The 485,850-nt window shown below is 48.0% G+C and overlaps 4 protein-coding genes, 1 long non-coding RNA gene and 2 other non-coding genes across 19 annotated transcripts; 4 read left to right on the top strand and 3 right to left on the bottom strand.

Moving 5' to 3' along the window:
- Positions 1–5,873: 5,873 nt before the first annotated feature.
- TIPIN (TIMELESS interacting protein) lies at positions 5,874–19,113 on the top strand. 8 transcript variants are annotated; one of them, XM_045201254.3, is made up of 9 exons: positions 5,874–6,103; positions 8,266–8,333; positions 8,675–8,815; positions 8,939–9,017; positions 9,225–9,300; positions 12,458–12,580; positions 12,819–12,882; positions 16,989–17,195; positions 18,923–19,113. In XM_045201254.3, the coding sequence occupies exons 3-9, from the start codon at positions 8,683–8,685 to the stop codon at positions 19,111–19,113; spliced, it is 873 nt and encodes a 290-aa protein (XP_045057189.2). In that variant the 5' UTR covers positions 5,874–6,103; positions 8,266–8,333; positions 8,675–8,682. The 8 variants fall into 8 exon arrangements, with proteins under 8 accessions (XP_045057189.2, XP_024423205.2, XP_045057187.2 ...); XM_024567437.4 differs by having other exon boundaries at positions 8,266–8,436; XM_045201252.3 differs by having other exon boundaries at positions 5,874–6,377.
- LOC112312118 (small Cajal body-specific RNA 14) lies at positions 13,349–13,484 on the top strand. The gene has a single exon (XR_002975560.2). It is a non-coding gene; the product is annotated as a small Cajal body-specific RNA 14 (non-coding RNA).
- A 2,563-nt stretch (positions 19,114–21,676) lies between the features above and the next one.
- DIS3L (DIS3 like exosome 3'-5' exoribonuclease) lies at positions 21,677–53,365 on the bottom strand. 4 transcript variants are annotated; one of them, XM_053927711.2, is made up of 17 exons: positions 53,164–53,365; positions 51,625–51,778; positions 42,896–43,024; positions 41,005–41,140; positions 36,986–37,162; positions 35,692–35,770; positions 34,525–34,704; positions 32,375–32,544; positions 31,136–31,297; positions 29,235–29,482; positions 28,580–28,672; positions 25,994–26,527; positions 24,486–24,640; positions 24,204–24,382; positions 22,842–22,987; positions 22,297–22,471; positions 21,677–22,209 (listed from the first exon to the last, which is right to left on the bottom strand). In XM_053927711.2, exons 2-17 carry the CDS (start codon positions 51,741–51,743, stop codon positions 21,901–21,903), a joined length of 2,991 nt encoding a protein of 996 aa, XP_053783686.1. In that variant the 5' UTR covers positions 51,744–51,778; positions 53,164–53,365; the 3' UTR covers positions 21,677–21,900. The 4 variants fall into 4 exon arrangements, with proteins under 4 accessions (XP_053783686.1, XP_053783682.1, XP_053783684.1 ...); XM_053927707.2 differs by having other exon boundaries at positions 53,079–53,328; XM_053927709.2 differs by lacking the exon at positions 53,164–53,365 and adding an exon at positions 52,502–52,964.
- A 32,623-nt stretch (positions 53,366–85,988) lies between these two features.
- On the top strand, positions 85,989–440,750 carry MEGF11 (multiple EGF like domains 11). 3 transcript variants are annotated; one of them, XM_053928049.1, is made up of 26 exons: positions 85,989–86,131; positions 212,566–212,671; positions 216,947–217,048; positions 221,125–221,225; positions 267,835–267,927; positions 365,780–366,026; positions 367,307–367,427; positions 375,090–375,226; positions 382,556–382,768; positions 389,936–390,110; positions 408,873–408,993; positions 409,911–410,074; positions 410,980–411,082; positions 416,075–416,221; positions 416,564–416,698; positions 421,443–421,571; positions 422,597–422,725; positions 423,205–423,333; positions 423,809–423,937; positions 425,215–425,451; positions 426,983–427,101; positions 429,257–429,323; positions 429,938–430,039; positions 432,568–432,624; positions 438,875–439,081; positions 439,746–440,750. In XM_053928049.1, exons 2-26 carry the CDS (start codon positions 212,574–212,576, stop codon positions 439,904–439,906), a joined length of 3,423 nt encoding a protein of 1,140 aa, XP_053784024.1. In that variant the 5' UTR covers positions 85,989–86,131; positions 212,566–212,573; the 3' UTR covers positions 439,907–440,750. The 3 variants fall into 3 exon arrangements, with proteins under 3 accessions (XP_053784024.1, XP_071078088.1, XP_053784022.1); XM_071221987.1 differs by lacking the exons at positions 438,875–439,081; positions 439,746–440,750 and having other exon boundaries at positions 432,568–432,962; XM_053928047.2 differs by lacking the exons at positions 426,983–427,101; positions 429,257–429,323; positions 429,938–430,039; positions 438,875–439,081; positions 439,746–440,750 and having other exon boundaries at positions 432,568–432,962.
- On the bottom strand, positions 424,043–439,368 carry LOC128781328 (uncharacterized). The gene is made up of 4 exons (XR_008427294.1): positions 439,164–439,368; positions 438,969–439,057; positions 424,830–424,889; positions 424,043–424,436 (listed from the first exon to the last, which is right to left on the bottom strand). It is a non-coding gene; the product is annotated as an uncharacterized lncRNA (long non-coding RNA).
- Positions 440,751–446,924: 6,174 nt separating the features above from the next.
- On the bottom strand, positions 446,925–466,536 carry RAB11A (RAB11A, member RAS oncogene family). Its single transcript, XM_024567532.3, has 5 exons — positions 466,353–466,536; positions 458,067–458,262; positions 457,615–457,808; positions 456,578–456,658; positions 446,925–448,658 (listed from the first exon to the last, which is right to left on the bottom strand). The coding sequence occupies exons 1-5, from the start codon at positions 466,390–466,392 to the stop codon at positions 448,519–448,521; spliced, it is 651 nt and encodes a 216-aa protein (XP_024423300.1). The 5' UTR covers positions 466,393–466,536; the 3' UTR covers positions 446,925–448,518.
- Positions 466,537–466,840: 304 nt separating this feature from the next.
- On the top strand, positions 466,841–466,912 carry TRNAQ-CUG (transfer RNA glutamine (anticodon CUG)). Its single transcript has one exon. It is a non-coding gene; the product is annotated as a tRNA-Gln (tRNA).
- Positions 466,913–485,850: the final 18,938 nt, after the last annotated feature.

The following is a 485,850-nucleotide window of genomic DNA, read 5'->3' as shown; positions in this document are numbered from 1 at the left end:
CTTGTTGTTGAAACTGAAGAAATGGCCTACACTAAAGTGGTTCAAGACAAAAGTAACATGTGAGATTTAGAAGATCAGAGGCCCAGATGAGCCTGGAAACCTAGGTCTCACTGAATATTTACAAAATCTTGGGAGGGCCCTTAACTTCCCCAGGTAGTGAGAGTGACGGAGATTTGAGTCCATTGTTCTTATCCTGGGCCTTTGCATGATTCCGAAATGGTGCAGCCTCCAGTATCATAAATTTAACAGCCTAGCTTTTGACCACAATGGGCTTACCTGCTCAAGTGCTCTCCTGGAAACAAACCTTAGAACCATGCAGAGCTCAGATTCGTTGACTTCTCCACCTTCACTCAGTCTCCTCCTGTCATTATTCCATCCATTTCAGATTCCAAAGTTCATCACTTCCTGCAAATACTTCAGATTCCTTGTTTCTTTTTTTCCATTGTGCTTACCTGGGCAAACTTCAGCTCTGCAAAGATTCAGTCACCTTCTCTGATCCTTTCCTATCACAAACCTAATAACACACTTACAGCTGAATTCCTCATCCTTCACATTAGAGCGGAGAGAAGTGGGACACTGTCCTATCAAAGGCTATCCTTTCCACCTGTGATCTGGGTCCCATTACCTCCTGTCTTTTTAAGGCCTTTGCTCCTTTGATTGATATATAACAATCAATACAGAGTGGGGAAAAATATAGACTTACAGTTGTGAGTATGCAAAACAGAGTTTATTCTTGTATTATTATTATTGTATTATTTTTCATACAAACAGCTGTAAACCTACTTTTGCCCCACCCTGTACATATAACTTGTATAACAATCATCTATAAAATACATGTGTAAGAACACTTAGCTCAGTGGATTGAGCACAGGCTGCAAACCAAAGAGTCACCGGTTCGATTCCCAGTCAGGGCGCATGCCTGGGTTGCGGGTCAGGTCTTCAGTGGGGACCACATGAGAGGTAACCACACATTGATATTTCTCTATCTATCTCCCTCCTTTCCCCTCTTTCTAAAAATAAATAAATAAAATCTTAAAAATAATGCTTAATAGTGGCACCGTTCACAGTTGCAGAAAACCTCAAACCATTCCAAATGTTTATTGACAAGAGAATGGTTAAATAAACTATGTATATTCAATAATAAATAGTATATAGCAGCCTTAGCTGTTGTGGCTCAGTGGACTGCGGACTGGCCTAGGGACCGAAGGGTTGCCGGTTAGATTCCCAGTCGGCATATGCTTCGGTTGCAGGCCAGGTCCCCAGTTGGGGCATGTAGGAGGCAACTCTTTCTCTCTTGTGCAATGATGTTTCTCTCCCTCTCTGTCTACTTCCCTTCCCCTCTTTCTAAAAATAAATAAATAAAATCTAAAAAAATATTATATAGCAGTGTCCAATTTCTATACCACAGCTGTATGAAACAACATGGAAAAATCATAGAACAAAATATTGAACGAGAAAAGCAAGCCCGAGAAGATTGCATACAGTTTGATAGCATTTTTTAAAGCTCAAAAACAAGTAATATTAAACAACATGTTGCTTATATTGTTTAGGCCTATATATATATGTGTGTGTATATATATATATATATATATATATATATATATATATATACATATATACTTTAGTATATATATATATATATATACTAAAACTATTTTTAAAAGGAATGACAAACAAAATTCATTATAGTGGTGATCTCAGTAGGATGGGAGATGCAGGGGAATGGGAAAAGGGATAAACACATAGCTAGAAGTAAAATACTGTCTAGTTCTCAGGCTGGATAGCATGTTCTCAGGCATGTGTATTTTATTGTTGTGCTTTATAACATACAGAAATATTACATATATTATTTTGTTGGTATCAAATATCATGTAAAAATGTTTAAAACCTTTTGGGAGGGGCTATGGAAAAAGTAAGAATCTATAATGACACCCCTCCTCAGTTCAAAATAACTGTCCTAATCTTACTTTTCATTTTTCCAGGAACAAAATCTGAGGTAATTAGGTTAGTCTCCTTATTGAAGCTTAATCATTTTTTCCTCTTTACTTTTTAAAATTTATTGATTTTGAGAGAGTGAGAAATATTGATTTCTTGTTCCACCCATTTATGCACTCATTGGTTGATTCTTGTATGTGTTCTGACCAGGGATCAAACTTGCAACCTTGGCATATCGGGACGATGCTCTAACCAACTGAGCTACCTGGCCAGGGCAGAAACGTAATCATTTTTTATGCTTCTGTTATTTCTCTTATCTTAGGGCACTTTCCCATACATCTATCCAAACCCTACCTAATTCCAAGTTTCTACTCAAGTTCCAGATCTTTTCAAAAGTCTTCCCTGACTATTCCAGCTGTTGTTCATCTTTCTACCCTCTAACACTTATCAAAAGCAAATCAGCATTAAATTGTATATTATCCTATATCATTTATAACCAGTCAGTGTATGCTACTCAGTGTTCTTCATTGCAAATAACAGAATCCAGCCTCATTACTAGTTTAAACAACAAAAAAAGATGTTTATTTAAGGATACAGATAGCTCCTATAATCTCTCAGTGAGCAGAAAATGAGGGTAGGCAGCTATACAGGACTGAGACTAAAATTGTGCTGTTCTGCTGCTTTCGTGGAGGCCCTACTGGTAACCCCACTGGGGAAAAGTGGACTTCCACTCTCACCACTGACATTGCACACTGAACAAGAACATGACCTCTGGTACCCCTAGCCCCATTGCTCTTGGAAGCTGAGTTTTGGTGGTGGTGGTGGTGGCCTTCCCCCCTCCCCCAGAATAGATTGTGAGAAGTGCGTCCATCTTCACTTCACCCTCTTTTGACCTGAAATCTCATTTACTTGTGGAACTGGGGTACCCAGTATACACCCAGCCATATGGACCTAAGAAGCTGAGTTTCTTAGCTTAGGATGAACTCCTAAAATGGTGGGAGTCCTCCAACATAGAAAGGGTATTCTGTGTTACCTTATCTTACCAGTTTGGTTTACTACCTAAAACACATTCATTCAATAAATGCCTATTGATTTATTACCCTTCAGTATCCTCCATTAAAACAGCACCTTTCGGATCATCTAATCCACACCTATTATATTACAAAGGAGAAAACAGCAATAAAGTGATTTATTTTATTCATTATCAGAATTTTGAGGATATATTCTAGGAAAGATTTCAAAAGGCATGGTACAATGTACAGTGATGTTATAGTCTTCTTGTGCTAAGGATTGCTTGTGTGCATATTTGTGAAAATGCTGGCTATTCACATTCACAATACTTATTTTTGAAAACACTCCAAGATTGAAGATCTACAAAATTAATATTGGGTTAATATATTTTTATTTTGTTATTTGTGGCAGTCTGTTAGTTGTCCCTGAACTTCTTTTCACCCCTTCTTCCACAATAATAGAAACCCTGAAATTTTTACTGGGCCATGACCACCAAGAATAAAGTCTATATTCCCAGCTTCTTTTGCAGCTATGTGGTATTATACTCTGGATGTAACCAGAATTGTTGTGTGTAACTTTTGGCAAATGTCTTTAAAGTGTAGGGCTTTAAGAACATTTCTCTCTTCTCCCTTTTCTTCTTCCTGCTGACTGGAATGCAGTTGGAACTCTAGGAGCTACCTTGGACGATGAGGCAATCTTGAGAATGGAATGCTGACGTAGTAAAGCAAGAAGACAGGAGACTGGATTCCTAACACCATGCAGCACCATACCAACTGTGGACTTACAAAAGACAATCTTTCTGTCTTGTTTGTTATTTTAGTTTATTTTTTCTGTTATTTGTAGCTGAACCAGATCCTAATTCATAATTCCTGGCCTGGCCTCCTTGACTGCTAATGCCGATGCAGGCCTGACTGGGTGGTATGAACCCAACTATCATGCATAAGGCAGGGGCAAACAGACCCCATAACCGTGAGACGGAGCCCTCAGCTACCCAGCAGACCACTACCACCAGCCAGTTCAGCGCTTGCCTAAGTGATAGACCCAGATAGTAGCAGCCAGTCAACAAGACTCATAGACTGCTGTTAAATGTGGGATAGAGATAGGTTGTGGTCTTTTTGTTTTAAAAGATTTACCCCATTTCTCTTCTTTTAAACCTCATTTCAAGGCTGGGTTCCCTACTTGCCAGAATAACTTTTACACACTGTACTCAATTTTTGGTTTTTAATAGTTTATTTTTATGACATTATTCCTTTTTTTAAATATTAAATTGTTTTAAAAGTCTTAATAATATGGTCTATGGGAAAGCTATCTTTTATATATCTGATGAAATTGCTAAGGAAAATATATTTCTTGTATCCCTCATATATGAAAAAAACCCAATTATTAGTCTTTGGCAACTATGTCAATGCTTTACAACTGTGCCTGCAAATGATTACTTAATAAGATATGTACATTTTCTAAAAGGGTCAAACATTCTAAAAAGTATATGGATAATAATAGGTAATATTTACTAAGTACTATCATTTGATCCTCCTTATAACCCTACAAAGTAGATACCGTTATTAATAATGGGGAAACTGAAGCATAGTCAAAAGTCATCAAGTAGTAAATGATGGAACTGAGATTCAAACCCTCAGAACTCCTGCTCTGTGCTACTGTTTTGGAGTGGGGAGGGTGGTATATAACTTTTTAATTTCTCAAAGTGCTTTTATATTTACCTTATTAGACATAGAGAATATAGACTATCTGGATAATTAGAAGAATGCCTCTTGCCTCAGTTATAGAGACTCTTTTTTTAAAAGGATTTTATTCATTTATTTTTAGAGAGAGAGGAAGGGAGGGATTGAGGAAGGGCAAGAAACATCTATGGGCTGCCTCTTGTACACATCCCAACTGGGACCAAACCTGCAACACAGGCACATGCCCTGACTGGGAATCGAACCAGCGACCTTTTGCTTTGCAGGAGGATGTCCAACTAACTGAGCGACATGGGTCAGGGCTATTCAGACTCTTGAGGCTGACATATTTTGTATTCAAATTAATGTTAATTTAGTTCATTGTTTAATGTTATCTTGAACATATAGAAATAAACCATAAAACTAAGGAAAATGTGGTATATATATATATATGTTTGCACACATAATTTTAGAGAGCTTACAGTTTATCTTATTCTTTTCACACTTGATTTATTCTTTTAATATTTCAAGCTACAGAAAAATAGAATAAGGTTGCAAACACTACTCATGTTGGTTTGTCAAATCTTGAAGTTAAATTTGCTGCAGATAATTTTTCAGTTTTTTGAATAGTGTATCTATTATGTTAAAAATGCAGTTAAGTCCTCATTCCATCCTGTTCCATATGCCCAGTTCCCACCCCCATAGGTGTTACATATTTATTTCCCCCCAGTTTTGTGTGCGAGTGCGCATGTGCATATACAAACATGAATATTATTTGGACTCACTTAAAAAAGATTACCGGTAACAAATCTTTGACATTTTTCTTCGTGTCTACACTGCTAATACTCTTTACTGCCTGATTTATCTCAGCTCATTATTCAACAAACTAATAAAACTCCATGTTTAGGAATTCTGTTAACTCTGAAGAATCAGTAGTTTCTTACCAAATTGCCTCTATCCTTTCTACTCCACCCACAATCAGGTTTTCTAGAAAACTGAGAACTATTTCCAAAGCCTAAAATGCTTAGAGCATAACAAAGGTGAACTTTACGCGAATAAGAAGACTTAACTCCTCTGAGGAACTCGGGACGAAGGAACTGTGGGGCGGGGCCCGGCGGCACGGGCGGGACCGGGAAAAGGCTGAGTCGGAAGCGGATAGGCGGGACTTGCGGGAGGTGGCAGGTCCCAGGAAAGGCGGAGTCGGACGTGGGTGGGCGTGACCAGAGAGGGGACGGTCCGGCAGCTCCAACACGGCAGTGCGCAGATGTGGCGCCAAACAGCGAAGGCTCTGTTGCGGCGGTAGCTTTGGAGTCTCGCGAGAAGTGCGGTTTGCTTTCCCCGCCAATCGTGGGGCTGTGGCGCCTGCTTTCCGCGTGAGGCGCGGGTGGGCTGGCGGCTGAGTACAGTCCGTGCCGGGAAAAGAGGCCGAGGAACTCAGGAGGAGGACCAGGGGTGCTGGGGAGTCGCAAGGAGAGAGCGAGGTGGGAGCACAGAACTAGGGTGGACTGAGCGGGGCAGGACAGGCCGGACCGGCCGCGACCTGTGGGGCGAGGGGACCGGTGGAGCAAGGGCGGGCACATTTACTTTTTGTTTACGTTTCGGATCCGCCTCTCACAACCTAGTCTTTTAGCGGGAGGGGAACGTGTACATCTTCACATGGCCAGCTTCTGGCCATGGGCTTTAGACACTGAAGGCATCCCGTGAAGATTGACTGAATGAGTGAAGCTGAAGTGAGAGACCAGGCGGGGAGCGAGGGTGAGAAGGCCGGAGAACGGGTGGGTTGGGAAACTCAGTGTGTTCGGGGCGCTTAGCAAGGAGGGACATCCAGCCGCTCTGGTAGAACTAACCTTGCTGCTGGTGAGGTTATGATCTCTAACTGCCTTCCTTCCGGTTTTGAAAATCCATGGTTCTTGATCCTGACTTGAAGATACAGTGGGCCGTCATCGAGTTGACACTTACTTTCTTTTTATGTATTATGGTCATGGAAATTTAGAATTGGAGAGACTAGATAGAGATCACAGCTCCAGTAGTTCCACAGTTTTGGGGAAGCTTTGGAATTCTTTTCTTCACGCAGCAAATATGTATTGAGCATCTGCTGTGTACCAGCTTTGGGGATGCAATGTTGGAGCACAAAGAGACCTACCTGGTCTTGCCCCCGCCCCCCGGCCGCCTTTTAAATCGTCACCCGAGAATGTGTTCATTGGTTTCAGAGAGAGGAAGGGGAGAGAGAGAGAAACAGACATCCATGTGTGAGAGAAACATGGATTGGGTGCCTCCCCCCACAACGGGGATCGAACCCACCACGTTTTGGTGAGCAGGACGACGCTCCAACCCACTCACCCACCTGGCCAGGGTCCTGGTCGTTGTCCTTTTGGAGCTACAGTCTAGTATGGAAGGCAAACATTAATCAAATAAGTAGAAGTTAATGTTGAAACTTGCACTTGATACTTTGAATGCTTATTGTAGGAGGATTTAGTTTAGGGAGATTGGGGCAGACTTTTCTGTGGAGGTGTAGTAGGCATCTGAAAGACATTGGGAGTCCAGGCAGAGCCTTCAAGGTGGGAAACGTCCTGTGCTGGCTGGTGGGGCTCGGTTGGTCAGGAGGTGTCCTGCAGACTGAAAGGTGGCGGGTTGGAGCCCACGCAGGTCAGGGCACCTGCAAGAGGCAACTGATGGAGGCAGCGGATAGGTCGATGTTTCTCACGTGGGTGATTCCCTCTTTCTCCCTCTCTTCCCCTCTTTCTAGAATCAGTAAGAGAAAAAAAAGATAGGAAATGCCCTTTACAAAAAAGTCTAGTGGCCTGAGGGAGCTCTTATGGCTCTTAAAAAGAACGGAAAGAAAAAGCATGAAGAGAGGTGTGAAGTGAGGTTGGAGAAGTAGGAGGGTGCCAAACCGAGCAGAGCCTTGGAGCTTCATCACTATTCTAAGAGCAGAAGGAAGCCGTTGAAATATTTAAGCCAAGTGGTAAGGCAATCAGCTTTACATTTCTAAAGGCTCAACCTAACTGTAATTCGGAGAGTGGATTGGAAAAGCTAAAAGTGAGTAGGAGTGATGGAGTAATCCAAGTAGCAATGTTAGGGAGTGGTTGTGGAGACAGGGAGAAATGGACAGATGCAAGGGATTTTTAGGAGGTAAAATGGACAGCCTATGTAGGGTAGAGGGAAGGACGTGTCAAGGATGACTTGGAGGTTTCTGACTCGCTTAGCTGGATAGATGTCATTCAGTGAATTGCGGAAATGAGAAGTTTGGTTTTGTACATGATGACTTATAGGTGCCTTTGAGACATTTAAAGTAGGGATCTGGAGCTCAGACTTGATGCCTAAGATGGAAGTAAAAAAAAAAAATAGTCATCTGTAAATGCTTATTCAAACCATCTATGTAAATGAGTGAAGAGGGCCTAGGTTGGAGTCTTGGATACTTACTGACCAGGTAAGAGGAAGATGAATCTTCAAAGAAGATCCAGGAGGAGTGTCCAAAGGGAGGAAAACCAGGTGATACTATGTTTCAGAAGACAGTGGAAACACTTTACCAGAAAAAGCAACTAATCAAAAGTGTCAGATGTTGCTGAGAGGTCAAGTAAGATGGTACTGAAAGGCACTCTTTAAAGTTACTGATTCGAGGATTATTTCTCTTTCTTCAAAGGAAACCTTACCTAGAAGGTCAATACGTAAACAGATTTTTGTTACACACTGCCCTGGTTGAAGTTGCTGGTGAGGTACCTGTCCCTTACATATTTCACACCCATTTGGACCATAGTTTGGAACTCTCTGAAAGTCCAAATCATTTTATGATAGAAGAAATTCAACAGTTGAGGTAACATAATTTGTTCAAAATTATATTGTTATTTAGTGGTGGGGTATGCATTAGAACTTGATTCTTCTGGTTTTAGCCCAGTTCTTTATTCCATAACTACTATCATCTCCACTTCTTTTCATCATTTGAAATATGGTTTAAGAGACTGAAACACATGAATTTTGCTGCAGGTGGATCTTAACTGTGTAGTAGGAAGACTACTTGCATGAATAAATAGGTTTACTTTTTTTCTCCCCAGAGGAAAAGATGCTGGAACCACAGGAGAATGGCTCGATTGGCCTGCCAGCTTATGAGCATATAGAAGATGAAACTTTTCCTCCTTTCCCACCTCCAGCGTCTCCAGAGAGAGAAGATGGTGAAGGAGCTGAACCTGATGACGGTCTGTATAGAGTTCCAAAAAGTATCTGTATTCAATTATCCATTTATCAGCTTAGAAATGATATATTTTATAGGTGAGGCTTAAATTATTTAAGTAATATTAAATCTTGCAATATTTCACCAGAGTCAGGAAGAGGGGCACCTATTCCTGTACCTCCAAAGAGAACAGTTAAAAGGAATATACCCAAGCTGGATGCTCAGAGGTATATTAACTATTTCCTTAAACATTTGTACTTTTTCTTTACATCTCTTTTCCCCTCAAGTCACAAGCTTTTGGTTGGGAGTATTTGGAGATCAGATATTTATAAAGATTTTTGTTCAGTTCAGATAATATCTTTCCTATTTGTGGTCATGGTTTGGCCTTGATGGATCTAGAAAACTTGGAATTAAAAACCTATTTCTATTCACAGATTAACTTCAGAGAGAGGGCTTCCAGCATTAAGGCATGTGTTTGAAAAGGCAAAATTCAAAGGTAAAGGTCATGAGGTAAGAAATGTCTGGATTTTATTTTAGACCTTTGTTTTTTAAAATACAGTCATCCCTCAGTGGGTTATTGGTTCCAGATGCCCAAATCCACAGATGCTCAAGTGCTTTATATAAAATGGCATAGTATTTACATATTAAGCTACTTTACATCATCTCTAGGTTACTTGTAATACCTAATGCAATGTAAATATTAAGTCAATAGCTGTTATATTGTTTAAGGAATAACAACAAAAAAGTCTGTACATGTTCAGTATAGACGCAGCAACCATTGTAGGCCTAGCTACATAGCACATGTCAGCAACAGTGTAACATTTTTTTTCCTGAATATTTTCAATCCACAGTTGGTTGAATCTATGGATGCAGAACCCACTGTATGTAGGGCTGACTATCTATAAAACTGAGCCTGTTACCATGTTGTTAGGAATCTTAGAATGTTTCACAGATACAACCATTCATCTTGGTCTCTTCTGAGAAACTATAATGTGGAGAGGCACTGTTAGAAAAATCGGAAAACATGTCTTGTAGTCTTGGTTTGCCACGGTATGGCTTTAGTAAAATCATATGTGAGTCAGTAAGCTTGAGTTTATACTTCATAATTTTGAGGAATAAAATTTACTTTGTCTACTTTAGCGAGTGGTTTTAAGTGTTAGGAGAGCAAGGACTTTACCTGTATTGATCATTTATGTGTCCCCAAGATGTGGCACCATGCCTCGTTTATAATAGGCGTCAGTTAAGTTTTGTTGAAAAATGGAGACATTTAAGAACTGTCAATCACTGTCCCTGGACAAACATACATTTAAAGTTTTTCTTTATTTTTTTTTAAACTGATTTTAGAGAGAGAGAGAAACATCAATTTGTTGTTCCACTTATGTTTATGCATTCATTGGTTGCTTCTTCTATGTGCCCTGACCAGAGATTGAACCTGCAACCTTGGCATATTGGGATGATGTTCTAACCGAATGAGCTTCCTGGCCAGGGCCATTTAAAATTTTTCTTTGAATCATGTAGATATATTTTTTTGCAGTTCATGAAGTATTTTCAAATATGTTCTTTTTTTAATCTTTATTGATTTTTCAGAGAGAACAAGAAAGAGAGAAAGAAACATTGATTTGTTGTTCCACTTATTTATGCATTCCTTCATTGGTTGCTTCCTGTATGTGCCCTGACAGGGGATGGAACCCTCAACCTTGCCATATCGGGAAGATGCTCTAACCAACGGAGCTACCTGGGACAGGTGTTGGTCCCGTTACCTAATTAAGCAGACTGAATTTTATAGTTTAAGTGTCCAGGGACATCAGTTAGGGCAGAGCCTAGATTTCCCGTTGCATAGCCCAGGTAGAATAGTGTTGCCTGCGTCTTGGTGTGGATGCAGGATAACTGGAAGGAGGGAAGTGACTGGAGGCTGGCAGCAGTTGAGAGGCTGTCGCACTACCAGTGGAACAAGGTGGACATGGCTCAGATAGGGTAGCAGTAGAGATCAACATACAGTACTTGTAGTTGACTGGACTTAGAGGGGTGAAAAAGGAGTCAAAAACAATCCCAAGATTTCACACCTGGAAGGCTGAAAGCGTATGCATTTGCTCAGCCTCAGTGGACAGGAAGAGAATATAAGCCTGTGCGTCCTGTTTTGCCATAAAACTAAATGTAAATCAGGATATATTAAAGCCATACCCGCCTCAGTGAATTCATTGCCCTTGTTGAAATTTTCAGGTAGTAATGATGAATTGGTGCTTTGAATTTCCAAAGTCTTCATCATTTTCATAGGATTTATAAGAAGGATGATTATTTTGCATTTCACTGGGTGAGGGTGAGTTCTGAAAGGGTTTCGCTAGTCTTCTGTACTGTGCCCTTGAAAATTCTTAGTATTTTCTCACAGTGACTTCCCATTGTATTTAGCTATTTCTCTTCTTTTGTTGAGTCTAAAATGACACTGAGAGGTGGCTAGCCAGCTACCCCCAAGAACTGGAAAATGAGATTAGGTGATCGAATTTCTAAAAATACTTTTATCTTACCCCGAACAGTATGGCTTAGTTGGCTGGGCATCGTCCTGCAAAGCGAAAGGTCACTAGTTTGATTCCTGGTCACAGGCCTGGGTTGTGGGTTCAGTCCTTGGTCTGGGTGCATACAAGAGGCAACCAATTTGTATTTCTCTCCCTCTCTTTGTCCCTCCCCTCCCCCTCTCTAAAAATAAATAAATAAAATCTTAAAATTCTTAAAAAAATAACTTTTTATTATCAGAGTGAGGATGATAAGACGTTACATTCAGTGTTACATATTTAACTATTGGTAGAGCTGATTGTCTTAACCACTGACTTCTTAGACGAGTAAATAACAACAGTAACCGTCAACATTTGAGTGCTCACTTTGAGTCAGGTGCTTTAACTTGTATTAATCTTCATAATAACCCAATGAGTTATGAATATTCTCGTTTTATACATGAAGAAAGCAAGAGGAGTCATCTGTTCAAAGTCACAGCTGTAAAGTGGTAGAATTGAGATTTGAATCTATGTAGCCTGATCCAGAACTGGTTTTTAACTGCTCTCCTATTTTAAAATACTGTTAAAAGAAGAATATTATATTTTATAATAAAACCCAGAATTTGGAACTTTTCTCATTTATAAGTCCAGTTTACTATACTTTATTTAAAAAAATTTTAATGTTAAATTGAAATTTCAAATATAGGTATTCTGGTTTGAGAATGTTTTAACTGTTCTTGCTGGTCTTCAGTACTTTTTGCCCTTGGGATTTCTGAATGTATTTCCACAATGCTGAATTCTCAATTCTTTCTTGTCTATATATGATTTAGGGACCTGCCACTTTGTTTAGTTATTTCTAAAAGATATCTTGACATAGTTTATTAAAGCTTATTTTTAGTAGTACTTTACAGTCCTGAAAAGACACATATGATTATCTTTTAACTTTTATTAAGTTTTCATCCATTTCCCTCCCCCGATTTAAAAAAGAAAATTGTATCCAGTGCTTTTTTTAGACTGCAATCCCCTAAGTCCTAAATAGATATTTTTCTTAAAGTTTCTTCACCTTATAAATGTAAAATGACACCAATGACTTTGGCATTATTATTCAATTCTAAAATCTGCTGACAAGGTCAGTTCTGAGAGTGCATCTCCTATTTAGCATTTTTATTTTTATGTGCCAGGCTGAAGACTTGAAGACGCTAATCAGACACATGGAGCACTGGGCACATAGGCTATTCCCTAAACTGCAGTTTGAGGATTTTATTGACAGAGTTGAATACCTGGGAAATAAAAAGGAAGTTCAGGTATGTGTTGAGATTATTATGAATATCATTCACAATGTTGAATAGTACAAGGATAGATTTAGTTAAGGCTAATAAGTAGCTCTTTGGGGTCTTCATTTTGAAATCTGACTTGGTAGAGAGAAAGAAAATTAATAATAGTTACTTGAAGAGTAGCTTTTTTGAAACTCAGAATGGAATAAATGACCTTTTCTCCCCAAATGTTATTAGTGAAAATGTAAAACCATCTCTTTATTTTCAGACCTGTTTAAAACGAATTCGACTTGATCTCCCTATTTTACATGAAGATTTTATTAGCAATAATGGTAAGAATATAGGTTTATCTACTTTAGAACAATTTTTTTTTAGAAATGTGTTTAGTTGGGATGGACGGTATTATAAGACTGGATTCTTAGTCTATGCTGAGTATGTAATTAAAGTACAGTAAATAGGAATGAGTTAAAATACTTTGGTACATTTAGAATGTTGTATATGGTACTTTTGGAATGTTGTGTATGATACTCGTTTCCTTAAAGACGTGGCTGCAATGCCACTGAGAGATGTAAAAATGTATTTGCCATAGGACATTAGCTTTCAAGAGCTCTGATGGAGACCCGTGGATCCTTTGTAGTGCTTGTTAGTAAAAATAGAGGACAAAATATACTGTTCATGTACATGTACGCCATTAAAAAAAAGTGCCTCTGGGCAATTAGGCAGAATAATTTGATGGTGAAATAGTTTACATTTCACTGAGAGTGCAGATCTTGGATATAGCACTTTAGTAAGACGTACGTGACTGTTCCTGGTGTTGATTGCATTGGTTAGCTGTACAGTGCAACCTTAGGCAGTCACACACATCAAAGCACATGGTTCCTGCCGACAGAGTCTGCATAGTTATCAGATTTTCTGTGCGATGGCTCCATACATGTTTGGTTTTTATTTTAACTTTTAGTAGATGTTGTAGAAAACACAGGCTCCATATAGAATTCCCTTAAGTTAATTATAAATTGCTTTTAAAGGTGTGAAAGATTGTGATTTAAATAGTCCAAAATTTAATTTTTTTGTAATACATGGTATGTACTGATGGCATGGGATTTGGTATATGGAAAGGAATTCGTTACAGTACTAAATCCCATAGCATATGCTGCTGGATTAGTTGAGTCAGCTGCCCTTTTTGATCAGCATACTGTATGCTAAACATTCAGGGATGAAGATAAGATGAGACCCCTTGTCTTACGGCTAACAGACTAGTGAACAAGCAGGGCATAACATTGCCAGTAGTTTGTTTGATAGGTGCTGTAACTAGAGATAGGAACAGGGTACAGGGTGGGTTGCAAAGGAGAGTAGTTACTTTTATCTAGGGGACGGAAAAGCTTCACAGAGGAGGCATCACAACAGTGTTAAAAGATGAGCCACAACTGTCAGGCAGGTGATTCATTGACTCCTCTACACAAATAGGACCATTCTTGGGATTACAGGCATGCTGAAATATAGGGTACATAGAGGAGGCCTGTAGCAGAGAGCCTTGTTTGTTGAATTTTTTTTAAAGATTTTTATTTTTAAAGAGAGGGAAAGTAAGTGAGAAAGGGAGGGAAAGAAACGGCAAGAGGCATGGTTGCCTCTCATGCACCCCTACTGGAGACCTGGCTCACAACCCTGGCATGTGAGCTCACTGGGAATCAAACCTGCAACTCTGGTTTTGCAGACTGGCATTCAATCTTGGTATTCATTTTGGTATTCATTTTTTAATCCCATTCACTAGTGCAAAGATTTTTGTTGACGTTTACTAGCAAATTTTCATTTACCCTTTTTCAATTGGTTTTCTTAAAAATTAAGCAGGGGTTATGTTTTATTTTTCACTAATGTGAAGTCATGTCACTCTTCTGCTCACTCAGTGTCCTTATAATGCCCAGCTTCAGTCTGTTCTCTGTCCTTACCTCATCCCCTTGCCTCTCTCACTATATCCCTACTCATACTGCTTCAGCCAAACTTGCCTCCTAGCTGTTCCTTGAATTTTCCAGGCATATTCTGTTTTAAGGCTTTCGTACTCTCACTGTGCCTTGAATACTGTCCTCCGTCCTCCCTCCAGCCTCCAAATCTGCACGGCCGACTCTTTTACTGTTTTCAAACTGTGCTCAAATGTCAACACTGTGAAGTCTTCCTGAGCACTCTGGTAAAATTATGCCCCATCCCCATTCCTCTGTAATTTTTTAATAGCACTTATTTCTCTTTAATTATTACATCATTTGCTTATGTGTTAGTTTATGTGTACCAAAGTAACAGCATTCTGTGACACATTGAATATTTCTGGCTTTAGCTTCTTTGCCACTGTAGCCTACATACAACGAAGTGAATGAATTTCATGTATGTTTTTTTACGGTTTTATTTATTTTTAGAGAGAGGGGAGGGGAGGTAGAAAGAGAGGGAGAGAAACATCAATGTGTGGTTGCCTCTCACACACCCCCTACTGGGGACCTGGCTCGCAACCCAGGCATGTGCCCTGACTGGGAATCAAACCGGCAGCTCTTTGGTTTTGCAGGCTGGCATTCAATCCACTGAGCCACACCAGCCAGGGCTGTTTTTAATCCCATTGTTATACTAGTCAAAGCTCCATCAGTGGTTACATTCACTTTGTTTATCCATAAAACATTGTATTAGAGAGGCCATTTCCTGTTGACAGTATCTTTCCCTTCATGGCTCACAAAAAAGTGGTTCTTTATTATGCATTTCATTATTATTAATTCAGAATCTTTTAAGTCCTATAAGGTAAAGTATATTAAAATTCTATATGTTGGCCCTGGCTCGTGTGGCTCAGTGGATTGAGTGCCAGCCTGTGAACCAAAGGGTCACTGGTTCAATTTCCCAGTCAGAATGCATGCCTGGGTTGTGGGACCTGTGGGCCAGGTCCCCAGTAGGGGGTGTGTGAGAGGCAACCACACATTGATGTTTCTCTCCCTTTCTCCTTCCCTTCTCCTCTCTCTAAAAATGAATAAATAAAATTAAAAAAAAAAACAACCCAAAAAACTATGTTGGACAGTTGGTTTTAATACTTGTTTCTTAACTTCCCCTGCAATGTTTTCTGCTTGTACACCATCATTATTTTCTGACAAAGGAATGCATTTTAGTTTCTTGTCACAAATTTTTTCCATGTCAGAAAGGAAAATATATGGCCTTTTGTCTGTCATTAATAAAGAAGAAGCCTCAAAAGAGGTTTGGATCGCAAAAGACTGGATTAAATATATGATTTTTAAATCTCACTAGAATAATTGTAAAGGTTTATGTTCATGTTTTAAATATTTTGCTAGTTTTGATGGTTTTTACTGTCACTAGTTAATACCTCAAGGCACAGTAAATACATAAGGCAAGGATGGTATCACTATATGTAAATTTATTTTTCATTTTCATTTTTTGTAAATTCATATTTCAAGCAGTGTTCTTGGTGATATGAAATTTTTTTTCTTGCCTACTAGTCGGATCTGTGATGAGTCATTTTTTAACCCCATAATGTGAATGAATGTGAATGAAGTAGAGAAGGTGAAGTGTCAGCTTTGCCTTTTTTTTTTTTTTTTTTTAATTTGCTTGTGCTTGTATTATCTTCTACTGTCAGGTGTTTGTTTTGCAGCAGTCTTTTTGAGCAGTAAAACTACCACTTGTGCATTTTGTTGGGGTTGTGTTGGTTAGAACTAGATATTCTGTTAGTCTACTTAACTGGGCAGTCAGAATCAGCTGCCCGTCACAGGGTGCTGAAAAGGATGAGTGGGAGCCCCACTCCCCCATCCTTCCTCAGTGTGGACCTGCCTTTATTAAGATAGTTTACAGACCACATGATAACTGTCATACAGATCTGTGATAGTTTGTCACTGCCAGTCCTTATTTTAAATACAAGATAGTAAAACTTAATTTTTCTAAATTCTTAAATGAATTATAAATGGAAGGTGAAAGTTTACCTTCCATAACACTGGATCATTGTAGGGGTACCCTACTTGGAGATACCTAGTGTACATGGCTTTAAGAGTTTATTAAGAGTAATAATGTAGAGAGCACTGAATTTTTTGAAAAATTAACTTGGAAATATGTGCACGGATCTCTAAACTTCTTTTCCTTTTTCACTTTGTGTCTGGGTTTTACCCTGTTAAAAAATAGCCTATATAAGATTATTATTGTGTATTATGTCAAGCCATTAAAATGTTTTTGTTTAATTTAAAGCAAGAATATTCTTTGCATTCTTTAAGTTCTTTTATTACCCCAAACATAACATATTTCTAATCATAACCAAGAACTTTTGCTTTCTGTTTGTGTGTATTTTTAAGCTAGTGTTTTCTTTTGACTTAAAATACCTCTTCAAAGTGATTTTCCTTTTACTTGTTTAAATCAAGCATGTGTCTAGTGAGTTTAATCCTAGCACTGTACTCACTTTTTCTTTCTACTGCAGACGAAGTAGGGGAAAATAATGGCCATGATGTAACTGCTACTGAATTAGATCCCTTTTTGACAAACTCATCTGAAAATGTGAATTTTGCTTCTGAGTCAAGTAGAAGCCTAACCGAAGAGCAACAACAAAGAATTGAGAGAAATAAACAACTGGCCTTGGAAAGAAGGCAGGCAAAGCTACTGAGTAATAGTCAGTCCCTCGAAAGTGGTAAATTTTATGGTGTTTTTTATGTGCTACCATTAATATAGCAAGGATATGTTAGAAATTTTAACTTCTCTGCTATGTCCCAAGATAAAATACCTCTAGGAATAGAAAATGATATAGTATATTAAGTTTATGTACATTTGAGAGAGAGAGAGAGACCATGTATGTGTTCGCTCTTTGGGATCCTCAAAGAATAAATGAATCCAAGATGGTTTTCTGACTAGTTGAGTACCTCTTAAAAAGTTATTTTAATAATTTAAAATTGATTCTGAATCTTTGAAAAACATATTCCCTGACTCCTTAAAGCATGTGACAAATAATTTTATCTTTAGGATCATAATTATGAACATTAAATATTATGGTACTTTCCCAAACATACAAAATGCCTTTTGCACACATTGAGGGTTTTAGAGCCATTTGCTATGACATGAATAGGTGGTTCTAAATTTTTTTTTTACCTGCATTATGTCACCTTTGTTGTGAGCTATTAGCTTGATCACCTGTTATATTACCTTCTGTCTAGTTAAAGCTGCCTTAAAATTTGCTGTTTTGAAAACAGACTGTGGATTTGGAAACAAGACAGCCAAATTTTTTAAAGCTATATTTAAAAATAATTGTAGTCCTGGCCAGGTAGGTTAGAACATCATCCCAGGATGCCAGGTTTGCAGGTTTGATCCCTGGTCAGGGCACATACAAGAATTAACCAATGAATGCATGGATAAGAACAAGAAATTGAAGTTTCTCTCTTTCTAAAATCAATAGTAAAAAGTAAAAAATAAATAAAAATAATTGCAAATTGGTTTTGAATGAAGCTGGATGGCATGTCATTCTCAATTTCCAATCCAGTTTTTCCTTTTGAAATAGGAAAATAAGAATTTTAGTAAGTAATGAAGATTACCATGTTACAAAACTAGTTTTACCCAAGATAAAATTCTCAAGTGAACATTACCGTGACTATATTATCATGATTTTTTCCACTTAAAGTGAATTTAATTTTTAAATTTACAAATGAATGTTTTATTCCTTCCATGTGAAAAAAATGCATGGCAGTAATAAATACCAACCGCTGCCGATAGCAGTGTTTTGTCTTTCTGTCATTAGCAAAGTGGACCTGGCAGTAAGCATCTTAAGGCTCATCTTCTATTTATAATATCCGACTTTAAAATTGCCCAAACAGAAGTAAGAGCCTTACACTTTCTTTACTATAGGTCACTTTGACATACAGCTTTTAGGAGCATCTGATTTTGTAAAACTTTTGTCTAGTAATTGTGATTTTGAATGAGAACCATTGTTTATGGCAATGATTCGAGAGTTTGAGTTTACTTCCCTTGAAGCCCTTGAATTTGAAAAAATTTATTGATTGATTTTAGATAGAGAAAGAAAGGGGGAGGGAGAGAAAAGAAAAACACTGATTTGTTATTCCACTTACTGATGCATTCATTGGTTCATCCTTGTATGTGCCCTCAACGGGGATCGCACCTGTAACCTTGGCATATCAGGACATTGCTCTAATCTGCTGAGCTACCCAGCCAGGGTCAAGACCCCTGCATTTTTCATTGGACTTTATATTTGTATAAAAATGGCTTTCTTTGGGAGAAATTGATCATAATTAACAAGAACTAAAATGATTATAGACATTATTTCTATTGATCTAAGCTTGTGAAGAGATTTGTGTTAGGTAAGATTGGATTAAGTGCTTAAGTAATGTGTAATAATGATTTCTCTTTCAGATTTATTAATGAACGCATCCAGGGCACAGACAGTTGAAGATGTTAATATAGGTGAGGATCAAAATGAGGAGGAGTCAGATGGATTTAACAAAGACATTCTAGACAATACACATAATGATGTTGCTGCCAATATAGTAAATGAAGAGGAGGAACTAAAAATAGAGAAAACTCAACTGGACCAGTCCTTTTAAAATTAAAATTGTACAGCAGTAACTTTATGCTTCACCCAGAAATGTTGGACAGGCCTCAAGCAAGAGAAAATTAACTTGGTATCCTCCAAGTCTGAGGTTACTATGTATTTTGTGTATTTTGAGTAAAATCCTTATGTATTAAAACCTGTACAGATTCCTGTTTAAAATCTGGTATCATTTATAATTATACTTGTTTTTTATTAACTTTAGTTAAGCCTATCTATTCTCTCAGTGTTTCTATATAGATCTGACTTCATAATAATGATTAATAGTTAATAAGCAGCTTATGCTGGTGTGCCATTGAAGGCCTTGTTTTCACTAAATTGGGTGTTTTAAGATACAAATATATAACAAATAATTAACATCCATTTAAAAATACAAATAAAAACCTTATATACCGTCTCTAGAGGCTTTATAAAAGTTTCTAATTGTATTTAATTCTGCAATTTACACTTTTGGTGAAATGGCCCTGGCTGGTGTGGGTCTGGATTGAGTGCTGTGCTGGCCTACAAACCAAAGTGTCACTGGTTCGATTCCCGGTCAGGGCACATGCCTGGGTTGTGGGCCAGGCCCCCAGTTGGGGGCACACAAGAGGCTACTGCACATTGATGTTTCCTTTTTCTCCCTCCCTCCTCTCTCTAAAAATAAAGTCTTTTTAAACATTAAAAAATATATATTTAAGGTTTTTATGTGCTTATGTGTATTTTGAGGAGTGACTTTAATTCTTAAAGGGTCACTTAAAAGGTTGATAAATTGCCTGGCTGTGGAGGTGCTAGGGAGGTTCCAATGCTCCTTGGTATCCACTGATCAGGTGGAGAGAAACTTGCAAAGTATTATGAGGAACATAGAGCACCTGGGTGGATTCACAGGAGACCTTTGAGTTCATGAAGATTCCAAGGATTGGGGAGTGCATGTACCATGGTGAAACAAAAATGAAAATCTAGGAAATAAGGAAGATTTGGGTATGGTGAATATGAGGCTAGAAGTATTAGGCCCAGATAGTGAGAAGACCTGATTAGAATTTTTCCTGCCTGAGTTTATCAACTTGGTGGAGGGGTAATTACAGATAAGGAAGTACTGCATTGCCAACTAAGTTTAAAGAAGGTCTGTCTAGTTCTTGGCTGGAGATTCCCATGGAGGAGGGGAAGGTAAAACTAGTTTTTACAAACTAGGAGATGGGAAGGTGGCTATTTATGAGAAAGACTGGCAGTGGTGGTGCTGAAGTGCCTTCTAGTCATGAAGCTGGATATCTTTCTTCAGGCTTCCTGACTTCAGTTGAGGATGGAGAGTGACAAAGATGGTTTGTTGAAATCCCAGGAAGTCGAGTATAAGAACCATGAGGTATGGGAGGCTGGGGACTGGCACAGTAAGGAGCCAAGAGGCATATGCCTTTGAGAACTGTGGCTTGTTGCCAATAAGGGATCAGCTAGGAGATGCAGCCCAGTCTCTTCAGATGCAACTAATGCCTAGAGAAATGAGAGTTATTTTTCCAGCGGTGGGATTTGCTGGCAAGGTGACAAGTCAACAAGGGTGAGACCAATGCAACTCATCACCTGAGGAGTACTCAGAAAAATGAGGGTGGAAAGGGAGGTTTAAGAACAGGCATAACCTGCCTACCCTACCCTACACCTATGCCCTGTCACCGACTGGTGCTGGGGACAACAAGGAAGGTTAGAGGCAAATGATGAAATTGTTTTAAAGGGAGAGGTGGACAGGACTAAGTCTTGGTATCTGAAAGTGACTGGAAAGTTAATCTGACAGATGTCAGAGGGATCTATGACCCAAGGTAACAATTATTGGAAAAACCTGATTTGAGGCAAGCTACTCAAATTTCAATGAATTTATTAAAAAGCTACTGGAAACTTGATTCTCAGAGCTACTATTTGCTACTCATTTCCAAAAAATAAGTTTCCATAGTAACCTAATTGTACTTTGTTTAATGTAACTTTAATGATGAGAAAACATTCTATATGTATAGTAGTCCCCTTTATCTGCAAGGGATGTGTTCCAAGACCCCCAGCAGATGTCTAAAACTGGATAGTACCAACCCTATATATACCATGTTTTCTCCTATGTACACATACTAAAGTTTAAGTTATAAATTAGGAACTAAGAAATTAATAATAAAGAGGAACGATTATAAAATGCTGGAATAAAAGTTACGTGAATGTGCTTTCTTAGCAAACTGGCACAAATTTCTTTTTCCTTCACAATTTCACAGACAGAAGAGTCATTCTTACCATAGATAAATCTTAGTGAGCTCGGCATGTGATTTTTTTCTTTCCTTACTGGGAACTGCCACCTTTTCACCTAAGGAAGCGCTGGATTGCTTCTCGGTGGCACATTTTAATTGGCATCATCGCTGCTCTTGTGCTTTTGGGCCAACAGGAAGTCAATAATCCATCTGATAACCAAGACGGCTAAGTGACTAATAGGCTGGTAGCACACACCCACGGGCATGCTGTGGGTGCACCGAATGGTTCATGTCCTATGCAGGATGGAGTGGGACAGCAAAAGGTTTCACCAGGATACTGAGAATGGCATGCAATTTACAACTTAAGAATTGTGTATTTCTGGAATTTTCTATTTAATATTTTTAGACCGTGGTTGACTGTGGGTGACTGGAACCATGGAAAGCGAAACTGCAGATAACGGGGGACTATGGCCTGTGAAATATCTACCCAATCAATTAGAACATTGGGTGACAAAAAATTAGATTAACGTTAATGTTGAAAAGAAGGTAAAACACATAAGATAAAGCTCTTTTAGTGAAGTAAGGAGAGTATTTCATAATCCATGACTGTTTGAAACATCCAGGAGAGCTAGGTCCCGTATCTCCTCTAGAAGTATGTACAGGCTTCTTCCCTTGGTTTGGCAATATTCTTGGTAATCTTCCTGAATGACGTTTACTTTGACTTCTTGGGCTAGCTGAGCTTCCTCCACAGATCTAGTTACTTCTTTCACTAAATCACTCTTTGGCAAGAGAGCAGTCTGATGAAAAAGTTCTGTATCTGGCACCATGTATGGTTTGTTGCTCATTATTTCAAGCCTGATTGTATCAGAATGGCAACGTGAGGTTTGCACAGATACTCTCACCTATCATAGAGGATAAAATGCATATTATCAAATCACAATCTTTGTTATTTACACTGAAAGCAGTATTTAATGTAAATACAGACTTACCGTTACATGGTCAAACAAATGGAATGTAACAGATTCTCCTCCTGTTGTGGTAGAGGTGATTTTGTTCTGAGATCGTTGAAGGGATCCTGGTTTCCATTCACAACGGTTATCTGGGCCACATGAGATTACTAAACCATCTTTATTTTTCAGATAAGCAGCACCTTTAATCCCAAACCTGAATCATTGCCAGAATAAAAATCCAGAGATAATATATTCTTAGTATGCAGAGCTTGTATACTCATCTAGAATGCTAGCTTTTCTTCTAGATTAAAAACATTTTTTTCCTGTGATTTACCTCCAAATATTTATTTCATTAATCAGAAACAAAATATCTTGCTAAATAAGTAAAATTTATTCTAAGAGTGATACAGATATACTAGATTCTAATCTTTTATACATACATAGTGAATCATGTACATTACAGTATGTATATATAACTATAAATGCTAAAATAAATATTTAATTACATCTGAAATACTGTTTGTGTTCTACACTTTTAGCTTAACTATGATTTGTTAACAATTTTTATATTAGACATACCATACCTTGGTATAAATACGAGCACACCATTTGTTCTAATTGAATAAATAACCCCGTCGCATACACAGCGCTCCTCAGTTTCTTGGCCTTTGTCTTTAAAATACATGCACTGGAAGAGCTCAGTAGACCGCTTCTGAGAATGCTGAGCTGCCTGCAAGAAGCACAGCCCCACGTCACGATGACAGACTTCCCTGACATTCCCAGAAGAAACATGAAATTCATCGTCCCACAAAATCAATGTCTTTAAAAATGCTAGATTTTATAGAACTATTAATACAAGTATTCTCTATTATGAATTAAATCAATTTTTGTGGGAACAAAACCATCAGTATCATTCCCTCAAAAGTGTCTTAGAAAGTTAAATATTTAAGGAAGCAACCCGTTCGTTACTTAGAAACTACGTATAGCTCATTCAGATAGAGGAAAAGTATCCTACCAAGATCCTGTGATGCAAGTGGAAATTAGTACCGCCACTGTGGGGGGCGATTAGTAGTATGTGCCACAGTTCCATCTGTGCTCACCTGTGACTCAGCATTCGTTATTACCAGGAATTCATCCCAGCAATAACCCGAGCTGTCTGTAAAAGTCCGTGCACAAGGATGGTTGTGAACTAGATTGCCTAGGACACCGCGGCCCAGGAGAGCTGCAATGATGAAAAAGTTGTACGTCTGTGTGGCCCCGTAGGTTGCCACTAGCCACGTGTTTATTGAGCATATATGAAAGGTGGCTGGTGTGACTGAGGAATTGAATTTTTAAGTTTTTAAAAATGTTAATTTAAATAGCAAACATGGCTGGTGGCTATAATATTGCAAAACAGAACTATATAGAACATTGGGTATAGATTTTATTAAGCATTTAGGTAGTTTCTAATTCTATGCTTCACCAAATGGTCTAGTTCTATGCTGTGCAATATTGAAGCCACTAGCAACAACTGAAATAGAACACAAAACTGCTTCTAAAGCAATGATGTAACCACACTGACACGGTGTGCTATCCATAACGTGTTAAGTGAAAAAGGCAGACTTCAAAACGGACCTGGTATAATATTTTTATAAATAAAAAGTATTATGTAGAATTGTTAATAATGGTTACCTCTGGGTGGTAAGATGATAAATGATCTTTACACTTATACATTTTGGGAAAAACATCTAGCTTATTGTTAAATCTCCCAAATCCACATTAAACTACTTCAGGACACTTGTAAATGTATTAAGAGCTATTCACACTTCATAATTTTTCATGTTATTTCATTGGTTATAATCTAAAATTTAATTTGCTCAAATACACAGTACTTCATTCTAGTATACTATAAAGCCGATATTCTTTTAGCAAAAGAGAATGGGAAGAAAAATTAAAACCCCTCTTACTCGGTTTCTGTTGTTGATATGTCTGCATAATTCCTCCAGATCTTTGTTGCTGAACAAATTTTCCTTAATTTCCATTTTCTTATCGTTTGAAATGGCTGCCATTAATAATCGGTGTACTATGATATCTGAGTATCTTCTTATTGGAGAAGTAAAGTGAGTGTATTTATCTAATGCAAGACCTTTAAAAAGAAGCCAAAAGATCGAAATAAACAACAACAACAAATACTTTTAAAACAACCCACTCAAGATTATGGGCACATGAAGAAAAATTTTGTCACCCACCATAATGATGGAACTCCTCCTCCGCGCAGGATCCGGTGGAGAAATACAGTGCGTTAGACATGGCCTGCGTAGCCATAGAGCGGAGCAGTCTGTTTACAATGGGGTCATTGGGGTCATTGGCATTATCCAGAGAATCAGCCAGTGTCTTATTAGACCTGACAAAAAAAAAAAAAAAAAGGAAAAACTGTTATTTAGTCCCCGGCAATGATTTATAAGCCAACACTCTGAGGGGCACACTTCACTCACCAGTCTTAATGCTCTCATATGACAGGAGTGTCCATTTATTTTGGACACATTTCAGAAGGAACTCTTTTCTAGGATAGAAATCTAGTTTGATTTTAAGATTTAAACAAAAAACTGTGTGTCAGTATTTAAATGTTTCTTAAACAGTAAAGAGTCATGTGCTAATACCTATGAGGTTAAGTTAATGCTCAGCATGTAGCAGGTGGTCAAATACTTGTTGAATTCTTGACACCCTTAACCTTAAAGATATTGTACAGGTCAAAGAATGGACTTTTTCTTTGTTTTGAATCAAGAATTATGGAGCCAGACAGTTAAAAAACAAAACTAAACTAAGCCTGATGTACGCAAGTAAAAGAAGCCTAAATTATTATTATTTAATGAGACAGAAAGCATTTTATTTACTTACTCTCGAACAATGTTTAAAACCCCAGGAAACAGAGAGTTATACTAAAAACGTACTAAGGGAGCACATGTTCAGTTCTGTACTGTGGCCCCTCAGAGAAAGGGGGAGAGACGGGGAATGGTGAACACAGAAGCAAAGCAGTAGAGCGGGCGCTGCTGAGGGCTCCCAAGTTTGACAGACTGGGACTCAAATCTTGGCTCCGTCCTCACTGGCTGCTAAATTGTAGTCAAGTTATTAGCCCCTCCAGTCGTAATGTCCCTATCTGTAAAACGGGGACAACTCGAAGGGCATCAGAGCCCTCAGCACATGCGCCTGCACCCACACACAGCTCAGCCACCCAACAAGCCAGCAAAAGGTACTATCACCTACAGATGGAAGCCAAAAATCCTATTGACTCATGAATAAAATTAGCACCTGTTACTTCACAACAAGATATTGAAAGAGCCTCTTTATATATTGTTTTTAACGTGGAACCTATTTTATCCTGGAGGTGGAGAGAGAAAAGCCTCAGTCTATGCAAGGTTGGTGTAAATTTACAATCCGCATGGTGTCCTATGATAATGCTGCATTTCTAAAGGAGTGAAATAGATAGAATTATTTCTTGGGATTTTCCTAAGGACTAGATGAAATTAAATCAAAGTTCCTTCTGTTTTACAAATTTTAGTGGGTCAAAATTATGCCTCAATAGACTTGTTTTAATTTTAAGTCTCTATACCTACATTATAGTCAATGAAGAAAGAGAGCCAAGAAGTCTTCTATTTTTGGTCAAAGATCTGGCTGTTACATTTTTAAGAACTACTGCAAGATAAATAAGTGTACAGCATTCCCTTCTATTCCTCTGCCCCCTCAAAAGAGGAATTACCGTGTATCTATGAAGAAGCCTTTTGCTTTAGCACATTCTCTTAGCTCTGAGAAAAACTCCTGGTGTGGAGGAGGGTGTTGGCGCAACAGGGCCTGATGAGGGAAGCTCTCCCAGATCTTCTTGGCCACCCAGTGGTTGGCCAGGATCATGCACTCAGCCACCGTCTCGTGGACTTCCAGGGGCTGCTTTGGGATGAGGTCATGAATGTTCTTTTGCTCATCTAGCTGCACTCGAACTTCTACCCCTTCCAGTTCCAGGGCACCACAGCGGTCTCGTTTAGCTCGGACGTGGCGTGCTATGTCAGTCAACTTTCCAACTGCCCACACTAACTCCTCTAGCTTGGCTCGTCTGCTCGTCTCATCCAAATCTCTGAATTCTGGAATATCATCAATGATGTTAAAGTTTCCATCCAGTAGTTCCTGGGCTGCTTCATAACACAGTTTGTACGCTGATCGAATAATGGTTCTGCCATACCACACTTTCTTAATTTCATAGGAGGTTTTATCCAATTCCCACATGACGCTTACAGCATACCTACAAAACCAGTAACACTGAAATCATTATTTAATTCTTCCATTTTTGAAAATATTTCATTTATTTATTTTTAAAAAGATGGGAAGGAAAAGAGAAAGAGAGGGAGAGAAACATCAATGTGCGAGAGACACATCGTTCAGTTGCCTCTCATGCGCCCCCATCGGGGGCCCTGCCTGCAATCCAGGCAGGTTCCCTGACCAGGAATTGAACTGGTGACCTTTCAGTTCACAGACGGGTGCTCGATTCACTGAGCCACACCACTCAGGGCTAATTCTTCCATTTCTGACGCAAGCAAAACTAGATCCTAAGTGGAACTTGAAACAAACTGCATTGCTACAGGTTTTTGGTCTGATGTCTCAACCCAAACACTCCACCACTAAATCAAAGTTAGACCAGGTTCCGGTGAGCTCCGAGCAAACATGAAGTGAGTTCACATGTAATGTTACAAACCCACCTCCCAGCTCTCCAAAGCACAGAGCTGACGGAGGGCGTCACGTCCGTTGAAGGAGAGCAAAGCCTTTGAAATCCTATGGGACAACACTGAACTGTGGCAGCAATCTTGGTGGAAGGTAAATTAGCAAAAGTTCACTTAGTAAAGAATCACTTAGCCACCAAATCACTCTATTTAAATACTTAAAAACATGCAATATTTGCAATTCATATAAAAAATAAAGGACTAATTTTCCTAAGATGCAAAGAGCTCCTAAAAATCAATGACTAATAAATCAAAAACTCAAAAAAGGGGAAAGGAACATGAAGTAATTCACAGAAAGGCATAAACTCCTGTTAAACATGTAAAAAATGTTTAACTTTACTCATAGTAGTTGAGTTACAATGCAAATTCAAACCACTCTAAGACATCATTTTCATCTACCAAATCGGCAAAGATTAAAAAATTACAACATACTGTGTTGGCAAAGCTGTGGTAAAACAAGCATTCTCACACACTGACGGTGGGAATATAATTGTTGTAACCCCTTGGAGGGCAATTTGATTAAGTCTAACACAAATACACACACCCTCTGATACAGAAATTCCACTTCAGAATTTATCCTCCAGATACACTGACTTAACAAAATATGAAATGACTTACGTTCCAAGTAATTCAGTAGAGTTTTGTTTGTAATAGCAAAAGACTAGAAACAATCCATATTTGCATAGATAAACAACTTTTATTAACAAGGAATGATCCCAAAAATACATCAAGTTAAAAAAAAATAGGCAAGGTGCTGAACAGCTGGGGTCCCCAACCCCGGGGCTGCAGAAGCAGGCCACACAGCAGGAGAAGAGAGCAGGCCAGCCAGCAAAGCTTCACTCGCATTTCTGCCTGAGCTCCACTTGGTGTCTCCTCCTTTCTTCCCCCCACCTCCCCTATACAGGGTGGGGCAAAACTAGGTTTACAGGATTGTACAGAAAATAATACAACAATAACAATACAAGAATAATTCTGTACTTCGCATACTCACAACTGTAAACCTACTTTTGCCCCACCCTGAACATGTCACAATTTGTGTAAAAAAAGAAAGACCACATGTCCATACTTGTGCATATGTATTGTATACCTAGAAAAATATGTAAAGAAATTGGTAACCAAGGAAAAGCAGTAGGAGGGATCCTTTCACTAAATATGTTTTAGAACCTATGAATTTTGGACTATATTAGTTATATTAACTATTCAAAAATAGATATAAACTTTAACTACAAAAATAAAAAGCCTTCCTAAGTTCATGCTCCTCATGCAAAGTAGCCTCAGCCAGGGAATATGTACACACAAAGTTGTACCCATTTGTTCTCAGACTTCAGCTGACTTTAAAAAGCCAAAACACAGAGGAAGAAACAGCCTCACAGGTAGAGAGAGGAAAGAGAACAGGAAGGGAAGGGAAGGGAAGCCTAGAGAAATAAAGCTGTCTGAAAATAAGTGGTACAGAGGGGTATAGGGGACACAGGGGGGAAGTAGGGGTGGGGCGTGGGGGTGATAGAGCGCACTAGAAAGGAGACAGAGGCCAGAAGCAAGAGCACCAGACACCACCCAGGTAAAAATAATGAACTCACCTGTCGACGCCTCCCAGCAGGGAGCACAAATCAGCGCTGAGGATGGAGGGCAGCATATCGTAGCGTCGGTCTGCTAGGTAATAAGTGGTGGCCCTGTGAATGACACACACACCAGTACGTGACCTTCAGCAGCAAGAGGACGACTGCTGACGGCTTGGCAGCTGGGAGGCAAATGCCGGCATCACAGCACAGACTCCCCAAGGCTGTTGTTTTTCATAAAGTGCAGCCGACTGGGTAATAGAGCTATTCCCACGTTCCCACTCCTCTATGCGATGCTGCTGTGGGCTAAATATGCTTCCACTGACACGAAAAAGAACGAAAAAGTGACACAACTCTTGGTCGTATAAAAAATTAGAGTGTAATGATCCAGTATTTATGTAGAATGGTATATTGCTACATGGAAAAATGTAACCCATTTCAGTTCAGAAAGAAACTACGAAAAGGGTCTGTTACACGCCGCAAGGTGCAGTGATCAAGGGACTATTTTTCTAAAGGAAAGGGGGAAGTGGAACCGAATTGTATTTTTTCTGGAAGAGATCTTCAGAATTGTAAAAAATCGTGACATCTCTGTTTTGAAAATCTGAAACTAGTATAGTGACGAAATATGTTACAGCCACACATAAATAATCACAGCGCTGATTTCAAATAGCATTACCTTGTCCTGGCTTCAATGTCAATACAAGAACTTGGTTTCACAAAGTGTGTGACATCTGCGATGTGAACCCCGAGCTCCAGGGCGCCATCGTTTAAAGTTCTGACTGAGAGCGTGTCATCCACGTCTTCACAACCTTTGGGGTCGATGCTGAATACAAGGTGGGTTTTCCTCAGGTCTCTGCGTTCCCGTTCCTCTTCGGGACTCACCGTCCAAGGCTTTTCTGGTGTGTTCACGGGCATCTCACACATCTGTGCAACGAGAGGCCAAACACTCAGCAGTTCCCCCAGGACACGTTTCCCATTCTCTGCCATTCTCAGTGTGACCTCAATGAAGTCCCATTCATCCCCTTTACCCTCTGCAATTAACCTGTGCTTGCTGCTTTTGATCAATAATGATTTATTAGGTGCCTCATACATGTCAGGAACCACGAGAGGCCCTGGAAATTCAGGAGTCAATAGAAAAGTCCCTGCCCTTGAGGATGCTCATGGTCTGACAGGAAGGCCCCACAGCGTTCACCAGCCTCTTTAGTTACGGGGGCTGGAGCAGGGATAAACGGGTGGCAGCCTCCACCCCATTTTCAAGTGATCCACTTATTTCAACATAGTAGAGCTTTTAATTCAAGTCAAGCCCTGAAAAAAGAAATGCAACATCTTCCAAATAATAAAAGTTTATTCTTCAAAGATAATTTAAGCAGGACCAATCTAGGGCATTTTCTCTCCATTATTACCTGTTTAAACTATCAATTTGCTGTTAAGTAGGCTAAAAGGGAAGAGAAATGTAGTCCTGTAAGTCTAATCCATGCTTTATTTTATTCTAACATTTTCACTAAGAGCTGCAACAAGTCAACAAATAATTTCCAGAAACTAATGTTAAACATAAAAATTTAATAATGTAAAACATTCTAAAATATTTTACTATTATAGCTACTGTTCTGTCTAAAACTCTAATGAAATTAAGGACACCCATATGCTCTTGATGGCGATGCAAACGGGCCCAATTTTTCTGGAGAACAATCTGCCAATATGTAACAAAAGCTATTTAAATTTTTTATGCCCTTTGATTTGGTAATCTCACTTTAAGGATTACGTTCCAAGAAAAATGATTAAAAAGAAAAAAAAGCACTGTTTATAAAACTGAAGTAGCATTTTTTATAATACTAAAAAATTAAACAGCCCAAATGCCCAACAACTGAGGACCACTTAAGCAAACTAGAGTCCATCAATATACAATAATTTGCCACAACTATTAAAAATAAGTAGGCTATGTCAATACATAAAAATAATTTTAACTGAAGGAAGCAGAACAGAAAATAGTATGTGCACACGATGAATATAGCCGTGCGAGAATAATAAAAGAGATTTATAAGGATTCTAAAAGATCACAAAGTGATGAAAATAGCTGATGCTTTATGTTCATGAAACTTTTGTCTTCTGTAAAGATTACAAAACTGTTTCATAATGAGCAAGATTTTTTTTGCCCATGGATCAGAGATGTGTGGAACCCAAAAAGCTGCTTCCTGCAGCTTTTTGCAGTTGAATGATTATGACAGAGAGGGAGCCGGTGGGTCTGGAGCTAGGTGCCCTCGTAATTACTGGGGATGGATGCACACTGACTATGAGACACTGACAAACCATTTTTATGCACCGTTGGAAAAAGTAAAATTTTGAGAGCCGTGAGGCTATAAGGAACTACCCTCTGCACTTGAAGCTGACTCAGTCCAGTCCCAACAGAATGAAGAGGAGTGAGATTTTTCCATTATCTGGCCTTAAGACAGTAGGTTGTGACATAGCACAATGATTTTTTTTTCTTTCTTAATGATAAAACAAAAAACAACAAAGGCAAAAAGAAAATGTACAAAAGTGTCTTTTACCAGACCAACAACGTTCTCGGGGAAATCTGACCTGAGCTTCTGAGAAAGGGGCAACTGAAATACTGTTTTCTACGAGGATGGTGGCAATTTCTCCTTCCAGATCTCCGATTCTTCCTAAAACACGTACAAAATGTCCATTTGGATACACAGATGTCGACTCCCAGGAATCAACGCGCACAACCACCCTGAAGTCCTGCAGAAAAGGACAGGAAAAAAACACGAGCCCAGCGCCAGGAGTCAAGTGGGTCAATCAGAAGCACCAAACAAACCAGAGTTAAACTACATCAAGCTCCAAAGCGAGTGGCCAATTTGCAAATAGTGGGTGTTTTAATAGACTTTCCTGTTTTACTAAATTTCCAGATGGTGTATAAATGCTTGGCCCAGTGCTTTCAAAGGAGGCATCGTCTCTCCACATCAAATAAATGGGTTGGATATTTTAGTCCATTAAAGCCAACTGTACCACATTTTAGTTAACCTTTGCGATACAAGGGAAAGACTCAGCTATGCATAGTCTAAATTAAATTTCAAAACAAAAAAATCTCCATTTTTTGTGTGGGGAGTTACTTTCTAATTTCTTAAGACATCTTTTGGTGGGGAAGAAGGTATTAGTGTGACTGAACCCAAATGCCCCCAAATTCCAGCAAACCATGGATAAGGAAAGCAGTAGTTCCAACTGGCCTCAGAAAGCCTGGATAAGGCGTCAAGATGTAAAGGTGCACAACGACCAGGTTACTGGCTGGGGACATCCTGTTTCAGTGTCTCGTTTAGAAACCGCAAAACATCAGGCAAATCAAATTGGGTGATGCTTACACTCTTCACCACAGTAAAGGTTAATTTCTAACTTTCTTGTTTGTGTCTTCTCCCTGGTGCTACATTCCTTTATGGATAATCGATTCTGTGAAGTACCACTATATCATCTCTATAGAGCAGAGGGATCGTATTTCTGTATCGCTTGCTGGAAGAAAGCTTGTTAGTGTTGGCACAGTGTATCTATTCAAAGTTTCTGTGTTGGACAGCTGGATAATGTATATTCTCTCTAGTTGTCTTACACAGCTCTTTCTAGGACAGTTTCTCTCTGGCCTTCATTTATTAACCAAGGACTACTTAATAGATGGTTCTATATATTTAGAATTTTTAAAAAACAGGATCTCGAATGCCAGATGCCATCCATAATTTATCCCTTCTTATGCAAAGGAATTAACAATGTCTCTGGTACTGCTTACAAGCTGGCAAAGACAGGAGGAAACAGCAGGGCCGCAATGTCAGCTACCTGGAGGGCTTCTGCTTGCTGAGTGCTGATTCGGATTTTGGGAATTCTGTAATCCCAGGGTGTGACTAGGATTTTCTGAGCATTTTTGCCCTGAGACTGGACCTCTTCTCTGGATGGAAATGTCACCACGTAATCCCGCCAGTTCTTCTGAAGGATGCCCACCACTCTACCTTTGGGGAAAAAGCAGAAATAAATAAAACCTTAAGTGGTGAGGTGCCACCTACCTGGACTCTGACCCGTTCAGCAGTAAGGAAGAAAGCAGGAAACACTTTTTTCAAGCACATCCACACAAACTGAGAGATGCATAAACATTTGCCTTCCTAGCATTTTGTTATTAAGATGGCTTTAAAAAAATGTTAATGACATTGTCAGTATGCCCTTTCTTCTGAGGGGCCTGATGTGACATTTAGAATCCATTAGTCCCACTTTCTCTTTTGACCTTACCTTATCGACCTCTGGTTTAGGGATGTTGGGAAAAGTTGATGATTTTCACTTGTTTTAACCCATGCCCTCTACTGTGCATTTTTACGACTTTCCTTGCATTTTCCCGTCAGCCAAAATCGTTTGGTCCAACATGATAAACAGAAAAGGATACAAATCACTTAAATTTGATACATACGAGTTTTAATCATCACTGACTGAAAAAACAAACTTTAATAGTTAAAAGTGCTACCTTTTCACAAACATTTATCGAGCCCCTCCTAGGAATCAGGCCCTGTTCTAGGTGGGGGGCTATAGCAGTATCAACACAAAGTCCTTGGTTTCCTGGAGTTTGGTCTGGGTGTCCGTGGGGGTGGGAAACAGCGACACAAATACACGTGAGGCAGTGATGACTGCTGAGGGGGATGTAAGGGCAAGGTGACCAAGAGTAATGAGGGGAAGTAGCAGCTATCTGAAACCAAAGTGACATCTGAGCAGACTTGAAGGGAGGAGAGGAGGTGTGAGGATGTCTGGGGTGGTGGAAAGGACAGGCGCGTCAGTGTGGCAGGAGCGGGATGATGAAGAGGACAGCGATACAAGGCAGCCCAGGCTAGTGGGGCCTTGCAGCCCAGAGTAAGGACTTCGGGTTTTATTCTGAGAGAAACAGGGAGCAGCCATTGGAAAGTTTTGAGCAGAGACGTGGCAAGACTTGGACTTTTAAAAGAATCACGGTGGCTTCTATGTGGAGAAAAGACTACCTGGGAGCAAGAGTGGGAGCAGGAGACCAGTGAGGAGGCTGCTGGGGAAATCTCGCCAAGGGGCTCTACTGGACCGAATTAGGGGAGATGTGGTGGTGTGGAGTGGCTGAATTCAGGTAGGGCTGCCAGGACTTGCTGACGTATGAAAGAAAATCCAAGGATGATTCCAGGGCCTTTGGGTTGACCAACTCCAAGAATGACCTTGCCATTTATGCAGATGGGGAAGACTAGGGGAGAAGCAGGTTTGGAGGTGGAAACTGGGAATTCGTTATTAGGCATGGCAAGTTTGAGATGCCCACTAGACATCCAGGGGGAGGTGCTGAACAGACAAGATTACAGGCCAAAGGGGCCTGGGCTGGAGACAGAAAGCTCGAGGACTGAATGAGCTCTCCTCGGGAGAGTGCCCAGGAAAAAAGGGATCCAGAGAGGAGCTGGGGTCGTGCAAGAAGAACCAGCAAAGGAACTGAGGAGGAGCAACCAGTAGGGAGGGGAAGAACCCAGAAGCCAACAAGGAGGCAGTGGTTCCCGGGCCAAGAGCTGCTGACAGGTTACAGATGACAAGGACTGCTGGCAACGAGGCCGCTGGTGATCTTGACAAGAGGTCAACATTTTGTTTTGGGGGTGCGGGGCACACCTGAATGTAGCGCCTTTGGGAGCAAATGAGTAGAGAGGAAGCAGAGAGAATGCAGAGTCAACTGTTTCACGGAGTCTCACCATAAACTGAAGAGAAAAGGGTGGTAGCTGCAGGGGATGTGGGACCAAGAGGGTTCTGTTTTTGCTTTAAGATGGGAGATATTACAGCATATGTGGGTGCTGATGAGAATAAAATAAACCCGCAGAGGGGGAAGCTGATAGTGTAGAAAAAAGTGATATTATATATGAATAATGGCAATATTTCTGGATTGTTGAGGAGAGGAAAAAAAACATATCACAAGAAAAATGGCTAACTGCGTGACTTTCCGGCTGGCTCACCTGTGGGCATGGGCTCACTTGGGGACTCCCCTGTGGCCTTGTCATCACTGTCGTTCTCACACAGGGCAGTGGTTCTCCCTTTCCATTCAGTCTTGGGAAGCAGTTCCACAGCTACCACGTCTCCATGAATCGAGCGGTTTCGAGCCTTCATCCCGTGGATTAGGATGTCACTGACTAAACCTGTGTTTGGGACAGCCCAGAGAAACCCCATAAAGTCAAGGGGGATGCCACAGCAGTGAGGCACCTCAAACATAATATATCCGAGGTCTCACCACCTTTCTTTCAAAGAAAAACCTTCCTCCTTTCAAAAAAAAGGTCAAGCTTCTTTTATTCCACAGGTTAGGAATGAAGAAATATGGCTACCATGTCATACTTTATAATGTCTCTTCATAAAGGGCCACCCCCAATCATCCTTTAAGGTAGGTGACACTTCCCTGCACAAGACCATGGAAGCCCACACTGGAAATCTGTCACCCTCGTGCAGGGGCCACACGGCCAGGGAGTGGCCAGCGGGCTGATGAACTGCGGACACTGCAGCACCGACAGGGATGACTCTGATGGGCAGAAGCCTCAAGAAAGCCATAGCTTCTCATTCTCCTTCAACCCAGCCCGGCTCCCTCGACTATCATGGTGTGTCTCCACCTTCTCGTTGCAGAACCAGGAAGTACACTGTATCCTACAACGTATTTACACAGTTCTCCCACTGTTTTACTTTTGTGGGGATTGCGGCGAGGCGATGCGGCACACGAGGCGGCGCAGGGCCAGGTCTGCCTCAGTGCAGTTCCAGCCCCGCCCTCGGCAGGTGCGGGTCTTGGGCAGGTTACTGCGCTTCTCTGGACCGTAGTTTCCTCACGTGTAGCCTCGTGCATCCCTCACGGAGAAAAGGTGGAAACAGTAACATCTATGTTAAGTGCTTAGAGAAGCACCTGATATATAGTAACCACCCAATAAAATATTAGCTATTATAATTTCTAAAGCTTATGACCATAAAATCAGAAATTATCAACAAAAAGTTAGGAAAAAAACAACTCATGGGCCCCACACCCAGTGTACGTGGGGACATCTGACATCGCATGCACGATGTGACAATTTCAACTGTGTTTTCTTCATTGTGTGATGTCAGAATGAAAAGGTAGAAGGGAGACTTATGTAAGGTCTATACTGAACCTGAATCTTTACTGCTGGCTCCTTGAAGTCGCACGAAAGCTTCTATTTGTGCTCTGTGTTTGTTGACTTTCAGAATTCCCTGAAATCATACGGAAAATCAATGTGAAAATTTCTTCGCTGCCTGCTTTACCTCCAAAAGCTGCAGTTTCTAAAAACTACATAAAAATATTGCCACAATATTCTTTTTTTAATAAAGATTTTATTTATTTGTTCTTAGATAGAGAGGAAGTGAGGGAGAGAGAGATGGAGAGAAACATCAATGTGTGGTTGCCTCTCGCATGCCCCCCACAGGGGACCTGGCACCCAACCCAGGCATGTGCCCTGACTGGGAATCAAACCAGTGACCCTTTGTTTCACAGGCCAGTGCTTAGTCCACTGAGCCACACCAGTTAGGGCCCCATAATATTCTTATAAAGTCTGCGATCCCTTTGTTTAGGAATTATATTCATCACCAATGTTTTTTTTCTCTAGAGAGCATACCATCATTTCGAACTACTCTTAGCTGTAGCAGGTGTTGGGAGTGCCAGAACCTATCTTACCTGAGTGGTGAGTGGTCTTTAAAATACCTTCTCTGCCAAGAACTTTGTGAACTTTACTTCCCAGTTGGGAGCAGTAGCCCCTCTAGGTATACTGGTCTAAAATGCCCACACTTCAGGGAGGGAGTTCAGTGCAGTGTCCTCAGATGTCTGCCCGCATAAAACCATCTGAGTGGCTTGTTCAAAATGTAAAATCCAAGACACAACAGTTCTGCATCTTGAGAGTGGTGATGGATACACAAATCTATGCATGCGATAAAACAGTGTTCTCGTAGACACACATGCACACATAAACAAGTACATGTAAAACTTAAAATCTGAAAAATTTTATATGATTTCTTCTCAAGACCCTGGTAGTATCTGGGTTCTGGGTCCTGGGGAGTCATGAAGGGGCCCTTGAAAAGGGTGGGAAAATGGCAAAGGAATGAAGAAGTCAAATTTCACCAATTTTACAGTTTTGCCAAACATCCACACCTTCATTCAAAAATACATTCTCTTTCCCAGTGCCAGGACATTTCCAAGGCTACTCATGTGATGCTCAATACGCAAGCCCATAAAGAACATCACAGAGCGGACCCAAACAGCCAGCCACGTCTACAGGAAGACTGACTCCCAAAGCACTTCAAACCTCATCGGAGCTGGCTTACTCCTACCCATCTTGTTTACAGCCTTTGAAGTTAGCCACCTGTGACCGGAGGCGAGCAAAGAAGAGCAGAAAGCACGCTGGGTGGTCCCGATGCCCACGCTCACCACCTCACCTGGATATAGCGTCCAGACTTAATGCCGGCCTCTAACACTTCCTGGGGGAGATGTTCTGGGTACTCCTTCCTGTGGCTCTCCTGACTCTCACTCTCTCTTTCCCGTCGAGACTGAAGGATGGAATCACAAAGCTCGTGGGCGGCTTTTAAATCAGGCCAAAAGTTGTCCAGGTAATTCTGCATTCAACAGAGGTACAAGAGAAACGTGGTCAGGAGAGAAAAAGTCTTCATTATGGTGGTGTTATAAAAGATCCCAAACAGGAACTGCTGACACGCAGTTCTGAGATGTGTCAAACGAGCAGAACCTTCCTAAGTCATGCTACCAGTTCATTTTCTGTCATCTTATCAATCCCAGAAGTCTTGGCAAATGAACCCTCAGGAGGCTGTTCCTACCATGGAACACTTCCACCTTCCTGATGACTCCAAACTTCCAGATCTCTCTCTGTCTCTCCACACACACACACAGAGTCTGCCTATCTTTTTATGTATCTCATTGCTGCAGATAATGGCCTACAATGAATGAAAAGAAAAAGCTCCTACGTGTACGTTCTTGTCTTTTTATTTTTTCCCCCTGAAGTGTTTGAAATTTATAAAAGACCTAAGCACATAAAAATGGCAAGGAGTATAGTGTATTATAAGGAGATGTCTCCCTTCCCCTAATCTGCTGGCAATGTCAAATGAGCAGAGAGCAGGGAAAGTCAAACGAGCGAAGCATTCTGGGGCATTAGGGTTCCCCCACTTCATACACTCCCAGAGGACCGAGTCTTCTGTGACCGCCCACACATGTGGCAACACCCCTCCTGTCAGTCACACTCCGTGTTGCTACTAGTGTGATGGCCTGGGATGAAACATAACTCCGAAACACGCGGTCGGAGTCCCTGCCAATGTCACGGAATGTTATTGCACATGCTGGCATAAATGAGGCCCGGACCAAACCCCAAGGTGACCACCCACCAGAGGACGGTGTGCTGAGGTTGGCAGTGTAACTTCTACCCTGTGTCAGAGAACACTCCCGCAGGTGTTTGACTCTCACTAAATAAAACCAAAGTTGGGTGTGATTTTAACTCAACTTTAAATCTAAGGTGGAGTCTAGCACATTCTCTTTTCTCAACTCATTACCCTCGTTGTTGACTCCAGCACTTGTGCCACTCATCTCAGGGTCCTGTTCAAACTGCTTCCTCTCTCCCCCTAGTCCTCCCAGAAGTTGCCTTTGCCAACATCAGCACCCCGATTCTGCGGCCCCTTACCACTTATCAGCACCGAGAATTAGTCTCTGCTGAATTCACAAAGGCAAAAAGCAACTGCTGCACACAAGTATGAGCCTCAGATGCCAAAGGTTTGGTAAAAGCTGTGTTGGATTGTTTCTGAGGAGAACTGGAAATACTTATGTATGACGATTAGTGGCAGCTGCTCCTGTGGTTCAGCTCGGGAGGTGGAAGCGTAATTGAGAAAATAGTGTGAGGGAGGTCCGGAAGGCCAACAGGAGGTGTGGGAGCCTTGGCACAAGTTGTCTGCATGGGCGGGGTGGGGTGTGTGTGTGTGTGTGTGTGTGTGTGTGTTTAAATTTACGCATTTTTATTCAACAAACAACTTCAGTAAACAGCACTGTAAAGGGAACTGTTAAAATTGAAAGGCACTTAAAACAAGAACGTGACTAGTATGGAGCAAAACAGGCAACTCAGTGAGAAGTAAATATACAGAGGTCTGTTGCAGCACCAATTGAAAGAAAGGCTTGCTTACGCGATAGTGCTGCATAAGCCACAGCACAGCTTCACACATTCACTGAACAGGCAGACTGAGAGCTAAAACACCACAGACACAGTACTGGTAAAAATGTCACCCCTCAACCACGAATTAATACATGAAATGTTTACAAGAAGAGATTTTTTTTAAAAAGCACCAGGCTTTAAACAATATAAAATGAATAAAATGAAATAAATACATCTAAGAGTCTCCAAGTCAGCAAATACTATATAAATTAAGGCCTTTATGTATATAATACTAAATCAAGGACTTTTTTTGGCAGAAAATTCCCCAATAATTTTATCCGAGGCTTGAATTTATAAGAGTTGCCAAGAAGAAGTTTTACTACGACAAAGCACCTCTCCCGGAGCATGCGTTGCTTTGACTCTTCCCCACCTCGACTTCCAGTCTCCACAGAAAATCCTGTGGGGATTTTCTTCCCCCTCCTCTGAATGCCACAGCCTCTCTCTTTTCCTGCTGTCATTCACCTCCATGAAGCCCTCGGTCACACAGTTTGCTTAGGAAATGCTCTACAACATAAAACTGTACTATACCACTGAACTACAAAGAAAAGTAATTTTCACAAAAAGTAGAAAAATGTAATTTTAGTCAACTGTCCTCTGTGGGAACAAGACATGATGCATTGCCACAGAGAAAATCAGTGACACTGCCATTAATATCCAGTGCCCCTGGAATTCTCTGGCACGCCACAACACTTTTTATAGCAGGGCCAAGAAAATGCTATTGGCAGAGCTTCAGCAACACATGCACCTGGGAATGCTTATAGAATCTACAATTCAAAATCCAACTCGACTTTCTGTAAACTGACAGGGGTAACAGAGGGCCTCATTCTAGTTTCTGAATAAAAAAAAGTATCTACCATTAGAACTTGACTGACCAGCTGGGAAGACAGAAGAGACCAGTCATCGATCAAAAGATTAATATTCATCCTACTCTCCCAAAAGGTACCTAAGAAATAGGAGAACTGCCCTGGCTGGCGTGGCTCAGTGGATTGAGCACCAGCCTGTGAACCGAAAGGTCGCTGGTTCGATTCCCTGTCAGGGCACATGTGTGGGTTGTAGGCCAGGTCCCCAGTAGGGGGCACGTGAGAGGCAACCGACTGATGTTGATGTTTCTCTCCCTCGCTTCTTCTAAAAATAAATTTTTAATAAAAGAAATAGGAGAGCTGTCTTGCTAAGACAGCCCAAGTAACTGTCACTGATAATGCTGCTCCTATCTATGATCTCCTCCCAAGCTGATCCAAGAGCCTTCACATAAACACCATCACGTCTCACCCCTTCCCGTTGTTCCTCTCAACTTCCGCACGCATTCACTCACAACTGGGGAATAGTGAAGAACTACGGAGATACAAGACTGGCCTGTAAAACTGTGTTTTGTGTATATTCAGAAGAATAATTTAAGAAGCAATAAAAGCATGATAATTAAGAGCTTGGGAATCAGACTGCCTGGGTTCTGATCCCAGTTCTACCACTTTGTACCTGTGTGCCCTTGCCTACTCTTTCTGTGCTTTGGTTGCCTTCCTCACCAATGAAATGGGGATGATAACACCTACCTGATAAGGCTGTTGCAAGAATTAAATGAAATAATACACTTAGAATAGTGCATGGCAGAGATTTATGTTGGTTATTGCTATTAGGTGGAACCATGTAAAATTGCCATTTTGTAGGTCAAAAACAACAGAATATTGGAAATTTTATTAGATTCAACCTATCACCATCATCATCACTAATACTTTTATTGTTGTAACTACAGACATGAGTTTACTGTCAACAGGGGCTTGTTGGGCTGATATCGCAGATACTGTAGGTCACAGGGGGCACACACAAGGCCCTCGGGCTGAATCCGGCCCTCTACCTTGCTTTAACCAGTCCTGCACCTTGTTTCTACCCAGTGGCAGCGCCGAGCTCTCGCTTAACTGTTAAGGAGCAGTTACATTCATACAGTCCTAAAATTACATTCAGCCCTTAGAAGGCAACCCCGAGGCTGATGTGGCCCCCGGTGAAAATGAGTTTGGCACCCCTGCTGCAGGCCTTACAGTCAAGGGGGTTTGCCCAGATTTGCTAGAGTCAAGCTTAATTAGCTGGGGAGCAGAGAAGACTTGGAACTTCTTGAAGTCCTCCTTAATTCTTTATTTCCTTTTCTGTATTGCCAGAGGGATCTAGAGCCCTCTGGGAACTACTTAGGAAATGAACGCACGCGCATGCACACACGCACACACGCACACACACACACACACACACCCCAGCTGGAAATACCTTGAAGGAAATCACAAACACTCCTCCTGTCTCACTTCCGTACTGCTGAGCCGCCTCTTCATCATCTGTCACCATAACGATGGGCATCCTCTCCTGGCAGTGGTGGTAGTACCAAACGGCTGCGCTGTATATGCTCCTAGAAAAGCAAAGGGCACATGAGCCTCCCAAGGCAGACAAACACAAGGCATTGTTCACAACTTCACACCTGGCTTTTACTCTGCTATCTTTTGGTGTATGCAGAGAACCATTCATTCATTCAACAACTACTTCCCGAACACCTGCTATAAATACACCCCAGGCTGGGTACAAAGATGGCTCAAAAAGTGCTGATACCTCTTTTTCCCTAAGACATCCGACCACCGACACCACCTCTTTCATTTCTTGATATAACCTAGAAACCACAGGGCTCTGCCATCTGTTGACATTTTTTATTTGGAGGGCTGCACGACACAGCGCCACGCAGGTAACAAGTGATGTGAGGCGTACAAGATAAAAAACAAGCTTTTGGCTAAGAGAATAACTAGGCTGAAAGCAGCTGAAGATCATAATCCAAAAAGGTATGATGTGGAACCACAGGAAATGCCTGAAAATATTCCTGGAAAGAGTCTGAACCGAACAACAGAATCTAGGTCTAGAGATGCTTGTTCAAGACTGGATGTTTCCAGTGAAGTGTGTAAATCTGGACAGTTAATTTCTGTGGGCACTTGTTTCCCTTTCTGCAAATTAAGACACTACATAAGGTTCCTTTAGTTCTAGAAGTTTAAAAAAAATCAGCCAACATATACTGATTACCAACACTATACGGATGTGTGAGACTGTGGAATTAGAAGTGTGACCATTCGAAGTCCTCACAAAAACCTAACCTTGAGAAACATTTGCTTTTTTTCCCTTTCTGGTACTGAACCTTGTAGGAACCTGGGCATTATATTGAGGACACTTTATATCTCAATGCTCATTTTGCTTTAGAGATTTTTAATTTTTCATGGCTATACAGATAAAGAATTATAAGGAAAAAGATGATTTGAATGTTTGGTATAGATGAGACATTTTAAAGTTTAAGGTTTCTTTTGCTCTCTACAGAAGAGAACCTGTGCCGTAGGCCCACCTGACTCTAGCTGTAGTTGGGTGGGCAGTTCCACACCCCCCTCAAGAGCCAAATGAATGGATTTACTCTGGGGAAATGATCCCCAGCTAAAGGGAGCACTCACTAGAAGCCCTAGCCTCTGCCCTTCGAGGTGACTTCTTAGGCACACCCTGCACAGCCTCGTCGTCGTGGAAGGTCCCAGCAGGACTGAGCCCCAGTCCCCACAGCAGCAGCTACTCACCCTTTACTGCCTTCCCTCCTCTGTCTCACTCCCCGACTCTCTCGCTCCTGCTCATGGGAACTGCCTCAGAAGTAAACAACCCACAAGTTCTTGCTTCAGGCTCTGCTTTCAGAAGGATCTATGCTACAACACTGCTCTTGCTAAAACAGTGCTACCAGAACTAACCAGCTTAAGTTTAATGAGACTAGTTTGGATATTAGAGCTATACCAGAAAAACTGAAATCTTAGGTTAAAGGTAAGACCGTCCGCCCGCCCCAAACACACCCAAACACACACACACACACACACACACAAACATTAAAGTTATGACTTCTGGATCACTGGAACGATCTTGCTGGCTGGGAGGGTCTGGGGACTATACCTCCCTAATTATAATTTCTAAAATACATCAATTGATGTTATCAAATGATGTACCTAAAATATCAACACATTAAGCATTTCAGCATTAATCATGGTTCCAGAAATAATTGTTGATTTTAGCATACCGCGTAGACCAACTGCCAAATACCAACGACAAAGAAATTACAGAAGACAGCACGGGACGCTCACAGCAACTGAGTACGTACCTGGTCTGCCACTTCTCCACGGGCTCTCCTCTGTCCCGAGGGAGGTAGCAGGACTGCAGGAATTCATTAGCAAAGAGAACGCAATCATGGCGCGCATCCTTCAGGAGGTTTCGCAGTTTATGATACTGTCTGTGACACGGACGGGAAAATTAATCTAACATAAACGGTACTCATCACTACCAGCTGTTGCTAACGATCAAAAAAGATGAGGTATTGGATAGAAAAAAAGATTACTTATCGAAAACCTGAGAAACATTGATTTAATATGGGTCTTAGTGGGCGCAGTATCATTGGGCAGCTGTTTCTCAATTTTGTCTGCTAGAACATACTGGGGCAGGGCCCCATTAATTCACTTGTGGACCAATCCAGCCCCTCTACACCCCTTGCCCCTTCTGAGACTTCTGCCATTCATGAGGCAACCGTACGACACTGCCCCACGGAGTCCCCACTTCAAAGGCTCGCAGAAGACGCAGAGGCAAGCAGGCTTTAGTACTTCCTTTTTGCACCTCACGTTGTTCTATAAACGGCATTACGCATCAGTACATTTTACTTTTCACTGGCAGCCCTAGAAAAGGACATGCAGGGTAACTCAGTTTGGGGACTTATCTATAAATTTTATTTATGCAGCCACCTCATTTACATGAATGAGGTAAGCTTCATCCGTGGGAGAACTAACAGAGTTTTAAGGTTTCCCACCAGGAAATCCCTCCAATGTTAGCCAAAGCCACAGATCAAATGAAGTCTTGCATGGGTCAGTTTCTAAGACAGTGCTTTCAATGGTTGAGGTGTTGTAATATGAACTACAGAATACTCACAGTTATTTCATAGGAAGTCAATGTTTATTTAAAAGTCGATTGATACTAAATCAGATATTAAATTAACATATAAATTATCCAAGGTAGATGACCGGCATTTAATATAGTGAAATCTGTGCCCTTCCATTCCTACCACCAGCCTGCCATTATGGATTTTTAAAAAATTTATCTTTTCATTAAAGCAAAGGCAGAATTCTCCAAATAAATGCTACCACCATTATTTGTGTGGTTTCAACACTTCATTAGAAAACAAGAAACAGTGATCTTATTTTCTTAATAATTCTAAATCTAAGCCATCTTAAAAAGAATCATCAATTAATACAACTTATAACATTTTCCTAATAAACAAAGGGATTCATTATAATTTCGGTGAGTGGCAGCTTTCCGAAATGGCAGAATTCCACTTGTGCAAACGAAAGCTGCCCTACACCAACATGCCCAGAACATGTTAGATCAGTAATTTTCCCATGTCCACGAAGATACCAAACTTATCCTTAAAACCTCTTAGAGTACGCACGGCAGAGCCTGCCGGACCTGTGAGCAGCGATCGTCCCGCGGAATGGTGAGGCAAAGGCTTTCTGCTCCACACATTTCTGTCATGCATGCACTTTTTTAAATGAGCACTTACTTGTTAAGCTATAAGAAATATTTTAGAAGAGGCTTCATAAACATCTGTGATTTATGTCCCTGCTGGTGTGGCTCAGTGGATCGAGTCCCAGCCTGCAAACCCAAAGTTCGCAGATTTGATTCCCAGTGGGGGCACCTGCCTGGGTTGCGGGCCAGGCTCCCAGCTGGGGGCGCGCGAGAGGCAGGCGATCCATGTCTCTCACACATCAATGTTTCCATCCCTCTCTTTCTCCCTCCCTTCCCCTCTCTCTAAAAATAAATAAATAAAACATTTTAAAAATCTGTACTTTATTATTTTAGAGAAAATACCGAAAACGTATTGTCCATTTTCCCTGATCTTATCTTCCACAGTTTTTGCTCTATTTATCTACCATCACATTTTATACACCCCTAAGAAAGCACCTGAGCTCAGTGCAATTATGTGTTTACAAATTGTCCCCCTTACTAAACGTCCTTCATGCCGCAGATCTTTGCTGCATTCCATGTGCCAGGTCTTTTGCTCCACGGAAGGCCTCAGGGGCCCCCGCCCAGACACCCCACGCTGCCCTTCATCTGTGCACAGCAACCCTGCTCATGGCAAACACACCAGAACCACCCGCTCCTCAAAAAATATCAAAACCAGAGCCAGAACTACCATGTGACCCAGCAATCCACTCCCAAGTGTAGACCCCAAAGAACTGAAAGTGGGGTTTCGAAAAGACATTAGTAAACCCTGTTCAGAGCAGTACTATTCACAGAGCCACAAGGTAGACAACCTAAGTGTCCATCAACAGACAAATGGAAAAACAGAACGTGATATATATGTACCACGGGATATCATTCAGCCTTAAAAAGGAAGTTCTGGTACATGCTACGGCATGGATGGAGCTGGAAGACATGATGCTGAGGGAAACGAGCCAGCCACAAAGGGGCTGTGTTTCCTGGAGCACTCAGACACACAGAGACAGAAAGGAGAATGGCGGCTGCCGGGAGACGGGGCGGGGGAATGGGAAGTTAGTGTTCAATGGGGGTAGAGTTTCAGTTTGGGAAGATGAAATAAGTTCTGGAGACTGGTTGTATAACAATGTGAATGCACTCAACGTCACTGAACTGTACACTTTAAAATGGTAAATTTTATATTATATACATATATTTTACCACAATTATAAAAAATAGCTATGCTATTTGGTAAAACAAAACAAAACAAAAACACAGAACCACCCATTTCAGTGGGGTAAGTGCGGTGAGAGGAAGAGCTCAGGGTGAGAGTGATGGGGAAAGTATCTGGGAGGAGGCAGCACTCGAGTCCCACCGGACAAGGAGAGCCAGCCAGCCAAAGGGCCCGAGGGAGGAGAGAGGGGACAAGATGCTCAAGTCAGCAGACAGTATGCTTCACCTTTGTATCTTCAGTGCTTAGCCCATAGTAGGTGCTCAATAAATATTTTCCAAATGAATCAATGAACTCACAACTCTTTGTGACAGCAGACAGCCCAATATCAGGCATTTCTCAGGAGAAGCTGACATTTTCAGTTCATTGGACTTCGTACACAGCACCGCATTCGTCACACCTGCACTTCAGACCTGGGGGTAGCACCACAGGAGAGTAACAGCAATTCTTTCTAGTGTTTGGAAAAATATATTGCTTAAAAAGAATTTTCTCATTTTAAGTTTCATTCCCATATATTTCCTTAGCTTTTTAGTGCGTGCTTCCATTTGTCAGCTATGCATCAGCTGGATAAAATAAATGAACGAATGGCACAAGAATACTGATGGGGAAAGCAGGAAAGAAACAGAATCACTCTGAGTGTGACATTTGGGTTTTCTTACAGGAAAGCGGGCTTATGGCTCTAATTTAATAGTGCACACATACCGTCCAGTCACATTTTTTGTTACTCAGGGACGGCGGTGCACATGATGCTGTTGAGTACCATGCATGGAGCCAGTGAAGGACATCACAGTGCCTGAATGATAGGAGAATACTAGTTTCAGAGAGTCAAGTGCAATAAAATTATCTTAAGTTTTAAAAATTCCAGTCTTACAGGAAGTCCCTAGGTTCCCTGGAGTGGCTTAATTGTTTTCCAAATCTCTATTATGAAAACATTCCAGACAATTTCTTAGAGGGACAGCTGAACTCACCTTTAAAAAAAAATTCTTTGAAAAAATAATTTATTCAGCTAAGGGGGTGAAAGGATTGAGCAAAAAGGAAAAAGGACTCAAGGACATGGACAACAGTGTGGTGATTGTGGGGGTAAGGGAGATAAAAGGGGACTAAATGGTGATGGAAAAAATACAATAAAAATGTTACTGAGCTCTTAAAAATTAATTTATTGATTTGAGAGAGAGGAAGGGAGGGGAAGGGCATAAGAGAGAGAGAAAAACATCTATTTGTTGTTCCACTTATTTATGCATTTCTTGGTTGCTTCTTGTATGTGCCCTGACCGGGGTTGAGCCCACAAACCTAGCATACTGGGATGATGTTTTAATCAGCTCAGCTTATCCGGCCAGGGCTGAACTTACCTTCTTTAGATTGATTTTTTTTTTCCAGTGGCGGTCTCACAGAGGCAACACCCCTTTCGCCTGCTGATTACACTCCCTGGGGATTAGAAGTGGGCCCCACAACCAGTGGGGAAGTGAGCTTTGCACTCAATGTTGCGTTTCTTCAACCAGTCTTCCCAGAACCCTGGCAGGGTCTCGTAGACTTACTTTCAGAGGTCCTTGAGTTTTCTACAAGGACTTTATGTCTCCACTTGTATTAGGTGATATCTTAAAACACCTCTAACAGTATTTTGGAGGAGCTGAATGACTGCCTTTTAACTGCAGTGCCATTCGGGGAGGTGCCTGCCCCGTTGGAAGCCTCAGACACTTTAAACGCAGGAGCTTTAGCTACCCCTCCCCCTTGGACCTCCTCTGCTGCCTCCTCTCTCCCCAGGGTTATCCTTGACACCACCTTCTCCCTCACCTCACTTATCTAAACCCGTACTAAGTTCTAAAGGTTTTTTGTTTTTTTTTTTAAAAAGAAACAGCTTTATTGAGATATAATTCACATACCATAAAATTCACCCTTTTAAATGCACAATTCAGTGGTTTTCAGTACAGTCACAGAGCTGTGCAACCACCCCCACTATTTAATTCCAGAAGGTTTCATCAGCCCCAAAAGATTCATGCTCATTAAGCAGGGCTTCTCCATTTCCCTGACACCCAGCCCCTGGCCACCTAAACCATCTACCTCTCTGTCTCGGATTTACCTACTCTGGGCATTTTATATAAATGGAATCAGACACTATGTGATTTTTCTGTGTGGTTGGCTTCTTTCACTCAGCATAATATTTTCAAGGTTCATCTACGTTGTAACAAGTATCAGTACTTTATCCCTTTTTACGGCTGAATAATATTTCCTTGCATGGATAAACCACGTTTTGGGTAACCGTTCATCAGCTGATGGACATTTGGGTTGTTTCCATTTTTTGGCTATTGTACATAGAGCTGTACAAGTGTTTGTGTGGACATGTTTTTAATTCTCTTGGTCACGTACTTGGGAAGTTCTATAGTTTTTACTACTAAATAGCTTTGGGAAATGTCTATTTCTCTCCATCTCTAAGGTACCAGCATCTCTCATCTGCACTAAAGCAATAGCATCCTGTCTTCTTTACTCCATGCTTTTGCTCCACCAGCCCTGTAATCTTTTCAAAACAGCAATCTGATCACGCCATCCCACCCTGCGTAAGAACCTGCACTGCAGCCACGAAGTCCACCATCCAATCCAGGGCCTGTTCAGTTCCCTGGGCAGCGCTCCCTTCCCTATGACCTTGCACAGCAGTTTCCTCACCTGGAAAGATTTCCTCCTTTCTCCCGGTTTATACCTACTCATCCCTGAGAGCTCAGCAGAGGCATGGCACTCAGGAAGGACTTTCCCGTCTCCCCGAGTGGTTTGGGCTCTCCTGGAGCCTGGTACCTGTCCCTCAGCGCATTTGTCCCAGCTGCAGTTCTCCATCTGTTTGTGTGGTTACCTGATTACCGCCCCTTTCCCCCTCATGACCCTGTCTGCTTTTGTTCACTACTGTCTCCTCAGTGCCAGCACAGTTTCTAGAACATACAGTCTCTCAGCAAATATTTGTTGAATAAAACAATGAACACGTGGGAGGTGGGGGGAGCTAGGAGAGGGGAAAACAGGGATAAATGGTGATGGAAGGAGACTTGATTTGGGGTGGTGAACACACAAGACAACATTCAGATGGTGTTATAGAATTGTACACCTGAAGCCTATATAATTGTATTAACTAATGTCCACCCAGTAAATTCAATAATAAATCAATGAGTAAAATAATACAGTTCTTAATACCAAAAAAAAAAGAGGAGAGAAAAGAAAAGAAAAAGTACAGCAGGTGGAAGGAGGTGGTGTTCACACACACACAAAGGTTGTGCCCCTGAAACCTATATAATTTCATCAACCAATGTCATCGGATGAATTCAATAAACAACAACAACAGGAAGCCACCCGAATAAATGAATGTGGCCAACAAGACAGCCTTACAGAGTTATCAAGAGACCCCTCGTTAAATCAGCATTTGAGGAATGTTAAATGGCAGAATGTGTGAGTACCCTGAATCAAAACCTTAACTTCTTCATACCGTTTTGTACAATATACTTTTTAAAAACTTTTTAAAAGATGTTATTTATTTTTAGAGAGGGGGAAAGGAGGGAGAAAAAGAGGGAGATAAATATCAATGTGTGGCTGGCTCCTGTGAGCTCCGTACTGGGGACCTGGCCCGCCATTCAGGCGTGTGCCCTGACTGGGAATCGAACAGGCAACCCTTTGGTTCGCAGGCTGGTACTCAATCCACTGAGCCACACCAGCCAGGGCTGTTTTGTACAATATACTTATGAGAACAGGCCATTGAAATAGTGGCATTAATGTCATTGAAATAAAAAACCAAAATCATATTAAATACAAAAGCAGATTAGAGCTATGTCTTTCTGTTGTTAAACCCAATTCTGGCAATTTCACTTCAGTGACACAATGTCATCTGTCACATTTGCAGTTTTCAGATTTTACAGTTTTGTTTATTTAACCGGAAGGTCCAATCTGGTCTTAGTGTTGTATTAAATATTTAAGCATGAAGACTTACACATAGATATATGTTCAACATATTTAAATAATAATACAACAAAATAATTTAAATGAATGCTGTGTGTCCATGAGAAACATCTTCTTTTAGAAACAAAGTCAGTGAAATGGCATTACTCATGTTGAGTAACACTGATGTATTGAGTGGGGAGTGAGATCATCTTAAATCCTCTCCGACTATAATATTCTATGATCCCTAGCTCATATTACATGTTGCGGAACTGAAGCATGAACTATTGAGAATCAGAAGCTATATCGAAGGAATTCAGAAAGGGGGTCAAAAGAGGAAAGCAAGGCATCCTTAAACCAGACACTAGACCAGAGCAGGTATTTTTAACTGACAAAGCTTTCCTAAGCAATCATGTTCCTAAAAGCATATCAAACAGAATGAATTATTTAATAGTATCTCTCAAAAATCTCCAAGGAAGAACTCCAAAATCAAAACAAAATGTTTCCCAACATTAAACGAAGCAGAACACCACAAAGCTTCTGCTACACCACATTTGGTTAAATATAAAAAGTCACATGACTTCCACTTAACACTTATGAATGCCAAATTAATAAAGCAAACTCCTAGATGTTATATACTCAACAGCTATCATGAATTCTAAAGTAAGCTTTCAAAAGGGCACTTTCTAGGGCTTAGGTCCTTTTGGTCATGTAGCTGTTTCAACCTCAACATACCAGCTGGTTTGCTTAACACATAAACAAAGCACCAAGTCCCAAACTCGCTGATTCCTTTCCTGGCTCTTTTTCCTCCTCATCAATCATATTCATTATCCTTCCTTTATTTAAGACCAGTCTTAAATCTATTTCCTTCAGAGGATTTTGTGGCCTAATCCCCATCCCCCACCCCCCTATTTACTCTGCACTTTGCACCGCCCACACTTAATTCACTCAAATGTGTCTCAGGTGCGTTGCAATTGCCTTCTTGCGTCCAACCCCAACCGGACAACACAGGCGTGTTGGGAAAGGGACTGAGACTTTGTACTATTCCAGAAGGCCTGAAACTGGAGGCTCAAAAAGTGCTTACTGAATGGAAAAACTAGCATGTTATCATATGAGCCTATTTCATAACTCCTCATCTTTTGTTTTCACATTTAGTATATTCAGAGACATGGTAAAGCGATGGAAAACCAATAGTTTTTCATCAAGTTAACTATTTTTGAAATGTTCAGGGGAAAAGACATTTAAATCCCAATTCTTTGTTTTTGAATGACCCAGCAATTGGTTTTTAAAACAAACCTTAATATTAAAAATATTTTAGAAAACAGAAGTTGAAAAGGATCTGCAGTGTGTTGGCAATCTGAATGATAACAACAAATTGATTTTAGTAGCAGAAACTGAAATACGACACCTGGAGCAGCATTTAAACACGAATGTGTATAAACATCTATATCTTTCTGTCTGAACAAAATCAACACCCAGCTCATGTTAAAATATTCTATCTGGAAAACCTGCACACAATCTAGTTAGTGCATATTTTTTTTGAACTGAGCATATAATAAGGACAACTTGTCATTTTCATATACAAATAAACACACTTCATCTTTTACTACCAATGTCTGAAGAAACTACAACATTTTAAAAAGAATAAATGCAGTTTCTGCTGTTTAAATGACTCGGGGTGTTAAGAGTTTGGATATATAATTGTAACACTGTATGCTGTTTCCAGACAGCATGAGTCTTCAGGTTCAAATCATAAATCTTTTCCCAACGTTAAATGAAACAAAACCAATTCTTAGAGTATTTGTTTAAAAGGTACACGGCAAGCATTTTAGACTGATTTCAATCAAAAATCCTTTGTTTAGCAAATACAATTACTATGGTTGGTAGTTATACTAGTAACCTAAAAATAAAACAAGTTATTTCTGGTTTCATTGAATAAATCACTACAAATACAATTTGTATCCACAATAAAGGAGTCTGAAATGTAAAACTAAGTACTTTTTTCTCAGGGGAACAAAAAGTAGGCTTCTGAAACAATATATCTATAAATAAGATTAGTTAATATGCATTATCAACAAGTAATAACCAATAACTGTTATAAAATGCAAACGAAAAGCCAAGTATCTTAAATGCCCACATACTGGACACTGCGGCTTCGTGATCTACAGTCAGATCTTTTGGACAGATGTTGAAGCGGAAATATAAAATGTTTTAAGTAATGCAAAAACAGATACCTCCGGCCTCTTTGATGCTGCACAGCTTGACAAGCTGTTTGCATGAAAAGAATTCCCTTCAATTCCGGCAACTCCAGGATCTCGAGGTAATCTTGAACGACTTTCCAATCTGGGGTCATGTAATGAGTCACATCACCAGACAAGAGTTTCCCGTCTGAAGCACAGTTCAAAATGTAAGGGATTAGACAACACTTGCAAACCTGGATTATTATTACTGGTGCCCTCATGTCCGAAATAACTTCCAGCCTTACCTACGCCCTGCAGTTTTTAAACGACCAGACAAATGGGCCTGGGTAGGGGCCCAAAGTTCGGGTAAATTCAGCACGTTCATTTTTCTGAAGCTGTGATAAATAAACGCTCAGTGTGGTTTACGGTGTCGCCAGGGGATCAGGAGGGGACGGAGTTTGTAAAAGCACATCTTCAGCACAACCTGAATATTTGTGTTAACTCATGAGCAGCTCACATTCAAATGAGGCACTCGAAAAATATGTCAGCCACTTGTTTCTGTCCAGCAATTCAAGTAGGTTCTATCTCAAGTTTGTGAACACGAGCAGCAGTCGCCAAGAGCCAGAAAAGATGCTGAGTGCAAGCAAGGGCAGTGGCAGGGTTTCCACCCGGACCATGTCAGGGAGCTAACTGAAATGTTCACCTCAACCATCGATCCTTCACCAAGCTAGGGATCCCGAATCCTGTATTCACTGAGAAGGCCCAGCAGGCTCATCTCCCACGGGAGGTAAGAGAGCCCGTAGGCTTCTGCGTTCAGTGGGCCTCCCTTGCAGCCTAGAAACCAAGTGCAGGAAGATCTAGTGCACACCAGGCCAAATCCAACTTCCCCCACGGCATTCCAGGACAAGGAGGGTCCAGACAATTCACCAGCCCAGCAGTGGAGGGCTCTCCACTGGATAAAGGCCAGAGGCATCGGTGCTGGCAGGTCAGAGACCTGGTAGGGAGCAACGAAATGTAAAATGAGCAGCAGCAGATTTCCGCGCTCCTGCCACTGATTCGCGTCCCGCCAGCCACGGAAGGGCCGAGCGCTCACGACTTCCCCCATTGCACCAGAGGCGACCCTGGCGGACAGGAAGGGGCAGGTCCCTGCGACCAGGCCCCACGGAAAGCCCAAGTCAACGGGCTCCTGGGCTGTGGAGGCAACCGTCTCCGGGCCCTTCCATTTCAGGGGGCGCAGCAGTCCGGGTGTCCTGTGCGGAGAGCCCCAGAAGCAGAGCACCCTCTGGGGCCGCCGCCCTCGTTCCAGGGCCGGAGGTGAAGCCAGGGCGCGGCTGCAGGCCGAGCGAACTGCGACTGGCGCGTCCCGGCCTCGCGCTCCGCCTCTGGTCGTGTCCTTCCGCCTCCACGGGCGCACGACTCCCGCTTCCCCGCCCTCGGCCTCGGCCCCGCGGTCGCGCCCCGGCCGCCCTCGCCCCCGCGCGGGCCCTGACCCTGACCCTGAGCCTGACCGTTGCGGCAGGTGGCGGGCTGCGGGCACAGCGGGCTGTTGCAGGGCACGCTGGGCCGCACGTAATGCTCCCGCACGATGCGCACCGTCCGGCCCCGGAAGGTCCTCAGGAGCAGCACCTTCTCCAGCTTCTGCAGCATGGTGGCGGCGCTCCCCGGACGGGGCTCCGGGCGCGCGAGTTTGCCCCGAGCGAGCGGCGGGGAAGCGGTGGGCGCGGCGCGGCACGGGGCGGAGGCGAGCCCGGGGCTTCGGGCCCGCCCTCTGGGCCGGGGCCTGGTCTGCGCCGGGTTCCCGGCTGGCCCGGCCCCCGGGGTCGAGGGCTGTAGGCGGCCTGCGGGCGGGGTGCTTTGGTCCGGCCCGCTTCTCCCACCGGCCTCTGCGTCCCCCTCCCCACCATAGCCTCTGGGCAGGGAGGTTGTGGGTGGGGGCAGGCGAAAGATTTAGGAGAGATAAGGTAGTATAGGGAACCTAGCTTAAAGTCCTGTGAAGAGAGATTTAGTGCAACTAAAAACGATTGTTATACTTTGTTTCTACCCCCAGGCCCCTATGGGAACGGAGCAGCCTTATTAATATGGGTTATTATTAGTATTTTCTGTTTGTTGTTCTTGCTGTCCCTGAAAGAGCTAAACGATTCAGCAAATAAGCCAGCAACCCTGCCAGCCAAACATTTTTTCCCTTCAAAAATTGTATTTATTTTTAATTTCATGTATTTTTAATCCATATAAAAATTCAAACAGTGCACAGGAAATGCAAGCCAATCCCGTCTCTTGAGGTGTAGACATGTCTATTTAACCCCAGCTTTATAGTATTTGCAGCCTTTGGCAAAGGAATTTTTCTTTAAACTTGATGGAAACTCATACAGTCTCTTCTGAGATCACACACCCTTTGTTGGATAGACGCCACTGTTCTTTCAAGCTCTCGACAAAGACTCTTGAGTCACACCGGAAGCTTTACATGCAGATGTCACATTTAATTTCCACAAGTCAGTGGAGTCGGGCATTATTATCCCCATTTTACAGGCGATGAAACAGGATTAGGGAGGTGAAATGGCCAAAGTTACCCAGTTATTAAGTGGTGGAATCAATATTCAAGTCAGAATCTGGCTGAATCCAAAGCAGACTCTTAACTAATTACTGTGTTACTCACAGATGAATAAAACATAGCTCTTGTATCTAAGGAGTTTATATTCTGCTTGTTGAGCTCTAGTTCAGGCAGCTCAACCAGCTAGCTGGGAGCATCGGAGCTTCCTATTCTGCTGAAGTGAGCAGAACTGGGGTGTCCAGTTGGATTGCTTACTTTTACTCTAGGGAGACGTAGTAAAAAGAGTCATAGTCCCTCACTAGATTTTTATGTCAAGTTATCTGTAGTGTGGGCTAATGTGAGTGAGATCCAAGATGGAATTTTACAAGTTAGGAAAACGTTACAGGGCTGGTCCCAGGCCAGAGTGCCAGGAGGTCCCATAAAGCAACCAACACTGCAGGAGGCCCTTCCTAATTTGGGTCAGTTCTAGAGACCCCAGAGGACAGGCAAGGAGCCAAATTTATCCCGTACATAAAATGCTTCTGACGGCTGCCCACAATTCCCTCCAAAGCCCTCCCATTTTCATTTTTCTCTTCTGATTTTATGTTCTTAACATCTCTCTTTGGCATTTTTTAGCTTTAAGCTTTCTCTAAAGTGTAGCTAATGATCTTTTGAGGAAGAAAGTGCATCTGGCGCTGTACTGAAAGTTGATTTTTATCAGTATTTGAAACAATTCAAGGCCCATCAAGCACGGTTTTTTTTTGCTTGCATCGAGGCAATAATGCATAAATTATGCTCTTAAAAGCATGGTCCCTTAGTTCTTGGAACTGATGACCTAAAATGCAATTATATATATATATATATATATATATATATATATTTCAGAGAGACAGAGGGAAACGTTGATTTGTTGTTCCACTTGTTTGTACATTCAGTGGTTGATTCTTTTATGTATCCTGATCGGGGATTGAACCTGCAACCCTGGCGTAGTGTGATGACGCATATCGGGACTGAGCTACCTGGCCATGGCAAGAATGCCTTTCTGTTGGTTTGTGTGTTCACAGACTATCTGAGTCCTCTTGCCTGAAGAAAAGGCTTCTATGTCAGTAAGAATACACTAGGTTATGATGCAGTTCCATACAACTTCAAAATCCCAGTGACTTAAAACAACATGTCGTGTGGGTGACCGGAGGCTCCGCTCTGTGTTGTGCTTCTCCAGAACCTAGACCGGTGGAGCCAGACCTCTCTGGAATTCTGTCTGCTGTTCAAGGAGGAGGGAAAAGAGCCCTCTATACAGACTTAACCCAGCAATTAAAAGCTCAGGCTGGAAGTGATACACATCACTTCTGCCTGCTGGCTGAAACTAGCCACGTGACCACACCCCCAAAGGCAGAGCACCGAAACCCTTTGGTGAGCAGCATTAGTGACTACCTGAGTGTTCCCACCTTACACCTCTTAGTCCGTCTGCTCTGCCATCATCTTACCTCGTGCCTGTGCCTACTCCAGCGGGGCCCACTACCCAGTCTCTGCTTGGGTATTTTACCGGGGCATTTTACATCCTCACCTGCTCTCCCCAATAGCCCAGTGATCCAAGCATAAACCACCATATCATCTTTGATCCTTATCACAATCCTTCAAGGTAAATATGTTTGTTTGTTTGGCAGAGACTAGCTCTCTGTTCAGTGCGCCCATGCCCTCTTCTCTGGGCACGCAGGTGAACCACATTTCCCATCCTCCCTTGCACATAAAATAGATAGGTGTGTCCTCAGAATGTAAAGGCACGATTTCCACGACTGGCCCATAAAAACCTCCCATGAATGCTCCTCTTTCCCGTTTTACTAGCTAGATACCAAAAGCCCAAGGGATCTTGAAAGCCATCATTGAAGACAGCAAACCCCCTTCTGCCCCCGTAAACGTGGGTCCCAGAAGTACTGTGTAGAGCAGAGCCCTGCCTCCTCCACTCAAGAGCATCTGCAGAAGATTATTTTAAGGGAGAAATAAACTTTTGTTATTGCAGCCAGCATCACCCTAGCTAACACACACTCACTTTACAAAGGAGATTAAAGGCTGAAGAGTCGCCTCTTTGTTAAAAAAAACCCCAACAAAACAAACCTCCACTCCCTTGTGGGTGAAAGGGGGGCAAAGGGGAGAAAATCAGGACAACTGTAATAGCATATCAATAAAATATAATAAAAAAAAACCCCTCAGTAGATCGTAAATGTCCTGATGAAGCTGCTGGAGGATTCTATAGCAGTTCTAAATTGTGCATTCCTCTGGGAGGTGGGAGAGCAGCAGGGTCTGCAGAGCTCTGGTTTGGTCTGGGCTGCGGTGCCAGGGCGGCAACCCTGGGAAGGATGCTTGGTGGTTTGCTTCTCTTTTCAGTGTTTCCTTTTCCTGTCAATCCAAGTGCAGATAGACAGCCTGGTGCCCAAATAGCGGACTGCCGTGACAGCTTTCAGCACTCTGATGCTGATGGAAATCTCAATGGTGGCTCGGCTTCCCTGGTGCATGACTGCAGTCCTCTTCCGAGTGAGCACCAGTGTGCTTACACTGCAGGAGTCTGTAGCATATGCGTGCCTTTTGCAGATGCACTCTGGGAGTGCAAACATCAGCAACCACTGGATTATAATCAAAAGGTCTCATCAAAAGGTTAGCCTAGAGAGGGTCGGACATCTTTACAAAAAAGGGCTAAGAGGACAAGAAAGTTAAATGTATTAAAGAAATTCTGGAAGATGGGCTCTAAGGACTAGAGTAGATTACTGAAGCAGGCTTTGAAATAGTCTGTCTTGATTTATCTATTTAAAATTACAATGGTACAGCATGCTTGTTGCAACACATTCCAACAATACTGAAATATGCCAAGTAAAAACATTGAAGTTCTGCTGGCGTCAAAAGTCCTTCTCCTAAGTAACTTATCATTGTTGATAGTTGGTATGCATTCTAGACAGCTTTAAATATAACCCCCATGTTTGCAACTTTTTGAAGAGCTTGTCAATCTATGCAGTATCAGCTATTACACCTAGCATTTGTCAAGCTTTACCAGGTGCCAGCACGGCTCTAAGCACTTTTCTTGTGTTTCTCTCTTTTTAAAAAATATTTTTATTGATTATACTATTACAGTTGTCTCATTTCTCCCCCTTTATTCCCCTCCGCCCTGCACACCCCCTCCCACCCTCATCCCCCTCCCTTTAGCTCGTGTCCATGGGTTGCACATGTAAGTTCTTTAGCATCTACATTTCCTATACTATTCTTACCCTCCCTGTCTATTTTCTACCTACCATTTATGCTTCTTATTCCCTGTACCTTTTCTCCCTCTCTCCCCCTCCCACTCCTCTGCTGATAAGCCTCCATGTGATCTCCATTTCTGTGATTCTGTTCCTGTTCTAGCTGTTTGCTTAGTTTTTTTGTTTTTTGGTTTTTTAGGTTTGGTTGTTAATAGCTGTGTGTTTGTTGTCATTTTACTGTCCATATTTTTGATCTTCTTTTTCTTAGATAAATCCCTTTAACATTTCATACAATAAGGGCTGGGTGATGATGAACTCCTTTAGCTTGAACTTATCTGGGTAGCACTTTACCTGCCCTTTCTGTCTAAATGATAGCTTTGCTAGAGAGAGTAATCTTGGATGTAGGTCCTTGCCTTTCATGACTTTGAATACTTCTCTCCAGCCCCTTCTTGCCTGTAAGGTTTCTTTTGAGAAATCAGCTAGTAGTCTAATGGGAACTCCTTTGTCTGTAACTGTCTGCTTTTCTCTTGCTGCTTTTTAGATTCTCTCCTCTTTAATCTTGGGTAATGTAATTATGATGTGTGTTGGTGTTTGCTTCCTTGGGTCCAACTTCTTTGGGACTCTCTGAGCTTCCTGGACTTCCTGGATGTCTATTTCCTTTGCCAGATTGGGGAAGTTCTCCTACATTATTTGTTCAAATAAGTTTTCAATTTCTTCCTCTTCCTCTTCTCCTTCTGGCCCACCTATGATTTGGATGTTGGGATGTTTAAAGTTGTCCCAGAGGTTCCTAAGTCTCTCTTCATTTTTTTGAATTCTTGTTTCTTCATTCGGTTCTGTTTGAGTGTTTCTTTCTTCCTTCTGCTCCAAACCATTGATTTGAATCCTGGTTTCCTTCCCATCACTGTTGGTTCTCTGCTCATTTTCCTTTATTTCACTTTGCATAGCCTTCACTTTTTCCTCCATTTTTCAACCATACTCAACCAATTCTGTAAGCATCCTGATTACCAGTGTTTTAAACTGTGCATCTGAATAGGCTGGCTATCTCTTCATTGCTTGGTTGTATTTTTTTCTGGAGCTTTGATCTATTCTTTCATTTGGGCTATTTTTTTTTTGTCTTGGTGCACCTGTTATGTAGTAAGGGGTGGAGCCTTAGGTGTTCACCAGGGCGGGGCAACCATTGTGGCACTGTATATGGGGGAGGGGTCCAAGAGGGAACCGTGTCGCTTGCTCCGCTCTGTGCCGGTTTTCAGTCACTTCCCCCTGCTATCCACAATCAAATTGGGCCCTTCTGGTGCCGATTCTTGGTGGGTGGGTTTGTGTATGTTCTAGGACCCTGTGCATCTCTCCAACGAACTCTCCTGTGAGGCTGGGAGTTTCTCTTACCACTGTAATCCCCACAGATGTTTTCAATCAGAGGCTTTGAGGTTTTATTTCCCCACACTGGGACCCTGGGTTGCACCATCTGTCTCACTCCCTAGTTGTTCATCCTAGCTTATCTGCACAAGAATGTGGGACTGCCCAGTCCAAAATCCCCTGCCTCACCGGGTTCTCCAGCCGCCATCTTGCCATGAGTCCTCTCCACTTGGTGCCCATCTCCACACCTCCTAGTGGTCTGGATGAATATTTCTTCTTTAACTCCTTGGTTGTTGGACTTCTATACAGTTCGATTTTCTGGCAGCTCTGGTTGTCTTTTGTTTTTAAATTTGTTGTTGTCCTTCTTTTGGTTGTGCGAGGAGGCACAGTGTATCTACCTATGCCTCCATCTTGGCCGGAAGTCTCCCTGGGTTTTTCATTTAATCCTGAAAACAATTCCTCGACTGTGATACTGTTACCAACTACTTTTTACAGGTGAGAAAACTTAAGTGCAGAGTGATTGAGACATAGGCCACAAACTCAGTATACAGCAGTTAGACTTGGGCCCCAAGCAATTTGGCTACAGGGCCCAGGCAGTAAGGACTCAATCACTCACCTTTCAGCAGCAACAGTGAGTTACAGAGTGGGGTACATTCTGTATAGTGCATCAAGGATAAACCCAGGTATTTCAGGGGTGGGGAACTGGAAACAATACCATTTCCTCACTTTCTTTGAGCCTTAGTGATTTTGACTATAAAGTACAGCTAGCAGGACAGATGTTGCTGACTGTACTAATGATTCCATGATTCTAAAGGGTCATGTAAGTGTCTAAAATTATCCCATTTATCTGAAGAGTCAGCCTAGTTTTAGTTGTCCACCATCTCAGTGGAAAAGTCATGGGAGGACGAATGGCTGTTGAGATTACCCTGCTACTTGTATTAGGGATAATTTAATTTCATATATGTTAAAGGCTGTTAATCCTAGATTTTCACTTTTCCCAGCAGATATAATGGCTCCCTTTTGGCTTTCTAAACACCCTGTGAATTCCCATAATCCACTTTGCAATGATTACTCTAAAATGTTCTGCCTAACTATTTCTAATTGTTTTAAAGAGAAAATTATTTTGTACTTACCATTTTATATCTCAGTAAGATTTTTATTGTGCTGTTAACCTACCGATAATTTTGGTCTACCACTAGGGGGCACTGTTCATTGAGAGATATACTATTTATTTTTTGGTGGAGTGGGAGGGTGCTTCAGTTGAAGTCCTTCTTGTGCTGGTCTGAGTAGTTGAAACTTCGCTTCTCTCTTACTACCATTAAAACATATCCAATTCTTTGAGACAAATGAACAAACAAACAAGCAAAACCTTAGTATTAGGTAATACATTTATCCAGGAGCTCAAAGTTTCAGATGCTCCAAAATTAATTAGAAACTAAGCTTCATTGATTGATACAGAAAAGAAAAAGAAAATCATTTAAGTCTTGAATCAAACTAGAAGAAAATTCAGTTATATAGACAGCCACTTATAAATCAAAAATAGAAACATGTCTATTTATCATTTAATTTTTTCATATTGATATTACCTGATGAAATTACATTTTTATTCATCTTGCAGGATTATTATTACCAGTGGGGTACCAGGCATGGTATACAGTATTGCACTGGATGAATGTGTTACAGGGATTTTTCCTGTTTATTTTGCTATATTCTTACTGCGCAGGTTTGAATTTAGGGAAGTGAATTCCATTTTATGTCTTAGAAAGACAAACTATGAATTCTAAAACCTTATAATTACAATAGAAGAGTTGTTTAAAAATGGAAGAAAGAATAAGGAGTGCTTAGCAATGATCCTAACCTCTAAGAAACCTTCCAAGTTTTGGATAAACATAAACAAAGTATTAAACTTTTCAATTTAATTTTTATTTAGTAAATGAAAGGTATAGTAAACTATCCTTTTGTATTTGGTTCTAAAGGAAAAAGAATGAGATCTAAAAGTTAAAATTACATTTATACTTAACTTTCTTTACATTGTAGGCCAGATTAAGTACATTATATCTGCTTGTAATAGATTGCTGTTGCTGCATAACAAATCACTACAAACTTAGCAGCTTAAAACACACTCATTTATTATCTGTTTCTGCGAGTCAGACGTCTGGGTGTGGCCAAATTAAGTTTTCTACTCAGCGTCTTACAAGACTGAAATGAAGGCCTTGGCTGGGCTGATCCCTTTTGGGACTTGGGTCTTTCAAGCTCACAGGGTTGTTGGTGGAATTCAGTCCCTTGCAATTGAAGGACTGAGGCCCCTGTTATCTTGCTGGCTGTTAGGCAGGGGCAGCTCTACGCTCCTAGAGGCCACTTGTCCTGTGACCCCTTCCATATTCCTCCTCATACTTACACCAGAAGAACACAGTCCCATTAAGGGCTCATCCAATTATGTCAGGACCACTGAGGATAATCTTCTATTTTAAGGTCAATTGATCTGGGAACTTAATTGCACCTGCAAAATCCCTTCACAGCAGAATCTAAGACTAGTGTTCGACTGAATAACCTAGAGGAGGTACGTGTACACCAGAGCACAGGGATCTTGGGAGCCATCTCAGAATTCTGCCTACTTCTTAGTCTGTCCAGGCTGCTGTAATGAAATACCACAGTCTGCGTAGCTTATAAACAACAGAAATTTGCTTCTCGCAGCTCTGGAGGCCGGAAGCCTGAGAGCAGGGTGACAGCATGCTTGGAGGAGGGCCCTCTTCTAGGTTGCAGACTTCTTATTGTATCTTCATGTGGCAGAAGGGGCTCTGGATCTCTTTGGAGCTTTTTTATAAGGCACTAATCCTATTCATGAGGATTCCACCCTCATGACTTAAGCATCTCCCAAAGACCCCACCTACTAATACCATCCCCCAAAACTCGTATGTTAAAATAGGATTTCAACATATGAGTTTTGGGGAAACACAAACATTCAGACCGTAGCACTACCAAAATAATTGATCAAGTATCTGAGAACAGCATAAATGATGTTCTTAAAAAGAAATGAGAGAACTAAGCCAGTAATCCAGATGCTATAACAAAAGCGAATGAATGATAGATAATGCTGCCTTGGTTAGTTCAAGCTATGGGGGAGAAAACTCCACCAATACAAACCCACATTTTGTTCATCTTAAGTAGCAATGACTTGCATTGGGCCCAGAATTCGCTCCGGAATCAATGCAGACTCCAGCCCCTTTTGCTAACACAGGATCGGCTTGGAGAGGGCAGTGTGTCCAGGGGTCTTATGGGTAAGAACCTTCTTCTTTTGTTTTACCCCTCAGTTCCTACCTAAGAGGAGTGATGCTTTATCCCCCAGGTTAGAATTCTCTCAAAAAATCCCACTGTGATAGGTGATAGGAATCCTGGCATTTTTTCAAGATGTGGATTTTAAATGTAAAACGTCATCGTCATAGGCATCCTCGGGTGTGGCTGGCCGCCGTCGTCACACCCAGGAGAGGGGTTCGGCTGCTGGTACTGCTGCCTGTCTTCCCTGTAGAACTGCGATGTGTTCAGGGCTGTGTTTGCGGAACCTTCTCTGATTGCACTGTTTGGGTGGGGAAAAGCAGGAGGGTTTTCTTTACACTTTTTTTCTATTAAATCTGACATTTTAAGTGGTATTTAACATTCTTCTGCCTAGGAGAGAAAAAGCTTGGATCTTTGTTATCTTTCATTGAAACAATAAGACTCTTGTTATGTTTGTCATCTTAGTCTTCAAGGTCTTATCTTTTCTGACTTGGAGAACTGAAGGCATTTTGATCCTTGTCCAATTATACAAACAATGTTCTTTAATCAGCTTCGGGCATCACTGTGGATCAGAGAAAAGGACTTCCTCCCTCCCTAAAGCGAACAGCACCTGCCAATCTCCGTATCCAGAAGCAAGAGAGAAGGGCTGTTCTCTGAGCCCACAGAACACCATTATTTCAAATGCACTAGAAACCACAGAAAAACACCCGACACCCATTGCCTCATTGATGGATACAGAGCACAGAGGCGTTTACAGACTTAATAGCAAGGCCATGGACCCCCACACCCACCAAACATTTATTTATTTACGGCCAGTGTGATATTCATGATATTGAAAACATGGTGTTTCATTTCCACTGGCGTTACATTCATCATCTTAGTGAAAATGTAAAAAGGATAAATGCTGTCCTACCCTTCACGACAGCACGGATGGAACTGGAGAGCATTATGCTAAGTGAAATAAGCCAGGCGGTGAAAGACAAATACCATATGATCTCACCTATAAGTGGAACCTAATCAACAAAACAAACAAGCAAGCAAAATAGAACCAGAGACATTGATATAAAGGACAAAGTGACAGTGAGCAGAGGGGGGGGTGATAATGGGGGAAAGAAGCAGGTCATCAAGGAACATGTACAAAGGACCCATGGACAAAGACACCGGTTGGGGGGGGTGTTGAATGTGGGAGGTGGGGGTGGGTAGGGCAGGGGAGAGTGATGGGGGAAAAATGGGGACATCTGTAATTGAACAAAAATAAAAAAAGGCTAAATGCTTTAACAGGAGGTAAAAGTACATTGGTAATCATATTGTTGATTAGTACTGAGCAGGCTGTAATAAACCACACTTTTCTCTTTCAAGCTGCTTGTGTTAGGCTTTCTTCATTTTAGAAGAGTAGGGGCTATACATATTTATATGTATGTGAGATAGGTACCTTATATATGATATATACATCACATATATGTAAAATTACTTACGATTGGCTGGGTTATGCTGCAGCACCAAACAGCCCTCCAATCTCAGTGATTTAAAAGAATAAAGACTTACTTCCTGCTCATGTCACATGTCCCTCTGCTCTGTGTCATCCTTACCAAGAGACCTAGCCTGATAGACGATCCCTTTCACAGGGAATATGGAGGGATTTGTGTGGCATGCAGGGGACTTTCATCCTTTTCACTGTATATAATCCTGTATTGTTTGAATTAGTTATAACTATTTATTTATGTATTACTTGTATTAGTTTCCCAGGACCGCCTTAACAAATTACCATACATTTGGTGAAACAGACATTTACTCTTCTGAGTTCTGGAGGCCAGAGCTGAAATCTGCCACGACCATGCTCCCTGTGAAGGCTCTAGGGGAGAATCCATTCCTTGCCTCTTCTTGTCACTGGTGGCTGTGGCATCCCTTCCCTTGTAGCCACATTGCTTCAGTCTCTGCCTCCATGGTCACATTGCTTCCTACTTTTCTGTGTGTCCCCTCTGTGTGTCTCTTATAGGGACATTTGTCATTGGATTTAGGGCCCACCTGGGTAATGCATGATGATCTTCTCATCTCAAGATCCTTTTTTAAAAAATATTTATTTGTTTATTTTTAGAGAGAGGGGAAGGGAGGGAGAAAGAGAGCATCCCCTTCCTGGGGACTTGGCCTGCAACCCAGGCATGTGCCCTCACCGAGAATCAAACCGGTGACCCATTGGCTCCCAGGACAGTACTCAATCCACTGAGCCACACCAGCCAGGGCTCAAGATCCTTGAGACTCTTTTTCCAAATAAAGTCCCATTCACAGATTTCAGAGATTAGGACATGGACATAAATTTTTTGATGGTGTTGTTTGGGGGTGGGGGGAGTGGAGGGCATCATTCAAACCACTTCACTGTGTAATGAGAAAAAAATTAGAAAGGAAAAGGTTGAAAAAAAGAATCATCATTAATAATGATAACTTCTAGGAGGGAAAATTTTCCAAATTTTCTAGAGGGAACCTATATAACATTAATGATTGATCATTAATGATCAGAAAAGCAAACAAAATGATCAGAAAAGCAAACCAAATAATAGAGCAATAATAACAACTATACAACAAAAGCAAAGCATGAGCAGGTCCTAATTTCCTCATACTCTATTAACAAGTGACCCTGACACTCAGAAGAGAGTGGAAAGGTCATACCCTCAACTCAGTGACAGGGCCAGGTCAGGCTTAGGGTTAGTGGCCTTGCAGCAGCCTTGGGTTCTTAGACAGAACCCTAGAGGCATTAGCCTTCTCTCATGCAAGACAGAGCCTTCACCTGGGACTGGTGCCCAGGAAGAGTCCCTTACCTTGCCAGAGGAGAGGAACTACTTCCCTGGTGTTGACTTGCAGAAATTAAAACGCTTTTTTCCAAAGAAGCAACATTATTGAGCAGAGGTTGCAAGCATGGGCCAATTTCAGCCCATCGATGAGTCTTGTTTCATCTGCACTGTGTATAAAATTTTTTCAAATTAGTTGCCAACTATTTTCACATAAAATTTTGGGTTTTGGCTTCTCCTGGTCTGCTGCATTGGGTCTGCATTCTCCCATGGCAGCCATCCACTGGAGCTGGGGAGTAGCTGTTCGCTGATGAAATGTCTGTGATGCTGCACAGCACGGTCTCTATCGTTTTGTGTTTTCCTGACTCGACTTACTTCATTTACATTGTCCACCTGGCCAGTATAGGCATCTGAGTTTGCAAACCCCTGATGAGTAGAATAAAGTCACTTTGTGGCATTATAGTGCAGTACATTAGGGGTTAAGTGGGCTTGTGCATACTCTTGCTTCCAGGAAAAAACGCATTCTAAGTTCCAAATAGCCAACAAATGAACCTGAAGCATGCAGCCAGTTCATAAATCGGTGACTCCTCTACAGTGATGTTTTATAGTCTGCCTAAACAAGTAATGGAAAATGCATACCCATATATGCACTCATATCAGAAATTCAATTCCACAGGCTATTTGGGAACGAAGTTTCAAAATTCTGCTGAGGATGATTATGTTGTCTGTCTGAGCCTGTGTGTAGGCGGGCATGTGTGCACCCACAGGAACACGGATGTGTTTTCACTCCACCTGGGCCAGAGTCTGTCCTCTTAACCCCAAAGGGGAGGATTAACATGTCATGAGCCAAAATTAGCCTCATCGTTACTGGGTTGGGACCAGAAACCTCTGTCCCCGCAGGGGTAGCTCAGTTGGTTGGAGCATTATCCTGATAGGCCAAGATTATGGGCACTTGCAAGAATTGATCAATGAATGCATAAATAAATGGAACAACAAATCTCTCTCTCTCAAATTAATAAATAAAAATTAAAAAAAAACAGAAACAAAAAACTGGGGACCTCCACAGAATTTCCTCACAGGGATCTGTGTGGACTCCTGGTGGGTGTTCCCAGTGAAGCTCTTGAATTTTTGAGTTGAGTTGAGCTATGGAGGTGAGAGGAAGTGGGTTGAAAGGAGTGTTGCCTCAGCTGGGGCTGGAGCATTTTGGGAAAGTAGTCCTTTTCTGTGATTTCCAGAACCCGTGGCTGACTTTTAAGACCTCTGTGTAGACGAAAGTTCTTAAGGTTTTTCCCTCCTAAGTTGATAAGTATTTAATGAGTACTTACTCTGTTCAGAGCACTAGGCTAGGGCACAAAAAAAAATTAAGACATGGATGGTAACTTCAGTCTGATCAGAAACACACAAAGAGGCAAAATATTAAATAACAGAACCATGTTGCATAAAACATGAGATGCCACAGGTAATGAGCCATGATTTGCCAAACGGATGTGTGTTTGGAAGTGTTTTGCCAAATACACTAAGTGTATTTGTAGATTCTAATCTAAGTGCACAATTTATACCTTCAGGGAAGAGAAATATCATTTCAGGCCAGGGATGGCCAATCAGCAGAGGTTGTGGGTGAAACAAGCCTGATCAGAACAGGTGAACCACCAAGAAGACACTTGGCAGTGGGAAAATGGAAGATGGCTTTGCCCGTGACAGAAAGGTTAAGGCCACAGAATTGTGGAGGGTCTTGAATGATAGAACACCTAGTCCTGGGCTTTGCTGTGTAGGCAGTGGGGAATGCAGAAAGTTTGTGAGCAGGGGAATGGTATGATCCAAGTAGTGGATTGGAAGATCAACCTGGAGGTGATGTCAGGATGATTTGGAAGAAGAAGGAAATGAGAGCAGAAAGGACCCTGGGAGGCAAGTTCCCATAGAGGGGAAACAGTGTAACCTTGAAAAGGCAGAGGGGCTTGAAGAGAAGGGACAGATTGGGGACTTAAAGGATGAGGGGGCAGACACATCATAATGAAGTGGGGAGGAGGAGCAGCAACAGCATGATGAATGGATGACCCTAGGTTTGGACTGGAAACTAGGATGACAGTGGTACCATGGGCTAAAAGAACCAAGGGTGGCAGGAGACCTGTTGGGAGATAACAAGAAGAGCAGATTGATTTGAGTCCTGCTTTGAGGCCTTGATGGAGCCCCCAGATGGAGTGCTCTAGCTCTGGTCTCATGTTCTTAACTGACCCATGGTGGTTTCCACCTGTCCCAGCAAGCGATTAGGACCTACTGTGGATGCTGACGCTCACTTGGTAGACCTGCAAGCCCCTCCTCCCCCACGTCTCCTCCAGCTGGTGGTCAGTAGTCTCAGATCTAAGCAGACCACCCACCACAAGTCTTTGCCTGATTAAATGTTTTATATCTGAATGACCTGAAAGACATGCAGTGGTTACTCTGTCCCATATCTCCATCTTCAGGAAACCCCACACCTTTGAAATTCTACAGGCTCTTTGACTATGTTTTCAGGGTTTGCCACTCCCCACCACTGAAGTCCTTCCTTATGCTTGTTTTACATTGTTCAGAATGTGCCCCTGTTTTCAACTAGTTCCCCTTGAAGTTTATGAGCTCATGTGTGTATGGAGTAATTCTGTTGAAAGAAATGGCAGCAGTGACATTATTGTGTTTCTGTTGAGTACTCATTAATTACTGCAATGCCTTCACCAGAATGGGGGGAAGCAAAGAAATTGGCACCCACCTCTTTGGGATTGTTGCTGATGCAAAGACAAAAATCACCAAGTGAAGCCTGTACTTAGGACCAATTGAGGATGCATTGTTTAACAGGATTCTGAGTAAACCCTACCTTATTCCTTTTTATCCTTCCCATTCCTTTGTCCTCTTCAATTTTCTGCTACCAACATCAGGTGCCTTTTCTTGGCCCTTTGTGCTCTTTTCACTTCGATCTGCATCTCCCTCCTTTGCCAACCACAACCAGTCCTCATTGATATTCATTCCCCCAAATTACCCAGTCCATTTTGCGGTCGAAAGCTGAGTCTGGTGACTGGTGCCACGGCTGGAATATATAAACATGACTCTTTTTCAGGTAGCATCTTCGGTGCCAGTCTTAGCCTCATTTAAAAAACTATTTATATTCACAAAAGTCTATAATAGCATTTTTATTGTATGTGCCTGTGATTTGGGTGCTTTTTTTCCCCCATGCCTGCTTCTTATTATCATTCAACACAGACTACATCCTTAAATGATAATGAAAACAGAAACACTCTTTTTAAGAGGCCATGACTGCTTTCTGTGTCCTTCAGTATGTTTGTGCTCCCTTGCCTGCAGGGGCTGGGTTAGTGTTTAAACCTTCCGCACCAACTCCCTCAAAACCCAAGTTCATATCCTTGCAGCATTGACTTGGTCTTTTATTCTTCTGCAGAGAATAAATTGAATACCGGGCAATTTAGTGTGTGGGTGTCTTTCAGATGAGACCTTAACACTCAGAGGCTCTCTGTGGTCACTGAGGACATTGGAGTTCTTGTTTGGCTGTCCTTGGTCTGGGTTCCAGAACCTAGCTTGGTCCCGGAGGCCACACACTCGCCTTTGAAGAGAGATGCTTCTTTGGGCCTGCCTTCCTTCAGGTCCTGCTGCTGCCTGGCTTTCATGATGCGACCTGCTGCTTTCACCCCATAGTTTTACGGTACATTAGAAAATTCAGGTAGCAAAGAGTTTGCCTCAGAGTCAAAGTGCTGCAAATATAAGCTTGTTATCTGTATTCCATTATTGTGAATAACTCACAAATCTATTGTCACGTTGATGACTGACTTGCAATTATGAGTTATGTTTTACAGCAGCTCTGAGTGGTATTCTCCCCTGGCTGTTCCTTAAGCCAAGTCTGGAACCCCTGGGTCACATGAGAAAAGGGGGATTTTAGAGACTCCACCTTATAATCCACCCCGAAGCTTTGATATTTGATCTGTAATTAGTGATGTAATAAAGCACCTTCCATTTGCTATATTATACCTTTTCAAAAATGCTTTATATATTCTTGTGATTGATTCTCTAAAAATGCTTTTGGTACAGGCAATACAGATCTTACGGGCTGATTTTATAAGGAAATAGGCAAAGCAAGTTCTTACGGCAAGTCTAAGACGGACCTGGAACAGGGACCAGATATCCTGATTTCAAGGTGTGTGGTTTCCCTCTCGCCACTGCATTTGTGACAAACTCAAGGCAATTACTTTTACACACAGGCTGGGGCAAAAGTACACTCACGGTTGTGAGTATGTGAAACACAGGGTTTATTCTTATATTATTACTTATTAATTATTGTATTATTTTCCATACGAATAATTGTAAACCCACTTTTCCCCACCCTGTACAAGATTTTGACTGATCCTATAATGACCTTATAAGATAGGGCAAACAGGTAGTATTATTTACATCTTCCAAATCAGGAAGTAGAAGCCCAGAGAAAATGAGTTACCCAGATAATATGGTGAAGAACAAAAGAGGCAGGATGTGACTCCCAAACCCTAAACCCACTGCTCTTAGGGATGCTTTGCTAGCTGATTCATGACACCACCACTCATTCGATAGCCTCGGCCCAAAACTTAGACTCACCCTTGGCCCCCTTTTTTCACTTACCCTATATCTAAGCCATCAGCAAATCTTACTGAGTCTACCTTCAAAATATATTCCAGCCCAAGCATTTCTCACTGCCTCCACTGGCGTTATCCCAGTCTAAGCCTTTGTTTTTCTCTCCTGGATTGCTGCAACAATCCTGTCGGGCTAGTCTCCAAAGATGGTCCCTGATGAACCAGGTCTTCCGGAGTCATGTGGTTCTACAGTGGTGAAGCTTGGCTGGTCTGTGACTCATTTTAATGAGTAGAGTGTGGAAGATGTGATTCTTTGCATTTCCACCCTAAGCATCAAGAAGGCTTTTGTACTTCTGAGAGCCCTGAGCCACCTATAAGAAGTCCAGCTCCTCTTCTGCAGAGACTAAAGGAAGAGGCCACGTGAAGAGGGAGAGGCCATGTGAAGAGGGAGAGGCCCTGAGACTGCATGGAGTGAGAGAGGCCCAGCAGTCTGTGTCCCAGCTCAGCCCAGCCTTTTCACTGTCGCATAAAGGTGACAGCTATGTGTGTGAGCATCATGGACATTTCAGCCACTTGTGCATTCGTAGGGCTGCAGCCCAAAGCGGTGCCATGTGGAGCAGGAGAACCATCCAGCTGAGCCCAGTTGACCCATAGAATCATGAGAGATAATGAAATGGTTGCTGTTTTCAGCCACTAAGATTGGGGTTCTTCTATTATGTAGCAAGAGGTAACCGAAACGCCTAGGGGTCTCTCTTGCTTCCAGTCTTCCTTGCTACCAGTCTATTTTCCACACAGAAGATTTTTTAAATATTGTGGTAAAATAAAGATAACATAAAACTCACCGTCTTAACTATTTTGAAGTATTCAGTTCAGTAGTGCTACGTAGTGTTAAATTCACATTGTTGTGCAATCTCCAGAACACTTTTTATCTTGCAAAACTGAAATGACTCCCCATTTCCTCCTCCCATCAACCTCTGGCAGCCATTTTTCTTTCTGTTTCTGTGAAGTTGACTCTTCTAGGTTCCTCATACGAGTGAAATCAGGCAGTACTTATCTTTCTGTGACTGGCTTTATCCCACTTACCATCTTGTTCTCAAGGGTTACCCATGTTGTAGCACGTGTCAGAATTTCCTTCCTCGGGTTGCCTTTAGCTTTGGGCTGTTGTTAACAGTGCTGCTATGAACACAGGTGTACACATATCTTTTGAAACCCTGCTTTCAGTTCTTTTGGATAGACACCTAGCAGAGGAATTACTGAATCACATGGTAATTCTATTTTTTAATTAAGTGTTTTTAATTTTTTAAAAAAAATTACAGATGACCTACAATATTAGATTCATTTCAGGTATACACCATAGTGATTAGACACTTACGTAACTTATAAGTGATCATCCTGAGAAGTCTTGTACTCCTGATTTTTAGTTTTTTGAGGGACCATCAAACAGAAGATTTTCAAATGAATTTTGTCACTGTCTTCACAAAACCCTCCATTGGCTTCTCGTTACCTTTAGAATAATATTCAAGACCCCGTTGGTGGCCTATGATGAATCAGCCCAGGGCCATGTCACCAGTCTTATCTCCTGCCCTTCTTCTTCCTCCTCTGCTTTAGCCATTCTTAGCATTTTGTTGTTCCTTGTCACCCCAAGCGTTGTCTTACTGCAGGGATTTTGTACTTGCCATTCTCTCTGCCTACAGTGCCCTTCCCTGGTAACGAGCATGGCACCCTTACCTCATTCAGGTCTCAGTTCAAATGTCCCCTCCTTCCTCGAGGCCTTCCCCTACCACCTAGTTTAAATGTGTATGTGTAAAATATGTATATAATGTGTATGTGCTTGTTCTTGTCTGTCTCTCCCACTGGGTGTAAACTCCACAAGGACAGGAACATTGTTTTGTTCACTGTTTTCCAGGGCTTAGAACAATGTCTGGCGTTAGCTTTGCAATAAAATGTGTTGAATGAGTGAGTGAATGAATGAATGGGTTATTTGTATATTTTTGAAAAGGCTCTCGGTTGCTCTCCATATTATTTTTTTCTCTCTATCTTTAAATGTATATAGGAGAGTCCTTCTAGCTACCCCTTTTCGACAGATTGTCATCAAAATGCAGGTCAGGAGAGAAAAGAAGACCAGCATCTATTGAAGAGTGGAATCAATGCATTAAAACTCACCACGGTGGCCTCAAAGACTTAACGCAACTTTACAAAATGGCTAATTTGTACACTGGGCTACTCCGGCTTACCTTGGTGGGCTTGGATTACATTATACAAAAAAGTAGATGGAAGACACATATAATAGGCAGTGGCTGGGCTCAGTTATGACCTTATTTTCACTGATAAAGACAAATCTCATAATTCACTGGTAGCAATGTCAGTCTTTTATCTTCCCCTGGACTCATGAGGATACAAGTCACATCCACTGAGCCTGCTCCCTGTGTGACAAGGAAACTCAGGCAGCCAATCGTTACAAAGGTGATTCATTCATTTGCATTCAGAAATCCTGTTGGTTAAAAAGCATAAAAGTGTTTGGGGCTTTTTTTTCACTCTGTAAAAACTGGCTCACTGGTGAAATACACGCCTTCATTCATCTGGCAGACCTGCTGTAAAAAATAACATTTGGCAGTGGGAAGTGGGACTTTTGCTTGAGGGACTGATGTGTATATATAATATTTGTACATTTCTTAGATGGCTATGGACACTTGTCAATGCTTTCGTGTCCCAAAGTCTTGTAAATCTAAAATTTACTATGGTGTGGTCTTGATTTTTAAAGTGTGTACGAGGATTTTAAAGCACCAGATTGCAGAGTGGCCTTTAAGGCACCGGTGGCCTTACACACACAGGACTAGGGGTGGAAAGACAGGCAAAGGGACTGGAGTGGTAGGATGCTGACCCTAGGGGAAGTGTCCCTTTGATTCACATGCCAGTCATGGGAAAGCACTGTGCCTTCTTTCCACTGTGCTCCCTGTCTGTTCTCGCTCCCTCTCCGTCCTAGTTGTCCATGTCTGCTTCTGCCCTCAGCCCATTCTTTGAGCCCCGACTTTGGCCACAGCGGCCAGTAGGTCCAAACAACCCAGACAGGGCCCCAGAGCACCAAGCAGATTCCAGAAGACCTGAAGTTGCTCAGGGAAAATGAACAAACAGCGTCATGGGGTGGAGGGAGGGTGGAGTGTGTCAGCATTGCTGCAGGCTGGTTCCCCCTGCTGGGGCAGAATGCAGTAGGGGAGCCTAGGTGTTTATTTTCAAAGCAGGAGCTTCATCTTCCTTTATGCTCTGTGCTGTGCTGAGGATAATCTTGGTGTTGGATAAATGTTAATAATAGCAGTGGTCATGATGAGGACAATAATAATGTGGTAAACCTACCTCCTGCCTGCCAAGAGTTTAAGGGATTTAATCGCTTCATACATTTGATGTGAGTGTACTAGGGGTAGGGTTTCTTGTCCACAGATCCTGACACCCTTGTATTTTTCCCATTCCCCATCTTGGAAAGATTTGGGAGAGGGAGGAAAGAGGTCCCAGAGATCGGAGCTTCCTGCATAGTCTTTAGAACATTCACCCTGAAAATAAAAGGAATATCTAAGAGTGACAACAATGAAGAACAGTCACTCTGGGACAGTGAAAGACCTCTCGTGTGTGTTGTTCACCAGTCAGACCCCTCTGTCCCCTGAGACTCCATTTTTTATTGATTTGAGAGAGAAAGAGAAATACTGGTTTGTTGTTTCACTCACTTATGCATTCATTGGTTGATTCTTATATGTACCCGGACTGGGGATCAAACCTGCAACCTTGGTACATTGGGACAATGCTCTAACCAACTGAGCTACCTGTTTAGGGCCCACTGAGACCCTTTTAAAAAACAATAATGATGCCTTCACTTGAATTTTTCTCTTTTTTGGTTCCACTTCAGGGTTGTGTCTTTTAAATAAGCTACACCCGAGTTTCTTCTTTCTTATCTTCTCCTAACTAAGGATGGTGTGATGGGGGTATCCTTTGGTCTTATTTTCTTATAATTTTAGTTACACTGATCTTGGCTGAGATGATATGTAGTTTCTAGTTCAGTGAGGTTTTTTCCCCCTCTCCTACACCCCTTAGAAGAGGACACAGCTGTGAGATGGCCCTATTGTGAGTACCAAACCTAACTAAACTTGCCTTACCTTGGGTGAAGGACAGGGAGACCCCATGGGGACTCCAGCTGCTTCAGGAGAAAGCCCTGCATCCTTGGCAGGACTGGCATTTTGCCATAAGGAGCCACCCTCATGGTGGGAAGTCAGAGTTGGGAGGCCAGATCCAGGAAATGTCCCCAGGAACACTGTAGGGCTGTGTCTGAAGGTGAGTGCTCTGCTAGTTGCTTTTCCTGGCCATCCATAGCCCTTGGCCTGGTGATGCTCAGAAGGACAGTTTTCGAGCCATTTTCCTTCCTCTCCACTGCCTTCTAGAGCCTTGTCTAGCATGGTCCTTTTGGAGTACTGCCACTGTCTGCTTGCTGGAGTCCATGTGAGTCAGTGGTAAAGGATTACGAGCACTGGTGCCAAGAGCAAGGTTTGACCCCCAGCCTGGCTAACACTGGTGATGTCATTTTGAGCAAGTGATTTTCCCAGTGAGCTCTGGGGTCTTCTCCCATAAAAGGGGGTCATGATGTCTGCTTGGTAGGGTGGCTGAGAAGGATGAATATGGTAATGAGTGCTAAGTGAAGAATGCCTCCTGGCATGCGGTAGGTGCCCCATAAACGTTTGGTGCCCCTTTCCCTTGTCGGATAGGTGTGGGCGAGCTCCTGGAAAGGTGAACAGATATTGGAGGGGCTGAATAATAAAGATAGTAAATCCTGAGAACACACACACACACACACACACACAGTCTATCTTGTCCTCTCTGCCTGTCCGCATCCCATCCGTTTCTTATGCCCTTTTCCACTGCCTCCTCCTCCATGAGGTTTACTCTAATTATTTCCAGCCTACAAGGATCCTGCCCAGCTCTTTTGTACTTATTGTCTCAATCACACAACTATGTATTTTACTATAGACTGCCATGATTTGTGTGTGAAGATCCTCTCTCTCTAATGAGGTAAGCTCCTAGGGAAGGGACTAAGCGTGCTTCTTTTTCCTGTGTCTTTGCAGCATCCAGCACAGCGCCAGGCATGCCGTGAATGTTTAATAATTGATTATTAAATGCAGTGCCGTTACTAGTCCTACCTGAGGGCAGAGACTGTATTTTACGTTTTTTCCCGTAGCAGTTGGCCTAGTGCTAAGTACCTAGATACTCAGTAGGTACCCACTAAACATTTGTCAGATTAAAATTACCTTCAGCTTTGAGGGATGGGTTTGAGGGATGGTCAGCCATTTATACTGAAAGTATAGCAAGAGGCCTGGGGAGTAAAAGCTGAGTCTACAAAAGGTTCTAAAATGCCTAGGATTTGGGGAGGATCTATCATCCTTCATAGCAGTTTGTGACTCATGTTCTGGCAGGGTGGGAAAGTGCTGCATAGGGAGTTTGGAGACTTGACTTCTGGTCTCAGTTGGGACAATTGATCTGATTGGACAAGTAGGCCGGGTCTGGAACCTAGTGGCCTCTGGCTCTTGGTAAAAAAAGAAAAAAGAAAAAAAGAAAAAACAAGTAGTTTCCTCTGGACTCAGAGGCCCTTTAGAAACTTTTCACCTCTCAGTGACCCTATTGACAGTTCCCAGTTTCTTCTGATAGGTTTGATCTCAGCCCATAAGCCTTAAATAGATAGAACTTCCAAAGAAGCTGATTTGCGTGGGACTGAAAGTCAATTGGGCTGCCGCAAGAATGTGAAATCAGGCCTCAGGGGAAGAAAATGCAGTTATTTTTCAATTATCCACAGGTCAGAGGCTGCCGCGGGGCTGCTTATCTGGAGTTTCCTTGAGAAGGTGACCCTCCGGTTCCCTAAGTGTGACGAGGAATCTCAGCTGGTCCCCTCACTGGGCTGTTCTCTGTGTATCCCTTGGCCTGTCATGAGGCACAAGGGCTGTGTACACAGTCCTGGGTCCACACCCTACTGGGGCTCTGGCTGAGGGACTCCTGCGGCTGGTAGCCACCGTGATCCCTGACCTTGGGAGCTCAGTTCTATGGGCCTTTGCACTTCTCAGTGTCGACTTAACACAATGGATACTATAGGAGCCATGAGATGTAGCCTTGTAGGCTACGAAACCCAGCCGCGGCAAAACCCAGCAAAGGCACAGTCCCAAACTCTGACACTGAGCTAGCCTCATGCTGTTCTGATGGCAACAGGCACAGGTGGCCTTAAACACACAGGACTAGGGGGCGGGGTAAGTCCTGCTTTGTGGTTGGTGTTTCACACAGCCTTGTTTCTGTTTTACGCAACCTGATTTCTTTCAGCCTTCCTTTGCCCTTTCCCAACAGGGAAGGGCAGGAATCCCTGCCAGCCAAGCTTGAATAGAGTTCCAGGGCGGCAAAGGAGCTGTCTGGGAGGGGCTCTTCAAGTGCACAGCTCGCATGCTTCCATTAATTCACAAAGTGGACTCCTTGGGGGAGCCAGACAAGCAGCATTATTATTATCATCAATCACTCTGCAGTAAAGAAACTGAGGCAGCAGAGGGAGTGGAGGGATGCTCCAGCTGACTCATCCAATGGGAGGAGACATCCTCAACCTGCCTCCCTCTGGCAGGGGTGGGGGGGGGTGGGCTCAGAGGTGAAAAGGTGAAAGGATGACCAGCCTGCAGTAGCTGCATTTCAATGAAGTACCCTACTGATCGGCCTTTTTGGGTCCCTAAATCGAATACATTTTGATTCAATTTGGATGTTCTGAATTAGTGGAAGGGAACGAGGTTTAAAAGAGGTCAGCTCCATTACTCAGCATTATTAATGATGTTGTCGGTTGTTAAAATCTCAAAAAACTAGGAAACTAATAAATTTTACATATTGAAAAATCACAGATGGATCAGGCAAATGTATACATTCTTAAAAGTATTTAATATCTGTTAAGAGGACAGAATGATAAATTTAATATTGAAAACCAATATCAAATTCACAATTACAGGCCATTTATCATAACCAACTGCATGGACAGCGTCTTATGGTGGGGAGCACGCTGTGATTCATAAGCAGAGACCCGGAACAAGTCCATATGAAACGAGAAATAAATCTGCTTTACATATTGCAACCTTATTTTCACTTCCTATCTTTATTGCCAACAATAATGTTAGCTTTCAAGAACAAATTGTTACGCATTAAACCCATACATAATGAGCCCAGTTGAGTCAAAAGCTTCCCTAAAAAGAGCTTTAAATTATTCCAAATTGGGTTATTAGCTTTAACTCTAATGCCTCTGGGAGGACCCACCAATCTTATAGGAAGTTTCAGCACTGAACCAGACAATTGGTTTCCAGATAGGGGCCCGAAGTTCCTGATTTGCTCTTTCTTCTCCTTCCCCTTACCTCCTCCCCTCAAGAGTTAACACTGTCAAGCTAATGAGCAAACATGGTAGTGTTTAACAGAAGTGTTAATTAAACAAATTGCACTGTTCTAGCAATTTGTATTTTTATTTTAAGATACATTTTTCTGCTTTCTGTGAATGTTTGGGTGTCTCCAAGTACATGGGACGATTGAAATTCGAACCCTTGCAGGTCGTGGTTAGGACACTGGCTCAGTCAATGTTTTGATCTCCATTCATCCTAGGATCAAGAGGCGGGGAGGTGATTTGGTTGTGACATCTCTCATTTTGTTGCCTGCCCAGGTTGACTTAGATGATGTGACTCTAATCAGACTCAAGATGGATTTTTTTTAAACTACTTTTTTTTTCTGATTTGAAGAATAAGGTGCTCAGATATAGAAAATTTGGAATGCGTAGGGGAAAAATATCCCAAACCCTCCTCACAGAGGCCACTGTGACTTACATCTTGACATGTGTTTTTCATTTTTGAGTTTTTTATTTTTGCTGTGTATTTTTCCTTTCACAGTTAAGATTATGTATATACACTCTCTTATGCAATCATAATCTTAATGGTTATGTGATATTCCATCATTTTATAGTGAACCCTTCCCCTAATGTTAGGCATTTAGGGTGTTTTCAGCTTTTCTCTATTATAAATAACATTGTAATAATTACTTTAGTGCATGCACTTTTGGATGAATTTCTGATTATTTCTCTAAGATTTGTTTCTAGAAGCCTCATTACTGGGTTAAAGAGTATGAACATTTTAAGACTTTTGATACACTAAGGCTAAAAAGAGAATTTTATGCAAACCTCTCATTCATCAGTTGTTAATTATTTGTGCACGATGTAGCTAGAGCCTAGAGGTTAAAATAATGGGCTTTGCAGTCAGCCCCATCGGAGTTCAAGTTCCAGGTCAGAGTAGCTGGGAGACTGAACCACCTGAAACCTCCATTGTCACCCCGTAAAATGGGCATCGGGATACTGACAGCTCAGCCTTGTAGTGAAGATAAAATGCGACAACGCCCATCAGGTACTTAGCACAGTACGACCCCTGACCCCAGCAAACACTCCATGAAAGGCAGACAATACTCATCTTTTGTGTGTGTGTGAAAATTTTGGTATTTATATATATTTTGTGACAGAGAATTACAACATTTGTCCTTATAATGTGTGTAGTATGTATGTAAATGAGTTATATAATTTTTAAAACTTTAAGCTTTCATACTATTCTCCATTATTTCCAGAATAAAGTTCTAACTTGTTATCAGTCAGTATCGGAGCCCAGCTCACCTTTCCAACTTTTTTCCTCCCTTCCCCCTGTGGTTACATTTGCTCCAGCTGCTCGTGTCCCTTCCTTTTCTAGCCTGCCCTTCCCCTCTTTCCGTTGTTTGTCAAACTCTACTTATGGATTTAGGCTTGGCTCAGGTATCACCATTTCTGTCCAGTCTTCCCTGATATCTTCTCAAGCAAAATGAATATGTTTGTTTTCTGTGATCCCATAGCACCTGTGTATACCTGGGTTGCAGCATCTCTCATGTCAAGGTCATGCCTTATTAATGTTCCATAGTTGTTGGGTATGATCAAAGAAATCTATAAATGGCATTCAAAGGGCAAATTGAATTTCAACTGCATTGAAAGCTCATTGGACTTTAATTTTTTATTTATTATGGGAGCTTAAATAAAAATGCATTTTGTGTAATTGTGAAGTGTTTTCTAGGCCCTGAAAAACTTAATGCTACTTGCAAAGCATTTCTAGGCATATTATTGTGATTTAAAAATGTGCAGGAATTTCAGAGGACCCTGTATAAACATATATCAGAGTATGTCCCGGGAGACCGTAGTACATGCCCATTATATAGGTTGTGACACTGAAGTCCGGGAAAGGGAGTCCACTGACTTAGTGGACCCTGAATTTCCTCCCTAACTTAAATAATATTATGATTAAAGCTGAATTTAAAACGGTCTTCATATTGACTCTATACAGTACTTAACTAGCCTGGTAAAAGACCTGGGTCATGTTTAATTGATAAGCACTATCATCATCATCGTTTTTGTCTGTTTGGCTCTCCAGTACCTAGAACAGTGCTTGGCACATCATAGGTGCTCAGTCAATATTTGCCAAATGACCAAACGAATTAGCAATCACATTTGGTAAGACCCAATCTGTATCCACTTGGGGTTGTTTAGTTCAACCTGATAAATCTTTGTAGAGTGCTTTCTATGTTCCAGACATTTTGCCAAGGAGCTGAGGGTATGAAGATGAATAGCGAGCGTAGGGCTCCTGTCTTCAAGATCGCAGAGTCCTGTGTGGGAGGCAGACACATAACAGATAAATGCAGAATGCTGTGCTTAGTGATAAGAGAGGCTTATGCACAGATTGCCAAGAAACCTGGAGGCAGGGTGTTCTGTCCAGCCCAGGGGCTTCAAGGAACACTTCCTAAGGGACGATATGCCTGAGCTGTCTTGCCGGATGAGGAGGAGTTAGGTTGAAGAAAGATGGAAGAGCTTTCCAAATATAGGACTAGCAAAGACAAAGGTATGACATCTCATTCATGAATTCATCCAAGAAATGTTCACTGATGGCCTACTGTGGTCCACAGGTACTGTGTATCTGAGGGCAAACAAAGCAACTGCCTTTCCTCACGGAGCTTGTGTTCTGATGGACACATGGCCCGCAAGCCTTTCAACACTGCTGGAGAACCAACTGCAGAGCAGGGAGTGGTGGCTGAGGAAGCTGGAGAGGAGGGCGGCACTTTGTTCTAAGTGTGAGAGTTGAGTTGATACTCTACCTGTTTCCACAGAGCACTGAGGCACTTAGAAAAAGCTAAGGATTTACCAAATCAAGCTACCACAGGACAGCAGCCCAACCCCCACCGTACCTTACTTTTTCCAGTCTCTTGGCTGCTGCAGGGAGAACGCTAACAGCCAGAGAAAAGAGGCTGCTCCCAGACCTGTATGCTCCTGGGAGTTCCCTTGGGTTGATTCAGTAATTTGGGTTATGACTCAAGGCAATGAGTGGAGAGCGAGCCTGGAACATTGTAAGAACTTCAGAAATGTTTGTTGAATGAAAACACAAGGGTTCCCTGGCTGGTGTGCCTCAGTGGTTTGAGCACCGGCCTGTGAACTGAAAGGTTGCTGGTTCAATTCCCAGTCAGGGCACGTGCCTGGGTTGCAGGCTAGGTCCCCAGTTGGGGATGTGCAAGAGGCAACCCATCGATGTTTCTCTCCCTCTCTTCCTCCCTTCCCCTTTATCTAAAAATAAATTAAAATCTTTAAAAAAACCCATGAGGGTAATGATTTTATCTGCAAAACGAAGGAGTGCTAATCCCTTAGAGCTTTGACTCCAGTCTACGAATGAGTGGCATTAAGATCCTCCTGGAAAGGGAGATGGCTCCCACACCAACATCTCGATCAACTCAAGTCAAAGGATAAAAAGCCAAAAGTAAAACCCATGTGCCTTCATTTCCAAATGTAATCACCCATCCAACATTAGGACGGGCACTGTGCAAGAAGGACGCTGGAGATACTGAAATGACTTTATGGAGCTCACCATCCAATGGGGGCAGACAGATCTGTAAAACATCAAACAGCAGAAAAAAGTGCTAATGGGGTAGGGAAATGGGCTGCGAGGGGGCCAAGGAAGACCTCATCAATGAGCAGTTTTAAAGGACAAAGCTGGAGTTTGCCAAACTGGAAAGAGGATGCTAAGGGCATTCAGGTTCTGAGAAGAGCAGAAATAAAGTCAGGGTGCCCAGAACTCTATGTCAAATTCAAGGCATGAAGTTAAACTCACGAGGCTATCAGGATGTTCAGGTTGACAGATTACTGAAGATGGGATATGCTTTTTCCCAATTCTCTGTCGCAAATAAAATGAAAATAGCATCCCAGAAGTCTGACCGGACTGACTTGATCAGAAGGCTCACTCTCCACCGAATGCTGTCAGCGTCATTCCTATTCTTTCGGCAACATCATTTACATATTTACATTTGCTTTAGACCCCGAATGAAAGCAAATCAGACTCTGACAAAGGAGTGTCGTGAGATGGGTTATTTGGTAGAGAATGCACCTGCTGTCTTTTGTGAGTAAGCAGTTTACGTCCTGCTGGGCTGCAGCCTGCTGTGGCTTACGGACTGTTTCCAATGACTTAACTCTGGCCCCTAACAAACCACAGTTTTAAATTACTTATTACCCAGAGAGTAATAAGTAATTACCTGTTAATATAGCTGTAAGTTATAGGAAATCTGCATATGGGAATAGGCTAAGTTCATTGATTAATTTCTGGAATCCAAATCCTCCAAGGACTTCCACGTATCTCCACGATGCCTCTGAAAGTTGCGTTTGCATCTGATTCTCTGATTTTTGCAAAAAAGAGTCAGAAATTCATGTTGCTTGTCACCAGTCCACAAAGCAGAGTTGTGTCTCTTGGGCACTTGAGACAGGATGCATTTCACAGTGTCGTACTTGGAGCCTTTGCCTGGTAAACCAGGGAAAAGAGAACAAGAGACCCAGGCCCAGTCTGCCTGGATGCAGGGAAGTTCAGTGTCCAAACGCCACATCTCCTGGGACTGTGTAGTAATCTGTTATAACAGTGGAACATCATAACAAATGATAGACTAATGCTGTCATGGTGATAACCTGTCATTTAAATGAATCTGTGAAAATGTAGAACGGAGAGATCTCCAGCACTAGCTCCTGAGCATGAGTCACAACCACAATTCTCAATTCAAAGCAATTGGTATTTCCAATGTTTATATGTAAATAGATCTCATTAAATATTCAATCTATATTCAAAGTTATGAAATATTGAACACAATTTAATAAGTACAACCAAGTTAATCAAGGCTTCGATTGGTGGTTGTGGATTTGAAAAACCGATTCTGAAGAGTCATTTCACTTCGGTTTGATTCCCATCGCCCACTTCCCCCCCACTTCTAAGTGAGTGCGGGAATTGTATTACACGCGTTTGCAGGCATTGGGGTTCTGGTGGCGTGTACGATACGGAGTTGTGTCGGGCTCTTATCTCTTAGTAGTTTGTACGTTGGGCAGGACTGTGGTGTGCGGAGATACTTGAGGCTGCGTTGGGGTGTGCTCGCTCTGTCAGGGTGTGTTATGTGAGCAGATGTTACACTGATGAGTTACCTTAGATCCTGCCTGCTCAGTGGTTTCTTCTCTACACTTTGTCCACGGCTAGGACACCGGGATCCCACAGTCCTCTATAATTCTGGGGGGGAGAGAGTATCCAAAGGTTGTTTTTTCTCAGGGCTGTGCAAGCATAGATAGCACTGGAGAGTGAGTGCCTTCTTAAGTTTTGGACCTGGGTCCTTGGCCTACTTTACCCTAGTCCAGCCCTGCAATGCAAGACGCTGTAGCATTGAGGAAGGAGCTTTGAACAGGCTTGAATTCAAATCTGGGTTCTATCGCTATGTGGCCTTGGGTAATTTATTATCTTAGATAGACCCTCAGTTTCCCCCTCTGTGAAAGGGGGGTACAATGCCTGCTGCGTAGAGTGGTTGGGAGGTTTACGTGAAACCACGTGCATACCTTACTAATAAATCATAAGTGTTTACTCTTGTAGCGAGGCCCTACCCAGGGCTTTGTAATGCACAGGGAGGTGGGTTAGACCCCAAGTCAATACCGTAGAGCCTGGGGGGAAGACAGACATTTTCTCAAGCACTCTCGTATGTCAGGTTGCACTGGAAGAGTTTAAAAGATCCTATAAGTTCTGAAATCTTCCCGATTCCATTCATTCCTGGTGTGTGCTGCGAGTTCGTCCCTGGGGCTTGGAACCAGAGCTCTGCGGGAAGAGGGAGAGGAAAGGTGATCCCCAACAGAGAAAGCAGGGTGGGGGAAGGGAAACAAAGGGAATTTCCTGTACTTGTGAGTGAAGGAAGGTGTGGACCACCGTGGTGTGAGCCCTGGACAGTCTGTCTGGTGTCCTAGCCTTCTGATAATTTATTTCTAAGAAGGAAGAAGTCCTCCCACCTTGGTCACCAGGGTTTTGGTCTCACCTCCCGTCCCTGCCCAGGCTGAAGTGTGCAGAGAGGATAGAAATGGAACTGGGTTTCAGATGCCATCTCATTGGAGAAGAGACACTTGGGATCCCCGTAGGAAGAAGGATCAGAGAGGCTGAGGGGTGAAGGTGGAGAGTAGGAGCAAAGGCTATGAAGTGAACCCTGCTTGGGCTCTGCTCACTTTCTGAGTGGCCTTGAGCCCGGCAATTCTTCTCTCTGAGCCTCAGTTTCCTCCTCTATAAGATAGAGACAGTAGCCGTGTTTATCTCACTATCATTCCCATGTTTCAGATGAGAACCCGGAGGCATAGAGAGACTGCCACACTTGTGGTCACAAAGCTAAGTGATAGAGCCTGGGTTTGAACACCTGTTTCCAGGGCTCCTGCCCTCAATCACCTCACTCAACTCATCTGTTTACTGTCTTCTTGCCCCAGTTAGAGGGTAAATTTTTTGAGAGCAAGTCTTATAGCTCAGAATAGTGGACTTCGGTCTCAGATTATGCATTTAGATGAGTAGTGGGGTCTTAGCCGTTGTCATAACTTCTAAGATAAACTTGTTGCAGCCGGGTTGAACATATAGACGGCAATAGGGTGTGCAAAGCGGTGCCTTTCATAAGCAGGCTCTCGGGGACTGGCAAATGAATGATGGATCACAGGCTCCAATGTGTCCCTGAGCCGACCCTCAGAGACATTTTCTAAAAGTGTTCCTGGCTCTGCTGGGACCTGAGTCCTTGGAGCTCTGCCAGATGGGTAGAGAAGGTGCAGCTTTATAGATCCGTGTGGCTTTTTCGAGTACGGCAGAAAACCAGGCAATCCGCAGCCCAGCGTGGAGGAGGCCAGCAACCCTCAGTGTGCGAGAGAGGGATGAGGGAGTGGGTGGCTTCCCATGTGCTTGCTTCTTGAGATGGGGTGGAGTGGTTTTCCAGGAAGACCTGTCCCAAACCTGTTAGAACTAAGATTTGAGAGTTATAAATGGACAGCTACCATAGAGAGTTGGGGGTGTGTGTGTGGGGGGGGGGGAGCTTAACTCATGATCCAAAAGGGAATGTGAAGATGAAGAAAAGAAATGCAAAACCTACCTTGTGTAATATTAATTGCCAACAGTTATCAAGTGCCACTGTGTGTATTATTTGGTTTATTCCTCTCAGGGCTCGCAGTGCTGTTATCGTTCCCATCTCACTGATAGAGAAACTGAAGTCAAAGAGGTTACATGCCGTAGCAACTGGCAGAGCAGGAACACACACCCAGGAAGTTAGAACCCATTCTCTTAGCCTTCAGCATCTCTGATCCCCACAAACTGCAGCACCTCGGTGCTGGAGAAACCCTTAGAGAACATCTATTGCAGCTTCTTCAGTATCAGGTGGGGAAACAGAAGGCCAGAGAATTGCAGGGATGGACCAGGGCCATACAGCTGGTGAGTGATAGCCCTAAGGTTTGACAGCAGGGCCAGGATTAGGGGAGGCAGGAAGGCCCTAGGATGCAACATTTAAGGAGGCATTCTCTCTCGGATGCCAAGCCTGCACATGCACATCCCTGAGCGCGACTGCTTCCTTAAATTCTGTGTCCTAGATGCCTCACTCGCCTCACCCTAGTCCCAGCTCTGACCAGGTGCTGCTTCTGGTTTTGTGGTGTGACAACTGTGGCCCAGGCACGGGTTTATTTGTTTCACTTGATGTCTGAAGACAGGAAACGGATAGGATGTTTGTGTGGAGTTTTGTCAATATCCCGAGGTGGTTTCTACCCCAGGGGCTGGATGGAGACTCTGCTTCTGGTTGCTACCATGGAAGGGACAGTACTGAAGGGGGACAAAAGCTGGTCCCAGCAATTAGGCACAAAACTAGGAGAGTCACGATCCTGTCTTGACAAAGCAGGGCAGCACAATGGGGTCCACGAAAACTAGAACTCTCCATCTCTACTCTGGAGACCGCTGGGCTGAGGTGGGGAAGGGCCAGGAAAATCTTCAAGGGGTGGGACTTCCCTCATCGGAATGAAGCCCCCTATCAATGGTGGGAGCAGGAGGGCTAGCTAGGTGCTCAGACACACATATAGACTCAGATAATGTGTGCTTTATTCTAAAAATAAGATAAATAAAATAAAATTCCTCCCTGGGATGTGTACAGCACCTTTCTCAAGTCTGGGCCTTTCTGCTCTCGTTGTAGTTCAAGGAGAAAGGAGATGACCACACGAGCAAAGCACCCTGCTACTGCTATTCCACCCCTGACACGCAGGAGCAAGATGGTAAGTCCCACATTTCTTGGAGAAGGGTCCAGGTGGAGAGAAGTGTTCCCTGAGACACATCAGAGCCCGTTTCTCCCCTTCACCCGGGCTAGGCTCCCCAGGAGGGTTGTGCTGGCAGTGAGGTGGCCCAAGGTGCTCCCTGTGGCCCTGGGGTTTTGGGGTTAGGGCCTGGGGGCTGGGGCTTGGGAGCTTGCCCCAGGCAGAGAGGCTGGAAGGATTGGATCTGGCACCCTCGCAGTTCTGGCGTCAGTGGAGGAGCCTGTCCTGGCTGCCGGGAGCAGTGGTGGACTAGGCCCTGCCTCTGGAGTTGACCTAGGCAAGGTAGTCCCCTGCCCTCTCCTCTCTGGGCCTCAATTTCCTCAATTTCTTCTCAGACGCGGCTCAGCCTGGCATGCCTAGGGGCCTGACATTCTGGGTTCTTTGCCTGCTTGCCCTTTTTCCGTCCAGACGTTTTCAAACCCTGGTCTCAGGTCCCAGCTTCCAGCCTTGGCACACCCCTCTCTGTCCTCAGCCTGTGACTAGAAGGACTGGAGGCTCCCCGGGCCTCGCTCGACCCCTAGGGGATCCCCCCATTCCGTACAGCTAGAGGGAGGCAGTTCGAAGGCCATTCTGACCCACCCGGAGGGAGTAGGGGAGTAGAGATGAGAAAGGAGAGTAGAGACTTGAAAAGGTTAAAAGGAGGAGAAAATAGCAAAGAGGAATAGAGAGAGAAAAGTGCCAAAGAACGCAAGTGGGGAGGTGGTGAGAAGAAATGCTGAAAAAGGTTGTATCAGAGAAAAAAAAGAACCCAAGGGAAATTGGAGAAAGAGACTAAAAGATAGGAAAAAGAGAGAACAAGGGAGCAAGGTCTGAAAGGACCGAAGAGGAAGAGAGAGAAAAAAACGGAGAGTGGGGGAGAACGGAGGGAGGGAGCCGCGAGCGGGGAGGAGGGAGACTGCTTGGGAAGGCGAGAGGGAGGGGCCGAGGGACGGACGGGGTGGGGGCGGGCTCGGCAGCAGCGCAGCGGCTCCAGCAGCCCGCCTGCTCGCGCACTCGCTCGCGGTGCCCGCCGCCCGCCGCCCGGCTCTGGGCTGCGAGCAGCTCCGGCTTCTGCCCGGCGCTCTGGCGTGGCTCGGGCTCCGGAGGACAGGACTGAGCGACTGGCGTGCCGAGCCCTGGGCGGGCCGCGGAGGCAGGTAGGTGGTTGGGCGGGGACTGTGAGGACGCGGAGCTTCGAACCGCCGGAGACACAGGGGGACCTGAGTCGGGGAGGGGGCTTTGCAGCCTCACGACTAACTTTCCACCGGCTCCCCGGCTCCCCGTTTCCCTGCCCGGGTCCGGGCTGCCCGAGCTTGGCGCGGGGAGGGAGTGATGCCGGGGTTTGGAGAATGCCTGGGGGTCCGGGCAGGATGTTTGGGGGGTGGCCCTGGAGTAAGCACACGCCTGCCTTTCGGCCGCAGTCCGGATGCGGCGCCCGCGGCGTGGAAGACCGGAGCGCAGCAGCGTGGCGTGGTTGTCTCGGGGAGGGCGCCCGCCCGCCCCTCAGAGTCCGGGGACTCCCACTCCCGAGCCGCCCCCCGGGCGCGTCCGCCGAGCGCCTTGCAGCCTTGCAACCGGCGCCCTCCCCGCGTGGGTCCGGGCTCAGAGCCTGCGGGGCGCAGCCACGTCCCCGCCCCGGCCAGCGGTGCGTCTCGCAGCCGCCCAGCCCTAGCCGGTGCCAAGCGCGCTTCTGCTTTTTGGAGGCGCTAAAGGGAACGTTTGCCCCTTTCATTTTGTTCTCTTCCCGTCGCCCCGACTCTCTTCGGGGAAGTCCGGAACGCCCTTTTGGGTTGACACCCCGGACGGCCCCCGTGCCACGGGCTGCGACCCCAGCTCCTCAAGTTAAGAGAAGCGAGTCACTCCCGGTGCGCGCCTGGAGCGCAGTCGGAAGTTCCCAACTTCTAGCACCGCCGTGTGCGGTAGCGTTGGAGGCGGGGGGAGGCGGGGAATGGGTGTTAGTTGCAGCCCCTTGGAGCCGCAGAGCGCAGCCGCCTTCCTCATAGACTTGGTCTCTTAATTTGTTAGAAAAAATACGACGTAAAATATGCAAAATCGTTCCTTGCGGGCGTCAAGGTCCGTGAGTGGGACGAAGCCTTCACCCGTCCAGAAGCCGGGAGCGCGCAGCCTCGGTGTGGCAGTTCCCGGAGCTCCCGAGCCCTGGCAGTTTCCTTCCAGACCTGGACTCCCGGCCCCTTCGTGTGGCAGCCTCTTCTCGGGATCTGTCCCCGCTAGCCCGCGCTGCTAGGCTAGTCTGACTGCCTCCGCGTGGTCATGTTCTCTAGAAAAATATTTCAAAGTGGCTCGGCTTCAGGATCTCCCACTGTCCCCGAGGGAACTCAGAGAGCACGGCTGGAGGAAGGCTTTGGGTGGTTTGGGCTCCCGGTCATCTCAGCTCTCTCTGGCAACGGGACTCGTGCCTGGGCATCAGCGCTGCTCCCGCGCTCTGCCTGGAAAATAGGGGTTAAATGCCGGGACCAGGTGGCCGAGTGCGCAGGCTGGCCTGGGCTGTCGGAGCCTCACGGGGGCGCGGGTCCTCTTGCTCCCGGGGTCCGGGAGGCCGGATTCGCCGCCCGGTGCGGCTTCCTCGGAGCCAGCGGGGCCCCAGCCTCGCATCCCGCTTTGCAGGAGTGCTATTGAATAGATCCTGTTGAAAGGTTTAGAGCAGGTTTACTGGGGCGAACGCTGAGGGCTTTGTGGAGAGGGTCGCTCAGCTGTCTTTCCCTGCAGGTTGTCCCCTACCCCCCAGGACACTGAACTGACCACCCAGGAGCACTCCATCCTCAGCTCGTTTGGTGGATTTTCCCTGGTGCACACCACGCACTAGGTCTCTCAGTTGCGCACGTATTGTTCAAGCCGCTAGACATTCAAGGTCCACTACTGCAGTCTCCACCCCTTCCTCCCATCTCACAGATCAGCAAACCAAGGCCCAGAGAAGTGGAAGGACTCCTTCAGAGTTGGTTAAGGGTGGGAGGGAACTGTAAACCACGCAGGTCTCCTGACTCCTAGTTCAGGGCTTTTCCTAATACTCTGCACTCCTCTCACCACATTCTTAGCACAGGACTGGTGTTCCCAGTCAGGCCACAGCATGTCCTTGGGGACTGGGCGTGTGTGAGGTTGCAGTCAGAAGACGAGGGGTCTCTGGATTCTCACTAGGTCCTGTGTTGTCATCTCCCAGGATAAAGCACTTAGGTGACAGTTTGTTGTGCACCTATCCTCTGCTGGAACTTAAGTCTGGGGGAAAAGGGAGTCTTTAGACCACTGCCCGGGCCCCGACCCCCATAAAGTGCAGTCCACAGGGAAAGAGCCGCCATTGTTTTGCCACAAAGGAAGCCAGTATAGGCTTCTCAGGTGAAATTGATTTGGGAGGGGGGCAGGATTAAGGATAGTCCCTGGAGAAGGGAGGGCTTGGAAGTAAACCTGGGCAGATTTCCAGTTGGGGGAGGAGCGATATGGAGTATGAGGCTTGTGTGCTACGAGAGAGGCAGGGAAGCTCACAAATTAAGTTGCCGGTCAAAGGACAGCAGGGTCAGGGCCTGTGAGCGAGACACCCTTGGGCAGCTAGAAGACCCAGCTCCTCTGAACTCAAGCTCAAAACCTGTCCCCAGAGGTCTTCTGGTTCTACTTGTAGGGTGAGCAATTGGTTGGGGAGTCAGCTTTCCATGAGCCAAGGGTTGTGGCTGACGGCTGGGAAATATTCAGGCTTTGCTCCTCCTTTTCTCCTTTCTCATCTTTCTAGAGTTTCAAATACAGTTGACCCTTGAACAACTTGGGAAGTGGCAGTAATTAGGAATGCCACTTTCCGATCAAAAATCTGCATATAACTTTGGACTCCCCCAAACGTCAGTTGTTCCAAAATCTGTGGAAGCTCAAGTCCCTTGTATAAAATGGCACAGAGCAGTGTATACCGTCATCCCTCTGCATCCGCAGATTCCCAGCTGCGGATAGAAAATGCTGCTTTCTGTCTGCAGTTGGGGGAATCCATGGATGCCAAACTTGTGGATGTGGCAGGCAGACTGTATACTGACTGAAAAAAATCTGGGTATAAGTGGACCCAGGCAGTTGAAACCTATATTGTTTCAGGGCCAACTGTAGTTTCTTTGCCCCTTCCCAACCATAGCTTTTAGAATTTAAATTCTTGAGTGTTTTGGACCTACTGTTGGATCTGCTATGGCCAGGGAATTTACTACAACAGGAATATTTAGTCAACAAATAATTCTTGAGCTCCTACTTCATGCCAGGCACTGGTCTTGGGATACAGCAGTGAACTGGGCAGGCAGAGTCCTGTGCCTCATGGTGCTGACATTCTAGGCGTCGGTCCTCCACAGGCTTAAAGTCTAGTTGCAGACTGGAAGCAAATTCACAAAAAATATTTGAAGAAGTGCTGAAGTGGAACAATATAACACAGAGAATCCTAAGCCTCCCCTCTAGTAGTTGAAAGCTCTGAGGTAAAAAGATTTGAAGTTGTTGGCTATGAGATTCAGAGATTTGGAGATTCTGTGGGCTTCCATGACCCCAGCTCCTGGTTGCCAAGGGTAACCCGGAGGCAGCTGCATTGATGAACTCAGATATGGCAGTGGAGAGCTAGCTGCTCTGCAGAGCTCCTGCAGTCGCCAGTCAGGGCATGGCAGGAGGGGGCTGGGGAGTGTTGGCAACTGTGGTCTTGCTAGGTATCCTTAGAGATTGGTGCCGGGTAACCGTGTGCCTTTTAAATTCCAGCATCCACAGCTATTGGCGAATTCTGTAGTCCCATTGTACAGATGAGTAAATGGAGCCCTGACTCGGCAGATTGGGACAGCTATGCAAAAAGAGGAGCCCAGCCACTATAGAGTCCAGGTATCCCTGATCTCTTATTCCCTTTAAAATGACGCTCTTTTCCATCTATTCTGTAGACCAGTAGTTCTCAGACTTCAGTGTAGAAGGCTTGTTAAAACGCAGATTGCTGGGACCCACCCTCAAGGTTTCTGATTCAGTGGGTCTAAAGTGGGCCCAGTAATTTGCACGTCTTAGTAAGTCCCCAGGTGATGCTGATACTCTTGGTCTAGGGACTACACTTAGAGAACCAGTGTGGTGGAACAAGGAAAAGTGAGTTATTTTCTTGAGGCTTATGCAGTGGGGGAGCCTGGAACAAAGGCTGTGATTTTGCTCCAGAAACTCCCAGAATTGCCTATGTATAATCCCCTCCCCCTCCCCCCCCCCAGGAGGCCATAGAATTAAGAGAATATTTTATCTTCATCAGCACACACAGAGAGAATATATTGCAATATAATTAGGGAATAAATAGGTGTCGTGTGTTGGATGTAGACTCCATGCCCTGTAGCTCTGTGGGGGTTTATTATGGCAGTGTTATAATTGAAAAGGTGTCATCCGCTCCGAGAGCCCCTCATGAAACTTGCATGGCCCGGGTGGTCACTGTCCAAAAAGGCTTGTCTTCTTCATTTAAAATAAAGAAAGTCGAAGAGATTGCTTCTCCTGCTAAGGGGACTATCTGCGTTTCATTTAACAGTAACTATGCAATGTGTTCTTAGGGGAGAGAGAAGGAAATTGAACAGCCATTGTGAACAGAAAGAGGTTGGAGGAAGTCCATCCACATCACAGGTTTACAGATCTATTTGTTGAACACGTCACCTTGGTTTGAAGCCCTGTCTGTTTCACCTATATTTCTGACTTTAAGCTGTGTCTCAGCAGGAGGGAAGGAGAGTTTGTGTTCCAACTTAGCTGGTTGGGTGAATGTAACAGCACACTTTATTCCCAATGTGTTAATTAGACCCAAAAGAAAAGAACCATAAAAGAGTTGTTCTCCTAAATGCTAGCATTTTTCATCTGGATTCTATTTATTGATTATTTTACAGTTGAGAAGGAGCAAAAAAATCCATGTTTTTATAGCAAATAAAGCTGGCTGCAGTAATTATGCAGGCTCAACATGTCTGTTCTGGAGCAGGAAGTTGGAATTCAGCCCTGACTCTCAAACATTTGGATGAGATCTAATTGAGAAAGACATTTCAAAGAACAAATATTTAGGAATGCGGAGTTTCGATGATGGTCTCTCTGGGCCAAGTGCAAGCACCTTGCTTTTAGCTTGATTTTCAGAAATGGGGGGAGGTGATGGGGAAAGACCTGGCCAGAAATGTTGTGACCACAGTCAGAATATTAGGCTGAAACTCGGTGAGGCTTAGTAAAGGGAAGAGAATGCCTTCAGGGAATATGTACCCTGTAACTAACCGGTGAGCAAGGGTAGAGTCAGTTAATCAAATATAGATTGAATAGTTATTGAGTGTCTAATCTTGGAATAGGCACAGTGAGGACAGGGACCAGGACTTTTCCCTATTATATATCTCCCATAATGCTTGGCTGTGGTATCTATAGTGACAAGAGCCCTTGACTGGAGTCCATATTAGTCAGGGTGCCAGGAACAGAAAGCATGAACTCACCTGGTTGAAACAGCAAGGAACTTAGTATCTCCCATAACAACAAGTCTAGGCTATGTCTGCCCTAAGCTTGGTTCTTTCACTGATTTAACAGCATCATGAATGATTCAGATTTTTTTCATCTTTCCTTGTTCTCAAGGTCACAAGATGTCTGCAGTAGTGCTAGGTGTTACACCCTTACAGTGCTGTGCGGAGGCAGAAGGTCAGGAACAGAACTTTTCCCAGAAGCCTCAGCAGACTTTACCTTTTCTCGTTGGCTGGAATTGTGAACCACATGTCCATGCATTAAACAATCACAGGCAAGGGAAGGAGAGCATCATATCTGGCCTAGAATAATCTTGATGTGTGTGTGTTGGACCTCAGAGAGAACAACATTAGGAATCTTTTGGAAGGGAGAAAGAAGCAACCAACAGTGCTTGCTATAGAGTTTAAGACCTGGGTTTGAATTCTTTCTACTTCTTTTTAGTCCTGTGACTCTGGGCGAAGTATTTCACTTCTTTATGCCTCAGTTTAATGGGACTTTATTGGGAAGGTAAATCTGAATTAATCCAACAATTATACTTGATTGGTATAAGAGAAGTAGAAGATTATTTGAAGATTTGATCTCTGACATCCAAGAATTATAATTTATTGCGGCCTAGACCATGTAGACTGTGAAATAATCAGAGAACAGACCAGAGAGTAAATAATTGTGACTTGCAGACCAACTAGGGTAGGAGGAGTGTGACATCAGTGGGAAGCACAGTAGTTAGGGAAGGCTTCCTGGAGGAAATGGCTCACGGACATACTGGAACACCAATATTTAGGCATGGATGGGTTCTGAGCTCCTTCTGCCCAACTTGCTTCCTCTTGCTTTTCTTTTGTCCGTGGTAAATGGGACCATTAGGCCAAGATGAGACTTCATCTCTACAATCACAGGGGCTTTGGCAGTCAGTCCTAACATGACCAGTTGTGGTGCTGGGAGGCAGGTCACAGTGGTTTCCTTGCCAGTTTTGGATTTATGTTTCCACTTCTGGATGACCCATTAGGTTCCACCTCTCACACTCCATTTTAGTTGCCTATCAGATATTATTATTTTATCATTATTTGGACATCTGGCTGCCATTATAAAATCCATATGTCTAAAATGATATCTAACATCTTCCCATCTCTTAAGCCATCTGCCCTTCTGGATTCTTCATTTTTGTTATGGGCAGCACCATCTTCCCAGATGTTGGGCTTGAAACCTTAGCGCTACTTTTGATGCCCGCCTCCTTCCTCTATTTCCACTCTTCAAGCACCAACTTGTTTGGATCTTCATTATGTTTCTTGAATACAAGTCCTCCTTTCTGACAGGAGACGTCTGCTTTGTCCAGCCTCTTGCTCTGATCTCCCACCCTCGGGGCAGTGCATGGGAGTCATGGGCATGTGCGTCTTCAGGAGCCGTCTAAGGGCTCTGTGAGTAGCACAGTCTGCAATTGCTAGTGCAGGCGTGGCAGTGAGCCTGGCTGGAATCCAGGGCTGCAGGTACATTCTATTGCTCGGGGTGTCATTTTCCAACCTCCCATCTCTCTCTCCTTCAAGTCATCCTAAAACATCATTTTTATCCACTCATTACCTTACAGTCTCTTCCATACCACTCACTGGACGAAACCCAAACCTCTCAAGTAGACATTAAAAGCCTCCATGACCAGCCTGTATCCTGTGTTCCAATCCTCAACTGCTAGGACTCACCACCACTGCCAATTCTGCTTCAAGTTCTGCCTTTTTCTGTGTTTAATCCCAACCCCTCTTTCTTTCAAGGCCAGTGTTAGAGCTGCATCCTCATTAGACCTTCCCTGACCACTGGAGCCCACAGAGATCTCGAAGCATCGATCTTTCCTTCCCCGAACTTCTGTAGCAATTATTGCCTACACCACAAATCCAGCACTTAATAATGTGCTGCTGGTGTCATTGTTCGGTGTTTTCTTGGAATGTTCTCTGTCTTCCCAGTTGGATGGAAGACCATAGCAGTCTGATATGAGATCGGGTGGATCTTCCTCTGAACCCAGCATTGTGGGCAGCAAGCACATGGCCCTTTGATGACTATTTATTGAATCAATGAATCACAGGAATGGGGGAAAGTAAAATTATTTACCTGAAAAGTCAGTTAATCTTCGCCTTTTTTTCTTTAACCTCATATTGTAGAAAGAACTAAATTTGACGAATGCTTGCTCTATGCTGGGCACTATTTTAGGTGATATTTTAGAGACTGTTCTAACTCAGCCGTGGAATAACCCTGTGAGGTCAGGATCATTGTCATCATTTTACAGATAAGGAAGTGGAGGCTGAGAGAGGTTAAGTGGCTTGCCAACTCACTCAGCCAGCAGGAGGCAGAGTGAGGGGCAAAGTCAAGTTCTTTGCTCTGTGTTCTGTTTCATACATCTTGAGGTTCCCCTGACCCCACGGGTGCCCTGTTCTCCAGTCTCTTTATCCCCATGGGCTGTGTCCCCCTGCCTCCTCTTGTTCCTCTCTCCGAGTAGCATCAGATCTCCTTTTGCCCTGACAGTGTGTTTGGGGGCTTTTACAATTCTGACAGTTACTGTAAGTCTTTCCTGAGGACCCCCCTCCTGTGAGGCTGCGGCTGCTATTGATCACTCACCTTTCACCTTGAGTGTCTCCTGTCACCCTCAGGCCTGGGCTAGAGATTCCCCTTACAGCGTAAAACGTTCTGCTGGTGGAACTGAGCTGGGTCAGAGCCAGGTTTCCTGAACTCCCCTGCCCTTCCTTTCCCCCATCTGACCCTCCGTATTCATTCATCCTCAACCTGCCACCACGCCGGTTCTGTGTCTCAGGCGTGTCCTCTCCGGTGGAAGGAAGACGCTGCTGACATATCAACGGGAAGGTGGTCTGTTGGAGGTCTCTACCAGCTCCAGAAGCTATAATGGTATGCTTCCGTCCTCCGCGGCATTCTTTTTTCCTTCCTTCCTTCATTTTTTCATTTTTTCTATAAATACTGAACATCGACCGCATACTCAATATGACAAGTCCTTAACTTCATGGAACTTGCCTTGAAATGATGAGAGACAGATGGTAAAAAACAAAACAAAACAAACAAACAAACAAATGAACGAAAAACCCAAACAGTATAGAATATACTTCGTGAGGTTATAATGAAGAAAAATAGCAAGGTACTAAGGGGTGTGTATGGAGATGGGAGGCTGCTGTTTTCACACCATTTTATACCAGGAAGGCTTCTCTAACGGTGACATCTGAGCAGAAACTGAGAGGAAGGATGCCAAGTAGGTATCTGGGGGCAGAGAGCACTGAGCAGAGGGAGTAGTAAGTGCAAAGGCCCTGAGGTGAGAACTTACCTGCTAAGTCTGAGGATCAGGAAGAAGGCAGCAGTGGAAAGGAGGAAAGCTTGGTTGAAGGTGAGGGCTCCTCATCTTTCAGCCTCTTTACTGTCTCAGGAACAGTCACCCTTCTCACAGCTGTTGCTGCTGGCTGAAATAGCCACTTCCTTTCACTCAGTGGGGTGCCAATGGATCTTTGCAGCTCAGCTCTGGTCCCCCACCCTCTAGGGGGTTCCATCTTTGCCATCCCTCCTTGGTTTACCTCTCCTCTGAATTCCTACAGCTCTCTCTTCTCCACTACACAACTGAGCCCTTGATGACTTGTTGACTAGTTTCCCTTCCTGTAGGCCTGGCCTGGCCTGTGTGAAGTCTCACCTATCTAATGACCCGTTTCTTGGAACTGGTTTATTCCTCCTCCCTAGGACCCCGTACAGAGCTGAACTCTGTGTCTCCCCATCGGTGGTACTGGCGTCAGAGTTGGGAAAGAGGTGGGCTCTGCGGAGATCTGTGGCTGGAGCCTTCTTTACACAATGCCCATGGTTCCTGCAACATGGACAGAAAATTTTTTATTCTGGCCATTTTCAGAGCACGTAGAGCTAGGAGCCTCTGGGGGCCTCTGCCGGAAGCTGGGAGGAGGAATGCGCCGTTCCCCAGGACTTGTATGCAGCTTCAGCTCTGAGTGGGGAAGGAGAGGAGCTGGGATGCGGAGGAAGCCACTTTTTTTCTTAGCTTTTATTTCTCAGTCAAGGAGGGATAAAGTGTTTCAGGAGCAAAGGTGGAAGGAAGTCACCCAAGTTTCCAGAGACCCTTCTGCTATCTAAGGCAGGAATCCTGGGTGGGGAGGTTAACCTGTGAGTGACCTTGGGCAAGTCACTTAACCTTTGCCTATTCTATTGCAATTTCTTCTCAGTTAAACCCTTCCTCTCCCCATCCACTGTAAAAGAAAATAAACAATAAGTCGGATTTTTAGGGATTCTAGCTATTCCCCAGGTTGGCCTTTGCACCCATTTTTAGGTCAATGTTTTTAAAACTTGAGACTGTAGAGATGGTTCCATTTTGAAAGGGGGAAAACCTTCCCATAGATCTCCAATATTATCTTGAGTTATTAATACAATAATGCAGGGTGGGGCAAAAGTAGGTTTATAGTTGTTCGTATGGAAAACGATACAATAATTAATAAATAGTAATACAAGGATAAACTGTTACGTGTACTTACAACCATAAACCTATTTTTGACCCACCCTGTATTTAAATATATATAAACACAAAACTAGGCATAAGCCTTATGCTTACACTTATAACTCTCACACAACCTTGAATCCCACACAATTTATAAATTAAAATGCAAAGCCAATGACATTTACATGGACAATACTGATGTAACGTGATAGATGCTATTGTTCCACTAAGACTAAATCACTCCTTGAGACGTAATTGTGGTTTTGGCTGCGTAAAGCGTTTTGGCTGCTTCCTCCACCGCATGCCCCGTGGTGACTCAACTCTCCCAGCACCTTTCTCAACGGGAACAACTTTTCTCCGCTTTGTTCCTACAACCTGTGGAGGGGTCATTCCGCTGGGACTTGACACAAAAGCATTTGTGCATTAAGTGGTCGCTTTTTCCTCAGCCCACAACAATTAAAGGAGCGCTATTGAATTCTAGTGCAGCAGCAGACCCCTGCAAACAAAGCTGGGCCTTGGGACTGAGTGCCACTGCTCAGTCACTGAAATGAAAACACGAGCTAAATAGATGAATAAACTCATAGACACAGATAGCAGTGTGGTGATTACCATAAGGAATGGGGGGAGTGGGGGGAGGTAGAAGAGGGTAAAGGGGTATCAAATACACTTATTAATGTTGTGTGACTATCACTTCTATCCATCTCCATAACTCTCTCTCTTTTTAAAGATTTTTATTTATTTATTTTTAGAGAGAGGCGAAGGGAGGGAGAAAGGGAGGGAGAGAAACATCAGTGTGTGGTTGCCTCTCCCAGGCCCCCTACTGGAGACCTGTTCCACAACCCAGGCATGTGCCCCAACTGGGAATCGAACCAGTGACCCTTTGGTTTGCAGGCTGGCACTCAGTCCACTGAGCCCCACCAGCCAGGGCTATCTCCATTAACTCCTTAGTGTGTATTTTACAACAACTTTGCAAAGCAAATTATTGTCCTCAGAAACAGGGGCTCAGGTGGCTTCATACCTGGTGTGTGCCTCTCGACAGTGACCTTCAGTGACAGTGGTGGGCTTGGTTTTCCAGAAGCTTGTGTGGGGTGACGTGAGGTGGTGAGGCTTCCTGATGTGGGGGTTCAGTGGGATGACCTCAGAAGGGCTGTCCTGGAATTGATTCTGTGGATCAGGGTAGGGGTGACTTACTCCTGTGTATCTAGGACCCACATTTCCTCACTGCAAAAATTATATAAAACCCACTCCTGCCCTTGGAAGTTGCCCTTCCCCTGCCTGACCTGCCTGGTTTATCATCTAAGCTTAAAATAAATACAATAATAAAAATACCCTAAAACTTTTTTATCCTGCAGCGGATAAGCAATAATCTACACATGCAAATAAATGGCATGCCAGTCTCCATGAATATTAATTTGGAAAGAGAGTCTGAGGCCCTAAAATACACTCACAACCAACAATGTGGCATTTTGCAACTCCTCCAACCTGCTTTGAGATTCACGGCCTTATTATATTTTAAGGTTCCCCTGCTCCCAGCTTACTTCCCCTTGGAACCTCTCAAGGTTACCAAGGGGACATAGTGTCTCAGGTCAGCAGGCCAGAGGCCGGTGAGTGATGGCCGAATCCTGACTCTGGGGCTGTGACCGACCTTGTCCTTCCTGGGTGAGGACCAGGCCTTAGGTCCTCTTCAGATCCCAACATTAGCTGTGAGTCTCCAAGGCCAGGGGACAGTTCTGGGGGACACCACAGGGCAACTGTGAGCCCCCAGGCTCTTGTGCTGTCGGGGAGGTGGAAGGTGGGAGAGGGAAGGGGCCTGAGGAACTAGCTCGTCTTACCACTCACAGGCAAAGGAGGAAACTGGGACCCTGGGACAGCGGGTGACTTGCCCCAAGGTGACATGGTGACTTAATGACAGGAAGCAAGAAATCTTGTTCACTCTTTTTTTAAATTTATTTTTCAATTACATGACATACAGTATTATATTAGTTTCAGGTGTACAATGCAGTGATTAGACATTTATATATTTTATGAAGCGATCCTCCTGGTAAGTCTAGCACCCATCTGACACCATACAGAGTTATTGCCGTGTTGTTGACTGCATTCCCTATGCTGCACTTTACATCCCCATGGCTACCTTACTCATTCTTTGTGCTGGAAGGTACATTTCTGTGTGTGTGTGTGTGTGGAGGGGTGGGCAGGGTGGCATTTAAATATGTATACTTTGGGGGGAAAGAGTCGTCCTTCACTCAGAGACAGGCGGTGACTGAGAATCCAGCCTTGTATCCCATTTGGGTTTAAACAAATGATTTTCTTCCTTCCCCAGTAGATTTCCAAACTACGTTATACATGGGCCAGAATTAACGTGAGCTTGCATTGTAGAGCACATCCCGGCCAATGTGATGAAAAGGCCGGGGAGAGAAGAGGGTGAGTGTCTCCGAGGAAGCCAGATGGGGTTAACGACTGGCTGGGGAGGACCATGAGGTGGAAAAGTAATTGGCAGTAATTTCTGTGGCCCGCTCCATACCGGGAAGGCTCCGCTGGGTGAGGGGGATGTTGCAGCATCAGTTTCATGCAAAGCTGGGTTTCTTTCTTTTCCATTGCTTAGTGGGTAAGTCTGGGCAGTTCCCCTTTGAGCCTCCTTATTTTTGTCAGTAAATATTGGGGTAATCATACCACTTCTTGATGTTGCTTTGTGAAGTTTAAATGAGGATTTAAAGTTCCTGCACCATGCCTGGCACAAAGTAGGTCTTCAATACATCCAGATTTCTTTCTTTTCCAGATAAGGTTTATCTGACTGGCTTCACTGGGCTGGTTTGGATGCGTGTGTAGTGTCTGTGCGTCTCCATGTGGGTCTCTTTTGTTGTCCGTGTTGGCGTGTTTCTGTGTGCATCTGTCTGTATGTGTCTGCTCTCGTCTATGTGTTTGTTTTTGAGGGGTGGTATGGGTAGGTATGTGAGTCTGTCTTTGTGTTGAAATGGTAGTTTTGTGTTTGTGAGTGGCTGTGGGTCTTTGTTTCCACGACAGTCTAAGCGTTAGTGTATGTTTCTGTGAGCGTGTGCTTTAATGTGTGTGTCCATGTGGCTACAACGTTTGTGTGTGTGTACACGCATGTGTATATAGTGCAGGACTGATGAGACCAGAATGCTCCGCAGCTAGGGAGGTGTGCAAAGAGCCCTGGACCTGGGGTCCTCGCTGAGGTGCTCCCACCCAGGACGCTCACCCAGTCCCTGACTCCAGGTTCCTGGAGCCCTAATTGCTATCTGTCCATGTTCCTCTACTTCCCTAGAGGCATGCTGGGCTGAGGCCCCGGCCCATTTGCATTTGCGTTTGCATATCACATGCATAATCATTTTCATTGTCTACATAGACTCCGCTTTCAGTTCTGCAGTTTTCAAGGTAAAACGTAGTTGCTCTCTTGAAGATCATTGTATCAAAAATTGCTGCTTTTTCTTTTGTTCTTTCTGGTCCAGAATTCCCTCCCAGAATTGGGGTCTAGGGGAGGATGGAAGCCCCAGAAGCCTGTTTTCCCCTTTGTTGAGTAGTTCCGTGGGTGGAGGCCTTGGGATCCTGGTGGAGCAGCTGAGGGGAGATTTTCTTATTCCGTTGGTTTTGCCCCTGACCAGAGTCAACTCTGCCATGCCAGAGCCAGGGATAAATATAGTCCAACCTGTGCCCTGTGGCTGGCTTCCCTAGCCCCCACTGACTAACCCGGGGCATGAAAAGGAAGGCCTGCCTTGGGTGTTTCAGCACCTCTGCACCTATCCCGGGCTGGGTAGGGACCTTGAGGCCAGGGCCGTCCTTACAGGAAGCAAAGAAGCACAGGATGTCTTTTCCTTTCAAATACCTAGTCCATAATTAATGATATTTCTAATGCCACAGAAAATACCAACCCAAAAGTCTTCCCTAGCAGGGCTCTGTGCCCAAAATAGCTTCCCTATGGGCCAATCACTGTGCTCAACATTCCCTCTTTAGATGTGGGTTCAGGTCCTGGCTTCTTGGTTTCTGGCAAGTTACCTAACCTATCTGAGCACCCATGTTCTCATCTGTAAAAGGGGGAATAATAATAGTGCTCAACACTAACAATGGTACACAGGGTGTTGTGGAGATTGAATGTACAATGTAAGGGCTTAGCTTAGTGCCTGAAACATAGCAGAGGCTCAGTAAGTGTTAGTGTTGCCAGTCCCGTGGCTCCATTAGAAAACAGAGGTTCCATGGTATGTCTTTATACCCTAGCACAAGTCATTCATCCCACATCCCTCAGACTGGCAATGGGCCGAATCCCTTCAGTGCCTTGCAGGAAGGCAAGTCCCCAGAGAACTTGGGTTGTCTTCCCATGGCTGGAAGCATTTGCAGTGCGGGAAGCAGGAGTATCCTTGTCTGGGTCTCCAAGGGTTCAGGCCCCCACTCTTCCCTCATCAAAGGGTCAGCAGTATCTCATTGCATTTTCTTTTTTAAAATATATTTTATTGATTATGCTATACGCTTGTCCCATTTCCCCCCTTTATTCCCCTCCACCCTGCACACCCCCTCCCACCTGCATTCCCCCCCTATAGTTCATATCCATGGGTCATACATATAAGTTCCTTTGCTTCTATATTTCCTATACTATTTTTAACCTCCCCTGTCTATTTTCTACCTACCATTTATGCTTCTTATTCCCTGTACCTTTTTCCTCTATCTCCCCCTCCCACTCCCTTGCTGATAACCCTCCATGTGATCTCTGTTTCTGTGCTTCTGTTCCTGTTCTAGTTATTTGCTTAGTTTTTTTTTTTTTTAGGTTCAGTTGTTAATAGTTGTGAGTTTATTGTCATTTTACTATTCATATTTTTGATCTTCTTTTTCTTAGATAAGTCCCTTTAACATTTCATATAATAAAGGCTGGGTGATGATGAACTCCTTTAACTTGACCTTATCTGGGTAACACTTTACCTGCCCTTCCATTCTAAATGATAGCTTTGCTGGAGAGAGTAATCTTGGATGTAGGTCCTTGCCTTTCCTGACTTGGAATACTTCTTTCTAGCCCCTTCTTGCCTGTAAGGTTTCTTTTGAGAAATCAGCTGATAGTCTAATGGGAACTCTTTTGTCGGTAACTGTGTCCTTTTCCCTTGCTGCTTTTAAGATTCTTTCCTTATCTTTAATCTTCAGCAATGTAATTATGACATAATGTAATTATGCCTTGGTGTGTGTGTCCTTGGGTCCAACTTCTTTGGGACTCTGAGCTTCCTGGACTTCCTGGAAATCTATTTCCTTTGCCAGATTGGGGAAGTTCTCCTTCATTATGTTTTCAAATAAGTTTTCAATTTCTTGCCCTTCCTCTTCTCTTTCTGGCACCCCTATGATTCGGATGTTGGAATGTTTGAAGTTGTCCTGGAGGTTCCTCAGCCTCTCCTCATTTTTTTTGAATTCTTGTTTCTTCATTTGGTTCTGGTTGAATGTTTCTTTCTTCTTTCTGGTCCAAATCATTGATTTGAGTCCCAGTTACTTTTCTTCACTGCTGGTTTCCTGTGCATTTTCCTTTATTTCACTTTGCATAGCCTTTACTTTTTCCTCTCTTTTGCAATCATACTCAACCAATTCTGTGAGCATCCTGATTACCAGTGTTTTAAATTGTTCATCTGATAAGCTGGCTATCTCTTCGTTGCTTAGTTGTATTTTTTTCTGGAGCTTTGATCTGTTATTTCATTTAGGCCATTTTTTTTTTTTTGTCTCTGCACTCCTGTTACATAGTAAGGGGCGGAGCCTTAGGTGTTCCCCAGGGCGGGGCAACCCACCTCACTGCATTGTGGCACTGTACATGGGGGAGGGGTCCGAGAGAGAACAATGGCGCTTGCTCCGCTCTCTGCTGGCTTTCAGTCACTTCCTCCGCTACCCATAAGCCAATTGGGCCCTTCTGGTGCTGATTCCCAGGTGGGTGGGTTTGTGTACATTCTAGGACCCTGTGGGTCTCTCCAGCAAACTCTTCTGTGAGGCTGGGAGTTTCTCTCAGCACTGTAACCCCCACAGGTGTTTTCAATCAGAGGCTTTATTTCCCCAAGCTGGGACCTTGGGTTGTGAGGTCTTTCTCCCTCCCCAGTTGTTCCTCCTGATTTATCAGCACACAAATGTGGGACAGCCTGCTCCTGCAGCCGCCACCTTGCTGTGAGTCCTCTCTGCCCGGCTGCCCGTCTCCTCTCCTCCTACCAGTCTGGATAAGTGTTTCTTCTTTAACTTCTTGGTTGTCAGACTTCCATACAGTTAGATTTTCTGGCAGTTCTGGTTGTTTTTTGTTTTTAAATTTGTTGTTGTCCTTCTTTTGGTTGTGCGAGGAGGCACGGTGTGTCTACCCATGCCTCCATCTTGTCCAGAAATCCCTCATTTCCTTTTCAAAGTCAAGTAATTCATCATGTCTTGTGCGTCTTTACCCTGAGCAAGGCCCTGCTGGGCACCAAGGGCCATCCACAGCTGAGCAGACTTGGGGTTCCCAGAATACAGAGCTGGAAGCAAAATTGGTGCTAGTGCTTTACTCGGGGTAGGGGTGCAGTCTCGGGGCAAGGAGAGTGAGAGGACAAGGGGAGTGAGGCAAGGAAGGAGGAGGAGAAGAAAGTGCCAGGCTTCCACAGCTACGTGAGGGAAGAACTCTGTTTGCTCAGTCATGAGGGGGTCTGTAGGTGAGCTGAGTGCAGCCACGGTGACTCAGAACAAACGCTGAGGGTTGAGGGAGGGAGTTTACCTGCTGGCATCTTGGTCTCTCATTGGTCCAAGTTTTCCCCATGGGCTCTAACTCCCTTGTGCTTCTGGTTCATAACACTTGGCCCCTCTGGGCAGCGGCTGGAGAAGCCAAATCTTTGCCCTGTGGCATGGCACCTCAGCTGAGTCCCGAGGTGGTGAGACCAGCCCCAATAGGTCCAGCAGGTAGAACCTGGGTACTGGAGCTGCTATGACTTCTGTGGTGGGTGCAGTGGAGGTTGTGTCAGAGCCTGGCCAGCACCCCAGGGGAGGCTGACCATGCAGTGGTGGTGGCCTGGTTGTCCAAAGAGAAAGCAGCTCACAGTCTGGGAGGCAGGTGGGAACAGGCAAGTCTGGGAAGGTGCATACATAGGGTCTGATTCAGCCGTGATTAGTCAGTTAATTAATCTATGATTGGGACCAGGTGCTGCAGTCTGGACCTCACCCTGTAGGCAGTGGGGAACCATCAGCACTCTGGAGCAGGTGAGAGACCCACTCAGCACTCAGCAATGACAGGATATATTAGTCCACTAGGGCTGCCGTAACACAAAGCTGTGTTAACCAACAGGAATTTGTATTCTCATAGTTTTGGAGGCTGGAAGTCCAAGGACAAGGTTGTTGCCAATATGGTTTCTGATGAGGACTCGGCCTGGCTTTCAGACAGCTGTCTCCTCACTGTGTGCTCACCTGGCCTTTCCTCTGTAGGTGCTCACAGGTGAGGGGGGTGGGTTGGAGTTGGAGGGAGCGTTCTCTGGTGTCTTTTCTTACAAGTTGATAATTCTATCAGATCAGGGCCTCATCCTTAACTACTAACTTCATTTAACCTTAATTGCTTCCAGATAGAACCACACTGGGAGTTGGGGCTTCAACATGGGATTTGAGGAAGACATAAACATTTAGCCCATAACACAGGGGTTTTTCAGAGAAGGCCTGTTTTCAGAAGCCCTGGCATTCCCAGCTCAGGTCAGGGAAACAGAAAAGGCTCAGAGATCACCATTGCCCATGAAGGATCATTCAGCAGTGGTGAGCCTGGGTTCCCCTCCACCACCTGCATATGTCTTCATCAGAGAGGAGAATGTCCTTCCTGGGTGACGGGTGCTGATTCAGAGCACTGGGTCAGGGACCAGAGTGCCTGGGTTTGAACCCCAGCTCTGCCATTTAAAAGCTGGCTGAGCTTGGGCAGGTGACTCAACCCTCTACTCCTGTTTATTGAGCACCTGCTATGGGCTAGACCAGTTCTAGCTATTGAAGCCACAGCAGCGGGTGATGTAATACAAACAGATTGAAATGGCTGCCCTTGTGGAGCTTACCTTTTCGTGGAGAGAGCTAGACAGTAAACAAAATAAGTTAGTAGATGACAGAGCATATTTGAAGGTGACACATGATTTGGTTTTTTTAAAAAAAGGAAATGTGGCCAGGGCGTGACGAGATAGGGGTAGGGTTGCAGTTTTAAATAGAGTGGTCGGGGAAGATCTTAATAAAAGGGTGACATTTAAGTAACAGCCCAGGGGAGGTAAGGGAGTCAGCAATGCTGCTATCCAGGGGAGGTCTCTTCGTGCCTCAGTTTCCTTACCCAACAATGAGATTATGATAGTATCTACTGCATAGAGCTGGGTTGAGTTAGTGCATGCAGTGGGCTTAGATCTGGCTTGGCACGCAGAAAGAAGTGCTCGCGAGTGCCGTCTGTTACTATTGTCACTGACACTCAGGTAAGAGCCTGGCCCTGAGCTTCTGCGGGGCGTGCCTGGGCTCCGAGTACCAGGTTTCGGAAGCCTTTGTCAGGGGGAGTGAGAGCGGCTCTCCCGAGCCCTCCCCATCTCCTCATCAAGAGGGACACGCAACCTTCCGGTAGTTTGAGAAGCAGCACTTGCGTTTTCTTTGACTTGGGCTTCTAACCGCCCTCCCCCCCCCCCCCCCCCCCCCCCCCCCCCGAGGGAATGGCAGAAGAGACTTTAGCAAAACCCAGGTTTTGGGAAGCAGCTTCAAGCCTTTCTCCGGAGCATCCGCAGACTGAGGTGGGTGGGGGTTTCTGGCAAGCTCAGGGCTGGGCGGGGGAGGGGTCACTTACCCAGAAAGCCAGACCCCCAGCAGTAGGGATGTGGGGCCCTGCCCTGCTTTCCTCTCCTGGCTGGATGACTGCCCAGCTCTCATCAGCAGGCGCTAAGAGTCCCCTCAGCAACTGTGACGCTATTATTTACTGTCGCAGAGATTTTTGTGACTGTAATTTACCACCACCGCGAAGCCCGGGGACCTGAATCCCAGTAGCCCTCAGTATAGATATTGCATCTAATCAATCCTCTATTACTATGCAAATACATCCTATAGGCTACTGATGTCTTTTCCTTTCAAACACTTAATACATAATTAATGATACTTCTAATGCCACAGAAGACACCAACCCCAAAAGCTTCCTGCTATGATTTATACCCACCCAGACAGAAAGATTGGTTTATTGGTTCACTTATCATTCAGGAGTGTGCCCCTCCCCACCACCCCAGGAAGGGGCGCAGATTCCATGGCAGCGCTGGGCGGCAGCCTGCCCTCTAGATAGCATTGGGCCGCGCTGTGTGCCGGAGGATACCACGTGCCCTCTTCTTCGGGGATTGTCTGGTTCAGTTCTCTCAGACCACCCTGGGAGGGCGGTCCTCCTGCTATCCCAGGCTCCAGAGGAGGGAACTGAAGCCTGAGAGCTGACACAACCCAAGGTCATGCTTGGGGCTCTTTTGCATGCAGTGGACTTTGCAGGAGAGTTTGGTGGGCCAGGCTGGGACTGTGAACTGTGTGACTTAGGCAAGTGGCTTACCTTCTCTGAACCTCAATTTCTTAATCTGAGAAATGGTAGCAAACAGTCACTACTCAGGAGGACGATGAGAATTAGACATAATGGCAAACATTAGGCACTGAAAACAGGCTTGGTAATTTCCTTATTTGGAGGTGAAATGGTGAGAAGATCATTTCTGAGGGAGTGATTTGGAAGAAGACAGGTGTTGGTCCCTGTGCTGTCAGGGAGCACAGCTTCTCTGCGTGGTGGGCACTGAGAAGCAAACTTGTTGCAGAGCTTGCTCAGGGGTTCCTTCCATCAGGCTTTGAGTAGCACCAGCCTGAGGAGCAAAGGAAACACAGTCTCTGTCCTTGAGGCACATGTCCATTGGAACCGAACAGACTCAGTAATCTGTGTGACAGGGCATAAAGGAGGTCAGCACTCAGGCCCAGGACCCCAACAGCAGGGGAACCCACATAGTGTCACTGGTGCACGAAGGAAGGGGGTGTTGGGTGGGGCAAGGCCTATGCCCCACACTCAAGAGGGCCCTGAGAATAGGATTGAGGTGGAATTTGAGTATGAGATGGTGTGGACGACAGTCCAGCCTTTCCCTGGATTTGGGGTGGGCTGCCCATCTTGGCTCGGCTCCTCTGCGCCTGTGTTCTCCTGTGGGGGAAATGGGTGGTGGTTGAGTGAACTTCCTTCCCAACCCAGGCGGGAAGGGGAGCCTGAGGCTGAGCAGAGGCAGGGGTCAGGGGTCTTGGGGGTGACAGGGAGGCTGCCCGCAAACAACCACTGTGGCCAAGTGGGTGTGGGAGCTCACAGTGACCCCTCATGGGCCAAAAGACCAGAGTTTGAGTCACTTTCCCTCCAGGGCAGCCCTTTCTATGCCCAGTGGAGCCCCCAAGCTACCTCCTCACTCTTCCTTTCCCATCCAGACCCCACTCATGGCCTTGAATCATATTGAAGGCAGACACAGCTCATGCTTCCAGACTGAAGAACTGTTCCTTGCTTAGCAGCCCTCTGCCTTGCCTTGAACCTTCACCCTCTTTTGCCTGTGATAAGGCCCTCCTCCCTTTTTGCCCCTCCTCAGTCCACACTCCCCATGGCAGGCAGAGCGCTGTTCTAAAGTGCAAACTGGACCATGTCCTCGTCCTGTCGGAAACCCTTTAATAGTTCCCCATTGCCTTTGGGAGAAAGTCAAAACATTAGCGTAGCAGTCGAAACCCAGCTACCTCTCCCCATCTTCTCTCCATCAGCTACCCCATACTTAATGCTGTGGCAACACCAGCTGCTTCTGGTCCCCCTTTCCCTGGGACTCACATGCTGTGTCACAGTTCTGTGACCTTGCTCATGCTGATTTCTGACTGCAGTGCCCTTCCCTATTTCCTTAGTCTAGTTGACTCTTACATCCTTCACAGTCCAGCCCAGATACCACCTCATCCAGGAGGCTATCCTTGACCTCCCCTCCTTCCATTGAGCTGAGTGACCTGTGCTTCTGCTCCTCTGCACTTGCTGATTGGTCTTGTAACTTCAAAACCACAGTGAGAGCATCAGGAGTAGGGACCTGGCCCAAGAGGGACCCAGTACCCAGTGCTGTCCCTGGCACATAGTTAAAAGAAATATATGTTGATGTAGTGAACAAAAATAGTCCTTGCCCTTGATAAGACACCCTGATGCCTCTGGTGACTCTTTCTGACCTGAGGGGAAGAACTGGGATTTGGCAGCCGATTTTGGGGGTAGACTGTGAGATGTGGGAGCCTCAGCAGCCTTGAGAATCCATCCAGGGTTTCTTTAGGCAGATCCAGGCTTTGCTGGATTTTGGAGACCAACAGTGTTCTGAGTGCCTGTAGGGTGTTGGGGTGAAGTGATGTTGAGGTGTCTTCCTCAGCAATTGAGCCACCTGGTGGGTAAAGTCATTTAATATAAAGTATCCATTTTCCCTCTTGGTCATGTCTGTGGGTTAGTTACATGTTTTTGCATTTGAATTGCTTTAATCAACTCCCGACTTTTTGTCCTCAACTTGATCCACCCCCTGCTCCCCACCCCCATGAGTAGCAAAAGGGATTTAAGAAGAGGAAAATTTTCTGGAAGTAGGAGACCCTGAAATGGGTTTTCAGGGAGACAGTGGCACCTCCTTTCCCGCTTTGTGCTGAGTAGGGGTCAGAGGTGTGTAAGCCCACGGAAGAGCCCCTTCTTCTGGGTGTGGGGGAGGACAATGCAATGACATCACCCGATCCTGAGCTTCACACGTGGGAGGCGCAGAGAGGGCCTGGTTCAGGGCCAGGAAGTGCTCTGGGCTCTCCAGTGGAAGCTCAGTGTCCTTTTGGGTAATTTCCACCTTTAATTTCTCAGCATTTTATGAACAGAGAGTAAATCAGGACCGTGCACCGACTGCTTCATGTAAAGGATTAATAAACGGGAGATTTATGGGGCAGTGGCAGAGGAAGGCGGTGGATATGGAGACTGAAACGAGACCTGGTTCCCAAAAGACAGGGGCAGGCTGCAGGATCTTCCCTTCGCCGCCATGTCTGCTGAGGGCCCCTGCTGCGATCCTTGTGCCTTTAGGGCTTGGAGTCATGGTTGGGGAGCCTGGCTGGGCATGTGCCCTGGCCTGTGTTTGTGAAAGAGTCAGGCCCAAGGTCAAGGAGATGGAACCATCCCTGGGTCTGTCTAGGTTGACAGTTTGACATTTAGTCTTTAGAGTAGCTTACAGCTACAAGTTCTGGGCTTCGACTCAGTAATCTACTTTTGTTTTTTTTCTATTTACTTTGGCATTTTAATTTAATTTTATTATTTTTACTTTTTTACTTTTTATTGAATTTATTGGGATGACATTGGTTAATAAAATTATGTAGATTTCAGGTATACAATTCTCTAATACATCATCTGTATATTATACTGTGTGTTCACCGCCCCAAGTCAATTCTCCTTCTATCACCATTTATCCCCCCTTTATCCTCTTCTACCTCCCCATACCCCCTTTCCCTCTGGTAATCACGATACTGTGGTCTGTGTCTATGAGGTTTTTTTCTTTGCTTAGTCCCTTCATTTTTCACTCAGCCTCCCAACCCCTCCCCTCTGACAGCTGTCAGTCTGTTCTCTGTATCTATGACTCTGTTTTTATTTTGTTTCTTTTGTTCATTAGATTCCACATACAAATAAAATCATAGGGTATTTGTCATTCTCTGACTGGCTTTATTCACTTAGCATAATACTCTCCAGGTCCATCCATGTTGTTGCAAAAAGTAAGATTTCCTTCTTTTTTTTTTTTTACAGCTAAGTACTATTCCATTGTGTAAATGTATGACAGCTTTTTTATCCACTCATCTACTGATGGGCGCTCGGGCTGCTTCCAAATCTTGGCTACTGTAAATAATGCTGCAGTGAACATAGGGGTGCATTTTCCTTTCAAATTAGTGTTCTGAGTTTCTTCAGATACATTTCCAGAAGTGGAATCGCTGGGTGATAAAGCAGTTCCATTTTGAATTTTTGGAGGTAACTCCACAATGTTTTCTACAGTGGATGCACTCATCTGCATGCCCATCAATAGCACACAGGGGTTCCCTTTTCTCCACATCCTCACTAACTCTTGTTTGTTGATTTATTGATGATGGCCGTTCTGACACGTGTGAGGCGATATCTCGTGGTTTTAATTTGCATCTCTCTGATGATTAGTGATGTTGAGCATTTTCCACATGTCTATTGGCCATCTGCATGTCCTCTTTGAAGAAGTGTTTATTTAGGTTCTCTGCCCATTTTTAATTGGATTGTTTGATTTTTTTGGTGTTGAGTTTTATAAGTTCTTTATAAATTTGGATATTAACCCCTTATCACATGTATTATTGGCGAATATGTTCTCCCATTTAATAGGCTGTCTTTCATTTCATTGATGGTTTCCTTTGCTGTATAAAAACTTTTTAGTTTGATGTATTTCCATTTGTTTATTTTTTCTTTTGTTTTCTTTGCCAAAGGCAATATGTCAGAAAAATATTGCTAAGAGAAATGTCTGAGATTTTACTGTCTATGTTTTCTGATAGCATTTTTGGTTTTGAGTCTAACATTTAAATCTTTAATCCATTTTGAGCTTCTTGTGTATGGTGTAAGAAGGAGGTCTAGTTTCTTTCTTTCTTTCTTTGTTTTTTTGCGTGTATTTGTCCCATTTTTCCAACACCACTTATTGAATAGACTATCTTTACCCCATTTTATGCATTTGCCTCTTTTGTCAAATATTAATTTACCATAAAGGCGTGGGTTTACTTCTGGGCTCTCTATGCTGTTCCATATGTCTGTGTGTCTGTTTTATGTCAGTACCGTGCTCTTTTGATTACTATGGCCTTGTTGTATCGTTTGATATCAGGTAGCATGATTCCTCCAACTTTGTTCTTCTTTCTCAAGATTGCTGAGGCTACTCAGAGTCTTTTGTGGTTCCATATAAATTTTTGGAATATTTATTCTAGTTCTGTGAAATATTCCATTGGTATCTTGATAGGAATTATATTGAATCTATAGCATGCTTTGGGTAGTATGGATATTTTAATGATGTTAATTCTTCCTATCCATGAACACAATATACGAGGTCTGTCCAGAAAGTATCCATGGAATATGAAAAATAGAGACATTTATTGACGATGATACAAGATACGAGAAACATTGTACATAGAACAATGATGCCTCCGTGATGTGGACACCCGCCTGCGATGTCTGCGACATTGTGGCTGAGACAAATTCACACGGACTATCAAATCCTGTGGAGGAAAAGGGACAGCACAGCCACTCTCTCAAGGGGAGAGCACCTTGGAGTGCCTTGGCCACTCTCTCAAGAGAAGAGCACCCCAACCCTTGCCTTGACAGATTTTTATTTCTTTTCTGGGTGCATTGAGGATGGTCCTCATTTACTGTGCACAGGTTCATTTTAGGTGGTTACCTTTTACAGAAAACAAAGGAGAGGATGTTGCTAATTACATTAAAAAAAGGATATTTGCAAATATAAAGGGAAAGGTGGTTGAACTGGTTACACTCGTCCTTGGGAGGTTTAGCATAGATTTTAGGAAGTTACTTAAAAAATATGCAGTAAACCTTTGCTGCCTCAATTCAGGATGAGGGAGTTTTAGCAAAAAGCAAGTGTCAAAGAGGCCTAGGTACAATGCAGTCCTGATTCCCCACCGGAGAGCCTATCCATGGGCGTGGGTCCTGTGATGGAACTCGCTTTCCACTAGCCTTTCCAAGTGGGAGCTGGGCTACATTTCCCACACCAGGCAGAACGGTTCCCTATACCTCAGTCCCCTTCAAAGTAGGCATCTTGGGACTTCACACATTTCTTTCAACTGCCATCAGGTACCCTGTTGTATTTTCCTGAATCTGATTGATGGTCTGGAATCTCTTCCCTTTCAAAGGTGATTTTAGTTTTGAGAAAAGCCAGAAGTCACAGGGTAGCAAATCTGGGCTATAGTTGAGGGGGAGCAATGAGTCACCTGGGTGAGTCACCAAAAAAACTCTGCACGAGACATGATGCAAGGGCGGGTGTGTCGTCATGATGAAGCTGCCAATCACCAGTTGCCCACAGCTGCGGCCTTCTGAATCATCTCAGTAGTTTCTACAGAGGAATGTTCAAGCTTAATGCAAAATCGGATGCAGATTCTTTGCTTTTCTCGCTCAGTCATTTTGAATGTGATGGCCACACAGTACACATGCTCACTCAATGGCATCTACAACCCCCACTGACTAGTACAGTGAAGTCGTTGTTCACACATGCACATTCCAGTCCACTCTCCTTGGCTGCCAGGCTACATCGATGTCAACAAACCATTCTTGTTAAATAACAGTTGTTGGACTTTTCCTGGACAGACCTGATATGCTTCTACTTGTTTGTGTCTTCTTCAGTTTCCTTCTTCAGTGTCTCGTAATTTTCCAAGTACAAGTGTTTTGTATCCATAGGTTAAATTTATTCTTAGGTATTTTATATTTTTTGGTGCAATTGTATATGAGATTTTTTTTCTCAGTTTCTCTTTCTGATAATTCATTGTTGGTGCATAAAAATACATCTGATTTCTGGATATTTATTTTGTATTTTGCTACTTTACTAAGTTCATTTATCAGTTCTAGTAGTTTTTTGGTGGTGTCTTAAGGGTTCTCTATATACAGTATCATGTCATCTACAAATAATGACAGTTTTACTTCTTCCTTTCTAATTTGGATGCCTTTTATTTCTTCTTCTTGTATGATTGCAGTACTACGTTGAACAAGAGGGGTGAAAGCGGACATCCCTGTCTTGCTCTTGATCTTAAGGGAACACTTGTAGTTTTTGCCCATTGAGTATGATGTTGGCCATGGGTTTGTCATATATGGTCTCTATTGTGTTGAAGTATGTTCTTCCCTCTATTTCACTTTGCTAAGAGTTTTTTATCATAAATGGGTGCTGGATTTTATCAAATGTTTTTTTTGCATTTATTGATATGATCACGTGGTTTTTAGCCTTCATTTTCTTTATGTGGTATATCATACTTTTTGATTTGAGAATATTGTACCAACCTTGCATCCCTGGTATAATCTCACTTGATCATGGTGTGCGATCTTTTTAATGTATTGCTAGATCCTGTTTGATAATATTTTATCGAAATTTTAGCATCTATGTTCATCAGCAATATTGGCCTATACTTTTCTTTCTTTGTAGTGTCTATCTGGTTTTGGAATTAGGATAATACTGGCCTTGTAAAATGAGCTTGAGAGTCTTCTGTCCTCTTGAATTTTTTGGGAATAGTTTGAGAAGGATAGGTGCTAATTCTTCTTTGAAAGTTTAGTAAAATACAACTGTGAAGCCATCTGGTCCAGGACTTTTGTTTGTTTGGAATTTTTTGAGTACTGCTTCATTTCACTAGCTGTAATCTGTCGATCCAGATTCTCTGATTCTTTCCAATTCAGTGTGTTTCTAGAAATTTATCTATTTTGTCCAGATTGCCTAATTTGTTGGCATATAGTTGTTTGTAATATTTTCTTACAATTCTTTGTATTTCTTTGATGTCAGTTGTAACTTCTCTTTCATTTATGATTTTATTTATTTGGGTCCTCTTTTTTTTTTTTTTCCTGGATGGGTCTAATTAAAGTTTTGTCAATCTTGTTTATCTTTTCAAGGAACCAGCACTTGATTTCATTGATATTTTGTATTTTTTTAGACTCTATTTCACTTATTTCTACTCTGTTCTTTATTATTTATTTTCTTCTATTCACTTTGGGATTTGCTTGTTTTTCTTCTTTTCTTTTTCAAGTTCCTTTAAGTGTAAAGTTAGATTGTTTATTTGAGATTTTTCTTGTTTTTTGAGGTAGACCTGTAATGCTATGAATTTCTCTCTTAGGATTGTTTTTATTTTGGGTTGTTGTTTGTTCATTTTCATTTTTTTCAGGTAATTTTTGATTTCTTCCTCGATCTCATTGTTAACTCATTCACTGTTTAGTAACATGTTATTTAACCTTCATGTCTTTGTGTGTTTCTCAGTTTTTTCCCCCTGTGGTAGATTTCTGGTTTAATACCATCATGGTCAGAGCAGATACTTGATATGATTACAATCTTCTTAAATTTATTGAAACTTGTTTTGTGTCCTAACCTGTTGCCTGCCCTAGAAAATGTTCTATGTGCACTTGAAAAGAATGTATATTCTGCTGCTTTGGGGTAAAATGCTCTGAAGATATCGATTAAATCCATCTGGTCTAGTGTATCATTTAAGGCTGCCATTCCCATATTGATTTTCTGTCTGGAAGATCTATTCATTGATATCAGTGGGGTAGTGAAATCCCTAACTATGACTGTATGACTGTCCATCTCTCCCTTTATGTCCACCGAGACTTGCTTTACATATTTAGGTATTCTATGTTGGGTGCATATATTTACACACTTGTTGGATTACTCTCTTTATCATTATTTACTGTCCTTCTTTGTCTCAGTATTGCCTTGGTTTTAAAGTCTGTTTTGTCAGATTTAAGAATTGCTATCCCAGTTTTTTTCCTTTTTATTTGCAAGAAATATCTTTTTCTATCACTTTATTTTTAATCTGTGTATATCTTTAGTTCTGAGGTGAGTCTCTTGTAGACAGAATATATATGGATCTTGTTTTCTTATCCATTTAGCTACCCTATGTCTTTTGATTGGAACTGTCAAGCCATTTACATTGAAAGTGATTACTGAGCCCTAGCCAGTGTGGCTCAGTTGGTTGGAGCATCTTCCCGTAACCAAAAGGTTGTGGGTTTGATTCCTGGTCAGGGCGCATACCTGAGTTGCAGTTTGATCCCTGGCCCAGGTGTGGGTATGTGCAATCGGCCCGGCTGGACAGTACAATCCCCCATCCTGGCTCTTATTCCTTGTCTGGGTGAGTACAGGATGCAGCCAGTCAATGCTTCTGTCTTGCGTTGATGTTTTTCTCTGTCTCCCTTCATCTCTCCCTTCCTTGCTCTCCAAAGGCAATGAGAAAATATCCTTGGGTGAGGACAAAAAAATAAATAAATAAAGTGATTATTGATAGTTACATACTTATTGACATTTTATTCTTTTACCTATGTTCTTCTGCTTCTCCCTCTTCCTCCTCTTCCTCCTTCTTCTTTTTCATCCTCTTCTTGTTCTTCAAGAAGGCCCTTTAACATTTCTTGTAATACTGGTTTGATGGTAACAAACTCCTTTAGCTTTTTCTTGCTTGGGAATCTCTTTATTTCTCCTTCAATTTTAAATGATAGCCTTGCTAGGTAAAATAGTCCTGGTTGTAGGTCTTTGCTTTTTATCACTTTGAATATTTCTTGCCAGTCCCTTTTAGCCTAAAATGCTTCTGTTGAGAAATCAGCTGACAGTCTTATGGGAGCTTCCCTGTAGGTAACTGTCTTTCGCTGCTTTTAAGATTCTCTGTCTTTAACTTTTGCCGTTTTAATTATGATGTGTCTTGGTGTGATCCTCTTTGGATCCAGTTTGTTTGTGACTCTCTGTGCTTTCTGGAATTGTGTCTTTTTTTTTCATAAGGTTAGGGAAGCTTTTGGTCATTATTCTTCAAGTAGTTTCTTGATCTCTTGCTCTCTCTTTTCTCCCTCTGGTTCCCCTATGATATAGATGTTTCTATGTCAAGCGATCTACCTTTGTGTCTAGAGCTAGAGAGATAGAAGTTCACACAACCTTTGGCTACATCAGTTAGGCTGCAACTAACAGAAAAGCATGGTGTCAGGGGCTTAAACAATAAGAATCTAGGTCTTTTCCATGTTTCTGACTGACCTCCTCAGCATGTTGACTCTTCCTTGTACTAGTGCCTCAGGGTGGTGAGATGGCTGCTGCAGTTCCAGTCATTACGTTCAGAAATGACAATGTCCAGTGGAAGAAGGGCGTGCCCAGCTCTTTCTGGGTATCTCCTTTTATAAAACTTTACCCAGAAACCCTTCAGAAGATTTCTTAAAATAGGTTTTTATCTTATTGGCCAGAACTTGGTCACATGGTCTTTCCTAAACAAATCACTGGCAGGGGATTACCATGACTGGCTCAAGCAATGAAGATTCACGTGGGTTATGCTTCCCTGAGCCATGATGGAGAAGAGTGGGCACCTGGACAAAAGTGGGGGCACTCTCGGGATGGAGCACAGGGCATGACTGTGGGGCAGGCATTTACTGCAGTGTCTTTGGCTAATTGGTCTTTGCTCTTTAAGCCTCAGTTTCCTCATCTGTAAAGTGTGAATAATAATAATAGTACTTTTCTTATAGTGTTGTGAGGATTAAATAGTGTCGTGATAGTGTTGTGATCATTCTTTTCTTATAGTGTTGTGATAATTCATGCTAAGTTGTTAACAAGGTGCCTGGCACATAGTATGTGTTAAATTAGGTGTTAATAATAGCATGTGAACTTAAGCACATTGTTTATCCTGTATGGGTGTCAGCACTGTGTAATACAAAGGTGGTATTATCTCCTCCAGGGTCACACCTGCCTTTTTTTTTTTACAGCGACTGAGTATTATTAAGGTCCTAACACTATGGCATCTTTGTTAGCAGCATTGGCTTTTGAATCAGGCTAGGGTCCTCCATTCACTGTAGTATAACATTAGTGATGCTAGTTAGCCTCTCTGAGCCTCAGCTTCCTCTTCTATAAAAATGGCGATACTGTTACTCACCTCATAAGGTAGTTGAGTGGGTTACGTAAATGAGACAGAAATTACCAGTAGCTAGTGGGCATAGGGGCCTGGCACACAGCAGGCTTTAATAAAACTCCATACCCTTCCTTTCCTATCCTTGGTGCTCATTTCATTTGGAGCAAGACCCTAACCAGAGAGTGGAGGGTCCACTCGCTTCGGGAGGTAAGGTGAAGCTGGCTATATTAGTCAGAGTTTAGGTCCCCAAGGGACTGGGGTGCCCATCAGGAAACAAAGCAGAGGCCTAGTATTTTAGAGGGGGCCAAAAGGCCATGGGCAAAGGGCAGGCAGAGCTCAGATGGCATGAGATTACCCAGAGCTCCCTGGAAACTTTAGGTGCTGAATCTCTGATAGCACAGCTAATTCTGACTCCCACTGTCTGCCTTGACTGGGACTGGTCCAGCTGTAGCTAAAGGCCTCCCAATGGCAGGTGACCAGGACTGGGGGTGGGGGTGGAGATAAAGGCAAACAGATAAGCTGGAGTTGCTGGAGGTGGTCTCTACAGCCTTGTTGATCCAGGCTGGCTGCCCCCGGGCCATCCTTGGCTCTCTAGACCTGCTACTGGGGGCAATTCAGGTCTGCAGGCTCCTAACCAGGCACTGTCAGATGAGGGTGGTTCTGAGCAGGGTTTCTAGAATTCTCTTGTGTGGGTTCAAGTGCTGACCAGGCCTGATCCTGCTTAGCTTCCAAGATCAGACAAGATCAGGAGTGTTCAGGGTAGTATGGCTGTAGACCCTCCTGCCTGGGTCAAAGCTCAGCTCCATCACTCATTATCTGAGTGATGTGAGCCAAATCCCTTCACCTCTGTGTTCATAGGTTTGCCCATCTGACCTGCCTCTTAGGGTTGTTGGCATTGTAAGTGGTAAACACCCAGCACAAGGCCTGGCACACAGGGAATGCTCAGTAAGGATTAGTTATTTGAGGATGATAAACATTTCCAGCTTTCACAAAGCAAATCATGCTTTCTTTTTCTTGTTCTTCTATGGCCCAAGATCTCACTACTGAGGAGGAGAAGGGTGAAGAGGAAGATGGAAAAACCCAAGTTCATTAGTGATTAAGCATCAATATAGCTGCCCAAAGGGCCTGTGAAACTGCCAAAGAAGCTGGTGCAAGCACAAAAGGGTCCAGGGGTGGAGGGTTAGCAAGGAAGGGTGGGGAGGGAGCTTGACTCAGCAACTCAATTCAGGGCTCAGGAGAGGGTTGGAGCATCTGTTTCTCAGGAGCAGCCCGTGCAGGAGAAATAACCTCTCTCCCTTCTCCAAAATGATGCTTCCTGGGGTCCTGACATCATTTGGGAGCCTGGAAGGCCAGGACCAGGGACAGCTTTACGTACCTTCTTAGAATTGTTGACAATCTTGTCCTGAGCCAGCCATTATTTAGAGGCCTTGTAATACCCCATAATAGTCCCCAATTCTCCTGAAGATAATGTTTGTCCTACTCCTGTTCCCCAACACTTTGCACACACCCAGCAGGGCTAATCTGCAGCACACCTTTCCGCAGGGTGTCCACTCAGCCAGGGCTCTGGGCTCTGGAAAGGTCAGAAGGCTCTGAAGGCTGGTGGGGGTCAGAGTGCACGCAGGAAAGGCTCCTCTGCGCCTGTGGGTCTGATGGAGCCTGAAATTTTCCAGCGTGTTCTAGAGAACACTAGTTCCACAGAATGCTCTGTAAAGGCACTAACAGGTCCGGCAAAACGGACCTCATTGCTTCGATTAACTTTTTGTTAAACATATTTAACCACAGGATCTTAGTTTCTGTAGAACCCTAACATTCCAAGGCAATGGTGTTTGTGGGACCCACTTTGGGCAAAAGTGACGTAGGAATGAAAGCACCTGCCAGGGAGTGGGGACCCACCTCTCTAGTCTCAGTCGTGCGGGTCGGTACCAGCTGAGTGACCGGGGCACACCAAACCCCGCCCCTGGGCTTCAGTTTCTTTAGCTTTAGAGTAATGCTGGTGAGGATGATGCCTCTTACTTTACTTACATACAAGAGTGTTTTCTTAGAACAAAGCAAAACTCTTCACAATGGAATATTTCAAACGGATCCCCAAACAGAGAGGACAGGAGAGTGCCTCCCCACATCTGTGTCATCCCGTATCAGCAGTAATTTGCATTTTGCCGGTATCTCCTGTTTTAAAAATGACTTGAAGATATAAAATTAAGTCTGTGAAAGTGCTTTGCACACTTTAAAGTGCTATACAAATGTAAGACATCTATCATTACTATTATTAGGTTTATTATTTCTTATTCTTAAAGTTCAAAGTTCTGCATAAATGTAAGGCCTCTGTTGTCGTCATTATTTTGCTTAAAATTTCCTTTTTTTAAAAGATTTTATTTATTTTCAGAGAGGTGAAGGGACAGAGAAAGAGGGAGAGAAACATCACTGTGTGGTCGCCTCTCATGTGCCCCCAACTGGGGACCTGGCCCACAACCCAGTCATGTGCCCTGACTGGGAATTGAACCAGCAACCCTTTGGTTTGAAGGCCAGCACTCAATCCACTGAGCCACACCAGCCACGCTAATTTCTTATTACTTTCCAGTCATGTCACCAAAAGTGTCCAGTAATGTGTATATTTATGCACCTCCATTTGTAGGAAGCTGACCTGAGTGCTGAGGGCATGAAGATTAAAATCTGGCCCTGCTGCCAAGGGGGCTGACAGTCTAAAGGAGAAAGAAGGAAGGTCTGAAAAGCAGCTTTGCAATAGCTGGCGGTGCCTGGGCAGCGGGGAAGTCAGAAATTCTGGAGCATTTCAGGGAGGAAGGGAGCAGGGGGCTGAGGAATGCCCGGCTGAGGCTGTTCCTCATTGGAAAGGTTTTCTTCCTGCCCAGTGAGTTTGGGAGCTTGGCTGGGCCTGGAGGCAGCTGGAAGGATAAAATGCTGTTTTGGTTACACAGCCACCTAAGCCCCAAATGATCTCATGGCCCAGAAGGCAGATGGAGGCTGAGCCTTTGTGAATGACGCTAGTCCCCTCTCAACTTGCAGCTAAAGGTGCTGCCGTCACCTTCCCTGCCAGGATGGGGAGCACTACTGCTGCAACTTTCAGGAAGAACTTGGTGTAGCAGCAAAACAAACAGGGTTTGGAAACAAGCCTTTCTGAGGCCTGCCCGTTGTCCAGTGGGTCCTCTACTTCTGGCCACCGTGGCCAGCTCCCTGTCTTGGCTGGCTCCTGGTTCCTGATCTGGGGCCGTTGGCTCACTGCTGATTGCTGCCCGCCTCTCCCCATGGTCTGGGCTTTGCCAAACACCCTCTTCCCTGGGGAACCCTTGCGGGCCCTCTTCCTTCTGCAGGGCAGAGACTCACAGATTGGGGTGTGCAGCCTTGTTGGGGCCACCCAGCTGTCATCCCTTTGAATTATCTGTGCAGAAGACGGAATGTCAGCATCAGAGTGTAATTCAGGGAGGAACAAACAACTCTCTTTTGGCAGTAAATGCATTTGGCTTGCATTTGCCTTCTAAAACACATAAGCCAAGAGAAAATTTCACATAAAAATATGTATTTTCAATTTCCTTTAAATAATTAGATCTGTAATCCCAGGCCTGCATTCTTGCTTGGCAACAGTGGAGGGAGCTGAGGGTGGCCTTCGGTTTGGCTGGGGTCTGAGCCGTCTCGGCCCCCTAGGAGTTTTGGACTCATTGACATTCCTGGCCAGGTGGGGATTTGGGCTGGGGACCCCACCGCAGAGAGCTGTGTTGCCCTCAGAAGCTACAAGGCAAGATGACCGCAGAGCTATTTCTCCGACTGTCTTGTTTCTGGTCCTGATGACTTTGTCATCATTGTTTGACTAAGAGCACTCTCCTTGAGTGACGCATTGGGGTCCTGACAGGAAACAGGTGGCACGGGCAAGCTGGGTAATTGATGAGAGTGTAATAGAGGGAGCGTTTCCAAAGGTGAGGGCAGTTTGGGAAACCTGCAGAGCACAGCGCAACACCCTGAGGCCAGCAACTGCGGGAGCAGGAAGCACCCCTAGGCGCACAGGGCTTGGAGTGGGTCCTGGGCAGAGAGGCCTGCCTGACAGGCAAGGTCTTCCGGAAGGGGTGTAGGCAAACGGCAGTGCTCCTGCCCCCTCTCCTCCTGCTCTGTGGGTTCCTGCGACTGCTCCATTGGCTGAACCCAACTGGGAGCCAGAGGTCAAGGGAGACTATTACGCAGTCCATACTGGCCGGCTTCCGGGGGAGAAGTGTGGGGAGAAGGTTTGTAGGAACAAATGGAAAATACCCAGCACAGGCCATGTTATACTAAGTCGACAAATTGCCAGCCGGCTGTGACAGGAGATGGTTGAGTCTGTGTGGGGAAGCTGGCCTGATAACGGGGAGCAGGTCCCTTGCTGAGGTGGAGGCTAGGATTTCTGGGGGCTGAGGACCTCTTCGCTTACAGACTTGCCTGGCCTGCTTTCTGTCCTGTGGGGTCTGGCCTCTCTCCAGCATGTGCCTCTGTGGGTGGGTGGATACTCTCCACCCCTCTCGCCGCCAGCTTCCCCTTTCTCTGGAGCTCTCTCCACAATAACTCTAAAAGGGAACTTAGGGCTGTGTGTGGCATCTTCTGAAGAGCCTGCCAGGTGTGACATGATTTATAAAGCTCCCTCACCCCCAAATTATCTTCCCCACTAGCCTGTCTTTTGAGATTCTGTGTGCTTCCCAGCCTCTGAGAAACTTATGGCTTGAAGGGCCTGCTCATCCTCTCATTCAGCAGGGAGCAAACTGAGGCCCAGAGAGGGGAAGTGACTGGCCCAAGGTCACAGGGTGACTTAGGGCTGGAGTAGGAACAGGCACCTGCACTAGGTCCTGGGCCTCCGCCCCAGTTACCTGGCTGGTGCTTTGGGGTTAGAATCTGACAGGAAGGCAGAGGCAGTCCAGCGGCTGGGTGGCTGGCCCAGGTGGTTTTAGGAAAGGGGGATCTGAAGTGAGAAGGGATCTCCTGTTGAACTGAGCCAGGCTTAGCCCTGTCCTGGGGCCTCAAGCAGAGTGGAGAGGGAGAAATACATATAAAACACAACCATTTCAGAGCAAGCCACAGGCAGCAGAGCCCAGCCCGTGTCCATGGGATGAACTGGGAGAGGAGCACACTGTCTGTTCCTTCCCCTTCCCTCTCCCCTCTGCCCTCTTCACAGGGATCTGTAAGAGGCTCAAAATGTGGGGCCAGGCAGGGAGAAGCAGGCCCTGAGCAGGTGGTGGGCACAGAGAAGAGGAGGGAATTCTCTGGAGGAAGAAGGCCCGAGTCCAGCTCTGCCACGTGGCATCTAAAGTGCTGGGCTTTTGTTTTCATTTATACAACATGAAAATAATACCGTAAGGATTGCTGTAGGATTTATTGTTATTAATATCCATATTGGTAATAATGCCAAGGATAAAAAGCTACCATTTATTGAGGCTTACTATGTGGCAGGCACTGGGCTCCCCGATTTCCATACATTATCTCACGTAATCCTCACAGCAGCTCCATGAGGAAACTGAGGCTCAAGATGACTCGGCAGGTTAGTAGTGTGGCAGGGATACGACAGGTGTAGGAAGACGTTCTCTGTAAACTGCAAAACCCTGACGTGATTTCTGTTGACCTAAGCAAAAGTGCCATGGCCCACCGCCATCGACATCCTCGGGACTTCTTCCAGAAGGCGGTTTTCCAGGTCTCTATGGGCCTGTGTGTTCTCCCCCTCTCATGCCACCTCCTCAGGAGTGCTTTTCTGAAGGAGGAAAAGAGCTTGCAGACGAGAAAGCAATCTTCTGACTTAACTGCTGAGCCCTGACCCAGTGCTCCCAGGGAGCACAGAGCCCCGGAGGGCTGAGGACCTGCCTCTGGGCACCTGTGAGTGTGTATGTATGAGAGCATGTTGATGTGTAAATGTGTGTGTTAACGCATGTTGTGATTGTGTGCATGGGTATGTGTGAGTACATGCACGTGTTTATGTGTGAGGATGTGCATGGGTATGAACGCGTATGGAGTGAATGTGTGCAGAAGAGTGTTTTTGCATGTGCATGAGTGTGTAGGTGAGTATTTGACTATGTGTACATATGAGCTGTTTATGTGCACACGTGTGTACTTCAATGTGTGTGAACACATGTGTGTACTTGAAAATGTATGCCTATGTGTGAATATGTATGTGTTCCTGTCGGTGTGTATGGTGTGGGAATGTGTGTGTGCACGTGTGTATGCATGTGCATGAGTGGGTGTGGGTGTGTGCATGTCTGTGTACGTATGTCAGCTGTTTATGGGAGGGGGGGTCTGAAATGGGTGTGACCGCACGTGAGTGTATCTTGCCAATGTATGCCTGTGTGTGAGTGTGTGTATACCCCCACTGGGTCCCTGCCTCCCAAGGGCAGTTGTTTGGGAAGCATTTTAATTATCCATGCCTGATGGAGAGGCTGGTAGGGTGCAGGGTGGCGTCACCCACTGAGCACTGGTCTCCTGCCACCTCACCGGGTCTCATAAAAGCCGTATTGTCTACTGAACAGCTCCCTCGGCCATCAGCCTCCTTGGGAGAGTGCTGGCTTTTACTGCCATCCTTAAGCAAATGGAGTGTGGGCCATGGGTGAGCACACTGTAGAGGCCTCTTTCGGGCAGGGCTGCTTGCCTCTCCCCCATGATGGGAAATGGCTGGGCCTTGGCGTGGCTCCCAAATGGGTACTTGGTAGTGGTGCTGGGCTGTGACCAAGTGTGAGTCCATGCCAGGCCACACACCGCGGACAGGGGAGCAGATGGTGGGCTGGCCCTTCTGGCTTCCTGCTCCACGTCCTGGGCCTCTTCTGTTGTACTCCTGCCTCCCTGTACCAGGGCCCTAAGGATGGCCGGAGTCTGCTGCTTTGCTCTTTCTTACAATCGCATCCTCTCGCACTCAAATGAGCCAAGACCCTTGCTCATGGGGAGGAGAGGGATTGGCTGGTTCGGGCTGAAGGGAGAGAGGGCTGGGGGAAGAAGTGCGTAATTCAAAGAGAAATATGGGTTTGGAGGTGTTGACTGAGATGAATATGAATTTTGTAAGTTTTGCCCATCACTAAGCCAAATAATGAGATTCACTCTCCCATCTTGGGATATATTCTAGCTAATCCTTGTATAGCACTTATGGTATGGCAAGTACCGTATATGCATTAGTTCATTTTATCCACACAACAGCCTTATGAGGTAGATAAGGTTGTTATCTCTTCATTTTACAGCTGACAAAAACAAGGGTCAGAGAGGTGAAGTACCTTATCCAAGGTCACACAGCTGGTAACAGGCAGAGCTGGGATTTGATACTAAGGTCTCATTTTAGAGACTGCTCTTAACTGCTACATTATATTAAGTCTTGAAGTAGCAAGTTGTCCTGTTGATGATTCAACTTCCGCCTTGCAAACTGATCAGAGAAAGAGGTCACTCACTGTCCTCGTTGGCGAAGCAGGGAACTGGTGCGCTGAGGGAGGCTGCAGTAGTGGAAGAAAGCTGTTCCACACACACCACGCTGCGTGGAGCTGTGTCCACGGGCTCGGGCTCCTGGGGTTCCGTCCTTCTAGTGCTCTCCTGTCCTCCACGTCGTCACTGCCCAACAAGTGCTTTAAAATAAAATTTTTGTTTTTGGTAACAGCTTCATTGAAATACAATCCACCCACTGTACGCTTCACTATTTAAAAGCATACAATCGCATGGTTTTTAGTATGTTCAGAGTTGGGCAACCACCACCACAATCACCCCCAAAAGAAACCCCACACCCACTTGTAGTTACTACGCATCTCCTTCCCCGAGTCCCTGGCAGCCACTAATCTCCTTTCTGCCTCTACGGATTTGCCTGTTCAGGACATTGCATATAAGTGGCATATAATACGTGGTCTTTTGTGACTGGCTTCTTTCATTTAGCAAAATGTTTTCAAGGTTCATCCATCCTGGAGCATGAACTAGTACTTCATTCCTTTTTACTGCTGAATGATATTCCACCGTGTGTGGGTAGACCACCGTTTATTTATCCATTGATCAGTGGACGGATACTTTTCAGCTGTGATGGACGATGCTGCTGTTTCTGTGTACAAGCTTTTGCGTGGATATGTTTTCATTCATGTTGGGTCCGTACCTATGGGTGGGACTGCCGGGTCATTGCAGGGGCTGCCAGACTGCTTTCCAAAGTGGCCGCAGCATTTTACATTCCCACCAGCAGGGTATGAGGGTTCCAGTTTCCCTGCGTCCTCGTCCACACTCGTTATTTTCTGTTCTTTTGATAGTGGCCATTTGATTGGGTGAGGTGATATTTCATTGTAACTTAGCTTTGCAGTTCCCTAGTGAGTAGTGATGGTGAGCATCTTTGTGTGTGGTTATTGGCCACTTGTGCATCTTCTTTAGAGACATGTCTATACATATCCCGGGCTTAATTTTGAATTGGGTTCCAACAAGTTGATTGAAGAAAAGAATGAAGGAGTGAGTGAGCGGGCCAGCCTTCTCCATGTCGGGCACTGGATGAGACCCAGTTCTTGCCCTCAGGGAGCTCCTGTCCCAGAGCTGGAGACAAACACACAATTGAGGAATCAGTGCTTGAACAACAGTAGGTGTGAGAGGTTGGGTTAAGGAAGGCTTCCTGGAGGAGGAACAATTTGAGCTGGGTCTTTAAAAGGAGAAGGCACAGTTTTAGTTGGGGAACAGTGGGGATATAAAGGATAGGGGGAAGGGCGTGGCGGGGTGGGGCTAGGCATTTAGAGGGTGGTTTTGGATCCAAGGAGAAGGAACCAAGAGAAGTGCCTACATGGCCGAGGAGCATGGAGTGGCAGACACTTACCACGGGCTTAAATATGCCATCAAAACCTGCTTGTCCTCAAGCCCTGCTAACAGAATTGCTGAAGCTGCTGCTGTGGTGTCGAGTGGGTCCTTTTATGTTTTAGTGATTATCCTGCCACCTACCAAAAATAATTTCATCCGGGGAAGAAGGAAGGTTCGGTGGTATTGAAAACTGCTGCTGCGTAAGTGTAAGTGGCCTAATTGGGATTCATAAATCCACTTTTTAAGGAGCACAATTAGGAATACTTATTGCAGGCCGGCTTGAGCGAGTCAGGAGAGTGCTGTTCGCAGGAACAGGTTTTATGTGGTTTTATTTAATGGATGGAAGACTTGGTTTGGTTCTGGCATACCGATCAGTCGCTAGAGGGGCAAGTCTCAACTTAAAAGGGGAATCTTACCCAAAATTTTAATTTTGAGTAGGTTATTAGGCAATATTATAATGGGAGAGAGGTTCTTGGGGAAAAAATGGCAAATTCCATAAGTTGGGAAAAAGATAAGACAGTCCTCATAAGCAAGACTGATATGTGGACAAATACTCAAAGAGGGCTCCGTCCCCACTTCCCCGTCCCCTTTCTGCTTTCTCTTCACTCGGCTATGCCAAGAGCTGCGGGGAGGGCAGTGGCCTGGCTGGGAAGGTTGAACTGACGCTCACGGTGGTTTTCATGTGAGATCTGGAGGTACTGAGGGTAGGGCAGGAGGGAGAGGGTCTTGGGGCAAGATTAATTTGGAAAGCTTTGAAGGGAGAAGCAGGATTGAATGGGACTGGGAGGATAGGCAGGATTCAGGAGTGTGGAAGGGAGGAGGGAGTCCTGGAGCTACTGGGAGCCCCTGAACCAGGCAGCCCTCCCCTGAGGAGAGGTGCCTGGAGGAAGGCAGGCCAAGCTCTCAGCAGGGACAGGGTGCTGCTGCAGTGGGACCCGTGCCCAGAGGGCCGCACACAGGCCGGGAGGCCTGGGAGCTAGTCCTGGCCTGCCACTATCTCACCTGGGGACTTGAGGCAGGTGTCTTCCCCTCTGGACCTCAGAGTCACCTTGAATGCTCTCGCAGGGTCCTCCAGCCTGGACGCTGCGGGACACGGAGAGACTCTGGCTCTCTATGGAGTTGGGGGAGCTGTGGGAGAGACTGCGGGAATGAGGGGTGCTGCTGCTGCCTAAGGTAGGCACAGGGTGCTCCGGGGGCTTCCCAGGGTGGAAACGCAACACAGTGGGAATGGGGTGATACTCTGGGGGGTGCAGAGTAAAGAGGAGCACCTGAAGACCCTCATGCTGGGGCCAGCGCACTCATGGGTCTGGGCAATTAAGGAAGTCCTCACAGAGAGAAAGATTTGCAATTGTTTCTCGATAAAAATGAAAAAAGGAACAAATGGATGGATGGAAAGCATGATGGACTTTGTGCCTGATGGAAAGGAAAGACCCCTGCTTTGGTGTCAGACAGGCTTGTGTTTGGTCCCTATTCTGCCCTTATGGACTGTGTATTGTTGGATAAATTTCTTAACCTTTCTGAACTGACAAGTTTTTTTTTTTTTTTGGTCTGCAAAATGGAGTTTTTAATAATATTTATGTCATAACCTTATAATAATCAGATGAAAGACAGTCACATGCCTAGTACACATTAGGTGGTTAATCATGTGAGTTCCCTTCTCCCCTTCCTGTTCCTCACCCACCTCTTTCCATTTGGAAAATTGGGATTCTTACACCTGCTCTGCCTCCAGCTAAGCTTGTTGCAGCTCTAAGGAGGTATAACACATATGTAAAAAGTACTTTGTAAACTGTACTTTGCAACGATAAAGGAGCAACTCTTGTTTTTGCAAAACCATTTAGAATAGTAGCTAGAGTAATGATGGAGGGGAAGAAAGAAGGGCGGGTACATGGGGTCTCAGAGTACCCTGAGGGCCAAAAGGCAGGGCAGCTGGCCGGAGCTACCAGGGTGGGTACTGTTTCCGTGGAGGCCTCCATCTTCAGGTACAGCTCTGCGGTAAGTGGGCCCAGATGAGGAGATCCGGAAGCCCTGTATTCCAGAGGAACTGGGTCCCGGGAGAACCTTGTTTGACCTTGAAGGGTGGAATCAAAGGCATCAGCGGTTCTAGGAAACAAATTGGAGGAGCTGCACCGGTTGGGGTGCAGAGGGCAGCTAAGATTTACTCAGCAACCGTCCATGTTTAGCTGTCATGTCAGATGTTTTCAACACCATGCCATCTGTAATATGTGCGTTGTGGGTCACTATTCGTGTATGAGAATTCACATGTGAGGAGCCTGAGGCTCAGAGAAGGAAGCGAGCTTTTCCAAAACGACAGAGTGAGGAAATGGTGAAGTGGGAACTAGCCTGTGCCTGTCTCTGGAGCTTTCCCTCAGTCAATTCTGACCAGTGAGAACATTCTTTTGCTGTTTACATTTATAAAACATCGAATCCTCCAAACACGTCTTTTAAAGCCTTTCATTTTAAAATAATCTAAGGCTCACACAGACGTTTCAAATATAGTGGGGAGTTCTCAGGTACTCTACACCCAGCTTCCCCTGCTAACATTTCATACATCTGTGGTCTAATTATGAAAACCAGGAATTGATGTGGCACCATGCTGTTAATGAAACTACAGATCTAATTTGGATTTTGTCCATTTTTACATGTGTGTGTCTCTGAGAATTTTGTTACAGGTACAGATTCATAGGACCACTACCACAAGCAGGATACAGAATTGTTCAGGCACTCCCCAGCCCTAAAACCCCCTCATGCTACCCCTTCATAGTCCCACTCTTCCTTCCACACTCCCCTGGTGACCACTGACTGGGTTTTCATCACTCTAGTTTGTCATTTTGAGACTGCCGTATAAATGGAGTCACACAGTATGCAACCTTTTGAGATTGGCTTTTCTCACTATACGTGATTCTCTGGAGATTCATTCAGGGTGTTGCCTATGCCAGTTTGTCCCTTTATATTGCTGAGTCGTACCCCATGGTGTATTTCCTAGGGCTGGTGTAACAAAATAGCACAAACTGGGGGCTGAAAACAAAAATTTATTCTCACGGTTCTGAAGGCCAGAAGTCTGAAATGAAGGTGTTGACTGGGCTGTGCTCCTTCGGAAGCCTCCAGGGAAAAATCGTCCCTTGCCTCTTCCCGATGCTGCTGGCTGCCAGGAACCCTGGCGCCCCTGGCTTCTAGGAGCATCACTCCAGTCTCTGCCTCCATCATCACATCGCCCTCCCTATAGGACGCCGGTCTTCGGATTTGGGGCCTGCCTTGATCAGTAAGACCTCACCTTGACTAATTATATCTCCAAAGACCCTATTTCCAAATACGTTCATATTCTAGGTTCTGGGTGGACGTTTTGGGGAGGACACTGTTCAGCCTGGAGTACACACGCCATGGGTGTCCTGCGGGGTGTTTGACTGTTTGCTCGTTGAAGGACATCTGGGTTGGGTCATTACAAATAAAGCTGCTACAGACGTTCTTGGGCAGGTTTTTGTGTGAATGTGAGTTTTTATTTCTCTGGGATAAGCATTCAAGAGTGCGGTTGCTGGGTCGTATGGTAGTTGTACGTTTAATTTCTAAAGGGGCTGCCAAACTGTGTCCCAGAGTGGCTGTGCTGTTCTGCATCCCCACCAGCAGTGCACAGGCAGTCCAGGTTCCCTGCATCCTGGCCAGTGCTTGGCAGTGTCCCTGGTTTTATGTTAGCCGTTCAGGCACGAGATGCTCCGTGACATCTCACTGTGGTTTTAGTTTTCATCCTCCCAGTGGCTAATGATGTTGAAGATCTTATTATGTGCTTATTTGCCTCTTTGCTGACGTATTTCAAGTATTTACCCATTTTTAAGTTGGATTGTTGACTTTTTACTTTTGAGTTTAGAGAGTTCTTTATGTATTCTAGATACAAGATCTTTGTTGGGTGTGTGATTTGCAAGTGCTCTCGCCCACTCTGTCACATGCCTTTTCATTCCTTCGACTCCGTCTTTTGCAGAGCAAAAGGTTTTAATTCTAATGAGGCCTAATTGATCGATTCTGCTACGGGTTGTGCTTTTGCAGTCACATTTAAGGACCTTTTGCTCTAGGAGATTTGCTCCTATGTTTTCTTCTAAAAGCTTTTAGGTTCTACATTTAAGTCTATCCATTTTGAGTTAAAAATACTTATGTAGCTTTATATCTGTCTTCAGAGACTTACCTACACCTATATCTATACATCTAGATAAGGCTTTGGTCAAGGCCTTGTCACGTTGTTCTGACACCATATGTTTAAAGGCTGTTCTTTGTGTCTCAGCAATCTTAGCTTCAGTGTGGTAATATCCTAAAAGGCACGTTAGTCTGACTTTGCTGCTGAGGAAGCTGAAACCAGAGAGGATGAAGGACTAGTTTGGAGTTACCCTGAAAGTTATCAACAGAGTGGGAGCTATCTTCCGGGTTTCCCTGGTTCAAGGGCATCCCCACTTTAAAGAGAAAAATGAAGCTAGTTAGTAACATAAAAGGCCCTGGCTTCCCACCTGGGGCCACGTTATGTAAATCAAACAGACAGGCAAGCGAAAAGAATTAAAAACAAGAAGGTCAACATTTTGGGGTAGAACCTACAACCCTGTCCTACATCCTTGGCCCCTACGGAGCCCCAGCCAGCAGGATGGGGTGATTGGCTGCCTGCAGGGGTCTGAGGAGGTGGCTGCTCCTCCAGGGGAAAGCCTAGCTCAGGTGCTGGTCACAGGGTTCCCTCCTCCTCAGCTTTGAGAGCTCCCTGCCTCTCGGCGGGGAGCCCTGCCTTGGAGAGCTGGCACGCAGTGTTTGGGAGCCATCACTGCGTCCTGAGAGCAGGCTTTTAGCTTAATTGAACCGAATGTCTTAAAATGGCAACTCATCAGTCAGCTTTCATTTAGTCCCTTTCGTTTAATTGTATTTTCCTCTAGGGATTAACCAAATCAATGTAAATGCTGGGTAATTTGTAATTCTGGTGTTTTTCTCTATTTAAAAATTTGGGGGGACACATAGGTAGGGGTTGTGATTAGCCGAGAATGATGAGGATGTCTTTCCTTTGTTGAAAAAGGCTCCCAAATAAATCTCGTAAAACCCTGTAGCACATATTTCCCATTCTGAGAAGGACCCTGTGAGATGCGCCAAGAAATTCTGAGAGACCATGGAGCACGTGTTTGGCTTTGGGAGCCCACAAAATGACAGTGGAAGCGGGGGCAAGTGGGGCCGGGAAATGACCTTCCTTAATTACTCATCTGGGCCGAGCCGCCGTCTGGGGAGGGATGCCTGGGCCTTGCCTTTCTGGAGGGTTTCTAGAGAGGCTTGGCGTCATGAGGCCTGAGTTCTCTGCCAGGGACTGGCCGTGGAGACAGAGGCAAGTCTCTTCCTCTCTCTGGGGCCCCTGACTCTGACACGGAGGACTAGACTGGACAAGGGATCCCCTGTCACCTCCACTGCTGTGGCATGTGCCATGTCAGGGCTTGTCGTCTTGTCCCCTTGGTATCAGCACCCGTGGGGAGTGAAGCAGCAAGGTGGGGCAGAGGGAGATATTGGGCTGTTATGTGGTCACACCAAAGGCTTTGCTGTCCCCGGGGGAAACTGTGCAGCTGGGACGGCCTGCACAATTGTCCCACCTCGAGTCAAGGGGGCCAGGCCTTTATAACCACCCTCCCTCTGGCCAGCTAACCAGGCATTAGATGCAGCTGCCCCCGGTTTGGGGACATGACCTTGAGCCAGGGGGTTCTCTGACTGAAGGCAGTTCACAGAGGGACTTGGGAATGGATGTCTCAGTCCTGCAGAGGGGAATCCGGGTAGCCTGTCCTAGCCTTCAACACATTCTAGGGAACGCGGCCTGAGACATACCAGTCTCTCAAGTGGAAAACCTAGATTTCCACACTCCTGACTGCCAGCTCCCTCTGGCCTGGACTAGGGTCTGAGCGGAACTGAGTTCTAGGACTCACCTCTCTACCACCTTCCCTCTGCGGCTCTTGTGGGGGCCTGTGCTGCACCGGAGAGGGACGAGGTTGGAGTGAGTTTGCTCAGCAGGGCCCGGTCCTCTCGGATCTGGTCTCTCACACATGCTGCTGAGCACCAGCAAGGTACCAGGCCCTGGGTGTTGATGATGCGGGAGGTGTGCAGGCTGTGACCTGACTGTTCCGTGCCTCAGTGTCTCCCTCTTGGGGCAGTGGGGGGTCCTTTAGAACCAAACCACTTCCCCTGGGATGTGGACACCCTCCACTGGACAGTGGGTGGGTTTCAAGGGGTATCTGGAGTCCTTCCCCAAAGGCCCCACCATGCCTTAGCATCGATGGAAATTCTAATTTACAGACTGTGGTTTTGGAGAGACTTTATGGCAGGAGCCATCAATCTCTGCATTTTAAATTTATTTTATTTTTCCAGCCTGGGTGCCTGTTCTGCTGTGAACTCTGCCTAATCAGCTTGCAGGCAGTTGAAGGAGAGTGGGTGTCCCCTTGATCTGGGGGTTTATGTGCATAATTCCCTTTAATTCATCACAGACAGGGTTTGGAGAGCCAGGGTTGAGAGTGATTTTCAAAGTCTCTCTCTGCAGTTCAAAGATGCATCTCTCCAGCCGGACCAGTAAATTACAGGAGCAATTTGCCATGAATTTCCAATGTGGAGTGATTCCAGATCCTCTCGGGATGCAGCCCTGCCCCCACTCGTTCCCTTCATGGTGGAGGTGGGGACGGTGGCCCGTGTGTCTGGGGAGCATGTGCTCCTGGTGCTGCCTGGACCTCATGGGCCCCAACCCGCTGGCCTTCGCCATCCTCTGACCCTGCAGACCCTGCTGCCCCCCTTTTCGGTCTTGTCTTGAACCTGTGTTGATGCTTCATTGGTGGGGGGGAATGGGGGCAGGCCAACTGTGCACTCCAGTGCCCACGAAACCTTTATCCTGACTGTATGTCTTCCCACTTTAGTTGCCTGTATGATAAATGCAGTTTCCGCATCAAAACTATCAGTCATTTTCTGATGGGATCTGTGCGGCTCTGCCTGAATTGAATCAGCTCCTGGATTATTGTGACAGTTTATTTGGTAAAAAAAATGAAATAAGATGTATAAATTAAAATGGAGGTGTGCTGGGTGTAATGTGGAGATTCCAGGCGCTCAGTTGCCCCTGCTAGGGCATTTCCATCCTCCCCCACTGTCTGCATTGGGCTCCCAGCTCTTCTGCCCTCTAAGCTCAGGAAAGACACCAAGGCAAGGATACAAAGCCATTCTTGGGGGAGGTAAAGATGCTGGGATATGCCAGGGCACAAGCAGCTAAAAAGTCAAGATGCATTGAGACTGGAACCTCAGGTTTAGCATTATGGTGTTAATGGGAAGGGTGGGGGCGGGATTGGGGAGGGAGAGAAAGAGAGAGGGAGAGAAATAATAGAGACAGAGAAATAGAGACACAGAGATAGAAAGACAGAAATAAAGACAGCGAGAGTGAGAGTGAGAGGGTGGGGGCGGGGGGAAGAGGAGGAGGAAGAGGAGGAGGAGGAGAAGGAGAGAGAGTTTGGGAGGGAGAGGAGGCATTAGAGTCCTAAATTGGAGGTTATAGGTAAACGGGTAACCCTTTTCCTGGATGCCCTGAGGGTCTCCCTCCGGCTGCTCCGCAGCCCTTGATGAGCAGGACCACTGCTGACTCAGGTGGCTGTCGTTTTCTTCTTCCTTCTCCTCTCTGTCGTCCTTTCCCACATGCTAATTTGCACCAGCTCTGACCTGGGCGTTGGATGCGGTGTCCACGGAGGGGAAGATACAGCGTCCGCGTGTGCCTTCCACATAGGAAGGATGTGCACAGCACTGAGCTCCTCTGGGGAGATGTCAGGCTCCTCTGGGGGCGAGATGGTAAGTAAACAGACGCAGCACAATGCAGCCAGGAGGAGGGTGTGTGGGAGCTTGGAGGAGAGAGGAGGTCACTCTGACTGAGTTGTCCCTGGCAGCATTGGGTTCTACCAGGCCGGCTTTATCTAAGTAATCTCAGTTAACCAACCCTTTGTCCCCTCCCTGAGGCCTGCCCCCTTTCCGTGTACTGGGTCATTTCCAGCTGCTGTGCGATAGGCCTAGGCCACAGGTGGCACACACAGCTGCTGGTGTCCGGTCCTGGGCCATGTCTCAGCTTTGCATTCTTTCCTGGGAGGTGGGGCCGAGTCACACACTTGACAAGATGCTGCTTTTGTTGGTCCAGTTATGAAGTTCGGAGGGGGTGCTCAAGATCTAGGGTCCCCAGGACTGGCATATGCAGAGAGAAAGCCCAAGGTTGCTCACTGCCTTAAAGAGACCTTTCTTCTCTCTGTTTAGCCTACTTTTCTAATTCCCTCAAAGAGGGTATTTTAGTCCTGGTCCCTAGAAAACAAATCTGAGGTAACAACTTACGGATAGTTTATGGAGGAGTGCAGTCCTGGGAAAGCAGGAGTGAGGTTAGAAAGAAGACCGGCAAGGAAGGACCGTCAGCACAGGGCGGTGCGTTATGGAGCGGCCCTGCTGGTGGTGAGCTCAGTGGGCTCCGTCTTGTCTGTGGAGAGGCTGTACTCCTGCCTCTGGAAGAAAGGACTGTTTAACCCCAGCTCCTGTCTGCCCCCGGGCAGTGCCTTCCCGCACTTCTAGGTTGCCTAGGAGTGGGTGCTTGAGTGGCCCCTGGGGTATCTCATACCTCAGGAACCCCAGGGAGCCCCAGGAGGGGCTTGTGACAGGGGCAGGAGGTCAGTTGCTGGAGGTTCTGCCCATCAGAGGTCAGGGGAGGCTGGGCGGAGCCCACAGAGCTGGCAGTGGCTGAGGTGCGACGCCTGGCCAAGAGCAGGGAAGACAGGCGAGGCCAGGAGGCACTGAAGAGGGGATTAGAGGTGTCTGATGCACAGGGGGTCTGATGAGACTGGTGTCCCACATCCCACCTGGGTGTGTTCCTGCTGAGAGGGAGCCCTGGCTGGCTGGAAGCCCTCGACTCCTGGAGTGCAGGTCATGTAGGGTGATTTTCTCTCCTGTGGCCCAAGGGTAAAGGCTTGTCTTAGAGCAAAGCAATTCCAGGAGAGCATTTCCTGTGTGTAATGCCTCCAGGGAAATGGACTGTGGCCGTGGGAGAGGAGGTGCCCAGGAGGTGTCCGGGGAGGTGCATCTTGGGGCAGCCTTTAGGAGCGCCAAGGCCCATCTCTTATTTCTGGAAAATAGGCCACTGGCTCCTTAGGAGGGTGACTGGGTCCAGACCATGCTGGCAATTGGAATGGTGGTGGCAGAGCTCACCCTATACTCCAAAGTCATCTTTGACAGCCACTTTTTTCTTGCCACCTGTGACCTGCCTTGGCCGGGAGGTTCAAGCCAGTTCTTTCGGGAGCCAGAGGCCCTGGAGCCGGGTGCTGTGGGGAGTTATCTGGAAGGCAGAGACGTTGCCACATGTGCCTTTCATTCTGACATGCTTCCTGCTCTGGGTGCGGCACCGTGGTGAGAGTCCCAGGCAGGAATCTAGCTGTGCGGCCTTGGGAGAGTGACCTCTCCTCTTGGCCTCAGTTTCTCCACATAGCAAACCAGATGGCGGCCTTGGGAGAGTGACCTCTCCTCTTGGCCTCAATTTCTCCACATAGCAAACCAGATGATCTCGCAAGTCCCTCTTTAAAAATCTGTCTCTGTGGAACGCACCTGGTTCCCCTTCCGTTACTCTGAGTCATCCTTCCTCCCCGAGCAGTCCCCATATTGCCAAGGTGGCATGCCGCAGGTACTTGGACTGGGGTGACTGGGAGATAGGTGGTGGCAAACGTCATGATGATTCCTGGCCCCCTTAGGCATCAAACTCTGGTCCTCTGGTTCTAGAATTTTCCATGTGGGCCCGAGAAGACATAATTCTCAGTCAGGGCTGGTACTAGAGTGAGGCAAATAGTGTACTTAGGGTCAACCCTTACGGAGACCCTCACTCCCAGGGGCCAACGCTGCACCTGTACAACCCTGAGAGCGGGCACCTCCTTAAAGTTTTTAAAATTAAATTGCTGTTTTGAGATATTTGTAGATTCACATACAGTTTAAGAAATAGTATCATTTACTCAGTTTCCAGCAAAGGTAAGATCTTGTAACACTATAGTATAACATCACAACGAGGATGTTGGCATTGGTGACGTCAACTACAGAACATTTCCATCATGGCAAAGTCCCACCTGTTGTTCTTTTACGGCCACACCCACTTCCTTCTTACTGCTAACCCCAGGCAACCACTAATCTGTTCTCTATTTCCACAATGTTGTCATTTTTAGAATGTTATAAGTGGAATCCTACAGTATGTAGCCTTTACTGGTTGACTTTTTCGCTTTGCATAATTCTCTGGAGGTTCATCCAAGTTGTTGCCTTTACCCATAGTTTGTTCCTTTTCATTGCTTAGTAATATTTCCCGGCATGGATGTAACCCATTTTGTTTAACTACTCACCCATCGAAGGACATACAGGTTGTTTGCAGTTTGGGGCTATTATAAATACGGCTGTTGTAAACACTCCTATACAGGGGTGTGTGTGTGTGGGGGGGACATAAGCCTTCATTTCTCGGGGACAGATGCTCAGGAGTGCCGTTTCCGGGTCATATGGTGGTTGCCTGTTTAGCATTTAAAGGAACTGTCGAACTGTCTTCCCAGAGTGGCTGTACCCTTGGATATTTCCGCCAGCAGTGCACGGACGATACGGTTTCTCCGCACCCTTGCCAGCATCGGGTGCCGTCACTGTTTTTATTTTCGCTGCTCTAGTTGGAGCATGTTTTTTAAACCATGCCAGTCTCAGTCCCCTCCCTTTTCTTCTCAATCTCTTTAAATTGGTATATTTAGGCCATTTACATTTAATGTAATTATTGATATGGTAGCTCTTATGTCCGCCTCTTTATTTTAGTTCTTTCTGTTTTCAATTTCTCTGTTTTCTTTTGCCTGCATTCTTAGGATTACTTAAACATTTTTTAGAAATCCATTTTGATTTATCTGTAGTGTTTTTACATGTATCTCTTTGCGTAGCCTTTTCAGTGGCTGCTCTAGGTATTTCATTTTGTATGCATACACATTTACACACACACACGCATATATAAATAAATATAAAGCTTATCACAGTTTTCATTATTTTCTCACAAGTGTCATTATTTTACAGTTCGAGTGAAATATAGAAACCTTATTTCCCTTTACATCCCTAAAACCTTCCCATTTCCATTTAATGCCAACTTACTGTCAATAATACACAAAGCTTCGCCCCTATAGAGCTCCAGCCCTGCCTCTTTTATGCTGTTATTTACCATACAGATCACTTATGTATATGTTGTGTGCCCATCAACACACATTTATAATTATCGCGTTAGGCAGTTGTCTTTTAAATCATGTAGGAGCAAAAAAAAGTTACAAAAATTAAGTTTAAACTGTCTTTTAAAAATCCATCATCACGGGAGGCCTTGAGGTCCCGGGTTGGTCTGTTTCCTCCTCCTGGCCCCCATCTTCCACCTTCCACAGTCTTCTTGTTTGTTTTAGATGTGACGCAGGGTGTCCAGTTACACTTAGCAGGAGGAATAGGGGGAAGCACATTTACTTTATTTTCTAGGAAGTGGAAATTCTTAAACTTGGCATTTGATCTCCTCGCATCAGGCTGGCCCCCTTCCCAAGTAGGGGAGAGGCAAAGGACCCACTGGGTGTCACGTGCTTCCACTTGTAAGAGTTCACTGACTTCTCCCCATGTGGTGGGGATGGTTTTATTATTCCTGCTTTGCAAACAGGGAAAACCGGAGGCTCAAAGAAAATGCATTCAGGCAAATGGGAGGAGCTGGGCTGGCCTTGAACTCAGGCTCTCTGACTTCAGGGCACGTTCCCTTTCTACTAGAAGCCACCCCGCAGCTACAACCTGGGTTTGTAACGGCACCACAAAGTCTGGAAGAATTCTTGTGATTCTTCTTCCCTTTTTGAAAAGAGTTTGGTTTTTTATTTGTTTGTTTTTGTTTTAACTTCTTATTATGAAATCTCCCAAGTCATAGAAAAGTGGAAAGAGTAGTACAACTAAAGTCCATATACCACCACTAACATTGACCAATTTTTAACATTTTTCTTTATTTGCATCATCTATTATCTTTTTGGCAGGACCATTTTAAAGTAAATTGCATCATAGTATCTACTCCTAACCCTGTCAGTGTACATCTACAAACTGTAAACACATTTTTAACATAATCACAAGAATGTTGTCACTACTAACAAAATTAATAATGTCCTAGTATCTTCTAACACCCAGTTTGTAATAAAGTTTTCTCTGCTGTCCCCCAAATGAATTTTATAGTTTGTTTTTTTTCCCCAAACCAAGCTCCTATTAAGAATCATGCACCATTGCATTGCTAGTTTGGTCTCTTGTTTTGTTTAATCTGGGTGATTATTTCTAACTTTTTGTTTTGGTTAATTTTGGTGGAGTGGAGAGGAAAGAACAGATGGGCCAGGGGTCAAAGCTGGGACTGCCTGACTCGGTTTCCCTCTGAGATCAGAGTTCTCCTTGGAATCATATGCTTCTTGTCAGCAGGCAAGTTGTGGCCCAGGAAGGGGGCCCGAAGGGTCACCCCTCATGGACTCATAGTCTGTGCTCAGAATGACTTGGGCTTTGGGCCCTAATCCCTTCACTGGGAACCAGAGTCCTACCAGAGTGCCCAGGAGCCCCACCTGCTCCCCAATGCCAGTTCCAAATGAAAGGATGACAGTTGACTCGTGCTACCTCTTGAGAAACCAGACAGACCGAGGGTACAATTCAAAGTGACTTTTCCCTTCCGCCACGAGGGATTTAGCAGGCTCAACAACCGCTGCACGGCCTGCGCGTGTGGGTCGGCACCCAGTGGACTGATGCTCTGACCTCCATGAGGGTCTCAGCTGCTGCCCCACCTGGGGAGGCTCAGGTGGGTGGGGTTGCAGGAGGCATTTCGGGGTTGCTGGGGGTGAGCAGAGAGTCAGGGCCAGGGTGTGGGAACTGGGGCTGACGTTTGGGAGTTAAAGCTCCGGAAGCCCCTCTGTCTGTGATGTGGACTGAGTGTGGGCCGGCGTGGGGGGTAGGGAGCGGCAGCTGCCTCCTGTGCTGGATGCGTCTGGCCAGTTCCCTTCGACCCTTGGGGGTGGAAGGACCAGGTCACGGAGGCTGAAAGAGAGCGATGTCTTTCTCTGTCACCGTTCACACGTTCTTCATACGCCTGCCTCGGTACCAGCCAGGCTGCGCCGTCTCACTTTGACAGGACACTCACCTCCCCTGGGGTCTGGGGCTGCCTGGCAGCCAGTGCTGAAGGGAACCCAACCACGGAACGGAGGGAAGCTTCCAGGTAGGGAAGGACTTCCTCAGCATTGTGTGTTGGGTGACAGTTAAGGACGGGTGTGGGGTTGGGGGGTGGTGTTGCTGCTCAGAGACGCTGAGGGAAGAAGGAAGGGGGGTGCGCAGGCTCTGGGGGGGAGAGACCAAGGGCAGGGGCAGGGGCAGGGGCGGGCGCAGGCGCAGTGGAGGCTTTGGAGGGTGGTGGGAGATTGGGTAGCAGTCCGTCAGGCAGGCTGCAGTGTGCTGTCCCCTCTGAAGGGACAGGAGAACGCCCCTCTTTTTCACTCTGGCTGAATGGCTGTTACTGAGAAGAATGGAACTTGACCTCAGCGTGGAGGGCCATAGTGCCCATGCACCGCGGGCATGATTGCTCTCCACTGCCATTAAAGGTTTCATTGTGAAAACTCAGGGGTCCAAAATGGGCTGCCACACTGGCACCGGGCTTTGATTGCTCTACTGGCTGTGAGAGGTGCACGTGTGTGTGTCTGGCATGTACGCCACACGTGTGCATGTGTGGTGTGTGCACAAGGGTGGCATCTGTGCCTGTATGTGTGTTGAGTGTGAGTGTGTCTGTAATGTGTGAGTGTGAGTGTGTCTGTAATGTGTGTTTGTGTGTGTGCACGTGCACGCAAGTGCATTAGGGTCTTGGCGCTTGCAATGGCCGCGGCCCCCATCTGCCATTCCTCTTTCTGGACTCTGGGGAAAGCCACCCCACCCACCGGCACTAAATGGCAAGGTCCGGATGCCGGTTTTTAACCATAGGACACAGTTCAGGGTGTTCAAGACATCATCTGGGAAAACGGTGCTTGGGCAGGAGTGTTCACCCCCTTGCAGGGTGATGTTAGTTCTTCCGTGAGACCCCTCCCTCCTTGCTCATCCATGGTTTTCACAGCTCAGCACGTCACCCTCTCATCTTGCACACGTTTCTGCACCGCTCTGCTCGGCCTTAGCCCCACTGTGCACCTGTGTGCCTTCACCTGCCCTTTTTTCTGGTCTCCCACCTTCTCTGGGTTTGTCCTCTCCCCGACCCCATTCTGAGAGTAGCTGTAGGGTGGGGCTCCCTCCTCATCCTCGGAACAGCCTCTCTAAACCCACTTTCTGCCTGGAGGAAGAGGAGGGCACAAGGGAACCCTGAGACTGGAGGAGGGGCTGTGTTACTGTGGCTGAGGCCTGGAGGGAGAAGGTGTGAGGGGGTGGGGGGAGAAGCGTGGGCCTCATTGGGGTCCAAGGTGTTTTGAGTGCTGATTAGCCAAGGTGTGAGGGCTACTGTCCCAGGACTGTCACTGGGCAACCGAAACCCTTCCTCTGGCCGTGAGTGGCCTGGAGGCCACCTGGGCCTGACCACAGCCCCTCCTGAATGAGGTGGGCATGTTGGGGCAGCCTGGCCAGCTGGCCTTGGGTTAGTTCTAAACAATTCTGTTTGCCAGCGTGGAGGGTGAGGGATGCTTTGGATCTCAGCAGCAGAAACCCCTGGGGACGAGACCCCCTCAGGGCTCCATGGAGGTTCACTGGGGTTTTAGGGGTGGAAGGAGGCTCCCAGTGGGCCTGCTGTTACCCAGCCCACTCCTGAGTCCTGTGGAGAAGGGAGCTTCCCCACTTCATGGTGTAACCACCATGCTGAAAGGAAAGTTCTGCCTTATGTCTAACTTCACTCCTTCCTGTTGATGTATGTCTGGATGCCAGGGGAGGGGCTGGTGGGCTGATTTGTCATAGCCCTTTTGCTAATTGGGGCTCAGTTACTGATGTTTGGGGCCTCTGGCTGTGGGGTGGGGGAGGGTAACTAATGATAAGAGGGAAGATCCCTGGATTTCTAGAGAGAATAACTACCCAGGAAAAGCACCACCCTTTCTCTAGAAGAAATAATACCCAGTTACCCCCTAGAGATTTTTCTAAGGGGTAAAAAAAAAAAATGTGGTAAGCTAGCAGGAATCAGTACATACAATATAGATTTTCAAAAAGTGTCTTTGGATTCACAGTATAAGCTTTTATAAGAAAAAGACTGTGTGGTTCTCTTTTAGTTTTATAAATGTACAAGTAAAACTGGTCCTTTGCAGAAAACTAAAGATGCCCAGAAACACGTAAAGTGGAAAACCAAAGTCAGCCACGACGTCATCGCTTGGGCCAGCTCCGGGCTGGACGGCCAGCACTTGTCGAATCGCTGAATGAAGGCCGAGGAAGTCTCTAGGAACACTTCAGCGAGTTTCCTTCCAGGCTTGTTTTCCTGAGCAAATCTACAGTTTCATAGTTGAGATTAACCTTGTAGGTTTTGAGGCCTGCTTTTGCACTTGATGTTACAGCTTGAAAATGGCCCCATGCTATTAGAAGTTTCTGGAGAACATAATTTTTAATGGCTGCATAGTAGAGCATCTTATAGATATACCCTAAGCTTTATTTCTCCTCCAAACCCCACTGGTAGGTATTTAGATTTTTTTTTTAGTTTTGACTACCTATTTTACATTTAAGGGACATTTTTATATTGTTGATACATCTTGATTACACAATCACCCATGTACGTAGAGCCCTGGGCTTTGAGCTAGGCTTTGGACTCAAGAAATGGGTCACGGTTTGGGAGTCTGTGGGGCTGGGCTGGGGAGCAGGGCCCAGACCCATCTGACGGCAGGTGAGCACACAAGGAGCCTCCGAAACACCTGGCCCAGGAGACTGGGTGGAGAGTGAGCTGGGTGGAGGGGGGGAGTGCTGAAGCAGAGGCAGCAGAGTGGAGATTGGAGAAAGGTGGCAGCTGGAAAACCCTCCAGGTGATAGGGCTGCAGGTGGGAGGAGAGGAGAGAAGAGGAGAGGAGAGGGTAGCGGGTGGAAGAATGCTTCCAACAGTGGCATTTACATGTTTTGGATTGTCCACTGCTCTTAAAAAAAGTTTTGAGCTCCACCTGAATATATTCGAATGTATTAATAAAGTAATATATGTACTGCTTGTCCATGCACATTTAGCAGTTAATAAAAATGGTTTTCTCCTTTTAGAACAAGGAATAGGAACGGGAGATTTAACTTTCCCCCCTGCAAGCCACACATCCCTGTGTTCAGTCCCCTTTGGAGTGCGCCTGCTGGGGAGGGGCCAGATGGCGGAGCCCAGGCCATTAGCAGGAAATCCGGTGGAGGGAAATGGGCCTGTGGGCAGGTTCAGAGTCTCACCCAGTGGGCTACTTCCAAGATGAATACCGAACGTTTTTACATGGGATTTGAAAGTCAATATTCTCGGAGAGCTTCAGACATTACGAGCGTTGCGGGTGGTAAAGTACGAAGGTGGGAGCAAATGAACCACAGGGAAAATTGAAGAGCTTTTGATCGGTCAGAGAAATGTTAGGTGCGGGACAAAGTGAATGAGAATAAAGGAATATATATAGCAGTGGTTTCTAACCTGGGGTCCCTTTGAGAAGTGTTTCCAAAATTTGAAAAAGAATTCCCTTCCTCCTCCCCTCCATTGAACATTTATCAATGTAAAGAGGCCATTTTTCTCCGCTTTTGTCTGAAATGCTGTCAAGTTCATGTGGTAGGCAGTTTCACGCTGGTCAGAAGCTCTTGAACGGTAGTTATGAATGTCTTTGATTAAAGTTGGAAAAACTATTTTAATTTTTTCTTGGTAACTGTAACTTGTTCTGTGAGCAAGATCTCTTGAAACCCCAGAGGACTTATTGAGGGGAGGGGCTAAGAGAGAGTGAATAAAAAGGGTCCCTTCTGGAGCAAACATTCAACTCCTGCTGGGGTAATAGGATGTGAGACTCCGAGCTACGCATTAGGACAGCGATTTTCAACTGGTGTGCAGCAAGGATTTTTAAAATATGCAATACCTGAATGTTTGGTCGGGGGCACTGACCTGTTTTCTGTTAGGTTATTAAGTTAAAAAAAATACAACAGCCAACACAACAATAACCATCTGATGTGAATGAATAAAAAATATACCTATTTTTTACATTTATTGATTTTTTTTATTTCTTAATTATATTTTATTGATTATGCTATTACAGGTGTCCTGATTTTGTCCCCCTCCACCCAGTATCTCCCATTCCCTCAGGCAGTCCCCCCACCATTGTTCATGTCCATGGGTCTTATGTGTAAGTTCTTTGGCTACTCCATTTCCTATACTGTACTTTACATCCCCATGGCTATTCTGTAACTACCTATTTGTAATTCTTAATCCCCTCACCTCTTCACCCATTCCCCCACAGTCCCCTCCCATCTGGCAACCATCAAAACACCCTCTGTATCCATAATTCCATCTCTGTTGTTCTTGATGACTTTGTTTTTTGGACTCAATTGTTGATAGATATGTATTTATTGCCATTTTATTGTTCATAGTTTTGATCTTCTTATTAGATTAGTCCCTTTAACATTTCATATAATAGTGGTCTGGCGATGATGCACTTTAGTTTTTTTCTCGTCTGGGAAGAGCTTTATCTGCCCTTCGATTCTAAATGATAGCTTTGCTGGGTAGAGCAATCTTGGCTATAGGTCCCCGCTTTTCATGACTGAATATTTCTTGCCAATCCCTTCTAGCCTGCAAAGTTTCTCTTGAGAAATCAACTGACAGTCTTATGGGAGTTCCCCTGTAGGTAATGAACTGCTTTTCTCTTGCTGCTTTTAAGATTCTCTCTTTATCTTTAACTGTTGGCATTTTAATTATGATGTGTCTTGGAGTGGGCCTACTTGCATCTATCTTGTTTGGGACTCTCTGTGCTTCCTGGACTTGCGTGTCTATTTCCTTCACCAAATAAAGGAAGTTTTCTTTCATTATTTTTTCAAATACATTTCCAATTTCATTCTTTCTCTCTCCTCCTTCTGGCACCCCTATGATGCAAATATTGGACCTCTTGGAGTTGTCCCAGAGGCTGCTTATACTGCCCTTGCTTTTTTGGATTATTTTTTCTTCTTGTTCTGATTGGTTGTTTTTTCCTTCCTATGTTCCAAATCACTGATTTGATTCTTGGCTTCATCCACTCTACTCTTGTTGCCCTGTAAATTGTTCTTTATTTCAATTAGTGTACCCTTCATTTCTGATTGGGTCTTTTTTATGCTGTTGAGGTCCTCACTAAGTTCCTTGAGCATCCTTATAACCAGTGTTTTAAACTCTGCATCTGATAAATTGCTTATCTCCATTTTGTTTAGTTCTTTTTCTGGAGTTTTGATCTGTTCTTTCATTTGGACCATATTTCTTTGTCTCCTCATTTTGGCAGCCTCCCTGTGTTTGTTTCTATGTATTAGGTAGAGCTGGTTTGACTCTGTGTCTTGGTAATGTGGCCTAATATAGTAGGTGTCCTGTAGAGTCTGGTGGCACAGGCTCCCCTATCACCAAGCTGAGTACTTGAGGTACACCCTTTGTGTGGGCTGAGTACACCCCCCTCTTGCATTTGAACATTGGTTGCTGTTGGCAGATGAATGGGAGGGGCTGTTGGCAGATGAATGGGAGGGATTTACCCAGGCCAGTCAGTAAGGATTGGCTGTGATCACTGACCACCAACCTCTCCCCTCTTGGGAGGATCAGCTGTGAAGGGGCAGGGTGGTGGTACTCCGATGTGGTCTGTAGCTGTCCACTGGGTGTACTGGCTCTGGGGTTTCCCGAGTGGTACTGGCCAACATCAGCCCTGACCTGTGTTTTGCCCTGGGCCACCCTGCCTGAACTATAAAGCAATCTGAGATGGCTGCTACTTGTGCTGGGCTTGGAGATTCCCAGGTGAAGCCAAGCTGTGAATCGAGGCTGGCTGCTGCTAGTCCTGGGCCTGGGGCTCACTGAAGTCAGCTGTTGCTTGTTTGACAGGATTTAGGAAGTTGTAAAGCATGAGGCAAGACCAGTCATTTACATGGAAAAGAAGCTTGGGTGTGGCTGTAAGTTGGGTGGGGCAGGGTCTCTGGGGATCTCCAAGGTGGGTGAAACAGTGTTAGCCAGGTTGATGGAGTCTCAGTTATGGTACTAGCTTGCTGGCTTTGTGGGGGAGGGTTTAGAAAAGGAACAATGGCCTCTGCTGACCTTGATGCCAGACACTTCAGTTTCTCCCTCACTGCCACTGGTGCCTTTCAAGTTGTTAACCCAGTGCTGGGAGTGAGACTGAGTAGGTCAGTCCCTGTGTGTTTTTTTTAAGGAGAACTCTTCAGGGCTCCACAAGTTTCTTCCATTGACTCAATCCCTGCTGATTTTTGCAGCCAGAAGTTGTGGGGACTTATTTTCCTGCCACCAGAATCCTGGGCTGGGAGGCAGGGAGCTGGTGTGGGGCTGGGACTCCTTGCTCCTGAGATATCCCTCCGTAATTTTTACCTACCACACATGGGTGTGGGACCAGCCCGGTCCATGCCTGCGCCCCTTCTAACTGGATGGACGGGTGTGGTTTCTTTAATTCAGTAGCTGTCAGACTTCCATTCATCTCGATTTCTGATGTTTCTGAGTGATGGTTGTTTTATATTTTAATTGTAATTTTATAATTTTGATGTGTGTGAACAGCAAGCCATGCCTGCCTACGCCCCATCCTGACCTAAAGTACCTATTTTTCAATAATATATCTTTTGGTGTGCCTCAGAATTTTAGTAATTAGTTTATGTGTGCCATGAGATGAAAACGGCTGAAAATTGCTGCATTAGGACACAGTCAAGGACAAAGGAATTTTGGAGACTTTGTGGACGTAGTTGGAATCTAAAAACATCCACTCTGGAAGACACAATGGTCCAAAAGGCAGAGAAAACGTGCATTTAATGGACCTGGGATGAGACTGCACATGTTGACCTCCTGAGATGACACGAAGCACTGAACTGTCAAATCAGACTGTCATGAGTCGGGGACTGCATCCAGCACCAAGACTTAGGAATAATTTCAAGGCTACAGGAGGCACCATGAGGCAGGCAGAGGTCTGGGACCATTATAGCTGCCCACCAAGTCCTATTTCATCACATCAGGACTTGCTCTGCCCAGATTTACATATGAGGGCTCTAAGAACTCTATGTGACTACATTACTCCCACAGAAGCAAGCTAGTTTGGTTTTGAAACATCTCAACTTTATACTCAGATCTTACCTAGTGACAAAAGGAATGCATGCTCCATAAATTCATAGATTTCCATATTTATTTACCATAAGCAATCCTAATCACCCAGGTAAACCAGGCACGTCTGCTGAAAGCGCTCCATAGGCGCGGGCTCCCCGGTAGCAAACATCACCCGTTTGTTGCTAGAGATCTGTGCTGAGCATGTTTACGAGGAGGTTTGACTGGTCACCTTCCTTCCCCAGGAGGCATCCCCCTCCTCCTGCTTAACTCGTTTCCTTCTCAGGAAGTCATTTCAAACCAGGAGGCACCTCCAATTGCCACAGGAAGCACTTCAGTGGTTTTGGGTTTAGTCACCTTCATTCCTGGTTGAAAGTAGGTGGATGAATGCTACCCTTCAGTAAAGTCACCAAATAGCCATGCTTTTCACCCAAAGCCTGTCTCTACCAAGTAGGTAAACTTTTAAAACACAAATTAGTTAGGGGGCTCTCCCTATCTCCCACTTAAAGCCCTTCACTAGGCCCTATCCCTTTAGGATAATGTTCCGAACCCTCAGTATGGGCCTGCGTTGTCTGGCATGTGCCTGCCTTCCCTCATCTCCCACCGTGGCTTCTCCCCTGAGTGTTTTGTGTTCCCTTCTGCCCCAGGGTCTTTGCACGCACTGTTTCCTCTGCTGGGAAAGTGCCGGGGTCCAGCCTCGGCGGGTCTCAGGGTCCCTGAAGGATGGACAGAGCAGGCAACGAATGAAGGGTCAGACACCAAGTTTGATGCCGGAGAATGGCCAGCCCTTGTGGGTCTGACCGAACTCTAAGAGTTTAATCAAGCTTTATTTTTATAGGGATTTGTTATATAACATCAAAGGAACAGGTACATGGCATGATTTCTCAAGCAGAAAAAGTTTATACAGAAATACCAAGGAAATGTACAGGAAGTTCTACAGATTTGTTTATACTAAACAAAAGTTATTTTGACCAGGAGGGCTATCAATCAGACAACAAGTAACTACATGTACAAAGTTTCAAATGGCTGTTGATCATTTGCTGTCTAACAAAGTTTACAGAATTTGGCATAGGTCAAAAAGATACGCTAGACTAGACCGGTTATATGTGAACTATTAAAGGGCCTATGTGGTTAGGCTCTCTAACTCAGCCATCTGTCTTCCTGTCTAGGTTCTTTCTTTATGCACTTTGCAGGGGATGATCTTTGTATTTGTTCCCTCGTGCTTAAACCATAATAGTTCACCTATTTTCCTTGCTCTTTTACCCATCTAGTTCCATCCATTATTACTCCTGTCCAAGGAATGGGGGGGTTGTACTAAGGGGGACATCTAGTAAAACTTTTCTCCATTTTTCAGGCAGCTAGCCTGCCCATTGTCTAATTTTAATCTTCCAATAGGTAGGAGAAGTAGGCTGTTGAGAGGTTATAAGGGACTTTTGTTCTATGGCCAAGAAATCATTTTGTACAACTGCATTGGAATTCTGCAGATCAGTGGACCTGAAATACAAGTGCTCAAAAATCCCACCACCTAGTAATAGCAGAGACATGCATGCAAGAAGAGATATACAGGGAGTCCAGCCACAGCTGCCTCTGCCGTGCAGACGCATCTCATCCGTCCCTACTGTGTCGAGGGTCGGCTGTTGGTTGGCTCCCGACAGGAAAGCTCTTCTTGCCACACCCTTCGCTGGTGAACCCCTACTCATCCTGTAGCTTACAGCTTGTGCTGATGCCTCATGGTATACCTTCATGCCTCTCACCCCCACATCCTACTGCAGCCCCTGCTCTGGCGACCAGTTCTACACAGGCTTCAACCGGCCTTGCACAGCTGGGATCCGACAGGTCTCAGCTTGGTCCACTGCCCGCGTCTCTCACTCCTGTGCCAGGACTTTTCTGGCCCCGAGCACAGGACAGTTAGCATTGGGGTGGCCATCCCTAACCACTGGGAATCACGGCGATGGATGCATGCTTCTCCATTTCATTTCCTGGGAGGTTACTTCTGGGATGCCCCTGAGGAGTCCCAGCAGGATGAGCCCAATTGCCTCTAGCCCTGGCCAACTCAACAACGCACCTTTGTATTGGCTGTCTCTCCTCCTGCCCCTCTGAGATCACCTCACAAATAAACCACCTGCGTGCATGCCTTTGTCCCAGGGTCTGCCTTTGGGGGAACCTAGGCTGAGATACAACTCAAATGTCACTTCCTCAGAGAGGCCTTCAGTGACCTCCCAGATAAGTCAGGTTCGTGTTACCTGCTCTCACTATTATACGCCTCTGAACTTCTTTTTCACAGAAAGTTGTTATGAGCTGAACTATATCCCCCCTAAATTCGTATGTTGACATTCTAACCCAGTACTTCAGAATGACTGTATTTGGACAAAGGACCTTAAAGAAGTGATTAAAGTAAAACGAGGTCATACAGGTAAGTCCCAGTCAAACGTGACTAGGGTCCTTATCAGAAGGGGAGCTTAGGACATGGAGGAAAGGCCGTGCGAAGACACAGCTAGGAAACGGTCGGTCCTCTGTCAGCCGAGGAGAGAGGTCCCAGAAGAGATTACCCCTGCCAGCACTTTGGTCTTGGGTTTCTGGCCTCCAGAAGTAAAGAAATACATTTCTGTTGGTTTCTGTGGTCTCTGTTACAGCAGCCCCAGCAAACTAATAAAGCTGTATTATAGCTAGTATTTATACACGTAAGTGATTACACTATTAACATCTCTCTCCTAGAGGACTATAAGCTCCATGAATTTAGGGTCAAAGTAGGTTAAAAACCTACTTTGCTTAATACTGTACACTTGTGCTTAAGACAATGCCTGGCACATAGTAGGTGCTTGACTGACTTTTGTTACATAAATGAGTGAATAAAGTGGGAAGCCTTTGAAAGGACTGAGGGAGTCATTGGGTACAGAGTGGGGCAGCTATAGAAATGCATGAGTCTGCTTCAGTCTGCAACTGTGAACAGTTGGGGAGAGTGTGGTCACAGACATGTAGAATCACAATGGCTGTGGAGTAAAAAAACATTTTCACCATAACCAAAAGTACCTATGGGTCTTTTAGGCGAGGACTGGGTATTCCTGTCTGGCAGAGCGCTCCCACAGGGCTGGAGACGCATGTCCTGCATCGACAGGGAGGGCGGGGGGAGTGCACAGGGGCTGTGTCTTCCCCCTGGGGCCAGGGGCCTGTGTCCTGCCGTCAGACATGAGTGTCTGGCCGGCCAGGCTGTCTCCTCTGTGAAACAGACCCGGGTGGTGCTGCCTGCCGGTTGCTGATTTGTGCCACCACCCTTTCATCAAGGCAGGGATACATGCTCTTCCAAAGCCAGCTCCTTTCCAGGTGAGGGAAGCCATGAACCATCTCATTGTTTCCAGAAGCAGCATTTCTTAGCCTTTGGGTCTTTATTTGGATGAAGAGGTAGAGGAGGAAACAAACAAGTTTACCGTCCTTGGAAGGCAGGGAGCTATGAATGGGCTCCAGAGACAGCTCAGCTTCCTGGCAGGGTGCACCAGCACAGGCGCCCTATGAGGCAGCACAGCACTTTCCTGCTCCGAGGGGAGAGAGGTTAGGCGTGTGGTCACTCCGGGGAATGGAAATGGCCTTCTGTAGAGGAGTGCTGCTGCCCTAGGGTGGGGCTCAGGGGCTGCCCACTGACCTCACTGCTAATACTTCAATGAGCTCGAGGTTCCTGGGGATAGACAGCAGTACAGAGGTCACATCTGAACTGGGCTGACGGCTCAGTCTGAAGCCACCTTGACCTCAGGTGCTCTCACCCTCATCATTCCTGGGCTTCATCCCATCTTGCCTTTCTCTCCTCTCAGAGAGAAGTGGACAGTCGCACTCCTGTGGTGCCCTGTCCCTGGCGTCCTCTCCACAGTGCCCTCTCTATGGAGCCACCTCCACGGCGCCCTCATCATAGCTTCTGCTCCACGGTGCCCTCTCCGTGCACCCTCTCTGCGGTGCCCACCCTGACTGGGTCCACTTCCACAGGCAGCCTATCACAGGCTTTTCTTCCCCAAGAGACGGTTTGCTCCCTAAGAGGAATTCTGATGTCAGCTGTTCATATAATGGACTTTTCCACTCAACTATGTGATGCAAAGCATCAATTGAAACCCCTGTGTAAGCTTAGAGACAGAGGGGCCTTAAAAGCTGAATCCTTTGGCCTTGACACTGTGTCTGTCTGAATTGAGACCGTTCTGAAGAACAGGCCTTCCTCCAGCCTGGACTCAGGCAGGACTGTGGTCCCCGCCCGCTGCAGGGAAGGACAGCAAAGCAGGGTTTTACATTCTGCGGTACGATGGAAACAGTGAAACTGCTCTGGCCCTCCTTCTGCGGCACCCCTCCATCTTATCTTTGGTCTGATGGGGGGGGGCGGGGAGGAAACTACTCCTCTGTCCCTGGAAGTCCAGCCAGGATGGATGTGCCTTCACCTCCCCACTCCCTCCCCCACCTCTACCCCAGGTCCTCTCTGGGCTGCAGGGTTAGACTCTCCCCTGTGAGCACTATGATGTTAGGTTGGAATACAATTGCAGCAGGAGGGACAATAAATAAGCCAATTTATTTTATCTCACCTGCTTGGTGTTGCGGTCTTTCTTAAATTGAAACAAGCAAATTTATGCAAACGACATGCAAATCAGACCCTTCCTGGATTAATAGAAAGGAAATTGAAGCTCAGTAGTGCCCAGGGCCTGTGAGGGTGTATTGTGAAGCTCAGTGTATCCGTGGGCTGGGTGAATGGAGTCACCCCTGTCCATGGCATGCATGTCCTAAGGTCCAGAGTGGGGTGGGGCCGTCAGGTCATCTGGACTGTCCTCTGAGGGTCTCAGGTGGACAAGGATGTCTGACAGGTCCTTGTCTGGCATTTTGAAGGTGCTGTCTCATCCCGCCCTCCTTGCCCATTCTACTGACCAGGGACCTTGCTTGGTTTGTTCATGTATGTGTCAGGGGAAGGCCTCTAGAGAGCCCCCCAGACTCTTCCTGTTTCCTTCTCAGTCATAAAAAGGGACACTCCATGTAGTCCCTTCTAGAGCCCTTGAGAAATGCTCCCTTAGTGTCTGCCCTGAACCCTTCCAGCCCGAAGGGCCTTGACAGTGGCTGCGCATCGGCCTCACCCAGAGGCCTCAGACACACTGAGGTTCTGGTTTGATTTCTCTGGGAGCCTGCCTGGGCTTTGGGGATTTTTAAAAATATTTTATTTATTTATTTGTAGAGGGAGGGGAAGAAAGGGAGAAAGAGAGGGAGAGAAACATTGATATGGGAGAAACAACAATTGGTTGCCTCTCCTACACTCCCCAACCAGGCAGACACTGAACCCACAACCCAAGCATGTATCCTGACCCGGAATTGATCGAACCTGAGACCTTTTGCTTTGCAGAATGACACCCAACCAACTGAGCCACACTGGCTGGGCTTCAGGAATTTTAAAAGCTTCCTGATGATTCCAGTGTGCCACCTGGTCGGCCTACCAGTTCAGGGGTAGAATGGTGATTTAATGGCCCTGGTCTTCCCCACTTGGTCCCCAGGAGCTGTAAGGGCTCCATTCATTGAACACCTGCTAAGTGTCAAGTGCCTTAGATACGTGTCTCCTGAACCCTCTTACAGTCCCAGGAGGTATAAGTATCATCCCCCTCTTCCCCTTGAGGAAATAGGCTGGGGTGGGGGTAAGGGTTCTCTCCCTGGATCACTCAGCAGGAAAGCAGCAAAGCAGGATCAGAAACAAGTTGGTCTGACTCCATAGGTCCCTGCTCCTGCTGTCCCCTCCCACTGTCCTCCTGATGGCCGGCCCAGCAGAGCAGGGAGGGGGAAGGGCCTCCCAGGCCTTTGTGTGGGAGCAGAGCTCCAGGCCGGGGCATACTGCTTACTAGTTTGTGAGCGTGGACCTTGGTGTCTCACGTGTACAGTGGGGATAGCGATGTGGGCCTTAGGGTGGGTGTGTGGATTAAGTAAAAACGAGAAAGTGCGCTGTAAACCATGAAATGCAATACCTATGTTAATTATGTTTCTCATGCTTCCCCTTCTCACTGTCATTTGTGCCACAGCCCACCTCCTGCTCAGCCCCAACGCACAGGTGTTTTGATTCTCTGGGCCTCCCCTCGCTGGTGCCCGAGGATTCTGCTTAATCCTCCCTGCTCCACAGAACACGAGCGACTGTCTCCCTAGGAGGGCTGGGTGGTAATTAGGTTAAATAATTTAGAGTAACTTTTAATTTTTAAATAATTCTAATTTGCATTTGTGCAATTTACTTTTCCTTTCTCCCCCACCACCTTCCTTGTCTTGTTTTTCTCTTTGTTTACTTATTAATTCGAAAGTTTGGGGTGTTTTCCCCCTGGATAACCAATTTTCTCCTCAAGGCATCTAGCCAGTTTGACTCAGAATAATCACAGATCTTAAGGCGAAGGCCGGAGGCAAAATCTGCTGACTTGGAAACATCTGAAAGGCAACTTTGCCCAGCCCAGCAATGCCCCTTGGGAAAGGAGGATAAAGAAAAAATGCACATGCGATTAACTTTTGTGGTGGGTTTTTTTTTTTTTTTTTTTTTTTTTTTTTTTTTTTTTTGGCAAAGGAGCCCCTGCAGTGCGTTGGTGGAGGCTGGGAGAGCCCTGTGCCCATTCTGTGCTTGTGGGGAAGTGAAGGAGCAGGTTGGCAGAAGTAAGGAGCAGAGCCTGGAATCTGCCTGTTGTGCTCAAGTCCCCCGGGCACCTAGGCTCCTCCCTTGCAGCCATGGGCTCCCCTTCTGTCTGGTAGATATTCCTGCACCTTCCTCAGGGCTGAGCACAAGGGTATGGAGGGTCTGGCAGGCTCTGACACAGGCAGATGCTGGCCGCTGTGGGAGCCATAGCCTGTGAGCAAAGGGATTTAGGGCCTTTGGGCTGAGGCTGAGAGCTGGTAACTTGGCCAGGTCTGTCTTTGTTTTTCTTTCTCTCCCTCTCTCCCCCTCCCTCTCTCCCTCTCTCCCTCTCCCTCTTTCCCTCTCTTTCTCTCTTTCTTTTTTAGATTTAAGTACTGTAGAATTTCTTTTTTAAGTACGGCACCCATTTATGATTAAAACACTCAGCAAAGTGGGAGTAGAGGGAGCATTCCTCAACATAATAAAGGCCATATATGAGAGACCTACAGCCAACATCATACTCAATGGACAAAAACTTAGAGCTTTCCCACTAAGATCAGGAACAAGACAAGGATGCCCTCTCTCACCACTCCTATTCAACATAGTATTGGAAGTCCTAGCCACAGCAATCAGACAAGAAAAGGAAATAAAAGGCACCCAAATTGGAAAGGAGGAAGCAAAACTGTCATTGTTTGCAGATGACGTGATAGTGTATACAGAAAATCCTACAGACTCCACCAAAAAACTACTCAACCTAATAAATGAATTTAGCAAAACAGCTGGGTACAAAGTCAATACTCAGAAATCAAAGGCATTTTTGTATACCAACAATGAAATACCAGAAACAGAAATCAGGAAAAAAATCCCATTTGATGTAGCAACAAGAAAAATAAAGTACCTAGGAATAAATCTAACCAAGGAAATAAAAGACCTGTACTCAGAAAACTATACAATACTGAAGAAAGAAATTGAGGAAGACACAAACAAATGGAAGCATGTACCATGCTCATGGATTGGAAGAATTAACATCATCAAAATGGTTATACTACCCAAAGTGATTTATAGATTCAATGCAATCCTTATTAAAGTACCCATGACATACTTCACAGATATAGAACAAACATTTCAGAAATTTATATGGAACCATAAATGACCCCGAATAGCTGCAGCAACTTTGAGAAAGAAGAACAAAGCAGGAGGGATCACAATACCTGATATCAAACTGTATTACAAGGCCACTGTAATCAAAACAGCCTGGTACTGGCATAAAAACAGGCACATAGACCAATGGAACAGAACAGAGAGCCCAGAAATAAACCCAAGTCTCTACGGTCAATTAATATTTGACAAAGGGGGCAGAAGCATCAAATGCTAAAAATAGTCTCTTCAACAAATGATATGTGCAAAAAAATGAAATTTGATCACCAACTTACACCATACACAAAAATAAATTCAAGGTGGATAAAAGACTTGAATATAAGTCGTAACACCATAAAAGTCCTAGAGGAGAACATTGGCAGGAAAATCTCAGACTTCCCACACAGCAACATCCTCACAGACACGTCCCCTAAAGCAAGGAACATAAAGGAAAGAATAAACAAATGGGACCTCATCAAATTAAAAAGCTTCTGCAGGGCTAAAGAAAACAGGATTAAAATGAAAAGAGAATCAACTATTTGGGAAAACGTATTTGCCAATGATACCTTGGACAAGGGTTTGAACTCCAAAATATATAAAGAACTCACACAACTCCACTCTAGGAAGACAAACAACCCAATTAAAAAATGGGCAAAACACTTGAACAGACACTTCTCCAAGGAGGACATACAGAGGGCCCAGAGGCATATGAAAAGATGCTCAGCATCACTAGCCATCAGAGAGATGCAAATTAAAACCACAATGAGATACCACTTCACACTGGTCAGAGTAGCCAACATAAACAAATCAACAAACAAATGTTGGAGAGAATGCGAAGAAAAGGGGACCCTAGTGCACTGTTGGTGGGAATGCAGACTGGTGCAGCCACTGTGGAAAACATATGGAATTTCCTCAGAAAACTAAAAATGGAACTGCCTTTTGAACCAGCAATTGCATTGCTGGGATTATACCCTAAGAGCCCTGAAACACCAATCCAAAAGAACCTGTGCACCCCAATGTTCATAGCAGCACAATTTACAATAGCCAAGTGCTAGAAGCAACCTAAATGCCCATCATCAAATGAGTGGGTCAAAAAACTATGGTATATTTACACAATGGAATTCTATACCGCAGAGGGAAGGGAGAAACTTATACCCTTTGCAACAGCACGGATGGAACTGGAGAGCATTATGCTAAGTGAAATAAGCCAGGCGGTAAGGGACAAATACCATATGATCTCACCTTTAACTGGAACATAATCTACAAAAGAAAAAAGCAAGCAAAATATAACCAGAGACACTGGAGTTAAGAACAATCTAACAATAGCCAGAGGGGAGGGGGGAGGGGACAGTGGGGAGAAGGGTTTTCAGGAACTACTATAAAGGACACATGGACAAAATCAAGGGGGAGGGTGGAGGTGGATGGGGTGGGGGGAGGGGTGGGGAGAAAATACAGACAACTGTAATTGAACAACAATAAATTAATTAAAAAGAATTTCTTTTTTTAACTTTTTACTTTAAAAGATATTTATTGATTATACTATTACAGTTGTCCCATTTCCCCCCCTTCACTCCATCCTGCCCACTCCCTCCCTCCCACATTCCCCCCCTATAGTTCATGTCCATGGGTCATACATGTAAGTTCTTTGGCTTCTACATTTCCTATACTATTCTTACCCTCCCCCTGTCTATTTTCTACCTACTATTTATGCTATTTATTCTCTGTACCTTCCCCCCCGCCCCTCACTCCCCTGTTGATAACCCTCCATGTGATCTCCATTTCTGTGGTTCTGTTCCTGTTCTAGTTGTTGCCTTAGTTTGCTTTTGTTTCTGTTTTAGGTGTGGTTGTTAATGTGAGTTTGCTGTATTTTTACTGTTCATATTTTTTATCTTCTTTTCCTTAGATAAAGCCCTTTAACATTTCATATAATAAGGGCTTGGTGATGATGAACTCCTTGAACTTGACCTTATCTGAGAAGCACTTTATCTTTCCTTCCATTCTAAATGATAGCTTTGCTGGATACAGTAAAGGATGTAGGTCCTTGCCTTTCATGACTTAGAATACTTGTTTCCAGCCCCTTCTTGCCTGTAAGGTCTCTTTTGAGAAATCAGCTGACAGTCTTATGGGAAGTCCTTTGTAGGTAACTGTTTCCTTTTCTCTTGCTGCTTCTAAGATTCTCTCCTTCTGTTTCATCTTGGGTAATGTAATTATGACGTGACTTGGTGTGTTCCTCCTTGGGTCCAGCTTCTTTGGGACTCTCTGAGCTTCCTGGACTTCCTGGAAGTCTATTTCCTTTGCCAGATTAGGGAAGTTCTCCTTCATTATTTGTTCAAATAAGTTTTCAATTTTTTGTTCTTCCTCTTCTCCTTCTGGCACTCCTATAATTCGGATGTTGGAACGTTTCAAGATGTCCTGGAGATTCTAAGCCTCTCCTCATTTTTCCGAATTCTTGTTTCTTCATTCTTTTCTGGTTGGATGTTTCTTGCTTCCTTCTGGTCCACACCGTTGGTTTGAGTCCCAGTTTCCTTCACATCACTATTGGTTCCCTGTACATTTTCCTTTGTTTCTCTTAGCATAGGCTTCATTTTTTCATCTGGTTTTCAAACAGATTCAACCAATTCTGTGAGCATCTTGATAACCAATGTTTTGAACTGTGCATCTGATAGGTTGGCTATCTCTTCGTCACTTAGTTGTATTTTTTCTGGAGCTTTGATCTGTTCTTTCATTTGGGCCATTTTCTTGTGTGTGTTGGAGAACCTGTTATGTAAAGGGGTGGAGCCTTAGGTGTTCACCAGGGCAGGGTAACACTGGTCGCTGCACTGTGACCAGGTTGCTGTATGTGGGGGAGGGGCCAAGAGGGAGCAATGGCACCTGCTCCACTCTCTGCTGGATTTCAGTCACTCCCTCTGGTACCCACAAGCAAATTGGGCCCCTCTGGTACTGATTCCCAAGTGGGTGGGCTTGTGCACACTCTAGGCTCCTGTGGGTGTCTCTAAGGAACTCTCCTGTGAGACTGGGAGTTTCTCTTGCTGCCACCTCAACCCCCACGGGCGTTTTCAATCAGAGGTTTGAGGCTTTATTTCCCCATGCTGGAACCCTGGGTTTCACAGTCTGCTTTGCTCCCCCGCCGTTCCTCCCAGTTTATTTATGTGCGAATGTGGGGCCTTAGGGTCCGCCAGCCACCACCTTGCGGGGTCTGCCAGCTGCTGCCTTGCCATGAGTCCTCTTCGCCCCTGCTACCCGTCTCAGCCCCTCCTACCGGTCTGGATGAATGTTTCTTCTTTATCTCCTTGGTTGTCGGACTTCCATATAGTTAGTTCAGTTTTCTGTCAGTTCTTGTTGTTTTTTGTTTTTAAATTGTTGTTGTCCTTCTTTTGGTTGTGCAAGGAGGCACAGTATGTCTACCTACGCCTCCATCTTGGCTAGAAGTCTCTTTTTTAACTTTTTATTTGGAAATTACTTCAGACTTACAGTAAAGTTAAGAAATCAAGGTTAACATTCGACATGTGCACTTTTTCTCTCCCTTTCTGGTCCATCACTAGGAAGTGATTTTGCCCCCATTTGGTGATGTCCAGAGACAGTTTGGCCGTGACACCTGAGTGAGGGGATGGGTGCTACTGGCATCTAGTGGGTGGGGACCAGGGATGCTGCTGAATATTCTAGGGTGCACAGGACGGTCCCTGCTCCCCCAGTACCGAATGCTGCAGCCCTAAATATCAGTTGTACCGAGTCTGGGAAACCCTTGCCTGTGTGCGCGTGTGTCTGTGGGTGTGTGTGATCATTGAGACTTGATGCTCCTCTACCCGTTAATATTTCAACGCACGTTTCCTAAAAGCAGGCTCATTCTCTTACATAACTCCAGCTCAGCTATCAGAGTGCCAGGGAGCTGACACTGACACAGGGAGGCTTAGGTTTGGCGCCAGCCAGGGGCTCTCAGGGAGCACAGGGGCCTCGGTGGGAAGGGCATTGGAATAGGACATGGAGGTGGACAGAAATTTGGACTCTGGCCTGTTGAGATCAAGCCTCCCGACCCTGGGCAATCTTTTGTGACTTTCCTCCCAGTAAAAAGAGGGGCTGCTTCACCACCCCTTTGCCAGGGCTACAGGTGAGGCGAAGTGGGTAGCAGGTGGGAGAGGAAGTGCTCTGTGCATGAGCACGCAAGACCGCTCTAATGTCACCAGCCACTTGCAGCCTTCCTGTGGGAATCGGAGATTGGGGTGTAAGGAAAGCTTCCCTCCTGGCTGGTCCTGGTTGTGAACGTCCAGCTGTGGCCAGTCTTGGGGTTGGTGGTGGACTGTGCCCATAGTGGACAATGAATGGGCTTCCATGCATTTGGAAGGAGGGGACAGGGAAGGGGTGTAAAGAAGGAGCTGTAGAGCCCAGGTGGCTGAAGACAGAGAAGGGCTTGGCCAGGCATGTCTCTCGATTCCACTTTCTTGAGAACATGCTTCCTTCTTCACTGCTAAGTCCTTTGCAACCTCCATTTTGGAATTGTCCCAAAACAGTATGTTTTATGATTTGGCATTGGAAAGAAGAAACAAACATTTATTAACTGCTTTCTATGTATTAGCACTTTCATATATTACATCTTGTTTTATTTTCCCGTGTACCTTGTGAGATAGATGGTAATTAATGAATTCATTAGGAGAGGAAATGGTTCAGAGAGGTTAAGTAACTCTCCCAACATCACACAGCTGGTAGGTGGCAGAGCTAGGACAACATGGTGGATGGGACTTACTTCAAAGTTGCTGTTGCCTCTGGTTTAAGCCCTGGCTCAGCTGTCACTAGCCCTGTGTCCTTGGGCAAGCTTTGTAACCCCTCTGAGCCCCATTTCTTCTTTTACAAGAGGATTATAATCATGTCTGTCTTAGCTGCCAAGTAGGACAGAGAGAAAGCGATTTATAAACTGTCCATTAGTTAATATTTTGTTATTAGCACGAGGGGAATTCAGCTTTGGGTTTCATTCCCTGTCTCCTGGGTGAGCGGGGGGAGACTCAGCATGGTGATTGGCTTAGTAGGGTCAGGACCACTCAGGGGCAGACAGCGGGTAGTGAGGGAGAAGAAGAGTACACCTATAACTAGACACACGTCAGGTGGTCCGCGCCTCCTCTTGAGGATGATCTCTCTGAGTAGCTGCCTGGTCTGCTTCCTGTCCTCTAGCCTTCTTTCTGGAAGTCACCTTAGGTGACCTGTAAGCCTTCAGAGAATGATGCCAGCTTTGTCACCACGGAGGCCAATTCTGATGGCTTGTGGCAGAGAAGGGATGCCCACAGCATCACTACCCTCTGGGTCTTCAGAAATTAGCTTGGGAGAGAGAGGGCCACTTGGCACTCCAGGGACAGTGGACAGAAGCCAGTACTGGCTGCCCTGGTGTCAGCTGCTCCTCTAATCAAAACTCCGGGCTCCAGGGTCGTGCCCTGGACCTCAGCAACAGCTCACTGTGAATCTCTCGCTGTCTTCCAGATGGGCTGGGCTGTGAAACTCCTTCCTTTTCCCCGTGTCATCTCAAGCCATGGAGAAGCCTGAGAATCATGGGGTGTGTCAGGGAGGCCCCTCACCATGTCCATGTCCCCACCTGGCTAGGTGTCGCTGAACTCATGATGAAAGCTCCAGAGGGCTACACTCCATGTGCTCCAGGTAGCTGCTGAGGTGGTCTTCACACCTGGGCAGCACCTGGGAAGAGACATGACCAGGGGTACTAATGGGGTGGGGCTGTGCTATGGCAGAGAGAAGAGCAGGCGTGATGGGAGGGTGTGGGCATAGGGGGTCGGGGCTGCTTGCGGGTAGTCTAGACCCTCTGGGTCTCCAGACACCTGGCCGTTTGTCCAACCCTTTGAGCCCTGCCTGGCTCTGCTTCTGGCACCTGGCTGCTGACCAGGCTTCGACCCACTGCCCTCTTTCCTTTGCTCCCTGCGAGGCACCCTTTTCTCTCCTGGTGTCTCTGCTCCTAACCCCTCCCCTCCACCCCACCCCCTTTGGGGTGGCCCCTCTGGTCCCAGAGTCTTTGATCTGGGCTGGGAGCAAGTCCCAAGGCTTGGCAGCCTCACCTGAGGGGCCTTTTCTTTAGGTCCCGATCGTCCTCTGAACTGGGTCTTCCTACTCGCACTGGCACTGCCAGAGTTTGGGATATAAGCCCAGAAAGGAAATGATTATATCCAAACACAGTGGTGTTGAAACTGTGGGAGGAAAAAGCCCCCAAAAGCAAACGAGCTGTTTATATCTTGCAAATGTGCTCATAAAGGAAGGTTAAGAATCAGGTTGAATGTGGGGGACAAGTTTCAGATTACCTATGTTCTGGTGGACTTGTGGTTTGGGTCTTTTCCACAGAACTTGAGTCTGGGTTGCAGATGAGCTGCTGTCCCCAAATCCCAGGAATATCCTTCCCAAGGGATGGCCAGAGGTCCTTTTGGAGAGTTCACTGAACAGTCTTTGAACAACTGAGTATTCATGGAGCACCTCCTGTGTGTCAGGCACTGCGTGAGGTACTGGGCGTGAGGTACTGGGTGTGAGGTAAGCCCCCTCCTGGAGCTTATGGTGCAGGAGAAGAGACAAACCTGCATCAGGCACTCACGCTGGTCAATGAATGGTGGCAGATCGGAGTACAGGCTTGGAAGGAGAGGAGCATGGTTCTCAGAAAGTGCAGAGCAAAGGAACCCGGGCCGGGGGTGGTCAGGGTAGACCGTAAGGAAGGGACATCTCAGCTGGGACTGGAGGATGTGTAGGAGTTCACCAGGCACGGGAGGTAGGAGCAGGGGACAAGTGTCCTAGACAGATAGATCCCAAGTGGGTGGAAAGGTGTGGCTTTGGGAGAAGTAAAAGGAAGTCAGTGAGGCAGGGGTGGAGAGTGAGAGGGGAGGGGCTAAGAGGGGTTGAGGGAGTAGTAGGGGGGAGGCTCCTGGGGCAGGGTGTGCCTTTTGGTCTTTATAATCTTTGTCTTGAAGGATTTTTGTTGGGGTTGGGAGATGAATGGATGAGAAGGGTAGACAAGGGTGGGATTGGGGTGCAGGTCCCCAAGCAGTCCTGGGGTGAGGTGGCCGTCCCCGGCCAAAGGCGGCAGCTTCGGAGGAGGAAAAGGGGTGGGTTCCAGCCACTGAGAGCACTTTCTAGCTAGAACTGCTGTGCTCCGCTTGAAGTGCAGACAGGGCACCGTCAGTGTGATATGGGTGGGGAGGGAGGACAGATTTTTTGTTTGTTTGTTTGTTTTCGGTTTTGCTTAGGTATAACTGATACACAGTAAACTGTGCACATTTGAAGCGTGCAGGGTGATGAGTTGACGTATGTGTACACTGGAAAACCTATCACCATAATGAAGATAGTAAATACATCCATTATCCCCAAAAGTTTCCTTTGTAATCCATGCCCCCTCCCTGCCTCGTGCCCAGGCAGCCACTGATCTGCCTTTTGTCATTATGGATTAGTGTGCGTGTTCTTGAAGTTTGTATAAATGAAAGCATACATTATGATAATGTACTCCTTTTTGTCTGTCTTCTTTCATGCAGCATAATTATTTTGAAATTTATCCATATTGCATTTGTAGGCTCTTACTTGGACTTTGCTGCTCATTTTTGATCTTGGACACATCTTTTAAAGCCCTTGAAGCTCAAAGTGAGGTCCACAGCCCAGCAGCATTCTATGCCTCCCCCCCCCGCCCCCCCCCCCCCCCGCCCCCAGCTTATTAGCAAATGTGCAGCCCTGTGACTCAGAACCTGCATTTTAACAACGTCCTCAGGACATTTGCATGCCCGTCAGAGTTTGAGAAGCCCTGTCTTCAGCTCTCTGGATCTCTGTTTCTTTTTTTCCTTGTTTGTGGGCTGCCGGTGCAGGGAGTTCAGTTCATAACACTCAGTTATTAGCTCATTGTCACCCTCAGGCTTCGTGTGGCCTTTCTTTGTGATTTTTTCCCCTGTCCCCCACCCTGACTCTTATAACCCTCCCCCATACTCATCCATTCTAATGTGTTTGGAATATGTTCTAAAATATGCATGCATCACTATAAAATATGCAGTGTCATTCTGTGTGTGTGTTCCTAATTTACATACACTTCAGTGTGCAGCAAGCCTGCCATTCCCAGCTTCTCTCACTCAGCACCACGGCCTGGATCTGCTCTGTTGCTTGAGGTACATCCAAGGGCATGGTTTCTTACTGGTGCAGGGTTCTCTGCCGTGTGTTCTCACCTCTTGTTACTCCTCATCACCCCCCTGAGTGTCACCGGCTCCCCTCTGCCACAATAGCTTCATCCAGGTGGGCTGAATTGAGTGTGTAAAAGAAGTATTTGATTAAATGACCCACGTTGCCTGCAGCTGTGACTCTGGTTGCTTGTTTTGCCAGTGGAAAGACCTCACGGAGTTGCAGGCCTCTGTACTGACAGGCAGAAGATCTGAATAGTCACTTACGTTTTCCTTGGAGTTATGTTTCTGGCTGATACCATGGACGGTCTGAAATCCTTTGATAGCCAGAGTCCCTGAGACCTTCTCTTTCCCCTGAGATCATAAAGTGCCTTAACTTCTGCCTTCTTTTTTTCCCTGTGAATAATACACCAGCTGCTCCTGGGAGCTGAGTGTTGCAGCACTTTGCAAGTCAGTTTAAAATCCCAATTCTGTGAGCTCCTCAGAAGGCGGTGACTGTTCCTCCTTCTGTGTAATCATTTATAGATCAGGTAATGATTTCCCACTTGGCTTAACGACAGTTCCGTTCTCAGGAGAGCCGGTCAGCTTGTCAAATACTGCTGACGTGCCCTCTCGTGTGGGCCTGGAGGATCAAGCTTCGAGGCTCTGTCTGCCATTCCTTCTCACCCCTGGCACCTACACGTGGTGGGAAAAGTCACTTCTTTCAAAGGAATCTCTTTCAAAGACCTGTGAGAGCCTGGGGAGCACGCTTGGGGAGGGGTGAGGAGGTAGGTGGGTGTGGAATGGCAGACTCTGTTTGCCTTTGGTGCTGAGATCATTGAACGACATGACTACCTCCCTCCCTATGCTGCATGTGGACTGTGCGTAGATGGGCCACCTTGCAGATGAGGAAGCTGGGGAATACTGGGGGTGGAGCAGGTCCTCTATGGATGAGGGGACTGTCCAGCGATTTTCAATGGAATTCAGCAACTGTTAAGTGAGACTCACCATGTGTCAGGCTCTGTTCTGGTTTTGTGGGGCTTGGGGAAGAAGGCCTGGCATTGTTGCCCGAGAGGCCATTCCTCCAGGAGAGCTTCTGGGGAATCCTGCCTTGTTTGGGGGCAAATACGTTGGCATCAGAGGAACCGGAAGGATGTGAGGTCAGTTCCTCCTGAGCACTGTGAATATGACCTCTGCTCCCAATTCCCTGAGCTGCTGAGCAGCCAGCAGAGCCCCACCCCTCTCCCAGCATCAGCCCTAAATAAAAATTTAATCAAGAAAAATCAGTCAGGGCCCGTGGTTCCCAAGGGCGATCTGTGGACCTGTGCTAGACTGACCAGGCTGCCACAGATGAGATGGGGAAAACGAGAGCAATGTGGTGGGTGCTTCCTGAAGCTAAGTTTATGTGCTACTAAGGGCTCACTCTGTATTCTAAGACTTTCATCCTACATCCTTGTTAGGTGCTCATGAACTTGGGACAATGATAGAAGCTAGAAGAAGACTACACAGTCTGTAGGTGGCTGAATAAAGCTGGCAAGTCTCCGCCAGGCCCTCTAATGTGTATGCGTGTGCACCTGTGCATGCAAGTGTGCACCACTGGGCCTGACTTTCACTTGTCTGCGAACCTCCAAAGCCTGGGAACCACACAGGATGCTGGATCAGCTAGACTTTGATGCTCAGCTTCTGCTGCAAGTGAAAAGTAGGTCTTGGAGTAACATCATCTCCGTAAAATGTTTATGAGATGCTATGGGAGCTTAACTCTTGCTTATATCAATTAGCCCATGGTAAAATTGGTTTCGTTGCACTTCGCATGGCAGAACCTACACGTACCTGTTTACGTGAGGATTTACTGTATCTAACACACGGTACCAATCTGTGCCTCAGTAATAGGTTACTTTGTTTCTAATAATAACACCGTTTGTTAAGATCAAAGCCTTACCTTTGGACAAGGAGCAAACTCCCTATATTAGGTTAATTTAGTAAACGTTTACATTTGAATGAATATATTCTGTTACAAATCCCATATGTTAAAATGTAAATGAGCAGCAGCATGAGGAGCTGATGAGTGCTCAGCTGAGGGTGATCGAGACTGACAAGGTTATTCTGCTATGGGCTGCGGGGTGGGGTCACGGCTGGGAGCCACTGCCAAGCAGGGCCTGGGGCCAGGGAGCTGCGCAGTGCCCCGGTCCTCTGCTGTATTTAAACAGAGAGTCAGAGTGAGATCCTAATTAAATTGTGGCCATAGAGGTAGACAACTTAACTAGAGGCCCCTCGTGCTACATGCTCCCGAATTTAATTTTCCAAATAAACTCACTGTGGTTTTGATGCCCAGGGAGGATCAATAGAATGGAAATTGCTTGCAGTTTCTCCTAAAGTGTTACAATGGATTACTGCTCTCACATTTCCCCTCCACACTCCTTTTCTCTGCCAGAGAGAACCTGGTGTTTATTCTAGGCACATACTGTTTGAGGAAACAGAAAAAAATATATAAAAGGAAACTACAAACCATGCTGAGGAGCAAGATGAGATGTGGCCTCCCTGCCTGGGAGGTGAGTGAGGGCCCACCTGAAGGACCCAAGCATCACCATTCCTGCACTGTGGGGCCTGGGGAGGGGCTGTGACAAGGGACATGCAGGGTCTGCCCCCATCAGGTCACTTTCCAAAGGAGGCCACTTGAGAAGGTGAGCCAAACCTCAGGTGCCGACCAGGGGTGCTACTGCCTGGGACCTCACGCCGGTGGATTTGTTCTGGAATATTCTAGCTCCTTCAAATCTTCTCAGAATAACCAGGTCAGGGAAGGGGGCCGACTGACACTAGCTGGCTTGTGCACCTCAGCTGGCTTGTGCCCCTCAGCTGGCTTGTGCCCGAGGTGCTCAGGCTGTAGAAGATGCCTGCAACCTGTGGACTGTTTCGGGGTTTAATCTGGAGTGTTCCCCTGCGAAGCTAACTTTCCATGTGGAAGTCTCGTGTTTTATTTGCTCCTGTGGGGAACACTAACGAACTTGCACGGTCGGCAGGCAGGAGGGACTCTTGGCAGCAAGGCTCTCGGGTCTTCAGACCCCAGCGGTAAGGGCTGGGAAACCCTGCCTTGGTCTGGGGGTGGCAGACAGGCCTGGGTTGGGAGAAGAGGGGGCTGCAGTGCCAGCCGGCAGATCTTTACTGAGCGTGTTCTGTGTGTAAGGCAGTGTTAGGCACTGTGCTTCGGGGAAGGGGCACAGGAATAAAACTCGATCATTGCCCTCAAGGAGGCCACAGACTAGACAAGGACCCACATGGCGTCAGCGCTCAGCAGGGTAGCGTGGGTTCAGGACTCTGAAGCTGGACTGCGCACACGCTCCTTATTGTGTTTTGGAAAGCCGAGGCAGGAGGCGGGTGTGTGTTTGTGTCCATCCCTGCTGCACACACTGTTCTGTGTTCTCGAGTGCTGGTCCTCTTGGCTGGGATGGGCACAGGGATGTGGCACCCAGCGCAGGTCAGGGTGGGGTGGCCTGGCGCTGAAGCTCCCAGAGCTTGCTGTGTGCTCCTCTGCTGCCCTCCCTCCCCACCCCCCTGCCCCGTGTGGCGCAGGTTCTGGAGTCACCAGGTCCCTGCAGCAGCTGTTGGCAGTGCTCCTGGGGCTGACAGATAGCCCATGTTTTGAATGTTTTGAGATATTGGGAGAATGAAAGTTCAGGAAAATTAATTAGTGGCATTAGACACTGGCTAGCCAAAGGCAGCAAAAATTTATGTGGTTTTTGTTTCTTTTTTGTCACGGAATAAGTTATCAGCATGCGTGTTGATTGATTTCTTGCTAAATTCTTCTCTGTCTTAAAAAAACCCAACACTCTGGCAGTTTGGAGTCCCTTGAAGCATTTTAATGAACTCCCATCCTGAATCACTTGTTCTTCTTGGTGTTTAGTCCCCCCACCTCTCATCTCTCTCTCTGGGGTTCTGGCCCCAGGGCCTGCAAGGGCTTGGTCCTTCTGATGGGCCTGGATGAGGCAAGGAAAGTACTTAGGGCTGGGAAAGTTGAAGAGGCACTGGCTCTCCGGGTCCACTAGTGCAGGGCTGGCACTGGAGAGTCGGGGCCTCCTCAACTTTTGTGTTAAATCCTTATTGAAGGGGGCGGGGTGGGGGGGAGAGAGAGAGAGGGAGAAACAGCGATGTGAGAGAAATATCAAATACCCAACCCACAACCTAGGTATGTGCCCTGACCAGGAATCGAACCTGCAACCCTTTAGTGATGTTCCAAGCAATGGAGCCACCCAGCCAGTGCCAGCAACTCCTTAATTTTTTACCCCTTAGTTTCCCCACTTTGCTCACCCAGGTTCTGGCCTTGCTTTCCTGATTGCTGTTCGCTCTTTCACATCCTAGGGAGAAGCAAGGGCAACACCTGGGAGTTCAGACAGAGGCCCACGGATAGAGCAAACAGTGCTGGTCTAAATGACTCTGGGTGGAGCCCACCCCAACAGGTGTTAATAGGAAGAGCCTCACGTCCTCCGTTGGCAGGGGTGGGACTGGCCAGTTGCTCAGTGCTCCCTTCTCTGGCCTGTTGGGTTCCTCAGGCACATCCTGTCCTCAGAGGAAAACCCTCCCAAAGCCTCCCAGTTGAGGACCAGAACAGACAGGGCCCCCCGTGTTGCTTTTTGGAGCTCACGGTACTTACAGGGCATCCGTGGAGGTGAAATGGAAAAACAAAAACACAGCTGTTACTAATTTAAATGTGACATTCCCCTCATCTTACGCCCCTGGAACCGGGGGAGAGGAATTATTGGATATGTGACATAGGAGGAGAAAGATTCTCGTGCATATTAAGCAAGAAGAAGAGTGATTGCTGAATACTTGATGTAAAAGGAGCTCGTCACCACAAAATTAAATACAAAAAAATCAGTGGAAAATAATTATTGTCTATGCATTATAGGCTTGACATATGCTAAGTTCTCTACTTTTAAAAGCTTCTTGTAATTTCTGGGTAACCCATTTAGCTGTCTGGTTTCTACTACCCCACCCCACCCCTGCCAGGCTTCTGTGCTATCAGAGAAGGTATTTTATTGGCTTTTAACCCCTTGTGGGGATTTTCCCAGCCATTTACATGAATAATTTCTGGGAAGGTGGAAGAATCCCATATGATTGCTGGGGTCTTCTGAGCTTCTTCTAGTCACACCAGCAGAAGTCTCCCCAGATCCTGGGGCCCCACACATGTTCTCCGGCTCCCCCCTCCCTATGCGTATCATCCTTGAAGAATGGGGATTAGCAAGGGACAGATCAAATGAAGAAGGAGAAGGTGGCTGGCTAAGGGATGATCAGTGAACATTGTCATTTCTTGAAACTTAATGTCTGTTAGTGACGTCTTTCAGGTGCTGGTTGACCGTTAGCTTGCCTGTGTCCTCCTCAGGTTCTGGTGGGTGACCAACATGTCCAGGGCCATCTCTCAGGCAGGCAGGAACCCCCACCCTGTGGTCTGGAGAAAGTGGGCTGACTCTGTAGCAGGAAGGAATTAGGGAAGCTAGAGGAAGCACTTTGCAAAGACAAAGGTTAGCTTGTAGACCAGCATTGTCCAGAGGAACTTTCTGCAGTGATGGGAATGCTCTCTGCTGTGTCCAGTACAGTAGCCACTGGCCATGTGTGGCCATTGAGTGTGTGAAATGTGACTACTGTGACGAGAATCTGAGTTTTTAATTTTATTTGGTTTTGATTAACTGAGGTTTAAATACCAAAAGGTGGCTACCAGACTGAACAGTGTAGTTCTAGATAATTCAGGCTCAAAGAGTTGTGGCCTGGAGGAGGGAGGGGAGGCTGGGAGAGGGGGCACTTCCAGGTGTTGGGGATCTTGACTCCTCTCGGGGTGAGCTGGGCCAGCACTTCAGAGCAGCTTCTTCCAGCAGTGAGATAGGCCCGGGGGTGTGCTGGGTTGGGCTGGGCTGGGCTGGCCTTCCTCCTTGCAGCTCTGTTTAAGGAAGGACATTGTAGGATTCCAATTGCGGAGGGAGGTTTAGGCCCCTGCTCTTCCTTTTCCCCAGATAAGTGCACAGAGTCATGCTACCGAAAGCACTAAGCTCATCTGATCCCACCCTCCCTTTTGCAGGAGAGGCCAGAATGGGGAAGGGCTCAGTGGCAGGCTCAGGTAGAGATCCAGGCCTTTCAACCAAGCTAGGTTATATGCCCTGACCGGGACTCGAACAGGCAATCTTTTGGTGCACGGTATGATGCTTGAACCAACTGAGCCACCTGGCCAGAGCCAGTTTTCTCCTCATTTAGCCCTGGGCCCATGCTTCATTCCCCTCTTGCAATAGGTGGGATAGGGCAGTTCCCAGAGGTCTCTAACAGAGCACCCCTATCCCTTTCCCCTCAGCCCCTTTCCAATTCCTGGCCTCATTCTGACCTTTGGGGAGCCTTTTGGGTGATTGCCTGTTCCATCTCAAAGTGGCAGTGGAAATGGATTTTGCTGATGACTTGGATTCAGGCCAGGTAAATGTGGACTTGGCAGTTTCCTTGGGCTCCCAATCCTGTGGAATAGAACAACGTGCCATGAATAGACCACAAAGCCCTGAGCAGGCCACCCATCACCAAGTGTCCAGAAGCCCAGGGGGAGGAGCTTGTCTCAGGAAAAGTGTGTTTGTGCATGCATGCAAGTGTCTCAGGCCAAGGGAGAGCCTGGGGTCAGCCCCTTCCAGGACTGTTTGGGAGGAGAGGCCCCAGCTATCAAGGGAATATGGACTTGATCTGCTGGGTTGGGCCGGTGGTTTGTGGCCAAGGGTAGTCTCTGCAAGAAGCAGGTCCATCCCTTGCAATGCAATGGTTCCTGTGGGTCTCGGCAGAGAGGTGGGTCAGACCCTTCCTGAGCAGCTCGCAGGGCTTGGAGCTGTCTGTCCCTCTGGACCTCACTGGCCACCCTGAGGGAGGGGAAGGGGGGAGGGGGATGGAGGGGTCAGGCATTCCTCCTCTGCCTTGTAGATCTTAGTTCACAGCACATAGTTGTAGGTGACTACCCACAGTTCACACCCCCCCCCCCCCCCCCCCCCCGCTCCGACTAGACTAACTCCACTGCTCAGCCTAGTCCCTGGCCTGCAGGAGAGGCTGGACCAGAAATTTATTGACTGCATAATCATCTCCCGTAATGAAAGACTTATGTAGAAAGTGGGGCTTTGGGTGGAAATTTAAACCCTCAATCTATTGATTCGGCTGGGGTTTGATTGGGGTAGAAGGTGGCCTGGGGCTGAGCATTTTTACTAGAAGGTGCACTGTTGCCTGAGGAGGTGTAACGACTTGAGCAGAAGTGTCCCAGCCCACAAAGCCGCCTGGAGGGGGTGCCCCAGCATCCGGAAGGTGCTGAGAAGGGGAGCGTTCCCTTTGAGTGGATGTGAACGTCTCTGGCAGGGGCAGGTTCTATGAGCCCCAGTGGCACCACTGTTCATGGCGTGGCCCAAATCAAAAGACACGTGGACGGTGGCTAGGCAGGGACAGAAAGGAATACAGAAAGTGAGGCGGGCAAAATTTGACTACACAGCAGGAGACCTGAGTTCTGGACCCAGCCCTGCTGTGAACTCTGTGTGTGACCTGGGGTAAGCCCTGGTCCTCTCTGAGCCTCAGGTCCCTTATTGGTAGAATGAGGTGTGCTGGTTAGGTTTCCTAATAGGGTTCCGGCAGGAAATGTAGCACAGTCGGGTTGAGTAATTCGAGGAGAGCTGAACGAAGGTACTGCTGACAAAGGTGTGGGCGGGACACAGGGGCGAGTGAGAGTGAGGCTGCTTCCAGCCCCAGACCTGAAGAGCTGAGGAAGGGAGCACTAGGAAGGAGAGAATGGGGAGCACAGAGAGAGGTTACCTGTCAGGTGCTGGCACCGATAGGACACAGCCAGCCCCAGGTAGCTCTGCAAGAAGGGGGCTGGTCTAATAAACACCTGACCTCATTCTTTTCCCTCCCATTTGCTACTGGGCTCCTCATTGGCTGAACCTGCCAGAGGCTGGGTGGTTCATAAATAGCCAACATGCAGCCACTGAGAGAGCCCTCGAGGTAGCCTGCCAGCTCTGGGATAGCCTCTCAGAGGGAGGCAGAGTAGGGGCACAGACATCTATTAATTCCTGCTGAAGTCTGGGGTCTCTGCACTTGCAGGACAGTGCCTCCCCTGCCTGCCTAGACAAAGGTGGCTGTCATTCTCCCTCAGAGCCAACTTCTGATTCCTGGAGGAGGCAGAGGACCGGCTCCCTCTCCACCATCCGCCAGCCACCACTGCCATCCGTCACTCTGCCAGCCGGAGAAGTAATGATAGATTAGTGCACATTAGGCCTCCCATCCTGCAGGCCTCAAAGCCAGGGCTTTACCAATCAGTGCGGGGCAAAGCTGTGTGAGGCGAACGGGGCTGTGCACAGGGAGCTGGAGGCGCAGGGAGTTAATAAGCACTTGGAGACGGCAGGGATATTGAACTCATTCCTTAAATCAATCCTTAACCAAGAAGGATGAGAGAATGAGATTTTGGACAATTAGTGGGTAATGACGACCTTGTGAAAGGAGCTATTGACAAAGGGAGTAAAGGTGGGAGAGGGAGGCATGGGGGGGGAGGGAAGGGCGGCACTGGAAGAAAGCGAAAATGGTGGTGAATCCACAAGAAGTGACCCTGCTTCCGGTTGGGTTTGGGGAGCCCAGTGGAGGCGGTCTCAGTGCGGGTGAGAAAAAGAGACTTGGTGGAGAGAGGGCATGGAGACTTGAACAGGTGAGTCAGAAACCAGTGCTGGCCCTCCTCCTCCTACCTTTCCGCCCCCTTCTCCAGCGACCCTGCCCCATGTACAGGGCCCTTGGCAGTGTAAGGTTAGGGTCCCCGCATCCTGGACAGACCCCAGCCTCATTTCAGGTGAGGGACCCAAAGTCTTCTCCATCCTTGGAATCTCAGGGGGCTTTGGGGCAGGGTTTTCCCACCATCCTGCATCAGCTCCGTTGTTACAGGAGCAGGTCCAGGGGCCCGAGGTGAGGACCTTGCTCCCCACATGGGTGGGAGCCCAGCCCTCCTTCCAGCTCTGGCTTTTCCACTCTTCTCACTCTCCACGTCTTTTCAACCTCTTCTTGAGCCAAGCGGACATCTGTTTGGAGGGGTCTGGCAGAAACAGTGGCTGTCTGCCCCTCCCTGCCGGCCTCTCCTGCCTGGGCACTGTGTTCACCGGGATTCCAGCAGCAGCCATGGTAGTGCCAGGGGCTTTTGCTTTGAAGGAGGCTTCCTGAGCAGCTTCCTCAGAAGGCAGAGCCTGAGACAAGGATTCAGAGCCTGTGGCTTATTCTTGGGGGGCTTGTGAGGAAGAAACCTGAGAAGGAGAAGCCAAGTGGGGAAGGGGAAGGAGCTGAGCGAGGATGGGGCCTCAGGTAAAGCCTAGCCTTGGCCTCACCCACGGTGGAAGGTTCTGGAGCCTGAACCAGGTCTCAGCGTGATCCCCAGATGGGAGTGGGCCAGTCAGTCATGGACTGGGAGCAGTCAGGAAGGGGAATTCATACCCTGGACAGGTGGCTGTAGTCAGCCGAGGGTAGTTCTGGGCAGGCGGGAGGTGGGGGTGGGGAGCAGTGGGCCTTTAGCAGCCCACACTCACAGCGGACAGGGCAGGGGCACCAGAGAGCCCGCTGTGAAGGCTTCTCAGAGCCCTGTGACCGCCCCTTTCATTTTACAGGGATCATAATCGGAACCTGCACAAGCTATTGGATTTTCAAAAAATTATCTCACCACTCAACTCACTTTGCGAGAAAGGTTTGACTTGCACTTAATAGACAGTTGGCTGAAGCCTGAAGATCACCCTTCTCCGGGGCGAGGATGCTGGGACCTGTGCCCCTAGAGGCACTGTGTTGATTCAGTTCAGGTTGTCCCCCACCGAGGCTGGCCCTGTCAGGGGCTCTGTCCTCTAGTGGGAGGAAGGAGTGCCCCTAAGTGGGGTATGTTGTCAGTGCCTCTCACAGACTTCTTTCCACCCCACCCTCTGCCTTTAGCCATCTCCTCGGCAACATGCAGGAAGCTTCCCTCTTTTGGACAGACACCCCCACCCACCACCCCAGGCTGTGAGGAAGGACCCTCTCAGCACCCTCTCTCTCCCCAGGAGTTCCTCCAGTGGCCCCTTCTCTCCCTGTTGCCCACCCCAGTTCTTGACTCAAGCCTTAGTTGTTATTTTTGTAATCATAGGGGGAAGTCCACTGCATCTTTAATGCAACATTCTATGTAGTAGAAGGATGACTAAAAGGAGCCACACTTAATTTAAAACGACAAGTTAGATTTCCTTCTGGATTTTTTTGGCAGTCGGTCTCTTAGTAAATTACATCTGACACCCCAAAATAAATTGTGCCCAAGATTTATGCTTTCTGTGGACTTGCGGAGCTCAGCTGCCGAGATGGTGGGGTGAAGGGTGCCTTGAGAAGGACTGGCTAATGGCAGAAATGATGTGGGTGTGCTTGCCAGGATGGTCGGGAAGCAGCCCATCTGATCCTGCCCGCCTTTGGGTGGGCGGGTACGGGACAGCCCTGCCAGAGTCTTGCCCAGTGATGCGGTGTCAGCATGGAGCTCTTCTGGGCTGGGATGCCTTCTTCTCAAGCGTTAACCACAAAAATGAAACAAAATGGGACCGGAAAGCTTTAGATAAGGAACCAAGGACATGGCCTCTTTGAAAGTTTTCCCCAGAGGAGATGTCAGCGTTCACTGAGAGTGCCAGAATTTACTTTAGCTATTACTATGGATGAATAATTATGGGCAAGCCAGCAAGTACTGTGAGTTCACAGCAGGTTAATTGGGAATAATGGGTTCATTTCGAACCATGAGAAATGATATTTCAGAGGGAGAGAGAGAGAGACATTTGCTCACCCTCACCGAGTGCTGGGGTTGCGCTCTCCCTTCCTCTCCTCTCCTCGCACATTGGCCCTGCTGGTCCCACACAATCCTCCGGGGTCTACCCAGGGCCCGAGTCCTTGCTGCACAGCCAGGGGGTGAAGCCAGAGAGATCAGGTGGCTCATTTGCGTCACATCGCTTTACCGAAATTGGGATAGGCACCCTGGTGTTTGATCATTCAGCAAATGTTTCCTGACCACCTGTGATAGGCACGATGCCGTGCACGGTGTGGGGCCAGGGCGCCTCCATGACAGTGCACGGTGGTGAGCAGGAGAGGCGTGGAGTGGTGGAGACAGGCACTGACCAGATAAGCGTATCAATGCATGCATAGTTCTGGCCACGCATGCAATTAAAATTTCCAAGATACCTTCGGAACTCCTGGTCAAGATGGTGGTGTAGGCAGACATGGCTCGCTTCCTCCCACAACCACATCGAAATTACAACTGAAGTACAGACCAATCATCACTCAGAACCTTCAGAAGTCAAGTTGAATGGAAGTCTGACAACTACGGAATTAAAGAAACCACATCCATCCAGACTGATAGGAGGGGCGGAGATGTGAAAGAGGCTGGTCCCACATCCGTGTATGGTGGATAAAAATTTGGGGGGGGAATCTCAGGAGCGAGGAGGTCCAGCCCCACATTAGGCCAGGCCCACCAGCCCAAGATTCCAATGCTGGGAAGATATCTCCCCACAACTTCTGGCTGTAAAAACCAGTGGGGATTGAGTCTGTGGAAGAAACTTCTAGAGCCCTAAGCAGTTCCTCTTAAAGAGCCCACACAGACTCACCTACTCAAACTCACTCCCTCTGAGCTCCAGCACCAGGGTAGCAGCTTGAAAGGTACCAGTGGCAGTGAGGGAGAAACTGAAGTGTCTGGCATCAAGGTGAGCAGGGGCCATTGTCCCTTTTCTGTGGCCCTCCCCCTACAGGGCCACAGAACCCCTTCCCCATGGCAGGTTCCGGTCATAGATCTCCAACTGTCCCCAGAGCAGCTGAGGGGGTTGGATCCAGAGCCTGTGATCCCCCCTCCTCTTCTGATACTTCTGCTCGGGGGTGGGGGGTTGAGAGCCAGCTTCTTCCTCTGGCGCTCAGCTGACGAACAGCAGCCAGCCCCAAAGCCAGGGGACAGCCGGCTGGGGTGGCCTTGCAGAGGCAGAGCTTTGGTCAGAGTGTGCTTCCACCACTGAGACAGACCCGCCCGTCAGCGGTTTAGATATGGCAAACTGGTGCCATATCTGAGACTCCCTCAATCTGGCAAACACTGTTTGACCCACCCCGTGGATCCCCTGAGATCTACCCCACCCAACTTCCAGGCCCATCCAAGCAGATTTTCCACATGAATGGCTGGTCTTGGCTCATGCTGCACAACTTCCTTAATCCTCTTAAGCAACAGCTGGCCTCAGTGAGCCCCAGGCCCAGCACTGGCAGCAGCCAGCCTAGATTCACAGCTTGGCTTCGCCTGGGAATCTCCAAGCCCAGCACAAGTAGCAGCCATCTCAGACTGCTTTATAGTTCAGGCAGGGCGGCCCCAGGCAAAACACAGATGGGAGCCGACCTTGCCCTGCACTACCTGGGAAACCCCAGAGCCTGCTGGGTAGAGATTAGAGGGAATGGGGGCCGTTCGGAAGCTCCTGCGGGAGAGAGGTGCTGGCGCTTGGATCAGGAGGGCCGCAGTGGTGGGACCTAGACGCCCTTTGGAGGCAGAGCCAGCGGCTTGCTGAGGGACTGGATGCAGGGGAAGAGACCAGGACCGGCATGGCTGTGGCATCAGTGTGAATGGTGGTATCCTCCCCACAGTGGCCAACCTGGGGCAAGGGAAGATCAAGTCTCATTTGGTTGATGCTGAGTTTCAGAAACCTGCTAGCTGTCCAAGGACAGATGTCAAGCAGGCAGATGGTGGTGTGGGTCTGGAGCCCGGGGGCGAGGGCCCCGCTACTATGAATCTGGGTGCTGTCGCTGTACGGTGGGGTTTGAAGCCGAGATAGACGAGGTCACTCAGGGAGTAGATTCACGGAGGGCTGAAGGGACTGCAGGGCACCCTCCTCTTGTTCTGCCAGGCAGGCCCTGCCTTGCTGCCTGCAAGTTTTGCTGAGGGCCCTGTCCTGGGTGCCCTCGTGCCTCTCCTCCCTGGTGCAGGAGTCTCTGGCCATCCCTGATGGGAGCTGAGCCTGGGCAGGGTGTCCTGGCCTGGCAGAGTGAGGAGGGTGGACGTCTTCTGAGTGCCTCCCTGTGCTTCCCAGTGGGGAGATGGGCGCTTTTCTTCGGGTTCTTTCCCCATCAGCCCCCTGCTACTCTGAGCCTGGGAGACAGGGGCCAGAGGGGCCAGAGGACAGCCAGAGCGAGCTGGGGGAGGACAGGGGTAACTGGAAAGGGGGAGGGAAGGACAAAGTATATTAAAGAACACATTAAAGATGTTTCTGTCTCTGGTCCTCGTGTTGGTGGCTGGTTCCCTTTTCCTACCTGGGAAGTAAACACCATCCCTAATTTCATAAGTTGTCTGAGCTTTTAGATAAGGTCATCCGCCCTGTGGACTCCCACCTTATGCCAGGAACTTGGCCTTCTCTCCCAACTCCACACCACCCTACGAGTAGGTAGCATCGCCTCCACTTCGCAGATGACAGACTTGAAGCTCAGGAGGTTTACAGAGTCTGCCCAAGATCACACAGGGTTATTGGGGGGCTGTGTGGGGGGGAGGTTCAGACCTACAGCTGCCAGATGCCAAGTCTAGGCCCCTGTCCCTGTGCCATCCCATCCCTTTTGGGTTATTGTTCTCAGCAGCTAAGCCCAAATGCTTGAAAAATTATGACTTTATAAGAAAATATGTTTCTAAAGTGCTGTGAGGGCACTCAGCTCTCCTGGAGTCTCCAGCAGCTGGAGACGGTGTTTGCCAGGAAAGCTCGCCTGCGCTCTGACGCTCCTCCTGCCCCCAGACCCTCTCCCTGGGGGGCACAGCTGTGGGCCACTCAGGTGCCCACCTGGGACTGGCGAGCAGATGCCCCTGGCTTTCTGGGACAGTTGGACTTCAAGTGTACACACAAATGTTCTGCTTTTAGAAATCATGGAGCACCTTATGCAAGGCTGTAAGTCCTGTCGGCTCTTGTAGTTTCTGTCCCCAAAAGGCATGGCCCCTAGAAAGGCAGATGGTCAGGGGCTGGTTAATAACTGGGACTGGGGGCCGAACGGACTCTGAAAGCCTCAGCAGTAGAGGTGGCCCTCTCTCCAAACTCCACAAAGCCCACAAGAGACATTCCCTACCTGCTGAGAAAGGTCTAGCCGGATAGGAATTAATGTCCCCCTTTTACAGGCGAGAAAAATAAGGCTCAGAGAAGTGGTGCCCTTGGCAAGTCAGAGACGAACCTAGAACTTGAACTCAGGTTCCCCAGCCCTTGGTTCAGTGTTCTCCCCACCACTCCATCCTCAAGAAGAAAGACCTCTGATGTAGGCCCCACAGGACTGCTACGTGCAGCCATTTGGGTGTGCGCTGCACAGTTCCGTTGACATTGGCAGTGACGTGAAAGGTGCTCACAGAGTGGGGCAGTGCAGAGACTCTGAGTCCAGGGCAGTCCGGCCCTTCCCTGGCCACCTATTGCTCTCCTACTGCAGTCCTTCCTGACACTATAATAGAAGATGTAGGAAGGGCGTCCACTCCCAGCCTCCAGAAGAGGTATGATGGCTCCACCTTGGTGTCGTAGCCTTGTTCAGGCCACACTGGGTCCCCTACCCCTAGCCCTGCTCCCAGCTGTGCGGTCCTTTCTCATCTGCTCACTCAGCACATTTGCTGAGGGATGGGACTGGAGGGAGGTGGGTTTGGGGGCTTCGATGGGAGGCGAGGACAGCTGAAGGCTACATGGAGGTCTGTTGCCTCTTCTCTCTCCCCTACCCACCATGTGCTTCTCTGGGATTAAAACCACGGTGTAAGCCCCTCTTAAATATGACACATCTGGCTGTCCTGTGCAGGAGGGAGAATTTATAGGTGAGAAACCAGCAGACTGATCTTCACTCTGCTCCAGTGGTCAGGCAGTGGCTGATTGATGCCCTGTGCGCCGCACAGCCTGGACGGCTCCTTTTTATAGGCTCCACCCACCCTCCCATAACTCAGGAGGGAGGCTGTAAATTCTCAGGGGCAGCAGAGCAATCCTCTGCTAGGACAGCCACCTGGACTTGCTGGCAGGTACCTCTCGCCAGCTCCACATCTCGTCAAGGCAGCTGTGGGCCGAAGGGACCTGCCCAGGACAGGGAGCCAGGAGATCCGGCCAGCTCTGCGGCTCCAGGAGAGAAGGGGCCTCTAAAAGTCACCTGGTCCAACACGTGTTCAGACTAGCATTCCCTCTGCTGATTGGGAACTCACTATCTACCATCCCATCCGTCGTTGGGGACCTCCTGCACTTTGGTGGCAAGCTCTTTCTTCTCTCGAACTGGGATCCTTTGTCCTAGTGTTTCTGTCTTATGTCTCTTCCTTGGGGCCAAATAAAGGAACCTAAAGATAGAGTGATGGCTGCGTGTAACTTCTCTGCTAGCTCAGAACCCAGGTCGTTTCGTTCTCTACAATGAACAAATTTTATAATGAGACATGGTATAATGGCTTGGTGTTAAAGCAGACTGAAACAGGTCCGGATGAGTAGGCAGAGCTCCTTGGATTCCTCCCTCCCTCTCCTGCTCCCCAGCCCGATGTGCCCGTTACTGTAAAGACAGATGGCCGCAGGCCCTGGCATCCACGCCTCAGCGTGCCTTTGTTCTAGTTTTTGTTAAACGTCGTGGTTTTCAAGCTTCATGTTAGAGGGCTGTATAAGCCCATACCTGTGAATCTTCCTGGGTGATTTAAGAGATGGGAAGGGAAATTTTGATCATGCAGTGTTTCCCTACTTGATGACTTTTGAACTTAACCTCCACCCAAGAAGTGATTTGATCATATTTCTTTAATTTTTAATCTCCTTTCCTTTAAAAAATACTTTCTTTCCTTTCCTATTGAGGCATAACCTATAAGCAGTACAGTGCATGCATCTTCAATGTACAGCTCGATGAATTTTTACAAATGGGTAATCCTTGGTGGCTCCCACCCAGGCCAAGATATAGAACATTTTTATCACCCTGGATGGTTACTCATGCTCCTTCCCATCAATGCCATCTCCCCTCCCAGAGGGGACTCTCACTTTTTGCTTTTATTGCCACGTGCTGGCCTTGCCTGTCCTTGAACCCCGTGTAGGCAGAATGGCACAGCCAGCGCTCTATGTCTGTCTCCCTGCGCCCAGCCGGATGCCACATCGCTGTGTGCGGCAGTGGTTCCCTCTTGGCAGCGCTGCTTCCTGAGGCACACGCTCTACACTGTTTAACCCCTTTTTGTCTCCTTTACTTTTTAAGTCTAAATTTTTGGGCCATTGTCTCCTTTTCCTTTTAAGTCTAAATTTTTTTTGTGGTCATAAAGTATACGTTACAAAAAACTTACCATTTTAACCCCTTTAAGTGCAGTTTAGTGGCATTTAAGTACATCGACATTGTTGTGCAACCTTCACCACCATCAGGCCGTTCTCTCTTCGGGTTTATTTTTTTAAATGTTTTATTTATTTTTATTTAGAGAGGGGGGAGGGAGGGAGAAAGAGAGGGAGAAAAATATCAAATGTGTAGTTGCCTCTTGTGCACCCCCTACTGGAAACCTGGCCAGCAATCCAGGCATGTGCCCTGACTGGGAATCAAACTGGTGACCCTTTGGTTTGCAGGCCGGCACTCAATCCACTGAGCTACACCACCCAGGACCCATTCTCTTTTTTAAAATGTCTGCTTCTCTCCTGGTCCCTCTTCTGGTCTCAAACCTTACTTCTCAGGGTGGTCAGCCCTGACCCTGGTCTTTGCTGCCCTAGCACCTGCTTGTTCCGCATTGTGGCACTTGTCATGGTGTAGTTCAGTGTTTTCCACATTGCCGGTGGTGGTGGTAAGCCACAAGTGGGTCATTGAGTCAAATCGGTGGGCCTCGACTCACATTTTAAAACTAGAAAAACAAAATGTTTTTCAAAAGATGTTATTTATTTTTAGAGAGAGGGGAAGGAGAGAGAGAGGAAGAGAAACATCAATCATCAGTTGGTGCCTCTCGCACGCCCCCAGCTGGGGACCTGGCCTGCAACCCAGGCATGTGCCCTGACTGGGAATTGAACCAGCAACCTTTTGGTTTGCAGAACAATGTCCAATCTACTAAGTCATACCGATCAGGGCAGGAAAACAAAATTTTTGATTGCCTTGTGTGGTATAGGGAAATGTAGTTTTGTGGAGCTTTGTTTCCATCTGCTCACTGGAAAAAGTCTAGCCATTGTTAGTATAATGAGAATGGTTTACGTGACATCGATGTAACCTGGCAGCCAAGGACAGTGGACTGGAATGCGCATGTGTGAACAATGATGACTTCACTGTACTAGTCAGTGGGGTCGGTACACACTGTTGAGTGAGCATGTGTACTGTGTGACTGTCACATTCAAAATGACTGAGTGAGTAGAGCAATGAATCTGCATCCAATTCTGTGTTAAGCTTGAACATTCCTCTGTGAAAACTATTTCGATGACTGAGAAGGCCACAGCTATGGTAACTGATGACTGGCAGCTTCATCACAACAACGTGCCCGCTCATGCATCACGTCTTGTGCAAAGTTTTTTGGCAAAACATCAGATCACTCAGGTGACTCAGCCCCCCTACAGCCCAGATTTGGTGTCTTGTGATTTCTGGCTTTTCCAAAACTAAATCACCTTTGAAAGAGAAGAGATTTTAGGGCATTGATGAGATTCAGACAAATACAACAGGGCAGCTGATGGCAGTTGGGAGACCTGTGTGAGGTCCCAAAGTGCCTACTTTGAAGGTGACTGAGACATTGTCCTATGTACAGTGTTTCTTGTGTCTTGGATCTTCTTTGGTAAATGTCTCTTTTTCACGTTGCACGGCTGGATGCCATCTGGACGAACCTTGCACACTTTTTCAAGTGGCAGTGACAGGCTTCACTAAAGTGAAAGTACGCCCTCAGAGGGGGAGAGGGCGGCGGCTTGGAGAGCTCCTGCCCATGCACGCATCTGTACCTAGCAGGTCATGGGGTCAAGCGTACTAATTACTTCGGGCTGTTTTCAAAAGTGTGACAGCCACTGGTGGGATCATTGCCATTTCGATGCTCTGTGACGGCACCTCTGCATTCTCAGGACCAGCAAGGTGATTAGCACACAGTACGTGCTCACTGGATGTCTGTGTAAGAGAATGGGTGTGTGTCCTTCCAAGTGCCCGTTCCTCTAGCTCCCTAGCTCCTTCCTCAGAGAGGCCATGGGAGGGCTCCCAGCCTGGCCTCACACCCCTGAGGGGGTTCCGGCTTGTCTGTGTCTTTTCGGGTTGGGCTCCGGCCTACCAGTGGCATCTACGCTGACCTGTGCGGAGAGAATGGGGCTGGCACACTCGTTTAAAACATGTCCATTAAGAAGAAGATGGAGACTGTATTGTTAGCTTTTCAAGTGACCATCCTTCTGTTGAATTCCCTGCTGTGGAACAATCCTGGGCTTCATTTGCTCATGTCCTTCCCCATCACGGGCTGTGCTGTTGGCATTTGGGGTGAAAAGTATAGCCCCTGACTTTTGTCCCTGTTACATGTCTTTTTTTAAAAAAGATCTTATTTATTTATTTTAGAGAGAGGCTACAGGAGGGAGAAAGAGGGAGAGAAACATCGATTGGTTATCTCTCACATGTGCCCCAGCTGGGGACCTGGCCTGCCACCTAGGCCTGTGCCCTGACTGGGAATCGAACTGGCAACCGTTGGCTTTGTGGGACAATGCCCAACCCACTGAGCCACGCCAGCCAGGGCTCCCTGTTACATTTCATCTTCTCCCATTCAGTCCATTGCTCAGCCTGTCATCCTTATCCCATTTCTTTGGACTTCATATTATTCCAGGATCTTCTGAGCTGTTCCCTAGATGTTTGTCCAAGTCTTTGAGAAACACGTGGAAGAACCTGGGGCGGGGGCAAGCCCCGCAGCCCGATGGCACAGCCCACCTCCTTGGACGCAGCGCTCTCTGCATTCAGCACGCACTGGCCCGGCTGCTCTTCCCTGTGCCCGGAACACTCGGAACACTCATCCCCTAGCACCTACCCGCCTGGCTCACTCTGGCCCCCTTCAAGTCTTTGCTCAGATATGGCTGTTTTGCGTGGTCGCTCAGACCCTTCTTTTTCAAGCTGCAAGCCCCCTCCCAGCTGTGGCATTCCATGCCCCTTCTTTGCTTCATGTTTTGCCATAGCACTCATCCCCACATAACGCATGTTAATACATCTTGTACTTATTTATTTTCTTAATCTTTTCCTCCCCACTAGAATATAGGTGCCTCTAGGGAAGGAGTGTGTATGTGCGTACTTTTGGTGCCTAGGACAGTGCCTAATATGTAGAAGAAACTCAGCCAATACTTGTAGAATGAATGAATGAATTACATTAGTGATTATAGTGCTGTCTTGCCCACAGGGCTGTATGATATAGTAGAGAATTTAGCAGCAAGTAAGGGGGAAACCCCCACCAATTAGAGTGCTTTAAATAAATAAAGATATTTATTTCTTACATAGCAACATTTCTGGCAGTTGGGTATCTAATACTGGCAAAGTGGTTGCACAGTGTCATTGAAGACCCAGGCTTTTTATCTTCTTTGATTTTACATCCTTTGCCTGTTGGCTGTTGCCTCATTGTTACAAAGTGGCTACTATACCCTCAGGTATCACATCTGTGTTCCAGGCAGGAAGTGGGGAGAGAGGGAGGGCTTTTCTTCAGGAGGCTTTGCCCTTTTATTTAGGAAAGAAAGTGCTCTATAGCTAGCTGACTTCTTGACACAGTTTATTAGCAAAACAGTGACATGTGCTCACTTCAACACCAATCACTATATCAATCACTAGCCAAGGGGGCTGAGTTCGCCAGGCCTAACTCTTCCTTTGTGGCTGGTGCTCCTGAGGTGAAAGGGCCTCCATGTGTCACATAAACAAATTGGAGCTCCACTAGCAAAGGAAAAGGGGACAGGGAATACTGTGTCATGAGAGAGATCAGAAGTCTTTTGCAAGGTCCATCACGCGGAGTTCTGCCTTTCCCTAATCTGGAAGACTAGCGGTTGAGTCTGACTGGCCTTGTTCGCAGGGCGCCTGGGTGAGGTCCTGGTGACCACTGCACTGTCTCCCAGGGCCCCTCTGGCCGCCCTCAGCTAAGGCTCTGGGCTCCAGCCCAGGTGTGAAGTCCTGGTAACCTTCCCACTACAGCTCCCCCCACCTCCTCAGCACTCCACTAAACAGTCCCCAGAGGGTACCATGCCCTGAGCCTGTGCCCCAAGGTCTGTCCCCATGGTCTGGGGTAAGTGTTGTTCTGGTCCCTCTGGCCTCAGTGCCCAGGCCTGATCTTCCCCTTGCCACCTCCCGTGGGCTGTGAGGTCGCTGAGGGTCCAGCTGTGGCGGGGGATGTTGGTGCATTGTGCAGATAGTGTGTCTAGAGTGACCACAGTTGTGGGCCAAGTCAGGACACTAAAAAACCTGAAAGGATTTCCCCTCCAAACTCCAAAACAACAGATTCAGATCACCTGAAATGGCCTCATCCTTAGGCCTGGGGTTGGGTCCTTCATTCCTGGGGGTTCTTGGTCCTTCCCTGGGCTCTGGGGCTCCTGGACACAACCCTGGGGTGGAGGATGGGAAGAACAATGTCTCAGGATGGGCACAGTGGGTGTCTGCACAGCCTGGCATCAGCCATCACGAGGAAGGCAGGACCCACTGGCCACCGGATGTGTCACTCATTCACCAGCCCCTGCCCCCTCATTACTGCCACCTCAGAGCTGACACTCTCCTGGCCCCTGGTCTTCTACGACGGTCTCCTATACCTGAGAGTGCGAGGGGCGGACCAGCCCCAGGAAGTCCCGAGTTCCCTGTCATTCCGCAGCCACTGGGGGGGGGGGGGGGTGTTGTAGGCCCGGTTTGCACGTCTGGGTCGAAATGCTTCTTGCTGCGGAAGGACTAGAGGGCCACGGGTCCCGGGGCCTGCGCTCTCCTGACTGTAGCGTTTGCTGGCCCCAGGTCTTGCAGCCAATCTTTTAAACTCTCCGTTTTCTCATCTAGAGAGTGGAGGCAGTTGCTCTGTGAGAGGGTCATTTGAAATAAAGTGGGATTGTGTCCATGAACACATTTCATAAACTGCTAGATTTAGAAGTATTATTATTCAAGCTAAGTTTGGGCACACGGGAAGTCTCAAGAAGATGCACTCTCAAAGAAAGAATCTGAACCTTATGCAGACTTTGGTGCAAACAACGGCTTAAAATGCTGTCCCTTAAAAGTAAGGCATTAACATTTTTTCCGGTTGCATTGAGACATAGTTGACATACAACACTGGGTAAGTTTGTGAAGTACGGTGTGATCTTACGGCGCAAAAGGACCACCACGATGAGGTTAGTTAACGTGTCCATCACCCCACATCATTACCGTGTGTGTGTGTGTGTGTGTGTGTGTGTGTGTGTGTGTGTTGAGAACACTTAAGATCTAGCTTCTTAGCAACTTCCAAGTATATAATACACCGATTTAACTATAGTCCCCGTGCTGCACACTACTTCCCCAGACCCTACTCATCTTCCAATTGGAAGTTTGTACTTTTTTACCAATAGCTCCCCATCTCCCATACCCACACCCTCGCCCCCTCCACCCAGTCCCTGGCAACCACTGTTCTGCTCTTCTTTTCTATGAGTTTCGCTTTTTTAGATTTCACATGTAGGTGAGATTTTACATTTTTGTCATTCTCAAGGTCCTATGTTGTGAATAACAGGATTTTCTTCTTTTTATGGCAGAATAATATTTCATTATATATAGATATAGATCACATTTTCTTTATCCATTCCTCCGTCGATGGATGCTTAGGTTGCTTCCTGTCTTGGCTGTTGTAACTAATGCGGCAGTGAACGTGGGGGTGCGGCTTTCCCTTCAGACACATGCGCAGAGGTGGGATTGTTGGCTCATGTGGTGGTTTTATTTTTAATTTTTTTAACAAACCTCCATACTATTTTCCATAGTGACTACACCAATTTATATTCCCACCCATAGGGCCTTTTCTTCACCCTCACCAACACTTATTTCTTGTCCTTTCGAGAAGAGCCACTCTAACAGGTGTGAGGTGAGACCTGACCGTGGTTTTGATTTTTGTTTTCCTGATGATGAGTGAAGTTGAGCACATTTTCATGTACCTGTCAGCCATCCGTATGTCTTCTTTGGGAAACTGTTTATTCAAGTTCTTTGCCCATTTTTAAATCAGATTTTTTGCTTTTGAGTTGTACGAATTCCTTATATAGTTTGGATATTAACCCCTCATTAGACAGGTAGTTTGCAAATACTTTCTTCCATTCCGTTTAGGACATTTCAGGATTGTCTGAGAAATGCGGAGTTCAGAGTCACGGGGTAGAGGACTTGGAAATATTTCAGTGGAAGCTGGAGCGAGCTGGCTGGCCTGCTTTCAAATGCGGTCCCTGCCTGAGCGGGGAGTGCTGGAGAAACGGGCCTCTCTCTGGAGCGGGAGTTTCAGGCACCAGAAGCTGGAGGAAATATTCGAGGAGCAGGGATATTTCTCACTGTTTACCTCACCAGGGTGACCAGGCCCCTGCTTCCAGAGCCTGGCTGCTCATGAGGGTCCCGGAGAGACTTCTGGAGTCGGGGCTTCCTGGGCTCCGTCCGTGGAGAGTCCCAGCAGCAGGGCTGGGCAAGGGCCCAGGAACCTGCATTTTCTGAAACCTCCTTTCCCCCCATGCTACCATAGTAGATTCCTTTTTTTACATTTTAGTTTTATTATTTTTTTTTCGGTGACAGTGGACACATAATATTATGTCAGCTTCAGCATAGTGATTAGTCGTTTATGTACCTCATGCAGTGATCACCCTGTTGGGTTCCAGTGCCCATCTGTCCCCGTGCACTACAGGTGACTCTGATGTGCAGTTTGGGACCCTGGCCCAGGGGTGGGTGTAAAGGGCTGTCCACGCTCAGGGCCAGGAGCTGTTGCTGGAACCTGGCACCCGGTCCTCTTCTTAGCTCAGGCCCAGAGTGGGCAGGCTCTGAGGAGCCACTCTGAGGCAGGGTCCAGAGGGTTCCATCAACAGCAAGAGGGGGCTGTGTTTCTGTGAAGCCCTCCTTTAGAGGAGGAGGCTTGACATGATTGGGTGCAGTTGAACCAAATTTCCTCAGCTTTCGCCGCGAAGCTTCTGGCTGTTGATTCTGCACACAGGAAGAGGAATGCCCACGGGTGACACCAGCTCATGGTGGATGGTCCCAGTATTCCTTCTGGTTAGGGGGACAAAATGATTCAGGGCTTAAAAGTGACACTTTAAATATTTAGTCCTTCTTTCTGGCAACATATTTATCAAAAATGAATCTTTGAAATCTGCAGCCACATGCATTTTCAGCCCGTTTGCAGGCAAGCATTTCACCCGAGCAAGCATTTCCTCTGACGGATGGGACTGGCTGTGCCTCACCCACGGAGGCCAACATCTCAGAGGACCACCGTGGGAAGGGCATCCGGGATTAGTTCAGAATAAAATCCTATTCCCGAGTTTCATTACCACCCAGGAGCCTGGCGCGTATATGCAACCTCACACCCCTCTTTCATTTAAATTAGAAAAAAATACTTTGCAGCAAAACTTTAACCTTCTCTTTAGAAATTGGCCCAAAAGGTCAGAGCTGTGCTCCTGTAGATTTCCTGGGCTCAGCTGGGAGCTGATTAAAGTTGCCAGCCCTGGCTTGTCAGCTTTGTCAGAGACAACTATATAAATTCTTTGTTATTCACTTTGCTGTATTTTACAAATATATTTATCTTCCTCTGCCAGGCATCTGCAGTACAGGTGCTGGGGGCTGGGAGTCCTGCGTGAGTGCTTCCAGCTATGTGCTCTCTCGGTGACATCAGTGCAGGGGACAGGTCAAAGACGGCAGGAGGTTCCAGAGCCAGGGCTGCCGTAGGGCCATGGGTGGTGGTGCTGGTGGGGCCACAGAGAACACCTGGCTCCAAGCCTTGGTATTGCCCATGGCGCCCCTCGAGTTGGTGCCCCCCCAAGTTGTTGATTCCCTGTGGCCCGACAGAGTGACCCAGCAGTGGGGTCTTCTGGCCGCTGTGGCACCAGGTGTGCAAGGGATGTTGGTGGGACAGACATTTGTGCTCCGTCACTCCCTCTGACTGGTTAAAGCCGAGTTGGTTTTGTTTTTTCAATCAAGGATTAGTATCATTCTTCCAGCTGTGACCAGGAAAGTGGAGAGTAGATGGGGGGCTCCCTCGGGAGTGAGGAGGGAGGGGGCAGCATTTGCCCATGGAGAGGTCACTGTATATGGTACAGGTGCCTTGTCTGTGTGTGATGTGTCAGTGCCAGAGTCTAGCTTCGCCCGAAGCACTGTGTGTGAACAGGGAGGGGGGCCTGCTTGCAGAAGCTTGTCCTGGAAGCATCCTACCCGGAGCTCCCGAGGCCTTGTGGAAGGGATGGGGCTGGGCTTAGGGGGTTTCACCCTGGCTCTGTGACCTCTGGCTGAGCATTCTTCTCTGGGCACAGAGGGAACTGTGCTGTGACAGCGAGGCCCTCTCAGCTTGGACACTGCCCGTGTCTGCGATGCCCTGACTTGGACAGAGGTGGGCTCGGGCTCAGGTCATGGGACTGTTATGCCAGCTGTGAGCTCCTCACACAGGGCGGACATGAATTTCCTGCTTTAGTTCATAGGCTAGAGAAGGGAATGGAAGGGGACAGAGACTGGGGTGTGCCATCACAGAAGCAGAAAGCTTTTGAACAGCTGGGCCGGCAGGGGCCTCGATGCCCAGAGAGGCATCTTCTCCCTTCCCTTGGGGTCAGGCTCTGCCCTGGTCTGACACACGGAGAGGTGGCAGAGCACAGGGGCACAGTTTGAGCCACCAACTGTGTCTGTCTCCAAGAGAGTCTTGGGACATGCAAGGCGAGGTTCTCTGAAGGGGACAAGGGAACCGTGACTCTCAAGGTGTGGGGAGAGGTTGCCGGCAGCTCTGATTCTGCAGCATGGAGCCCTCTGTGGGGACCATGCTGGTGAGGAGGGGCCTGATGCTCAGTCATGAACATTCCATGGGGTACTGCAGACCCAGGGCGTGGGAAGGGTCTGGGAGCGATCAGAGTCAGCTGCAGTATGGGAGAGCCTGGCAGTGGCCGTGTCTGTGCGGAGGCTGTGGGCTCCCTCTCAGCGTGGCTATGAGAAGGTCCACATGCTGGTGGCAGGTCACTTCAGGGCCTTTGTGCTCCCTTCCAGCCAGGAGACTTTGGGAGTCTGGGTCACGTATGTTGAGGGGACCAGGTGTGTCCTTAAATGCAGGCGTAGGCATTGAGGCCACTTGACCCATAAACACCCCCTTCGCTGACCACTGACCCAGCAGCTTCCCTACAGGGTCCCCAGTGGAAAGAAGCAAGTCCTGGCCCAGTTGGGGGGTGCCACTCTGGGGTGCCATCATCCTCTTCCACCTTTTGCGGGGAAGAACTGTGATCACCATGGAATCAAGTCACCGAGCCAAGGGCAGGAGTCGAAACAGGGGGACAGTGAGGAGGCTATTGCCAGGTGGGAGACGATGTGAGTGGAGGCAGGGAGAGGAAATCTGGTTCAGGATACATTTTGAAGGATGAGCCAACAGAATTTGCTAAGAGGTGGGATGAGGGGGATGAGAGGGAAAATCAAGGATAACTTAAGTTCCTTGACCTGAGTCATTCAAATGGGGAAGGTTGAAGGAGGGCATGCTAAATTTGGGGGAGATCAGGTTTTGGACATGCTAAATTTGAGATATCTGTTGAACATCCACGCAGAGAGATTGAGAAGGAAAGTAGAAACATGAGTCTGGAATTCATGGGCAAAGCTCAGGCTGAAACCCCGAATTTAGGAGTGGTTTGTGTCTAATGGGTGCTACACAAGCCACCAGATTGGAGGAAATCCCCAACGGTGTGAACACCTGATTCCTGACCCTTAACCTCTGTTAGCATCCTGGATTAAGGGTGTGCTTTCTTCCCAGGCTCACAGATCCTGGTGTCTCGGGGTCTATCCAACCTCCTTCCTGCCCCCACTCTCCCTTCCTTCACCCTGAGGCAGATGCGGGCAAATCCCTCAGCTAAGGGACTCTTCCTCTTTGGTCCTGCCCTGGCAGGCATCACTGATTCCTGTACCGTATGGTGATTTATGACCCTGGGGCTTGGCTCTGGTGGCAGTGTCAGCACGGTGGGCACTGAGTGGGCCAGGGCCCAAAGGTTGGACAAGATCCTTTCAGTGACCCCTTCCAGCTCTAATACCCTGACTCTGTGATTCTCATTTGGCCCTTGGCTTCCCCTGAGGGGCATCTGTTAGCTGTCAGAGAACTTGATGATTTCCTGGGGAAAGATGGGGAGTTTCTGCTGGAGTAACCAGGGACTAAGGGGCGTGTGTGTGTGTGTGTGTGTGGTTGTTAAAAATATCGAACATCTTCCATACTTGTTGGTAAGTAGCTGAGTTGCTTCCCCAGATCCCCTGAGGGCTGCTCTCTGCCTCTGGGACCCACCCCACTGAGACCACACCAAGATCCATCAACTTAAAGGGGCACATTGGCTCAACAGAAGGGCAACTGGTCGGTTCCTTTGCCCCACCAGTTCCAGATTTTGCCTATCACCCCAACTGTGTGTCTTTTTTTGGCAGGAACAGACACAGGCAGCATTTTAAAGGTGCCTCTGTCTCTCAGATCCCTCTAGTGCTTCGCTTCTCATTCTAGGAAAATAAATATCCAGTCTATAGAAATTAATAACTGCACATTTGTGACAGGCAGGACGTCTAACGTTGGAATCACTATTAAATGCCTGGATTATTTGCAACCCAGATGTGGACAGATGCTGGACCGGGTATGTGAGCCTGTGGACTTTTCCTTTCTTGTCTTCTCGGAAGACCCTGAATGCTGATTAATCCTGCAGCCCCTTGGGTCTTGGAGGCAAATGCTGTTTGCCACGGATTCCAGAAGACGTGGCTCATGGCGGGGCTGACTTCAGTGCAGCGAGAGGGAGAGAGGAAGCCACCACGAGCGAGCACGGAGCGGGAGAGGGAGGAGTGCAGCAACAGTTCAGGTGTTAAACTACTGAGGTGGAAAATTGCTCTGACAGTTATGATGTTGTTGTTTCGGGTAGCAAGGGTTACACTATCATTTACTTCAGCCACGCCTGCTGGCGCTGCCGGGCTGCCTGTCTCACGCAGAGCTGCTCACTGCCCGGTGTCAGGGTGGGCTTTTCACCTGCTTTGGAGAAGCAGGCTACTGGGGAACTCCAGGTGTGGCCAAAGTTGGGGAGCCGGGGTTGGCAGGACCCTGTGCATTGCTCCCCGAGCTGCTGATACCCATCACCAGGGTCTGGATTGGAACCCAGAGGCAGCCAGTGGAGGATGAGGGGACCTGGCATGTAGGGCAAGCTCTTGTGGTCCAGGACCTGTGCCTGGTGCTAAATATGCATGAGCTCCTGTGACCCTATTGGCCATGCTGCCAGGAGAGGTGACTGAGGCTTGGAAAGAAGGCACAGATTGCTAGAGAGCACAATAGGGAGATGGGACCAGAGCTTGGGCCCATGATTCCCAAGCCCCAGGCCCATGACATCTCCCTCTTTCTGATGCCTCCTGAACAGGGAGGTGAGAAGTGACTCCTCTGTACCTGGGAGAGCCTGGGAGTCTGAGTCAATGGCCAAAGGTGACAGGAAATGTTTCTTTGGATCACACTATGAGTCAGAGCTGGTTTCTTTCCTAGGCATTTCATCAAGTCATCAAGCCAAAGGGAACTTGTGTTATTCTTTCCAACAGTCTATCCTCTAAAGAGCTATTATCCATCAAAGAAAGGATTCATCTCTGAGGGAGATGTCAGTGCTGCGGGGAATGTGGAAGTCATGTAAACCTGTGTCCTTTCCCCTGAAAGCCTGGTGACAAGGAACAGTGTGAAAGGCCAGCCTGGCATGTTACAGGTTCTCTACCAGAGGGCTGAGGAAGCAGGGAAGGGGACTGAGGGCCAGAGAAGGTGCTTGGAGGAGAAGAGGAGGAGGAGAGGGAAGGGGAGAGGGCACTCAGGCAGGGGATTGTCGCGGGGTGTCATGTGCACACACGAAGAGGATGTGTCTGTGAGCAGGACAGAGGCTTCTGTTGTGCAGAGCAGCCTCCTCTGAGGCCCAGAGCCCCCTGCCACAGCCTGGGACCTGGGGAACTCCTGCCCTGGGCTCTGGGTCACTGCTACCAATTGTGCATGCTGGCTCCTGGGATGCATGCTGGTCACCATTGCCATCAGGAGGGGGGCAGGCAGTCTGGGTTGTGACCACCTGCTGCCCCGAGGGCCATGTGCATCACCAAGGTTAGCATGGGAGGACAGCGGGGTGGTGCCCTCGTGATAGGGAGGTGCCCCCTCGGCCTGCCTTCTCCTGTGAAGAGAGGGGCGATTTCCAGAAGACAGTGGTTCTCTTAGGGAGACTTCAAACACAGGAACGGTCCAGGGAGAAGCATGTCTGGGCTGCTGCTGGGTGGGAAGCAATGGTTAGGGGAGGATGAGCCCTACCCTGTCCTCAGAGCATCCCAGACAGGGCCTTTCAGGTGTCAGGGGTCAGATGTGAGGGGTCAGCCCAGGCCCTGGGTAACCAAGCTGCAGAATAATTTCTGGTTTTCTGCCTTGAAAAATGATGCTGGGAGGTGACTTACATAGCAAAGAAAAGTCCTGGACCAGTTGGAGGTAGGATAGGGGGAAGGTGGAAGTGTGGGTTCCAGTTTTGGCTCCCCCACTGAATGGCTCATGCTCTTTATTTCTTTATTTTTGTCTCTGAAAAATAAGGACCCTCTTTCTAGCCCTTCCTACCCTGCAAAAGCACTAAATATGAAGGGGAAGGCATGAGTTGCAACCAAACTGGGTCATCATTGCACAAAGGGGGAGCATGAGACACAGGAGCATGCTCCCTGTCACTACCTCACCATCGCTGGTGACAGACCCATGACTCCTGGGGGACCTCATAACCAAATTGGGCTGGGATATGGAGGAGCAGGTGGGTCAGGTAGTGCTGCAGAGCTGGGCCTTCTGGAGCGCAAACCCAGGGAGCAGTCGGGGCTGCCAAGGCTGGGGTTGGACTCTGGAGCCAGGAGGAGTGAAGATTGTCATACAGCAGCCTTTGCCCACACACTCCTCACCCCACCCCTGCCACTCAATGCCTGTGATTACTTTTGGGATGGGAGCCAGGCACTGCGGAACATCTGGCAGTGATGAGTTGGAGAGGTGGCTGACCCCTATTTCCCTCCTTGCCCTATCCTCCCAGAACCTGCTCTCTGCCCTGTTGTCAATGGATCTGGGAGCACTGCTCTTGGCCCCCAGGGAGAAGGGGATGTGGGGTTGGGACTCTCTGATCTGGGGCTGAATCTGCTAGAAACTGGGAATCTACCAGACCTAAAGGCCTGTTCTCTCTGGGAGAGGCATTTGCTATAGGAAGCAAGGAACTCCTGAGGGAGCTGGAGGGGAAACTGAGGACTCCTTAGAAGGCTAGGAAGCTGAGATTCCTCCCATCATTTCAGAATCCAGGTATATCAGCCTGGAAGGAGCTGACTCTCTGAGGCGGTGATCCCTCTTGACATAGTAAGAAAGCCAGGCTCAGGGAGGGGAGTGATCTGCCTGTGATTGGTGGCAGGGCAGGACCTGAAGCCAGTGTCCTGACCCCTGGCCCAGGGCTCTCTGCCCTGGGTCTCTGCCTTCCCTCTGGTAGAGCTCGGTCTGGGCAGTGAGGCCTCGGTTCTCCCAGGGAACTCAGCCCCAGGCTGCACAGGGGGAAGACAGCCGTGGTTTGTGGGTGCCGAGTAGGGGGTTCTGGGTCCTCTCTTTTATGTTTTCCCTCCTGGACTTGGGAGGAGCCTGAGGGACAGGAGACCTTTCTCTGGGGACATCAGTCAGGTCCTGCAGTTTCCTGGCATGCAGCCCCCTGCGTTTGGGGGCTGATCAGGACATTCCATCCCTATTCAGGGAATTCCAAGTAGGTCAATGGTATGAGGCCGGACACTCCTGAAATATTCCCAAAGCATTTCAAGGCAGAAAGGGCACCTCCTGACATGCCCAAGGCATTCCTGCCTTGTCCCTTGAACCTTTCCTAACTTCCGCCCAGACTGAGTGGGGCGATGGTGGTGCGAAGGCGATGTGTCTGATCGTGTGACACTTGAGTTTTCTTCCCAACTTAATCACTAACGAGGGGCACGCCCTTTGCAAAATGTCTTCCCTTCTTTGAGTCTCAGTTCCTCCCTTTGGAAACAGGGGGACTAGATTATGATTCAAAGTGTTTTCCCCCCTCAAATCCTGCGATTCTAATGGGTTCCCAGGTGAACCTCTTTATTCATTCACCCATCCTCTCATTCAGCTAACAAGCCTTTATAGCAGGCCTACTATGTGTTAGCTACTCTCTTCCTAAGGGTTAGGACTGCCCACCAGGGACAAGCAGGGTGGGTTTCCTGAGGTTACTAAGTCACCATAACGGGGGATGGGGATTCCTTCTCACTGGCTCTGCACCTCCTGAAACAATATTAATTACTCTCCAAGGAAGTCTTCATTCTGAGTAGTTCCCTTTCTCTGGTAATTAACATGACATGTCATTAACAGTCAGGGAACATTGTATGATCAAAGGCAGCATAATTTGTAGCAAGATTCTGAGGAATACACAATATTTGTTAATTATGTTATTGATTCTCATGGTCTGGGATGTCCTAATTATTCTTGATCCCAGTTGGACCCCACCACGCCCTCCAGGCTGACTTTGAATGGCTGTCCTCCCCCTGATGGCCCGGGTCCCTGCTCCGGGACTGGTGGGACCGCAGCTTGCAGAGGGATCAGAGAAGCTTTGTCTCCCCAGAGCCACATGAAAGGGGGACCTGGTTGGGACTGAGTGAAATCTAACCTCTTACTTTCAATAGCCAGACGCTGTTAATTGATTTCTTGGGGACTCCAGCGGGCACAACTTCCAGGGAGCAGTGGGATAGGTGTTTTCCAGGCCCAAGGCCACTTGCTGGTTCTCGAGAACCGGGTGCTGTCCCAAGGCCTGGTGGGAAGGGGGAAGCCCCTGGGGGTGGGGGCCCCCGCCTGGCTCTAAAACTGCTAAATGGGATGGTGGATTTCCGCCAGTGGCATAATTACAAAATGAAGCTTGTTTCTTAATCGGCTGTATTTATGAGTAAGCCAAGCTCCCTCCTTCTTGATGAAATCTGCAATTGACCTTTGTAATTATGTGACAGTCGGCTCTGCACTTGATGCGTTTCATCTGAGCCCTAGTGGGCACGTTCTGAGTGATGCCGATAGGAGATGCAGTCTGTGCGGCTCAGGAAGGAGCCTGGGCGCAGGGACAGCGTGGGGAGACAGACTTAGCCTGAGGAGATCATGGACACCACCACTAATAATTAAGAGCAATGCCTCCCCAGGCTGCGCCAACTCATTCAGTCCTTACAGTGACTCCTTGAAGGAGGACTTACTAATATCCCCACTTTGCAGATGAGGAAACCAAGGGTCAGAGAGATCACGTGACTGTCAGGGTCATGTGCTAGGCAGAACCAGGAATCGAGCGCATTGAGGCTGTCTGGCGTGATGACCCGTCATGCCATGGAGGGTTTTCTCTAAGTGGCTTTAGGGGCAATTTTGGAGAGTTTGCTGATGCCACTGCCAGGGGAGCTCTGTAGGCCCTGCCTCTGTGGTTGTGGTCATTTGGGGAAGGGAGGTAAGGGGCCAGAAAGCGTCCGTGGAGAGAGCCCAGGCAGCTGAGACAGCTCCTGCCGTTGGGCACTGACACTTGACTCCCTCCTGTCCTGGGCACCTGCTCTTTCCTGTTCTTTCCAGTCTTTTCACACCTTCTTACAGCTCTGGAGGCCCCGAATGGCCTTGTCCAGGAACTGGCAATTATGTACTGAGCACCCTGGGGGTGAGGTTGTGGGAGAGATGGCTCCTGCCTCAGCAGCCTCTGCGCTAACGGGACCCTCGGATCCCGGCACTCTCGGGCAGACACCTGGCACCAGACCTCTGATCTCACCCCCATTGACAGCGTGGACACGAGAGATATGGAGGGATTGCCCCCCTGCTGAGTGGGGTGGGGCTGGGTAGGCAGAGTGAGGTGGGGGGCACGGTGACTTAAAGGGGTCAGTAGGTGTGGTCTGGAGATTGACCACAGAGGGACGCAGTGTCCCAGGCCCACTGTAGGAGCCTCCCCAACACCTTCCCGCCCCTGCCCCGCCCCGTGGGATCCCGTCTCTCCAAATGTCAGCCAGAGGGAGGTTGCTTACTTTCCTTTTCACATGCTGGGGCCTCTGCCAAGGGAGCCTGAGAAGGGGCACTGGCCACAGGATGGGGCAGAATAGGGGAGACCTGAGGGTCTCCACATAAATAACTTCACATAGGCAAGATTATATCACACTTTTTTAAAAAAGTTCATTCTTTGAGAAACTTTCTCTTTCACTTGCCCGCCTCATCCGTTCTCCCTTGCATCATGCCCTTCACCCTGCCCACTCGGGGTCCCTGCCGGCATCCTCTCTGTGTCCTGCCATACCATGTACCTGCAACCGTGTATGCCATGTACCTCCAGCCGTGTATGCCGTGTACCTGCAGCTGTGTATAAACGGAGTGTACGCATGTGTGACTGTTTGCTTTATAGAAGTGGAATTGTACTGTTTGGCCTCTGACTTCTTCTCTGCCCTGGTAGCTCCTGGTAACGCCTCCAGCTCTACCAGGGCCGCTCCCCTGCACTCCCCTTGATGACTGTTAGTTACCCCATGGTGAGGGCAGCCGTCCATCTTTAAAAAACATCACTTCCCTATTAATGAGCATCCACTTTCTTTCCACATTTTTTTTTTAAATCTGAAAAGGATCTCTTGAAAATACAACTCCTGCCAAAACAATCCCTCTTTGTCACTTTCTGATGGCTTCCCATTTATCTCAGGACTAAGTCGTGGCTCACAGGTGTGTTGGGGTGGCGGGTTCTGGGGCTGGCCCGACCCAGCTGGGCAAGTGTCACCGCCTCAGACTGTGCTTCAGCCCCAGCAAGCCAGTTTTACTCCCTCAAACACACCTGCTCTTTCTCCCTCTGCCCCAGCACTCCTGCCCTCCCTGCTTACCTCTCCTGTCTCATCTCAGCGACACGTCAGTGCCCCTCTCCGGACCCCTTGGCAATGGCCTCCGAGTCTGGGTCTTCTTGCGGGCACTGGAACTTCTTGGTGACGTGTTCTCTTTCCCATCAGCACCTGACTTGATATATTAAGTATCCAGGGTCTCACTAGGTGCTGCTGTGTTGGGTGATTGGAGAAAGGATGAGGCATCATCAGTGAGGAGGCTGAAAAGAACCCTGGGCTGGGTCACCGTGTTAGCTTGCCAGCTGAAGAGGTGCAAAGTCAGACTATAGGAGTAGGGACCAGGCTGGGAGCCAGGTTGTTAAGGTCTGGGCCTCCACGGGAGGCAGAGGCAGAGAAGGACAAAATCAGAACAGATGGGATGCCTGAGGTTCATTCACCTTTGGTTGTCACTGGCAGGAGAAGAGACTCAGGGGACAATCCAGGGACCTAGCAGCTGTGAATGGGCCACCATCTGCCACTCCATCCCAGGTCAGGAAAGGGGTGCACATTATGCCTATCTTGGAATGGCTTCTGGGGTGGGACCAAGCCTTCATGTGGGAGCATCATGGGAACCCATAGGACGTAGTTAGAGAAAGCAAAAGCAGAGGAAATGGGTCAACAGTTGGGGGGCGGCAAGCAGGTGAGAAGGAGATGGGACGTTCCACGAGAAGGAGCCAATCTTGGTAAAGAGCACAGCTCCAGGAGCTGAAAACCCGGCCTGTTCTCTGCGCCCACTGCCTTCCAGCTAATCAAAGCGTACTCTGTGGGCGGTGCCCGGCCACGAGCTGCTGGGTCTGCAGCGAGATAAGTTCGGGATTGAGAAAAAGCCCTAGAAACTTCATAGCAACTTGACATTGATAGTCAGGGGATTCCTCTCATTGGACGGGGTGGAGACCAATGCAGGAGGCGGGAGTGCAGAGGCAGACTTGGCGTGAAGTCCCGCACTGAGGGGCCACAGAGTGGTCTGCGCAGCTTGTGCACAAAAGCAAACCATTCCAGACTGCCAGGAACTCCCATCCAGAGGGTGACCGCTGGCTTGTCCCCGCCTTTCCCGAGGACAGAGCGCGAAGACACACATCCTCTCAGCAGCCAGGAGACGGGGCTTCGGTTAGACGTGTGTAGGAATTAAAAGTTGTGATTTGCTGTCACTCTTGTCTGGAAAAACTGTCGACTTTTCCTCTGAGGTCTTGCGAGAGCTGCCTGGGTTGGGGAGCCAACCATGGAACTGAGAACAGCCTTCCTGCGGGGCTCTGCGTCAACAGTCCCCCACACTTAGGTCATTTGTTCATTTCAAAGCACTTTACTTGCATTATCTTTTTGATTTTTAAAACCACCTTCTAGATCAGTGATTTTCAACCTTTTTATCTTACGGCACACATACACTACTAAAATTCCACAGCAAAGCAAAAAATATAAATTTTGCCAATCTGCCAAAAAGATAGGTGTAGTTTTGACTCATTCACACCAGACAGCTATTGTTGTGTTAGTTGTTATTTTTTTAAAATTTGACAATCTAAGGAAAAAGAGGTCAGTGCCCCTGCTGAATAGTCAGGTGTTGCCTGTTTTAAAAATTCTTGTGGCACAGCAGTTGAAAATCACCGCTCTAGATAAATCAAAGCAAAATGATCACCCTTACTTTGTAGAGTAGACATTTAAGAATCAGAGAGGTTAAGTCAGCTTCCCAAAGTTACTCAGCAAATTGAAAACAAAAAGGGGTATGAGACAACACGCAGGGCTGTCGTGGGTGGCGGTGGAAAGGGGTTGGGGGAGCAGGAGACATCTGTCCACAGTAGCTACTGTTCACTGTGCGCCCAGTAGTGATAGCAGCTATATTTGATGAGTTTTTACAGAGTGTCCGATACTGTGTGTAATTACCTCATTTAATTTTCACAATGGATACAATTACCACCTCCATTTGCGGATGAGGAAACAGAGCCTCTGTGAGATTAAGTCATTTATCCAAAGTCACTCAGCTAGTAATTAACAGAGCTGCTGCCTCTTGATTTAGACCAGCTGACTGCAGTGCCCGTTTTCTACGCCGCAGCCCCATAAGCCAGGCAACACCCACACGGGATCCCCCCAAGGGGTACACGTGCTCTCGCCAAGCTCATAGCTAGACCCTGAGGCTTGGTCACATTAGGGACTTGTCCCAGAGCCACAAACCTGGTGACGTTCGATGCCGTCTCAGCATGTGATCAGGGTGAGCCTTGCCGATTCCTGATCCTCGCTCTATTGGCACATTCGGCAGCCTCTCGCAGCCACGAGCTCGGCCCCAGGGCCCACAGGTGGGCAGCCTGTGTGGATGGGTCAGCCCACTCCTTGGACCTGGTTTGCCCCCCCCTCTCCATGTAGTGAGCACTTCAAAGTCAAATGCATTCAGTTCAGAACCTGGCACCTGCTAATTTTTAACACCCGAGCTGCTGACAGCTCTTTGTTATGTCACGTCACATGGAAGATTTATGGCCACTTTAAAAGTGGCTTTGAAACGAGACAAAACTCAATATTGAATTTTTTGCCTCCTCCCTTTGGGGTTTCAAGGCATATGATATCAGCTTCCTTCCATTAGCATATTTCTAATGAGCGTTATTAAGGTGAATTTCATCGCAGCTCTCAGAATTTTCATTAGAGGAGGGAGTGGGAGGGAGGCACAGCACAGGTAGATGGGGGACCTCAGGCTCTCGGACCTGGGCCTGTGCGCGGCTCCAGCCTGCTCTAAGCGATCTCTGCTCTCCCATCCGGGCGGCAGGGTTCCTGCTGCTGTTCACCGTGGGATTCGGCCAAAGGAACGTGGGTGGTCACACAGCAGGGCTCACCCTGCCCAGGGACCAGGGTTGGCTCAGCCACTGCCCGGTGCCCACTGGTTTTTGAGCCTCAGTGCCCCCACCCCAACCTGTGCAATGGGGACTATGGCACCTGCCACGTGGCTAAGCTCTATGAGGAGAAAAGGTATCCGTGTTGTTCACTGCTGTCCCCTCAGTGCCTGACACATCAGAGGACAATGGTGGAGTAGACAGGTGGGCCAGAGAAGAGTGATAGGGTTTTCCCACGAATGGGATTGGCATGAGTGCCTGTTGGGGTGCCAGCGAAGGTTTGCTCATTCACTATCTGTGGTTGGGCTCTGGCGGGTGACTGGTGCCCAGGGCACATGTGCCAGCTGTGGGGTGGGCGGGCAGGGGAGCTATAAGGCCCTCTGCACTGTGTCTGTTGCCATGTAGATGTGCTGTGGGGAGGGGCCATGGGCCTTCTTCTTTGCCCTCTCCTTTCACCTGGGCCTGGCTGGCTTCTTGGAGGTGGCAGGCAACTTCACTAACGGCTTAGCAGACCCCTGCTTCTGCCGCTCAGTGACACTTTGATGGGCCAGGGGAGCCCTGTGAGTCCAGGGCAAAACCAGGGTACTCTCAGGAAGGGGTACCCAGGCTGGGTACCTGTGTGCTGGAGTGAGAAGGGAGAAAGAGACAGAAAAAATAAGGTCACTACCTGGGTAGGCTGCTTTTATCTCCATCAGGGTCCCCATCCCTGCTCACAGGGAATCCTAGTGGGGGATTCTCAAGCCTTGCCTCTTATTTAGAATCAATGTGGAGGTTTAAAGAAAATGCTCACGTCCCACGCACAGAAATTTGGTCTGATTGGCCTGGAGTGAGCTTGCAAGCATGGGTACTTTTCAATGTTCCTATGTGACCCTCGCGTGCTGCCAGGGGGGTACCACTGCTAAGTGTGTGCACGTGCTGTGCTGCCAGGGGGGTACCACTGCTAAGTGTGTGCACGTGCTGGGAATGGCAGCTGGATGTGCTGCGGGAAGGAGTGACCTCCCCCACCTGCCACCCCCGGGGCGTGGCAGCCCCTGGTGTCAATCTCTGATTCAGGCCCCGGGATCTCTGCCTTTGCAGCTTCCTAGGACAGAGGAGGTACCAGAGGAAAGAGTGAGGCACTTGCTGCCATCTCTGGACAAGTGTCAGCCTCTGTCCCTGTGCCACCAGTTTCCATTCTGCCACTGACACTTTGGGCCCTTCCTCACCCCACCCGGAGTCCCGCCTCAGGGTCCTCATCTCTTACTGGCTCTTCGAAGACCAAATGAGACCGTGGGTCAGGTTATCTTTGTAAAAAGCCCACAAGGAGCTGAGAGATCGTTAAGATTGGGGAGACTCTGTAGAAGCGGCCCCACTGGTCCTGGGGAGAGAGGGCTGGGGGCAGTGGCTTCTGAGGGCCTAAAACTCTGGGCAGGGAGAAGAGGGTGGGGTCACGCTGTGGCTTCCCAGCAGAGAAAGTTAAATTCCAGAAGCTTCCAGCAGGTGATAGGGAGAGACCTTGGCCAGCCACCAGCAGTCCTTCTCTCTGCACCCAGGGATAGGAAGGTCCCCTTAGGACAGGGCTGGGACAGTGGGCTGGAAAGGCAGCAGACACTGGGTTTCACTGAGGGGCTTGTAGATTTAAGGTGCCCAGAATCCAGTATGTCCCAGGTGGCTCTCACCATGCCCCTGGCCCCTCACCAGCCCCCCTTCCCATTCCTGAAAGCGTGGTGGGCTGGGAGGGGAACTGGATTTGGGGCCCAAAGAACTGGATTTGAGATCAGGTCTGTTTGCTGTCAGCTGTGTGGCCTTGGGCAAGTCTCTTTCCTCCCAGCCTCAGATCTCCCATGCAGAACCTGAGACCTGCTCCTGGATTCAGTCCAATCGCCGGCTCGGTGCCAGCTGCCGAGCGCACTGAGAGGGAGCCCTTCTCCCTGCCATCTGCCATTGCTGCTGAGACCACTGTGTAACTCGAAAGAGCTCCAAGGGACCTTTGCTAAAATCCGAGTTTGGCTGGGAAAGGACAGGACTGTCCATCAACGTCCTTTTATAAATGGGGAAACCGAGGCTCAGAGAAAACAGGAGTCTTCCCGAGGTCCTGTAGCTGGTGGGCGGTGCCAGAAAGCTCAAACTCCGGCCTTTAATCTCATGCCATGTCCTCAGGTGAGCCCACCTGCTTGAGAAGTGATCCTAGTTCCTCCTTATCAGCCCAGAGAGACGCAGTGACTCATTTAGGGTCACATGGCAGACCTGGGGTGAGAGACCTGTTTCTGGGTTTCTCTGTCCCTGGCCTGTTCAAGGTGCTCAGCTCAGGCTGTCCTCAGAGCCACGGGCAGCCCTGTCAGCAGCTCCTGTTCCCTCACAGCAGCTGCAGCAGGCTGGGGGCTGCACTCACTCGCTCTTCCCACATTTATACTCCACGACACATAGGTGCACAGCTCTGCCATCTGGCTTTAGTGATTGCTCCACAGTGGGTGAAATTGGGTTGAAATAAATGTCTCCTCTGCCTTCCTCTCTTGAGGTGACTTTAGCCTCATCTCCACATTGTGGAGTGATCCAGAGTCTGGCACGTACCTGTCCTGTCTCGATACGTCCTTTCTGATGCAAAGATGTTGCCAGGGCTACTGCTGAGCCTGATGGTTCTTGAGAACCATGGGGAGGTAGCTGCAGAATCCCACAAAGAGCTGTGCCTTCCCCGTTGCCTCGGACTCGTCCCCACATCTGGGGGCTCCCAAGCAGAACTGAAGGTGAGGAGGGACTAGGAGCGCTCTCACTTTTTAAGGTATTAGGCCATTTTCTGGGTGAGGCCCAGAATGGGCCGGGCTCTGCTAGCTCCTGCGGCACAACCCACTGCTCTGTCTCGCTGGGAAACTGTCCCCTTCTGTAATAAAAGAAAGTCCACGACCTCTGAGGGTGGGGTAGGTACGGGGAGGGGCAGTCCTGTGCTTAATTATTGATCCCATTCAGATCTCTTGCCCGTTATTGCTGCACCCCCCACGCCACTCCCCAGCTAGCCCTAAGGGTGGAGAGTGAGGGGTAGGGCTTATCCCCTTAAAGGCCTGTTCCTAACTTCCCCCTTGATTCCTCTAAGTGCATTTTGAGGCAAGGGTGGCACATTTAAAGGGGGCAGTTAGGCTAAGGGATGACACAGGGAAATGCCCACGGAAGACACTGTACACTTGGATCATCTGGTCCAGGACTCTGGCATCCTCATGGCAACCTTGGTTGTGATCAGGAGTGTCACCCTACCTAGTTCTCTCTACCCGTCTCCTGAGGTCAGAGCCACAGGGACCTTAAAGACTCAGCCAGGTTCGAGAGAGAATTCAGTCCTGATGCCCTATGCTGTCCACAGGATGTAAGGCCTGGCTTTCCTCCTGGGCATCTAGAGTGGTACGAATTATGTATCATCCTTGGGAGAGTTGAGAAAACAGTCCCTGGACTATTTTCTGGGTTCCATGGTTCATATGAGGAATGCTGGCTACGAAAGGCTTCCTCTCAGCTAGTAGAGGACAATGAAGCACCAAGGAGGCACCAGACTTGCCCGAGGTCGCACAGCTAGCCGAAGCCAGTCCTTTCCTCACTGTAGCATAGGATCTTCTCTTCCTCTGCTCAAATTTGGTGAGCGCGGAGGCAGCTCTGATGCAAAGAGAAGACCTTATCCCTCCCCGACACACCATACACGGCACGTGCCCACACACCTGCACCTGCACACGCACCCCCGAGCTCTTGAGTCTGAAGGGCAAAGACACCTGGGAGCATAGCGCTGGACAAGCAGGCAGTCCTCGGTTCAGATCTAGGTCACCCACTTCCAAACTGTGAGCCTCCGTCTCATCACCTGCAGATGGAGGTCATCACGCCTACTTCACAGAGCCCCTGTGAAGACTGAGTGAGGTGGGTCAGGTGCCTGGCACAAGGCAGGCTCTCAAGAACCACTCATTTCCTGCTTTCCTCTGGCGCCAGTGAGCCTCTCCCTGGTTGGTGAGTGAACTGAACGTCCACTGTTTGACTCAGTCTCCATCCAGGTTCTCATCCAACAAGGCGTATCAGCAGGGTATTCTTCGTAAACGCTCCCCGGGTACCGAATATGGCATTAGCGCCCAATGCTCCCTGGGGCTCAAACTTTTCAGTGCCAGCCTGCCCCCCGCAACCCAGCCCCCACCCACCTCACTCCCCTTTTCTTCTGCCCTTCTTGGCACAGCCAAGAGTCTGTGTGTCAGAGGCTGGACCCGGCTTAGCAAGCTTCTGGCCTGCCTCCTCTTCCTCCTACCCCATTGAGTCCCTGTATGTTTTATGGCAAATTTAGAAATTTGTGGGCACACCACAGAATTGGAATGTTGGGGAAGCATGGTTTAGACATTGTCTGCTTATCGGTGATTCAGCATAACCAAGGTTAGCACCTCATCAGTTGAGCCTGCCTGGGGAAAGGGCAGGACGCAGCCTGGAGAATCTGGCGTCGTAGGAGGAACCTGCCCCCCCACCATTCTGCCTTGAGGAATGGGAGGTTCAGATTTCTGAATTTCCTGTTGAGTTGGGAGTTAAGCAGAGAAGAGCTTCCAATGATTCCCACGCCTGCTCCCAAAACCCCTTTGCGATTGTGCCCTTTTCCTTTCCTGCCTTGGTAAATGGATCACGATGAGTGGGATCAGATCTCCCTGGATTTATCAGGATTTTGCGTGATTTCAGGGTCATCTTTGCTAAAGGCTTTGCCCTTGCTCAGGAGTGCATATGAAGTGAGGGGAATGAAGCTGAGTAAATGGTCAGAAAAGAAGCTAGCCCTGAAAACTGCTTTTTAGGAGAGGAAGAAAAAAAATCTCACTGGCTCAGGGGTGGAAAGTGCCCAGTGAGAACCAAGCCCGGCTGCAGCCAGCTGGTTTGATGGCATCCCAGGTAACTGAGATGTGCTTCCTTTCTTTCTTGGCCACTGGTGCTCAGGATGGCCTGTGCCCAGCTGGGCCTAACTCAGTGACGTGGCTTGAATCTTCACCACTTCCTCCTCAGAGCCCGCCAGGCCTCTCTCAGGCCCGAAGGCCACAGCCGGCTGCTCCATACAACCCTCAGAAGGAGCTGCTCTGACATGTTAAGTTTTTTAATTTAGCACACAGGGTGCGCATATGCCCCCAGACAAAACAGAATTGATTTATAATTCTCTTAATGGAAGCACAGCCTTTAGTCGCTCCAGAAATAGATCGTTACCTCTGCCACCTTGTGTAATTTTTCCCCTCCCCCCCTTTTTTTTTGTTAACACCACAGTGGTCCTAAAAATATGACACTTTATTTCAGCCCTCTATCATAATCCACTAAATGCAGCCATTTCTTTTTAGACCTTTAATTTATAGCATGTTTGTTCGGTTTCACTTCATCAATTAACGTTCTTCCCAGGCCCCCATGCCAGAGTCTTTGTGCAATGTTCTCTTACAGTAAGCAGGTGCTTTTATCCTTAATGAACAATTTCCTGGAAAAATACTGAAATAAACAATGAATAATCAAGGTAGGAACACGATGGATCTGGGAGTTGTGTGCCATTCTGCAAATTAAACCTGGCGAGAGGAGGGTCAGGTTTTATCTGCCACCGTGCTGTTTTGGTGGCTCCTTCCTTTGGGGTGGAGGCAGGGGGTGCTGGAGTTCTGGAGGTGCCTGAGCATCTCGCGCCCCTTGGGCACAGTTCAGAGGAACTGTTTTATTACAGAGCACGTGGCTGTGGAGGCAGTTGTCAGACGCAGCCCAGGCCAGAGACGCCGCCACACGGTGCTCCATTCCAGACTGGGAGTCATCTCTAGTCGGGACTGTGGGTCAGCCAGGCTAAACAGCAAGCTTATTAAAATTCATCGTCAGTCCCTTCTCTCTGTTTTGGCAGACTTGTCCCACCCCAAGGAGGCAGTCCTTACTGGAGGACCCTGATAAACTCGTTCTCTGTCTGTACAACACCTCCCTCAGGAGCATTTGTCCCTCACCGCCCCCCGCCCCTGCCCCCAGCAAGAGGGCAATGACCATATTTTACCAGCGGTGTACTGTTTACAGCCCTTCTCATAATCCCTATCGCTTTGGATTCTCAGGACTCTGTGAGAGTTAGGTTTTCTTATTATTCCCACTTTACAGAGGAGGAAACTGGGACTCCCAGAGGTTAAGTGGTCTGCTCAAGGTCACACAATTGGTAAGAGGTAGGGCTACAGTGGGACCCAGGAGCTTGTTACCTCCAGAAGAGCACAGCCCGTGGGGGTGTATGTGACTGAACAAGAGCCCTGGAGTGAGGTGCAGCACCCCACACCAACCTGACTGGGCTGCCAGCCAGAATTCATCAGTGTCATTGACAACAGGCTGCGATGAACTTCCTTTAAAATCAGAATACCTGGTTCATTTATTAGACTGAATAGAGCTGACAAAATCATACGTTATCCACCCATTTTTCTGTGTCATAGGATCATTTCGGGTCTTTGAAACGACATAATGTTTTTCATCCCAGCAGGGATACAATCATAGCGAAGACACATGCCACACAACTCTAACGGCAGCCTCCCCCAGCCTGATGGCTCTGTGAGCTGCCTGTGTCCTTCGAGGTAGCAGGCTTAGAGCTCAATGAATCTCTCCCTTTCGGGAAAATGCACCCCAAGGAACAGTGAGGGAGAATGTGGGCTGGGAGGAGAGTAGGTTGTGGGAGAGCCTCCCAAAGGGCCCTGTCTTTTTGCTTTCAAAATGAAGATGTCTTTATTGTGGTTTTTCAGATTTGAAAACTGAGACCAGCTCATCATAGAAAATGTAAACATACGGAAACTGTAGAGAAGGAAGTCAGTCACCTTAAAGATACCTGTGTTAACATTTGTAACATCCTTCCGTGCACCTTTCTGTTCGTGCTCACTCTCTCTTAACACAAACAACACACACATGCGTACAACATTTTATATAAACGTGAGCACAATGTCTTGTAACCTGCGTTTTTCACATAATAATACATCAGGGTCGTCTTTCCATGTCAGTGAATGTAACGTCTATTAAAATATCTCTGCTTTTCTGATTATGGTGATAATAATGCTCACTGTAAGAAACACGAATATAACAACATAAAAGTTCGGCTTACAAAGCACAAGGCCTATGATATTGTCTCCACCTGCGTCCCCTCCACCCCCGAAGATGACACTATTCATGTTCTACTACATATGTAGGCTTTCCTACGTTACACACACCGATACTTTTAATGTTTGCATGGTATGTGGTTATACAGACTCGGTGGAACTTATTTAGCAAGGACCCACTGACTTAGACATTTATTTGTTTCAATGCTACAACAAATACATCTTTATTAAGGAATGGTGCAACAAACCTATCCTTGCTTGGCCTTGGTTAATTTTTAAAAATTAAATTGCAGAAGCGAAAGGCGGGTGAAAGATACACATTACCATGTGCCGCTGTGCATCGCCAGGCTTCCTTCCAGAGCACACCGGTGCACGGCTTCACCGCCAGTGCCCAGGCATAGGGCCCTTCAGGCTCTGGGACAGGTGGTGTCTGGCTTCAGAATCTCCTGGCCCAGATATATATATGGAAGGCTCCAGAAGGAAAACTGGAGAGGCTGCCCTAGTCTGATGCCATGTCTGTGGCTGACAGCCTCATGTTTAGCTTCTGGCTGGGGGTAGGTCGTCCCCAAGGTGTGATGGGGCTGAGGCTCTCCAGTGTGGACACTGAGCTTCTAGTGGCGTCTAGAAGCCACTCTTCAAAAGGATGCTGAGGATTGGACAGAAAGATGGGCAGGAACTAAGGGTCCTAACCGTCACGATGCTACTGATAACCTGCATTTCCAGTACTGGGCTGCACGATCCTCAGAGAAACTGCTGTTCTCCCCTCCTTCCCGTGCACTCAAAGAGGAAAAGGAAGCTCAGAGGAGCGAAATGAGTCCTCTAGGACCCAAGACTAGAATCCAATTCTCCTGCGTCTTCTGCTTTATCTCTTGCTGCTGGGGCATGGAGCAAACCTGAGGAGGGTGAAGAGAGAAAGGGCAGGAAAGGGTCACACTTTGTAGGTGAGCTTGTGAAGTGGGGAGGGTCCAAGAGATGATGCAGTCTGACTCCAGCCTCGGGGGGCAAGCAGAGAAGCTCAGAGAGGGAAAGCAATCTTTCCCAGGTGACCCAGCAAGTTAGTGACTTACCAGGCAGTGGGGAAGAATCAGGCCCACAGGAAGCTGAGCTGGAGCTCAGGGTGCAAGACACAAAGGAGGGAGGAGAGCACAGCTGCTCTGAGCCCTGACAGAGTGGAGCTGGTGGGTGGGCTGCCCTCTCTTCAGAGGAGGCAGCCTGATCAAGAGTAGATGAAACAGAGACAGCTGAAACAGAGACGGGCCGGATTCACGCGTGGGGGGCTGCAGGGATGCTACGCATTGATCCTGCGAAGATCTCTGATTTCCCATCGCACTTGCCGGAGGCTTCCTGCTGGGGAAAGGCCCCGGTACTTTGAGATGCGCCGCCTCCTGGATTTGCCGCCCTCTCGCAGCATTCCCGCAAACCTCCAGCAGGTGTTTGGGGGTCTTGGGGCAGGACCCTGCCTGGACAGTCTTTGTGTCCACAGCGACTGGCAAGCGTTCAGTAAATGTATGCTGAGTGGATGGATGAAAACTGAGACTGGACTTGATAATTGTATTGTGAAGACCAACCGAGGAGTCACCATATGGCCACGCCGAGGTTTTCTAGCAGAAGATTTTTCCATCAGTATTTCCCCCCCAGCTTCTTGGAAATGCTAGAAGTCAGAATTATAGCGTTGGAAGGACCTTTGAGGAGGGAGATGTGAGTTGGGAGAAAACCAATAATGTACTGAGTACTTTCTATGTGCAGCACTCAGCTCCAGAACAGGTAAAGGATTGTATCCAGGTATGTAGCTGGTAAGGCAGAGTTAGGATTGGAGCCCAGTTTAGTCTGATTCCATCATTCCCTTCACATAAGCCCTGCCACCAACGTGTCATGTGACCTCAGGGCAGTTTTCCCTCCTGTGGGACGAGGCATCCAACAGTTGATGCTCCCGACCTGTCCTGGTGGCCGTGCTGGTGCAGCGTGGCTGGCTATCCAGCCCGTTATCCTCACAGTTCAGCCTAAGCCAGAGACTTGACCTTGCAATGATGGTGATTGGTTCTCCTGAGCTCCGTCCCTCAGAGCTCTCTTCCCATTGACCATGTGTGTTCTGAGAAATGTTTGCTCAGAGTGGGCAGAAATGGGGACTAATCCCCACAGGGCTGTGTGGCCCTGAGTGACTTGTCTTTGGAGGTTTTGTGACTGTGGCCATGATTTAATGCCTGGGCACAAGGGATTCCCACCATCTGAGGACGCTGCAGCCCCAGGAGGGGGTGGGAGAGGGAAGATGACAGGAGTGGGCTGGATTGGAGGGGAGAGACAGGTAGCCTTGGGGTTGACCAGGCCGGCTGAGTGTGCCCTGATTTGCAAAGAAATGGAAAGATGGAGATAATTGCTTTGCAAGAAATGGAATGGCCTAAGAACACATATGTTTTTTCTCCTTATCTTCGGAGGGGCTGGAGGCTGGGGGTGCAGCCACTGCCTGCTTGGGAAGGGGAGGGTTGATGGCTCAGAACCCAGAGGCTGTGCATAATGGGGCTGGGGGGGGGAAATGGGTACTTTATTAGTGTGGTGGTTTCTGTACCCCTGCACTTACCCTGCCCTGGGATGTCGCCCGGCCATTTGTTCTCTGCAGGGCTTGCAGGCACAGGGGACAGGACACTCTTTTGACCCTAATTAATGGGTGCTGCAGGCCTCTGTGGTGCCATTTTCAGGATTTGCAGCCCGAGGCTTCCCTGGGCAAGGAGAAAGCAGAATTTATCAGGGTGGTGAGCGCAGACTCGGAGAACATTTACCACGTCTTCAGAGGGGACTCCAGTCCTCTCTGATTTATCTAGTGGGCAGGCGCCTGGCAGGGCTTCTGCTTTGGCTCCAGGACGTGGTTCTGCGGTCAGGGAATCACTCTCCGGGAGATTAAGAGCTATGGATTTATTTTTTAAACTTTTTTCTTAAGCGCAGAGAAATTAGAAAGCGTTCCACATAAACCCAGTCCCCCTTGTGGGACTGCTGGAAGGCTGGAGGCTTCATCAAGGCAAAGGGTAAAGCCTCTTAATTATGGGCTGATCATGGCTCCTCTTTCATCTTACACTAATCAGACCCCAGCAAGGCCAGCGAACAGAGAAGGGCTTGGGGACTGGGAGCCGGTTGAGAGAGCAGCGGGCAGATGAAGGACAAGGCCTGCTAGATGGGATGATCACCTTGACATTGCCCCATTACCAGCAAACCTGGCTTTTTGTTTTATTCAGAAAGAAAACGGTGTGTGTGTGTGTGTGTGTGTGTGTGTGTCTTCTTTAAATAGGAGATAGAAATCTTTCTATATACACTCATATGCTGCAAGGAATCTGAGGCGTTTGTTTTATCAGCCCCAGTTTGGGTTTTGCCTCTTGTCACTTTTCGAGCCTGAAAGCGCCTTTTCATGAGGCCCTTGGAACACCAGCCAGCCCCCAGTGGCAGCCTGGGCTATTGAGTGGGCTTCAAAGCTTGCCTTGTGCTGCTCCCTGGAGCAGACACACCCCAGGGCTGGTGCGGTGGCCAGGATGCCACAGTGCCCTCTGTATCCATCGCCAACACATTGGTGTCTCCACAGTGCGGTGTTCACACAGTGTGGGATGCCCCTGCAGGGTGACCTGCTGTCTGGACAGGTCTTCCGTGGCCTCTGTCGGGCCACACACAAGCAATGTGGCTGGTCCTGAGGCTTGGGATATCCGAGAGGTTGAGGAAGCAGTTGGCCCTTCCTTCTCATCTAATTTTCATTAGTGGTGGCAGTGGTCAGCACTACTTTGTGGGCCCTGGGAGGTTTCCACTCATTTGGTAACAACTGCTGAGAAACTGGGGCTGAGTGGGAAAGCGTGCCATGATGGATTAGTAATGCCTGTCTCGGGCACTGGATGGGAGAGGGACACTCAGGTGCCATGCACTCGTCGTCCCTGTCCTGTGTTGCTGAGCAGTTGCTAGTGACTCTGGGAATTGTTCCTCTCCCATAGGCACCACCTGTGGCCAACCACCTCCCCAACTATCAGACACCCCACGCGGCCGGATCAGCAATAACATTGCTTGCGTCTGGCCTGACACAAGCAGTGTGACCCACTGTATGACCTGCTGTTGGGACATGTCTTTGCTGGCTTCTGTCAGGCCAGACCTAGCAATGTGGCAGACGATGCTGTGAGTGCTGGTGACAGCAGTGAACACAAAAGACCAAAAGCCCTGACCTCATGAAGTGTGTTCTGGTAGAGCGGCACCAAGGGCAGGAGCATGACGTGCAGCTTGTCAGCCCAGCCAGAAGAGCCGAGGCCACAGCTAGATGGTGCATAGGGGGAGGAACAACTTCCAAAGTCAGTAACAACTGCTCAGCAATGTAGGACAGGGACGACGAGTGCATGGCCCCTGTGTGCCCTGCTCCAATCCAGTGGCCATGGCAGGCATTACTAGTCCATCATGGCACACTTTCCCACACAGCCCATTTCTCAGCATAGCATTCCAAGCAGTCATTACCAATTGATCCCCAGTGTTGTGTGAGTGGAAACCTCCCAGGGCCCATGAAATAGTGCTGACCACTGCCACTAATGCTAATCTGTTGAGAAGGAAGGGGTCCCTGGAAGAGACTGGGGTGAACAGAGAACAGGCCCAGATATGTGGACCAGGCTTCAGTGTCCAAATTCCGGCACAGCCAGGAGGACTAGGCAGGTGGTGGAAGTGAAACAGGTAGGGTGGGATTTTCGCACAGATGGACCGTGAGGTCATAACAATGGATCCCAGGGCAGAGGCCATCTGTTTGTCTGTCTGCCCTCTGCCCCGGTTTTATGCATCTTGGCTAATGTGAGCAGCTGGGGTCCGGCCAGGTGTGTGCTGCCACAGAGAGAGAGGCTGGACTCCACAGGTGCTGGTGATAGTGAGGCCCTAGCAGAAGGCATGGCCCTCTAGAGGATGCCACATCTCTAAGACCTGCTCAGCTTGCAGAGCTGCTGGGGCCAGAGCCAAGGCCCAGGCAGGGAGGAGTGATTCTTTGCTATGGTGTCAGTGTCTCTTAACTACCCATTGGCAGATTCCCTTTCACACCACCTGCCAGGCACAGAAGGCCCTCAAGTGTTAGAATAAACAAGTGACTACAAACTAGCAGGTGTGTCCAACCCACAGCCTGTGGGCTGCATGTGGTCCAGGATGGCTATGAGTGTGGCCCAACACAAAATCGTAAATTTACTTAAAACATTATAAGATTTTTTTGTGACAACATGTCACAGTGTATTTAATGTGTGGCCCAAGACAACTCTTCTCCTTCCAGTGTGGCCCAGAGATGCCAAAAGGTTGGACACCCTTGCCTAAAGATGCAGATTGACCAGGCCTTCCTTCAGACTTGACCTTGATGAGGACCTCTGCTCCGAGAGTGGTCACTAGAAAGAGTTGTATGGGAAACCGGGTGAAATGAAGTACTAGAGGTCTCTTTACGTCGTCTTCCAACATACGCTAAGGTACACTGGGCATTTAGGATGAGAACAGAGCATGCAGTGTTCCCTGAACTTATTCACTCATGAAAACCTTTGCCGGGAGGTTTCTGTCAGCATCTCATGGGACAAATGTTCCATAGAACCCAATTTTGGAAACACCTCCCATAGTTTCCCATGTTTCCTGATACTGCTGTGCAGGGCAAGCCCTCTGCTGCCCAGTCCTTCCCACACCACCTGCCCATTCCTGCCTCCATGTGCTTGCTTGTGCTGTGCCTGCCCCGGAAACACCCTCTACCTGTCCATATTCTTTCCATCTTAAGTCCCATCTGCTCCACAAATTCTTCCAGAGGCCCACAGTGTGACTTAACCACCAGCTGCTGTGGTCTCCTCAAACAGACTGCAGTCGGCACGTGTTATTTCTTTGTGTCCTTCACAGCCCTGGCCAGGCAGGTGGCACGTCAGGAGTCCGCAGTTGATCATTTCAGGCCATGGCAGGTGTGCAGACTGGCTACACCCATGGGCAGGTGTGGGCGACACCTGCTGGCCACCTTCTCTCCCCTTCAACCCCCGTGCCAGTTCATCGGATGTAAAGCACACACTCCTCAGTGGGCAAAGAAATGTTTCCCCCTCTGGAACTTTGCTCCCTTCCTCTGCTTATTAATATGCAGGGAGCATGGCCAAGAGGGAAGGGAACCCCCTGATCTATTTACATGTTCGCTTCCTCTGCAGCGCAACTGGGGGCATTTTCTTATTTAATTATTAATGTCCTCAATCAGATGGTGCCTGATACGTTAACCTCTGTCACTCCGAATGGAGTCGGCCTAATAGCCACAGTGGCAGGATTGATTTTCCCTCAGTCATTGCATAAGCATATGTCTTTGGGACCCATCCTCTGAGGGCCGGGGGAAGCCCCATTACAGTTAATGGCGGAGTTGCTTCCGCGAGGGGAACAGCTCCCCTTTGTCTGCCCTTCGTGCTGCCTCTGTGACATGTCTGAGATAAGCAGAAAAACACTTTTCCTAAAATCAGTTTCTGAAAGGAATTGACTAGTTCAGCTTAGGACCTGCCCCCACCTTCAAGATGCTCACAGACACATTGGAAAGATTAAGTAAACACTCGAGAAAGATGTTAGTGCAAGATAGGGAGTGATAAACGCTGGCCTGGCAGCGTGCTACTGAGCGACCTGTGCCTGGGGAGAGAGGGGCGGGGCCTGAGCCGGACCTCCTGTGGGTGTTATTTGGATATGCAGAGAGGAAGAAGGGGACTGAGGACCCCTCTCAACAGTGTGAGCAAGGTTGGGGGTGGAGAAAGAGCAGGGAGGAAGACGGGAAGACCAGCCTGGCCAGGAAGGACGGCTGGTGTTAAGACTGCAGACTGGGCCAGGTTCAAAGAAAAAGTCTGAGGGCTGGGGGATGTCTGAGAGGAGCAGCCTTCTCCTGCACCCTCAGCCTGGTGTCCCCCCTCCCCACACACCTCCTCCCTCCCCACACCTCTACAGAGACAGTCTGGGCAATTGCTCAGGATGGGTCGATTCAAGGTGAGGGTGGGTCTCCTGAGGAGCCCCCTGCCCTGTAAGCCTTAACACGCGTAGACCGTGGGTCTGAATGCCACCTAGCTGTCTGTGTCCTGTGTTCCCCTGTCCATCTCTACTTCCTGTGTGCTCATCCGAACACGTCGCCCTCTCTGTGCTCCAGCTGTCTCACCGCCAGTGGGTGTCAGCTAAACTGTCTTAAGAGTCCAGGCCTGATTCTAAAAGAAAGAGGTTTTTATGAAGATTTCTTATAAAAAGATCTTCCCAGTTTATAGCAGTGATCCAAGTCACCTCCATCTCCCACCCCTTCCCTGTCACCATAGACCAAAAGGGGCCAGAGGAACGACGTCCTCTTGTCCAGGTGGCCTCATCCTTGATGCGCTAAGCTTCACAAGTTTGCAGACGCAGTTAGGGGGTCCTTCCGGGAGAATGCTGAAGATTCCAGGAGCGGCCAAAGTAATGAGACGCGGCCACAGAGAGAACCAGGACAAGGCGTTCTCTGCAGTTGGCATTCAGACTCCTTGCCGTTCAGGGTGTGGTGTCCCTTTGTTTATATTTTTAAACTTGATTTATGTGCTGCCTGATCAGCTCAAACCCCACCTGGAAGAATATGCTTATCGTCAAAACTCAAGGCTGCATCCCGGGGAGACTTTCTCATCCCAGGGGTATTTCCTCTTTGGGGAGAATGGGTTGAAATGACCTGCAGCCCAAGTGCTGTGCAGAGTGTAGGCTGTGAAGGGTGCTTGGTGGACGCAAGGGCTGGCGGGGGTGGGGGGGGAGCGGGCAGGGGAGACAGGCGTGGCTGTGGCCTGCACACCCCTGGATCTGCAAATTGAGTGGAAACACCAGGATCACTTTTCTCTTTCCGAACCGATTTTCAGAGTACATTTAGCCAGGTTATTTCCAGATTTCAAATAGAGAGAAAAACCTCATTATTCATTAATTTGGACCCCCATGGCTTTACAGAATTGGTGACATTTGTTTATCTTTGAAGGAGCTGCTAAGAAAGAGTTTAACAAGGAAATTATTACTGGGGACAGAGAGGAGAGCGGTTAACCTTTCATGGAGCCGGGAGCTCCATTTAGCTTCCCTCCGGGTACAAAGCGGGGCATGTGCAACATCCATGGCATTTTCCTCTGTCCCCGGGAAGGGTGAGAGCTTCCTCACCTGTAAACTCAGGGCCCATGAACTGGAAAGCCTCAACGGCATTTCAAGCTGGGGGCCCCTTTACAATGTCCAAATATTTTCAATACCATCCCCACCCCCAGGTTAAAGAAGTTGCTTTATTTTTTAAATTGTCACCCAAGGATATGTTTATTGATTTTAGAGGGGAGGAGGAGAGAGAAAGAAAGAGAGAGAGAGAGAGAGAGGAACATCCACTGGGTGCCTTCTGTACATGCCCTGACTGGGGATCGAACCTGCAACCTTTTTGGTGCATAGGGTTATGCTCCAACCAATTGAGCCATCTGTCCAAGGCTAGAAGTTGCTTTTGAGTGTGGCTGATTGTAAAGAAAAGCTGCTTTGAATTCAGTAAAGCTTTCAATCAAATCACAATAGCATCTGTGTACACGTGGAAAATAGTGCCATCTTTCTCAGCCACCATGTCCAGTCTATAGCCAGTGTATGAGCACATAGGAATTCCAGGTCCCCAGAGGTGGCTCTGGGGCCCCCTGTACCCTCACTTGGTGGGAACCCTTGGGCAGTCCTCTAAGGCTGTAGGAGCACAGAGTCCTGTGGTGCTAGGACAGGAAGGAGCCTCCGGGCATTTCAGCCACTTCTCTGTGAAGAGTCCTGTTTTGGGGAAATCCCCAGTATAGGGGACCAAGGCTGTTGGCATTCTTTGCAGGCACACTTAACGCCTGTCACAGGCTGTCACTTCAAGGTGCTTCCTTGAAGCCCCCTACCAGGCTGCCCAAGCCCTTCATCCCGCGATAGGAATGACATGCGGTGACTTACATCACTCTGGCTGTCAGTGACTTTATATCCCATAGGAGCGAGAACAAGGTGCACTTTCTGGGTTGCTTGCTTGACCAGAGCTTCCTGGGAGGGTGTTCTCAGCTGGCTCCCCCAGGGCCACACCAGACACCTTTCCTCTCTTTCTTCGTAGCAGGAGGGAGAGTAGGGAGTAGAAGTGAACGGGAACAGGGAGAACACAGAACAGAGGCAGGGCATTGCCTATAACGTAGTTAAATCAAGGGTTCTTGGCATAAGCATGCACTCAGCGGCCTAAGAGCACCCTGAAATCACGGCCACATATTGTATGTGGGGGCATTTTTCTGGGAAGGAAGTCTAAATTTCATTAGTTCTCAAAGTAGTCTGTGAGCCAAAAAAACTTTCAGAAGCCCTAGCTTAGAGTGGTGACTTTTCCCTGAGTCAGGCTTCCTCCTCCCTGGTTACTCAGAACCCGTGAAGTGTTACCATGTTAGTCAAAGACCGCAAGTGTAAAAATATCAAATGCTCATTACACGGCAGTGATGGGAAACTTCGTCTGCTTAGCCAGTCTGCTTAGCCGATTCAAGTGAGAAGTCTCAGTGCCAAACAGATGCCTGGGAAACCAGGCTGATTAATGATGCTGCCTCTTTGTTCTCCTGCACAGGGTCCAGGATGGCACTCCCAGTGACAGGGCTCATTGTCTTCTCCCTCCTGCAAGCCGTCCTCTCTTTGAACCCTGAGGACCCCAACGTGTGCAGCCATTGGGAGAGGTAAGACATGGGTCTGAGATGGCCAGGGACTCCCTGAGGACCTCACCTGGGCTTCCCTCTGTTGGTACAAAAGCAGAGGCAAAAGGTTCAGAAGCTGTGCACTAAGGGCCTGCCGGCCAGCTGGAGAGACAGCCGGGATGCTGAAAGACAGGACAAAGTGGTACAGATTCTGTCTGCGACTCTGTGGTGGAAGGTCAGGGTGCGGGGGTGAGCGGCAGGCAACTTGAATGATGCCGTCTGATAGGTGACGATGCGCTCACACTCCCCACTGTGCTCCCACTTCCCAGCCATTCTACAGATGAGGAAGTAGGGGCCCCGAGGGGCTCAGTGCCCAGCCATAGCCAGGTGGGGTGCAGTGAGTTGTTCTGGTCCAGATGTGTTGCTCTCTGACGCTGTGATGTCTTTCCTGGTCTCCCAGGACTGGAGACAATGCAGCATCTTGGACAAGTGGGTGGTCAGCAGCCTGCCCTGGCGGGGGGTGGGGGGTGAAGGGCCCTGTGGCTTTGGATCTAGCGGTGGTCAGAGGACTGCCAGGGAAGGGCAGCTGAGGGCAGAGGCAGATGAGCCAGCTGCAGCACTAGGTCCTGGGGGAACAGGCCGGGGCCCTGCAGACAGCCTGACTTTGAAGCACAAGGTTAAAGTATTGATTTGGGTGAGCAGAAAGACAGTGACCAGAGACCCAATCAGGAAAAACCGAATTAAACCTTGGAATTGATTGGCCATGCTGACCAGGCCAACTCTGCCACTTGGACGTTAATAAATCGAATGAATAAAATTGAGATGAGGGCCCGATGGGGGAAGCAGATGGTGGAGGAGGACAGGGGAGGGTGGGGGGCGTCTGTGCTCCCTGCCCGTGAGGGTCAGTGTCCCAGTGCCCCTACAGGGAAAGGTGCCTCACCCAGGGCCTTGGAGGGACTGGCTGGGGAGGCAGAGGGACAGTGCCTGCACCAGCATGGTTTTTAGTGAGCGGCACTCTATGAGGAGTCCCTGCAGTCGAGGCTGGAGCGGAAGGCACGTGCCCCTTTCACGGGAAGTGGGAAGAATACGAGATCTATGATGAGTAGACCTTGGTTCATTCCAGTGTGGAGTTTCCCAATTGTTCTATGATTTGGGGAATGTCTCTGAACCACTCTGAGCCTATGTCCACCTCTGTAAAGGGTGGGGCGGGTAATGACCTCTGCCTTCCAGACTTGTTGGCCTTTTGGTTTTGCAGGCCGGCACTCAACCCACTGAGCCTCACCAGTCAGGGCATCCAAGGCTTGTTGGAAAGTCAGGGAATCAGTTTCACCACAGTGCTCAATGATTGCCTTTTCTTGTTGCCAACTCCGGCTTTGGAGGAAGTGGTTATCACAGATTTTAATGAACACCAGGCTCGCTGCGAATGTGAACGAAACACCGAGTCTCCTGGGTCCTGGCCCAAGAGACTCTGATTCCACAGGTCAGGGGTAGAGTCCGGGAATTTGTATTTTTTGTAAGCTTTCCACACGATTGTGAGGTGATTCAGGGCCCTTGGCCTTCCTGTTTTGGTGAATTTAAACCTTTACTTTCCAGTGGGTGAGAGAGAGATCAGTTGAATTCCATAGTAGTCTCTGGTTTTTGGACTCTAGTCTCGTCAACCCTGTCTTGTCCGCCTGTCCCAGGTGAGACACAGTCGCTTCCTGCCCCTGTCTCTGCTGTCCCCCAGCCCCAAGCACGCCCCCTTCCCTCTGACCACTTCTGCCTTTCCTACTGCCTCCAGCCAGGTCCCTCTCCTCTAGGAAGCCTACCCTGACTTCCCTCTTCTCTGGGTCCCATTTGCGCCAGTGGATCAGTTCAAACAGAAATCAAACTCTAAGTTTCTAAACCTGTCCAACGTGAATAAATGTGAAACATGAAAATATTCTGAACCCAGCCTGCACAGAGCTGGCCCTTTGGGGGCACAGGCTATCAGCCAAATATATAGCTTTGATGGGAGAACAAAGGGTGACCCTAACAGCTAAAATGAGGGCTAGGGATCCCCTGGGCTTCTGTAACCCCCAGGGAGGAGGCCTTGCCATGAGGCCCCCATGCCACCAAGCACCGCCTTTCTCTTGGCTTTTCCAACTGAGCCAGTTACACATAGATGGGTCCAGTCTCTGTCACTCAGAAACACACCCTGGTCCCTGGAGACTGTTTAGGGAGAGTTTCCCAGTGAGATTAGTGCTTCTGGCGGCTCCTTGTTAATTATACCCCTCCACCATAAAAATCCAGGGGAAAGACCTCCCCCGGCTAGTAAAGCCCAGCTCTACAAGGTTAATCTGGCCCCGTGTTAGCATGTTGGCCAACGAGCATGTTGAACCGTCCGGCCATGAAAGCAGAGCACACGCTTCACCCTAGACACTTGGAGTTGGTTCAGGGTCTCGCTGCCAGGCCTGCTGGGCTCAGGGCGTTCCTGCAGAGCCAGCCCTGGCCTCACGGTACCGCCCTGCCCCCACTGTTGGGACTGTGCCTTTTCTCTGAGCAGCCACTGTCCCCCTCAGTTCTGGGGGGTGCGTGAACCCTTGAGTGCTTAACAAAGGCAGGGAGTCCATTCTCCATGTGGGTCTTGCTCTGTCTTCCCTGCCATGGTCAGGGAGGAAGTGTTCCTGAGTGCCTAGCACAGGAGGCAAATTATTGCCGGTTTTATAATAGTGATGGTCAGTATCTATTAGACACTTCCTGTGCACCTGTTAATCATTTCACACGTATTAGCATCCCACCTCTCTGAGATGTAGATACTGCTCTCGCCCTCCTTAACCCTCACAGTAACTACATGGAGCCCCTGGTGATATTTAGCACAGATTTACAGGTGAGGAGATGGAGGCCTACATGAGTCTTACATGTCTAAGGACATGCTGCTAACAAGTGACAGGGTTCAACCTTGACCCAGAGCCCATGCACTCTTATCCGTTCATTCTCCTGCCTCTAAGTGAAGTGTCAGAGCACAGGGTCAGGGAATTTTGGAGTTGAAGGGGCCTTTGGGAGGCTAGGGTGGGCGTGGAGCTGCTTCAGTTTCTCCAAGCCTGGCAGTAAAGCAGAGCTTCAGGCCGTGTCTGCATGGATGTGTGCCTCCGAGGCACATCTGGCTGGGAGAGGCTCACCGAGGGCCCTCCTACAGCCTTGATGCTTCAGAGAAACAGAGTGTTCCCGCCCCCCTGACTCCCTCCTGGGGGTGGCCCACCACTCCTGGACTCCTGAATTCTAGACCTTTGCCATTTCTTGCATCAGAGGGCCTGATGTGGACACAGTCAGGAGCTGGCCTGCCCAACCCTCTTGCAAGTAAACCAACAATTTCCTCAGGCAGAGCAGACGGGCTTTTATAGCTTGGACCTGGCCATCCGGCCGAGGTCAGTGAGCCTTCTGGGGGAAAAACACTGAATAGTACCAACAGGCATAAAAATTAATTCCTGAAATCTCAGCCGACGTCCTCTCCCAACCTTCGCAGGAAGTGTGAGTGTTCGCTTTATGTCCTGGCTGGGCTGCCTTTTCCTACAAATCCTGCCGGGGTGGGTGGGTGCAAAGGTTTGTTTTCATGAAGGTGAGACCTGCTTCCACTTACTGATCCAGGGTTACAGCTAACAGGCAGGCCTGGGGCATGTCCTTGATGTACCCCTAGCTACACAAGAGACGTAATAACAGGACAGAGGTAACTGGTGACTTTGGGGGTCACTTACCCTTTCTGATGCTCAGTTTGTCATCTGTGAAATGAGGATATAGCAATGCCACCTACCTTATCAGATTGTGTGAGGATTAGAAGGGCTTCAAACAGTGAAGACAGGGCACTTACTACATTTTGGCAGTTATTGCTACCAGCTGTGTGACCTGGGCAAGTCTCCTCTCTCTGAGCCTTAGTTTCTTCATCTGTAAAATGGGATCTTTTACTTCACAGAGTTGCTACAAAGATTAACTTCCATTAGGTGCTTTGAAAACCATTAATGATATACACAACTATTTTAAAACTTGTTGGCTCTGCCTTCCAAAACCACATAGAATACCCCTAAACCCTCCTTTATTCTCTCTCTGTTAACTGAACAAATGAACTAGAATTTCAGAAGATGAGCTGGGCTAAAGGGCAGTGTGTCCTGGATCCAACCCAGCATCAGGCAAGTTTGAATGCCAAGGGCAGGAAGAAGAGAGTGGAGTGGTGGGGAGAGGGAGTGTGGGAGCCCCTGGACACTTAGCTGCGGCCTGGCTTCCCTGGGGAGGGAGACCCCATCCTGAATATCAGCTAACCCTCCCACATGCTGATGGTAGCTTCCATCTCTATCTGGTTCTCAGCTATGCCGTGACTGTCCAAGAATCATACGCACACCCCTTCGACCAGATCTACTACACACGATGCACAGACATCCTCAACTGGTTCAAGTGCACCAGGCACCGGTGAGTACTTTTCACAGATGACGGGGCAGGAAAGGGTGCGGGCCCTCAGGGTTTGCCTTTCTGCCAGTTAGTAAATCGCCCCTGTAGCAGATGTGGTCAGTGCATGCCTATATCCCCTTGGCACTCACCCTTCACACGGACCCCCTGAGATGCTCTGATGAGGGCTCCTTTCTGGCCAGAGGTGCTTATGGGCAAGGCAGGCCAGAAGTGCCAGAAAGTTGATGCCGTTGGGGTCATTCCTCCACCAGTGACAGGCGGGGATTTTGTAGGTGAATACCCCAGCTTTCTTCCCCTGGGAATACAGGGCCCAACTCTGACTGTGTTCCACATTATATCCCAGAGTAACCTGCTCAACAGCATGCCCTAAATTGGATGCTTTTATTTCCCTGTCTCACTTTCCCATCCCCCTCCTCATACTTCCTAGGATTACCTCCTAAATAAACTACTTGTCCTTGAATCCTTGTCTCAGGTCTGCTTCTTGGGGGAAATCCAACCTAGGACACTCCCCACCCCCACCCCTTTCCCCCTACTCAGAGCAGATGTAGCTTCATGCCAGGCATCTGGCTTGGAGGACAGAGTACAGGCTAGAAGTCAGGGCCCTCTCAGGTTCTGAACGGCTGTACGTGGAAATCCTGCTCCCTTGTCTCAGCCCCCTGCAGACATACATGCTCCTATGTCTCTAGGGAGAGAGGAGATGAAGGAAGAGAGAACATGTTTTGTTGGATGATCCTGGGCAAATCACTTCATTTTGCAATTCCCATGTACTCATCGAACATAGAATGATCCTTGCCTTTCCTACTCTCAGGGTCCAGTGAGGTCAGGAATGTGACAATACTTTGAAAAATGCAGGGGAGAATGGAGAAAAATGAGGTATTAGGCCCAGGAAATGTAGAATTATTACTCGAGGGTCTGAAAAACCAGCAGATGAAGAGTAAATGAGGGACTGAGTGAGGGGCCACCTCCAAGGCTCATCTCCTAGTTGCTGAGCATCTGTGTTGGTTCCAGATTTCTTTTGCTTCCTCCTGTGGGTCTAGTCCCTCTTTGGGATTTATGCAGGAATCATGGTGGGCAGCATATGGATGGGGAAACTCACTCTATACTGAAAAGCCTAAGTCCTGGTATTGTTTGGGGTTTTGTTAGTAACTTTCTGTGAGACACTGAGCCTAGATATATTAACCACTTAAAAATTCTTGCCTTCTAATCCAACACCTGGATCATCTCAGGATTGGTCTTCGTTGGTTGTCTTTTCTCTTATGTGGGTAATATTTTCTAGTATCTTTATTTGTCTAGTAATTTTGAATTTTATGCTAGGCATTGTGAACAAGAGAGACAGTAAAGACTGAATTCTGTTTTGTTCCTCCAGAGAGTATCAATTTGTTGTTGCTTGTTTATTTGTTTTACTAGTCCATTAACTTGGCCAAACTCAATTTTCAAATTCTGAAAGTTCAATATTTTTAGCCTTACCTGGACTGCTTGGAACCTGCTCTCCACAACATTACTCAGGGGCCAGAAGTTTGGGCAGAGATTTTACCAAGAATATGGGCTTCCTCTTTGTGGCTTTCTTCTTTCTGGGGTTTCCCTTTTCACTTTTTAGTTGTTGAGTCCACCCTGCACTTGTCTTATGGTTCTTCAAAACAATAAGGCTGCATGTCTTTTATCTGAATTTAACCATCTGAAGTATTTATTGTTGGCTGGGCTCTGCCCTTGGACTAACCTTGCCCGGTGTCATTCTGTTTTTCCAAGTGTCTACTCCCCTCCAGCATCTACCTTTGCTCTCTCTCTAGTGCCTTCAGGTAGTTGTTTTTCACATTTTCTCCAGATTGTATAACTGTTTGCAGGGGAGTTGGTCCAACAGGGGCCACTCAGCCATTAACACATCCCCTTCCTCTAGCCCTTGGCTGTGAAATGAGGAGCTGGGACCCAATGCCCCCTTCCAACTCCCTTAGTTGTGCCATGGTAGCTGCCTGTGGCCCCGGTCAAAGGCAGAGGCAGAACTAGAAGTCCTGCTCTCTCCATGAGCCTGTCAGGCTCTGTGCCAGAGCCAGGTTTGCTCTGAGGCGTGGCTTTGTTGGGTACTTGGAGGCTGGGGCTGCCGTCCATCACTGCTGGGGAAGGGTGAGTGAGTGGGTGCTTATTAAAATCGGCTGCATTCCTGGAACATGAGTTATTTTGCTAAATTATTGAGTCGCCTTGCAGCCTTCCTGATGACCTGGAGTGTGCACGCTGACAGCTGCACCATCAGTCTGCCTCCGTATGGAACGCCTTGTTTGAACGCAGCATCATTCTCCCGACAGCAGCCTGGCCCCCAGCTCCTTCCCTCTCCTGCTTCCCACCCCAGCACTGGGAGCAAGCAAGGATGGGAAAGCCAGAAGCAGTGGGGCATCTCTCTCCTGTGAGGCTTTCATGATGTCAAGACCACCATCCCATCGGAGTGCTAGGGGAGAACCTGTTTGGTGGGAGGAATGGACTGGATGACCTTGGAGTCATCCCCAAGTTGTTCTTTATCTGAGAGGCTAACACCACCCCTAAAATAGCCAGGAGCTGCCTCCCTGTGCCGGGAGAGTAGCTTTACTTTGAGGTCAGCTTACCTTTCATTATGGGCTTTTGACAAAGTAGCATGACCTTAGTTTACAACATTCCCAAATATCACAGATCTCCCCAGAGTCCCATACTGTCATTTGTCATAAAGAGAGGGCTTTAAGGACTGGGAGCCTGTGTGGTAGGACTCCCTTCCCGAGTTGGCCTGGCCTGACCCTTCATGGAAAGTAGGCCGTCAGCACCTCCAGTGACCCTCCCCTGCTGCTCTGCCCCCTGAGGAGGGGTCCACAGGGCAGGCTGCCCCACCCCAGGTGCTGTGGGGGGAAGCAGAGAGCTCTGGCTTCAAGGCCCAAGGACTTGGAGTTAAGTCCTAGTTATATGACATGACCTTGAGAAGTTACTTTTCTTTCTGGCCTTTGATGACCACTTCAGATCACCTCCATTTTGACCCTGCGTGTGTGGAAGGGACTGTGCCTTTAATATCCCATTGTGACTCCCTCTTGCGAACTCAGCCCTCACGCCATCTATTTCCTGTCCTTGCTCTGTTAGCATGGCCATCTCAGCAATCCAGCAAGCCCCGCTGTGGGAACTGGCACATAGGTTAAGCCTAGTAGCTTTGAAATAAGACTGACTTGGGTTTGAATCCTGGTTCTGAAACTGTTTAGCCATGTGACCTTGAGCAAGTCATCAACTTCTCTGAATCTTGGTTTTCTCATCCATAGAACAAAATGGGAGAAGGGGTACATAAAATTAAGTAAGAATAAAAACTCTAAAAAAGAAAAGAAAGGGGTGTAATGAAGCTACCTGTGGCAAAGAGGGAATGGAATGAGATTTTGCCTATCAATTGCTCTGGCACAGGGTGAAGTCTCAACACCCATGTCAGCATAAGAACTGGAACCCGGGTCTCTGACTGCCAGTTCAGAGCTTCCCCTGCTCTCTGGGCCTTCTCTTCCTCCTCTGCAGAGCCAGGTTTTGTTCTGAGCCTTCCCAGGGATGGCATGCGAAGCTCTTCTTCTGCAGGAGGTGTTAATTTTGGTGTAAGAGAGATTAACCTGCCTCTGGGACCGAGTCAGCCTCAGAGGGGCCTTTTGATGAGTGTGCCTCAGTTCTCCAAGTGGGTGGACTGAATTCCAGGGGACTTAAACAGTCTGCTTGTTGGGGTGGTGGCAGTAGGCATAGAAACTCCCATCCCAGTCACCCCTTTGGCCCCTCCAGCCCCGGGTCTGGAAGTTTTAAGAAGTCCCCAGTTGTCCTCCACAGTGTCACTCCAGACAGTATCTTCTGCGACCCGTCTAAGTATCACTCTGAAGAGATTGGGGAGAAGTCAGCAGGTATAACAAACGCTTGGTCATTCTGTGTCACAGCAGCCCAGATCCCGCCATCGATTGTTCTTTATTGTGTTCCTTCATATTCGAAGCCACCACGCATTTTAAAGTAATTATTGAATGGCATCCTCGATATCGCTTAACACAAATATCATTCTAACAGGAGTGATTGATTTTCAATACTTTCAAGTGGCTTTCTCCCTTGTGCCCTAGGATCAGCTACAAGACAGCGTATCGGCGTGGCCTCCGGACCATGTACCGGCGGAGGTCCCAGTGCTGCCCTGGCTACTACGAGAACGGAGACTTCTGCATACGTACGTAGTGGCTACCTCTCTTCTGGCCTCAGTGGGCATGGGAGGGCAGGGAAGGGGACTGAGGGGAAGAGAGGTAAAGCTGTCATCTGGGCCTTGGGCCACAGGACTCAGCTGACCCGAGGACTCCAGAAGTCCCTGCCTGCTGCCAGCTTGGAGGGAATGATGGTTCTAATGCAAATATGTTAGCATACATTAGTCTATCAGATCAGCCTCCTAGAAGGTTGATGGGAGCAAGTCAGGTCTAGGCTTTGAAGGGGTCGGGAGAGAAGTGGACGCTTCCGGAGCAGGTGCTCTGGGGAGCAGTGGGAAAAAGTGCCAAGTGCTTGGCACAGACCTGAGGTAGTCATAGGTACTCAAGAAGGCTTTGTTGGATGGGGGGGGGAACTGAATGGATAAATGAATGGACAGATGAAGGATGGATGGGTGAGAGGAAGGAAGGCAGGCTGGATTATTGGATGGCAAGATCATGGTACCTAGAAGGAGAGTGGCAAGAATAAGACATCACAAGGGACCTGTTCCAGGAAGTGGGAGTGTTTCCAGAAAGGATTGGAACACACCAAAGGAAAAGTGGGCTCGTGAAAGACACTTGTTACCTCTTTCCCTCTTTGTCTGCAGTGGCTCAGAAAACTGAAACCTTCATGTCTCCAGAGAGACAGGGGTTGACTTGGCTGGCAAGCTGCAGGCTCTCTGGGTGGGGACAGTGTGGTACAGTGGGAGACACCCAGGAGTGAGAGCCTGCACATCCGGGTTTTGGTCTCAGCTTCCCAGGCATGTGGTTTTGGGCAAGTCACCGAACCTGTCTGGGAGATTGGTTTAGGGTCCTCTTAGAGTCTAAGGGGCTCTTTCCCCACTTACCTCTGACCGGTGGAATGGGACCAGTCTGGGGCTTTCCAGTGGGCATTAGAAGATCCCCTCAAATACAGGAGACTGTCAGAGAAGCAGGGAGGCCCCCGTTTAATTACTGAGAGAGGAATCTGCCCCCACAGCTTCTGCCTCTGCATTTGGAGGCAGATCTGAAGAGTGACTTTCCTTGTTAGTATTCTCCTTGCCATCTGGATGGGTAGAGCGAGGGAGCACCAGAGAGAGAATTTGGGCAGAGTAGGCGTGTTGATGTTGGGAATGAAATGACAATTTTCCCCTACCGTTGTTACATCTTCCCTAATGCCGGAGAAATTCGATTCTAATTGCATTACAGGAATGAATGAAAAATGTTCCAGCAAATGGGGTCAATACTGATGGTTTTGCAGGAAAAATACAAAGATACTCACTCAAAGCAAACTGAAAAAGCAGTGCAGAGGGCTGGGCTGGGCTAAGGCCTTGGTTACTACATGGGATGCGGTTACTATAGGGACCTACGTGTGGAAGCGAGGTCAGGAGCAAGGCTTTACTGCTACCGCTCTGTTTGCCTGGAGTGGAGTGAGGGTCAGGCTGGCGGTGGGGCGCGTGGAGCCATAAAGCCCAAGCAGGATGGGGGTGAGCAGACCTTTTGAGCTCAGGGCACACAGTGATGGACTCAGGGAAGTTATAAAGGGAGCTCGGGCATCATCATGGGGCCGCAGGCACAGATGAGCACCTTCCCTTTTTAATTTCCATTCGTGGGTGTTGGTGAGGCTCTTGGAAAATGAAGAGCAGGGCAGAAGCGCTAAGTGTCCTTGTTGCACAGGCTTGGTCTTGCTGATGGGGAAGGCAGCTCATAACCTGCCACCTCCTTCTTATGTAACCACCAGGCACTGCCTGCTGAGCTGGTGGCCACAAGCTGGTCTACCCAGAAAGCCAAGCTCAAAAAACCACTTTCAGGACTGAAGGCGTTTCCTAGGAGGGAACAAGAGGGTTTCCGCAGCGAGATGGGGCATGGCGGCATGCCTGGTGCTGCTAGTGATGATTGAGGCAAGAGTCATATAAGCCCAGGGTGAATCTCAGCTCTGCCACCCCCAGCTTCTTCCTCTTTATCCTCCTTCTCCTCATCTGCAGAGTCCACACCACAGGCCAGGCGCCATTCTGATCTCCTTACATCCATCCATCAGCACGTCAGCTCCTCACAACAGTCCTGTGAGGTCGGGACCCCATTAGCAGGTGGGGAAACTCAGCCATGGAGCAGCTAAGTACCTTGACCAAGATCGTCACTTTTTAGCTGTGTGATTTTGGTCAATATACTTAATCGCTCTGTGACTCAACCAGAACTGGAATTTGGCCCCAGAGTCTGCTCTGAACCATTTGGAATAGGCAAGATATCACCTGTCTGAGCCTCAGTTTCCACCCACATAAAAAGAGGATAGTAATGCCTAAACCACCAGGCACAGGGGAGGGGCTTAATAAATTTCAGCTCCCTTCTCCTTGGCTTTGGTCTTGACTGTTTTTTAGTCTTGGATGTTATTTTAATTCCTCAGAGACCCATGCACCCTCTCCCTGGGGAAATGCACACCACATACATAAACGTACACGTACACATAGCCCTTTGCACACAATTTCAACGGTTTGTGGGTTCTTTGAAACCCTTACTGGGTCTCTGGATGTATAGTATGTAGCTTCTGCCACATGCTCATGTTTATCCATTCAACTTTTGCTTGTTGCTTGCCAATAGGCGGATGCAGGGGATACGCATGCAACTGAGATGTGGTTGCTGCCTGGAGGAGCTTGCAGCCTAGTGGAAGGAGGTGGTCTGGTACAGAAATACCTGCAACAGAGTCCTGTAGCTGTTTTGACAGGCATCTTCACAAAGTAGAGCAGGTAAAGAGGAGAGGCTATCTTTTTAGCCACATGCACTTACCAAGTGTTAATGAGAAATCAGCTACTCACAGAAGAATGAAGGTGTATGCCCTGGGTGTTTCAAGCCAGTAGTTATTATGGGCCTGCTGCGGCCCGCCCACAGCACCGTGCTGCTGGATAGAAATAGCTTCTGCCCTCGTGGAACCTACAGTCTTGTTGAGAAGGCAAGTCTAGTGTGCATGAAGTCATTAGTTAACAGCCAGGAGAGGAATGTGAGAAAGACTAGACAGACCAGGCAAACTCAGGCAGGAGAGAATGACCTGTGATCCCTTGGGGAGTGTATGTGTGTGGGGGGAGGTACTTCATGGGATTTGAGCTGGATGGAAGGGCATCTTTGGGGTGGGTGGGAGGGATGGAAGGGCGTCTTTGGGGTGGGTGGGAGAGGGAACCCCATCGGCAAAGACACAGAGCTGGGCCTGCGCACGGTGGGGAGTGAGGTGGCTGGCCAACCACAGCGGGCAGGTTTGGGCTGGGAGAAGGGGAGGTGAGACCGGCTGGGTGAGGCGATTATTAGTTTCCCAGCACTGCTGTTACAAAGCACCATGGCCTGGGTGGCTTGAACAGCAGGAGTTTATTGTCTCAGTTCTGGAGGCTAGAAGTCTGAGATGGCAGTGTTGGCAGGGCTGGTTCCTTTTGGGGGTCGTGACAGAAGATCTGTTCAGGCCCCTCTTCTAGCTTCTGGGGGTCTTCAGCTTGTGGCAGTGTAACTCTGTCTTCCACGTGGCATTCTTCCCCTATGGGTGTCAGTCCCCAAACATTCCATTTTTATAAGGACACCAGTCATATTGGATTACTGCTCAGCCTAATGACCTCATTTGAATTTGATTACCTCTGTGAGATCTGTCTCCAAATAAGGTCTCATTTTAGGGTTCCAGGGGTTAGGTAGGAATTCCACGTATGAATTTCAGAAGGACACTATCTAATCCATAAAGGTGGGGGTCAGCCCCCCGCAGGCTTTGAAACCTGCCGGTGGGAGAATGGAGACCCGGTGTTGGGAAGCGCATCAGAAGGAGAAGCGATAGAGAGGGCGAAGGGTCACGCCCAGGGTGCTGGTGCCAGATGAGAAGCTGGTAAACCTAGGAGCATTCAGGAGCCGAAGCCCTGCATCCCCTGCCCCTCCACTCCCCCCTCTCCACTTCCCAGAGGCCAGAGGACCTCCGAGTTCACCAGAACCTGGGGAGAACTCATCCAGCATTGAGAGTCCTCGGGACCCTGCACAGAAACATCACCTGTGCTCTGGGAAGGGGCGTGGGGACATCAGCCTACCTCCAAAGCCACCTTCCTGGAGCCTCGTTTCTCAGCACATGGTAGAAGGACTCTGGCCATGGAGTGAACGCCTTGGCTGACTCTACTAGTAACTTGCTGTGCAACCTTGGGCAAGTCCCTTTGCCTCTCTGTTCCCACTGGGTATAGAATGGATCATCTCTTAGTGGGGAGGGAAGAAAGATGAAACAGTGAATGACAGTGTCCTGGAAAGCATAAAGCTTCATGCAGATGCAGGTGGCACTATTTTTCTTCTCTTTGTACCATTTCCTCTGGCCCAAAATTGCCACCCTCGCAGCTCTTTTAGAACCATCCACACCAGAGCTGCCCACACCCTGCCATCACCTACAGATAAGCCAAGTCCTGTTCCCCCTTGGCTGCCCAGGCATCAGATTTCTCCTGAGGCTCAGCAGACACAAGCACACTTCTTTCTCGTGGGATAGGGCAGTGGGCACCCTTACCTCTGCAGACAGAGCTCATTTTAGGCCTTGTGATAGGGACTTGAGGCATTTTGTGAAGCTCTGTTCTTTGAAAATATTAGCCCAACTCTGGCTGGGTGGCTCAGTTGGTTGGGGCATTGTCCGGTGCACCAAAATGTTGTGGGTTTGATTCCCACTAGGGGTGCGTACAAGAGGCAATGGATTGATGTTTCTCACAACGATATTTCTCTCTCTCTCTCTCTCTCTCTCCCTCCCTCCTCCCTCTTTCCCTCCCTTCCTCTCTCTCTCTCAAATTAATATCTTTGGGTGAGGATTGAAAAAAAAAGAGAAGCAAATATTAGCCCATATCAGACTGGATGGGGCTGGGTTATGCTGCCTTAACAAACAGCACCCAAACCCCAGTGGCTTAAAATAATAAAGTTTTGTTTCTTGTTCATATCACACGTGCATTGTGGGCTAGCCACGGCCTGCTCCTTCTCACCCTCGCCCCGGGCCCCAGGCTAATAGAGCAGCAACTCTGCAGTTTTGCTTGTTGCCATGGCAGAGAGAAGAGGGCTCTGGCCAGTGTTGAAGGCAGAGGGCCAGAGTGTTTAGTGAGCTGTGGTAATGCTTCTCACAAGTTCCACACAAATGTCACAGTAACACAAATCACAGTCCATTCAAACGTTTTAACCGAGCACCTGATGACCTAATATCAGGACCATCAGGAAGACTTGTCACAACACAGAGCCCTGGGCCCCAGCCTCAGAGTCTGGATTCAGAAGATTTGGGGGTGGGGGGCATGGAGGGACTGGAGAATTTGCATTTGTAACAAGTTCCCAGGTGATGCTCCTGCCTCTGGACTGGGAGCCACACTTTGAAAACTACTGGTCTTCCTTATTCAAAGGGAGCATTCCTGTGCAGACCACGTAAATTGCAAAGAGCTCAGCAGGTTGCTTAACAGGTGCATCCCCTCAGTATTCAGGGCTTCTCCTGATGAGCAACAGGGAGCAAGCAGGCCTCAGAGTAGCCAGCATGGAGAGGAATTTGCCTGCCCAGTCCTCCTGTCTCCCATTCCCCTCAGTCAGAACTCCCCCATGGTGAGGTAACTCCCCGAAGTTCAGGTGGTGTCTCCTCGCCCTTTCAGTGGCTGCTGGGAATGCCAGCCCATACCTCCTGCAGTGTAGTTTTCATCCAAACCCAGAAGGGGAGGGTTAGCCAGAAGCTGCAGGGACGTGGCTGAGGGGCCTGGCTGGGCTGTGGTCTGGGGGTGTGTGTATGTGGGGGAGCTCAGCATTCTTGGGCACCTGGTCAGGTTGTCCAGGAAGAGGGACTGCTCTGGCCCAGTGGGGTCAGTCTGCACGGCAGTGGCTGAGGGAGGGCCAGCAACTGAAGACCTAGGGGACTGGCTGCAGTGGGGGAACCAGAAGGTGGGTAAGAGCCAACCCCATTAAATGCCTCACACCATTTTGGGGGTTTAGGAAGCCCTGTTTTATTATTGTGGTTGTTTTATACAATTATCAGTTGAATTTAAATTTAACTCACATGTTTACTGATTTCTTTGCTGTTCATCTCTTCTTGCATCTCACTTCTTCCTTCTCGGTTTGGCTTCATTTTTCTTGAAGGGTCTCTTTAGCAGTTCCTTCCCGGAGAGTCTACAGACAGCCAACTCTCTTATGCTCCACTTGTCTGAAAACGCCTTTGTTTTACCCCACTCTTGAATGTGGGGTGCGCTGCCTCTGAAACTCGGGCTTTGCAGTCAGCTTCTTTGAGCGGCTGGAGGATGTTTTCCATTGTGTAGGCCTGTCCCTGAAGCGCTCTGCAGTTTCCCGAGGCTGCGGCACGTGTGTTGTTTTTATTCAGTGCTCGCTCTTCAGAGTCCTGCGTCTTCCTCAAGCTGAGGGTTCCTGTCCTTTACCACTCCTGGAAAATTCTCACCGTCTCTCTTCAAATACCTCCTTTCCTTTGCCCCCTCAATTCCCTGCTCTTGGAGCTCCCAAATGTTGGACTTTTCTTACTCCAGCCTCTGCCTCTCCTTTGTCATCTCATTTTTCATCTCTTTATCTCTCGATGTTGCATCCTGGACATGGTCCTCTGATCCAATTTTTCAAATCCTCTGGCTCTGCTAATTAACCTGTCTGTTGAAGTCTTAATTTCGGTGATAAGTTTTGTTTCTAGGAGTTCTCTTGGTGCTTTATCAGATCTGCATGCTGTTTTCTGTAATGTCCTATTCTTTCATTATGAATTCTAACCCATTTATCGCTTTAATTATTTTAAACATATTTCTTTTATAGTCTCTCAGACAGTTCTATCTTGAGTTATATAGTTCTATTAGCCCAACTTCCTAGAGTATCAGTTTTCCTGTTTGTGGGGGCTGCTGATTCTCCCTTACTGTGGATTGTTTCCTCGTGGAGGCTGTAATTTACTTTTCCTGTGAACTCCCTCGTCTGCCCCCACCCCCACAGCCCTTCCCTGTGCCCTGGGTCGAGCAAGAGCCCTGCGCACACGCCAGTTTTGCATTTTCTTATTAGGCACACTAATGGTTTTCACTGGCTCATTACCAGTCCTTGCTTTGCCAACTTGGTTTGGGAGTCCATGCTGTGTGTGATGAAGGCTTAGGGGTTCTATTCTTTCCCTTTTTAAAAATTAAGTGGAATTCACGTAACGTAATAGCACCGTTTTGAAGTGTACAATTTAGTGACATTTACTGCACTCACAGGGTTGTGCAACCATGACCTTCACCGAGTTCTAAAACGTTTTCATCACCTCTAAAGGAAACCCATGCCCATTAAGCAGTCACTTTCCATCCCCTGTTCCTGGTTTTTTGCTTCTTGTGGGGGGCTTTTCTCCTCATTCAGAATCTCCTATTTCTTCCCTAGTTGGTGGGCAGCATTTTCAAGTTTCCTCTGCATGGAGCTGGGAACTTCCAAGGCCAAGTCTGCCCCTTATGTGGGTGTTGAACTCCAGGCTGTGAGCCTGGGCTGGGCGCGAAGGGCAGAGACTAGCCAGGTCTGATGTGGCCTGGACCACTTCTGCTTTAGCGTTTGACCTTCTGTAACTCCTGGGAGCCCACTAGGGATTTCCCATTCTATACAGGGTCTGGCACAAATAATGCCCCTTTTTATTACAAAGTCATAACCATGTAATTCTGTAACATAACACTGTCACACTCAAGCACACCATATGGCATTTTATGTGAAATGTTCAAATTAATACTATAAATTATTACATCCATATTATTACCCTACCAACTACACTCAAGCAGGCCTTCCTTCTGCCAGACCCTGTATTTTTAAAATATCTGTGTTATATTTGGGGGGGCATTTTTATAGTAGGTGGGGCCTATATCAGAACACATCATTGGCTGCCCCTGTTTCATGAGTGGTGGAGTGGGGAGCTTTATAGCCAGATCCTGTGACACTGATTTCAGTGCTTTCTTGGGCCGATTACTAACTTCCAACAATAATGAAACAGCAGCGTGGTGTCTGGCGGTTTACCTGCACTGCCCCATACGTGTATCGCTTGTCCTTCACAGACTGGAGAAGGGTGTTACCATTACTGTCCTTGGACAGCGAGGACCCAGAAGCAGGTGAGGCTAAATGACTTGTTCACATGGTAAGTGCAGCCCAGGGACTGAGACCAGAGCAACCTCCCCTCTTGTACTTTCCCCTCCTACTGTGGGTTTTCTCTCGGCGGGACAGACCTGTGGCCAGAAGACGGAAGTGGGGTCACACAAGAGGGCAGAGGCAGAGGTTTGTAGGGAGAGGAAGACACTGGAGACAAGCTGGTTTGATTTCAAAATGTCTCTAAGGTGGGTCCCTATAGGGGCCAGGATCACGGGAGCAAGTGGGAGAGTGCTGTGTGCAGTGCTGTGGGCTTTGTTGGAGGTCCCCAGGGACTCCTGCCTGCTGCCACCACAGAAACAGTGCTGACGCCATCCCTTGGGCCACCAACACCTGGTGCTGAGCTTTGCTGCCTACAACAACATCCATTCTTTTCTCTGACCACCCATTCATCAACATTTATTAGATGACTCTGCCTCAAAGGCACTGCTGAGTCCTGGGGAGAGATGAATAAAAGGCACTTGGTCTACAAGGGAAAATGTGGGGTTTTGATTTTTCACTGTACACATTTTCTTTACAGTTTTTGCACTGTCTTAATATGAAGGGGACCGCTTTTCTACTTGAGCCATTTTTTTAACCAAAGAAAAATAAACTAAGTTATACAAAGTGTTAAATACAGTATGAAGATACAAAACCAGACATACTAATTCTAATTAGGAATGTAATTATGATGTTACATTTTTTATAATCCACAATTATGTTTAGGAAATCACACACAGATCACTGATTTGAATGAAATGCATACATTTGTAGCAAAGCTTTGTAGTTACAAAAAACAAAAAAAAATTACCAAAGAATGCCCCAAATTAACGTTTATGAGTAGTCCACCTTTGGGTCATATCCCTGGATCCTGCACCATTGTTACATGAGGAAAAAAACAAAAGCAAATCAATGAAAAAGTGAAATCAGAGTTACTAATGTTGTCAAGCCAGGAAACAACCAGATTAAAATGAAGCAGCCATCAGCAAGAGTACAGCAAAGACAATGCTGGAAAAGAAACCAAGAAAATTGCTAGAAAACTGGACGCGTCATATTCTTTCAGATCAGTAAAATATGCTCCTGCGTACAATGGAACATGAACAGAATTCTTTTCCTGTGCGGTGCTGAAGCGCAGGTTCCCTTTGAACGTGGTGGGTGGGTAAAACGCGTCTGCAGTGGTCCTTTCTCTAAGCTACCACAGATGGGCTAGGAACACATTTATGGATTCTGGGGACAATGTGCACTGTAATTCTTTGATTGTAAGTGGACACTGTAGCCAAAATTAGGAGGGGGAAAAAAAAAAGATGAACACAGAAGTATAAGACAAAGACAAATGAGACTTCTCTCTTTTAAAAAAAAATCATGTTTATATTTCAATTACAGCTGACACACATCATTATATTAGTTTCAGGTGTACACCCCAGTGATGAGACATTACATAACTTACTAAATGATCATCCTGATCAATCTTGTACCCATCTGACACTATACATAGTTATTAGAATATTATTGACTGTATTTCCTATGCTGTACTTTACCTCCCCATGACTATTCTGTAACAACCAATTTGTACTTCTTAATCCCTTCACCTTTTTCACCCATCCCTTCAACCCACCATCTGGCAACTGTCAAAATGTTCTTTTTATCTATGAGTCTGTTTCTGTTTGCTTGTTCATTTATTTTGTTTTCTAGATTTAATCATCAATAGATATGTATTTATTGCCATTTTATTGTTCATATTTTTAATCTTTTTTTCTTTTTCTTAAAGAAGACCCTTTAACATTTCATATAATACTGGTTTGGTGATGATAAACTCCTTTAGCTTTTCTTTACTGGGAAGCTCTTTACATGTCCTTCCATTCTAAATGACAGCCTTTATTGGGTAGAGTAATCTTGGTTGTAGGTCCTTGCTTTTCATCATTTTGAATATTTCTTGCCAATTCCTTCTGGCCTGCAAATTTTCTATTGAGGAATCAGCTGAGAGTCTTATGGGAGCTCCCTGGTTAGTAACTAACTAACTGCTTTTTTCTTGTTGCTTTTAAGATTCTCTCTTTGTCTTTAACCTTTGGTGTTTTAATTATGATGTGTCTTGGCATGGACCTCTTTGGATTCATCTTGTTTGGGACTCTCTCTGCTTCCTAGACTGGTATGTCTATTTCCTTTACTAGGTTAGGGAAGTTTTCTGTCCTTTTTTCAAATAGGTTTTCAATTTCTTGTTCTCTCTCTCCTCCTTCTGGTACCCCCATGATGTAAATGTTGGCACACTTGAAGTTGTCCCAAGGGCTCCTTACACTATCTTTGCTTTTTTTAATTCTTTTTTCTTCTTGCTGTTCTGATTGTTTTTTGCTTTTTTATATTCCAAAATTGCTGATTTGATCCTCAGTTTCATCAACTCTATTGTTGATTCCCTAAACTATTCTTTATTTCAGTTAGTGCATTCTCCATTTCTGACGTGTCCTTTTTATTCTGTTGAAGGTCTCACTAAGTTCATTGAGCAACCCTATAAAGTATTTTGAACTCAGCGTGTAGTAGATTGCTTGTCTTTATTTTGTTTAGTTCTTTTCCTGGAGTTTTGTTTTGTTCTTTCATTTGGGATATGTTTCTTTGTCTCCTCATTTTGGCAGCCTCCAAATATTAGGAGAGCTGCAGTGTCTCCCAGGCTTGGGGCAGTGGCCTAATGTAGTAAGTGTTCTGTAGGGTCCAGAGCCACAGCCCAAGCTGGACACTTGAGGTGCACCCCTTGTGTGGACTGTGTACACCCTGTTGTGGTTGAGCCTTGATTGCTGTGGGCACATCGATGGGAGGGATTTACTGCCCGGCATTCGACCACCATGGAGGATCAGCTGTGCAGGAGCCCACTCCACAGAGCAGGACTTACTTCAGCAGGGCTCTGGTGCCCACTGAGTCTGCCCCTTGAGTGTGTTGCTTGTGGAGGTGGTTAGGGTGGTGCTTCTACATGGCCTGAAGCTTTCCACCTAGTACACTAGCTGTGGGGCCTCCTGGGAGGTGCAGGCCTATGTCAACCACTGCCTGTGCTCTGTCTGGGAACACCCAGCATGACCTACAAAGTGATCTGCAGATGGCTATTATTTGTGCTGGGCTTGGAGGTGCCCAGGCAAGGCCCAGCTGCAAACCAAAGTCGGCTGCTGCTACTGCCAGGCTTGGGGTCACTTAGCATGCTGACGCCAGATGCTGCTTGTTTGAGAGATTTTAGGAAAATATGAAGCATGAGCTGTAACAGGCCATTCAGATGGAAAAGCCACTGGAAACTGTTTGGGTGGGGTGGGCCTCAGGGAATCACCAGGGTGGGGCAAACAGTGTGAGCCAGGTTGATGGAGACTCAGATATGGTGCCTGCCTGCCAGATCTCTGTGGGAGTGAGGGGGCGCTCAGAAAAGGAACAATGGACTCTGCCGGCACTTCTGTCTGGGAGAAAGCTGCTTCAACCCCCTGCCCCAGCTCTTACCTTGATGCCAGACACTTCAGTTCCTCCACATATGCCTCTGGTATCTTTCAAGTTGCTGCCTAGGGCTGGAGCTCAGAGGAAGTGAGTCTGAGTGAGCCCATATGTGGGCCCTTGATGAGGAACTGCCTGGGACTCTAGAAGCCCTCTGTCTTCCTCAGCCTCAATCCCCACTGGTTTTTACAGCCAGAAGTTATGGGGCCTTCTCTTCCTGGCACTGAAACCCTGGGATGGGGGCCTGATATAGGGCCGGAACACCTCGCTCCTCAGGAAGTACCTTTGCAGCTAAGCTATCCCTCCAATTTCTATCTGCCACACGTGGATGTGGAAATAGCCTTTCCCAAGTCTCTGCCTCTTCTACCACTCTCAGTGTGGCTTCTTCTTTAATCCCCTAGTTGTAGGCCTTCAATTCAGCCAGATTTCAGGCAGTTCGAAATGATGGTGGTTCTGTAATTTAGTCGTAATTTTTATCTGGTTGTGGGAGCTGCTGAGTACGTGTTTATCTACTCTGCCATCTTGACCAGAAGTCTTGGGATTCTCTTACGTCTTAGCAATGTTTAGATGGAAATCAAATTTAAATGCAGCTCACTTTGCTTTTGAAGAGGCTTTAGTTCAGCTCCCAAATCTCTATTGCTCAAAGCATTCTCTTATGAGAATACTCAGAAAGTGTCTTAAACAACAAACCTACTTTTAGCGGTGGAGTGGCTCTTACAGCTGTGTCTGCATGGGACTGATAACCAGTCATCCTTGGAGGAGGTCCTAACCTTTCCTTGTATAGGTTTCCTTGTATACCCTCCTTACTGTCTCTAGCCAAAAGCAGTAGAGGTCACTTCATCACTGCTGTTTGTTCAATGTATTGTTGGCCAACAAATTGTTGGCCAACAATTTTGTTTAGTTTTTTCCATACAATAGCACTAGTAGTCCTTAGTTTTCTTTAACTCCTTTTGAAACAATTTTGTTAGATGGTATCGTGACAGCTGTCATATCGGTGTGCATTTAAAAAACTTACCATAATTAGTGAATTTTTGTGCAGCCATTTTAAGATTAAAGATAGAAGAAGATACATAATATTTTTTGCCACATTATGCTTTATTATTTCAAGAAAGGTAAAAATGTAAGTGAAACATAAAAAAACTTTGTGCAGTGTATGGAGAAGGTGCCGTGACTGATCAAATGTGTCAAAAGTGGTTTGAGAAGTTTCTTGGTACTGTTGACATTTTGGCCAAATAATTCTTTCCTGCAGGCCTGTCTTATACATTGGAAGATGTTTAGCGGCACCCCTGGCCTCTAGGCACTAGAAGCCAATAGCAGGAGATAGCTGACATACTCAAAATATCCAAATCAACAAAGTTATTGGTGAAAATGAAAAATGTTTCCTTTATTTTAGAGAAAAAACTAAATGGACTTTTTGGCCAACCCAGTAATTGGCCATCATTCTCCTCATTTTTTTTTCTCACCTTCCCACATAGGGTTAACACCATCTTAAAAAATGAGCTAGTCACAGCCATTAAACGACGAGACACCTGGACATGGTAGCCCAAAGTCTTCACCAGAGTCAGAACTCAGATAGCAGCCGATAGTTCTCCCATCTGTTCTGTAAAGGGCGTTTAACACACTGGATTAGCAGCCTAGTTAGATTCTGTCTTCTTCTGTAGGGGTGGCTTTGGCGTCCACAGTTGCCATATCTTAGGGGGAATCAAAGAAGACTCCTTGAAGGTTAGTTTTGAGCTGAGTCTAAATGGTGAGCAGGAACTTCCAAGGAGGACAAGAAGGGGGCAGGGGCTAAGACAGAGCACCAGCGTGAAGGCCACCACTTCGCTAAGTGACCCTGAACATGTGATTTTACCTCCATCTATCTCAGTTTTCTCATCCATAAGATAAGGCTATAAAATAACCCACCCCTTTGGGCTGCAATGAGTTGCCGCAGAGAAAGCATTTGGTACAGGGCCTGGCACATAGTGAGAACTTGGTAACTATTAGCCACTGCTCTTTGTATTATTTTGTGAGGAAGGGACTTCCTTCCTTCCTTCCCTCCCTCCTTCCCTCCCTCCCTCCCTCCTTCCTTCCCTCCCTCCTTCCTTCCCTCCCTCCTTCCAACCTGAGGATTTTAGAGAGAGAAGGGAGAGGGGCTGCTTCCCACGTGCATCCCGACTGGGGATTGAACCCCCAACCCAGGTATGTGCCCTGACCAGAGACGGAACCCGGAACCTTTTAGTGTACAGGATGATTCTCCAGCCAAATGAGCCACCTGGCCAGGGTGAGGGAGAGCATTTTCTGGCAGAGAGGACAGCGTGAGCATAGAGAGGTGGGAAAGAGCAGGCAGAATCCGGAAATGGCCACCAGGCCACTGTAGCCAGAGTACATGAAAAATGGGGGAGAAAGTCGGGGAAAGAAAGGGTAGGGCTGGGGCTGAACCCTCAGCACCACACTAAGGAGCCTGGATAATCTCCTGAGGTCATTGGAGGGTTTCAGCAGCCAGTGACGCACTCACGGTGCTGTCTGGGAGCCATTGCTCTGGGCACAGCAGCGTGGAGGACTGTGAGGGGCTGCAGGACAAGTTCAGAGGCATGTGGAGGGATGGGTGAGCCATGGACATTCATGCTTAGGCGGACCCTTGGTCATGGGGAGAGAGGAGAGCTGTCTGCGTTTGCCGGCCTAGCCCCAAACTTCCAGGCTAGACCTTTCCCCCACCTGCAGACAGTGCCGGCAGAGTCCCGGGTGCTGACACAGCTGTGGATGGATCTAGGTGCTGCTTCTTAATTACCAGCTGCAGCTGTAATTAAGCTTCTGTTGTCTGGACCGGGCAGCCTCTGAGGGGAAGCCTTTATGAGTGTCAGAGTAGTCAGGCATTACGTAAGTCCCCTTGCTAGGTGCCCTGGGCCAGGTGAAGGAGCTGACCTATCCCCAGTCCAACTCCCCATTTTTTTATAGAAACTTCCCAAAGGCTTTGTGTCTTCTGATTTCCCTCCCCACATGCGTAACACCCCTTCTGATTTCTGGTCCTTGTTGGGTATTCGCTGCTTCTCTCAGGTCCTCGCTGTGCTGCAAGCCCACACGGCCTGGCCCCAGCTAACTCTGACCGTCTCCTCCCAGCCTTCCTCTCCCATGCCGGCCTCCTGCTCTCAGCCCATTTCACCTCTGCCACCCTGATCATCGTCAGCTTCTTCACTCTCTCTCTCCCTGGACAGTAAGCTGCCTAAGGGCCCAGGCTGCAGGACACTCTGTATCTCTGGCGCCCAGCACGGGGCCTAGAAGGGGCACACGCTCTGTGCAGCCTGGTTGACTAGGAAGACATGTGGACTGGCTTGTCCTGGGTAGCCTCAAAGGACACCCAAAGGACTGGTCTCTGGGTAGGCACTGAGATCCCAAAATGGAGGGTGGCCTGCCTCAGATAGGACCCTCGTCCCCATTCCCCCCTGTCCTTTGGGTTCCCAGAACCCCTCCCAGAGTTCTGGTGTCTGCACCCCGTGTGGTGTGTATGTGAAGAGTCTGGGGAGCCTGCTGTGGGCCCCTGGGGGGACTGATACCCCTGCCCCGGGGCCTGGGAGGCAGCCCTCTGGGTTAGAGCTGAGCCAAGGCAGTGAAATTCCCCATGCAGTGCCTCCTGGTTCGTCATGCCCCTCTTCCTTCCTGGCTCCTGGCCTTGGTAGCAGATAGGTTTCAAAAGTGGCTATTAATGGGGTTTTGCAGATGATGGACACTCCGGTCGCCAAGTCTGCTCTAATGCTGGCTCTTTGACTGAGGGAAGCCGAGCGGCTTTAGTGAGGGTGAAAATGATGACTCAGAGCCTCCTCTGCCTCCCAGGGAACCACTTCAGTGTTCTTATCTTTGAAGAACTCTGATCAGCTGCCCATCAAAACGATGGAGTCTGGTGGGGGAGCTGGACACCTCCCATACCGTGCTGGCCGGGCATTGGCTAAGATTCACGGAGGCCTGAGAGCCAGATTCCCTCACCCTCTTGCACATACACATCCCACTGGCCCCGCCTTTTCTGTACCTGGGGGAAGAATGAAAATATTAACTGCTATAGGTGTGGCACTCCTACCAGTAGGTTAGAACAAAATAAGACCCTGGAGGCCCCCTGTGGAGCTGGGGGTTAACCCTATAGGTGCTAGGAGAGGGGCAGGGGTGGCAACCACCTACCAGCCAGAACAGAAGTATTTTAATAGTTTAACCTTTAATAGAGCCCTTCTCCCCAGCCCTGGTCTTGGCCTGCACTGGAGCACCTGGGTCTCATTGGATCTGGAGAGGTGCTACATCGGGATCTCCTGGAAGGGGCCGTCAGCTTGAGCATCTATCTGGTGTGTGGATGGCACTGTGAGGTCGCACGTCTGCTCCCAACCCACAAGACGGGTGTCTGTGTGGGCATGTTGTGCCAGACAGCGTGCAGGTCAAGAGCATATATCCTTGAGCCAGATTGTGGCCTACTGTCTGTGTGACTATGGGAAAATTACTTAGCTTCTCTGTGCCCTACTTAACTGGTAAATGGGGTTGCAATCGTACTGTCTTCGGGGGGCTGTTGGGAGGAATAAATGAGTGAGTATATGTAAACCAAGCACGTGGTAAGCGCTGTGGGAGTGTCAGCTTTTGTTATTACGTGTGCACAGGTGTACTCACGACTGTAGGTTTTGCTGTGTGAGGAACGCCCCTCGTACGTGTTATTCGGGCACATGTGTGTTCTCTGTGTGTTTACTTGCTGTGTGTGTGTTAAAGGTTTGCCACGAAAACAGTTGCTATAATCCACACGCTGAGGGTGTGTCTTCATGCTGTGCACTTAGAGTTTGTGTGTTCCCGTCTTCCTCGGTTCCCCTGAGCCACCTTCCTCATCATCCTTTCCCTCTCCTCTCTCTTCTCCTTTTCCAGCCACCAGTGGGACCGAATTGTCACCAAGGGAGCAAGAATCCCATCTTTGCTCTGGATGGCGTGGGGAGGGGGAGCAATGACACCATCAACCTCATTCCCCGAAGGGAGGCAGGCCTGAACCGAGGGCAATAGCCGGGAGGCCCCCTCCTGCCCCGGCCAGACAAAGAATTGCCCCTCTGGCCCCCTGGGCTGAGGCAGATAGGAAAGAAAGGGAAAGTCTCATATCTGGGAGCCAGAGGTACCCTGACTTGAAGGCAACCCCCATTCCTCTGGTGTGGCCAGGCAGAGGGACCCCGGCCTCAGCCTCTCTTCATCCCCAGCTTCTGCCCACCAAACAAACTGCAGAGGCCCGATAGTAAATCAGCAGTGCATGTGATTTAGAGGGCTCTGTTTGTTTGCTCAGCTAAGCTTCTGGCAAGGTAAATGCATAAGCTGCAGAAAATCTCTTTGAAACAGCCGCAGGGCTCGAACGCACTTCAGTCCTCCATAAAGGATTCTCAAAATTATACGGACTAGATTAGTATCTCTATTACGCAAAACCATTTCAGTGCCTGCTTGGGGCTTCGAGAACGAAGTCATTGGCCAGACCTTTTGTTGCCCGGCCCCGCAGCGCATGGTAATTGAAGATTTCTCTTTAAACGTGTGTCAGGTAGAAAGAGCTCCTAATTTACTAAGTGGAGAGGCCTTTGTTAGTAAGACTGATGCTTTGTTCTGCCTGTCCCTTTTAATCTTGTTTTCGTACAATGGACTTCCATAAAGCACTACCAGCCGGTTGGATTCTGTGGAGGCAGAAGGACCTGGCCGGGCCTTTCACAGGGAGACCGAGCAGGACCTGCTTTCCCCACTCTGTCTGCCTCTCTTTTCCCCCTCACCTTGCTTTTCCCTTCCCTCTTCTGGGCTCCCATCTGTGCCCAGGACAGACTCTGTGGCTTCATGGCAGCAGCTGCCCTTGTCTTTTTCTAATCAGAGCATACCCTCCTCCTTTTTAATTGCCTCTCTGCGTGGAAACACCAGAGGCAGGATCCAGGGTGGGGGCTGCATTGTCTGCGGGCTGCTGGGTTGGAATCTCGCTGAGGTCTTCAGCCCCAAAGTCCAGGGCCATCTGGTGCCTGATGGGACAGTTTTGGTTGGAGGGGCTCCACGTTCCTGGGGCACTAAGCAGCATTTGTTGTCTGAGAGTCCCACCCCCCACCCCCCCACCATGCTGGCTTCTGGCTCTGAGGAAGTCACCGAACCGAGGACTTGGGTTCCGCCTCTAGCCGGGAGTCACCCACCTGGGGCCTGAGGCCACCACGGTGCTGTCAGAGTGAGCCCTGGCTAGGCTGTCAGAGAAGGGGTGTCCTCACTCTCAGCTGTTGTCTTGTTGTGTGACTGGGTGCAGGGCCCTACTCTCTGGGCCTTAGCTTCCTTGTCTGCAGGGTCAGAAGACCTACCCACCCCGAACTTGTAGGAGACTGGGGCCCAGTGACTGTGGTAGAGGCTTGTCTCGTTTTGAAGCCAATGGTCAAAGTGAAGATGAGACATGTGGTTTAAACCAAAAACATGCAGTTCTTTATGAAATGAATCGGAGGAAGAATCAAACCGCGGCAATGTGGCAAAGAATCAGGAAACAGTCACAGAGATCTTTGGAAATTCTGCTTGGTTGTTTTCAGGTGGTAGGTGAGAGGGTCACAAGCATCCCAAGGTCAGGACCACTTCTTCCTGGCCTGTGTCCAGAAAGGGGCTGGCACATGTCTTCACAGTAAAGACTTGACTACTTGCCAGAGTGGGGACAGGGAAGGAGGAGCTGGCAGTGGCCACAGACACAGTCGAGGAACTCTGGACACGTCGAGCCCATTTGGAACACATCCTAGATGATGACCGCCTCTGGAGGACACACACCTCCACAAAGAGAGGGGTCCAGGAAGGGACTCACATTTTTGGTGTCAGGCCTTCACATCTGTTATCTCATTTCATCCTTAAGATGACTCTCCAGGAACTATTTCTCTCTTTCTACATGGAAAACTGAGGCTCAGAGAAGTTTAATGCTTTACCCAAAGGCCCACAGCTGGGAAGTGGTGGAGCCAGGTTTCCAGTGCAGCGATGTGGAGGAAGCCAGGGCTGAGGAGTCCATAGGAACATAAGTTTAAAAGAGTGGGGTCCCGTCGCTGGCTGGGGGCCTCCCTGTCATCAGAGCTAGGGTCTGTGCGGTGGAACGTCCGGGTCCGGCAGAGGTTAGGAGCCTGGGCCGCAGCCCTGCCCTGACTGGCCGAGTTGACTCAAGCCCGTCCTTGCCCTCTCAGAGTTTCTCTTTCCTCACCTACGACTAGTCCCAATCCTGTCCTCAAGACAATGTTAGGGGTTTTGTAATCACCAGCCCTTGCTCCTCCCCACCTAGTCCACAGAAATAGTGTTCTTCTCCTGCCTCCCATCTCTGACCTCATCATAGCTAATAGTCTCACAGCACAAACTGCGTGCTGGGCCTCATTTCTGTATCAACTCATTTAATCCTCACAACTGTGTGTCGTAGGTCCTATTAGCATCCTCATTTTGTAGATGAGGAAATAGAGGCACAGAACGGTTATATAACTCGCCCAAGGTTGCACAGCAGTGAAGCGGTACAGCTGGAAGCCAAACCCAGGCATCTGGGGACAGTTCCGGACTCATGACCTTTCTGTTCCAGCCAGTGCCTGCGGGCTCAGCTGTTGCTAGGCCACCTTTGGAAGATGCTGGGCCTGATACTTCTGGAGGTCGAGGTAGGTAGGATTTAGCTGATGGGCTAGTGGCTGCAGCTGCCGATCAGACCACTGCAGTGTGAGGTCACCCCAGCCCTCACCCTAGCTGTTAGTTCTGCTCAGTTTCCATTCTTGTTCCCAGTCCCTGCTGGGATAAAGCCTGGCCTGGGAACCCCACTACGTATCCCCGCTCTCCCTCACTCTCCTCATCTGTGTGATGAGGAGGATAGGAGTGCCTTACCCTTAGGCTCGTGGGGATTAGTGAGTAAATTCTTGTAAAATGCTTGGAACAGTGCCTGGCACACAGTAAGTGATCCATAAGCACCAGCTCTTGTTCTCCAGGACAGCAGGGTAATGCAGAGAGAGCTTCCTGCTAGGTCAGAGGCAAAGGAATGGAAGGAGACAAGGGTTGGGAGGTGGGGCACACAGACCCCCCCTCCACCCCCCACTGACATCCTAAAGAAAATGTTTGAAACTGTCAGAAAGGAATAGCAAATAAATACTGAGCTTTGTAGATGGTTAGGCACGCGTCATGGCTCTGCTCGCTCCAGGAGGACGCGCAGATGGCAACATTTCCACCTGGAGAGCTACGACGCAAAGTCTACATCTGCATCATCAGGGCCTAGGGTGTCCCAGAGAAACGATGTCGACCGCAGAGAGGGCCCTCCAAAGAGCAGCCGGCCAGCCTGCCACGGACAGGAAGAGTCTTTGCCTTCTGGTGCTCATTCATTCCTGTTAAGGAGGTCAGCACATTCCTAAATCACAAGCTAGTCTTAAGGTCTTTGTTAACAACTTTGTGACTCATAGTGAAACACGTAGGATTTACCTGTCCCCACCCCTGTCAAAGGTAGACAGCTCAGGTTCTGGAGGTCGCTTCCAACCTGGAATTCCGGGGCATGTCTGGGTGGAGTGGGCAGAGGAATGGGGAGCTGACTTCTGAGCAGTCTCTGTCTGTCTGTGATGGCAGACACTCCCCTTGAGTAGAAGGCAAAGCTGGAGTGCTTTGCCAACTTCTATTTACCTTGAAGGAGCTTTCAAACACCACCCTGACATGTGTATAAACCACACACGGAGCAGCGTGGATGCCTCCGCTGGAGGTCTTAATTACCTGCTAAGAACCAGAGACGAAGGTCTGGGAAGCTGCCTGTGGAAATGGTTCATTTCCCAGAGCAGGGTGCAGAGCAAGGGGAGCCATATGGCCCAGCGGTGGAACAGCTGTCTCTCAAGAAGGAACAATTCGGCAGCTTCTACCATCTGGGTGAATTACGAGACTTGCAATTTTCATGCACATGTTGCGGCAACCCAACATAGCTGTCACGGGGTGGGTGATGGAGAGAGGTGGACCATCCCTGTGCTCTGTGCCCTGGCCCACTGCATGGCCATTCATCCCCAGAAACCCTGACTCAGCGGCCACCTCCCTGCCGGGCTGCCTGCCCTGGGGCTGCCTGCCCTGGGCCTGCCTCTGAGGTCATATGGGCTGATGCCCTGTCAGCTCCCCTGGTATCCCTACCGTATCCCAGGCGGGTGGGCTTTCCAGTTCCCCCAGAAAATATACGTGTCATTCCTTTAACTGTGGCCACTGCTTGCCTCTTTGGCAGGGTTGGGCAAATCTAGTTGAGGAGTGCTTAGTGGTTTGGGGCTGTTATATTTTCTCTGCTCTATGATCCGTGTTAGGTTAAAAGGGCCAGGGCTGCTTTTCTTTCCCACGGAAGATAACTCAACCTGGACAGGCTCCCTCTAGGAGAATTAAAGGTGATGAGGGACTTCTGGTTGGCTGGAATCTGTAATATCCTTCCCCTCTCCCCAGATCTCCAGCTGGTTGGAATGAAGAATGTATCCCAGTGTGTTCTCGTTTCAAATGATAGCCCTCTGCCTCTGCGCATGCTGCCCACCCAGGCAAGCAGAACGATGAAGGGCCCGTGGTGCGCCAGCCCACGGCGGGTGCTCCCTTCCATCTTCCAACAGCGCTTGGTCGTGTCATTCCCAGTTCACGGATTATGATGCAGAAGCACAGAGAGGTCAAGTAACTGGTCAGAGGTCCTCAAGCTAGGAGAGGATTCAAACTTAGGTCTGCCTGACTCCAAAGCCAAGGCCCTTTCCTAGAGACTGTGCAGACCTGAACGGAGATGGATCTGCCAGCAAGATGTTAGCTGAGAGTGTGCTTTTAAGAAAACAACATCACAAAAATTGCTGTCTCAGTGCCTCTCAGTAGCCCTCCCACTGACACGCCAGGAATTTTTATGTTAGAGAGAGATTCCTGGATGATCACCTCATCTCCAATGGTTCCTGCTGAACTGGACCTCTGTTACCCGAGGAAGAAAATGTTAATCTCCATGCTCCCAGGATGGAGAAACGTTGGTCCAGGTGATGGGGGAGAGGAGATGTGGGCAGAAGATAGCAGTACCCCCTCCCCTTTAAAACTTGATCTGAAGCCAGCTCTGCCCCCTATCTTGATCAAACTATCCCTCTTTTTAGGAGGGTACCCCAGCTTGAGTCTCCACACTTGAGACATAACAGTCGATCTAAGTGTGTTGGCCTTAGGTGGATTGTCCAAGGCCATTGCCAGGACATCACAGCAGGGAGGGAGCACAGCCCATGGCCCCCTTCACATCCCTCACTCCCTAGCTTGTGAGGGTGGGACACAGCCTTTGAGACCCCCTCTTCCCAGACAGAAGAACAGAGGTCTCCTCAGAAGCCCAGGGTAGGCCCTGAGTGCCCTGCCATTGTACCTGTCATTCACACCTGTTCCCCGTCCTTGGCTCCTGTGGGAGAGTGGTCCTGGAGGCCCACGTGGCAGGGTTTGGGGCTAAATGTCTCCATGGGGCTAACAGGCATTTAGAAGGGTTTCTGGACTCTTTCCGTGTCTGCCAGGAGGGACTTTGGGGGAAGTCAAAATTGCCTCTCCCAAAAGGGGCAGGGGGCCTTGCCCATTAACCTACAGCAGCAGAAGTCTGCTCCCAGTCTTCAGGGGGCATTTTCTTTTGGTTGCCCTGCCCCAGAGACAGCGAGTCCTGCCCTGGGAGTGGGTAAGCAGATCCAAGCCCATTGGGCCTTTGGTGCTGGTGCTGGTGCTGGTGTGGCAGAGGCCTCTGATCCATGAAGCTGAGGCTGGAAATGCAGACTTCTTTCCTGCCTGACTCTCCCCCTCTTCCACTCCCACTTTCTTCTCCTCCATGAATTTCCCTTCTTCTTGAGTGGAGGCCATTCTCCTCTTGTTATGTCCTCTGAGAGGAGAGGACGGGAGGTGACAATTGCATCAAATGACCTTCAACTGGCACCTCATTCCTTTGACAGCTGCCTCCCTCTTCCCCTTTGTCTCTGGCTCCAGCTGAAGCCTCCTTCCATTCGTCCCCTTGTTCTCCCCACATAAGGGCTCCTACATGCTTGGAGAGGGAGGGACACCTGGGAGATGACCCTCAGGGAGGTAGCCGCCCCAGGCCAGACTTTTGGGTGTGGGTGTGAGGGAGGCTGCTCACAGATGGTAGGATGTGGGGAAGATGCACCAAGGGGGCAGTGGGTGTCAGGGAACCCACACTTGGGGGTGGAGGCTCAATTTTATGATCCCCAGCAAAGTCATATTGGGAGAGCAAGGGCCAGAAGTGAGATGGAGTAGCTGAGGCTCAGAGCCCCTGGCCTTGTGTCCTGTAGAGGGCTGCAGGGAGCTGTAAACCCGAAGACATGGGGTGGATCCCGATCCTTCTCTACTTCCGGATCAGGGAATCACACACTCTCTCTTTTTTTTTAAAGTATATTTTATTGATTATGCTTTTACAATTGTCCCAATTTTTCCCCCTTTGCCCTCGTCCACCCAGTACTTCCCCTCCCTCCAGCATTCTGCCCCCCTAAATTCATGTCTATGGGTTGTACATATAAGTTCTTTGGTTTTTCCATTTCCTATACTGTTCTTAACCACCCCCTGTCTATTTTGTACCTACCAATTATGCTTATAAATTTCTGTGCCTTTCCCCCTTCCCACTGATAACCCTCCAAATGATCTCCATGTCTATGACTCTGTTCCTGTTCTAGTTGTTTGCTTAGTTTGGTTTTGTTTTTTAGATCAGATAATTGTGAGTTTGTTGTCATTTTAATGTTCATGGTTTTGATCTTCTTTTTCTTAGATAAATCCCTGTAACATTTCATATAATAAGGCTTTGGTGATGATGAACTCCCTTAGCTTTACCTTGTCTGGGAAGCACTTTATCTGCCCTTCCATTGTAAATGATAGCTTTGCTAATTTGGCAAAGGAAGTAGACATACAAGTCCAGGAAGCACAGAGAGTCCCCAAAAAGTTGGACCCAAAGAGAACCACACTAGTTCATATCATAATTAAAATTCCAAAGGTTAAAGATAAAGAAGGAATCTTAAAAGCAGCAAGAGAAAAGCAGCAAGTTACCTACAAAGGACTTCCCATAAGACTGTCAGATGATTTCTCAAAAGAAACTTTGCAAGCAAGAAGGGACCTGTAAGAAGTATTCAGAGTGATGAAAAGAAAGGAATCGCACATTCTCAGGGTTAAGTGGGACCCTGCAGGCTGCTGACCCTGGACACACCTCTCTGAATACTAATCTGTACCTGGGCCTCTGGACCATCATTCACGCATTCTTGATGTGTGTGAATATGTAAATAGAGCTGCAGGGAGCTATGCAGTATGGAGGCCCTGCTGCTCTCACAGCCACAGGGACAGTTGTTTAGGCTCAGTTTGATTACCTTGGTTGACAGGGAACTCACTCTTTCATGAGGAAGCCCAGGCGGGTTAGGACTGCCCTCAGTGGGACAAAGGTATCCCATAACGGGTCTCTCTTTGTCAGGTAACAACTTTTTAGACATTTAAGAAACTGTCTCTCTTTTCCTTGTTCCTCCCCCTATTTTCTTTTCCAGGCAAAATATCTTTTGTTGATTTAGCAATTGATTTTCAAATACCTCTGATGTGCCAAGCTCTGGGCTAGGTAATGGAGAGGTAGGAATTAATAAAATAGACATGGCCCTTCACTCAGGGAACTCACAGCTCAGCAAGGCATCATTCCCAGACTTCTCCACCCTCCTCTTGCATGTAGTAAGGGCTGCAGGTCTGGCGTGATCAGGGTAGAGGTGATAGCCCTGCTTCATTCTCCATACTTCTGTTAGCCTCTCTGTGAAGCTGGAGGAATCACATACCCTTCCTGGGCACCACCCTGAGGATAGCAGCATTTGCCTACCTACCTCACAAGTTGAATGTGTGGGATCCAATGTGAATTGGATTTTTACTTGGTTATACACAAATGTAAGGTGTTATTTGTATCCAATCCCATGGAGGTACAAGGGGGCATGAAAAAGTTGTTCATTATGACAGTGATTTCTGTACCTGTTCAGAAAGAGGGCTATTCGTTTAACAAACATTTGCTGCATGCCTGCTCAGATGGCTGAGCAGTGCATTCATTTACTTTTTATTCCGGCAGCACGTATTATTGAGTGCTTATTGTACTCAGTGCTGGGGTCAGGCGGGTGGGTGTTCAGTGAAGCTAGTAGCCTAGGGAGAGGTAGATTTTCAACAGTCACCCCCCAAATAGATCAAGAATGACATTTTTGATGGTTGCCATGAAGAAGAAGTACACGGGTGATGACAGGCAATAAATACTAGGGAGGCCTCCTTCAGATGGGAGGATAGGAAATCAGGGGGAAGGATTCGGAGCCGAGACCTGAAGGATGAATAGTGAATCCTGGGGATGGGGAGGGAGCTTCTGGTAGGGGGAATTGCTTGGGTGAGGACCTGAGATGGGACCTCACTTTATGCATCTAAGAGACTGGAGGATGGTGGAAGGGAGAGGGCAGAGACCTGGGGGAGGAGGTGGCAGGGTGTGGGAGAGAAGAGGTGGGCAGGGCCAGATCCCTTGGAGCTCCCCAGGGAATAGAACCCCTGGCCTTAGCATTGCCAGCTGGACTGCAGCTAGTGTCGGGATGGTGGGTGGGGGTGGAGGAGTCATTGATGCTGTGGGTGGGAGGGCTCTGCCCTGAGGCTGCTGGACACCTGGGCCAGGGAGAGGTGGCGCTCTGCGCTCTCCCGGGGCTCACCTCTTCCCTTTGTGGGACTAGGACTCATGCCCAGGGTGATGGCCCATTGACCTCTGGCTTTCTCTCTAGATGTTACTTTTCCAGAGTATTCTGGTACCCTGTGCTCAGCGCAGTGCCCGGCTAAATAAAGCAGGCTTTGCTGGACTGAGTCCTGGTGTAAACTTGGCCGGTTACCTGCCTCCTCTGAGCTGCTTGGGGTTCTCATCCATCTACTGGCGAGTAATCCTGGCTGTGAACTGAGAGTCGAGTTGGGAGAGAAACAGGAAAGCACGGGAGATCTGGGAAAGAAGGTCTTTGCGAACTAAAGTGCTGGAAGGTGTAAGGTTGCTCTGGTAACCGAGACCTGCCCTCAAGTTATCTTCCACTTCCTTCCCTTCTCCTCCCTTTGCCAAGGCTGCCTTTACCTAACTTGCCTGCCAACTGTTCCCACAGGCATGTGCGGAAATAAGGCAGCCTTGTTAAGTGAGCTGCCTTACTTACTAGTTGCTGCGCTAGTAAGTGGTAGAGTTGAAATCTGAACACAGGAACCCCAGCTCCAGGGCCCACAATGTAACCACTAGGTGGTCCTATCACCCTCGTATTTTCTGCAGGGTACTTGTTATTCTGTACCTTGTGGCAAGGAAGAAGTCATCATCCTCATTTTCCAGATGAGAAAATTGGGGCGCCAAGAAGTGTTCACCCACAGTCACACAGCCCTACCTCCTGACCCTGCCGTCCCAGCAGCCTCTGTCTGAGCCTGGAGGAAGGTGGGGCGGGGTTCTGGGGGTTGTGCTGACATGGGGGTCTGTAGCCCAGACTGCTGCCTTCCAAGGGCCCCTCAGATCCATGGCAACCCACGTGCCGCCATTCTGGGCCTGATCTTCTTTCTTGTGGTTTTGGAAAAAGTATTTGTTGAATAGGGGCCTTTCACACCCACGCCCTCTGTAGGTGCTCTGGGATGGGGTAGAAGAAGCAACACTCTTTGTGGTTAAAGGGCTGAATTGCTGCTTGAGCTCTGTACTTTTCTGCCTCCAGGGGTAAATAAGTGTCCTGATTTTCCAGGCTTTCTGGGTTCTGGGAGCGTGGGTCCTCAGGCACCTGGACAGCCAGCAGTGCTGTTGGCTCGCTCCCATCCCCCACCGCAGCAGAGCTCCCTGGCTGGGTAGCGCAGCAAGGCCTGTATTATGGCCCTCAGAGACCAGCAAGGGTCCCCTGGCCACTGTGCATGGCCAGGCTCTGTCTGTCCACCAGAAGGAGCATCAGACAAGGGTCTCTGCCCTCTAGCAGCCCAGAAACCAGCCTGCAAGATGAGCACCCACATATGAGGCAATAATAATTAATCGTGCCAGCTGCTCTAGGAGGCGGGCCAAGAGACACCACAGGTGATAAGAGAGGCCGTGCCAAGTGCCTGGGGTGTGGAGCTGGGAGGTCTCCGTTCTCCGCCAGCTCAGGTATGGCTGACCTTGGGCAAGTAATGTCACGTCTTTGAGCCTTATCGTTCCCATTGGTAAAGTGAGTTAATGACAGACTTGTCTTGCCTACTTTTTACGGGATCAGGGAAAGCAAATGAATGACAGACATAAAGGTGCTTTAGAACTTATAAAGTATCAGATGAATAGTAAGTATTATATGCTTGGAAAATTCAGAAGCAAAAATCGGTTTTGTCTTTCTTCAATTTCTCCCTTCCTCTTTCCTTCCTTCCATCCTTTTCCTCCTTCATTTCTCTAAATGCCTGCCAAATTTCTTCCTTGTGTAAATACTGTGCTAGGTGGCAGGTCAGGGTTGGGGTCCATCTTTTAAAGAGTTTGAGATAGTTAGGAGCCAGATGTCACCAAAACTGTGATACAAAGTAGCATGTGCCCCCTTCCTGCCAGCTGGGGTTCCTGGCAGGATGCAGCAGGAGCAGGGGCAGGGGAGGTGGATGGGCAGCAAGAGAGGAAGGATACTCCAACATTCCAAGAGGGAGTTTGCTGCATGGTGGGGTGCAGAGAGCAGGGGTGCAGGGACCCGGAGAAGGTGCTCGAGTGTTGGCATGCTCCTGTGTTGTCTGGGATGCAGTGTCCTCTCAAGAGCTGACGCTGACCAATCTGGTGTCCCTTCAGGTTCTCCTGGAGGGCTGTGGCCTAAAATGCCAGAGCCAGCCTGACCCCGGTGGCAGCCTCTGCCCTCCCATTTCTTCTCCTCCCTCCTTTTGCCCCAACCCATCCCCCCTCAAAAGGCTGGAGTGACTGGGCCCTGACTGAAATGGAAGGAAGAAGGAAGCTGTGCCTTCTGAGCCCCGGCCTGAGGAGCCGCTCAGAGCAGGGCTGCGAATTAATTAATTAAGGAAGAACGGAAGTGGAGGAAAGGAAAGTGAAGGGGTTAATGGGAAGAGTGGGAGAGGAGGAAAAAACACAAGAAGGCGGCAAGGAGAAAGAAGGGGATGGACGAGAGAAAGCATCATACAAGATTGGGTTGCTGAAAGTTGGAATGAGCAGGGACAGGGGTCTTACTTGGTAAAAATCAATACGCTCAGTGTGATCGTGAGGAAACGTTGTCTTGAGGAATCTGCGTGATTATGTTTCATGGGGTCTCCTGGCATTAAGCCGAGACCAGCAGCTGCTGGGAAGTTGGTGCTCTGCTGGCCTCACCCCTCTGCCAGGCGCTGCGAGGCGCTGTGAGGCCCTGGGGAACCTGAGCTGGGGGTGACAGAGACCAGACTATTGCTGGGGAGGTGACTGACTCCTCAGGCCCTCACTCAGCAGCTAAGAAAAGGACCTCTGGCAGTAGCCAAGCTTTGCCCCTTGAATAAATATTCCTCAAAACTTACCAGTGCTGAGTCTCGTTCCCTCAGGGCCCTGCTGAAATAATAATTGCTCTCGCTTGGGATTAATAAATTTGACACTAATGTGTTTCCTCTTCCAGAGGATTCTTCTGAATGTTAACAGAGGCCCTTTGCATTTTGTGCAAATACAACGGTATTCATTTTCCGCACAGATAACACACTCCCCTGGTTTCATGTCTAACAAAAGGGGTGCGGTGTAAAACCTCTTTCCCAGTTCCCCCTTCCCGGAGGAAACCGGTATTACCAGGTTGGTTTTTTTTTTTTAATATCTCTCCAGAGGTATTTTATGCACATTTAAGGAAATGTGTTTATGCATTCTTTCCCTATACTTCTCTCTTTCAGCTTCACTGAGATGGAATTGACATACAGCGCTGTGTAAGTTGAAGGTGTACAGCGTGATGACTTGACTTAGGCATATTGAGAAATGATTCCCACAAGAAGTTAGCATCCCTCATCTCCTACAGATCCAAATGAAGAAAGGAAAAATAAATGTTTTTTCTCTGTGATGAGGACTTTTAGGGTTCACTCTCTCAGCAACTTTCAGCTACACCATCCGGCAGTGTCAGGCAGAGCCACCGCATTGTGAGCTCCCCTCCCAGTACCGGTTTGTCTTACTCAGTGACCGGCAGTCTGGACCTTTGGCTCCCTTTTTTCCAATTCCATGACCCCCCATCTCCCCACCTCCGGTAACCACACATGTGATCTCTTTTTCTATGAGTTTGATTTTTGTTATTTTTAGATTCCACATACAAGTGAGATCATATGGTACTTGCCTTTCTCTGTATGACTTCACTTTGCAAAATATCCTCACGTTTCACCTCATACGGTGGCAAATGGCAGGAGCTCCTTCTTTTTTATGGCTGAATAGTGTTCCCTTGTATTCGGACAATCCTAGACTGGTGATAATTCACCTTGGAATTTTTGGCTTTATGGTGGTGAGAAAGTGTACTTCAGACTCTCGCGACGCTGGGCAGCGGCAAAGCGCCGTGGCCACGGGCGAAGCCTGCCATCACCGGGGGAGGGGGGCTGTGTCATCGGTGCTGTGTGTGCACTGTGTTCTGGGCACGTTGTGTTGAAGGCACATTGTGTTCTGGGCACGCTGAAGGTGGGCCAGGCTGAGCTGTGACGTTCAGTGGGTGAAGTGTACTGAATACATTTTCCACTTAAAGTATTTTCATTTGACGATGGGTTTATCAGGATGCGACCCCATGCTAAGTTGGGGAGCACCTATATATGCCACATTTTCTTTATCCATTCATTTGATGATGGATGCTTGCTCAGGCTATTTCCATGTCTTCTCTACGCTTTTACATTTTTACACAAAAGGTAGCGGCATATTCTCAACCCTGCTCTGCCTTTACTTTTTTCACTTTAGCTCTAGCTTTGTGTATGTTCTCATGCACAGAGAACTTTCTGTGTCCTTTTTATGGCTGCCTAGTATTCCACTGTGTGGCCATGTCAGAATTTATTTACCCTCGCCCTTGTGGGTGGACATTTGGGTTATTTTCAAGCTTTTGCCATCATAGACAGTGCTGCAGTAAATGACCACACATTTGTCATCTTCTCAAGTACAAGTATGTTGAGGCGGTGCTATTCCCTAAACACACAGAGCTGGCCCTGTGGGTAAACTGTTTTGGAGAGAAGAGAGTGCCTGCGTATTCTCATCTCAGCTGTTTCTCTGCATAGCTATAGGGCAGCTCTAGGACAGGGTGGAATGAGGGGAGCCGGGAGGTGGGGAGAGGGAAGGCCATCCTGCAGAGTGAGCCAGGGTGGGGGGGACAGACAGGATGTCACTAGAACCAGATGTTGGCATGTTCTTTGCCTTGAAACAGAAAGAGGGGGTGACTCTGCTCTGACCACTGGAGTCAGAGTGGAGAGCTGGTTGGGACTGTTTCTAAGACCTCAGTCTGCCCACGTGAGGTGCTTTATGCCACCCACCAGGGTTTTCTCCTCCATTAAGAAGCCGTCCCTGCTCACCCAGCCCATGTGCCAACATTGCTCCTTCATCCGGCTTTCCTGCAGGCTTAGGCGTGCTACCTGGGAGAGCAGGGAGGAGCGCCAGCTCTGGGCCTGCAGAACCCTGGGCTTGAATCTTGGTGTGCCACTCAGAAACTATGGGACAAGAGATGGTGATTTAAAAAATAAAAAGGGTATTTAAAAATAGTCTTCCCCCAATTATGAAGACATTAAATGTTCCAACAGACTTATTTGAAATGTAAAGACATAGTGTGGGCTTGACCTTGGGTAGTTTGGGTCAGGAGGGTGCAAATCTCCAAACCCTGGTCAGGGGAGGACGGCAGGTTCCCTGCTCATAGAACATCAGACTGCAGAGGCTCTGAGAGTCTGTCTGCCCCGCCACCTCCTGCGTTGTTCAGGCAGAGGCTGGGAGTGTCCACGTGGTGAGCGAACCATAGAGGTGGTGCAGAGTCGGAGGCTTCCAGTCTCTCAGGCCAGGCAGGTAAAGGGTCTTTTCAAAGAGGACAGGAGATCCCTCAACACAACTTAGTGAGAAGCAAGTACAGCCTAGGCCGTCAAGGGATGTGACTGTGATGAGGGCTAATTCATAAAAACACAAACTCCCACGTGTGGGAGTCGAGGGAATTTAGGCGTCTGCAGTGTAGAAAAAGATGCTAACAGGAAGGCAGCAGCGGGGTGGGAGGAGCGGCTGACAGTGACCTTCACAGCTGCCTTTCCCTTCCACTTTGCATTATTTTTATTAAAGCCCTAAATCAGTGGTGCTAAGTAGCTCCTGATTTAGCTTCTCAATAGCAATGAGATTGAAGCCCAGCAGGACACAGGCTGCTCCCGCTGGGACACCAAGTAGTGACACTCATAAACCCGGAGTAGGCTTCATCACGGTGTTGGTGGCAGCAGCGTAGCAGAGCGCAGCAGGCGTGCCCAAGACAAAAGCTTAACTTCAAAGAAAGGAAGGACACTTCTCTACTGTTGGGCACCATTTGTCCCCTCTACACCCTCCTTAGAAGCTGTGGGTTTCCGTCACTCCGTCTCTCATCTGCTTCAGTCCCAGTAGAAAAGAGCCTCCTGAAGGCTTGTGCAATCAGGACAAGACGTGGGCTGGAGAGCAGGAAAGGACAGACTCAGCACCAATATGGGCAAGTTCCGAGGAGGCAGATTTCAGCTCAGTGAAGCAAAAAGCTTCTGAGTAATCAGATCTGTTAATAAATCAAAGGGGGTTCATCGATTCATTCATACATTCAACAGATGTTTATTAAGCCTCGGTTCTGTGCCAGCACTGTGCTGGACCTGATGGTGAGAGAGACAGCATCTTTCTTTCAGAGGCTCCTGGTCCAGTGCTGAAGATAGTCAAACAAGCAAAACAGTAACACGTGGCCTGTGCTTTGATGGGGAAGGGTGGGTGCTAGGGGAGGACGTTTCAGGAACACCTAACCTGTCGAGGGGGTGGCTAGAGACAGCTTCCTAAAGTAGGCAATATGTAAGGTGAGACCTGAGAGATGAATTAGCCAGGCAAAGAGGAAGCTGAAGAGCGTCTCTGGGAGAGAGGAGAGCATGTGCAATGGCCCAGAGGTTGGAGAGTCTTTCTCACTGGACGATGTGATGCAGCTGAGTGAGGTTGGGGCAGAGTGACTTTGTTCCCTGCTAGGAGAAGCGTCACAGTAGAAGTTTGGCACAGGATGTAGGTGAGGGCCCCCTGGCAGTCCCTAAAGCAGTGAAAGGGGGATCTGTAGTTCCTAGGCCCCTTCTAATTGAGGTGCTGTGGTCCTGTGTGCCTGCTGAAGTCCGCACGTTCCGCGTGTTCCAGTGTCAGGTGTGGGCTGCCTCCTCCAAAACCAGCCATGCTGTAAGAGTTGGGGGTTGTGGGGCCCTTGCTTAGAGCCCACTCTGCCAACCACTTTGTACCCGTTATCTTATTTAGCCCCTCACAACATTAGGTAATGCTGGTGTGCCAGTTTTACAGATGGAAAACCTGAGTCTGCGGGTCGCTAGGTCATTCTCATTGACTGAAGGACACACAGCCAGCTTAGTGGAAGAACCAGGACTTAAACCCAGGTCTGTCCAGCCTGATGCCCAATGACATCCTCTGCCTGGGGCCTCCCATTCAGATGTCTGCCCATCCTCCGTGTGCCCCTCCTTTGGGACTCCGTCATGTGTGCCTCTGAGAGGAGACCGGCTCCTTTCTCAGGGAGGGCAAATCACAAGGCAGAACCAGGGGACAAGTTTTTAAATCAGAGCATTAAAAAACTCTCAAGAGGTTGGTATAGGCAGACATGGCGCACCTTCCTGCATAACCACATCAAAATTACAACTAAAATATAGAACAACCACCACTCAGAAGCATCAGAAATCGAGTTGAATGGAAGTCTGACAACTACGGAATTAAACAAACCACATTCATCCAGACTGGTAAGAGCGGTGCAGAAGCGGAACAGGCTGGTCCTTCACCCATGGGAGGTAGATAAAAACTTGAGAGGGCCACCTTGGGAGTGAGGAGTCCCAACTCCACACCAGGCCCAAAGTTCCAGTGCCAGAAAGATAACTCCCCACAACTTCTGGCTGCAAAAAGCATTGGGGATTGAGTCCATGGAAGAAGCTGCTGGAACACCAAGCAGTTCCTCTTAAAGAACCCACACATGGACTCACCTGCTAAGACTCACTCCCTCTGAGCTCCAGCACCAGGGTAGCTGCACTAGTGGCATAAAGGGAGGAACTGAAGTGTCTGGCATCAAAACAAGCAGAGGCCATTGTCCCTTTTCTAAAACCTCCCCACACAGAACCTAAGAGCCAGCAAGCTGGTGCCATATCTGAGACTTCATTAACCTGGCTAACACTGTTTGATCTGCCTTGGAGATCGCCAGAGACTCTTCCTCACCCAACTTATGGGCCCACCCAAGCTGCTTTTCCATATGAATGGCTGGTCTTGGCTCATGCTGCACAACTTCCTTAATCCTCTCAGACAAGCAACAGCTGGCCTCAGTGAGCCCCAGGCCCAGCACTGGCAGCAGCCAGCCTAGATTCACAGCTTGGCTTCACCTGGGAATCTCCAAGCCCAGCACAAGTAGCAGCCATCTCAGATTGCTTTATAGCTCAGGCAGGGTGACCTCGGCCTGCACCACCCAGGAAACTCCGGGGCCAGTGCACCCAGTGGACAGCTATAGACCATGTTGGAGCACCACCACCCTGCCCCTCCCTGCACAGCTCCACGGAGGTCAGAGTGTAGTGGTCAATGGTCACAGCCAGTCCTTGCAGCTGACTGGCCTGGGTAAATCCCCGCCATTGATCTGCCAACACCAACCAAGGCTCAGCTACAAGAAAGATGTGTACTCAGCCCACATGGAAGGCACACCTCAAGTACCCAGGTTGGGTGATAGGGGAAGCTGTACCACTGGACCCTACAGGACACCTACTACATTAGGCTACACTACCAAGACATGAAGTCAAAGCAGCTCTACCTAATACATAGAAAAAACACAGGGAGGCTGTCAAAATGAGAAGACAAAGAAACATGGCTCAAATGAACAAACAATCAAAACTCCAGAAAAAAAGCTAAACGAAATGGAGATAAACAATGTATCAGATGCAGAATTAAATACACTGGTTATAAAGATGCTTAAGGAACTTAGTGAGGACCTCAGCAGCATAAAAAAGATCCAGTCACAATGAAGGATACACTAATTGAAATAAAGAACAATTTTCAGGAAAACAGTAGGGTGGATGAAGCTGAGAATCAAATCAACAAGTTGGAACTTAAGGAAGCAAAAAATAACCAATCAGAACAAGAATAAGAAAAAAGAGTCCAAAAAAATGAGGATAGCATAAGAAGTCTCTGGGACAACTTCAAGAGGTCCAACATTCACATCATAGGGAAGCCAGAAGGAGGAGAGAAAGAACAAGAAATTGGAAATCTATTTGAAAAAATAGTGAAAGAAAACTTCCCTAATTTGTTGAAGGAAATAGACATGCAAGTCCAGGAAGCATAGAGAGTCCCAAACAAGGTGGATACAAAGAGGCCCACTCCAAGACACATTATAATTAAAATGCTAAAGGTCAAAGATAAAGAGAATCTGAAAAGCAGTTACCTACAGAAGAGTGTCCATAAAACTGTCAACTGATTTTTCAAAAGAAACTTTGCAGATTAGAAGGGTTTGGCAAGAAATATTCAAAGTCATGCAAAGCAGGGACCTACAGCCAAGATTGCTCTACCCAGTAAAGATATCATTTAGAATCAAAGGGCAGATAAAGAGCTTCCCAGACAAGGTAAAGCTAAAGGAGTTCATCATCACCAGACCACTATTATATGAAATGTTAAAGGGACTAAGAGTAAGATCAAAACTATGAACAATAAAATGGCAAAAAATACATACCTATCAACAACTGAATCTAAAAAACAAACTAAACAAGAAGGACAGAGATGGAATCAAGGATACAGAGAGCATTTTGATGGTTGCCAGATGGGAGTGGGGTTTAGGGGAATGGGTGAAGAGGTGAGGGGATTAAGAATTACAACTAAGTAGTTACAGAATAGCCATGGGGATGTAAAGTACAGTATAGGAAATGGAGTAGCCAAAGAACCTATATGAGACCCATGGACATTAACAATGGTGGGGGAATTGCCTGAGGGAGTTGGGGGCGCTGGGTGGAGTGGGGCAAAGGGGGAAAAGTCAGGACAACTGTAATAGCATAATCAATAAAATATAATTTTAAAAAAATGCTCAACAAGCCTCATGTTTTGCTTTCCTCATAGGTGGTGAAGATCAATTTCCCCAAGAAAACATCAATCAGTTCAAATGTGTCTTTCTGGAGAAAGTCTGGCATCTGTCAAATGGGAGGGGAAAAAAGACCCAGAAAAAGATTTTCTTGGGCCGTGAGCTGGGGGTTGCTGACTCAGGCCATATGCGCAAACATGATTAACAAGTTGAAAAGCTGTTCCTCTTTTTAAGAATGCATGATTGGTGGTTTGAACAGCTCAGCTGAGAAAATCCCTCACAAAACAAGGAAAGCCAAGGGTACCAAGAGCATCCACAGGCAGACCTGGGGCCTGCAGCATCCATCAAGAGAATTGACTGCAATACCAGGCTTTTATCAGGCCCATGGTTGGATGTGATTTTTTTACACAGAAACCCAATGGGGACGTTCTGACAAGTTGTAATTTTAATTGATAAACAATTATTAACAGTTAAGCCATGTTGAGACAAGCCACGAAAGGCAGGCTGATATCTTGGGGTGATTGGTAGAGGTCCCCAGGGGAGTCTGTGATCGGACACTGCTTTTGATGATTGATGGCCCCCAGGGCTCCAGGCTGGAAAGGGAGGCCCCAACCTCAGGCTGAAATCCTTCTTGTTGCATTTTGCTGGAACAATCTTTGTTTACTAGCTGGAGTGTCACTGGAGTTTTTCTAAAGAGCATTTCACTGTCCCACCATGGGGGCATTTGGAACTTGAACTCAGGTCTGCGCATTGCCCTGGTGTCTTGGCTGAATTACATGTTCAACCCCAACCAGACTGGTATGGCCCACGTTAGAGACAGGTAGGGGTCTGGGTAAAGGGAGAGGAGAGAGATTCTTTGCAGATTCGGATATTTAATCATTCAGCATATACCTGCCATGTGCCAGGTCCTGTGCTAGGACATAAGGATAACTACACAGGGCCTTTCTTTGCCTTTGGGAGTTGACAGGAGACAGACCAGTGGCACAGAGAAATCAGTACTGTGGCCTATGGGAAAAACTGGATGCTGTGGGAACAGGGAGGGGACCCAATCCAGCTGGGGGCAGAGCAGTCAAGGAAGGCTTCCTGGAAGAAGTGGCATCTAAGTTAATGTGAAGGATAAGCAGAAGTAAGTGGTGAGAGAGCTGGAGAGCTGAATTTTGGAAGGAGTTCCAGGCTGTATGAAGGCCCAGACTAGGGAGGGTTGGGGCTCATTCAGAACCAGAAGAAGTTCCACATGCCAAAGAGGACAGGGTAGGAGGGAGGGCCAAGGCTGGACAAATGAGAGGGCTGGAAAAAGGAGGTAAAGGAAGTTTTCTTCCTGCAGAAAACCCTGGGGCAACATTTCCGTGGCCTGTGAAAGTAGGGAAGGCTGATGCAGTATCTGGCACACAGCAGACGCTCAGTAAACGTATTGAGTGGGAGTCAAGTTGAGCGTCCCCTCTGCGACACCCTTTCAGGTCTGCCAACATATGAAAGACTCGCCTACCTTCTTTTGGGGTCCACCCTGTACTCTGAACTGGCTGTGATTTCAGCACTAGGAATATTTGAGTGCCCTTGTCCACTGACTCACCCACCTGCCTCCCACCCACCTGATGCCTTCCCACAGGCCCCCTCGGGTGCTGACTGCCTCTCTCACTATTAATACATTGTGAAAGCCAGGACTGTGGCTTTTTGCTTATGTTAGTCATAGCACCCAGCAGTGTCAGGCACATAGTAGGTGCTTCATAAATGTTTTGAGAGTGAGTAAATGCTCAGAGGCAGGGGGATGGAATAGATGGCCTTGAAAAAAAAATAACAGCTGGGTTCCTATGTGTCAGACACTGTTCTAAGCAGTTTACATGTATTGGCGATTTAACTTAGCAACCAACTTATGAGGAAAAAGACGATCACCCCATTTTAAAGATGAGAAAACTGAGGCCCAGAAAAGTAAAGTAACTTCCTTGATGTCATACAACTAGAACGTGGCAGAAACTTGAATCCAGACAGCCTAGCCCCCAAGTCCACTCTCTGATCTCCCGCAATCCTGGCCCGTGGGCATCAGAGTGCAGCGCTCTTTCCTCTGTGCACAACTCTCGGAGGGGGCACCCCAGGCACTTCAGGGCTCTTCGGGGGAACCCTTTGGAGGAAGGGAGAAGAGCAGGCAGGAGGAGTGCTCACTGTCTGGGAGTCCCAAGGACAGGGCAAGGCCTGGCCATTTCCACCCTTTGGACTCCTCTCTGTAACCCCTGTCCAGGGCGCCCAGCACACTGCAGACTTGAGAGTGAATGTACGTGTGGGTGAGTTTTTGCATAAATGAGCAGAGGGAGCGGAAAGGACCCTGGCTGCAGGTACCTTGCCCCAAGTTCGCATTCCCCCACAGAAGCACAGCCATTGGTTCTCCATGGGGGAAGGGGCCGGGTGGCCAGACTGTGGCCGCCTTTATTCCATGCTCGTTTTAGAAATGGAGCGGGGAAGGGATGTGCACTGCGCTCTCCTGGGTAACTTTTGATTCACCGATGAGCTGAACCTAGACCGTCCCTTTCTACCCTGCCCCATCCCCTCGTCTCCAGTGTTCCCAGTGAATAAGGAATCCTTTACAGATCTAACTCAGGCCATTCTCTTGTCCTTTGAGCTGGAAAGGAGCCTTGCAGGTCATCTTGGGTGGGCTGCATCTCGGGCCATGGCCCTGGGAAGAGGAATATTAGTAACAATAGCATGAGAAACAACCAGCAACAATTATAACTAGCCTCTGGTTCTAGGTGCTTTGCATGAATGGACTCATTTATTCTTTGCAATAACTCTCTAAGTCTGTAGCCATTTTATGGATGAGGAAACTGAAGACAAGACAGGTTGCAGCTAATAAGTAGCAGAACAGGGAGCTAGGCATTTAGATAATGCTGGACTGCAAGGTGAAAAACTCGGCAAGGGTCGCCCCAAATTATGAATTATGTTGAGTGACTATGGGCCAGCTCAGCAGGTAAGGTGGTGGTGTCAGACCCCAGGTCACCCAAACCCAGAGTCCTGTGTGTGCCTCCCCAGGACCACCCCCCAATAGGAGAAAGGTGAGCCTGCAGGTCCCAGACCAGGAGAGTGTTTGGCTCTACGTGTCCTTCCATCTTATCAGCCCTGCAGGTGACATGCTTCTTTTTTTATATAAAAAAGGACTATTCATATCTTAGAGCCAGATATGACCGCAGCAATTAGAAACCAACTCTCGGTGCGCTGGGAGGAAAGGCCAGCCATCTTGGCTGTTCCTGGCTGTGGCAAGGACTCAGGGTTGGCAATTATAAATAATACACATCTGATGAATTGTTTTAGAATTCCCCTTGGTGACTCCCTGACATAGACACACATATACCCACATAACCCCACCCCAACCACGTTCCATGTGACCTTGGGCATGGCAGAATCGCTCACACTAACTGTGTCACTTTCGAATTGGCACTTGGGTCCACTTAGATGTAGGTCATTTTATGTCCAAACAGAATCAAATGACAGCCCAGTCTGAGGCTCCTGCCAAGAATGCTAATACAGGGGAGCACTGGGGGACTGGTTCGGGGGGGCTCTGGAGCCATATGCTGTGGAATTCTGGGAGGCCACAGCTCCTTTCCCTGGCTTCCCAGCCTTCTTTCGTCCTAGTTGGATATCAGGCTAGGGAGCATGGAAGTCGTCTTTATTATTCTTGACCTTTTCATGTAATTTTTATAGTTCCATTAACTAGTAAGACCATTTGCAAACGGTCCAGCAAAATATATTACCATGAGCACCTCAGGGATTTGTGGGTCATCTTGGGCGGAATGCTAATTGGATCAAGGTTTGAGAGCTCACCACAAACAAGCGACAGCAGACTGGACACCTCGGTCAGGGACGGGCCAGTGTTTTCTCAGCGGTTTACACAGGAGGCCCCAAGTCTGACCTGCCCCTTTGCTCAATGCCAAGATCCTCATACTGGGTCCTGGGCTCCTAATGCAGGCTCACCCCCGTCCCAGGACTGGTGCTCCGGCCTTGCATCTGTACTCAGAACACATTTGTCCCCTTGCCCACCTGTGCCTGCATTTGTGGGACGGATTCTTCTCAGACTTGGCTTGCATCAGCGAGGCAGTGACCTAGCAACCAATTTAGGAGGTAGAGGACAATTGTCCCCATTTTAAAGATGCTTCAGTAGAGCTTCAGACCCCCAGACCTGGAATGAACATTTGGATTATGTCATTCAGCTCCTTCATTTCACACACAGAGAGACTGAGACCCAGAAGAGGTGACAAGTCGGTGACAGATCTGGCGCCGGAACTTACTTGTCTCAGCCCCTGGTCCAGGTGGTGGTGGAACTTGTGGTGAAGAGCAGGCCTTGTAGCTTCGCAGATGTGGGTCAGTTCTCGTCTTGGCCACTGCACCAGTTAGGGTCCCAGCAAGCAACAGATGGCATGCTAACTGAGGGGAGCTTAATGAAACAATTCTTTATTAGGGCATGGGAGGGATAAGGGAAACCAGTATGGGAGGGTGCTGCATTTAGGGCTGGCAACCAAGGAGAGACAGTCTACTCCTGGGCCCGAAGAACCGGGCCCCCTACTCACACCCCTCCCCCAACCTTGAGCTGTAGGGGACAGTACCACCACCACCAACTCATGGCCCAGCCTCCCATCTCCTGCTGCTAGTTGTCAATGGGCAAGCCCATCCAGAAGCCAGAGGTCAAGGAAGATCATTAGTGCTGTCCCTGGAGATGCATCTCTCCAGGCACAGACGAGGGTGGAGAGGGAAGGGAGTGACCTGAGGGAGCACACGGAGAAAATCCAGCATATATATTCTGAAGGGGGGAAAATTGGTTCTTAGTCTGTTTATACAGAAGGCACAGATATACATACAGTACACACACAGATATACCGTGTGTCTGTGGTAGTAGAATTTCATGGCAGGGGTAATTAAAATAAGGTGTTTAAAGTAGCTCCCGGTTGGGGGTGGGGAGGCCATCAGAAGGAGGTTGAGAAACACAGATCCAGCACAGCCCCTTGGCCGCTGGGAGAGTGTGCACCGTTGTTTGGTGGGGTGGACTCCTCCCTCACTGTGAGCGGGGTTGTAGTGCCTGCCTCAGGGATGAAATGGGCAGTGGGCATGCAGTGCTGAGCGAAGAGAAAGGATGTATCCTCTGGTTTCTTTTTCACACTTTTTTTACTAGCGTCTATCGAGCAAGTTGTAACACAAGTGGTCATTAAATCATCCATATTTTCTCGTCCCCAGCCCCTGGGGGAAAGAGAGGACTGAAATAAAGTGCTAAGTGAGCGTTTGCGGCCGCTGAAGATTATGCCTCCCAGCTTGGCAGCCTCTGTCCCTTCAGGCAGACAAGGGTACCACTTTAGAAAGGAGGCTGGCATCATCTGGGATTTCCTAAGCACCTTTTGAGCTTCTCATCATAATGGGTAGTGAGTGAATGATAGACAAATAGAAGGGGAGAAGGGATCTTGCAAGTCCCATAGTTCAATTTTCTATCAAGCCAAGAAGCTTCTGGAGCAGGAGGGCTGCCTCCCTCCCTGAAACGTACATGTTTCAGGCTTTGCTGACCAGCAGTCTCTGTGGCAACAATTCAGCTCTATCCGTGTCGTGCAGAAGCAGCCATGCACACTATGTAAATGAATGGGCCTGGCTGTGCTCCAACGAAACTTAATTATAGAAATAGGCAGCCGGTGGTGTTTGGCCTGAGAGTCACGGTTTGCCTGCTGACCCCTGCCCAGCCCTCCAGCGTTTGCAGGTCCTCTGTGTTCTGCTTCAGTGCTCCCGGTGACGGGTTGCTCCCTACCTGTAGAATCAGCCCTCTGAACTGCTGAACCCATTCAGGTATGAGAAAGTCTTGCCTCGGGTTAGACTGAAATCTGCCCCCTTGTCGTGTAGGTCCCTGGGTCCCTATTCTGTATGGGACAGAGTGGCTTCCACTTGACTTTAGCAGCCTTTCCAGCCTGTCTGCCGACTACGACCTGCCCCCAACCCAATGCTTCCTTCCCCAGGCTACACAGCATCCCCCAAGTCCCAGCCCTTACATGAGCGTCACGGGTCCCGTGTCCACACCCTCTGCATCCTGCTCTTCTCCTCAGCTTGTCAGAACATTGGTAGTCAGAGAATCACCAGCAGACCCGTGTGGAGTGTCTGTAAGTCACAGCTCATGAGGAGACGGGGAACGTCGAACATCTGGATTTATCCCCAAGGAGCTCATGGTCTAGTTGGAGAGACTAGGCGAACCTATGCCAAAGCGGAGGGGGCAGACCAAGTGTGCTATGTACCTCCAAATGGGCAGGCCCCTAAGAGTGCCACGGAATCAGGGGAAGAAGAGGTTTCTGTGGGTTTGGCTAGTCAGGGGGATTTTCATGTGGACTGGGGGGTTCTGGTTGGAAAATATTTCACTTTCCATAAATGTGCAAACTAGGGTCGCTGAGCCCTTCTAGCTTCTTGGTGGCGATGAGTTATGGAGGCAATGCCTGGCCTTGGTAACTCAGGTGACCCAGGCTGGGGAGCCCAGGGAATACATTTCAAGCTTCCAGCTGCTTTAAGGGCACACAGTGAGGCCAGAGAAGGCCTAGAAGCAGCAGATGTGTTCCAAGGGTGATGTGTTCCAAAGCCCTTACTTTACAGCCGAGAGAGAAAGGAAGCCCTCTGCCCGTCATGGTCTGGCAGGTAGAACAGAGCCTGGACTCACACTCAGTGTCCCTGGCTCCGAGTCCAGCGCCACTTCCACAGGAATGGAGGGCAGAAGCCAGGAGCCCCTGTGATGTCAGGAGTAGAGGGTTCCTAGGCTATAGAAAGGGGATGGGGCTTGGGGGTTAGGAAGTGGGACTAGAGAGACGCGGCAACCCCGGCATTTCCTGGAGGGGTGGGCAGGATCACAGCGCATGGCGAGTGGGACTTCAGACCTCAACTGGTATAATTTTGATTTACAGTGAAGTCTTGGGGCCCAGAGAAGAAGAAAAGGAGTTGCTTGATATCGTTGAGCTCTATGCTGGTAGACACAAACCCAGGTCTCTTTACACCCTAGCTGAGCTTGTTCTGCTGCGCCCACACCACCATCCCGCAGGACCCCAGTCAGCCTGGATCCACAGCCTGAAACAGCTGGAGCGGAGGGGCGGGGTCCAGAGATTGGGCGACTTCTCTGGGACTGAGCTCTGAAGCTGAGCTCAGGGAAGACAACTGCACCCACTTTGCAGGTGTTTTGATGCTTTCCCCTGGGGCAGGTGGCTCCCTCCTTGTGACCCACAGGTAGTGAGCACCTACTGTGTATCAGGAAGCACGAGGGCTTAAAAAGGCCGAGTAGGAAGCAGCCTCTGTTCCCCAGGGGCTGGAGGTCTGCAAAGGAGAGGCAGGTACTGACACGGCTAACTATTAAGTGTTCTGGAGTGGCCTATGACAGCGGCAGTAAAAATACAGAATAAAAGGTAACAAGTGGTACACCTGTACAGGGCACTTACCAGGAATGGAGCTTGCAGGCCCGGAAGCGGCTCGGGGTGAGTCAGTGAGAGGGCGGGGCGTGAGTGTGAAGCCCTCGGACAGCACTGCACGCTGTGTAGACTATAAACCTGGTACACTTGGGCTGTCCTACGTGTCTAAGAAATATTTTTCTTTCTTCAGTAATAAGTTGATCTGAGCTCTGTAACTTTCTACTTTATACACTTACAATTTTTTTAACTTTTCAACTCTTTTGTAATAACAGCTTAGAACACAAACACATTGTACAGCTGTACAAAATGTTTATTTCATTATATCTTGCTAAGATTTTTATACCTTTTTTTTTTTTTTTTTTTTACTTTTAAAACTTCTGAAAGACTAAGACACAAATGTGCCTGTTAGCCTCGGCCCTCAGAGGCGGGGCGGGGCCGGGGGCAGGCAGGACTATCTACGTCACTGTCTCTGCCCACTGTCCTGTCCCACTGGAGGGTGTTCAGGGCAGTACCACCCGTGCAGCTGCTGTCCCCTGGAGCCCCTCCTGAGCGGCCTGCTCGAGGCCCTCCCCGAGGAGGTGCTGGTCTTTTCAGAAACGTGTTCTGGTCTTTTGAGAAACGTGTCCGTGGTGGTTTGCTTGGTTTCTCTCTCTCTCCTTTTTTTTTTAATCACGGATTTGCTTGTAAGAAGATAATGGACCATGAACATTTCTCTCTATTACTGAAAACCTTCCGGTGCTGGGGACCATCTTTTCAATCTTTTAAAGAAGCTTGTTGACATTGGCAAAAGCTTCTGCTAAACGCTTCACCGTATAATCTTAGGGGACCACCGTGGCATGCGTAGTCTGTCATTGACTAAAACGTTACTAGGCGATGGACGGCTGTGCTGTTGTCCCCTTGCTGCAGATGAAGACACTGAGGCATGGAAGGTTGAATACTTATTGTCATTTAACTGTAACTATAACTTAGCTCACCCCATTATCTACTACCCTGGCCTCTCCCCAGGGGTGGAGGTGCAGCTGCCCCCCCAGCACATTGTCCCCAACCAGTGGTGTGTCCCCAACCAGGGTGTCCAAGACCTCGGTGAAAGGAGAGAGTGAGGGAGATGGCCTCTGTGTGGAGGCTAAAGGAGGCTCAGTCATCATGAGGACCCTCCCCTGGGTCTGAGGATGCCCTACAGACAACAACAGCAAGACTCATACAGCGCTTGCTAGATGTACCTCAGGCGCCGCTCTGGGTCCTTCATCAACTCATTTCATCCTCACACACAGCCCGAGGTCTGTCCTGTCACCGTCCCCATTGAACAGATGGGACTGACGCAGAGGTGGTAGTCACTGGCCCGGGGTCTAGAGTTACTAGGTAGCATCGCTGGGTGCAGTCTGTGTTCTTACTGTGGCCCCGAGCTGCTTCTCGCTTCAAATGCCTCCGGTGCTTGGGACGTTAGAAGCAGGACCAAGGCAGGGCAGTAGATTAGGTGAAGCTAAGAGAGCGGTGGCTCAGATTTCTCAGTGGGGCCAGGAAAGAGCCTGGCGCTTAGTCACTCAGCCTGTCAAAGCCAGCCTCTGATTCCCTGTCACCAACAGCAGATGGCTGTGGAGTAGGACAAAGAGGGACTCAACAAAATGCACCCATTTCTAGTTGCAAGAGCCAGAGAAGATGGAGGTCAGGGTGGTAGAACCTGAACTCAGGCCCTCCTAGGGGGTCAGTGGGTGACAGTGGGGGGCTGGGGTCAGAAAGAAGGGCCTGGGAGCAGTGGCCACATAAACTCCTGCCTGCTGTGGGAGGGGGCCGCCCCTGCTGGGCAGCACTGGAGGCCTGGAGCAGCACGCAGCCACCCCAGCCCCAGGGAGGAGGGAGGGTCTCACCACCGGCAGTCCCTCCTCAGGGGACACTCCCTGCAGCACCCCATCCCACTCCCTCCCATTAGGTGTACACACACAGCAGCCTAAATGCCAGGTACAGCCATCTGAGCCTTGGGTATTTGCTATGAATATTTCATGCCTCAAAAAACTCTGTCTAAACAATACCTATGAAATATGAATGGATTGAGGTTTTGACAAGCAAATAGTCCAGACCTAATACCAGGGCAATGAGGGTTGGGGGGGATAATGAGGTCTGGAGGGACCACAGGGACAGCAATCACATCCCTGGAGTCAGGCCAAAGGTTTGTGGGACGACTGTCCTCTGTGTAGGGTCACAGGGAGCCAGGGCACTGGCTACGGGGCTGAGCTGGGGAAAAGGCAGTGTGGGGCCTGCCCAGTGCACCTGAAGGCCCTTCCCTTCCAGCCAGGGACCGGGTGCAGGAGGTAGGTCAGTGGTTGGGTCTCTAGGGGCAGAAGGGGCAGAGAAAGGCGAGGGTTTGCAGGGTGCTGGTGGTCGTCCTTCTCCCTCCATCTGGCCTTGAGCTCCTCTGAGCCCCTCACCCTGTAGGGCGCTTCTCTGGCCTCTCCGGCTTGCACCCTCCTGCGGGTCAACCACACCACCCCTACGTTGTTCCCTCTGGACTGTCTCCCCCAGCCCCTGAGCCATCTGGGCAGGGGAGGACCTTCCGCCCGGGTGACCTGTGCAGGCCCCGTGGCCTTGGGCACCTCTCACCTCCCTCCACCTTCAGAAGCCTCTGTCTCCGGGGGTCTCGCCCCCAAGCTCTTCTTCCTGGTCAAGGGGCCACACAATGTCCACGAAGTCCAGGCCACTTGGGCCTCAGTTTCTCCAGCTGTGACGTGAAAGGGTTGACATGTTTTCTCTGACACTTGGAGGGTTCACAGGTCACTGCCTGCCCTCTCTACCCCCACTCCACAGAACCCCTAGGGATCAAGGACCTGCTCTCTGAGGTCAGAAAGCAGGTGGAGGTATCTTGAGCTAACCTCACAGGCTGATGGGAAGGGTCTGCTGGTAGACAAATGGGCCCAGCTGTGGGGCATGCTGGGACCTCAGCCTGCGGGGGTGCGAGATGGAGGGAAGAGGGAGCAGCTGAGGCCAGAGCTGAGTGCTGGCTGGGCAGGGACACCTGGTGTCCAGTGTGTACTGGGAACATTGCCTCATTTGGGCTTGTTTGGAAAGTCTGGCGGCAGCACCCGGAGCCAGGGCAGCAGGGATGACCAGCTGGGGTGGTGTTAGCTGCCGGGTGAGCAGCTTACAGTGGTTCTCAGAAGAGCTGGTCCCTGGGGTCAGAATCCAGCCTGGCTCCCCAGCAAAAAGTGGGTTAGCTGGTAGGTCCCAGAGTGCCAAGTGAGAGGCTGTGGCAGTCTTCAGCACAAACCAGCTCTCTCCCCAAAAGCCACATGTCCAAATGAGGACTCCAGTGCCAGGGCTCTCCCCAGATACCCCACATCCCCGGCTCTTGGGGAACCGGCTGACTACAGACCACTCACCAGTGGGGCATCTGAAATGACTCTTCTGGGTCTGCCTGGGGGGGCAGGCCATGGCTAAGGCAACAGCTTCAGTGTCAGCCTCTGTGTTCGGGAGGAAGAAGAGAACCCACACCAACTATAAACTGGGCTTTGTTGTCTAACCTCTTGGTGGGCATTCAGGCCAGGCCGTGGACATGGAAGCGGGGTGGGTGTTTGGAAGTCAGGGGCAGCCTTCACCATCGGGGGCCGCTGCTGCCCCTGGCCGGTGCCGGGCAGACAGAAGCATTCTAGCTGCTGGTCAGAAGAACCTGCTTCATCTCACTCCCTCCTAAGAAATCAACAAGGGTTGGTGGTAGCTGCTGATTTCCTGAGCTTACAAACTTGGCAGGGGCGGCCATGGGGTTTTCTGTAATCCTTCACTGATGGGTTAGATGGTGGGGCAGAGCTCGCAGGAGCAAAGATGACGTTGAGAAAACTGTGTGTCAGAGGAGGAGAGCCATCATCTCCCTTCCTCACGCTGCTGCCAATGAGCCTGCTTGGCGCCGGAGCAGTTGATGGAAACTTCGCTGCTGTTGCCTCCCAGCTCCGGAGGCTGTAGCGTTTGCGTGATAAGAAATTGCCAGGCACTTTCTAATTACAATTATCATCATCATGGATGTCTTTCTTAATTACTTTCTTATAATTAGATGTTGCCTTTTCCTCAGCATTTGTATACTTTGCTGATTGATGACATTTGAGAGCCCCAAAATAGGGACATTTGGGGAGGAGGGCAGGAAGGTGGGGGAAAGGGAAAGGAACCTATTCTTTTCTGGCAACTTGATAGGTTTCAGGGCCTTTGAAAGAAGAAATCGGGGAAAGCAAACGATGGACACGATAGGTCATTTCCTGAGCAGATGTGGAAAGAGCAGCAGTGTAGATTTAGGAGTTGGGCTTTGCAGAGGGTCTCTAAGTGGTAAGCCTTGCAGGAAATGTTCTTGAAAAGCCACCAAAGCTGCCATTTTTCAGGCTTGGGTTTCATTTTAAGAAACGAGGCTGGGATGAAGTACACCCTTGTGGGATGCATTTCGGAGTTAATTAAATAACTGAGGTCTGGGGTAGCTTGATTTTTCTCCAAAGCTAGTGATGCGTTCTGCACATCCCTAGGCCTCAGGGAGCCATTCTAAAGTGGTTTATGCTCCTTGACCAGATGGTTGGTTTTCATCGTCTGTTCCTTTCTTCCTCCCTCTCTCCCGGCCCCTGTAGCCCTGTGTACGGAGGAGTGTGTGCACGGCCGCTGTGTTTCCCCGGATACCTGCCACTGTGAGCCCGGCTGGGGAGGGCCCGACTGCTCCAGTGGTGAGTCTGGGGTGTTCGGGGGTTGTGGGGGCCCCTGGCTCTGGCTCAGGAGGGCCTGTGCTGAGTGCGTGCTAAATTCTTTGTATTGGGCTACAGCTGCCTAGGCGAAGGGGACATCAGGAAAGAGGCATGCCTGCAGTTTGGTATAGGACGGGATGTGGGGCTGGGGGTTCAAGGGCATGGGGATAATGGTTTGTGGAGATCTAGATGGGCGCTGTGTGTTGGTGGAGGGTTGTGTGACTCTGCCTTTTGATGAAACACCTCTAGATACAGTCTTTGAGGGTTGTAGTGAAATTGAGATGCCACCAAAGGGCACAGACCCAGGAGGTCCCTGTTGTCAGGGCCTGGCCCTTAGCTTTGCTAGTCCAAAGGTTGGGTTTTGTGGGTGCTCACGGAGGCTCAGGGGACTGATCCGTGAGACTGGTGGACATTGGGATGCCTCTGTGTCCCCAAAGGTAGGAGAAAGGGACACTTGCAGGGGCAAGTCCCTGTGTTCCTCCATCTTTCTGGGGAAGGCTTCCTGGTAAGCATGGGGGTGAGGTGGATGCCTTTGGGACCGAACAGATGATCACAGCAGCCCCGGGTATGTCTACCGTGGGGCTGGCCATTGAGAGGACGAGGTATTCCCGACAGCTGCTCAGGCAGCCCTCTGCCAGGAGCCCAGATGAAGGCAGATCTTCCCCTCTGGCTCATTCCCCCTAAATACTTGCAAATGATTCCCTTTCCATTGGTACGTCTTGCAGTCACTGGTAGGTGAAGATGTGGTCTTGTTTGATTTTGAAGAGGCTTTGATTAGTGTTACAGCCCATTTTCTTCCTGATCTGAGTGGGGTTTTTTATTGTGACCCGAGCAGAGAACATAGCTAAGCTGACCCATTAGGGGTCTTGCCCCCATGACTGCCCCATCTTTGGGGGCCACTGTCCCACAGTGACTGCAGTAGTGATGAAGAGTTGGAGAGGGGAAAGTGCCAAGGTGGCCCAACGTGGTGCTTTTGCCCTTTTTCTGTTCTCTCTGCTGGGGTGGAAACATCTAGTTTTGGTCCTTTTTTCCGAAGGCCTTGCCTGGAGCCTCCCTGTCTACCCAGTGCATGAGAGCTTACCCACAGAGCAAGGATATTGGATGTGATTTTGTTTTGAGCCTGAAGGTTCTCTCGGATCAGGGAGTCCAAGATCTCTTTAGGTTCAAGAGACTGTCTCCAGTGTGTTGGTGACCTTGGTGGCCTCCTCCTTCCATCTGTTTCACTGTGTTGAAGTGGACCATGCTGAGACACAAGGCCAGGGACTTATTGAGACATAAGAAGCAAACCTGAGGGACAAATGAGTTAAAGGAATGTGCTCAACCAGTCTTTCCGTGAACTAGAGGAAACACAGTTGAAATGCCTGAGAGCTTTTTCCCCCTTGTCTGTGTTCTGTTTTGTGAAATTTTTCTTACAATGAGTCTTTGATGAAGAACTAGCTAACCTGGCTTAGGTGAGCTCTGCTGGGACAGGGCTGCTTGCTGCTGCTGGATTATAATGTCAACGGCAGCCTGTCGGAGGCTGAAATACAGCCTGAGTCCCAGGAGCCCTGCGTGCATATAAATCACCAATCAGAGCCAGTGTCTCTGGTGCTCTCGATATGCTGGGCTATGCTGGGGGGGGCGCGGCCCTGGAGGGTCTTTCAGGCACAGTCTGTGTCTCTCAGGGTTTCTGGTCTGGGGAAAGAACTGGAATAAAGGCAGCACTCAATGATCTTCCCTCTGGAGTGCGTTTATCAGGCATGGAGAGAAACTCAAGGAAACAACCTTGTTTCTTATATTAAAAACCTGGGCTCCCTAACTTCCCCACCCCCAATTCAGTCATCAGACACAGTGCCGAGTAACCCACAACTGTTTCCTCAACAAATCCAACCCCCTGGGGTGAAGAGTCACCACCCCTGGGGCTATGCAAAGGCACGTATGGCTAAACATGCCTTTTACACAGAGAGTCCCAGAAGACATGTTCCAACCCTGTTGTCAGGGACAGCCACGTTGAATGGTGGGAATTCCTAGACTCCCACTCTGAAACCCACTCATAGCACTGACTGAGTGGATGTCCTACCTGGAGCTTTCCAACCTCTGCATGCACCTCCCCCGCTAACGAGGAGCCCGCTGCCTCCTGTGGAAGCAATGATGACCACTGGCAAGTCTTCCCTTCTCTCGAGCGGAACTTTATGTCTACCTTCTACCAGTTGGTTCTCACTCATGATGAAGGCCAGGGCAGCCATGACCCTCCTTTCCACATCTTGAACTCCTTCCAAGGAGCGTAGTGAACAAGGCCACAGATGTGCGGTCATCTCAGAGCAGGTGATAAAAGCCGATGGGGCCACATAGAAGAAACCAGAGTCCCCTTCCGTGGAGCAGCCCTTCAAATATTTGAAGACAGTGAGCGATTGCTTCCCTCCCCCAAGTTTTTATTATCCAAGCTCCTTTATTTCTCATATCACGTGGCCTGAGCTGCCTTCCCCATCTGGTTTCTCTCCAGTGGCTGTTGCCTTTACCCCCTTTAAATGATTATTCCTGGATCTGACCACACAACGGCAGGATGGGGTGGAAAAATGATAATAAAGATAGGTGCTATTTATTGAAGTTTACTCTGCACCAGGCACTTTATCCTCTCATTTAGCCTTCACAGCAACTCCGTGGTGCAGGGATTGTTAGCAGCCATCTGTTACAGATAAGAAAGTTGAAGCACAGAGAGGCTCAACTACCTTCAACAGACACACAGCTAGTAAATGGTAAGACTGGGAGTATCAGTCCAGCAAAACCTAGGTCCTAAACCTAAACACTTAGTTATCATGTTCTCCTCCCTTCTGGATGCTCACCTTCTATTAATACAGCCGCAGGTTGATTGGAAGCCATAGGCGCCCACAAGGGAAGGAAGGACCTGCTTGAAAGATGTGGCCCTGAGATATTGTTGTGGAGGTAGAGGAGTCAGCCGAGGGACGGAAATTGGGACTAGGGTTACTCCAAGCAGTTTGAGGCTGTAACTGTTGTGCCATTGGACGCCTGTCTGCCCACACGTGCTCTGCAGTGCCCTAAGGGCTTAGTGGGAACCGAATCCGTGGGGGTGGGGCCCCTGTCACGCAGTGTGTATCTCTGGAGATTTCTGAATGGGACCTGGCTATAGATGTGTCTCTACAGGTGACATTCTTGCAAGGAAGTTTAATTGAAAGCATCATTCTTATTTTCTGATTCTAAACTTATATGCATCCATGTGAAAAAGAAAATTAAACCTCACAAAAGTATAGACAAAAAAGGCTAAGCCCACACACTTGGGGGTAACTTCTCCTGGCATTCGAGCGCTTTCCCTCCCTGCCGTCTCTCCACACTCTTGCACTGACAGCCAGGTCTGGACGCAGCCTGTGTTATTTAGATCAAATGTATACGCCATGCTGTGACTTGCTTTTTTAACTTAATTTGTGTCATGTACTCCTTTTCTTCTCAATAAACGCAACTCTCCCCCAAATGTTTAATGCCCTTATAGAATTTCATTCTGCGGATTACCAGGAGTGCTTACCCAGCCTCTTGCCAATGGCCGCTTCCGTTGTTCCTGATTTTCCACTCTTTGAGGCCCACCATCCATTATCCAAGATCCTTAGGGCCTGTTGGCTTCAAAATTTATATTTTTCCAGAGCTTAGAAAGCTATATGGTGACTATACCATATATGACGTATGCCCCCAGTGGGGCCTAGGCACTACCCTGCAGTGAAATACAGTAAGACTTCCGCGGTGACATCTAGGTGATCGCATCTCGTGACCACGGCCATAAATCAGTTCCCTGAAGATTGCGTCTATAAATGAGTGTTGGTGCTGACCTTAAAATTTTTTTTTCCTTTTGGACTTTCTAGAAATTTTGGACACAGGGATAAGGGACTGTGGCCCTGTGTAAAAATACTGCGGTGATTCCTCCTGTGCATAAATCTTTGCCCACTTGTTCCAATTTCTTCTTAGGATAAATTCCTGGGAGTGGCAGGGAGGGCCATAAAGATCCATCTGCCTGCTGCCTACCCCAGCCCTGCCCTTTGTGGCTGCCGAGATTGATGGCTTTGAGAGCTGTGAGGGGGAGGAATCCAGCGCTGGGGTGGGGTGGGGACTTCTCGTTCTCTTCCAGACCTATAACCCCATAGCCTAATTTCTTTAAGGCCTGGACTAATTTCTCTCTGCTCCATAAAAGAAGTGAGGTGATGCTAATGTGCCCGGTTGGTGGACACACATGAGCTACTGTGGATAATTCTGAGATGCTGGATGGACTGATGTGGGGAAGTGGAGTGGCTGCACCTCGGTCGTAAACCTCCATCCCATATAATAATGAAGAAGAAAAGGATGAAACGTCAGTCTACCCTGAATAAAGACTACAGAGTGACTCTTATTAAATTGCACTAATCTCACAAGTGGAGATAAAAAGAAGAAAGTTTTCCTATATTGAATATCTAGCTTTTTAAAGTAATTAGGAATATTAAAGCACTGACAATGATTGAGATAGAAGCATTATTCATAACTTTTATTTCCGCACTGGGCAGTGATCCAGTATATTTCATTTATGAGGTTTTAGCTGTAAGGAGAAGGACGTGAGCCAATTCCTAAATTAAATATGCCCTGTTAACTTTTATAAATGTTACCAAAGAATCAACTTGGAAATTTAAGCCTTCAGTGTATTATTTAATTATTCCATTTCTCGGGTCCCGCTTCTCTGCCTCCATCTCATGGTGCTTGGAAGTTTGGGTTCTGGGCTATAGAATAACGTTTTGGTTTTGGGCTCAGGCCTCCCCAGAAGGGCTGGGTTAGGCAAGACAGAGAAGCACCGCCCCCACCATTTCCTCACCATTTCTCACATTCTTAGATTCCGCTAAACTGGCTTTGCCCGGATGCGCAGACTGCAGGGCAGCGAAAGCTCACTGCACAGTGTCTTACTATCTCTCTGAGCTCCCCGCACCCCCAGTGCTGGGTGCCAGGCAGGCCTGAAGAGCAGGCCTGAGTAATGAAGGCAGCGGGAACCAAGTTGGGACTCCACCAAGAGTAGCTTCTGCCAAGTTAAACGTATCCTTACCTTGAGCGGTGTGTGGGACCCCTGGCTGACTCGGCTGTCGGTTATCCTTGCAGCTTAAAATAAAACACGTGACAGCTCAGAAATATGCCCACACTCCTCAGCGAGCCTGGGGTCAAAGCTTTTCAAACTGAGGTATGTGTTTGCTAGAGATTTTGTTTCTGTGTGTGGTAAAGTATACACAACATAAAATTTATTGTTTTAACCATGTTTAAGGAGACAGGCCTGTGGCAGTAAGTACAGTTACACTGCTGTGCAACAACTATCACCACCCATCTCCAGAACCTTTTCCTCTTCCCAGCTGAGCCTTCATCCCCACCAAACTCTACCTGCCCGCCCCTCCTCCCAGCCACAAGCAACTGCCACTGGTTTTCTCCTCCACAGACCTGACTACCCTAGGAGCCACATGTAAGTGTCATATGACAGCTGTCACTTTGAGCCTGGCTTATGTCACTTAGTATGATATCTGCAAAGGTTGTCTCTGCTCTGGCATGTGCTAGAACCTGCTTGCTTTCTCAGGCGGAGTAAACTCCCTTGGTGTATGGACCACATTCCGTTTATCCACTCACCTGTCCAGGGACGCCTGGGTTTCTTCCGCCCCCTGACTTGCTTCTTTTACTTCTTTGGGTATGTACCCAGAGTGGGTTGCTGGGTTATGTCATAATTCTGTTTGTTTTCTGAGGGAATCGCCACACTGTTTTGTACAGCGTGTGCACCATTTTACATTCCCACCAGCAATGCACAGGGTTCTAATTCCCCACATTTTTGTCAACGCTTGTGATTTTCCCTGCTTTTGATGATTGCTATTCCGGTGGGTGTGAAGTGCTGTCTCACTGCGGTGCTGGGGCACATTTCCCCAATGATCAGCAACGTCTGAGTATGTGTCTCTTCGTGTGCTTCACTGGCTGTTTGTGTATCTTTGGAGAAATGTCTATTCAGGTAATCTGCCCATTTTTTTAAACTGGGTTATGTTGTTGTTGAGTTGTATGTGTTCTTTATAAATGCTGGATATTAATCTTATCAGATATATGATTGAAAATTTGTCTTCCTAGAACGTGGGTTGCCTTTTCACTCTATTAAGAGTGCCCTTTGATGCACGAAGGTTTTTAATTTGGGCAAATTCCAGTTTATCTATGTTTTCATTTGTTGCCTGTGTTTTGGTGTCAGTCCAAGAAATTATTGCTAAATCCAAAATCATGAAGCTTTTCCCCTGTGTTTTTGTCTAAGAGTTTTATAGCTGAAGCTCATGCAGTTGGGCCTTTGATCCATTCTGAGCTAACTTTTATGGTGTAAGGTAGGGGTCCAACTTCAGCTCTTCTACACATGGATAGCAAGTTTCCCCGGCACCATTTGTTGAAAAGCCTTTTGCTAATAATTCCTGAAGCTATGGAGTTTACATTTTTCACCGTGTAATGGCACATTAGTTACTTGATAAGTAATTTAAGCATTATTTGTTATATTAAAACATACAGATTTATTATAGAACTGAATGTAGAATTGGCCTTTACTTTTTAAAATGTGGTCACTCGAGCCTTTGGTGGACCCGTCGCTGCTATGCCATCGGGCACCCCTGGAGGCAGGGAGGTTCTAGGGCTGAAGCTTGAGAAGCAGTGGGAAAGGCAGGAAGACTGTAACCAGAATTAGATCTCCCAGTGACTGTTTGCAAGGATGGTTTAGAGGGATCAGGGCTCAAGCCCCTTCCCCACTGCATTTTGGGGAACTCTGTCTTCCCGCCAGCATGCCGGGCTGCCTGAAGTACCCCACACACGGTCTGTGCCTGGGCTCCTTGGCTCAGGATTGGCATAAGGGCTCTGGTCCAGCCTGCACTACCTCGTCTGGGGTGCTCCAGGGCCTCAGCACTCTCCCACAATGCTCAGTGCTGACCTGCAAGCGCTGACAGCCCTAGGACCCGCATAGCACTGGCTTGGGCGTTGTTTTCCTGGAGCTCTCTTCACGTATGTGAAAGCCTTCCTCCACATATTCCTGGAATGGAGTGCTGGGCAGTACGATCTAAAATCCCCACACCAAATCCGTGGTCACTGAGATCTCATGATTTAACTTGAAACCATTAGATCAAGTGCTGGGAGGGACCTCAGAAATTGTCTGCTCTGCTTCCATTGCACAGACGGGCAAACTGAGACGCAGAGAAGGGAAACTGCTTGCCTGCAGTTCCCCAGGGAGGTAGCGGCAAAGCTGCAACTTAATCCTAGGTCTCCTGACTCCCATGCCTTTGTCTCCCGTGAGCGGCTCTTGGAGTTCAAGGCTGGAGTTGTCTTAGGGGTAGATGGGTCTCATTATAGCAAAACAAACAGGCCAAGCTGTTCTACGAACTTGTGCAGATGACCGAAAGGTTCCAGACCCTCCTGGTTCCTTCTCTGCGCAGGCCTGGAGGACAGAGTCGTGACTACAGGTCAGGCCAGGGCACTGGGATTGGGGACTTTGCGGGGAGGGAAGTGGGGAGTCAATCCTGCCATCTTCCCATGATGCTCTGTTTCTGGGAAGTCAAAATCCAGCATCAGGGGCCCTGGTGACCTTTACGCTGACATCCTGGAGGGCAGCATCCCATCCTTCCCCCCCACCCCACCGTGCACAGGCCTCCTGCGATTCTCTCATCATCCTGGGACTTGGAAAAGGAGTGAGGAGGGGGGACAGCCATGGGTGGGGGCCTTATGACTCATATCCTCGCCTCCCCGCTGTGGGGGCTCCTGGTGAGCCCTGGGTTGCTTCATCTGAGAGGGGGTGTGCAGAGGGGCGGTTTGCCAACAGGGAGGCTGCAGCTCTCCCGTGCTCTTTTTTCACTACACTGAGCCGGCAGTCAAGGTTAAAGCGACTTCAGATGAATCACCACAAAGCAATTACACTGCCGGTCCTCGGTTCCTTGCAAGCTGCTCTGCCCAGCCTGCGGCCCTCGCAGAACCGCCTGGGCCGCCTTCTGTCGGCATCTGCTGCATCCGTGGGCCTCCCCGGATGGTGGGCCCCCGCATCAGCACGGCACGCAGGGTGCAGTCACCGTGATGGGGCTGGAAGGGAGCTGTGGATGTGGCAGCAAGTGCTCGTTCAAGGTCTGTGCGTGAGAGGCTCTGCTATCCCCTCAGAATTCTAATTTTAGACATAAAAGAATTCAGTAGCTGGGGCTGTGGGCCCTGTTGGCTCAGTGTTCTCCGTCCCTTAGTCCCATGTCACGCACATTTATCGAGTACTTCTCAGACGCTAATGCTGCAGGGGGCCTGGCTGGGGGAGGGGGTTGGGGACGAGGAAGGCGTAACCCCATCCTCAGGGAACTTGAGCAGAAGTGAGCACCACCAGCCCAGAAAGGAGAGAGGAAGAAGAATCTAGGCAGAGAGAAGGTTCTGGCTTTTATGGGAGGTGGCACCTGGACAGCTCAGGAAAGCCATCAGGGGAGGGGAGAGGAAGGAAGGAACCAGGTGTGTGCCGTGGTCTCATTTTTGATGAAGAAACTGAGGCGCAAAGAGGTTAAGTGGATGCCTGAGTCCCCCCAGCTGGTGAGTGTCAGAGCGGGTCTGACTGACTCTTTCCACAGGACACGGAGGAAGGGGGGTCAGAAATGTGAGAACCAAGGCATTGTGAGGCTGAAAGAGACCTCAGTCCAGCCCCAGCCTGAGTCCTGCGGGGTTGGGCTGCAGGGGAAGGACAGTGGGAGGATGAATCTGCCGGCCTCTCTGCCTGTCTTTCCACCCTTGGCCATCGCCTCTCCCAGCCCCTGCCCCCCTCTTTTGGGGGACCCCCAGTGTTGTTTATGCTCTGGAAGCTGTGAAGAGGTTTGTGTCCTCCCAGAGTTTCTGTCTTCTAAAGGTGCCTCCCTGGAGAAATGGGAAGTGAGAGGGTGCAGACATGGGGTGCTCTGCCCTCATGGGGGCCCAGACCATTGGGTGGGTGAAGATGAGGCTGAGCTGGGGGCAGCCCATGGAGACCCCAGAACCCAGGACTGAAGGCAGCTGATCCCCCACCCCATGTCTACTCCTGGACTGAGTCCTACTTCTGTGATGACGCCTACCAGGGAAGGAGGGGAGACCTTCCGAGAGCCCCCTTTCCAGGTCCAAGGAACCGAGGAAGGCTGTGGGGGGAGGGGGCAGGGCCACTGCTCCTCCGACTCCTTGAGAGAGGGCAGCCTCCCCAGGTTTCACTCCTCTGTCCTCTGCCCCTCTGCCTTGCAGACCAGGAGAGATACTGGGACCGGTCTGTCTGAGAGGGTCGGGCAAGGCCCTAGTGTATGCAGTCTATCTGAAAGTCAACTTTTTTTAACCTGAGAAAGCCAGAAATCAGATAGCCTGGAGTCTGCATTAGCTGTGTGTTCAAAAGGCTGCTGTAGGGTGGGGGAGGGAGGTACATTCTGCCCCACTCAGCTCCGGCCATCTGCTCCCTGAGAACAAAATTAATAAGTAAATGACACACAGGGAGTCCTAAGAAGTGGGAAGAGGGAGGAGGATAGGGGAACCCACCTAGAATGTGACAAAAGCAGAGCAGAGGGGCAGGAGCCCAGTTGGTGTCATCGCGCGGGCCGGAAGCTGGCACTGACGCCTCTCCCCGGCCCCACTCAGGCAGGAAAAGGGCACTGTGCCCATCCCCACATGCTCACACAGGCCCGCATGCCTGTCCTCCCAGGGTGGGCACGTGGACTGGGTCTCCATGGGAAACACAGCTCCTCCGAGGAGGAGATCACGAACTGCTCCCACCAGCCTGGAGCAGCCTGCAACCCTGCAGGGAAGGGGAGGGAGGAAGTGCTTCCTCTCTGGGGCCAGGAGGAGCCTGCTGAGGGCAGGTCCGGCTCTCCAAGACCTGCCCCATCCTAACTGACTTTCAGTTCAGTCCGGGTCAGCTCAGGCCGGCTGTGTGCCCGGCACTGTGTGAAGATCTCCTTTCATCCTCCTGCTGCCCTGCTGCCCGTGAGGTGGGGACTGCCACCCAGCCTGCAGTTGAGGAGGCTGAGGTCCAGGGACAGTTAGTCATCCCCTCAGCTGCCCTGGAGTGTGAGCTCCTTTCACTGAGGCGTATTTCTACCAGAACGCAGGGCTGTGGAGGAGGTGGCACTTGAGGCTGAAAGTGAGGAAGTCTGGGCTTGGCTGAGTCTAAGTCAGCTTCGACTTCTCTCCGAGCTGACATCCAGTTCTTACTATACATGCTATCCCATCCATTATTGTTTTCCCCATTTTTTGTATGAGAAAACTGAGGCTCAGGGAGGTGAAGTACCTGGCCCAAGGGCACACAGCTAGTAAGAGACAGAATCAGGGTTTGAACCCAGGCAGCCACACTTGCAACTCTGGTTAATGCTTCTTTACATGGCTCTCTGCCTTCCCCGTCCAGCCCCTCCCATACCCAGGAGGTAGGGAGGTGGCTGAAATGGAAACAAGATCATGTCACTTCCCTTTACCTGCCAGGAAGTGCCCCAGCTCCTTGACCAGGCCTTCGAGACCCCTCTGGGTCTGAGCCTGCCTAGTGTTCAGCCTCCTCTCTCCTTGACCCACCCCCTCCCCTCTCCCAGCCCTCCTTTATCCACTGACCCATTGCTCTTTTGCCTTCAAAGCCCAACTCAGGTGCTACCTCTGCTGTGAGGCTTCCTGATTCCCACAGCCACCCCAGACGATTATCATTTGATTGCATGTTCGCTCCCTTCTCAGCCCCCGGCCCCTGCGGCCTTCTCAGTGGCAGGACCCAGGCCTTACCTGTCTCCATCACCTGGTGCCCAGCATGTGCCCGCAATGCTAGGCATCTGACACAGTGCTAAGTGGGATCCAGTGGATTTGTTCTCCCCTTTTATCAGGTTTTTGTTCCTTCAGGAGATGCTCAAGTGTGGATGCTAGAACTAGGGGAGAGCATTGGGGCTCTGGGGTGAACACCTGGGAGAACGTAAAGCCATGTCCCTTGATGTTCCAAAGCTTCTTACCTATCGGTGCTGCCCACGCACTCTCCCCGAGGATTGCCGTGTGAGGCTAGGAGTCAGGTTGCTCCTTCAGGGAAGGCACAGATCACATCTAGCTGATGAAGTGGGACAAGTGCTAGGAAGGCAGTGGAACCAGAGCTCAGAGAAGGGTAAGACTTGGAGCTTCAATAGCCAGTGGTGTAAAGAAAGGGCGTTCCAGGGCAACTGACTCACATAAGCAAAGGCACTAAATGGTGAGCAGGTGCGTGTGGCTGAAGCAGAGGGAGCCTGCTGAGGAGCGGGAGCCGGGCCACACAGGTAAGCCAGGCCAGGTGGTATGGGGCTCTTACATCAATAGCCTGAGGAGCTTGGACGTTATTCCATGGGCCTCGGGGAGCCCTGAAGGCTCATTTTTTATCATCTAAGTCTGCACTGTTTCCTAGTAGGACAACCTCCTGTTTCTTCTCCCAAGTAACTGGTGACCAGATCTGGGCCTAAGCCTGGGAACAGAAGGGATGTTGTAGGCTCTGATTTACCCTTCCAGTCCTGGCTAGTCCCTCCAGGCCAGCTGGACCATGCTCTCCTGTCCCTGTCCCTGGCTGGAGGTGACCAAAGAACATATGGCAGGTTATCTTGGCATTGTGTGGAAGGCAGATTGGATGGGGGAGACTGCTGTGATTAAGAGTTGGCCAATGGATCTGGGCCGGGGATGACCCACAGAGGCTGGCTTGGACGTCTCCTGACACCTTCCTGCCTCCCCGGCCAGACCAGAGGGGCAGACCTGATGGCTAGTGGGACGTCCTATGCAGAGCACCTGGAGCTGGATCTGCTGGTCCCTGGATCTCTGACTTCCAGTCCGCCTCTGGGGCAGCCCTTCGCCTCTAGTCCTCAGACACCAGAGGGGCCCCAAAGCCGGCAGCAACTGCCCACCAGAGCTCAACGGCAGAGGCAGCCCAGGCCGGGGCATCTGTCACCCTCTAATAAGGAAAGCCCATTCTGGCAGGCTGGGTAATGGCTTCAAATTGAATAATTAATAAAGTTATAAAATATGTCTACTATATGGCCAGAATAATTCAGCTCAATTAGAAGCAATTATTTCTTGCAGTTATGCCACTTGGTATTTTTTATGAACAGCTGTAGCAACAAGACATGATTTCCAGATTTGTCTGCCTTCGTGAGAGGTTCTGTTGAGACCAGTCCTTCCCCAGGGCTTTTTCCAGGTGTGAAATATCCATCTCTTATCCATCTGTCTGTGCATCCATCTGTCTAACCAGGTATCCATTTATCCATCTGTCCATTCATCTATCCCTCTATCATCTGTCCATGTATGCACACATCCATTTGTTCCTCCATTTATCCATCCATTTATCCAGTAGACATTCCCTGATCCCCTTCCCTGTGCCAGTACGCTAGGTTCTGGGCATGTGGACATGGGCAAGACCCTGCTCCTGCCCCCAGGGAGCTCCGAGCCCAGGCAAATGGACTTTTGAGTTGGGCAAGCTCTCATTCCTGTTTCTCTTCAGAGGTCCTGTCAGATATGATTTTTGTCCTTCATGATTTTCCATGTGTTCCAGGAATACACATGTAAATATTTGGAAGTTACCCGTGGCCTTGAGCCAGGTAAGTCCCTTTCCTGAGATGGTTCAGCTTTTTGGCCTACATTTCAGAGTTTACTGCTTTTGCCGCCTTCAAAACATCCACTTTTTGTCAGGTGGAGATCAGGAGATGTGGGATCCAGCTCTGCCCTGCCTCTGGGCTTCAGTGTGACCTGGACAAGACATTTACTTTTTCTTGGCTCACCTGTAAAGTGAGAAGTGTGAAGAATCACTGTGAGTGCACAGGGATGGCAAGAGGCTTGGGCCACCTGTTAGAGACCCAAGTTTTTTCCCTGGGGCACTAGACATAAGCTGATTCTCAGTTAAACCAATTCATACTTTATTTATTTTTTTAAAAAGATTTTATTTATTTTTAGAAAGAGAGGAAGGAAGGGAGAAGGATAGGGAGACAAACATCAATGTGTGGTTGCCTCTCATGTGCCCCCGCACTGGGGACCTGTCCTATAACCCAGGCAAGTGCCCTGACTGGGAATCAAACCAGCACCTCTTTGGTTCACAGGCCAGCATTCAATCCACTGAGCTACACCAGCTAGGGCAAATCAACTCATACTTTATAGGCACCCTGCAAGAAATCCTTTCATAAAGCAAATGCTCTTTTTGCAGTGAAGATATCCTCCTCCTGATTTCTCTGCTTGGACATCGAGACTGTTCTTATAGGGCGGCAAAACCATGACTTGATTTATTAAGTCTCCACAGAGCCCTTGCTGTGAGCTCAGCTCTGTGCGGGGGGAGTCTGATGGAGTTATCTGGTGAGTTATATTACGGTCGCCAAACATTTGTTAGGGCCCTGCCGTGTTCAGGACTCTGGAGGTGCAGGTAGAACTACATCCTGACTCAGAGTCAGCCTCTCCAACACGGGTTCCCTTCTGCCTCATTGTGAATCAGGCCATCAGAGCTAGCAAGTCAAAGTGACAAGGGGGACCACCCCTGGGAGAAGCCACCCCTGGGAGAAGCCACCCCTGGGAGAAGGTATTTGCAACACATATAACCCATAAAAGATTAGAAATCCACTGTATATATACATATATATGTATAGATTTTTTAAAATCTTACAAATCAATAAGGTCAACCCAAGTCAAACACCGGCAAAGAATATAAGCATGCGCTTCACAGGAAAAGGATGTCTCAGGGCAATGAGCATATGAAAAGATGCTCTCCTGCTGGTAATCAAAGAAATGCAAATTAAAACTAAGAGAGGCTGACATATCATACCCAGCAAATTGGGGAAAACTAATTTCTGATAACACCAAATGCTAGTTAGGATGCAGGCAGATGGACATCTCCTATGCTGCTGGGGCGAGTGCGAGCTGGCAGTGCCGTTTTAGGGAGCAATTTGGTAGTTCTAAATAAAGCTGGAGATAATACCCCCATAACACCACCTTTCTCAAACATTTCTTTCTATCACAGCTTAGATTAAGAACTGTATTTTATATTATGTTCCAGCACATACATATTCACTAATATTTTAAAATCTCTTCTATAGAATTTTTAAAAAATGATAGTCGTGACCTTTATATTGATTTCATGATTCTCTTCTGGGTTACAACCCAGCGTTTGAAAAATTCTGCTCCCCGAGAGCCTCTTTGACTTGAGCAAACAATGTTGTCATTGTTTGTAATGGTGAAAAGCTACTAGTAGCCTAGAGGTCCCTCAAGAGGGCAATGGATACATTGTAACACTTTCATAGGGTGGAATCCCCGTAGCAGTTTGAAGGAAGGAACTAGCGTCATACCTGTCTACCTGGATGAAGCTCTCAGAGATAATATTGAGTGAAGAAAGCAAGTTACAGAGGGCTACATACATACCATACAATTTCATGCATATAAAGTTTAAAAGCATGCAACATAATGACTATATTAGTTATGGGTACATTTGGATGTAGTAACAGTATAAAAACAGATGTGGAAATGATAAACACTAAATTCAGGATTATATTATCCTGGGAGGGAGGAGGAGGAAGGCATAGGGAGGGATATGCAAGGGGTTTCAGGTGTATGATGCTTTATTCTAAAACATACACATCTTTATCAAAAATGGGGACTATTAAGGTTTGTTGGATGAACATACCATGTTTTAATTTTCTCTAAACTTTTTAATATGCTTGAAATATTCCATATGCAAAAGAAAAGGCCTTTGTCTCCTCTTTCTCCACCTGTCTGCACCTAAGCTCATGTGAAGAAAACAAAGTGTTAGTTTATGCTAAACTTAGATGTTCATGCCAATCAGTTCGGTTCAACCAGTGCTCAGTGAACACCTAACTATGGGTCTGATGGTGCCAGGCATGGGCTGTGGAACAGGCAGGAAGAGGGGGCAATGTTACAGGTGAGCATTGGGCTCTCAGCAAGGGCACAGGCTGCACACCCATCTCAGCAGGTACTCCTGCCGCAACGAGGGTCCCAATGTTCAGAGCCTGTGTCTCCCTGGGGAATCAGGGAAGTCTCCCTGGAGGAGGTGAGGGTTGAAATGGGCCTTGAAGGCTGGACAGGGATTGATTAGTTAGAGACTCTGGAGAAGAGAGGAACCTTGAGCTCCAGAAAGCTCCAGGTCCGCATGGGAAAGAAATGGTGGGGCAGCACAGGCCTCTGAACTGGAGCACCGAAGCTGACATGGGAAATGCTCCCTTGGCGGCAGTGCCCAGCGGGAGGCAGACAAATGGAGTGGAGAGGTGGGTCTGATTCATCACTGGGGCTTAGGAGAGCTGGGTTCCTGGAGCCTGTAAGAAATTGGAGACAGCCTGCTCGCTGCAGAAAAGCACCACCTGTCAGGGGCAGCCTGTTCCACCACACATCCTTGGGTGAGGCCCCCAAAGGGAAGAGGGGACAAAGTTTTGCTCAAATCCCAAACTTCAAATTTATTTGACCAGCTCCCAATAAATTCCTCACACCAAAGGCCTTGCTATCCATCTCAGAGTGGCGGGCAGAGGGGTGGGTGGGCTGCACAGGAGGTGGGTGTCTGAGATTGCTTGGGGACAGGGCCACATGTCTTGCCAGGAGGCAAGCCCCTAAATCCTCCTGACTTGCTCCCCTTCTAGTAAATTCGAATAGTTTAAAATAACTCCCTCTGACCTTGAGGCTGGTTCCAACTTTGTGCCATCCATCAGCCCTAACCGATTTCTTATTAAGGCTCTGCTGTTCCCTGGGGAAAGTTACCACCTTAAATCAAAGGGCCGACAGGACAAGGGAGAGACAGAGGAGCTGGAGGCGGCGGGAGACAGCAAGTCAGGAAGATGAGGTTCTAGTGCTACTGCTGGAGCGAGCTGGGGACCTTCCCAGATCCCAGCTCGCCTGGGGGCTAAGGACATAGTTGCCTAACTCTGCATGGCTGGAAAAGGCTCAGAGGTGAGCCCCTTCCTATGGTTTCCCAGAAGCCAGCAGGGAGAGGGCTCGGAGAAAGTGGACTCACAGACCTGACTGCCTTTACCCTTCATTCATTCACTCATCTGTGAGCACATTTCACTTATTTAATCCATTTGTGTGGGGTGCCGGCTGTGTGCCGGATCTAGGTGCTGGGGAGACAGCAGAAACAAGACAGAGTGCGCGGAGCTCTCCTTCTAGTGAGGGAGACAGCAAACAAGCCCAGAAATGAACACGGCACTTCCCGATGTTGGTGTGCAGACAATAAAAGAGTATTGAGTGAGGCAGGGTGGTCAGCAAAGGCCTCCCTGAGGAGGGGACATCCGAGCCAAGACCTGAATGGTAAGAAAAAACAACATACCAGAGAATTGGTATGTTGGTCAAACTTACTAGTACTTAGTAAATCTTTGACTCAGCAGAACAGAATTTGTTTTATGCACGGAAGACAATTGCTAGGCCAGGCTCTGTTGCGGATCTATAAATGAACAGGCAAGTTCATGCCCTGCACAGTGCCTTCAGTCTAGTAGCTGTGAGCGCCCAGCTGCCCCAGGAACTGTAGGGCAGAGTGCTTTGGGTGGGACCACAGCACTGGACTGAAGGCTTGAAGAAGACACAGGCCCCTTCCAGCTGGGATGAGCAGGGAAGGGCTCCTGGAGGGCAGAGCACCTACAGGGTGTCATGTGGCAGGATGTGGGCTCTGCAGACAGTGCTGGGCCCGCATAGTGTTCATGTATCCTCTCAGGTGCAGGTCCTGAGTGGGCACACATGTCCTATTCGTTACCGGGTGAGCCGGGGCAGGGAGGAACTTGGGGTTGGAATTAGCTGTCTTTTAATGATTGGCAGCAGGATGAGTGATGTGGATTGTTTTTTCCTGGCTGTTACTGCTGCCAAAGCAAATTACTGAGGTGTCCCCTCATGTCTGCCTCACATGTCTCTCAGCGCCGGCTCCCAGCCCTGCCGGGGAGCTGGAGCCCTTGGTGTTGCAGATCACGGGAAGTGACAGGTCTCCCATACAGCTCAGGGCTCTCGGGGAGACAGCATGAGCCACACGAGCAACTCTCTGTCCTAAGTCAACACAATTCGCTTAGCAAACAAAGATGAGCAGGACAGATTCCTCTGTGTTTGGTCTCAGCGCCCAACATCTCTGGACATTAGTCACAGTCAGAAGATTCAGGGGACAGCCAAGAAATGCAGTGACTTTCCAGGCAGCTTGGAAGGTGATTGGCTGATGTCTTCAAAGGCCAGCACTGCAGCTCACTGTGGGGACTGCTGGGGGGGCAGGTCCAGGCTGGCGCTGGGAGACAGGCGGTAGTACAGCCCCTTCCTTATGGAACAGAGTCTAGTAGAGGGAGGAGGCAAGTCAGTCAGTGTGACGGTGTCGTGCTGCTTTCTTATGCCTGGGTACCGCTTAGGAGGAGGCGGTGGGAGGGAGGGGGCAACTCCTTAAGATGGACCTTTGGTGGGGTTGTTTATTGCCCCCACTCTATGCCCGCGCGGTACTTGACACAGAATAGAACGAGCAATGTGAGACGTTGTGGCCGCTAAATTATACTGAGATGCCACCACTGAAACGAATGACAGCCATCTTTTCCTAGTTCTTGGGGGGGTGGAGAGATCAAGCTGATGCATACTTTTCTGCAAGTTCTATATTTGTTTGTTTGGTTTTAAAATCTTCTTGTAACCATTTGTTTCTACAGCTGCTTGACTACACAAAAATCTAGGAACAGGGATGGAAGCACCCTGATGGAAGCACGTTATTTAAGCACCCGTGTGTGGTGGGTTCTGGGCCGGGCACGCACAGACATTACTCTCATTTAGTCCTCCCGACAGCCTCGCACATCATCCTCATTCTGCAGGTGAGGAAACAGAGAGGCCGAGTTTCAGGCAGAGGCTGACTGGTTTGGAAGGCTACGTCTGTGGAAGATACTATTTGCCTTAGCCCACAGTTATCTAGTGCGCTACAAAGATACCCCCATACTGGAGCTGGCCTCCGCTTGAATACCCGCTTACAGACGACTTAACGAAAGATGGTTGAACACCACTTTTGCTCAGCGGTCATCCCATAATCCTGAGCGTTCTTCCTTTCCTGTCAAAGTGGATGTCAGACATCCGTGTCCCAGGCAGGGTAGGTTTCAGCGGTTGGAGCTTGGTCCCAACTAGTCACAGAGCAGCAGGCGACATCTCGGGCAGGTGTGCCTTTCGAGTCTCCGGAGCCCGGCTCTCTGACTGCTAGCTGCAAGTTCTGTTTGAAGGGACAGCCGCAGCTCCCGGGTCCCAAGAACTTTTGCCAAAGCTGGGCTTCCCAAGCCCTCACTACCTGTGGGGGCGACCTTGGGGCTGTCCCCTGCCCCTGAGACCAGACGAGTGACCTTTATTCCAGTCTCTCCTGAATGTCTTCTCCAGACCGCCAGGGTCGTTTCCCCTGGGTTGGGAACAGCAGAGAGGGACCTAGGTATTCTTACTAGTTACAGCAATTCTCTTAAAACAGGGGTCAGCAAATAGCAGCCCCTGGGCCATGTCTGTCCCACAGACCACTTTTGTGAATAAACCTTTATTGGAACACAGCCAAGCTCATTCATTCCTGGATGTCTATTACTGTGTTCTCACCACACTGGCAAAGCCAAGTACTTGTGACAGGGACTGTCTTGTCCACAAAGCAAAACATATTTACTGTCTGGCCCTTTACAGAAAATCTTTGCTGATTTCTCTGTTAGAACGTCAGAACTTTTTAGTGTGTTCACCCCATGAAAAGTATTAAGTGCCTTAAAGGCAGGATCACCAAACCTTTTCATCAGCTGGGATAATTTTATAACAATAACAACAGTAGCCACAGCAGGGCTGGGGTTAGTGCTCACCCGTGCAGGCCGAGGGCCCAGGCCGTGGCGGCGTGCTGTCTGCTGGAGCTTGGACAAGTTATACGACCTCTCTGTGCCTCTCTCTGCGGCTGCTTGTGAAATGGGAGCTACTCAGGGCGCTGCTGTGGGGGCCGGACAAGGCGGCACTTGTAGAGTGCTTAGACACGCCTCGACGAAGTGTTCGCTGGATGCTGGTCTGCCCCTGTAACCCTCACAGCAGAGCCTTTATCCCAGGCATGGACAGGGCCCTGCCCACCCGAAGCCTGCTGTCTGACATCAGAAACAGGAGGTTTGGGCTCACTCACCACTAGACAACTCCCTTTCTGAACTCCGCTAGACTTGGATGGTGGGAGACACTGTATGCTTGTGGTCTTCAAGTTGGTGTCATTACCATTCCCAGATTGCAGGCGCAGGAGCTGATGCTGAGGCAGGGTGAGGGGCCACGGGAACGTAGGACTCGATGCAGGATGTCTGACCCCGGAGCACTCAGTAGCCAAGCGCCTGCCACGCACTGGTGACTCTCAGCCAACTGAGCCCCTGGTGGTCCCTCATAGCAGGCACCCTTGCTTGATGAGTAAATTCATGAGTGAGAGACACTGTAAGAACAGGCTGACCGCAGAGACGGTTGTGCATTGTCACAGGGGGCTTGTACAACTGGCTACTCAGCCCCACTCATGACCATCACCCCCATTACGGGATGACGGAAGCAACCAGCCGCCTCTAGTTTGGAGCCCACAACCGTGGCCTGATGGGAGAAGCTCTGACAGGGAGCCATGGAAGACAAGGGTGAAGTGGAAGGAGCACTGGGTTTAGAGTTAGGACACTGGATTTGAATCCCAGCCCCGGCACTAACATTCTGTGTGACTTCAGGAAGTTACTTGCCCTCTCTGAGCCTCAACTTCCTCATTTTTCAAATTTAGGCATTAGATTTCACTAGGTCAGTGGTTCTTAATGGGGACGTAGGGGTTGCCCTTAGGGGACATTTTGCAATATCTGGAGTCATTTTTGGTTGTCACCGTTGGGGAGGGCACTCCTGGAATCTATTGGGTAGAAGCCAGGGGTGCTACTAGGCATCCTACAGCATACAGGACACCCCACAACAAAAAAATTATCATGCCACAAATGTCATCGTGCCATTGTGGAGAAACCCTACAGTCTGAAATCTACCAGGGCCCATCCAGGTCTAAAATTCCCCCCTTCGTTTGTTCATCAAAGGTGTGCTATGGGCCAGGCAGTGAACAGGACAGAGTCCCTGCCCTCTCGGGGCCTGCGGGTGAGGAGGATAATGATAATAGGTCATCCTGGCTGAGCGCAAACTATAGACTGAGTTCCCTACATAAGCTGTCACTCTCAATCCTCACAAAAACACCTCCTCCCATTTTACAGATGAAGAAACTGGGGTTCAATGAAGTAAAGAAACTGAGGCCACACAGCTAGTAAGTGGGGCATGGGCTTTTATGCTCTAGAGTCCATACTTCTCACCATATATACCCCTCACAGCGGAGAGCAATGGAAAGAGGGCAGGGCCCTGCCAGCACTGGCCTGGAAGACAGGCAGCCTGGAATGCGTGGGCCCTGTGGTCTCTTTATCATGCAAACCGTTTAGCGAACTGGAAAGAGGCCTCCTGACTATAAACCAGCCGGTAACGACTTGACAGGCAAAGGGGGCTGGAGAAGTGTTAGGGCCACGCAGACATTAATCTGCTTCCAGCCACTGCTGCGGGAAAGACATTTGTTATGCAGTTATGGGAGCCATAAAGGGCTATTTGATATGGCAGCCTTCCCTATGACGACAGCAGGAGCCTCTGTAAGTGGGCACGCAGCCCAGGTGGGACTGGCCCTATTGGCCTGAGACAAATACTTCCACCTGCCACTGATAGGATGCTGTGGGGTGACAGGAAAGAGTGCGGGGTTGCCCCAGGGGAGCTGGGTTCTGGCAGCCGCAAGGCCTCCAGCAGGCTCTGTCCTCGCTCTGGACCCCAGTTTCTTCATCTGTAAAACGGAAATAGTAATGTCTGCCCCACAGTGCTGTTCTGAGGCCCTAAGGTGGTGGGTGACATGTGACAGTGGACATGACCTGTTTTACAGAGCTAAGCATCGTTATTGATGGTGGTGGTCACAGGAGGGATTGCAGCCGCGGCAGCAAGATGCAGGGCTCTGTGAGATTTAATCAGACTGGGTGTAGCTTTATCGATCCACCTGGCTCACCTTCCCCACTGTATCGGTAATAGCTTCCATTCATCACACACTTACTATGTGCCAAACACTGTTCTAAGCACTTTATCTTTATTAACCCATCTAATTCTCATATCAGATCTATGAGGTAGGGAAGGGCATTATCCCCATTTTACAGATGAGGACAACTGAAGCCCAGAGAGGTATCAGGTCGCTAGCTGGTTGCAGACAGGCTGGCTCCACCCTCATACACAGATGAGGTGCAGGAGATCCCTGGAGTCAATTGCAGAGAGATGACACCTCTCCTTCCTGGGCGCTTCCACTGCTTCCTGATTGCAGGGGCCACAGGGCATCACGTGGCCCCAGCCCCCACCCCCCGTCACGGAAGTGGCGGCACACTGGTTTGTTTTTGTGGGGTTGACTTTTCCTGGGAAGTGGGCTAACTCCCAGCTTCAGCTCATGGCAGGGTGGGCTGACCCAGAGCAGTGCCTTCAGGAGGTTGGCTGGCACCCAGAGGACACATCCCAGCCCCTCCAGGGTGTGGCGAGGGCATGGCAGAGCCTCGCCTCATGGGAGCCTACAGGTCTGGGCAGTTTCTGTAATTGGAGCTTGGTGTGAGGACAGTGCAGCTGGCTTGGACAGGGACACATAGGGGACAAAGGTCTCCACGTGGGAGCAGACCAGGAGAGTAGCAGAGTGGGACCCCACCCCAGATAGATAGAGGGCTGGAGACTACGGAAGGCAGCTTGGTGCTGGTTACGATGTGGTCAGCTAGGGCTTGCACAACATGCTGGTGTTTTCTTTTTTTTTTTTTTAATTATCATTGAAATAGTCACATAAAAAACTTAAGTTCCTTTACATTGCTTCTGGGGCTCCAACAATCCTACAGAAACATTACCCTGATGAATTCCAGCACCTCTGTGGGGGAGGAGACCCGGAGGATGGAGCGAGGGTCCGTGATTGGTGTCCCGGCAGGCTCTGTGTCGTGCTGGACCCTAAGATCCATGTTCCCGGCTGAGTCCTGGCATCTCACTGTGTCCTTTCTCCTGCCCTGCTTCTGTTCTCAGGGAGACGTCCTTGTTCCTGAGCTGTCAGAGACTCTACTTTGCAGTCTCCCTCAATTAAGCACTTTCTTTCTAGGGTTTGGGAAGTTCTTAGGCAGAGGCCAAACCCCACAGGGCTGGCCAGTGCCTTCCCTTCAAGCCAACTGTCCTTTTGGCTCCCTGTTCAGAGCCGTCTGGGATGGGAGATGGACAAATTGGCCTTTCCACTCCCGAAACCTGTTAACTTGGGGTATCTCTTTGAAAATGTAAGGCCAAACCGCTCACCCGAGCCCCGAGGTATGTTCCGGACCCCTGGGCCCAGCCCTCTGCACCAGGACATCTGGATGGGGGCTCTTGAGTTCCTCAAAAGAAGGTGAGGGGAACCCCATCTACCGCCCACCTCACCGTGCCCTCCTCAAGTACCCTCAGTGGTGAAAAGTCAGGGGAAACCTTGCTGTTTGCCAAGTGGAAAAGACAGGAAAATCAATAGAAGGAAAAAAATCTCATTTTCAAGCTTCTAAGCAGGTATTACAATCAATAATGCAAAGAGCAGAGGGAGGCCACTAAGCCACACTTGGCAGTGCCCCCCTGGCCCAGCCCTGGAAATGTTTGCTGAGGAGCGAACTTCAAGGGCGGCTCACCACCCACACCCAGCCTGCCCCAGGGCAGCCTCTCTTAGGGGAGCACTGAGACAAACACTTGGAAATGAGCTCATCAAGCCCTTGATCGCAGTGTGGACCCCAGCACGGGGGGCCCCCTCGGGATCCAGACCTGTAGAGCCAAGGGGGACTGCAAGAGGAGGGTGCAGCCAGTCTGCTGGGAGAGGGTGCTGCCCATTTTCCCCTTTGTTTTTCTGTTCAATCCTGGTGAGAAACTCAACCCCCCCCCCCCGCCCCCATCACAGAACGAATAGACTCATAGTTTATGTTCTGTTATTTTCTAGCTTATTTGGCATATGGCAAAATTCCATTTTTAAATCCTATTTGCAGTAATTGCCAGAAGAAGTCAGGTGCCGTGGCGCGGCGGTGAGGTGCTCTGATGCGGGGCGCGTCTGTCCGCCTCCGGCCTCGCCATGACCCACGTTTGCTTCACTTCCCGTCCATATCAGCTTCTAAGACCTGCAGGGTCCGTGTGGACACAAGCGCCAGTGAGTAGGGGCTTGTGGCTGGGGCCTGGCAGGCGGGGCTGATGAGCGACCCAGGGGGAAGGACCTGAGGTGGAGACCTGGTACCTCTAGTAGCTCCCAGGTTGATGCGGAAGCTCAGGGCTCTGACTCACAGAGCTCCTAGGCTGATGGAGGCACCTACACCCCGTCTACAAGACAATGGAGTAACAGCACCTAAGAAAACAGAGGTCATTTCACAAACCTATACGCTCTGAAGACGTGGTTCTTGTTCATTAATTGCACTGGAATGCTGTTGCACTCGGTATTACTCAGCAACAGTGGGTAGTTGGGCGGGGTTCGGCACGCTTTCATACAGAGCTTTATTCTGGTGGCGCTACTTCATCAAAGTGCTAGATGGCTGGCATGGTGGTGGGCTCTGAACATGGACTTTGGAGCCGCATGGGGTTCAAATCTCAGCTGCAGCGTTGAGTTTCTGTGCAATGTTGGGCCTGTTACTTGACTTTCTGAGCCCGTTTCCTTGGGGGGAAAAAATGGAGACAGTCACATGATCACAGGGTTCACCTGGGAAATAACTGCTCCCAGCTCAGTGTCTGGCAAGTAGCGAATTCTTCCAAAATGTTTGTGTTACTCTGACTAATATCCCTGTCCTCTGCGTTTCAATCTGACTTAGTGCAGACTTAACGGAGAACTCCCAAGTGTGCAGAGAGCTTGCAGGCTGAGGAATATGCCAGTTTGGGGGGAATTAATCAAGAAAGACTCCCTAAGAAAGCTCAGTGTCTCTCCCAGGCCCAGCCTGGGGTCCTCCTCACCCAGACATCCAGACAGAAAAGCCAAAATGAGAAGTTGCGGCCCCTTGGACAGGCGTTGCACACTGTAGGTGTCTGCACAATCCTGAGGGCTTACAGCCTGGTTAGAGGCAGAAGCTGTCGCCTGGAGTTTCTGCTGCTGGAAGATGAGGACCAGGCTGTGTCATTTCCCCCATCTCTGCAGGCTGCCCAGGGGCCCACCAGAGACCAGCCAGGGCCGGCAGGTAGGCAGGGAACAGCAGCAGTGCCTCCCGTCGCTTTCTAAGCCTGGTGCAGCCACCTCCCAGCTGGCCCCGGAGTCCACCCTCAGCACCCTGCAGCCTGTTCTTCACCCAGCAACCAGTGTGGGCTTTAGAACAGGAGTCAGATCAGGTTCTTCTTCACTCAAAACCTGCAGAAGCTCCTTAGAAAAGGTATTTAAAGCTTCCAGTATATCCTGGAGTATTTCCAAATAAAGTATCAATTTATCTAGATACAAAGCTATTGCTTTGAAATAATGTAACTTGCTAGCATTTGAATAAAAGTAAAATTTGGGGGCAGTGAGTGCACACCTTTTTGCCACCCGACTGTGGTTCAGGGGACATCACAATTGCTCTGAATACATATATCTGTCCCAGTTGTTTTGTAGATTGTGTTTTTATTTTTTAATATATATTTATTGATTATGCTATTACAGTTGTCCCAATTTTCCCCTCTTTGTCCCCCCTCCACATGGTACCCCCATTCCCTCCAGCAATGCCCCCCCAACCTAGTTCATGTCCATGGGTCATGCATATAAATTCTTTGGCTACTCCACTTCCTGTACTGTTAACCTACCCCTGTCTATTTTGTATCCACCAATTTATGCTTCTTAATCCCTGTAGCATTTCCCCCCATTCTCTCCTCTTACCCTCCCAGCTGCTAACCCTCCAATGATCTTCGTATCTCTGATTCTGTTCCTGTCCTGATTGTTTTCTTGGTCTGTTTTTTAGATTCAGTCACTGATAGTTGTAAATTTGTTGCCATTTTAGTGTTCATAGTTTTTATCTTCTTTTTCTTGAAGTCCTTTTAATATTTCATATAATACAGGCTTGGTAATGATGAACTCCTTTAACTTACCTTGTCTGGGAAGCACTTTATCTGCCCTTCCATTCTAAATGATAGCTTTGCTGGATAGAGTAATCTTGGGTGTAGGTCCTTGCTTTTCATCACTTTGAGTACTTCTTGCCAGTCCCTTCTAGTCTGCAAAGTGTCTTTTGGGAAATCAGATGATAGTCTCATGGGGACTCCTTTGTAGGTAACTCTCTGCTTTTCTCTTGCTGCTTTTAAGATTCTCTCTTTATCTTTAACCTTTGGCATTTGAATTACAATGTGTCTTGGTGTGGCCTTCTTTGGGCCCAACTGGTTTGGGACTCTCTGTGCTTCCTGGACTTGTAGGTCTATTTCATTCACCAAATTAGGGAAGTTTTCTTTCATTATTTTTTCAAAAAAGTTTTCAATTTCTTGCGCTCTTCATCTTCTCCTTCAGGCACCCCTGTGATTTAGATGTTGGCACATTTGGAGATGTCCCAGAGGCTCCTTAGACTTTCCTTGTTTTTGTGAGTTCTTTTTATTTCCTGCTGTTCTGATTGAATGCTTTTTTCTTCGTTATGTTCCAAATAGTTGATTTGATTCTCAGCTTTATCCCCTTCACTGTTGGTTCCGTGTAGATTTTTCTTTATTTCACTTAATGCAACCTTCATTTCTGCCTGCATCTTTTTTATGCTGGTGCCGTACTCAATGAGTTCTTTGAGCATCCTGATCACCAGTGTTTTGAACTCTGCATCTGATAGGTTGGTTATCTCCATTTTGTTTTGTTCTTTTTCTGCATGGTTTTTTCTGTTCTTCCATTTGGGCCATATTTCTTTGTCTTCTCAATTTGGCAGCCTCCTTGTCTTTGTTTCTGTGTATTAGGTAGAGCTGCTTTGACTCACTGTCTTAGTAGTGTGGCATGTTGTAGAAAAGATACCTGTAATTGTGTGGGATGGAGCCTTAGGTAATTGCCAGGGCAGGGCAACCCTCTTCACTGCTTTGTGGCCCTGTGTTGAAGGAGAACTCAGAGAGGGGATGGTGCCACTGCCTGGCTTCTGGAGGTTTGCCTGGGAGGAAGCTGTCTCCCAGCACTCATCCTGTTTCCAGTCACTTCACTTTCTCCCCATGTGTGACTGCTGCTCTTCCAGCTGTTTCTCTGGTGCTGAATCCCAGAGGGGGTGGGTCAGTCCTAAGTCTGTGTGGGTCCTTTAAGAGGAGTCTCCAGAAAATCCAGCAGTTTATTCTGCTGCCCCAACCCCCCACTGGTTTTTACAGACATAAGTTAGGGGGATTTATCTTTCTGGCACTGGAACCCTGGACTGTGTGGTCTGCCCTGGGGCTGGGATCCCTCACTCCTGAGGTATCCCTCCTGTTTTTTATCCACCACATGTGAATGTGGGACTGCCCGTTCTGCCACCTCTCTGTGCCACACTGCATCTCTCCATGCCTCTCTGCCCCTCCTACCCATCTGGATGAATATGGCATCTTTAAATCCTTGGTTGTTGTACTTCCATACAGCTCAATTTTCTAAAGGTTCTGGGTGATATTTGTTTGGTATAATTTTTTCTGTAGTTTTGCCAGGAACCGAGATGTGTTTACCTACTCCTCCATCTTGACCCGAAGTCTGTAGATTGTATTTTTAAAATTCACATCTTCTACAATTGTCCCCTTGCCATTCTGACCTTCATGGGAATCCATTCCTGCCTTGGGGGCTTTGTGCTGGCTGTGCCTTCAGCCTGGAACTGTCTTCCCCTAAATACCTGCATAGCTTGCTCTCTCATCTTATTTTGTTTTCTATCAATGCATAACAAATTATCACAAATTTAATGGCTTAAAGCAACAGAAATTTGTCTCCCCATAGTTTCTGTGGGTCAGGAATTTGGGCGTGATTTAGCTGGGTCCTCTCCTCGAGGTCTCACAAGGCTAAAAGCAAGATGTCAGTGGGTCACGTTCCCATCAGGGGCTCAGCTAGGGAAGATCTGCTTTCAAGCTTCCTCTCGTTGTTGCAGAATTCCTCTCCTTGCAGCCATAAAACTGAAGCCCTATTCTCCTGCTGTCTACCATTTGGGAGCTGCTCTCAACTCCTGGAGGCCACCCACAGTTCATGGCCATGTGCCTTTTCCATAATCCTTCTCACAACATGGCAAATTACTTCTTCATGCCAGCGAGGGAGAAGTCTTTCAAGTGCACACTAGCAGAAAGGAGTTTTATATGTGTCCTGATGTAACACAGGAGTGCCAGCTCTGGTTTCCCTGGTCTTCTGAGCATAGTCAAGCCTTAACCCCTTGGTCCTTTCCCAAGGTTTCAGGGGCCGTGGGAAAGCAGCCTTTAGTCACCACGATTCAGTAAAATGCCATAAGTCACATCCTTTAGTCCCTCCTGAGGCCCCAGTCTCTGTGTCTAGCTCTACCCCCGACTCCCTGGACTCCCCATCTTTTACTCCTGGCCCTGACTGGGGGCTCTCTGCTTCCTCCAATCTGCTCTCCAACCCCCACCTCTTCCAGGGGAACTGCAAGCAGCGCCATAGGCCCTGGGCACCAACAGGTAGGCTTGTCCAAGCCAGGTATAAGCCAGCTGCTTCCTGCCAAAGGGCCTGGGCCCCAGGGGCTCTCTGTCCCCTGAGGTGTTGTCTCTGTTTAACTGTTATTTGTCTCTCTCTAATAATGCCTAGGTTGTGTCCACATTCTATTCCACAAGTCTTTACCACTTACCCAATGTGCTAGGCACCAAGGACACTAAGATGAATGAATAGGTACTGTCTTTCCTCAGGGAGCTCATGATCTAGAGGAGGGACAGACATGCCCAAATAACCAAGGGACCAAAGCTTGTGGCAGGAGAGTGCCTTGAGGCCCCAGAGAACAGGGTTGTTCGCCTGGAGGACACAGTCCACAGAGGAAGTGGCATTTGAAATGGGTGAAGGAGGAAATCAGTCTCCACAGGTCCTGTAGAAAGAAGGTGATGGGGGGTTCTGTGCAAGCAAAGGTGTGGAAGCTGGACTGCTTAGAGTCCTTCAGGACTGGGGGGCAGTTTTAAGTAGCCTGTGCACCGGGCATCAAGATGAGTTTGAGAGGGAAGAAATAGTGGTTGGCTGGGGCCTTAATGAGTGCCTGTTCCTCCCCCTGTCTCTTCCCAGGTCCCACTGGGATCCTTGCCTGTCTTTCTCTGCTGTCCAGTCCTCAAGAGCCCAAGCAGGGGGGTGTGGTTGCATTCTGAACAAGAGCATAGATCCGCCTTACTTTCCAGCTTGTTTGTTTTACTATAATTGGGTAAATAAATCAGCACATTAGCTCCCTGCTCAGGAGCCCAGCTTCCAGAAGGAGCAGCTCTGTCACACACACACAGTGCAGGCCAGGGAGTCCCTAGCATTTCTCAAAGGCTGGCCAGCCTACGGGTCCTCCCCTGGTCTTGACTAATCTCTGCCTCACCTGAGCCTGCACAACTCATGTTCTGACTTTAGAGACTGGAGCGAGTGGTTTGCCAGTCCTGTGAAGGTCTCTGGACCTGGGCAGGGCGGGAAGGTGAGGGGCTCTGCTGAGCCAGAGCAAGTGGGCCCGGAGGGCTGCAGGTGTTGCTCATTAGGCCGAACTCCTGCTTTTCCCAACGACCCACCTGGATGGGGGCCAAACATGGGGGCAGATGAGCCCCTGCCCCCTCTGCCCAGCAACATTAAAACCCAATTAGCAGAAAGAGGACCTGCTGAGCAGGGCACTGTCCTCCTCGGCAGGAACACCAAGGGCTGGGCCAAGGGGCAGTGGGATTCACAGGAGGCTGTCAGGACTGAGACAGAGAAGCTGGTGCCTGGGAGGCTCAGGTGAGAGCTGGAGGAGGACTCCTGCTGGTGAGCATGGGCGGGGGTGGGGTTCAGCTGGCCCATGTCTGCCCTGGCTGTGCCACCCACTGGCCCTCCTTGTGCGTTAGGGGCTTGGAAGGATGGTTTCTAAGTGGGGCCAGGTCCAGAGCAGGCTCCTCCAAGGTAACGAGGAGTGATGTTGGAAATATATGTGTATGTGGTGAGGGGTACTGACCTACCCACTCTCAGACCCCAAGCTGAGGCCAGAATGAACCCTTTCATTCCTGTGTGGTTAGAAGTCCTGGAAGGGTGAGGGGAGGTCCCAGTGAAGAGGTCAGGATGCCTGGAGCAGTGGGAGAGGGACTCAGAGCTCAGGGAAATGACTCTTTATTGACAAATATGGAAATAGTGCAGAATTTTAGTCACTGGAACAGACAGACTGACATATACCAGCTGAACAACAGCATTGCGTGTAATCAAAGGAGGCAGCACTATCTCCTCTTTCCTGAAAGGGTTGGGGGTGGGGTGAGACTTGCAATGGAATAGAATAGGGTCACTCCAGAAGGAAGGGACAGGACACAGTGACTCCTTCCGCAGAGAGGGTGCCGGGCTGGGGCACCCAGAGGCACTTTTCTCCCTTCCTCTGGGCCTCTGGAGCTGTGGCAGGTGCAGGGAGTTTGGAGTAGGTGCATAAGTGGAGTGTCTGAGCCTTGCAAACTGTGCCCCAAACCTGCCTCTGCCTGGTGGCACAGGAGCCCCCAGAGCCTCACCGAAAGCTGCCCCTTAACTCCATGGAGGGATCTTTCCAGTGGCTCCCAGGCCTGCTGTCCTCAACTCCTGCTGGTCTCAGCCCAAGTCTGCCTTTTGGATTTATTAGTTCTGGGGGTGGGAAGAAAACAGCTTCTCAAAGAAGTGTGTTTCGTGCCATATTTCAAACTTCCAGGCTTGATTGAAATGGTAGTTAAAGTATTTTAAGGCTCTTAGGTAAAGTTGCATTTGCCTTCCTCACAGCCTATATTCCAATATTATCTGTTTATTGCGGTTGTCTTATTATATTGCTCAGAGGCAGTGCTTTATCGCGAGCTGTCAGCCCATCTTGCAGGGACGTGGCCCCGGCTTCCATCTGTGAGCCCATCTCACTGAAGCCACCAAGAAGAAAAAACGTCGTGGAATAATTGTGCATTTTAATTAAGCCTCAGTGTGCACCCTATTGTGGAGATGCTCATATTAAAGAATTCTTTTCACTTTGCAGGAAGCTGGAATATTTGTTCCCCATGTCATTTTTATATTCCTTTTGTGTGGCAATTAATATTTAACTCCTGGGAAATAAAGCTGCCACCTGATATCGTCTTTATGGCCTGGTATTAAAATAACTATTCCTGATAAACTATTGTAATAAAGTATTCGGAAGACCCAGCTGGAAGGGGGTTTAGTTCAGGTATTAATTCTGCTCAAGGAGCTAGCCCTGGAACAAGTCTTTTTATCCTAGTTTATTTCCGTTTTTCATGATGGCTCGTCAGTGAGCCTAAACATAATCACAGCCACTGTGAGAAGACAAGATGGTGTATTTAAGGGACGCGGCACTTGATCGGCCTTTCATCCCCCCCATAAAGGCATTTCCAATTAGCATGATTGCTCTGTAATCACGTTGCCTACAACTTGGCCTTCATTCACTTGCATCACCTCTCGCCAGAGCATGTCCTTGACGTAATAGAGAAGGTGAAAGCAGCACATTTGCCGTCACTGGGAGGAGCCCAGCTGTACCTGATAGCAACCGTATTTAACTGGGAGACCTAATCTGAGTGTACAAGCGATTACAAGCTGTCCTGTGGGACTCTGCTTACCCATGGATTCTCAAATAGGTTGCAAAACAGTGACGAATTAACTTGTTATGCTGTCAAAATCAATTACTACAGAAGACAGCTTAACTTCTCGGCTTGTTCTCAGGGCCCCGGGCCGGCACAGCTACCCTCTGCCCGGTGAGAGCTGATCAGCAGGATGTGACCATTCCAGTCTCCTGTCACCACTGCCCTCCCCACCCTCACGCTGCTGCACTCAAAGTCTCCGTTTGAATTTGGGGAAGTGAATTGTCAAGAACAGGGCATGAGGGAAAGAGAGGGGAGAGTCAGCCTGACATACAGTCTCCGCAACGCCCACCCTCCCGTCCCCCCAGAAATGATGTTGTTCTCACCTGTGAAGGCTGGGAAGATTGATTCTAGCTGGGGCTTTAAGTAAGATAAACATCTGAAGGCCCCAAGATCTTTCCTCCGCAGCATTGAATGGAAGATGCAATTTATAAATGTTCCCTTAATGTTTCCGAAACAGATTGGCCAGTAATTTATAGACTGCAACATTGAGGACTGAATTAATTTTCCCAGTGAGCAAAGTCTGCATGCAGCTTGGCGAGAGCTGTTCCCTCCATCTCTGAGCAGAATCAGAGAATGATAGGGTTAGGAGGACTCTTGGAGGTGATGACTTCTACCCTCTCCATGGCACATGTGGGGAAACTGAGGCCCAGTCACCCAGGAAGTTGCTGGTTAAGTCAGGTCTGGAGCCCCAGTGTCCTAAGCCCTGGCTGGTTCTTTAAACTGTTCCCCTTATTGGTAAGTGGTATCTCCTGGTAGAACTTACCTTCCTGTGTCATTGGTACCTGCAGCCGTATAGCATCAGTCCCTTATATTTCTCTGGCTTTTACTTTCTTTCTTCCTAGGAAATAAAGCCTCCTTTGCCTGAATCAGGAGATATAGGCCTAGTGCTCAAGATAAGGGCAGGCTGGGTATGTGGGGTTCACGTAGGCAGGGAACTAATACCTACTGAGCACTTACTCTGCCTCGAGCAAAGGCCTGGACACTAAATCCACCTTGTTTGTGACCTGCCCAGCACCTCTGAGTGGGACCCTTATCTTGACCTCCCATTTTACAGGTGGGAAAAATGAGACTCAGAAGGTTAGGTTCTGCTGCCTCTTCCCATTGACCAGTCCATAGCTGCTCTCTCTTCTCCTCCCACCCAGAAGAGCAAAAAAGATGACGTGGTCAGAGACTTCAACAATGAAGAGGTTCAGCGGGTCAGTAACTAGACCAGGGCTTCTCACATTGTAATGGGCACACGAATCCCCTGGGGATCTTGTTAAAGTGCAGATTCTGATTTAGTAGCCAGGGAGGGGGTGGAGTTTGGGGCCTGGAATCCTGCCTTTCTGTGTGAGGCCGATGCTGCTGGTCTAGGACCACATTTTGAGTACTAAGGGCCCGAATCACCTGATAGGTGCCTCCGTGCTTCCCAGAAGCCTTTAGCCCTGTGTCATGCAATCACACCCTCCTGCAACTGGCAACACCTTCTGGTGACCATAAAGTCCCGTCCCGTTTCTGGAGTTTGGGGCTCCTTTTTAATCGCAAGCAATCTCTAGGAAAGAGGTAGAACCCTGCCCCCCCGCCCCCAAGAGCATCCCAAATCATAGTGAAGCTGTTCTGTATTTAAAACCTAAGCAACGTGGCCATGTGAGGCCTCCACCGTGGTGATTTAATAACTAGCAATTGAACAACAAATCGGTCCCTTACATTTACTTGGCCCTTGAATCACAGAGCTTGCTTCAGGGGCAAGATATTTACTGTGGAAATTGAGTTGAGACGGAATGTTACCAAACATTCTAAGTAGCACCGGTTTGTTTTCCAAATGCTCCATGTTCTGAGAGGCGGAGACGTTCACAGAGCATCGGGAGAGACCGCGGCTTTCCTCCTCGCCCGCACGCACCAGCGTGAGTACGCGCCACCCAACGCGGCTCCCTCCTGCGATTCCGTTGTGGCTCACGTCTGAACAGCTCCTTGTACATGACATTTAAGAAGGAAAACACTTGCAGATTAAATGTTTGATTAACATTACATCTTTTACAGTTTAAAATGGGTGAGCATAATTGAAAGCTGCATTAGCTCAAGAATATGAACTTTATATGAGCTTCATCCTTGGCCTGTGAATCTCGATACTTTTATTGAATGAATGGGCAGAGAGAGAATCATCACGTTTTACAAAATAATCTAAAGGTCCAGAGGTCAGCCACCCATCAGAGGAACAGTCACAGTCTGAGCATGAATCTTGTCCAGGGGCAAGGGGCCATTCATGTTGGAATTTTGGGTGTATTTTATCAAGACGGCATTGGTGGCATTTACTCTTTCTTCTGTGGTTCAGTGCAAGAGGGATAGCTACCCAGATCTGTGTCTATACCGGTGATGCCATCTGCTTTTATTGCCTGCTCTGGAGACTAGCCGCTTCTGTAATCTCAAGATACAGACATACTTTCTAGACTATTCCGTTCTTTCCTCTTATATCTTATCCTCTTTTCTTTTCTTCTTCCTTCCTCTCTTCCTCCCTCCCTCCCTCCCTCCCTTCCTTCCTTCCTGTCTTCCACTTGCCCACCCCCATAAATCTGGCTACACCTCCAGTTTGAGGCCTTCATCAAATCTCCTAAGGTAGTTCTCTATTTAAGAGCACCCCTCAATGATGGTGTGTTTAAAATGAAGACATAAAGTAAGTGAAGCCCTAATTACTTGGGTTTCCTTCTGCTGAGATTTTTGAAAAGAGCACACCTAAAGCTCGTGTGTTCATTTGCTCGCTGACTCGCCACTGCCCAGGCCCACAGAGAAAACCTTCATCTAGTTGCCCTGGAGCTGACGTTTAAGGACTCATTTCAAGTTTGGCAGGTGAAGAGGCTGGAGCGGAGAAGGGCATTCCAGGCAATGGGAACAGCGCGTGCAAAGGCCTGGAGGTGGAGGCCCAGCCGGTCTGGGAAATGTGAAGTCCTTGTGGAGGGAGGGTAGGCTTGGTGGAGGTCAGGGGGAGCGAGAGCTGGAAGGGCTTGTAAGCATCAGGCTATCTACGGGGCCATCGCAGAGGAGCCCAAAGAAGATTTAAACCAGTAGGGCGCCTGGTCGGCTTTGCGTGTTGAGGACCCACGGTAACTAGAGCCAGGACGGACTTCGATCTGGTGGGCAGGAATGGTTAGGAGCTGCTGCATTAGCCCATCTGCAGGCCCTTGCAGACAGGGCCCAGGCTGGGTGCTGGGAACTGAGCAGAGCTGGAAGCTGAGGACCCAAGGGGAGTGGACACTGGCCAGGAGGGCAGAGCTGGAGAGAAAGAGGCAAAGGCCTCAGGTGGAGAGCAGAGATGCCAGGGTAGCTGAGTCCTTGCCCCCCACTTCCCCGCTGAGAATAGAGAGGGGTCCGTGTCAGGTTTGAAAGGCTCCCAGTATATCTGGGCCCATATGTCCATTAGTGGGGGCCTCGGCTCTGAGGGTAGCAAACAAAACACCACCAAAGGCAGTATGGCCACTGACCACCAGCAGTGAAAAAGAAGTTGGGGACACTGTTGTTGGGTTGGAGACCTAAATAATAAGTATAATAATAATAGCATTCCCCGTGAATATTACACTTTAAAATTTATCTAAGCCACTTGACCTTGGCAGGCGTCAAAGGTTACTATTACTGTTAGATTGTTGTGCTTGTTACTAACACTGTGGGAAATCTAAGGCAGGTTGACTTGACTAAAGTTGAAATGAATGAAGGAGGCAATACTTAACCCCCACCTCCCAGTTTAGTGGTTTTTACGTGCAAGGATTCCTTTGAGAGCTTGTTCTGTCTGGCTTTTTGTTGAGCGCCTTGCGGGAGAACATGAAGGATGTCAAAAATCCTTGTCGTAAGAAAGCTCATGGTCTTGAGGAAAACACAAGGTCAACCCAATGAAAAGTAGCAAACAATTGCAAGGAAGTATCCATTTGTCATTCACCCAATTCACCTATTTACCCACCATTCTTCCACCCACTCACCTACCATTTGTGCACTCATCTACCCATCTGCTCATTCACCCATTCATTTACCCATTTCTCCATTCACCCATTCATTCCTTCGTCCATCTTCCATCCATTCTTCATCTATTTGCATTCATCTATCCCTCCACTCCCCTACCTGTCCACCAGTCTACCTATATATCTATCCATCTACTTAGCATTTGCTGCAATAATTATAAATTGGTTTGTCCAGATCCCAAGGGGTTATCCCAACTCTGGCTGGATATTGGAATCATGTAGGCATTAAAAACACTGATACCCAGCCCCGCCCCAGATTCTGATTTATTTGGTGGGTTCTTTTTTAAATTCCCTGGGGATTCCAATGGGCAGCCAGTGATGAGGACCCTCTAAAGAGGGTTAGCAGTTCGGCAGTGGGAGGGCCAGTGAGGACGGGGACAGTCAGTAAAGCTCAGTGCTGGGAAGGCCCTAGAAGCCCCCTGGGGCAGCCTCCCACTTGAAAGATAAGGAACCCCAGTCCCGGGGAGGAAAGCCCTGGTTAATGAGAAGTTGGGACTGGGCCCCTCACCAGCTCGGGGTGCATGGTCCTACCCCTCTCTGCTAGAAGCCAAGGGAAGTGCTGAGAAGGAGGCATGACCTAGGCTTTGAGGAAGGGGCAGGCTTAGGAGAGCTAGGAGGGAGCAAAGGCATTGCGAGCAGGAGTAGCACAGCCAATGGTGTGGACCAGGAACGAGGGTGGTGTGTTTGGAGAGGGGGACCTCTGTGTACTTTTGAGGGTTCTTTCAACGCACAAAACATACCTCTTCTCAAACAACCAAGCATCGCCTCTGTGGAATGCCCCAACTTTGGCTCACACCTTCCCTTTAGGGGAAGAAGGAGAACCACTGACTGACCATGGATTCTGCTGTTCCCTGAGCACTTGCCCTGTCCCCAAGACCCTCTGCACAGCCCGTCTGCAGAGCAAGGAGGAGAGATGAGCCTGTTGCAGGGGGGAAGTTTAAACAATTACTTGGCTGTGATTAAGAAGGATAATGGCCCTCTTTGCAGAGCAGCGTTAATGCGAAAGTGGGGTGATGGATGCTCGCCCCCCACCCCCACCCACATAAATCTCACCTGTGCGCCTTTGTTGCCTCCTCATGATGCATGTATAAGATAAATTCTCCAAACCTATTTTTGTGCAGTTGCCAGCAGCCTGCTGATGGAATAAATAAGAGTTATGGCCGCCGTAATGGCATCACTTATGAAGGGCTAAAAGAAAGCAAACATGTCCACACAGTTCTTATAAATCTATTATAAATGTGGGCTCAAGTTTCCGAGGAAGTTCCACTAGAGTGCACGGCACCCTCCCTCACTCTAGTCCCAGTGAGTGACTGAGCAGGCAGGTGCCAGAGAGGGCCACAGGTGGCCCTTCATAACCAGTGATCACTTGCCTGTTGCTTCCTCCCTCCCTCGGAGCTCTAAGCACTGGTCAGCCAGGAAAGTTGCAGAGCCCTGCCTCAGAGACTCCCGCCCCTGAGGGCTAAATGGCTGCCCTTAGCCTTCATTCAACAACTCTGGGACATGGCAAACCCAAGGAAGGCAGGCCAAACTCCCTCCTGTGCTGGACCAGGCATGAAGAACCCTTTGTGAGAAGGCTGATAAAGAATGAGCAACCCTTGTCTCCTATACCTTCTTCTCCTGAATGGAGTCGAGCCACATTCCTCTGTGGGAAAGAGGGTCTTGGGCCTAGCAGGTCTTATCTGGGTCAGGTCTCAGAGTCACCTTCCGAAAGTCCAGGGGTCCGTGGCCAGAGGAAAAACCTCCTTTTTTCCTGCTTTCCATCCCAGCCTCTGTAGGGAGAAGGGGCTCATCCGGCATGGAAGGTGGAAGGCAGTGAGGCTCAGGACCCTCCAGGGCCTGGTCCCAGCCCCTCCCCACTCCACACTCATCTCCCAGCCTTTCTGCTCTGTCTTCTCTTTCTGCTCTTCCTGCTGAGCCCTCAGTTTCTTCATCTGCAAAGTGGGAACAATCACAGTAACAAAATAATAGGACCTGACTTATAGGGTTTTTGTGAGGAGTGTATGAGATGAAGCAAGTGGAAGTACTTTGTGAGTATTAAAATGCCGGGAGGCACAGGGTTTGTTGTAGTTGTTATCCTTCAGGAGCCCTGCCTGTCAGGGAAAGATGCCTGAGGCCCTTGGAACCAGAGGCCCTCGGTGATTCCCCTGGGGAGAGCTCGCAGCAAATGCTGCAGGGTAAGGTGAATTCTGACTTAACATAGGCAGCTTCTCACCTCAAAATAGGTTTTAAGCCCCCAGAAGGCAGCGCCAGCCTCTGAAACAGCCTGGAAATCCCACTGAGCCCCAGCACATGCTGGAGAGCTTCCCGATGGTCAGGATGGGCCCCTCACTGGGGAGAGTTTGTGGACCCACTTTCTCCAGGCAGCCCTATGGACCTCTTACCTGGATTATAGCTTCCTAATGGCCCTCCGCCCTGTCTCTCTGACCCCCTAACATCACACAGCTGCCAGAGTGGGCCCTTTCAAGCGCTGGTCAGCTCCTGCCATTCCTCTGGTGGCTCCCGATGACACTCAAAACTCCAAAGCCCCGTTGGAGGCAGCTAAGGCCCTGCACGGTCCTTGCCTACCTTCTCTGCTCTGCTCACGCATCTCCAGCCACACTGACCTCCTTGCTGTCACCTGCATGTGGCAGGTCACTCTTGGGAACCTCAGGGCCTTTGCCCTGGCTGCACCCCCTGCCTCCATATGGCTCACTTCTCACTGCTCCAGGTCTTTGCTTAACTGGCTGCTTGATGAGGCTTTTCCTGACCTCCATATTAAAAGTACAAATCTCCCACCCCCCACCCTGACACTCTCTTCGCCTTCTCTGCTGTATTTTTCTCCCAAGCTCACGTCACGTTTGATAGTCCACATAGTGTACGTAGTTATTTTGTATATCCTCTGTCTTATCTACTAGAATGTAGGCTCCATAAGGACGGGGCTGGGTCTGTCCTCTTCTGTGCTGCACCCCCATTGCCTGGAGCAGTGCCCAGCATATAATAAGTCCTTGATAAATGTTAGCTACTTAAATGAATAAATGGAGGATAGATGGACAGATAGATGGGTAGACAGACAGATGGATGAAAGAATCAGAGAGGCTCCTGGCTGGGCTTAAGGAAGCCCATCACAATGTCCACAGGCAGTGAGCTGGACACATTAACCGCTAGAAGACACAACCTGCCCTGGGAGGAGGGTGGGTTCTTGATCAGAAGGCAGTTAGGGAAAGGACCCCGAGCTCTAAGTTCCTTAGATTACGGGAGAGCGAATCCTTCGGGTCCGTCCCAGCCCTGAGCTGTCCTCTGCACCTATGCTTCCTGGCAGGAACCAGGGCAGAGAAAGGGTGTAAGGATGCGAAATCAGCTACATCTAGAAACCTCATGCATAATAATTCCCACAGCTACCAAACCTGTTAAAATGCAGCTTGACCTATGCCCTATAAAGTATGTAAATGACATGGGGGGGCACATCCACAGGCTCTGAGTCCCCATTAAAAAAACATTGCCTCTCCCACGGCAGCACTGGGCTTGCAGATTCTAAATGTCAGAAGTTCCCCCAGTGAAGGCAGCAAAAGGTTGGAAGGTTAGCCGTCTTAGGAGGCTAATTGTCATTGGTAAATTAGAGCTAAGAACTCACCATCCCTTTTCCTTTGTCACCTCTCCCTCAACCCATTGCCTGGCCCAAAGGTCCCAGGGACAACACAATTTCAAATCCAGAGTTGGGACCCAGAGTACCGCCATCTTCTATGATGAGGAAGATAATGGGAAATAAATTTCCTCCTTCCTCAAAATAAGTGTATCTTGGTGTGATTTGTGGCCAGTCTAGGAAAAAAATAACAACTTTCCCAGAAGTTAAAACTTAACAGTTCCAAAGGAAGGGGTGACCCTTGACCCTGGCTTATGCCCCTGTTTTTTGGGGTGAGCCTGTGGATAGTGAAGCATGCAGTTCTGGGCACCAGGGCTGCCTCCCCCTGAAATCCAACCCCCCACCCAGCTGACCTTCAGCTCTTTTCTGTAGCCCTTCTTTCCTATAACAAGAAGCACCTCTATGGTCTCTTCTGAGAGGAGAGAGAGCGCCTTGGTTTTCCTAGCCATGCGATGGGGTAATGAGAAGTGCTCCTCACAGGGCTGTTTTGAGGTCCAAAGTGGGTAAGGCCTGTAGAAAGCTCAGCCCAGAGCCCCGGCAAGCTTTCACGGGTGATAGAAATTAGGGCTTGTTAGTTCTGGTGCCATGTAGAACTTCCAATATCACTTGTGGGGCAAGTCAGCCTCCCATGGTCTCACTCACCCATCTGGGGCCCCAGGATGGCCAAGCCTTCCCCTCACCAGGTGGCAGCGTGGGTAGGAGGTTCAGTTAGCCATCCAGCATAGGCCGGGGGCTGAGCGACAGTGGTCCAGCCCACACGTGTTTCCACAGGCCATGTCTTTGGATTGTCACAGTGAACTGGGAGGTAGGGAGTGGGGAGGTTGGGTGCCGAGTCTCAGAAGTAGACTTGGCCATGCTCCCATGGCCTCAACACCCAGCAGAGCCCTGGGATGCAGAGGAAAGCCATCTCTGTCTTGTTGAAATCCACACAGATGACTGTCTCTTCTTTCCTTTGAACTTCCTAGAGAAGGGCACCCCCTTGGCAACATCATGCAGGATCTGGGAACTTAGAGCCACAAAGCTTCCCCTCAGCCCTGCTGATCCCCACCCCTCTGAGCCTGCTCCATGGACATGCAGGAAAACAAACACTCCTCCTGGGGAGATGCCTTTATGTCTCCGCAGGCTCTACTCATCCCTCCCTGGGCCCAGCGTGGGACCTGCTACTTCAGGTCTCCACAGCCCCACTGGAGAGCTAATAGGCAGAGGAGCCACCTCAGCCTCAGTCCCGAGGATGCCCTGCAGGCATCTCTGGAGTCCTGCTCTGCCCAGACTCCCTGGGTTTCCCACCTGCTGTCAGATCCTTTGTTCTCATCTTCCTAACAGCTTTACTGGTGGTTTGGATAGGGTCATGGGCTAGCAAAGAAGATGTGGAAGGAACTGAAGCTGTCTATTCTTGATACTGGATGTTATTCTTTGTAGAGTGAAGTAGGCCGTTGATAGGTCAGAATAAAGACGGGGGAGCCGGTGTTCATTATGCCCCAGTGCTGTGTGCGTGCACGCGTGTGCGCCCAGATTTCACTTGACCCTTAAAAGCAGCCCATGAGGAGGGTAGGATCAGTTCATTTTGCAGGTGGGGAAACCAAGGCTCAGAGGAGATAAATAATTTGCCTGGCTAGCAAATGGTGGAGGAACCAGGCTCAAAGATGTACAGTAACTGACTCAAGGTCATGCAATTAGGAAAGCGCAGAGGTGGGGTTCAAACCCAGCCCTGTCTGTTGAAAAAGTAAAAGACTCCGTTATGCCATGTTAGAAACAACTGCACAACAGCCGTTTAAGTGCCTCTTCTAAACAGCAGGCATTGGGAGAGGAGCTAGCTGACTCCTTCCTGTGCAGATATGGTTTTAGCCTCCCAGGTCCCTCTCTCGAAGGGCACAGGGTCAGCACAATGCCCCGTGAGGCTCCCTTTGGACCCAGCATGTTGGAATCTGATGAGTCAAAGTCAAATGATCTCCCTGTAACGGGCTGAAATCCACATTTATTGACTTAGTGCATTCGCTGATGATACCCCATCAGCTGCAGAGAGGACCTGGGGAAGAAGGTCCTCCCTGCCTTGTTCTTTTCCCTTCCCGACAGGTGACAGTAGGGAGCAGGACATGGAGTTAACTGATTGTACATAGGTGAGCTCTGGGCAGAGCCGACTAGGCAGAGGTGAGGGAAAGGTATTTCTGGTACAGGGAACAGCCTAGGCCAAGAAATGGAGGCCAGCCAATGCCTCAGGCATGTGTCGGCAAAGCCAACCTGGGCGGGGGTGAGGGTGAAGGGCTGCCCATTAGCATCTCTCTTCCCTGCTGCTCCCAGCTTTCTCTTTAGACATGGGCATGGTGTGCACTACAGATGAGCAAATCCCTTAGGAGCAAAGCAGACAAGGAAGCCCCACAACCCTGACACTCAAACTGAAGCCCCTGTGAGAAGCCTTAGCCAGGAGCAGAGACCTTCTGCTCACAGCACCTACAGATGATCTGCAGGATGCCTAGCAATGCCAGTCCAAAGAGGTTGTCTGTCCTCCCACATCTGCTTCAGCAGAGCTCTCGAGAAAGCCTGGCCATCAAGTCCACGCTGAGACCTATGCACTGCAGGCTGATGCCCACCTGGAAGTAGGACTTTCTGAGCCTGGGTGGGATCCCCTCTGTGAGATTAAGAGCTTCCAAAGATAGCCTGGGATATTTGGTTATTTGGGATGGTGGATATGTGTCTGAGGGGGGTGGGGGGATAGGAGGCAACCTGGAGGGAAGGGGAAGACCAAAATAAGGCAAAAAAGGGAATGGAGAGACAGCTCCCTGATGCTTAGCCGCCCTGGGACCTGGAGCAGGTCTCCTCACCTCTTTGAGCCTCGGTTGCCATAACTGTGAAAACCCTTCTCGCACAAGGTTGCAGTAAGGCTCAAATGAGGTCACGGTGGGGAAAGTGCTTTGCAGACTGTAAAGCACTGTGCCCACGTGAAGCGCTACTGTTAGGGAACGAGGGAGCCAGAGTAGGTGCCAGAATCACATGTGTCCTTCTATGCTTCAGTCAGAGGTGACACATGTCGTTCCCCTCACAGCCCACTGGCCACGACTAGTCTCGTGGCCCCTCCTGGCCACTAGTAAATACGGTAGAGCACAGGGACATTGGTGGGTATTAATATCTCCGCTACAAATGGTGAGGCTGAGATGCCCAGTCACCGGGCCCTGAATCAGAGGAGGTTCAAGTCGTAGGATGGGAGGGTGGCCCCTGGGAAAGTGCCTTGAGTGACAAGTAGGCAGCAGCAGGCTCCCCATCCCTCCACTGTCTCCTTGTACAAAAGCCCTGCTGGGGTCTGCAGCCCCAGACTCCAGGCACAGATAAGAGAGGGGAAGGTATTGGGGGCGGGGTGCTCTCCTCTGCAGTAGACACGGAAGCCTCATGTTGAGACAAAATGGGAGCTTCTGGGACTGCTGACCGCAGGAGGGCCAGCCACCCTGGAAAGCTGCCTGGACCCAAAGTGAAATCTGAGCAAAATATGACTCTTTGCTATGTGGATCCTCTTAGGTTTTGGGAGTTGTTATAGCATCACGACCCAGACTGTCCTGGTGGATATGCTTTCTCATCTTGTACTGTTTGGGCTTCATAATCAAGACTCTTCCCTCTGCAGAGTACCGCTGTTAAGAATTTACTCCAGTTCCACATTATATGAACCCAAGGCTCTCAGTTAACACACTACCACTCCATTTTTTTCATCCTCCAGTTTAATTCTAAAAACAAGTGGCCCCCTAATACAGACGTAGAGAATTTTCCATCACCCATTTACTCTTGTGAAGAAAATCATGGGGCACTTTTGGGACATTGGCCCTGTGTGTGGCATCAGTGATATGAAGGTGTACACCACCGCATTCTGCCTTGAAGGAGTTCACAGTGTAGAGTGCAGCACAGAGAGAATGCAGTGTTATGATGGGTGGGTGGATGGATGGATGGGTGGATGGATGGATGGATGGATGGGTGGATGGATGGACGATGGATGGATGGGTGAGTGGGTGGATGGACAGATGGATGGATGAGGGATGGGTGGATGGATGGACAGATGGATGGATGAGGGATGGGTGGATGGATGGACAGATGGATGGATGAGGGATGGGTGGATGGATGGATAGATGGATGGGTGGATGAATGGGTGGATGGATGATGGATTGATGGGTGGATGAATGGGTGGATGGATGGGTAGATGGATGGATACATGGATGATGGAGGGATGATGAATGAATGAAGATGGATAGATTAGTGGGTGGATGGAAGAACTGATGATAGATGGGTGCATCAGTGGGTGGAGAGGTGGATGGAATTATCACTGATTTAGTGCAAGGCCCCTTCTTGTCTACTACTCTCCTTAATGCCAACAATTACTCTGTAAGGTAGGTATTATTTTCCCAAATGTATGGGTAGGATTTGAACTCATGTCTGGGTTATGCCAGAAACCATCTTCCTTCTGCATCTTCTTCTATAACAGAGAGGCCTGTTTGCTTTGTCTAAGCTTCTCAAGGCAAGATGGCTCCTGTCCTTTCTCAGCTTAGACCCAGACTTCTGCCTCCTCTGGGAATTACCCACCACACACTCTCTCCCCTACCCCCACTGTACCAAGTGCCCTGTTGCATCTTTTCTGTTCATGTTTATGTCTTAAAACATTTCTTATGGCATATTTCAAATGTATAAAAAAGTAGAAGAATGACATAACGAATCTCAGCTAACCATCCCCTGGCTTCAACAAGTCCCAACTGCTGACCAGTCTGTTTCATCTTACATCCCCACCTACTTTCCCCTTGTTTAGTGTCCTATTAGTTTATCTGAGTATTTCAGCATATTTACCTATTTCTGCATATCTTTCCCTCTCTCGGGCTGGTGTTAGTGTCTTCTTCATCATCCTTAAATCCCCACTGTTTGGCTGACTAGAAACTGCTCAGGATGTGTTTGTTGAGTGAATAAATGACTGAGTCCTGTGTGGGACCATAAGCAGGTGCCTGGTACCTTTTACTTCCTCCAATCAGCTCCTAAAGAGTTCTGTTTCTCAGCAGGGCCAGCCCTGCAGCCACCTCTTCTAGACAGAATGCTCCTTAGATTGTGTGTGACATCTTTCTGTTGCAATGATCTGGGACTTGTGGGGTAGCTGATAAGACCTCAAATGTGGCTCCTTTTATGTTAACATCCTGTGGGCATAATTACATTAGCTGTGCAAATACGTGGGCGAAGGGCCGCTGGGCCGCATTGTCATTTGGCATCGGTGTAGCCTGTGCCCAGACATCCCTCAGAAGCCCTGCCAGGACAGCAGATGGGGCCAGTTCGGGCCCTCCTACCCTGGGAGGCCCCCAGCCTCCCAGCTGGTCTGGCAGGGCCTCATTTATTTGCATCTGATTTCAGCCCAGCAGGAGCCACAGAGCCAGGCAACCCTGTGGCCCTGTGGCCCTGTAGCTGAGCCACTTTTCCAATAGACACTTTTAGAGGCAGTTTAATCATTGGGTAGCCAGCGACTGTTGGGCACCCAGCCTCAAGCAGCTCTCAATCTGTGGGGACAAGCATAGTTCTAGAAGAGGACGTTTGCATTGGAAATAGCCATGAACTCATCCCACCCTGGTTGCCTCAAGGCCTCTGTTCCTTCTCTCTGTCTCTGGCTGGCTCCCTGACTCAGAGTTGGAACAGCCCCCTCAGAGTTTTGACACATTCCTTATTATGGGCTGAATTGTGTTCCCCTAAAAAAAAAAGATATGTCAAGTCCTAACCCCTACCTCAGAATGTGACCTCGGAAATAAGGTCATTGCAGATGTAATTACTTACTTTAGGGTAAGGTCCTACTTGAGTAAGTTGGGCCCCTAACCCAACATGACCAGCCTCCTTGTAAGAAGATGGCTGTGTGAATAAAGGCAAACACGCCCACGGAGAACGCCAGGTGATGGTGAAGGCAGAAGGCGAAACGCTGCAGCTGCTAAGCAGGGAACATTGAAGACCACCAGCAAACCCCCTGCCCTGCAGGTTTCAGAGAAAGCACGGCCTCGCCCACACCTTGGTTTCAGAGTGCTGACCTCCAGAATTGGGACAGGATTTATTTCTGTTGTTTTAGGCCACCTCGTTTGTGGTAATTTGTTACAACAGCTCAAGGAAACTGATAAAGTCCCCTAGTTCTCTGAGCTTCCCTGGAAAAGTCTGCTCCCCAGAAGCTTATCTGAACCTTTTTGGCCTGTTTCCCATTTTAGCCCCGACCAGCTCCCCTGGGTAATGATACCTGTGCGTTCTGTCCCTTTCATAGCAAGGATTCTCCTATTTGGCTTTAAGCTGTTGCCGTGAGCCCCTTTATCCTTGGGCGCAAACCTTGTAAATTGACCCCTGCTTTAGGGACAAGAGGGAAGAGCTGATTTTGTCCTGCAGAGCATGGACTCAGCTCCCTGCCCACTGTGGTTTGAGTCCCAGCTCCTCCACTTCCCTGCTGTGTGACCTGGGCAAGTTATTTAACTTCTCTGTGTTTCAGTTTTCTCATCTGTAAACTGGAGGTGATAATGTTACTACTTAACTCGTAAGGTATTTAGAAGCCTTACATGAGTTAATACAGGGACTGGCAAACTTTTCTATAAAGGGCCAGATAGTAAGTATTTTAGGCTTTGTGAGCCACACGGGCTTCTATCACAATCACTCCACTCCGCCACTGTGGAGCAAAAGCAGCCACAGACAAGATACAAGTGAATGGCATGGCTGTGGTTCAGAAAAGCTGTATTTACAAAACAGGTGGTGGACCAGATCTGGCCCGTGGACCGTGGTCAGAAGCACGTAGTGCACCATGTAGCAGCACAAAGCAGCCCTCCACACATGGGAGCTATTGTTGCGTAGCACTCCAGAAGTTACAAGACCCTTTCTCATACATAATTTCATTTGCTCTCCAGAAACCCTATGAGGTAGGGATTGAGGGAATGGCTTTACAGACAAGGAAACTGCGGTCCAGAGAAGCTATCATCTTCCTCTGTAGGGAGCTTGTGTCTTCTTTTCGATAGCGTGTGTGTGTTCACTTACCCAGCTCACGGTGCATCTTAACAGACACGGTTTATATCTGTCCTCGTCGGCCAGTTCACCAAGGCCCTGCTGTGTGCTCAGAGCTGAGTGTAGCTGGGAGAGGGACAACTGGGAAAGTAGGGGAATGCTCAAGTTGACTGTAAGCTGCAGGTCTTTCCCCAGTTTTCTGAAAGCTGGCTTCATATTTGTGAAGTGGAACAGCAAGCCCGCCCATCTCAGAGCTGGTCTTTCTTCCATGCAGTCATCCTTGGATTTTTGCTTGTTTTCACGCAATTATTGATGCAACAGCCATACAGAGGGGATCTACCATATTTTGCCGCATTTAATGCGCACCCACGTTTTTGGCCAAACTTTTGGTGGGAAAAATCTTTCGTGTTAACTCAATTATTTATTTATCTATATTTAGATAACTTGTTTTTTGTATTATAAAGGAATGTTAACATTTGTTTTTGAACATATTATGGTACAAGAAATTTTATGTAACTAATAATTACAAAACACAAGAACAGATACAAGGTATTTCAGGTACTACTCATGCACCTTATTTTTCCCTCAAAAATTTGGGCAAAAGAGTACACATTATACATGGCAAAATATGGTAATATGCGCCCAGTACTGAGCTGGGGACAGACAGGCAGAGTATCAGGCAGGGACACCCCAGCCTAAACAGACCCTTTGTGAAACTGCAAAACAGTGGTCCCTCCTCTGCATGGACACAGCCTCGGTGGCAAGCTGAGGGCCGACGGGGTTTCAGCTCGTCCCCTCCTGGCCAGGCGCCTCGAGCGGTGACTGCAAAGCTCACACAGCCGCACACGTGGCCCCGCTTCCTTGTTCTCTGGGGCTTTAGTCTGGAAGAGTTCAGAGGCGTGGGAGCGAGCAATGATAAGCAGTGGCAGGAGTGCTCCGGAAGAGAGACGAGTGAGATGCTCCAGGATGCCCTCAGCTTCCCTCCCTGTGTGGCATCTGCAGACCCCCCTTTGGAGCTGCCCCCTCTGTGCCCACATAACCAGCCCTCAGCCTGGACCTACATCACCCGCCCCCTCTGAAGAGCACCTGTGTCGCCTCGCTGGCTCGGAGGGACACCACCTGGAGGACTGAGGGCATAATCGCTGTGAAACACACTTCCCCATGAACCCAATTTGCATTGATGTGTGCCATTAAAAGGTAATTGTGGTGTGGGAAAGAGGTGGGGCAACGTCAGTGGAACCTCTGGAATTGGGTTAGAGGCCTGAGGGAGAGGCGGTCTGAACTGCCAGACTTTCTGCAGCACCACGCCCAAACCCTGCCAAGTCACCCTCATCTCTCTCCCCTCCCTGAATCGCTAAGCCATTCCTGTCAGTATTTAACCACTTCCTGTCTGGCATTAGGAACTGTTTCAGTGGGGTTACAGTTGTCTCCCCTGTTGGGCCCTAAACCCCTCTGATCGCATACTTGGCATCACCTTCTGTTAAGTCTTAGTGAGCATTAAAAGACCGGCAGCTCCAACACCTTCACTGGAGCATGGGGGGTCGCTAAGCAGAGATCAGGGAGAGCTGGCTCTCACCTAACGGCAGGCCACCTGACGCGGCTCAGAACCTCAGCCAGATGGCTCAGCTCTACTCTCTCTGCAGGTTCCAGGCTTTGGGGCAGAGCTGGCATCCTAGCTACCAAAATTCAGCAGAGAGAGCAAGGTGGGAGTTCTGAAATCACGGACACTCAGGTGTAAACTTAAACCCTACGGAGTCACTTGGGAGGTCTATGAGAGCCCACTGGGCTCCTTTCCCCATCCATAAAATAGGGGTAATGCCACCTACTTTTCATTTGTGAGAGCTAAACTAAGTGAAAGTAAAATGTCTAGCTCAGTGCTTACTCAGCACCTCAGAAAGCTGCAACGCATGTCCATTCTCTTCCCTCTTGCCCCGGTCAGGAGGTTTGGCTCACAGGCTGGAGTTAGGAGCCATACAGGGAATGCTGAACTCCCATATCCCCTTCCCCGTGGCTGTCCCCACCTGCTCCGAGCAAAGCCTCTCCACCACCTCTCCAAGCTGGTGTGTGGCTGTGGTCTCGCCCCTGGGACATTCGTCCTGCTGGCCTCCTCACTGAGGAGTGAAAGCTTGCTCCCCCTTCTACCTCTCCTGCCATCTGCCCAAGGCGGGTGTTCTTCAGTGGAGCAGTGATTGGTTCACTCCTCAAATTGATTCTTAAAATCATGTCACGCAGGCAGCCACCTCACTACCTTGTATAAAATGGACCCATTTGTCATTCGTTTCTCATCAGTAGGTCTGAGGTGGAACCTGAGACTGTGCATTTGCAGGGAGCTTGCAGGAGAGACCCGTCCTGGCTGCCGGGGCCCACACTCTGGAGCCCTTGCCCTGGCCCGACCGCAGCAGCAGGAGTGGGTGCAGGGATGAGCTGTTAAGCCCCACAGGTGCTGAAGGGTTAAAGGGAGCCTTCCTTGCTACTCCCATTTCTATTTTTTCCCTCCTGTGTTGCATCCAGGAGCTGCTCGGCACAGGTGCCAGTGAGACCCGGGTGACTGGATTAGTGAACTTGGCTCCATCCCCCATCATCTGCTCTGAGAAACTGCATCACATGGTGGAAAGAACACAGGCTTGGAGGCAGAACCTGGGTTCAGCCTGGTCTCTGTTCCATAGAGGGTGTGACCATGAGCTGTTAGTGGCTGTAATTGAAGCAGTGGTGACCTAGCTCCTCTGGTCCTCAGTTTTCCCATCAGTAAAATGGAGACAGCAATGTTCTCCTGGAACATTCCCATGTTCTGATAGGATGTGCTTGAAACTGCTCATTTACACAAAATTTTGTGCCAAACGAAACTATCTGGTCCCCAGCGTGAATGAAGAGGAAAGCCTGAAAAATGCATTTTAACACAAAGATGCAAAGCCTTAGCCACAGAGGGGACTTTGGGGATCGTCCCCTCCAACATCTCCCCATGTTACAGGGGAGAAGACTGCGCCCAGAGGCAGGGAAGTGACATGCCTGTGGCCAAATAGCAGACCTGGGAGAAGCAGCAGCTTTCCCCTGGGCCCTGCTCTTCTCCCCGGAGTTTAAACACACCCCCCCCCCCCCCGAACCTGGACTCAGATGTCCTGTCTCTCCCTGTCACCCCATCGTTGAAGAGAAGCCGTGTATGTGCCTCACTATATCGTCCCTGACCCTCTTAGGGAGTTTTCATTATTAGTCTTGTTAATTACTTCTTTCTTTCTCTCCTGGTTCTGGGTTTGTCATCTTTTCTGCCTCTCCAAGCCAAGACTAAGATAATAAAAAAGTTTTATTGCATATAAAACTGCTTTGGAAAGTGCTGCTATTAGCTCATAATAAAAGAATTTTTTGCATGTTGCACCCTATTCATCGTTTAAACCTCCAGGTCTGGTATGGCCATGGAGGTGTCAGGTGGAGGGTGCCTCCTGTCCATGCCCCTGACGCCTGCCCCTCCGGGGGAGAGCTGACCCCAGGGAGGCAGCCCTGGGCCAGACCCTGGGGGCTGCAGTCAGGCTGGTGAGGACCTTGTTCCCACCCCTGGACACCCTCCATCTGCTGATCTGCTGAGGGAGGTGAACTTGCTTTTCTCCACCTCATGGGGAAGTTCACTCCCTGACTTCTGGGGCCCCCAGCATGAGGGGAGAGGCCTGCAAGGGACCAGGCGTTTACTACTGCTCTGCTGGAGGGTCTCTTTTCTGGGTGAACGCATCCCTCTTCCCGACCCCTCCCTGACCTGGTTCCCGGTTCCCGTGGTGGGGGAGTTCCAGGCTGTAACAGTTAACCCTCAAGGAGCACTAGCTACAGGCCAGGCACTGATCTAGGTCCTTACACAGGACTCATTTCGTCCTCGTCACAACTCTGTGAGGTGGGGTTGCCCCTGAGGAACCTGAAGCCAGCCACCAACAAGATAGCAAAGCTCAGGTATGAAAACTGGCAGGCTTTGAGTTCGTTTATCTCCTGGCTCTTGTAGGTGCTTAATAAATGCTTATTGAGTCATTGACTTGTGGCAAGTATGAGATAGAAATGCTAAGTACTACAGGATTTGGTGTCTGGGAGAGCCAGGAAAGCCTTCCCAGAACACGTGCGTTTTGGTCAGAGGGCTGGTTGCTGCTGGGAGTAGGGCTCGCTCACCCACCAGGCAGAGCGAGCCAGGCCTGGCCAGCAGCGAAACTTGGAATTGCTGCTGGTGGGCCATCCTCCCACAGGTTAACAGGCCATGAACTATCAGTACCCGCATGTCGTTCTAAGAAATAGCTCGGGTTATTGCTGGTGATGCTGGCAGGCCCACCTGTGCTGGCCAGGGAGGGGGCTCAGGCAGTCTTTGCCTGTGGACTTCTGCAGGATGGTCCCAGGGCCTGGGGGGACCCCTGGGGAGGCAGGAAAGAAAAAAAGAGGGAGAGGCTGAAGTGAGAAGAATGTAGGGAGCAATTGGAGAGAGGAAAGTGGAGGGGAAGTTGATGGAGGTCTGTTATTTCATTTAATGTGCCTGCGACAGAAATACCATATGACTGAATGAATGATCATTTGAGGGTCGATGGCAATATCCAGCCGGGCATCCAGCTGGATCCAGCTTGGGTTGAAGTTCACCAGCTCCTCCCTGAGCTTATTTGGTGGATTAGTTTCCTTCCTTTCTTGGCCTCGTGGTGGTTTCGCTTTTGGTAGGGAGATATGGACTCTGAAGAGTTGAATGGCCGTGCGAGGCAGAGTGTGACTGGGGGCCAGTGAGCCCAGTGGAAACCACAAGGGCTGTCAGGAAACATGGGCGGTGAGGCACACCGCAGCACAGTTTGTGACAGCGAAACACTGCAGGCCACGCAAGTGTCCATCAGCCGGAGACAGACTGAACATTCAGACCCGTTCGTTCCGTGCAGCTGTGAAAGTGAATGAAACAGAGCTGTATGTAACAGCACAGGTAATTCTCTAAAGGCAATGCAGTTGTCCCTCACTACTCACTGGGGACTGGTTCCAGGACCCTGCAGGTATCAAAATCTGTGGACGCTCAAGTCCCGTATCGAAGAATGCATAGTAGTTGTGTATAACTCGAATTTGCATACAAGCGACAGCAGGGTGTGCCTACACATCGCTTTATTCACGTGGATTCATCGTGGTGCTTGGCATACGACAATAAAAGTTTTGCTTTTTTAAAAATATTTTTAATCCACAGTTAGTTGAATCCATAGATGAGAAACCTTCAGATACAGAGGACCAACTGTCCTGTCTTAGCTGGGGCTCTGCAAAAGCAGAGTCTGCGTGCAGGCAGGTGCTTTGGGAGCTTTGCCAGGGGGGAGGAGGAGGGCACAGGGGAGAGAAAGCCAGTTAAAAGGGGATTACTCTGATGATGAGTGACGCTGAGCATCTTTTCATGTCTATCGCCCATCTGTACGTCCTCTTTGGAGAATTGTCTCTAAAAGTCCTCCGCCCATTTTTTAATTGGATTGTTTGCATTTTAAAGTTGATAGTGTGAGTTCTTAGTAAGTTTTGGATATTAACCCCTTATCAGATCATTGGCAAATATGTTCTCTCTTTACTACGTCGTTTTTCATGTTGTAGATGGTTCCCTTTGCTGTGCAAAACTTTTAAGTTTGATGTCGTCCCACTTGTTTAGTGTTTCTTTTGTTTCCCTTGCCTGAGGAGATAGAGCAGAAAAGATATTGCTAGGAGAAAAGTCCAAGATTTTATTGCCTATGTGTTCTTTTAGGATTTTTATGGTTTTGAGTCTTACATTTAAATCTTTAATCCATTTTGAATTTCTTCTTGTGTATGGTGTAAGAAGGTGGTCTAGTTTCACTTTTTTGCGTGTATCTGTCCAGTTTTCCCAGCACCATTTATTGAATAGACTCCATTGTATGTTCTTGCCTCCTCTGTCAAATATTAGTCGACCATATAGACATGGGTTTATTTCTGGACTCTGCTCTGTTCATTGATCTATGTGTTTGTTTTATGCCAGTACCATGCTCTTTTGATTACTGTGGGCTTGTAGTGTAGTTCGATATCAGGTAGCATGACACTTCCAACTTTGTTCTTTTTTCTCAATATTGCTGAGGCTATTTGGTTTGGTGTGTGTGTTTTTTTGTTTTTTTTTGGTTTTTTTTGTGGTTCCATCTAAGTGTTTGGATTATTTGCTCTAGTTCTGTGAAATACACCATTGTTATTTTGATAGGAATTGCATTGAATTTATAGATTGCTTTGGGTAGTGTGGACATTTTAATTATGTTAATTCTTCCTATCCACAAACACGGTATGTGTTTAAAACCACAGTGGGATAGCACATCACACCTGTCAGAATAGATACCATCAGTAAATCTACAAATGGCCAGTACTGGCAAGGATGTGGGGCGAGGGGAGCCCTCATGCGCCGCTGGTCAGTGCAGCCACTATAGAAACCCGTATGTCATTTGCTCGAAAAAGTAAAAATGAAACTGTCTTATTACCCAGTGATTCCACTTCTGGGGACTTATCCGAAGAAACCCAAAACACTAATTTGAAAGAATACACGCACACCTATGTTCATTGCAATGCTATGTACAGTAGCCAAGAATTGAAAGCAACCCAAGAGCCCATGAATAGACATGTGTATACAAAGGCTGTGGTACACTTATACAATGGAATATTACTCGGCTGTAAAAAAGGAACCTTACCTTTTGTGACAGCATGATGGACCTGGGGATTATTATGATAAGTGAAATAAGTCAGTCAGAGAAAGACAACAGAGAGCAGACTGGCGGTTGCCAGAGGGGAGGGGGATTAGGGGACTGGGTGAAAGAGGTGAAGGGATTAAAAAGAACAAATTGGTAGTTACAAAACTGTTGGGGGCAGTTAGAAGAGGGTAAAGGGAGAATAAATGGTGATGGAGGGAGACCTGACTTGGGGTGGTGAACACACAGCACAACATACAGATGATGTGTTATAAAATTGTATAATTGAAGCCTATATAATTTTATTAACCAGAGTCACCCCAATAAATTCAATAAAATTTTTTGAAATTAAAATAGTGGAGTAGGGCATAGGAAATATGGTCGGTAATGTTGCAGTGGCCATGCATGGTGCCAGTTGGTTACTGGAAACATTGATGGGAACTCGACGTAAAGTATATGATTGTCTAACCACTGGGCTGTACACCTGACACCAATACAAATAAAATAGAAGGAGAAAAATGTAAAAGGGTGGGGACGGACAGATTGCTGAGCAGACCGCTGTGGGGCAGTGGTGGGCCCTCTGAGGAACTAGGTAGCATGCACGTGGGATATGGCCTCTGATGAGGGAACCTGGGTGTTTAATCCACCAACTCCTGTCCCCCACTGGTTGGGGTTGTTCCCTAGATGCCAGCCCCTGGTCCCTCCAGCTGTGTCTGCACAGCTGAGCAGCCCTCCAGGCCTGGGGAGAAAGCCCCAAGGCACAAAAGCAGAGGTGACAGGGCTGCCATGGGAGGGGGCAGGGTGCCCTGTGTGGTCCCCACAACCACACTGAAAGCAGGACAGCTGTGGGCATGTGGTACTGGGTACCTGGGAGCCTGCTACAGATTCCATACATGTGTGTCAAGCTTAAGATGCAGAGCTACAACTTATGTTGGTAGGGAGATAGATGTGGTAAAACCTGCAGACACTCCTGACAGTGATGAACGCCACTTTCGGGAGGCCATACCTCTGGAAGGAACAGTGAATCACAATCAGGAGGGAACTGGGAGGTTTCAGTTGCATCTGTGAACTGTCTTTTCTTTTTCAAGCTAAGTGGGGGCATATGAGTATTTATTTCGTTACCTTTTGTTTACTTAAAATATTTCATAATAATAAACATCGAAGAAACGCACCTGGAAGAACCTCAATGTGAGTAATGAGAGGGGATGGCTCGTGGCGGAAGTGGGGCAAGAGCTTTGGCTTTGAGGGAGCAGTAAAATTCAGCTAGAAAATGGGGGAAGGGCCTCCCTGGCCAGGGGACCTCGTGAGCAAAGGCTCGGAGATGGGAATGAGTGTGGGAGACCAGCCCAGTTCAGTCGAGGGAAACAGTTGTGTTGGGATACAAAGGTTAAATATGCAGTGGAGGCCACATCGCAGGGGGTGCTCAGTGCCATGCCGAGGGGCTTAACTCCACCGAGGGAGCATGGGCGTGGCAGGAGCAGCAGCAGCAGCAGTAGAAACAACAACAACAACAACAACAATAATAATAAAATGTACTAATTATAAGACAACTTTGGTTCTGGCTGGTGTGGCTCAGTGGATTGAGCACCGGCCTATGAACCAAAGTGTCACCAGTTCGATTCCCAGTCAGGGCACGTGCCTGGGTTGCTGGCCAGGTCCCCAGTAGGGGGCGCATGAGAGGCAACCACACATTGATGTTTCTCCCCTTCTCTTTCTCCTTCCCTTCCCCTCTCTCTAAAAATAAATAAATAAAATCTTCAAAAAAATTTTTTTAAACTTTGTATTACTACTTAACAAGCCCTCACTTTGTGTCAAACCCTGTGTAACACACTCTTTGCACATCAGTTCATTTAATTCACAACAACGGTCCCTGAGGAATGCACTGTTATTGTCCCATTTCACATAGCTGGAAACTAAGGCCCACAGAAGATAAGCAGCAGTCCAAGGCCATGTGTTCAATGGGTGGCAGAATGTGGATTTGAATCCAGGCTGGCTCTATACCAAAGCTCAATTTCTCTTCCACTCTTCCCTTACTGCCTTTCCATGATTTGCCTGTGGATGGTCTCTCCCCCACCCCAAGAACACTGCTGAATGGGGTGACAGGCCGTCTCTTGCAACGGCACATACTTCCCACCCTTCACACCACCTCTGATCTGTTGGTGGTGGAGTGGTGGGTTGGAGAACCTCAGCCCAGGCCCAGTGGGGGAGAGCGTGGTGATCAGAAAGCGGTGTTTGCCCAGAGAGCCTTGTGGCCAACCCTGCACCCAGGCCTCCCTCCCCTGCCCCGGCTGTACCTGAGGAGGGAAGCCAGCCTGGGCACGCAGGGTGCTGACTGTGTACAGAGGGAGTAGTGAGTGGGGGTATCAGATGCGAATGGGTGCCCAGAAGGGGCTCTTCTCCATAAAGGAGTGAAGGGACCTTTACTCGGATAGAGCATGGGACCCCTCAAAAGATGCTCATAACTTGGTCTTGGTGCTTCAGAAAGGCAGTCAGAAAAGAGATCCAGCTTCCCCCGCTTGGACGAGTCTGCTGTTCTCCTGTGAGGTGGATCATCCCAGTGGTTGGGGTTTGGGGACAGGATGGGCAAATATAAGTGGGCCCTAAGTCCTCCTAACCCGGCACATGTGCCCTTCAGCTCTCCATTTTTTTCTCTCTGAGTGGAAGTCAGGCCCTGGGTGTGATCCTCACACCAAACCGGGAATTAATTAGGCATGTAATGTGCATTAGCAGTAATGAACGCTCTTCTTCGCTGAAGTCCTTGTGCGGCTTGGTGGGGGAGGGGGGACATGGCCTCTGTGATAAGAACTGAGCATTTTTCCCTGAGCAGGATCTTGACACTGCAGGAGCTCCGAAGCCTTCACTGGGTGTGTGTGTGTGTGTGCACGCGTGTGTGTATCATGGATGCGTGTTCTGACGCATGTACTCAGCATATGTGGAATGTGTCATGTGCGTTGTTTGCGCAGCCTGAGTCTTTGGAGGGTGGCCATTACATGCTAATTCATGATATGTATGTCGTGTATGTTATGTGGGAATGTGTTGTCTGCTGGATGTGTAGTGTGAATGCCGTGATTTGGCCTGTGGCATGTGTGTGATACGTACCACAGGCGTATGGCTTGGGTACGTAAGAAGTAGCGCCCAAATCCACCCGTGAGTGTGTGCTCACTTCTCTGAGCCTGAAGGGCTTTGTCACTGTCAGAAACAATAGATTGCTAGGAATTCCCATGACATTGGGCAGAATTATGATCCCGTTTAGCACTGAGATAACATTGGTTGCAGAAAGGACAGATGAAAAATGTCCTCAGAAATAGAAAAAGGGATTCAATGGGCTCTACAGAGGATGAGCTGGGGCTGGGGACCCAGGAAAGTAGACCCGATTGAAACGAAAACTCTGTCAGTAGGAAGAGGTCCAGAGTGGGGAAAGGGATGCTCAGCCTAGAAGAATGCAAAAGGGAGAGACACGGTCAGTGGAAGCCGGGAGCCCCAAGAAGGTGAGGAGATGCAGACAGAGGATGCTCTGGCAGGCAGGGGTGAGTGAAGGCATGGGGTCCCCCACAAGGTGCCTAGGACAGGGACAGCTTATGGGAGCTATGAAATAGGGAACCGGGACCCACTGAAACATTTCTAGTCTGCGCTTCCCAGGAGAAAGACACACTCCACCCCGTTCATCAGTCACGGGAGCAACTTTTCCTCCCCTATTTGTCCTGCCCTAATTCAGTTGGGGTAATGTGACCATGTCTCAACTGGGACACTTTGGAGACTCAAAGGAGCTAGTAATAATTATGCCAGGGTAGCCGGTGAAACTGGAACTGTCTCCATCACACAGGCGGTAGATGCTCAGAGCTTGGAGGTAGGGATAGGTGAGTGTGGGAAGAGAGCCTTCTCATTCTTCATCACACTCAGCCTGTCTCCTGTGGGCAAGGCCCTGGCAGGGAGACCAAGTGTGCCATCAGCCTCTTCAACTTCGGCATCCTCTGAAGCCCTCTGGCCCAGACCCCCGAGGTACACAGCAGGGCGGCAAGGACTTCTGGGAGACTGAGAAAATCTAACCTTCCCCAGAAGGTGCCCCAAATCATTTAGGAGCATCCAAAAAGGCAGGGTAATTCTGCGTTCACCTGGCCACGTTTTTCTAAGGCTCATCCCCATCCAGAATCCCCATTTATTCGGACCCCAGGGAACAGAGATACCCTGGAACAGAGACGAAGCTGGGTGCAGAGCCGCGCCCCACACGGTGCCACTGACCCCCATCTCCCTCTTCTCACGTGCATTTGACGAACATTTATTACTTGGCTACATAACTTTTGCATTGTGACTGTGGCATTATAACAATCTTACAGGAAATGTTTAAAAATAATAAAAATAAATCAGCTCTAGTCCTACCACCTTAACACAATCATTAATTTTGTTTTGCTCAGTCCCTTCTGACCCTTGTCAGCACGCCGATATTTTTATTACATAGTTAAAATGTGCCTATAATCTTACGTTCTGTGTTTTTTAGTTCCCATTTTACCATAAGCATTTTTCCACATTACATAGTTTTATAAATATTTTAAATGGCTGAGGAGTAGTTTGTTGAGTTTATATACCATAATTTACTTAACAGTTCCCCTATTGTTGAACATTGAGGTTGTTTTCCGTGTGGGGCTATTATAGATAATGTTGCAATGAATATCTTCGTGCATATATAACGCTTGTTATTCTTGTGAATGATTGCCGTTGTATACAACATTAAGAGTGGGATTACTGGGTCAAAGTGAATGAGCATTTTTATAACCCTTGATTATATATTGCCATATTGCTTTCCAAAATGGTCATTCCAATTTCCAACATTATCAGTGATGTGTGTACCGATTTCAGCATAACATTGTCAGTGGTGCATGTTATCATTTTTTTCCCTAAATTGCTAATTTGGGAAGTATAAAATAGGACCTCCGTGTTGTATTAATTTGCGTTTATTGGCTTTCTAGCCGGGGTCCACATTTTCTGTGTTTAGAAGACTTTTGTTGGGCACTTACTGCGTGCCGGCGTCTGTGCCCGGTGCTGCAGGGGCTACAAAGATGCCAACACAGGGCCCCTGTCCTCAGGGAGCTCATAGTCCAGCACAGGCTTATATACAAGTGGCTGCCAGGCGCACAGTAAGAGATGTCTTCCTGGAGAAGACGCCATTGAGGTGGCTCTGGAAGGAAGCCTGAGCTTTGAACCCAAGAAGAGAGGAAGTGCAACCCATCAGAGGTTACAGCCTGAGCAAAGGCGTGGAGGTGTGTGTTCTGGGAACTGGGATGGAGGGTGGAAGAGAGTGAGCTGCAAAGGTGAGGGGCAGCCAGCAGGGGAAGCCTGTGCTGTTGGGCCGGGGATACTTAGAGGGACCGTGGTGGCCCTGGATGGCCGGGCCTGGGGCAGTTTTGAGGCAGGGACCATAGGAGGATGCCAACGTGTGCCTAGCATCACCGTTCTCCGTTCACTTGTGTAGTACGTCCATCTTTTCAAAGTGTTTCCACACTCTTGAGCTTTTTCGACTCTCAATATTCCAAGACCATTGTCTTCACCATCCCCATTTGCAGATGAGAGTCCCAGCTCTGTTGAGTGACCCTATTAGTTCACAGTTGAAGGTGCAGAGCCAGAACTTGAACCTGGGATTTCTCATTCTAAACCCAGGGCTTCCTAGTGGGCATCGGCATGGGGAGAGGGTAGTATGGACGGCAGTGGTCCTTAGTCCTGACCATTGGTCAGCACCATGGGGAACTTTTAGGTAGATTCTTGCCACCCCTACCCAAGACCTGCTCACTTGGAACCATGGGGCTGTGGCACTGCTGAAGCTGTGGCCCACTGAGTTACGGTGTGACGGAATGGGGGTGGGCCCTCAGTGGGGCAGAGGCTGGAGCTGAGGCTCTGCCACTGTGAATGGGGGAGAATGAGTGGCCCCCATTGTCTCAGCAAATGGTTCTGATTCAGAGTGATGGAGGAGGAGGGGCGGTCTTATGCTGCCCTGCACTCTCCATCTGTCCCACCTTCCTGCCCCACCCTTCCTTCCCGCAGGCCAGGTCAGTGTGAAGAGACACTGGTGTACAGGCGCCACAGCCCAGGGCTGCCTCAGAAGAGGGCAGTTTGGAGGCTGGTTGTTTCTGAGGGCTGCTGGGAGCCCAAATATGGGCTCAGCAGTGGCTGGAAGAGGCAAAGTCTGGCTTTGAACCCAGGTCCTCTAAGTCTTTGTGTGTTTATAAATCTGAAAGGTTGCTTGTTTCTGAGCGAGATTTCTGGCCTGACCAGGGCTTTGGAGCTGGGTGGGGAGGCCCAGAAGGGTCTGCATAGCTAGCATGTCCAGGACGTGCTCAATTTCAGGCAGGTAGGGGAGCTGGAGCATGAGGGTTACTAGAGATAATTAGCCAGATTAGAGGCACTAAGAAGTCCTTGGGGGAGGGATATGTGCCATGTGTACCCTTCAGTGGCAGGTAAAAGAAGAAGAAACAGGGAAGAATAGAATAGAATAGAATAGAATTAGTATTAGAAGAATACTAATATCCATTTAATAGATGTGCATGATGTCAGCTTATTTTCCCACTGATCCTGCAGGCTCATAGGGCACTAACAGCATACCTACTTTACAGATGCAAATAGTGAGGCCCATGGTTGCTAAGAGCCTTGTCCTAATCCACACAGCTGGAACAATAAAACCAGGATTCAAATACGGGCCATCACGCTCCAAATCTATTGCTGTCTCAGTTATGGTGCATTAAGTCCTACAAGTGTTTACTGAGAGCGCACACTGAGCGTAGCCGTCCTAGGGCTGGCAAGGAGTAAAGATGGTAAAGCCCAGGTGCCTTCAGCAGGGCAGTGCTACTCAAAGTGTGCTCGCTGCACCTGTGGCATCAGTATCACCAGAGCTTGTTGGAAATACAGACTCTCAGGCTCCACTCAGAACTCCTGAGTCAGAGTCTGCATTTTAACAAGATCCCCGGGTGATTCTCACGCACATTAAAGCTCAAAAAGCCTTGTCTCTAGACAGAGGTTCTGCATGCTGCCTGCACATTAGCATCACTTGGGGAGCTTAGGAGAAAAACAATCCCCTGCCCACACCCTCCGCTAGAGATCCGAATCAAGATCTGAGGCTGGACCTTGGCGTGGACTTATGTAAGTTCCCCAGGTGATTCTGATGTGCAGCCAAGGTGAGGAAACTTGTCCTGGGCATCCTAACCAATTCTGGTCAGGCTTCTCTCACCCGACACCCCACCTCCATTTTTACCTTCGAAGTATTCAGTGTAATGCACTACCTGTTGGGATCACTGTTGTTAGTTATTTCAGTGACTAGGTGGCTAGGGAATTCCCGATCATTGTGGGTGGAGAGAGGTTCATCCCAGAGACTGGGAAGGAGGTACTTCCATCAGAAGTTCGAAAAAGCTTAAGCCTGCAAGCTCAGTCTGGGGTGGGGGGGGGGGGTTGTGCGGTGCAGGGAGCTCTGAGAGGCCTGAAGGCAAAGGCTGGTCATCACTTACCAATTCACACAGCACCGCCCAGCTTGGATCTGGTGTCAGGTTTCATTATCATTCCCACTTTAGAGATTAAGAATTTGAGGCTTGGAGATTTTTAGATTTTTAGTTCAAGGTCACTTAAGCTTATAAGAGTTAGACTTGAACCCAGGCTGACTCTACCATGATACCCTTGTCCTCAGGTTAAAGACAGGAAACCTGGTGGGTCCCATTGCATCGAGCCCCTCACATTTGAGGTTTCTCCATCCCAGTCCCTCCCCTCCTCTCTCCTCCCACCTCTAAGCTTAGGGAGGGGCCCAGAATGTGGCTGCCCGCAGCCAGGGGTGGGGAGAGAAAGAATGAGTGTGTGGTCCCCCTTTCTTGGGCACAGGCCCAAGTTTTGCATCTACATGCTGGAAGAGAGAGCTCAATTTGGCCCTGGTACAAACTCCACAGTCACAGAACTGCCATCTTCATTTAGTTAACGTTCTTTCTGGGCAGACCTGGCTGGGATTCATCTTCATTATCCGGTGAGGGGGCTCACTCCCTGCCAGGCTTTGATCTCGGAGGGGCAGAAAATCCCCTCTTGTAGAAGATTTTTCCCGAAGGCCATGAGCAGGAGTGATGGGAGGCAGAATTCCAGGGAGGGACTGGCCACAACGCACTCCTAACCACCACCAACCCGCATACACCCCACAGCCCCATTCCACCCAGACAGGCACCCAGCTCACCTCCTGCAAGACCCAGTTCCTCTCTGCCCTCGCTCAGCTAAGCCGAGAGGGATGCAGATCCTGGCTTCTTCCTTTCTCTGCTCCATTGTACCCCTGCCCAGTCCCAGCTCCAATAACTGACACCCACAAAGCACTGTACAAAACCCCTTCACACTTGATTTTCACAAGGTCCAAAGCCACAACCATCAGGTTCACTGGGCGGACCTTGGGCGAGTTACCTCTGCAAAATGGGATGATAACACCAGCCTCCAGCATTGTTGAAACAAATCCATGACATAATGCACCTCGAGGGCTTAGCACGGAGCCTGGCACACAGGGACTGCCAGCACTCACGGTCCTTTCCATGAGGCAGATGTTGCCATACTTGGTTCACAGACAAGGAAACCGGGGCTCGTGGAGGTGCCCCTGCCAGCTCTGTGACTCTTGGAAAGTCACTTCTTTCCATGCCTTGGTGTCCTCCCTTGTTCGGACCCAGTGATAACAGCCGCCCCCCCCCCCCCCCCCCCCCGCTGCCCCCGGGCTCCCTGTGAGGCTCAGGAGCCCCAGAGTGACAGGCTCAGAATTCTCGAGAGGGTGGGGCTGCCTGCATGAAGGGGTTTGTTCTGGGCAACCCTGCGCTCAGGAGCACCTGCATTCTAATAGAAGTCTGGGGCTTTGGGAGACTTTGTGTCTCTTGAAAGAATTCTTCCAGCGTTTGACTTGGGCTCCAGAAGTGCAGACAGTGCTGGGTCAGCAAGATTCAGAGTCTGGCTCCCCACTCTGCTCACAGCCCCCACCGCCAAGGAATAACCCAGCCCCACCCCTAGCCTTCTGTCCTCCTCCTTGCTTGTTTTAGTGGCCTCCATCTGCCCGCCCCAACCTTTTCTTGCCCTGGTCCTGGTGCCAGCCCCATCCATCCTCAGCCTACCAAGGGCAGCCTGTACCGCCTCCTCCACCCGCCCACCCTGCCATCCCCACATCCCCAGCCCCATCCTTGGCTGCTAGCTCAGCCTCAGGCCTTTTTAGGGGGAGGTGTGCCCCCAGCTGGTTTTAATCCCCTGTGATTGGCACTTTCTTACAGTGCAGGGTAAGGACCTTCGGTCTGAGCAACTGGTGCTCGCTGCTATTATCTGCCTGCTGCGGCAGGGTCTGTAATCCAGCCCATTGATTCGGCTGCTTTTCTTCTTCCGCACACGCTCCGGGGCACCCTGACCCCACTTGGATTTCTGTGAACTCTGCAGGGAGAAAAGACAGAGGAGCCTTTTCGCAACTGGGGCTGCAAGTGTTTGGGAGGCTTCTCCATTCAGAAAGGCCAGCAAGGAGGGATTCATAAAGTGTCTTACAGACCCAAACAAATGCCTTGTGTTCCTCAGCACGGCGCCTTGGCTGACTTCCTCACACCTGACCGCCCATTAATCTGCCTTTTAACTGGGTCTGCATGTGACTGAGGCGCCTGTTACATTCTCCAGCCCCAGCTGGGCCTCCTGCAAATTGGGTCACCCTGCAGGGCCACATCTAGTGGCTCTCGTGGATACAAGCCTGCTTCTTCCAGGCAGGCTCCAGCCCCAGGCTCTGAGCTGATGGGCAGTGGGCAGTTTACTGCAGCGTGGAGTTTAAGGCAAGAAGCAGCCGCCCCTGGAGACTGTCCAGAGGACGCTGAAAGAATGGGATCTCCATCTGGGCTTTTCTCTGAGCACAGGTGCCCTAGCAATTCAAACAGAGATTCTCAACCTGAAGTCTATGGACCTGCCCCCCCCCCACCCCCGTAAAACCATACACTCCTTCAAATTACAGGCTTACCTCAGAGATATTGCAGGTTTGGTTCCAGACAACTGTAATAAAGTTGAGTATCACAATCAAGCAAGTCATAATCTTTTTGCTGGTGGAGGGTCTTGCCTTCAATTTGTAAAAAATGCAATATCTATGAAGCAGAATAAAACAAGGCCTGCCTGTATGCATGTGCATTTTGATAGGGAGAGTCTGCAGCTTCCATTAGATTCTTAAAAGGGTCTGGGACCCAGCAATGTGGTCAAAGCAGAGCTCCTTAGACCACTGGTCATAAACGTCAGCGCTGGATGGAAGCTTAGAAGTCACCCTGGCCAAACCTCACACTGTACAGGCGAACCAAGTGGGCTGGGGGCCAAGTCCAGCGAAGGCAGGGCAGAGGCAATGAGTTCATTGTAAAAGGGTGGGTCCTGGACAAAGGTGGGCACCAAGGAGTTTGGGGCAAGTAGGATCAACAGAATTTGGTGACCAGTTAGGTCCAGAGGATACTAATTGGTAGGAGGATAGCATCTAAAATGGCTTCTAGTAGATTTGGGAGTCAGGGGCTACCTAGGTAGTCTGAGATGAGAAGAGGAAGAGGGGACTTTGCAACTGGGCGGCACTCTGTTCTGGTTGCAGGGGTCTTTCTGCCTGGCCTGTCGCTGTCCCTGATCCTGAACTTCGATGGACCCTCCAGACTTACCCCCCTGCCTGGCTGGCCCCCACCTCCTCATTTGCCCCATGCCCTTAATCCCCAGCTGATGGGAGAGCCCTCCACACCTGTCTTCCCCAGTGCCAGCCCTTTCCTGGACCTTCCCCGCCCCTGACTCCTGCCTCACTGCACCCTCTGACACTGGAGAGACATTTTTCTCTCTTGCCAAAAGCCACTCTGAAATTTGCAAACTCTTGCAAATGGAAGAAGTAGTGAATGGGTTGTAGAAAGGAGCCCCCCACCAGTGCCTGTGCCCTCCCTGTCCTCTCTTCTCCCCTCCTCCTCCTGAAATTTCACACCAGCTCACCTGGGTCTTGGTTCCACACATGGCCATGCCAGCTTGGACAGGCAGGGACACCTGGGAACCTCCTCTGATGCCCAGACTCTCCTGGAAAAAATCATTCGGGCTCAAGGCCCCAGCAGCTGGCTGCTGAGTGTCTCTCTCCTTGAGACACAGCCTCTTTCCCCTCAGGGATTACCAGGGCAGGAAGGAGACTGCAGACCACTCTGGCCAGTTCTCCTCGACTTCAGATTTTGCCCTGAGGACAGCATTATTGATTTTTTTTTTGCTTTATTTAAATTATCAAAGAAGTTGTGAGGTTAAGGACAGAATCCTTTCTTTGTTTTTACTGCCCAAGTGTCTAAAACATAGTGAAAACTCCTAATAATGAATGATGTGAGAGCTGGGCTCAAATTCATCTTGTCCAACCCCCTCATCTCGTTGATAGGGAAACAGGCTCAGAAGGACATCTGGCCTGTCCAAGGTTTTGTGATCCTGAGCTCATCCTGCCACTACACCTTTGATGACTGATTGATTGATTGATTAATGACAACATTGAGGAGTAAGAGCCACAGGACATCAGGGGTGGGGTGACCCCAAGAGTTGCCCCTGCAGGACCTGGCACCAACTCCATAATGGATGCTGGGAATTTCTCAGGGCAGCCAGCACTACAGCCTCTGACTGCTGATTGCGTTTGAACTCTTAAAGGTACCTCAGGGGTGAGGGGACGGGGACCAGCCAGCATGAGGCCGCACCATTTCTTTCAACCTGATGTCTGGCCTTCCCCATTTTCCTGGGGAGAAAGAAGGCTCTGATTAGTGAAATGAAGACACATGCTTCAGATCCCAGACATTAACCATTACTTTCTTGCTGCAAGTGGCAGAAACCCAACCTAAAGTGGCTTAGGCAGAAAAGGGGATATGTCACCTCTTGTAACTGGAAAGAATAGGAAGTGGTTGGTGCTTTAGTCACAGCTGCATCGTGGGGCTCAGATGTCAGGAATCTGTTTCCGCCTTGGCTCTGTTTTCCTTTGTGTTGGGCGCATTCTCAAGTGTTCTTTTCTCAAGGAATTCCCAAGTTATTGAGATGGACACCAGCAGCCCCAGGTCCATAGTCTCTCAGCCTAACATCCCCAGTGAAGAGAGAGCCCCTTTTAGCCCAATTGTACCAGCCCAAAGACCCAGAATTGAGTCTCATTGGTCTGGTTGGGTCACATGCCCATCCCAGAACCAATCACTGTGACCAGGAGGTAGAATGTTCTGATTGGCCAGGCTTTGGTCATGTGCCCTTTTACTGAGGCCAGGGGTGGAGCTGTTGTATTGTCAAAGCAGATGCCCACTGCCACCCCTTCTCTCTTTCTCCCCTCCTGGTCCCACCTAGATTTGCTTACTGGAGGTGGCATGGCCTGGATTGGGGGTGAAGGATTAGAGGAGATGGATAGCAGTGGGAATGGCTTAAAAGCATGGATCCAGAAGGGGGTTGGCTTTGAGGGGGATACCATGTTCTGGACAACTCATACCTTGGCTCTCAATCCCCAGGAAGAATAATAACTGATGTACATGAAGTTGATCACATCCACTGTATCTTTGTTTTTCTTCATAAGAAGGTTGTTAAGTTAGGGAGAGGAAACTGAGGCTCAGAGAGTGAGATAATGTGACCGAGGTCACACAGCAAGTCAGTGTTTGTGCACATCTTTGAACCTAGTTCTCTCCATCCTGAGCTCTCGGCATTGCCTTACTCTTGAAACCCAGCCAGGCCGCCTGAGGAGCTGGTCTGGTGAAGGCTGGGAGACAGAGGGGCCTGCCATTCCTCATCTACTCTGAGAGCTGCCCGGGGCACTGCGCAGGGGCCTGTGCTGCCCAGAAGGAGGGAGACAGGGTAAAATTGTCCTGAGACCAGTGCAGGCTGCAGGAGGACGGGGCAGCCTCTTGCAAATGAAATATTCATGTGGTTATTGAATCAAGTTTTATTGGCATAAAAATACACTTGCTGAATACATTCATTTCCCCTGATTCCTTTCAACCCCCTTCCTTCCCTGAGTGATTTGATTTGGGTGCCACAGAAGATTTTCCCCCCTCAAGTAAGTTAGACTTAGGTCAGCAGAATAAGCATGTCCTGTCAGGATTGGGGCTTGGCAAGCAAGGAGCATGCTGGGGGCTGTAGGTGGCCTCTAGGACTACCAAGGGGTGGGGGGATGTGGGTATGGGGGACAATTGATCAAGCATGCCCTCTGGAGGACATGCTCCTGGTTCACACACAGGGGCCCTACCCACCAAAGCTAGCCACATGTTCACAAGCACATGTACTTTCTCCCCTTTCTCAGCCTCCTCCCTTCTCCTGGGTAATTATAAGGGCCAAGGCCAGCATTCAGACGGGAGTCCCACAGGCCTGTCAGGCTGACCCTCCCACTCCATCAGGGGGGTGCCATCTAGGGGACAAGCTGACTCTCTGCCCCTCTATGAAATAGCTATCTTGTCAATTCTCGTCTCAACTTTTCTCTGTTTCTTTCTCTTCTCTTCATCTTTACAGATCTCCATTCCCTTTTATTGTAGTTCCCAGCCTCCCTCTGGAGCCTCTGCCTCTCCAGAATTGTTCTTGATCTCAGCATCCCTTTGGCTCGTGCGCCTGCCCGACTCTGTGAAGGGCTCTTTGTTTCTCTAACCTCCCCTTTAGAACTGCTCCACAGCCACACACGCAAGTCTTACTCTGAAACACCCACACCCGCGGTTTCCCAAACACATACAGGGTGCAGCAAAAGTAGGCTTACAGGTGTGCATCTGGGAAATCATACAGTAATGAATAAATAATGATATAAGAATAAACTGGTTCGTGTACTCACGACTGTAAACCCACTTGTGCCCGCCCTGTATATGTGCTGCTACACACACAAGCACTTTCTCTCATGCTCTCACAGTTCCACACTCACCCTCTCTCACACTGTCACACACGGTCTCAGGCTGCTGGCTGACTCAGCAGATCAAACCAGGGTCATCTGTCTCTGCTCCCCGCCCTAGGTGGGCATTAGGGGTTCACCCACCATTCTGCATTCACCCCACCAAATCCGTAGGGTGGCTCTGAGGCCAGCCCAGCCCTGGGCCACTTGCAGCTCACCGTTTTATTCCTACAGGCAGGTGAGAAGATGTCACCTGCCCTGTAGGGGCACTGTTACATGAGGCGAAAGGCCCTCCTGACTGGGCAGTGCCTCCTGGGTGGTCCATGTCCCGCTCAGTCACTGGAATGAGATGGAGGGGCAGACCCTGCGCTGTGCTGGGGGCTTCATGTGACCGAGACTAGACATTCAAGCACCCAAGGGAGATATTCCTGTGAGCACAGCCTGGCTTTCCTCTCTGTCCATCCCTGACCGTTGCCCCTGGGACCTACACAGCCTTGCCCTGCAGGCAGCCCGGCGCTCTGAGGCCTGAGGGACTGACTCAGGCCTGAGGGCCCTGCTGGACACTGTCCTTGGATGCAGCTCCTGGGCTGCTCCTTCCTGATCCCTGGTCTTGTCCAGCCCGCCCCCATCGCACCCGTCCTGGCACCCCTGGTGCCCTTCCTCTCACCTTCACAGACTCAGCTGTTTCTTGTTTCAACCCCGACAGGACTCTCTCCAAAGAAGTTTGAAAGTCGGGCTCTTTTCCTTCCTAGAAACCCACTGAAGTCTTGTCTCCAAGGGGCCATCTCATCCTCTTTCTTCCTGGACTTTAGGTCCGGTCACCCCTGGGGTCAGGCTCCAGGACTTACTGCACTCTGCAGGCTGGCTGGCATGTCATATTCTCCACAGTCCCCCCCGCACCCACCAACCACCCCCACACGCACCCAACACTCTCTCTGAGGCAAATCTCTGCATGGACCTGACTGCTAGGCCTCAGAAGACAGAAAATCCAGCCCAGACTCATTCTGTGCCTAGGGCAGACAGCCGCAAAAATGCCCCCAGGGCTTCAGCTCCCTAGGTCCCCCTAGCAGGTGGAGCCTGTGGGTGCTAAGGAAAAGGGTGCCCCTCAGGAACCAGGAAACAAGCAAGCACCTCCTTGGGGGTGGGGCACTCTGAGAAGGGGAGCAAGGATGGGTCCAGCAAGCAGAGTCAGGACCCAGGGTGGCAAGGGTATAAAAAAATCTGTTTCTGAGAGGGAACATGGCGTCCAGACAGACCTGGCCCTGTTCCAGCTTCTTCAGTTGATTAGCTGTGTGACCTAGCACTTCTGAGTGGTGGTTTCCCCTCCCGGAAAATGGGTACAGTCCCGCTCATTTAGGTGCTAAAGTAGGGAACGGTGGCACACAGAAGGAGCGCGGTTAACGGTGGTCGCTCTTGTCACCATCATTAGCAGCAGCATCCTGAGGACCTGTGCATGTCAACAGTCCCCCGAGGGGGCACGGAGGCCTCCTGTCCCTCTGACCATCTCTGCCAGGCCTGACAGCGCTGCTGGCAGATGACGGCTCCATTGCGGTAGTAATGGGCCTGGCTTGTGAAGCCTCCCCTCCTGCAGCCCCGTACTGCTTATGATAATTTAATCGATCGGGCTCACACTGCACTGCCTCTCCAGCAGCTCTTCTTGGCTTGGTTCAGATAGGAAAACAAAAATATATATAACCCCTGTCCAACATCCCCATAATTATGAGGGATTTGGCTCAGCCTTGAGTCAGGTGACCATGAGCGAACCAGAGGGAGCCACAGTCTCCTCCTGGGAGGTGTGGGAGGAGAAGAGAAATCAGCCTGGGCCCAGCTAGGTCACCTTTGGGACAACTTCCTGTCCCCATAGACATCCCTTTCCCCATTCACAGGGAGCTGGATAATTAAACCAGAGTAATGAAGACTCATTCATTGCTAATGCCTGCAGTGTTGAAACGAATTTACATTCCTGTGTAACAGGGAAAAAAAAGAATTAGAAATTTGAAAATAAATAAAGCCTCAAATACTTTGTATAGCACTTCCTGTGTACTAGACACTCTTCTAAGCCCTTTACAAATAATAACTCATTTAACTTGTGTTTTGAAGGTGATATTCAGCTGTCAACTTGGATTTGTAGCTGGAAGCTTTGTTAAAGAAAAGACAGTTTGGATCAGAGACAATTTGTCAATGTTGCAGGTTGTCAAGGGCATTGCTAAGGAGTCACTGTGTTTAAAGTTTGTTTAACTCCTCGCTGCCAGAAAAAAACAAAACACTGGATGGATAGTAAGGAGATTCTTTTTTAAAACAAAATAGAATGACAAATTGTTTGTGTTTATTGGAAAATTCAGTGTTGTGATCCTGATCTCAGATAAAATTCTGGAGCCTTGTAAATGAGTCAGCCTGCTGCTCTCTAGTGGCAGCACCAGAGTATTGCAGGAAAAGTTCTCCGGGAGAGTGTTTAGCAGACCTGAAGAAGGCGGGTAGCAGCAACAACTCAACTGATCCTAACTGGTCATTGAAAGAAAAGCACAGGGAGCAGGAGTGGGGGAGAACTGATAAGCTGAAACAAGATTGGCCATATGCTGATGATTCCTGAAGCTGAGAAAAAGTGGGGGTTTTTATTAACTAAATAGAAGGAAAAGATAATTTTCTAAATAAGCAACACATTCTTTGCCCTATCTCATTCTGTGACTTGAGGCCTAGAAATGTTGAAGGACCTGTCTCCTGTCACGAGGACAGTGATCTCCTGCCTAGCCCCCCACCCTCCCCCCACCCCAGGAAAGAAGAGGCCCACTTGATGAACAGAGATTCAGGGCCAGGGGATAAAGGGGGCCTTCTCACCATCCTCCCAGGCTTTACGATCCCTGGGACTTCCGGCATTCTGACAAACAGACAGCACCTCACTGGAGCCATCCATTTGACTATTTTCCGCCACAGACTTGTTGTCCTCAGTTTAACAAACGCTCCCCGAGCCCTTACTCTATTCCAAGCACTGTGTTGGGAGCTTTCTATGTGTGTTCTCATTTCATTTTCTGGAGTAGACTTACCCCATGGTTGAAGAAATCAGTACCTCCCCATGATATTATTATTTTTGTGGCTCTCTTCTCCTCCGAACTGTGAGCTTCTTGACCCGGGGACTATTTTATTTTTCATCTTTACCTCCCCATTATCTTATCACAGTGAAGATTCAATAACTGTTGAATGAATGAATAAGTGAATGATTCATCACTCAACAAGAGTTGATATGGCTTACCCCAGCCAGACAGCGAGTAAGTGGCAGAATCGAGCTTCAAAGCTGGCCCAGAGCACCTTTTGCAGCACCACAGCTCCCCAAATAATTCATAATCTCCTCGGTTAATAAGAGTTTTGCAAATTCTAAATTCATGTCAATTGGCTGACAACCACTGCAAAGGTGAGCGATCCAAAAGGGTGCTGGCTGGTGGGGAGGGGCATTGTATGTGTAGACCCCTTCTCATGCTCCCTGGTCCCAGGTAACTGTGTGCAGGGGTGTTCTGGAGCTGGCTCACACTAGTTCACAACAGCTGATTGTATTCATCTCCTCCCAACCCTATGTTCTGTTATTTCATACTGGTAGCTTGCAGTTGGCCATGGTAGGGGTATTTACACCATGGGAATTGGCAAGTGCTCATTTGTTTGGGTTTTTTTCTGCAAACCTGCTTGTTAAGCATTCATGAGTGCCCTACTGACTAGGGTAACAGGAAGCTTCTAGAATGGAATGTGAACATGAGGTACACATCTCCATGTGGTGTTTTTCTCTGGGGAGAGCTATTAGTTCTCATAGTTAATTTCTGCTACTTGCTACAGTTGCTACATGTGCTGTGATGCTGACAGGAAGTGCATGGAGATAAATTAAAGCCTCTCCGCTGCTTTAATTCTCTTGCCTCTTATAGAACTTGGTATGTCCACATTGAGGAAAGGGGGTTCCCCAAGTACTTAATGAGTGATGAGCAGCTCCAGTTCTTGCTCCTGGGGTGCCCGGGGAGTCTCAAGGCAGTTTTTAGTGACTATCATTCTCCCTCCTGGATTTGTCCTTCTAAATAGTCTTTTTAAGGCTTCCTGGCTGGGGATTCTGGAGCAAAATGTGCCTGGAAGAAGAAGAATGGAAGGCAGGTGGCTGTTTCCTATAGTGATATCTCACATAGGTAATTGTTTCACATAATGCTGTCTCTTTATAGCCCTAGGAAGGAGCCACCCAATGAGGCAGATGTATTATTTCCCCGTGTACTGCATTGAACAGGGTCCCCCAAAATTCGTGTCCACGTGGAGCCCGTAAATGTGACCTTATTGGGAAATAAGGGTCTTTGCAGATGTAATCAAGGTAAGGATGAGATCATATTGACGTGCCAGTCACCCAAATGCAGTCTAGGGGTCCCCACATTTAATCGATTGCAGGTGCTTCAACCCTACTTGAGTCTTGGTGTTGCTGTTCCCCCATCCCTGCCGACACTTACTGCCTTGGTTCCAGGTCCCCTTGGCTTGTGCCCAGACCACTGAAGTAACTTGCTAAGAGTCTCTGCTTCATCTAGCCCCACCACTCAGACCCCTCCCATTCAGGCCAGGGTCCCTGAACCACACCACCTTGGCCATAAATCTCCTCTGTTCAAAGCCAGCAGCTACTCTCACTGGCCCCAAAAACGAAGTCCAATTTCTCTTCCTGGAATTCGTAAGTCCTCCATGATCCAGTCCCCACCTGTTCTCAGCCACGACACCCCTTGGCCAAAGACCTGAGTTCTAGCACCAGCTGTGCAGTGATTCAGTGGGCCCTCTTGGACAAGACCCTGGTCCTCCATGGCCTTTGATTTCTTCATTATAAAATGTCAGGGCAAGAGAGGGGGACCTCCAGGTTTCTTACTACAAAAGAGATAGTGAGGTGGCAGTACTGTCTACCCACTGATACAGAAGCAGGATTGTAAACAGATTCTAAACAGAGCCCAGACCGTGTGCCTCTTCACAAGCAGGCCAGTTATCAGTCACCTCCCTGCTTCCTTAGGGAAGGTGACAAGGGCTAGCAGGGCCTCCTGGGGCTCCTAAGGGAAGCTCTGCTGCCTGGAGGCCTTGGCAGCTGTGGCTACTGGGTTCGGGGGGGTGGGGTGGGTGGTGAAGGGCAAGTGTTTCTAGGCCCAGTTTAGGGCACAACAGAGATGACAGCCACTTCTGCCCTCCATGTGTTTTCTTTATTTGTTCCCAACAGGAAATCAATGATGTCAGAAACTGTGGGATAACTCTGCAGCCCCAATCAATAGACCCTGATTAATTCAGTCATGGCCATTGGTTAAATTTGCTGCATCATAATTAGAATTATTAATTAAAAATAGGAAATCAATTGATGCGAATTAAGCAAAAGAGGAGTCAGTTGGGCCACTTTGACATTCCTTGGGCAGAGGCTTGAGAACATTTCATGCCTGGCTCCAGCTTTGGGGTCCGGCATCCCATGTGACCCCCAGACTCCCTTGGACTGGGAGAGTCGAGCCTTGGGCCTTAGGCTGACAGGGTGCAGAGAGAGCTCCTACGCCTGCGGACACTGGAACTTGAGGCCCCTCAGGAGCAACTCACCCACTACCCTTGTTTTTTAATATTGAAAAAAAGAACTTGGAGAGGAAAAAGTCCTTAGTTTTACTCATTATTTTGTATTCTTTGTTCACACGCACATATTATGTTATCATATAATGTATACATATGGTGTGTGGTATGTTCTCTTCTCTCAAAAGCATGGCACAACACCCTCACTTACCCCCTAATTGTCATTTTGAATGACTGCATAATATTCCATGGATACACCACAATTTGCCTAACCAGTTCCCTCTTGTGGGCCATTCAAGTTGTTAATAATAATAGCTAACCCCCTGGGGGTCCATTCTCACAGCCTGCACCATGGGCTTTACATGCATTGTCCTGTCTAACCCTCACCCCGGGTTAGACAGGGTACTATTATGTCTTATGAAGCAGGTACTATTCCATCCCCATTTTACAGGTGGTGAAGCTGAGACTCAGGGGAGTTAAGGGTCTTGGCCAAGTGCCTTGGCCAAGGTCACATGAGGCTTATTGGAGGTGGAACTTGTAAGAAACTGAGAGATATTGGGCACAATGCTGTTCTGCCTCCGGTTCCTTTATATTCTCATACATAGGAAGCCCCACACAGCTTCTCACGTCTTGCTTTTTTCTTCTCCTGATACCATTTTGGCAGACAAGGGAACTGAGGTCTGCAGAAATCTGGTCTAAGAGTCACAGCTGGGCCATGGCACATTCAGGAAGGGAGCGAGGCCTCCTGCCTCCATGGTCAGGATTCAGTTACTCCCTACCTCGCATGCCACCTTTCTCCTCAGCCTCCTCCCTCATCATTGTTCCCTCAGGGTGCTCTGACCTCTCGTGGTGGCCAAATCTTGGCAGAGCAGTCCCTGAGAACGTCTGTCCTCAACTGACTGCCAGGGCCAGAGCTAAAGCTGCTGGAGGGACAGACAGGGCAGCTCCTGCTGCACCTGGGCATTTCTGTACCAGCTTTGGGACAACTACCACTTGTGACTGCTCCTACCAGGCCACTTAAGCACACCCTCACATCCTGCTACATAGAGAACGTTTGGTGGTGGTGGCGGGGGGCGGGGGGGACCCTAGTACTTAGTTGGGGAATCCCCTCCCTCCACCTTCTGTCCCACCCCCATGACACCTAATGGCTCCCCACCTACAGGAGTGGACCACGGACCATGTCTTCGTGCTCAGTCTTCATTCCACCAAGACCCGAAGCCCTCTGCTGTTCACATGGGCGAGGGCCAAGAGAAGTTGGCTGTGGGTTCTGGACTGTCTCAGTGACTTCTGGTGGTGGAACCTCGTCCTTCCTCCTCCATTTAAGAAAACATCTAGGGATGCAAATGATACAGAGGGAAGTTATCATGCACTTACAATCTTGGCACTTCTGTTAGTATGAAAAATGAACTGTTCACCAGCTTTGTACTACATTAGTAGCAAATCGGTTGTGACAAATTTCACACCCGATTGTGTTATGTTGGTCATGCATGAGACAACCGTAAGAGCACCTAATCTGAAATACATAGATTGATTTGCACTGGTATCTGAAATTTCCTAAAATACTTGTAGCTTTAGACAAGTTTTTCAAGGCTCCTCTCCCCGTCTTTGTTTAAAAGACCAAATATGACCCAGTATTTTCACTTGCTAGATTCTGCTTTGGAAATGCCCACCCTCTGCCAGTCTTTCACTCTGACACCCTGCCTTCTGGGACCGAGTCACTGGGTCTTGGGGAAGATAATCTTGAGTCCCAGATGTGAACCTGCCTGACAAAGCCTCCCAGCCACTTCACACCTTCACTTCCTTCTCTGCCTCTTTCTTCCCACTCCCACAAACCCCAGTCCTGCAACCCCTAAGAAGGGGTCCCCAAGGACCCCTCCTCTTCTCAGAATAAGGCACCTGGCCTCCTGTGACTCCCACAAAGTACCATGAAGGGACTGGTCTTCCCTCTGCAGGTAATTTACAGCACTTGTGTTCTAGAAAAAAGTTAGTTTGAAGTGTTCTCTAACCAACTTAATTACCACAAGCCTCCTTCTGAAGATCGTTCCAGCTAGTTGAATATTAATCTGCAATTCAAGGAGTCCCCAGGCACAGATTGCAAGATCTCATACATGCAAGTAATTAAGACCATAAGCAGACAGACTCCAAAGAACCAGGAGTTTTCTCCCAGAATGTGAGTAAAAAGCTCTTATGAACTTCAAGGTACATTGCTGTCCTCTCCACCAGCCTCCCAGCCCACCTGGCAGGCCAGGATGGGACAGGGTTTCAGGTTTTGCTATGGTGTGGGTTCTAGAACAGGGGATGTTGTTTAGAGACAGGCAGGATGGTGTGGCAGAAAGGGCACTGGACTGGGAGGCCAGAGACCTAGTGTTTAGCTCCTATAACTCTTTTACCTTGGGCAAGTCACTGTACCTCCCTGGGCAAGAGCAGCCTCACCCATAAAAGAAGGGAGTTAGACCAGACTGCAAGCCCTGCGGGGCAGTGATCATGTGTGTGTCTGTGTGTGACTTTATTTTCCTGAATTTGTCCCAAGTATGCGCTTAGCTATTACACGAAGCTAAACTTTGCATAAGCCTCATGCCGATACTGAGAAGTGTTAACTCTGCCATCAGGGTGAGGAGATAGCCAGGGCTGGCAGAAATGCCTGGTGACTCATGTGTGCTGCTAACCCAGGAGCCTTCCTAAACCAACTCCCTCGGTGCTGCCAGTGTGGACCCCTCAGCCCCAGGCAGCTCAGCCACTGAATAAGAACCTGAATTAGCCTTACGGACAAGCCACTGAGCCAACAGGGAAGAATAGTAGGTACAAGCACACCTCAATTTATTGTGCTTGCATTGTCGCGCTTCACAGATGTTGCGCATTAGATAACAACTTGCTTTATTCTGAGACTCACTTTATTACAATGGTCTGGAACCAAACCCTCAATGTCTGTCTCTGAGGTATGCCTGTAGTAGTAGATAGCAGAAGGAACGTGGTGAGGTGCACCCCTGGGGTGACGAGAGTCAGGGCTTGTGTTTGCACACACGGCTGGATGACCAGGCTCTACTTCCTCTGCTTCCCAGGGAAAGCAGGAAGGTCCCTCTGCCATTGTGTGCCCACGTGCACAGGCTCCTCTTTCTTAGAGACTGGACAGGCTTCCTGTGGACTCTCTCCCATCCCCAGAGCCCACCTCTTCATGCTTACTGTTCTGGCCTTTAGAAAGGGCTTTTCTGTACAGGTTATTTAATGTCATTCAGATATCTTATTCCAGGGATATAGACTAGAACAAAAAGCAGAATGACAACAGCAATTAATTTTCCTGTCGAGGATGGCAGCAGCAGGGAGAGAGCCAGGCCAGAGTCGGTGAGCTCAGCAGAACACCGAGAGTTTGAATTCACAGCTCAGAGTCTCTGTCTGGAGTGTCCAGAGCCCATCATGTACAAGTCATTCCCCCTTGGGAGCTCAGCCACATGTGGGGGAGAGGGGAATGGAGGTCTCTTTACTCTCTGGACTTTGATGTGTAGCCCTTCTAATCAGGGATGAAATGGAAATGCAGGTGGTTGGCTTGGCCCCTCCTCATCTGCCTCAGAGAGCTCTAGGATAGCATGACATTAGCTGCTGGCTCAGAGAACCCAGGGAGAAGCCCCGTGCTTGGGTGTGTAGGACTTTTAGCTGGCGAAGACCAAGTCCCATCCTTCATGTCAGAGCTGTGGAAGCAGGGGTCATGCACTTCAATCGTGGTGTAGCAGAGACTAGAAAGCCCCAGTCTCTTGACTTTCAGCTCTGCATCTCTCCTCTGCCTCATCCCACCTCCTTTCTTTCCTCAAAATCGTAATAACAAAATGGGTGTGTGGGGGTGTGACTCCTCCTCATCCTTATTCCACTTACAAGGTCAGGCTTTCCTGTCTCCACTCTGCAGATGGATACTGAGGCTCAGAAAGGTTACACGCCAACCACCGTACAGTGCTGTTGGTCAGCGAGCTCTTTGTCATCCCAAGACTTCATTTTACTCATGTAACCATCCTTTCCCGGTGGGTGGATTTTAGTGTACCCATTTTCCACCAGAGAAAACTGAGGGTTGGACAAGCGAAGTGACTTCCCCAAGGTCACATGGCTAGTCAGTGGGTAAGTTGGCTTTGAGCCCAGCTGCTCTGCACTACTTGGTGAGTGGCACAGCCAGGGCTAGAATGCTGGTCCTGGCTCTCAGTCCTCCAAACCTTCATCCCATCCCAGGGGGACCTCATTCCCCTACCCAGTGAGACAGCCCTCAGCTCAGTGTGTATGAATGACAACGCACTATCCTTTCCACCTGGAGAAGCTTCACTGCCCACCTCCACTCTCAAATTCTGTGATGTTTGCAAATGTCACCAGGCACCATCTGAAAAGGTTCTAATTTACGCCCAGGGAAGCCAACTGGACAGTTTTCCCTCAAAACTTTCTCAAGAGTTCTCTCAGCTTAACTTAACTCCCACGTTCACTGCCTTCTTTGCTTCCCTCCCTGAAAGATAGTTCTACGTTATACCTGCTGGAGCAGGAATCATAACAGTACCACCAATTGAGGATCACATTGCACTTAAGTGTTTTTGCAAGCATGTTTCCAAGCATTCTGTCACCTGGTGCAATTATCTCCCCTTGGCAGGTGAAGAATCAGAGGCTCACTGTTGTGAAGGGGTTTTCTCTGGGTCATGCAGCCTGTCAGTGTCTGAGCTAGAGCTCAATCCCAAACTTTCTCATTCCCAGTTCTGTGCTTCTCAGCACAGGGTTGGGAAAGAAGCAGATCCTGGCAGAAGGTGTGGGTGGGAGGAGAAGTTTTAAGAGAGTAAATACCAGAAACCCCTATAAGAAGAGCTTCTTGCTGTCATTTCATTACCAAAATGCCCTGGAAGTAGAAACATTAATTTGTATCTAAAGGTGGCAGGAATGGAAGGAATTGTTCTGCTGTTCTGTTTTCCATGGTGTGTTCAGAAGATAATTGGTGTGGAATTCAGCACCAAGGACAGCACCTCTGGCCCCATAGCCCTGAGAAGACCCAAGGATTAGCGGGGTCTTCTGAGGTCGCTGAGTCTAACCTTCACCCTCTGTACAAACCACTTCCAGTATTTAGAGCGCATCTGACCCCTGCTCGAACACCCCCCGCAGCAGGGAGTCTTACCACTCTTCAGTCCTTTCCACTGGTGTGTGGTTTGCACTTGGAGACGCTGGCTCTTACTGCAAGTGGAGGATGTCAGGGAGATGGTTACAGCTGAGAAGAGAATCACCAAATTCTTTTTAAATCATTAAATATTTCTGACATGTAGAAAAATAAAGAAAATAATATTAAAAATGCCCACCACTTAGACTGAAAAAATTCTTAACACTCATTGTATCTGCCTCAGATACTGTTTAAAGAAAAAAAAGTTACAAAAATATTTGAAGCCCTCTTTGGGCCTCTCCCTGATCTAATTTCCTTTCTCCCTCCCCCTCCCCCCAGGGGTCATCTGTATGATTGTTAGGACCATACAATCCAGAAAGTTATGTTGGAGCCAGAAGGGGTCCTGGAGACCCCCTTTCCTGACCCCTCATTTGGCAGATGAGAAACCGAGACCTGGATAGAGAATTTGACTTAAGATCTCAGTGGTGGTCCTAAGCCCTTTCATGGCCATTATCTTCTCTTTAACTTCATCCCAGTTTTGGGTGTGGAGTGGGATGTGGATTCAGAAATCCATTTCACAGGTCTGTGGGATGTCCAGCTGCCTTTTTAGCTCTCCATGTCAACTCTGTCAAATCACCCTCTCTTGCACATGGATGAATTCCTTGGCTTACCCCTTGTTTCCCATATGAGAAATTTGAGTCATGCTAAAGATAACTGAATAATAAGGTAAATTAAATTGACTTGCTTTATGGGCATCAAGAATGGGGTTGAGTGGAGCAGGACTCTGGGTGATGGAACAGGGGGAATAGCTTTGGCACAGGGTGGGGCACTCAAGGCTGGGTCTGCTGGGAACCTGGGCATGAAGGGGTGCCTGGAGGGACTGGGAAGAGGGAAGACTGGGCCTGCATGTGGAGGACTGTGAATGCCGGCCCCCATGCATCTGGACTTGAGCCTTGAGTCCCTGTGGAGCCACGGAAGGGCTCTATACAGCACAGTGGCTGCCTCAGATTGGTGGTTTAGAAAGGTCACTCTGGAAGTTAGGCAGAGCTGGGGCGGGGGAGACATGAGAAATGGGGCACTGGCTCAGACACTTGTTACGACAAACTACAGCCCCTCCCAGCTGCCCCTTCTCCTGGTACTGCTGGGTTGTTCGGCAGGTAACAGACAACTCACACACCCTTCTCCTCCCACCCCCCTCAATTCAGCAACTCAGTGATAGAAAATTCATTTTTATGAGACATGAGGAGAATATGGAAAATAAGGGAAACCACCATAACCAGCTCTCACATGGCAGGGGAAAGGCAAGCAAAGGGGAGAGCTTTGCACTATTCATGTCTGGCTCGCATCTGCGGTTCAGCTCAGGTGCCATTGTAGAAGAAGCCCTGAGCCTGCAGAGATCTGTTCTAGGCTCAGCATCGCCCCTAGTTCATCATGTGACCTTGAACAAATCACTTTTCCTCTCGGGCCTCTGATTCTTCACATACAAAAGGAGGAGAACGGGACTAGCTGAACGCTGGGGGGTCTGCATTCTAATACTTTGTAGTTGTGTTGTCCTCTTCACTCCCTGTGAGTCACCTATGGCACTCTTAACTCCGAGTTCTGCAGACAGTCTACTCAGCCCTGGCCCTTCACAGTCATAGCTGCTGTAATGCACTGTCCGTCTGTCACATGCTTAGCACTGTGCTAAGCACTGTGTAATAGCATTTAATGACTAAAACTAACTTCCCAGGTAGGTACTATTTTTTCATTTTACAGATGGGGAAACTGGAGCACCAAAAGTTTTAGTATTTTAACTTGTCCAAAGTAACCCTGCAAAACAGGATTTGAGCCCAGGCCTTCACAGCCATACTCTGAATTCCTACACCTCACGGTCCAGCTGAGGCCCAGGCCAGGACCCCATAGTAGCGCCTCCTAAGTTCTCCTTGGTCCACACCAAGCCAAAAGGGAAAAACTTGTCTGGGACTCTCCTGGTTTTTGTGAGTGGCCAGATCCCACCCCCACCCCACGTGGAGCTCTCTGCTGAGGAGCCTGTTTGCTCATTCTAATAAGATCATTCTCTCTCCCCTGAGCCTGAGTGATGACAGGTAGCCAGTTAGAACTAACTACAGTGTTAACTTTGCTTTGAAATCCTTCGTGAGCTCCCCAGCTGGAGACAGCTTGAGCCATGAGCTCATTAAGCAACAGAAGCCTGTCTCCCCACCGCCTAGATGCAGGCAAGAAAACCCTTAATAGACCTGCTTTTTACATTGAGTTGAAAAGAGCTGTGCTTGCCCAATCCCAGACAACTTCCTTTCAGCCCCCTTTCCACTCCCCCTTCCCAGTATTCAATTAGCTGCCAATTAGGCATCAAGGATTCCCCAGCTTCCCTGCCTGCCCCCAACCCTGCACAGGAGAGGACCATGGAGCGCTCAGCCCAGGTTCAAAGGCATTTGGATTGTGTGCCTGAGTTTATCCTGCTCCCTTCACTTGGGCCTAGCTTCCTGTGAAAGTGCAACGCTTTAGAAGAATAAGAAAAGAAAACCTTACACACTGGAGAGGCCCACTGGGACCCCCTTTGGCTCAAACATCCAGTTCAGAGGGCCTCCTGACCACCCTCCCACAGATCTGCCTGCACATCCTGGAGGGCAGCCTCACCCAGTCCTCCCACCTCAGCCCCCTTGGGTCCCAGCCACTGAGGGAGGGAGATGAGAGACAAAGGTAGGGCTGAGGAAAGGGGGGTGAGAGTGGAGAGAGAGGCAGCAACAATAGCAATGGAGGCAGGTAGAGAGGGTCGGGGCAACACCGGGGAAGCAGCAGCCAAGCCTCCTAGCCTCTATCCTCCCGCAGTGGGCTGAGCTGCCCATGAGGCCCACTTTGGTGGTGCTTCAGGCCCCAGGGAGTCTGATTCTTGGCAGTGACAGCATCCTCTGCTGGGCTCTGGAGTGCTGGGGCATGAGGTCTGACGGGGTCCCAATCATTCCAGCCTGGGGACCTGTCCCTTCACCCTCAGTTTCTGAGCACCTCTTACCCTCACCTCACTTATACCAGCCAGACAGGGCTGCTTGGTACAGATGTCCAGGGTATGCACGGCACGGAGTAGCCATAGAGTTTTATGGGGGCTTGTGGGTGGGTGTGGGCACTCTGTGGTCCCAAAGGGACCTCTCCTACACCCAGTCACCTGTACATACTGCCCAGAGCTGTTCCCAGTCCTGACTTTTCCTAGACATACCCTGAGGTCCCTTCTCCTATGAGCTCTCTGAGGCCAGATGTCTGTCCCCGTCCCCCAGCCCTAACCTTGACAAGGTTAGACAGACTAGAGACACTCTAACCAGAGACTCTCCCGCCTGTGGTCTCCTGCATACCTGTGATGGCATTCCTGCCTCCGGGCGTTTGCTTGTGCTGTTCTCTCAAGCCTCCCCACTGCTCCTCTCCCTTATACCTAAGTCCACTCTTCCTTCAGGCCTAGCAAGTCCCATCTCCTCCTCCTCAAAACCTTCCCAGCCCCAGGGGACACACCTCTCCTGGGTACTTCAAGTTCACCATGCTTTCACCCCTCCCCGGATGTTAGTTCCTTGGCTTTTAGTGTGACTTTTAGCCCTTTGTCTTTTTCGTTTGCCCTTGTGCCCCCTCCCTCCCCATCGCCAGGTCTTGAAGACCCGAGGGCAGGGGCCATGTCGTCATTTTACCCCAGCCACTCTGCCTATTTCTTATGTAGTGCTCATTGATGAATTATTCATTGAATCAACAAGCATTAATATCCAGCTCCAAATGCATAGCAGACAGCATGTTAGGCACAGCGGGGAACAAAATAGACTCGGTCCCTATAGCAGATACTGTTGTTTCCCCAGACAGCTCAAGCCTCACTTCTATACACCAAAGGCTCCCGGCAACTCCGCTGTGGGCACAGTGCAGCACAGAGGGAGCAGAAGTAGCGAGTGCCTGCCCCAGCGGCCCTCAGCCAGGGCCAGGACCAAGGGGTGAATGGCTCCGTGCCCGGCCTCCAGGACCCTGGGTTGGGAGAGCTCGAGGATGTGCTCTTCCTAGTCTCTCAGAGGTCTGAGTGGATTAAGCCCCAGGTGGCCTCTGTCTCCTTCCATCACCTGTGCAATCACCTCAGGGTCTGCTTCTGGGGAAGTTCACACCATGCCCCTCCCTGAAGAAGTTTTAGCCAGGTGATGATGATAATGACCTCTTATTAATCCAGCTAATAATCCAGCCACCTAATGAGTTTACCCTTGTGCATACATGATGCCTAGACTAATGGCTTTGTTTATGCATTGATTTATCTCTACATTTCTTCGGTAGTTTGTTCTGAGTACTGAGTACCTCTTACTTGAGAGTCACTGAGTCAGATACTTTGCACTGTGTTTTGAAGACAACCTTCTAAGGCACACAAGAGCCCCATTTTATAGGTGAGATGGGGAAGCAAAACCTCAGGGGGTAAAGTAGCGTGCCCAAGGTCACATAGGTGGCCAGGGGCAGAGATGGACTTGAAGCAGGTCTGTTTGATTCCAAAGCTTGGGGACCCGATAGGTAAGCATCCACCACAATACAAGGGGAAAAAAAAGTAGTAGGCACAATGAATTTAGAATGAAGTAGGGAGCAGGAAGATTCCTGAAAGATTCTCTAAGAAGGAGGCATTTAATCTGAGCCCTAGTGGATAAGGGCGGTTTCAGGAGCTGGAGAAGCCCCTCCCCTGTGTGGGGTCTGTAGGGCAGCAAGGAGCGCCTGGCCGGGGGAGGAACAGGATAGCTCTGGAGCAGGCTGAGTTCCCCTAGCAGAATGAGGGGTGCTGAGGCTGGGCTACTTCTGCTGAGTGAAGCTCATTAGGTTCCCTCCGAAGTCGTAGGCTCCTAAGAGCTCATGGGCTGTTCCAGAGCATAAATTGTGGATGTCCTGCTTAATGAAGCTGCCCGCTGCTGCCCACCGCAGCCCACACCTGTGGTCCTCAGAAATCGTAAGGGTCATTAACCCTGTTCCGTTTGCTCCTGTGCTAGTCACGTTCTTAGCTGGGTAACTGACTGAGGAATCCACTCCCAGAAGGGCCCTGGTTTTCCCCACGCCCCAAGCCTCCTTCTCAGGGTTCTCAGCTGCACAGGGGGAATCCCCACTGCTGTGGCCAGCCCTCTCACCTTGCCAGCTCCTGGCAAATGCGACACCCACATTTAGGTATGGGTGAGACAGGCTTCAGGAGTCACTGCTTGGCACCCAGAAGTGTAAATAACAGTAAGGGGAACCAATTTGGGAAGGCCTCTGCCTCTCCTAGAGGGGGCAGGTAATTTATGAGATCTCAGCTTGCGTATAGCTGTCAGCACGTTCTCTACACCACCTGGATGCCGACATGCACTGATCCCCCGTCTGACCCCCCGCCCTCCGTCTGACCCCCTCCCCTCTGTGCCCTCCCTTGGTCTCCTACCTGGCACAGGGGAGGGGAGGACATCTCACTGGCACCCATCTGTGCTGCGAGCCTATCTGAGCAGTGGAAGGCTGTTCCTGTCGCTCTAGCGCCTTCTAAGCCGGGATGCCCTGGTCTACCCAGGGTGACGGTTGGCTGCAGAGAGGAACTCTGTGCCTCCTTGTCCGGGGTTGTAAGTCCTACTCACAGGGAAGTCCTGCTTTATTACTTTCATTGAGCCACGATAGAACCCTTCAAGAGTTTTCCATTGCTCTTAAAAAAATATCCACCCTGGCTGCTGTGGCGCAGTGGATTGAGGGCTGGCCTGCGAACCAAAGGGTTGCCAGTTCGATTCCCAATCTAGGGCACATGCCTGGCTTGCAGGCCAGGTTCCCAACAGGGGCCGTGTGAGAGGCAACCACACATTGATGTTTCTCTCCCTCTCTTTCTCCCTCCCTTCCTGTCTCTAGAAATAAATAAATAAAATCTTTTAAAAAAATTTATTTATTTATTCTATATCTGTGAAATATGTCATGGGTACTCTAATAGGGATTGCATTGAATCTATAAATTGCTTTGGGTAGTATGGCCATTTTGATGATGTTAATTCTTCCAATCCATGAGCATGTTCATAGCAGCACAATTTACAATAGCCAAGTACTGGAAGCAACCTAAGTGCCCATCAGCAAATGAGTGGATCCAAAAACCATGGTATATTTACACAATGGAATTCTACGCAGCAGAGAGAAAGAAGGAGCTTATACCCTTTGCAACAGCATGGATGGAACTGGAGAGCATTATGCTAAGTGAAATAAGCCAGGAGGTGAGGGACAAATACCATATGATCTCACCTTTAACTGGAACATAATAAATAGAAGAAAAAAGGAAGCAAAATATAACCAGAGACATTGAAGTTAAGAACAATCTAACAATAGACAGGGGGGAGTGGGGAGGGGACAGTGAGGAGAGGGGATTACAGGAACTACTATAAAGGACACATGGACAAAATCAATGGGGAGGGTGGAGGTGGGGGAGGGAGGTGGGACTGGCTGGGGTGGGGTGGAAGGATGGGGAGAAAAAGCACACAACTATAATTGAATAACAATAAAAAATTAAAATTTAAAAAAAGTATTTATTTATTTTTATTCAGTTACAACTATCTGCATTTTCTCCCCTTCCCTCCACCCCACCCCAGCCAGTCCCACCTCCCTCCCCCACCTCTACCCTCCCCCTTGATTTTGTCCTTGTGTCCTTTATAGTAGCTCCTATAGACCCCTCTCCCCACTATCCCCTCCCCACTCCCCTGTGGTTATTGTTACAATGTTCTTAATTTCAATGTCTCTGGTTATATTTTGTCTGCTTTTTTCTTTTGTTGATTACGTTCCAGTTAAAGGTGAGATCATATGGTATTTGTCCCTCACCACCTGGCTTAATAAATAAAATCTTTAAAAAAAAACAAACCCAGCTCCCTGCCCCGACTGCACGTGATCTGGCCCCGCCTGCCGCATCTAAAGCCCTTCCCCCTCTCATTGCTCTCAGGGTGCCCCAGCCACCTGCCGCCTCAGTGCCTTGGCTCTGCCAGCGTTTCCCTACCTCAGGGTGTTTGCCCACACTCTTGCTTCTACCTGCAATGCTCTTACTTCCTGCCCTTCCCACGGCTGCCTCCTTCTCATCCTTTAGCTCTGAGTATAAATGTCACCACCTCAGAGAGGCCCTCCTTGACTTCCCAGTTGAAAGGAAGCCCCTCTCATTGTTTTCTATCAAGCATTTGTTTGCACCTTCATACCCTTAATGCAACTTACATGCTTACTTGTTAATGTACTCGTTTGTTCAGCAAACATTCATTGAGCATCTGCTACATGCCAAACACTATTCTAGGCACTGAGGGAGTATCAGTGAAGGAAACAAAGCCCCCGCCCTTGTGGAGCTGACATTCTAGTGGGAGGCCCAGTCAATAAAGAAAAAGATGGTCCTGACTGGGTAGCTCAGTTGACGAGAGCATTGTCCCAATACACCGAGGCTGAGGGTTTGATCCCTGGTCAGGGCACATGCAAGAATCAACCGATGAATGTATCCACAAATGGAACAAAAATTTGATGTTTCTCTTTCTCTCTCTCTCTCCCTTTTTCTCTTTAAAAAAATTTAAAAATGAAAAACTTTTTAAATAAAGAAAAAGATGAAAATAACTATACAATGCAGCAATTATATGGTATCAGAGAGAATAAGTTCTAGAAAGAAAACGTAAAGCCAGGGGGCGGGAGAGAGAGCTTGGAAACGGTGGCCCAGGAAGGTTCCGAGGAGCTGCTGTTCCAGCAGAGGCCAGAATCGAGGTCTCTACCCACTTACTGTCTGTGCTGTTGGGCCGTTGCCTTTATTCCCCACTTGATCCCCAGTAACTGGCTCATAGTAGGCATTCAGTAAGGTTTATGGAGCCAGTGAGCAAATGGACAGCTAATCAGACCTCCTGCTGCTGCGGCACAAGTGTCTCCTCGGCTCTGGCTCCATCCTCAGCAGCTCCCAGGAGCAGCAGGCCCTGTCCTTTGATAATAACTCTCAATAGACAGGAAGGCCATTTGTCACTCGCCCTCAGGCCTCGTCTCTCCAGGGAAATCAGAGGTCCTCACCCAGCAGCGATGGATGGAGTGTCCTCTGACTGGCAGGTCTGGCTAAGAGCCACTGTAAAGTCCCTCCTTGTGCAGGGATAAATGGGCCATTGCACAAATGACACGAATAGCAAGACAGAGTTGACCATGGGACCCCAAAGATCAAAGAGACACAGCTTCCTGCTGAAAGGCGGGCCCAGTGTTAAGTGGCCCCACTGGGGGACCAGTGCCATGGAGAATGGTGGGTGCGATCAGAGTCTAATTCCTAGAGTCTCAACTCTCCTACTAACTAGACAGTGGCTGCGGGCAAGCTGCTTCACTTCCCCGGGCCTCACTCTATCCATCTGAGCAATGGGAATGCCCATCTTTGTTTTAATGACCTATAAGTAGGGAAGTACCTCGGAAGGTCAAAAGTGTACAGATAAACAGGATTATACCCAATAGTGAGTTAACTGCACAAGAACTTGAAAGAATGGCTGTATAAAGCAAGCCTGCACCTATTGTTTTGTTGTGAAAATTATATTTATGTGTATAATCCAATGGGTGTCTGTGAGCAGAAATTCAGAGCACGCACATGTGAGATGCAACACTTTGCTTCCTCCTTTGGGTTTGCCATTCTCCGCATCCCTGAGTCCTTGCCTTTGATGGTTTTGACGTTGCTGACAGCCAAGCCCATGGTTGGTGACTCCTCTGCTGAACGGGGCACAGCCTCGTGTGGGTGCTGTCACAGCCCCATGGTGAGTGACGCATGGTGTGACGTGCATGAGTCATGCTCAGTCAGGACCAAGCCTCTGTGTGTTGGGATGGAAAACAAACAAAACAAAAAACCCTGGTCCTCCCCTTGGGTAGTTTGAGGATCAGTGATACAGCCTCTTCAACGAATCAAACCCCTCAGGCTGCTTCCCAGGCCCCCTGCAGCCAGGACTGTATTCCCCCTCCTTCCAGAATTCGCCCTCCCTTGCCTTTGCTGTCTGGTCCACTCAAACTGACTTCCCCTTGCTTTCCCACCTACTGAAACCCTAGTCCTTTTTTTAGAGTCTGAATCAAATCCCATTTCTTCCACAAAGCCCTCCTAGGTAGGTTCACCCCTTCCCCACTGCACCCCAACCTCCCCGTGCACCTCCACCTGCGGCAAGTGCACCTCCCAGTCTGTCTCATAGGGCCCACAGAGGCCACACATGTGCCTGACTTTGAGCACTCTGTGGCCCCTGAGGACCCACCAGGCCCTCCCACCCTTTTTAGCCCCACCCAGTCTAGACCTTACATCCAATCGTTTTTCAATAAATGTCAGCCGAGCTGATCCAAGGCACCAAGAACACCATTTGGCTCCAGGTACTTCCTGCCTTTGCCAAAAGAAGAAGTGGCTCAGATGTGAACCCCTTCCTTCGGGACAGCCAGAGGAGCTAGGGTGTCTGCTGGTAAGAACAGCCTTGCACCAGGCCTCTGAGGCGGGGGGTTCTGGGTCCATCCTGCCCCAGGCTCACACCCTTCTTCTAACTGACTCTAAACATGACTGTTCAGGCTGCCCTGGCCCAAATTACCTCGACTTGCTTCACCCCTCCCTGGTGCTGGTGAACCACTAAATGAGCTATAGGAGCAGCTTCTGCTCCCTCCACCTCCCTCTCTCCCTCCCAGCTGATGCGAAAGGCCCCAGCCCTATCATGAACAGGGCAACAGGTGAGCCAGGACTTAGTTCAAATATGCTCTTTGGATGCCTTCTATGTGGTCTCCACCTTTACTGCTTCTCTCCCCTTCTGGTATTGCCTATGGTGGATTGGCCGCAGTTCCAGGGAGGAAGTTCCTTAAGGACAGAGGCCCTTTGCTTCCCCGAGTGTCCACTCCGGTGCTGGGCCCTGAAGTGGCTGCTCAGGGAGTGAACAGGTGACAGAGAGGAAATTACTTTAAATTGCAGCATGAGATTCCTCAGTTAAACGTATGGAAGAACTTCCTGACTGTGAGAGAAATGAAACACAAACTTTTAAAGGCAGACAGGGTCCTAGAAATTGGTCTTCACACAGAGACACCCCAATTTTAGCTGCTTAATTGTTTTCGTGTGAGAACTCAGAAAACTCAGCATCTCTGGAAGTTGTGGACATTGGGGTTCAGGGGTTCTGGAGCCCCTGCCATGGCCCCAAACCCCAACAAGGCATAGGACCTCTTTGGCTCCGGGAGTCACAATTTAACACATCCACTCATCTGGGTTGAACCTGTCTTTTTGCCAGTGGGGACACTGAGGCCTGGAAGGGTGGTGGCCTGCCCAAAGCCCTTGACAGAGCCAGAAATGCAGCCTTTGCCCCAGACCAGACTGTTAGAAGAAAGTCAGGGGAACAGTATGATGGAAAACTGGTGGACGAGGTTGTGAAATGATTTCGCTCCCCACAGCAAATGGGCTTGGACCCCATGACCTTCCCCACTTGGACCGAGTTCGTTTCCCTCAGAGCCCACACCTGGGGTGTCAGTCCCACACTGTGGAGCTCTACCAGTTCCCTTTGCTCCCAGCCTCTCCTCCCTCCAGCCCCAGCCCACACTTTGCTTAGGGGTTTTGATAGGAAAGTGAGGGGTGGGCTGTGCTGGGGAGCGTGCAGGGCCGGTGGGCGGGCCCTCTGGCAGGTCTGTGGTGTCTTTGATGGCTGCCTTTGAAAGGCTCTTCCAAAGAGGTAATTTCTTTGTGCACGGACATGATTTATGAGGCTTTCTAGGCAAATTGTGGAGATAAATCGTCTTTAGGTCTGGGAAGTTTCAAAGGCAGTGATGCAGGCAGATCAGATGGAGCTGGCAGCTGGGAGCTGGGCCCTCATTAAAAGCCTGTTGGGGGGACTGGGTTGAGCAGAGCTGAGGACAGGCTAATGCTGGCCAGCCCCGGGGCCCATTTGGGGCAGCCCCCAGCTTGTCCCTCACCCTGGGCCTCACTGGCTGCATAGCTGGGGTGTATGAGACAAAAGTGCTGGGGTCATTGAGGTACATTTATCCCGGAGATGGGAGCAGCAGAGGGCAGAGGTGCTGAGGGTGGAGGGCTAGTGATGAGTTCTGGCTTGGACCCTAGAAGGACAGACACCTGTGGAGCGCACAGCCGCCCCTCTGCTCAGCACGCCCACAGAGCTCCCTGGGGCCCTAGAGTCTCACCCTCTCCTGCCTCCCACTGATGACCGGGACAGTCCCTTCCCTCTCTGGGCCTTGGTATCCTCTGTACAAGAAGAGCACAGGTGTGAGCAAATGCCTGCGTTTAGCTCTGGCTGATGCCCTGTGGCTTGAGGTTCGCTTGTTAAATACCCGGTTTGAGAAGCAGGCCAGAGACCACACTAGCTGTGCGAGCATGAGTCAGGCACCTGACCGCACCTTGCCTTGGTCTCTCCCTCCGTAAAATGCGGGTAGCTACAGCTCCCTGAGGAGTCATGGATTGGCTTGAACAAGTTAGGTTCTACAGCGTACCGAACACCTAGTTTTCCTCCCCATCCTCTGTCCACACATTACTGTGACATTTTCTATCCAGAACAGTCCCTGTGAAGTTGAATTCACCTTGCACAACTTCCCATCTCCTCTCTCCAAAAGCAGGTTCTCTCTCTCACACACACACACACACACACACACACACACACACCCTAATCTGGCTCCCAGGTCTGCTAATTGCCGCTTGGATATTAACAGGTAACTGGGGTATTAATGGCTGATAATGCCTCATAATGTGACTGATACTCCCCCCGCACACACACACAAAGGCACACCTACACAAACAGGGAGGATGTCCATTTTAATAGGGGATGCCTGCAGCCATAGGGAATGGCAGGCGGACGCAGAGGCATCCGTCCATGGAGAGGTGCAGGGCTCTGATAAAATGGAGTTACCGAGTCTCCCCACTCCCTCCTGGTAGTTTAATGGTGTGACGTCTGGTTAAAATGGATTTGGTTGCCTGGAGCGATGGTCAAGGCCGTGGCGATGAAGATGAAGAACATAATGAGCTAAAGAGACTGACTTTGTTCAGGGCATTTTGATACACTCACTCACTGGCTCCGTTCCCTCCTCCTGCCCTGTGACCCTGAGACCTTGCCTGCTCCCAGGGCCTCCTGACCTCTGATCTGACAGTGGGGTACTCTTCTTGGTTGCAGCTGCCCCAGGAGCAGCTTTCCCAGCACCCTGTCATCCCAAGTTCTGATGGGTCAACACTTCCCATTTGTTTGTGTTTCTCAAACTGACTGTGGGCTTCTCAGCTCCCAGAACATAGTAGGTGCTCAGTAATTGTTTGGCAGGGGAATGAGCCTCACTCATCTCCCAAACGCTGGTGTGGTGGGATGGAAAGAGCCTTAGATTGACGTGGCGAGCTAGTTTCAAAGCTAGCTCTCCAGTGCGTTAGCTGCGTGACCACAGGCAAGCCACTCAGCATCTCCGAGCCCGTCTCCTGAGCTGTAAACTGTGTGGGGGTGGGGGGTGGGAATGTGAGATGACCTCTAAAGCCTAGGAGTAAGACACCAGTCTCTGACTCGCAACTCTGCCTTCTGCAATCAGAGCAACTTTGTCCCCAGGGGAACATTTGTCAATATCTGGAGACATTTTTTGGTTGTAACAATTGTGGAGGGGGAGGGGCTACTGATATCTAGTAGGTAAGTGGAGGCCAGGGATGCTGCGAAAAATTTATGCACAATGCACAGGACAGCCCCACAACAAAGAATATTCTATCCCAAAACGTCAGTCGTGCCAAGGCTGAGAAACCCTATTTAGCTATTTAATGTCTCCAAACCTCAGTCCTCTCAGTTGACAAATGGGATAATCATCCACCTCAGGTGGTTTGCCCTAAATTGTCTCTTCAACGAGGCAAGGTATGAATGAATGGTGCAGGGTTAGTAAGAGAATTCAATGAAATAACCCAGGTGACGACACAGCTTACAGGGCTGGGGGTTCCTGCAGGTGAGCGTGTACTCCACCCCTGCCCCGAGAGGAGACAGTGGGCCAGGGAGGGGCAGCCGGAATTCCATGCAGCCCCTGCGAATCCCGCCTCCCCTCAGAGCTTTCGAGGAGATATAGACAGTGTGGTTAAATAACAGAGGAAGTAACAAGTGTAATAAATGGATCACTAAGAGCTAATGATACATCATCATAATCCTGTGCTGTCAGCATTGTCTGGGCCTAGGGACTGTGTCAGGAATTGGGGTTTTAATCTATAGCACGTTGGTCTATTAATATTTAATCCCACGTATCTAGGTAGTGGGAGGACAGAGAGCTGAGCAATGGCTCAACTCAGATCCTGGGTAAGCGCCTCAGTTTTTTCTTTTCCACACAAGGGCGCAAACACCTCCTCCCCTGCCCCCCTACCCCGGTCTGTTTCTCAAGTACGGGCACCGAGCAACAGAACAGGGAATCACAAACAGTGAGAATGGGGAGAGACCCCGGCACCTACCTGCTGGTGTTTCTCAATGAGGGCACAACTGGCACCTGGAGAGCACAGGTCTTCACTGTGCAGCACTGTCCCTGACCATTTGTGACAACTTAGTAGCCCCTCCCCCCGCTTTACAGATGTGAAAACAGAGGCCCAGACTGCGGAGGAGGCTGCCCAAGATTGCACAGCTCTGGCTGTGACCCACCCTTCGAAATTCTCCCTCAGAATTGCACCTGGGGTCTGAGAGAGCAGGGAGGCTCAGCCTCTGAGAACTTGCCAGTGCTTTGTTGGGGCCAGTTGACAAATGGCCTTACTCACTGGACAGTCACTTTACCTATTGTCTGGGATGGTTTCTGGCAGCTGCTGCTCCGTCTCCACCCCAGACCTGCTGCTTTGTAAACTCGGGAACAATCCCGTGACCTGCCAGCTCCCCTGCTTCTTTCTTTTTCTTCTCGGTGTGGACAGGGGCATGGGGAGCAGACTAAGGGGACCACGGGCCATTCCTGGCAGGTGCCTGGAATGTCAAGCCTTTCCATTGCCAAAGGGTGGCTGTGGGGACCTTGGCCCAGGCTCTAGTACCGGCTGGGCAGCTCAGGGTCAGTGGGTTCCAGATAACTTCCTAACCCTTGATCTTCTCTTTAGCAGCCATTCCTCCTCATCCTCCTCTTCCACCTCTTCACTGAGTCTCAGGATTCCCATCTGTGGAACCATCCATCTCTCCCTCCCCAGCCTTGGGCCCATCATCTTCCCGCTCATCTCCCTGAGAGCACCATTGAGAAAGCAGGTTACTAGAAGGATGATAGTTCTCACCTGCTGAGGTTTTTTTTAAGGGCCTGTAATGGGCCTCCCCCCCCCCCCAGAATAATTAAATCAGAAGGTCTAAGTGTGAAGCCCAGACAGGTGTTTTTATAACCTCCAGGGTGATGCTTACGAGTGCTAGGCTGAGAACTGCTGTCTGGGGGGCAAATCCTCATCAGCAGCGGGGAGGGGGCTCTGGTCACTGCAGAAGGCCCACCCTTGTCGGCACTGCTGACGGCTCTCCCCATGCCCAGATCTGGGTGGGTCGCTAGATGAGATGTCGTGTGGGGGGACGGGGCAGCTACTAACCAGAACACACTCCAGCTCCCCCACTGCAGCCCACAGAGACTCCAGCGCTAAAGCAGAGAGTTGACACAAGGTACCGAAACCTGCCTAAGTGGAAGTGGCAGGAAAAAGTGGTCAGCCAAGTTGTTGTTCCTAATCAAGAAAGTCAGTAAAGGCATAAAAACACAGTTGCGCCTTTCGTAAATGATCTTCAGGGACTCGGAAAGATGCTTGGACACCAATGTTCGTAACAGCATTATTTGCGATAGCCAAAAAAGGAAGAAACAACCCAAGTGTCCATCAAGAGCCAAATAGATAAACAAAATGTGGCATATTTATAAAGAGAATACTCTTCAGCCACAAAAAGGAATAAAGAACACGCACTATGACATGATGACCTCGGAAACGTTATGCTTAGTGGAAGAAGCTAGACACAAAAGGCTAATATAAAATGATTCCACTTATAGAAATATCTAGAATAGGCAAATCCATAGAGACAGAAGTAGATTAGAGGTAACCAGAAGAGGGGAGGGAGTGAGGAGTCATTGCTTAATTGTTCCAGAGTTCCTGTTAGGGGTGATAGAAGAGTTTGCGGAACGAGCGGTGATGGTTGTGCAACACTGTGAGTGTAATGGAAGCCACTGAATTAATCATACACTTAAAAATGATGAAAATGACAAAACGTATGTTACATATATTTTATCACATAGAAAGTGTTCTAAATAAGTAAATTATCTTAACTGAAGAAAATAGAATTATGTGAAATTGGGCCAGTCATGGAAAACTGGGACCTATGACCACCATTCACATATAAACCAATCCCCGAAAAAATGAGTCCCTTTGGCCCTGGCTGGTGTGGCTCAGTGGATTGAGTGCTGGACTGTGAAGCAAAGGGTCGCTGGTTCGATTCCCAGGCAGGGCACAGGCCTGGGTTGCAGGCCAGGTCCCCAGTGGTGGGCACGTGAGAGGCAACCACACACTGATGCTTCTCTCTCTTTCTCCCTCCCTTCCCCTCTCTAAAAAGTAAATAAATAAAATCTTTTTTAAAAAAATGAGTCTCTCTGCTTCCTTGTCTCTTTGTAAATTATCCAATGTGGCTGTTGAAGCCGGCTGCCGGGATCCCTTTTCCATCAACACCAGACCATACCCATACCCAGGGGGAGGCAAGGGCTAGGAGCCCAGACACCCAGTCTCTCCCTAGCTGCGTAACCTTGGATAAGCTATTCTACCTCACTAGGCCTCTGTTTCCTGATCCGCAACATGTGCATAATAATAGCACCCCCTGCAAATGGGTTGTTGGGAGAATTAAATGAGAACATTTATTTTACACCTTTATCTCATGGCCAGTCAGGCTTTAACTGCTCAACCAACTGTAGTTACAAATTTGAAAGCATGTCTGTGGAGAAGGGAATGGTGAAGCCACTCCCCTTTTTGGGGAGCCCAGAGCACAAGAGGCCTGTGCCCCAAAGTCTCAGGAGGTCAGCATGGGGAGTCCCCTGCTGGGGACAGAACAAGCCAGGCCGCACAGTCCTGGGTGCCACGAAAGCCCCCACTGGCTGCTCAAAGAAAATACATCTACTGTGCTTGAAAAATCAGCCAATGCCAAGTATAATTAGGAAGGAACATCTATGACAGAAAAAAAAGAGTGTGTGAGGGGGTGACATTTCAAGGCCGGATTGGGAAGAGTTTGTGACTATCTGTGAAAGAATGCAGAATTCTGCTGTAATTTTAATGACGATCGTTTTTATTCACCTTGGATGGGGTGGATAATTGACTCACTGTGACTCCGCCTCCTTTCTGTCATTGCTGGGGAATGAGGGGCTTTTAAGTGGATTTTCTAGATAGCTGAAGCTTATTCCTGTGAAATCTAACTTTTTTCCATTTAATCACTCTGGGGAAGGGGGAAGGCGAAGGGGGTGTCTTCGGAATGGGTTACACACTTACCTGCTTCCTTAATCAGATCACAGCGTCCATCGGCAGAAGTAAGTCTTGCTGGAGTGTGGTCGGCAGGGCGCGTGAATGACTCACACGAGACGGACAGCAATCTGAACACTTCACCTACAACGTCATATGGCGTGCTCGAGTGTGATATTGTTGTGTTATAGATTTACATGCTTGTAATTTTGTAATAAAAGAATTTTTTGTAATAAAAAGGAGATGTTATTTGTGCCGGACCCTGTATTTTAAATTGGATACAAGGGGCTGTTTGCTCCTATATTCATGGCGGCAAGTAGCTTTGCTTTTCGGTCTACAAGTGTTTTGTTTGTTTCCTTTGTTTCTGACTGTGACGCAGCATTCTTGGTGCTTATCTTTAGGGGCCCCGTAAAACACACACACACAAGCACACAATCGTGCACACACACACACACTTATCTATGGTCTGAGAACACATATTGTCAGACTGAATAGGACTGTGCATACGTGAGCTTGTCTGATGCCCTTCCCCACCTGCCTGTACACTCCAGAAGGCACTAGAAGGCACTCGCTCACTGTTTGTGGAAGGGAAGAGTAGGAGAATGGAAGCAAAAGGTTAGTGCATCCGTTAGTGGTAGGTGCATGGGTTTTGAATGCCGCCTCGGATATCCCTTACACAATGACCGCAATTAACCTCATTCTCTTTCCCCCAATACTTCCTCTTCCCCTTGTATGTCCTACAAAGAGTGTGATACCTTCTTTCCTTCTGCTGCATAGTATTCCATTGTGTATATGGACCACAGGTTTTTGACCCACTCATTTACTGATGGGCACTTAGGTGGCAGGAAAATGGAGACAACTATACTTGAACAACACTTGAAAAAAATGCAAAAAAAAGAAAAAGAGTGTGATACCAATATCTACCCAGCTGTCCCTCTTTTTCCTTCCCTCAGCGGCCTGTCAATCACCAAGTCCTTGCTGCTTCTACCTCATAAATGTGGCTGGAATCTTGTCCCCTTCTGTCCATCCCAGATGCTACTGCCTTAGTCAAGGCCACCACCATCTGTTTCCTTATTATAACAGCTGGTTCCCCTGACACCAGTCCCACTCTGTCACTCGTGCCCACAAATCTATTCTCATCAGTTCTTTCTACAGCCACACCTAATCGTGTCCGTCCTCGGCTTAGAACACCTTCACAGCCTCCTGGTGCCGGTAGGAAGCCCACACCCTGAACGTGGCTCACAAAGCCTTTGGACCTGGCACTCTGCCCGGGAATCTGCCTTACCTTGTACCTTGCTCTCCCTTAAAGTTTATAATCCAGACACACCTTTTGTTTTCATTTTCTCTCACATCATATTTTATCCCACCTCCAAGCTTTTACATCTATTCTTTCCTCTGCCTAGGTCCATTCCCCACCTGCACCCCTCCTTCAGTCCACCTCCTTGAGGACATCTTCCCAAACCCCCCGGTCTGGGTGCAGGCCCTCCTGTCTTCCTGTAACTCCGTGAAAGACCCCTAATAGAGCCCTTTACCATATGCCTTCAGTGCTGCTCCAGTGGCTCCGTCCCCGCTAGACTGTACACTCCAAAAGGGCAGGACATTTGCTGGCACTAGTGGGTGCTTGGTAAGTGTTTGTTGAAAGGTCAAGTACAAGAACAAAAGCACCCAGGTGTTAGTACATGGACTTCATGACAATGTTCCAGCTCCTTATCAGAGGCATAGTTTCACTTCCTACTGGGTTTTGGCTGATTAGCAAAGCATAACTGTATGGCCCGGGCTGCACCAATGTCTGGACTCTGGCAGTCTAATATAGAGTCACAGCCCTGACAACAAGGGGAACCCCTTGTTCTGGGTCCTGGGATTGTTCACAGTGATGAGCACAGAGGGTGGCTACTTTTCTGTAGTCTCCTTGTCTTGTGCTTTGCAGCTGCCACTTCGTCCCCAACGGTACCTCTAAGTTTCCTTCTTCAGAGTCATCATTCAGAAAGGGTCCCATTTGCCTGCAGCGGAGAAAGCTGGAGCCAGAAGACCTGGGCCTACCCTTGACTATAACCCAGGGCAATCCCCTAAGCCCTCTGACTCCTCATTTCCCTATCTGTAAAATGAGAAATAACAAACCAAGTTCACAGGGTTTTAATTGTCACAAGTGAGCGTTTAAAATGCGGTTGCTGTTATTATTATTATTACAGTGGAGTCACCTCACATGTGTATACAGCACGTTTTCTTTATCCACTCTTCCCTCCATGAACACGTACGTTGTTTCCACGTCTTGGCTATTGTAAATAACGCTGCAGTGAGCGTGGAGCTGCAGGTGTCTTTTCAAGTTAGTGTTTTCATTTCCTTTGGATAAATACCCAGAAGTGAAATTGCTGGACCACATGGTAGTTCTATTTTTAAGTTTTTAAGGAATCTCCATACTGTTTTCCATAGTGTCTGCACCATTTTACATTCCCATCAGCAGTGCACAGGGCTCCTTTTCCTCTACATCTTCATCGGCACTTATTACTTCTTATCTCTTTGATAATAGTCGTTCTAACAGGTGCGAGGTGATAGCTCACGGTGGTTTGATTTGCATTTCCCTAATGACTAGTGATGTTGAGCACATTTCGTGTACCTATTATTTATCTGCATGTCTTCTTTGAGAAAATGTCTATTGAGAACCTCTTTTCATTTTTTAATTAGATTGTCAGCTTTTTTGCTGTTGAGTTGTACAAGTTCTTTGGATATTAACCCTTGTCAGATATGATTTACAAATATTTTCTCCCATTTGGTAAGTTGTCTTTTCATTGTATTGATGGTTTCTTTTGCTGTGCAGAAGCTTTTTAGTGTGATGTAGTCTTATTTATTTGTTTTTGCCTTCGTTGCCTTTGCTTTTAGTATTAAGTCCAAAAAAATCATCACCAAGACTGATGTCAAAGGAACTTACCACCCATGTTTTGTTCTAGGTGTTTTATGGTTTTAAATCTTACATTCAAATCTTTAATCCATTTGAGTTAATTTTTAACTTTGAGTGTAGAGTATAAGACAGTCTAGTTTCATTTTTTGCATGTGGCTGTTTTCTCAACACCTTTTATTGAAGAGACTGTTCTTTCCCCATTGTATATTCTTGGCTCCTTTGCTGTAAATTAGTTTATCATATATGTATGGGTTTATTTCTGGACTCTTTTTCTGTTCTACTGACTCCTATGTGTCTGTTTTTTATGCAATACTGTACTGTTTGGATTATTAAAGCTTTGTAATATAGTTTGAAATAAGGAAGCATGATGCCTCCATCTTTGTTCTTCTTTCTCAAAATTCCTTTGGCTATTGGACTGGATTTGGGCCTCACTCATGGTAGTGCAAGGTGGAAAATGCCGAGCGAGGCTCACTCATAGTTTGGCAGCTCAGTTTGTATGTGTGACTCTTTGGGGCATGGACAAAGAAGGGATGAAGCATGACAGGGTGATTAGGATTCCAGGCTTAGGGGGGTTCCATCTGCTAAAGGATGATGGACAGACAGACTCCATGGCTTTGATCACTTGAGGCTAGTCGGCAAGTGGGAGGCACATGTGGGGAGGTTGGTAGTCCCCAAAGATCCACTCACTGGCTTCACTAGAACCTAGTGCTCTTGTTTTTATTTTGTTTGTTTGTCTGTTTGTTTGATCCTCACCTGGAGATGTTTATTGATTTAGAGAGAAAGGAAAGGGGTGGGGGAGGGGTGGAGAAAGAGAAACATCAATTAGTTGCTTCCTGTATGCACCCCAACTGGGCATACCCCCATAACCTAGGTATATGCCCTGACTGGGGATCAAACCCAAAACCTTTTGGTGTACAGGATGGTGCTCCAGCCAACTGAGCCACCCAGCCAGGGTGAACTTATGCTCTTGTACATGCCCAACACGTGAATGCTATTGTCTCTTTGCTCATGCTGAGCCTTTCCCAATAACACCTTCCCAATCCCGCTCCCTGCCCGCTTTCTCTGTGAGTGTCTAAGCCCTAGAATCACTGGAGCAAAAAGGTCAATTAATCATCTCATTGTCTTCAGGCAACAGGGTGACCAGCCATCCAGTTTGCTGAGGGATTTCTCAGAAGACTGCACTTTCATTGCTGAAACTGGGACGGCTGGTCACTACGATAGGCATCTTTTACAGCTCACGCCAGGCGCCTTCCTTTCCAGGAAGTCTTGCCTGGTCTTAGCTAGGAGCAATCTTTCTGCCCATTGAGCATCTCCCAGAACGCTGTGCGCCCGTCCATGCCTGAGCTCCACATTTATCCCTACTCCAGGACGCGAGTGGGTGAGGCAAGAGTTTGAGGACATCTTGTCGTTTTGTGTCCTGTAGGCACCAGGCAAGAATTAGAGAGGGGGTGGCAGCAGGCTGGGGGACCTGCCTGGGCTCTGCCATTCAGCCGCTCTCCACAGCTGTAGAGTGAATTTCTGCAAAGCCGGCTCATGTATCATTCTTTGAAACATTTAATTACACATGAAGATCTTGAAGGCTATCTGTCCCCTCCCAGGGAAACACTTCTTTTTCCTGTTCCTTCGGAAGTTGGCTGCTTGAAAAGTAATGAAAGTGAACTGAAGATGAAGTAACCAGGGGCGTAGGCATTAATAAAAGGGAAAAGCAGCAAGAGAGAGAGACAGGAAGGGTGACAAAAATATAGAGCCCGGGGAGGGGCGGGAAGTTAGAAGACATGTTCATGGAGAGTGAGGTGCAAGAGGTGAGAAAACTAATGAGTCTGGGAAGGAGGGGGAAGGGGCAGGAATGATAGATGGGTACAGGGCAGGGCTGGGCTGGGGAGGTACCACGAAGAGAAGGGCCCCAGAGAAGAGGTGTGGCAGACCCTAAGAAGAAGTGCCTGGCAGAGCGGAGCAGAGACAGCCAACCAAGAAGAGTTTAGCAAAGGCGGCAGGAGGTAAACAGCTGGCCGTTCCAAACTTCAGCGCAGGAGAAGGGGCTTTGGGAGGCATTGGTTGGAATGGAATGGCCCCGAATGGGAAATGCCTTGAAGAAACAAGCTTCTTATCTTGAGTGTTTGATTGTTCACACACACTTGAGGAAGAGCTGATGGAGGTTTCAGGAGGCGCCAAAGCTTCCACCCAGATACCCCTTGCTGCCTCCTATGGGGAAGAGCAATGCAGACATGGAAGGCAGCTTGGGCTTACTTAGATTCCCCCTGCCCATCCCAAAGAGAGCCCATAGGGTCCCTCAGCCCTGACCTGTTCCTCTCCTGCAGGCTGCGACAGTGACCACTGGGGACCCCATTGCAGCAACCGGTGCCAGTGCCAGAACAGTGCCCTGTGCAACCCCATCACCGGCGCCTGCGTGTGTGCCGCTGGCTTCCGAGGCTGGCGCTGCGAAGAGCTCTGCGCTCCTGGCACCCATGGCAAGGGCTGCCAACTACCGTGCCAGTGCCACCACGGTGCCAGCTGCGACCCCCGCACTGGCGAGTGCCTCTGCGCACCTGGCTACACCGGTGTCTAGTGAGTAAAGTGGCTGTGGGGGCGCGGACGGGAGGGCGGGTCCAGCTGACCTCTTGGCAGCTGTGCGGTCCCCACCTACTCCTTGCAGGTGGCCAGGGCGGTGGTAACAGATGGAAGGTCAGGATAGTCCTGGCTGTAAAATACATTCTGTGACCCTAAGTTCTGCAGAGGCTGAATGCCCAGACCTTGCCCAGGCCGCGGCGTGACTGGTGCAAGCTGAGACTGTGCACGGATGGGCGCTCCGTGGCCAGAGGAGCTCATTAAACTCCTCCCAGGAGTCCCTTCCTGGTCAGGGCCCAGACCTTAGCGTGTAAGTCTCTTCTGATCACAACCCAAAGGCCTCTGCTCACCTGGGTCCTGGCCCTTCCAGGCCATTTAAAACAGAGTAAGGGGTGGGGGGGGGCAGGCAGGGGAATAATGGGGAGGAGAGCCTGGCCAGCTATCATGCACAGATTTGGGTAGTTTACTCTGCCTGTTCCTCTCCCTTACCTCCTCTTCTCAGACCCCAAACAGCTCCTCACTCCAGTTCCCTGGAAAGTCCGTACTGGCAGGGGACCTCTAAGACTGCTTTGTTGAGACCCCCTGAGAGGCAAGTTTGAAGTTCTCCTTCCCCACTCACAGAAGCCTCAGGGCCTCCCCAGCAGCCCCAGATCCTGGGAGGGCACCTGAGGACTCTAGCCACAGATACCTCCTCAACTGAGGGTGTTCCTGCCCCCACATCCGGCCAGCTTCAGGTGGCTCCAGCTAGAAGCCAGGGCCATTGGACTAAGACCCAAGGCCAAGACACCATGCCCATTCCTATACATGAGCCTGTCATGGTAACAGAGCCTTCCAGAGCCTGGGGGTGGGGGAGTAATACCCCAGATTCGCCCACTCTCTGAATGTAGGCAGATTCTTGAAGGCAGGACCCATGGCCACTTCTCAGTGTCTTTGCCCGTGCTGTTCCTTCCGCCCGGCCTGCCTTTCCTCCCATTCTCCTGGTGGGACTAACGTCAAGACTCAGGTGAAATGTCTCCCTCTCGGGGAAGCCTTCCTCAGCTCTCCCTCCCCAGAAGAACACCGAAAGCACTTAAGTCATTCCACAGGTACTGGCCCAAGCACACGTTCCAGTTCATTCTCTCTGAGCCCTACGCACGGCAGGAAGCAGGGCCGCATCTCAGCTGACCTGGTGCCCAGGACAGTTCGCACTGACTGTGAACTCACTAATTCCTAAGGAGCCCTGGAGCCCTGCCACCTGGTCCGAGTGCCGCTACCTCTAATACCTCTGCTTCCCCACGCAGCTGCGAGGAGCTGTGCCCGCCTGGGAGCCACGGGGCTCACTGTGAGCTGCGCTGCCCCTGCCAGAATGGGGGCACCTGTCACCACATCACTGGCGAGTGTGCCTGCCCCGCAGGCTGGACGGTAGGTGGGCCTGGTGGATCTGGGTGGGGCACTGTGAGCATCACTCACTCACATGTACCCTGGAGGGCTAAATTCCTCCCCCACTGAATTCCCTCCCCACTCCTGTTTGTGGTCATGGGCATCATGACACGTTGCCAGTGGTGCCATGGAAACTGGAATCCCAGGTCTGCCATCTAAGTGCTGTGTGACCTGAAGCAAGTTACTTAACCTCTCTGAGCCTGTAGTCCCTTGTATGCAAAGTTGTGGAATTCTTCTCATAGAACGCGCATAGGTACTCACTGAAGCTGCCATAAGCTCTGGGCAGAAGTAGCAGAAAGGGTATGGGATAAGGAGGGGGGAGGTGGGGAGACAGCGGTGTATGGATCACCTGCGTTTATAGAGCTTCAGATTCCCAGCCTCCACCCCCTACATTCTGATTCTGTCGGCCCCAGAATCTGCATTTTATTTAACAAGTGCTCCCAGTGCTTCTGATGCAGCCTCAACCGATCCAGGTCTTGTGTCTGGGAACCACCCTTATGGGAAAGAGGGTGGGATTTATAACTAAACAGGCCTAAATTCAGGGCTCACATTCAATGCTGACCCTGGAAAAAAACCTCAGTTACTCTGATCTATGCCTTCCCACCTGCAAAACCGGCATAACAACAGCCATCCCCGCCCTTCCTAGCTGCCGTGGTTGGCAGGAGGCTCAGGTGAGGCAGAGCATGTCCAAAGTGCCTTGAAAACGCAAGTGCTCTGCTTGTCCGTGTTACCTGGGTGCCACAGACAATCCACGGGCCTCCTTCTAGCCAACATGCCCACCTGTCGGTACCCCTCCCCACTGTCCACAGACCCCAGCTCCTCAGAAGCAGCGAGCCACTGACTTTCCTATCTGGGGGGGGAAGCTCAGTGACATAGCTGGCTGCCTCACCCTGGGGCCGAAAGCTTTGCAAAGCCAAGGAGGACAGTGCTGCTGAGCAGGAGCAAGGTATTTCAGGAGACTGTGAACATCTCGGTCACAGGGGGGCAGACAGGAGGGACGTCTGCAGGGCCCATTGACACAGGCACAGACCTGCCAAAAATTTTTTGGACAGGAAAGGACCTGGGGGATCATCTGGTCCAGCAGCACACAAACCTGGCTGCATGCCAGAGTCACAGTGGGCTGGGGTTGAATGCAGATTCCCAGGCCCCACCCGAGACCTTCCAGGGCTCAGGGATCTCTATTTTTAATAAGCTCTCCAGATGATTCGGAGGCAGCCAGCTGTGTCTGCATGTCTGCTTTGGGAAATAATTGATCGAGACCATAGGACTTCCTTCCGTGTTTCACTGAACCCTTGGGTTTCTTGGAGGAGAGCGGGGGTGGGAAGCCTAATAATTAAGACTCTGGCTCCCACACACTCCCTTTCTCCATTTTAATCCACACATACTTTGTCTATTGAGATTCTAGGTAAGATTTCATATAAAAACAGGGTCTCCCAGCTTTAAAAGGTTTGAACGCCATTGGTCTATTACTGTCTTCCTCTCTCAGGTGAGCAAGCTGAGGCTAAGTGACCTACCTGCCCAAGGTCACACTGCTAGCTGAGAGGGAGGTGAAGCTAGAGTCCAGGTGTAATGACTCCTGAATCCCAACTCTTGCTGTCTGTCTGTCCATCTATCTGTCTCTTCTGAGGCAGACAAAAGGGCTGCTGCTGCCTCTCCCACACCTGCTTGCTCCCCCCACCCTGCCCCACGCTCTGGAAAGGCCCTCCCTCTGCAGCCGGCTTCCAGAGTCCCAGCACCCTCCGGCCCAGTGGCAGGCAGTGAAGTCGGATCAGGATGATCAGGTCGGGTCATGGCGGGGAGAACAGGCCACAGGCGGCCCCTGTGCCTGCAGAGTCCCCTCTAGAGAGGCTGATGGAGGCTGGGGATGGACGCAGGAAGGGGGGCGCCAACACATGGAGACATTTGTTTTTCTCCCTAGCACAGTGAGAGGTTTGTTCCTCCAGAAGATGAGAAACTCTGTCAATAGAAGCTTTGGATTTGGGGACTTTATGTTTTTAATTTTATTGTAGACAATTGCATTTCTATTTTTGACACAGCATTTAACTTGCAGCTTTGTATGAATTATTAATACCCCTCTTTCATGCAGAGCCCCAGTATCCTGAAGCCGCAGTTCGTGCCTGAGGTCCCTCCCAAGGAAGGCTGGGGCCAAAGGGAGGATGCTGGGCAGAAAGGTCCTGCCTTTACCGCCCTCTGTGGCCTCACTTTCCTGTTGGCTCCCCGGTGGCCTCAGCTACACTCAGAGCCCTAAAGACTACAATTGCTAAGCACACAGTGCAGCTCCGCGAAGAACAGAGGCATTGTGCAGAGCTGGAGAGGGGCCTCCAGGAACTCTGGCCCTCCCAGCCCCTCATCAGATCCCAGGCCCCTAGGCCCTGAGTGTGCCCACAGGACACTCCACTTGCCCAGCTGGGATGAGCCCATTCCAGTGGGGGGCTTTGCAAAGAGCCTGGGGAATTATTTCCCCTCTTTCTGGGCTCTCAGACCTTTCAGAGGAGAGGAACCAGGTGTGAGTAGCTTGACGAGAGCAGGTACTCCAGACGGCCACAGAGGGGGGAGGAGGTGTGGTCACCCCCTTAGGAGTTCCCAGTCTGATGGTGCAGGCTGGATACAGCGTGTGCTACACATGTGCACAGATGCACACACATGAAAACAGCAGGCCTGAGGAGCTGAGAACAGAATCAGGTGTCAGGGGGGCCAAAGAGAGGCGTTCGGATCTGAGGTTGTAGGGTCACAGAAGCTCAGGTTTGAGGAGGATGATTCATAGAGCTCCACACCCTGGCCTGTGGCCCGGATCATTTCCACAGCAGCCACGCCACCCCACTGTACACTGTTGGCCGAGGGCATCTGTGCTGCCGGAGACCACCATGATCGCCAGTAATGCCTTCAGTGCTCAAAGAGGCCGAGCCGTCCTATTGGCACGTCCCTGAGTCCTGTCGGCATCTTGGCCCCCAGCTTTCTAATGCTCCGTGTGGTCGTGGTCTCTTAAAGTGAAGCTGGTACCCAGAACAGTGGCACCGATGAACAGGTCCAGCCAGTCAGAGAGGAGCCCCTCTGTTGCCTCACCTCATCTCCAGGCCCCTGGATGCCCCACAGCCCGAGGTCCCCCTACAGTTGGAGGCCCATTGGGCAGACGTGTTAGGGCTGTTAGGACAAAGCAGCACAGACGGAACTGCCTAAACAACAGAAATTGACTTCCTCACAGTTGTGGAGGCCAGAGGTCTGAGACCAAGGTGTTGGCAGGGTGGGTTCCTTCCGATGCTTCTCTCCTTGGCTTGTAGGTGGCTGTCTTCACAGGGACTTCCCTCTGTCCCTGTCTGTGTCCTAATCTCGTTTTATGAGGACATCAGTCATACTGGATTAGGACCAACCCTAATGACCTCATTTTAACTTTATTACCTCTATAAAGTCCCTGTCTCCAAATACAGTCACACTCTGAGGTGCTGGGAGTTAGGATATAGGAACTTAGGGAAACACAGTTAAGCTCATAAAAGCAGGAGAGAAACCATAAGGCCCCAGCCCTCTTTAAGCTGACACTTTCCTGCCTGCTCTCTCCCCAAAAGGCTGTTCTTCTTACCAGCAGTCACTGGCTGGTTATGTGGTTCACTTCCACTCTTCTCGGTCCCGGGTTGTACTGGGCTCCTACCACATGCCGCCTCTTCAGATGTCTGCTTCGGTGGAATTAATATTAATTAAAGGCCTGCTCTTTAAGACACCATCCCTTCACATAGCTAATCTTACTTAATCTTTACAAACACCTGGGCGACCCAGGGTTACCACTCCCATTTCACAGGCAAGGAAACTGAGACTCAGCACAATCATACAACTTGTCTTAGCTCAGCTGTCTGAGAAGAGGAGAACTAAGATTTGAACCCAATTCCTGACTTTGAGTCCAGTGTTCTTTCTACCACACCAGACAGCAGGCCTTTCAAGGTATTAAATTCGTTAAGGCCCCAGGAGCTCAAGCCCGAGGAAGAACCTAGGGGTTTAGAGATTGCCTGCAGTTGGGGAGTACCAAGAAGTCTCAAGAACAACTGATTTCCCTAGGAAATGTTGGAAGGAAGCATTCTGTGCACCCAACTTTCCTACTGGTCGTCTCGAGGGGCTTGGTCATGTGGGTATGTGTGTGTAAGCACATGAGGGTCCCACAGTGCTCCATGATGGGGAGGTAGGAGATATAAGCACAGCCCCCCAAGAATGCTCAAAATGTTTTTTTAGGGTCAGAGCATCCTTGTCCACCCAGGACTGCAGAGGACTGACTCAGAGCGTGGCCAGAAAGACTCCTCTCTCCCTGGAAGAATCCCTAAGCTTGTGGGGTGCAGTGAGAATGCAGGCCCCTGCGACGCCTGGGGCACCAGCTCCAGGGGAAGAGGGACCTCTCCTCTGAGCAGCTTTCCCCCACCGCTCTCCTTGCACACACGCTCATCTCACCGTCCCTCCCCTCCCCTTTCCAGCACCGCCCCCCCCCCAGATCCTCACTGTCTGACTTATGTGTGGAGCTGAAAGGCCTCCCACTTAATTCATTACAAGTAAATTGGATGATATTGAAAGATGTTTCTGGTCAGCAGATTTTCCTGACTAAACTAGCTTCCTTGGGCTTGGCAATTATTGGTGCTTAATAATTGTGTGTTGAACTAATTGATTAATTAATTGCGGGAGAATACTTGATCTCCATAAGAGCTACAACTATCCCTTGTGGAGAGAGGCTGGAAGGGCAGCAAGAGACAAGAACAGGTTATAATTTCTGTTTGATAAAGATCTAAGATTCATATTATAATTTTAAAAGTTATCTAATACCACAAGGCTAATACTAGAAGGAGGGGAAATTCATCCCCTGCACCACTCATAAATCCCATTCCCAAAAGGCAACCTCATTCCAGTTTCTTAGTTTCTTCTGGTATTTTCCTCCATATTTCTTTATAGCATGCTTTACTGCCATTTCCTTTTTCCAATGTAGACATTTATCGAATCTATTGATTTCCTCCTAATGCAGAATAAAATTCGGCTCTAACCACACACACACACGCACACACGCACACACACAAGCAACCTTTCTCCCACCCTCTCAAAGGAAATTGTTTTCCTTTCAGAAGGAAACTGAGGGAATTGTTTTACTACAATTTTTGATCAAATCACTTTTAATGTTTAGGTACCTATGAGCACATAGGTACTGTTACTAATTTATCCCTACAACTCCCTGCAGGACTCTGAAATGCTCTCCATAAAGTCAGACACATCAGCAACCTCTTGACGTGGCTTTGGTTTCCACCTTGCTCTGGAGGCCGCACACCCGGCACCCGCGAGCGGGTCCTGCCCCTCGGCTGCTGTGCAAGGGCTCCCCGCCCCCGCCCTCCTGTAGCCCCTTTCACCTCTTCTGTGGGAGGCCCTATTTCCAGCCGCCCAAGTCTTTCTTTTTCTTGGATAATTCCTTTTCATGGGGGGAAAAAAAGGCCTCCAATAATTTCCAGAGAAAGTGTTCGTGGAAATTTAATTTTTTTAAACTGTACAAATCTGAAAATGTCTTCACTGAATCCCCCATCTGAGTGTTAATTTAGCTGGGTGTAGAATTCTAGGTTGGAAATTATTTTCCTCCAAATTTTTAAGGCATTGTTTCATTGTCTCCTAGTTTCTAGTTAAGAAGTCTAATATGCTTTTTTTTTTTTAGATTTTATTTATTTTTAGAGAGGGGAAGGGAGGGAGAAAGGGAAAGAAACGTCAATGTGTGGTTGCCTCCCGAGCACCCCCTACTGGGGACCTGGCCTGTAACCCAGGCATGTGCCCTGAGTGGAAATCCAACCAGCAACCCTTTGGTTCTCAGGCTGGTGCTCAATCCACTGAGCCACACCAGGCAGGGCAATTGATTTCTGCTCTTTGGTATGTGACTTTATCCATAGAAATGTGAAATTTTACAATGACGGGCCTAACGTCAATCTCCTTCCACTTTTTGTGTTGGATACTCCACAGGCACTTTGAATTCAGAAATCAATGCTTTCCATCCTTCTCTTCTGGGAAATTTTCTTGTTTTATATTTCCCATTTAATCCACTTACCTCCACTTTTCGGTTCTGTTGTCTGGAACCCCTGTTAACTACGTGTCAGAACTCCTGGACTGATCCTGGAATTTTACTATATTCTCATTCTCTGTCTCTCCCTCTGTCCCCACTCCCCCTTCTGCTTTGTAGGAGATTTCCTTACCTTTATCTTCCAGCTCTTATATTGCAGTTTTTAAAAAGTTCTGTCATCCTATTTTCACTTGTTAAGAACTCTTTACTGTTCTTTGGATAGCCTATTTTAGCCCTCTGTGTTTTCATGGGTACAAATGTCTTCATATAACTGCATGAGGGTATTCACTTTCACCATAACAGAGGCTTTTTCTTCCGTTTTCTTTGCGCCCTGCATTGTTCTCTCATCTATCTGTCTGCTTTGTTCTTCTGCCATGTTCGAGCCTTCTTGTTAGAAGTCTTCTAACAAGTCTCCTTCATGTTAGAATCTTTTTTCCTGTTAGAGTCTCATTTCAGATATCTGGTGCTCCTTGGCCACCTGTTCATATTTTACCATAAGCCTCAGAAAAGCTGGTTGGAAGCCTAGGGGTAGGTTTGTTGACTGATGGGATCCTCAAATATCAGTATCTATAGGTCTTTCCTCTTGAGCTGTCGGTGTCCCCAGAAAGGAATCCTCCAGAATGCTGCCCCAGGGAGTGTAGCCCAGGAATCTGCATCTAGGAGCTGCATGGGGAAGAGAGCAGAGGGTCTGGTCATTGAGCGGGCAGAGTTCTGCAGGACCTCCATTTCTCATGGACCGCCCACCCTCAGCTGGGTGCCCCGTGTCCAAACCCTATGTGGGTCGACCTCTCTAAAAGCAAACTGCCGGTCTTGGGAAACCGACCCGGCTATGTAAAAAGAGGGCAAAAATCGAATCTCATTCCCTGTGTGATACGTTTTCAAATAGTTCTCCATTTCATCTGCACCTTGGCTGTCCAAGGTTCCTGGTGTCTCTGATTTCTGAGCTTTTCTGAGGTTACAAGGCAACCTGATGTCTTCCCACGCTCCCTTTGCAGGCACTTAGCATTGCTGAGAAAGCAGAAACCTCACAGTTCCACATCTCTGACCCCTGTGGTCCCCTCTCCTATTCCTTTTTCCTTGCAGTTTTGTACCCCTCCCCTTTACTCACATGTTAGCTGGGTTTGCGAAAGAAGCGGAGATAAATGTATGTTTCCAGACCATCATGGTCAAGCACAGTCTCTGCTTTTCCTCAGCCCTGTTGTACACCCGTGTGAGGGCACTTAGCACCTGGTGCTTAAATTATCTGTTTTCTTGCCTCCTTAATAGACTGGGAGGGCAGGAATAGAGTCTTACTTACATTTTTATACCCTCAGTGCCCAATAGAGTGCCTGGAATACAATAGGCACTCTATAAAATGTGTCCTGAATAATTGGATAAACAAGCTGGCCTTAGTCTCCCCATCTCTAAAGTGGGGCATTGGAGTCATAATGTGTGACTTTCTAGGCCTCTGTGATTGGGGAGAAAGTCCCACTGAGGGAACGGAGTGGTCCCTTAGGCCGGAGCAGCTGTGCCACGTCTAGGAGAAAGTAGCTCTAGGATTGCAACTCAAACCACCACCTACACGTGTGTTTCCTCCTCTGTTTCAGGGAGCAGTGTGTGCCCAGCCCTGCCCACCAGGGACATTTGGTCAGAACTGCAGCCAGGACTGTCCTTGCCACCACGGAGGGCAGTGTGACCACGTGACGGGGCAGTGTCATTGCACAGCAGGATACATGGGGGACAGGTAAGGATGATGTTAACTATTGTCCTTGCTGTTCATACTGCTCATTTGCACAGCCGCCTCGCAGAGAACAGCGGAGGTTTACTGGCCCACAGCATTCTCCGGCCAGTTCTCCTCTCCCACTCCTTTCTCAGAAAGCATTCTGAGTCCTGCCAGGGAGATTCATCAACTCGTCCTTCCTCACCCCTGGACTGCTGAGTGTATCCCTGCCCCCAACCCTGTGACCTGAACTTGCATTGACTCACCTAGGGAGACAGGTGAGCACCTACCATCCACTCTACTTTCTGCGCTCCTAACACAGAGGCAATGGCACCTGAATCCAAAGAAGCCAAGAGTGCCAACTCAGTTCACACATTTTGCACCATTTCTTCTAGAAGTGGATTTTTATTCCTAATGTGAGCTCCACTCAGTGGATACTGACATCAGTTTGCAGCGCCTGACGGCCGCAGACTGAACAAGGACACCAATGTCCTGAGATCAAACCAGCCTTGCAGAGTGGATACCCCACGAAACACGTAACTAAGTAATAACCGTGTGAGCACATTTGCCATCATAGGAAGGGTGCCGTGATGATAGGGTAGGTGCTGTGGGAGAATGAGAAACAACAACCAGTGTGTCCGGTGGCAAATGGACTCAGAGCAGAAAGAGGACATTTACCCACAAGACCGGGGCCAAGCCTCCCCCCTCGCACTGTGAACCACGTTTTCCTTTGTGAGCAGAGAGAGGAGCAGTCTAGAGGAGGCTCTCACACCCATGCCTGGTTCTGTGGGATCCATGACTCATCTCTGGCCCTGGATTTGGTTACTCTGCCCAGGCAAGGTGGGGTGAGAGGAACGTTTGTTTGCCATTCCTCTGCCTCCCCTGTCCAGGTAACATTAGGAAACCAAGATTGGTGCTGAATCAACAAATGAGCCCTCCTGCCTCTGACTGACATAACTGGACTCCTCCAACTCACACTGGAGTCTGCCCAACATCCTTATTGATGTCCAGGAAAGAGCTTTTCCACTGTTAGCCATGGGGTTGCTTTCCCCTGGCCTGAGATCTTCAAGCCAGATCTGATTTCTTTGTGAGCCAGGATTCATGTCTGTGAGTTTGGGGTGTATGAACTACAGACCACAGGGTGCAGCAGCTGGGGACCCATCCCTCCCTGATCTCTGCCACAGAGACCGAGTCTCTAGGGGAAGTAGGGGAGGAAGGACTGAAGCGCTGAGCCCACCTTCCCCTCCTCACCGTCCCGTCCAGTAAGGAAACACTCAGGATGAGTCAGGAGTGACAGGGGATGGAAGACCCCAGAACCAGGACAGGAGCCCTTTGTTGCAGGCCACTGCCACGTGAGAGGGAATACAGCCCATTTGTTGGAGAGGAGCAGGCCTGGGGCTCCAACTGGCTGGATTCAACACCAGGAGACCCCACCTCACTGGAACTCTTGATTTTTTCTGTTTTCTTTCTTAAACGTCTGTTTATTTTATTTTTAAATGATATTTTATTGATTGTGCTATTACAGTTGTCCTGACTTTCCACCCTTTGCCTCCCTCCACCCAGCACACCCCACTCCCTCAGGCAGTCCCCACACCATTGTTCATGTCCATGGGTCATGCATGTAAGTTCTATGGCTACTCCATTTCCTGTGCTGTACTTCACATCCCCATGGCTATTCTGTAACTACCTATTTGTACTTCTTAATCCCCTCACCTCTTCACCCATTCCCCTACACACCCCTCCCATCTGGCAACCATCAAAATACTCTCTGTATCCATGATTCTGTCTCTGTTCTTGTTTGCTTAGTTTGTTTTTTAGATTCAATTGTTAATAGATATGTATTTTTTGCCATTTTATTGTTCACAGTTTTGATCTTCATTTTCTTAAATGAGTCCCTTTAACATTTCATATAATAACGGTTTGGTGATGATGAACTGCTTTAGTTTTTGTCTTGTCTGGGAAGCTCTTTATCTGCCCTTTGTTTCTAAATGATGGCTTTGCTGGGTGGAGCAATCTTGGCTGCAGGTCCCTGCTTTTCATGACTTTGAATATTTCTTGCCAAACCCTTCTAGCCTGCAAAGTTTCTTTTGAGAAATCAGCTGACGGCCTTATGGGAACTCCCCTGTAGGTAACTGCTTTTCTCTTGCTGCTTTTTAGATTCTCTATCCTTAACCTTTGGCGTTTTAATTACCATGTGTCTTGGGGTGGTCCTCTTTGCTTCCATCTTGTTTGGGACTCTCTGTGCTTCCCAGACTTGCATGTCCATTTCCTTCACCAAATTAGGGAAGTGTTCTTTCATTATTTTTTCAAATAGACTTCCAATTTCTTGCTTTTTTTCTTCTCCTTCTGGCGCCCCTATAATGCAAATGTTGGATTGCTTAAAGTTGTCCCTCAAGCTGTTTACACTATCCTTGCTTTTTTGGATTCTCTTTTATTCTTCTCGTTCTGATTGGTTGTTTTTTGCTTCCTTATGTTCCAAACCATTGATTTGATTCTCTTCATCCACTTTACTGTTGTTTTCCTATATATTATTCTTTATTTCAATTACTTTGTCCTTTATTTCTGACTGGATCTTTTTTATGCTGCTGAGTCCTCACTAAGTTCCTTGAGCATCCTTATAACAGTGTTTTGAACTCTGCATCTAATAAATTGCTTTATCTCCATTTTGTTTAGCTCTTTTTCTGGAGTTTTTTGATTTTTTTCTTTCATTTGAACCATGTTTCTTTGTCTTCTCATTTTGACAGCCTCCCTGTGTTTGTCTCTATGTATGAGGTAGAGCTGCTTTGACTCCATGTCTTGATAGTGTGGCCTAATGTAGTAGGTGTCCTGTAGGGTTCAGTGGCACAGCCTCCCCTCTCACCCAAGCTGGGTAATTGAGGAGTGCCCTTCATGTGGGCTGAGTACACCCTCCTCTTGTAGTTGAGCCTTGGTTGCTTTTAGTAGGTTAATGGGAGGGATTTACCCAGGCTGGTCAGCTGCAAGGACTGGGTGTGACCACTGACCACCATCCTCTGCCCTCCGTAGAGGATCAGCGGTGCAGGGGCAGGGTGGTGTTGCTTTGACATGGTCTATAGCTGTCCACTGGGTGTGCTGGCCCTGGAGTTTCCCAGGTAGTGCAAGCCAAGGTTGGCCCCCACCTGTGTTTTTCCCAGGGTCACCCTGCCTGAGCTAGAAAGCAGTCTGAGATGGCTGCTACTTGTGCTGGGCTTGGAGATTCCCAGGTGAAGCCAAGCTGTGAATCTAGGAGGGCTGATGCTAGTGCTGGGCCTGGGGCTCACTGAGGCCAGCTGTTGCTTGTTTGAGAGGATTTAGGAAGTTTGCAGCATGAGCCAAGACCAGCCATTCATATGGAAAAGCAGCTTAGGTGGGCCTGAAAGTTGGGTAGGGCAGGGTCTCTGGGGATCTCCAACGTGGGTCAAACAGTGTTATCCAGGTCGATAGAGTCTAGGATATGGCACCAGCTTGCCAGCTCTGTGGAGGGAGGGTTTAGAAAAGGGACAATGGCCTCTGCTGACCTTGATGCCAGACACTTCAGTTTCTCCCTGTGTGCCACTGGTGTCATTCAAGCTGCTACCCTGGTGCTGGAGCTCAGAGGGAGTGAGTCTATGAGTATCGTGTGAGTCCCTGTGTCAGTTCTTTAAGAGGAACTGCTTGGGACTCCAGCAGTTTCTTCTACCAACTCAATCCCCACTGGTTTTTGCAGCTAGAAGTTATGGGGACTTATCTTCCTGGCACTGGAATCCTGGGCTGGGGGACCTGGAGATCCCAAGATATCTCCCAAATTTTTATCTACGACACGTGGGTGAGGGACCTGCCCGTTCCACATCTGCGCCCCTCCCACCAGTCTGGATGGATGCGATTTCTTTAATTCCGTAGTTGTCAGACTTCCATTCAACTCGATTTCTGATGGTTCTGAGTGATGGTTGTTCTATATTTTAGTTGTAATTTTGATGTGGTTGTGTGAAGAAGTGAGCCATGTCTGCCTATGCCTCCATCCTGACCGGAACCCTTCAGTGCCAGAATGTCCCAAATGGAAAAGTAATCCTATCCCTTCTTCCTGGTGGGGCCTAGAGAGAAATCCCCAGAGCCTCCAGGCCCTCCAGCAAGCTTTGCCAATCAAGCTACAAAGAAGAATTCAATAGGAGGGCGGGGTAACATTTGAGTTTCCCACCTAAAAGGGCTGCCTGGTGTTTAACACATTGTAAAATTGCCTCCATGAATTTTGTAGGTGACAACTGCATTAACCCACCCCAAATCATCACGAGCATATTAAAGTTGAGTGGGTGTAATAATGCAGGCCTCCCTGGATAGGCAGAATCCAGTGCAAATTAAACATGAAATGTAACGAGGGCTTTGCAGCTCATTTTGTAATTTAATTGAGCAATGTATCTGGTTGTTAATGGCAATATCAGAGACATTAGATTGATATGTTGCAAAGGAAGGATGTTTAAGTAGAAAACTAATTCTTGCTGTGATTACCCTTCTGTTCCACAGGCCCTGTTATTAGTGTGCTTTGTGTAAAATTCATTAGCAGTCGTTGCTTGATCTCTAAATAAATAAGTTATTTAAATTGTGAGTAGAAAAAAAAAGAGGCTGATTATGTAAATGGATTAGGTTGTCAATATTTTATTTCCGGATGATTTTTCTCGGGCTGTGGAGTCAGTCACTTTATAAATATGACGGGGTGGGGAAGTGCCCTTCAGAGAAAGCTTGCTGTCCAGGCTCCGCCCTGTCCTGCTGGACGGGAGGGAGCGGGGATGTCCCAGAGGAAGGGAAGAGGAGGCAGGAGGCGTCTGCTGGCTGGGGTTCCTTCCCCTGATGTCTGAGGCATCTGAGGGGAGCCATGCTCAGGGACTCCTAGGAAAATCCATTCTGAGTCTGAACAGGGGCCGGCAATTTAGATAGTGATATTTTTCAGCTCTCCAATGCTCTGTGTCCTCCTCTCCTGACTCAGTTTCCCTCCTTGCCTCCTGCATCCAGCCTCCCCACTTCCTCCCTGTCTTCCACCTTCCATTTCTTCTCCAGATATCCCCTCTTTCTTCCTCTTCCTCTCTCTCTTTTCTGCTCTCTTTCCCTTCACGAGGCCCCAGACTGGCTAAATGCGATAAGATTTGCAGGAAGGGTGACGTGGGGTCATCTCAGGCGCTTGCTGGCTTTGTGAGGTTGGAACAGTCATCTCACCTGTCTGTGTCTTGGGCTCCTCAACTCCAAAGGGAGGGTGAGGGTAATACCTGCTGCTTTGGGGGCCTGGGGACAGGCTTTGGGGCCCAAGCAGCTGGAAGCCCCTCTCTATGGGGTGCCTGGGGCTGTAGTCCTTGTTGCTGCCGTTGCCCCCTCCATTCTGCCAGAGTCCTCCTTGTGCTGCAGCATCTCAGAGACCTGAGAACGGGTAGCATCTTCCTGTGAGGGAGACCCTGAAGGCTTGACTCCAGTTACCATGTCCTCTCCCTGCCATTGCGGACTCAAGGCAGCAAGGACGGAAGACAGAGACACCCCAGTGCGAAGTGCCAAGACTTGTGCCCAGCGCACTGCCTGCTCCCTCTCCCAGCCACTTGCTGGCTGGCGCACCCGCGTCACTGGGGTCTCGCCACTTACCCTCACAACAGGCAACCGAGGTCGCGCACACACAGGTCTCCCAGCCCTGTTGTGGAGAGCATCGTTTCCAACTCAGGACTCTCCAAAATTAATAAAGAAACTAGGGCTATATTTGTTTTTAATCTTTTGTTTCTACCCTCCCTCGCCACCCCCCCCCATTATTGCAGAAAGCCTGGAAAGTGGGGAAATGTGACAATTAAAACATTTCTCATCCCCTAAGTCCACTCCGTTGTTAACATTTTGGGATGTTAACAACGGAGTGGACGTTGAGCTTTCCTTTGAGCTTTTTTAAAGCCAGGATCTGAGGCAGAAAGTCAGATGGGCTTTGTTATGAGAACTACAAAAAAAATATTTACAAGAGTAATAATAATAAGTAGCATTTCTCACTGAGCCCTTACCATGCGTTGGAGAGCTTTGTAAATGTTTACACACATTATCTCCTATAATCCTCAGACAACCTGGTGAGGCTGAGTTCTTATCGTCCCCCAGTATGATGAGGAAGCAGAGGTCAGAGCGGGGGAACTCCGTTCTCACACCTGGGAGCAGTGCTGGGGCAGGGATCACCCAAGCCCCAGAGGCTACTTCTGCTTGTCCCGGGACCCAGGAGTGCACTGCCTCTTTTACCCCCCAGGCCCCCAGGTTTCCCCTAACTTGTCAGGATCTGGTGCTACCACAATGAATTTGCATCCCGCGGAAATAGCTCGGGGGTGGGTGAGGGGTACCGGCAACTCCAGGAAGCCAGGCAGTCAGCAGCAGGGCCCCCCCCCCCCCCCCCCCCACGGAGGACCCACAGCCCCACAGCCGATGGCTGTGAGTCTGAGTCAAATAGTTGCCATGACGCTGGAGGTCCACGTGCCAGGCCCGAGCAGATGCAGGACACAGAGAGGGCCCGGTCCTTTTTTTTGGGGGGGGGGGGGCGGCGCGGGGAGGAGGGAAGGTTGCTCACCAGCTGCTGGGAGAGGCACAGCCCCTGCCCTGGAGGGACCTCCAGTCCAAGGAAGAGGAATTCTCCAGTCTGGTGGAGGGGAGAGGGGAACTCCCTCGTCTGATGACAGAGGGTGCCTCTCGCACCCATGGGGTAACCCCACACTGGCAGTGTGGGGACCGGAGTCTCTACACCTGCCCCAAAGACTGAAACACAACAGAGACTGTGACTAGAAACGAAACGACCCCATTTCATCAAATCCAAGATGCCATCGATTGTAAGATGCATTATTATTTTATATCCTGCTAAGAATGAAAAACACTGGTAATGACACTATGACACACCATCAGTTATAAGATTTAACTGATTTCAGAGATGTTAAAAATATTTTTAAAACATAAGGTTTAGCATTTAATGGATGCAGAAGTTGCGCTTTGGGAAGAGGACACCGCTGCAGAGGTGGCGGGTGGAGATGGCCGCATGGCAACGTGAGTGTCCTTACTGCCACCGAACTGTACACGTAAAGTGGTTGGAACAGTAAATGTCATGTTATGTATATTTTACTGCCACCGAAAATGAGAAAAACAGGCCTATGGTCGGTGAAATACGACAGCACAAACTCAGCGCTGGGGGACGGAGGGGGCCTGGCCTGAACAGGGAACAGACCGGGGTGACTATGCCACTGGATACTTTCTGGACGAGAGGGAAAGGTGGGGGAGGCTGTCGGGGGTACAGCACACCAGGCCCAGTCCTGGAGGCTGGGGACGCGTGCTGGGTGAATCTGGAAGGGCAGGCGAGGGGCACAGCCTCAGCCCCATTCGACCCCCCCACAGGTGCCAAGAGGAATGCCCCTTCGGGACCTTCGGCTTCCAGTGCTCCCAGCGCTGTGACTGCCACAACGGGGGCCAGTGCTCACCCACCACCGGCGCCTGCCAGTGTGAGCCTGGCTACCAAGGCCCCCGCTGCCAGGAGCGGCTGTGCCCCGAGGGCCTGCACGGCCCGGGCTGCGCCTTGCCCTGCCCCTGTGACACGGACAACACCATCAGGTACGAACTGGGGGTGGGGTGGGCCCTGGTGGAGAGAGGGTTTGTCCGGACACAGACCCCCACCTCCAACCCGATCACACAGGCAGGACAGTGAAAGAGCAGGGACCTCTGCAACCATCTTTGCTGACCACTTTGATGAAAAGCAGGGAAAGCCCCAGGCCGCACAGACAGTTGGGACCAGGACCCAGGTCATCGGCCTCTGTCTACCATACTCAAGTGTCAGCATTGCCAAAGGGCTAACCTGAGACCCCAACACTCAGAAGCAAGAAGGGAGCCTGGTGACTTTCAGGGTAGTGGGCTGGGGGTGGGTAAGTCACACAGCCCTGGGGGGCCAGGAGGGCTGCCTCCAGATGCCATAGGCTCTGGGGGCATTGTCCTGGAGAACATTTCACCTCTACATGCTCTGCATTTAGCTAAATGTTTTCCAACCCCCAGGCGCCCACAGACAGGAAAGCTAGGGCAGAAGCAGGAGCCACCCAGGGCCCATACCAGAAGGGACCTTCAAAATCAGTGTGGTACCCCTTGGGCCCGGAGAGGGCTATCCCCACAGGTCTGAGCTAGGGTGGAGGAACAGGAGGGACAGAGGGCAGGCCCTTCCTTAGGGCCTTGGCTTAGAGCCAGCCTTTATCTGCAACCTGTGTCCTTTGGGACTTGGGGACACCTGACCGGAAGCTCGCTCCACCCCTGCTTCCAGAGGAGCCTGAATCTGGGAAGCCAGAGCTGTCTTGGGCCAACTCTCCCAGCTCCCTTCATTTCCTGCTTCACAGCAGCTGGTACCACCCTCTGGCAATAAATGAGCTGATGACCCAGACAAATGCCCCCACAGCCCTTTATGTGGCTACCTTTCATCTGGGTGGTAAAGGGTGGGGAGAGTCTTCCTTCTCCCTTCGGACCTATAGAACAGCTCAGGGGAGGACTGGCTGCTTGGGCAGTGTGCGCTGGTGCTGTTTGCAGACTAGAGGCATCTCTGCTTCGCAGCCCTGTCTCTGGGACAGCCAGGGCTTAGCCTCAGCCCTCTTCATTTCCAGCTTTTGGTTTCTCACAAATCACCCAAGAGCCTCTGGCTACTGCAAGCGGAGGCATCTTAGGGAGTGTCATAGCTTAGATGAAACCTGTCCTCAGTCCTCAGTCCCAGGAACTGAGTGGCTTAGGGCGGTGCTGCCTGCAAGGGTGGAGGGCTGGGAAGGAGACTGTGGTAGGAGGCCCTGGAGCCAAAAGAGCTGGCCTGTGTAGGAGCTGAGGACTCATTCACTCATTCATTCATTCAACAAACACGAGTGCCTGCAGGGCCGGCCTGCAAGGAGGAAATAAGGGTCCCTCGTCACTAGTCCAGCCCTCCAGTATGCAGCTCTGGGGCAGTCACACACACTGAGCACCTTCTACCATATTTCTTCAAAAGAAATCGTGAGGCACAGCTTTATTTTATGGACTACTGAAAAAGGAAAACACTATCAACTGAACCATGATGTACCATCAATTGTATAGAATTCCCAATATCAGAGATGTGGAAATGTGGGAGAAAGTGCATCTTAGCATCAGTGAAATATATATGGCTAGTCCATGTTCTGTTCAAGTCACTGTGACCCAGGGCTGTGTGCAGAAAACCCCACTGGAGACTGCTATGCTGTCAGGGAAGGCTTCCTGGAGGAGGTGGCATCTGGACTGGCAGGCAGGGTGAGAGTTACGAAGCTCTAAACACAGGGGTCCCACATGGGACAGCATCAGGACCCCCCTCCCTGCTGGGAAGCCAAGGGAGGACCGTCTCTGGGACAGGAAGCAAGGCTTCTTCTGAGGTCCAATGCAGGGCAAGTCCCAGCCAAGGAGATCCAGCCAACCCCCAAATTAAAGAGCTGTTGTTTTCCTCCTGTGCCTGAGCAGCCATGCCCTGCATAATTTATCCTTTCTCTGAAGGAGTCCTCAATGCATTATTAATCTGGAAGGACTCCCTCTTCTCTGTCGCTAATCTCAGCCCATCCAATATTAATGGTTATTTGCTTTGTCTTTAATGCGTGTCATGTTTCAGATACTGGGAGGCAGCAGCGCTGCTTGGAAGTGGGGGCTCTGAGAGCACCTGGCAGCCAGCCCCCAAGGCTGGGCGCCTTGAGTCTGCACGACCACCCCTCACAGCCTGGGCTCCTTGAAGGCAGGAGTGCCTGGCTAGTGCGTCCCCGCAGCCTCAGTGACCCACCGTGCTGGCACAGAGAAGGTGGTTCTGCCCTTGAGCTGATGTCTGCCCTATATTTTAAAACATATTTCACTCCTTTCTCTTGGCACACTGCCCCAGTGCCTGAGCCCCCAACACAGTGTTCAGTCTAACTCAGGATTTCACACCCTCACCACTATTGGCATTTGGGGCTGGAGAATTCTTTGTTGTACACTCTGGGATGGTTAGCAGTGTCCCTGGCCTCTGCCCACACGGTGCCAGTAGCAGCAGCCCACCCCCAAGTTCTAAAAACCAGAAATGTTTCCTGGCTGGGGTCGGGGGAGGCAAAATTGCCCGAGGCTGAGAGCCAGTTAGTGCTGTGCTGGCTTCGTCCTCCCGGAGCCAGAGAACAGCTCTCTTCCTCTGTGTGGACCCGGGGCACTTCTCTCTTCCCATGAACCCTGAGCCAGAGGAACAGCTCTGACTCCTAAATCCACAGCAGGTCAGAGGCAGGTTCTGGTGGGGCCGCGGCCCCTGAGTCCTGACCTCAGAGCTACCTCTGTCTGCGCAAATATCCTGAAGTAGGTGCTTCTCTTCTCTGTGTCTCCGCTTCCCGATCTGTGCCGCACCTTTCAGCAGCCCAGTGCGGATGAAAGGTCTCTTGTGGTCTCTGAAAGTGAAGTTTCCATCCGACTCCGGAGAGATGGAGCTTGGGACCCCCAGAAGCCCAGCCTCATTTTCCCCTGGCTTCTGCTTCTGTTGTAAGAACTGACAACAGACCCCCCCCCTCCGCCCCCATACAAGCCAGCTCGTGAGGCCTTGAGTATCTTTACTAGGAAGACAAGTACTTCCAGTCCCCAACCAAAGACAACCCTCCTCCTCAGGCCAGCCCCAGCCTGTCTGCTCTGTGCCCCTCTAGAGAGGCTGCTTCAAAGAAGTCCAGTCCACGTGCCCTGGGAAGGCAGAAGAGGCTGAAAAGATTCCTCAACACTTCGCTCTCTTTGTGTAGCGCACACAAAGAAACCACCCTCCTTCATAAAGGAATGACCTTGACAGGGAGAGCACTTGAGTGCCGGGCCTGTTCCAGGTCCCCTCCACAATGGGACTGTCATAGACGAATTCTAGCAGCTGTGATCATGTATTACCTTTGAAAGATTTGATTTAGCCAACAGATGCAGCATTGATAGTAATCTCAGAGCACCCGGAAAAAGAGGCAGAGAAATCCACCCTGAAAAGATTCCTATATTGTTCAGCTTTCGGCTCCCATTACCTTGTGATTAATCTGTGTCTGGGGGAAACGAGACAAAGGTGAGGAAGAAGAAACAGAGCAAACCTGGACACCAGTGTTCGTGACTTTTGCCCGAGCCTAACCAACAGTCGATTGCCTGCCACGTGATGAGGGACTGGCCCTGCCACCAGTGGGAGGAGGGGGACAGGGACGTGAAGCGGGTGCCGGGAGCCTGGTGCGCACGGTTCTCAGGCCTGATCAGTCAGCAGTCATTCCCTCCCTCCTTTCAGAGGGATTTTGGAGTTTTTGTAAAAGCATGACAAATGACCGAATTAAGAAAACAGAGATCTTGGGTTTTTTAATAAAATTTTTAGGGACATGAAAGGAGAGAGAAAGAATTTCAGGCAGCTTTCTGGCTGTCAGAGTAAAAAGTAAAATTGGGGCTGAGACACATCCCTGAGCAGCCAAAACGCTGACAGCGGCCCTAGACGGAGACCGGGAAGTGTAGGAGCGGCTTAGAAGGCGGCGTCTGCTGGTTCGCTGTGTTCTTAGTGTGCTTTTCACAGGCTGGTGTTCCTACAAGAGCAAGGGCCCGCAGTGAGAGATTCTATTGACAGGAAGGGCAGATGGGTGCCTGAGACCCTCTAGAATCTCCCAGGCTGGGCAGATCACTGCAGCCAGCACTGCCGCCTGTCACTTCCTGGGTCCAAGCACCTCAGTCTCCAGCACAGTGACCGAGCCAGTCCCTCTAAACCACAGGGGGCAAACATAAGGCCTGCGGGCAGAATCTCTGACTTGTTTTATCCGGCTGGCACCTTGTTTCTACCCGGCGGCAGCGCCAAGCTCCTTGCCCCTAGTAAAGGAGTAGTTACATTTATACAGTCCTAAAGTTACATTCAGCCCTTTGAAGGCAACTTCGAGGCTGATGTGACCCGTGGTGAAAACGAGTTTGACACCCTGTGTCTAAACCAAAACCTCAGAGGAGGCCCTGGAAAGTCGGAACTGAGAAACGCTATGCCCCAGGGCTTTGCTCAGAGTGTGGGGACAGAAAGGGGGACCTTACCCTGTCTGGCTGAGGGTCAGGGCCACCAAATGGGTCCTCCTGTCCCGTGGCACCCATGCAGACCATTTCTCCCCTTACAGTGTAGGGCTCAGGGAAGAATTTTTCTGGAAAATTTCAGAAGAATTTCCAGATCAGGAAGTGTTTCAAACACTCATCTCTTACATGCATTCTTTTTTTTTTTTTTTTTTACAAATTTATAACTTTTATTACTTTATGTGTGTTTGTAATAAATGCTCAGTTTGAGAATGTCAGAGAACACAGAAATTTAAAGAAAAAATAAAACCTCAGGATCACTTACAATTTCTCGACCCCGAGGGGAGCACAAAAACCATTTTGTTGTAATTGGTTCACTCACCATCCACGTCCATATACGTCTCCACCACTTCCTTTCATACTCTAGGTCATGCCTTTGCATGTAATTTGCTCATGCCACTTAACCTTGCATCATTAAGTAGTTTGGAAAACATTGGGATGCTTCTTTAACATCCCCTTATGTGACTTGTCATTATTCACTTCACCGGTGTCCTGTTGTCAGAGGCAGCACGAGGCAGTGGACAGACCACGGTCACACAGACCTGGGTGTGAATCCCAGCTGCTACTGCTTCAGGTGTGTGACCTTGGGTAAGTGGCATAACCTCGCAGTGCCATCTGTGAGACAGAGGCTTCCGTGATGACTGGGAACGCGTGTAGTGTAAGGTGCCTGGTGCTTTAACAGCCTAGTCACATAGGATTTTTTATTTAAATTGCTTCCATTTTCCATTGTTATAAATAATGCTTTGGGGAATGTATGTGTGCATAAATCTTTCCCCACGACTATGATTATTTCCTTAGAATACATTCAGAGAAATGGAATTATAAGACCAAAGGGTCTCAATATTTTTAGCAGGACTCCTGGCACATAGCCTCAGATTGTTTTCCAGAAACCTTGACCAGCATTGAGTATTGTTCCTTAAAAAAAAAAATTTTTTTTTACTGTTATGATAGAGAAAAGGTGATATCCAATTGTTATTTTGATTTGATGACTAATGAGACTAGTCAATGGTCCCACATTTTACAAAATGATTATTAGCTATTTACACGTCCTATTCAGGAGCTGTCTGCTCCTGTCCATCCTGCCTCATTCTCTGGGAGAAAACCAGGGCTCCCAGAAGAGAAATAACCTGGCTGGGCTTCACACAATTAGTTTGTTCATTATCTCGTCTGCCAAATATGTACTGAGCTTCTCCAGCGTGCCAGGGCCCCTGCTGGGCGCTGGGGTAGGATACAGAGGTGAAATAGACAAAGGCTCTCCCCTACGGAGCTGTCACCTGGCAGGGGAGACAGATGATAAACAAGTCAACAGACACAGAAAATAATTACTTGTAGTAAAAGGACTATTCATTCCCAAATATTTAATCGGGACGTGAATATGCGCCAGGTGCTGGAGAGCCAGCAGTGACCCAGGGAGACAGATCACACGTCCTTGCGGAACTTAGCAGAACTAAGACCTGTACCCAGACTCTTCCTGCCGGCCCAGAGCATGCTTCTTTCAACCACATCCCTGCAGGTGACTCCGGGGCAGGGAGGCAGGTAACACAGGGAATCTTGAGAGGCTTGTCTCCACCATCCAGCATCTTCTCTGGAGTGTTAGCTTCAGTCCTCCCAGAAGGAGATGCCAAGGGCAAGGGATTTGCCAAGACGACGACAGCTGTGAGGGGACATGAGGAGGGGACTGGGTGGGCTGAGAGAGCATCAGATGGCAATGCAGTTCTGACCCGTGTGAAGGAGAGAAGGAATTCAGGAAGACTGGAGGGAAAGCCCTAGCCTGCAGCACCGTTCTAAGAAAGTTTGGTAAGGTAGGAAATCTTTAACCCAAAAGTGCCCAACAGAGGAGCCCCAGATCTGCCAAGAACGTGCTCTGACTGTACCCTCCCTGCTGAGCTCTAGCTGGGGACAGCGCAGGGAAAGTGTGGCCTCTGAGCAAGTGCAGTGATGGATTTCAGATGCAGCACCTGGGGCCATTGGTCAGCTACACAGCTGCAGATGCTCTGAGAAATACAGTCATCACATCCCGCATCCCCTCTGATCCTGAATGGATATTGCCTGTTGCATCAGACCTCTGCCAGCCAGAGGTCGCCCCACTCTCCAGAGGTCATGACAGGCAGCTCCTGCCTCCATCCCAGTGGTCCTTTCTCTGACCTAGGCAGACAGGGGATGGAGACAAGGTCCATTACTCTTGGGAGCCCTGGCAAAGCACAGGTAGAGGGTGCCCCTCCCAGGCAGGCACTGCCAGAGGGCAGGCCCCATCTGCCCTGAGGTCTCATTTTAACTCAGCAAATGTTCACTGAGTACCTTCAACATGCCACTGGGTCTCACGACAACCCTCTTGTGCCTACCCTGCCCCAGGCATCTGTCTTGGGTGCAGAGTAGGTGAAGATCTGGACCCCATAATCCATAAGGGAAGGAACTGAAGAGACTACCTTCTGTTTTGGTGTCTGTGTATTTTTATTATAAAGAGCACTTGTTTGTGAGTCCAGAGACCTGGATTCTAATCCTGCATTTACCACTTCCTTGCTGTGTGACTTTAGGCAAATTATATAGCCACCATGAGCCTCAGTTTCCTGGGGACAGTAAGACCACACGGCCTCGGGATCGTCTGACAAACAACTGAGGCATTAAGACTGGGTGTGGGCAGAGGGCGGGACAGGCCCGCATCCCTGACCAGACTGTCCTCCCATCCTCTCATCTGCTCAGCTGCCACCCGGTAACCGGAGCTTGCACCTGCCAGCCAGGCTGGTCTGGCCACCATTGCAATGAGTCCTGCCCTGCCGGCTACTATGGCGATGGCTGCCAGCTGCCTTGCACCTGCCAGAACGGCGCCGACTGCCACAGTATCACTGGGAGCTGCACTTGTGCCCCAGGCTTCATGGTAAGAGTGGAGGGATCTCCCATGGCTCCTGTGCCCCCCACCCACACAGGAGAGAAGGGGCCAGCTTCTAGTTCCTCCCTGTGAAACAACTTTTTGACTTCACAATGGTGTAAAAGCCATAGGCGTTTAGTAGAAACTACTTTTTGAATTTTGATCTTCCCCTGGGCTAGTGGTAGGCTCCACGATCCTCTCTCGGGTTGCTGGGCAGTGACAGTGCGGTGATTTGGCCAGCTGCAGGCTATTGTGAGCGTTCTGAGCACGTTTAAGGTAGGCCAGTTTAAGCCACGATGCTCGGTAGGTTGTGGGCGTTAAATGCATCTTTAACTTAGAATCTTTACAGTTTATAGTGGGTTTATCAAGACACCACCCCATGGTAAGTCAAGGAACATCTGAACTTTTACATCATAATAACCACAGTGCACATGGGCAGTTTAGAATTCTGCTTTTTTTCACCCACATTTGCTGCTTGGGCTTCTTAGTGATCATTTTCAATGGCTGCACAACACTGCAGGAGCTGAGCACCCCAAGTTTGCTCAGCCGTCCCTTCCTGATGAACACTGAGTTGGGTCCGGTGTCCCCAGCAAGGCTGCGGTGAGCAGCTCCCTCCAACAGCTTTTCCCGCCTGTTGAATGATTTCCTCCAGGTGGATTCCCACGGGCGGTGGGCACCATTATTTATGGCTCCTGGTGGACGTTGCCATAATGCTTCCCTCAAGGGTTATATAAATCTATGCTGCCACCAGCTGTGTATGAATGTGCCTATTTCAAAACAACTGGGCTAACGTTCTTTTTAAAAAAATTTTGCTAATTATATAGGTAGAAAATGGCTCCTCAATGTTGCTCTAATTTGCATTTCTTTGATTACTAAGGAGAGTGTTTGCTTACTCTTTGTACTTCCTCATGAGTTATGCTGGTCTTTATGAGGTTCAACGCTAGGGGACTGGACATTGGAAGTGAAATCCTGTTCGAAGGTGAAGTGTGCCCCGGGGGTCTCGGGCCCCAAAACTCAGGGGTCCCCCATGGCCATATGTTTAATTGCGCTGCAGGAAGTGGTCTGTGCAGTAGAATGTGCGGTCTTGGGACACAGACCAGGGTCATACCCTGGCCATACTACTCACCAGCGGTGTGACCTTGGGCTGGCAAGGAAACCTCTCTCGGGATCAGTTTCTCCACCCGGGGAATGGGACACCTGCCTTGCAAAGCTGCTGTCAGGTGCAGAGATGGGCCAAAGGATCTCACCCCAGCACCTCTCAGAATTCAGTGAACTTAGAAGTCCCCGGTGGGATTTGTTAAAGTGAAGGTGCTAAGTGGCCATACACCTGGGGAGGGGCCTGAGGTTCGGCAGGCCTCGTAAGCTCCCAGGCGATGCCAGTGCTGCCAGTCAGTCGCCTCACTTTTGTAAGAAGGGGATGGTGCTCACCTTGGGCTGCCCGTTGGAAGCACTGGGGAGCTGACAGACGCTGCTTCCCGGGCCCCTCTCGGAGATGCGTGGTCTGCCTGAGGCCAGCGCGCTGCCAAGGTGGAGATCCTCTAAGGAAGCCCCTGTCACCGTAGGAGTGTGGGTTTGGCAGTGTCTCGTGGGCAGGTTGCCCGGGTCTGCAGAACAAAACTGTGTTCCACTGCCTCTCCCCCTCCCCACTGCAGATAAACTGGGTGAGCATTAGCTCCAGTGGCATCTTCAAAAGAGAGGAGTCTTTCTCCTGCAGATTTTGAGTCTAATTTACCTTTATTGATATGAGCTTTGTCCATAACTTCCAGAGAAAAATGAGGGGCCATGGGTTAGGGGTTTGGGTAAGAGTTGATTGGGGTGGAAATCTCACACAGCTCAGGTGACTGAAGCTCAAGGGAACCGACCACACCAGACTGCTAGCGGGGCATCCTGACCCCACTCACAGCTTGGCCACTGGGGTAGGTCTATGGCTTTGGGCACATTCATGGCCCCAGCTCCTCCATCTGTAAATGATGAGTGTGTAGAGGGAGATGAACTGACTTCTAAGGTAGTCGTCTATGCAGACTCCATGGACCAAGTCAGGAGACACACCCTTCAGGGGTAAAGTAGGAGCAAGATGTGTGTGTGTGTTTGTGTTGTGTGTGTTTGGGGGGTCAACAGTTATTATGGTCTGATTGCATACATTGACTGTGGGCCTACTGGGAGTTACATCTCCCCGCTCCCCCTCCTTTACCTCCAGGTGTCTGCCTGGCCACTGCTCCTCAGACGAAGGGGAAATTGGGATGCCAGGGATCCTAAGGAGACTGGTGTTGTGTGCCCACTGCCCCCAGGCTGGAGCGCCAATAGTCTGGAGGCCAGGCTACTGCCTCTCTTCCACCCCTCTGGGCTGCAAATGACTTCCTGCCCTTGAACTTTGGGGGACTTGGCACTTACAGAAATCATCTCGCTCTGGAGTCCCCCCTGCCTGGAGCGAGGGGCTAAGACAGACTGTGAGCCAGCCTCCCCTGGTGCGCCCCACACATCTCCATCCATCTCCCCTTGCCCAGCCTCATTATATGCAGAAAGGCTTTCCTGGGCCTGGCCGGGTGTTGAGCAGGAGCCGCTGGAGGTGATTACAGAAGAGTCAGCAGTTCCCATCCAGTGTGACTCATTCCTGCACGCACCATTCTCTGAGGGGGTCGTTACTGTTGCCCTCACCCCAGCTTCGGAATGAAAGGGACTTCCTGCAATTAGCCGGCTCTGGTGAGGGTGGGGGATTGGGGCAATCAGCAGAGCAGACTTGGCTGAGACCCTCCCCCAAGTGTCCCACACTCAATAAGTTATCACTGCGTTTATTTATTGCTTGGTTTGTGAATATATGTACCTGCCTTCTTCCTTAAAAGATTTTTAGGATGAGCAGTTAATTAGAAACTAATTAAAAGAACCCTTTTCTGAGTGTTTGGAGACCTTGGTCCCAGGCTCAGTAACCTTGAACATGTCACTTCACCTTGCTGGGCCTCCGTTTCCTCGCCTATAAGATGGGCATCACATCAGCCCCACCTGCTATTGGATGTGGGCAGCCAACAGGGTAATGGATGTGAGGCCACGTCCTCAGCTATCCCCTCCCTCCAGAGCTGGCCCTGCCAAGGGCTCCGTAAGGAGGCTATTGGGATAGCGCTACGGAAGCAGAGTCTCTGAAGGCTGAGAATGGTCTTAGGCTCAACATAAACGTGGAAAGTGCTGATGAAGTAGTGTGGAAGCACCCCTAGGAGGCAGCCCAGTGACACGCCTGCTCTGGCCCCTGAGCCCATGAGAATATAGAGCAGAAGCAAGTCCCACCTGGCACGGGATCCCAAAGCCAGTAGTGGTGAGAGCCACTGGACTGTCAAATGCTAGATGACTGGCTTTGATTGACAGGTCACTATGGAACCACACAAATCTGAGTTCATGTCCTGGCCCTCCACTTCCCACCCCACCTACAGGCAAGTCACTAATCCTGCTGAAGCCTGAATTTCCTCATCTATTGAGAGGGGATTTGGCCATGAGAGTGAGAAACTTCATGTGCAAAGTGTATGGCTCAGTGCCTGGAACAGAATAGAGAGCCTGTAAAAGCGATAGTAATTATTAATGAACTGTGAGAGTAGTGGGGGAACAGAGCGTCCCCACACCCAGCACCCTGTTCCAGGAGAGTGTGAGGATGAGCCACACCCAGGGGGTCCCCCTGGAGCAAAGCCGCTGCTGTCCTGGGCAGGTCTACCTCAGCACCATAAATGGCCGGTCTCAGGAGGCTCTGGGATGGACACGCCTGTCAGTGTTTGAGGAAATGGACATAGAGGTGGAGGTGGGAGAGACTCCGGGCCTCTGACGTGTTAGCACGGCCACATGGATGGAATCAGTGGGGGCGTGCCTTGCTGAGTTATATTGGGGCTGCCAGCTGGCAGACAAGAGCCCTGGGCATTGTTTCAGCACCTTGGACAGGTTGCTCAGGCCCAGGTAGACCCCAGAGTCCCCAGCTGGTTAGAACACCAGGGTGAACCAGGGTGGGTGGGGTGGGGGAAGGAAGAAGGGGTGGCAGGGACTCGGTCTGGCAGAGTCCTGAGAGTGTCCATGTGAGAAATGATCCAGAAAATGAGGACCTTTCTTCCCAGCTGCATTGTGGCAATTAGTCACATCACCCCTCTCCACAGCTTCTCATATCCACCAAATAAAGCTCAAACCTCAGGCCTTTTGTACCCCACCCTCAAAACTAGTGAGTTTAGCTCTGGTTCGTGTGGCTCAGTTGGTTGGAACATCGGTTGGTTGCAAGGTTGGAACAAACTTGCAAAAGGTTGCAAGTTTGATTCTTGGTTGGGGCACATGCATGGGTTGTGGGTTGGGTCCTCCTCCTGAGTACAGACAGTTGTGGGGGAAGGGTCGATCGATGTTTCTCTCTCCCTTCCTCTCTCTCTAAACAGCAATGTAAAAGCATCATCCAGTGAGGATTAAAAACAAAAACTAGTGAGTTTACCCTAACCTCATCTGCTAAATCTTTCCACAACCTCCACTGTAGCCCACATAACTCACCTGTTCCGAAACACAGTGTCTGTTTTTGGTGCTTCAGCTGTGCCTTTTCTCAAGCATTTTGCTCTTCCTGGAAAGCCCACACCCTCTATTCTTATCTCAGTCTATGAAAATCCCGCTCCACCTTTCAGGTTAAGATCAAAGGTTGCCTCTTCCATGAAGTCTTCCCTGAATACTCCTCCCTTCAAAATTAACCCTTCCATCTTCTCTTTTCCACAGAGCATGGTTCATACTCAGAGCCTACCTCCCTCCGACTCTGCACCTCCCACTGCCCACCCCCATGCCTATCATGTTAACATCTTGCTCAGTACATAGATTTTTGGAATGAATTAAATACTTGGGAAGAGCTCTGCCCTTAAAGCAGAAGTTTTCAGAACTGACCTTTATAGGAAAGAAACTGCATTTCTCAGTGGGCCCTGCCAGCAGGGCTGGAGCTTGAATCTACCCATCAGCATCTCTGCAGCTCAGATAAACAGCTGCAGTGGGACAGGGGCAGCTGTCCCCCAGCATCAGCCCTGGCTTCTCTGGGCACATGGTGTGAGCTTCTACCTCATGCGGTGCTGTAGAGTGAGTGGTTTGGAAGAGATTCTGGAGCAAGATTCCCTGCCTTGAAATACTAGCTTTGCCACTTATTAGCTATGGGGCCTTGGGCAAGATGCTTTACTTCTCTGCGCCTCTGTGTTCTCGTGTGTGAGAGGGGGGTAATAAGGAAGTCCGTCAGATTATTGAACTGATTAGATTAATTAGTACCAATGAAATATTTAGACTGCCTGGCCCATTGGTCATCTTCCAACAGGTGCTGGCTATTATCGTCATCATTAGCGCTTCTGCTGCCGCTATTGTTGCTGGTTACCCCAAGGGTAACCCCTCCCCAGGAGGCTGACTGGCCCCGGCCTAAGTGCCCTACTTGAGGGTATAGGTCAAAATGGGGGTGAGAGGAAGAGAGCAGAATTAGTTGAAACTTATTCCTGGCTGGGAGCTGCAGGGTCCCCAAGGGCTCCTGGGTCCCTAAGGGCAGCCACAGAACCAAGAATAGACTTTCTCGTCACAGGGCAGAGAAGACCAGTGTCTCAGCCCCACTGCGCCCCCGCACTGACCACCTTTCCTTGATTAGGCCTCACGTAGGCGGCCAGCCCTGCGCTGCCCAGGGCTAATTGCTGCCACCTTGGCCCCTGGAGCAAACAGCCTGTGAGGTCACTGCCGGAGCTGCAAAGCCTGGATTTCCCAGACCAGCTCCCAGCTTCCACCTCCCCACGTGGAGCCTGTGTGGCTGGGAGATAAGGGGCCCCCTGGTCATTCCTCAGCACAGATGCCGCCTTTCAGCTCTGCCTATAATGGGGATGAGAAGCATGGGAGGTGGAGGAGAGGGGCCTGGTGTCCCCTCCCATGGGACCCCGGGCCCATATTTCTCCCCCGGATGACAGAATTTCTATTACCTTAAAGGGCTCATCTATTTATGCTGCAATTTTTTGAAGCCCTGTCTGCCGTTATTGAACCCTGCATGCTGGCGAGGGGAGCAGGCACTCCATCACCCAAATGAACAAACTCGTTTCCACATTTTTCTCCCCTTCCTTCGTGCCGTCGGTAGGTCAGACGCAAACCCCAGCTGCTCTGGCTGGGGGAGGCGGGAGGGGGGGAGAGTTATGAAAATCCAGATCAGTGGAGCAGTGATTGAATTTTCCTCTAAGGTTTCTGATGCCCTTTAAAGATGTCACCCTCCCCCAGCCCATCTCCACCTCCTTGAGCTGGGCAAAGTGCATGTCTGCCTCCTGTGTGGCTCCGAAGCTGGAACTAGGGACCCGGGACAGCTGCGAGGCCAGCAGAGACTGTGGCCTGAAAGTTAGAGCCAGGCAACACGTGGGTCGTGTGTGTGCGTTTCCTGTTCTGTTTCGTTCATCAAACTGAGGTCTGCAGACTATTAGCCCTAAGAGTAGAAAACCAACTTCTCTTTCCCCTTCCCACCATTGAGTAGCTTCCGAATTCTTACACTGAAAGATTGTCCTGGAAGCTGTGCTGGGCGTGAGGAATTCACCCTCTCGCTGCCATGCCCCTGTGAGCGGAGGAGCCCAGGTTGTGCAAAGTAGCAGAAATGACCCAAAACCACACACACGCGCGCTCAGACTCCTGTACTCAAAGCCCAGCTCTGCTATCGCCTGCTGGGTGGCTGTGGCCCAGTTACTTAAGCTTCTCAAGTCTTAATTTTTCATTTCTAAAGCAGAGTAAATAATGGTACGATGTGATACTGCTGTTCTTAGGATTGAATTAGATTAAGTCAGTACCTAGCGTAACAAAGCCTCCCAGGTAGCGAATGCTCAGTCCAGGATTGTCAAAGTTACCTAAACCGACAAAGCTGTGTGAGGACCACACCCTGGAGGCAAAGGGCGTAGACTCCGGGGTCAGACACTGGGATGAGAATCCTAGGCCTGTTGTCCAGTTGCTGTGTGACCTTAGACAACATGCTTAGCCTCTCTGAGCTCTAGTTCCCCATCTATCAATTGGATTAATAACACCTGCCCTTCACAGTTGGCGTGAGTGCAAAACACGAGTTATCCCTCATAATGGCAGAGTTGGAAGAATGCTCAGCCCTTCCCTCAGGCATCTTCTCGTTTTACAAAGGGGGAAACTAAGGTTCAGAGAGGGAATGTGACATGCCTCAGGTCACACAGCAAGTCATTGGAAGAACTGGAATGGAAAGCAGGTGACATAACTCCCAGTCAGAAGCTTTTCCACCTTTGCCTCCATCTCTAGGTTGCTGTCCCCAGAGCAGACACCTACCAATTCTCCCAGGGCAGAGAGGGCTGGGGTGGGGGCAGGGGGTCCCTAGTGTTAAGTCATTTTGGCAATTACCTGTAATCCACAGAGCAAAGCAGGGAACATTGGCTTTATGTCGCTAAGGCCAAGTCCAGCCTTCCCCTTCTGGGGACCCTGCAGTGTGTGGGTTTATCAGGGGAAACTGCTGACTCTTCTGTTCTAAAATATAAACGTACCCCGTGTCACAGCACCCTCCCCCTGCAGTCTCCTCACGTCCCGATTGGTGCCTCCTCCCTGGGGCCCAGATAGGAGGCTTCGACCTCTCCGACCTCGCCGACCTCGCCGCCCACCTCGCCCGGGCCTGCGCCTCTCTCCCTGCACCAGGAGCAGCAGTCAGCACTGGTCTGAAGCACCCACTCTTTAAACACTCGCGGTTCCTTTTGTCCCAGGCTGTGGTGTTGACAGCGTTTCAGCCCCTGTCGGCTCCCAGTCTGGCCACCCCACAGACACCAGAGGGTGGGGCCATGAGTCAGAGGCGCTGGCCTGAAATGTCTGGAGGAAGGGGACAGCCAGGTCAGTGCGATGGTGGCACACGTTAGGAGCAGTGTGACCGTGGCCGGCCCTGGGCTGGGCGCTCTGCTCTTCACACGTTATTTTAGCTCATCTTCACAGCAGCCCTGTACGTGGGCGCTGTGAGGACCCCCACTTTGCAGATGAGGAAACTGAGGCTCAGAGAGGCGAAGCAACCTTCCTACTTGATAAGTGGCCGCCAGGAGCTGAGCCTGTCGCTGTGTGAACCCAGAGCCTGAACTTAGTCACGAACCAGAACGCCTGGAGAGGAGAGGGCTGTGGATGATGGTAAATAACCAGCTTCGATGCTCTCTCAGGCCTTGTCCCAGGAGGGGACAGCCCACCCTGGCAACCTCATTTCTCATCTGGAGCCTACTGACTCCTGACCTTTGTCTTTGAGGGGAGGGGAGGCCGGGACCCTCAGTCCCCCTCCTTACTTTGGGGCTCAACCATCTCACACTAAAGCCTGTCAGTCCTCAGAGCTTTCCCGCGAGGAAAGCAGGGTGAGTGCTGTCAGCTGTGTTCCACAGAGGGCGTAGCTGATGTTCAGAGTCGTTACCAGTCTCGTCTAAGATGATCGAGCTGGGCCTAGCACCCAGGGCTCCGGGTCCCAAGGCCAGACTCACCTCAGGGCAGCCGTGCGGAGAGGAAGGTCAGGTTAGTGCTAAGGGGAGGACCGGCCAGGAGTTGGAGCTGGGATTCAACCTGGCTCTGCGCTCACCCGCTGTTTGATGTTGCCAGGTCACCTCACCTCTCTGGTTTAACTTTATCTTCTGCAAACTGGGGGCACAAGCCCTACTCCCTGTACCCTGGGGCCGATGTAAGGCTGAGCAGAAACTGGATGTGGAGAAGGACTGAAGACGTGCTGGCCTCTGTGCGCCCAGAGGCACGAGGTCCCCAGACCAACCCCCACCAAGGCTGCAGGTCCGGAACAAAGGGAGGTCCCACTCCTCTCCTGCTCCCCCTGCACTCAGGCTCCAAGACAGCCCCAGCGTGGCCCCTCCCAGCCCTTTCCCCCTTAGTCATTAGCACCAATAATCCCATCTGCAGGAGTAATTACGGACCCCAGGAGGGGAGGGATTCCTGCCAGAAGATGTGATTATGTCTGGAAAATGAAAGATGTTTCAGAAAAGGTCATGAATAAATTATTTCAAGGTGGGGCTAATAAGAAAACTAACAATGGGGTAAATTAAAAAAAAAAAAAAAAAACCCTCTCAAGATTTCTCTCCAAGAGCACCACTAAGTAATTATTCTTGCCTGCCCCAAAAGTTCTGAAGAGGGGTGTCAATTTCCTGAGACAGGTACAGGGAACCCGGGCCCAGATGAGCAGGGCTGTGGAGGGAAACAGTGGAAGCAAAGCATGGGAAACAGTGGAAGCCTGGTCCCACACGCCAGGGTGGGGACTCGTGCTGGATGCAGCAGGCGAGGGGGAGCTCTTGCAGCCTTGAGCAGGGGCGTGGCTTGGAAAATGGTGCTGCCCCTGCCCTCTGTGCCCTGTGTGGGGAGACGGTGGCATCACAGCCTAAGAACCCCGAGGAAGCCAGCTTTATTAAGACTTAGACATTTTACAGGAATTGGGGGGCGGGAGGGTGGACCCTGAGGACAGTGGAGGCCACCGGCCCGACCCTTATTCCTTTCTTGTTCCCTAGCAGAGCCTCTCAGGTTGCAGCTTTGGAGCTTTCTTTGCATTCGGTCTATGATTTTTTTTTTTCATGGTTCCACAATCAACATGCGATTGGATTTGCCTGAATCTGGGCTCTCGACCTCTCACACAGAAAGTCGTGGCCCAGACGCCTGCCTCTGGAGGAGGAGTTTCCTAAAATAGGCCAACCCCTTGCCTGCTCGCCAGGACCACCTGTGTCCTGAGGGCAAAGTCTGAAGCTTGGCATTCCTGATCTTCCTGGCTGGGTCGTTCTGACCTCCCGTCTCCTGTCCCCCTGCTGTCCCCTGCCCTGATGCTGGTGTGCCCACTCTGGGGGCATACGGTGGATGTTTCTGTTTCTCTACTAATCAGAAAGCGGCTGGGGGACAGGTCTACCCGGTCCGCCCCTGCGTCCTTACCCTTTCCCCATCCACCACCCTCTGGACCCCAGCCCCTCCTGCCAGGCGCAGTCTCCTGCACAAAGTGTGATCATAAATACTCGTCGACAGGAAGTTTAGCAGCGTCCCTAACCTGTGCATGTGCCCCATTTTGCTTGGACCCACTGGCCTGGGTAGGATCCTGTTCCCCACAGTCGGGTTCCCATTTGGGACAGTGTCACTGTAGTCAGACTGGCTCTGCTGCCACCGCCCAGGGCCCACACCACCCAGCCACCACCCCGGAGGATCTGGGTTCTGTAGTGCAAATGCATGCACCCTCCCCATCCCCCCCCCCCCCCCACACAGCCAACTACCAAGGTATGCACCCACACGTCTGTACCATGCACACCACACTCAAAGCCATCGTGATCAAAACACCGTTGAGGCTCTATGGCCAGGATCGGCCCAAATGCCCCAACGCACAGATGCTGAACTTACCCCACAGCTGTCATGCCACTGATACCAAGCCCACTAACACACATCAAACTAGGCCCACCATCTCACGAGTGGCACCTCCAGAGTGGTGCAGGGCCCTGCCTGCACAACCGTACAGAGCAGCCTCGGGTCCCCGAAAACCCATTCATTCTGGACAGAGCTAGGGCTCCTAGGCCTAGCCATCAGCCCTCTCCACCCATCCCCTATGGGAGCCAGACAGAATGCCTCAGACACCAGGGCCCTGGGCAACTCCCCTCAGCACAGGGAGGAAGAAATGGGGATAGCTGTGACAAGTGGCCTCTGTCCCTCTCCCGCTCATCTCCCTGGCCCTCTGCTCCTCATGCCGTATGCAGTTGCTTTTCCGAAACATGCTTCCGCTGTCAGTGGCTGCCTTACCGGTGACACACTAATTAGGTCCAGCGAGGTTTGCTCTGCATTGAGAGGCCTGCGCAGCTGGTGTTCCATCCAAGCTGTTCTCTTGTGGATCACGTGTCACTCTTTCTCCCTGGAAAATCACAAATGAGGCTCCCTCCTGGGAGTTCCCCTGCCTAAGCATGTGAAGCTGGGAGTGGGGGTGACTGAGAAGGGCGGGCAGGAGGCGTGCAGCAGCCCAGGCCCAGCACTCGGTGTGGCGGAGCAGACACTTGCCCGGCAAGGGGCTGTGTAAAATGTGAAGCACATTCCACACGTGCGCTGCTGGCATTGATGTGACACTGGACACCCAAAACCCACCTGCGCTGGTGGCCCCGAATCTCCAGGAACAACGGGACAGAGGAGAACAGGAGCACCCAGAGAGCTCAGGGAGGCCCCTGAAGGCTGCCTGCAGAACGTCCAGAAGTGGGGGGGACTAGCCTGCGCCCCTCACGTGCCACTGCCCCTCCCACCACTAGACGGTAAACTCCACGAGGGTAGGGACAAGCTCTGTTCTGCTCACCATGTATCGCCTGGCTTTGCACAATGTCGGGCACACACTGGTGCTTGACAAACACTCCCTGAACGACCGAATTAATATATCACCTGTGCACTGAGCAGCAACTGTGCGTGGGGAGCCCCTGTGCTAGGCCTCGGCTGCAGGGTTGAATGAAACAGACCCAGTCCTCACCCTCCTGGAACTTACAGTCTAGTGGATGAGAGCTGACTTTTTAAAATTCAGTACCATTGTGGTAAGTGCCACAAAGGGGCAGTGACAGGGAAACACGCTCTGGAAGTGGGAGCGCAGGGAGAGATCTGAGGAGTATGGGAGCTGACAGGGACCTGAGGCCGCGTCTGGTCTAGAGCCCTGGTTAGGGAGACCCAGGGCCTGTTGTGGCACTTGGCCTATAGTGGATGCCCTACAAATGTTTACAGACTGAATGGAACAACAAATGATGCCAAGTCACCTCGTGCCAGGGCATTTGCTTTACTTAAACCCATGTACTCTGACCCCAGGTCCCGGGCCCTTTCTCGCCTGAACCACCCCTCCTCCTCCAACAAGAAGACGTGTGGGCCAGGGCCACTTCCCCGGTCCCTGTCGCAGAGTCCTCTCTGCTGAGCTCCCACAGGCTGGCAGGAGAACACCCACCCCCTTGGCCTGGATCTAGAAAAACCCAGCCCCACTCCATTTATACTGCCTCCCACCCACAGAACATATTTAAGGGGACCCAGGGACGAACTTGCACAATTGCCTCCCACTTTTGTGTGAGGGAGGGTCAGCCACTTTCCATCGTCCTCCTTCTTCCACTCCAAAAAATACTCATTAACCTCCTGCCCATTGCAAGGAAAATGGACGATCAACACAGGAAACCCAGCTGGTGATTAATTTCCCCAAACAGGGCCAAACTACAAAGCAGCATATTGCAGGGGAGAAAATTCAATAAACAGCATTTGAAACAAATTTAATAGAACATATAACTCATCATCCAGCGGGGTCCAGCCCTGTGCCATTGTGCAAGGAGGCTGGTGGAAGGTGGAGGGAGATTTGCATCTCTTTAGCAGGAGCGGCACCGGGGGTTCCATTCCACCAGTAGCTCTTTCAAATCAAGTTCAAGATGTTAATAGCCAATGCTGCATCTATAATTAACAGGTCTTTGGATGGGAGGAAGAGTTCACGTCCACCCTCCATTCACAGGATGAAGACACTGAACAGGACTGGCGGGCCTTCCCCCAGTGGCACAGGGGACCTCAGCGGGAAGTGGAGGGCTCCCTTTCCTGGGCCAGAGGTGTGCACTCGCTGTGTATGTGAGATGGGATTGAGAGAAGGCCGGAGCATTTGGGCCTTGCCAGGTGGCCCTTCCGCAAGGTCAAAGCCGCGTCGTCTGGATGTTGTGTGCTTTGGTGGTGAATGTGCTGCTAATGCAGACAGGGCAGCATGGGCTCTCCCAGAGTTTCACCACATTCTGGGCTTGAAATGAGTTCCCAGAGATTCGAGTTCCAAACCCGTCTCTGCCTAGCATTGGCGGTGTGACCTGGGCAAGGTGCTTTCCCTCTCTGGGCCTCAGTGTTCTCACCTGTAAAACAAGGCTGATAGACCAAGTGATTCCCACCGTCCTTTCTAGCTCTGGCATCATGGGCTGTTCCCCCACCATTGGAAGTGGGTGTGTAGCCAGTCCCAGGTGTACATTGGCAGAGTAGGTGGCCACCCAGCTGATTCTTAAAGGCCCAGGAGGGCTCTTACCCCTAGGCCTGCATCCCCACCATTCCTCACTCCTTTGGGTTGAGACCCCTCTGCAGGCAAGAAGATGCTCGGAGAGTCAAAGCTGAAGGGCCCTTAGAGATGACCCTGCCCGTGGTTCCCAGGTAGACACTTGCAAAGCCTGCAGCAGGTTGCCAGGGTTACACAGTTAGGAAGAGGCAGAGCTGGGCTGTAAACATGGGCACTTGGGTTCCAGGGCTTTAAACTCATAATTAGGATGCTCCCTTGTGCCCAACAGATTTGGATGTTCGATTTAAAACAAATATTGGGGCTGGGGCTGGTTTTGAACATTTTACAAAGCCTGTGGGCAAACTTCTATTACCTGTGATGAAGCTAACTAAAACACCAAGGTTGTTTTGTTTTGTTCTGTTCTTGCTTTTAATTAGAATTAACTGTGTGATATCCCAGGTTAGCGTGCACTGATCAGAAGCTCTGATTGGTTGTAGGTGACATCATGGTTGGTGGACAGGATGCTGCCATCAGAGTCACGTGGTTACTGGCCAGATCGCACCTGTCCAAAACGTGACTGGCCTCAGACACCACAGAGTGACATCAGTGTCTCTCAGATTGAGAGGGCTTTGTAGAGGGAGGGTACTAACAAGGGTTCTTGGTGGTGAAAGCTGGAGAGACTGATTGATTTCAACAGCCACATATAATCGATAAGGAAACCAAGGCCTATTACCTACCATGGACACGAGTCTAACAGAAGACAAGGCTGTTTTCCAGCTGTAGGTTGTATAGGAATTCTGGAGAGAACTCTTGGGGAACAGCTTCCGTAAAGGGCCGTCGGGTGTACTCCTGGCCGAGGCAGTAGGCAGGGGAGCTAAGCTATGTGAAGCATGTGAGGCCTCTGACTGGCTCACAGTCCTGGGCTCTCATCTTGCCCTTTTTCCAGGGGTGTGAAAGGATCAGCGGTGTGAATTCAGGGCTGGTGTGGGCCAGGCACTGGGCTGGGGGTGAGGGGGCAGATGGGACACAGTCCCCGAAGCCAGCCCTCTGAGGAGCACTGGCCTGCAAGTGCCAGCTCCACCCACTCTTTCCGTCTCCTTCTCCTGAGGGGGTGGATTCGATCACCTCTGACATCCTGCTCAGCTCAGAGGGTTCTGCCTCTCTGAGTGGATACCTAGAGGCCACCAGGTAATTTTCTGGCTGTACCTCTGACCTTCAGCCTGGTTGGCACGGTTTGGGCAGGAGGGGGCAGTGAGCAGCTGTGGTAGTGTGGTAGCAGGGGACCCATCCTTACACCAGGTAATGTTCTGTTTCCTGTGTGTGCTGGGAGCCCACCAGGCCCCTCACTCATCTGTTCAACACTCTTTACAGAGCACCTCCCCTCGGTGCCAGGTTCTGAGCCAGAGTCACTGGGCAACCCAGACAGGTGAGACTCCTGTTCTCATGAAGCTTCCAGTCGACCTGGGGGCACAGCAAATAAGTGGACAGATAAACACATCGGGAGGCAGGCATGCATACAGCCGTGGGCGTTGCCTTGGGAGCTGCTGAAGACAGAGACAAGCCTCAGGCTCCGGGGTACCCCTGGAGCCCACTATCAGGGCTGGCTCTGAGTTGGCCCCCACTCAGCAAACATTTGTTGAATTACCTGGCTTGAGAGAGAAAGCATATGGAAAGTGCCCAGTCCTTCTGGTTCTGACCACAGTAGAAGCCAGCGTGTACACACAAACATTTCATTTCAATTAACCAACACTTATCGAGGGCCCTTTAGTGCCAGCGGGGTTCCAAGCTTGGAGACTCCAGATGCGGATGAAATCAGATCCCTGCCTCCCTGAGCTCACAGCCCAGGACCAAGGCAGGCCCGTCAGCCAGCCAGGACCCCCGTGCACTAGGACCACGGTGGCTCTCTGTGTACCCAGTCCCCACCAGGGCAGGGCTGGGAGGCTGGGGAGGGAACACACCAGGAGGGAAGGACGAGGAAGGAATCACACATTTATACCCAGATCTACACAGATGTATAAACAGTTCCCCCCGGAGATAAACACACTGAGCCTCCAGGTGTGTATGCTGATCACCTAAGCATGTGCAGACATAACAACGCCCCCTGTAGGCTGGAAGCCATGTCATGACTAAGGCCTGCTAGTGGCACCCCAAACTGGGGAGTGTGTGGGTGAGCAGGGGCCTGTATGGTGGAGGGTTGGCATCGACACCCTGGGAATTACCAGACCCAGGCTGGGAGACGCCCTGAGGTGGGCAGAGGGGTTAGTTTAAACCTGAGAAGTTAGGCTGATTATTGGCTTGTCTGACATGGCGATTACCAGATACGACCAATCAACAATCAGTTACACACCAGGCCTAACCCTCAGATCAGAGGCCAGAAGGTGGGGAATTTGACAAAAAGTTTAACTTAGTTCTTGTGCTCGTTGAGGGGTTCGAACCAAGTCAGGGTCAGGACAGCAAGGGGGAAACGGGCGGGCTCAGAGTTGGCTGTGCTGGGCTCACATTTCTGCCTGGAAGCCCGCATCCCCCTACCCCACCTGGACTTTTTTTGCTATTTGGAGCAAACAGAAAGTGTTTGGAAAAGCTCCTGACACATGGTAGCCCCAATACTGTTCCCCAACTCCATGCCCTTGGTGTGTGGTGGTCAAAGTTCCAGCCTGTTCATTTATGAGGAGAGAAACCAGGGAGCCAGCCTGGAGGAGGCGGCAGGAAGGTAAACCTCCTCTCCTGCAAAGGGCCCAATAATTTGTTCATTTAGTGAGAGTTGGATCCCTCCTCCTGAGCTGCCTTCTAATGAAACCTTGGATTATTTTGTGTATTCTTCTCATAAGAGATACCATTTCTTTGCAGTAATAAGAGCTATAGTGCTTTCTGACTGCCAGGCACGGCTCTATCTGCTTCATATATGGTAACTAATTTAATCTTAACAATCCAAGTAGGGATGTTATTATTCCCATTTTACAGATGGAGGAACTGAGTCCCCGAGTGGTTTAGGCAGTTGCACAAGGTGACACAGTACGATGGCACCAGAGTCCGCTCTCTACCCATTGGGCTCGGCCCCCTGTCTGGAAGGAACGTCTGGTTTTTTCTCGTTCACCCTAATACACCGTGGGACCCTGGATGAGTCACTGCCCCTCTCTGAGTCCCCACTTCTTTCTCCGGGAAGCAGGAAGTCCTCCCACCTGGTGGCCTCCCAAGGCTGACCGGCCATGTCCTTGCATGCGCTGTGCTGGCAGAAAACGGGGCCCAGGTGCAGCATTCTGGGGAGCAGGTATTTCAAGGGGGGGGTGCTCTGCATCTTGCCCCCTGGCACAGGGTCAGGGTGGAGAGTCCTCTTGGAGCCCCTCCAGCAGACCCTCAGCTGGGCACACAGGCCCCCCACCCCACCCCGAGGACCAGGCCTGGGGCCACAAATGAGGGCTCTGGGAGAGAAACCGCTCTCAACGTAAACTCATGCAGAGAAAATCATGAACCATGGATGCAGTTTGCACCCAGGCCAAGGCGCTCAGAGCTTAAATAGATTCTTAGGGGCTATTTATAGTCTGGGAGATATTAAAGTTGTCTAGGTAATGGGAGCGCTGGCAGACTCCGGCTGGTCAGGGCCTGCCAGGGACTGGCAGGGCAAAGAGTAGGAACTGGGGAGCCTTCTGCTGCAGAACTCTGCGCTTCCCAGTCTCTCCTCCCTGACCCAGCCAGCACAGGTGAGACAGGAGGAGAAAGGGCTGGGGCGGAGCCTCCCTCCACCAAGGGCCCGTAATCTTGGGTCTCTCTGTGGCCTAAGTGGGCGTGAGGCCAGCTGCAGGACCCTTAGAGTTGAGAGGTGAGCTCCTCTACTTCGAGTCTGTCATCTCAAGATGCTGGAACTGAGGCTCAGAGAGTGGCGGGAACCTCTCCAATGTCACACAGCTAGTGGGTGACAAGCTCTGCTCTCCTGGTCCAGTACGAGTCAGCATTCCCTCAGGAAGCCTGGGTGTAAGACCCAGGAGGCTGGATGGAGACACTCCCTAGGGGAAGACAGTGGGAACTCAACATCCAGCTACCAGGAGGACTCAGAGAACAAAGCCCTTACCTGGCATGCAAAGCTCCCAACTCCCCCTTTAAATATGTCCCTACCCCTTCCTACACAAAACACCTCCCTCCAGACACCCCTCGGGCATTCCCTGTCCTCATACTCCTCCGCACTCTTGTCCACACTCTTCCCACCTCGTCAGACTGCCTGGACCCCACTCTTCTCTGATCAACTGAACGCTCCACCCACCCCACCTCAAGGCCTCTGAAGTGCCCACCCTGGGCCACCTGCTCTATAACTTGCCCTCACGCCAAACTCCCTACTGGAGCTAACAGCCCACCAAAGAAGGCCTGCTGTGATGGGTGCTGTGCGCCGCCCAGATCACAATTTAGGGTGGAGGCACCCCTTCCTCCCAGCTGCAGGGAACTCAGGCTCCAGGCTGAGTCCCTCTCCAGAAATGGCCCTCAGCCAGAGATTCACCTGAAGTCGCGCCCCTTTCCCCAGTGGGCAGTGGATGTCCAATGGTTGGTGGGGTATTTAGGCTCTCCCTCCCTTCCCCCAGTGGGCAGTGGACAATGGCTGGTGGGGTATTTAGGCCCTCCCTCCCTCCCCCTGGCGGGACAACTCCAAGGGCCATCCCAGTTCTAGAGCTTCTTCGAAGGTCAGCTGAGGCTCTTGTCGCAGCTGCACCTCAGCTCAGTTTCTCACTCGGCCCAGTCCTGTTCCCTCACCCCTCACAGCGGGCACTCTCAAGAACTCGCTAACCTCCGTCGCAGAGAATGCTTTCCAGGTCAGCCAGTTTAGGACACCTGGTAACAGAATGGTAACGCAGCCAGCCTGGGCTCAAATAGAGCCCAACCATGTTAGTTCTATGACATGGGCTGAGTTACCGCACTTCCCCATACAATTGTTCTATTAAATAGGAATAATGCCGAGGCAATGGTTTCTCTCTCCGGAGGGTCTTGGAGGATTGAATGAGGTGATGTGTGCATGGTGCCTGATATTGAGAAAGCACTTAATGAGCACTAGCTATTATTACTTACATTAACTTCCCTGAGGTTCAGGTAAAAGGGATAGGAAATTATTTTCTGTGTCATGGGGTTGCTGCTGACAAATAAGATCGAGAGGCAAAGGGTTAAATTCTATGCTGCTGTGACCTAATACAGACTCAGGGGTCAAGTTCCCCAGGGACTTTGCCCATCCTGAAGCTGTGGTCTGGAAGCCTGACCCTCCCTCAACTGATGAGGATTGCTGTATTGGTTTCCTATTACTGCTATAACAAATTTAGTGGCTTAAAGCAAAACATTTATTATCTTACATTTCTGTAGGTCAGAAGTCTACTATGCGTCTCCTAGGACTGAAGTCAAGGTGTTGGCAGGCTGTGTTCCTTTCTGGAGGTCCTAGGGGAGAATCTGTTTCCTGCTCTTTCAGGTTGTGGACAGGATTCAGTTACTAGGGTCGTAGGACTGCGGTCCCTCTTTGTTTGCTGGCTGTAGAATGAGGGTTGATCCCAGCTCCTAGAAGCCGCTGCATTCCTCAAAGTCAACTCAGGCAGGTGGAGGACATCTCAAAGCTACCTTTTTGGTTATCTTTACTTCTAAAGACTCGTGTGATTAGATTGGGCCCACCTGTGTAATCTGAGCTTCTCATCTGAAGGTCCTTAATCATGTCTGCAAAGTCCCTTTTGCCGTGGAAAGTAACATTCACAGATTCCAGGGGTTCGAACACGGATGTCTTGGGTAAGGAGAAGGTGGGGGTCATTCTGCCTGTCACAGCCGCTCAGCTCAGGGAAATTCACCTCCTCCTTTTCCAGGGGGAAGTCTGTGCAGTTCCCTGTGCAGCGGGGACCTATGGCCCCAACTGTTCATCCGTTTGTAGCTGTAACAACGGCGGTACCTGCTCCCCAGTGGATGGCTCCTGCACCTGCAAGGAAGGTGATGCACGTCTTTCCCAGCCCATCCCCCCTCAGATGCACGCCCTGCCCTGGGGGGCCACCAGTCAGGGGGCAGGGGACCTGTGTGCCTGTGTGTCAGGTTCCAGCCAAGGAAACCTGCACGTGCCTGCGGGGAACTTCAACAGCAGGGATGTAATAAAGGGGATTTGTCACCATGGTGTGAGATAGCTGAAGGAGGTTATAGGGCAGGGTGAGCAACTCAGAGGTCGCAGCTGTGGGAGGAGCTGCTACCAATCCTGGGAGTGAGGGCCACCTGGTGGGAGCTGGGACCTGGACAGAGGGACAGCACAACAGTGCTGGAGCCCGTGCCAAGGAGACACAGCCAGCACTGAGGCCCTGCCCAAGGCAGAGAGAGGAAGAGATACCTGGTGTCTGTCCTGCTCCCACCCTCCAGTCTGTGGGCCAGGTCTCCCATTGGCCAGCCCATCTGGGAGCCAGCAAGGGGGAGCTTGGGACATCAGGGGTCGCAGTCGGCCACCTGTGACACCGAACAGAGCAGGGGAAGGGGAGAACTGGATCTGAGGGCAAACAGGCCAGTACCGGCCTCAGTGGGAAATGAGGCTGTCCCCAAAACAAAGGGCCCTGAGATTAGCTGCTGACTCCACCCTAGACCGAGATAGCCCTCCCCGCCTCAGCTGGTCCCCTGTCCCAGGTGGTCCCCTGTAGCAGGTGGTTCCCTGGCCCAGGTAGGGTCATCAGCCCACACCAAAAACAGTGGGAACCGGGGGGCAGGAGACCCACATTCTAGCCCCTTAACAGCCGTGTGTATTTCTGAGTGACTCTGAGTGGCACGTGGGTCCTAACCCAGTGACCAGAGAAGCTGGGCCTTGGGGGGAGTGAGCAGAAAGCTGTGCTGGGCCCGAACGGAGAGCTGACAGGCTCCTGCCCTCCCCTCAGGGTGGCAGGGCCTCGACTGCACCCTGCCGTGTCCCAGCGGGACGTGGGGCCTCAACTGCAACTCAAGCTGCACCTGCGCCAACGGGGCGGCCTGCAGCCCCGCAGACGGCTCCTGCTCCTGCACCCCCGGCTGGCTGGGGGACACCTGCGAGCTGCCCTGCCCGGTGAGTGGCCTGGGCTGGGTAGGACCTTTGGGCCCCGCGTCCACTCATCCCCTTGCCCTGTGGTTATTTTGCCCACAGAGGTGTACAGAGAAGAGCACGTGTGGAAGCCTTGGATCAGGTCTCAGCCCCAGTTCTAACCTCTCTGTGGCCACTTTCCTGCTTCAGGCCTCAGCCCTCTCTATAAAATGGCAAACAGTTGGCAGCTACGGTGCTGTGGCGAGGTGGCATCCCTTTCCCCTTGCAGCTCGGTAAGGGGGCCGAGAGCTGACTTGGCATATTTACCTGAGCCCAAATGCAGCTTCAGAACCCTTCAGACACAGTGCTAGAGGACAGCCCATCAGAATTCCATTCCTTGAAAGGCCATGTCTAAGCGTCCTTCTGGTTCCAGCGTCTGTAAATTTATGGTCAGGGTGTGGGTGGACTGAATCACGCGCTACCAGCAATAACCACCTGGACGTAATGGCTGGACCTCAGTCTAAGAGACGAGTAAGTTAAACAACTCATGTGGTGATGTTGAATGAGCTCCACCTTCTCCCACAGTAACAAAGGATGCATCATCATTCCTCACATGGGATCCACGTGCTGCAACTTGCAAAGCGCATTTGCATTTGCACTTCTGGCTAATGGTCACCCCCGCCCTCTGAGTTTGACCAGGGAGGAGCAGGGCAGGGTCATCACCCCCTCCTTCCAAACCCCGTGCTCTTGGTAATGTAGCCAGGGAATTATTTGGAGGGCTCCATGGCTGTGCTGATCCCATTATAAAAAGCGCTCCCACTGTGCCCCAGCCCAAGTCACTGTGTCCTTGTGGGGCAGTGGCTCAGGTTTGTCCTCAAAATCCAACAGAAGTGCATGAAGCTCTGGGGGTCCGTATCTGATCGTGTCTCTCCCCCTGCCCCCGTCCACAGGATGGCACATTTGGGCCGAACTGCAGCGAGCGCTGTGACTGCAGCCACGCTGACGGCTGCCATCCCGTCACAGGCCACTGCTGCTGCCTGGCTGGGTGGACAGGTAACGCCCTTCTGCCTCCCCACCCCCCAGGTCCTGTGACGCTGGGTTCCTGGTGTCCCCTTCTGCTCTTGACCGCTCTCCCCATCACTCTGCCTTGTTCCCCAAGTGTGCGCTTCTCCCTTTCTCCCCTGGGCTTCAGTTCTCCGTTCCATTCAGTTCGACCAAACCAATACTTACTGAACACTTACTTGCAGGCTGTCTTCCACAGGGTAGGGCACCCCAGTAAAGATTCAGACAATGGCTGACACCTGGTGGGTATGGGCATTTGCAGAAGATGCGATGGAGAGAGGGACAAGGAACTTTCTCCTTGGCCCAGGCTCCATCCTGGGCTCTACCTGTCCTGTCGGCCCACCTTCTGAACACAGGGGAGGTCCCCCACTTCTCTCCCTCCCACTGCCACCAAGCCGGTCCAGCGGGCGGCGGCGGGCGGCGGCATCTCCCAGCCGGCACTGCCGGGCCTCCTATTCAGCATCTGGGCCTCCCCTCTTGCCCAGCTGCACCCATTCTGCACACGGTGGCCAAAATGAACTTTTCAAAGCCCACGTCCTTTCACCTCAGTCCCTGCTCAGAATGCCGCAGCAGCTCCCCACGGCATTCACACAAAATCCAAAATCCTTACGATGGCCCGGGGCCCACGTGATCTGGCCCAGCCCAACTCTTCCACCTCTCCTTTGCCCCCTCCCATCACTTGCTACATTCCTGCCCCCAGGGCCAGCCACCTTCCTGTCCCCAGGCCTTACTACATGCATTTCCTCTGCCTGGGTACCCGTTCCCTATCTCTTCATCTGCTACCTACTGCCTTCTCACCTACCAGATTTCAACTTTATTTCCTTTGGCCAGGCTCTCTCGCCTTCCTCAACCTAGTTGAGACTATGTTAAGAGTCCCTTTTATTAATTCCACAACACCCTACACATTACTTTTTGCGGTACGTACCACAACCGTCACTGAGCCCAGATTAGTAACTATGTGTTTATCTGCCTCCCCACCTGGGGCATCAGCTCTGTGGGGGCAGGGACCTCCCCTGCCTCGTTCACCGCGTGTCCACTGCCTGCAGCATGCTGAGATACGGACAGCACAGAAGGCAGGGCTGGAGCCAGACCGCCCAGGTTTGTGATGCTGGGCAGGTCCTTAACCTTTCAGGGCCTGGACTCCCCATCCTTACAATGCAGATAATTATAATCCATAGAACCACAGGGTCTTTTTGAAGTTTAAATGAGTTAACACTGGTACATGCTAACAGTGCCTAGTACATAGATTACGTGCCTGGTAAATGTAAACCTTGAATACAGGAAGTGCTCAACAATGGCATACTGTGTGAATCAGCCGCCAGCCAGTGCTAAGGAGGAAGAAAGACAGGCATTGCTGGCAGTAGATGTCCTCAGATAAATAATTCACACCGGCCACTGAGCAGCCTGTGTTCTCCAAAAGCAGAAAGTTGCTAAGCAGCTCAGGGCCAGGGACATCGCTTGCTCTGTGGCATCCTCGGCCTGGCTCCCCTTGCCCTCCCTTCGGCCCACTGGCACCCCAGACTCTTAGCTGGAGCCAAGTAGAACTCCACTTTAATTTTTCATTGCCTTCATTTCAAGTGAGCCGATAAGATTTTAATGACATCTGGTACTTTAGAAATTCTGTCTTTGATGGACAACCTTTCAGCAAAGCCTCAGCTATTCTAAAGCTAATTTCCCCAAACATGGTCCTGAAGTCATTTCAAAGGAGCAATTGATGTCCTGAGGTTTATCGTGCAGAAGGACCCCAAGAAGAGGTAGGGAGGGGATGGGGTTCAGGCCCCAGCCTCCTGCCCAGTGAGCCCTCCCCACCCTCCCCTGACTCCTCAGCTCCCGGCGCATTGCTTGTGTCTCGGCGCGACACCGGTTTTTCTGGGCCCAGAGCAGGTGCACGTCTTTCCCCCTTGTCCCCGTAAGCCACAGGCTTCCTGATGACTGGCATCATGTCTAATTCATCTTGCCCTGCACACAGAAGGTGCGTACTACATGTTTATTGAGATAAATTGAAATGAGCTGGCCTGTAACCATAAATGGTTTTTCCTCTCAAAGTGAAGGAGGCCTTGGAGACGATCTACTCCAGTGTGTTCACACTACAGATAAGGGAGATGCCCAAGTTCTCAGGACATTTGCGACAAGGGAGGGAAGACAGGATTGCATTCTCAGGGGAGGCCATTTATTCACTGGATTAGCATTTCCTGACTCAAGCGGTTACCAAGTCTTCATCTGGCAGCTACCGTGCGCCCAGCACGGTGTCGGGCTCAGCAGTGAAGGGCAACACTCACAAACAGCCATGGTCCCTGAGCACCTATTGTGTGCCAGGCACTGTGCTGGGCTCCAGAGATGCAACATGACCAAGATGGCATCCCTGCCCATTATAAGCACCGAAAAAGGAGGGGCAAAAGTGTCAGGAAACCACAGTCCCTGTCTTCAAGCTGCTGGCAGAGGTACAGGACTCATATGTATGAAATGTTCAGATAATAGGTGGGGACAAAGCTGGGGACTGTCAGTTAGATGCTTGAATCCCTGGGCAGGCATCAGGAAGGCTTCCTGGAGAAGGCGGGCCCTAAGCAGATCTTGAAGGATGAGGGCTGCTGGCCTTGTGGCATGAACTAGAGGTCACACTATGTGGATGCGTGGCACAGCAACACAGATGCGTGGAGGGTCCTGAGATATAAAGCAGGGAGAGTCTCTAAGGGCTACAAGGGGAGGGGCCTCTAAGGGAAATTATTATCTGCCTTCAACTACGGGAAAACAGGGCCTAGAGAAGGTAGCTGGTGAAGCTATGCATCTTCAGAAGCTATGGTTGGAGAGCCTCCCACCAGGCCAAGGTCAGCCCCTTTGACCACATTAGTAAGTCCCCTTCCAGAACTGGGCGCTCCTCGCAGGGCGAGCCCGGGCCCTCCTCCCCACTTAGGTCCCACTGTCCGAAGTTCCAAGTAGCTCTTAGGACATAAAAGAAGCTCAAACATGAGCCCTACTCCCACAGAACCAGGCCTAGACTAGAATAAATCTTGCAGCCACCTGCGATCTGAGCATAGTCGCCTTGTCCCTGTGGTTCTAATCTCCAAGAAAGAAGACCCCTTTCTGGCATGAAAACATTCTGAGGATCCCACATATGGGAGTGGCTGTACTTCTAATATCTACCACTTGGGGGAAAACAATAGCAAAACGCTGCCATAAATCCAGGGTGTTTTGCAAGCAGTGTGTCTTATTAATCATAGCAACATCTGCATATAGTTCCAGCAAAGAGCTGGGTCTGCATGTGACGCAGGAGTTTGGTGGAGTCCACCTTAGTTCGGGGCGCCCCACCAGGAACAACAGCATCCCTCGGCCTGCAGTCCGAATCCTGGGTTTTCAACAACCACAGGCAAAAGAATTCTTGGGCAGACCACGGCTTCTGGTTTTGCACAGCTTCATGGTTTCCCCTTCCCTGGGCTCCCCTCCAGTCAGTCGATGGTGCTAGTCCAGGGCGCACCTCCTGTGCACCTGACACTCCACTGGGAGAGACCAACATCAAGGGGTGAAGTGGGACTGCCACATTCTCCCTGAGGAAAGATCCCACCCCCTGGGGAGAAGCCCCCCTCCTCGCCCCACCCCAGCTACATACCTGAGTCCTGCTGGGAAAAGGAGTCATCACAGGGAGGGAGCGGGGCAGGGTGCTAGGCTAGAATGAGGCGCTGGAGAGAGAGAAGCCTGTCGGCTCCCCTTCCTCTCTGTTCTCTCCGGCTGTCCTCCCCCCTGCCCCCCACCTTTCCCACCAGCCCAGATGGGCTTGTACAATCCCAGCCCACCTCTTAATTGGGCACTGTTCTCCCACCACGGCTGGGACTGGCTCTGTTCACTGGGCCTGAGTATCTCCCTCCCTTTTTCTTTCTCTCAAAACCCCTGTCTTTATAACAAGGCCGATATGAGTTTTATACTAATTCTGCTCCTCTCTGAGCTTCTGATATTCACCTTCCAAAGCCACACAGATCTCCAGGGCCCACCTGGTCCATTTACCTAATTAATACACGTGAGACGGGAAGCCTTTCCGCTTGGGAGCAAACCTGCCCCAGAGCTGGGGCCTCCAGCCTTTTAAGGTTCCTTCTTAGCCTTTGGAAGTAACCACCACCAACACTTACTTCCTCTCTCAGCTCTGCAAGGGTGTGTAGGCCTCACTTCGCGCCTCTCTCTTATTGAGAAATTCCATCCGTTCCCCTAGGCCCCCTCTGGCAAACTGAGGGTCATTAAATCCATTTGTTGGGTCACAGCTAGCTTTTTTTTTTTTAAGAATAGAATATATCACAGTGCAGAGAAAATATCAGAGTGCATCATACACAGTAAGTGTCATTTTTCAAAGACTCGGTTTCTATTGTGCGTATATGTGCCCATATGACATAAAATACGTAGTGTGCTGAGGACTGTGGTCAAGAGAATCTGGAAAGGCCCCACCCACTCTCCGGGCCCCTGCCGGGAGCCGGCTGCCTGGGACCCAGTGAGAACCAGTGGCTCCTGGGCTGTGTACGCACAGCTCACTCCTAACTTGTGCAGCCCCCCGGTGACAGCATTCACGTGCCGCACAGTGGGTCTCTCCCAGGCCTAACCTCGGATGACAGCTAACAGGTCAGAGATGAAGGGGGCCCTCCATGATCTGGTCCCTCATTCCCACAATCTCGACCTCTTGCCCTGTCTCAGTTTATACTTTACGGCGCAGCCCCGGCAATGTTTTTTCGTTCAAGGCATGAATTTCCCTCCTGCCTCCCGTTCTCTGCGCGCAGGGTTTCTTTCACCTGGTCAGATTCCCTTTAGCCCTTAGGACTCAGTTTCAGCATCTCCTGTTCCTGGAAGCCCTCCCTGACAGGCCAAGTCTTGCTGGGTTTTCCTTCCACATTCCCAGTGCACGGTTTTGCCTCCACCTCGTCGTGCCTCGTGGTGCCCCACTCCGATCATTCTTCCTTTTGCCCTCACCCCTCTCACCTCTGACCTGAGTCTGCCTCTGGCCCACAGGCATCCGCTGTGACAGCACGTGTCCACCCGGTCGCTGGGGCCCCAACTGCTCCGTCTCCTGCAACTGCGAGAACGGCGGCTCCTGCTCCCCGGAGGATGGGAGCTGCGAGTGCGCCCCTGGCTTCCGAGGACCCTTATGCCAGAGAAGTAAGGCTGAGCCCCTCCACCCCCACCCAGACCTCAGGCAGCTCATCCTCCCGACCCGTTCCCAGTTGGAACTAGTCCCGACCTGAGAGAGGCTGGCCTCTCAGAGCTAGCCCCCATCAAATCCCTCCCTCGACACCCCTCTCTCCCTAGCTTTTTTGTCCCCAAATTCAGGGACCTCCTCCCTGCTCCTCTTTGGAGAAAGGGGCCCTCAAAGGAGTGGGGTGGGTGTGGCTCTCCCCATATTTTTGAGGAGCCCCCCTTCATCACTATGTGGGACCAGAGGGGTGGCCAGGCTGGCTGGGGCCCCTTGGGCTGCTGACCACATCTCCCCTTCACCCTCAGTCTGCCCCCCTGGGTTCTATGGCCACGGCTGCGCCCAGCCATGCCCCCTCTGCGTGCACAGCAGTGGGCCCTGCCACCACGTCAGCGGCACCTGTGAGTGCCTCCCCGGATTCTCTGGAGCTCTCTGCAACCAAGGTACTGTCTCGGGGGAAGACGGAGCCGGGGGGTGAGGAGTCCTGGGAGCGGGTGGCAGGGAAGAAAGGGTTTGGGGAGTCTCATCACACTCTGTGGAGGCAGCTGCTTGCTCCTTCAGGCCTTGGGCTTGCCTTCGTAAGACCTGGGCACCATGAGGCATGAGACAAAACCATCATACAGTTAAAGGCAGAGGCTCAGAGAGGTTAAATCATTTCTCCACGGTGTCACAGCTAGCAAGTGGCCGAGCAAGAAACAAAGTCTGACTCCAAAGCCCATGCTAAATGGATGAAAAGTGAAATAAGTGCAGGTGGGGTCCACATGGCTTAAGTGAGGGCCAAGTGGTAAAGAGAGAGACAGCTGTGGGAGCTCAGAGGCGTGGGCTCTGGCTTCAGCTGGAATTGCAACTTTCCAGCCCTTCTCCCCTCGCACTCAGGCCAACATCACTAACCCCGCACTGCCAGCTTTCCTGTCTCAGCAGCAGAATCCTACACCAACTCCAGCCAACCTCTACCACTGAACAGGAGTTGAAAAGAGAAAGCTTATTTGCTTCAGTGGGCTGCTAACCTGGCTTTCCGTGGGGGAGAGCCCTGCTTTGTAACAAAGCCCTGATTTGTAACATCTGTAAATTTCCATGGCTCACTATGCCCACCTGTGGCTAATTCCAAGGTCCTAGTGGTTTAACACCAGTTACGAAAAACCTGAATATTTAACAACAGCACAGACCACTGCTTGTTGCTGAGCCAGGCCAGGACGTGTGCATGTGGGAGAATGGCTCCGTGGGGTGCAGGACTTCACTGGGCCTCCTCTTGAAAGGAAAAGAAGGAAAAATGGCATTCGAGTAGAGCAAACAGCCTGGGCAAAGCACAGGGCCGGGGACATGCGACTGTCCAGCAAGCAGTCGGGAACAGCTGGAGGATGGAGGAGCAGGGGTGGGAAAGGCGCTGCAAAGGCAGTTGGGGCCTTCGGAACAGCTTTGGACACAGGCTGCAGAAGGTGGGAAGGGATCTTAGACGAAGGTAAACTTAGAGCTAAAAGCAACGTCAAGGTTATCTGTGCGAGAAGCTCATCTGGCCTCTGCTTAAATACTTCGACTGAGAGCTCGGTACCTCTCAGAGACCTGATCCTTTTGATAAATAATCACCAGTGAGCTGGGCTATTTTTTAAGTGCATGGGCCGTTAATATGTATGAGTGAAAAGTTTACTCCGTGATGCTTTGAGGTCACGAGAAGTTTGGGCCCCAGAGAAACATCTGTGACAGTTTCATTTGCTTGCAGCCCTCCTAGGACAGTTTAATCATAAACTGACACGTCGAGGTTTACTTATTAAACATCAGAGACCTGGCCATCAATACAGATAGGCCAGGTCTAAATTAAGACCTAAGCAGCCCAAGGAGTAACTCTCAGATCCTGTGATGTCTGATTTATCGCCCGCTGGCCTAATGAGTACTTTCCACATATAGATCTAATAGTGTTTGCTATTAATGGCAACTGCCCTGGTTAAGTCTCACACCTTGTAAAAAATTGAACTGACACTTTCTAATGACCAGCATTCCAGCGAGTTACAAATTACAGACATTGCTTATGCAGAATCATTAAAAATAGATTAAATATAACCAGCTGTTTTCTTTTCACCAGCCCCCATCTCTCCACCACCTCTCTCTTTGCCTCACTCTTGATTCAGCTAAGAAGTCGACCAATTACTGTATGAGACTGATCACATTAACAGCTCTGTGGGTGGATTTGTCAGCCTTGAGTGTGAGAGAGACTTCAAAGATGAGACTGCCTCGATAGAGAAGCGCAGAGTTGGTTTTGAGATGGGAGTGGATGGAGAGGCTCTGGTTGAGACTGGGGGGTGGGTTCCCCAAATCGAGCACCTCCCAGAGGAGGCCGGGCTGCATGCTTTCCAGGAAGCTGAAGCCAGAGCCTGCGCTTCAAATGGGGGATGTGCGTCATCCCCCTGGCAGCGGGCCTGCCCTGGAAGGAGCTGGGGGTTTGCCAGGAGCACAGGGCCCCAGCCAACCTGCCTCCCAGAGCTATTAACCTGCAGCCTGAAGGTTATCTGTGCGAGAATCTCGCACAGTGGTTGAGAGATGTGCATGTGGTTGAGGCTTATCACCCCCATTTCAAAGATGAGGGAAAGGAGTGATACAGTTTTCACAAAGGTACTTAGACCGTAAATGGCAGACCTTTCCAGCTGTGTGACCTTGGGCAAGTTACTTAACCTCTCAGTGCCTGTTTCCTCATCTGAAGTGGAATTAATAACGGAGTAATAATGAAAATATACAATGAGAGTATTACCAGGTTAATTGAACATGAACTTATGAAGCACTCTGAGTGGTGGCTGGTGCTCACAAATGCAGCGGAAGTGTTCTTCGAATACATAAAGGAAACTATGGCCCAAACCCAAGGTTTTCAACAGGCAAGCTCGGTGTACCCTGCCACCCGTTATTTGTCCCGACCACCAGTCATGTCCAGGAGAGACACAGAGTGGACACAGATCCGGCACCAGGTCCCCACAGTCTGCCTGGGGAAGGGCTGGCAGTGTGAGTGCCAGGCAGTGCTGCATAAAGGAGAGTGCAGCCCAGGGTTGGAGAGACCTGGGCCCTGGGGAAGGCGCTTCTCTCCAAGAATCAAGACCTCCCCATGATCCTCCCTGTGGCTCAACCACCTGAGGCCTCAGGGATTCGAGGAGTTCCTCCCGCATGACAGGAGTGCAAGCAAGCCTTCCTGGAGGAAGCCTTCCCGGCCGGAACTGGGCTGTGAGGAGAGCACGCTGAACTGAGAGGGACTCAAAGCGACAAGAGTTTCCAGCAGGACCCGCTGGAAGGTCGCTGCTCCTGGGGCCTATTTTGGCCACTTTGCAACATTTCCTGAGTGTTTGCTGTATGCCAGGCACTGCGCTGGGCTCTCAGACCCAACAGAACAGGAGAGCCAGGTCCCTGCCCTCACAAAGCCCGTAGTCTGGAGGGGGAAATTCTGAGCTCAGCCTTTCCCAACAGAACTTAGAAGCCAGGTTGGGGGAAAGGGGTGGCCAGGGTATTCCCACCCATTCAGCACCGTGCCTTGAGGGCCTGTTGTTTCTCCAGGCATTTGGGGGACACATACATGGGTGGAACCCAGGCCTGGCCTGAAACAGGTCACAAGCCACAGTAACAGAAGACCAGGGAAGAAACCGACAGTGTTCTAGAAGCTCAAACAGGGACAAATAGCCCACAGGACGGAGAAGAGGGGTGAATCAGGTAGGATCAAATTCAGCTACAAGTGACATAAAAACTCAAAATATCTGGTTTGAAAATGACTAACATTACATCCCTCACACATTAAACAAAAAAACAAAACAGGGAGAAGATCCAGAATTAGGCCACTGGGAATGGTAGGGTAGCTTACAAAGATGCCAGGGACCCCGGCTCTTTCTATCTTGTTGTTCAGCCATCCTCAGCACGTGGCTTCCACGTCTGATGAAAGATAGCTGCTTAAGCTCCAGCCATCTCACCCACAATTCTTGTCCATAATCCATATTATCCCTCATCAAGGAGAACAGGCAAAATGATGTGCATTTCCACTGACCATTGGCCAGAATGTAGTCACAAGGCCATACCAAGCTATGCAGAAGCCCAAGAGATAAAGTCTTTATTCCAGGTGGCCATAGGCCCAGCTAAAACTCGTGACTCCACTGAGGAAGAACAGAATTAATATTGAAGGACTACAGAACGATCATGCGGGAAGTGGCATTTCCGAGGAGCCCTGTAGGCAGGGTAGGATTTCTCCAGCTGGACCCGAGGGCGAGGGAGTGGCTGGAGTGAACAGAGGTGTGGTGTGTGGACCAGTGACTCGTGTGGTTGGATAAAGTAGATTAAGTGCTCATCTCTAGGATCTAGATTTTATTCTGGGGCAATGGGGATCCACTGAGGATGTCAGGCAGGGCACAGGAGTGTCATGAAGAGAACTGTGCCTTAGAGAGCTGAAGCTGTACAAGAAAGGTGAGGATGAATTGTAGGGGAAATGAAATGTAGGTGCTCAATTAACACCCAGCCCTAGTCCTAAAGTTGCTTGCAGCCTAATTGAGGAAACCAGCCCTTCCTCCACAGACCAAGGAGTAACTCCACCAGGAGGGGCTGAGACCAACATCCTACAAGTGACTCAAAGCGGGAACACCACGGAAGCTCAACGAAAGAGCGATCCCTGTGGACCCAGGGGTGGTGGGGGGCCCTCTTGAGGATGAGGTTGAGCTGAGGCTTGAGGAGCAGGTCAGATTTGGAGGGACAGACTTTCAGGGCCAGTCTTCCAATCAACGGCAGACAGACCTGCCACCTGCATTTGTCCCTCTCCTCCCAGCTACAAACAATTCTCTTCCTTGATGGCTGTGGGTCAGTGATGCCAGTAAGAGCGTGGTAATGGAAAGCAGAGGCCCGGAGCAGTGCAGAGAGCACTGGACTGAGTGCAGCGGTGGGATTCCCAGCCTCTGCACTTGTATCTGTGAGACCTCAGCCAAGTGATTCTAACCCATGGGCCTCAATCTGTCCCTGTCAGAGTGGGCCACTTACAGAGCCTCAGAAGAATGCAGCTGTGGGCACAAGAGGGGACTCATTTGTGTGCAAATGGGAGATGATGGGCAGTTCCTAAGCAAATCCTTGATCCCAGGGTGGTCATGGCTGCGGCCCAGGAACTTCTGGGGATGGATGCAGCTGTGGGTGGGGATCTGGGTGCTGGTGGAGGGCTGATGCCAGGCTGTCCCGTGCCCACAGTGTGTGCTGGAGGGCACTTTGGGCAGGACTGTGCCCAGCTCTGTTCCTGCGCCAACAATGGAACCTGCAGCCCCATCGATGGCTCCTGCCAGTGCTTCCCTGGATGGATCGGCAAGGACTGCTCACAGGGTAAGCTGCTGCCTCCTGGGATTGCCGCCCCCCGCCACCCTGCATCCCAGGTTCAGGCCGCAAAACACCCCGCTCCCCTTGCCCCTGGTTCCTCTACTTCCCAAGGCTGAAATCTCCTTCTGCAGATGGGAATGTCTGCCTGAGTCCCACTTAGCTCTCTAGCTAACATGATGAATTGTTAGGATTGATCACTGCATTATTAACTGCCAGTATCAAAGGTATTGATATTGTTGATAATACCATTAATATTATTAATACTGAAAATGAATCCTCCATCAGCAACTGAGCAAGGAGTAGCCCCTACGTTTGGATGGGGAGGAAGAGAGGGCTGGGGCTGACATGCTGGAATTTGGGAGTAGGAAGTGAGGTAAGGGCAGTCACCTTAGAGGGACAGGGGGGTCCTCTGGGTGGCCCCTGTGAATGTTGCCCCGGGTACCATAAGCCTAGACAGGGTATTATAGGGGCTGTTCCTGTAAGGTGTATGCAAACCTAATACGGAGGCAACAGGGACCCCCAATCTAAGGGCGAAGACCCAGACTCTGCCCTGTGTGGCTCCTTGGCTGATGGGTGAGACCCAGCAGGTACCCCTGAGGGAGGCCCCAGTTAGATGGTCTGGCCCGAGGGGATTGCCATTCTGATGGAGAAGGCACAGGTGCCGGCCTCAGGCAGAAGAGCAGAGTCCCTGCCCGGGGAAAGTTCTCATCCTCATGGGGACGTCAGCGCACGGTGTTCACACAGTAAACTGCAGCGTTCACAGTTTACCACGCGCGTCTGCACGTCCCACATCAGTCGGGCCCCTGAGAGGGAAGGCTCAGGAGCCCTCAGAGCTGGGAGAGAGGGCAAAGAATCTGGGCTTAATGGGGACCCTGGGTGACTGAGATTCTGGGTACAATATGGTAAACCCCGAGAGCCAGGAAATGCCACTCGGCACCCTGGCTCTGACATGCACCCTCCCCTCCTCTTCCTCCCTGTCTGCTCCTCTCTGCTTTGCGCTCACCTTCCACGTCCCACCTACCCACCCCCAGCTTGCCCACCCGGGTTCTGGGGCCCCGCGTGCTTCCACACATGCAGCTGCCACAATGGGGCGCGCTGCAGCGCCGAGGACGGGGCCTGCCACTGCACCCCTGGCTGGACCGGACTCTTCTGCACGCAGCGTAAGCTCCGCCTCCTGGCGTCCCAGCTATTCAGAATCCCATGCTGCAGCCTACTGGCTGCCTTGGGCATTGTCTAGGGCTGCATGGGGAAGGGGGCGGGGCCCCAGGGCCAGGAGCCCCACCCCCCACCTCTAGGATTGAGCTTGCCTGGATTCAGGGGTTGATGAGCCCAAAGTCCTGCAAGGTCAGGGCTCTTAAGTTTCCCCAGCAATCAAGACCAGACCCTCCCCGCCCAACCTTGGACAGTGGGGCCCAGAGCAAAGAGTGGCCTGTTACTACACCACCAAAAGACAGCCTGGCTTCTGGTGCCAAGGCACCTTTGCCCAAGGGACTCACCACCCCCTTGGTGTGAGGGTTCAGAGTGGGAATGCCCTGGGTGCATGGGCTCCCCGGTTCTCACCTCACACTCAGAGGGAGGTGGTGGAAGGCAGGTTCGGTCCAAGCTGCACCCCCGCAGTCTCCCCACCCTGCTTCTCCAGGCTGCCCAGCAGCGTTTTACGGGAAGGACTGTGGGCGTGTGTGCCAGTGTCAGAACGGAGCCAGCTGTGACCACATCAGCGGCAAGTGCACCTGCCGCACAGGCTTCGCCGGGCGACACTGCGAGCAGAGTAAGCTGTCCCAGCCCAAGGGGCCAGGCCTCAGCCTCCTATGGGGGAAGCCTTCCCCTTCAAGAATCCACCCACTCTGCCCTGCTCCCTCGACTTCTGGAGCCACTCCCAAGGGAAAGGGTGAAGGTCCCACCTGCAGTGGTGTTTGAAGTTTATACCGTTGAGGCAGCGCAGAGGCCTGAGGGAGAGGAGGGAGGGAGACCTTGTTTGATTCTTCTTTGAAGCCCATATAGCACCCCGCTCAGGGTCTGGCACATGGACGATGCTGTATAAATACATACATGAAGATAAAATAGGGGTGGGTGTCCCCCAACTCAGACTAGAGGTGCTGTCTAGCCCCAAGTGCCAAACCAAAGCACCACGGGAGCCAGAGAAGTAGGTCTCACTCGGTGAGGTGCTGCCGTCCACAGGCAGGGTGGGGGAGGGGAGTGTGACTGCGCCGCACCATCTACCCCAGTGCTTCTGTGTCACACAGGATGCGCCCCGGGAACCTTTGGCTATGGGTGTCAGCAGCTATGTGAGTGCATGAACAATGCCACCTGTGACCACGTCACCGGCACTTGTTATTGCAGCTCTGGATTCAAAGGAATCAGGTGTGACCAAGGTAACACTCAGATGGCAGAGTCCTGGGGCAAGGGGCTGTGGGAAGGGCCCCATGAGGCAGGCTCTAGGGACAGTCCAACGGGAACCACTGGATTGTACACGGGCACTGTGACTTTATTCACGTTCGGGAGGAGAGCAGGAGCAGGGCGGGCTGCAGGAGGTGGGGAGGCAGATGGAGCTGGCAGCCTCAGTCCCGGCCTCCCGTGGGCCAAGCAAGCAAGGGTAACCACAAGCCAGCGCCGTGGAAAGGTCACCGGACCGTCTGAAGATCTGCCAAATTCTGCCAACCTGCTAGGTGACCTTGGGCAGGTCATCTCTTTTTGCTGGGCCTGTTATTCCATATGAGAAGTGGAGAGAGTACAGTGATCCTTGTCTGCTGCCACGGCACGAGGTTCTGGTGGAGCCAAGGAGCCCCAAGGGGTACAACCTGGGTTCCAGGTCTAGTCAGAAGACACTCCAACAGGGCAGTTGTGAGGGCCGAGGGGAGATGCCGTGAGCACCTAAAAAATGGTGTTATATGCATGAAAACCCTTTTAAAGTGCTGCAAAGGGGCAAGGGATTATGCTGCTCTTGGTACTAGGACATGGGGGTGAGAAGGGGCTCAGCTAGCCCCATTGCAGAACAGGCCAGAGCCACGCACACTGCATGCTGACGGGGGAAGGCCCCACACGCATCAAGAGGGGCTCCGTGGGCAGTGATCGTGGGCACATGGGAACAGCGCTTGCGGCTTTCACTGCCCGTCTGTCATATGGCGCTCACGGTCCCCTGGGGACTGACCCCATGTTACAAATGAGCCAACTGAGGACTCTAAGTCACATCTAAGAAACACAGCTGGTAAGCAGGGAGAAGGGCTGAGTCCAATTTTTCCCAACTCCTGAGAAAACTGAACTTACCAATTACTGGCTGGTTGTCTGATCTTGGGCAAGTGACCCAACCTTTCAGTGGCTCAGTTTCTTCATATGTGAAAGAAAAAGAATTAAGTAGTCCTTATTTCATAGGGTCGCTGGCAAGGTTAAAACTTATTTCTGAAGCAGTCAAATACTCAGTAAACACTGTTTCCCACCCATGATCACATTTGCCCCTCAGGAGTTCCCTAGGGTGCCGCCCACTTTAGGCAGGTCCAGGAACAGGCACAGTGAGGGCCGGGATCACGGAAATCGAAGAACAGGGCCAAGCCCAGAACCCAGGTCTCCTGACGTCAGGGGAGTCCAGGTCCCGCAGAGGAGACCTGGAGAACAAGCAGGCCGCCCCCCGCTTAGGCCCTCCCTCCGCCCACAGCTGCCCTCATGATGGAGGAGCTGAACCCCTACACCAAGATCAGCCCAGCGCTGGGTGCAGAGCGGCACTCGGTGGGCGCTGTCACAGGCATCATCCTCCTGTTGTTCCTCCTCGTGGTGCTGCTGGGCCTGTTCGCCTGGCGCAGGCGCCGACAGAAAGAGAAAGGCCGTGACCTGGCTCCCCGCGTCTCCTACACGCCAGCCATGAGGATCACCAGCACTGACTACTCCCTCTCAGGTAAGGGCTACGCCCCCAGCACCCCCCCTCACACACTCAACCCAGGAAGAGCCACACCGTTTCCCTAGGGACGCCCAAGTTCCCTGCCGAAGGTGGGTGGTCACACCTGCAAGGGTGGCGGCTGGGTGCGCAGACTGCCCTAGAGAGGTGATGGGGGTGGAGAGCAGGAGCCTTACTTGGGAAAGGTAGATGGAGTTCCAGGGGGTGTCATTTCCTGGGCCCCCAGCACTGAGTGCCTGTGGTTAGGAGCCTCCTTCCGTTCCCCTGGATCTTCCCAGCCTTCAGCCACAAGAGCACCTGATACTAAGTGGTAACTTTTCTAAGCTCTCCGGGGGAACCTCTCCCCAGCCTGATGCCTGTGACACCTCAGGAAACTGGACTCGGGGCCTAGTGCCCATATCCTGTCCCAATTTTGCTTCCTCGGGTGAAGGTCTCAGAGGAACCTCCCTTTGCAGTCCTGAAAGTTAGGAGGGCCGTACCAGCAGAGTGGAAGGGGACGGTGCCTGACTTGGGGGACAGTTGGCCAGGCCTGCTGGAACCCAGCCTGTCCACAAACATAGTGGCAACTCCAAAGGGCATTTAGTCCGGGAGTCTGAGCGCAGTGAGGGTGGGACTGGTGGGCCAGATCCTTCCTCTCGTCCTTCCCCTCCCCTGAACCCTGGACTGCTGACCCAGAAATAAGGAGGGCTTTCTGCTTCATATTTAGCTCAACAGAAGAGGCCGAAATGCTCTGAAATGGCCCAAGCCCTGGACTGCAGGAGCCGGGCCTGTCTGGGTGAGCATGGGTTGACAGCTCACTCCAGCGGACTCCATAGCTCATGGTTGACCCAAAGCCTCCTCCTACACCTCGTACTCACAAAACCAACATCACATTAGTCCATTCCTGCGACATGTTGCCTACTGTGTACCCAGCTCCATGCCAGGTGCCACAGAGGCGGCACAGGTGCAGGCCTTACCTTCAGAGCCCCCGGCCTGAAATCCCTCACTCACCCCGACCCTGGAGTTTCAACAGAAACACGCCTCCTCTGATGAAAACCCAAGCCCACAGAGAAGTTTTAGGGACTTTCTTCCGTGACTGTAACGAGCAAGGCTGGCCAGGTTTCCCCATGCCATTCCACCGGAATTCCCCAGCCCTGTCGAGAGGCCCTGGAATCCACAGGGCAGGGGGGCAGGACTGGGGCCTCGCTACTGGGATCTAACCTTCTGGGGAGGCAGAGCACAGCCCTAAGCAGTGACTCAGGGGCAGCGGAGGCTGTCAGAGCCAACATTCCCTCATCCGTGCTCCAGCTGCTGGTGCCACCCTCCGCACTGGCAAGACTAAACATCCTGCATGCTGCGGAGAGGGCCACCATGAGGGGAGGGGCGATCTGGCTCCACACATTTCTATAGGGCAGTGGCACCAAGAAGCGTGGGGGACTGTCTGTCCCTTTGCAGAGCACTGTCAAGGCTGCCCGGCCCAAGCATTAGTACTGGGGCATCTCATGCCAGGGGCAGGAGTATGATGGTATGTGGCACCTTGTTCTCTTCCCAGATTTGTCTCAAAGTAGCAGCTATGCCCAGTGCTTTTCCAATTCCAGCTACCACGCACTGGCGTGCGGGGGGCCTGCCACCAGCCAGGCCAGCACTCTGGACAGGAACAGCCCCACCAAGGTACCGGGCCCCTGACTCCCCAGCCCCCATCCACTGTCCTTACCTCTGCCCAGGAAGGGACTGCCCCCTCACCCCCTGCCACCTGGAGAGTCCATGTGGAACCAACTGCCAATGCATGAAACACAGCTGTGCTCCGTGGGACACAAACATTCTGTGAAGTACGTAACAGGGAGCCTGCGGGTTACCTGGTGTCAATGAGCACCACGTAGCCAACAGGCATCACACACAACCAACTCACAGCACCACTCAATATAATACACGTCCCCACACCCTGTGTGTAGCCACTGGCACCAAGTCATGTGACCATGGAATCACGTGTAGCCTTCCTGTCACTAACCATGTACACCACGCAGTCACCTTTGCCACATGTTAACACACGTAATGGAAACACTACACCATGTACTGGCAATCACTGCGGTAGGTTACTGATACCACGTATGCAACAGTCCCGATAGAGGAACCAGCTGAGGTCATCAGTATACACCTACAACCACGTGTTGTGATCGGAGCCAAAGCGAGGGGCGTGGAACCCAAGCATCAGCCGTAGCAGTGCTCTCGCTGACAGTCCCACCGGCCTTCCTCACTGCTCCGAGCACAACCGGGGCTGGTGGCAAGACGTCCTCTCACAGGCCCATGGGCAGGATGTCTCAGAACACCCAGGTAGTGAGCCCTGCTGCTGTGCCAGGACCATACTTGGCAGAGTGGGAGGTTCAGAAATGAGGAAGATCGGCCTCAAGGAACACGAGGTCTGACAGGCTGACATTGCACATACCTCCTGACGCCCACCTAAGCACTCGTGTACACACAACAGCACCCCTGGCTTCCTGTGACATCCATCCCGGGCCAGGAATACGGACAGAGAAAAGTTTCCATGTCCCAGGCCTCCGCCCCAGAGCCTGGGGAAACGTGTCTCCCTGCCCGCCCCACAGAAACTGCCCATCAGCCCGCAGACCACGCCTGCTGCCACAGAACTGCTGGCAACGCAGCGTGAGCCCTCTAATGACAACACAGGTACTGTACAACTCCAAGGGCAACCACTGTCAAGTCAGCACCCAAAGGCCACTCACCTCCGATTTTCCAAATGGGAGTGCGGCACACAGGAGGACCTACGGCCCAGACACACGGTCTGTGGCCGCCAGCCCCTATGGCTCTGATCCCGTTCCCACTGTATCTCCTCAGCTCAGATCCCCGCTCCCACTTCAGGCTTGTCTGAGGAGCTGGAGGCTGGGGGAAAGCAACCGAGTTCCCAGCAGAGGGCCCCTGATTAAGTAGGGCCAGGTTATCATGACTCCAGCGGGTTAGAGACAGAGGATGCCAGGGGTGCGAGGCAGAGGTCCTTCGTGGCCATGCCATGGTCTCACTGTGATAGGAAAGCGTCGGCCACCCTCCTTCAGTAAAGTGCTGGAGTTACTGCAGAGCAGCCCACTTGGTAACTCTCTGGCTCACCACACCCCAGGGGCCCACGTGGCTCGGTGTGGTCCAAGACTCCTCAGCCTGGCAGTTGTAGCAAAGGACACGTGGCAAAGGCAGGCAGCTGAGAGCTGAGTGTAGACCCAGCTCTGCCACAGATTCGTGTGTAACCCAGAGCAGGCCCACCAGCAGGACTCTGGCCCCCACCTGTGAAATGAGGACCACCATCCTTGCCTCAGGAGGCTGTGAGAATGTAGGACGAGGAGAGGCTGCACCATAAGGACACCCTACTCTAAAGCTTTCATTGGTCATCTAAAAGGGAGACACACTGCGCACAGGTCAGGTGGCAGAGGTGACAGTGACATTGCAGGCAGCCCCAGCAATTCCCTCTGCGCAGGAGTGGCCCCATGCTGCAGGTGAGCTGCTGCAGGGCCTGTCCCATCAGGCCCAGCTTGGCTCAGGCCAGTTCTGGGCCCTGGGGAGGGCCTTCCCCTGCCTCCTTGGCCCCAGGAACCCTACAGCTTCAGCCAGACAGCTTAGATGGGGGCATGTTTGCTCCTGCTGGCATCAGCCACACCGTGGTGGCGAGCCACAGAACACCTAGCTCTCCCTTTCCCTCAACAATCCAGAACCTAGGTGGGTCAGGATCATCAGAGGTGGGTGCACACGGCTGGGCAGAGTGGAGTCTGGGCAGGGGCACCTCTGGGGCACGAGGTATTAACTGACTCTCCTACTCTCCACACAGCTCAGTAACAAGTCCCTTGACAGAGATACAGCAGGCTGGACCCCATACAGCTATGTGAACGTGTTAGGTCAGTAGTGGTTTGAGTGCGGTCCCTGCAATCATGCCCCCTCGGTTCCCCTTCTCTACACTGAGAAGGGCCACGTCACAGCGCTAATACAGAGGGTCAGCAGATGGATGGTTTCCCCCAGGGAGGAAGGATATGGGGAGGAAGCCCAAGTGCCTGTTCCTGTTTCAGATTTATAAGCAAATGAAGCCCAGGACCCTCCTCATTCCTCTATTAGGGGAAAGGGAGAGGGTGGCTGTGGCCCAGGGACAAGAGAGACAACTAGTGTATGGGGATTCCAGATGGAGGCAAAAGATGCATTCACCTTCTAGAAAAGGAACCCCTGTCTGACCTAGGCCCTAACAAGGTACCCCTTTCAGGGGTTTCTTCCCACCACTCTGGTGGGCACCAACTCCTGTAAGGAGTGGAGTTGGGGGCAGGTGGTGTGGGGAAGCAAGGCCAATAGCCTCACCTCTAGCAAGTCCCCATGGCCCTGCTGGCCCCAGCCCCTTCGGATGCTATAGATAGGGGCCCTAATCCCTTCCAGTCCACCCTACCCTGACCCTCACCCCACCCCCACCCCCCACCATGCCAGGGCCCTGGGAATAATGGCTCCTCCCTGTCATTCCTCTCACTAGACTCCCATTTCCAGATCAGTGCCCTGGAGGCCAGGTACCCGCCCGAGGACTTCTACATTGAACTTAGACACCTCAGCCGCCCCGCTGAGCCACACTCACCAGGTTAGACCCCCAGCCCTACCCTCTAGCCCCGGGGCCCCCAAGGCTCTCATACCAGTGCAGATGCGCACCGGCCCTGACTCGCATTCCTGCCCCTTGCTTATCCACCCCCACGGTCACAGAACTCTCCCGATAGAACACCCCTCCCTCCCAACATGATGAGTCTACAAGCCCAAACCCCTAATGAATGAAACCTGTCTGGGTCCCATCATCCCTTCTCCTCCCACCATGGTCAGTGGATGCGGACATACTATGACTGGTGTTAGGTAAAGGGGACACATCATAATTGTACTCCCTACAGTCCACAGAATACAACCCAAACCATCGAGAAAAGACCTGAGGATGGCAACACCTTTGGGGTTCTTTGGGCCCTCTGGGTGTGGATGGCCACCAGTTGGCTCTCTGGCCCCAAAACCCAGTGTCCCCAACCCCCACCAGTGGTCTAGGCTAAGCTTTCCCAGGTCCTAGGGTAGGGCTGTCAAGTAGGGATCTGGGGAAGCTGGGACAGGATGCGTCAACCAACATTCTCTGTGCTCATGTATTAAGTTCAAATTTGGTGTCCTGGACAAAATGCAGTCAGTCGGTCCCAAAGTGGGAGATTGCGGGTAGAAGTTACAGGAGGTATCATGGGAGTGAGTGTTATGAATGAACGGAGAACGTGGCCCCCCTACAAGTGGCCTCCTTAGGGCAGGACGTTCGCACACTGGACAACCTGGGCCTGAGCTCAGGCTCTAGCTGGTTTCTGGAGCTCACAGGAAGTAGTTCTAGAAACTCTGCAGGTCTCTGGGTCCAGTAACAGTAAGAGTGAACATTCTTAGTTCGTCTGCCGATTAAGTAGCCATGGGCTGCAAAGACCCTGGGCCTGTACCCAGGAGACCGTGATCTTGGCTATAGGGCCCCTGGGAAGTGTCCAGGGCATTCAATAACCCTACCAAATACAACACCCCCCTGAGACACACACAAATACACACACACGTGTGTGCACGCACTCTGCCACCACCACCCTGTTTATCATTCCACACCGGAGCATCCTCTGGGTTCAGTCCAGTTTTCTCCCTGCTCTGAGATCTCCCTCTTCAGCCAGTGTAGCCAGAGCCACCACAGTCATTTTCTGGCTTACACTCAAGCTGGCTGGTAGCCAATGGGACAGAATACTTGGGGAGATCTGGCTGCAACTCAACTTCTCAGATGAGTCACTGCCCCTCTCTGGGCCTCTATTTCCTGTTCTATGGAAAGGGGAAAAGTTAACAGTCAAGCCTCTGTCCCTCGGGGAGGGCAAAGGAAGCCCTTGTCTTATATAAAGTGAACTAATGCCAGGGATACAGATTGCTGCAATCATGTTTCTGAAGGGCACAGGTACCTATAAGCCACTAGAGGAATAGCAAAGTTGAGAAAACCTGAGACCTGGTTCTGCCCTATCACTCACCGGAAAGCAGACAGACAGAAACAGATTAAATTCACTTGGGAACTCTATATGGAGGAGGTATGGGGAGGTATGTAAATAGCAACAGGTTGGTTTTCACTATCGGAAACTGGGAGTCAAGAAGAGCAAATCTGTACTTTAGTAAGCACTTGTGCTACATGCCTTGCCTGGTCCTCAGTTAAAAGCGGGGGAGGGGGGGTGGGATGAATGGCTTTGACTCTGAGCCAGTGTCATTACTGCTCTAAACTAGAAATGCCACACAATTTCTTTTCTGGGATCAAGAGCAGCAAAGAACCTGAGCTTGGTCCATGAGGCTGTGTGTCCTATGGCGGGAGCTCAGGACAATGCACTGTGGGAGCCTAGGATAAACTGGGGCAGCTAAAAGGGAGAAAAGAAATCCTTGGGACTGAAAAACACTGGCAATACTTTTCAAAGACAGCTCTGAATTAGGTCCAAGTGGTCCACCCGAGAGATGAAACACTAAGAACGCTGACTGTGGGCGGGGACGACTGTACGTCCCATACAGATGATTACTCTGAACCTCAGCCGCCTGTCCACCTCCCTCTCCGGGGCCCCTCAGTCAAGCTCCTGATCCAGGAGAGAACAGGCAGGACCGGAGCTGAGAGGTGAGAAAGAGTCTTCAACCTTGTTCTAAAATCCAAAGCGGAACTAGGATTTGGAATGTCATGCAATCATTTGTTAGCTTGTTAACCCAAGCTAACAAATAGTTCTGACTCATTCTTTATCCTGTACTTTTGGAGCCTGGAACTTCACCCATAGTGACTGCAGGTGGCATCAGAACTGCCTTTGATCACCTGGAAAACATTCCCCTCAGAGTGAAGGTTAAAGAGAAGGAATGCTGAAAATGCCAGGGGGCGCTGTAGCTCACCACAAATGCTTAAGAGCCTTTTAAGAATTTCCTATATGGTCATAAAGGTTTAGAGTACAGTGAACCCAGAATAATTTTCTAGCACTAAAGAATCATTTATTTTCTGGGTAGGGGAGAAAGAGAAAAAGGCAAAAAAGAAAAAAAATTGAAGCCAAGACATGTAGTCCAAGTAAAACTCACTCATCCCCGTATTTTTTTTTCCTTATATTCTGTCTGCAGGAGCTTGTGGAATGGATAGACGTCAAAACACATACATTATGGACAAAGGCTTCAAAGGTAGAGTATCCAATCCTGACATCCCCTTAGAAAGGGCTTAGCAAGATAAAAGAACACAGATCTGAAATGGCCAGAAATTCTACCAGAAACTGTGCACCTCTTCCCCCAAACTCCCAAAAGTTAAGACTACGGGACCTGGGGCTGCTGGGTAGCTCTGCCCGGGAGGGGCAACCATAATAATGAATTCATCTTTTGATTTCAGTTGCACCTGCTTAGCAAGCGCTGTGGGTTTTTTGTAGATGCCAACTAAATGTCTTCGGAAATGTAGAACGTCATTATCCAACCAATTAGTAGGAGTTTAACTGATTAAAAATCTGAAATAAAGTCAATCTACCTGCCCCCGAGGCCTCCTGTCATTTCACTCTAAGAAATGCCACCCTGCACCCGCTGGCTTTCTGGGGCACAAGGAATGGAAATGATACCCTAATATCGTATGGCGCTCCACCCCCAAGAGATCTCTACCCCTGAGAGCAGGGACGCCAGGGCCAGTCCCAACACACGGGAACGCTAAGTGGCATCATCCTTCAAGGAAGTCTACTGGTGAAGCCAAGATGAAAGGTCAGGTCCTGCCCCTGAGCTTAGGCCCTTGGTCTAAATGACAGAATGTATGAAACAGGCAGCTTTGGAACTATGACACTCATTACTGTCACTTATTAACTGAAACCTTAGACTGTGAGCTCTCCAAGGCCTAGTTTCATCTGCAAGTTTGGGATAATTACACCTGTCCTATTGTCTAACAAGGCTGTCAAGAGTATTCAATAAAATCATAGCTAGGAAGTGGTTTTGCATATTATGAAGGACTGTACTAATGTAAATGGGCTGTCCTTTTGTCTCTGAGGTCTATTCAAGAGTCTCAACCACAAGGAGTAAGAGATGACTGACAGCAGAGGTCCCAATGGATATCCTAAATCTAGCAGTGCACCAGAATCAGCTGGAAAGCTTGCTAAAACCACAGATGTTCACATCCCACCTCCCCAAGATTCTGATGCAACAGACCTAGAGTGGGGCCCTAGAATCTGCATTTACACACAGTACCTCAGGGTATCCTTATGCAGCTTATCACCCAACTACCACTTAGTAAACACTGGTTTAGACGGACCCAGAATTTCCAGATTACTGTTCTGGTCTTCCAGACTCAACCTGAGACACAGACACAACCATTTGCACACCAAGGAGAGCTAGTCATCTGCAGCCCTTGGTGTGGTGGCTGTTAGAAATGACGTAAGCTAGGGATGGGTGCTGCTGGTGAGAACGGTGTTCTGAGCAAAGGAACAGGAAGAGCAAGTCTCAGTGAGCACATGTTAGGAGGCACACTGCTCAAGAGAATGATCTGAGGACAGGAGGTCATCCCTCGGCTTCTGGCCAAGGACACTACTCCCCTGGGAGCATCATTCTGCCAATTTCCTGTGAGTTTTGACTTAAACTATCCCAATGAACACAAGCGCCATTACAGCAAGTAAGGCTTAATACAGAAAAGACAGCTCTGCTGCTTTAGCACTGTGACCGGGGACCTCAGTTTCATTCTCAAAAGGGCATAAAGATTGGACAGAAATATTGCTAAGGGCCTTTTCAGCTCTGAGAATATGCATGACCCAATTGTGAATAAGCTCAGACAGGCCCAGGCACCTCAATAAATGAGAACACAACTTTCCTATGCACTTTGTTGTCCTGCGCAGTGTGATTAGAATAGCGACTTTCAGACTTGCAACCGAATGTGAAAACCCTAAGAAGAGCATGGTCTCTGCCTCAGTGTCACTCATTCCTGTTCTGTGAGGTCATGCTCACATTTGAGCCTGAGAGCAGATACTGATTCACTACTCTGGCTACAGTCGCCCTTTAAATTACAGAGAAAAGAAGGCTGGGTAGGCAAATGTACCAGCAGTTACTGGGGACCAACACATGTGAACAAGAGAATTCGAAGACAGGAAAATGGAATGTCACGATTTAAAACTTTACAGAAGTACTTATCAGACATGGAATAAACCCATACTAACTGGCTGAACTCCCAAACAGATACTTAATAAACTAGTCTGTACCGGGAATGAAATTATTTTCTAAGCCTATTGGCCAAACCATTAAGAATGAAGAGTCTAAGTGTTCTCTAACTCAGAGGGAAAGAGCCCTGGCGTGGGAGTTAAGACCGGGGCTCCAGCCCTAGATCTTGCCTTGCTGTGCGGTGCTGACTCGGCCACAGCGCTGTTTTCTGGGTCTGGGTGCATCCCTCTACTAGGAGGGCAGCGTTGTACAAACTCCGTCTCTGGGGCCCTTTCCAGTTTGACATTCTGAAAGTCATGAATTCAGTCAATACTCCCTCTTTCCTGTTAATCTCTACTGAAGACCCCCATGCCCTGGCATTCTGGAGGTCACGTGAGACCACACACTGCTGTGCTAACCTCATGTCACCTCTCAAACACCTTGTCCCTTCCGCTTCTCACCCTCAGCACAACAATTCTGCAACAAACTGCAAACACTTCATGTTCCACTTCATGTTCCACTCCTTGTCTGCTGGGCATTTCAAACTGCTGTGGGAGAGATCTTCCCCAGTACTCTCCATCACCTTTATGATCCCGAAATCCTGATTTCCCCTGTTGCTGCCACTTTCCGTATCTTATGCCCCTTGGTAATTTAACAGAGTCTCTTCTTGTAGTTTCCCTGGGTTCCAAGGTAGTTAGGAACCCACTGACATGGCAAAACTTTTTTCAGCTAATGTGGTTGTCCTTCTGACTGAGATCATCCCTTTCCTCTCTGCATATCCTGGTTTCTCAGTCAAGAGAAGGATGCTAACTTAGGCCCGGGAAGAGTGTGGCCTTCTGATAAGAGCAGTCAGCTAAGACCAGTGCCTGGGTTTTTCCCAGCAGTATAATATTGGCCTTAACTAGACACTTGAACCCGAAAGCCCTGGTCAATTCAGATCCCACTCACAAGTGGAAAAGTCACCTCCCCCTCCGGAATTGCTGCTTCCTTTCATCAAATGTTTACATTAGCTCATTTCAGAGGCCCCTTCTGCCTCCCATACTATATGGCTACCTGTGATTTGGGGGAGGTAGGAAGGAGATGAGAGCAAATACCAGGGCATTATAGTGCTAAACCTTTAGTACTGATGCTAATTGCTAATTACAGGTCTTGGAGGAGTGACTCCCCAGAGCTTGGGTAGCCTTGGTTGGTGCTTCCCCTTTGCAAAATGCCCTGAAGTACAGAGACTGGCCTGGGGGGGGCAAGTGGGGAGGGGGGGAGGGGGGGAGGGGGGAGCTCTAAAAGGATGAGGAAGTATCTTAGAGCAGCTGGCTACTCTTCCCCTCATCACGCCCTCCCTCTGGGCAGGCAGGTAGATGAATCAGCTGGAGAAAGCTTCCAGAAGCAGTTTCCTAGCTTGCCTAGCCTTCTCCCATCCCCTTCCAGTTCCCCAATAGAAACCCAGATTATTATTCATAACTCAACACCCTCCCCTACACAAACACACACACTTCTCCACCCTTGTCTTTACTGAGTGCCCCTTTATGGAAGATACAGCTTCTCTCTGACACAAATCCCCTCCCCCACAACCCCAACTTCGCTTTCAGGTGTGTCCCCTGCTGCAGAGCAAACAATGTATGCCCCCAAATTTGGAAGCAGCCCTAACTTTTCTGGTGAAATGAATAGAGGAGCACTATTCCTGCCTGAGGCTCTTTCAGGCATGGAGCTCAAGCTCCAAGGCTCTCCCACTGCCATGACTGAGTCAGTCATGGGTAGCCACAAAAAAGCGTGCAGCTTGGCCGTCCTTTCTCACAGATAAAAGGTGTTCCTGCCGAAGGTAAGGTGAAGCTGCTGCAGATACACTTTGCATTTAGGGGTTCCAGAGGAGCCCCAGGAAACGGATGTGAGGAAAAAACACCTTGACTGGTTATCAGAGAAAACAGGGGTTGAGTCCTAATTACATACTAACATTAAGAAAACTTTATGAGCTTCAGTTTCCTCATTTCTAAAGTAGTAGTATTAGTTCTTCCTGCCCAGTCTCTTTCACAGATGTAACAAGTTTCAAATGACTAACCTGAAAGGCTAGTTTTAAGTGCCACACAAATAAAGCTATGCCTTAAGTTCTGGAGAATACAGAACTGAAGCAGCTGCCAATCAAAGTAAAAGAATGCATCTGGGAGGGCAGGAGGGGAGTAGTGTTAGGACTTCTATCAGGAGAGAGCCCTTCCTTCTCTTTAAACAATTCCAGTCCTCAGCTTACAACCAATCCACTGAGTCATATGGCCTTACTGCCTGGCTGGTGAGTTCTGATCACCCAAAGTGGAACCAATGACCCATGCTACCAGGGTTCCTGGACTTAGCCCCACCCCTTGTCCAAACAAAGTATTCACTCGAGGCAAACATGCGTAGCCCAGGACCTGCAGCCACCTTTCCCCATTGAGCCTCACCAGCAGCTGGGCAGATCCAGCCTCCCTTTGGTCCTTCCTGGGACCACTCATTCACTGTCTAGCAAGAATGTTTTCTCCTCCTTCTGTCTAGGGTAATATGCTAGAGAGGCCATAATCTAAGACAAAACCAAGCCACTATTCCTCTCCATTGTGGGCTAAGCCATAGTGAAAGAGTGCTCTGAGCCTGGTTCTAGAGCTTGCTTTGCTACTGATTTGCAGTATGGCTGGGGAAGTCACCACCCCACGCCAAGCCTCAATTTCCTCATAAGCAATTCAGGCGGGGGGGAGAGGGGCGCGGGGAGAATAATATTATTGCTCTACCTACACCACAGGGTGTTATGAACACTTGAAGGAACTAAAGGGCCATTGTACTTTTGCACAAGATTGAGGAAATGTCACCTGCTAAAACAGACATCAGTAACTCTACACCAACAGAAAAGTAAATCCCCTCCCAACCACCTGTTAGGGGTAAAAAACAACTTGTTAACACACACATCTCAGCTCCTTCAGCCACATATGGAGTGTTCTGTTCTGCTCTCACTGGACCAAGATACATCTATCCAGTCCTCCCTTGAGTTACATTTTCACTTTCACTTTTTTACGTTTCCATGAATTTCACACGTCGAAGGTTGAAAGCCTAGATAAATAGCAGCACGAATGTAACGTGCTAGTTCTAGAGAAAGATCCGAGTATCACCATCTGCTAGCACTTAGAGGAATTTAGAGCTGACAGGCCACTTAGATCACTCTTGACTATCAAGCCCCTCCAACTCAGTGCTTGTTTCCTGCCCACCCTGGCTGGCAGAGCCCCAGGCCCAGGAGGCCTGCAGCTGCCGGATCAGGGACAGTAAGAGTAATAAAGTCCTGACTCACTTGGGACAATCTACAAGAGGCAGCAGAGGTTGAGGGAAGGGCTCCCCTTTCCTCCTGTGACTCCCAGTCACAAAGAAAACTATTTTCCTCTGGTGGAGCTAGTTACCTGGCTTCATGTCTGGAACTAGTTTGCATGTCTTTACCCCAACATTCCCTGAAGTCTTAGGGATGACGCATGCCTGAGAGGTGGCAGGGGAGGAAGCACTAGTTCTAGTATCGGAGAAAGTTACTACCAAAGTAGCTTTCTTTTAGCATTCACAAGAACTGAGGAAAATGACCCCGGAGGATACTCGCAGGCTTGCTAGAAAACAGGAACTTTCCAAAGGCAAGCTTGAGACCCAGGCGCTTTTGACACCTCTATTACACTTCTGTCTGCCCCACCTCTGACCACCAGCTTCTCAGAGAGCTGGGATGCAGCTAGCTGGCCAATGAAAGGGTGCCAAATTGCTGACACCTGTGCCAAAACACACACACACACGCTCTACTCCTTCTACACCTAAGCTGCTTAATCATCAGAAAAATTTCAGAATGGCATTACAGGAAATGTACAGGCCAAGGAATCCCTAGGCACCGGCTGAAGTCTTGGCACTGCCATGTATGAACTGTGACCTTGGCCAAGTCACTTCATCTCTCTGGGCCTTCATCCTATACAATGCACTATCACCTGTCCTTGCAAAATTATGTAAAAACATATAATAAAAGATGTAAAAGTACATTATGAATATCTTGAATTCATCTCTTTCTGGTACTATAAGTGAGTACTAAAAACAAAAATCTTCCCATCATCTAAAAAGGGTTTTTTTTTTTTTGCCTACCCAGGAAAACTCCCAACATATTTAATAAGTAAATCTTGGACTATCACAGGCTTTTATAGGTCCAGGATCTCAAAGGCACATGAACTTGACTGCAGTCTGTCTCTGGTATTTAAATTAAGTCATATGTCCTTGCTTGTCCTAAGAAATCTCTCTTGCCTTACAGATTACATGAAAGAATCTGTGTGCAGTTCTAGCACTTGTTCCTTGAATAGCAGTGAGAACCCTTACGCCACAATTAAGGACCCACCCATCCTCACCTGCAAGCTTCCAGAAAACAGCTATGCAGAAATGAAGTCGCCTGTGCACAGGGGGTCTCCGTACACAGATGTGCCATCCTTGTCAACATCTAATAAAAATATATATGAAGTTGGTAGGTGTCTCAAATAAGTACCTTAGTGAAATCAGGGCAATAGTGCAGCATCTGAAGTAAAAAACAATCCCTCTCCACTCACCCTGTCTCGAAAACACAACTTTTCTTTTGCTGCTTTCTAAGGAATCCAAGATGCACTGCCTTTCCCAGGACTGCCCTCCTCTCTTATGCAGGAAATCAAATTCTTGTGCCAACTCTGCTTTAAAAAAAAAAAAAAAAAACAGGACTAGTATGAAGCAGAAATACTCGGTATAGGGTGTGGGCAACACACACACACACACACACACACACACACACACACACTTCAGCTGGTTGTTGACACAAACCCCAGTTTAAAAAAGAAAACAACTGGAACATTTGTTAACTTTCTAAATCACCACCTTCTACCTTCTCGTTTAACCCCTGTCCCTAGGCTCATGTGTAAGACTCCCTACTTCTAGGATATTCTAAATCTCTCGGTTCTGACCACAGCCTGGGGTTCTGACAGCATGCTCACTGATATTTCTCACCTCTTGAGCAAGCCTCAGTCTTAACCCTCATGTATTTATCACGGATTTATAAATCCCTGGCTCCTCTCCCCACCCAGTTAACTAGAACTCTTCCCCCCGACAAGGCAACCAAAGCTAATCTGTTCTCTGAACTCATTTTTCACTATATTCCTTAGAGCCCACAGTCAGTGTGGTCCAAGAAGGCCGTGGACCTAACTCCAGCTATATCCAGAATCCATACGACCTACCTAGGAACAGCCATATTCCTGGTCATTATGACCTCCTCCCCGTAAGGCAGAGCCCCGCCAGTGAGCCCTTCCAGGACAAGCAGTCTTAAGAGGGATAAGCTTCTCTCTTGCAATGTGCTCTGCTGAACATTCTCTGACTCTCTGAAAGAAGACAATCCCTTGACTTGAAATAATGGTACAGACTGACTCCAGCTGCGTGCTAGTCATTACTTTCACCTGAAACTAAAGAAGAGCTTCCAAGTGGGACTGGGGTATTGTTCCAAAGGTCTGTTCACAAAGGCAAATCCTACCACCCACCCAACCCCAACCTCAGATGCCCTGGATTATATGATATTTCAAAACATTTAGGATACAGCTACTCAACATCAGCTAAATATAGCTAAATATATTTATTTATATATTTAATCATCTGAAACATGATGCTTAAAAAGCATGTAAAATAGGTTTTACAAACCTTCCTAGGGGGGAAAGGGGAGTGGGGAGGAGAGAAGATTAATTTAAAATACCGGAAATGTGTATGTACTTCTAGTTGCTGTTACCATCAACACCTGTTTGATTACCTAAGACAATTAGTACATAGACACAAACTATGTTAATATCAATCCTAAAGTACGTGTACATATCTGGTCCATCGAATTACAATGGCCAAGATTACAGAGTTTATTTCAATTACAGAGTTTATAACAACTTCAATTTTTAAAAATAAGACTTAAATAAATAGAAATTAATTTTCCCTCCTCTACCAGCCCCTGCTGGTAGAAGAAGAAAACGAGTTTTCAAAGCTCAACAGCCTCTTTCAGTCTATGACAGTATTTCTAGATCGGCTTTTTACCAACTCCTGCCAACCCAATGTTCCAGAACATCGCAAGTCACCGTTGGCCTTGTCATCCACCCAACACCCAAGTCGTTCCATGGGAAATAAAACTCTGAGATGATGCTTTAAGCAAGCAGTCACAGGCTGACAAGGATTAAGTATCCCTAAAAATGGCTATGTGGCCTCTCAAATTTATTTGGTCGGCATTCCTCGACTGACTCAGAAGAGTGTGTGCTTCCAAGCATTTCTTTGTTTGTCTTCAGCTTGATGTACTATGAAACCTAAAAGTGTAGTGCAAACTAGACAAAAGAGGATATGTCAAGTTTAAATTGCTTAAAGTATATTATGCTTTTCGATGGAACGAAATTGAAATGATCAAAGAAAGAATGGAATGTTGTCGGAGTGCTGCAACATGATGTAAAAACTTTCAGTAAACAGCATCACAGATGTGAAGTACTTCTACCTTCTACCTCAGCCCACCTGCTGAGATGGCCCAAACCGAATTACGAGCTAACGCTCCAGCTCCCAGTATTCAAATGTGTCCATACCCATCATTACTAATGTATGTAGGTAAACTGGGGCTCAGATGAGTCAAAATGGAGCCAACTCCCAAGCCCTGAAGAGGACCTTCTCACAAGAATTAAAGACGGAAAGGGCAAAGTGAGAAAACTAATGGCCCTCCCTGTACCACTGTATTCTCTGATAACAGTTCAGCTAGTGAAAATACTTCCAAAAGGTATACAAAAAAGGAACTACATGACTGCAAAGCTGGAGTAACAGCTACAGGAAGTGTGGGAGTTCTGAAACCCTTGATACAAATTGGAAGTCTGCCATGGAACACATTAGTTTGGGCAATAACCAGCTACAGCAAGAAAAAAGATGAGTATACGCCCCCTCCCCCACTTCACTCAAGGCTTAAGCAAATGTCGTTAGGGGAAAATATCTGACACTTAACATGAATGCTGCATGTGTGCATGGGAGCAAATGATCAGCAACAGCAAATTTACTTTCAAAAAAAGCCTTATTAAATATAAATACTAGAAAATTTGTAGACCCAAGTAAATATTTCTCATACATATGTAGAAAGAAGTATAGATAAGAGACTTACCTCGGTATTTCAAGGCAGCAAGTACTCCATTATCTTTGTGAAGCAAGGACCGAGAATCACGGCGAAGTCAGAGCAGCAAGGAGAAACTCCATCCATCTCAATCCCAGGTTTTATCTTCTTCCCTCACCCTGCATGTAAGTAACTGCTGCCTGGCAAGCTGCAAACAAGCACCATCGCCCAAGTTCCAAGTGTCCCCTCTTTTTTGCCAACTATCTTCTGCGCAAATTTCAGCAAGAGGTGGCATGGTGGAATTGCTAAAGCACGGGGTCAAGAGATTTGACTGTTACTTGCCCTCTCGAGGCTCTTTGTACCCCTGTATGTAAAAAATAATGGAGAAGCAAAGACGGGTAAGGGAACCCTAAAACCCTTCAGCTCTAGCATTCTCGTTTTTAAAGAAATGTACTGCAAACTAAATCAGGCAATACAGGAACAGGGAAAGACCACGGGTGTGATTAATCCATGGTGACAACTGCTGTCTTCACATTATCCAAGAGTTACTGGTAAAAGACATTTCAATCTTACAGAGCAGCTATTAGGAACTTCTGTCTAGCACCGTCACAAGTAAGTTCATGGTCAACCTAAACATGTGCACTGTGCGTTTTATTGACCGCTTGGAAAGATCTGTTCAGTTAGTTTACGGAAACTAGGTTTTCACTCAAAGTGATCTGCATACACTTCAAATGAGTAAAGAAAACACAATCGTCGTGTAACAGCATAAGTGAGACTATGAAATGGCAATACTTTTTTAAACAATCCAGATTTATATTTGTTCACTGTGCAGAGGGATCATACCTTGTACAAAATAAAATTAATTTCTCAAACTATTTATAGGAATGCCTACTGTTGTGTTGTGTTGCAAACCAAAAGTGTGTCTATAATCTACACCTTAGGTTTACAGGTAGAACTAACCTACATTTTGTGTGGTCACTTTAGACAGCTGGGAAAATAGAAATTATCTCATCGATGCTTGAAAATAAAGTGGAAAAGTTCTATCAAATTTATAACAAGAGACTCTCTTCCTTTGAAGTAGTGAATGGAAGCTACATATTCTTAATTAATGTCAGAAAGTTACTGAAATATAAACATCAGTATACTCAAATAGAGAATCTCTCTGCTTTCACAAAGACCTGAACTCAAAAGTAACTATTACAGCTTGTGCTCAGCTCCACAGATACAAAGGCAGTTCTATGGAATGGAATGAAGGCAAGTATAAGGGCCACCTAATTTGCCGAAGAGCAATGAACAGCTTTCCACTAGCAGAAGTTACAGCCCAGTACAGTGCTCTGGGTGCATCTGTTGAAGGACCTTTTAAAACATAACCTTGTGACCTAAGTAGTAAAGAAGCAACAGATTCTAATTTTAATTTTGTTTCTAATTCTAAATGTTGTTATAAAATACAGATTCTAAAAAATAGCTTACCAAATGTATTCAAGGGTTTAAAATTTCTCCTTCAGACTTTCAAAGGTTTGTACTTACTTATCAAACATTTCAACTTACCAGTTTGCAAGGCTTATGAGATACTGAAGAGTTACTCCTATTTAGTAAAAATGTTTAACCAAGAGTAAGTTAGAGAGTAAGACTCGTTGGGAAAAGACCCTCCTCCTAACAGACAACTCTCAAGGGCTGGAGCTTGGCATCTTAGTGAAAGATAAAACATTATCATGAGTTACAAGTCTAAAAAGGGTATTTACTGAGAATAACAGCTTATGTCTTGCGAGGCTCAGAATACTATCCAACACCACAAATGATAAACAAAGGCTGCAGGTCGTGTATTCAACACAGAAGATTCAAGAATGATACATTCTATTAGCCATTCATCTAATCAGAGGGAACACAGGCCCTTTTAATCAGTACGTGGCAAAAGAGGAGATAGAAAATCTTTCTCTTTTTCCAAGATGGATGAATACATAGGGATTCATTATACTACTATTTATAATTTTATATAATAATTATATAAATGGAGGGTCCAGGTAGTTTAGTGGAGTACCAATTATACATTTTCTTGCCTGACTTACAAAGCTAGAAAGACTCTGAGCAGTGGTGGTCTAATCCAAACCCACATAAGGTAGAATCTCTGGTCTGTAGCTGGAATTGTAACATTCCCTCCTCATTCAGTTTTTGCCGCCCAAGCCATTGTCTGGCCCAGCAGATGATGGTCCTCCAGAGCCTTGTGTAAAAGAAAACATGGGCACCTGAGATCTTACACAGTCTGTTATTTAGGCATCCACTTAAAGGTAAACCAAGACCAGTGACTGAGGACCCTAACATCCTTTTCCATAATTGCTTTCGTATCAAAGAGAGCCTGTAGAAACAGTGTCGCATCTGGGGCTTCCCAGACCGTCCTGCTTCAGGCATGACCTTCTATAATATATTCTTAGGCCCATATGATGAAATGCTTTGGCACAGAGGCTAGTGCAATAGCCAGCAATTTCTTAAAGATAAGGAACCATACCACCTCCCTAGAGAGATCTGAGAAGATGGTATGCTGAGAGACTAGCAGTTTTCAGTAGGGGAATGAGTGCTAAAAGCAGAAGTACCCTCACTCATTGGGGTGGGGATAATAAGGTCTAAGATTTTGCGTATGAAGTGGTGTTAAGTTCCACTGACTAAAACATAGGAAAGGAATCCTGTTGGCTCCTAATTTTCACTACGATCACTGGTACCGGAAACAGAGTGGTTAACAGCCTTTATACAGGACAGCTGTGCCAGGATCTATCAATTCTGTGCTTAATAATGTTAAATAACTGAATTCAAATGTTTAAGACTACTACTAATTAGATTACCACACTAATAGCCAAATAATGCCATTAATATCGTGTGTATACAAATAAACCTATATTCTTGGATTCAATCAATGGTTCTACTAGATAACTAGCTCTATGGATTGATCGACCTTCTTGTAAATTCCAATTAGATATAATAAAAAAAATTAAACACAGTATGTTTTTAAAAGTTCTCTCCCAGACATGAATATATTTTGAAGTATATATTAAAAGCCAGCAACTTTAATAGCAAAAGCAAAAAAAAACAAGCAGTTCTCAATTTACAGCTGATACAGCAGCCCGTCAAGTGCTCCTCCCCCTTGGTGCACATGGTACTTTGATGCATTTCGTATCGTGATACTGATATTCTGCAACTGTTCTGAAAGCTTTCATCCTATTTACTGGAGTTAATATGGAAATAAAGATAACATTCTAATCAAGTTGTGATAAAACCAAAATAATCATGCAAAGTATACACTTGATTTTTACTTAGCTATGACATTTAAATTTGAGTTAGAACGAATAATAATTTGGCTCTAGTACCTGAAGAGAGTTCATTCATAGAATTACTGAATTGGAGCTGGGATGCACCCCAGAAATGGTGTAATCCTATCCCCTCATTAACTGGAAGGTGAGGCTCAAAGGTAAAACGATTCCAGAAGTGACTGGAATCCCCGTCTTTGTCACCCAGTCCAGTGCTCTATTATACCTGCCACTTTCTTTTAACTCAGAATTTGCATATTTTCTACTGTCCACCTAGGACCAAATTCCTTTCAAACAGTCTTTACCTTCCAACTTAATTTTCAGGGAAATGAATACTTCAATTAAATTATCTCTCAGACTAATGGTTCTCCCTTACAGAAGTTGTAATGATAATAACATTTTGTGTTGTTTTATTGTTTCCATCAGCCTCATACAGTTTGGGAAAACACAGCCATTCTTTAAAACTTTAGAATGTCAACTCCAGTTTATTTGGCACATTGTATAGGCAGTAGAAAAGGTGACCCGTCAAATCCCAGGAAAAGGGTATGGCTCCAGCAAAGCCCCAACCAGGAGGAAAAAGACAGCCCTCTTGCCTTCGGCACTAGTATGTTATACTAGAACTTTAATTGATGTGGGAGAGGGTGCTTTCATGGTCTTTGTTCTCTTTTTTTTTTTCCACACAGGGAGTGGATATTATGCACAGTCCTTATACAAAATAAGGTATTTTGTTTTGAAAATTTTTTCATGCTTATGATGTTTGTGAAACATCAAAGCAATTTCCAATTTCTCCTCTTTCAAAAGAGCTCTATAAATTGAAACCTAACAGGTTGGAAAAAGTTTTTAATTATCCACCCAGCCCTTGAATTACTCTGCTTCTGGTACTGGCCAAGTTGTCTAAGTAGTACTTTTGTCTCTTTAAGGTAGATGGAAGAGACTATCACAATAGCTCAAACCACTAAGAGCATTTGTATTTTGTAAATACAAGTCGATAAAGATAAAAATTAAGAGGTTAATTTTCCCAATGATAAAATAAATATGACTAGCTTTATGGGCAATCCAAACCCTTAGGAAGTTTAACTTTTCTGCAGGACCGTTCAGAATTTAAAAGACCTCTGGATTAAGCCACAGGCTAGAACTCCTTAGAATTTAGCATACCCTAATTTAGCATAATGGCTAAATTAGAAAACTTATACCTACAGAGTTAATAACTACTTTTAGAGAACTATCACAGATAGCACTTGAGAACATTCACATGTAAGTTTACCAAGTCGAGATGGCTAACTGACTTTTCAGGAAAATATAACAGATAGATTAAAACAAAATCAAAATTAATTGAAAAGCAGGGTCAAACAGCAAAATGCTTCTACTAAACTGCCTTGAGCCCTAAACTGTCATACTTTAAAATTTAGTGTTTCTTACTTGAGACAGTTTGTCTCCTGAGATATTATTTAGAATGAAGGCACTTGTTGAAATGCAATCAAAGCCCATTTTCTACTACTTCCGGTTTCTTGGACTGCTCCCAAGATCCAACCATGCCCAAGGCAACATTAAGTCTATACTTGATAAAAATTCAGTTACCAGTACTTTATCATTTGCAACTCACTATCGAGTTTCTCCTTCTCTTAAACAATTTTGTAAAAAACTTACTGCCAATTTTCAGTAAAATAAGTGGTGATGGAGCCTCCTCCCAGGGCTGGTGGCACGGTTATGTATGTATGAAAATACAGACAGTAATTGCTTCCCTTATGTTTTGGGTAATACTTTTCCAAGAAAAGCATAATTGAACTACCTGTCTAAAAGCAAAGCTGAATTAGCACAACGGTGCCTCCAACTCAGTGTTTACTCTGTAATGAAAGGACCTACATGTTCTCATTCATCAAAATCAAATATTCCATGGCTATGTCCAAAGCAAAGGGAAAATGTAATCTGACAACATAAAGGACAGTCCCCCTATAACTGTTTATTAGAATGTGAATATATTCCAAATCAGTAACTAAAATAAAAAGTTACAGAGCATGCATAAAATACAAAGTAGTGATTTACAAATAGATAATCATCTTCATACCAATACACTAAAATGCATGAGAAAACCAAACGACCGGCCACAGCAATGCCTTCAGTGTGTCCCACACGTCATGAGCATCGCAAAGACAGGAGATTAACTATGAAACATAGTAATCTACGCAGTCCCACACACATATACATTTTGGGGACATTCCACCACCCTGAATAGTATCACTTCAGTTGACACAACTTTCAGAACACTGCAGAGTAAATGCTTAATATTATCCACAAGAAAGTAAAACTAAATATTAGTGTGCACATTTCTGAATGAGAAACTAGTTGTTCCACTTATTTTAATAATGTAGTGGAAAGTCTGTATAATGGCCTAAATGCATTCTATTTAAACTCAAAGTACTATTTCATCTTAAGTACTAAAAGAATACATGCCTTTAAGTGATACCATTTGAGCAGAAATTAACCTCTCACTGTATTCTTTTGACGTACTGAAACCAGATACTTAACTGAACTATATTCCATAATGCACTGCAAAAGTCAAACATCAGCATCGTTAAAATAATTATCCATGCCTGCTGGTGAATATGGTGACAAAACTGGGTTACATTTCAATTAATGGAAGGTTTTGAGACAAAATTAATACCTCACAATTTGATACTAAGAGCATTAAACCAGTTATTTTGCTTTAGCAATAAAATGCCACATACCAATCTACTGCTGGGAAATTAGATAAATTAAATGACATCATTAAACCGAGGCTGCCTGATCATTACAATAGAGGCACCTCAGAAGGAACTCCACCAGTCTCTCCAGTTCCCAGCCCGCCAGGCAGCACTAGCATGTGACCCCTATCCATACCACAACTGAAACCACAATGCAGTATTCTGTGTTTATTAAGGTAATTCTTGTCCAGCAAAAAAGTGCCCTCTCAAATCACCTTTGATGCTCACAAAAATTAAAGCCAAAAATTACTGAACCACATAACCCTATTAAGGCATTTTAGAAAGTGACCTCCAGAATAATGGAAAATTTTCAAGCTCTCAAAATCCTGCTATGTTTACAGGGCAATTCTTAGATTTGTGGGAATATATACTGCACTGAGAGAAGAGTGTATGAATTATATAAGCTGCTCCGTGGCAAAATAATAGCTTATTTCTAGAGTCTTCTTAACTTGATTTGATCAAGACCAACAGGTCTGAGCTTGAAGTGATCAAGTTCTATTATGTCCTACAGTGACAGGTTTCCATGATGAAAAGTAAACAATAATTGACGATTCCAAACATTCAGTTTATTAAACTAAGGCTAGTGAAGCCATAGCATGAAAAAAGCTGCAGTCATTCGGGACAAACGGATGATTTTTATAAAGCTGAAATCAAAAGACTTAAAACATGGAACATTCGTTAAGTATAAGGAAGTAATAAAACACAAAAGTGACCACAAGAATTACAAATATATTTAAATCTCAGACCTGGGAAATGGACTATACACAGCCTTCTAGGGGAGAAGAGAAACGCCTTATATGTTCTGACAGCACTGCACCTTTGGCTTATTTTCAGTGGTTGGTGGAACATGAATAGGAACCACATTGTTGCTTGGAGACATGTCATTTTCACGTCTGTCTGACATTTGCTTCTGGGAAACAATGCGGTATATCTCTGAGTGAAAAAAAAAAAAAGAAACAGCAACACCCAGTGTTAAATAGGCCCATCAATAGTGGACATAAAAGATAGCGGTAGAAGATACATCTGCAGGAAAAACTACAAATAAAGTCAACACAGAATTATAAATTTAAAGTTTTATTTTCAAACAGCCAGTGATTAGAGTCAACCCATTATTTCAATAAATTCCCTTGAGAAACAAAGGCTTTCCATTTCATAGAGATAGTTTTGCCAGTCAATTAATAAATCTTTGTTTAAAGAGATTTCATAGTTTATGGGCTTAGATCTAAATTAAACCATGACAGTATTTTCCTTGGACCCTTACAAAAAAATATAACCCTACATACACTGACATTGTACCATTGAAAAATAAAAATAAATCTGCACCATCAGGCATAGTAAGGTATTTTTCTTGGCTGCAGAGGGAAAAGCCCAAGTTCATAAGCATGCCAAAAACCCAAAGGACTCTTGGAAAAGAAGGGAATGTTTATCAGTGCCTCCCGAACTGAAGTTAAACTGTAATTAAGTAATTATTCAAAACAGGCAACGTAAGATTTTATATGGCTTATCAAAACTAATTGTTTAGTGTCCACTCCTTCCACTTAATGTTAAACGAAACTGTGTCTACCTTATTCGTTGCTATATATCTCCAGCATACAGCAGGTAGTAAAGGTTTGATAAGTAACTAACTACGTGAGTAAATGTTACTAAATTCTCTACAGCAAGTATCTCAAACACATATTATTTGGTCTTATACTGCATTACGTAAGAGTAGTTCCCTCTGACTAGATTATGTATCTCATTTACCTTTGCTCTCTCAGCACTACTACCCCCACCTCAAATATCCTCAAAAGGTAAGTAAATTCTAAAAATGGGACAAATTGACATATGTCTCCTATTATGGTGTACTATGAAGGATATAATGTATTCCCACAAAGGACACCTATGTATTTCTGCCAAAAATGTTTAAAAGGAGTTTACCATAAGGAAACAATTAGATAAGTTCAGACTGAGGGACATTCTACAAGACAACCCGCCAAGACTCTTCAAAAAAGTTGTCATAAATTACATTTGAAAAATGGGGATAAATATTCTACATCTGTACTATCGAATACAGTAGCCACCTACTAAATTGATTAAATTTATTTAAACTTATTTAAATTAACTAAATAAAATTTAAAATCCAATTTCTCAGTTCACTAGCTATATTTCAAGTACTCAATAACAACCTGCTACCAGTGGCTACTCTATTTGATGCCACACATATGAAACAATTCCATCAACGCAACTGACCAGACTCTAGATTTAAAATGTAAAAACCAATCCTATAAAAGGACATTATCAGTACATGTGGAAAAAACTGAATGTGAACTACACATTATATAATACAGCATAAACATGAATTTCTTGGGTATGGTATATGGTGTATGGTGTATGTAGCATGCCTTGTACTTAGGAGAGAAAATGCTTAAGTATTTAGTAGTGAAGTGCTACAATGTCTACAATTTATCTTCCAAAGATTCAACGAAGGGGGGAGGAAAGTATATACACACATACTCTTAATGTGTGTATATACTCTAAATGTGACAAGTTGATGACGATTCTAGATGAAGGCTCTAGGGTGTTCACTTGAAATTTTAAAAAATACAAAGTTATAGGGTAAAAGAGAAAGTGAAATCATGTTTTCAAAATGATCCAAGAACATGCCAACCAACTGCAATATGAACATCATCTGGATTCTAATTTGAAGTGAAAAAAATTTTAATATTGTTTGAATAATAAATGACAATTAGAAATTACTGCCAATTTTTAAGTGGTTTTGTTGTTATGGGTTTAAGTCTTACTTTTTCAGATATACATCATGAAGTGTTTACAAATGAAATTATGTAAAACCCACGAGTTGATTCAAAATACTGGTGGAGGGATGAGGTAGAGGAAAGGTTAGCCATGAGCTGACAGTTGACAGCTACCAGGAGTTCATGATACTATCCTATCTTTAGTATGTTAAAACTTTCCATAATGAAAAGTTAAAGAAAAAGGAATGTACAAGCTGATCTAACACACTTTCTCCAAAATAAAAACTAATTTCCCTAAAGTGAACAGCAAGCTGTATATGTAAACTGAACATGTAAAATAACAGAAATACTGACAGCTAGTGTGCCCTTTTTAATTTGGGGGGCGGGGTGTGGGGAGGAGTGGTGCTAAAATTTGTATTTGAGAAGGTTGACAGTGGTTCAAAGCTTAAAACCCATCAGGAGAAAAAAAGAGATTACAATAAAGACTACTGACCAGAATTTTTAAAAATAAGACCAACAAAAGGTATGGAGTCTTCATTTAGACTTTCATTGAAAAGGGATGGGGCTGGAGTGCGTTAAGGGTATGAAAGACAGTCATTCAATCAGGCTAGTGGCTAAGGCGTAAATACAATCATTAACTTACTGTAAAACTACACCATTCATCCTTTATTCTTTATGTTTTCTCTCTAATTTCAAACTAGAAGGCTAGCTCTTCCTTTTCAAGTGCAAATGATTAAATGTGACCCTCTACAAATTTCAACATCTCTACAAGTTGTATTAAACATTAAGTTAGGGGAACCAAAACAAAAAAATATTTTACAGGTCTTACATGAAAAGCAAATACTGAAAGGGAGGAAAAGGAAGAATCTCTGAGAACATAGAAAGTTAAATAATTAAAGAGATCTCATTACAAAGCAAGAAATTTGAGTAGTGTTGTATAACTGCCTACAAGTACTGCAAACAGTTCTGTAGAAATGGATTATTGCTACATTTGCTGCAGTCACTAAAAAGATGTCTGCTAATAAAAATAATAAAGAAGGCAATAAATAAATGGGAGAGTATTGGTCAGACAATTAGGAGAAAATTTTTCTTTCGGGTACAATGGGCACCAACAGGCTACACAACTAATTTACTTCATTGTGGCTAGGTATGTCCCTAAAAAAAAAAAAGAAACTTTGGTAAGAAAATAGGATGCAGGTACCTTCCTAGCTGGTACCTGATTAGAAAAGGTTATTGAAGTAGGGGGAACGGAACAGCACTAGTAACTTGCTAAAACCAGATGCAAATATTTTCCTTTTTCAAGGGCATGTTTTCCTTTAGAACTAAATGTATATGATATACCAATTCCTGTGCAGTCCCTTTTTAAGACATCCAAAGAACAGGTAAGGTCAGAAAGAAAAGGAATACTACTTTATCATTCTTAAATAAGAATCTCTTATAGATCTAAATATGAAATAAAACGTGAATATAAGATAGCTTTAAATATAACCAGGTGAAGTTAAATTTAAAAGGACATATACCTATTTCTACTTTAATGGAAATATGGATCAAGTTGCAAAGTAAATTCTAAGGAAATTAAATGCACTGTTCGAATTGGGAAACAAAAAGAGCTAAAATTCTTCAGTTCCTCCAAAAATTGTGAAAATAGCAGAGGCTTGAGTTATTCCACTACGACAGCCTCGGTCAAAAATTTTTAGGTCTTCTTCAAGCCCATTGCTCACCACGTAAGTTTCTCAAAAGTAAAAAAAAATGCTCCAATTTGATATACTGACCAAGTATTTAAAAGTTGCCACATGCCAAGAATGAAGCTACTACACCTAATTAAGAGATTCTGCCGAGGATACAGTCAAAAAAACCCCAGTGGATGCCTAAAGTGTGGTTAGGGTTACTTGAACACAATCACTGCTGTATAGTCATCTCATAACCAAGAGTGAGGAACAGGCAGGCCAGTGTAAGTAGCAGGAAATGCAGGGCAAAGAGGCGGCTGACGTCCCGGGCAGGATGGAGTGGAAGGGCACGAGATTTCATCACACTACCCACAATGGTGCACAATTTAAAACTTATGACTTATTTACTTCTGGAATGTAATATTTCTGGTCCACAGTTGACTGTGGAAAACTAAAACTGAGGAAAGTAAAGCCACAGATAAGGGGAGACTAACTGTAATACCTGAAAACTCTCACTCCATTTTTAAGTCAATACGCTAAATGAATCAAAATTCTTTCAACTACAAAAGGATCTAGTCTGCATACTAAAAAGACGGCTTGGACTTATTAATTACATGGAGAAACTGGCAGATACTCCCTAACCAACCTACCAAAGTTACCATCACCAGTACTGAGTAAACAAGCCAGAATCAGGGGCGTCCTGACACGGTACACTGAGCACACTTTTTGTGATGTCCCTGCTGAAAATGCATAACCTGAATGTAATTATGAGGAAACAGTAGACAAAAACCCAAAATGAAGTACATTACATAACGACTGACCTTTATCCTTCAAAAAATTTCAATAAATAAGATTGGCAAACTGTTCCAGATTAGTGGAAACTAAAGAGATACAACAGCTGAATACAGTGTGTGATTTGATTCCAGTCTTAAATTGCTAATAATTGGAACAACTGACACAATCTGAGTAAGGTCTGTAGTTGGACTGATGTTTAGAGTTACCCTCTGATTTTGAGAAATGTACTATGGTTATGAAAGAGAATGTCCCTATTGTTAGGAAACACACAATAAAAAGTGCTAAGATATAAGGGGCACCATGTTTACCATTTGAAATGGTATAACATGTATATATTTAGAGAAAAAATACGTATATATTTAGGGAGAAGTAGAAAAAATAATAAAGCAGATATGGTAAAGTATCAGCATTTGGGAAATATGGGTTAAGGATATTTGCAAATTCTTTGTACTGTTATTGTAACTTTTCAAGGCTGTAACTGTCAAAATTCAAAGAGAAAAAAGTAACAGACCATGGAAACAACAGATTAATAACATTCCTTAATGAACTTGAGGATGAAAAGAAAACAAAACTGCACTGAAAAGCAGATTGCTAGGCAATCTTATCAGGCTCACTCATACACTGGCTGATTACCCCTAAAAAATACCATCAGCAAAATTAGGTCATGGAATTACCGTCAAATTCATGAATGTCAATAATGCCGTGGCTCTATTCTAAAATAAGCAACACAATTAACTTTGGGGTAATAATGTAAGATAAAATTCTCAATACATAACTTTGCATCTTAAAAATTCAAAAGCTATTTCTTCTTACAGCAACATCAAAATATAATGTAAAAGCTGTAAATGCTCCCTTAAAACTGTTAACATTTAGGGTGAATTAAGCCTAATGAGATTATTTTTCTCTTTCCTGTGTTTTTAATGTATTAATACTTCCACTGGTGTGAAAAAAAGTTTAAACAAGCACCCTAACACTTGCAAAACAGCACGGATGTCTGCTGCCATGTGCAGTGATCTCCGATCCCACAGACCAGCACTAACATTTATGCAGGCAGCTGCGGAAATGGGGAATATGGAGAGGAAAATGGTACTGAGTGAAGATAAAGTCTTCCTTGTTTATAAGCAACATTATTCAAGCAGTAACAAAAGTTTAATCTAGAGAGAATTTTAAGAAAAAGAACCAGATGTTTTTCTTCTTTAAGAACAAAACAGCTCACTTTTAAGTACATACCACTGTTTATTTTTTAGTTCATAAGGTCTATTTAGTAGATCATAAAGTCAATGTTACGAATGATGCATACAATAATTAACAGCAGGTGGAAGACTTGGTCTCACCTTCACTTAATATCGGAATAAATGGGCTAGAATTAAAGCAGAGATTGATAGAACATGAAAAATACCCCAACAACAAGGATTCACTTAAAAGGTTTGCAAGTGACATTTTTAGAGGCCTTAGGAGACTCAGACCTTCAAGATGAACTCTGGCTGGTGTGGCTCAGTGGACTGCACGCGGGCCTCCAAACCAAAGGGTTTGACTCCCAGTCAGGGCACGTGCCTGGGTTGCAGGACAGGTCCCAGTAGGGAGCACACAAGAGACAACACCATATATGTTCCTCTCCCTCTCTTTCCCCCTCCCTTCCCCTCTCTCTGAAAATAAATAAATAAAATCTTTAAAAAAAAAAAAAGAGAGAGAGAGAGAGAGACTCGGACCTTCAAGATGACTTTTGCTCATTCTAAGATACTATGTATTGGAGGACCAGGGAAGTTAAGTGACCTCAGTTACAGAGGGAGTGGGAGCAAAGTGATAAAAAGTAAAAGCCTACCACTCCTGGATCTAAATTTAGTAGTCTACATATTGACTCAACAGAATCCAAACAAGTAGTTATAAAGGGGGGGGGGGGGGAGTAGGATTTGCAGACATGCTGCTTATTTAACCAAATCTTGCTTCAAACACTCTGCAATGAAACTTGACAGAAGATTCTAAGTGAAAGCTAGCTATGATGTTCCAGAGACTATTAATCCAACCCCAGCACCAGTTTTTTCAGTTACTATTTTCCTGATAACAGAAAAGAATTCTAAAAATTCTAATAAAATAGGTATGTGAATTACCAATATTTAGTTTCTTTTTAATTAATCTTTTTCCTGCCAGAACTGTTATTTAGCTACTAATTTATCAAACGTTCACCATGTACAAGGGACAGCTAAGTACTTTGCATGCACGAGCTCATGCACTGTTGTGGAGTTTAGTGTAGATGTCTCAGTGACAGGCAGTTCTGCGGGCCACAGAGACAAAAACTCTGCAGTCACAACGTAAGGGTTGAGTCAAATCATATCGCAGGTTTTTATTACAAGTACACACCCTCTCCAAAAGGAAAATAACAGAAGTCCCCAATGCATATTTAAATTTAACAGGGAAAAAAATTAAGGCCTAAAAAGATTAAGTAACTTACCTAAGATTACAGAGCTAATAGGTGGAAGAGCCAGGACTAGAACCCAAGTCAGGCTTCCAAATCCATGCTCTTAAATCCTAGGCTTAATTCCCTACATTTTTTACAGTAAAATAGGACAACATTTAGAAGTTAAAATCTGTTTACCTCTAATACAAGTACACAAAGAATAAATTAAAATCATGATATATTATAATTGGAAAATCATTTATTTAACCATTTCTCCATACAGACTTTTTAGAACAAGACTATACTATGTATTAAGACTAACAAGTTCTTAAAAGTAACATGAATTTTAAAGTACTTAAAACAACTTATCAAAGTACGAGAGGATTAAGATTAAAACTGGTTATTCTAATAAAGTCTGGGTAAATATGAGTCAACACAAATAAAACGCCTTCTTATCCCTGAGGCTGACCTGGTATGCTCATACACCTTCCACAACAGCCGTAACTTTGCTCCTTTCCCACTATACTGAAGATAAGCTTTTCTCTATGCAAGCACTGGCTGCTTTTCTCCACAGGTAACACCCTGCTTCTTCTACAATATATCATGGGAGAAATTTACTTTTTGGGGTTTTCTTTAATTCTTAAGAACATATTTTTCCCTAGCTGCTTCTTTAACACATCAGAACCTAGAATGTACTCACCCTACTCATTTCAATAAGACATTTATATATTTCCAATAGCTGGGATTTCAATATTTATCTTAGAAAAGTACATTTAAACATTACTTTGTGCTTGTCACCATGAATTACATGAATTACAGACTACATGGACTGAGGTAATAATAGAAGTGAACAAACAATTTTAAAGTGTATTTCCCACTGCAAACCAGATGAATTAAGATGATTAAAGCTCAACAAGCAATGGTTGTAACTAATTTTATAGCTCTTGCTATAGTAGCTCTCAAATGATAGTCATTCTTAGATAATGTGCTAGAGAGTTTAGATAGTTTGTTTTCCCAATTAATTTGTTTAAATTACCTCCCTAGGTCCTGGCCAGGTAGCTCAGGTGGTTAGAGCATCGTCCTGATACACCAAGGTTGTGGGTCCATCCCTGGTCAGGACACGTACAAGAATCAACCAGTGAATGCATAAATACGTGGAAAAACAAATCGACGTTTCTCTCTCTCTCTCTAAAAATAAATAAATAAATAACCTCCCTAAAAGTTTTATTTCCCACTGGTATAGTCTGAACATGCAAGTCTTACCTGTCAGAATTGTCTGAAAAGCAGCTTCTACATTTGTAGAGTCTAGAGCTGATGTCTCAATGAATGATAAACCATTCTTTTCTGTAGGGAGACAAAAAAACTTCACTTTTGTCAAATTTTAATACAAGGGATATAATATACTCAAGACTTCAAAGGAAAAAGTAAAAGACCTTTCTTAACCCTAACCTCCCCAACTTCTTGAGCAGTAAGGGTACCATTCTGCTTATACTTTAATAGATTAGAAATAACCAAAAATCTTTCATTTGATTCATTAAAATACTTATATCTAAATACTACGACCAGAATGAACACACTACTCAAAATGTACTAAACTTATCAAATATGCAGCTTCTTCCACCCCTTACTGTCCTTCAACCACACAGCTACAATATGAGTAAGAATGGGTATATGTGGTTCACTTAGAACTCTGTAACTATATTATCTGAAACAAAGCTTCTTTCTTGCCTGGAAAACTAAAGAACTGTTATAGAAAACGGCACAAAAATGGTCACAACCTTCACTAGCCAAGAATATACAATGTTGCCCTCTGGTAGGATGCCCCTCCTGAGCAGTGTCAAGAGATAGATAGGTGGACCCTCTATAAAGCTAAAAAAATTCTAACTCCTCAGCAGCTAAATGCCTACTGGTCTTTGACACTCCCTGGGCTACTGCTTTTCAGACCCACATATAGAACAGCCTTGGTAAATCACAGACATAATGGAAAAAGAAACAGAAGCACAGAATAGATTTCACCTACCCTTTCCAGGGACAGAAAAGAAGACAGTACTTATATTCAATTTTTGGCAACAAAAACTCAAAACACTACAGTGTTTTAATAACTCAAAGTTAAGCAAAAGAGCCCTGCAGCCATCACACACTTTCAAAACAATCCTTGCTGAGCATTCATTATTCATTCATGTTTATCTTTCTGAAATTACTATAACTGATTACCCTCATTGGAAGGATTATCAAAACTGCAGGATATAACAGTAAGAAATACAGAATCACCGGAATAAGATGACATCCATATCACCAACCTGCAAAAGCTCTTGCTTCATCTGTAGGAACTGCCCTGAGATGACGCAAATCACTCTTATTGCCCACAAGCATGATAACAATGTTACTATCCGCATGATCTCTCAGTTCTTTCAGCCATCGCTCTACATTTTCATAGGTGAGATGTTTAGCAATGTCGTAAACCAATAAGGCACCTACAGCTCCACGATAGTATCTGAAAACAGAAATGCATGTAACTATTAGGAGACAACCACAAAATGGAAGGGAACACCAGGATGAACTAAATATATGGATTATATATAAATATATGGATTATATATATTTAAAAACACATTTATAAGTAAATTTCAAAATCCTAATACTGGATTTTTGAAAAGGGGGCAAAAAACCAGTAACTTTTCCAATACCGAAAGTCTGCTAATTCACTTGATGGCAGCCTGTGTCACAGAACTTAAAAACTGTTGAGACTTACGCTGATGTTATAGCTCGATATCGCTCTTGCCCAGCTGTGTCCCATATCTGTGCCTTTATTGTTTTCCCATCAACCTGGATGCTTCTTGTTGCAAACTCTACTCCAATGGTGCTCTTGCTTTCAAGATTAAACTCATTTCGAGTAAATCGAGACAGGAGATTACTCTTTCCAACACCAGAATCTCCGATAAGGACAACTGAAAAGACAAAGAACTTTATATCAGATGAATAAGACAAACACACTACCTTAGAACACTGGTTTTCAAGCAGTGCGCCACAAGAATTTTTAAAACATGCAATACCTGATTATTTAGTCAGGGGCACTAACCTCTTTTCCCTTAGACTGTCAAATTAAAAAATGACAACACAACAGTAGCCTTCTGGTGTGACTGAATCAAAATTATACGGGGTTTTTTTTGGTCGGATCAGCAAAAACAACATTTTTTGGTGCATTGCAGAATTTTAGTAATTAGTTTATGTGTGCTATGAGATGAAAAATGTGGAAAATTGCTGTCTTAGAAGGCAGTAACTTGAAAGATAAATCCTAAACCAAATGAACAATTTGTGATATTAACTTGTATGACATGAAAGCAACAAAGGATGTTAGTGGGTGGTAGAGAGAGAAAAAGTGAATACTATGTTCTACTTAGTTTCATCGGAGACTGGGTCTGACGTTAGGACTCACACCTAAGCAGAATTAAACACATTTAACATACGAGGCAGCAGGTTTATAAACTTTGCCACCCAGACCACAGAAACTACAATGACCCTTTAATAGTTGCATTTATCAGATTGGCAGGAAACTAGAAGCCCCTCCAAAAACAAACACTCCATCCACTAAGTTTAACAGGGGCCCTAGAAAGCTAATAATTCTAAGCCAACAGCAAACACACACTTTCACTTACCACTTCATGAATTTTTTTAAAAATTCTTTGTTTTAGAGAGAGAAAGGGGAGTGAGGGAGGGAGGAAAGGAGACAGGAAGAGGGAAAGGGGAGAAAGGGAGAGACAGAGAGACAGAGACACACAGACAGACATGGATTTGTTGTTCTGCTTATTTATGCACTCACTGGTTGCTTCTTGTTTGTGCCTGGACTGGAGAGCAAACCCACAACCTTGGCCCATCAGGGGCGACACTCTAACCAACTGAGCTACCCAGCCAGGGCCTTAAAAGACAGGTTTTGATTAGATGAATTTATTTCCTATAATTACTATTAGAAGGCAGCTTATTTACTAACTAAACACATGAGGATTCTTTTTCACCCAAGGCAGTATTAAGGCACCCTTAAGAATTTCAAAAACATTCAGGAAATAGGCAGTTAACTTATTTTAAATCATGTCTATCTAAATTTAGAGAACAAAATGAGTTCACCACTTTATGGGATCTAAGCTTTGTAACACTTTTTTCCTTTGTAAAAATTTTCTAGATATTTCAGAAAATATTATATTTATTCCTACTGTGAACTACTAATGCTTCTTACTTCTTCCCAGCTCACTGATACAGACACCAGTACTAGAAAATCAAACAGGTAAGAATAACATCTAAGAATAAGACCATGCCTTACTAAAGAAATTGAGATTTGGAGGGGAGTGGGGAGGGAGGTAAAAACTGAGTTCACTGCATTCTGCTTAGAGGGCAAAGGGATTCCATTATGCATTCCTTCCTTGCCACAAGAGCGGATATAAGCTGGCCCCTAGACAGTCTTGGAGGCAGGATATTATCAAATGTGTTTCTTTCTGGTTTCCTCTATCGGCTGATTCAGCAAGAAATCATCCAGAGAGCAGTGATTCCATGCAGTACAATGAGTAGTTATTTCTAGCTATATAGTCAATTAGAGGTAGCAAAGGTATCATGGCAAACACAGATATTATAATAAATGTTTTTATTTGGATACTAAGGAAGAATATATTAAGGTTATAAAAGTAACCTTCAAAAACAACACAAGGTCTGTCCAGAAGGTATCCAGCCATGTAATATGAAAAATAGAGACATTTATTGAAGAAGATTCAAGACACAAGAAACATTGTAAATAGGATAATGATGCCTAAGGCCCCTTCAAAGCAGGCACCTTGGGAACCTCACACAGCTCTCCCAATCACCACCAGCTGCCCCATTGTATTTTCCTGAATCTCATCAATGGTCTGAAATCTCTTCTCTTTTGAAGGTGATTTAAGTTTTGGGAAAAGCCAGAAGTCACACGCGCCAAGTCTGTCTTGGGGGGGGGTGGGAGGGGGGGCTGAGTCACCTGGGTGATTTTATGTTTCATCAAAAACCTCTGCATGGGACATGACGCATGAGTTGTGTTGTCGTGGTGAAGCTGCCAATCACCAGCTGCCCATAGCTGTGGCCTTCTGAATCACCCAAATATTTTCCACACGGGAATGTTCAAGCATAACACAAAATCTGATGCAGATTCGTTGCTTTACTTGCTCATTTTTAATGTGATGGCCACACAGTACACATGCTCATCAATAGTATCTACCACCCCCCACCAACAAGTACAGTGAACTTGTACTGGAATGTTCACACGTGTGCATTCCAGTCCACTCTTCCTTGGCCGCCAGGTTATATCGATGTTTCACAAATCATTTCCATTTATTAACAATGGCTGGGCTTTTTCCAGACAGACCTTGTCATATACTTCCAACTTTATAGAAAGGTTGATTGACATCTCAGTTTCCAAGGTCCACCACTCTGGACGTGAGGTCAAATCCCAGTTTCAGTTATAGAATCGAACCCTCTTAAAAGGATACTTACTATTGCCTCTTAGTGTGAGAGATCAAATGTTCTGCTGAGGAAATATCCTTTGAATCATTTCTGGCCCCTCACTAGCACTGAGGTATAAAAGCCCCACTTGAAATGGGAATAGGCAAGAAAAAAACCAAGAAGTTGACCACTTCTATTTCATAGACACTCAGATATCAATCAGTAGTTCAGGAGCCAAAGAGCAAGACATCTAGAATGACAACACCTTTAGAAAATAAAAGAACACCTTCTCCCTCCCACAGAGACTCTAGCCCTTTGGTTTTTTGCCTTTTAACTTTGACTTTAATAATTATCTCCACTGTCTCCTCATCCTCAAATCTTTCAGGAAACTGGTGAGGACATGTTTTTTCTCCTGAATGTAACCAATTAATTTTAACATTATAAAAAAATAGCATTTTTAGCTGAAAATAATTCAAGACTCATGAACGCTTTATACAGTATAGTTTTTCAACTAGACATAGACAAGATTGCTAGAACTAAGACTAGCAACTTGTTAAAAAGTTCTTAAATTACAACTGAAGAAAACAGTTCTTTAAGAATAGTGCTGCAGCCTGCCCAGGTAGCTCAATTGATCATTCTGGGTACCAAAAGGTTAAAGGTTCGATCCCCAATCTGGGAGACAGCTGATCTATGTTTCTCTCCCTCTCTCTCTTTCTCTCTCTCTCTCCCTCAAATCAATAAAACATCCCTCGGGTGAGGATTAAAAAAAAAAGAATAGTGTTGCCAAGATGATGCTGAGAAATGACACAATAAGGAAAGCTCCTTCTATTCAATTACCAAATGAGAAACCAAACCAAGAAGTAAACATTTAGGCTCACTGAAAAGATAAACTAGAATAAATTACCTAAGCAACAAAAGATAATTTACTGGCTATATAATTAAAAAAAAAATTCATGGGCTCAAACTTAATTTCTAATCAGTTTCTCATTAAGATGATAATACTTAATTATATTTTTAAAATATGACAAACTATATGATCACATGCTACAGTTCAAGAAAGGAATTTGCAGTGACTTTTCTGTTTTCCAGAACTAGTATGTTAGGCTAAAAGTACTTGAAACATTTTCTAATTACAGCTGTCTATATAAAATATATAAACATAAATAACAGTATCTATATATGAAACAGCTACAGCATTTCTGAAATAACCTGATAGTTTTTATTACCACTAACCTTATCTGCTGAATTTTAAGTATCATCTCTAACCCCTAATACTAAACTTGGTTCAATGTATATTAAATATTTGGCTGCTAAATGCCATTAAAACAGAATATACATATTATCTGTCACTTAGTTAAAATTTGCACCTATTCAACCACATTTAGTTTTATACACTCCCTTGCAAACTAAAATACTAGATGAAAACTTAAGTCAACAAAACAATCAATCATAGCACATCAGACCTGTGAGTTATACCTGAAGGAATAACTGATCATCTTCATACTGGTTTTTATAAACAAACATGGAGACCTTTCTACTCTTTCAACTACAGGATGGAGCAAAGTAGATTTACAGTTGTGAGTAAGCCAAACACAGTTCATGCCTGTATTATTATTTATTAGTTACTGTATTATTATTTATTAATTGTATTATTCTCCATTTGAACTGTAAACCTACTTTTGCCACACCCTGTATATTCATAGTATCTCACCAAAAGACTATTTAAAATAAAATGCATTCAAAATAAGGCTGAAGTCTAGATATGTTTTTCCAGACTCAGCAGAATCTGAGTTGCTCAAGCAAAAGCTGTGGAAGAAAAACTGCCAAGATGCAAGACAGCAAAATTCATGTATCATTTCTATGGACAATCAGCTGATAGTTTATTACTACTGACCTTCAATGAGATTAAAAAGAAAATGGTATAGACTAAGTATCCAGGTATTTTCAGAAAATGTGACTGATGGGTTGGTGTCTACCAAAGTACTTGTACATAGGAACCGTGATTGATTGTGTTCCACAGGGCCTTAACCACGGTGTGTGGGTAAATACTTGTAGAATTAAAGTGTTTAAAATAAAAAGTCAAGGTCTTGTTTTAATTATCACCCAAGAACATGCTCATTGATTTTAGAGACTGGGAAGAGGGGGAGAGAAATATTGATGTGAGAGAGAAACATCAACTGATTGCTTCTCCTATGCACTCTGACCAGGACCAAACCGGCAGGCAACCTACGAATGTGCCCCGAACAGAGCTTGAACCCACAACCCTTTGGTACACTGGACAACACTCCAACCAACTGAGCCACGCCAGCCAGGGCAAAAAGTAAACTTGTTAAAAATAAAGTTAATCCCTCACCAAAAATCTCAATGCTAAATTTAACTGAAAATTATTGTTCAAGAACAATTACACAATTTAGAATAAATGTCCAGTTCTGCCCACACTGTATTCCCATTTGGACCACTCCATCCTATACTAATCAAAATATCTCTTCATTTTTAACTGGTTAGAGTTACGAACTAATTTCCAATTCCCTCAACTATTAAAGACTGTGAGGTAAGCCTTCTTCCAAGTAGGCAGCTGCAGCTCATCTCATCTATAGAATAAGACCATTTTAAAATGAAATTATTGTTACTTCATTTTCAATTAGTGTAATTGTATAGGTAAGAATTTGGCTAAATAACCAGCACTGAAGTAAAAAAAAAAAAAAAAAAATGACTCATATCCTGTAAGAGCTTTAAAAAAGTGGAAATCCTCAGCAGAATTTTTTAAACACCCTACCTTAAACAGCAAAATGTAAAACAAAATGAAACCATAATCCATGGAAACAAAGTACTTTAGAAGTTCCTAGTTTCCTTACTAATACTGAAATGTTCTTATATTCATAAAGATTTATGGTTAAAAAACCCTGACAAACCCTGGCAGGGTAGGTCAGTTGGTTAGAGCACCATCCCACAAGGTTGCAGGTTCGATCCCCCAGTCTGGGTCTGTTGTACAACAGTAACCAATGAAAGCATAAGTGGAACAAATTGATGTCTCCCCCCACCCATTCCTTCTCTCTCTCTCTCTCTCTCTCAAATCAGTCAGTCAGTCAATAAATAAATAAATAAATAAATAAAACTGACAACACCATAATAACTTCTTTCACATTACCATTTATTGAGTCTTCAGAAACTAAAATTTTATAACCAGTCCCATTTAATTTTCACAACAGTCCTGCAAGGTACATATGATTTTTTTATAATGAGGGGACTAGAATTCAAAAAGTTAACTTTCTCAAGGTCACAAAACAAATTTAAGACCCGAGACAGAATCTGAATCAGACCTGAGTGATTACAAAGCCCTGTGCTCTCAATCATAGTTAGTAGGATGTTCTATCTCAAAGTTAACGTTCCTCATGCCAATCAAGGAAAATATTCTTAGTGAAAAAAAAAAATAGCTTCTATAACCAACATTTAAGTTCCAAACCAATAGGAGAAATACTGACAGTCTATCTCAGCGATTTTCAACCTGTGTGTTGCAGTAGTTTTTAAAACAAGCAATACCTGACTATTTAGTCAGGAGCACTGACCTCTTTTCCCTTAGATTGTCAACTTAAAAACGACAACTGCCAACACAACAGCTGTCCAGTGTGAACAAATCAAAATTATATATATTTTTTTGTCAGATCAGCAGAAAACGTATTTTTGGTGTGCTGCAGAATTTTAATAGTTTGTGTGCCATGAGATGAAAAGGGTTGAAAATCACTACCTTGTTCTAAATTATTTCAAAAGGTAGGTAGCTGCCCTCTGCCACCGCACCTTATTTAAAAAAAAAAAAAATTCCCTTTAATAGTTAAACCCCAGTCTCCAAGGTCTCACTTTAAGTGACCTCACCTGACCTCAGATGACCAGAAAACATGTAAAATGCATTAAGTACCCTCTTCTTGTAAATGAATTTCCCCACTGGGGTTGGGGGTGTATAATGAAGGTATTCTGCACATGTAATAGAACATTCTGACCCAGAAGAGTAAGTGGTGATAAGGGTGTATCATCAGCAGGTATGCCCAGATTTGCAAAGTATTAGTAAAGCAAAATGTTACCTGCTTCATTTGGTCAATCATTCTTAGCACCCAATGGCAGAGTCAGAAACTGTCACTACGCTTAACACTTTTTTTCAAAAACTCCACCCTCCGCTGTAAAGCTTTAATAGCAATGGCTTCTTCCTCCCTGGTAGTGATCTTTGTTCAACATATCACTGATGGCTGCCCTCCTAATTCAGGAGCAATGAAAAGGGCATCAGAGTGAGAACACATTCACTGAACAAAAAAGCATTTACTTGTACTCTCTCCTCATTGAAAACTGTACCCTTTATCTCTGTGGATTCTCTCCGGACTAACCAATAAGCAATTCTTTCTATCCACTCCCCACCTTCCAGGATGTTTTGTCCCAGGGCATTCAGTCTAATATTTAATTTGCCCAAAGAGCACATAACTTCTCCCCGCCCCCCACCTTTAGGGAAAGGTATGCAGCCAACTAGGACTCCTCTCTTCCTGTTCTAAAAACACCCAAAGGTTGGATCCTCCCAGTGCTGCGGCAGGAAGCAACCAGTCCATAGCGATAAAGCGAGCTAGTATTTGTGCAGCGCACAGCCTTTCCTGCTCTGGAACTGGGCCTTCAGGTCTGGCAAGGATAACAGCCAACACCCATCCGCAACCCCTTCTCGCGAGCTGAGTCAAGAGTTATCCCGGGCTGGTGGCCTCTGCGTAGGGACAGTAGGAGATAAAAAGCTAGGTGGGAAATCACATCAGTCTGCCGGGTCACTGCGACAAGTGCGTGCGTGGGGGGCGGACAATCCCTCTTGCCCAACATCCCCCCCCTCCACCCTTGGGGTCGCACAGAAGACCTGGGAGAGCTCAAAACTATTCGGGGAGAGAAAGTAGAGAAAGCGCTACCAATCCCGGGGACAGTGCGAGGTTACCAGCAGCGGTAACTGTGGGGCGGGGGCGGGCTGCTGGCCCGCTCAGATTTTAACGAGGGCCTGGCCCCGCGATGGAAGATGGCTATGAGAGCTGTGTGTCCGAGGGGAGGGAGGGACTGAGGGGAGGCAGAGGAGCGGCTCGCCCGAGGGGAAAGGGGGCAGACACGAAAGACTAGTAGAGGCAGTGTGCTCCGGGCCAGGTGAGGAGCGAGGCGAAGGGCGGGTCACAGGGGTGCAGGAAGGGGAGCGAGCCCTGGCAGGGTGCATACTGAGGGGGAGGGGGCGCTAAATCCGAAAGCTCGATGGTGGGAGGGGCGACCCTTCCGAAGGGGCCCTGAAACCCGGGAAAGGAAGATGATTTGGGAGGAGGCTGTCCGCCGTAAGCACACTTGGTGAGGGGCTACAAGGGCCTACAAGGAGCTCTCTAAGAGACCGGTGTGCGGCGAGGACTCCCCGCCTTTGTGAAGGGAGGAAGAGGGGCCGAGCTGGAGGACCGCAGGACGAGCCACACAGAGAGGGAGAGACTGAGACCCATTTCAGTACGGGGGTAGCCCGACGAGGGCCCCGGGGAGTGTCCCGGGCCCCCGAACGGGACTCGGCGGAGAGCGGGAGAGCCCATGGCCTCACCTTTGAAGAGGTAGTCGTACTCGTCGTCCCGGGTGCCCATTGCGCGGCCGAGGAGTGAAGGGGCGGGAGCAGCAGCGATGTCGGTGGGACCAGGGGGCGTCGCTGCAGGGGTAACCCGAGCGCGGAGCTTCAGCTGCCGGACCGGGTGAAGAACCCCTCCCTGCCCTACGCCACTTCCGGCGGGCTGCGGCTTCGAAGGGGAAGTACTTCCGGGGAGGTGGCGCCCCAGCTCCTGAGCCTAGGAAGAGCGGCTTCAGGGAGTACGGCGTGGGTTTCCAAATTCTCACCCCCTCCTAGAGGCTCAAGGAAGAAACAGCCCTGGACTTCCAGCTGATCAAACTGTTAGCGGCCGCTCACTACACTCTTAGAGGTCTCTCCCTCGTTTCCTGCAGCCCCCTGCCGGAATTGACTAATCCTGCTTCTCACTGGTGGGTTCTTGGTTGTGAGTGAAGTAATTAGTGGACTACAGGCAGCCTTTTGCACGTGGTGGTTCCATGGTGTAATGGTTAGCACTCTGGACTCTGAATCCAGCGATCCGAGTTCAAATCTCGGTGGAACCTGTATCCTCTAAGCTTTTACTTATTCACTATGTGATTGTCAAACAACTATCTTATATATGGCCTTGAACTAAGTAGAAAGGGAGTTTTATAAAATTTAACCTTTGTCTAAAGCCCTTAGAGATTCACCTCCTTAATCCTTTATTTTCTGTCGCCTGGTTGTCTCCTAAGCAGTCTCTTCACTTCTCCTTTTAACATGAGCCCTCTTCCTCAAACCGTGCTTGAAAAGCGTGGATAAAACTTGGTTCCTTTTGCTAGATTTTTCAACCTCCAACTTCTTTCAAGGGCAGGCGCTTTTTCACTCCCTCCTTTTTATTTACAGATGACATTCAGAGAATTTCACCCACCCTCCTCATCAAGATTTATCAAGAACTTCTTGAACCGCATTTTTCATCTTCTAAGCCAGCGATTTTCAATCGGTGTGCTGCAAGAATTTTTAAAACATATACCTGACTATTTAGTCAAAAGCACTGACCTCTTTTCCCTTAGATTGTCAAATTTAAAAATGACTACAGCCAACACAACAATAGTTGTGGGGTGCGAGTGAATCAAAATTATACGTACTTTTTTTGTCAGATTGGTATAATGTATATATTTTTTGGCATGCTACATAATTTTAGTAATTAGTTTATGTGTGCCTTGAGATGAAAAAGGTCGAAAATTGCTGCTCTAAGCTAAACTCGTTTACATAATTATTTTATTTAACACACAACAAAAATAGCAATTTCCATTTTAGCAGAAATGTGCATACTAAGATCACGCAGCAGGGCCTCTCTATATTTAAAGAGTGTTGTTATTCCAAAAAGCTTTTCCCATTTATTGCCACCCCGCATCACCTATATGCAGACCTTCAATTTAGACTTCTGAGCAAGGGTACCTGTAGTAAGCGGAATGATGTCTCCCCAAAGATGTCCACTTCCCAATCTTTGGGAACTGTGACATTGTCACATTGGTGGCAAAACAAAGGGGAATTAAGGTTGCAAATCAATTGATTTTAAAAGAGGGAAATTATCCTGAATCTCCAGGTGGGCCTAATGTTGTTACAAGAGTTCTTAAAGTGGAAAAGGAAGGCAGAGGAGGGCAGAGTGATGTGGTGTGCGAAGGCCTTGTAAAAAATAATAAACGGAGCTCCTTCAAAATGGAGTCAGAGCTGCCGTCCCAGAGGAACTACCTTGCACACCTTACTCCTCAAACCTTTGGGCTGTGCAAACTGGGTAAAATAACCTTTGGACTGGGCTTAAAGCAACATTGTGCTAAAACAACTCTTTGCAAAACTAACAGGATAGCAGACATAAACAAGGACTGAAAATTAAAGATACTCTTTAGAATTAGCATCACTATGTTAGTATTTCTGCACTATAGGAATTCCTTCTATTCATATAATTATCCCCCTTCCCTTTCTCAAAAATATTCCTTGCCTTCACCTCCAATCAAAACCCTACTTGGGTTTCTGAATCAACCCTTCCCCGATAGCTGTTCTTTTGGATCTCAAATAAAGGCTCGCTGCCTCTCACTTTGGCCTTTTATTTTAAGGTTAACAGCTCTGTTAAAAAAAAAAAAAGAAACAAACAGGCCAAAATGGAGTGATCTCACCAACCCAAAACTTAGTAACTAACCTAATTTCAGTTTCTGCCTCTCCCAGGAGTAGTATTTTAAACCAATCAGTCTGAAATATCCTGATCAATACTAGTGAGGTAGGTAATCTTCATGATAAAACCAGTGCCGTTTCCTTCTCCCAAAAGAACATGAGCCCTGGCTGGCGTGGCTCAGAGGAGGCTGTGCCAGCCCGTGAACCCAGAGGTCTGTCTTGTTCGATTCCCAGTCACAGCACAAGCCTGGGTTGCAGGCCAGGTCCCTGGTTGGGGGTGTGTGAGAGGCAACCAATGGGTGTATCTCTCACATTTCTCCCTCTCCTTTCTCCCTTCCCTTCCTTTTCTCTAAAAATAAATAACAATCTTAAAAAAATAAAAATGTGAGGAGGCCGTAAAATAATCCTTTTTTCTTCTTTCGTTGATAACACCCCTTCTGCCCATAGGAGTCTTTCATTTTGAACAACCCCTTAGAGCTCCCTTCGGGTTACTAGATGAGATGTTGCCTGATTCATGAATTGCTTTAAAAGAGCCAATTAGATCTTCTAACATACTTGGTTGAATTTCATTCTTCAACACTCTCAACGAGCACTTGTGGTTTTGAAGGTGGTGGAAGGGGACCAGGAGCCTAAGAATGCAAAGTCTTCTAGAAGATGGAAAAGGCAAGGAAATGGATTTTTCCCTAAGGCCCCCAGAAAAGACACCACCCTTGATTTTAACTGTGATGAGACCCACATCACCAAGTTTGTGGTACTTTGTTACAGCAGTGATAGACAACTAATACAGTATCATTTTCAGTGTTTTCTGTGACAGTATAAAGCAAAAGAAGGTTTATCTAAGGCCTAGATACTGCCTTTTGCAGGGGTGAACATTATCCACATTAGAAAAGAAACACAATATTATTCAAGCAGCCGAACATCTGCCTTACCAATTATATATAAGACACCGTCCTAGCACTACTCAGGTGGGTACACAAGATGGGCCCAAGAAGAATATCAAAAATTAGACAGTTCTAAAGAAGTAAATAAGAGTTCTGGTGATAAGTGCCACAGTTCAGAGACAGAGAATTAGAACTCCCTGGAGGAGGAGGAGCTAGCATTGACCCCTAAAGGAAGAAGCAAGGAAGGAAACACATTTTGGGAAATGAAGAAAATTAGATAAGGAAATGTCGAGCAAGGCCATTAATGCCAGAAGAATAATTATAAACTTTTCCCCTTAAGTCATTGTTTTTCAATGTGCATTCTGAAATGGTCAATAGTGTTCCCCAAAAGAAAGAATGCATGGTCAAATAAATTGAGAACTACAGACTGTCCCCCCACCCCCGCCACAACGCCCTTAGAAATTCCCTCATGTGGACAAAAAAGGAGCCACATACTAAAGCTGACAAGCCCAGGGGAGGCCTGCAGGTCAAGCCTTACACACTCAGAGACCTAAAGTCACATAGGATGGTCTGAAATTAAACTTCCTAACTAAAGGTGAGTCGTGGCTGGTAGTTGTGTCCTAGGCCAGTATCTTCCTGGACAAAGGTCAATCTTTTTACCACAACTGAGCCTGTCTGTTGTGTTTGAGCATCTATAATAAGATACCTTCAGAATGTCAGGGTAATCTCCCTTTTCCAGACCGCTCAGGGGCACCACTGCTGCACCAGAATACACTGCTCAGACGTGCCTTCCAGAAAAAGCCTATTGTGAGAAATATAATTGGCTGAGAGTCTCCAGCTACCACATCTCCAAGATCCACTGCAATGTTTACACTGAAGCTGTGCTCCGTCTGGACTATTCCCAACAATGCCTGAGCACAGTGAGGGTAGTAGATCTGGACCAGTACTGTCCAAAATAGGGCTCTTCTAATGGGCAGTCTTTAGGGCTCTTCAATGGAGAGTTCCAATGGTTTGGAACTCTCCATTGGCCTGGATGAGATTTTCTCATTGCATTCAGGCCTTAGACTCTTTCTAACCAACCCTCCTACCTTCCCTCTCTTCTTGCATAGATATTGAACCTAAATTGTGGTCTGAGGGCCCTACTTCTTCCTTTCATCCTTCACAGGCATTTTCCTCAAATCAGTCTCTTACACTTCCAATTCATCTGGTTTCAGCTTCCGAAGGGCCTGACCCTGAAACAGTCCCATTGGTCAAGTTTTCTATTCTTGTGTTAACATCACACGCCTTTAATTATTAGACACAGGGTGGGCAAAAGTAGGTTTATAGTTGCATTGTGACATTCTTTTGAGTTAATAAAGCTATTGTAATAATCATAACCTGCATGTCTTTTCCCATACAAACAACTGTGAGCCTACTTTTGCCCACTCCTCTACTGATGTCTCATATGCGGTCCTGTAACTGAACGAAAACAATGAATTTTCAGCTGTCTGTCACCACAAAAGCCAAATTTGTGAGGCAGACACTGGTGTGAAAAGAAATAGGTTTTATTCAGGTGCAGTGCAATCTGGGGGAATGGCAGACCCCTGTCTCAAAGCCCATCTCCTCAGCAAGGCCAAGACACAAGCCAGTGTCCGGAATTCCTGCTCCAATTTAAAGTAATGTCTTCTGTAGCCTGCAGGTGGCTGCTAAGAGGTCAGTGACTCCATCCAGGTAGCTTAGTTTGTTCCCAGCTGCCATTCATTTCAGGCTGCCTCCTGGAGCCTACATGGTCATGGTCTCCTAGGCAAGAATACATGGGCTAGTGCATCACTAGGTGGACGAGAGAGAGAGAGGCTCCCTCCTGGAGGCCATGGGCAACATGGATGCTAAAGCCACGTGGCCCATGGAGAAAACAGGCGAATGCACCATGCAGGTGCATGGGGCAAACAAGTGAACCACAAGACAGCCTCTTTGTTCCTGGAGATTATATTCACTTAGGTGTGGGATGGGCCACATGTTTTCTCAAAATGACCCATCAACTTCCCAAACTTTCACACACTTTGGGTGGGTCCACCTCCCAACCAATCCCTTATTTCCCCAGGCTAGACTGACAGGCCTTTTTTGTCAAGCACCACCCCTGCACCATTTTGACGTCTATGGTGCATTTGCCAGCCTTCCCCCCCCAGGTCCTACCCCCAATCAGGTACTAGGAAGCGGAGAGAGCATTTTCCTATCGAATTATCTCACTCGCTTTCTGCTTGCTCAGCCTAAGAACCTCCCCTTGCCACAATCTTGGCTGACTGGGGAGACTCCTTGATGCTCCAACGGACTGTTTACCAGGTAACAGTACTAAATTAATAAATATTTGCATAGTGCTTAGACTAGTGCCTGGTACATAATATGAATGAATCATATGTATTTGATAAATAAAAATCAATATGGCAATTCCATTCACTTTTTTCTTTCTAAATTTTGACTATTTTTAAGGACTTTTGTTTTCAGATAAACCTTAAAGCGAACATATTAAGTTCCAAAAAGATTCACATTGTGCTAATTACTAGTCATTAAAAATACCTTTTTTAAGAAATAAAATAAATAGCCAAGAGGCAGAAACAATACAAGTTCTATCACAGATGAGTGGATAAAAAAATGTGGTATATACGTACAATGGAGTATCAGTCAGCCTTAAAAAGGAATGAAATTCTGATACAGAGACTTCTAGTCAAGATGGCAGTGCAGGCAGACACAGCTCGCCTCTTGCACAACCACAACAAAATTACAACTCAAATATAGGGCAACCATTGCTCAGAACCAACAGAAATTGAGTTGAGTGGGAGTCTGACAACTACAGAATTAAAGAAACCACACCCATCCAGACTAGTAGGAGGCGCAGATCCAGAACAGGCTGGTCCCACATCCACATGTGGTGGACAAAAATTTGGGAGAGATGTATCAGTAGTGAGGAGTCCCAGCCCCACACCAGGACCCTCAGCCCAGGGTTCCAGTACCAGGAAGATAAGTCCCTACAACTTCTGGTTGCAAAAACCAGTGGGGATTAAGTCGGTGGAGGAAATTTCTGGAGCCCCAAGCAGTTCCTCTTATAGAACCCACACACGGATTCTCTTACTCAGACTTATTCCATCTGGATTCTGGAGCCAGGGTGGTGGCTTGAGGGCATCCAGTGGCATGCAAGGTGAGGCTGAGGTGTCTGGCATCAAAATGCATAGAGGCCATTGTCCCTTTTTTGGGCCCTCCCTCCACAGATCCAGCAGACTGGTGCCAAAACCAAGATTCCACCAACCTGGCTAGCACTGTTTGACCTGTCTTATAGATCTCTAGAGACTGCCCCATCTAACTTATGGGCCCACCCAGGCTGCTTTCCCATGTGAATGGCTGGGCTTAGGTCATGCTTTACAACTTCCTAAATCCTCTCAACCAACCAGCAGCTGGACTCAGTGAACCCCAGGCCCAGAACTAGCAGCCTAGATTCACAGCTTGGCTTTGCCTGGGAATCTCTAAGCCCAGCACAAGTAGCAGCCATCTCAGACTGCTTTATAACTCAGGCAGGGTGCCCTGGGCAAAACACAGGTGGGGGCTGACCTTGGCCTGAACCATCCTGGAAACCCCAGAGCCTGTGCACCCAGTGGACAGCTACAGACCACATCAGAGCACCACCACCCTGCCCCTGTACAGCTGATCCTCCATGGAGGGTGGAGGTTGGTGGTCAATGGTCACAGCCAATCCTTACAGCTGACTGGCCTGGGTAAAGCCTTCCCATTGATCTGCCAACAGCAACCAAGGCTCAACTGCACAAGGAGGGTGTACTCAGCCCACACAAAGGGTGCACCTCGAGTACCCAGCTTGGGTGATAGGGGAGGCTGTGCTACCAGACACTATAGGCCATGCTACCAACATATGGAGTCAAAGCAGCTCTACCTAATACACAGAAACAAACATAAGGAGGCTGCCAAAATGAGGAGACAAAGAGACATGGCCCAAATGAAAGAACAGATCAAAACTCCAGAAAAAGAACTAAACAAAATGGAGATAAGCAATCTATCAGATGCAGAGTTCAAAACACTGGTTGTAAGGATGTTCAAGGAACTAGTGAGGACCTCAGCAGCATTAAAATGATCCAGTCAGAAATAAAGGATATAGTAATTGAAATAAAGAACAATGTACAGGGAAACAAGAGTGGAGTGGATGAAGCCGAGAATCAAATCAATGATTTGGAACATAAGGAAGAAAAAACAACCAATCAGAACAACAAGAAGAAAAGAGAATCCAAAAAAAAAAGGAGGATTCTCAAAAAAGAGGATTCTAAAATAAAAAATAGTGTAAGCAGCCTGTGGGACAACTTTAAGCAATCCAACTTTCACTTCATAGGGTTCCAGAAGGAGAAGAGAAAGAGCAAGAAATTGGAAATCTATTTGAAAAAATAGTGAAAGAAAACTTCCCTAAATTGGTGAAGAAAATAGACTTGCAAGCCCGGGAAGCACAGAGTCCCAAACAAGATAGACACAAAAAGGCCCACTCCAAGACACATCATAATTAAAATGCCAAAGGTTAAAGATAAAAAGATGGGAGGGTGGGCGTGGGAGACTGGGGGAGAGGTGAGGGGATGAAGAAGCATAAACAGGTAGGTACAGAATAGCCGTGGGGATGTAAAGTACAGTGTAGGAAAGTGAGTAGCCTAAGAACTTACACACATGACTCATGGATATAAACGTGAGTGGGGGAGGGCCTGAAGGAGTGGGGGGTGCTGGGTAGAGGAGGGGAAAGGGGGAAAATCAGGACAACTGTAATAGCATAAACAAAATACAATTTTAAAAAAAGGAAAAAAAGAAATTCTAATACATGCTACAACATGGGTGTCTTGAAAACATTCTGCTAAGTGAAATAAACCTGGCACAAAAGGGCAGGTACTATATGATTCCCCTTATAGAAGGTACCTAGGGTGAGTAAATTCTTAGAGACAGAAAGTATAAAGGGAATGTAGAGCTATTGTTTAATGGGTACAAAGTTTCCATTTGGAATGATGAAAACATTCTGCAGATGGGTAGTGATGATAGTTACACACAATATGAATGAATTTTATGACACTAAACCACTTAAAATGGTTAAAATGGTCAATTTTATGTTATGTGTATCTTGATGCAAACACAAAACTAAAAGAAACTGGATCTTAGTTTTTAAAACAGGAAACAGAAGGTCAGTATAAAAGAGTAGATAATGGGGCAAGACTGTCTTCGCAGGATCCCTGTCATTCTGGGGCTGTTTGCCTCTTTCCTGAAACCTCCCAGGATTTCTGTGGACTGGCTTACTTTCTAGAACAAAGTTAGCATGTTCATTTTCATTCATTCCGAGCCCAGAAATGACACCCACTTTGGCCTCTGAAATTTCACCATTACCAAGTCATTGCTTTGGATAAGTACTGATTACCAGCCCTCTTTTTTCCCCACACTCCTATCCTGCACCTCTAGGTGTGGTTGTGTGTTTACTAGTCCTCCTATAGGAGTGGATTGGCTTTGCCATTGTGCAACCCCATCAAGTCCTTGCAGTTTCCCATGTGCATGCTTAATTAAAAGAGAAGAAAAACCTAGCAGACCACAATTTTATTTCCTTGGGTGTTTACTCATGAAAAAAGTAGGCCTTTTAATAATTAAAAGATAAAGATACCACAATACTAAATTGGTCAGGGTTAGCAAAAAGAAGATAAAGGTAACATTTTCAGATGCAGAACCAAAGGTTATAATAGAGGAATAATTACTGTATGACCCAGTCAATCCACTCCTAGTATCTGTCTGAAAGACATGGAAGCATATATCCCTACAAAAACCTGTATATGAATGTTTGTAGCAGAATTATTCATAATAGCAAAAAAAAAACCCCAATCTGGAAATAGTTTAAAGGTCCATCAACAAGTAAATAGATAAGCAAATTTTGATATATCCACACAATGGAGTACTACTCAACAATAAAAGGGAATGAAATACTGATACACACAGCAAAGTACATGAATCTCAAAACAATTATGCAGAGTGAAAGCCACCAGAAAAGAATACATACTGTATATTTGTATAAAATTCTACAAAAATACAAACTGACCTACAGCGACAGGAAGCACATCAGTTGTCTAGAGGCAAAACGGAAGAAGGAGAGAGGAGTGAAAAGGCATGAGGACACTTGCAGGGGTGACGGATAGGTTTGTTGTTTTGTTTGTTGTGACGTTTCACGAGTGTATACATAAAACCTGTCAAATTTCACACTTTAAATGTGCAGTTTATTTTTTTTCAAGAGCACAAAAGCAAGAGACACAGAGTGCACAACAGCAGAAAAAGGTCCTCCCTCATCTCCAATATTCTTTTTTTCATTGCTCATAGCAATATTTTAAATATATTTTATTGATTATGCTATTACAGTTGTCCCATTTTTTCTCCCCTTTATTCCCTTCTGCCCGGTACCCCCCTCCCTCCAATATTCGTGAATGCAAGATTGGAATACACAGATTAAAAAAAACACACATTGCTGCTTTCGCACACATTATTAAGCCACTGCATGTTTCCTTTACCATATCTCTGAGCAGTGACCCTTTCCATTCCCGCTGGTCCAGTCTAAATCCTCCTTCACCATTGTTAGGTTACAGCCCAGTTCTACCCTCAATCCAACATGCAGGTGGCTGCCAAAATAACCTTGACAAAGGACGCCTCCAATCATATGACTGCTATTATCATGAGCCATCACTGGGAAATCTCTATATCTACACCCATGTCTGAAAACAAAAGGCTATAAAATAAAATGTTAGCAATGGTTATCTCTGGGGAGTAGGATTACAGGTGATTTTTTATTTTGCTTACCTGTTTTCTATATTTTGCAGTATAATTTAAAAAAATCCTTATCTGTTTTGCTTATTACAAACGGAATGAATACTCATGGTAAAATATTCAAATAATATGAACAGTACAAGAGGACAGTAAAATTGCAAAGTGAAGCTTATTTCCTTGTTGTCACCAACACTATGGTTGCCTCCCCGATATCCACCTTGCCCCTCCCATCCAGGAAGCCACCAGGCAGCTTGGGTGGGATAATCTCTACCCACAGCTTCAGGAGGAGGTTCTGGAATGGTCTAAACCAGTGATTTTCAACCCTAACCTCCAACCTCTGCTATTGAAATAAACACTTCACAACACTGCTTTACTATCCTGACTTTTAGAGTCATTAGATTATATACTATAATGTACAGTTTCTCATGATATAATGCTGTAACTATAATCTATGGAGAAATAATAGGAAGATAATTTACAAAATGATTTGTGCTTGGGCACAATCATTATAGAAGTCATAATGAAGTACTTCGATGCTCGGTAGAATCACCTTTCAGCAAATAGTTTTGACCACTATGTGTTGGGCACTGTTCTAAGTTTCGCTGGGCTACAGACAGAAATCCCTGCCTCATGGAGCTTACATACTAACAGAGCGGTGAGATAGAGAAAACGAACAATCAGTATAATATATCAGTAAACTATATATTACACTAGAGGGTGATAAGTGTTATTGGGGAAGGGGGAAGTACAACAGGGTAAGGGCGAACCAGAGTTCAGAACAGTAGGGAAGTGGGTAGTGGGTTGCAGCTTCAAAGAGAGTGGTCGAGGCAGGCCTCGCTAGAAGGCAACGTTTGAGCAAAGCTTTGAGGGAGATTTGGGACTGAATCATGCAGATATTTAGGGGAAAGTATCTGGGCAAGGGGAATAGCCAGTGCGAAGGTCTTAAAGTGGAAGCTTGTCTGGCGAGCTTTGGGCTGTAAGTGTCCGGCAAGGTGGGCTGGAGTGAGCAGCAAAGAAAAAGCAGCAGCACACTGGTCTGCGAGGTGACGGAGCCGGATCTCGCCGAGCCCTCAGAGAACGCTGTAATGCTTGCACTCAGAGTAACATAGTGCAGCATTAGAAGGCTTGGAGCAAAAGAGTGTGGCATGATCTGGCCTACATTTTAAAAGGAAAATCTGACTGCTATACTGGGGATAGATTGTAGGGAAAGCAGGGAGACGAGTCGGGAGGCTGCTACAAGAATCCAGGTGAAAAATGAATGCAACACTAATATTCACAAGTGCACACTAATATTCAGTACCGTATTTCACAGAATCTAAGCCGGTCCTTGACCAAAGGATACATCCTGATTTCAGAGGGACGGTATGCCATGTGAATTGCGTTATTCGGTGAGAATTGCAATATGCAGGGCTGAACTGGTGACTCAAATACCACAAGTGGTGTTGGCTGTTGGAAACATGATTTTCTGAAACAGTGAACAACTCCTGGTAAAGTTCCAAGTGAAACAAAATACTATTTTATCTCAATTTACTCATAATTTTCATATCTTTATGTTCAGTTATATTAAGATCATGCAAAAGTAGTTCACATTTATATATAAAATTGAATTAGGGCCTAGGTTCAGATTATTATAAACAGGTTTTATAAGTCTACATTAATGAATTCTGTAATGTGTTTGACTATCCTGTATATTGTCAGAAATCGAATTACCTCTGGCCCATAGTATGTGAAGGCCCAATCACTATTACCACCAAAATTGCTCCCAAAATTCACAGAGAGGCCCTAGAATGTGATGCCAGCATAATGTGTAAGTCAGAAACAGGCACATGACCCTACTATTGTGCTCCAATTAGAGAGAAGCCCCCAGCGGTGTGACAAGTGATGGGGACACCACACAGCCCCCGGGGCCTCAGTGAAGTCCACAGGCCCAAAAGCACCTGCAACCCTCCTACCACCAGGGGGAGCCAGCCTTGGGATGAGGATTTTACTTTTTTAATGTTTTTTAAAAATTGTGGCAAAATATGTATAAAACTTGTCATCTTAACCATTTTGAGTGTACATCCACATCATTATGCACTAATCTCCAGAATTCTTTTCATCGTGTATAAAGAAACTCTATAACCATTAAACCACAACTCCTCTTCCCCTCTTCCCCGAGCCCTTGGCAACCAGCAATCTGCTTCCTTTCTCTACAAGCTTGACCACTCCAGATACCTCATATAAGTGGAATCATTACAGTATTTGTCCTTTTGTGTCTGGCTTATTTCACTTAACATAATGTCCTCAAGAAGCTTTTACCTTTAAAGGCAAGGGGCAAGACAGAGGAAAAGCTGGCAGCTGGATGACTGGGTTAGACCCACGCCCCCAGCCCTTCACCAAAGCACACTTCACCTCTGAGCCTTGCGGTCACTTGGCCAATGTAGTCCACTTACTATTTAGGATATTTATGTCTCATTTTTACTACTTGCAACTGAAACACAATAACTGATACCCTCCCCTTCTTTCCTCAAATATTGTAGTATTAACGGTTTGGTGGATAGTCTTTTAGACTCTAACATACAAATAAAAATGTGTGTTTTATTTTTACCCAAGTGAAAACCTAATTTTTCCTCTGACAACTTTCAGTGTTAATATAGATCTCGCTTAACCTGTTTCAGAGCTCCATTGTCCCTATGAAGCATAGTTTATTTAACCAGTCTGCTGTTGGAAAAAAGCTAGAATCTTCTCGGAGCTCTGGGTTCACAAACAAGCTGTGGTGGACATCCTTTTGCACGTTTCCTTTGAATACATTTCGAGAAGAACTGCCTTCCCAATGGTTGTGCCAACTTCTATGCTTAATAAGAATTTGCGAGGGTTCCTGATTCTCTCTATTCTTAAAAATATGGAGTATTGTCCATCATTTTCATCTTTGCTAATATGTAAAAATAATATTTAACTTTTATTGTAATTAGGGGTTCTCTTTCACAAGTGAAATTTTTAAAATTTTAAATGTTTATTGGCCATTTCCATTTCTTTTGTGTGGGGGTGGATTGCCTCTTCAAATCCCTTGTCCATTTGCTTTCCAGGGTATTTGTTTGCCTATAATTCATAAAAGCTATTTATAGAATGGGGATATTAAATCTTTGTCAATAAAATATGCTATAAATATTCCCCCAGTTTATTTGTATTTTAACTTTTTAAATGGAATCTTTCCCATATAGAAAGTTTTTAGCATTATTTTTTTTTCTCATCTGCATACCCACTTGTCTCTACATCATTACTGAGTAAGCTGTCTTGCCCCACTGGTTTGGAATACCATCTTAATACCTCAGATCCCCACAGTCAAACTGCATAGTCCATGGACCTGCTTTAGGGCTTTCTCTTTTGTGCTGTTGATATTTTTCCCACCCATGTGCCAGTTGCTTCTTACAATTCTTTCCTTTCTTTCAAAGTTGTCATTGCTTATCTGACATTTGTGTTTTCCAGATGAATTTTAGAAACAATTTGAGAAATTCCAAAGACTTTATTGGGATTTTTGTTTGAAATCACAGTGCAATTATAGATTAACTTGGGAGGAAATGACTTATTTTTGATACTGAGTTTTACCTTTCATGAACCTATGTCTATTATTCAAGTTTTATATATTTGAGTAAAATTTTATGTTTTCTTTGAAAAGGTCCTGTACATTCTTTCAAAAGTTATACCTTTTATTTATTTGTCTTGTTCTATTTCATTAGTTAGGCCTCCCAGAAAAACATTTAACAATAAAAGTAGTGACTGGCATCTTTGTTGTATTTCCTTTTTAAAAAATAAGTTTTATTGACGTATAATTCACATACTGTAAAATCTACCCATTAAAGTGTACACCTAGAAAACTAAGGTGGATGCTAAAGGCACCAACAGTTGGAGGCCGTCAGCTAGCTACAGTGCTTGCAGCTGACTGAGCATTGCACTTTTTGCCATATTTTCTTTGTAATCCTATATATATATATGTGTGTATATATATATATATAGACACACACACACATATATATATATAATCTCACAAAGTTTAGAATATCCACCTCTTCTTTATTTTTTTCAAGATATTATTTATTTATTTATAGGGTGAGGGGAAGGGAAGGAGAAAGTGAAGGAAAGAAACATCAATGTGTGGTTGCCTCTCGTGTGCCCCATACTGGGGGCCTGGCCTGCAACCCAGGCACATGCCCTGACTGGGAATCAAACCAGTGACCCTTTGGTTTTCAGCCCAGCATTCAATCCACTGAGCCACACCAGCCAAGGATATCCACCTTTTCTTTAAATAATAGTTTGAATCCCCAAAGTGTATAGCACAGGTTCTTGCCCATGGTAGGATTTCATTAAATATGTGTAGAATGATAAGAATTAATAAGGTCCTACCCATAAGTTCAGCATCTTCAGATAATTCTAGGCAGGAAAAGTACATGACACAGACCTTACCAGTGAGTGGTAAATGTTTAACAACTGGTTCCTGAAAGTACTGATTTGTAGTGTTTGCTGATTTCCAAGGTATAAATATTCCCAACATGGTCAATTTCCATACTCACGTAATGTTAACCAGGACGCAAAATTCCTAAAACTTTAACAATCTGCCCTTTCTATCTAATACAAGCCAGCTCCAACATATCACTGTTCCTTACCTTCAAAGACTTCCGTGTGTGTGTGTTTCTTTCCTCTGGGTTTTCATTTATTGAAATGTAAAATTAAAATAACATTAAATGCAATTTTTAAAATAATTTGCCCATAATTCAATTACTCTAATAGCTAACATAACTCTTTATTTTTGTTTTCTCTTCCAATCTCTGCTTTATGCATACATATTTGAACCAGTTGTAATCATAAGATTTTTAAAAATCTTTTATTGTGGCAAATTTTAAACATATACAAAGTATAAGGAATATAATAATGAACCCCAGGTACTATTACCCAGCCATCCCCAGGATCGTAGCTGTGGCCGACCCTGTTCTATCCACATCACCAGCTTCCTGCTCCCCACCCACGTTTTTTGAAACAAATCCCAAACATTATATCCTCCCATCTGTAAATATTTCAGCAGTAATCATTTAATGTTTCATTCTGCTTTTTTCATTTGTAGTCTAAGAAAGACAACGGCATAAATAATTCAACTAAAAAGACATTGTGTTCTGATATTGGCAGCGAGAACTGATTGCGAGGGGCAAGAGGAGTGTCTAAAAGCTCCAGCATCTGAAGAACTTTACTAAAGAGTCTTTTCATGTTTAGCCCTCCCCTCTTGTTGTGATAAAGCACAATAGAACCCAATTAAAATTCCGAGTTATTGTACACACACTGAATCACATAGAACCTGGACTGAATCATAGTGTCTCTATATTTGAAAAATACCCTCCAAAACAAATGTTATTTAATACAACTAAATCCCATGGCAGTTATTAGTCATCTTCTCCAATATTAACTTTTTTAAAAGGATTTTACTATAAACTCCCTTGGAGATATTTTATGTTTTAAACTTTCCATCCAATTATCCTTTGGTCCAACATTCCTTGAAAGAGAGATTACTGTCTCCTTCCCTCATCCCATTAACTTATGCTGCAGTATCATGAATGGTGTCACCCCTCAGCCCTTTAGAGAAGAGCACTATAGAGGAGGCAACATGAAACTCAGTCCAAAAAAGAAATTTGGCAAACAAGAAATCCTCATTGTTCCCATATTTACCAGATATGACATTTGGCATTCTAGTAGAGAAACTCACAGTGTAAACTGGAGAACCACAGGCTGCCCTCATTAGCTTTGTAACCCCTTAGGCTATTAATTACAATTCTGATCCAATATACTATCTCTTACGCTGGCTCTACCCTGCAAGGTAGACTTTATTGTACTAAATTTGCAGATGAGAAAACTAAGACTCAGAGAGACTCACTCAAGAACAAACACTTCAGTGGGGTAGAGTCAATATCCATTGGGGTTATTTGGTTGCAAACAAAAGAAATTGGCTAAGTTCATAAAAAAAAAAAAAAAAGAAGGACATTGGCCCTGGCCGGGTAGCTCAGTTGGTTAGAGTGTTGTCTTGATGTGGCGAGTTGCAGGTTCGCTCCTCAGTCGGGGCACATACAAGAAGCCATCACTGAATGCATTGATACGTGAAACAACAAACTGATGTCTCCCTCTTCCTTCCTCTCTCTCTCTAAATCAATAAACAAACATTTTAACAAAAAAAGACGTTAACTAGAGGGATATTGAACTGCTCATAGAATGAATACAGAGCTGGAGAAAACAGAGCGGGAACCAGGGCAACAAGGATGACTCCATTCTGCAGTGCAGAACGTGTGAACCTTTTTTTTTCATCTTTTCATTTTGTTCAAAGTCCATGGAAAGAGACTTCAGTTGATCTTTAACTTAAGAAGGAGGGCAGGCCATGTAATTTACTATCCCATAAAGAAGTCCCATGATATAAAAGAAGTTAATTCCTCAGAAAGAATTCAGCATGCAGTTTTGAAGGGTGAAATGAATGCTGGGTGATAAAGAAAAAATATTCTGTGGTGACATCTTGAATGCACTGTGCGAATCTCCCTTCAGGGAAGGACTCGGTGCCCCAGCTGTGGTAGTGTTACTTGGAGATAGCCTTTAGCTGTCAGCCTTTCAGGAGCTGCCTTGGCTGCAGAGAGCCACATTGCCCACGGTTATACCCTTCTCAGGATAGCCTACATCACTGAAGTTGGGGTGTGAAGGCCTGGCCACTCCGGTTTACTGCTCCGCAGTTCTCCAGCGAGGTTTTCACTCCAGAGTTCCCTGTGAGGCCCACGGAGACTGTTTGCAAGCCTGCAGCACAGCTCAACTTCCCCTGCACCTACTCCTGCTCTCCACCTATCCCTCCCATAGGTTTTGGTGCCAAGAGTATTTTAAAAAATAAATGCCCTAAATGCTAAGCTCAGTCTCAGAGTCTGCTTTCTACAGAACCCAACCTGTGACATCTCCACTCACCAATTCTGTCTGACTCCAAAGTCCCACATTTTTACCCTACCCACCAAATGTAATTACACTTCATTATGACTTTTTTCTTTGATTGTGGTAAATAACATAACATAACATACACATAACATAAAATTTACCACTTTAACCATTTTAAGAGTAACCATTTTAGTGGTATTCATTACATTGACATTGTGCTACAACCTCATTTTGGCTTTTTATGAACCTTTAGAATCATAGATACACAGAACACTAGAACTGGAGAAGAGAGAGATCTTTACATGCCAAAGTATGCACATTCAGCTATGAGAACTTAGCAAACCATGTGAAAGAAACAGAGAGATTGATGGGGGGTGAGAGCAAAATAGATAAATGAGGCATGTCCCCCCTCCATGGCAAGTGAGTAAGAAGTGTCCATCTGCTGCTCCCACAGGGACCCCAGTTCCCTGCCGCCTCTCCCAGGCAGGCAGCTCTCTTGCTCAGGGTGATTATGGGTTTAAGAATTGCATCTTGCTCCAACATGGCACCAAACACAAACCAACTACGTCAACTGGTCTCACTGAAGAAACAGTGATTGACTAGAGAAAAAATGGTCTGGGCTGGACTGAATGGAAGGTGGCATGTCAGGGACAGCTTGAGGCCTTCCTAAGGGATTTCCAAGGGTAATTTTGACAATATTCAATTTTCACCTTTTCTGCTACCCTTAAAACCTCACCCACGTGAGATACAAAAGCCCTTACATTTGTGTGCATTCCGTGGTACGGCATTAACTCGTACCAAAATCATGACATTGTGAAAAAAAAATGGTGGATGAAAGTACAGAGAAAAATGACAAGCTGAAAAAAGTTCTTATTAGAGCAGTTACGGGCTTCTCTGTGCGTAGGACTCTATAGCTGCGCTGTTCAGTAGGAATATAACGCCAACCACAGAAGTAATTTTGAAATTTCTAGTTTGCCACATTTTTTTAAAAGTAAGAAGAAACAGGTGACATTAATAACATAATTCATTTAACCCAATCTATATTCAAAATACTGTCATTTCAACACATACTCAATATAACAATTATCAATGATGTTTTACTTTCTTTTCATACAGTGTATTTTACATTTGCAATGTATCTCAGTTTGAACTGACCACATTTCAAGTGCTCAGGGGTCATGCGTGGCGAGTGACTTCCTTATTGGACAGTGCAGGTCTCAAACATACTCTCTCATCACAGAGAAATCTCTCACATCTCTGGGAAGTTCGGTCTAATTGGGTAACATCTGAGAGAAAGATGTGGAGATACTTGTAGCTCTGCATCAAAACTTAACCTACCAAAACTGAGGAAGACTTCCCTGCACCCTAGATTAAAAAGTGGGCAACAGTCTGCCTGTTAGCAGAGTGGGAACCCAAACCCAGCCCTAGAATGCACCCTTAGCAGAGAGAAGCAACTCCTCCTAGGACAGAACATGAATCAATAGTTTCTAATTCCCCAACAAGCAATGAATCATTGAGGTTTATTCAAGGCAAGGATAATTCACAGGGCCTTCTAATCAAGTCTGTAAATCACAGACAAGAAGTGTATTCTTCAATTCTCAGTGCCTTCCATCCTCGGGGGAGAAAAAAGCAACCGCTAATAGAGAGGCATGAAAAGACTCCTTTAGTACTGAACTGTTGATTTAATTTAAAACAACACACTCTACCTTTTACAACAACATAAATGAATGAAAGAGCTCGACTTTTACTGCTTCAAAACAAAACTGAAATATGGAACTGAAAACAGCTTTAAGAAAAATGGGACTTATTTTAAAACTTTGAAGTCCATTGTACTAATCTGTGCCTATATATTTAGTCAGGGGCCCTGACCTGTTTTCCTTTAGATTGTCAAATAAGAAATGACAACAGCCAGCACAATAATAGCCATCTGGTGTGAATGAATCAAAATTATACCTATTTTCTTCAGATCAGCAAAAATGTAATATGTTTTTTTGTGTGCCACAGAATTTTAGTAATTAGTTTATGTGTGCCATTGTAAGATGAAAAAGGTTGAAAGTCACTGACCTAGAATATCAGACTCTTCTACTCTTTCACTCAAGGTATTTCCAGACAGATATACAAAGATTGAGAATTTACTTTTTATAGGTTCTTGCCCAAAGAACTATTAAAGGATATACTCAGGAAGAAGGAAACTGAACTCTGAAGGAAGGAGTGGGTGCCAAAAGCAATGGTGAGCAAGAGAACTGGTAAACATATTGGCAAACCTCCAAATAGTTTTAAACGAATAACTAGCTGAAAACATATCAGGAATTAAAATTTAAAAAGAAAAGAGGCAAATATTGTGACAGATGCACAAGCTTGTAAAATCACCGCATGGTACCTAAAAAGTTACAAATACATTTTTAAAATATATTTTATTGATTATGCTATTACATTTGTCCCATTTTCCCCCCTTTATTCCCCTCCACCCTGCACACCCCCTCCCACCCACATTCCCCTCCTTTAGTTCACGTCCATGGGTCATACATATACGCTCTTTGGCTTCTACATTTCCTATGCTATTCTTAACCTCCCCCTGTCTATTTTCTACCTACCATTTATGCTACTTATTCCCTGTACCCTTCCCCCCTCTCTTCCCCTCCCACTCCCCCGCTGATAACCCTCCATGTGATCTCCATTTCTGTGACTCTTTCCTGTTCTAGTTGTTTGCTTAGTTTGTTTTTGTTTTTGTTGTATGTTTGGTTG

Source organism: Desmodus rotundus, chromosome 7 (assembly GCF_022682495.2).
Source record: "Desmodus rotundus isolate HL8 chromosome 7, HLdesRot8A.1, whole genome shotgun sequence".
Taxonomy (NCBI): Eukaryota; Metazoa; Chordata; class Mammalia; order Chiroptera; family Phyllostomidae; genus Desmodus; species Desmodus rotundus.
The sequence above is the reverse complement of the archived record's forward strand: the minus strand, read 5'-3'. Positions and strand labels throughout refer to the sequence as shown.

Bases quoted from the DNA above. Each gene is read 5' to 3' on its own strand.
- MEGF11 (XM_053928049.1), top strand. From the start codon at position 212,574: ATGGCACTCCCAGTGACAGGGCTCATTGTCTTCTCCCTCCTGCAAGCC. The intron at 423,334-423,808 runs GTAAGCTGTCCC...TGTGTCACACAG, and splicing joins CGGGCGACACTGCGAGCAGA to GATGCGCCCCGGGAACCTTT. The intron at 439,082-439,745 runs GTAGGTGTCTCA...TATATTCCTTAG, and splicing joins TAAAAATATATATGAAGTTG to AGCCCACAGTCAGTGTGGTC.
- TIPIN (XM_045201250.3), top strand. From the start codon at position 6,338: ATGAGTGAAGCTGAAGTGAGAGACCAGGCGGGGAGCGAGG. The intron at 9,018-9,224 runs GTATATTAACTA...TTCTATTCACAG, and splicing joins CCCAAGCTGGATGCTCAGAG to ATTAACTTCAGAGAGAGGGC. The intron at 12,581-12,818 runs GTATGTGTTGAG...CTTTATTTTCAG, and splicing joins GAAATAAAAAGGAAGTTCAG to ACCTGTTTAAAACGAATTCG.
- RAB11A (XM_024567532.3), bottom strand. From the start codon at position 466,392: ATGGGCACCCGGGACGACGAGTACGACTACCTCTTCAAAG. The intron at 457,809-458,066 runs GTAAGTCTCAAC...TTCTGTTTTCAG, and splicing joins TATCGAGCTATAACATCAGC to ATACTATCGTGGAGCTGTAG. The intron at 456,659-457,614 runs GTTGGTGATATG...GTCTCCCTACAG, and splicing joins TGAAGCAAGAGCTTTTGCAG to AAAAGAATGGTTTATCATTC.
- DIS3L (XM_053927707.2), bottom strand. From the start codon at position 53,217: ATGCTGCAGAAGCTGGAGAAGGTGCTGCTCCTGAGGACCTTCCGGGGC. The intron at 32,545-34,524 runs GTGAGCCAGCCG...TTTTCCCCAAAG, and splicing joins AAGTGAGCCCATGCCCACAG to GTAGAGTGGTGGGCATCCTT. The intron at 22,210-22,296 runs GTAAGTCTGTAT...CCTCTATGATAG, and splicing joins ATTTGTTTGACCATGTAACG to GTGAGAGTATCTGTGCAAAC.